Source organism: Camponotus floridanus, unplaced genomic scaffold (genome assembly GCF_003227725.1).
Source record: "Camponotus floridanus strain SB8 unplaced genomic scaffold, Cflo_v7.5 scaffold7, whole genome shotgun sequence".
NCBI lineage: Eukaryota > Metazoa > Arthropoda > Insecta > Hymenoptera > Formicidae > Camponotus > Camponotus floridanus.
In genome coordinates, this window is record NW_020229838.1 from 2,191 (window position 1) to 578,347 (window position 576,157).

The following is a 576,157-nucleotide window of genomic DNA, read 5'->3' on the forward strand; positions in this document are numbered from 1 at the left end:
TAATATTATATATGTATTTTGTTCATGAGGAATGTGGAGCGCACATTTATGCATTTATTTATTTAGATGAGATTTACTTTAGAGCACATTCAGTATTCAACTTTAATTCTATTTTCTCTTTCTTATGATATATAAGTATAACATAATTACCTGAAAATGCTATCATTTTTATATGCTTACAGTGATACAGAAACAACATTAGGAGTACTATATTTACAGATAACATCTGTATAATAAAAAAAGCACCAAAAGTCTAATGGTGAAAAAAGGATAAATATTGTAGACCAGCATAAGTATCAACCAATTATTCCACCGCTCTGTTTCATTAGAGTTGCAATTTTCTTTTATAATATCATGAATATTATAAATAAGATATAGATTTCAGTACGTTTCAAATAAATTTATATATTTTATGTATGTAATACTGCGCACACATATTAAAAGGTGATAATATCGCAGTTATAATAAGATACAATCCTGGCAATGTAGCGATTTCTGGATTCTGAAAATAATTTAATTTGATTTATTTTTGAGAAATGCGCACAATACTTGAGAGCAAATTATTTTTGTGCCATGTATTACCTGTGTAAAATTCCACACACAGTATCATATTGTCTGTGATATATGAAAAGCTTCATCGATGAAATAAATGGTTGAATATAATTGAGATATAAGAAAAGTACTTGTAATGTAGTAATATAGTACTTGTAATGAATAACGTTAATGTGGAATACATAAATATTTTATATTTTAATTTCATATAATCGAGATGAGATAAGACACTCATGATTACTTTAAAAATGTGTCCACAAATATCATGTAACTTCAATAACTGCACATTCGTCAAATTAATCCTATTACGTTAAATGAATCACAGCAGCTTGTTTTAATTTAATCTAACCTAACCAATTATATTATATGCTCCTCATTAAAATGTGTAAAACTGTACGTCGCACATTTAATGCCATTAATATACTACGTAATAAAATGTAATGCACTAATGAAATAATTAAATATTATTTTTGAAAGCATGATACAATCCAGGCAGCATACGCTTGTGTTTACATTCGACATCCAAAGACATTGAGAGATTAGGTTAGGTTAGGTTAGGTTAGATCGAAAAATGTATCGTTTGACAGTTGGTAGCCCTACGAGATAGGCTGTGCAGCACTGCGCGTATATAAAATAAATTTGAAATCGCTTCTAGCATAACCATCTTCACGCGATCGACTTTATTTGAATTGCACGGCATCGCATCGAATTATGATGCGGCGCCGATTTGTCCGAACGTAATTCGGGACATCGTGATGCTGTATAAGCGTCGAATGAGCACGAATTGTCACACAAATATGATAAATCAAATCTACTCACCGTTCGCCGGCTGTTTCACAGGCCGCTCCATTCGCTCGCCTCGGGACGTCCCATTCCGATCTGGAAGCACACAAATTTACACGATATTATCAACGCGAACGCGCGACACTTTATTTGGCACTCCCGATACTCGCTCGCATCCGATAATCATCATCAAGGGCGCGAATAACGCGACGCAACTTCGCTCCATCTTCGCGATCGCGCTATCACTGAACTGTGAAAAACAGTTGTCGCGCACTTTCACCGACATATTATGAAAGTCGCACGATCATCCTTGGACACTCTCGACGCTCGTTCACTCGCGATATTCGTTTAAAAACGGTTAAAAGACGCGAAAAATGTGGATGTACGACGATCCGTGTAACTGCGTTTGACTCCGATTCACGTATGTCGAGTATGACGTACTATGACGCGTATGACGTACAGTCACGTGCCAACATGGCGGCCGAACCACTGCGCATTCATTTCTGCGCATGGCCATTCCTGCGCGCAACGTTCGCACAACTTTGATTTCTGAATATTGTCTACGGCTTTAATTAATAGCACATAATGATAAATATATAAAGATGGAATCAGTTAATCATATTGGTTATATATGTAGACTTGCCCGAAGAAATAGAGAAAAAATGGAGAGATATTTTTAATTTCTTTTTCTTTTAGTAAAGGATGGAAATGTCTATTCATAGGCTTGTTCTTTTTTTCCTCTTTCGCGTAATTTCGATTCAATGTATAACGTAGAAAATTCATAGTATATTATGCTAATGATATGAATTACGAAGGATTCGAATGTTTTATCGCGCTTTTCCAAAGTCAAATCTTATAATATTTACTTTTGCATTTTAAAAGACTGAGAGCGAACTAAATAAATAAATAAATAAATAAATGATGTTGAGAAAAAGAAAAAGAAGACTCATAAATAAATAAATATATAAATATATAATAAAGATTGATATTAATATATATCATACAAACTTGTACGATCTCAAAATCTTTATCTTTTATTCCGTTACTCGAATAATTGGACGTTAACAGATTTAGGTTACACACATTGCATAAAGCTTCGATATTTTGCAATCTTACCTCGCCTCAATTTGGAGAAGCACGTGCATTCCTTTCGATAAATGTCCGCACAAAAATACATCGCGCTTCAAATAAATAAAAGTCACTCGATACTGTGCACCATTCTAATCGTATGAAATATATTCGACGATTTTTTTTGGATCACTGTGTTATCGGAACGTGCGATCAGGACGATTCGAAAACGATGCATGTACAGAGTTTGAAGAGATATCCAATGCACAACAAATTATACTTGCGTTGATTAGTATTCATCAACACCGAACTGTTAATCGCGAATACAACACTTTCACAAATTTTTTTTGTATAGAACGATAAACGAAATGCAATATTTCGCGCCGCGCGTTTCACACAATGCGGCAATCTTTTTTTGCTGTTTAGTATCGCCATCTGCATTCGCGTTAAACGCCAGAATTACGTAGTCAAAATACTTTTCGAGTGCCGGTAAAGTCATCATTTTGTGCATGTCGGTAAATTATTAGAATCACATCGCGCAAGCATGATTTTTTTATTTCTAGTATAATAAAATATGTAATTAAAAATTCATGTAAGAAACGTATTTTTAATCAAATTACATATACTTATTCCGTTACTCTAATACTTGTACGTTAACAGATTTAGGTTACACATATTGCATAAAGCTTCCAGAGAAAAATATCCAGAGGCACAAATATTTTATAAACGAAAACCATGCGAAGATGAAACAATAGATTAAAGAAGCCGTATAATCATTGTACTTTTATGTATAAACGTTTCACAAAATAAAATCTTTATAAATGAAGTGTTACATTAAAAATATTAGTATAAAATTAAATATCCATGTGAGATTAAAATTTTTGGGTCCCTTTTTTTCTTTAGAATTTTTTGTACTTTTTTTCTAAAGATTCTTTAAGCGAGAACTGCTTCTTTCGCAAGACTATTGAACAATTTGAATATTTGATATTTTTTTAGTAGTTTAAATTTCATGAAACAATTCGAGAGAAAATTAGATTTTATCGTATTACTGCACATATCGATTAAATGCTATATCAAATATGTAGTGTAAATATTTTAATTTTTTTGTATACGATCTACTTTTTATTCTATCGATGTTTTCATAGTGATGCACCTTGAGCTCTTTGCTTCATATGTTTGCAATAAAAATATATTAAAGCAAATTATTTTGCAAATTTATTATTCTAATTTTTATTTAGAAAGATTAAGATTAAAAAAGACGTATGAAATTTTTCAGATATTTCTATTGAAAAAAACGCATCAGATAAAACTGACTTTCCTGTACATTTTAAATGTGCCAAAAAAGTTGCTCTTTATTCCACTTACTGCATAATGTACACTAAAAATGACAGATCTATATTAAAAATGATAGATCTATATTTAGTAGTTGGAAAGAAAGAGAGGAGAAATGAAAAGTGCATCTAGAGAATTTAAAAGAATAAAAAACACATCTAAAAATAATAATACATAAAGATTAATATTATGTATTTTTTTCATGAGGAATGTGGGGCGCACATTTATGCATTTATTTATTTAGATGAGATTTACTTTAGAGCACATTCAGTATTCAACTTTAATTTTATTTTCTCTTTCTTACGATATATAAGTATAACATAATTACCTGAAAATGCTATCATTTTTGTATGCTTACAGTGATATAGAAACAACATTATGAGTACTATGTTTACAGATAACATCTGTATAATAAAAAAAGCACCAAAAGTCTAATGGTGAAGAAAGGGTAAATATTGTAGACCAGCATAAGTATCAACCAATTATTCCACCGCTCTGTTTCATTAGAGTTGCAATTTTCTTTTATAATATCATGAATATTATAAATAAGATAAAGATTTCAGTACGTTTCAAATAAATTTATATATTTTATGTAATACTGCGCACACATATTAAAATGTGATAATATCGCAGTTATAATAAGATACAATCCTGGCAATGTAGCGATTTCTGGATTCTGAAAATAATTTAATTTGATTTATTTTTGAGAAATGCGCACAATACTTGAGAGCAAATTATTTTTGTGCCATGTATTACCTGTGTAAAATTCCACACACAGTATCATATTGTCTGTGATATATGAAAAGCTTCATCGATGAAATAAATGGTTGAATATGATTGAGATATAAGAAAAGTACTTGTAATGTAGTAATATAGTACTTGTAATGAATAACGTTAATGTGGAATACATAAATATTTTATATTTTAATTTCATATAATCGAGATGAGATAAGACACTCATGATTACTTTAAAAATGTGTCCACAAATATCATGTAACTTCAATAGCTGCACATTCGTCAAATTAATCCTATTACGTTAAATGAATCACAGCAGCTTGTTTTAATTTAATCTAACCTAACCAATTATATTATATGCTCCTCATTAAAATGTGTAAAACTGTACGTCGCACATTTAATGCGATTAATATACTACGTAATAAAATGTAATAGACTAATAAAATAATTAAATATTATTTTCGAAAGCATGATAAAATCCAAGTGGCATACGCTTGTGTTTACATTCGACATCCAAAGACATTGAGAGATTAGGTTAGGTTAGGTTAGGTTAGATCGAAAAAATGTATCGTTTGACAGTTGGTAGCCCTACGAGATAGGCTGTGCAGCACTGCGCGTATATAAAATAAATTTGAAATCGCTTCTAGCATAACCATCTTCACGCGATCGACTTTATTTGAATTGCACGGCATCGCATCGAATTATGATGCGGCGCCGATTTGTCCGAACGTAATTCGGGACATCGCGATGCTGTATAAGCGTCGAATGAGCACGAATTGTCACGCAAATATGATAAATCAAATCTACTCACCGTTCGCCGGCTGTTTCACAGGCCGCTCCATTCGCTCGCCTCGGGACGTCCCATTCCGATCTTGATGCACACAAACTCACACGATATCATCAACGCGAACGCGCGACACTTTATTCGGCACTCCCGATACTCGCTCGCATCCGATAATCATCATCAAGGGCGCGAATACCGCGACGCAACTTCGCTCCATCTTCGCGATCGCGCTATCACTGAACTATTAAAAATAGTTGTCGCGCACTTTCACTGACATATTATGAAAGTCGCACGATCATCCTTGAACACTCTCGACGCTCGTTCACTCGCGATATTCGTTTAAAAACGGTTAAAAGACGCGAAAAATGTGGATGTACGACGATCCGTGTAACTGCGTATGACTCCGATTCACGTATGTCGAGTATGACGTACTATGACGCGTATGACGTACAGTCACGTGCCAACATGGCGGCCGAACCACTGCGCATTCGTTTCTGCGCATGGTCATTCCTGCGCGCAACGTTCGCACAACTTTGATTTCTGAATATTGTCTACGGCTTTAATTAATAGCACATAATGATAAATATATAAAGATGGAATCAATTAATCATATTGGTTATATATGTAGACTTGCCCGAAGAAAGAGAGAAAAAATTGAGAGATATTTTTAATTTCTTTTTTTTTTTTAGTAAAGGATGGAAATGTCTATTCATAGGCTTGTTCTTTTTTTCCTCTTTCGCACAATTTCGATTCAATATATAACGTAGAAAATTCATAGTATATTATGCTAATGATTTGAATTACGAATGATTCGATTGTTTTATCGCGCTTTTCCAAAGTCATATCTTATAATATTTAGTTTTGCATTTTAAAAGACTGAGAGCAAACTAAATAAATAAATAAATGATGTTGAGAAAAAGAAAAAAAAGTCTTATAAATAAATAAATATATAATATAAGTATATAATATAAATATATAATATAAATAATAGCGTGAAAAGAGAGACATACTAATATATAGACATACTATTTTATATAATAAATTATTATTAATTAAATTATTTATATTTTTATTTATATTATTTGTATTATCAGAGGGACATATATGTTACCCTCTGAGAACATTCGTGATTATTTGTTTTGTAGTTCATGTCCTCGTTTTTAATGTTCATAGAGAGAGTATCGCTTCCAGGGATCATCTAAAAGCTGGCCATGACATCTCTCAGTCTTCTCTCTGCTTCAAAGCATAAAGAACGTCTTTTCGACCGCAGCCGTAGATGATATGTGTATATACGTATGAGTAACGACATTCTCATACATTGAAATCTTTCTTTGAAATCATCGGATCGAGACTAAACCTTTGTTATTTTGAATACTTCTGAAAAATGACTTTTTTTTTTTATTTCTCCCTTGTTATTTCTCCCTTGCTTCTCAATTTTTTTCTTTATAATCTCTCCATTATTCATATGGTTGCGTTAAAAAATTTCATTCATAGAAGTACAAGTGTTTGATCGACCAATCAAGACAAAGAGATCTTCTCCTCTCATTGATCAATCAAAAATTTTACTTTAACAAGTAGATTTTAGAACCTTGGAAAGAAAATTTTCAATTTACTATAAAACAGCTGTTTTTTAAAATAATACAGAATAGCGAGGTATCAAGAATATAGAGAGAGACGAAATAAAAAAGGACTCTAATAGTATAACCTTATAACTGGAAATAGGGTTACATGTGTATTAAGTAAATTCTACAAATTAAAAGCATTCTTTTATTAAAAAAACAGACGATTTAAATGAATAACAAGTACTAACAATATGTAGGAATATGACCATACTATATATGTAAAAAAATATCGTAAGCGTCTAAATATTGTTATTGAATATTTGAAGTGACAAACATGGGGAATAAAAGCATTATTAACTTGATTCGCGATGAATTGCAATGTAATTAATTCATATTGCGAGAGAAACTTTTGACGTAAATAGACATTTTAATTCATTGAAGAAATTATTTAATTATGTAATTGTAGTTTTTTTTTTAATGTATAATGTTATAATAATTTTTTTAGGATGACATCCGAGAACATTAATCAACAAACAATGGCAGCTTCCTTGGAAGAAACTGGACAGACTGTTACTAATAATTTACAACAAGAAAATAACGTTAGAGATTCAAATTCAACCAAATTGCAGAATCATGGAAGTCGACAAAATAATATTCAGAGGATACAGCAACGTAAACAACAAATGTACAATTGGCCACAAGTCAAGAAATTACTGAAACTTGCAAGTTACAGTGCTTGTCAAGCAGAAGAATGTGATTGTAATGCCTGGAAAAATGCGCAACCAATTACAAAGTCACAGAAAGGCGAGACACAGCAGCCTGTTATAAACTTTTTTGATCCATGCAAGACGTGTACTCATACTTTAGAAACTCATATTCAGCATCTATCGGTACAGCCTGATGATGAAATCAATAGATTATTGGGAATGGCTATTGATGCGGACAATATTTTCATGAGTATACACAGAGAAGAAGATGTCGATACTAGGAAGGTATATTTTTATTTATATAAAATATTGAGGAAATGTATTTTATCTATGACAAAACCAACTGCAGAAGGTCCGTTAGGACAGCCACCATTTGAGAAACCTAGTATAGCAAAGGCAGTAATGAATTTTGTTTTATATAAATTCAATCATTTACCCCCAAGAGAATGGCAAGTAATGTGTGATATGGCAAAAATGTTTCTGCAATGTCTAAATTGTTGGAACTTTGAATCATCCAGTGCTAAACGATCAAGTATCATGGACAAAAGTCCTGCTTATAGAGTTAATTATACTCGCTGGCTTATGTTCTGCTATGTACCTACATTTTGTGATTCTTTACCTCATCATGATACTCCTGTAGTCTTTGGAAAGACTTTGTTACAAGCTGTATTCAAACCACTTTGTAAAGAATTAATGGACAAGTGTCATAATGAGAGAGATAAAATAACACCAGAGAAGAGAGTTTTACTTTTAACTCATTTTCCTAAGTATGTCTTAAATTTTTCACCTCTTTTTATATTAATGTTTTATATAATGGCTGCTACATAATTATAAATATTTAAGGTTTCTTTCGATGTTAAAAGTAGAAATTTATAATAATGAGTCGCCTATGTGGGATCCCGAATTTAAACAAGCACCGCCTTCTCATTTACAAGCTGCATTGGAATCAAAGGGACACCAAGCAAGAAAGATAGGAGAATTTGAAAGAGTCACTGTGACACCAAATGAAAAGGATAATTATACTACAATCAATATTAGTCCTGGAATGAGAAAGCTTTCTGAAAAGCGTTCTTATTCCGAAGGACGGCATGATACAAAGAAACGAAAAGGCGAGGAGGCTTTTGAGGATTTGCCTGATGAGACAGTTGTTGAAATTGTTGCAACTATTAATGATCCCAATTATATGTGTGGTCCTGATGCGGTATTTCCACCGGATGGTCCACGGGATGAAACTGCAAAAAATGAAGAAAGCAAAAAAATTATAGAATTTCATATTGTTGGAAACAGTCTCACGCAACCTGTGTCTAAGCAAACTATGCTTTGGTTGATAGGATTACATAATGTATTCAGCCATCAATTGGTCAGAATGCCAAAAGAATATATATCTCAATTTGTTTTTGACCCGTGAGTATATCTTAAAATACCAATAATATATTAATTATTTATCACATAAGAAATTATTTTTAGCAATAATATGCATAATTTACTATATACAGAAAGCATAAAACATTGGCTCTGATAAAGGATGGTCGTCCAATTGGCGGTATTTGTTTCCGTATGTTTCCTACTCAGGGCTTTACTGAGATAGTGTTTTGTGCTGTTACAAGCCAAGAGCAAGTAAAAGGCTATGGGACACATTTGATGAATATGCTGAAAGATTATCATATAAAAAACAACATAGTGCATTTTCTTACATTTGCGGATGAGTTTGCTATTGGATATTTCAAAAAACAAGGATTTAGCAAAGATATAAAATTACCTAAATCAATGTATCAAGGATACATCAAAGATTATGAAAGAGCTACATTAATGCACTGTGAATTAAATGCTAAAATCGTATATACCGAATTTACATCAGTTTTAAGGAAACAAAAGGAAATTGTCAAGAAATTAATTTATCAGAGACAACAAGAAATACAAAAGGTTCATCCTGGTTTAACATGCTTCAAAGAGGGTGTAAGAGGCATCCCTGTAGAATCTATTCCGGGAATTCGAGAAACCGGATGGAAAAGTTACGCGCAAGCGAGAACGAGAGGTCTAGCGAAAGGAACGCAAAATTCAGAACTTGTAGATTGCATAGATATGTCGGAATCTCTATATAATGCTTTGAATAGTGTTCTGAATAGTGTGAAGAATCACAGTACAGCTTGGCCATTTCTGGAACCTGTAGATAAAGATGATGTTCCAGATTACTATGATCATATAAAATACCCAATGGGTAAGAAATTTTTGTTAGAAATTATTTTAAGATTATAAAACTTTTAAATAATAAAATTAAAAAATAATCAAATTAAATAAGTAAAATTAAAAATTGCAATAAGTAATAGTAAAATAGTGATAAATAAAACTCTATAACAGTAATATGATTCTTTGTATTGCAGATCTCAAAACTATGGAAGATCGTTTAAAATCTAGATATTATGTAACTAGAAGATTATTTATAGCAGATATGACACGAATTTTTACAAATTGTAGATTGTATAATAGTCTTGATACTGATTATTATCGCTGTGCTAATGCCCTGGAAAAATATTTTCAGACACGTATGAAAGAGATTGGTCTATGGGATAAGTAAAATTTTTTCAAATACATTTCTCTTGTGTGATATAATATAAGAAAATATAAATACAATAAATATGTATATTTGTCTATATTATTTCTCTGTTTCAAACACAGAATTTCGAGATATTACTTAATTATATTACAAAACTCCAACTCTTGATTGTATTATAAAATAATATTTCTATGAAGAAATAATCATAAGATACCATAAAAGAAACCCATAAAAAAATAAAATATTTATATTTCATAGATTTTTTGTATTTTTAAGTATATGGAAAATGTTGAAATTTAGATATGTGGATTTTAAAATACAATGACTTTTTTTTATATGCATTTTTTTATACCTCCCCAGAAAATGGTCTTTGGAATATTCTTTTGTAGATAACTTGATTATTAAAATTATATTAAAAAATTAAAAGATTTAAGTTTATACATAATTGATTGATTATGCTTCAGAATTAGTAACTTCAATAATTTTTTATCATTAAAATCAGTTTTAATTATTATTATACGTGGAAAAAAACAACATTTAGCCAATCAGCTTATAGCCCTTCTGTAAGAGATAAACTTAATTGGTCAATACTTCATTTTATGTTGACGCGTCTTGTATGCAAAAGCTATTCTAGGTCTGTTCGTGTTGTTTGCGCTTCATTTTTAAAGCGAGATAAATATATATTTGGCCGTTAAAGAGAGAGAAAGAGAAAACGAAAGATCTGGAAGTAGAAGGTGCGGACAATTCGAACAGACCTTCCGTGGACAGAGATAAACGTGGATTTGAAGAGATGCAATTTATATAACCTAATCTGTCAAAAATTCATGTTCCATTCAATAATATAATAATACACATCATTATATCATAACATCATAGAAAATGTGCTGATTATAATAAAGTGAGAATCTTACAAATGTAATTATTTAAACAAAAATATGAAATACTTAAATCGATGATATATCATCGAAAATTAAGCTTTGAGAGAATTGAAATCTAATTTGCTTGTAGAAGTTATTAACATCAATTAATATATTTATTAATTTATTTGAAAAAGTTGTAATGATTGACGATTGATTTATATATGTTTAACTATTTTTTTAATTATAATATGATTGTTGTAATATTTCTTTTAAGGATGGCGTCCGAGGATTCCAAACCTCAAACAATACCAGCTTCTTCGGAAGAGACTAGCCAACCTGTTACCAATACTTTGCAGCAGGAAAGTAAAGATCCAAGCTCAACTAAGCCACAGACTCAAGCAAATCGACAAAACAATCTCCAAAGGATACAGCAACGCAAGCAGCAAATGTACAATTGGCCACAAATCAAGAAATTATTGAAGCTTGCAAATTATAGCGCTTGTCAAGTAGAAGAATGTAAATGTAATGGTTGGAAAAATACACAACCAATTATAAAGTCACCAAAAGGCGAAACACAACAGCCTGTTATAAACTTTTTTGATCCATGCAAGATGTGTACTCATATTTTAGAAAATCATATTAAACACTTACCAGTGCAATCTGATGAAGAAATCAATAGACTATTGGGAATGGCTATTGATGCAGATAATATTTTCATGAGCATACATAGAGAAGGAGATCCTGATACTAAAAAAGTATATTTTTATTTATATAAAATATTAAGGAGATGTATTTTATCTATGACAAAACCGGCTGTGGAAGATGCATTGGGACAACCGCCGTTCGAAAGACCAAGCATAGCAAAGGCAGTGATGAATTTTGTTTTATATAAATTTAGTCATTTGCCTCCAAGAGAATGGCAAGTAATGTGTGATATGGCGAAAATGTTTCTGCACTGTCTGAATTATTGGAATTTCGAAGCACCTAGTGCCAGACGAAATGCTGAAGATGGCAATGTTTATAAAATTAATTATACTCGTTGGCTTGTCTTTTGCCATGTGCCTGCATTTTGCGACTCGTTGCCGCATCACGATACTCCATTAGTTTTCGGGAAAACTCTGCTACAAGCTGTATTTAGATCAGTTTGTAGACAATTAATGGATAAGTGTCGCACTGAAATAGAAAAAATAGCGGCAGAGAAAAGAGTTTTACTTTTAACACATTTTCCCAAGTATGTTTTACATTTTTCTTCTTTCTCATGTTCATATCTTATGAATATAAGCTAAATGACAATCTTTTATATTTAAGGTTTCTTTCATTATTGGAAAAAGAAATTTATTCCGATAATTCACCTATTTGGGACCCCGAATTTAAACAGTCGCCACCTTCTCATCTTCAGTCTGCCTTAGAATCAAAAGGACATCAAGCAAAAAAAATGGGAGAATTTGAAAAAGTAACTGTAACTCCGAATCAAAAAGACAATTTTACAACAATAAATATCAGTCCTGGAGTGAAGAAAATTCAGGAAAAACGTCCTAACACCGAAGTGCGTCTTGACACAAAGAGGCGAAAAACCGAAGAGACTTTCGAGGATTTGCCAGATGAAACTATTGCTGAAATTGTTGCGTCTATTAATAATACTAATTATATATCCGGTTCTGATACGGTATTTCCACCGGACGTTCCGCGAGACGAAACTGCTAAAAATGAAGAAAGTAAAAAGATAATAGAATTTCATGTAATTGGAAATAGCCTTACACGACCAGTATCTAAGCAAACTATGCTCTGGCTGATAGGATTACAAGATGTATTTAGTCATCAATTACCTGAAACGTTCAAAGAATATATTACTCAGCTTGTTTTTGATCCGTGAGTATTAAATAAATATTTAAAAAAAATCTAATGTTAGTGTATATAATAAATATATAATAAAGAAATTTATAGTCATATTTGCAGTAATCAAATGTATCTTTTATTTTATAGAAAGCACAAAACACTAGCCTTGATAAAGGATGGTCGACCAATTGGCGGTATTTGTTTCTGTATGTTCCCAAGTCAAGGTTTCACCGAAATAGTGTTTTGTGCTGTCACGAGTCATGAACAAGTAAAAGGATATGGGACGCATTTGATGAATATGTTGAAAGATTATCATATCAAGAACAACATATTGCATTTTCTTACATTTGCAGACGATTTCGCTATTGGATATTTTAAGAAACAGGGATTTAGCAAAGATATAAAACTACCGAAATCGGTACACCAGGGATACATTAAATATTACGTGAAAGCAACATTAATGCATTGTGAACTAAACCCGAAGATAGTGTATACTGAATTTACGGCAGTTATTAGAAAGCAGAAAGAAATTTTAAAGAAATTAATTCAGCAGAGACAACAAGAAATACAGAAAGCGCATCCGGGTTTGACATGTTTTAAAGAGGGCGTAAGAGCAATTCCCATCGAGTCCATCCCGGGAATTTATGAAACTGGATGGAAAAGTTCCGCTCAAACACGAACGAGAGGTGTGACGAAAGGATCGCAAGGTCCGGAATCGATAGATACAAACTTGGATATGTCAGATTCTCTATATAACACATTAGATAGTGTGTTGAACAGTGTAAAGAAGCACAGTACAGCGTGGCCTTTTTTGAAACCCGTAGATAAAAACGATGTTCCAGATTATTACGATCATATAATATATCCCATGGGTGAGCTCAAAAAAAAATTTTTGTACATTTAATTGATTTAGAATTTTATATATTGCCTTGTTGAATATATAATTGCGAAGAAAAATCAATCATGTAAGGTTCTATAACAAATGCACAGAGAGATAAAAGTAAATTTATTTTTGTTATAGATCTCAAAACCATGCAAGATCGTTTGAAAGCGGGATACTATGTAATTAAAAAATTATTTATAGCGGACATGTTACGGATCTTCACTAATTGCAGATTGTACAATAGTCCCGACACTGAATATTACCGATGTGCCAATGCCTTAGAGAAGTACTTTCAAACGCGTATGAAAGAAGTTGGTCTCTGGGATAAGTAAAACTTTTAATATTGTTGTGATATATATATATATATATATATATATATAACGATAATATGTTGATAGTTGAAACTTCTTAACTTATTCTTACTACAAAGTTTACTTGCTTTATAAAAAAGTTCACATAAAATTCACACTTCTTCTTGTGTGGTATATTTGTATTAAAATAAAATTAAATAGAGATATATTCTTTTGTGTGTGAGTCAGTGCGCGTCAAACTGAAAAAAAAAAAAAAATGCCAAAAATTTTCATTTTTTCTTTTTCATTAAATTACATGAAAATTTAAATATTATTTAAAAGAAATACCTTTCCTAAATAGTTTTTGAAAATTGTGTTTTGCATTAAATTATTATTATAAATAATTATAATAATTAGTATTATAAACAATTTACAATATAAATAATTATGATTTACAAATAAATAATTATGATTTACATAATAATTATAAATTATGTACATTTCATATTGTAATTTTTTTCAATTGATTTCTTCATACTATTATCTCTCGTATGTACTTTTTGTGCATCAATTCAAATTTGTGCGTATGCATGTGTACGTATGTGTGGGCACGCGCGAATATAAATATATATATAAAATTGTAAAGCAAAGGATATCGCTTGTCTTTGACATTAATCATATATTTTATATAGTATCGATCATACGCAAAAATTATTTGCATATGGCTTTTTTATTATTGCACACTATGTAGCATTATGTTGTTAAAAGTTTATACAAAAATGGTCTAGGCAAAAATTTCCAATCAAAGTGGGTACTTAATTTCACAGCCTAATTAATATCATTAGTCGAACAGTTAATTAAGAAGCGTAATACGGCGATTATAAGAATCGCTCTGGTAGGCGGTCAGTCTACGGAACAGCGATTCTTTGTAATGCGCGTCGGTTTGTATATTAAGTATTCTTAAAAGGAATAGCGCTTGTCTGTTATATATTTGCAAAGTGATTCATATGCAGTGCAACAGTAACTGCGGGGATATTTGTATCGCACGATTTAAAAAAATAATCCGATTATATTTTACTGTAATTTAATTATAATGGTTCTATTATGATACATCATGACAGAAATATTTTTATTAAAATTGTAAAATTTGGAGAGTCAGAATAGTTATCACTATACTCTTTTCAAAAAATAATGCAAGTTCTTTAAAAAATAATGTAAGTTCTTTTAAAATTTCTTGAATATATGTTTCATAAAACAGTACTTCGATTACCTATTTTTAGAAAAGTGCACACAGTTGTAGGATGGCACAGTTTAAAACAATTAAGATATTTTAGCCTATTAACTTTATGAGCTTTTGCGCGTTTCTTCTTTCATTTTTTGTTCAATTTTGTCACTCGATAACTCTGTGACTTATATGGAATGGAATCATTGAACGAAGTAATGATTCTACAATTGCGTTGTCCCGTTGACTCGATTTAGCTGCAATTTACAGATAGTTCTTAAATTTCAATGAATATATTTCCTTATCTTTCAATAGAATTCATTCGCTTGAGAAACCTTAGCACAAACGAAATTACATTCTTCGCGCGTAATATCTGAAAAGATGGCAATCTACTATGTAGATTTGCAGATGCAATGCGATTGCAGGTAGAGAAGCGTATGCTCCAATTACTGCGATGACTACTTTATGCATGGAGATTACAAGCGGTAACTGCCAGCTATAATTGGCATACATTAAAAAGAAATTAACTCATTTAAAATTATTAAAAATTATTAAAATTATTAAAGATTGCAAATATTATATTCTCGAAAATGTAATATATGTGTGCATGTGATGTATGTATACAGGAATACTCTCTGTAATATCTAATGGCGACCAAACACGATTGTAATATTATGTATTCTATTGTATTATAAACTTCTAAGAGCGAAATACATTTTTAAGAGGGCGGGTGCAAAATTACATGGCAAAACTATCTTCATGTTTCTCTTTCTCACACAACATTGGCGTTAGCAGGATAATTTTTGTTTTCGCTTTCTTTTTCATTTTCTACATTTTGATCGATGTTTTTACTAAATAAGCTTTTTTTTACGATTTAATTACGAATTGAATAAAGTCAATTTTGTTAACGACTTTAAATCGAACGATTACAAATCTACAATTTATTTATTTTTAAACAAATTAAAAAATGATAACAATAGGATCGATAATTTTCAAGAAAGACATTAAAAAGAGTTGAAAAAAAAATTCGCAGGAAAGTCTTAAGGATTTTGACATTATTCAACATCTTCTTTAGAGAAATTTAAACATCCAAAAAATTTTATATAGCTTAAAACGTCTAGAAAAATATCTAGTTCTCTTTTTAAAAATATGAAATTTTGATTCCTTTATCTTCAAACACCTGCCTTCTTAAACGAGTATCCTTATTCACAATTCATGCGCATGTTATATTTAATGTAAAAGGCTGGACTCTCTTCATTAAATCTTTTTCTCTACATTATATTGATCTGATTGTATTCTCATTGTTAAAATGTATTCATCAAATGTAATTCGCAAATTTATAAACAGGTTTTACTAAAAGATCAAAGTCAATTTGCACATCTTCTTTATGTAATTTGTATAAGCGAAAGTATTTCTCTCTGCAGTTATTATGAGAGAAACCTGTATTAAATGTTAAGCCGATTTGGATACATCATTTCCGAGGTCTTCGTACAAAAACACGGATATGCGTGGTTGCGGATCTATGGCGGGAAAGGAGGGGAGCTTATATATAAAGCAACTCTTCTTTCTAGGAGGAAGCGCAATGCTCCGAAAGCCAATGTCACGCGAGGACATTATAACATCTAGTCTTCTTCGATTGAGTCCTTAGCTTACATTTCCGCCACAAGCGCAATCCGTTATAAATCTCGCTAAATCAAGAAAACTGTGAGAAATTATTTTTACATATATTCTAAAATGTGCGACGACGACGTAGCTGCACTGGTGATCGACAATGGCTCGGGAATGTGTAAAGCCGGATTCGCCGGGGACGATGCTCCTCGAGCCGTGTTTCCTTCTATCGTTGGAAGACCTCGATATCAGGTGAAGAAAAAAACTAAAGAAATAGATCAAGTTATACATCAAGTTTGCATGATCGTATCTTATAATTGATTCTCATTCTAATCGTAAGGACATGTTTATATAGGGAATCATGGTGGGTATGGGACAAAAGGACAGTTACGTGGGAGACGAGGCGCAAAGTAAACGGGGCGTCCTCACTGTCAAGTACCCAATAGAGCATGGTATCGTCACTAATTGGGATGACATGGAGAAGATTTGGCATCATACGTTCTACAACGAGCTGAGAGTCGCGCCGGAGGAGCATCCCGTCTTGCTGACAGAGGCACCCTTGAATCCTAAAGCGAATCGTGAGAAAATGACACAGATCATGTTTGAGACCTTCAACACCCCGGCCATGTACGTCGCCATCCAGGCTGTCTTGTCGCTGTACGCATCAGGACGCACGACCGGTATCGTGTTAGATAGCGGCGATGGGGTGTCTCACACGGTACCGATTTACGAAGGTACTTCTCTTCTGCTTGCTCTCTTATCGCAGCCTTGTTCGCTACCGCCGCTCGATCTGAAAAGAAGAAATGAATCAGTCTCAATTCTATAATGCTTGATGTTTTAATGTTTTTTTTTCTTCAGGATATGCCTTACCGCACGCGATTTTGCGCCTGGATCTGGCCGGTCGCGACCTCACAGATTACTTGATGAAAATTCTGACCGAGAGAGGCTACACTTTCACGACCACCGCCGAGCGCGAGATTGTGCGCGATATTAAGGAGAAGCTGTGTTATGTAGCCTTGGACTTTCAGCACGAAATGGCAACGGCCGCTGCGTCGACTGCGCTAGAGAAGAGCTACGAATTACCGGATGGTCAGGTAACGTGTGGCATTCATGAATACAGCATTTGCATCATTTAAGCCCGCTTCCTTGTAATCATGCCTTCGAGAATTATAAGTGAGAATTAAAAATACGAACCTTCTTTGTCGATATAATCAAAGATACATTGCATTAGAATATCCTTTTTAATATTTGTGTTTTTAAAAAATGTAACAATGTGAAAATTGCGAGACACAATTTTTCTAGATAAGCGTAAATTGCAAATGACGTCTAAGCGTAATGAGCAACGATAATGGAGGAGACGGTGCGTTCATTAGCATTAATCGCGCCCGGTGAACGTTAATTCGTCATGGATTGCCTGGCTAGCGCGGTCAGTGGACGAAGACATATAACGGGTAATGGTTTGATTCCAGGTCATCACGATTGGTAACGAACGCTTCCGTTGCCCGGAAGCGATGTTCCAGCCGAGCTTCCTGGGCATGGAGTCCTGCGGCATACATGAAACGACGTACAACTCGATCATGAAGTGCGACGTTGACATTCGCAAAGATCTATACGCCAATTCGGTGCTTTCGGGCGGCACCACGATGTATCCAGGTATCGCCGATCGGATGCAAAAGGAGATAACGACGCTCGCACCTCCCACTATGAAGATCAAAGTGATCGCGCCACCTGAAAGAAAGTACTCGGTCTGGATCGGCGGCTCGATCCTCGCTAGCCTTAGCACGTTCCAGCAGATGTGGATCTCCAGACAGGAGTACGACGAGCTGGGACCGTTCATCGTACATAGAAAGTGTTTTTAAAGATCTTGATGCTTTACGCAATGCCATCTCACCCTCAAACGCTTTTTGATCGATGTTAATCTTTAGTGGACCATATGCAGGATAATTGACAGAAAGAGAGAGAGAGAAAATCAACTTTTACATCTCTTGATCTATTAATTTATTACATTTCCTGAGTATAGTGACTTCTTTTACATACTTTTCGAGAAACAGCATCATACGCGTTTCTTGAAAAACAATTTTTTTTAATCTTCGCCAAGACACATAACTTCTTCTATCTGACGAATAATTTCTTACTCTTGAAGTATCGAATCAAGTGTAATAATGAAATTCTACGTCCGATCTGATGTTGGAAAGTTTGCGTATTTTAAAAATTATTTTAAAAATTAATTTTTCATTCTTTTTCTGGATTCGGGAATTTGAACAGATCGAACAGAGCCATAGAGAATTTAATGTCTTTTTTTTATTTCTAAAATTATATTCGATATATTACATAGCAGGACGTTTAAGGCAGATGATATTGGAGAAAGTTTATTTTCTCCCTCTTGGAAATTTCCGTACAATTTTTGATATATTCATCTGCCGAGACAATAAAATTCCTTCTTTTTTGATGTATGTATATTGGAAAATAATAATTTATATATCTTCTTATAGAATTGTCGCACGTATTTATAGAACATGTACTAAGAACTCAATCGATATTATAGCTAAAAATTGTCATTTACAAGGTACCGATAATTACATTCGTAGTATTGACAGTATATAATGCATGCTGTCTTGTATTCATGAAATTTTAATAGTCTTCACGGACGGTTAATACACACTCACTATATCTTACATTATATATTTATATATATATATAAAGGTATATATATTATAGAAAATATATATATACCTTAAAAAATAAAACGTAAAAAAACTATTACTGAAGATATATACAATTTTCTTTTTTCATTCATTTAGGATAGATCATGTCTTAAAATTATATAGCAGATGAAAATATGTATATGCGAAAATAATGTTGTCATCTGCTCGAATTATCTCATTTGCGATTCCTTATATTCATAATACCACAGTTTTTCTATGTAACACAAATGAAATCGGAATTATCACAAATCTATCATAATCGTTTCTCGGATAAGGTGCTATTGTCAAAACATTCGATAGTTTTCGCAATATTGAAGTTAATTGGGACACAGCTATAAAATTATACTTTCTACAGGATTATAAAATATTAATATCCGATGATAATTTATATACCATGAACGGATTTATAACTCTTTCTCTGGAGAGAAATACATATTTATTAAATATAATTTGCACAAAGTATATTTAATTTTAAGCTTAATTGATTGTGCTATAAAACGCGTAAAAGAGCTTCAAGTCGCTAAAACTGAGTGTTAGTCACGATATTAATGACTTTATTGTTTACAAATATCCAAAGCTTCTCCTCGCCTACGGATCACGATATAACGTTCAACATGTGTAGGAGCAAAAATCGCATATGCTATTAGATCGTTTATAACGGCTTAAAACTCGGTAAAAAAAAATACATAATATATAAATTATATCAAAAATGGTCCAATTTCTTTTAGTTACAGATTTTTTCAATATAAATCTTTCTTCAATGAAAAGTCCATGAAAGTTAAATATTATTTCTGTAATTAGGCCTTCAAATTTCCTGAAGACATTAAATGTTGGAGAATCTGTCAGTGAGAGGAAGCGCGCATTTTCTGAGACACTCTGTGCAATAAATATATTTGTACTGTAAAGTTTTAGAATTAACGAAATCGCGATCTGTTTGCAAGGATATCTAATTTTTTACGAGTATTTAATATTTTTCGATATTAAGCGAAACTATATAGAATTTGCAAAACGTCAAAAAAAAAAGACTATCCAAGATTTAAAAACTGATTATATTCTTCCGTTATGTAACATTGCCTTACATATTTTTACAAAGTATATGTCATTAATGTGTACATGGTAGTTTTGTTAAGATTTTTACAATTATAATAGCAAAGAAAAAATTAATTACAAAATATAAATTGTTTTACATATATGTCAAAAAATTTTGGTAATATCATATTGTCAACTCAATGAAATGAAACAGAAGTCTGGTTTAGAGTTGAAGATTTTTCGATATGTCAGTACAAACTGATACATCGTTTCGTCATGTGTGATATACATAAATTCATAGTTATATAAATAAAACGACCAACACCAAGTACAAAATGTAGAATAGATGTATCAAAGAAGAATTGACAATGAATTTACTTAATCGACAAAAATGTAGAAAAAATAAACTATGTATATTATATTGCAGAGATGTTTAAAAAGTCAATAAAAATATCTTTGGGACAAAGGGAGAGGGAGGGGGAGGAGGGGAGGAAAGAAGGCTCCTACATTATCTGCAACGAGAAACAATTTGTTTCAAATATGGCGTAAGAGAGGGAGCAATAATATTCTTCAAGAGTTTAAAACCAATAGATAAAATCAGTTCTGTCCATTTTTATAAAAATTTATAGTCCCTAAACTTTTCTCCTACCTGTAGATTTTCTTCTACTTGTTGAACGTTTAGGACGTCGACACTTTATTCGTGCTGTATTCGACCAAGGTAAAGAAAATTCACTGAAAAAAAATTGATAATTATATCAATTATTACTAAATATACATAACTTAAATATAGAAAAATATACTTGCAAAATGTATTTAAGAAGCTCATTTTCTTACTTTGGAGTAAAACTAGGAATAGGGGAGCCAAATGCAGTTACTGGCAAATGAGAATCTACTTGGAGACTTTGAATTTGTTCTACATCAGGCCACAAGGACGTAACAGTTTCCTCTTCCATGGACGAGGGACACGGACCAGTATGATTAGTATTATAACACGTAGCTTGATGATTTTGACGTTCTTGCCTTTGTTTTAATTTTTCTATATGTCTTTGTTCCCTGTGTGTGCGTGGGATAAAATTAAGATATAAATCAAATTTCCACAGAGATATTTCATAAAGATGATATACATCGAGTAAACATTTACAAACCTTATCCTCTGCACATCCCATCGCTTCCTTCTCCTTTCGTCATTCTCCAATTTCAAATGTCTCTTGTTAAAAATCTCATCGTCCAAGTTCTCAGTTCCCTCCATTGTGTAGCAACTCGTGTATACTTTTACTCTCCAATTTGGAATTTCGAGAGAATTACCTGTATCTACCGGACTGGACTGTTTTAGACTTAACGTATAATTTGGATCCCCTACAGCTGTATAATAATGCTCTTCCGTCGTGAGAAAGGACTCTTTCTTCACGAGGGATTTCGCTTTCCTATCGTTCTTTCTACCAATCTCGTGTAAAGTCTGACCTAACACCTTATCCTGTACGCCGTCAGTACTAACTGTCGACGAGCAGGAGAGTCCCCTTTTCTTTTTACTACCTGTAGACACTGGAGTTGGATCGGATCGTCTCTTCTTCTTCTCCTCCCACTCAAACCTAGACTCGTTAGGTTCTTGCTTCACTTCAAGCTTAATTTGATTATCGAGTGGTTCTTGCTTCACAGTGGTAATACCGCCGCTAGTGTTCAAACGTATCTTAAAGCTCTCGTGCAAAGTATTGCCACTCTCGCATTGAACGTTTCTGTGCAGCTCGCTCGTCGATGGTACGTTTATCGAATTGACACTAGTAGGCGAACACGTCCCCAGGTGTTCGGAACCAGTCAAATTTTCGCCACATTCAGATCTCAGTTTTTGAAGACTCACCCGCCTCTCCATACGCTCCAAACGTAGCTTTAGCTGCAACAAATAATTAAAACGATGCTCCTGATTGTCATGATACTTAAACGTATTTACATATAGAGATATTTAAGTGCTATTTACACTTCTCGTGTACCGTCTGTACACGAATTTCCTCTCCTCGCAAATCATGTTGAATCGCCTCGCGAATGTATCTCTCGGGCTCGTTACTCTCTTTCCCTCGCAATAGGGGCAGATAGGTTAGTTCGACGTACCCGCGCTCTGTCATTCGCGCCGTCAATGAAACTCGAAACCCTACCCTACCAGGTTCGATCTTGAGAAGCGAGGCCGATCCACGCATCGGTATTCGAGCATATTATCACTCGTCGGGGCGTAATTACGTCTGTCCTTCCCAATTATCTAACTGTCATTTTCAAACATGTCTCGGCACCGTCGAGAAGAAACGTCGTTGCCCGCGAACGAAACGTCTCCACCTCTCCTTCACTCGCCGTGCGACTCCAACGCGGAAGTAGCGCCACCACGTGTTGACACCGCGCAGTTGACCTTCACGGTCAACCTGTTTCGCGCGCGCGCTTCGTGTTTGGGTTTAGGTTAGGATGGCCGAGGAAGAGAGATTGACACTCGCGAGCCGTGCGCGGCACGTTTTTACGGAATAGTGTCGGAGAAACGAATCGCGCCGGCGAAAAAAAAGGGTGGGGGCGAGATTGACGGCGGGCTGGTTTCTCTCACGTCGAGGCGGCGCGCTCGAGGTGTTCTTGTTACGATCGATATCGGCGGCGAAGACGAGTCGAAGAGCCAGATCGGAGACTCGATTCACATGTGACGTTTATGGCTTTTCACCGTAAATCTTTTCTCTCTGTCTCTCTTTCTGTCGATTTACGTGTAGTAGGAGTTTGCTCGAAATTGTGAATATTTTGAAATAAAGTGACGGCGAGATACGAGCGTGATGTGCACTTTAAAAAGATTGATTAAATTCCACCTCTAGTTAAATTACTATACATTTGGAAATTACATCGTTCTACGCGTCAAGAAATTAATATAATTTTTACAAACGCAAGATAACAGGTGAGAAGAGATAAAGAATTTTGCAAATTGGAGCGTTTTATTTCACGCAATATTTTTGACGCGAAATTTCACGTGCGTCCAAGATCTCTTTAAAGTACACACGATGCAATTATTGTGGCGCTCGCACGAAAATCGAACGAGCGAATGGGATTGGAGGACACGAATCGGGTTCTGAATTGAAAAAAATCGCTCAATGACTCACTGCTATTCACTTCACCTTGTTTTACCGCATATCTCGATCGCCAGAATATACAGTGACTTATTTTAGAACGACGATTACTTGCCTTAAAACGAGTTTTCGTTTGTTTGTTTTTTAAATTATGATAAACGATATTGGGGGACAAATTTAAAAGAATCTAGTTTCATTCTACGAGTATAAAAATTTAAATCGCCAAACATTAAACATCTCTCTATCCCTACTTATATATATATATATATATATATATATATATATATATATATATATATATCATCAAATGTCATCACAACCATGTGACTGATTCATCCTGAAAAGCACGATGTGTATACGAGTAAAAAGAGAACACATACATACAAAATACGAAAATGCCATTTGAAATCATCATCGAGATGAAACTCCCCGCCTCCTTCGCGAGCGATTCAATTTCCAACTTTCACCGATTCATCATCTTCGATTCACCGATTTCTCGAGGGAGGCAGAAGCGAATATTAAACACAACGAAAACACATTGGAAAAAAAAAATGAAAACATCTCCCACGTGTTATGTACCGTCTCGTTTTCCTGGCGCAGCGCGGCGAGGAGCTTGTCCTTGGTGACTATCTGCTCGGACTGCTGCTGGATGAGATCGAGATGCAGGAGCAGGAGCTCCTTCAGGTGCTTGACCTCGGTTAGGTCGTTCTGACGGGGCTCGTTGCCGCGGAGGGGGCTGACGCCGAGGGCCGCGGCCGCGGCCGGAGCCCCGCCATCGGTCATGCTGGCGTACATGTGATCGAAGTCGCAAGGGAAGCTGAGGATGCCGGCGGCGGCGGCAGCCGCAGCGCTGCCGCTGTTGATGACGGGTTTCACGTCGTCGCCGTCCATCTCCTGGAACCCCTGGCCGCGCGCGTTGTTGCAGCTATTGCCGTTATTGGCGCCGAGCCCGACGTTGCTCATCATCATCGTCGGGGGATGATTACTGTTGCCGCTGGCGATCGTGCTGCTCGCCGTCATCATAGCCGACGACGCCGAGGAGGAGGACGACGACGACATCGCGACGGTATTGCGAACGGCGTTCGCCGCCGCCGGCGATGACGACGTCGTCGTCGTCGTCGCGCTTGACAGGTGCTCGTTCATCGCCGCGACCATGTTGCCGCGATCGTGATAGTGGAAATGATCCTCTTCCTCCTCGTCGTCGTCGTCGTCGTCGTCGTCGTCGTCGCCGTCACCGTCCTCGCCGTCGTCGTCGTCGTCGCCGTCGTTGTCGTCGCCGTCGTCGTCGTCGTCCTCGTCGTCCTCGTGAAACAACGGCGGCGCGGCGTCAACAATAACGACGGCGGCGGTGTTTGTGGCGCTGCTGTTGCTGTTGCCGAAACTGACTACTCTCGCGTCGGTGCTACCGGCACGAAGCAGCAGCGGCGTCGTCGTCGTCGTCGTCGTTGTCGTCGTCGTCTCGACGCTGCTCAGGGCGAATCCACGGCGGCCCGTCGTCGCGACGACGTCATCACCGTCGTTGGACGTGCGCGTCGTCGCCGAGGACAGGGACGCGTCGGCGACAAGATAGGTATAGCAACGATAACCGTCGTCGCGGGTGCGCGATATCGTTGCCTCGCGACTGGAATTGACTGGCGTCGTGCCGCGGGCGTCGGGCAACGTCACGACGGCGCCGTCGATAAGAGCGGTCGCGACGATCGCGGCCGCACCACTGTTACCAACACCACTGACGTCGCTGTAACCACCGCGGCTCCTCGAGACGAACACACTCGCACCACCGCTCACGCGGCCCTCCTCCCCTCCACTCCTCCTTCCGCCCCTGCCGCCGCTGACAGCGCCGGTGACGGTGACGGCGGCGGCGGCGTCAGCGTCCACGCTGTTCTCACCGTTCACGAGTCGCTCGAACGGCGAGCCGACGTTTGACATCTTCCTGACGCGGACGCGGACGCGGGCGCGGCGATGGCGTCGCCGTCGCCGCGGCGGCTACCACGCGCATTTGCGACCGCCACGAGGGTACCACGCGTCCGCCCCGCGCACATTAATTCGTCTCTTGGGTGCGCTTGCGGTACGCGGCGATAACAGGAACGCGAACACCGCCGTCGTCGCGTCACCTGCCTCGTCCGTCACCTCTCGAACGACGCGATACGAATCGACGCGTGGCTCCTGTCGCGGAAAACCGACTCCCTTGCTTCCCCTTCCGCTCACTGACAGGGAAAGATACGACGTTACGGACGAACGCGAGTGCCAGGAGCACACACGAGGTGTGCGAGCGCGGCGCCTCCACTTCGTGTTTACTCCAACGAGACGACGCACGACGCGCCACTCTCCGTCTCGCAGTCGATCTTTTCCCGTCAGAGGCCGCCATCTATTTGTGCATAGTTTCGACAAATTTGGAGAATTTGTATTACATTTTCTTGTTATAATAATGTTTTTTATAAAATAAATGTATTGGAAAAAAAACTGTGACTATTATTTTGCGATATCAGTCTTCGCGCCCCAAAATAATCGCGATTAAATTTAATCTGCCGATGGTAAACTGCGAGAAAATTGTTATGAGCGAGCGACTAGATTTTTATTCCATCAGATTTTTGAAGCTCCTTATCAGCATTAAATGAATATATACTTGCAAATCAATTTTTAATAAATGGAAATTATTGATAAATTATATAAAAAAGATACATATATACAGGGTGTCCCATTTTAACTTTCGGGTCAAAATATATATCCCACACAGCACCTTATAATAAAAGATAACAAAAAGATGTCTTTTTTAAGTTATCTTTTCGACAATCAATCTCTTAGCAAATACAATTTTACATACAAATGAAGGATTATACTATATACAGCGTTACATTTTTAAATCAATACAGATATCAGGGGCTCATTCTCTTTCTTTTTCTTTCTTTCTCTCTCTTTCTCTTTCTATAAGAATTGATACGTTCATTTATAAAAGAATCATCTAAAACTAAATGTTAACAACTACATTGCAAAAACTTATAATTAGGAATCAATTTGTTAAATATAAATGAGAAATTTTTATTATTTACAGTTTTGCAATAAGCAAATCGCGTCTGATCATTACAATTCAAATACACATTATTCCTCTCTAAAAAAGACTGCCAGATAATGTATGTATATACAGTTAATTTTAAAAATTTAGCTTCTTGAATATATAATACATTTTGGGTAAGATAAATGAATATATCGAAGAATGATTTTTATTTAGAACGTATTATTATAAGCAACTTAATTTTTTCTTTCGCTTTACAGTAAAAATTATTTTAATACATTAATACTAAATCAAATGTCTAATGTCACAGATTCCTGACGTCATGAGATGTACCGCATTTTGACGTCGTAAAATGTATCATATTCTGACGTCTTTTTCATATGTGCATATATATAAATCCCAGAAAACACAGAATATTGCAGCAATATTGCGGCAATATTACAACATTGCAGCAATGTTGCAGCAATGTAGCTGCAATATTTTGGTTGGGGGTAGGAATATAATATTATTTTCTCTATACAATACTAATCTTTACTTAATCTTCCTGTATTTACAATAGTATCTTAACATTTTGTCGTTCTCGTTGGAATATAACTTGCACTTCGGGTTTACGCAGTAAAATATTCTCCAATTTCCATTATAAATTATTCCATATAAAAGCAGTTAATATATTCTATTTACGAATAAAAATCTATTTACTTTATATGATAAAATATTCTTCTATAATATATAAATCTATTTATTCGCATTACATCTCTATAAAGATGAGATCAGATAAACATTTTATATATTTATGAAATTATATTTTATTACATATCCATTGTTATTATTTCATTGTCGAATCAATGATAATTCTTCCTTTTCTTTAACAATGATTATTTCAATTTCTTCTATACTAACTTCTATATTAAGATGCAATTATTCAATAGTAGGAAAACAAGCTTTTTCTCGCGGGCTATTATAAAATCATTATTCCAATTGTACTCGTTATTATGATAATTTTTAAAACATATATTATTTCGTGTTATTCTTCTTTAAAAAATTCATCTAGCAAAGCGATGCATATCTGCATGAAAATGAGAGTCGGATGTTTTTTCTCCTTTTATTTTACGATTCTCTTCATTGGCATGACATTTGTTTAAACATGTTGCTGATTTCTTCTATAGTCTTGTTCTTTGTCTCCGGTACTTTCTTGTATATGAAGAGCGCGAAGAACAATTGTAGCACAGCGAAAATGATGAACACGTAAGCGCCTAATGCCTCGTGCAGCGGTAAAAAACCGATCCCGACGATAAAGTTCATGATCCAGTTGACGACAACGGCAATGGAAGTGGCGGATGGACGGGCAGATTGATTGAACAACTCGGATACCAAGAACCACGGAATGCTTCCCGGTCCAGTTCCAAAGAAGACAAGAAACATGACGACGAGTACGATCGAGAAGTATGCTGCCGTTTGCGATGTTTCCTAAAAAAGAAGCACGAAAGTAAACTTGATTGTAATTTCTTTTTCGAACATCATCTTAATTTTCTTCTGTGATCCCAATCAGAGACAAAAACTTACAGCGAATACAAGACAAATGGTGAGCAGAGCAGTGTCTAAAAACATGCCAGCAAATCCAACCAGGAGCAATGTTTTTCTACCCGCCTTCTCTATCAACACTGTAGAGATAATGACCGTCAAGGTTCCTATTATAGTGACTCCTACGGTGGCGGTCTGTGCCACAGTCATATTCAGCTGTGCCATCGTGAAGATTTTGGTTGAGAAAAATATGACAGCATTGATGCCAGATAGTTGTTGAGCAAACATAATCATAATGGAGATGAAAAGCGGAATGCGGAGCGCCGGATTCATAAACAGTTCGCGCACGGTAACTTTCGGTATCAATTTCATAGACTCGTATTCTGTACGCATCTCCTCCATCTCGTCATAAACCTCGATTGTTCCGCGTAGCCAGCACAGTGCTGAAAAGAGAAAAAGATCTTTGTGAGAAAGAGCAGAACAAAAGACTCGGCTATTCTTATTCGTCTATACTTTTATAGGCCGTGTCCTCCACGTTCTTACTATTCATAATCTTTTATTCATCCGTTTACCTTTTTGCGCGTCCATGTCCTTGTCACGATTGAGTAATAGGTACTTGGGGCTCTCAGGACAAAACGGTAGCGTGCACATTTGGAAAATTGCTGGCACTATCGTCAAGCATAGCAGTAAGGGCCATTGATCGGTGGTGCCGAGAACTTGTTCCAAGCCGAGAATCTGCGATACTACGGTCGCGCTGGCGAGGACCAAGTGGTAGACCGTGCCTACGGCGCCGCGTAAATGCACGGGCGAGATCTCGGCCAAATACATTGGCGCTAGACCGGCGTTCAGTCCGGAATTTATACCGATCAGGAATCTGCCAAAGATTATCATCTCATAGCTGCTTGCCGCTTTGGCGCTACCCTCGAAGATCACGGTGAGCAGTACTAGAATGTTGTTCAGCAGCAGACCGCCCTTTCTACCGAAGCGATCTGCCACCCAGCCTACCAGGGAACCCCCGATCATCCCGCCGACGCAGAATATCGATACCGCCACTGACCATATTAATGTCACTTCTGACTGAGTTGTCGGCACACCCGTGCGATTCATCTTCAACTGGCTGATCCAATCCTCGATAAGCTGAATAAGAACATTGGAACATTTATTTATCATCTTTCGTTTCTTATTCTAGACATTGTAGTTTTATTGCTGACGTGAGCTTTATGAATATTTTATTATTATACCATTTTACGATTCCGCCGGGACTCTGATACAATAATAAATATCAAAATACTATCATTATATTAGAAAATGAGTATAAATGTAACAGACTTTCGGACTCCGATATTACATAAAATCAACGTAAGTGGCAGAAAATGCCTTACAACGAATGTGAAAATTCGTACCTGTTGAGGTTCGTTAATTACACCGGAATTATACCCATGTTGGAAGGATGAGCCGAAAACGGCTGCCGCGATAGCGAACGCTAATCGACCGTTGAAAGAATTCTGCGATAAAATTATATCGCTGCTTTAAAATTGTAGTATGAGAATATTTTACCGTATACAAAAGAAACATTGTATATATTGTTAACATAATATATTGTCAATCAACGTGCATATCAATATAATATATATATACATACCATATATTATCTTATTTGTTAATTATATATATATATATATATATATATATATATATATATATATATATACTAGCTGACCCGACAGACGTTGTCCTGTCTTTACTATAAATATTGAATTCGAATTGGTATAATTAATGGAAAAAAAAATTTTCCTTAATTTTCCTAAAGTTTCTAATGTTCCGCTAAACTTACAAAATTTTTTCTTTAATAAGAACCTTCTCCAGACAATAATTAACACAACAAAAAAAGAATTAGCGAAATTGTTCCCTCCGTTCACGTGTGATGCGATGACCAAGGGAAATAGAGATTCATTTTTATATATATAGATATATTATTAACAAATAAGATAATATATGGTATGTTATACCGTTTCGCCAATTATACATCGCCGTGTGTGTCATTATTTAATTTTTTGTTTTTTTTTTCTTATCTCTGTTCCTGTCTGCTCTTATTTCTACGATTTTTGTATATTTTAATTCATTTTGGATGAAAAAGCACTCTACCTGTGAAGCAAAAATTGTCACGCATTGCGGATTATTAGAAGACAGTTAATTTTTATTTGGCAATTTGATCGCCTGCTCCTTGTGCATAACGGACAACAACATCTTTTGCGCCGTTTTTGTTTTTTGATTGGCTTAACTCGATGACGGTCAACATTGGTGAGTGGAGATGCGCACTTGCAACCTATGCGAGTTTTTTGAAAAAAATTTTATTTTCTGCGACAACATTTTTTATTGCGTGTTCCTTGGCGGCTATGATGCTTGCGTCGTACCGTTGTTTTTATCTTCCTTTGTGCAAAATTTTGACTTTATTAATTTTGTCTGTTTGCGCTACGATCATATTTGTTTTTATATTTCAAAAAGTGTAGTTGACGATCTTGACATGACTTTCACGTGCGTTACTTAACGGATTATTTTATATTATTATTACATGTTCTTTCACGTGCGTTACATAACGGATTATTCTATATTATTATTATATGCATTGAAAAGGATCCGGAGAGGATCGAAACGTTTGCGTTAATTAATGTATTTCGTGATTAGTAACATGATTGTAATTTAACACGTTTTTACAATTCATTTTCCTTTTTTTGCGTCAACCTCTAACATCGATGGCCTTACTTGCCTTTTTGTGCATTTGTTTTTATATTTATTATTCTGCGCCACCCATTCCTAATATTTTTATCTTAAGATAATATATTATTCGTCAAATTCACAAATAATTATATAAATTATAAATTCACAATAAATTGATACATCAAACGTTTTTTCTTTGAGATACGATGTCAAAATTCTTGTAAAATAAATGAAAATTTGTTTTGAGAACATTCTCGAAGAAATATCTTTTGATAGAAATATCTTTTTGATATTTCAAGAAGATCATTCGAAATGCGCGACATTGTTAAGACTCTGTGAAGTTGGCCCCTTATTCTTTAAATTTGAAAAAAATTATTAGAGCTCTGGGTGTCCCGTAGAGTTTTGGAGTTCTCAATCCATTAGATTATAGTCAATAGTTCCGTTATTTGAAGTAAAGAAAACACCATTAAAAAATGGAGGACTAATTTCACGCCTCCCATTATATGAAAAATGCAAATTTCTTTAAAATGCTGGATAGATTTCTAATAGTTCTATATTCCTAGATAAGTTTCAAAAATAGTTCTGCTCAAAATACTACAAAAATTATATTTAAAGCTTTCAACCTTGAAGATGAAAATTGGCGAAAACTTGTACAATTTTGGTTTTAGCGCTTCGAATCTTAATAATAATCGTTAGAACTCGTGAGGCTACCCGGAATTCTGAATAGAACGTCGAATTTTCAAAAAAATTTATTTTCGACTCCAGACGTGAAAAATTTTTTTCGGAATTCCAACGCTTTCAGAGTTCTGGGTAGCCCCTCACGAATTCTAAAAATTATTATTAAGACTCATGTCTCGTTCTGTTTTTTTTTAATTCTGAAATACTATTTATAAGAAAACGGATGCGTACCGCTCTTCTCAGATGTGGCATTTCATAATTAATTTTATCGTTGTCCTGTGGATAGTTCTTCCGATACCGAGATATCTCACTTTACTCTCACTGTTTGATTTATCATAAACGAAAAGAAGGAAAAACAAATTACATGCGACATTTACTTCCGCCGATTTCGGTGTCGTTTTTCAGCTTCCAAACACGTGGCAAAGACTATTGGATCTCGCACTAACTACTTGTTTATAACTACTTGTGCTGTACTGTACTGATATGATAATAATTGACATGAAATTCTAATTGCAATGACGATCGCTTTATTGTTCTTTTCTTTACGCCGCGAAATAAATATGAAAATTAATCTGTTCATGGTAATCAGTGAGAAAATTATTATGCGCGACGAGGCCTTAAATATCCTTTTTGAAGCTCGTTATCGGCATGGAATAAGCAAAATTGTAAATAAAATTTTAACAAGTGAAAATAGTTGATAAATTATATAAAAAAGATACATGTATACATTCATAAAAGATACATACATTTATATATATACAGTGATGGGAAAAAGTTCCGGAACGGCTAAATAATTTGAAAAATACGCATCACAGAGGAAAATGACCTAGACAAAAGTTGTAGGATTTTTCCCGGGCAATCCGACGGTGACCTTAGATTTGACCTTAGATAGTCATTTGAAGGTCTCATAAAGATTACCTTCAATTTCTTAAATGGAACTCCCTATTTTTCATTGCATATTCTTGTAGCTTATCTCGAGAGCTTTCCAAAACACTATAATTAAGTACCTTTTCATTAAGTACTTTTTGAGTTATAAGGCTTGAAATAATTTCTTAATTTTACATAAACCATAAAATATCTAGTAAACCATTCATTTTTCGATTATCTTACCTTCATACTTTTATGTACAAAATAATGAGAGGAATCAATTGGTGTAAAGAAAACACATAGTTGTTTCTAAGAAAAAATATGGAATTGTTAATTGCAAATTACATATTTTTTCTTAGAAACAACTATGTGTTTTCTTTACACCAATTGATTCCTCTCATTATTTTGTACATAAAAGTATGAAGGTAAGATAATCGAAAAATGAATGGTTTACTAGATATTTTATGGTTTATGTAAAATTAAGAAATTATTTCAAGCCTTATAACTCAAAAAGTACTTAATGAAAAGGTACTTAATTATAGTGTTTTGGAAAGCTCTCGAGATAAGCTACAAGAATATGCAATGAAAAATAGGGAGTTCCATGTAAGAAATTGAAGGTAATCTTTATGTGACCTTCAAATGACTATCCAAGGTCAAATCTAAGGTCACCGTCGGATTGCCCGGGAAAAATCCTACAACTTTTGTCTAGGTCATTTTCCTCTGTGATGCGTATTTTTCAAATTATCCAGCCGTCCCGGAACTTTTTCCCATCACTGTATATATATATATATATATATATACATACATATATACAATATATATTTTTTCCTTTTTTGTAATATATTATAAAGCTGTATTTTAATATAGCAATGCCTAGCTAATCACTATTCTTTAGGTTCAGATGTATAAATATTATCGTGTAATAGAATTGGGTAGTTTTTTTCTTAATATTCCAGTCTTTCCATTTATATTAGATTTATATCGGCATCGAGTATCATATCAATTGTAACGCATCGTAAACATTTTGTGTAACACTTAACAATACATTTCATAGGCAGATACATAAATATAGATATCCTCTGAATTTTGATTAGATGTATCATATTTATAGAGCGAGTACCATTTCACATAATGATGGATTACATTATAGAGCGTTACATTTTTCGATCAATACAGATACCAGGGGCACTCACTCTATTTCTTTTTTTTCTTTCTCTCTCTCTTTTTATAAGAATTGATAGATTTATTTATAAAAGAATCGTCTAAAACTAAATACTAATACTGTGTTGTAAAAACTTATACGATAATTAACAATCAATTAGCTAAAGATAAATGAAAAGTTGGTATTATTTACAGTTTTGCGACGATTAAATTGTGTTCTATTATTATAAACTTCAAATAGTATTCATCTCTAGAAAGGACAGCTAGGTAGCTCCTTAAATAATCCGAGGTAATTTAAATGTAATCTGTCAAATTTAAAGGTAATCCGTCAAGGGTAATTTTTGTACACTATAATTTAGTGACCAATCCCTCGACCACACTGGAATTGTACCCATGTTGGAACGATGAGCCGAGAGCGGCCGTCGCGATAATGAACGCTAATCGTTGAGAAAATCCTTTGACAAAATTATCGCTACTTTAAAATTATAATACGAGAATATTTTACCGAATACAAAAAGGAAACATTAACATATTATTAATCAACGTGCATATCAATATAATGTATCCATTATTAGCAAATAAGATATTATTCGTCAAATTCTCAAATAATTTTAATAAAACATAAATTCGCATTAAATTCATACATCAAACTTTTTTCTTCAAGATAGAATGTCAAATGTGTTTTGGGAACATTCTCGGGAAGAAATATCTTTTGATAGCGATTTCAAAAGAATCATTCGAAATGCGCGGCGTTGTTATCCTTTCTCGAAATACAGATATATATCGATCATGCCAATAAGATGTGCGGTATATTAACGAAGTGATAAACCAGAAACATGCAACGTCTACAAGTGATGAAGGGATTTTTCGATATTAAAATCAAATTGGAAGAATCGAGCATCTGTCGAGTAGCGAAATGTCATTCGGAATAACATTATCTTGTTCAAACAATCTGTCACGTTTTAAACTGGAAGGTGATATATATTTCTTTTTCTAGAGCATGTAAAAGGGAAATTGTTGCTATTTCATAAAATTGGATCATGTGTAGTCTCGTTATGTTTTTTTCTTCTGAAATACTATTTATAAGAAAATGAACGCATACCGCTCTTTTCAAATGTGGCATTTCATAATCGATTGATTTGATCGTTTTCTTGTCGGTGGTTCTTCCGATCTCTCACTGTCCGATTTATGATAAGCCATAAACAAAAAGAAGAAAAAACAAATTGCGTGTGTCGTGTTAGATCGTTTGTTCCCGCCGACTTCGGTGTCGTTCTTTAGTGTTTACAAATACGTCACAAAGACCGCTGGGTCGACTGTCACTAACGTTTACAACCACTTGTAAACGTTATATAAAATGCGATAATAATTGACGAGTAATTTTACTTGCAATGTCGATCACTTTATCGTCCTTTTCTTTGGGTCGCGAAATAATTGGGTTGCGAAAATTAGCAAATCCGTCGATGGTAAACAGGGAAAAAATTATTATGTGTGAACGATTTTTATGTGCATCAAATATCATTTTTGAAACTCTTATCTTATCATTGAATAAACATGTACTCGCAAATCAAATTTTAATGGAAATTGTTGATAAATTATAATAAAAAATGATATATGTATATAGGGTACGTTCCAAAACATACTCTCCGAGGAAAATTTTACTCAATAGCCGTTCCGAAACTCTTTTAAGCGTTTCCGATTGGTTCGAATCAGCCATCGAGTAAAATTTTCTTGGGTTACTTGCGTTTTGGAACGTAACCATATATATATATATATATATATATATATATATATATATATATTTTTTTTTATATGTGCATTTATATAAACAACCATTTGGTTGGCAATGTCGGGAGTAAAAAGATATACACACACACACACATATATATATATATATATATATATATATATATATATATTTTGCTTTTCTTTTAAGTAATATGTTTTAAAGTAGTATTTTAATATAGCAATTCCTAATTAATCATTATTCTTCATGTTTATTATAAACATATAAAGATTATTGTGTAAAATTGAATTGGGTAGTTTTGCTTTTAATATTTCAATCTTTTTATTTATATTAGACAATATCGGCATCGAATATCAATTGTAACGCATCAAATACATTTTGTGTAACATAACACTTAACGATACATTTTATAGGCAGATACATTAATAGAGATATACTCCGAATTTTGATTAAATGTATATTTATATAGCGAATATCATTTCACATATACAAATAATGGATTACAATATACAGCGTTACATTTTTCGATCAACACAGATACCAGGAGCACTCACTCTCTTTCTTTCTTTTTTTTTCTCTCTCTCTCGCTCCTCTATAAGAATTGATAGATTTATTTATAAAAGAATCGTCTAAAACTAAATACTAACTGCGTTGCAAAAACTTATACGATAATTAGCAATCAATTAGCTAAAGATAAATGAAAAGTTGGTATTATTTACAGTTTTGCGACAAGCAAATCGTGTTCGATTATTACACTTCAAATACATAGTATTCGTCTCTAGGAAAGATTGCTAGATAATATACATATAATAAACTTCATAAATTTTGCTCCTTGAATATATAATAATAAATACATTTCAAATAAGATAAATAAGATAAATGAATATCGAAGATTGATTTTTATTTAGAGCGCATTATCATAAGCAACTTAGTCTTCCTTTCGTTTTCAGTAAAAATTATTTTAATATATTAATACTAAATCGATTATTATACAAATGAGTATTCTTCAAGATGTGGACACAACATAGAAACAAAAAAATACAATACCATCTCTGCAATTTATAACATAACAATCAGTTCCTGAGTTGCGTTTAGTATATGTATCGTATCGCACATTTTTTTCCTTATACATATATATGAAATTAATCTAAATATTTTAAAAATATATATGATAACATTGATATTCTTTCTTAAACGTTAATCAACTCTACGTGCATATACATAAATATAATATTATTTTCTCTATGCTATTCTTTACATTCTTGTATTTACAATAGTATTTTAACACATTTTGTCGTTCTCATTCGAATAAAACTTGCGCTTCCGGTTTATGTAGTAAAATATTCTCCAAATTTCTATTATAAATTATTTCATATAAAAGCAGTTAATATACTCCTTTGCTCACGAATAAGGTCTATTTACATTATACGATAAAATGTGCGACAAAATATTTCTACAGAGATGCAATGCGAATGAATAAATTTATATATTTATAATATATAAATTTAATTATTCGCATTGCGTCTCTGTAAAGATGCGATCAGATAAACATATTTATATTTATGAAGTTATATTTTGTCTTATTCATGTTATTGTTCTATTGTCGTATAATGCGAATCGATACTAATTCTTCCTTTTTTTCAACAATGATTATTTCAATTTCTTCTATAGTAACGCGAGATGCAATTATATAGTAGGAACACAAGCTTTTTCTCACGCGCTATTATAAAATCGTTATTCCATAAAAATATCCCAATTGTACTCATTATTATGATACTTTTAAAACATGATATATTATCTCGTGTTATTCTTCGTATAAAAAAAATTCATCTAGCAAAGCGATACATATCTGAAAATGAATCGGACGTTTTCGACAATAAAGATAAAATCAGACAGCACATAACGTTCTTCCAACATTATACTCGATCTAGAGGTCTTTTCGTGACTAGAGTTGTAATTCTTTGTATCGTGACGTATATCATTGTTTCCGATATAAGAAACAAATCAATGATCGAAAAGACTTATCGAACGAATCACGTTCTTTGTGTTGGTCTTGCGCCATTTCTTGGATTGTTCCTTATTTTTGCGATAACTTTTCCTCGCTGTGGATGCAACATATATATATATATATATATATATATATATATATATATATATATATATATAGGAACTAAGATTATAACTTTATAACTTATAAATCAGGCACACACTTTTGTAAAAGGACTTGTGCGCGCGCGCCATCCAACCTTTGAAATATTTCACTTCGTTTTTGCACAACAAAATTTTCGAATCAAATAATTAAGAATAAAAAGAATGAAATAGTTAAGTAATAAAAAAAAGTTAAAATTTTCGGATTTCTCCCAATATTGGCACTACATGAATAACGTTAGATACGTAACGAGCGTTGCGATTATACGTACGACAAGCGTTCAAACGATCGAATACCAATCCGATGAACTTTCATACAGCGCGTTAGACAGAATGTTGGAAGCGCTTTGATAAACCATAGATAGAGTAAACTATGTGTCACTTTCGCCGAGCCGCTGAGTTCCTCGATGGAGACAGAGAATGCACTCGTCGTTCAGATTTCATGCCAATACAGATTTCGTTCTTTCAGAAACCATTTTTTTCTCATTTTCTTTTATGATTCTCTTCATTGATACGATATTTGCCTAAACATGCTGCTGATTTCTTCCATGGTCTTGTTTTTCGTCTCCGGCACTTTCTTGTATATAAAGAGTGTGAAGAACAATTGTAGCACAGCAAAGATGATGAACACGTAAGCGCCTAATGCCTCCTGCAGCGGTAAGAAGCCGATACTGACGATGAAGTTCGCGGTCCAGTTCACGGCAATGGCAATGGAAGTGGCGGATGGACGGGCAGATTGATTGAACAACTCGGATACCAAGAACCACGGAATGCTTCCCGGTCCAGTTGCGAACAAGACAACAAACATGATGACGAGTACGATCGAGAAGTATGCTGCTGTGTGCGATGTGCTCTAAAAAAAGCGCGAAAATAAACTTGATTGTAATTTCAACTTTCTTTTTCGAACATCATTTTAATTTATATCACTTCCGTGATCCCTATCAGAGAAAAGAATACTTACAGCAAATTCGAGACAAATGGCGAGCAGGGCAGTGTCCAAAAACATGCCAGCGAATCCGACCAGGAGCAATGTTTTTCTACCCGCCTTCTCTACCAACACTAGAGAAATGATAGTCATGAAGACATTCATCGCGCCGACTCCCATGGTAGCGTTCTGCGCGGCAGTCTTGCCCAGCTGTGCCATCGTGAAGATTTTGGTTGAGAAAAACATGACAGCATTGATGCCAGATAGTTGTTGAGCAAACATAATCATAATGGAGATGAAAAGCGGAATGCGGAGCGCCGGATTCACAAACAGTTCGCGCACGGTAACTTTCGGTATCAGTTTCATAGACTCGTATTCTGTACGCATCTCCTCCATCTCGTCATGAACCTCGATTGTTCCGCGTAGCCAGGACAGCGCTGGAAAGAGAAAAAGATTTTTGTGAGAAAGAGCAGAACAAAAGACTCGGCTATTCTTATTCGTCTATAATTTTATAGGCCGTGTCCTCCACGTTCTTACTATTCATAATCTTTTATTCATCCGTTTACCTTTTTGCGCGTCCATGTCCTTGCCACGACTGAGTAATAGGTACTTGGGGCTCTCAGGACAAAGCGGTAGCGTGCACATTTGGAAAATTGCTGGCACTATCGTCAAGCATAGCAGTAAGGGCCATTGATCGGTGGTGCCGAGAACTTGTTCCAGGCCGAGAATCTGCGATACTAGGATCGAAATGGTGATGACCAACTGGTAGACCGTGCCTACGGCGCCGCGTAAATGCACGGGCGAGATCTCGGCCAAATACATTGGCGCTAGACCGGCGTTCAGTCCGGAATTTATACCAATCAGGAATCTACCAAAGATTATCATCTCATAGCTGTTCGCCGCTTTGGCGCTACCCTCGAAGATCACGGTGAGCAGTACTAGAATGTTGTTCAGCAGCAGACCGCCCTTTCTACCGAAGCGATCCGCCACCCAGCCTACCAGGGAACCCCCGATCATCCCGCCGACGCAGAATATCGATACCGCCACTGACCATATTAATGTCACTTCTGACTGAGTTGGCGGCACACCCGTGCGATTCATCTTCAACTGGCTGATCCAATCCTCGATAAGCTGAATAAGAACATTGGAACATTTATTCATCATCTTTCGTTTCTTATTCTCGTTGTAGTTTTATTTCAGGCGTCAGCCTACTATTTACAAATAGTTAACTATTTACAAATAGTTTATTATTATATTATTTTACGACTCCGCCGTGACTCTGATATAATAATAAATATCGAAATATTATCGCTATGTTACGGAAATAAACGTGAATGTAACAGATTTGGACTCCGGTATTACAAATAATCAATGTAAGGCATTGCAAAATGTGTCTTACAATTACATTGATGCGAAAATTCGTACCTGTTGAGGCGCGTTAACCACACCAGTATTGTATCCATGCTGGAACGATGAGCCGAGAGCGGCTGCCGCGATAGCGAAAGCTAATCGGCCATTGAGACCCTGCGACAAAAAAATTATATCTCTATTTTAAAATTATGATAAGAATATTTTACACAAAAAGAAACGCAAAATAAACATTAACACATTAATAATTAACGTAAAAATATAATGTATTAGCACGTAAGATAACGCATTATTTGTCAAATTCGCGAATAATTAATCATATAAAATATAAATTCGCATTAAATTCATATATTAAACGTTTTTCGTTCGAGATGGAATATTAAAATTTATGAAAAAAGATGGAAATGTATCTTAGCAACATTTTTTTCTAAAGAAATACCCATTGATAACGATCTTGAAAGGATCATTCGAAATGCATGACATCGTTGCTCTTTTTGAAACGCAGATGTCGATAATGCCGATAAGATGTGCGGTATATTAATGAAGCGATGAATATGCAATGTGTGCGAGTATAATAGGATATATTTTTCGACACCGAGGGTCAAGTTGGAAGAATCGAGCATTTGTCACACGAAGAGCGAGATCTCATTCAGAACATTATCTTGTACAGTATAACGATCCTTTGTCACGGTTTAAATTGAAGCGTGATATATCTGTCTCTTTCTAAAACACTCGAAAAGGAAGTTACTGCCATTTCACAAAACCGGATCCTTTGTGATTTCGTTCTATTTTTTTTCTTCTTCTAAAATACTATTCATAAGAAAACGAATGCATACCGCTTTTCTCAGATATGGCACTTCGTAATCGGTCGATTTTATAGTCATCCTGTCAATGGCTCGTCTGTCTGATACCGAGATATCTCACACTTTACTTTCACCGTTCGATTCGCGATAGATGAAAAAAAAAAAAAGAGAAAAAAATTGCGCGCGTCGCGTTAAATCGTTTGTTCCTGACTTCGATGTCGTTCTCCAGTGTCTCCGAACACGTGCCAAAGACTGCTGGGTCGGTACCCCGTCGAACGTTCTTATACTGGGAGACGCACACACACGCCCATGAGCACATGTATGACGCACATACGCACGTTTCCACCCGGAAGGTATATGTAAAAGTATATCTATCTCTCTGTCTCTTTCTCTCTCCCCGCGTCTCTCACTCCACGTGTGTATGTGTGTGTGCATTTAATACGACGCTACAATGTTACGCGGCTATTTCTTTTTTCTACTGGATGTACATAGCGCGAACAAGTATGTACACACACACGCCATTCCCATGGAGAACTGATACTTGGAGTTCCGGCGCGGGGACTTTGTGTGCAGAGCAAGCAATGGCGTAAGCAGCGTACAAGTATTTTATTAATACCAATCTATTTGTAGCACTCAATATTAAGTTATATATTAGAAATTTAATCGAAGAAAAAGGAATCAATTTTTAATAATTCTTTGTTAGAATCAATTATTTAATCTTACAGGTGCGTGAATTTTACTCTTAAATCAAATTAATAAATTTATTTATTACTAATTAATTAATTAATTTTTCGTGGGCTGTTATTTATCTACATCGATCGTTGATGTCTAAAACCGACACTACTCAATGTTACGTCGTTTTATTAATAATATAAAGGGAAGACAAGTGTATCTTGCCAACGTGTATCTCGAATCATACAGAATAAATGACAATTCTCGCGCGTGGAAAACGTAAAAATTGCAGGGTCACAATAGGATGCGAATAGCAAATGAAGCGCATAATCATCATAATGTCCGCAGACGTGTGTTTACATTTACATAGGATAGTTCGCATAAATATTTATCGGCGCATTTTTCGACAATATCTCCGCGAATCTTTCATTTGATGTCGGCAGGTCCGATAGCCGAGTGCACTTCGTACGGCCATAATCCACGGAGCATTCGTTAACGTCAACGTTTACAATCACTTGTACTATGCACTGGTGCGATAGTAATCGATAAGAAATTCTACTTGAGTGTCGATCGCGCATCTGGAACTTTAGACTCTTCTTCTAAAAAAGAAAAAGATATAAATATCGTTATTTACAATTTCTATATCAATATTCACTCTTTAGTCCCGCCTCCTACTTTGTTCCTCCCTCCCCTGTTTCTTCCTCAAAGGTCTTTGAAAAGGTCTACTTTGCTTCGTTTCTCAATAAGAAAAGTTTTACAAGATTATATTTTGTAAGACTAAATAAATAGTCTGCGCAAACTGCAGCTTCCCATTTCATCATCTACCTTTTTTGCATGAGATAATTCGAGTTTTGTAAAATTTATATACATAAGCATCAAGATCAAATATCTCATTGCGAGCACTAGAAATATTTAATTCACGCGCACGTCCTACACATTTACGACGTAATGATTATTGGAGTTTGCGATGGCCGCAGGTAACAACTCTCTGAGCAATGTTACACTATGTACCGAGAGAGAAAAAATACTTTGTACGTTATCTCGTGCTTTTTATGCGCTGATGCAAATGAAAAACTCAAAGGTTGCGCAACGTTTTCGAGTCTCGTGATGCACCGCCGAACATTTTGGATTTTTTCTAAAAAAAAGAGGAACACGCTCTATCACAACACAAGTTGTTGAACTGCGTAAAAAATCAGCTGTTTCATACGTTATGCATACATTTCTTTCCTTGACCGATTCAAAAACCGAGTATTATCTCCAATGACATAACAGATTCGTAATAATAACAATGAAGAATGATACAATACATTTGAAGCAATGGTTCTCAAGTAGAAACGACTGCTTGAAAATGCAAAAAAAAGAAGCGTTACGTAAAGAGGCACTTGCAGCGCGAATCTGAATTTCAACTCGTCGCTTAAATATCCATTATTAATGAAGACTGAAGCGATACGATGTTTTCGATTAAAATTGTACGCGAATCAATAAATAGCTGTGTTGGAACGCGCTCATGTTAAAAAACTCTGCTCCAGTTAAAAAACAATTGAATTAAAAAAAGCAATTTCTATTTATCTATGTACAGTAGGCGCCAATAATGCCTTAACATATGAAATTGGTCGCATTCGGGATTAATAATGAATAGATATTAGTCTCAAATTCGCGACCATTTCATATGTTAAGGCATCATTGGCGCCTATTGTACATATCATGGAATACCTAATCTCTTTAAAATCAGAGAAATGCTCTTAAAAATCTGCCAAAAACGTGAAATAAAAAAAATATATTTAACGATATTTTCTTTATGATATTTTAATATAATTTAATTATATGTACTTAAAAATATTCTCTCTCTCGTATATATATTAAATTCTCTTTCTTTCCCTCTCTTTTCTTTTTGCTGGCTGGATTAAAATAAATAGAAAAAGAACAAATATATATTCAACATTGATAAGATCTTTGTTTACAAGAAAATTAAAAATCTATAATATGGGATGAAAAAAAATTCTTTCATGCTATGCATTCGCAATTATCGTCAAAACAAAAAAGATATGCTTAGTCAAGCTGAAAATATAAATAGCAAATGTGCTTCGTGCTTATTTTTCCACGATGATATTCATTAACAGCGTATATCGTGAACTTGATACAGAGGCACGACCGAGCAAATTATCAATGCTAAAAAGAGCCTATAGCTTATATTGACGCAAGGTCGCTATTAAATATTTAGCACTAAGGATGCTAATTTCTTTTCGTTACGTTAAAAATGTAAATATAGAAAAAAAGCGATGAGAAATCTCATCGAGAAATGAAATAATTTCTACGATACAAATGTGGGGAAAGTAGAATATAAAGTATTGTGGGCGAAGAGGAGGAGATTTCGCACAGTTTAATTAATCAAGCTTTTATTGATGGTCGAATAAATAACGTAATATTCATTTTTCATCTAATTTTCTCTAATATCTTAATGACGCAATTATAACGCGGTCAACGTTATACACGTTGTAAATGCGGTTAAAAATTGATTACCCGCATGTAGTCACGATTTTGTTCAAGATAGTTGACTGGTGGGTTCAATCAAGGTACAATCCCTGGAGCCAATTGGAGAAATCGCGTTGTATTAGAAAATTGAACGATATTGATCGCACACAAGGACAACATAAACAGACAACATAAATAAAGCGATTTTGCTCACGATCGACGAATGTACGGTTGTGAAACCTTGTAAACGACGTGAATTCACATTTCCGCGTTATTTTCCATTGTATGTCCTCTGATTTTCTTTGAAACTTTTCTATATTAGAAATTAGGAATTTATCTTAAAATTATTACACTTTATCTAAGAATGAAGCCCGTAAATCCCTTTTAATTCAGTTGTCCTTTTGAACGTGATACTTAATTTTATTTCTTTTTTATTGCAAAATTCATGAAAAGTTTTCCATTTAACGAGAATGACGTTCTTATAAGAAAATGAGCGAATTAAAATAAATTGACAGGAATATATTTCGCGAAATTGAAATTCTAATCCGGGACAAGACATGCGGCGGGAAGTGACTTTCAAACTCTTGGATCTTTTCGCAATTAAAATATTCTCTAAAGCAGAGAGAAAATTTCGAATTTAATACGAAACTTTATAAGAAGAAAAAAGATATAAGTTTCCAAGATCTTCGAGGTTGACGGTCATGATTCATATCTTAAACACTCGTGACTCTGGTATCTTAAAGATTTTATAACTCATATGATAAAATTTCATGTGCGCATTTTATAAAAGTATCAATAATTTTTATTTTACTTCAATAATCAATTTTACCTAAAATCTCTCTTTTTTCCATGATCATACAATTAATTTCTTTTAAGAGAACAAATTATTAAAAATATTATAAATAAATAAATATTGTACATGTTTATATAAAACTTTTAAGAATCCATTATAAAATTTTATTCTGCGATATAAAACAAATTTTGTTATGAATCAAAATGACGTAGCGTTCCTCATGTTGCAATTGTTATGCAGTGCGCTGCAAAGGTTAATTCCTGTTTGATATCTAACATATTACTCGTTATTTTTCGCAAGAATGTAAGTTTTTTTGTTATTCATCTAACGCACTTAGATGATAACCCATATTTGATCAGAGGCGACGCCTATGACCCCCCGAAGTCGTTTCAACGTCTGGTCGACGTCGGTCCGTGCGTTGCGTGCGTGTAAATGTGCGTGATACGTGGTCTCTACTGTTACACATGTGACCACTACGGTCGTGTCACGGGTATATAAAGGGACATTTTTGTAGCAAAATTCCAGACTGCCATGACGTATTATGCCTCAAGAACGACCTACTCGCTCGCGCGTGTGTACGTGTATGCGTGTGTGCGTGCACGTCACGAGATCCTCTCACATTGGCCGTAATAAAGGCACGTCGCGCTACGGTTGGCGCAGCCGATGGTCGAGCCCCCCATTAGAAAGAGAAAGAGAGGCATAAAGAGAACGGCGGCGGTGAACGAGAAGGCAACTCGAGTGTGCTAAAAATAGCATACGCATATGTGCTGCCTGTTTTCGAGACGCCGTCGTCCAGTTTACTTCGGTCGAGTCACTAATTTCGCCACTCCCTCCGAAAAACAAATAGCCGTCCATAACAAGGTCCGCAATTATTTCTAGGATACACACGGTTCTGTCCCTTTCGACTTTTCGAGACACAATCGGAGTCAAGTCCACCGGTTTTGGAGTTCGAAATCTCCGATTCGAATGGAAAATTCGTGGTGCGAATCTTTTTTCCTTACATTTCTTCTTTTTCCTTACATTTCTTCAATCTTGTTAATAAAAAAATTTACAGACATTTAATTACATAATGTACAAGTATATTAAATAACGGAAAAATATTTTTATAATGGTTTTTTAAATATATAATTAATTTAATATTAATTAATTTAATTATTGCGTTATTGTTTTTAATTTTTAATTTTGTAATAATTTTATCTTAATTAAAAATAATTTTATTTTAATATTGTAATATTTTCCGTGAGAATAATATTTGAAATAATAATCTACTTCTCTCTCTTTCTCTCCCTCCCTTTTTCTTTCTGCTTTTTCATGCTCTCCAACGATTGATATGGAAATAACTCTCTATATAGATATAGTATCACTCTTTTATCTCCCTTTTTAAACTTTTCTTAATATAACATTTAGCTTTTATTTGAAGATGAGGGTAGATTTTGTGGGAAAAACTTTACTGAAATAGAAGTATTATTGTCCTGTCATTAAACAATAGAAAGTACTTGACCTAATATCTCCCTCCCCTGTCGTGAGGAAATGTTAGCGAGCGATCTGTACAAACGAAAGTTGGCATTCGAAGTGTAATCATTTCACATCGAGGAAATTATATCAAATTGGACAAAGTCCACTGTTGTTCATATTGTTGGAAAAAAATGATTTAAGATTACTAAAGTCTATGCATAAAAATATATACAAAAAATATAAAAGAAAATAATAAATAACATACAGAACGTTGAATACTAAAATGTTTACTTTCAGAAAATATTAATTGGTCACTTTGAAAAACTTACGTTCTGATTTATGAGAACATTCAAGAGAATTATAAGAGGTCATCATCACTGTCACGACTATCTAATTGTCAACATTGAATAATATCTCTTTGATTGGATTTTAAATATACTTTAATCTTTCATAGCATAATCGTTAATATAAAAATCACATTCTCAATAAACTACATCATTTTTTATTTGTTTGATATCTATAACGAATAAAACTCAAATTATATGCAATACATGCATACACACATAAGAAATCTTAAATAAATTAAAAATTTTTCTGATAAAAATTCTTATGATATATACACACACACACACATATATATATATATATATATATATATATATATATATATATATATATTATACGACATGCACATATATTATAACTGTTTCTAAAAAATATATAAGCATTGAATTAAACATAAAATAATTTTAAATTCTTTTTTTAAAATCTATAAGAATTTTAATGAATATTTTATACAATTTTACAATTTTTAATATTTCATACTCTTTCAATTCAATTCAGTTCATAGCTCAAAAATAACTAATGAATACGAAATCAACAGTTTTTTAATTTGACCCCTTTTCTGCCTCTGATAAAAAATATGTTTTTAAATTTGACCTTTACATTATCTGATTAAAAAACAACGCGAAATCTCAGATACTCTCTGCAGGATAAACAGAGATCTCTCCGCGCTGTGAAGATTAGCCGATTTTGCAATAAACGTGTCAACGTAACGCGAACGTTTCTTGTGCAATCGCGATATGATACCTACATCGGTAAAATATACTGTAAGGATTTAATAACGATGCGCGTTATGATAATGGCGCATAATTTTTTTCCTTGAAAGATGCGAAAAAGAATTCCACAAGGATGACGAGGCGGCGCTAATCTCTTTAGCAACGTTAGCCATTCTCTTTTCAAGTGTCATGAATATCTTAAAACAAAAAATGTCGCGTATAGACTCAATTAATGTTTGCATCCTATTCCGCATGAATAATAATGTTACAAGCAACTCGACCAGCGAGATCAGATTCCAACTTTTGCCAAACAATTTTCCATCAAAATTTTACGCTTATCGCTCCATGTCGTACATAAACAGAGCCTGACGGATTTCATTAGAGCTTTCGAGTAGAGATCTCGTTACTCGTATATTGTGTTCAAGGAGCACTGACGAGATACTTCCTCCGTTTTTGATCATTATCAAATCGGAGCCAATCGTCGCAACGCAGAGAACCGTCTTTATACAGTGCATTGGCTCTAAACATGTCAAATTTTCGATACAGAAACTGTTTAATGCCTTATTTACAAAATTGCTATATGATTAATGAGATATTTTATGGCTTTTTCAAGTTGTATGTTCAAGTGTATATTAAAAATCTCCTTGAATAAACGCACGTAATATACGATTTAATATTCATTATTAAATCATATTAATTCATATTAGCATAATTTAATGATAAAACAAATAAATATAATTGATTCTGCAAAAAGTCTAAAAAGATATGTAAATATTCTTATTTCTCTTTAAAAATTGATTATTAAGTTTTTGCTGAAATTAAAATCAGATTATATTTTCGAATGTAAAGACCTCTTTCAGTTTTGCAAAAACACGTTTATGAAACCTTGAAACATTCAAACAAACAACGGTTGGAATTCGTGAAATAAAAATTTATATAACTTCTATTATATTAGATTCTTTTTAATTTGAATGAATTGTAACGAAGAAAGCATAGAATATATTGAATGTTTGATTAAAGTTTGAGTCTTTCGATAAACTCTGAACGATATATCTTAAGTCGCTCACAGTGTGTAGTAGAAATTTACAAAAAGAATGATCATCACAGTGTACAAATATTTGGTACGACGTATGAATATGTATGAATATTTCAGAACGTACAAATATTTGTACATAAATATATTTGGTGTCTCATTTACAAATTAATTAATCTGTCAGTCCTTTTAGTCACGCTAATTTGTCTCACACACATATATACACACTTGCTATTTTTATATTCTCACTTTCTCTAACATATTTTTTTAGACGTATATATACTCCTGGACAAAATTAACGCATGATTTTGTTCACTTTTTCTTTAAAATTTTTCGTTAAAATTTAAATATCAGCTTTTAAAGAAAAAGTGAAAAAAAATTATGCGTTAATTTTGTCCAGGAGTACATATCTTCAATTAAGCATTGCATATATTATATTATTATGCATTTGTTTTAAGGAAAGCAGTTCCGTTATATGTGAAAAATAATTGAAAGAGATACATAATTCTACTACTCTACTATTCTATTACTATTCAATATTATCTGCATAGAAAAAACAAATTTCTAGAATCTTATAAATTGTAAATTGAACAGAATGTTTAATGAAATCGATGAATTAAAATCATACAATTAACATACTCGACAAGTCTGTTTGACTTCAATGCCCAACGTTCTACCAAGTGTTTTTTCAGTCATATATAATATATGTCAACGATATAGTTTTCCTCTCGAATATTTTTCTCTCGAATTCAGATATATTTTTAGACACAGTAAATTATTTATTCTCACGATATTTACACTTACATTCTTAAATATTTATTCACGCCAACTTTTAACTTGAGAATAAAGCGGCTGTAAGATTTTTATCGTCATGTTAAAAACGATAGCTATGATTCGAAAATATATTCAAAGTCGATCTTCTCGCAAAGTTTTATTTTGGTTCTTCCGAATATTTATAGTTCATAATCTTATTCGTTCGTTTGTTTTCAAGATTAACCTTTAAAGGAATTGATGATACGACATATTTATGATTTGTTTTTATACAAATATGTTTACTCAAGTTAGGTTCACCGCATTTTATGATATATTTAATATAAATTATAAATTTATAATTTCTTCTCGAATAAATTTATAATCGATTTTATCGAACAAATATGCTAAAGATTTTAAAAAATAATAATTAGAAAATGAAAAATATCTCTCGCGAATCAGAAAAATTCGAGGATCAATCGCAAATTCGATCGTCGGATCCGGCTATTAAATTTCTCCGTTTATTTTGGAACGCATCGTGTATATATACATTTAGAATAAAAAGCATAAAAGAAGCAAGATGTGTCTTCTTTCATTCGAGAATTTTACCTTGAGATCCATGTTTAGAAGCAAATAATCCGAGCGAATAGTCTACACTACTTCTCTTTATCTCTATCTCTTCTGTCTCGCTTTTTCCTTTTATTTCTTTCGAGGGTCGCAGAGATTCTTTCTTTTCCTGTCACGAATACCTTCTTCTCGAGGTTTTATATCAAATCAACCCGAAGAAATCGGCGGCGGCGACTTCGAAAGTTTATTCAAACGAAGAAAAATCCCAAAGACAATGACTTCAATGGAACGAGACCTGCGTGTCACGGTCACGAGTCCGCGCGACTGCCGCCGATATTCGTGCGATGGCCTATTCAAAGCCGATTTTCAAAAGACCCCGCTCTCCAGGGTGTCCCCTCTCCCTTCTGGACCGATACGACAGCGCGATTGGACGAACCCCGCCGACTGGATCCCAACACGACGAACGTAAACCTTTCACCGTCCCACGCACCCCTATGGCGTTGGGGGAGGGGAATCGCCCCACTAAAAGAAAAATATATAGTGAATCCCTCCGAGGCGCGTTGCATTCGAGGTGCAAAAGTTGCCGGCGATCTCTCGATAGTGTTGCATCTCGCGAATCGTCAAAAGTAACGGTGAGAGGGAAAGTCCTTGATAAACAACGATAATGATGGAATTTTAATGATGGGATGGCTCTCTTATTTTTGATCGTTAATTAATTTTAATTACCGCTAAAGATACGTAATAATTTTGTGAATCAAGGGGACAAGAGGAATGTTTGAAAACTAATTGCGCGTAGATTCGCGACATGCAACACTATCGAGACGATGTATTGCAATCGTATGTACTCGTATTACGGAAAAAGGAGTGTTTGTGGGCCGATGAATCAATACGAATAGATAATAACGAGATATAACGAGATATAACGAATAGATATAACGAGAGAGAGAGAAAGAGAAATACGCATTTATTATTAGAATAATTAGGATATTAAAAAATCTTTCAACAATTCTCTCATATGTCTCTATCACGATTATTTTCGAAGTATTCTCGTCTACGCGCACGGGAACAACACATGATATTCCGAAAATATTCTGTGGACCATTCACTTCGACTCTAGTTCCAGTTCCTTTAAATATATTGATGACCCTATGAGCCTAAGCAAACACTATACGCGCGCGTTTTGCCTCGTTTTAGAAAAGAAAAAACGCAAATGGAAAGCACACGCATGGCATTCATAGTCGGAGCATCTCTAGTCCTTACACCTCCTCTGCCTCTTTTCTTGTGAGAGCGCACTTCGGCCTATGTACACACGATACCGGACGCGGCCCGTTAATGACAGCCAGTCTAGTCACGTCGGTTACGCGTCAATTTTACAATTAAGCCGTATTGAAGGACCACTTCGTCGCGCATCCCGGCGCACTTGGTCGACTTCGAATCGCCTCGTTCCGCCTTTCGACACGGTACACTCGCTCGGCATAATAACGCCATTCAAAAAGCATTAAATGCATAAACGTTTGAAAAAAAATTCCGAGAGATAAAATATTTAATTTTATATGTGTCGAGAACACGTGGAACTTCATTAACGTTTATAAACTTGCAAGTCATCTCCGCTGCATTTTTCGGAGATATCATCCGATTGAGAGATAGAGATGGAAACTTTTTTAGTGATATTTGTCTGAGACCTGACATGAATAAACAGCAATTTATCATTATCCAAAATATGTTACTATAAATATTTAGTGAATGAAAGCTAAAAACGCTAATTACTTAAGATGTAATTCAATGTAAAAATAAATAAATAAATAAATATATATATACAGAAAAAAATGAGCTAGATATATTATCTTATACAGAGATAATATAAAGATGATATTGCAGAATCATATCTTAAATAATCGTATAATGTTTGCGCACCGTTTTTTCTTAGATATTCGAGAAGAAAATTATATATTTTCCATTAATACAAAAATTTTCCATTAATATAAAAGGCTTATAAATATGTTTTTTAAATAAATATGAATCGAGTGATAGATAAATTTCGTGTATAAAAAATTGCGATATAAAGAGAGTTAATTAAAAAATTAGAGAATTAATTAAAAAAAGTTTCTTGGAAAAGAAATTATATTTTTTTTCCAATGTATCGATGAAGGATTGCAATTAATATCGATCGAATTAATATCGAATAAGTTCAAACAGATAGATACTGCTCGCTATATTAAAGACAATTATTATCAATTGCCGCAATACGGCGGCTAGAACTGACGCACGATCTAATTTGCATGTAAATATCGGTGATACAAACGCACGTGTCCATCGTTCCTATCAGTAGGAGTCATCAAAATATTGCGTTCACGATATTCAATGTTTCTCCGTTAAAGCAGATGTATGCAGAGACACGCTATTAAAACGATGTCTCAATTTCCCAATTTAATTTTTAAAAAAATTTAAATACTTTGTGGTTCTTAAGCAACGTAATTTATACCAAGATAAAATTCACTTGTCGAAAATTAAGGCTCTATTTAAAATCTCATTTGTTACAATCTATAGTTTTATATAGTCTTCTATATTTAAACTGTTACAAAATTATATGTTACATAAGTTTATTGTTGTGTCAATTAATAATAATAGTTACATTAAGATAAAAAATACAATACTAAACGTATCGATCTGAATACTGTATCGAAAGCTAACTTCTATCACAACACATTGTCTAAATTTATTCATAAAAATTTAATGCCTCTAAAACGTTTTATCGTTGACAAGTTGCCGCAAGAGAGCGATATCTGGATAGTGTTCCTCTCTCTCTTTCTTTCTCTTTCTTCATCTCCCCTTCTGTTTCTCTAATCACCAAAATTTCAACACATTGCCGAGATAAAATGTTATCTCTCATGGACTTTGAAATTGCGTTTTAACTTGCTGAGAATACATAATGATAATTATTTGGATATTATATTTGCCGTTACAACACATGTAATTTAGTATGGTGATATATTATATTCGCCAAATATTTATCTTATCGTATTATACTTTATTTCGCGTCTCGTCTCCTCCGCGGTACAGAATGTTTATACGCATCTGAAATATCTATCAATGTGTACTCAGCTATACACACAGAGAGGTGTCTTGCACTTACTGACACATCTGACAGCATTCCGCTAATGGAACGAGACTCGCGATAATTCGCGAGTCAATGACTTTGGTGAGATATCAACAATGCGCTCTTTACGCGCGCGCATTTTTCCTCGCAAGAGAGATGCATACACGACATTAAATAATTCGGTTTGCCATTGAGGCATATCACGACAAATACATTATATTAGCTGATACTTACCCAGTCCTTATCAGCCGTCGAAGACTGTGTGCAAGAAAAAGGAAGATATGAGAAAAAGAATTGAGATTAATTATTTTGTAAGTAATTTCTTAAGCGAGCAAAAAAATGTTATCACGATTTGAGGAGTTTATTACCACATAAGGTGGGTAAGCGTTCAAAAATTACACCATGTAAATTTATGATTTCCTTTTTCGTTAATTTATTTTTAATTCTCGAGCATGAATCATATTTTTTTATATGAAAATGATTTATAAGGGATATTTCGTTTCACAATTTATAATAAAAATAAAATGGAATCATTATTTTGTTAACTATTCCCTAAAAATTTATTGGATGAAATTTGATATTTGGAAAATTTATTAAATAAAATTCGACATATTGAAAAATATTTTGAAATTTTACAACATCAAGTCCTTACATCGTTTACTCGATTTACCACGCAAATACATGATTATACTCGAGAATCAACATATCGTAGAAAGATGAATTACCTTCGGAGCTGGGGCCAGTGCCGTTGGCGTCGCCGCCTGTTCCTGAATATCATCGTTCGACTAGAGAGCAGAATGTTTAATTATAACAATCTTGTGTGACGTATACGAAAGACGGAGACGTAGGAAGTGCAAGGCTGCATTTAGAAGGTTCAGCGTAATATTGAATTTTCTCGAGAAAATTGAGTTTAATTCATTCGATTTGAAATTTAATTTTTCAGAATCTTAAAATACCAAGTTGAAAAATGGTCATACTAAATTATAAAGAAAACGTGAAGGTTTTAATTTTGCCCTGCATGCTATTAATTCCAATACATAAGTTCCGCATACAAACGTTTGAATTTTTGACTACGTCTCCGATGAACGCGAAGATCGCGCTGTTAAATACAATAACGTACCTTTTCTTTTTCCACACCCATTGTATAGGCAGCTTGAAAGAACAAGAAATAGACGGTTGGTTAGTAAAATTCTAAAAAGCGCAAATTGTATTAAATACATACATCTCTGCGATATCTTTCTTATGCAGATATCGACGAGAACCGAGAGACTGTTAGTATCAAATATATATAAGAAAATAAATATAAGAGTTATGTCGTGACGATAAAGAGCACCTTCGGAACCTTTGATAATCCGTCAAAATATTTCGCAGAATACAATATCGACTAAAAGGATGGATAGTCATCTGTATCGCTGGAGGTATGATGCAATATAAAATAAAAATACATAAAAATAATAAATGTGAACATGATGCAATGCAAGTAAGGGGGATACGAGAAAGCGATATATTTTGATATAACTGTAAAATTATGACAGTGTATTTGCAAATTAATAATGAATCTGTAATAAGTTTGTTGTTATAATTTTTTGCGATAATATAAATTCATTTCATGGAAATTCATGTTCTATTCGTATTATAAATACATCCGAGGACAGTTCTTGTGATGCAATTTGACAAAAAGGAATTGTATACATATATTACCGACGAAGAATTTTTGAATAATTGAATAAAATTACAATTAATATCGATTTCTGTAAAATTCTTATTCCTTAAATGTTTTTTGTTAACATAAGTAAGAAACGAGAATATCTTACACGTGTGTTTTTGTAACGCACGTTCATAAAATTCCATTTGGAAAAAAACTCAATCTGTCATTGCATTGTCAATAAAGAATGACGCAATCAAGTTCTTGTCATTTCATTATTCTTCTCCTTCGAATAATTTTATGTAAATTCGAATGATTAGGCGAAACATTTACTAAGCATGCCATGACTTGAACATGGATACGTAATAAAACTTGGAAATTGTCGACATCGATGTTTCAGAGAGGAGAAATGATAAAAAAATTAATATAAAAATGAAAATTTAGAATTTATCTTTTCTGATTCGGAAAAAAAACACAAATAATTATTCTACATCTCCGTGATTTTTACAAATATACTTTGAAATGCTTTCTTTACACTTTCTTTACAATCATATTTTTAAAGTGATATCGCTGTTTAATACCATTATCGAAATAGTGATGAAATATTTTTTAATGCGGGATTAATCGCTGTGGTGCGAGAGATTATTGGTCTGCTTGATTGCTAAATCTCACGCCACTTGACTTTTTTTAAAAAGAATTCTTAAAAAGATATGTGGTTTATAATGATACTCCTATCATGACAAGATGAGTAAAAAAATGCAATGTGTATATTATCATTTCAAAAGAGATAAATAACGTTTCTGAGAATTTGATTTAAAAATACAATCTTGATTAAAATTTCTTTTTATCAATACTTACTCCTTCAAGTGAAACGATATATATTTCTTTGCTATATGTCTTTTAAATTATATAAGAAACAACTGAGATATCCTAGTTGCCTCAATTAGATGAAACATCCTGTATCTTTTTATGGAATCGGCTATAATAGAATTTTCTATATTTATATAGTATAATTGACGTCAATAAAAGTGAAAACATACGCACGCATTCGTCTAGGTAAATTTGATCACAATTAATAATTATCCGATAATGCACTTGTTATAATCTGTTTAATTATCAAAGGTAATTTCATTTATGCACCTTGGAAAACACTTTACGATATTTACGAATATATATGTCCCATGTTACGTGTAACAAAATAAGATGCGAACAACACGATAGTGTTATGTAATGAAGTATTATGAAATATCTCGCATGCGCGCGGACAGTACCCGTTAACTCTTTATCACATTCTTGTTTTTTAAGAAAGAACAAATATATTCCGTTCGTAGTCGCGATGCTCGTCCAACGTCGCGGAAAGTCCCGACCGAAATCACAGCAAAGGTCAAACGTAAAGGTCAACGAGCACATCTTTCACCCTGTTCGCCATAAATTCATGATATCAATATCATGAACGCTCGATAATCATTAAACGAATCCGAGACCAGTGTAATCTTGACAAACAGTTCACGGGTGAAAATTCGAGTCCTAAATTCCTACATTTTTCTAACGCGAGCACATACAAGGATATGTGAACGAGTGTAAAGGATCTCAAGCATCCCGAGTTTCATTTGACCCGAAACTACGAAGCAATGACTCGAATTCTACTAAACTGGAACGGATAAGGTCAACCTCGACCATTGTAGTAACCGTGACGAACGTAATTCGACCCTCGAAAGGTTGGAAGTATTCTTTGAAAAATATTAACACGTGCGTCCAAGATGTAACGAAATCCGCGATCCATGTGCAGTCGTTGTTCCCGGCTCGTTTTTTGACAGAAAACCACGCATAGAAATATGTGGGAACTCACCTTTCCAGACGCAGGTGAGAGACGGGTGGGATTCGTCTATTCTGAGCGCTCGATTCGATCCTCGTGCGCCTTAATACCCTCCAACGGATAGGGGTTGGCGCAGCTGGCGCGTCGACCGACCTCACGGCGCAAGCGCACAAATATTTTATCCCCTTATGCAACCCCTCTTGTGCCCAACGGAAAAGAGCTTCCCGCGCGCGCCGAGTGAATCGAGAATTGCGTCATTCACTGGATTTTGGACCGATCGTTAAAATAATGACGTAGAAAACGGCGGGATGACTGATTATTTTGAAAGGTATAACTACGAGATGCTGTTGAGGAAAATTTTCTAATCGAATTTTCTAATGAACGAGAAGAAATGTTTATTGCATTTTTCCTTTAATTTTCTTCCCCCTTCCCTTCCTTTTAAATATTAAAAATTGGCTTGATTCCAAATTGCTTAAAAACATTCGTATAATACTTCTAGATAGACTTTTTTTTAAAAAAGCGTTATATTAAATATGAAGTAATAAAAAATAAAGATGTAGAAATTTGTAACACGAAATGTTTCTCTTTCGACGGGCCAGTTTGGATAGAAATTTGCATATTGAGAACCGAAAAAGATTTCTTTGATAATTGCGAATAAGGGAGTTACATAAGTAATGGTTTATCAATATTCGCTGATAAGAGACAGATCAAACATAAACGGAAGCGGCTGTTCCGCTGCTGAATCTCTCTGGGAAGACATAAATTGCGTTCTTGACGATATAAGATATTACTCGTATTTCCAATTTGAGGAAATATATAGAGGGAATAAAAATGAGACGCGCGCACCTCTCGTCCTATGTGACAAGATTCACATCGCGCCAGCATCCAGTGACGTCAAGCGTCTGCGGAATGGTGAGAGCTGGCATACGGCCACAAATGCGATATCATTGCATTGACTAAACTAAAATGTAACTGCACATTCATCTTGTTAGGATGTTGCGGTTGGCGCGACACTTGGGGAAAAAATTACACGCCCTTTCTCAAGTCCTAGCCGCGTGATTGCGAATAAACCGATTACACGCAATGCATCGTGACATTTCATCAAAATCGTCTCGCGAAAAATAAAATCAAGCTATGAAGACATATTCTAAACAGATTGTTTTGTTTGCTTAATAAATTAATTGTGTTTAATAAATTAATTTAATAAATTAATTATGTATCTCTCTTTTTTTCGAAAAAATACAAAATGTTTTAAAGATTGATTGCACGTGTCTTCCTATTTTCTTCTTCACTTCGCTCTCTATCCAATAAAATTATATTCGCAGTTGATAATTTATTACATTTACTACTTCATTGACGTCGATGCTCGATATATCTACCGAATAATCTCTTTATCACTTCCAATCTGTCGCGTTGAATGAATGAAAATAAATGGAAATCGTAATCGATAACACGATAAGAGACGATAATACATTAATGCATAATTAAAATCTTCATAATTATATGCGATATCTGAGAGACGTGCGTGTAATTTTTAATAAACTCGTGATATCAAGAAGTTATCTTAATTTCCAAGATAATTGAAATTGTTAAGATAAATAGAAATAATTAGAAATAATTAGAATTTAAATATCTAATATTAATGTCGTAGAAAATGCGAGGAAAGAATTAAATTAAAGTGACAGACCTACGAAATCTATTATTATACATTTATTTATTTTGCATTTTTTGTGCAATATAGTTTCCCATCTCTTTTTTTTCAAGAAAAAGCTGAAATATATATATGCATATAAATTTTTTTAAAATTATGCAAGAAAATGTCGCATACGCCTACCGAAAAGAGCCAATCGTGTGCTATCTTTATTTCCGTGTACTTCGCCGACGAGCACGTAATAATTTTCTATTTTTACACGAACCCGCGCACGCGTAAATAGACTAATATCTCGGTTCAGTTGTAGAGAGATGTCTCGGAGCAGTTTTCGTCAGATAAGGCAAGACGATTTCCTTTCTCATGCCGGAAAGAGAGACAGGAGACGGATGATTACGTGCCTCCGCGCACACCCACCGAATCAGCCAATAAGATGCCTCGATGACGGAGCGTTCTCCGTCCAAGAACGAAGGTGCATTCTAATCTTTTGATGAATCATTTGCAACTTTATGTTTCTCTGTCTCGAGTTAAATGACAATAAGTGATGCAACTGCTAATGCAGTGAAACAAAAATACGCGCGAAAATCAGAGATCTCTGTAAAATAGTTAAAAAAAAAAAAAGAAAAAGACTTTAAAATATTGATTGTATAACAATCGGCTATATTTTAACAAATTCCTGGAAACTTTTCAGTCTTGATACGTTCGCTTACGTCATCGCAAGCCCGCGAGAATCCACCTGTTGAGACGAACGCAGCGTGGCACGCGCGAATAAATAATCGTCGCGTGATACTGCGAATTTGCGGGACTATTATTGTCAAATTGCATACACATATATATGGATACGAACGAGAAAACGGCAATAGTAACCTTCGCGCGCGATTAGCGCGGAAATTTTATCGAGCGTCAATGTCGTATCTGCCGAGAGATACGCATCGCTTAATCAGCCGCGAGCATATATTAATCGAATGCTTTGAATTCCATTAAACTCGGGTCAAATGCGCGCGAATACAAGAAACGCCAACACGCCTCGTGTATTGCGTCATTACTCGACAAACTTCGTCGACTGTGTCTCGTTGCATTCACTGGCGTAACTCGATAGAAAGATGGAAAAAGAAAAAAAAAGAAGGATAAAAAGTTGGAATAAAAAAATAAAATAATATCATAGAAAGAGATGAGAAGAAAAGAATAAACTTGTCATGTGCGCACGCTGAGAGACAATCTGTTGAACTAATTTTTTATATTGCTTACGTTATTCGACAGGATTGCAATAATAGAAATAATCCAAAGCCTAGAGAACATCTTGAAGGAGAAGGCAGTCTATCAAATTTTTCAGTAGTCGCGAATGTGTCCGATATGTTTATTTACGCCAATGATTGCAATGGGAATATTACAAAATTATTGGTCGCAGTTGCTGGGATTGGATTGACTATGACGTAAGATGATGCGTTAGAGAAGGCAACAATATTGGTGACACGATTCGTAGACGTGCTTAACTGCAGTCTCATTTCTCGAGGTTAATCGCGCAATCTCCTCTGTCGAAGAACGAGAAAGTTAAAATAGTATGTACGCGTAAATGCAATTCGAATTGAGATCATTCATTTAGATCCTCGTCGAACGATGAGGATCTGGAACCAGGCGAGAATTGTTAAAATCGCAAAACTCGAAATGAAAAAAATGGCAAAATTTCTTAATAATTACATGAGTGTTAAATGACAATTATGTTAACAAATATGAAGAAAAACAAGAGAAAAATGTGAGCAGGAATTAATTTCACACGGCAAAGAATTATTGCGCGTGATGCATGCGAATCCTTGCCAAGAGTCTGACGTGATAATCTCATCTTGACGCTTGTACTCCGGGAAAATTCCTGAGCACAATGTACGCGAACGACTGTTTACACATCAATTAAAACAATTGACAATGTTTAACGGATGTTTTCTCGATGACAGAGTGTAGTCACGAGAAGTCGCGATGTTACTTGTTTGAAAAAAACAATTTCGTCGCGCTCATGCTAATATTTTTTATAATTGATCTCTCCCTAAAAAATGTACAGATATAAAATGTTTCTCTGATAATCTAAGTCGTGATAAATTGCGCAGAGATAATCAATAATGAGGCAAAAGAATGACACGAATGTTCTTAAACTTATTGTCAGAGATAATATTCATGCAAGAGGGAAATGCCACTGATGTTTTAATGTTAAGCGTTAAAGTAACGTGCTATAAATGCTTACTAATGTTATACTTGCGTGTTATGTATTACACGTGTTTCGTGAACATAAGAAACACCATCTGCTAAAGAAAATTAAACCGACATGGGTCTTCCACCGTATCTACAGCGTCTACGAAATGCGCGCGCGTGAGCGAGAGATGTCCGCCCACTTGGTCTCGAATAACCGCGATTTCAACATTGTCTTAAAAATAGGATGTTTTCCGCTAACGCTAATGTTTTTCGATATAGGTACATTCATTCCTAATTCTCGGTTCGGCGCTCTACGTAAAATATGTATGTATTTATGTTGCCTGGCGCTTAAAACTATACAAGCGTCTTTCTGCAACATACTTTGATACGACGATTATATATTTTCTGATTAGATAGCGTTTCCAAATTTTCACTCTTGCATAAGCAGTTCTTACTTCAACTATTTCGAATATCCTTGTTTTTTCAGAAAACAAGAAAATATTTTGCAATAGGTATATCCACATATATATCATGAAATAATGTTATTTTCTAATGTGTGTGTATGTATATGTGTGCTACATTTCTGTTATAACTAAAATTGAATCCTAATAAGGATCTAAACGCGCTAGTTTCTGAGAGAGAGAATATCGTAATTACGAGAGTTATAATTTAAGTAATGATATCTTCACTTATGTAAAATTAAATTCGTGTCAGTACCGACGTTTTATCGTAACAGATTTCACGATTTTTTTACGTCATTTAATTTGCATAATGTTTGATTACGGAGCGCGAGAAGCGTGTGTTTAATCTCACGCAAAAGAACTAACTCTCCGCCCATTTGACGAATGTATCGCAACAAAAGCTTTACCTTTCTCGCTGAGAGCGGTATAGTGGTTTCCCTGGTGTATATCGGAACATCGAGATCGCTGACGCTACTGCTGATACTGGGTGCACGAGAATCGGAACGTCCGCCGAGCGGTACCGTGAGATGCGTAGGCCTCAGAGGATGCGACTCCGCGATGTAGCCCTCGCCAAAATCCTCGTCCTCTCGTTCCATCTGTCGGGAATACAAATGATAGATGAAATCATATAATTATTGAAGATTGTCTATATATATATTTTTTATTTTTTTTATAAATTTAATTATATATTTAATATTAAAAACAGAATATTGAAATAGAGTTTTGTTTACATATAAAATACATATATAAAAATTGTGCGTATATATTTTATTTTTATGTATGTATTTTATATATAAAAAATTCTCTATATTAGATTCTAATTTTCATTTTTTTCTATGTATGTGTGAAAAAATCATGAACATGTATAAAAAAAATAAAAAATACAATGATAAATTCGCATACATCTGTATACAAATGTATCTCTAAAAGTTTACGTATGTGACTGTTAATATTGACAATATTTTTCGATAAGCAAATCCGTGTGATTAAAAATACTCGAAAAAACGAACTCGTGATATTGTCACGAGGATCCTCTCCCTTCCATTACTGTCAATTTTCGTATTTTCTGCGTCGTACGTAAAATTAGCACGAGTAGCAACGACAACGGTACGCTTTCCCTGTCAAGTATTTGGCCGGTGATCAAGGCTAGTAACCCGATGACACACACTCCTCGCACCCGCGTGCTTCTCTTCTTATGCCACGATCATTCAGGAATGATCAGGCGATGAAAAACCTGGCGATTGTTTCGCCAGATCGACTTTGCAAATATTGCCGTCACTTTCATGCGCGTAATTAAATTTTTTACAAAAAAAATATTGTTAAAGAATATTTTTTATCTCTAACACAAGTCTGATCCATAAATAAAGAGTTATGATATAATTATGCACAAGATATACGGTAAAATGTCATGAAATTCGAACCTTGGACGAGAGAACGTTGGAAATTATTGTACACGTTCTTCGATGATTACGTGGTCGAGCAGGTTTTCTCGAGCGGATCTAGTTGTGAACGACAAACAATGATATTAGCGTTTAAATTCTATACAGCATCTATAAAGCGCACTAATCCTACAGACGATGGCTTTTCGCTTAAGTATTCTTTATGAATATCCATGCGTATGACATAATGTTGACGAAGAAAGACAATGTCATGCTTTAAGCATAAATGGAAAAATAAAGCTCCACGATTAAAGTAAGCACAATTAAGTGAAACGATAATGAAATTGTAGCGCATCACACAAGCGATAATCCTTTAGATTCTGCTTTAGAGACAATCATAAACTTGGATCTCGGCGAAAGATTACCTCGACGAAGATCTCAGGTGAAGGTGATCAAGAGACTCGAGTAAAATCCGACGTCTCGCGAGGGATCCTCGGACGATTGATGGAGACTACCGGGATTCGGTAGTCGGATGCTTCGCGAGATAAAGAGAGAAAAAGAGAAACAGTCGCGACGGGGGATGCTAGATCGATTAGCAATCGGGACGCATCCGTGCAGACGGGGTGTGCTCTTGAGACTGAGCTAGAGGACGCGCCAACTCGCCGCAACGTCGCCGTCGTAGACGACGACGTAGTCGACGGCCTCTGGCTAAATTTAATTTTAACGCTTCGCGTATACAGCTTTGTCGTTTAGACGAGCCTCCGGGAAGAGAGAGAGACGGCCACTCTTACCCCGCCTCCTTGGCGATGCCGCCAATTGATCCGCAGCGAAATCCTCGTAATTGATATCACTTGACCCCAGGATATCGTATCGCGCATCCATCGGCTCCTGGAGAACTGCAAACTCCTTGGATGCATCTATATTTTTCTAGAGGCATACAGTAGAAGAAATAAAGTGTCAGAGAGTCAAACACTTCAGTTGACTTTAGCTAACTTAACTAGGCAACGACGCATACTATGTGCAGCTTACATAAACAAAATAATTTTTTAATATTACATGTGTATGTTTGTTGAAGAAAAATTTTGTTACTTTGCTCTCTCGTCATTTTCATATTTATTATACTATTTTATCATTTCTATCTCGAATTGACTTAAATATTCTCTCAGATTTTCCTCTACATCCTTTTATATTTCTTATATTTATTTTTTATATTTCTAATTTATATTACAATTTTTTTCGATACTGTATAATATCTTTAAAAAGAAATCATATCAATGTTTTGACAAAAAATAAAATATAATGCGATTTATATATATATTATGATTGCGTCAATAGAATATTTATGTCGTGACATATGAGTGCTGAAACTTTTTTCGCGTCTATTTCAGCATCACATGATTTCATTTAGACTAAATAATAAATAAGTTATATCTGAGTATAAATAAGTTATATCTAATATGTATAGAAAATGCTTCTAAGAGGCTACATAATCAGACTCATAAATTCTATCTTTAATCAAGATTATTTGTACTGCCGATTTTATCATTTATTAGATCATTATAAATTATAGATATAGATAGATCATTATAAATTATATATTAAACATATACATATTAAATAACAATGCACACATTATATATATTAAATAACAATACATATACATTCATAAAACATACATAAAATAAACATTCTATTACAAGAAAAAAAAATGAAAAACAGAAAGAGAAGAAAAAATCATCTTTGTTGGGATGGACATTATTCAAAAATTAAATGAGAAAATATTAGCAAATACCTTTAATAAATATCCATTAATGTAGGAATAGTTTTCCAATCTCAGCTACCCAAGAGGGATTTGGACCAGCCAGGAAAGAAATCCATTGCGTCTGACTATATCTTTAACAAATATTCTTTTCTGAATATCGAAATAAAGACGCTCCCAGAAAAATTGACCCGCACTTTCTAAAGTTTCACTAAGCAAAATGGCGGAAATGAAGACTAAGATGCCATCTAGAAGTTACATCTTGTGAACTTATCGATGAATTTCGATCGATAATCTCGGTCGATAAATTAGCATGTTTTGTATAAATACTTGCACAACAACTCCTAACCTTTGTAAAATGACACGTTACACGAGTATGTTATTAATGATTAAAGAAAATTAAATAAATCGAAAGATACGCGAGTATACAAACGTAAAAAGAAACAAATAAAAAATTTTAGAATCACGTAACTTATAATACTTATTATAATGGTACTGTTGACACAGATTTTATATCAGGTTAAAAAGGTAAAGTGGATATTTTTTGTTAAATTATAGGATGTTATATTTATAGCAAGTGTCATGTATTTCTAAAAGAAACATTACGTGTTCGCAGTTACCCAGAAAATATCTTCGCACGAGATTCATCGATTCGTTACGTCTTCTAGTCAGGGGAGGTACAGGAGGTGCCGGTTTACCTCGTTACGGTGGAATCGGAGGTGCAGGAGGTAACGTGTACGTGGTTACGAAAGATAAGTTGAACTTGCAGGACGTTATCAAGAAGTTGAAGACCAAACGAATCAAAGCAGATGCGGGAGGTGATAGTTCAGCCAAAGGAATTATAGGTGCACCTGGTGAAGACAAGATTATTTCAGTTCCATGTGGCATTACGATATACAATCAGAATGGAGTAATATTAGGTAAATTTAATTTTTCAAGTATTATGTTCATTTTATATATTTGTCGCTTATTTTCTCATTTTTTTCATGATTAAACATTAGGAGAATTAAATAAGGAAAAGATGAAATTACTGGTAGCAAAAGGTGGAAATGGTGGTTGTGAAGAGACAGGTTACTGTGGATTAAAGGGAGAATCTCAGACAATAAAACTAGATATGAAACTAATCGCTGATGTCGGGCTGGTCGGTTTTCCCAATGCTGGCAAGAGCACATTTTTGGCAGCAGTTTCAAGAACTAAACCTAAAATTGCCGATTATCCCTGTAAGATCTCATTTCTGCATAATTCTATTAATTATTTTTTTCAGTGTCATTACATTATTTTCAAGAAACCTGTTCTTTTATTGATATTTGGGATCAGATTTTTTGTTGCATATTTTGTTACAGTTACTACTATAAGGCCCAGATTGGGGATTATGAAGTATGAAGATGAAAGGCAAATCACTGTTGCAGATTTACCAGGTCTGATTGAGGGTGCACATATGAATGTTGGAATGGGTCATAAATTCTTGAAGCATATCGAAAGAACAAAACTACTTCTATTCATTATAGACATACAAGGTTTTCAATTATCTCCCAAATATACCCGCAGATCCTGTTTAGAAACTTTAGTCTTATTAAATAAGGAGATCGAACTTTACAAGCCAGACCTATTAAAAATGCCAACTATAGTTATAATCAATAAAATGGATACTGACAATGCTGATAATATCCTCAAAGAAATTAAGCCGGCACTGCACGATTTATCCGACTATGTGGCTACATGTCCAGAGGAAATACGGCCTGAGCAAATTATACAAATCGACAATATTTTACCTGTGTCTTTAATCTCAAAAGATAAAAAACAGATAGAAAAAATTAAAGAGAGGATACGAAGTACCCTAGATAAATATCAAGAACGACAACATATAATTCAGTATGGTGATTCCTTAGGTCTTCAGCTGATAGATAGGATAAAGCAACAAACCAAACAACATACACCGACTGTCATATAAATTTGTATATAACATACAAAAATAAATATGTTGTATAAAATAATTGAACTGATTCTATTGTTAATTCGTTTCGTCAAAAGTGTGCTAAGATATCGATTTTACAAAAGTGGAATTTTAAAACGCGAAATAATTTCTATTCTACGTCAAATCTTTTTTTTTCTTTTTACAAGACCGTTTGTTAATTGTTCAAGAATACAGAGGTCCAAATGAGAGATTAAAATTGAGTATCAATTGATGCTTAATCTCAAAGCTCCTTTAATTTTACTAATTTACATTTTATATTCGCATCTTGCACTCTTTCGATCCAACTTTCTCCGAGTGGTGCCTTTTTCTCGACAGTTACCATTTCAATTTCATTCCTATCTCGAATAACACCTATATTCGCCATCCATCTTTCCGCGCCGTTCCATGCTATCATTACACCATTGTCGTTACATAATCGGGGTGGAGTTCTAACGAATTTAAAACCCTTTTCCGAACAAACAATTTCTAAAGCTTTTGCTAAGAAATTGTTGCATGCTACTCCACCAGATATTACCTGCATTTAAATATATATAATTAAATATATTAAATAATTAAAATAAATATATAGAAAATCAGAAATTGATATAAGTGATTTTACTAACATACCAAAGTTCGTTTTTCTTGCGATATCAAGTTCAAATTGCTAATAAATTCCATTGCTCTTTGTGTTCTGTGGCATATGTGCTTTACAGTACACATTTGCACTGCAGCGCAGAGATTATACGCATCAGGAATTACTGTGCTGCCATCAATTTCAAATTCCTTTTCTTGTTTGCTAATATAATACAAACATTTGTTTAACATACCTGAGAAAGAAAATTGACAATTTCTCTTGTGCGTTATGATAGGCTCAAAAGCAAATTTAGTCGCATTTGTTGCTTTGCTTGCTGCAATCTCTATAGCTTGACCACCGCTCATATGCGAAAATTCAGGTATGTTCGCAAGCTTGAGTCGACGAGCAATCTACAATCATTATTAAATCACATTAGAAATCTTTTTGTCTTTTTGTATTATGTAGAAATTCTATAAAATTTTATTCATATAACTTTTGGAAGGAAAATTAATTCCAAATTTATTAAAAAATTGAAATTGAATATTATATATATATATATATATATATATATATATATATATATATAACATACAATACAAATAAACAAACTTTGTACAAACATACCTTATCAAAAATTTCACCAGGTGCATTATCCAATGTAGTACCTAGCGTGTAAAACTTATCGACATTTTCAACGATTGCTAGTAAACTATGGCCACCTGATACAAGCAAAACTAGGTAAGGAAAATCTACCTATAAAATATTACATGAATAATTCGTGTTGCATACAGCACATATGCAATTATAATTTCAACATACTTTCTGTACCATCCGTACAGTTAATGCATGAGCTTCCATATGATGTATTGGTATATATGGCTTGTTACCGATCCTAGAAAGATATTGGCCAAAGGTATTTCCAACACTAAGTGATAAAGAAAGACCAGGTTTAGTTGTGGTTGCAATAGCATCTATATCTCTTAATCTTAAATTTGCTGATCTCAGCGCATCTTCGCAGACTGCGGTAATCTGTTGTCTGTGCATATTGCCGGCGATTGTAGGTATTATGCCACCATATCTGAAAACATGAATACAATTACAATTAAACATATTACTAAATAATTTTTAGATTGTCATTTTGATAAATGATATGGTTAAAATTTAACACTTTTTTTTAATAACACACACACAGAGATTAATTCTATTCAATATAATCAAATACAATCTTAATCAATAGATTAATGTTTTATTTATAATTGGATTAAAATGTATCAAACTCATGTTGATCTTTCAAATATATAACTCGCGAAATATAATAATCACGCAATTACTTTAAATGAGTAAGATGCTGCGAGCTTATCACCTCGCTCAAAATTTTTCCTGTAGTGTCCACGATTCCGCATCCTGTATCATCGCAGCTCGTTTCGATCCCTAAAATAACAGCCGGCCTGTCATCCGCAAACTTTCGCACCGCATTTAATGTCCGGTGACTCATACGTAGAAATTTCAAACATTTTGGCTGACAGAACTCTAATAATAATTTATGCGACAAAAAATACGCGCACTTGGCCATTGTATAGTTAAACGACAAAATATTAGCACTGATAATATTAATATGAGTACAAAATCTAAATAGGTTATATCAAACGTAGAACTCTAATCGCGTATATTTAAATTGAATTAAAATACACAAATATGTCCTCGTCATAATTATTTTGTATATTCTTTTACTAATTCTAGTGCAACAAAAATATACTATATATATTATATTCGAATTCTCATTCAAACATGTCAAGCATAAAATTGGGTCTGTTCTTTTCAGCTGTACTACTGCACTAAGTAAGAAAGAGACAAACATACTTTCTTTCACTCTAACTAATTGCACTAGTGCAGCAGTGCAGCTGAAAAGAACAGACCCATTCATTCAGCTCAGTTGAATCAGCTGGTGTCTCTAATGTAGTAAACAATTTCACCACTAGATGGCAAATTGATTATTTTAGTTTCTCGCAAGTACACTTGTAATAATACTTCGTTTATAAGGAATATCTTGGAAGATGTTAATTGTACTTGCTTCGGCAGTACATATACTAAAATTGGAACGATACAGAGAAGATTAGCATGGCCCCTGCGCAAGGATGACACGCAAAATCGTGAAGCGTTCCACATTTTTTGCTCCCAATTAGTTTAATTATTAACATAACATTTATCGCACAAATTACGATTCCGAAAATTCAAACAAAATATAAACCATAGTTTTTATTAAGTTAAAGAAATAAATCACATGAGATTTAATATTTACTGAAAATTTAAAATTTTGAATGTAAATTATATTTGCAACAATTTCAAGAAATATATGTTTTGTATTTTTTTATATTTTTAATAGCGATCTGTAATAAAAAAGAGAAAATCTAAGAATGAAATTTATATAATAACGATACTTATGCGATCAGAAATATTCATCACTTTTTACATAAAATGCCCATTTTTACGTTTACTTTTTTAATTTATAAAAACACATTGTAAAAATAAACTTGTAAATTTAATAAAATATATATAATAAAGTTAGAGCTGATATTTTAAATGAGCTACAGTTTATTGCAATATGATTGTTTATCATCATATTATATGTTCATCATAGATTATCTAAATTACATATCGATACATAATAAGATCTTTTGATTATGAGCGCGTTTTTTCTCTTACTTAAATATATATTTATTCTATACTCTGTAGTTCGAGATATTCTTTCAGATACACACAGCTGATTTTAATAGAATAAATTTTATTTCTGCTTATAAAGCATTAGCATTTTAAGAAAGTATTATCATTATATATCACTATATAATAAACTTTATACAATCATTTTCTTTTTCTAGATGCATATTGTTGCATGTTACTTTATTTCATATGCACATCATTATACATTATTTTATACGAAATATACAATTTATATATATACATAGACGAGTTCTCATAAATAATAACGAATATCTCGTACGTTGGTTGAAAAATCTCGAGAACTCTTACCGTTTACATTATTCTTCCACTGAAGATCCAATAGAAGTTTTGCTACATCTTTACTAAATTTTACAAATTTCTATAATGTTTGGAATATATACGTGTATAAAATATATAGATACATACTTTTATTTCTATCCAACAGATCCGATGAACCTCGAAACAAGAAAAGTACCGTCTAGAAGATTCGCGGTTTACATGGAATTAACGCTAAGAATATGTTGATAATATTTCGAGATTCGTCTCTAAGATTTCTTCGCGATCGCCGTTACCACCTTATTGGCGATAGTACTTTGCGGCACGAGACGAACGGTTATCAGTGATAGATCGAGCATTTTACGCTGGTATTTCTTGTGAAACACCATGGCAGCGGATTGTGTCTTAAACACAATGGTCGCGTTACCCTCGCCCATACGTATGCTCTATAACACGAAGAATAGAGAATATATTGTTATTAGATTGTATATTTAAATATATTTAAAATATAGATATAAGAAAGAATGTCTATGTATAAACAATAAAAAAATGATAATTTTTAAGGAAAATTAATGAGTTTCTGTTTAATATGTTTGTTTGTACTGCATTACAACATTTTCGAAAGGAACAAAATAAGGAAAATTCATGAAATCATTAACAATTTCAAATTTTGCAGAATTTATGACTGGTTTTATTACAATAATTGTTTCTTAAATTCATACTGCGATGTAAAGTTTACATTTCATCATATTTCTAAAATTGCTCAGTGTCTTTTTTACCAAAGAAAAAAAATAATATTGGAAAAATTATGTAAACTAAATATAAATATAGATCAATTATCAAATAATCTGTGATTATATAGTAACATTATAAAAAAAATTTTTTTCAGTCCTATTCTAGTCATGAATATAATAATATTTGGTCAACTGCATTAAATACTAGTCATTACATTACATGCATGCAATGTATTTAAAACAAATTAACACATTATAAAATTATCGATTCTATGTAATTCAGTGTAAAACAAATGCATTATATATATATATATATATATATATATATATATATATATATATATAATGTAATATATGTATATATGATCTAAGGAACATCATCATATCATAGAATATTGATCTAAGGAACATCATCATACCATAGAATATTGATCTAAAGAACATCGTCATATCATAGAATATTGAGATATTACTTATTCCTAATTATAATATATATCTTTGGAATGCAATCGTTACAATTATGTAAATTGTAAATTAATGAGTAAATAATTGATCAAACATATATATCAATCTCAATATAAATCAATATAATCTCGAATACTTTGTTCTATAATACTTTGTAGTTACAAGTTATCTAAAGAAATAATACATTTGTTATCTTTTCTATGCATTTAAATAAAATGCGATTCTTTTTAGAAAAAAGCACATGCAAAAAATAAATCGTTATGCTTTGGAATTCGTACCTAAATCTAAATATTCTCCATGAACTTAAAAATGGAAAGTACAGAAAAATACATGAAATGTAATAAAAGCGTGTCAATAATAATTGATAATAACGAGTGTGCCAGGTGAAACATTCTCATGTAAATATAGTCACCTCAATAGTTCCGATGGCTTGACACATACGTCTGATTTGGGCTTCAGAAGTGCTTGCAGCCAAATTCTCTAATTTAACTGTATTCGTCTTTATCTCGGGTAACTTTTTCGCTTGAACTGCAGTTTTTTGTAGCACGATTCGCTGTGGATTTTGTTGCGCATTCATGACTTTTTGACATTGACCATGAACATTCGCGTTATCGTTGATTACAGTTTTCTGCAGGCTACCAGGTGTTTTATGCGTTACCATTCTCTGACCAACATTTGTGGTTTTCGGTCCAATAGTTCCAGACTTTTGTAATGCATTGACCTGATTCTGTATGATTTTCTGCCCTTGCACAACTTGCGTGTTTGGTACTATTTTCTGTTGTATTCCCTGATTCTTCTGCAGATTGGAGACAGTTTTTTGTATTGTGGTAGCGATGATTTTTTGCGAATTTACCAGAGGTTTTTGTATTACGACTCTTCGTGTGCCAGATTGTTGTATCATTTGTCTCGTTTGTCCAATATCGCCGGTTTGATTAGTTGTGTATCCAGAATTATTATCTTTTGAACCAATTGTATCTGATAAATCGTTACTTTGTATAGTTGGTATCGTTCTGACAATTCGCATATTAGACGGTCTGTCTGCTGCCTACAACAAAAAATGCATTATATTAGATAAAAGTTTGTATGTTAATTTAAACTATTATTGAAAGAAAAAAATTAGTTATTTCAAAATAACAATAATAGCATAAAACAGAAGCATTAATGAAACCATGTTAACACAATATATTTCTTCTAAATAATTTACTTTAATTAAAAAGTTTGCAAACTTTGAATTTTTTAAACTCTGTTAAGATATGCTGAAGGAAAAATGAGAAAAGAAACAAAATTTATTGAAAAAGCATATTTTATTAGAACATAAGAAAAATGTACACAGTAACTTTAAAAAAAACTGTATGTGTAATTAAAAAAAAAGTAATATTTCATCTAAAAATATGTATAATTAGTAATAAAATATGTTTAAAAAATGATATTTTCTACTAATTAACAAACATGCAGTATACAGTAAAACTGCTAATTCTGCAGAGAAAATAATTTGTTCAGTCTAAGAATACTAACATTTATATTCAATTTTTATATGCACATAAGTACATTTACAATTATATAACATTTTTGTAATTGTTTGTGCATGAGAAGTATTGTGTAACTTGCATTAAAAAATACTACTGAATCATACATATCCCTGTTACTTATAATTGAATACAAGCACCGGAATAGAAATTTCTCTTTATAAATGCAGAAATGTATATTATATATTATACAATTGTATAATTTATACATTTCGTCATAAAAAAATCAATCACAACTGAAGAATATAATAAAGTGATACATTTAATGTACCTCTGTGCTTTGATTGATAGGACGACCACGTCCTTTAGTAACACCAGGGCGAGTTTTAACGTCCTTTACAATTCCCATCAATGCTGTTGCAGGTTTTATTTCTTGCTGTGTATTTTCACTCACTAAAATATTTCGAACATATTGTTGTAATCGATAAGAAAAATGTAGAAATGTATTTGTACAAGTGTTGATAACAATTGACTTACCTGCAGTATTTGAATCGATCTTGGTATCTTCATTTTGTTTCTCCATTGCAGCCATCTTACGTCTGTTCTCTTTCTCGCGTAACAACTTCTCGCGAAGACGTTTTTGTTCTTCCATTTTTTTACGGTATTCTTGCATCTCTGGATCTTCATCCTGAAATCATAGCTTTGCGATGTATTTAGATTCTATCATAAGTTAAAGCTAATTCTTTGTGAAACGAGAAATTTACCTTGTCGACGACATTTTCACTCGCTGTATCTACTCTTCGTATCTCTTGAAGATTTCTGTTAGACGGCTTACGTTTTGGACTTACTTCTCGCAGTCCTTTGTCCGAAGACTCAGATATCCTCTTCTGCGGTGGTCTATTCGCTCCACGAGGTGTAATATTCGCCGGTCTAGAAAATTTCAGATTATGAACTTGATCGTAGGAGTCCCCACGATACGTATTTGGTGGCGTTCTGCTTCTTTGCGTATGATCGTTTCTTGTTCGTGGTGGCAAATCTCTTTCTCGATAATTTTGATGAGATCCTCTATAATCCTAATATAGAGAAAACAATTGAGCGTTTGAAACAAGCAATTTAATACAAGCATCAATTTCATTACACGTAATATTTACCTCTTGATAACTATCCCTTTGCTCCCATTGGCTATTCAATTTATATTTATTACCATCACTGTAGCTCTCTCGGGAATAATTGTTATCCGAAGGATAATGCTTATTTGGGCTATTCTGAGGCTTCTGCGGTCTATTTTCTTGCCACACATCAGAAAAATATGCATATGGATCCTATAATACGAATATTAATGATTTACAAGTTCATTCATTTTTTGTATTATGCAACCACATATTACTTACGTCACTTTTATTCTGCTGATAATTTTGTTGATACTGCGATGAACCTTGTTGGGTCTGATTATAAGGTCCTTGATTTTGATACGATGATGGCGGTTGTGGAAATTGTCCACTATGAGAAACTTGCGATTGGGTTTGTTGTTGATTAGAATCCCAAGCGAGTCGAGCTATCGCGCAATTATTACAGACAAAAAAGTTTTTAGTAAAGTGATTAACAATCTAGATACATTAGATGATACATTAGATAAATGTTCGTTAGAGATACTTACTATCATTCGCGGGTTGAACGGTGCCTCTAAAATGAGGATTGATTAGAATCTTGTGGCCTGGAGGTAAAGACACACTGTGTGATACATTAGACGCCGACTGTTGCGGTACCGGTTGCATCGTATTATTAAATTGGCTATTGGGTACTTGATCGGAAGGATGAAAACCTCTTGCGTCATACGCGTTCCGGCCTTCGAATTGGGGCTCTTGAAATTGTGGCGGCGGCGGCGGCGGCAGTCTGTTCTCAAAGGGCGGTGGCTGACTAGATATTTGCACATTCGGCGGCAGATTTTGCATGGGCGGACCTTGAGAGGCGCTTGGTAACGCTTGCTGTTGACGAGGGAATCCTTGGCCCATAGATACTGGCAGATTCCCTCCCCCAGGGAGCAACATATTGGGCGGATTTCCAGGCAGCAACAAGCAGTTCGGGTTACCGAGAAGCGATCCTCCTCCCGGATTTTGTAATAGAGGTCCTCCCTGATTACCTTGCATACCAGGTCGGTTTTCTTGCATGACACCGCTCGGATTTTGAAATGGCGGCGGCTGCATCGGCGGATGATATGGCGACTGCTGGTTGGGTGGACAATTGTAATTCGGTCCTTGTATAGAGCCTCCTGCCAGCGGACCCCTAAGTCCATATTCGGGTAATCTTTGGCTACCGATTGAACGTGGCCCCATCGGGCCCTGGAATTGCCCGGGGTTGAACTGCCTATTCTCCGCAAATTGCGCCGGTGGTCCTTGTAACGGACCGTTTGGACCAAAGGGCTGTTGAAAGGGCTGTGGTGGATTAGCTTGTTGTTGGAACATTATCTGCTGTTGATTTGGTGGTACGTTACTTGGTACGCCAAGGAGACATGGCGGCCTAGTCTCTATTAATGGTGGTCTACAAGCAGGCGGTTGATTATCAAAATTACCGGGCCGTGCCGTACCAAACCTACAAACAAAGTATTTCATAAAATGTATATTTATTAAATCGAACATTCGAACGACACAATAATGTATATGCTTTATTTTTATTTATTCAATTATTAAAATTGTCATTATATACCACTATTAATACTGCTATTACTATAATATTATATAATTGTATTATTTATGTTATATTAGTACTGTTGTATTATTAAGATTATCATTGTTATACCTTGGATTGAAATTTCCAGCGTTTTGTACGTTAAATCGTCCTCCTCTGCTTCCTCTTACTCCACGACCTCGTCCTCTTCCTCTGAACGGCGCTCTGGATGGTTCCGACGTGACAACATTCTCTAAGGTATCCGGAATATCATTGTTCATCTTTGGAGAAATCATCGTACGCTCGTTTTGAAATCTGTTACGCCTTTCCTTCGCCTCCTCGCAGTCGTCGTCCTCCATTCCTTGTCCGTTGCCGATGTAAGCAGTCTTCTGCATGTTTCTTTGGAGCTTCTCGCGTAGATCGCCCTTGCCAATATTATTAGAAACATTAACATTATTGGACTCCGAATTTTTGCCGGACTGACGTGACGCCTGCTCGTTCGCGTACTGCTCAGCACCCTCGTCTTGCTCGTAATACGACGCAGATTGTATTTCCATCGGATGTTCTCCATCTTTATAGAAATCGTTATCGTTACGTTTATCAGTATTGCCTCTACTAAACTCTATATTCTCGTCTTCGCCATCTAAGTCGTCGAGCGCGTCCGTGACTCCTAAGTCCAGTACATCATCTGTTTCCTCTTCTCCCTTATAGCTATTCTGCTGCTCGGGGAATCAAATTGGCAGATATTTGTAATGCAAATACATATTTATCCATATATATCTAGTTATAATCTACGTTTCATTATATCGTAACTAATGTGTATTTAAAGTGTGCATAAATGGAATATCCTCCTTTCTCTCCAACTGTTTGTGAAAACTATCAATATGTACACTCGCATATGGTATTGTATGAGTCCTGATTCCTGATTCTGGTGCATATTTGATCCCCACGCGATAAACGTAACTTTTAAAAGAATTTTCTTCTTTGAAGATTATCTTTCTTCTACACTAATTTACTACATCTATTAACGTACCGAGAAAACATGCTCTTATATCTAACGATAATAATAATAAAACGGACAGATATTATAAACAAATGTGATGATTGTGGCAAATCCGAGTACACAGCGGTGTAAAATATGTAATTATGTGCAATATGATACTTTTTCAGTGATATCTAAACCGATAACTTATATCGATAAAATATTAATCACAGTGATAAATATATAACATTCGGTATACGATTATTGTATAATAAAACTTTGCTTATGCTTTGTATAAGATAAAACTTGCATATATCAGTGTAATATGATATAATTCAGTCTAAAGAATTCAGTAATATACATGCAGTTATATAAATTTGCAGTTATACAAAATTTTACAAATATAATTTATCAAATATTATTTTTTAAATTTTAGCTTATATGAATTTCATATAATATATTTGTATTAAAATCTGCATTATATAATAATATAACCAGATATGAACAAAATATATTTATTTATTCAATAATTTTCAATTTTAAAATCTGCAATAAATTTTAAAATAGCATTAACACATAATAATGATTACATTAAATATAAAAAAATTCAAATTATAATAAAATTTAAAAATATATCTTATTGCATTGATATAACTGAATTATTTCTTATACATTGAGAGTGGTGAATTATTTCTTATACATTTTGAGATTACTTAATACTAAAAATCGCGATGTACAATTTTCAAGAACCAAAATATGTAGTCTTCACAATCAAACATGAAATGGCTTAATGTAAGAATTTACATCATAAAAAATTTTCGTTTTATATATATAAAAGTTTCTCTATAAAAATTTATATATATTTTTAAATAAATTTATGTCACTATTTTTAGATTATATTGCTTAAAAAAATATATAAATTTACTTTTAACAACTTTTTTTATCATAAAATATCAACACATTTAAATAATCAGAAAAATATTCAGTAAAAAATTTCTACTTATACGTATAATAACATACATATATTTTATATTTATTATCTTACATTAGACCATTTTCAAAATAACTTTTTAATAAGCGAGACGAAATACAATAATGAAGACTTTCATTTGCAGTTAGCAAATTATCAAATTGTGTATTTAACCAATTCGCCATTTAAATGTATCTACATGTAAATTTTTTCTGTTTACTTATTATTGATATCTTATTTGATTGCTCTTATTATACAAAAATTATCGCATTTACGTAACAGGTAAAACAAATCCATGTAGTATTTTGAAACTATTAAATATCTTCTAACATAATACTTGTTCAAAAATAATTATCTATATAAATCATTTGCATTGTTAAAGAGAAACATTCCAAGACAATATTTTAAGCTGTTGAATATATAAAAACAATGTGCTGTTATTATAAAATAAATATTAATTATTATAATTAGTTATTATGAAATAACATATTAAAGTAACATATGAATTTAATAGTTTCCAATCTAGTAAGTTAATGTTATTTGTGTTCTCATTTCTCATATAATTTTTGTCTACTGTCAGAACATTTGTGGATTATAATACAGTTGCCTAATACATTTGTTTTAACCTGTACAAAATTCTCCAAATGTCCATTAACATAAATAATAATGCCTACAGAAAGCATACATTTTTTGAATTGCAGTAACAATTTTCACAACTATTTGCAATCAAGCAAAAGTGTTCTTGCTGCACCTTGTTGAACAGTCTTGATATCACGAATTTTTATATATGTAAAATAATTGTTTCCTATGTTGTAAATATATTTATTCACAATTTATAACTAGAAAAATAGCCAACATAACAAATATTATGTGTGTATATGAATAAATCTATGTACACATTAGTACTTAATATAACATAATAGTTATACATCACGCACATGTTTGAAACTTTAAAGTTCAAAAATACAAAGTTTAGGTACTTTGCCTTTTTAGTACATTCGACAGTTTGATAGTAAAATCATCACTGCGCCCATATTATACAATTCCAATTTTTTCGCAGTTTACGCATAAAGAATATTAAACATTTTTTAACATACAGGTAATAACATAAATATGTACATAATTATAAATATTATTCGCTATCTGAAATTAAAAAATTTTGAACAATATGAAGTCTAACTTTTCTTTGTCTATTCAAACTCCTTATAGAGAATTAATTAAACAATAGCATTTAGAAGAAATAGAAATATCATTGCCTTTAATCGTCAGCTTGATATTTCTATTTAATTGACATTAAGTGATATACTAATTGCAAAAACTACTTTTGATATGAATTAGGTGAACAAAAGCAAAATATATACAAAGGTTTAAGGACAAGGAATTTTCAAAAGTATTAATGGAAGAAGATGCGATTGAAATAACCGAATATCGAATGGGAATAAAATTTCATCCGACTGGAAAGTAATGGGTAAACAATATGCTCACCCTTTCTATATCGTAGTCATCCGCTAGAAGAGCCTCTTCCTCATCGTTACCCAGATCGTACTCTTCGTCCCCGAGATCTTCATCTAGCAAGGTATCATCACTGGAAGCATCAAAAAGAAAAAGCTTGTTAGCAGAAAACATAAACAAGAGACGTTAGCGTAGGAAAGACCTCTCGCTTCTCGTGTCACAACAACGTCATTGTTGGAGGCGTTCGCCGATTCTAACCTGCTCATTTTCGCGAACGTTAACGCGATCGCGAATCTCTGAAACGATTGCCTAATGTATCATTCTTGAAACGGGAAGTCATACGAAATTAAAGCTCGAGATTCGCTCTCCTCTCTATCCCTCAAAGTAAGAAACGAAAACACTTACTGCTCTGACATGGTAAGCTTCCAATTTCTCGTAAGGCAGAGAGAATTCTATAATGGCCGCGGCATAATCGTATCGGGAGTTTATCGATAAGTGGGGACGAATAGGAAGCGATCGATTAATCGAATAATTTTTTAAAACACCAATGTTACTAGATTTTAGTGAAAATCATGACGTATAATTTAGTGAAATTTTTTTCTCAACATTGGCAACTCCGAAACCGAAGCTTCATATTTTTACCACGTGATGTCTCCAAAATCAATTCGTGACTCCAACCGATCACCATCACGACGTCGTTAGCCATTGCCGATTAATATTTGCCGAGTTAATCGACCAGTTATTTTAGCAAGTATCAAAGCATCCAACGGACATAAATCGTGAAAAGATAAAAACTGACGGATATGGCTTCGACTAAGGTCGACTGGGGTCAATATGCTGACGAACAAGACAAATTGGCATCAAAGGTAAGATGGGGTTCATCGCGGGAAACATTCATTTGAGCCTTGAGTCTTTTTAATGTAACATTGAATGAAAAAAATTATCGTTTTTCATAGAATTGTGACTTGTTATTCGATGCGCGATTCATTTTATTTTTTTTTGTGCGATAACTTTTGGGATAGTTAACCTAATTTTTGTATGAAATTATTAATTGTATATCTTTTAATTTCAACTAATCGCACATGACTTGTTGAGTGAATGAATTTTATTATATATGTATTATATTATAGGTGACGAATTTGAACTTAGATCAAACCAATGCTTCTGCACCTATATCTATTGTATCTATAAATGATGGAGATGCGAGGAGCGAGGATGATACATCGGAAGATCAAATTTCACCGGCAGAAAAATCACTTCTTCAAAAAATTATAAGGAAAGGATTAGTTGAAACGACGAAAGACCCAGAGATTCAAAGAAAGGATCCACAGTCTCCGTTATATAGTGTCAAATCATTCGAAGCTCTTCATCTGTAAATAATTATATAGTCTTTTTTCTTCTGTACCTAAATAATGGCATATATTGATATAAGTTTTCTAATATAGTAAGCCTGCATTATTGCAAGGAGTATATGGTATGGGATTTAATGCTCCCTCCAGAATTCAAGAAACTGCTTTACCTACCTTACTTGCTGATCCGTAAGTATAAGCTCTAATTATTTCCAATGATTCTTGTATTCTTTAAAATATAGTCTTTTACCAATCCTTGGAAAAACTTTCTTAGACCACAGAATATGATTGCCCAATCTCAATCTGGAACTGGTAAAACTGCTGCATTTGTACTAGCTATGTTGAGTCGGGTGGACACTACAAAAGATTATCCACAAGTACTTTGTTTATCGCCAACTTATGAATTGGCGATCCAAACAGGCGAAGTAGCAGCAAAAATGTCACGCTTTTGTCCTGAAATAAAAATAAAATACGCCGTGAGAGGAGAAGAAAGTAATACATATCATTTTATACAATTTGAATTATTTGTTGCAAATCGAATTTTTACATTTGACATTGCTTTAACTGTTTCAGTAAGTCGTGGATCGAAAATCACCGAACACATAATTATAGGAACCCCGGGTAAAGTGTTGGATTGGGGACAAAAATTTAAATTTTTTGATCTCAGCAAAATATCTGTTTTTGTATTGGATGAGGCAGACGTAATGATTGCTACACAAGGTCATCAAGATCAATGCATCCGCATACATAAGTAATTTTGTGCATTGTATAACTAAATGTATTTACATAATATTATTTACATAATAATATTTTACATAAATATTACTTATATTTACTTTATACACAGATTACTTCCACGTACATGTCAAATGATGTTCTTTTCTGCGACATATGAACCAGAAGTGATGAACTTTGCAGAGATCATAGTCAGTAATCCAATAATAATTAAGCTGTTAAGACAACAGGAAAGTTTAGACAATATTAAACAGTACTACATTAAATGCAAAAATGTGGATGAAAAATATACAGCTATTACTAATATTTATGGTGTAATAACAATTGGACAAGCTATTATTTTTTGTCATGTAAGAACTTTGATCATATTTTAAAAATTTGTTAAGTCCTAGATAATTGGTGTGATAAAATACAATGTTATTTTTCAGACGAAAAAAACAGCCAGTTGGTTAGCAGAAAAAATGACAAGAGATGGACACGCAGTGGCGATACTTTCTGGTGACTTGACAGTTGAACAAAGAATTTCTGTGCTAGATAGATTTAGAGCAGGACTTGAGAAAGTTCTCATCACTACAAATGTTTTAGCCAGAGGTAAATATGCCAATACAACAAGAAGAAGATGCAGAATTATATATAATCCAGCCTTAAGAAGATTTCATCATGCATGTAATCCATCCTACCTACCTATCCTAATCTTTTTCACTGTTGTTTTAAATATATATGATATATATGATAATTATATAAAGATGGTAATAAAATTTATAATACTTGACAGGTATTGATGTAGAACAGGTGACGATAGTAGTTAACTTCGATCTGCCGATGGACCAAAAACGGCAAGCCGATTGTGAAACGTATTTGCACAGAATCGGCAGAACAGGTCGATTCGGTAAATCGGGGATTGCTATCAATTTAATTGACTCGCCACATGCAATGCAATTATGCAAAGATATAGAAAACCACTTTGGCAAAAAAATTCATTATCTAGATGCGGAAGATGCAGATGAAATAGAAAAAATCGGCGCTTAGACATAGACATTGCGAACATGCTTATGGATACATCGATAGGCTTAATATATATATAACATTTTTTAAAACGGACTTCTCTCTTTGTATTTTGAATATGAAATATTTCTTTTTTACATACACACACATACACACAGACATAACATTCTTACAATAAAAAATTGTTTCTTTTTTTTTTACTTTCTGTTTTACTTCTTTTACTCTTTTTCTCTACCTCTTGCAGTTAGATTTTGTATATTTCATTAGTTTGAAATGTAATGATTGGATAAGAAATGTAGGAATAAGAATATTTTTATATGCCTGTGCTGAAAATTCACACATGCATGTAGGAAACATTAATCTATTTATTTATTGTATTGAGATTTTGTTCAATTTTGTTTTTCAATGAAAAGAACTTAAAGTTTTCCATTTGACTGTATAATTCTATGATGTGCTTGACTATATAATTTTATAAAAAAATAATAGATACGAATATTTTGAGTTTGTGTAAGATGAAAATTTATAAAAGCATGAAAAAAATGAAAAATTTTTTCGTTAAATTTATCCTCTTGATCGCATTTGATCAGCCTGAATATCTCTTTGGATGTTTATGATCAGAAAATAATAGTAATTTAATGAGCATAATATTCTGAAAATATAAATGTCAATGGATATTTAAGATGATCACATCGGAATAGGCCCGCATGTAAAATCTTTGTAACATATTTCTTATACATACATATAATCAAAAAAGATTGTTTTGACATATTTATAAGTCATATTTCGTGTTTTGGTCTGATACTACTAAAAAAAGCAAATGTATAAAACAAGGATATAATAAGAATGTTTATATTCTAATAAAAATTTCCATTTATAAACTCTTCTTAATTATTTACTTATCTGCAACAATAGTTTGTATAACACGCACACATAAAAAGAAAAATTGTAATTTAAACATACTTTTATTAAAGCAAAGAAAATAAACCTAATTATAAAATTATGAGAATCTAAATAATTAACCTTCCACAATTAACATATACATTCATACTTGGACATCTTTAATGAATACTATAACTGAAAAACTATATGAAATATTTCAAACATTGAACAAAAGTTATCCGTTTTTGTTTTTAGTTTTATGAAACAATTATATCATTTGGAATATGGGAGATTTAACAATGGGCAAAATAATTAATTTTATTTAAAAATTACTATATAATTGATTAAATTGTTAATTGGCCACAAAATCATCTGTATATAAACATATTAACAAGTTTCATAACGTAGTAATCGTTTTTACATTAAATGCATTTGTATATTTGAAACACTTTTATATGCACTACATGTATATTTACTTATTAAATTAAGAAAGAATGACCTGCATGAAATATATGATTTGTAACAAGATTTAACGATTTGTTACAGATCTGTAAAACAAAGGCAATATGAAACAAATTGTGTCTTTGAACGATAGATTCGTGTTAGATGCGTCATGTTATCACCTGTAATGTTTCAAAATACAAACTGTGATTGGAAACCTCGTTCCGTTCGAGCCGAGCTAAATGTTCAAAACTATTTTAACAACGTTGCGCGGCGTAATTGTGTCTCATAATGAACAGGATTGCAGTACGGGCTGTCTCTTTCTCAGTCTTTGTCTTTATCTTTTTACATGCCCATGCCACCCATGCCACCCATGCCGCCCATTCCTCCCATACCACCCATACCGCCCATCGGCATTTGTGGTTCCTCTTTAGGTAACTCAGTGACAACTGCTTCCGCTGTCGTCAACAGCGACGCGACGCCCGCTGCATCGGTTAGTGCTGTGCGCACGACTTTTGTGGGATCGATGATGCCCTTTTCGATCATGTCAACATATTCGTCCTTCAGAGCGTCGTAACCCAACTTGCCCTCGCTCACTTTAGCCACCACCACACTGGCGTCGACGCCGGCATTTTGTGCGATCTGTAGACATGGCATACGCAGAGCATTCGCTACAATTTTAATCCCGGTCTCTTGATCACTGTTTACCGCCTTGAGCTGCCGTAGTGCTGGTATGCATCTCAACAAAGCGGTGCCACCTATAACAAAAGAACAGTCGTAACAATGTCATATTTCTTAGTGTCTATGTGTGTGTGTGTGTGTGTGTGTGAAGAGAGGGAGAGAGAGAAATGTCGAAAGATGAAAGTCGAAATTTACCTCCGGGAACAATTCCTTCTTCGACAGCGGCACGAGTGGCATTAAGGGCATCGTGTACACGATCCTTCTTCTCGTTAACTTCTACTTCGCTGCTTCCACCAACTCTCAAGACGGCGACTCCGGATGCTAACCTCGCCAACCGTTCTTGCAGCTTCTCTTTCTCGTAGTCGGACGTAGTGTTCTCAATTTGATCCCTAATTTGATCGGCTCTCCTATCGATATCAGCCTTTTTTCCTTTGCCCTTCAAAATGAGAGTATCATCTTTTGTGATGATGAGTTCTCCCACCTGACCTAAGTCGCTTGGCTGGAAGATGAAATATTTTCTATAAAATTTTCTGCCAATTTGATAAAACTATAAGCTATTAATAAATCGAACATATATGCACCTGAACGTCCTCTAATTTGATAAGATTAGCATCATCGCCGAATACAATGCCACCAGTGGATATTGCCATATCTTGAAGAGTGGCTTTTCTATTGTCACCGAAACCTGGAGCTTTAACCGCAGCTACTTGCAATCCAATTTTCAAACGATTGACAACAAGCGTCGACAGAGCCTCGCCATCGACATCTTCGGCAATTATGACGAGAGGTTTGCGTTGCGAGTTGGCCATTTCTAAGGCAGGGATAATGCTCTGAACGGAGGAGATTTTCTTTTCACTAAAGAGAATGAGCGCGTCTTGGAACTCGACTTTGGCTCCTTTACTGGAATTGATGAAGTATGGAGAAATGTAGCCTCTATCGAATTTCAATCCTTCTATGACTTCTAGTTCGTCGGTAAGCGTTTTGCCATCCTTTACAGTAATTACACCTTCCTTCCCGACTTTCTTCATGGCATCAGATATCAAGTTGCCGATAGCTTTGTCACCGTTAGCAGATATCGTTGCTACTTGAGCGATTTCCTCGGGTGTCGTGACTGGTTTGCTCAAAGTTTTCAATTCATCTTTGACTTTGTCTACCGCCAACATTACACCTGAAAAACGCAAATTTTTTTAATACATAATTTCGAATGAAAATATATACTGAGATATATATATTAACGAAAATATAAATCATGTATATATTAATCTTAAATTTATCTCACAGTGAAAAGTCAAAAATCAACAGTTTCCTCAGATACTGCAAGATACATAAAGATATAATTGATTGATAATAAGTAGTATATTTACCTCGTCTGATTTCTACAGGATTTGCACCTTTACTGATCTTTTCAAATCCTTCTTTGGCTATAGCTCTAGCTAATATGGTTGCAGTTGTAGTACCATCACCAGCTTCCTCATTAGTATTATTAGCTACATCTTGTACTAATTTTGCTCCAATATTTTGAAATTTGTCTTTTAATTCAATGCCTTTTGCCACAGTCACGCCATCCTTTGTGATCTTCGGGCTTCCCCAGCTTTGTTCCAGAATAACATTACGGCCCTTAGGACCCATTGTCACAGCAACAGCATCCGCCAAAATGTCTACACCTTGCAACATCAGGGCACGAACATCAGCTCCAAAACGTACATCTTTGGCATATGAGCGTACTTGCAACTGACGCAAGGCAGATCCTCTCAATATGGTTGGTAATCTGTGCATCTACAAAAGAACATAATAAACATCAATTGAGATTCTGATTTTAAGCTATTATTTTAACAATATAAATTTAATATTAATTCAATATTTATATTATTTATATTATTTATAAGTTTGTGCTTTCTGATGCAATTATTAAGTGTATCGAAATATTTAATCAATTTGCTTTTCTTGCAAACTACATTATTTTAAATAAAAAAGATATAACATTTAATATAAAATCTAAAAGCACTATATTTTATGGAATAGATGAAAAAATTGATAAATTAAGATAAATTGTTATAATTTGTTATGCAAATAAATATTGCGCCATAAATATATAGAGAACAAAAAGATTGACAGAAAAATATTATAATATCTGTTAGGTTCAATATTAATTAAAACATTAATTGTAAGTGGATACAACTTTTGTTATCAGATTACGCAAAAGCGTAATTTGACAAGAGAAATACTTCGTTGAGAGAGTGAGAGAGAAAAAAAGAAACAGCCATTAGAAAAAAAATTGCGATAATCGCAATTTTATAAAAGAAAATTACAAGAAAAATTCATCTATCGCGTCCATAATTATTCTTCTCGCGAAATGTGGTTATGTAAATATCCGCGTGAAGCGGCTTAACCGAAGGTTAACATTCGCGGAAAATAAAATTATTGCTGAAAATCTTGGCGAGATTAAAAGCCATTCGATCTTCTCATCGAAGGACCACTTCCAGAGGAAGAAACGAAAAAAAATCCCGTCGATCATTCGCGAAGATCGCGCACGCGGTCCCCGGCCGGCTTCGTTCGTTCGTTCCGGCCAATTTTCTCGCGATTTTCCTCAGAGAGGCGCGGATCCATTTCGCGGCTTTACCTTTGATTCTTAAAGCTACTCCTCGGAGATCACTGATCGATCGGACAATTTGATTAGGGTCGAGGGCGAGATGAAGATCGGCGCGATGTGACCACACGTTGTCTCGCGAATAGCGCACGAGTGGAATGATGAAGAGGAAGGAGAGCGTGTGCGCCATCGCATGAGTAGGGCCCCTCTCCTCTCTCCACCCCTTCGGTCTCCCTCATCCTCCGTTTCGATTGAAATTAATCGTAATCGCGACGGATTAATCTCAAATAAAAATTATTTTATGGAGAGAGGAGGATTTGATTGAAGACGATATTTTGAAAGATTTAACGAACGTTTTGTTTCCAAGACTCGCGACATTTTGCCAGGTATATCGAGCGAGACCACCGCGTGGAGTATATTCTAGAATCGTCTATGAAAATCCCGCGTGACGCAATCACCCGGCTGTTGTCGATCATCCTCGTATGTTCTCTTTACCATATATTCGAAAATATATATATTTTTTAACATGATTATTCGCGAAAACAAAGACTCGAAACTTTCGCTTGTCGCGAATAAGTGACTAAGCAAGATTCGTTCACGCCATCGAAATCTGAATTCAATAGATTTCTCTCTCTCTCTCTCTCTCTCTCTCTCTCTCTCTCTCTCTCTCTCTCATAAGATTTTATTTTATTTTATCGTTATCTCTCTTCTGTCTCGTCGTAAACTATGACAGGGCAATTATCGATGCAAAGATGATTGACAGCTCGCCTTCTCTGAAAAAATTTATTAATTATTGCATCATTTGCATTGATATTTGTAGATAATAAATCTCGTCGGTAATGACGATTTTTAGCGTCAAGTTCGAGCCGGGCATCGAAAGAGAATTAAAGAGAGAGGATAAATAAATAAATAGATATATCCCTTGTTTAAAGTTGAAAGATCTGAAAAATTGGAGTAAATCTTGAAATTTTACGACGGATTACGTAATCACTTGTTTCACAACTGCGATAAGAGACGATCGAATACGCGAGATACCGGGTGGCGCATGGTGGAACTCAGAGGAATCTTCGTGGAGGGGAAGCTTCGAGAATTATCCTATTCTACATTTTACTCCGTGTGCCGGTCGCAGTTTAGGTTACACAACGTGCCCGAAAGCGTGCGTTCGTCCGGCTTTGATCGATTACTCTTGTGATTGCCAGAGAAATTGCGATGGTGAGAAATCCCATATAAATGAAGCATGAGAAACGATAGCGACAATTTTTGTATTTTTTCCGCAAATCAGCGAAACATCATTCCTCTTATTCTCCTTATAACCCTTCTTAGCGTCCACGATGCTTTTTACTCGAGTCGCATCCTTAATTCTTAAAGTAAAGAGACATTTCGGAACATCACTTACTGTCCTTTTGCCTGTGCCTATTGCTTTCAAACGAATTGCCATTTGTTTATGAATTTTATGTCGAGATAGACGAGTTGGTCCCTCGACTGCGATTACATTTTTGCATAGTAATTTAATGTCTGATAAAGGAAAAAATAGCTAAATATGCAAGAATTGCAGGTATTTTACGAAATTTTGTTAGGCGCTTGCATCATTATCCATATTTTCGTCTTTTTTCCGTCAAATTTTTACATTAAATGCCGAAAGATTTATGATTAATGAGACGAATCGTGAAAAGTATGTTATCATTTCTAAGAATATTTTAGTTATCATTTCTAAGAATATTTTAGTTATCATTTCTAAGAATATTTTATAATATATTGAGATTAAAAACTATAGTGAGGAAACTATAATGAAAATATAACTATATAACTATAATGAAAAAATATATACATAATTGCACACATGTTTCAGGCTGCTGCCAATGCTGTGAAGAGGCTTATTCCTCTTTTTGATAGAGTTCTCATACAAAGAGCAGAGGCTGTAACCAAAACAAAAGGTGGCATTGTGTTGCCAGAAAAAGCACAGGCAAAAGTCCTGCGAGGCACAGTTATTGCAATAGGGCCTGGAGCGAAGAATGATGTATGTATATGAAATATCTTATTTACATATTGCTTATTTCCTACATTCATTTAAAGTATTTCTGTTTATTATACTGTAAACAGTAATTACTAATAATTATATTTTCTTTTTTTTATTAGAAAGGAGAACATGTGCCTTTAAGCATTAAGATTGGAGACACTGTATTACTTCCTGAATATGGCGGCACAAAAGTCGAACTTGAGGATAACAGAGAGTACCATTTGTTCCGCGAATCGGATATACTAGCCAAAGTAGAAGTTTAAGTTATTCATCGACTTTATTACGTTCCCAGTTTTGTAAATGCTACCAATTGTTCCGTAACTTCATGAACTAATTTGCAGCAAGATATATAAAATTTTGTAATATAAAAGTTATTTGGAAGTTATTTGTTTAATCTAATAAAAAAACTTTAGTTTTCAAAAAATTTTGTTGCTGCTAAAGCGCCATTCTCATTCTATATGTACATACAACTTATGATAAAATAAAGCATTTGTCTACTGTACTTATGTCGTTACAATTATATATATATATATATATATATATATATATATATATATATATATATATTTAATATCTTATATTAAAAGTGAATGACTACAAGAGCAAACATTTTCTTTTTCCTATTCGGAAATTACTGAAAATTCTTATTTTCATGCTACACACATATTTAATATATTATTGATTGGATATATTATCATTGATAAATTTCAAATAGGATTTTATTTTTTTTAATACTCAAATGATAGTATATTAATATTGTTTCCATTGTTTTATATATAAAGTTAGAATTTTTAAAAATTAATATTTTAGTTTAATGCTCTTTTTTACACCAGCTTTGATACCTGAAATCTCTCCTGCGTAACGTGTCAACTCTTTTTTTACTTCTTTTATCTGTAAAAAAAAATATTTATTATAATATATGTTAAATTCTTTATGTTTAATAAATTTTTAATTCTCATTTTATATATATATATATATATATATATATATATATATATATATATGTATACATACCGCGCCTTTTCTGCGAATTAGTGCTTTACGATATTTATTTTTGTGTTTCACTCGAGGATTGCGTAATTCCTTTTTACGATACGGTGTAAGACCTCTATTCTTTGCCATTTGATAAGTTATTGCTCTCTTTTCTTTTTCTTCCTTTGTAGGATCCATGTTTGTAATATTATCCTTTTTATCATCTATAACTTTATCATCATATGGCTCTTCTTCATCTAAATCTGTTTCTTCCATACTATCTGATAATAATTCTTCTTGTTCATCTTGTTCTATTATTGTTTCTTTCTGATGTGTTGTTTTCTTTAAGCTTTGTTTTGGAATATCTTTTTGAATTTGTATCCGAGAACCATCTGATATGTGATAAAGAGGTTTACCCTCGTTAACCGCATTAACTATCTCTTCTACTTGCTTGAATAAATTTCCCTGTTGTGATTGTAATTGATCAAGCAGTTTATGATATTGTATCAAACGCTTTGTAACTGGATGCATTTTTACTGGCAAACCTTTAGCTTTTAACATCAAGAAAAAAGAGACATTGACACAATAATTTAATAAAATATGATATTTAGTTCTAACTAAAGCTACAGCATCACAATCAGGACATGTTCCATTTTCAACTAATTTGAGGAAGGGTGCCAAAATATCCTTTGCCTCTGTCATACAATCTGCAAAATAATCATATATTAAATACCATATATATCCTCAAGATTGTTTTAATTTATTTTTATAATTATATAATAATGTAAAAAAGAAATATATTTTTCATTTATAACACTAAAGATATATTGCATTCAAAAACTTTGCTCAAAATGTGTGTGTCAAAGAGAGAAAAATTCAGTATAATCAATCAAATAATTATATCATAAGTAATAACAATTGTTTAATAATAAATTAAATAGCAAAGTATATCACAAATATTATATGTTGTATGCATACCTTTAAAATTATTGACCATAAACATAAAAGATTCCGTATCAGACACCTGTTTACTGTCTTTTTGATCACTTTTCCTATCTTTTATAGTTTGTACAACTTCGTTGATATTCACGCTATCGAGATCTAAATACTGTTCCATTGATCTTAAATGGAGCTTTTTGCCTTCCTCTTCTTCCATTTCAGCATTAACTAAATCCTTTTGAGGTGCTACAGCATAATCTGTATATTTGAAGTCTGATGAATAGAAAGTTCTTGCCTTGCTACCCCAAGCTCTGTCATTCGGCAAATCATAATCCTCTTGTAATTCTTCAATGTCAGACTCCATTGAATCTTGTTGATCCTCTTCCTCATTTTCATCTTGCAATCCATAAACTTCATCATCGCTATCAAAATTTTCAGTGGTGTGTTGTTTTCGTACTTTCTCTAGCAGTTTTCTTTCAGTTTCCGTATATTCTTCTTCCGAATCTGTTACAGCATCCATGTCTATATCTTCGATATCATCTTCCATATCATTGGCATCTTCATCATTGAGATGCTTTCTTGTTCTACGATGAGAGAAAATAAATTTACAAATATAGATATACAAGTTCTTTCATAACATTCTTTAAAATGAATATTTTAGAAACGATTAAAATAGCTAAAGCATTTGCATAAAGATTCTAAAGTAGTTACAATTAATTTTTCAAATTTAAGAGATAATCCAAATTACTCTTTTATTTATTGCTTAAATAATTAGCTATCCTAATAAATTTTGAAAATATTTGCAAAATTATATATTTTATAGTTGAAATCTAATAATTTGTGAAATTTATTTTTTGTACTAACTTTCTTAAATCAGGTTTAATATTTAATTCATTTAGAAAGTGTTACCTTTTTTTGCGAACCATTATTATATATTTGAGACGTCTCCACGTGTATCAAACCCACAGATGTTTGGTCTAAATCTAGCCTAAAAATGTACAAGATTACGTTCGAAAATTCACCTATCGGGTAAAACAACGTTTGACTGACCAATCAGAACAAAGAAACCTCGGCTTTCTATTGGTAGATCAAGGCTATACTACCTTGGACAATTTTTGAACACAACCTCGAAGTTTGAATGTAGGAGCAACGCTGTGATTGGTTCGCTGGTTAGATATTTCGAAATTGCAGTATCGCGCTTGAAAATGTCGGATCGCGAACGCGTCGCGTCTCGGTTCGCGCATTTTTCGCGATTATTACGTGTTTTACGTGAAACGGAATTGTGTGCGAGAAGTAAGTGTCTGGTAAAGTGTCGGACTTTCGTCGTAAAATGTATAATACGATCGATATTGCATCTCGAAAACGTAATTCCGGTGTCGAAGATCCGTCGAAGATCCGTCGAAGTATCTCGAAATGGATCTCACTGAATTACAACTTGCAAGTGATGGTATCGTCGTTGCCAAGTACGTATATATTTCCTTGTTTTATAATTAATTGTATCGATTATGCACTTTCTCTGATACTTGTATGTACTATGGTAGGTAATATCGCAATAATTTTCTGATTTCGTCATTTTGCGTATCAACGATCCAGGTAGCAAAATGACGTCAAATCATCTTAAAAACATTTTAATGACGTCAGAGTCTTTAGACGCCATCTTGCTACCTAAGGAGTACTCTATTAAAAAGGCCATAAAATAAATTTTGCAACCGCAATATTTTCCGAAAAATTGGTATGGGAATCGTTAATAAAAACAGTCGGTTTTTGCTAATTTTGTACTTGAAAAAAAATCGCGGTTCCGAAAGAAACGACAGAAAGTTCAAAAAAGGCCATTCATCGTTAAAAATATCCGCGGGATAAAAGATTTACAATTTCGCGGAATGAATTTTCCATCCTTCAATTCGATTCTATGGTTTCGCGAGAATTGCATTTCGCGAACCGCGAAACGTCATTATCGAGTCGCGCGAAGTCGTTCGAAATACACAGTTTCTGCTCTATCGTGGTGCATCCCGGGGGTGGTGGCGAGGAGGTGGGGAAGGGGGAGGGGGACAGGAGGACCGCTATAACAGCCGCTAGAGCACGCATCGCGGAAACGCGTCATCGCGGCGTCTCCGTTATCACGCCACGTGCCTCGCTCGATTCTATTTACGAACAATAAGCACAATGCTCCTATCACGTCGCCCGTGTAGCGACGCTCTGCCCCAGTTTCACTTTGCCAATATAATGATCGCCGCGGAGACACGCCGAACAACCCCGCGCGCGCTTTAAATGCAGAAGCAAATGCACTCTCGTGTATAATACAACGCCGTCGTCGTTGTCGTCTCGCACACTCTGATGCATTTGTTTACGTCAACAGCGATGCCTGCCTAAAGCTCATCGGGCGCAGCCTGGTACGTAAGACGTTCAGAGTCATTTCCGCAGCGCGATAATATCGCCGTGTGTATATTCCTGGAAAATACAGCAAGGATGATACTCGAGAATCTGAGCGAATGTCTTGTTAAATTCCCATGCGATAATAATGCGATGAGGGACAGAAAGAAAGAGAGAGAAAGTAATCAAGGTTCGAATATCATAACATGGCTTATATATATATGTATTATTATATGAAAGATATATATTTTTATAACACAAAAAGATTCCCCTCTCTCTTCCTCTCTTATTTTTTATTTCAAATAATTCTATAGTTTAATTAAATATTGTTATAGCATAATAAAATTTTAACTAATTAGTAAACTAATAAACTTTCACTAATAAAATTATAACTAAATTTTATTATAGTATAACGTCTCTTCTCCCAACAATTTTCTCGCAAGAAATGAAGGAGCGAGCGCGCCTTGTCAAAAGGTAGAAAATCGATATATTTAAATAAATCATTCGCATTTAATCCTACGGTATCGATTCTATCGGAAGAGTGTTAATAGAATCGTTGGCAAGTTTCTTTCTTTGCTTTCGCGTTCTAACAGGTTGCAAAGCAATCAGACGCGCATAGCTCAATTCACGCTCCCTTTGCTGTTCCTCGATACTGATCTTGTTGAGGAAAAAGGGGCCGCAAGTCATCATGCCGATCGTGCCAAGCGGGGCCAGAAGTACTATGGCGATTACGGAAATCCTTACTACATCGAGAGCTAATTCGATTTTCGTTGGGTCGTCCTCCTTTCTAGCGCGTTCGAATGCCATCGGTGCTAGCGCTGCCTAATTTTCATTCATTGGCATTCAAGTTAAACTGATAATTTCAATGTTAAAAATATTATTACGATATAAATTTATCATGAAAACCAGATGATTCTTTTCTTACCTGTAAAGTTCCCTTCGGTAGCCAAGATATAGCGACGAAAAGTCGTTCTTTCCACGTAAAAGGCATTCTAAGCGTCGTTAGAAAGGCGGTACTACTACGCACCTAAATTTGGAAACTAAAATTTATATCATATAAAATTTATATAAAATTTATATATTATTATTTATATTAATTTATAAAATTTATATTTATATTAATTTATTTATTTATATACATGTATCTGCATTTAAGACATATATAAGTAATATGGTAAACGATATTGACGCGAGAGAAAATTAATTCCAAAAATTTTATTGCAGATAATGTGTTAAGAAAATAAATTTATATACTCCATTTCCTCTCTACTCGTATTTTTAAAATTCATTATTTCTTGATCAAAATGATGACTCACGAATATACCTATGAGTACACAGCCGAGGTAGAGTTTGAATCTTGATTTAGTCCAGTTTCTAAAATCGATATCGGCACCGATCACGCCCCCTAAAATCGGTTGCACTAAATGCCACAAAAAATAAAACGCTTTATGGAAAGGCGACGTCTGCAATGTAAAGGGAATGAGGGAAATCATTTTTTTAGGTTTTTATAAGAATAAATAATCTTGAGATTTTTTTATCGACAAAGATATTTGACAAGATATTTAACGATGAGAAAATTTCGAATTTTTTGATTATATATTTACTACTTACATCATACGAAACCGTCAAGAGTCGCCATCCGTGAATTGCTATAAACGATAATATGATGGTAGCGAGGTATCCTCCACCTGTAATCGCCAGTCTCGATGCTGCTGTGGTGCACATCAAAGATGCGAGAGTCAAACCACAGATGCGATACCACATTGCGTGTTTCTGATATACATAATAGGAAAATTGGAGCAATTAATATAAATATTATATAAATAATAAATTAATATAAATTAATATAAATTGTATTCATGTAATAAATTATATGTACGTATAATAATATTATTTACTGTAAAATTGCACGAAACTAGTAAACTACTCTCATTTTGTTTCGAATTTTATTCTCTCGGTGAGAGCGATATTTTAATAAAACATAATGAAAAGGGGGGCGTTAATAAGTCTACCCTTGTTAGTTCAGATTACACGAACGTACTTTCGCGATACGTGACCCGAATTTCGCGGGCATTTGGACGCGAGGAAATGAATAAAGTACCTACGTGATTGCGATGAGGGAAAAAGGCCAGGGCAAAACCCAAGATAATTCCCACTATAAGTCCTAAAAGAAAATCTCGAATCCCGCCGGGGATATAGGACCACCATTCTGTTCTCCTGTCATCTACGAAGATGTATATCTCGCTTTATACAGAAAGCTTTCTTCGTACGTTTAGACTTTTTTATGCAGTTTGTTACCAGTTTTTGCGGTGCTAAGCATCACAAATCATTAATATATTCTTTTAATGTACAATGGAAATTGTGAATTATTTAAAACGTAATTTACAGGATACGAGTACTTCTCGATTGCATAATAATAATTGCATATAAATTAGGATAAAATACATATTTTTCTATTTTTGTTTTGTCACAAAATTTTTTTCACATGCAAAATCTTTCAAAGGATTAAAAAGAAATGCAAATTGATCTATGTATCATTATGACACTTTAGGATTGTCTTATGATTTCTATTATACCGTTGCTAAAAACGAAAGAGAAGCAGATGGAAAACAGAGATACAATGTGGACGACGTCGATAGACGCTGCCGTGCATAATAAGCTGGTGAAACCTTTATCTTCTCCGTAACCTTGTTCAGCTAGAATGAGCATGCAGTTGACCATTACACCAGAGGACATGCAGGCCATGATTGTCCTTGAAAGACAACTTATTACTGCATAAATCTTCTTTATATTTTTGCGGTAAAGTAAGAATTTTATAATCGTTAGTCTCCAGCTTATTTCATCTTAAGAAGTTATAAAAGTTTAGCTAATCGAAAAATATAATATTTTTAACACTGTGTAAAATTTTCAATTAAATAAATAATGTTTTTTGATGAAAATATATGTTGTATAATAATGAGAAATATAATATTATATAATATTGTATAATAATTGGAAATATAATAATATGTAATAATGAAATAATTTGAACTAGCGATTATTTTCAATATAATTATAAAAAATTCTATTAATCAATGCGATGATATAAGATATAATTCACTCACCCTGTCATGAAAGACCAATTCCATGGAAATTCAAGAAGATATCTACATGAGACAGTGATCGTCAGCATCTCGATAGTGCATGGTACAAGCGCGAGGATCATCACGAATACAGGATGCGCTCTCAACGCGGTCGTCGTCAGCTGCAGACCGGCACGTACCATAATGAAAGTCAGACAGAAGGTCCTGATCTTGGAGGTTGTGCCCGGTCCAAGTTCGTCATGTATATTATAGACGTCGGTGTTGCGTAATATTATACCGGCTAGGAGCATGCCGAAGATGGGCGGTAGATGCAACCGAGGAATGTAGGTGAGGGTCCAGCCAAGTATATAGGAGAAAACGACGAGAAGCAGAAGACCGAAAACGCTGCCACCTGGTAACACCACGTCGCCCAGCAGAAAATACAGAACAGCCCAGGCCAGTAAAGTCATGCCGGTTATGGTCGCCAGCCAGAAGAGATCCGCCCATGTTAGTTGCACATCCAAACACGCGGATATCACGTCGGTTACGAGGATTTCCCGTAACATCGGGCTGCAAAAGGTCGCACGATTGCAGCAAGTATTGTCATCGTCTTCCTCGTCTTCGTCTCTCCCGTCCGTTATCTGCATCGATCTAATTGTAAGAGATGCGTATCCCGTTCAACTTTCTTCTCGTAGCATCACAATAATGGTTGTTATTATCTAAGATAAAAATTGTACTCGGAGCGTTGTGTTTGTTAGAATTGATCTTACCGTTAATTCACACTTACTTCCCTCGCATCTGTACATTATTCTTAGATGCTCGCGTGTCTGTGGAAGTGGATGCGGTCGGTTTATTCTCAGGAATAGGCTGCATACGATACAATAACGTCCGCTTGATCTTTTTGCGATACGGTTGTGGTCTTGAGATATTGAATTATGATATTACTTTAGTGATTTCTATTACACAAAATTGAATATCTATATCATTGTATTATGCATTCGATATAATTTGACATTTAAAACAATGCGCAATATTTTATATGCGTGAATCTCGATATATTTTTACTAATTTCATGATATAGATAAAGAGATATATTCAATATATTATCAAATATTTTGTCCATTTATTATGTATTATAATAAACACATTGTGAAAATGATACAATTTTTAAGTTATGATAAAAAGATTAATTTTATCCACGTTTGTTATATTATAATATCTGTATTAAAATTTTGCTAAAATTATATTTCATCGATATTGTTGCAGGATGGCATCACGTTACTTGGAAGTGTTTTAAGTTGTCTCCTCGATTCGATCCTCGAGGGAAACCTCCGTTACGTGAGTGAGAGGGCAATCTCATCTCTAAATGCAAATAGAAGCTATTACCGACGATGTACTCACTCTTAATTTATTCCATAATCGGGACGTTTTCGTGAAATATTCGCGTTCTCCTTCATGGAGCATCCTTTCGTCGGGGTGACGAGGTCATAGATACTTCGCGAGATAGAAGGAGAAGCGTAGCTGCGGAAGCAACGGAACATGACAGACACATAAATGAAGGAGGATGAAGGAGAAGAGAACGAGAAGAAGAGGAACTTTAAAGAAGCAGCCGACTGTTCGGCGGGTGACTTCAAAGGATTCCGCGGATATTGAATAATTCCAGGTATGTGTCGTTTTATGAAATATTCTCGGTTGAATATATGGTACGTAACTTTAGGTCCGATCAGTCCGATCGCGATATCCTGCGTTTCATCGCGAAGCAATTATAGCAAATGCGAATAATTGTCGAGAGATCATTTCGCTCGAGATGATGACTCTTCCATCTCTTCTGGTCGTATTACGAGAGTTTAATTTATCTCGTCGATGCGCTGAATATGATGACTTTATTACGCGAGACGAAGCGCATCTATATTTTTCTTCACGAAGAGTCACGATCAACGTGTAATAGAGGAATAACTTTAAATTGCATAGCAATTTCTCACAGCTGCCAGTAATGGCAAATTGTCGCGAAAATCCCAGAGAGTGAAATATCGTATGTACGTTGGAGAAAGTATCCAAGAACGGATTTTAGTGTCTGTAGAATCGAGTTTCCTTAATATAGGTCGCGCTCATGATCGTAACGCGAACTTTGAAAGCCTCCGAAATTCGTCGTGTTAATGGAGGATGACGGCTGAATGGCCGAGGAGCGAATCACGTTCTTCGCCGAAAGCAAAAATTAGCGAACCAGGCCTAAAAATGTCAGATTTTTTTTTTCGATGTCAATTTATAGCATATGACGTTCAGTTAAACTTTCTTTCCCGGTGACCCAATTTCTGAATTGCGCGTAAGACATTGAATAATCCCGATTGTTATTAGTTTGCTACTAGTTTTATTATAGTTCCTTCTTCAGAAATTAATACCTTTTGCAAAATCATTTCTTTTCTTTAGCCAATTTGGAGCTATGCATTTTTTAAAAATTTCACTAGACACTATTTTTTAATATATTTAGTTTCATTAATTAATATTTATAATAAAACAAATTCTTTTTAAGTGATAATTAGATATAAGTTTTGCCTTTTGAAATATCGTGAAAAAATTTCTAAATCTTTTATCATTTGACATAACTTTATTTCCTGTTATTTTCTCGTCAAGAATACAACAATCGACTTTAAATTAATCAAGAAATTTTATTATGAACGATGTGAGCGAAGTTGCGAGGAAGCTTGACTCCAAGAATTTGTAAAAAAACCATCAAATTTTTATTGACGATCCATAAAGTTTAACCATTCGTTCAAGTAACTCGGCGATCCGTGCACGCGCCAATAACGTCGCCTATCCCCCTCGCAACTTCCGTCCAGCTCCCCTTTTGCACTCATCGTCCGTCGTTTCTCTTCTACGCGCGCATTCTCTCAACCCCTCTTGCCCCATTTACCCTCTCCAGCACCCGTGGTTCACTTCTACTCGATGCTTCCACCCCCGCGAGAACATATTCAGTTTGCGAGCGATGCTCGCCGTGATCGTGCCGAAATTCTGATTGATATCCGCATCGCTTTTAATGGTGAACGATCGTGACGAAAAAAAGAAATCGTAGGAAAATCTTACCGGTTTTATATTTTAACTAATTTTCTCTGCATTCGCGTGTGGAACCGGGTATATTTTACACAGATATAAGTCGTTCCTGGGATTCTCGTGTGCATTCTGTGATCGATTTGGTGCTATAAATCGGACTGCTTCATGCTTCGAATTTATATGTAAGGTGAGTGGTTTTCTTCCACTTGAAAAATAATTTTAGAAAGGGATTATATAATTATAGACTAACAATAAGTATTCGTTATATGCGTTGATATACATGATTATATCAGTCGCGAATTTTATTCATTGAATATGTGTGAGAATGAAAATTATCTATTTCACAATTTTTTAATCTTTAACACAAAATATTTGCGAATTATAAATTCCTATTTTTCAAATAAAATTGCTTTAAAATTGTAAATTATTATAATTTATAATAGCACTGATAATTTTTATGTAGAAGAGTAAAAAAAAGAGATAAAAAGCTTGCTTGTATGAATTTCTTAGACTATCTTCTAATTCTCTCTCGCAAAAAAATACTGCGATCTACAAAACGAACGAGTTCGTTAGCGATACAACGTAATAATTCGTTCGGTAAACAAAAAAACAAAACTGCATGGTGTAAATACAATTACGTCGCGGTTGTCGCGGGAATAAGCAAATGTCGCTGTTCTACTTTATGCGGTTAATTTGCCATAATTGCAAACAAAAAGGTGAAATTTACATTTTCTCGTTTTGCGAACTACGTAATTCGTCGTTTATTATTATGTGACTCGTCGCGCGAATATCATATTTAATACTGATTTACGTGAGATTTGGCGACGGCAAAACTGTTAGAGAAGATAAAGTATGCATGTGCTCGAGAAAGAGTGACATTAGTTGTCGCGTGAAGTTTCGGCATGCGTCTTCAAGACACACATTTTCGCTGAAGAGCAAAGATGCCATCCATCCGATAAAATGCTCGGAATATTTACAGGGTACGCGGCGCTTAATAAAAACATACCACACAAAAGTATATTTGGTGTCAACTTTTGCAACCTGCTTTATTTTTTTATTTTCGCGATACCAGCTTTCGTATTTGAATGCCTGAATCCAAGAAATGCTACTTTACAATTAATATTTCAGGTCATCCTTGTGTGTTTCGATTTAAAAGTGAGAAGGACCTATATAGAAAGATCATATTAACACGCTCACAGATTATAATTGACGACGATTCGTCGCGATGGCGGATTGTCGCGTTAACGAATCTCTGAAGACGGAAGAAGCAAATAAATGGGACTCTCGCGAATCTCGTAATTAGCTCTTTCGTAATGCGTGAGTTTCGGACTGGGATGCGCGCGAGGTAGCGCCGATAGGGTCTTTGACCTTAGCGGGGAGAGAGTGAGAGGAGGCACTTAAATCAGCGGTATTGGATTTGTGTCTGGACTGGGAAAATGGCACTCTTGGAAAATGAATATCTATTTTGGTTGTTGAAGAGCGATGCAGTCAGTCGTACCCGATGGGGTAGTCCGCCGTCACAAGTGGATTTAAGGTTATTGAACTTGTTCATTGATCCCTCTCGATGCACCGGCACACGTTCAACCATCGGCGCCACCGCCGTCGGTTCACTCTCCTCCGTTTCTCCTCTTTGCACCTGCAACTTGCTTTTATGACGATTCTCGATGCTGATGTAAAAACGCCGAATTAATCCGTATGCGGGATGTCATCCGCGTTCCCGCATCACGATCTGACCGTTGCATACGAGTGCGACAAGCGAATGATTTGGAGGAAAATAATTCTTGTTTCGTATTAGAGACATTTTTAATAAATTGCGTGATTGATTATTTTAATTAAATAATTATGTAACCACATTTTCACATTACAATAAATAGAATTTAATATATAACTTTATATCAAAAAATTTTTTTAAAATATGATATGTGTGATAAAATTGCATCACAAGATTATTGCGCGGGTTAGAATTTAGAAAGATTTTTTTATATCTTGTTAAAGATGTTAAAAAAATTTGAAAAGACATGCGTATATATTTATATATTAAAACAAATAATTAAAATTATATAAATAAAATTGATGGAAATAATTTAATCAAAGTAATCAATCATGCAATTATTAACATTGATTATAAGGTTATCTAAAAAAATAAGTATTATTTTCTCACTTATGACACTGTACGTTACTGCGTTTATGCAATGACTAGCGTGCACATATATGTTTCCTCGATCTAATTTGTAGATCGAGTTTCGTGTTCCGGAGGAATATCTCTAGGTACGTATCGGTTGAATGATTAACGCGGGCATTCTGATATTGGATTGACGATATTCTATTCAGCCGAGCGTGATGCGAACGTTTTATTCCTGCCAGTTGCAATCGTTGTTTAGTGTAATTTCGAGTTTAATTCGGCAACTCTCTTCTCGGAGCAACGACCGTTACGATGGAGAATGCTCTATATTTTCGTGAAGATCCGCAGGGGATATACGTCGTCTACCGCAACGATTTATATAACGTCCTAGGGAGCGTTACGTATAATTTATCGCGTATAGTTTAGTAATGTCAATCACGGGGACTTTACGACGATGTTAAATATTTATCGAGAAACAAAAGTTTGCGACGAAAAGAAGGCACTCTGTTTCGCCGATGGCGAAGTAATACTTTTCCCTCTTCTATTTTTACGAGAATTGTCTTTCGATATCTCACGGATTTGGACCACCACTGATATCGCTTCGATTGTAAAGTGTGCGAAATTTTTCGAGTTACTTGATAAATATTATTCGCAGTTTTACGCAAATGATACCAAGGTATACTCTCTAAATGATGCATGCGCGCACAAAAACAGTGTACAATTTCATCCGCATGCTCTTTTCCCAAGCACATCCTGTCATATGCACACGGCGATGTGTTTCCATACTTTTCAAACACGATGACTCGTGCGGAAAACGTGGACGCGTGTTTTTAGTTTATGCGCTCGTATAGCGAGTGCTTAATCTCGCGTGCAAACGTGTTATCGAAACATTTTATTACATGTATTTAAGATCACAAATTTCAAATCTAAATATATTTCTATCATATTTCTTTCTTCGAAGAAATTATAAATCGCGTAGATGATGTACAGATTTCCCTGCAATAGCATCACCTTTGCAGATGATAAAAAGCAAGGTTTTTCACCTAGCATAGAAAGACTTGCCTTGTTGCATTGAATCATGTGCATCCATTTAATTATATCGCGTTGCGAATGAAATGCCGTCGAATTATTCCGAAAAAAAATGAATAGAGAAAAGATGCTCTTTTCGGATGACTTTTCTCTCTCCTTTGCATTGCTCTCATCCCGAAACACGAAATTGAATTTGCAGAGAGACAGTGACAGGTATTCGATATACATGAGGCAGAGCGCGGCTAATGGCCACGTTCGCCCGGTATTCGCGCGTCTTGTTGAGCTTGACTTGAGACTTGACACGGACGGGCAAAGTGTTCTTATATCAGGAATCTCAACCCCCCACGATACACCCCACGCGTCCTTTTTACTGACAACGACGACGACGACGATGATACACTTGACACACTGCGGTGAGACTTTCAAAAATTTAAAAACCTCGCGCGCTTCGCGATGCTCCGCCTGAATTCTGCATCGAGGATACTATTTTTTCGCGATGGTGCTTCGAATTTTTCTCGGGGTTTCAATCTCGACTAATCTCACGGAAGCTAAGTAACTGCTTGATAAATATTCCGCAGATGTATTCTATAATTTTTCGATGCAAAATGTCTAATTGCTGTACAATTGCAATGCAATTTCCATTATAATTGTACAAAAAATGCATACGTATGCATTACGTAAAAACTACGAAATAGCTTTGCTGGACATTTGAACTTTAGGCGACCGAAAATGTAATTAATATAAAAATATCTTTTTTATTGTTTTAAAAAAGAAACAGATAATTTCCTTTAAAAATATTTTGAGTTATATAAAATAATTTTTAAATATCTTTAAATCTTTTAAAAATGTGAATGTACATGTATATATATTATTTTCAATTTTAAAATATGCTGCGTTGTAAAATTATATTCTTCAAACTTTTATATTTTTTTAAAAAATCGGTTCTACATTATTGTCATTTTTTTAAATTATTTGATAATATAATTACATTTATTTGATAAGTAAACTAATCATTTGATATAAAGAAATCTAGTCAGAAGTTACAAAGGATTAAGATCTCCAATAAGAATTGGAGATTTCAAATCATAATTAAAAATTTCAGAAAAAAATTTATTCAATAAAAAGTATCAAAGTGTAAGTCAAATGTGGAAAAGAAAGTGAAAAGGAATATTTAAATTAATTCAGTGTTGAGATAAAGGAATATAAAAATAGGTAATTTTATTATATAATTTCGCAATTGCGTTAACCGATTGTAAAAAAAGAAATTCAGGATCGTTTTTAAACAATCTTCCATGCTTCTCAAGGAAATTATAAATTAATAAATAAATAATTTATGAGTTGTACGATTTATTATATCAAACACAACGCGAGCGAGAAAGAGTGTTATTTTATATTTTTAAAGAAATACTTAAACCATCCATTATTCTTTCAAAATTTTTTGTTGAAAGATTGAGACATCAGTCGATATTCTGCGCTTAGGTCACCGTGCTTAAATAGGCCAACCTAAGGAGACAACGTTCGCTGAGTAGAAGATGATTCAATTTGTCTCGGACGAAGGATACTCGCAAAATAGATCGTTACAGGATGACATTGAGCTTTAGAAAGGTGATTGGGGGGACGTACAATATATACGTTAATGCAGCAATTTGAAGATTTAACATCATTAATATCTCAGTAAATTAAAAAGTGTTTATTTGATTTATATATCAGAATTATAAATATGTAAAAAATTGTTTGAAAGAAATATTTTATAGTAATTAGGATTATTAAATATTTATTAAAATTATATATACATATGGAATAACAGTTTACAATTAAACTGTAATAGAACAATATGCAAAATATGTCGTTTTAAGATCGTCCTTCGATTTTTTATAACAAAAAGATAAATGCGCTCCTTATTTTATAAACGAAGCGAATTTGATTCGTACCATCAATTTATTGACTCACCGCTTTAAACGCAAATTATCGCCACGCATGAGTCAATTCACAGTACGTTTGCGGCGAGACGACTGTCAAATAATGACAGCGAGCAAACACGACGAAACGCTAACTATTTCACGCGACCAACAGATGCCCATTAATTATCCATCCTTTCGCGTCTCGCCGGTCACGTTATTCTCTGTCGTTGAATTTTTCGATATTTTATCTTTCGCAACTAACGCTATTTTACAGATTGTCATTCATGAGAGAAACATATTCGATATTTCATATCATCGGATTCAATAACGCATTTTGAGATATTTAATATCGAAAAGTTATTGGTAAAAGGAAAGACGATAATGTTTCGTGCCGCAATAATAATGTCAAAATAAATCAGAGAGCGGTCGTTTGCTTCGGCAAAAGGACATTCGAGATCTCAAAATCGAAATTCGCGAAAGTGAAATTAATAGTCCGAAGGGAAGATTTATGAACTTGTTTTCGGTTTGATGTCCTGCATTACCGCCTACTTGTATTTTGCTTTTTTTGAAAATACACCGCGCACAGCTTTATAAAAACCAATAACGAAATGATTCGACCAGAATTGAGTTCCGGGTAAACTTTCGCGTATACACGAGACGGTTCGATACCGCGCCCAAGCTTTGTTCAATGCAATACTGGAACAATTCGGTTCTATGATATTACGTTTAAGCAAACTTGCATGCTCTCTTGGATCAAATAAAACTACGGGACCGTAAATTCACTTGTGCATTAATTAAATTCCAAAGGAAAAAATAATTAAACATCACGCTTGAGAAATATTACAGCTGACGCTTCTTTAAGGGAGGGAAAAGTTAGAAGATTGCTTTTGTTTTTATCATTTCGCATGTAATTTCTCATATAAATATACATATCTAAATCATATACATTTCTTTAAACGCGTATAAGTATTTTTAATATTTATAAATTATATAGATATGATCACGTTTATTCCCCAAGGATACGAATATCCGGATTCCGCGAATAAGGAATCCGAGAATCAATTTCGCGCAGATCGAGGACGTCTTCGCGAGTATCGATTTGCTATCAGTTTCTAACAATATATAATAACAACAGCAACTTTGCCATCGATAATACGAACACCGTGTCCCAAAGGATATAACGTCCGTCGAGTCACGATGGGAGCGTGCGCGTAGTTGCCATCCAACTTCCGTCATAATAAGCTTCCGCCGCTAGGATACACGTTCAGATATTTATCTAATTCGATTATAGACGACATCCGCGCGTTACGAAGGATTCGTGCTCGCTTTGGGACAACTCGAGATCGCAGGCGGGATCTCCGAGTTCATTCACCTGCCGCGTCGATCAGGAGCCTTAATAGCGCAGTGTACGGTACATATTTCAGAAAGTACTAGACACCAGTGTCGCCGCTAATTATCTGTTGGCAAGTGCATTAATTACTGATTTATGGAGCATTCGCGCTTCAAGGGAGAAGCCAACGTGGAAGGAAGCCGACTGTTGGGATACTGTCAAATAACAGTGTACGCACAGGGAACGTCATAATCACCCGATTCAATGCAATCGTTTCTCTCTCTCTCTCTCTCTCTCTCTCTCTCTCTCTCTCTCTCTCTCTCTCTCTCTCTTTCTATAAACGCAAATTTGACTCTACATTTTCCCTTATTAATTATGTGTGTTACACAACGAGAAAACTACAAACATTGCGATTAAATATCAATTATATTGTAATTCATCAAACTCTTGACTATCATCAAATTAATTTTCCTCAACGATAGATTTTATCAATAATTATTATCTAGTATCATTTTTGCAAAATCTTTTGATGAGCAATGAATTGATATGAGACAAAGTATTTTATTGGAGAAATATATTGTACGATTAGAGTGAAAACTATAAAAATTTACGCTCGAAGGCTTTTGATAGGAAAATGGTATCGATGCGGTGAGGATTCTCCAAATATGTGTAACTAAATATTCGCTCCGTGTACACAATTGTCAATCGACGAGATAGCAAAAGGGATGGCAATCGATGCCACGGGAAAACCAGTCGTTCCGAACGACCCGGTTATTTGTGTTCGCGTTTAGACATCCTCGTCACGGACAGACTGGAGCGAACCGGTAATTCTCGTTCATAGCCGTGGAATCTTAAACCTTTTCAACTATCATACGTGACAATGAGCAGGGAGACGGACAGAGAGAAGGAGAGACACATACAGAAAGAAAGAGAACGTAGAAAAGAAGACGACTGCTTTTCCGCGTGCTTGGAGCACCGCCAAAGTCCCTTCGGCGCGGAAGACACTAGCGTTCGCTCGCTTTGGTCGAAAAATCGCACAGTGCGCGATGCGATGAGCACCGTTTAAAAGCATCGGATTCGCGTTACCGAGAATGCACGTACGGCGAGTACCTCTTGGATGTCGATCACGATGACATTTCTTCCGGGCATTCCCTATGGCCACGACGGAAACCGTCGCGTACGTCAGCAAAGATTAAGCTATTACACGTGAAATTTTAAAACCGCGTCTGTCTCATGCGGATTTCCATAAACATTATTTTAAAATGACGAGAAAAAATCAGATGCAATGATAAAAATGATAAAAATGACGAACTAAAAGAAGGAATCATTACATTTATAATTTATTTTTTTTTAAATTGCATAAAAGGCAAGATATATAATTTATATTTATATATAATTTTTTGTAATCTTAAATACATATAAAATAAAAATAAGTAAAAATAATTTCATAATTTCTTTCTTTTTTAGGAAGAATTAATATCTTTCAACGAGACAAAATTTTTCAAGTATATTTTAGCAATTTGCAATTTTTTTCTAGTTATTATAATGTTAAGATTGATAATGGCGAACTAATTTAAAATCTAATGTTCAATCTGCGACTTATTCCGAGATTATAAGAAAAGTTAACGGACACAGAAAAAGTGCATGCGACAGTGCATCTGTTGAATAATTTCTTCGAGGACCCCGAGGGATTTATTTTTCCGTTTGGTGCGCCTACTCGTGTAACTCGCTGTTACGTGCCGCGTGCATGGAAAAAGAGCTCACTTGTGAAGCAGCCGTAACGAGTGGTAACCCCATCCTAAATGAAGCCTTAAAGAGGAACGGCGGGGTAACGTCGTGTAACAAGAGGCCATGCAAAGGGGTTGAAGAGTCGCGAAATTGTGGAGGGAAGCAACGACGAATGACGTGGCCATTGTAACATAAGAGTTTTCTTCTCCACTTTCTCTCTTCCTTTCTCTCTGCCGTCACTCGTGCATTTCTGAGACTGCATTGTGATCGACTGGAATCAAGCTGCCCGCCTCCTAATTTAAGTATCATTCTTAAAATCCTGTCCAGACGAAAATTGCGAGGATATCGAATTTGAGGTATTCTTCTGATTCTCTCCGCGATAAAATAATAAATTAATTATTGTCGTTATCTTGTCGTTATCTTGAGTATTATTATATATTTGTCATTGGGAGACTTACAGCTAATCAATCGTATATACATATATACCAATTGATACCTGAGCGTTCTAAATTTCTCCGGCAGCTTTCGTAATGATGCACGAATGTTTTGTAAGGCGATGCGTTAAGGATTTCACTCGCAGTCTACGCTTTTGGCAGGATTGAAAGTGGCGAAGGCTCATTAAGAAGTCTCCCTCCCGACAAACTTGCAAACGGGATCCTTCGACGCACACACACGAGACACCAGATCGCGGGAAGGAAAGAGGAGAGGAAAGGGGAGGGCACCCGGTATCGGAGCAGCATCTCCCTGCTTTCTCAATCCTCATTTAGTTGCACAATGAGACGGTATAGGGGAGACGCGAGCAGGAACAAAGAAAGTGCCGGGCTCTCTTCCGCAACTTTCGCGGGAAAACGCAACGGGTGTCGCGCATCACCGAGGGTGCCGAGAGCACCCTTCTCTCCAGAGGGGGTCGCGCCAGCCTTGCTTTTGACGTTGTGCGTACGATTACGAGTTTGATTGGTTATTTATGGGGCGCGGTGGAAATTACAATTCGACCCTCGCGTTTACAAAACCGGTGATAAATCTTTTTGCCATAAACAGGCACAATCCTCTTATGCGCTTTCTACTTGATGTGATATGAAAAATAGAGTTATAGAAGAGCCCTCTCGAGTAATAATTTATTTCGAATTTATCCAAAAAAAAGTATTAACACAGAACAAAATTTGTCAACATTATATGTTTTATATTTTTTGTGAATATAACATAATTTTTTGTGATATGAACATTTTCTTCATATAACTAGTATTTATCTATAAAATCATTAAAACATTCATTTTTTGATTGACATGTTATACATTTATATATACGGATTGTTTTAATCTTTTAACTTAATTCACAAAAATAGTTATCGCTCGGACAAAAATATGATCGAGAGAAAAAGAGCGAAATTTATTAGCGCATTAATCTACATAATCCTCTTTTGGTCAAACCGCGTAACGCGATTCCGAAAATATTGCACTAACGTCGCCTTTAGAGTGGAAACAATCTGCGTCCTGCATATCTACACATGTGTATCGTGGCTGTTTACGCTCTGGAAACAATGATTCACCAACGAACGAGCGAGAGACGCCGTTGTTTCGCTTTGGTCGATGTGTGTCTAGCGTGCGAATAATGGACGTGGCCTGACGATGCTTCTGTCTTCGGAACGAAATAGCACTAGGGGCTTTAAGGGAAGATTGAAATTTTCCGTGCTAAACGTACAGAGTCGCAAGATGCAAACAGGTATACTCTTCGCGCCCTCGTCTCTACTCTGCAATTTCACTTTGTGTTCGACTCAAAGACCTCACACGTAAAACATGCTTTGTGCAGCCTCGAATAAATTTCGAGAATTGTTGTATTTATTAAATTTTCAGCTACCGGATGCTCACCGTTTTATATGAACGCAATATTTGTAAAATCGCGAGTAAGAACAACAGGTTCACATATGTCCGAATTTGCGTTCGCGTGTAAAATATTATGAAAAAGCATCCAGCTATACGACAATCGTGGGAGTCGTAACGAGAGTTTTCGAGAAAACTGGTCAGGGAATTCTCTTTAGATTGCGCGAAATATTTATAGGCGAGGATTCCACGAAGTGAGTCAGAAAGAAAATAAGAAATCTTGTCTCGTGAGAAACTGAAAAGATGTGAAAAATCAATATTTTACAGACGCGACTTAACGTATTTGATACAAGCGCATTTCGCGAATAAAATCATTCTCAAATTTATTCTCTTTTATTATGATATATTTCTCTCGCTTGATTTGGTAATTTTGTTTTCAGATTCTCCATATGTTTCTGGAATTTATAGTAAATTATACTGGTAATACGCGCGACCGACTGAATAAAAAGGAAGCACTTTTTCCAAATATATTTCGTCGTATAAATTTTTTTATAGCGTCATGAGATATATTTTATCGCAGAACGTGGCTTTCTTTGTAAAATAAAATATTTAAGGCGTCTTGTGCCCCGCACAACAATGGCTCTTGCCATTCTCGGCAGCTTCATACATGCTCATCTCAATTTTCTTTTCGCGACACAATCTCTCGTCGCGTGCGTGCAATATTACGTGAATCTTCGCGGCGCGACTACAACCGTACTCGAGATATTCCTCGCGAGGAATTCCCGGGTCCTGAGTAGCTTCCTTTTCGTTTCCATGGTGATCCATATAGGGCACACGCGAGCTTGGAGAGCTTATCGTGATGTATGCGATGAAGTTGTGTCTCTCTTTCTCTCTCAATCTCTCTTTTTCCCTCTTTTTCGACGATTCTTTCAGACCGCACTAAACTTTATCTCCAACTTTTGCGTTCCGACTTTCTTCGATTAGGTTTGTTACCACATTGTATCTCCGATCGACATGGTCGTTCGAACAATTTCCGTTAATTTATTACATTAATTGAGCGCATCGTTTCGTAATCAAACTACTAGTTTACGAAATGTACGTTCTATCTCAATTTATCGCGGTTCATTCAATTTATCATGAGCAGACTGATCTTACATTAAAATAAAATTTTTGTAATATTCAATATTTATGAAATTATTATCGCGATTAATTTTCACATTGATAAACGTAACGTATGTATCTCTTGGAAGAGAGAAGAATCAAGTTTAAAAAATATTTCTGTATGATAAAAACAATCGATTTTTTAAAAATTTATTTTAATTTATTTTTTAATTTATTTTTTAACTTACTACATTCTTTTAAATATCTTTCATATTTTAATGAACGCATTTTTTACCTCCGCATAGTAAACTCTCGAATTTATTTATACTATGTTGAGACATAAATATACCGAACTAAGAGTGTACACAACTTGCAAAGTTTAGAAGAAAGAAGAGGGGGGAAAAGGAAGAATGGACAATGCATGAAGGTCGCCTTCTATGGCATAATAAATAATTCACGCAATTAAATATTTATCCGGCTACCTGTGAGCGGCTGTTTAGTAAATCCGGATATAAATCCTCGCAGGTCGCGCGCGAGCGTGGGTGCTATATACAGCATTAAACCATGTTTTCGCGTGCAGACACTATACGCTATATAGAAATGCCGGTTGCTCTCTCTGCGAAAAAGGGAGGTTTGGACGGATTAAATGGAGAGAGGGTCGTGAAAGACCAGAAAGGGCTCTCCCTATATACGGTATAGATCGCGGCGTGGGCGAACAAAGCGGTATTATACGAATATTTCATCGTGATAAAGACATCTCGAGTGCAAAGGGGGTGTCTATAGCCTGAATTTTTTCAAGTTATTGGGATTATCGGATCAGTAAAGCACGACTCATATTTAGTATAGATTTAAGAGATATTCCTAAAACGAATAAATTATATAAATGCTCACTAACAATATATCAATTTTATTAATATATTAATTTTATAACTCGCTGTGCTAATATATTTATGAAATTTTGTCTATTAAAAAGTTAAAAAGTAAAAATGGTAAAAAAATATATTTTTTGAGTATCTTCCTCTTATAATTTCTTCTCTTAAAATATAATATATTTTTTTAATTTAAAGAAAAAGATGACTAATTTATATTTAATTTATATTTAAAAAAATAATTCTTTAAGATTTTCAATAAAAAACTATTTACGTAATTATTACATAATAAATTATTTATCTTAAATAATTTAAATGATTTATCTTAAATGATTTAACATCATTTAACTTGTTTTAGTCAATAGCAGACTTTCATTAAAGTAAGAAATAGGCGGCTGCCATTATACGTATAATTTTTCTTAAAACGACACGCAAAAAATAAAATGGCGACACTTAAGAGAGCGGTTTTCTCAAAGGTTTTTCTTTTATCTTAAGCATTGCGCATTGCGAAAAGCGATAGCGATTAATCAAGTAGGGAAAAATGTCAAGGCGTAATTCGTCATTTACAAGATTATTAATTATTTCTGTCGGTTTTGTATACCGCCTGCCTGTTGGATCTTATCTATTGTCTGCCTATTCTCTCCCACAATGTGAAATATCTCTATTCTAAATAAATTACAATTAATGTTTCTTTAAATACATATAATGGATCTCGGAACAAATTGAAGCAGTCTTGAGCAGATGCGGAATGCCAATATTCAAGCGATAGCTTTTGAAATATAGGTTTCAAATTAGTCAATTACAGACTATGTTTAAGTGATCGAAATGCCGTTATCTTAATTAACATAGTTCGTGATTGATCAATCTTTAAATCTTAAAGAAATAAAAAACTGCAAGTATTTTTATTATATAATTTCTTAATGTAGTATTTTACTTTATAGATTTTATGTACTTTTATTTATATGTTACACAATTCTGTAACAAACATATTGCTTTGAAATTATAAAAGAGATAATTTATGTTTATATATATATATGTATAATATAATACATATATATGTATAATATAAATCTCAAAAAACAATTAACATCTACAAAATTATTATGTGTAATTCAATTATTTTATATATATTTATATAAAATATTCATTGATATAAATATTTTACTTGCAATATTTTAAGTATTAAAAGAAATAAAATTTAAAATATTTTAAACATGCTATATTATATGATAATTTAAAATAGAGAGATTACCACTATATACGTAAAGGTAATAACGAACATTAATATCACAAATAACAAATAAATTATAATTTACCTTATAGACATTGTTATTCGATGTCTTTCCAAGCCTCCTGCTTCACTCTTGTTTTTTGCTGCTTCTTCATTGATTGCATTCACATGACACTCGCGGCAATATAGTTAATTACAATCATATATGCATTAATTAGCAGAATAGTACACTTAAATCGGGCGATATTTTGTATAGTATTCATGATATTAATCACACGCGATTAATTATACACTATATGAACAGTAACAAAGAACAAGGCAAATATTATACGTTTCCACGAAATCATGATCATCGCACTCGAAAATCACATAATAAACACTACAGCAATGTTACTTGCTAATGAATAAAATACACTCACATTTTATAGTAACTTTCGTCGTATTTCTCGAAATATAATCACTAAAAATATTACGAGATGCCAAATACGGTCATTCCTTACGAATAATTAGAAATCATTTGCACAATTAATTAATTCTTGCGATTGACGTTTCTTTAAAACGAATGGAATATTTATAAAAGCGAAATTTTATTATTTTATAATATAATAAAAAAGATTTTGAAAGATAAATAAATATATAAGAGCTAAAATTAAAAATAAATATGTAAGAATCTCAATATTCGAGAATAATCAAGTAATTATTTGCTGATATAGTTTGCACAACAGAATTTCGATAAAATCGCGAAATACGTTCTTCGACAAATTACGATGTACAAACACCGCATTTATATAATATACGATTCATGAAAATTAAGATATAAAATTAATAACGCGATCGTGTTTAATAATTAAATGTGTGGCGACATAGCTCAATTCAAAGTCGATTTACTGTATTCATGATGTTTTGTCCATGACTAGAAACGAGAATGATATCAACTGAAAACCTTGACATTACGTAATATTACACGATGCTAGTTAAGATCGATAGATGTTTGAAAAATATATAATCAAAATCCATTATTGTAAATCTAATAAATTTCCAAACTTTAAATATCGTGAAGTATGATTTTCCGTTATTTGAATCAAACAAATGTTGCAATAATTCTTATCGTTGGTCGTAATAATTAATTAATTACGCAGACTGATGATTGCTAATTATAACAATTATAGAAAATGATCGCCTTTGGCATTTATTAATCTTCTCGCGATCGCGCATTTTGGAGAATAATATGACGATACACGGAACAAGTTTTCACTGCCGTTTCGCTCGAGTCTCAACGTATGAATGACAGAGTCACGAGGTCATGACTGACGTGTGTTGATGGTATGTCACTACGTCACAGTGAAATCGAATCCTATAACAAAAAGGCATTAGAGAAGGGGAAGATGACAAGGCCGCGCAGAGAGACGAAAAATTATTCGACAGTTATTTATCAACGTTTGTACGTGAAGGAAGGTGTATATCGTTCATCAATAATATTCTTTAATAATGATTCCATCTAGTCTTTTTATAAATCTAATTTTTCTCACGATTATTAATTATCATATTTTAACGATCATTAATTAATATATTATTAATTAACATTAATATCGATATCATGGTGTTGGATTACTCAAGTTATTCGATCCTGCAATTCGTATATTATTACGTTTATCTCAATTCGAAAATGATTAGTAAATTATATATTTGAACCGGCGAAAAATTTTTGAAGCACGAGGAGCGAATGATATTTATATTCGAACACATTTAACACTTTGAAATAATTATTGCTCGTAAAATCGCAGTGAAACAATTATTTATAATTCGAATTCCTATCTCTGATTCCTATCTCTGATTTTAATGTTTCGAATGAATATATCACTAGAAATATCTGTTTCGATAAATAACTGTTCCAATACGTTTAAAAAAAGTCATCGCGGGAATTAATTAATCGTGCTAGCTGCTATTTAATGAAAGAATGGAAAATATAAAACGTTGTTTCACTCCAAAATATTTATAGGCAACTATTTATTTAAATATACTTGGATTTTCGAGATATATATATTTCGTTTTGCATTTTTGTGGAGTTAAATTTAATTTAAATTATTTAAATTTAACTTGCCAATCATTTTCGAATTTTAAAACGCGCAATAATACACGAATCATATCATAAAATTGAATAATTAAAGTATTCAAAAGTCGTCTAATAGACATTCACTGATTGTTAATAATTAATTAAAAAATTTAAGATGAAACACAACATATTTATTATGTTAAATATTTTATGATAGATCGTTATATAGTACCCGTCGTAGGAATTCCGAGACTTGTTTATAACAGCGTGAGACCTTGACCTTGTTTGTATTCGCGCAGTAAGTCTCGAGCGAGGAATAGACAGCGACACAAACCATTCTGTGTGTTAATAATCACACTGATCTTTTAGACATTGTCTTTGAAATGCGATAATTACAATTAACGATTATCAGCTCACGCAAATGATTAACTCTCGTGATAAACGAACATCGTGTAATAATATCGTGGGATTATACACAGCAAAAATAGCATTATTGTAGAAAGTGATGTGTGATTTTCGTGCGAATTTTTGCATTGTTCTCTCATCGATATAATAAACTGCGCGTCGCGTGGGATTAAAGTCTGAATACCATATAAAGTGTCGTACAATTTATTCGTATTTTGCTGATTGTAATTAACTACGTTTTCGCGAGTGAGTGCAATTTGTGAAAGAACAGCAAGAAATAACCAAGAGAGGAGGAAGAGAGGTCCGGGAAAACATCGAGCGAAGCAATCGTTGGGTAAGCAATTTCTAATTCTTAATTTCTAATTATTAATTGTTATTTTTTAAATTTATTGCCGTGAGATAGCAATCTAAAAATCTTTTTGAAATTATTTTATAATAAAATATTCTAGGTTTTATTTCGAAATATTTAAAATATTTGTAATATAAATATATTTGTTTAATAAAATATTTTATTAATTATTTTTTATACAAATACATGTAAAACGTTTCAACATTTTATTTATTGAGATTCAAAATTATTTTAATAGAATTACATTTTTGAAGATTCATAAAATATTTTATAGAATTACATTTTTGAATTTAAGAATTACATTTTTGTTTGGCATATCTTATAAAAATTTAAAAAAAAGTTTTTTTTATAATTATTATATATTTTATTAAATATTAAAAAATAGATTTAAAAAATGTGTTTGCGAATAATATAATTAAATATTAGTTAATATTGATATTTAAATAGTTCAATTAATAATTAGTAAATTTTCTAAATATTAATTCTTTTGTAAATTTGTTTTATAAGATACATATCCCTTTTATATATGTATATATATACATATATATGTATATATATATGTATATATATACATGGAAAACATATAATCTAAAATATTTTTATTTTACAGATCAGCATTGTGTACTGTAATTCCGCTGCTGTGTATGAATCGTATTGGTAAGTTTAAATTATTTTCTACTTTATAATCTCGGAAAATAATGAATTTATGAGAATTGAGAAAATTACATATACATTTAATTGCAAAGAAAAAAATCGGTAATGTTGGAAACACAATGCAGTTGTTATTACTATATTCGTGAGTCAATATCGTGAGGAAATTTTATTTTGCAAAAAAATGGAAACGATTGAGAGAGAGATTAAACGATGGGTGGGAGATTTGAGATAAAAAAGGAGTAATGCGGTGGACTCGCGCGCGGCACCAAGCGTAACTTCGGAGCGCAGTTCGTGCGTGAGCGACGTAATAACATTTTGGGAGGTGGGATGAGAGGGCGATTCGACGAGATGGAGACGATAGCGGCGGCGAACGTAATGAGGATGCGACGAGGCAAGAGGCAATATAGGCGGGTGTACGTCGAGGATGGGATCGCTTCCGGTGGTTCTAGCAAAGGTAGGGGTGGAGGAGAGCTTACAAAGGGTAAGCGAGGACGAAGGTGCGTGGAAGCAGAAGCAAGGAGGACGTTCGGCTTCTTCCGAGCTGGCCGTGCACAATCGATCATTACGTTAAAGCTCTCTCAAAGCTCCTGACTTGACCGGTCATCGAATACCCTAGAGAGGGATGACTTTAACAAAGGGAAAGCGATAACGACAGGTGCGCGGCATCGAATGATATAACGAGAAGCGCAGTTATTGCAGCACGCACATCGCGTTCCAACTTCACCTGTAATCTGGATCAGGGTTGAATTCAATTTCGAAGCTTTCACGGAGATAATATTCGTTATCGATATTCAAATAAATCGTATAATCGCTATTAATTTCGCGGAAAGAATGAAATGGGATAAGTAACCAAAGCTCTGAGTGCTTCGTAAATATTTCGTCGCGATAAATCGAATAGAATCGAATTTCTTTTTTCAGTTATACTTTTCTTTGCGGCTCAAGTTTATGCGGAAAAAAATAATATTACTCGTGGTTAGAGAAGGATTTTTTTTTAACCATAAAGAGTTCGATCGATATTAAGCTGATACAAAGAGATTTACAATAGCGAGAAGTAAATAAAAATGAATTCTCTTTGTCCCGCGTGTTCGGAGATATAGCGTAGGATCGTTTTGATTCGAGTGCTATCGAGGTAGACGCATTATTGTGATATTGCGATATATCCGCATGTCGCGAGGAAGAGATTGCAGAGAAAATATCGTACGAATTTCGACACGTAATAAAACTTGGAATTATTCGAACAATTTGTTATCTAGATAACAAATCTTATCAATACAATCTTACAAAGTAATATATATAACCGATATATTTATTATGTAAAAGTGCATTAATTATAAGTGCAGCGGTATTAAATATTAAATTTAAAATGCAGAATTTTGTGCCGAGAGATTCAGCTAAATATATAATTACTATTAACTATTAAGCAAACTTTCAAAGGCTTTAGAGAGGAGTCGCAATTTTTGAAACATCTTATATATCGTGCTATCTTCTTTGAATACTAGAATTTTGATGTATCACACATATATATCATGTCTCCTGCTTCAAGAAGCGAATTGATGCGGGGATCTCATCTCGCGAGATTGAAATTTTTCTTTTCGAAAATGCACCAAATTTGTTATCTAGATAAATATCGTCACTCTCAATAATTTGGCAAAATTTAATTCGCAAAATAAAAGTAAATAAATATTTCAAAATTTTTTAAAATTTCTTTATAAATATTTTAAATTTTTCTTGAATCTTACGAATTTCGATGCTTGTAGTAAAATATTATTTTTTTTCCATCATGAGATTGTTGAGAAATGTTTAAGAAATTTTAACAAAATTTTTAAAAGTTTTGTTACAATGATGTTCTAGAATTCATAGCTGATTAACATAGCAAGTTGATCGCTTCAAAGGGATACTACAACAGCTAATATAAATCTAATATACAATGAATACGAATGCTTGTTATATCCATTTATGAGCTTTGAATGTGCAGTTCGAGATTGATCAATGAGCTCTAGTTATGTTCCCACTTGAAAATACCCTTGACTTGAACACTTGATAGCCAGATATCCAATTATTGCTCACTGCTCTATTTAGGCTTCGATTAGACGCATTATAGTTGTGCAATCACCGGTTTGCCATCGTCGTCTCCTAATCTTGTTTACCAATGACATTAAATACAACTTCACATTTTAGCATTATAAGTTTATAGTCCTCAATTTATATTTCAGATAAATCCCCTAAATATTCGCTATTATAAAAAATTTAGAAAGATAAATAAAAAGAATTGATTATAGTTGTTTTCACGTTGACGATCATCATCAGGCGGAGCGAATTTTTCGTGCTATTTCCAGACCTCCCTCTATCTCGGGCGCGGATAGTCGGCGCCGACACCGGTTGTAAATTAAATAAGAGCACTTTCGCCGGCGATTGCGCTCGCGCGTTTGAGATCGAAAATATTCGACATTTCCGTCAATCTCAATTTATCCGGCGATTTCGCGGCCCCCCGCGATTCGTACATCCAATTTTCCCGGCATCTGCCGATGGCCGCCGCCTCCGCCTTCGGGGAAAATACGGTCTGTTCGAGCGTTTCACGATGAAATTCACGGGAAAATTCGCGGGATTTCCTCGAATGCGACCGTTCCTTCCTTTCACGCGCGCGTGGGATATGAAAAATTTATTCCGCGTCTAAGGACGTCTAAGGCGCGGGGGCGAGAACTTTTAATTAATCCCGTTTAATGCGAGCGTTTGTTCTAGCGATAATCTGGATTTGCCGGTTTCTTCGCGTCTTAAAGTTTTTTGACCGATAACCGTGGTTCGTTGCATCAATGATGAGAAGTTACGAATAACTCTCGACGACGGAATTTTCAGATGGTATCCAGAAAGCTATTGCTATCATTGCATTAAAGAAATGCGTTTTTTTTTTTATGAAGAAAGCATTAATAATTTCTATCAAATATAACAATCTTTGATACTTTAAACAACACGCGACATGTATTCTAGATGCGTTCACACTTTAGAGTTTTTGAATATAATAACAATATGTTATAAATAATTTATATATAATAACATTATGTTATAAATGATTTATAATTATACTAATTATAGTAGCAATCGCGCGCGGATAGTATAAAATAATATTTTTATTGTAGCAATTTTTGTAAACATTGTTATTCAAAAACCTCATATCGTTTTATCTTTTTAACATCCTGTTTGGATTCAAATCCGCAATTCATATATTCGCAACAAACGCATATCTTTACAAGTTGATGCAAAAGGGAAATCGGTTATATTGTGTATTTTACCACTAATGGATGGTATAACTGCATGCAATCAATTTGTGTTTATTATGTTATAAAAAAATCATGATTTAAAGTTTTTACGAGGAGAAATAGTAACCACGGTAAAAAACCTTTTCGATCCATTTTTCCGACAGATGAATCTTATCTATCTCTCATAGAGTTTAAAAATTTACTATTAAAAAAGAAAGATATAAATTATAACAAAAGAATCGTATATTTAAAAAATGTTATTTATAATAAAATATATTACATATATATTAATTCTCAATAAGAACAATCTTGATATTTTAACATGAAGCAGCGTTGCAAGAATTTTAGTTATAATTAAAAGCTTTACGATAATAAAATAAAAAGTTGTACCGGATATGACAGGGCAAAGATTCCGATAGACATATTCGTCGATAAAATTCCAATCGAGGAGCTATCGTGTTTCTATCTTTATCGAGATAGATGGTGAGACTCGTTCTCGGAGAAAAAGAAAGGGCTGTATATCTCAGAATCAACGGATTAAAGGGCTGGCAGCTCTACGATCCTGAAGAGTAGCGCACAGCCTATCTGAACGGAACTGACGTCATCTGCCAAGGTATCTAGATAAGGAAGAACTACACGGATCGGCTTGGCAATGGACCAGCCACCAAGGTCGTCTAATCCTCGGATCAACCAGTCTGGAATTGTGCCCTCGATGTATCTACCAGCCGACTCAGACATATTTCTAGTGTAATGCGTCCTGTCGTTGGCTTCGAAGAAGGGCAGGGGAAAATATGCTATGTAGAAAATATTATAAGGAAACTCGTTTATGGATAATATAAACGAGATAATTCGGGAAAAATTAATTCAGTCTATCTCCATATCGGAATTGGTTAGATTAATCTAAATGATAACGTTGTTATTCGATCATTTCCATAGTAATATTATTGCTTTAGTAGATCAAATGTTTGTTTTCTAATTTTCTTCCGCAGATAGATATGATGATATGATTTTATGTTTTTATGATTCGATAACAAAGATCGGAGTTATAGGCTTCCATCTCCCACTCTTGTCTATCTAACATTTCATATTCGCCTCGTACGAGTTTATCACCTTAAATAGACGAATATGTGAGAGGATGGATAGGCCAGACTCTCGAAGTCTACATGCATCGATGTCGGCTCGAGAGTTAGTCTGGCACGTAACTTTGTTAATATAATGTAATTATTGCTGGCTGTACTGATTAGTTCGGGTCAGACGGGGCGCGAAATAAGGATAGCGGCGATGCCTTAACATCCTGGCACTTAGATCGTAGCGTCTCCTGTTTATTACATTGCGGTAGTATCACCCGATGCGCCGCAATTTTTTTTCTTCTTTCCGAAACAGCCTGTGACTGTGTGTTTATTGCTTAACGTGAGAAATATGTTTGCTATCAGACTCTTATTCTGGCAATGGTACAACGATGGGAAAGTGCAGATTTTTTAATCCTTTTTCTTCGTGGATTTTACAGTTCAGTATCCTCGAATATAAATTCTAAGCAATACATATTTCATGAAAGATTTTTAAAATATATTTCAAAATTAAAAAAAAATAGAAAAATTAAAAAAACAAAGAAAATGTTCTCATAAAAATAACAATAGTACTTTAAAAAAAATACTAATCATTTTGAAAGATACTATATATTTTGTTTTATTGTCAAATACACATAAAATGCAAAATTTCTACAAAAAATCTGTAAGTCGATTACATTATAACTCTGAAGGTTTTATCAGTTTTTTTCGCAACTTTAGATTATTTTATCTCTTCCTTATTTTTTTCCTCTCGTAGATATTCAAGACATGTAATCTTTGAAAGTGAAATGCTCTTTATGAATCTATCTTGCATACATTCATGTAATATTTGTATTCACGGAGAACGGTTGTTATGAATCGATGTGCAGACCGGCGGAAATACATCGCAGATACGCACTTTCCTATCTCCATATGGAATATATTATAGATTCGTCGAAAGTATATCGGAGCAGACGACAGACGACGCTTTGTCGCGTCGACGACATTCAGCGCGCCTATATTAGACATTATCGTCCACAAAGGAGGCATATCGGTGCCCGCTGCAATCGGCGAACCCTTCTCTCCCTTCCCGCTTCTCGCGTGCATTGTAAATCCCCCCGGTTGAAAGGACGTCAAACCCCTTTCGCGTTATCAATCCGGGGAAGACTCGAGTCGCGCGACCGACCACTCGACACGAATATGTCTAAATCGACAATAATTCAATTCCAGAGGCGATAGTATGCAAACGAGCCCTCGCGACGACGGCGACAATCGACAACGGCCCGATAATGAATACGGGGCCCGTTTTGCCCCGACACCTCGAAGACAGAAATCCTGCCCTTCGCAAAAGCGAATCGCGCACGCCAATCTCTCTCTTGTCTCTCTCTCTCTCTCTCTCTCTTTTATCGGCTGACCCAATTGCATGTTATTCGATTCCCCTTGCGTAAATCCAATTTACTTTACCGATTTGATTCGGAATTAATTAACGCTCTCTTGTGCGTTCGGTCGAATTAGAAAACGCGATGAAGGATCGCAGAGATGATAATTTTGATTTTTTGTTTAGCGCAGATATTCGCTCAGGAATTAACCTGATTTTTCGCGATGATTGAAATAAATCTAGGTAGAATGTTTTTTACTTACACATACGTATCAATTATTTGCCGTCAATAAATAAAATTTACAAATATAATGATGATTTAATCGGCAAATAATAGTGCTTGCTTATTAATTTAGTAATGATAAACAGATTGTTATGCTTTCCATTTAATCATCGTTATATTTCCCTTATGCTACTTGTTTGTTTTATCAGTTTCAAATAGTAAATAATCGGTGTAATCCAAATTTATAATAAGATTGAAAGATCCGAAAAAAAGATATGTCCGATTTAACATGCAAATGGGCAAAATTGGCTCAAATCGCTCGCTTTTGATTTCGCAAAGCGGCCAAGTTACAGTACCGATATTCTGGCTCAATCATGAATCCCATCGGGATCTGAAATCGACTATTAGCATCAGATCGCCTAATGACGCGTATGATTACCATCCGTCGTGATGCGGCGTGGAAACGGTCCAAGATTATATCTCTGGTGGGAAAAGGACCGGCATGGGAAATTTTATCGTAAACCCCGAAACGGGAAAGTGTCGGGATTGTGTAAATAAGCTTGGGAATAACGTTACGTAAAAGAAAAAAATATACCACATATGTATCGATTAAATTACGACGCTCTAATTTCTTTTGTACTAAAAAAAATTACAAATCGATGCTCACCTTAACATTCATCTGAAAAAGAAATAAATGGTCGTCCGCGACTAATGAATGCAAATATACGTATGTGTATGCTTATATTGTCGCGCACGTGGATCTCGTGTGTCGTACGCATAATAGGATATTGGATATTGAACATGGGATACCATGTCATACTATTGAGAGATATCAACCATGCTTTGACGGTATTATATCTTTTAGCACTGAAAATAGAAGAATAATAGAACAGAATAAACACTAAAAATTGAAAAAGAGATTTGTAGAAAAAGAGATTGTAGAAAAATTATCTAACAAAATATTTAGACTAGACTTTATGAAATAAAGTAGAAAAATTAAATATATATACACATACAAAATAAATATACACATACAAAATAAATATACACATAATTTTAGTTATATTTTTAGATTAATCGTCGCAGAGAGAAAGAGAGAGAGAGAGAGAGAGAGAGAGAGAGAGAGAGTGAGCAAGATTCTCTTCGAGTAAAATTTTTAATTAAATATCTAAAGATGAGCGAAGGACATTTTTAATTAAATCTTGACACAATGCTCTCTTGTACTGTTTTATTATTTTTTTTCTTCAAGGAAATGATGACTTTTATCGAAAGGTCGAACGGTTCTTCCTTTTCTGTTTGTGTCTTTTTCTTTAAAGCATCCTCAGAATGAAGCGCGTGCCATTAAGAAAAAAACTTCCGGAGAAACGAGCGGATTTTCACGATAAACGGAATTAAGTACGTCACTGTAACTTTGGCAATCAAATCCGGAACAAGACGAACGACGCTGGCAATAAGCTGAAATCGCTTGCCATTAGGAACTTCGATCTGACGGACTTTTGCTGATGAGAGTGACGAGAGGCGAAAAGACTCGCTCTTATAAATAAATGAGACATTGAATTCGTAAAGGCAACACTTCCCTGCTTCGATCTCGTCAACCCGAATTGATCGTCGTCCATTTTGCTTGTAATTGAACCTTGGATAACGGGTAATAAATAAAGCGCCCTAGTGAATAGATAAGAATAAAGTGAGTTTACGCGGATACTATTGATAAAAATCTCAAGACGAGCACGATTCTGTTCCCTAAATTGCGATCACTGATCACTGATCAAAGTATATAAATAGGAAAATTTGAGATTCTTATAAAAGTTGTGACTGGAAGGAATGATATACTTCTCGATTTGAAGTTCTGATTGTCGTCGCTTCCGGTTTTTCGGAACTGATGGCGGAAAGGCGTCGCGACGAGAAAATTTATCGCGATTAAACGAACGGGAAACTTTAAAAGAACCATTGGACGAGAACAAAGATTGGAAGGAATACATGAGCAATTTTCTCGTTTCGCTAAAAAAGTTGTCAGTTACAGGAACGTCGAATTAAAAACTATCTTGATTACATCGAATAAAGTAATACAATAAGCACAAATATATATTAGCGTTTCCAAAAAGCGATTTATGTAATAAATATCTTTCAATTTTAGGAAATCGGATAATTTCAGAAATATCATTATCCACAGTTGATGTAATAATCTTTGGAGATTTGTTTATTTCAATTGGGTATACACACAATATCACTGCACTGTCACAACAATTGAAAACATCCACGAACTTCTGATTGCCTTAAATTGGTACGATCGGAGTAATTGAATTCAGAATCATTATATAGTGTAAAAATACTTGGCAACGCGCGACAAGGATGGCACTTTAATTGAGTGCAGGCGGTTAACCATTTAACTATTGTCGCAAATACCACGCCGAATTTATTGGCAACTTAATTGTCGAACTTGATATGTGTCTGTCCGTGATTTAAATTTATGACATTTTAAAACGGTGCATCGATCCCCTTGATTAGTTTGGGAGGAGCTTAGTGTAACTAATTGTAAGATTATAGAGATTCTTTTAAAATACTTTTAAAATATATGATAAAATTACCTCTCACAATCCTCACAATTATCGTTATTATTCTTCTTTAATTTGTGTACATGTAGTGCGAGTTTTTAAGTAATCAGTAGACATCTCGTTTACAAGTTTTCCTCGACGAGAATCGAGATTATGTACGTATTATTTCTTCGATAGAGAACGTTTTTTCGTAGACTATTGTGTACGCGGAATATTTCTCACACCCTTATCTCTGCCGTCATTTCTCTTTCGCATCTGTTTTTGCGTATATTTACGCGTCGTGCATTCTCTTTGAGTAATACGGCGACGCCCCCGTCGCACGGTACAAAAATATAGACAGTCGTAGAAATCCTGAGGCTGCATTTCGTCTCGACACATACAAGCGTAATATATTTCCCTTGAATGCTTCTGTAAAATTTTGTACAGCGTATATGCGCTATATGCGTTTTGCTTCGTCATCTTTTAATAGACGGATCAACGTACGATAGATAAATTTCCGCTTTCGATTTTTGCACAATATTCTCAAATCTTTATATTAGAAATTATTCCCTCAAAATCAAATCAATGAATATAAAAAAAAAATATTTTTTAAAATTATTTAATTAAATTTTTATTATGCACAAAATTTAAGCAAGTTCGACGAAATGAGATGCAGTCGCTTTTCTCTCCCGGATAATCCGCATGATTACCCTTTACTTGACACTTTACTTGTTTGATCTGTGTTTGTCTAGCGTTAATGGGTTCAGAGACGTGCGACTTTTCACAAATGCTTTTTTTTTTTATAATCTGACGCGACGCGATGCGATGGATTCCGATAGCAAAGACAACGTCGAATTCTCGTTGGAAGGATATAGATGGCGAGTAGGAAACCCGTGACAAAGAACTGTAAAACTCCGACTCGCGACTGAAGGGGGAAGAAATGCCACTCTAGGAGTTTGCGAGGAAGCAGATACCGGGATGCGTACCAAAAGAATGGCAGCTGTAACGACGAGAGGGATCACCCGTCACCCGCCATTTTCGCGCGTCGATCACGATAAATATTTAGCTGCGCCGCATTCGTTAAAACACGTTCATGCTTTTGATTAGCTTTCAAATTCTGGCGCAAGCGACTATTACGTGATAAGAGGGAGAAAGAGAGCGAGGCGTGAAAAAAATTGCCTCAGTCACCTGACAAAGTCAAATGAGCAATTCATCGCGTGCGTCTAATTCGTCCCAACGGAATTAGTAGGGGGTCGCACCCTGTGACAAACACATGGAGAAGACAGGATAGGGATAATAACGCGCTATACCTACAATCAAGATTAATGTTATTTACCAGGATACGGAGCATATATTTGAAATGGAAGCGTCGTCGCGTTGGGGTTTAGTTAAAAATAATTCATCGTGATTTTAATCCGTTCTCCTCCCCTCTCTCCGGACGGAATTAGCAGCGCTCCGCCCGAGGACACGGGGAGGATCGAGACGGAAGGAGGGTAGTTACTAGACACCCCTCGAGTTTCGCCGAGCTCTCGCCGCGTTCGCAACTCGTGGGATACAGCCGCAGGGTCTCCTAAAGCAGTCGGCGTAGGCGTTTGCACGGCCTATGCCGTCTTTAGGGCTGAGGCCGTGTCTCGTCGCGGAACGCGGAGGGGTGGAGAGTAGGAGAGGAAAAGAGAAAGAGCGAGAACTAACAGTCGGGGCGAACACACCGTCGAATGGCGAAGGTTGAGTCGAGTCGAGCCGGGTCGGTCGGTCGATATCCAAGGCTACGCGTCTTCAAGGCGACCTGCTGACGTATCACGAGCAAAATAACGCGAACGACGCTTTTCGTAGGATCTGCACTTCCGGAAGAGAGCTACGAATTTGTTCGCATTAATCATCATCAATTAACGTGGACGTAAAATCTCAAGTAATTCGCAAAGAAACGTAAATAATTTTTCAAATAGCGATTCGATGTCGAATGAATATATTTGATAAAATATTTTTTCCCGGAATCAATAATTGAGGATAATATTAGTTTGACAGTGATGAATGATCCTGTTCTCTGGTCGTGATGCATGCTGCATTATTCGCGCGCGCACAAAGGATGAGATCTTTATCGTTCCATTCTTCGTCTCGTTTCCCTCGTGTCCTCGGGTACACGACAAAGACCTGGTTAACGCGTAAGAATTTTCCGCGCGTTTCTCTAGACATCGCACCAGGCTCACGAACCCGTTGACCCTGAAGACCTTGCCCTTGCGGCCACTAGAAATGATAACCAGCTGCTCGTAAATTCCCATGTTTCGTGATATTTCTTCCATAAAATCCCGTGATCAGTACGATGATATCGACGTGGAATGAACGACGCGAGAAGCTTTATATCGGCATCAAACTTATAAAGATATTTCTACGATGTTTCAATTTATATCGCCTTTAGTTTCGTAATAAAAATTAGTTATTAAAAACTTAGTTTTATTATACTTATACTACAAGGAATATTCAATATAGATTTAAGCATGTATCTAGAATGCAATTTATTATTTTTCTAAATTATAAATTGAATACATTGTTTTAATATTGATTAAAGTTCTTTAAAACAAAAGAATGACATGCATATTTTAAAAATACAGACTATAGAAAATAATTATTTAAATAAAATATCATCTGAAAGTATTTATTTTTCACAAAGATGATAAATGTAAACGCATAGAAAATGTTATTTGAAACGAAATAACTAAAATAACGAATTAAAATAATAATTTTAAGAGAATTATCGGAAATTCTTTGTCTATTTAAAATGACATTTGAACATACATTTATTATATATATTTTAAATATTATTTGTTATTCATTAGTTTATTTTTCCAATATTTCGAATGTTACATAATAAAAATAATCAAAAAATCAATATATAAAAAGTATATATCTTTATATTAAAAGTATCATTTATTTAACGAAATTTAAAAAAAAGATTTGATGAATAAAAACGATTGTAAAAAATAAAAATCGTAAGAAAAAGAGAATAAATACAAATTTGTGGAAATGGTAGTAATTTTAAATATTTTACTGCTTATGCAATGAGAAGTAATAATTTTAGTTGATTGCTTAAAAATTTTTAAGCAAGAAATATAATATTTAAAATATTATATTAAAATATTATATTATATAAAAATTTTTAAACAAGAAATATAATATTTAAAATATGTGCAAGAGAGTTATTTAATTTATGAAGTATAGAGTTATTTAATTTATTAGTATCGTAAAATCAATTAAATTAAGAAATGATTCGTAAAATTAAATATTTTAAATAGAGGGATTTAATTAACATGCAAATTAATTGATATGTTTTATATTAACTATTTATAAGTCAATTAGAAGAAATAGTTTACATAAATATTTTGTACTTATTTTTTATTTTATATTTATTTTATATGATCTTATATAAAATATATAAATATATTCTTAATATACAATTTTGTTCATCTTTGCATTGGAATTAATCTAAAAAATATATTGCATTTTTATTTATTGTATTTTTTTTTGATAAAATAGTAATCGTTAGCAAAGTTATCAACAAGAATTTTTCCTTAACAATATAATTTGTATATTTTTTAATTTATACATTATGCTGATTGACTTCTCTTCTAAGGACGGGAATAGCACAATCCGTTTTACACAATGCATACAGCCGTTAACTGCAATCGTTTAACGCGCCATTAAGTCACAGTGAGAACGGGAAACTCGTTTTCTAACTTTGATAGCGTCTAGTTCTGATTGTAAACATCTGCATACAATCTCGCTGTCGCATACATAGTCCTTCCTTAGCTCGCTCTCGACTCTGAGTCCCGCGCAACCTATGACCTCGAAGATCGAAATGGTCTTGACTCGTGTCATCGTGATCCCTAACAGAGCTCGCTAACAGCTTACAAATGGTGGCCCTGCCTCAACGTGGGGTATTCATCAGTGAGATATATGTCAGTTCTAACAAAAGACTTTACTGCCGAGTTGCAAATTTGTGCGACAAGATGCAACGCTAAAAATCGGCTTAAAAATAATTTCGAATAAATTCCATTTCCTTATTAAATGCATATTTTTATAGTATCTATGTATCTTTCTGATGATTTCTCATTTGCTATTATGGCAACGTAGAAAATATTCATTAAGAAAGTTGTAATTTGATTGTTTTCCGCAGTAAATAACTATTTCACTATAAAATTCAACGTTTTTACCCTCCACAATTTTATTCTCTACTTTAAGATCTTACCTTGATGTTAAGCAATCATAAATTTTATATCTACTTTGATGTTCTCGCGAGTCGTCGTAAAAATAACAACGCAAAGTACGATAACATGAGTTTTTATTACGCACAATAAGGAGAAATAATTTCCAAAGTTGTATCTTTCTTTTTAATATTTGAAATGTGACTGAAATAATATTTATTATTTATTCATTGTTGAAATAAAAATTTCTCACGATATTATTTAGAATTTACTTCTTGTGGCATATAATTAATATTTGATATAAAATGCACAATTAATTCTTTTGTCGGGGGTTATATTCGCTTTATATAATTTGATATACGGTGATTTAAGTAATTGTCGCATTCGCGTAATTAAATCATGCTCGTTTCAAGCAGGGTCGATTTAACTGCGGCTTGAAATTTCCAGAATGTAGGCAATGCGTTTTGCGTGTATATTATATACATAACGGGAAGGCAGAGTTTTAACAACATAGGCAGTCGAGCGACACGTAGATGTAACGAAATTCCTATAACGATATTTCCCTTTTAAGTGAACGTAAAAGCCGCACGTCGAAACGAGTAGAAATTTAGATTAGCTGAGAAAATTATAATCTCGTAATATCATAAATGAATTATACGGTCATCGTGATGCATAATATTTCATGAGTATATGTTAATATACAGAGTGTTCCAAGTGTTTTCAACAATATTTTCTAATTAAATTTTCAACAAAATCAAAGTTTTGTTGACAACAATTTTAATAAAGATTGTGATTTTATTTTTTTACATATTTATTTTCATCCCTCTTTTCTTTTAGCTTTTAATGTTATTTATTTTGGAAAAATCATCATTTAACTTTTTGATTTTTATCGTTTGATAGATACTTAAAAAGTTTTTTTTTATTTATTTATAATAAATAGAAACAGAACATTATGTATCGTTATTTTTTAAATATAACTTTATAAAGGATAGAGACTCAACAAAACTGTTTATTTTAGAAAGTTTGATCGATGTTGAAAAAATACGTTACATTCACGTTGTAATCTATAAATTTGTTTTTTTTTAAATTAAATAAGAATTATAATAACTTTCTAGAAGCGAATCCAGAAAATGTAAATGTCATTTTGATCTGCGGGCAAAAAATCTATATACACATATTCGCTGATGTTTTACATGCACGCAGTTTATGTATAAAAAACTTTTTTTTACGCAAAAATTCGGATTCGACACAAACGATCAGCATTGATTGAAATGCCAAAAGCTTCAACTATAAAGCTCGACTTTCGCTGTTTGTTTTATTATAGAATTTTTTGTTATACAAGTTCTAAAAGTCGATATAGCCTGTCGAATAAACTTCTATCTCGAAATTATAAGTTAGCCTATATATAGAAAATCTTTTGTGAGATATTATATCAACAATATTTTAACTTTTGTAAATTTTTGACACTTGTCATAGATATGACAATGCAATTTTATTGAATTTTGTTTGATTAATTTAGTAATAAAAAAAATGATCGATAAAAGGAAAAATCAAACAAATCATTAATTTTATACAAAAAACTTTTAAATGTAATTCGTTGCTCATAAAATTAAATGAATAAGAGTGAAAAATATCCTTAAAATCTTTTTTCGACTTTTTGGATACATGTATCGATTTGTCATATTCCCCTTATCTCGTATACTTTCATATAGAAAACACAGAGTCGTTCAATGCGCTTGAGAAATCACCAAAGTATTCGAGCGCAGGTGCTCGAGTACAGAAGCTTCAGCATCATTCAACGTATGCTAAAGAATTTCTGCTGTTATGTATCTTTTGAAGAGGACGACAAGAGGGAAGATTATCCTTGTTACAGCTTTATATATACTGCGGTTGTCGCGTATCTTCGTATCTTCTTCGCATTCTTCTTCATCTATATCTACATATATTTTAACGCAAATACCGAGTCATCGAGTTTGATAAAGCACGTTTGGTCCCTGTTGGATGAAAATTGCGAACGCTATATCGTTTATCGCGAAAAATATCGAAATTATTGGGTAATCTATTTTACAAAAAAAAGTATATAAATAATTCATTGCTATTCCTCATTTTCAAATAAACATGTTTGTTTTGTTCTGAACAAGAAATAATTGTAGAGAGTTATTTGAACGAATCTATTTATCGCAATTTTACGAACATATTATTTTTCAGAAATACGATTTGAAATTAAAACAAGTTGATATTATTAAAAAGAACGTATACGAAGCAATCATTTATATTTTAGTCGATTATTTCTGATTATCGAGAAGCGATAAAGATCAATATTAATAAAACATCGGTTGTCTCTATGTCCTATCATTCGCCAAGATAATCTCATGTACGTGTGCAGAGAAAATCGCTCGTGACATTTCTGCATAGCGCGATTCGATTCAACGGCTTAGCTTTACTTGATCCACTTTGTTTCGAATCAGAAAGGCATTCTCGACGAATGAGGTACAGGATCTTGCTGACAAGGCGTCTTCTGTCGCAAATCTTCTTACGTACCCCTTCACAGGTTAATGACTTTCGATGCTTATGCTATCCAGCCGCAATATCGTTACGGAAACAAATATTTACGGTTTCTCTCTCTCTACTTATATATTTTGAATGATAATTTTCCGTTCGTCAACTTCAGTAAATTTTAATTTATTATTTTTTTCAAAAAAATTGTTTAAGATCCATCTCTCAAAATACAAAATTCTTCTTTCCCCTACAAGTCTATTTATCCTATACTATGCGATTCAATAGAACTGTCTATTGTAAGAGAACTAAATGTCCTAATTTTTCATATTGACAAAAACTTTACATTTTTATTTAAATAAAGTGCATTAAATTGATGTTTTTGAAAAAAAATGATTTTAAAGCACTCGTTTTTATTTTCTACGATTTTTTAAACTTGTTTCTCCTGGAATTGTTTTATCTTGAAAGAAACATGCGTTACAGGAATTAATCATCTGCGCATATAAGAATCAACGCAATAAATTAAGATAGCCATTGAAAAATTACACATGAACTAGTATTGCTCCTTGAACTGGCCTCTCTGAGTGGCGGCGGGCTCACAATTTTGCATTATGCAAGAACACGGGCATAAATTCCGATTACGCCCTATAACTTCCGGGGACGAGCATTTAATCGTTATTGATCGCGGCGCGTCGGCATAGAAAAGAGGTGGCGGAGAGTTTTTATTCCGCGCCGCCGCTACATCGAACGCTCGAAAAAAAAAAAAAAACGCAGCCGTCAAAATCGTTCGTTCCGGAAAGGGAAGATGGAAAGATGAAAATAATAAACGCGATATTAAATATAAAACTGGAAGAGGTCTTCGCGATGTTTTCGAAAATGGGATACGCGGGTTCGTCGAACCCCGCGCGTGCAAGAAACAATTATGACGTAACTAATATCGCGTTACTTTGCGGACTGGCCGCATGTTGTCAACAGCTAAGAGCTCGTTGCATTGTTCGAATACCGTTAGTAAGCGGTGAATCTCCTGGCTGACGATATTCCTCTCTTTTCGTCTCCGACGGTATTCCATTATTGTTTTTATTCCGCTTCCGGCAAATTTGAAAAGTCATCGGGCAATGGCGGAGGGCAACGCTACAAGATGTTGCAGAAACGGAGAAGAGCATGGCAAAATGTCGGGAGGAAGAATTGTTTTGGCATCAAATAAATGGAAAATCATAGTCCAGGAATTCGAGGCTGAATTATAAGAAAAGATAACAATAAGTCATGGAAATACGTCGCGACGTACGGCAGTTAATTAATTCACGTAGAAGGTTGCAAATAAAGCCAAATGAGCATTAAAATAGACTATTAGCTAGGATTAAAAGGAGGCAAATATAATGGATCTCTTCCTTCACCGCTGTCTCGCGCAGTTGTGGCAATTTATAGCACAATAAGTGAGACGAGGGAAGGAGAATTTACTTTTTGCATCGCGCGTTCACTCGCAAAGAATCTAGAACGAATGAATCCGCGCTAGTTTGATACCATCTGCACTTCGCGTACGCATCGAACGCAGTGGTTACCAACGAAACGCATGTCACTTGTGAAATACGAGCAATTTTATATAAATTCAATAGAAATAGTATTGAAATATCTTCAAGCTATATGCATGGATGATTCCGCACAAATTATAGAAAAAAATGAAGAATTTTCATTTTCTTAGTTTAGAACGTGTACTTGAGTATTCCACAGTTAATATCCAAAAGATTCTCGTATTTAAGATGTCAAGATAACATCTGTCAATATTTTCCGAAAGAGAGACAGAGAGATAGCGTTTATTTTTTAATAAGATGCTTAAAGTATGTCAAGATAAGCGGTATTTAGAATTATTCTTTTGCCTCCTACTTTAACGCGTTACCGTTTCTCTATTCCCATCGTGAATTACGGCGTGGGCAAATTCCGCTCGTTCTTCGTGCGTCACACGCCGCTGAAGAAGTACAAGGAGTCGCGGGGATTTACGTACGGTAGTTCTATTCAGTTTTTACCGAGGGAATTTGAGTTACTCCCACAGCTCGTTAAGCGTTTCATTACGCCGCAGAAAGCCTGCTATGCGTTCTTTATACGACATCCCCCCGCGCTCCTTCCGCGCGTATTACCAGACTCTCTAAAGACAACCAGAAAAATCCTCGCTAAAGTTCACTTAGACGCGGAAATATTCGGTTAGTCTCGTGCCGCGGAGACTTTCATCTCTGCTCAAGAAACACGACATTGAGTTAGGTCGTGCTGTAAATACAGGCTGACTCAGAAGAAGTTTGTTGATCGAGATGAGATGTCGAAGTCAAAGTGCAAAAATATTTTGTGTAGCATTTTATATCGAAAATGTCTTTGATGAGACATTTTCGTGTTTCATAAAATCCTTTATTTCTCCTTTTTTAAATTAATTTTCCAACTAGGAACATGTTGCCCTGCACAGTTCTGATCATTGACGTCTAATACAATCACAATTAAGCATTGTCTTTTATACACGTGGTATTCTCTTATGTAATAATTTATCATTCAACTGGTAGAATTTACTTCATTTCTTCATTAATTATGTATAAATATTCCTTCTCGTATTATCGTGAATAAACGTGACGTCAAGCGGATTTACCGAGCACTTGAAAAATATCTCGGCATTAATGAGAGCTTAATGAGGTACATGCGAGCGCAACGAAAGTTCTGATATAATGTTAAGTTAGATTCACGGCACTTAACGCATTTAAGACGTTATAATGAGAGTTTCGCCGGTGTAACGTCGCTCGCCTATATCTATAAGATTGAATTTCACGTGCCTGTAAAATGCGAGTTGCATGAATCTTGATATAATATCTTAACGCGATATACATGGCAAACCATTTATGCCGTAACGAAGCGAATCACGCTTAGCGCCCTCAATTTATCGTATCTAGAGCTTTAAAAACATACCTCGCACGAGGTGTTTTTCTCCGAGGTGCGATAAATTACGCTCCACGATAAGCCACGACCGACATTTTTCGATACGCATGCAGGTACATGTATTTCGTAAATTTTCAATTTTTCGAGATATTTTCCTGTTCTGAAATTTCCAATTTTGTCCCCTCGAGACAACAGATGGAGATTTATCTGCAATTATAATTATAAAGTCGAATGATATTATAAAGATATCGATTCGTAGGCGAATCCTATCTGGAATTAACGCGCTTTATTCGCGATCTAAAGTCTCGATGGCTATTATGGAATTACATTTTCTTGCTTCTGCGAGGTCGTCGACATTTTCAATGATTAAAACATCCATTAAAATCGATAACGCCGACAGACGCGAACGATTCTGACTTTAACAACGTCACCCGGCGATTTGCATACAATCGAAACCGAGCTATGTGTTCGAAATTTCGCTGTAATAAAAACTACCGTTGTTTGTTCTTCGAAGATAATTGCATTGTTACGTGCACTCGCGTTGGCTTTTTAAGATCATCATAAACATTTGCGTAAAGTGTTGCCATAAAGTGTAACCATTTGTGGTTGCATATGAATAAGTAGAGACATTTTTAAAAGCTAGTATGGTGCTACGAAAAATAATTTTCTGTGATAAAAGCAACGATGCGAATCATTATGAGAAACTTCTTCTGATATGATGTAAACTTAAATGGAAATATATAATATAATGTAATATTATTACTAAATTATTACTAAATTATTTATTACTAAATTATATTCTCTTTAAATACGCGCATATCCTCATCGCGAGATTCATGTGTTACAACTTTTTCCATTTCAAAGGCCATTGACGTCCAACATTTAATATGATTCCACGAATGTGCGAGCGTAGGTTGTCACAGGATGTACTGGACTGCGACCGAGCGAACGATAGTCGTTGACTAATGTTGATTAACTTATTTGTCTCGCTATTTTTATCAATCTTATTTCAAAGTGAAATTCGCATAATCACACTGCACCGGAATCCACATCTCGTCGAGGCACGATATTAAATTTTTATGCGAGCCAATTCTTACTTTCTCCTTTCATTTCGCGTTGATAAGCTCGAACATGTTGCACACGCATATTTCTTCAAAAAAAGAACATATGCATACACGAAGAGACGTCTGAAGACTTTTTTGACACATAAAAGAAGGAGCATCCGCATAAAAATTTGTTCTCCGTGCGTATCCATGAATTTATGAAAGACAAGATCGGAGCATAGGATTTATGACAGGAAGGGTGCGCGCTTCGACATATCCAAGGATCCGTGTTATAAATTCACTATAGGAAGTTTATTTTCTCGCGATGCGGCTCGAGAGATCGTTCCGACGAACAAAGTTCTGACAAATGTCTATCGTGTGTTCTGCAAGAGCTTGTCGCGCGCGTTTCGTCGCTGCTTTCTCCGTTAACGACTCGCGAGATGATCTCGGGTCACGCGAATCTAATAATTGTGAGAAGATTCGTGAGAAGAGACGAGAAGGAGAGACGCGTAGAATCAGTTTCTCGTTTTTGTTTTACGCCTATTAAATGAGATTTTTCTCTTTCTCTCCCTCTCTCTTATAATTGGCCACACGAGGGATCAATTATAGGAAGCACGTTTCTGAATTATGTTCATCAAATATAGTATACTCAGAAAACTCTTTTTCATTCTGGAAAAACGAAAAGTGCCTATCGGTATCTAAATACAGGATCGCATGTGTCCTCTCATCAAGGTTGGACTTTCTTGCTGTTTACTCGCACCCACGCACAATAGAACACATTCATGCCGATGTTGCGGGAATTTACAGGAGAATTCGAGCTGCTCTTAAGTGTCTTTCAATATCATCTGACAATAAGATGATTACTTCATAAATTAAAAAAGAAATATTGTTGAATATAATTTATAGATATAATTGTTTTATTATTTTCTCTTTTCGTTTAAATATTTGAATTTAATTTAATTTGAATATATTATTAAATATTTGATATCCGCGGAATTTAGAATAATAGATATATATTGTATATAAATATTGAAACAAATTATAATCCAGATTCTAGTTATGATAGAACTGAATAAGTTGCTTGAAGAGAGCTGAAATATTTCTCCGGCGAGTTTTGCTGGAAAAACAAAAATACGCGAATTTTTTGTTGTTTCTGCCGAGTATGTATTGTTCCCGTTCGGCACGTACGCAGTTCATGGCTTCGTGTCAGGCTATAATCAGTGCCTTCTGAGTCACACACGTGCCTAAAGGGGAGTTACGCAACGATGAACTCATTCGGTAACCTCGATCATGGCCAGACGCTGCTATAATTTCAAGATATAGCTGATATGATCGGGCATCTTGATAAAGAATAAAAAAAGAGAGAGGTATATATCATTGATTTAAGTGATACATTAAATTTATTAAATTAATTTTGTGCTCATTATGAAATTATTAATAATTTTTTCTATCTGTTTATATAATAACATCTTGTTTCTTTAAAATCTTTGTAAAGTGTTGAGTAAATATCGTGTCTCCAAGTGTTGAGTAAATATCGTTTCTCCAGGATTTAAAGATTTATTTGATTTGCTCGCTAAAAATGGATTATATTAAGTGTCATGTTATCGAATCTCAAATAAAATTGAAAGCAAACAATTTAATATCCAATGATAATATCGCGATAAAGTCGATTCAATAATCAATGCCTTCTGAGGTACCTATCTTCACAGATTGATTTTAAGCTTGTGACTTGAGATAGATATATATTGTAATCAAAATACTATTGCACTGACATTTACATGATATTGAAATGGAAATCGCATTCGTTTTGCTCAACCTCATTTTCTCTAGTAGATCAGTTTTTTTTATAGAGTACGTGTTTTTCCATGAATTTAATGTTTCGCTTTACAATATCGATCGTTGACTTCCTTCGTTTCCTTTTCTTTAAAAAAGATATCGTTCATACGTCTCTGTGAAAAAAGTCAAAGCGTGAAATACTTTTTAGCAGCCAACCATGAGATTAACAAAAAACGTTATTATACGTTATTACATTATTTCCTAGCATGTCTAATTTGCACTGATTACTGTCATTACATATGGCTTTACGATCCATTCTACTTTTTATTTACATGTAAATAATGGGAATAGAGCACTAGTAGCTATTACTAGAGCTAATAAAATGCTTGAAGCATAGCGGATCGATTTTATCTACATATTAAGAATCTAGATCACGTTTGAATTTTCGGGTAATTCGCACTTTCCGCACGTACTTTCCTTTTCCTCTCGATATATCGTGGCGAATTAACTGCGCATGCAGTTTAATTCTCCTTCTACGTGAAGCTCGATTCTTCCTGGGGGACTCGTAGAATTTATTTGCAGATACGTACCGATAATAAAATAAAACGGCTCAGAAGTCGCAAATAACTCGCTCCGCGAATTTTCGGCGGATTCGAGCGCGACTTTAATCGATTCGTCCCGCAAATCGCACAATCTTGCTTTCCCTTTTTGTCATTACTCTCATCCGCGATTAGGAATGGAATGCATCGTGCTGTTTGGATTAGCAACAGATGTCTGTTGCAAAACGGTAACTTTACTCGCATAAATCTGCAATGTCTTACTACTGAAAGAACAAGAAAGAGAGAGAGAGAGAGAGAGAGAGAGAGAGAGAGAGAGAGAGAGACGGGGGGGGGGCAAAGTAATTAATTTCGTTCGGTGACAAGTTGCGCTCGAGTTGTTTAGACGATGCTTCATAATTACGCGTCACTGTCAAACGCAAGGGTCCCAGTTGTTCGTAATGGCTTGAATTCCATTGCTGGATTCATCTCTCTCTCTCTCTCTCTCTCTCTCTCTCTCTCTCTCTCTCTCTCTCTCTTTCTCTCTCTTTCTCTCTCTCTGGTTTCTATCTTGAAACTAAGGGGCACTGTCCCTCGACTGCTTTTCGCATCGAAGTTTAAGTGTCTTGTGTAATCGCAACCCGACAACATCGTCGTATTAATCCTCCGTAGACGAGATTACCTTTCGACAAAGAGGAGTCTTTATCTCTTTGAAGATTTTTATGAAACAATCTTTCCTCCCCCTTCCTCAAAAATTTCGCGACGTGCCATGCGTTTGGGACTCTGAAAACTTACAGATGCATTACGAGAGAGAAGGGAATTATTGCGCAGAGAGAATTAATCATTACGCAACTGTTCGAGAATGTTTGGAAATAGACGTCTTATCGAATCGTAAAACATCGCAATAGTTTCGCGTTAGTCATCGTTGCGTTTTACGAGATGACAACGCGACCGCATCACAATCATGATGAATCATCGCCGTTGTGCGTAACGCGAAAATTGTCAGGCTTTTTTCTTTCGCGTTCCGCGCGATTCCGCACCAGCTCCGCTTCGAAGGTAGACGGGGAGATTGCGGAAACGCGGATGCGCGCGACAAGTGATGTGGCGGTGATGTCGCGACGGTCCATTTTGCGACCGAATATAAATGGTGTGCATTAAAGCGCTCACTTTCTCCCTCGACGAGACTCGCACAGTCGTCGCTGTTCAGCTCGGAATAGCGAGCGCCGATTCTAGACTTCAAAACTTAACTAATATCGCCGTTTAAAAGCCGGGAATCCACTCAATCTCCCGTGACCGTCGGTAAGCCATGCACTTGTGGCTTGTGGTTTTGACCGCCTTATGCTTCGAAATTGTAGTCCTTTCGACTAAATGCTACGGAAAGGGAATTGCACGCGCGAGCCACTGAAGTGGCTAAATAAAATAAACATGCTTTATGCGAGAAAAAGAATGAATATTTAAAAATGAAAAAAATAAAAATGAATATTTGCCACAGAATTGTTATATTTTTTATAGTTTATTTACTTTTAATTTTACGCCTTTAGTCGATTGATATTGCCTTCCTCTTTGTCTCGTCCCGCTAATTCTCGTTGTCAATTGAATGTTGTTTCAGTTGTTTGTTGTTTCAGTCAGCGGATAGAGCTAGCAATGTAGATTAGAGATTTTGCAAAGCAAAATGTAAGTTATTTTACCTTAGAAGAACGTCTGCCATATGTCAAAAATCATATGTCAAAAACTATCATATGATTTATTTTGCTTTGCAAACCTTTGTGCATAGAAGATGTAATCGACATAGCGATCATTAATTCGCTTATCTATTGATAAGACTCGACGTATTGTCGATCGTAAATTTTCGAATGCGAGAGAAAGGAAGAGAGATGATAGAAAGAAAAAACGGAACTTATGTATAAAGTCTGACTGAGATTTAGAATGAATGTGCCAACAATTTTTCATATTTTGCGCGAGTCACGTCGTGCAGCGACGTCGAAACAACGTGGCAGGAATGAACTGAATACTCGTATAATAAAAATGCGTTATGTAAAAAATATATTTTTTCGTCGCTTTAATTTTTATTATCTTTATATGCGTTAAAATGCAGGAAATTTTCACAAAACGAGGAGATTATTTTGGAATAATAACGTCAGCGACAACGCTAACTCGTTACTCACGCAACTGTCATTTCTATGAAATATAAGGGAGAAAAAGATTTATTGTCCTCTCTAAATATTAATCTAAAAAATAAATGTTTATATAAGAAACCATGAATTATTATTATATCTGAAAAATAATAATGATTATTTATTATTTTTATTTTTTATTTTCTAAGCACGAATTTTTTCGCCTCGAAAAAACAAAATAGCAGTAAAGGAAAAAACAATATTGGCGAAGAGTTGAAAAAATTTTCATCTAAAGAATCATTATCTAGAATATAATTATATCATGAGAAGTACATCATTAACAAGAGTGCTGAAAAACTTTCGCCGCAATTAAATTTTTCGTTATTTATATTTCTCATATTTCGATCATCTTGTCTTAAAATTTACTTTGAAAAGAAATTTTTCTCCTGATTCGCTATTGTTTTGTCAAAAATTATCATTGTGTTAAATTTCATCATAATTTATGCCGTGAATGGGAGAATCACACATTATATCCTGAAACGAAATGAGTCGAGCGTGAATCGATTGCTTAACGCGAACTTGGTTCTTTATTTTAGTCCAAACAGAATAATCGCGAATGTTTAAAGTGCCGATAATGCATCTGAGATTGGTGATGCCTCATAACGCAAATATATCCGGCTTAAAGTAAATAAGACATTGCCCTTTTTGAGAAACTAAACTCGCGCCGCGCTCTGAAACGTCCGCAAATTTAACTTTGTGAGCGCGAGAACTCTCGTACTCTTTCACCTAATCTCTCGCTTGTTACATGTTACAGAAATGCGAATATCGCAATTCGACGCTTCCATCTTCCTATATCGCGCCGATCGTTAATTGCAACACGCGATGGACATAAATGTTCATTCATGATACGTTGATAATACCGCACGATTCCCACGCTTTCTAAGCATTCCGCCAGTCCGGAATTCCTCGCGTATCCTCGCTGTATTCCGATTACATCGACTTAGCAGTAATGACGAGGAAAAAAAAGGTCGACTTTGGCGACGAAATGAATTTACGGCTGCAGGTACGCGTGCGACACAATGCGTTCGTTTTTTTCATTCTCCTTTTTTTCCGCACCTTTTTGCTCGCTAACGCGACGCGTTCCTTTGAACCATCGTCCAATAGCGAGAGTCCACGACGAGTTTCCCTCGTTGTGTTTCCCAACGACGGAGAATTCCCTTATTCTAGATGTAAAGTTACTGATCGCGACAGACGAAATTAATTATCGAGATTCGCATTTGAGAGCGTTTTTTTTTAAATATCCGATAATTAGTTTGCTCATTAATGGCGTTAAATATTTTTGCAACTAACCCTTGAATTTTTTAACATTCTGTTAGAATTGAAATTAGGTAATAAGAATAGTTTTTTTTATTCAATTAAAATTCAAATTCAAATTAAAAAAAATAATTTTTTTATAAATCCCAAAATTTTAAATTATCAAACTTCCTCGATGTTCAAATAGAGATCATTTTTCATGTTTCATTTTATAAATCAGTAATTTCAATAGCAATATTTAAAAAATTTTAATGTCAGACAATGTTGCTTTGACAAGTCAGTTTTAATCACTCTTCAAAATAATAAATCGTATTTTATACGACATGATCCTCTTCGGATGTGATTGCACCTTTCACACATATTTTTTTTATTTTAAACCGTGGAGCGAGCGACATGCCAAAAATTGAACGATATTTGGAGTGTTTTTCGACAAAACAATTAATTCAAAAATCGATTGTTGGCTTTCAGCTTGATTCGTATCATGCCAAGAGAATTTGGTAAAAAAATTTTTTATTATAATACGTCTCACACATGCAACTTTTTCTTAGATACGATATGCAAATATTTCGGTAAACGACGACGAGAAAAATACACGAATAATGCTATTAATAAACTCGCTCTACGCTCGATCGCTCTCGACCGTTATTACGGTAATGGAGGCCTTCCATCGCGAATATCTTGTTAGCGAAACGTTGCAATAACGCACGCTAATTAACGTCTCGGCTGCGGTTGGAGGGTATTGTGGGATAATTTAATTTCTTTGTTATAATACGAAAAATATCAGTTAAGGCTATATTTTTGAATGCTAATCTGATCAGTATAAAGCGCTGAGTAAGCTTTATAATCAGAGATGAGAGAAGAATGAAGCGATAAAATAATTGGTAAATGATCACATTAGTTTTAAAAACAGATCATCTTAATTAATATATATTTTTATTTAATAAACGTAGATTATATATACTCCTGGACAAAATTAATGCATAATTTTTTTTCAGTTTTTCTTTAATTTCTTTCGTTAAAATTTAAATATCAGTTTTTAAAGGAAAAGTGAAAAAAAATTATGCGTTAATTTTGTCCAGGAGTATATATATTTTACATCATTTCATAAAAATAGATATAAGTTTTAATCATTCTCTTCGATATTTTTTTGAGATTCTTTTTTCGAGAATAATGATTATACTAAAAATTGAAGTGTCGAGTTCGCATCCCATATAAGACGACTCTTGAGTCTTTCGTTTCCGTATACATAAAGGAAAAAAGACGAAGAAAACATCTCGCGATTAGTCCGACTCTGTAAATCCTATGAATTCCACTCGCAGGATAACGAGACAGTAGCGATTTATCATCTCTTGACTACATTGATCTCTCTTGACTTCTGTCTCTGTACCAGTAACATGAGAAGAGGCTTGAATCCTTTTAACATTCTTCAGTTGCTTCATTCTTTAATTGCTTCCGTTTTCTTGCCAATTACTCTTTTCGCTTATCTTTCCGCTTTACATAGAGTTTACATTCAGTTTTACCATCAGCTCGTTAAAAAACGAATCATTAATTATACTTTCGTCGTATTACAATAGTTTTTTTATATAAGGAAGTGTTACCATTTATATTGCTAAAAATCATATCAAAAATTACAACGTGCATGTGCGCATAATGCAACATTAAGTACTATAATTCTTGTGGGAATCGCAATACATGTATTAATAAAAACCATCATTATTTCCCTCGAATTATAATATCCACAAATTTATTATTAATGCAATAATTAAACATACGCTTTGCGTATAATTTTTTAAGATCTGAATCTGCAAGATATAATATCCGTCTCTCTCTCTTTTTCTTCGTACCTTATGCAAAATGCGACACACGATCGAGATATAAGAACGAAATTTCACGTGACATGTAGCGAAGTGCAATGTCATATCCGCCAGCATCCGCATTCGGGAAATTCAGTATCGGGAAAAGCATCGCGTGCTCGTGGAATTTCATCGCGAACATTACAGAATGCAGATACGTTCTATTTGTCACGTTCGACGCTCGAAATTTTGCAAATAAAATGAAATAAAAACTCGAAACACTTATTCTCTTAAAGTGAATCAGTGTAAGCGTCATCGAAGATAAGAGTGAAAAATTTACTGATTTTCAAAACATTCACACTTTACTCTTCCATTTTATGGTCCCACTGTGTGTGTATGTGTGTGTGATAGCAGTAAGATTTTATTGAAAAATCAATAATACATATTTTTATAAAATGCACTTTTTAACGCTTCTTGTATTTATTTTAAATTATCATTTTTAGAAAAAGACTTCCATACACATATATCTAGAATAAAATATTGTATAATTAGTATTCAAATTTGAAATTATATACGTATTACATTTTTTTACTCATAACAAACCTACAAAAAATGAACAAGACTATTAATCAAAGTCAAAAAATATATTTTTTAACAAATTATATATGCTATAATGTATCTCATTATCTCATACATTATTATAATATCATAATACATTATCATATTATCATAATATTTTAATACAAAAAAGATGCATTTTGAAATATTATTTGAATATTGATTGAATCAGTTATCATTAATTAATTCTTTCAGTAAAATTTCTTTGATTTACAGTATTACAGTATTTATAATTGAAATTTGCAGTAATTATTCATTGCTTTTTAGCAATCATAATATACTGATTCCATTTGGCAGAAAATTTGAAATAAATCTCGAATATTCGAAAGCTGCCGGAGAATGTAAGAACGGCGAATAATCTGCGCACGTGTGAAAACGGTAATTTTGCCGTTCGTACCTCATCGAGCGAACGCACGGTCGTTCGTTCGTTATTATTGTATTTCGCGAAACGGAGCGGCCACGTGTTTCCGCGCAATAATTCCGCGACGTTCGCGCGAAATATCGTGCACGCACATCTGGTTCGATGTAATCAGAACCGATCGTCAAAATGAAATCGTAACTCGCCTCGAATTTCGATGTTACATCGATTTTCCTCCGCATCGAGAATTGTCATCTAAAGGCGGGAAACGAGCAGCGGTTCCGCTCCGAACGCGAGGCAGGGTTAAATTACTCGTTTGCGAGATAGAGACAAAAAGAGAGAAAGAGAAAGGGAGAGAGAGAGAGAGAGAGAGAGAGAGAGATAGAGAGAACAGGATACGTATGCACACATCCCGGGATCCTGTTCGAGGATGAATCGATGTAGCGCACATTGTGCGAAGATGAGTGTCGCCGGATTGTCACGACCCTCGATCGCGCAACTAATTGCTCTTTCCTCATTTTATGCGGAAATTAACGCCTCGATGTGTATTCAACAAATGACGAGTATTATTGGAGCGAACAGTGCGCTAATAATTAGGATTAATAACCTTATAGACATATATTATTTCCCAAGGAGAGGGGAAAGAGAAATATAATATATTCTCTTCAAATTAGAGATTGTCAAACTTTTTAAAATTTGTGCAACTTGAAAGATTTAAATTAAAATTAAAAATTAAATTAAAATTAAAAATTAATTACAAGACAATCATTTAAAAATATGCGATGTACAAGAGTAAGAATCTTAACAAGTATTCGATCAAAATACATGTATGTGCTTTACAATTAGTAAATATTTAGAATTGAATATTTATTAGGATTGAAATTCTTTTATGCGCTTAAACTACGAATAGAAAAATTTAAATGTTCAACAAAATCGTTATGTTAAAGATAAAAACGCGTTTCTTTTTCTTTCAGAGTTACACATCTATCAAGATTTGCAAGGCTTTTTGTCTTCAAGTCTCGTTCTAGCAGTTGCCTTTCGGCTAATGCTCATGGTTTTGCTCGGTTTCCCTACACCACCATAGTTTCTTACACCTTGCTGTTACTTGCGCATTATATTAAGCGTAATTATTTTATTGAGTTTCGGCAAGTTTGAGAGCAACGCGGCCACAACCTCGTAGTTAACACTCTAATCGTCGCGCTGCTTTGTTTGTAGAATTGATTTCTACGATGTAATAAATTATCATGTCGCAATTAAGACATCAGGAAAGTTACATGATATATATTTTGATAGGAATAATAAATATCGTGAAAATTAATGAACATACAGAAGAATAAACGTACTTTATATAATTGATTTCGAAGATTGTATGTTTGTGTTTAAGCGTTATTTCAGAATAGTTGAGTAAATAATAAATAGAATAATATAAATATGATCAAATCTTGCCAACATGTAAATCCCCGCGTTTTTTTTCTTCTAATATTAATTATGATTGATCTGCAATTATATAGAATTTAATATAGAATAAAAATTTAATAAATAAATATGACACACACACACACAAATATATATATATATAAATTTATATTTACATAGATATCTACACATAAGTTAACAAAATATTAAGCTACTGAATAATTATTTCAATAAACAAATAAGATTAAGAAACAGTTTGTGTTAAAAAAATATACTATGCTATCTTAAATAATATACATCTTAAAACATTTCAAATATTATTTAGCCTAAAATATCCGCACATATCAACACAGTTAGCGCGAGCAGGCGTGCGTTAAAATACCAAACACTGAATGAGGAATGAACCTGAAAAAATAGCAACACATGAAAAGAAAGAGAAAGCAGCATTGTATTCGAAAATAAAATATAAATACGTAAAAATGATACAAACGAGAGTGACGGGCATCGAGAGGACGCCCGGTCTCGGTTGAGCGTCACTGAAGTCTCGCCGGCTCCCCCCCCACTCCTAGTCCCGCATCGGCCGTCTGGCACGTCCGCTGGCAGTCCGTGGCGGGCGCTCGCAGCGTACGTATCGCGTTGTGCACGGGGTAGCGCTACTCTCTTTCCCTTTTTCTCCCCTCGACCTTTGTCGCCTCGTATTCGCGCATAGTTGTATCGACGCTGGACGACAGTGCGATCTCGCGACACCCGTCGACGTGTCGCGTCGGCACGTGCCGGCGACGTCGGAGGATCCGAGAAGGACGATTCGAATCCGTTCCGATCGCGCGCTCGTTCTCGGTGCGTTTGTTTTGACATGTGTGTAAGCTGCCATATTGGATTACCGCATCGCTGCCGCTGTCGCTACTGCTGTCATCGTCGTCGTCGCCGTCACCATCATCATCGCTGTGAAACACCCGGGCGCGAGACGCGACTTTCGCGCTAAAAAAGGTAAGCTGACGAGAAGAAGCAGAAGAGGGAGGAGGAGGAGGAGATACGCGACGCGCGGTGGCGACGACGCGCCGCGACGAGGACGCGAGGCGTCGTCCTCGTTCGTTGCACGAAAGTACTACGGCGTACTTTCGGGCCCGCTCGATAACCAGCGTCGTCGCCGACGCGTGTTTAACGCTTAAAAAAAAAGCCGACGTACGCTCGCTCTTCGCGTTCCATAGGGACGATAGGAAGCGTTCGACGTCGAAGTGCGATCGGAGTTTACACGAAGCGGCGAGTTGGTACGAAAAGAGATGGAGAAATATATATTTTAGATTTCGACGGGGGAGGGGGTGAATCGCGCGCTTCCGACGCGGAGACGGAGACGAGAGGAGACGAGAGGAAGTCGGAGTCGCGAGCGTAACTCTTCGATCGCGTGACGCGCGAAATGGCGCAGCGCGTCCGTCTCGCCGCTCGCTTCGGACAGGTCGACGTATTTCGGCATGTTCGCTATCGATTTTCGTTCTTCACTCTCGGCATCGAGCTCGATCCGTTCAGTTTCTACGATTCCGAACGTTAATATTCATGTGAAAGTTGACGGTCGGAGCTTACGTCAGGTTACGCGTAAGGCTATTCGATGACATCATTTCTCGAAATAAAGAACATCGGGTAATTAATTTGAAACGGTACGAACAGGTGATGCGGGAAATGTTGAAATTGCTCGAATACGCGTTTCGATTATCGAACCCTCGGACGTGGTTTGCTCTCCAAACTAGGGGAACGCAGAAGCACGCGTTGCCAGGGATTGTTCCGATATTATTTTCCTCGCAGACGCTGTAAAACGCCGAACAAGTTTGCTCGCGACATGCGACGTTTCAGATGTTATATATATATATGTATATACGCTAGTCTCGTTTACGACCCGAGCTTTAGTGCGAAGCCGATATCGTACGCGCTCCGATATGGATCTCGAAACTTAAATGCCGCCTCTTTACGCGTTGCTCTATATAACTATCTATTTATGGGAGAATATAATATGTTATACGTTGCGTGGCACAGATTATCGTAATTTTATGTCGGGTTCGATATTTTACACACGTTCACAGTTTATAAAAAGATTCGAGTTTATGCTATAATAAATATTTGAAGAATTATAGTATTTTCATGTAAGATGAATAATAAAATTCGACACTTTTATCATAGGTTTGGAACAGAATTATTCTACAGATACGAATAAATAATTGAATTATTCGGAAATAATTGAATTATTCGGAAATTTTTAATATGTGTAATATATCTCGAATATCGAATCGATATTTTGAAAAGTAATAGTTTCTAAAAAATATATTCAGATAAGCAATAATAATAATATTTAACAATATAGTATTAAGAAGAAAAATTACCCACATATTAATTTTTTGCGATTGAGCGCAATTTTTAAAATTGAAAGTATACATTTTTGTTACTCGATGCTTTTCGGCTAACAGAATTTTTTCCAGTTGTTACTCTTCGCGACAATCAATATTTTCGGAAATTTTGGAAATTTAGGTTTGTTTTTTACGCGATGGAAACAGCCGACATTCTCAACTCTCGCATTCTGGCAAACCAAACGTAGAGTTTAATTTTGGTAGTTTGGTGTATCGGGAAAGATAATTCCGGATGATGTGCGTCGAAATTCGACGCGTTGGGAAAACGCAGCTATTTTCGATGATTACGATCCGCGGAAAGACACAGAGCGACAGAGAATAGGGGAGCGTGAGAGAGAAGGAGAGCGAAAAGTGAACGCTCTTTATTCCGCGGCGGCAACTGGTTTCTCGTCGGATTGCTTTCGATACAAGCCGCGCAGTTTCGTATTACATAATGCAATTATCCCGGTGATCCATAATGACGACGTGAATCACACCTTTCGCTCAGATACTAGCCGCTGTCACGTACGGCGGATGTAATACACGGTGGCGTAGGAGGACGAGTGCGTGATATCATTTGCGAAGGTGCTCGCGAATAAACTGTTTTCGCTCTATATGCGTCATTCATCCGTATCTACGTCGAATATCTTAATGATAAATTCAAGACATCCTAATTCTCGATCCTTGACCCATGATTTTTTTGCGATCGAGTCGCGAGATTCGAAGAAAATTAAATTAATAATATGAACGATAAATAATAAAATAAATATAATATAAATATAATATAATATAAATATAATATAATATAAACATATAATTAATATATACATTATTAATTGTATATTTAACATTACCTTATATTTAACATAAATTAATAAATATAAATTTTGAGACTCCGTTTCTTCTCGTCTGATTTTTCTCATGACGAGCCTTCGCGCACGACCCGATCTCTCGGATTTAACGGTACAAGTTATTCCGTGAACAGAAAGACGTTGGTGTTCGTGGTGAACAGCGCGAACAAGAACGAGGGAACACGGTTTTTCTTCTTCCCGCGCGCAGACAATATTTTTTTTCGCCCGAAGCTTGCGCAACGGAAAAGAGAAATAAAGGGGATCGTAAGCGAACAGGTTACGGTCGTGGCTTAAAATTAGACTCGGTGTGTACACAAGACGACGGGGGCGAGCGCGCTCGATACATCTGCGACGTGGTTTGCGTATATTCGTGTTTTTTTTCTCTCTGGTCACTCTGTTTCGCCGCGGGAACAAAGGAAAGCAACGAGTCTGAAAGTAAGACATAGAGAGAGAGAGAGAGAGAGAAAGAGAGAGAAGGGAAGTGTATGCGCGTTCATTTCGTGCGTGACGAAAGAGCGTGGAAGGGACGCAGATGTACCGCCGGGATTTTAAACACCCGGATTTTTTATGTACGCGCGGCCCGCGTAATCCCGTAATCAAAGTCATTAATAAAAGGTTTCGGCGTTCACACGTGCGCCTTCGCTCGGAGCAAGAAATCATTTGTTGATGGGAAATGTATGACTGTGACTCGAGAATTGAATTATCCATATTTGACGAAGATATATTAACTGTATTAGTTATTATTTGAATTAGATGAGTTGTAGGAAAAGTGCATGTATGGGACAAGTACATATAATTTTATTTAATATTATAATAATATTAATGTATAAAAATTAATAATATTAATATATAAATAAATAATAATATATTAACTCTTAACAGTTACACATGGGTCATTTTGATCTTATAGTATTTTATCAGTAAAATATCTTAAAAGTCTTAATTAATAAAAATAATGTTTGAAATTTATTTTTTAATTTTTGTTATACATAATCATTTTTTACAGATGTCAAGGAATATATATAAATTTTTATAGATTTTTCCCAGTTAAAATTACGGCAAGATATTGTGATTCATGTGTAACCAGCAACAGAATAAAAATATGTATAATCAAAATTTAATATTTCCATATTTTTATTAATTTATTATTACTGTATCAATAATATTTAATGAATTTTTAACTTTTCAATAATATTTTAATTAATATTTTAATAATTTTTTAACTATTCAATCTTTTTAATTAAATTTATTTAAGAATTATATATGTACTTATTTCATACAAGATTCATATTGATTTATTAGAGTTTTTATCCTGATTAAATTCTGTTAGCTCTATATTTTTGAATATGGTTATACTTTATAATAGTGAATAGGTTTCAATTAGATAAATTAAAAACAAATTTTATATCACACTTTTTGAGAAATTTGCGATTAAAAAATAGAAAGACGAAATCCTGTGGAATGTAAAAAAATTACGACAAATAATAATTCCTTTTTGTATTAAAAAAATGTATGTTTTTGTTGAGCTATGTTACGATTATTTAATTCATTAATGAATGGAGACTAGAATAAAAATAAAATAGCAAATGATATAGATAGAAAAGAAAAATGCAATTTGCTATAGAAGGAACAATAAACTGTGTAATGTTCCTTTACAGTTCCAGGAAAGTCACAGAGACAACTTAGAGCCAGAAAGATACGGAAATATATATATATATCCCATATTATCCCCTACCCTATTATTCCAACTCTCCCCTATCCATAAATCCGCAGCTGCTGAACTTGAAATAATTTTATAGCAATGCAATATAAATCTATCGTAAAGGATGATTCTAATTAATAGATAATATTTTATATAATATACATTCTTATTTTTTTTGTCTAATCTCCAGTAGTACGCATTAAAAATGCATACAAAACAATAAAGATCATTGTTTTTTTTTCCTTTTTTAACACTCCTTTGTAATATCATTTCTTTGGATTGTTTCAAACATTCTGCATCATCTCAACTGTGAAAGGAAGGAACGGAAAAGTAGAATTAATTCGAAAGAAAAGAAAGAGAAAAACACTAGATATATTTTTGTACGCTCCTCGAGCGTTGCGCAAACGTCGTTCGCGCGTGTAACATTCCCTTACAAAAGAATTGTAAAAAAAAAAAACATTGAACGTGACCCGATTCTCTCGGGTTATTCATAGCGTTGCACACGCCCGCAAGAGTCTCAGCGTGGAGAGCATCGTGTCAAGACGCGCATTATTCGCGTGTGCGTGTGTCTGGCCGAGTAGCGGATCGAGGGTGACGTAAGTGCGTAAGAGAGCGATCTGAAAGAGTTAATTCGTCGTCGAAACGATATGCCTCGCCTGTACCACGTCCAACGCTGTCGTTTTATAGTCCATCGGGCCGTAAAAGATAATTGGATCCTAGCTTGGCTATTATTGAGCCGCGCTGCTCAATCCAGGCGATAAAAGAATCATCCGAATCTATGTCTCTGAATTTAATGCCACCGTTCAAATTACATATTTGATTTAATTATTTCAGTTTGTAACTAAAAACCGATTAATTGAAAATACTGGAAATTGGAATTTCTCTCTATTTTAATAAAGTTTCTCCCTCTCCCTCCCTCTCGCGTTAATGAGAAAGATTAAGGGTTAATTTTGCTTTACCTCAGATCGCAAGCTTTTTGAGTTTCTGTGTAAACTCACGACGAGATACTGAATGCTCTGCCCGGGGGGGGGGTTTCACCTTAATTAACTGTCCTAAATTCGCGCGTACGAAGAAGGGAAAAAAAGGAATCTGTCAAAGGAGCGTTTGTTAGATTAGAGGTTCGTCTTTGTCTCGCCGCGCTTTTCAATAGGACTTAATTAATTTTTTTCATTCATTCATTGCCGTTGAAATCGACTAATTAGCCGACTTCGCAAAATCGATAAATTTTCCAAAAGCTGATTGCATTCTTCTTCGATTATGTACAAAGAAAACAAATTTAACAATTTTTAATAATAATTTTCAATATAATCAATAATAATAGTAATCAATTTATTTAAATTTTGAATCGAAAAAGTTACTTGGGGGACGAGGGATTCTGTATTTAAATCATACCCGAATATATTTTCGGATGAGATAAGAAAGATAATGTTTATCTGTCAGCCATTTAATCGGCACCCGACTAAGAAATCGAACTTTCTCCTCGGATGAAATCTTAGAAGGGTACACTGAATCCCAGTTTCCGGTCGAAGAGAAATATTGGTAGCAGCGAGCGTTTCTGCCACCCCGCAAGAAATTTCCATGCAAATGTTTCGTGATCGATATCCTCTACCGATGCCGATCGCATCTTTCTCCCTCGGTCTTTCTCGTCACTTTTCCTCGTAGATTTCTCCGGAGCGAGGGTGTTTACCTCCTCGAAATACGACGAGAACGTTTCGCGCCGCGTGGCGCGAGATGCAAATTTCCGAATCAACAATTTAAAGCCGTCTACTCGTTTAATTAAGGATTTCGGAGTTTCTACAATCGCAATAGAAGTCTCGATATATTCTCTCGTGGAAATAAATCGTACGGCGAACTTGTTTCAAGTGATAACGATGCGTTTTGTAGAGTCTCTTGCGGGAATTCTTTTCTCGATTTTTATGTAACATTTGAAAGTTTTAATTGTTTTATTATCCAATATAAATATTTGAACGTTTCACCTCGTATAAAGTTTCGTCACTTAATATGATTGCGATATCGTTTCGAATATACGATTGAAGGACTCGTGCTATGTCAAGATTTACACGAAAATTACACGAAATTCTCGAGAATTTGTCTCTTTTGTTAGATTGCTATGTATAGGAATATCCATCAAAACTTTAGGATTTATTCCACAATGTAGTCATTGGATTTTCTATAAATAGTTAAAAATCAATATACCATAAATGCCAATGGAATGTGCAATAGAGCGACTTGTAAAGCATATATATACTATATCACGTCGATTCTAAAATCTATTTTCTTCAACAAGTATAAATAATTTTTCTGAAAAAAATTAAGAAATACGATTATCGCTTTTGCATATAAAATAAGAATGTGTTTTTAATTATATTCAAGTTTTGTTAATTTTGATTTTTTACTCATTTTTTTCTCCATTTACATATTTTATTTTTTAAAAACTATAATTTATATTTTTATTAAAATTTTTTTTAACTTTAAGAAGTAATTGTTGAACGAATACTTAAAAAAAAAGTGAAATTGATTAATCTTCTCTGTAATAATTATCACGATTGTCTAGCGTCATGTATGCGGCATGTATTTGTGTTCAAATCATTATAATCAAGATTTTAAATGTATATTTTTAATGTATATTTTTGACTTGATATTTTGATTATACAGAAAAATATGCTATAATTGAAATACCAGTATTTTTTATATATATAAAATAACATTGTTTTCTGTGCAAGTTAAAACAACCTTTTTTGTATAGAACAGTTTTCTTACAACGATAAAAATATAGTTTTATAGGACAGTGTTTTTAAAAAATAATTAAAAAAAACATTGTTGTGTAGTTTCTTCCATGCCAAAATCTAATAATACCGTTTTGTATAACGGTATAATAAACAGTTATAACTGATTATGTATATATATATATATAAACATATAGAGAGTTCTCTGTATATAATCGCTCTTCTCTTACGCAGGAGATATCCGATATGACGCGAGCAAGGTAAATGCATATTACACGTCATTGATTTTTCTCGCTTGCTATTATTGTGCGCCATTGAATCCCCAACCATTGTACGCAATGCGACAATGTCTTACCACACCCAATGTGTTTCGTGTGGAATTTAATTGTTTCGTAGGCGTAGCATACGCTTGACTAATATTTGCTCGATTGTCATCACACAATCAGTATCTCAGCCTTTGAAAATGTTTCTAAAATTAGCGCCGTTATATTAAATTTCACGTTAACACGCAGTGCCATTTTTTTCATTAAATAACCTTGTTAGAGAGTTTCATATTAATTACACATTTTTATTTTCAATATTCTCCCGGCTTTTTTTCCTTCTCTCTCTTCGGTAATATATCTTCATTAGTGAAACCTGTTGTTATATTACGTTGCAAAGAAACCATAGGGAGGAAATAAAAGAACGGATTGTATACTGGTTCGTACGCCACCGATACATTTGTCTACTTTTATGCACCGCGGTTCGTATCGCATTATATCGAGATCCGAGTGTAATTTGTCGCGCAGCGTGTATAACGCCGTTTTCATTTAACGAGCCAGCAAATGGAGCCCTTGCAAAATGTCCCATCGCCAAGAGAACAAAAAGCTGCTCCCCGCCCTTCTCCTGCTCGCCCTCCCCCTGCTTGAGCTGCCCTTGACTGCCAGGCGCGAACCCCGCGGCTAACATCTGTTACTCCCTGTCGCTAATTGTTATTGCACATACGACGCTACTCATGAATGTGTTTGCGTGTATAGGTCGGTGACGGTCATTAAACTTCCCCATTACATTATTGCCGGATCGATCGATCCGTGGATTGCCAATGCAATGGTTTCTTGCTTCGAGAGAGATGAGCACTTTAATCAGGACAAAAGATTTCCCGCCATTAAGACCAAAAATTATGTATATCACCGGATTAAAAAATGCAGCCACGCAATTACGTAAATCTCTATTACGCCCGAAACACTGTTGCAAATTGCCACTGTGGATGCTACGTTTCCATATAAATAGACTTGTCATGTGCAGATGTGTATACACACATATAAAAGTGCATTGTTTTATTAAACGAGAGCATATTTATTTTCGGTAGCGTCTTTAGAACAAAGTGCACTCTTATGAGATTTGGGGAAATGGTATATTTTTGTGTGTGATACAATACAAAAGTATACCGCTTTACCAAATGTGTGGTACAAATTTATTTTCGTAGTGTCTTTAGAGGAAAGTGCACCTTCACGAAATTGCACGTATCTTTCTCAGCGAATTATTATTTCTCATACAATTACCGTTCTTACGTATCGATCGCACGATGAAGTATAAACGCTTGGTATTAAATTGTAACGAACAAGAATTTCGAAGGGCACTTTCGACGCTACAGATACGGAAAAATTGTATCGCATTGTATCGCTTTTTTATTTAATATCTGAAATTAGGTAAATGAATTGTATGCAATAGATTCAATTGTACAGCAGACTCTTATTTTCTGTTATAGAACGATCTATCTACGGAGCAAGCATGGAATCCATCACAACGATTACGCGGCATAGTTAAGGTAAGAGGCCTTATCAAATATATGCGCTATGCGTATTTCCAATTGATATAAGTAATTAAAATTCGTACAATCGCGCAATAAATTTTTATCGCGCATTATCTTTTATTTTAAACTTTTGCACGTTTGATATTTTTTATGGGACACGACGATTAGATACATCATCGGCACTTTGCGCCCGAATGTCAAGTAAAAATAACACCTATCCTCGTTACAATTCGCGCATATGCGTTAATTACAAGTCATTGGGTCAAACTATAATTCTCGAATAGTTTTATTCTATAAATTGTACTACATATCGGGGAACTAATTTATCAGCAATATACCTTGCACATAAAATTAACGAGCTAGAGTCTTGCGTGTAATCGAATTATTAATTCTGGACAAAGTAAGAAAAACAATATTACATGTAATAAAAATTCAAAGGAGATTTACTCGAATTTATAAATATGAGAGAAAAAGATTTAAATTATTTTTTTTTATTATCATAGATTTAAATTAGGGAAATATATAAATATGATTGATGTAACTCTTAAAAATGTACGTCTCTAAAATCTACGTTAGAGAATTTATTAGGCGACAAGCATTTTCAAAGACACATTATACAAGTTCGAGGTCAAAGATCTCGATCTTCCTTCGGTCCGACGATTAGATGCCAACGAACGTAGGATAAGGTCCAAATGCCAACGGACGTAGAATTAAGGTCCAAGAAACAATCTTGAATCATGATCGCCTATAAGCAAAGTCATCGAAACGGAATTCACAATCGCGAACGATGCGAGAAAACAATATTTTACAACAGATAAGACGAACGATGCGGTGTCGGTCCGCGATTCGCAGAGGTAATTGCATTTTTCTCTCTCTTTTTCTCTCCTTCAACGGCGCTTTCGACGTATCGTGGGAAAAATATATCGATCGCGACTGGCGCGAGTGCAATCGCACGAGCGTCTGCAATGCTGAGCGGTAACACGACCATCATTCCTCGGAAGCGTTGCTGCCAACTCGATGCAATTTATCACCATTCTCCATTTTCTTAAAGCAACGCGAGAACTAGAATCTTGTACGAGGATATTTCATACCGTATAACGCGATATGTCTGTAAATTTTTAATTATTTAATAAATTATTTAGTATTTTATTGCGGGACGAATAATCGCGATTGTTCGAAACTGTTCAGAGCCAAAATAAAATTCAGACAACGAATTTTATCTAGTCACAATTATATTTCTTTGCGGGAACCACTCTTATACATTATATCGCGTCTCGGGTGAGAGATCTAATGTAGTTGCACACGCGGAAAGAGGAAAGTTTTGAGTAATACTTATACGTTTTTTTTCCCCGGGAAGAAACTTATATCGTACGTAATAATTTTTCTCACGAAAATATGTGGCGCCTGAATCCTCTCGTATTTCGCGACAATGGTGGTCGCGCATCCTTGATTTTCGAGATTATTAACTCGACAAAGAAGTTGCTGCGAAAAATATCTCTATGTTCATTAAGTAGTTAAAAAAAAATATTAGTGCGACAGCACCTTTCTATTCTGATTTCACTTCATACTTAATGCAATATATCATGCATGCCATATGTTTTTGTGAACTTTCTATTTTAAAACGTTTTCCAATTATATATATATATATATGTCTGTATGTATATAGTTGGAAAGCGTTTCATTTTAAAAACAGCGTGTCTCTTCGAACAAAACGTTTTCTTCAATAAGAGATATAAGTATCTTGAAAATATTTGAAAATATTTATAGTCTTTTCATGCATAAATATGACTATATTTTTAAATATTTTTCGAGATAGATATTTATATCTCATCAAAGAAAATGTTTTGTTCAAAGAGACACGCTTATTTTTGACAAATATGCATTCAAAATAATCAGCACGTAGGAAAATCCTGCATGTTCGCACGAAAATGACATGTTCACACATCGCGAGAGAATGAAAATGTACAACTTATTTCGATTCATAATTCTAAAGAGCAAAAAAAGTACATTTTTTTGTGATATAGATAAATAATGCGCAATTTATTATGTCAAATATATTTTCAAGCTTACCTGTCGCAAATTGGCAAAAGCGACAAATGGAGATAATGTTTCGTTTGGCAAAACTATATTCTCGTGTAATCAAAAATAAATTATTAATAGTTTTCTCGTGGACATGCTGCGCTATAATTTCAAAACAAAGAAAGTTTTGGAACTTCTCCAAAATTTGGTCAAACTTGATGATATGTCGTCATCGGTTTCTTGGTCCGTGTGATTATGCAAATAGTAAATATTATTGTATATATTGAGGGTCACTGTTTTTTTTCACTTCATTTTTAAAGAAAAATTAAAATCCAAAAAATTTATTATTGAAAATGATATATAAAACTGAGACACTATAAAAATAGAAATATAATTATTTACGTACCAATGATTGTTTGAAAAATTTTGTAAAAATTTATAAAATTTTGTAAAAAATTCACAAAATTACAAAAAAAAGCAATGAAAAAATCGAACTTTGATAACATTGCATTTCTTCTATAGCGAATCTAAGATATTCAAGTCGACAATGAAAGCATCAGAATATATAGGGGTTGCAAATGCAGTGCTTTTGGCGTCGAAATGTGTTTTCGATGCGGCGCACGTCGCTGCATCTCGGATTCGACTGGCAAAGCTTGATACAGAGAAAGAAAGAAACGAAATAATAGACGGCAAAAGAAATGAAATGCTCTTAATGAAAGAGGTCTTTGCGCGTCCGCATTTTACACACGATGAATAGCATGTTATTTAATGAATGGATACGTATGAGTTTTTTATTTGTGTGCGAATTATGTAATGTACACATTGATTCAAATTACGGGTGAATAGAATATATGTTGAAATGAGATTGCATTGGGAGAGATCATTCTTGCGATTCAATAGCGTCCGTATTTAGATATTTCTGAATTCTTGTTGAGAGAGAGAAGTTGGGAATATTAATCTCGCGATTATAATTAAAAATAATTATTTTTGTCGCGAGAGTATAATTATCCATTAAATATCACAAATATTTTTTGAGTTTTTAGAGATAAAATTATACGTTATACATTTTTGTTTTTAAAAAAATAAAATTTATATATGAAACAACTAAATTAAATATTATAGCATAGTAATTAAAATAAATAAAATAAAAATTAATTAAGTTTTAAATTAATTTGTGTATTAATTCAGAGTAATATAAGAGAGTGATAAATAAATATCTAATTATAATTAAAAACAAAAATATAATTAAAGATTTATATTAAACATAATTGAATATAAATAATTAGATTTTTATCTAGATAAATTTATATATAACATTAAACTCTTGAAGGTCGCCAGTAAATAAAATAAAAGACATAATTAAAAACGACCACACTGGTAAATTTTATTAAAGTGAAGAATCACGTTTCGACCATGGGTTTTGATCCTTTTCGAGTGAAAATAATATAGTTATTCTATCGTGAGAAATAAGGAAATCTCTTCGTCAAGATTATTATGTCTCTATCAACACACAGATAAAGACTATCTTTATCTGTGTGTTGATGGAGACGTTGATATGATAATCTTGACGAAGTGATTTCCTTATTTCTCACGATTGAATAGTTAACTAAATTATTTTCACTCGAAAAGGACCAAAACCCATGGTCGAAACATCGTGATTCTTCACTTTAATAAAATTTGCCAGTGTGGTCGTTTTTAATTACGTCTTTTAAATTTATATATATTTAAAAAAATAAACATTTACATAAAATCATTTACATTTACATCGAATAAAAAAATAATAATAGACTGAACATATTTAATAAATAAATAAATTATTATAACTATTATAAATAAATTATTATAAATTATTAATGAACAATTGAAAAGTTTATAATTAAATAATTATAATTTATATTAAACATTGAAGTGCTGTATTTACATTATAAATAGAAGCACTAGATTAAAATTTCACCGAGAAAATATCAACGCGAAATTTCATCAAGGCACCTGTCCTACTCGTTTACACTCTCTGGAGTGTAGAAACGTGGATATTTCTGCATTTGTTTAAATTAATAGCGCGCACGTAATTAGGTCAAGCGAAGTGGCGCGATTATACAAACGCGAGAAATGGTACATGGAGATTAAAAATTACCGCAACGTTTATTCAAATCTCCAGTTTGTATCTGGCAAGATTTAATCTTGCTCTAACATTATCGTTGCTCACACGAACAGCGAGATACTTTTTTCGTTCCTGAATGTAAATACGATAAGAGAGAACTCGATTTCTTTCGTCGATGTCGATGGCAATGAAAAGCATCGAGAATTCGTTGGAATTCGACGATTGAAGGTACGTGTCGCGTTGGCGCAAAATAACATTGAGTACCCAGTAGACATTTATATAATTGTTGTAATTTCCCATTCAACAATATAATTAACATGCAACATTTATATTGTTGAGTGGGAACTTATAGCTAACAGTTATATAACTGTTATTTGGCGTTTGCTGGGTAATGAAGGAAATCCTACCGGCGTTTTGCGCGAGACGAACGAGACGGCCGTTGCAACGCGGATGTTGCATCGCGCCACGTGTGCACCAGCAACGTTCGAGCAGCAACAGCCGCGGATGGATGAGGGAAAATGTGGGAACAGCGTGTCCTTTATTCTGCTCGCGCGATGCACGTTTCTCGCAAGATAAACGAAGGAGAATCCTCCCCGCCGCGCGAGGAGTTCTCCTCTTCATAATTCTTGTTCCCGCGAGTTTACGGCGCGCCTATAAATTTCCGAGCGAGCTTTAACGCGAATAAAGCTGGCGCGCCGCCGAGCATCAGGACGAAGGGAAGCCGCAGCTTTTACCAAGCGTAGGGTCACCGTCGACGTTCAAGCGCGTCGTGTGTATCTAGTACTTTTTTTGAGGGAATTTTCAACGTACATTTAACTGAATTTGAATTTGATATGTCTCGTGCTGGAGATTTGATTTTTATTTTTATTTTCGCACACAGAATCTTATCGGGTAGCTCTTATCGCTACATAGTTCATTTGTAGAAATGCTGCAAAATAATATTTAAATTTGGAAATAAAAATATTTACGTAAGCTTCTTTCTCTTCCTGTTTCGTATTTTTCATAAATTGTTAGTGTAAAATGAAATATTTTATATTTACACTAAAATTTTAACTGAAATTCTATTTCGGTTAAAACTCTAATTCGGAAACTCTAATTCGTAAAATATATTAAAATATTTTACGAATTAGAGAAAAAGATAAAAATATTTTAAATATATAGTTCTCGTTATAACATATTAAATAATCAATTGAACTTATTCATTTTATTATATGAACAATGAAATATATATTTGTCACGAATTTTTGTATTCTCTTTACTTTTCTTTTACGGTTTCTACATCTTGTTCGTTTTTATTAATGTTTCATTAAATTAATTTAATAAAACAATATTATCTCTCAAGATATAATTTTTCTTTATTTGATAAGTCTTTTAACATTATTCTGTTAATAATTTCAAAATTTGTTTTATTACTTTTTACGAAATAAAAATAAAAATCTTTAATATTTCATAAATAATATTTCATTTTTGAACAAAACGCAGGAAATAATAATAATATGTATTTATAAAATTTAGCTTTTACTGCATATTCAACGTTATAAAATTATGTATAAAATAGGTGATATAATAAAGAAAAATCTCGTTTTAAGTGATATTCGAATAACATGTAATATTAATATTGCATGTAATATTGTTACATGTTAAAAACGCAAAATAATTAAAAAAAGATTTATTTAAATATTTATTATGTTTTCGTTTTAATGAATTGAATTTATTTTGTTAATATGAGAACGCGTGCTACGTGAGAAATAGGGTGATTAGTGACATAATAATATACCGGTGAATTAATTGTAGGCACAAAGCAATTTCGCTTAAATTATTTACCGCAAATGTTATATAGATACGCATGGTTGCGTATCTATGCAATACCATGTACGTGATTTCAATTACTTTGTTTACCTGTCATACATAATATGAGAATGAAAATAGGCGATCACTAAACAATTTATGGCAACCCATCAAATTGGATTATGCTAATTAGATTATTATAATGACGTTCGCGTGCATTGTGTTATTTAGAAAATGAAACGAGAAATAGAAATCTTAACAGGTTTTTAATAAAATATTATGTACAATAATAGTTAGATTTGAAAGTATGACATAAACGTTTGTTGAAAGTATGATTTGTGAAAGTACCTCGTTAATTTAATTACGTACTATGCTTTTACGAGCTTATGACAGATGAGTGCAATCGCAGTCATGGATATTATTAATGACAACTGAGCGATTTGTTCCGCAAAGCGGAGCATCGCATCGTTAACTTACCACTTTTCTCGCTTTATTTCCTCGTTATCTCTACCTTTCATTCCGCTTACGTCAATACTGAATTAAACGTGGGTGTGTCGCTTCTATTGTAAGTGTGTATATGTGTGTCATTATGCGCAACAGGAGTGATACATATGCAAATACGGAGAGATAACTACAGAAGAGTATGTTGGGCAAGCACATACATACTAAATTAATAAAGAGAAAGTCAAAGAGATAGTTTTATTGCTTATAGAAAACATCGAAATATTAGCAAGAAAATTAATGTACACGATTATTAAGAAAATCGTATAAAAAATTTATTTCATATATTTGAAAAATATTTATATAAAAATACTAATAATTATAGCTTCGCACATGCTGTTTCAGTAAAAGATGTTTTTCTTTCTTATATTTGTATTTTATGTGTATATTTTATTGTCTATATTTTGTATTTTACTTTCTCTTTTTCTATCTTGAAAAATCTCTTTCTCTTATCTGTCGTGTGTGCCAGTGTTAAATTTTTCGTTTTATCAATAGCGTACGATTCATCTTTCATCTTTAATATTCTTGACCTACATAAGATCATTTGATATGCACGATCATTCGTGCATAATATGCATCTCTAGCTCGCATTGTTCTAGCGACTGACTTGATGCTACAATCCTCTCTCGTGTTTTCTCAAAATAGTTTTCTTACCTCTAACAATGTAGGTTATTCAGTCATGCTGTATCATAATTTAAAGATTCTTTTTTTTTTCAAATTGTTCATAAGAGAGATGATTCGGTCAGTTTAGAAATTTTTGAATTTTTTGATTTTTTGTACAGAAACTTTTATGCTCACAGATATCTCAGATTTGCATATCTTTATGTTGAGATCGTATATGACGATGTTCGCTATTAGCCTGAAATCATGTTATCCACGCTTATAAGATTCTTATCGAACAAGTAGACACGCAAGTTTATAATTACGGGTGCCTTGCGTTTTGCGGTGTACTGCTCATGCATAATATATATAGCATTTAGAAGGTTCACGGAATTCCACGAATGGAATTTAGCATACGCGTTCGCATTATTTTACAATCGAAAAGGAAAAATTATATCGTTAAACGTTTACGTCAAGTTCCGCAGTCTCGTTAATGTACAATATTAATTTGATCGATATTTTACATGTGACTAAATTGACTTTTGGGAACGATCCACCGATGCTGGCATTTAAGCTTGTATTTTACTCGATCATGGACTCAGTCACTTTTGTCACATTTTCTACTTTATTTTACGATGCTCCATTCTCTGCTGTGTATCCTCTTCAAAAATTTTCTTATCTCTTTGATTCGTCCCGACGGTTAGATACGCACATTTGTCAAAGAGATTTCTAGCAGTTTCCCGGGGGAAAATTGATCCTTCAAAAATAGCAGTGTATTTTCATATAAATATCTCGAAAATCCTCTTTTTATTTTTATATATTTATTTTATATACAGGGTGTTCGAAAATTCAAACGACACATTTTCAGAGATTATCGGGGGCACCATAAGAATCATTTTTTGCACATGAACCTGAGGAAACGTGTCATTACATCGCTATGACATAGCAGAAATGGAACCCTCCACTTTTTATTGCACATTCTTGTAGCCCTTTTCGAGACCTTTTCAAAGCACTATAAGCACTAGTAATTTTATCAATTTTAAGTAAGCCGTTTCGAAGTTATTGAAGTCATAAAGTTTTCCTTGATAAGTCGACAACTGTAGCTATCGTATTATTATCCGCGAATGAAGGTAGAAATGGTAAATTACAATTTTTTGTAAAACTTCTATTTTTTGTGATATTTTGAAGTCCCGACTCTTTCGAACACTCCGTATACCGTAGCGATGTAATGACACGTTTCCGACCCCAGGTTCATTTGCAAAAAATGATTCTTACGGTGCCCCCGACAATCTCTGAAAATTTATCGGTTGAATTTCCGAACACCCTGTATATATAAGTCCTGATATAGGATTCTTAAAGACATTGTGACTTCATTTTGAAGATAATATTCATTGTTCGTCTTATTCATCTTTTATGAAAATTGTGCGAGGGTTAGCCATCTTTCGGGTATATATTCGGCTAGTGCAAGTGATTCCCTTATGCGGGCTTTCTCCTGAATTTAATGAATGATATTATCGTTCCTTTCATCATCGAGATTCGTCCTTCTACCGTAATCTTTTTGCTTCTTCGCGTCAGTTGAAAATAAACGAGCGCGTTTCCACGAGACAAGAACGTAGGACGTATTGCGGGAAGGTTACCGGGACCATCGCGGTCAGAAATAACGTTTCCTCGGGGCGGGATTGTCTCCGCCATATATCAGCCCGGCTGTCGGACAATAAAGCTGCGGCTCCGGTGTTCGTGCACGCTATTTCCAAGATGCATCGCGAGACGTTCGATTTCCACGGCAAGGACGAAATATCCGGTCGATCCGGCGCCGTCAAACGATATTCCGCCAGCTCTAACATTTTTTTTTTTCTTAAGCGACGACTCCGAGAGAATGGCTCTCTTCTCTCTTCTCTCTTCCTCGTCTTTTTTCATCGCAGATTTGCGACGATCGACACGTCGGCAGACTGCTCGCGGCTCATTGAGTCACGGAAATGTCTCCGCGATATCTGAGTAAAAACCGCGGCAAAGTGGCAAGCGGTGTAAAAGATCCGCTCTCTTTCTCTCCCTTTTTTTATACCTCTCTCGTGCCGGTGAGGTGGTTGCACATTTCCATGACGTTTCGCAATCGTTACGCGCAGGATATTTCGCAGATATCTTTGCTTTCTTCTTTATACGGACATTTCACGACCTACGTAACGCTATTTTTTTACTGTTAGAAGTGTCTAGATAACGATAGATCGGCAATTGTAAGCGAATTTTTTTATTACAAGTTACAAAAATATAGAATCTTATATTTTATTTATTAATTTCAAGCAAATTTTTAATAGGATTTTGAATGTCAGATTTGATGAAGTGTTTGAAGATAAAAAAATAGTGTGGATTGTATAAATTATTAAATTATTTGTCCAAAAAAATATTATAATAATTTGTTTCATATATATCATAATAATTTGCCTATTTGAATTTCAACATTTATTCGAAATATTTCGCATGATTTCTTTTAAATCAGTTTAAGCACTCGAAAGATTTGCGTGAGGGGAAAGTATAGACGTGAGATAAAAAACCTTTGGAAACTTTGGGAGTGTTTGCATGTCCTATCAGCGATCGAAGCGAGCTTCAATTAAAAATTCAAGCACGTTTATGACGAGCTTTGACACTTAAAATCAAGGGTTACGCATTCGGAATTACGAACGAAACGAAGCCAATTATTAGGAATCTACCGCGAAAAGAATAAAAAATCGCTCGCCAAAACTTGATTCTCTTCTATAGAGAAATCGACACTGTCTTATATTCTTTGTACCTGGTTTTTTTCAACAACGAATATTATTTATCAAATGACAATTAAATCTTTACGCGAGCGATCGTTATTTATCTTATAAAAACACTAATTCTCTCTTTATCGATTCTATTTAATTTTAATATTCCTTCGCGTACATTTAATATTTCTATTATTTAAAAAAATTGATATAAATTTACCTTCTCATTCAGTGCTCATTCGGTTTTTGCAGAATATTTTCTTAAAAATTCACGAAATTGTAAGATTTATATTATATGCTAACTACACGCTATTAATCACGCCAATATATATTTCTGCTCGGAACGTTCAATTTCTCTGGACCAATCTCACGGGGATTTTCCTCCGTGTTCATTTATTACTTCCAGCATGAGCGAGACAATTAGATGTTTGAATACTATCGCATTGTATTTATTTATTCAAAGTAATTTAACTTCTTATCGTTTAATGTGGCGCGCTGCAAGTGCTCCAACTTTCGCGTCTTTCATTTCTTCCGAAGATTTGTACAATCGGACGGTATCTCTCGAGTTCTATCTCCCACGGTCTGTTGAAACTAGGAAGTGTCGCGTTCCACTTCCGTGCCGCATCGATAAAACCAATTCTCGGAACGAACACACACACACACACACACACACACACACACACATATAAATACTTGGATATACATTCGCGAAACGGTTCAATCGTTTTCGCGAAAATGTACTCTCGTTCGATCGGCGTGTAACGAGTTCGAGCGGCCACAGAAAGCGAGGTCAGAGTTCGAAATGTACTTCTCTTTCGATCTTTTTTTCTCTCTCTCTCTCTCTCTCTCTCTTTCTCTCCGGTCGGTTATCCGGTCCGTCGATTTTGCATGCGAAACACCGCCTCGCGTGACAGAGCTCGACTGGCAGATATAGGACGCTGATGAAGATAGTTTATTCGCCTCGCATGTCGGCGAATAGTTGCGAAACGTGCGCGGGCTCGCCATTCCCCGCGTGACTTTGATACTCAAATAATAATATGGAATGGAGGTATCATTAATCAGAATTATCAAAGACACGTCGCCGGCTCGAGATTTGCAAGAACGTTTGTGAAACAGGAGCTTTTATTCTGTTACACAAATGCGGCAGGTTTGAGTTCCTTTTTAAGAAAGAAGGGAAATTCTAAAATACTATTGTATTAAATAAAAGATACAAGATTAAATAAGAGAAGTAAGATTAAATAAAATAAAATAAAATTAAATTAAATAAGAAAAATGCAATATACTTAGAAGAAGTATACATTTATTCTTTTAAAGCTCAAAGTAAAACAAAGCAATTTCCTCAGTATATTTATATTTTCCTCAGAAAAAGATTAATAGAAAGTATATATTAAATATAAATAAATTCAATATATATTAAATATAAATATTTATTTTTAATGTATTTATTTTTAATGTATTAAATATATGTTATTCCAGTTATAAAAGCGATTCAGCAGCCCAAGATATTTGCCCGATCATGCCATGCAATTCGTAATCTATTTTGCTATTCCTGGTGTTGCTTATTTCCCTCGCTGTCTATCAACCGCGAATCCCCAGATCAGATCGATGGTTGCCACGACTTTAATCGTGCTCATGGTCGAGATAGTAACCGATTTACAGATCAGCAGTTATGTTGCCACCCGAAACGTAGGGCGACACTCGGAAATGTTCCTCACTCGGTCATTTCAGGAAGTGAGGATAAAGAATAGGGCGCAGATTCGTAACGAAAAGCAGAGACATAAAATGAGAGCGGGATCAGGGAAAGGACGGTCGTAGATTAAACCATACTGGTAACGATAAGGGTCGCCGGCGGTACATAGCGTAACCCTCGCTCGTAACCATCGAGCTGGACCGGCGAATATGTACAGTACCGGTTGAAAGTATAGCACAGCATCGCATTTAGAAAGGAAAATTGTTCGAAATTAGAACAAAAACATACATAAATATTAAATTATATTTGATTTTTTATATTTTATTTCGTTTGTTATTTTATACTTTTTAATTTTAATTTTTACCACACACACAAAAATTATAACATAATAAATAATAGCAGAAATATGAAATTTTTGATTCTCTAGAGTAGTCCATCTTTATTTGCTTTCATAATTACCACGCATACTCTCGGCATTCTTAACAATAGTTTTTTCAACGTTTTAATGCTATTTTTGATTCCAACATGTTTACGAATACTTCTACACTTGTTTTTGTATGTGATTGAGGTCTCATTTTTATAGTACATTTTTATAAAATTTATTCCATAATTGGTCACCGAATTGAAATCTGATGATTGAGAGGGAGAAAAATTATTTTGAGAAATAAAAAATTCAATATTTCTGTTATTATTTGTCATAATTTTTATGGAAACAAAGTAAAAATAATAACATATATAAGTTGACAATATTTATATACATCTTTATTTATTAAAGAAACGACTTCTTTGTTTCTATAAGCGATGCAATACTTTCGACCGGTACTGTATATTGCCGCGTCCCTTCTGCCATTTTAGTATCCCTTAGCGAAATTTCTGCACGCGTGAGCGCGCAGATAGCGCCTTCCTCCCAAGGTACACCCGTCGAAAGATAGATGACAGATTATGCTATCGGCCGACACGGAGGAGAGCACTTTGATATAAACGTGTCTTTGAAAGCTAGTTCGAACTGCGTTTCCGTGATTCGAAGAAAGGAGGGAGGAGGGGATCTAAATGCACCTTCACATCCGGATGCAGTGTAGCGTTAACGTCACGGCGCCGTTAAATTGTAGGGCAGACTAATCCGATTCGAGCATAAACTTAGCACTCACATATAGTAGCTCCATTGTGTCGCGAAGAAGTTTGCGAGATATGAAGATTCGCATCGAACCCATTTCCTTCGATTCACTTATGTAGCCGGGATTTAGTTATAACGACTCTCCGTATCTTCTGTTCCGCGACTAGGATCGTGAAGGAAAGACGAAAAGTCGAGCCGCGATTGAATATCGATTGTTAGGCGCGTCTTAGAATCATATTATCGACATACCAACCGCAATTATATTAAAATATTTTAAGATATTATAAAGATATCGACTTCTTTATTTTTTCACGCTTCTTTATCGGGACGTTAAGATCGTGGACTAATATTAAACCGCGCTGAAAGTACGTGATAACCTTTTGCGGATTGCGATCAAAATTGTTACCTCTTCGATTTTAAGGTCTAGAGTTTCTTAGGGGAAGAAAATCTCGGGATTGCTCGAGTTCTACGAGAGAAGTGCACTTGAAAATGATTAAAATTTCTTTTATTTCTTAAAAAGAAAGTAGAATTTCCTGCTATTTTGAATTACATAAAATAGTTTTTGGATATGTTTAAGTGTCTCACATAAAAATAACGAATCTTTAAGAATGTCAAAATCCTTAAAACGCACTCTCTGTAAAATCATGTTTTTTTTTATCTTTACAAATCTTTTTCTTGGATACTCTGGTTCAAATATTACAATTTTTTAAATCTGTTCAAAACAAATAAATTATTTCAGATCGTTTGATTGAAACAAATTGTACAAAAAATGACGAGGGCAATTAAAGTAGTCAAAAAAATTAATTTTGTCATAAACCGTAATTAAAATCCAGAAGGAGAGCTTATTCAGCAAAACGTTATACGTCTACTTCTTTTTTGGAGGAGGAAGGGAAATAATCTCTGGTCGGAACTTTTATACCGAGATGGGGCAATCCTAGCCGCGACTTGACATCGATATTTGCCGCAGGGTGAGAATATCCATCGGCGAAAGAGTTGCGGCGAATGTGTGACCGGCAAAGTAGTTCTTTCATTGGCGGAGGACACAAAGGACGAGAGAAAGAGAGAGGTGCGCAATCGAGTAGAGAGAGGAGAGAAGGCCGTATCAAGGGAGTATGGCGCGAACAAAGCGTGACCGAGCTCTCCAGGAGTGAATATGGAGATTAAATTGGGTGACAAGGCGGTATACTCTCTCTCGAGCCAGTCATAGGCGACACAATGCGCTGCTCCAGACAAACTCAGCTAGCGCGACTAGATTATTCCGCGATACGCACATCGTAATGAAAACAAGCGGCTCGCGTACTAGCTCCTTTGGATAATGGCGAACGCAACTGTAGTTTCCGCATTTACAATACAGTAAACCTCTCTGATCCTTATCTCAGTATCAGATAATGCAATTTTTACAAATTGAATAGAGAACGTTGTCTTTGGAAATTATTTATTTATTTATAAGATTCTCTGAATTTATTACGTGACGAAAAGAATCAAGGATTATCGCGAATTTCAAAAGAATATTATATATTTAATTAAAAAGAGACACAGAAGGTACAGAAGACGAGGGAAAACTACGGAAAAAAATAAAGTTATCCCATTCTCGAGGAAATTCGATATTGGCCGCGATGTGAAAGCGATTGCGCGGAAAAAGAGAAGAAGACTAAGAAAAAAGGGCGAGCGTGGAGAACGTAACGAGCACGAACAGAAATAGAGCACGTCCTATAGGGATGGCGCAGGGGGAAGGGGGTGGAGGGGGTGGTGGAAAGATTAAACTGGGTGACAACAAAGACCGGACGCAACGTCGTTACACACCGGTCGTGGTCGAAAACCGGCGCCTCTGCCGGGTTCCCGGCGGAATTGGGATGACGATGGCTAGGTATGTTAGCCTCGAAAGGTTACCGAGGGTGGACCGGGGATGTAGGTTGTTGCGAGGGGATGCGGAGTTTGCGTTTGGAAGTCGCCATAGTGACGCCCCAGAATCAGAGGGCTCTCCCCTCTCTCTTGATCTCCGTCTCTCTCTGTTTCTCTCTCACTCTCACTCCCTTTCGTCCTCTCCTGCCTCCTGCTTGTGCTCGTCTTTTCGCTTGGTCTCCTCTTCCGTATCGTTTAGACAATGATATCGAGCAAACGACTCGCCCGAATCGATTCCGCGCCATTGTCGCGCTTTGCGAGTATCGTGCGAAAGAGAACTTTAACCGCGCTTTGATCTCGCGCGATTAATGGACGCGAGGGAAAACTTTATTAGCCAATCGATCGACCATTTCTGTGTTAAACGCACATTTTTCAATCGCCGAAACAAAACCTTTTCCACGATATTGAAGTTGCATGAGATTAGAGACATATTAATAAAGTCGAAGTGAAAAAAGAACATGATAGAACGCAATACATAGAACTAATCGACTTAGGAGATGCGCCTTCAAAAAAAGAAAAAAATTAAAATTAATTAATATAAATAAAATAAATTAATTATATATTTCCTCTAGTACAGCTTATGATCGACATTGAATCGACTTAACGAACAATGTTATATTCGCAATGTTGACATCGTGACAAAGGGAATTTCGTTTAATAACGTTGCTATCGTTAATATAATGTCAGAGCGGTTAAATATTTTAACGTTCATTCATTGAATAATGTCGCCTAAAGGCTCATCTGGTTCGTTTAATTGGCCCCGCGTTCGCATAAATCGTTTTCTCCCATAAAACGGTGACATAATTGCGCCACGGCTCGAAGCCATTAAAGCTTCATTTTTCACACGACCGTCTTACGAGCGTGTACACGTTCGTCGCTTTACCGGTATAAAACGCAATAACGAGACCGTGGAGGGACTTAACTCGCCACCGGGACGGGGGTTAGTGTACAGGACACCGTGCGCTTTATACCCTGCTCTCTCGTCTAAACCTCCTCCGAAATAACTGACACTGGACTTTGTCCAGTGCTTCCGTAAAAAAAAAATTAAAAACCCCCTTAAATTATTGCCGGGTCGCCTCGTATCGAATTCGTATCGTATAAACGAATGCTGCGTTTTAGTTGCACAATACAGCTTCGTTTGACGTCATTCAACATTAATGACGATATAAATTGGTGATTAACTGACTGGCGCACTTGCACATTCGGCGAAAACATGACGTTAATCGTGATAAATCGCTGCAAAAGTACCCAATTATTCGATCATTGAGATTACGCGATTATTAAATATACAGTATCCCCAAATCATGTAACCGCTTGATTGATATCTTAGTGAATAATTGAACTCAAATTTGATATGCTTGAATGTTGAATTTACAGAATTATTCATAGAATTTCTTTTAAATAAAACCTTGTTGCTCACATGTTGTGCTTGCAAGATATATAATTTCCTCGAAATTATAATACGTGTCAATTTGATTAATATTGTTCACATAAGATTTTTTGCACCGGTAAACAAATTGGTCAAGGCTTGCCCCGACTTTATTTTATCGCGACCGATAATAAGGGTAACTTGGATCGATAGAGTTTAACCAGGCGATTAATGTGACCGAGATTCCTCCGATTAACTCTGCGGCGAATGCTCCGATTTATTCTTGACTTTTATGATATTAATTATCTTTAGAGAAATTTATTCAGATATCAAAATATATAATAAAACGGAGACGCAAAAACCAATAAATTGGAATAAATATATAATTTAATATATATATGAATTATTAAGTTTTTAAAATTCTACAAAAGCATTTTTCGCTCGTTGAGATAAGAATGAAGAGGAATTTTATTTCCTTCGTTTAACGGCATAGATGAAATAAACAAAAAACGTAATAATGCCGCGGCTCTTCCATAAACGCAATCAGCAGAATGTTGGTTTCAGGATGCGGAGGGAAAATGTCCGTGGGGAGAAAACGCAAAATTTAATATAGAACGGTAGCGCGCATCCATATCGGGAATGCGTATCGATGTCATGATTAAAACCGCGCAATAATGATGTCGCACAAATTACGAAACTGTTCGCGACAGTCGCCGAGATGAGTTTGCGAGAGAACGCAATAAAATGAAAACTCTGCGATAATTATTATTTCGTCGCGTCAGAACGTCTCTCTCTCTATCTCTCTCTTTTGTATTAATTAAGTTTAAAGGTAACAATGAATAAATGGCGATTCGTATAAATCTTCCCGATGCAAATTTGCAATTTAATCACTGACTTTTCTCCGACTATTTTTATTTATTTATTTATTTATTTATTCCGTCGTATATTTACGCGAGAAGAGGAGAAGACACACAGGTTCTTTTTACGGTTCCTTAGGAGTCGTTAACCCGCTTTCGCGTTAGCATAGCTGCTATTTGCTGTGGCCCGGCAAATAGATAGCTTTGAAAAAATCCGGGGATTTCGACCCACAGGGGATTTTTATCTTATTTCGCCATCCCTCTCGAGATTTGTACCGCGCACAGCGCGAATAAAGTCTCGATAGCAGAGACGAGTCTGCTATCCCAAACGCGCAAACTTGTTATGCTGTGTTTTTAGGACGCGAGAGAAAGAGAGAGAGATCCTCGAAAATATACAGAGAGGAAGAAAAATTGCGGAAAAATTACCCGAAATAAAATTTTATCCGACTAGAGTATCGCTCCGCTTATTCAATTTTCGCAGCGATACCCGGCACTCGTGTAAATAATTAACAATTTAATATGCAGTATAATTTAAATTGATGTACCAAATTGTGCGATACGCTTAGGTGATAATAATTAATGACTTAATGGTCAGTATAATCATAATTAATATATTAAATTGCATAGCGAAAAAGAGAAAGAGAGGGAGAGTTTAATTTAAATGTAGATACACGTATTCCTGTAAAACACTGGCTTGAAATATATTTTTGTTATCTCTACGCAACACGACGGAAGCTTCTCCATCAGCTGATCGATAATACGCACGAGTTGTTATGAGCAAAATTCACCGTTATGAAATATGGAATTATGGGACTCCATGGAATACAAGCGGGGCTGACGGGGAGGATCGCGGGAGAATTTATTTCCCATCGGGAATCTGCTTAAGACTATCATTTCCGAAGTGCTAAGCTGGATCTAGAAAAGCTCCTCGCACCTGCCGCCGCCGATATTATTTAATCCCATAATACGTTATTCGCGCGGAGGATTTTTGCGGTTAATAATTCACTCCTCATCGTCAATCGATCACGCCGCAATTATGAAAAAGAAAGGGTCTATTGAAAAATAAAATTAATTTTTTCAAAAGATTTATATATATATTATGCATCTGCGAGAGTAGATAAGTTCAAGTTCTGCTGGCTTTTATGTTTTCCGCTCGAAATAAATTATTTTATCGTAAATCGATTATCGAATTTTAAATTGGAAATAAAATCGGGAAAATAACATCTGCAAAGCAAATATTAATAAAGCGGTTAATTGCTGTTCATAATCAGCATAAATTACTTTGAGATATAATTAATTAAAAGCTACTTTTCGTTTTACGTTTTGTAGATGAAATGGTTGGATTAGTGTGTGCGATACGAAAGTTTGCGTTTTGTAGGCAAAAGCAAAGTCGGTAATCGATAGCTTCATATTTTATTAAACCAACGCTTTGCGTTGTCTTACGTTTTGCTCATGAAACTTTGATGACGGCGCTTGAAAGGAAAGAAGATGGCTATTCCTTTAAAGATTGACTTTTCTCTCTCTCTCTCTCTTTCTCTCTCTCTCTCTCGTGCTCGATAAGACTTTCTTAAAAAGACTCTACAGTTTGCTTAAATTTACTAAGGTTTTTTTAATATTCTTTTTCTCTTGCTTTGTAACGTTATCCGTAGGACGAATTTCGATGTATTCTCGTCTTCATTTACATGTGTGTTTCTCTTTGTATCCATATAATTTCGTGAAATTACGAGATACACCGTATTTTCAAGCTCTACTGAATGCACACGCAATGCGTAACTATATATTTACATACGATTGTTTTGTAAAGTAGCATTAGCATGTTAATGCTCTCTAATTTACGGAGAATTCCGACATTGTAAATTACAGTTTAAGAGATCATTTCAACGCGCGTGTACACAAGATACCGTAAAAATCACATAGATGGGATGAGAGCATTTGTTTTTTTTTTTTTTTTTTTTTCCTCGAGAAAGTCCAAGACCGTCGATACTTTTCAGCTCTCTGCGACTAATTCGATAAATGGATCGGCCAAGTTACGATCATTAGTTTCCACGAGCTTTTTCTCTCCCCAGAAGCAACCCTCTGGTCACGTTTGCGGGAAGCTTCGGGATATTCCACGTTCTCAATCGAATCAAGGAATCGCCGGCTGTAATTTACGACTTCGACGGCTACTTTTTTTCTTTTTTTCTTCGTTTTACACCGGGGCGGACCAATCAGTCGGCGATAGCTCGGTCGCTTCTGCATCGCTTCATCTTGCGATGAAACTGCCTCAATATTCTAACGGCTGCGCTCGCTCGTTAATAACGGCGATCCGGTCCGCCGAATATCTTCGTCTCCCCCCATTCCCCGCCCCGCAGACTTTCAATTTTCTCGACCATTCGCTTTCCTTATGCGCCACGACGGTTTTCCGACGCGACGACGACTCGCGACGAGCCACGCGGTTCAATAAACCCGCTGATGAGAGAGAAAAAGATAGAGAGAAAGATCTCAACCCTTTCGTTCAATTGATGGGACTTTTTGTATGCGTACACGATGAAACTCGGAATTCTTATCAAACCGATCCGATTCGATTTCACGCGTGACTGAAGCAAGTTGATGTAATAAGGATCATCGGAGAGAACTATGTGTCCGTTTTGGATCAAAGAGAAATTTTTATTTCAGGACTGCCCTTTGTAGATGCGTTTCATCAAAGAGATACTTTATTAAGAAAATAGATGGCGGATTTTATTACTCAACTGAAAATTGCATGTAGTATTAATGTAATCATGGTTTTCTTTGTGGTTACAGTGTAGCTTAAAAATTTGAAAAGATAGACCAGCTAATGTCAATCATCGATTTTTAATATTTTTCTTTTCTTCGCATATTTTTTAATATATTTTTCTGATTTATCCGAAGAATTAGATGTAATTAAAAATGTCAACAATCGATTTTTAATATTTTTTTCTTTCTTCGCATATTTTTTAATATATTTTTCTGATTTATCTGAAGAATTAGATGTAATTAAAAATGAACATTGATCGCGGTTCAATTCAATCATTCAAAATGCAGTTCAAAATAATAATATTCGCGCACAATTCACACGAGCAATTTTATATTTCTCGTTGTAAAACAGATTCTTGTCGGATTTTTCTCATTTTGGTGCGCACCCTGCTTCCTTCGCTTTACTTCTTTTCTTTCTTTTCGCCGGTTACTCATTTATTTTATTATCCGGGGAGCCGAGAAATACTCTATGAAATATATATCCGACATGCCCGACGTGCGTGTGAGTGTGTATGTGCATGCGCGCGCGTATATTACATAAAATGTAAGATAAAATCTACTCTTTCTTCCGTCGAAATGACGTTTGGGGCACGCTTGATATGGTTATACTGAACATCTCAGTAATGTTCATCTCGCCGATAACAGGGGGTAATCGTAAATGTGAACGGTAAGATCATCTTTTTTTGCCGACTTTTATTCGTCCCAACTTTTTCTGAAAGCTGTCGGAATCACCTCCGCGATAAAACATGTGTTTGATTAGATACGAACACTGTGAATTACATTGATCGATTGATGTTGAAACACATGTTGGATGCCCAGTCATTCGACAGCCGAATTTTTTTTCTCAATTTCTTAAAATTTAATTTTTCGAAATTTGGTCAACGCTCACTTGATTCAAAATGATTATGATAATTAATCTATCTATATTTTGTCATATGTACACAGAGAAAAATATCATTCTACTGTCAAGAAACGCGATTACTCAGTTTATTCTTCCTTTTTTAAATAATAGTTTTTCTTCAACAAAGAATATATTCTTGATAATAGTCTTAAAATATGCTCATCACAAGTGTTAAAAAATCTCATTATTATGTACTTAAAAGAAGAATTTATTTTCTCTTCAAGAATATTGTAAAATTGTATCAAAGAAAAATCGAACGTACTTTATGCCAACTCTATGTAATAAACAAATCAAATTTTGGTTTTAATTTAATATTCTTGACTAAAATACTGCGCTTACTAAAATTCAGAATATATTCAATTAAATTTAATGCTTGTGGTGAACTTATATATTTGCGGATATACAAACTTATGATAAATTCAAAATAAATAATATTTATTTCAATACAGTATACATTTTTCTCTGTGTATTAATACACGATAGCATAAAGTTTGTACCAGTTAAAATTTTATCTTATCTTTGATGTGTCAATTGTTGTGCAATATATATATATATATAGCCTTCAGTAAAAGCCGCTCTTGGGGAGAAACGTTATTTCGCTCTTTAATTCGATGCACCGGTTTAAGGGAATTTCTCAGAGAGACGGTAAATCAATTTGCTCGATTAATCTAGCTCAGCACGCGCGGATACATATTTATAATGGACGCTGTATCCTATGCGTACACAATTACGAGGCGACTTGCGGGGAACGTTTAATATTGCATCCGAAATTGGCGAAGAGGGCACAGAGGGAGAAGGGACTTTTCGTCTCTCGGTGGTTATTAAATTCTCGAAACCGCTCCTGGTTTATTTACGGCGGACGGAGTCGCGAAGTAAATTTTAAATTTGCGGTATATTCGTGGGTGTTGCCTCCTCTTCTCGCTCAGAGTAATCAGTTATTCGCTGGAAACTCGAGAGCTTTCGTTCGAATCATTTTCACGCGCATACATCGCAGAATTATCCTTCACACACGTGTGAATAAATATTATTCAATCTTGTAAAAAAAGAAAAAAACGGATGAAAGAAAGATCAGGCAAAAAATTGTTCAGCCACCTGTAATATTTAATTGTTGGCGTTCTGCGTTTAATTGTAAATTAATTACGGACTTATCTGCCTGTTAAATTAAAGCCGAATTGATAAAAGCGGATAAATGAATGTATTCCCTGTCGCAAATAATTAGGGCCTCGATTTTATCAATCAATATGTATGCAATCCGCGCGAATAAATTACCATAAAATTACCAAAATGCAATATATGATTTTCGCGCTGCATCTGTGCCCGTAGCTGATTGTCCTTTCCAGTCCTTTCCTAACTCTTTTGATAAGAGTTTTGGCACAATTAATTATTCCGGCTATTCACTGCGTTCTGTCGCGAATATATATTTCTTTATTTCGACGTGCAATTTTTTACCATAATTAATCTCAAATATACATGACTGTATTAAAAAGTTAACGCTATTAAAAATTTATTCGACACGAAAAATGTTATTATATAGTAGCAAAAAAATTCTCTACTTATTTTCTGTAGAAAAAAATTTTCGCGTTTCGATGTACACATTTAATTATTACTGTACCATTAATGTACCATTAATGTACCATTAATTATTCAAGGTTTCAATTTTGTAAATTTCGCACTAACAAGCATCGTGAAATATAAAATTTTATATTCGACTAGGATCCTCGCCTTGATGCAACATCTCGCGATGCGGCATATGACGTGTTTTCTTTGGTTAAACAAAATCGGGAGGGCAAACACTTGTTCGCGGAATCGCTGCGTCCGCGCGGCTTCCAATTGGAACTTTTTTAACTATAAAATGGATTAAAGCGCGCAAACGAAAATCGGGCCTCTGAAAAGAGGGAAACGTCGTTATCGCTTTTTTCGCACGTTCTCTCGTCAGCCAGCGGTCAGTAGGTCACATTCACCCCGGCTTTATCCTGGCGGGAGCGTTACCCCGGTTCCATAGAGGTGATCGTCCTCGATTCCTCCGCCCCTTTCCCGTCCACTATCCGTTTATATTTGCATCCGCACATGTCCGATCGCGATCATTTACATTTCCGTCGACGCGCCCGAATGTCCGCAATGGAAACGTCGCTCTCTTGCCTTTTTTTCAGCCTCGAGAATCGTCGACGAGTTGATTACGTTCGCTTTTTCGCGAGCCTGCCAATCTTGCGTGCGTGTCCCGCGTGTTTACGATTCCTCGCACCGCGTTCCCGATTTATCAAAGAGCGACCGACTCTTTGATGAATTGCAGATAATTGTGCTACGCGTAATTAAAAACCACAGTTACACACGGAAAATATTTTATATTTGATTGGAATATATTTGGCCGTAAATGAGATTCTTTGATGAATCTGGGAGGGTGATTTCTGCGGGTAGATATTTAAATAACATGTTCAAGAATCATATAATTTCGGAAAAATTAAAGATAATGAGGTAAAAGTAAAGTTACTCTTCAAATAATATTCTAATAATAATAATAGTCATTTATAATAGAGTATTTTTTTTAGAGAAATCAATAAAAAAGAGTATTTTTTTTAGGGAAATCAATTAAGTTAGTCTTTACTTTATTTCGAGATATTCAAGAATTGGAAAATTTCAGTGTGCAAATTGATAAATATATTCGAAATAATTTCCGTTAAAAAGCCATGCCAAGAAAATTTATCAAAGAGCGACTGACTCTATTGCAGATAATTGTGCTATGCGTAATTATTAAAAGTGAAATTACTCTTCAAATAATATTCTAATAATAGTATCGTTTATAATAAAGTATCCTTTTTTTAGGGAAATCAATAAAAGTTAAGTTAGTCTTTACTTTATTTCGAGATATTCAAGAATTGGAAATTTTCAGCGTGCAAATTGATAAATATATAAATATATAATATTTGAAATAAATTTCCGTTAAGAAGCTAAGAAACACGCTTTTGGGACGCGATGTATATTTCACGAACGAAATTGCCCCTCGCCAAAAAGGTTGATTAAACGGTGTTTAATTTATTACTTCTCGCTCTCGACTAATTACTCGTACGGCAAATTAATTAATACCGGGACGGACGCGATGAAAGTAATTCCGCGCAAGGCGAACGAAAGGTAAGCGAACCGGTATATAACCCCGGAGTGCAGAAGGTTATGCACATTGGAATCGCAATTACACGGTCGTGTTTGCAGTCTGTATACGTTCACATATATACGCTCACGCGGCCCGACGTCGCGCCGTGTATGGGCATCTCGCCGCATCTTGTCGCACGCACACATAAAGACACGCACACGCGTATTGCGCGCGGAACCACCGCATAACGGACGTTTACAAATCCCTTGTACACGTTATTCGGATACGATGTTGCGATTCGATTCAGAGTCCATCAGAAAAAAGCATCGACCACATTAACCGACGAATATTGATAAGAGATTAAATCCAAGCCAAAATGTTAAATTATTAGCTATAAGTCCCTTAAGATGGCAAATGCGTTTGAAAATGATTAAAATATTCATTTTTTGTTAATTTAAAATAAACGTAAATAATTTCCTGAATATTTTGAACTATGTTATATGTTAAACATATATATAAATGGAATTAAAACATTTTGAGAGGTTCCCCTATAAAATTGTTTTTCCCGATTGTATGTATTTTATTTTTCTTTATTGCTACAATTGTTGTTTTTTAAATCCGTTTAAAAATAAATAAACTGTGATTTTTATCGTTTAAACAAATTGTAATTTTAGGACATGTTATTAAGTTTCTAACAGATTAATTTTATAATTAAAATAAAAAAAATTATTCAGCAAAAAATATTAATTAAAATGGAATATTCGTATGAGAAAAAAGTGAAAAAAATTATTCGAATGTGTAAACTAGGTTAAGAAAAAGAAACATAAAGTTAGTTAAATAATTTTGCTATATAATTTCTCTAATTTCTCTGTTCCCTTGAATTTCTTTTATTTTATTTCAAACACACATGGATTTAATATATTTTAACAGTAGAAATGTTTATTGTTTAAAATTTTCGAAAAGATTAATTTCTGGCGCATTTAGACGTTAGAATCTTTATTATTTGGAATTCGAATTTCCCAGTGTTGAGAAGTCCAGTAGTTTATATCGTGTATTAACCCCCGGACAATCCGTACGTTGGCCGCGCAGGTGGAAAATATCAACAGCCTGCGTACGAGAATCAAACCAGACGAGGTAGCACCGGTACACGGAGTACAGCGCAGCAGTATCATTAACGTGCATGCAGTACACCGGTGTGTCTCTCGGTGCCGTATTTTCCGCTCATTCATGCCCTCGTTCATTACTCCCGCGGGAGACGAAGTACTCCGTTAATTTCGCGTCTGCGTAGAGCACACCCGTTTCTCCATCGGTTCTACACCCTTCGGTTCTATTCCTCGGTACCTGTGCTTAGCTACTATATTTATATCATATCATACCGCACCCCCGCCACGCTCTTTATCCCGCCGTCCTCTGTGCCGCATCTTCGCGGTCTTCCTCCCTCGTTAACCACCCCCCTCTTGGAGCTCCGCGCGTCGCTTCGTGTCACCCTCTTGCGCAGACTTACCCCTTGTTCCTCTGTTTTTTTCCTCTTTTATCCGACTCGCGTTCTTTCCCTTTTCCTCTTTCTGTTTCCCTTAGAGCGCGTGTTCTGTCGCCTCTCGTGTTCGTTATCGTCGTTTCGAGTTCCTCCAGCTTCGCGCGGTCTCTAACCCTTTATGCTTTATCCTCCCGAAAGTTACCTGATTCGCGTGACGATCTTTCTACCTTCCTTTATTCCCTCCGATCGTCACGCACGCCTTTGACATTTTGCGCTCCTCGACGTTTCGTGTAAGAGACTTTCTTTGAACTTGCAATAATCTGTAATTTTTAGGACAATCGTCATTAATTATCTATTAATCCTGTCGTATATAGTTTCAGGCGCATTACAGCCGAGAAATACGCGAATTTGAGCATAGAATATTGTACGTATTAATGTAGTATTAATACGTATTATTGCGAAAAATAGAAAAAGATAGAAATTTAAGAAAAAATTATCAATTATTTTTAATCTATAAAAATACAGAGTACTATAAAAATTGCATTACTGTCGTTAACCAATCGATTTTTCTAATTCAATCTTAGTTTCGTAATGTAAGATCTTTATATAGTACTCTTTTCGTTTTTCAGCATTATATTTATCATAATAATTAATTCCATTTTCTTCCAGTTTGTTTTAAGTGAATAAATTTGATTAAATAATGAATGATTTTACAGATAATTTTTTGCAAGGGCTTAGTCTTTAGAGAAAATGAAGCTTTAAATTAATTAATTTTTAGTATTTTAATTTTTTTAAGTTTTTGAAATAAAAATACACATATTTACAGGACTAACATACACTTTCCTTTTCTTATTGTCGCTTTTCTCTGGTTTGAGAAACTACATTTGTCTTTATTGCAATATTTTTTAAATTTTTGACTGGTTTTTCCTTCTGATTTTTCTTTTTCTGTTTTTTATTTTCTTCCTCTTCCTTTCTCTCTCTCTCTCTCTCTCTCTCTCTCTCTCTCTCGTCTCTTTTTTGCTTTAACTTATTGACGATCGCTATTCTCCATTTCTTTACTCATTTTCCTTCCAACCGCAAAGCGGACTTCCCCTTTATTCGCAGAAGTTAGACGCCAGTACTTACAGGTCGTTAAGCTGCAGACAGCATAAATAAATACGCGCGAATTCAGTTAGCCGGAAATTACGACGAGCACTGAAGGAAAAGAAAGGAGAAAAATTCCGGAAAAGAGTGAATACACGAATCGTTGGGCAAACAAATTCTTGAGCGTGGTTACGAGGGAAAAAAAGTTGCGCGATTCCTGCAGTTGAAGCGTCGCCTGTGATTAATATATATTAATGTAGATTAAAATAATTGTTTTTATTTAACGCGTACCCGAAAGAAATATATATATATATATACACAGCGTATATGTGATTATGAAAAATGTTTCTTTTATAATTTTTTTAAAATTTTATTTTATAAAATTTTATTTTATTTTATAAGTTTTTTTTAATAATTTTATTTTATCTTGTGTGTGTGTGCATTTTATCTGCTTTGAAGACTGAAAACAGACGAAATTGCACGAGTAAGCGAATACTTTTGGAAAGACAATTTAAACTTCAATCAAGTACACAAAATTTCTAAAGCGTCATGGAGAAACCGTCTACTCGCTTAATTGCATGATTAAAATCGTTTCATCACGACAAAGTTAATATATTACTCTCATCCGAAATGCATTATAACTCTCTCGCGTTACGTTCATAAGTGCATCTGGCAGAACGCAATCATGTTCTCCGCATTACGCGGAAGGAAGGAACGGGGAGGAGTAGCCGCGAAAAAAGAGAGGGTGTAAATAGAATGATGAACAAACAACCGCGAGATTGCGGATGGCGTAGACGCAGTTTTAATGAGCACGATCGAATTCGATCGGATTTTAATACTCGGTTCCGCGGTGTTGATTGATACGATATCGTATATAATGCGATATCGCGATATTCGTCTGCGATCTCCCTCCGGAACTGAGTACGGTATGGAAGTCGAACGAATGCCAATCCGCATCGATCGGATTCTATAAACGCGCCAAACTTTTTCTTGTGCGTGATTTCCCTTGCGATGAAACGGGATGCGTCGTGTAATCGCGAAGCATACTTCGCGATGTGAGAATTGGAATTCCGTGAATCGGACGAGATTGGAAAATAAATCACCCTATTCAAATTCTAGGAAATAAATAATATTTTTTCTTGAATTTTGAAAAACGATGATTTTGGCTAACAAATTACATGAATTTTATTAAATGAAACTAGAGATCATTAATTGTGATTTTTACGTAAATTGAATATATATATATAGCGTGTAAGAGAATTAATCACAAACCAAACTTAGCGATTAAATAAATATTGATAAATGTGTGTGTAACCCTTTTGATCGAATTCCATTTTGCCATGTGAAGTATGAGAGGGATTTTGACGAAATACGCAACGCACGCAGAATGTAGCATTTTTTCGTACATGCGGGCAAAAGAGCTCTCGGGGCTTCATCGGAATTTTCGTTCTCTTGAGTTTGCAACTCCCTCTTTGCCGTTTTCAACCCTTTTCCCGATTCGGTCAGGGTTCTTCCCCGTCGTAAACGTGACTAACGACCGGAGAAAGACGCGACATTGTCGAGGACGGGATCCCGATGTCGCCGCGACAGAAAAGCATTGTTCGTCATGCGTGCGTAAATGTTATAAATGACGCGTTGCAGCCTCGAGCTGTCATAAATCTTCAATGATATGTCATAGTCTATGATCATTTTTTAAATCATAGATATGTGTATGAATTGTTTGAATAATTTTTCTTAGAATTGCTCAATTTAGATAAAAATTTATTTCAAAATGTTCCGTGAACGAGATGTGGAAGTATATAATTCACGTCACGCAGACGATTATCGCAGACGATTATTTTTTTATTTTATTTTCTGAAAAAAGATGAAAGTTTCATCGATAGGTTCGCGAGTATCGCGATGCATCCTCGAGCTGTCATAAACCTTCAATGATATGTCATAGTCTGTAATAATTTTTTTAATCATACATGTGTGTATGAATTGTTTGAATAATTTTTCTTAGAATTGCTCAATTTAGATAAAAATTTATTTCAAAAAGTTTCGTGAACGAGATGTGGAAATATATCATTCACATCACGCAGACGATTGTCGTTTATATTTTTTAATTTTATTTTCTGAAGAAGGATGAAAGTTTCATCGATAGGTTCGCGAGTATTGCGATGACACGTTGCATCCTCGAGCTATCATAAATTTTCAATGATATGTTGTGATCTGTGATCATTTTTTTAATCATACATGTATGTATGAATTAAATGTTAAATGTTAAATAATGTAATTAAATGTTAAATAATTTTTCTTAGAATCGCTCAATTTAGATTAAAATTTATTTCAAAATGTTCCGTGAACGAGATGTGGAAGTATATCATTCGCATCACGCAGACGATTGTCGTTTATATTTTTTTATTTTATTTTATTTTCTGAAGAAGGATGAAAGTTTCATCGATAGGTTCGCGAGTATCGCGATGACGTTTGCACTCGTTTCCGGCACAGTGCAACAAACATCGTCATGGGAGAATAAAGGGGGGATGGATGCTGACGTAGCAAGAAGATTGTCCACAAGGATATGTCTTGACATTGTCGTGAAAAGTGCAGAGTTGGGTTGTAGTCTTGTAGACGGACAGACGAATCTATCATGGATGGATGGATGGATGGCTGGCAGACGAGTTGGATGGATGGATGGATGGGTACACGGTCGGAGGCTGGTCTTTCATAAAATATGCAGGCTGCAATCACGTCTCTTGAATGGAAGAGAGCTTGAAAAAAAGTAAGAAGGGGGGCGACAGTGCATAGCTGGTTGGAGGCGAGATGATGGCATCGTAGGGGAAGCAGAGAAACGGCGGGCGAAAGAGGACCAGAGGAAGCGCGAGAGGACGTGCCTTTATATACGAAGAGCGAGACCTGCAATACTGCTGAAGCTGCGAGTCCACAGCCGGATTCGCTGTGCTTGCGTCCGCAAAAAACGTTCATAACTAGCCAATCCCGCTGTCGCGCATTATGTCAACGACCGCATCCGATAGATGTTTGTGTTTGTGTGTATAAATGCGTCGAAAATGCATCCTCGCGCATCGTATGCGATATATTTCCTCGAAGTTGCTTAATATCTACGAGCACTTTGAAAGTTGCGAATATATCGGCGGATTTCGATAAAAGGATGAAACTTACAGAAAAGTTTCGTTTTACTCGACAAATATTAAAAAAGAATATAAATAATTTTATAAATTCGAAAGTAATTTAACAAATCCGAAAATGTACACGGATGCATAGATAGAAAGAAAAAAAGATAATTTTTTATATTACGACTTTGAGAAAGAGATTTGAAATAATTTAAAATTAAAAGCGTTATAGAAAAATTAAAATAAACAGTATAATAAAATTATCGAGGACCTATATCGTAAAACTGATGTTTACGTAGCGCAAAATACGACGCTTTACTGCGTGCCGATGCATTACGTATGCGATGAGTATTATATGTGGGGAAAGCGTAGCGTGGCGTGAAAATTTCAGATATCGGTGGGTGTTCAAAGGGTCGATCAACTCGATGATTCCCGTACTTTGAATTTGAAAGAAACTATTTAAATTGTAAAAATCTGACCCAGATTCCGCGTCGAGAGCGTACGAGATACTTTATAGGATCCCATCGGTCCCTTCAATCATTCGGAAATTAAAATTCATCAAAAGCCGTATTCGCGTGCAAACTATCTACATCGCCGTAATAAAAGTTCAATCTTGAAGATTAACTAACACACAGATCGGCGTAATTAAATTGCAACGTCAAGGTAGCATTAGCGCATCATCTTTTCAAGATTGATAATAAACATATACATGCATTTTGAAAATAATATTGAAACTAAAGCTGCTTAACAATTTTGTCACGTTCCTCAAAACGTTTTTACATCGTATGCATAAATAGATACACACACATTTTCGTTACAAGCGTAAAAACTATTTGCACGACGTGTTTAGCGTCGAAAAGCAGAATGTTCCTTAAAAGGGACCAGACATTGGATGGTTCTGGAGGATTCAGAAAGCCGGTCGAAAGGGATTCAACCGGGGAAAAGCATAGACCGAGCTGGAGTGGCACCCACTTCTCGCTGAGATATGCATGAGCTGGCTGGAAGTTACGCTACAACTACGCTGCTTACATAATATAAACTCCCGAGGGGTCATCCTCGACTGAGGCACCCGGAAAAACCGGTAGGCGCCGTTTGATGGGATAGCTCGACGACCACGAGGAGCTATTTAATTTTTTATACGTACCCCGATATGTTTTATTGAGTATTGTCGTGATGGGCGGCGTGCTTTCGTCGTGTTGTCGCGTTTGAAAAGTGAAAATGTTGCCGATCATCACCGTTTTTTCTTCCTGAAAAACGGAGATTTATCGCTGATCTCAGATTGGCAAGAAATATTTCAGAGCGCGAAGCATTTCAGAGAAAAACTTAAAATGTTTTGGAATTTTGGTCCCAAGCAAGTCAATGATATTTTTCCTGGGATTCTTTTATACTTGAATTCATTTATTCATAAATTGTAAACATACAAATAATAAGTTGTCAAAGACTATAAGAGCCAAACGCGGATAATTGTGCGAAACAGAAAAATAATTTTTCTGTGAAACTAATGCTTATGCACAAGATACGGAAATTAATCTTAATTAAATCAAGTAAAATTTATAATCTCTAATCAAATTTATAAAATTCGAGATTCTAATACCCCTCTAACCCCCCAAAGGAGTTATAGGCGAAAAATAACAGGCCGAAAGTTGTTGAATTGGGAAGGATGACAGAAACTGTCGCACAATCACCGCGTTTGGCTCTTATAGCCTTTGACAACTTATTATTTGTATATTTACAATTTAGAATATTATCTTCTTAATTATTTGAATTCATTTAGTATTTATTAGCATTTATTTTAGATGTAATAATTTTACATTAAATTTTCAATTAGATAAATCCTTATTCTTCTTCTTTTCTTTATTAAATGATATACAGACAAAAAGAGACAGTTATATACAGTTTTATGTTCGATAAAATAGATATTTTTCTATTTCCTTTTCAATTTATTAAATTATTAAACTACATATAAAGATAAAATTATGAGAAAGACTAAGAATCGAGATGAGGCCTTCTTTCCTTCTCTTTTTTTCTCAAGACTTTCGTTATCGAGCGTTCGTTTTGCGAATTGCACAGGCACATTTGATGCAGATTAAAGAACATTTATGACGACGATAAAGCGTACGCCAACAGCCCCGGTAAAACTTAACCATCGGTGCCAGCAATAACGATGAATCGAGGGATAAGTTGCTCGAATGATGGGCAACTTTCGGCCTTTTCTGCGACGGTATACCGGAGAAGATTTTCGACACGGTTCGTTAAGCTCGTACGTACATACCGTAAACACGCTACCGACTTGTATTCCTCGCCGGAATACCTTCCCTTCCTGTTTCCTCACGTCGTTGCATCGTGCTTTTATCCCGGTTTTCCTTTGTCGCGCAACTTGCGACAAATATTTATATATAATCGCACTGTGCGAGGTTGCGACAGACGTAGGGATATTGTACTCAACATCGACTATTAATCGTCAATTATGACGCGGTACAACGTGATTACTGCGCCGAGATCAACATCAATAATGCTGTTATATTTTGCGTTAATGAAATGGAATGAACTGGATTCGATAGTAATTATGTATTTTTGATCGTTTAAATTTATAATTGGTAGAATATAATAAGCGCATTGACCGCAGGGATTATTTAAAATATGAATATATATATATATATATTATTTATATTACGCATATAAAATCAAATCTGTTATTAAAATAAGAGCAGAGTGTTTTATGAGCTTGATTAATGTATGAAAATAATGTTAATATACAGAAAATAAAGGTAATAAATAAATATATGTCATGTATATGTTAGTTTCGAGTTTATTTTTATCGAAATTAATAGACAGAAGAGATAATGAGAAATATTAATCTTTCTCTTATTTTTGCTCTTTTATTTTTCCGATATCCTTGAGATTTTCCAACGTGTATGTATCTAACGAAGCGAAAAGAGCTACAGGAAATTACCTAATGCGATATAATAGAGAGAAGTAGTAGTCTCGTAACTGTAAATTACAATTATTACCGCTGCCGGCGCGCACGAATTATGGAGATAGCATTACGTATTGCGTTTATTATTCGTATTGCTATGTTGTGTATATGTTCAGAATTACGGCATATCATTAATGAAAGCGACTTTGTATTTTTTAAGGTTGCATTCGATAAACATCAATTAGTTTTATCGCAATACTTGCGTAATACTCTCTCTAGACTACACTATTTATTTCAATATATATATTGATTTAATTCTGAAGAAATTAATTAAAACTCTAATGTGTGTTTTAATGTTAGTAATTTAATTAATCTTTATAATTAAATAAAAATAAATAAAATAAATAAATAAAAATAATTTATAAACAAAATTAAAATAATTTTTAATTAAACTTTCTTTAATTCTCAATGTGTAATAGAAAATAATTTATTTAAATGTAATCATGAATATATATATTGCAAAAATAAGTAAAATTAATTTATTATACGTAAAATTAAAGTGTTTTAAATTTAAAGTTTACATTTAAGTTTATATATATAAATTTAATATATAATAAATTTAATATATAATATTATATAATATTATATATATAATTATATATATTTGGTAAACAATTTATGGCAATATCGCATCGTCAAAAGATTTATGAGATTCAGTTTCCTACATTTCAGTGTTATCAGCAGCCCTACATTTAATTGTCTTCTCGCGTGTATTGAGATTATTAACATGAAGAAATAACACATTGTCTCTCTTCTGCTTTCAGATCGGGCGGTTGATGCCTGATGGCGCGGGCTGGAACACAACGCTGGAGAAATCCTGCTCCAGAGTAAGTAGACTCTCGACTCAGTAATTACAGAATAAGCATACGATAAGATGCAATGAGATCGTGCATAGATAAATTGGCGAGGAATTCTGCTTATGAAGATTTGAAACGAACACGTGGCCAAATGTCAAAAAACAAAAGACAAAATAAATAAACACACGAGAAGAAACTTTAGCTATTTCGTTTTCGGTTCGAATCTTTAATTTCGCAGTCTCATATCGATCGCTTCGTACTTAAGATTTCACGAAACACTTCATCGTGTTTCTAAATCGTCCATGAACGGGCGAATAAATAAATAAACAACATTTCGGCCATTTGAAACGACGCGAAACTCGAAAACTTTGGCGGATCACATACCGTTTCTCGCCAAGTTCGATATAAAAATAGCGAAAGCGCGACGACAGAACTTCCCATCGCGAGACCTTCGACGGATTTGAATAAAGTCGAGGAGAGAGCCCGAAAGGTTCGCAAGTTTCTCAAAGATTGTGAAATGTTGTTTCGCTCCTCGAAACCGATATCCGCGATCTCATTTCTTGCCCTCTGACTTTTTTTTCTTTATCCGAGACGTAAAAGCCACCGTGAATAGCGTAGATGAACCCAGCGGGCATAATGGAGAACGTAACTTTTCAACGAACTCTTAAATTGGAGATTTATCGATCGAATCTCGATAGTTATAAAAGTACTTTAGCCTCCAAATCCGAATGGTATTTTCAGTTTTACCACACGGAATACTGCTCTTTTAAGTCGCATATTAACCGCCCTTTAGCACGAGAGATCGTGTGCTTCGCGCCATCAATTATATAACGAATTGAGGTGTTTTAGAACCGAACGTTAAACGCGATACAATCGAGCATTATCTAATTCGAGTGTATCACATCGAAACAATATTAAACCGCGTAGCCAGAATCGCGACTGGAAATTCTAATAGAGAAAACACACAGGGCAGATAACACGCTCTTTCTCTTAACGTTCGCTTAAGTGCTAGTATGTGCGTACGAACATAAACGTAGATAGAAGAATAATTCTCTTTGCTCGTTATACGCGAAATGCCGGGGTACGTCGCGGTCGAGGAATTCAGTTTGTACGTGTAACCGCGGCTCTTTGCGGCCGGGTTTCTCGGAGGATCAGAAGATTGCTTCTCGGTTCGTAGCGATGTACACAGCTGCCCGCCGTATTCGAGTCCGCCATCCTTCAGCTCGATAGGGCAAAACCGAAGGAGAGAGCCCCGGTATCTTTGATCAAAGACGTTCCTCGATTGGATACCCTGTCGTGATTCCAATGATGAATAATTGAGGAGCGAGCCACGGGAAATTTCGCAGCGCCAGCGCTATTTCATCGCCAAGATCGCCGACGAGTATCGAGCGTTAAATTTTTTTCGCTCTCGTCAACATCGAGCGCGATACGATCTCTTCCGGTCAGTGTCGGTGTCTTATATTTATACCTAACGTGTCAATAACTTATATTTTATGCTCAAAAGTTTGACTGTGACGATTATTTCTCATAAAAATAATTACGTTTCGGGGAGAAATGGGATTTTTGATTCGATGATTATGATTTACTTGTGGATATGCATTCAAACAACGTATGATTAGATACAATCTTGCTAAGATTATAAATAAATATGCAGGAATTTTTCAAAAATTGCGACAACTATTATTAAAGTGAGTTAATCCAGTTTTCACAATTCCCAAGGATACCTAATAATGCATTATGTGATAATTCGCGCTTTTTTATCGCTGATTATTGAATTTATCGTACATAATTATTATCTGTAAAATTCAATCGCCTCTTCTTTTCATATAAATATTAAAATCATATCTCTGTCGCTTTCCTTCTTATTTCGGGACCCGAGACTGCATAATACGTCGGAATAAAAATCGTATTTCAGCCTCGCACCGGCTCACCCTTTGCACAGCTTTGCCGTCGGCTCGGAATTTAAATCGCCTGGAGTTTAAAAGGGTCAGAGACGAGTGTTTGGCGAAAGGGTTGATTTTGAATACACGCCACTTTTTTCGCGTCGTTCGTGTCGCGCGAAAGGCTCGTGTCGTTGAATTCGTTATCCTTACGCAGATCAGTATTCAAATCGATGCAAGAAAGTAAAATTCTAAAGAAAGAGATATAATATAATGAGATATTTGGTATTTTGTGGACACAAACAGAGACACAGAATTTCCCTCGCGTTATTGTAAGAATGTAATTAAAGTTTTCTCTCGAAAATACACGTCGAAATCACTTTAATCTTGACAGTCTTCGAGTTTCGGGAACCAATCGCTCCTTGATTAAAACGTCACGCGAACTACGAATGAAGTTTTCCAATTAGAAGCGATCAAGGCTTTCCCGCGAATTGTGATAATATTCCCCTATTTGCGCCCATAAAAATGTACATCGAGCAAACCAACGTATCGGCGCTTGATTTTGCGACGTGAACTCTCGTTTCGTTCTTTTTCCCTCGCCAATTCCCTTTATAGCATCCCAATTATAGACAGCAGTCTGGATCGACTGTCTCGTTAGCCGACCATCGCTTTGAAACGAGCGACTCGAAAGAAAGAGCACTCCATCCCACAGATAGAGGTGGATTTTCCCGGTGATGTTGCCGATTCATTAACCGCGTCGCGCGAGCCGGATTTATTATCAGTTATTATTTTTTCGCGGCCGAGCCATCAATTAATTACTTATCGCGAAACTTTCGGCGACTTAACGAGCGGTATCGATTCGGGCGGCGAGTAATATTTTCAGGGATCTCGTCCGCTCTTTACTCTATGGCTCGCCGGTAATAGCGTCGGTACGCGATATACCGCGAGTCTTTTCACGTACTACTGAATCTACCGGTTGGCCGGTAAAAGGCTCTCTTGCGATACGTGTAACTTCTCCGCACGAGAGAGCCGGACGAACGGCGCCGAAGATGAACTCTCTCTAAAAGATTGACTTTGGCGCGCGGCGAGATTACGGGGTATTACGTGGGGCACTCTACGTAGGACTGCGTGAAAAGCTCAAATGCTTTCTACTCGGATTTTCACTCTAAAGGTTAAAGATTATTTTACTTCCAACTTCCACTCGTTAAACGATATAAATCAACTTGTTAGTTTTTCGACGTAAGAAAACTCAGTATTTGACAGAAATTTATATGTCGCGAAAGTTGTGTTTGTAGATTCAATTTTTTTATTTTTAAAAATGTTAAATAAATATATTTTTTAAAGCTGACGTGCAAAAATGAAAATTGATTTAATTTTAAAAAATCGATAATTAATATGTAAAAAAAATTTTAATTAATAATTTTAATTTTAATTAAATTTGTAATAAAACATTGTAGTTTCATATAAGAAGCAGCAAGTGATATCGTTGATAATTATTTAGCGATAGCAATGCTTAAATGAGCAATATATAAAGTGAAATAAGAAAGTACGTCAATCAGTGATGCGACAATTATTGAGATACATGTTTCAATTGTGATTTTATCGCTATTTGAAGCGTGAAAAATTGTTATTAACCTGTATACAACAAACTTAAATATGACAATCACGTAAATGTACTTTCGACCTACATCAATGACAATGATGTATAGTCATGGAGGAATCGCACGATCTTGAATACGAGGAAATGTTTCTTAGTGATTGTCGAAGGCAGAACAACGCGATACGTTTTTCCCTGGATCTTTCCACGTTCGCTTTCACAGCTTTTATCCTCGCGATAAAAGACATATTGTAAAATCTAATAAAAAGACTGGAATTCGAAAGTGGAACAAATTATGATTATTTGAAGAAATTGCGATCATTGTTCTGCGTCCGCATGCGACTCGAAATCTCCTCAATAATTACTCTTAATAATTATACTCTTGCGATCACCCAGCAAGAAACTTTCGTATCATTAAATGGTGACTTTAAGAAATCCGATTGTCTCGAAATAAATAGGTTTGGCGTTAATTGTATCACAAGAGAAAATGTATATATATATATATATATATATATATATATATATATATATATATATGGTATATATATGTGGGTGTCAGGGCAATCTCTTCCAAAAAAAGCTCTTGTAGTTTATTTCGAGAGCCTTTCAAAACACTATAATAAAATATTTTTTCATGGAGTACTTTTCGAGTTATGAGGCTTGAAATAATTTCTTAATTTTACATGAACCATAAAATATCTAGTAAAATATTCATTTCTCGATTATCTTACTACTTTTATGTACAAAATAATAAGAGGAATTAATTGGTGCAAAGAAAACACATAATTTTGTTTCGAAAAAACAAAATGTAATTATTAATTGCAAATTACATATTTTTTCTTCGAAACAATTACGTGTTTTTCTTTACTTCCAATTAATTCCTCTCATTATTTTGTACATAAAAGTATTAAGATAGGATAATAGAAAAATGAATATTTTACTGGATAATATTTTATGATTTATGTAAAAATTAAGAATTTATTTCAAGCCTCATAACTCGAATAGTACTCGATGAAAAAATACTTTATTATAATGTTTATAGTTTTGAAAAGCTCTCGAAATAAGCTACATGAGCTTTTTTTTTGGAAGAGATTGCCCTGACACCTTGTATCTGTAAATCGTATACAGCTTTTGCTGCTGCATCAGGAAGTTTGTAACTCGTCTCTTAGCACCTCGACGAAATTGCTCGATGGATGGACGTGTCGATACCAATAATAAGCTCGCGCTGCGGGAGTCGCCCTATTACATGATATTGCATAATGTAACGTGATGCAATGACGGGCAGGCCGCCCGGTATCTCGATGACGGATCGTTAACAGCTGATTGTGACGTTCGGCGAAGCGTCACGCGTCTTACCTGCAATTTCACGCTTTACGCATCCGCGGTACACATCATCGTTTCTCCGAGATGTCGGATCGCGAGCGATATATTGCGCGTATCAAAATTGTTGGTCTGTTAATTTTTTTCCCGTTGAACCGATTCATTATCTTGCGCTATCTTTCCGCGATCGTGGCCGCCTGATTGGCAGAATTTCCGATCCCTTTTCGCACTTCACGCGCCGCGTCACTAATGAAAAACGATAATAACGCGGAACGACTGTCAAGAGGCAACGCGAACATCATGATTGATAAGCGAGTAGATAAAGGGTGATGTACCTCCGCTCGCGCGGACCGGGAACACACGTGTTCGCACCCTGTTTTCCCCTCGAACGCCACGTGTTAATCGCAATTAACTTCGACACTCTAGTAGACCACCCCCGGATTATTGTAATATCACTTCGATATAATTTTGTCGGAATGTTAAAATGTTAAAATTGTATTTAAAGCAAGGGGACAAGGCTTTTTTACGGTGAACATAAAAATAAGAAATATATATGCACAAAAATATATTAAATGTTAGATTTTATTTAAGCGATAAAATATCAGATGATAAAATGTATAATGTTCAAATAAGAGGCATTAATTAAAATAAGCTAAAATATTTTAATTAATGCCTCAGCTAAAATATTTTATTTTATTATACGTGAGAGTTTCTTTCATTGCATGATCGGATTATTATAGATTATTACAGAACCATTACGGCAAACATGATCGAACGTAGATTATCAATAACGGTGTTTCCGAGCGGCAAGAGCTGGCGAGCGATAACCCTCGCACAGAAACGATCGATCTCACCGCGAATGTTGGAATTAAATGCGAATATGCGGCGGAAGTGACGCAGCCGTAGCGTGATCGGTCGCGTCAAATGGAACGGGACCCATGGGTGCTAATTAGAAATTAGGTTAACAACCGGAAATTACAAAATGTCCTCAGGGAGCGACTCCGTCGATCGATTCGCGCACTTCCGTCGACGGAGCAGGATCGAAGATTTGCGTTAAAAAAAATTTAAAGTTTGCGCACGTTCATGATTCACGAATTTGCGCTTTCGAGTGATCATCACCCAAAAATGGAAAAATTGACTCAAATGATATTTTTGAGCAAATATTCGCGCGTTCGTAATTTTTATTCACGCGACAACGATTGGTTTCCAATTAATCATTGATAAATGTTATTAGCTATTAATTGAACGTTACTAACTCGTTTAATTAAAGTCCTCCTTTATATCACTACGGGATGTTCGGGATTTTATCGTGAAATAGTTAAAACCTACGTTCCCTCGACGTCGTGTCGGACGACGGCGACCTTAAATCATCTCTCGCGATGGTCTTAATCTCGAAGAATCGCGGAAGATTAATTAGTCTCGACGACGCAAACTCTCTCGTCCGACACGTGAGAGGAAATCTTTCGCGATGGAGACAAAGCGACAATTGCTGCTCTCCCAAGATCAGCCGCTATTGTTCGAAGCTTGGGAAAGATTTTTGTTCGACAAACATTAACCGGCAATGATTTTTCCGGATCTCATCGCTATTACTAAGGAACGAAACAAAATTATCATGCCGACAAATTTATTAATCTTAATCATTAATTGCAAGATTTTTGTAATACTTTCGAAAAACTAAAAATATCTGCGTATTTTATCGATTCTAGAGTTTAATAAAAAATAAATTTAAGAGAGAGAAAGAGAGAGAAAGAGAAAAGAGAATGTTTGTTATAATTTCTTTAATATGTTGAGTGTAACTAATTAATATAAAATAGTTATAAATTCGTTATATTATATAATTATAAATAATAAATTATTAATTAATATAAAATACATAAAAAAGCTTGCTTTGCATGTATTTTTTTCGCTATATCACAGACATGTTATAACATACAAATCTCGAATGGAATGTTGTTTTCAATAAAGTTTACTCCACATGGACATTCCACTAGGCTCGCACATTCGACATCTTATTGAATCGATGGGCGGAGATACAGCTTAATGAAGTGTGCTGTAACGGAAGGATGTTATTACAAAACTGATTCTCGAGCATCGACCGAACGTGGAAATTTTTATTTATCAGGGGATCCGTAATCGATGGTTGAATTTCCCCGTTGAGCTCTAGGCTGCACCGGGTTACGCCAGGCGGAGAAATCAAGCGCGCCCAACTAGTCAGCCGGATGATCAATCGCCTGGAACGTATCTGCCCCGCGTTACCACGAGCGGGTACACGAAGTAACGGACCGTTCAAAGATCAATGCTGATCGATGAGAACGGGAGGAAAGGGATCTGGTGCGCCGATAATCACGCGAAAGATAAGAGTCCTATTTTTATTTGCTCGGCGTAAAACGCTCTATTAACACGTCGAACGCGTTGCGAAGGTAAAACGAGAGTCAAAATGGCATCGAGGCTATTAATAAATCTGGAACAATATATGAGTCATGCTTCTTCGTTTCGTGAAACGCGAAACAGCTTTGACCGTGTTTTAATATAGAGAAATTCTTCTGGGGAGAATATCGAGAATTTATTCAGTTATGTAGAAACACGATTCTATTTTGAAATGTTATTTCTACTGATTTATGCTGCTGTTATCGTACAACCCAGACTACAGTGATTCAAATCGTTTCTGATACCTGCAGATTTATTTTTTGCATAATTACATGGAATATGATAGAAAGAATTCAGCGCGACGCGTCTTTCATGTCGGTTTACGACCGCAGAATTGTGAAAAATTTTAACGTAACCCGCTTATAGATACCCGAGAGTATGAATTTTATTTCATCCAAGGGAATGGAACAGCTGATCAAAAGAGTATCAAGAGAAGGATGTCTCGGAGGCGGAAACATGTATAGATATACATTTTTTATTCTTTTGAAAAATACATACGTCTCCGATGATATCCTTCCATCTCTGAAATTCCGTTTCGCATTTTCATCGAAATTAAATTTAAAAGATGAAACATTTTTTATTATAAAAATATAAGACATATCTTTCTCGCTTAAATCTCATTTCGTGCAATCGCCGGCGAATCGTAAATATCAACTGCGATTCGGCTAACTAAGGTGTCGAGAACGCGAGTTAATTTCTAGCAAACAGAGAGCGTCCCGGCCGCTTAATCCGTTAATTAGACTCGTAATCTCGGAATCAGTCTGTTGCCTACGGCGTCTGCGAAAATTCTCAAGATCCGGTCGGCGAGACGAGAAACAGAAAGAGAAGGAGAGATCTTCGCCGAGAGAGTTTCTCTATTCGGATAGAGATGGGCAGAAGAGTCGAGCAGTTTGCTCATCCAGTCGAGCCCTTGTTATTGGATCTGTTACTGGATAGAGTTTCGTTCCTTCCAATTGCCTCGGCAAAACACCCTTTCGCTTTGCTTGAGAATCGAACGGCAATCGAGTTTTACGATTTGAACATTGGCGACATTAAGTTTCTAAAGAAAATAGATTATTGTTAGTATTGGTAGTAGAAGCTTTTCAAACTTTATAATCCTATTTTATTTTTTAAAAGAAAAGGTTTGATATTATTTTAGCAATTATTTTTTAATTTGTTAAATAAATTTTTGAATGCAACCGCGATTAATAAATTAATGAATTCAAAGGACGGAGGAAATGCTGTCGTAAAAAATCGCGTGTTTTTTAAATCTTATGAATATTTTTACTGTTTTTTTTTTGCGGTGATAGAGATTGTTGGATCAAGTAAAATAATTAAATTTTAAGGAATAATTTTATTGGATTCGATCGTTATTCTATGAATTAAACGTCATGTTACAAAGATAGATGGAGGAGCTTCATCTATTTCTTAGTATATTTATTACGCCGGGTTAAGTATTCATCTCTCAGAGTCCCGCGAACCATTAAACTTGATTTGCAATTTCAACGTTGAATTAAAGCCTTTCTCGACTCGCTAGATGATGTTACAGAAAGGTATTTTCATCTTTGTTGCATTTCTTGTAAGTTATTAATCGTTTAAAAAGACAAGAAAAACAAGCATCCTCGCGATGATAGATTTTGTTAATCGAAAGTCATGCTTTCAATTTGTTCTTGATTCTTATATTTAATTAATTTGATTAAAATCAATGTATCTTTCCAAATCGACAGAAATATAATACATATGTTTCTCGGTAAATTACTCAAATTAATCAGACGGTTAATTCAAGTTTGTATTTTTTAAACAATTATCCCGATTCAGCTGTTTTGAAGCGAGAAAATATCTTTGTATTTTGAATCGTGACATCTGATATATCTCATTTTCATTTAAGAGCAGGAAAACGAAGGAATGTCGCGATGAGAATTTTATCGAAGCTGCTGATAAGTGGGTAATCTCAGACTGAATCCCGTTAATTCTGCTTTGCAATTTTAATCAAGAATTAAAGTCATCCTTGTTTCGGAAGCCGAGATGTCGGCGTTAGTTTGTTCCCTGTCGCATACCTTTGTTATCGAAACTCGAATGGCGATGCTCGCTGTATCTTCCTTCGTAAACTATCAGACTCCTTCTGCGAACTAACTCCAATCTCTCGACAATTATTAGTTTAGTTTCGTCCTTGTCCAGAGAGAGCCATGGGACTAAAATTCTGGCGCAGCAATCGCGATGGGACACGTAGACAGCACGAGAGAAATCAATCTGACATCTTTAATCGAGAGAGCCCTTTGTTAAACAGGATCTTTGACCGATAGTTACATTTTGCCTTTTGTTTCGGAGCGAAAGAGAGAATGAAAAATCCCGGGTGAATCTCGTAGACAAGAATTTTCCGCGCGACAAACCGCGAGCGTAGCGTTGTTCCCTGATGTTTGCCAGACGCGGTGCCGCCGTTGTTCTGTTACAAAGGATTCTTTTATGGCGAAATTGTTTCGCAGCGGTTTCGCGGTTCCGCGCTTGAGAGAAGGGTACGGATTATAACGATGAATTTGTCTTTACTTTCGCGAACATAAAATCTTATTATTTCTTTATACATATATATATATAAGTAGATTGGCTTTTTGCAAAATGCATTTATTTATTTATTAATAATTTAGTTATCAATAATGTCACGAAATAATAGCTTAATAAAAAAGGCTCACATATATTATATATTATTTATATATTATATATTTTTTTTGCTACAAATTAATGAGCATAATATTAATTGGAAGATAAAAAAGAATAGAATATTTTTCGAATTGATTTCGATAAATTATAATTTGTAATTTTCTCTGTGTATTAAGTACACAGAGACACTATTTATCTCTCTGACATTGAATTCTTTATATTGACTTGGTGACTTTAGTCACTGTTTGTCAGATGTTTAGTCAGATCATGTCCCACACAATTTAATTGTTGCCTCGAGAAATTCCTCTACGCGGGCAGGCTTATATTAAGTAAGTATACTTTTGGACTAATGTGTGTGTGTGTGTGAAATATTTTTAAAATTTTGTAGGTAAATTGTAATTATAATAATTGATTAGAAAATTTTAATATGTAAGGCTAACTGTATTATTCGATAAAGTTACGATAATTTCAAATCGTTTCAAATCACATATACACATATACAATCAGAAAAATGCCTTATCATATGATCTCGCACGTCTGCGTCCCTTACCTCTAAATATTCGCATTATAACTGTTAATTATTATTGAAGAAACAATTGATGATAAAACAATAACTTTTAACTTAATTATTTTATTTTGCTTTGAAACATAACGTACGGTAACGCTTGTTTTTCGAATAAGCTATAGTTATAATGCGGGAATTTATGATATAGACATGCTTATATTTTTGTTTCCGCTGTCCTTCGCAGATTATTATAATGTACAGAAAAAGGAGAACAAAACAAGACATATTGGAATTTAGAAGACGAATTGAAAATTATCTTCATTTAAGAAATAAGCTTGAAAAATCAGTAGAAGCTATTACAAAAGGAGAAATAGATATCAAGTTCGCGCAAAAAGATGGAATCCCAATTAACATTCTTACTGAAAAATTAAATATTATGAAACGCGAAAGAGAATATTCTGAATTAAAAAATAAATATGAAACAGCAGTTTATAATGTTATATCGAGAAAAGAAACTTTATCAAAAGCTGCAACACACTATAGATTAAAAAGAGATGAACTAGAGAAAGAAATAGATGAATTTAGATGTTCTGGGAAGGAAACATACGAATATGACAAGTTTCCAGGACCGAATGAAGTTTTTACATTGACAGAAGAAAAATTGTTATTAAAACAACTTAAGGAAACGGACGATTCTAAATTATATTGCAAATGTCAAGTTTGTGTGCTGCATTATTTGCTATATATAGCTTATGAATATGCTAAATTGTCAAATAATAAAAATTATCCAGTAATATGGCGTAAAAAACGGCAAGCGACTTTTACATGGATGATAAGATTCGAAATGAAACATACCAAGGAAATTTTGAAATTCCCATCTACTTGTATAAATACATCATTTCAATTATCGACGAATAAACAGCAATCTTCTTCGTCGTTCGACGAAAATGATTCTAAATTGCAAAATGTTCATGAATCCAAGTCGTCAGATAGTCACGAAATTAAACAACAATCATCTCGAGCATCAAAGAACAAAAAACGACGATCTTCTTCGTCGTTCGGCAAAAATGATTCTAAATTGCAAAATATTCGTAAAGTAAGATACAATGCCACACAATTGCAAGATAATCTTGCAGCAGCATCGGAATATTTTTCATCGCTTGATAAAGATGAAGTCAAGCCGTCAGACAATCACGAAATTAAGCAACAAGCATCTCGAGCATCAAGAGCATCAAAGAACAAAAAACGACGATCTCCTTCGTCGTTCGGCAAAAATGATTCTAAATTGCAAAATATTCGTAAAGTAAGATACAATGCCACACAATTGCAAGATAGTCTTGCAGTAGCATCGGAATATTTTTCATCGCTTGATAAAGATGAATTCAAGCCGTCAGACAATCACGAAATTAAGCAACAAGCATCTCGAGCATCAAGAGCATCAAAGAACAAAAAACGACGATCTCCTTCGTTGTTCGGCAAAAGTGATTCTAAATTAGAAAATGCTCATGAATCCGAGTCGTCAGGTAGTCACGAAATTAAGCAACAATCATCTCAAGCACCGAAATTAAACAACAGTCCTCCTTGTCATTGGAGAAAAGTGATGCTAAATTCCTCATTCATCGAATAACATACAATGCCAACTACAAAATACTCTTGCAATATTTCTCATCTTGATAAAGATGAATCCAAGCCGTCAGGTAGTCATGAAATTAAGCAACAATCACTTCAAGCATCGACGAGCAAACAACAATCTTCCTCGTCATTCGACAAAAATGATTCTAAATTTTGCAATTTCATCTCCAACAGTCCAATTTAAAATCAATAACAATCACCTTAAGCATCGACAAGCAAACGACAACTTTCCTCATTGTTTGATAGAAATAATTTTAAATTATGAAAGGTTCACCAAATAACATACAAAGTTATGCAACTACAAAACAATCTTGTAGCAGTATCACAATATTTCTCATCATTTGATAATTCTGAATAATCATCAAGTAATAGCCAATAGTAGCTAATGTTTTAATAAATATATATATTTATAATATATATATTTATGTATATTTATGTTTATGTGTATATTTATGTTCACGTACATTTATATTAATATTTAGCATTATTAACAACATGTTATTTTCAAGAATAGCATTTAATAGTTCGTTGATATTCGTTTTCATTTATTTTTAGAGAAAACAGATTTGATGATATTTCTCGAAACCATTTTGCAGATTTGGTTTTTGAAAATCTGAAGAAAATAAATTATATTATATTATTTTTTTTAAACATTTGCATTATTAACGAGCTTAAACTTGATGACTAACAATGTAATAGTTGCATGTATTATGGAGAAATTTGGATCAATTTTGATTCAAAATTTTTTCCGTATATATTTTGTACTACATATAATTGTGATTTTTGTATGAATTTTATAAAACAATTTTAACATATGTGAAAGTTAAAACATAACAAAACGTGTCTTGATGACCTGTCTTGTTTTTCGGCACATGTAATTTCACATAATCTAAGAAAATATGAGAATTTTTCATAAGAAAATATATAATATATATAATATTGATTTTATATTATATGATATTATATGGTATATTATATAAATTGCCTATTATATAATATAATATATTAATATTATATTATACACTATAAGATGGTATATAGTATATATATAATATAATATGATATATAATATATACATATAATATAATATTCTATATAATATATATAATATTGAGTTTATACACACACACACACACACTCTAGTAAGTGGAAAATCGCCGGAAGTTGCTATATTGACTATTTGATAAATTTTATAACGTCTTTTGTATACAATCAGAGTACGTGCGCTACGTAATTTGATTATTATTCAGGAAGAGATTCGTATATAATTATATCTTTAATTATATCGTAATTATATTAATTATTTCGTTAGTTCTTAAGATAATTTTAATCGAAAAATATTTAATGTTAAAATTTTATTATTTTGTATATCAACAATATCAAAACAAATCATAACAATGATAAACAATTTATTTCAAAACATGTATTTTTCTAACTACAGATATTTTGGCTAATATTTTTCATTCTTTGTATCGAGTCAGATTAAATATATGCTGTATGCAGTTTGATTATTAATTGGAATTTATTTGCAGCCTTTGTAAGTTTTTATGCACTTAATTGTTCTTTTTCAATTCTTTAGATAATTTTAATAAACAATTGTAATATGTAATATGTTAGTTACAGTATAATCTAGAGAGGAAAATTTTATTTTATACGAGCATCACAAAATATATTTTATTTATCCAAAGTATCATTAAAAACTCAAAAGTACATGTTTCTTGAAACAGAAAGAATGAGAGGGAGAAAGAGAGTTTCTCAAATATATATTGAATGATAATTATAGTTACATATAGTTATACAGAATTGCATGTTATAGAATTGCATAATAAATTTGAACTCTTTTCTAAAGGTTTCTTAATAAATTTAAAAAAATATATATATGCAGAATTTGTGCAAGAGGATATTTATAAATGATTTGAAAAAAATAATTTTTATAAGAATATTATTATACATTATATTTCATAAGAATGACAGCTTTTTCGTTTTGCTATTTTTACAATACTTGAAAATAGATCATTAGCGAACAAGAATTTATAAAGCGTCGCGTTAAGCGGAAAACATTGACATGCTCCACATTGAGTCTCTTTCTACAAAAAATTAATTATCCGTTCATAATAAATTGCTTTGTTTACCGCAAGCCGGAAGGCGGGGCCGAATTAAAGCGATAAGCGAAGTTTCCGGCGTAAAAAAAGGGTAAAGAGGATCTTGTATCTAAAGCAACGATCATACTCCGTTCATTCTCTTTTTTCGTCTGGCTCTCTCTTTCTCTCTCTCTTCTCTCTTACATAAGCACATCGAAGTTTCATTTATCGTCGTCTTCTCGATGCTACGTGCTCCTCGTGGAACAATCCAATTTACGATCGATCAAACTTTACGACACTTTCGTGATTCTTAGACGTACGTATAACTGGAAAGTGCACGTATCTGCCAAAGACACCTCGTAAAGCATCCTCGGAAAGTATTGTGCGATCTCTACTTGGCAATGACGGCGACGACGACGACATATTGCATGATCGCGCGAATTCGCATCTCCGCGAGACTTCGATGTGAGCGAGATTGCCAAAAACCCGTCTCTTTTCACTGACGACGTGAGAATTTTGGCGACTCCGAACTCCGAACTCTAAATCTTAATTTTAATGCGTAATTATGACGAAATGAATAAGTTAATATTTCGAGTGTTTAATTCCCGCATCTGTTCTAATTAATTTTGCGATGCAAGACGTGCAAAATATGTACACAATATGTACTCACGCGCTAGTTAAATATATAAGTATAAATCCTTTGTTATAATATGTTTCTGTGACAGAATGTGCGATGCCGGTATTTCTTTTCCTTTCTCTCTTTAAACGTCTTTAATCCTCGGTTGCCTTCAGAATTTAATTGAATTCAGTCGCGTTTTCTATATGAAAACAGGGATATTGATTGTGAAAATAAACCAAAACATACATTTGCTTCTTATCGATGGCAGTTATATTGCTATCTGATCCATCGATTTAATAACGGGCTGTTTTCGCAGCGGTCCAATATATTCCCAATAGCCAATTAGCGAATTTGGATTCGGTAATCCGTCATAGACTCCGTTCGTGATTGGCCACAATTTTCCGAGGTCATCGCACGTTTCGAAAGGAACAGCCGTAAATTCGGCGGGTCGAAAGGCTCGTGCACGTTACGTGACTGCGAAAAGGGCCGGTTTCCCGCCGACGCGATGGCCCGCGTCCTGAATACTGTCGTACACACAATGGCGCACGTACGTACGCACACACACACACACACACACACCCGCGCACGCACACCCTCGGACACATCGCGGACGCCACATCCTCGATTACGCGACCGCAATTGCAATATCCCCGCAATCGGTACACAGTAGCTTCGTTATATCGTTCGCGTCAGTGTAAATTGCCGGGCCGTTGATATCTGCGTTAGGATCGCCTACGATTTATAAAATGTGATTGCAGGCGGCACGTGTGGCGAGGGATGCACATACATGCGCACGCAGACCCCACCTCTTTCCGCACTTTTCTCTTATTCTCTCTCTGTCTCTCTCCCCTTCTTCCCTTCGATTTCGAATATAACGCGTTAAATGTTATCAGGTAGATTAATGGCTGCGGTTATATAAATATCGTTGACATTTACGGTCGTTTCTCTGGAATTATAACGTTATTATTTTATTGTACTTAACGTATCTCATATTTTTTAATCGTAACGATTTCTATAAATATTTCAATATTAATAGATTTCGTTCGAATAAGCTTGGAACTCGACGAAGCAAAATCTTGCAGAAATTGATCGCAATATTTTTATCGAGGAAAAGGATTTTTGGTCCAATTATTCTTTATTAGATTAGTTAAAAATTTTTTAATTAAGTTCCATTAAATTTCGCGCATTAAAATTCCCCGTGATGAGATTTGAATAAAACTTATACGGATACAACGCGAGACACAACCAAGAGTTACAAAATTCCATCCAAATTTAGCTCGGCGTCAGAGTTTAAAGCGCTCGAAACTCGGCGGTTGATCGCGCAACTTGAAAAGGTGTGGGATCTTGGCTCACAGTTTCACCAACAGCTTCAATCCTCGCTTGCGATTCCGTCGTTCTCTCCGACGATGCTGTAACCCCGGCGGGGGTTACAGTGAGACCAACTCGTTGCCTTTGACGCGACCAACCCTTCCCGAGCACTTGCGGTGCGCCTGCCGGCGTCGAGCGATCGTTCCCTTAACGGCATCAGCCTTTCGGAGAGTGTCAAGCAACGTGCTCGTTAGATTCCGCAAGATTGTATATCTTATCACACGAATCTGAATAATTAAACGAATATTATTCACCGCTGTCACTGAACAAAGCGAGTTGCCGCGACACACAATTACCGAGATATAAATATCGCCTTGATATCTCTAAAGCGATCTAAATGACATGGAAATGTAATAATTTGCGAGGAAAATTGTAGCAATTATTTACACGGTCAGTGATCACAGAAAGCGTAGATATTTCTACGATAGATAGATCTACGATTAGTAAATAAAAATCGCTCGAACTTTCAGTAAGCGACGTAGGCTTTTGATGTTAAAAATTGCTCGGAAGTCTGCGATACGTATCTGGAGGCCAAAAACACGCGGTGTATTTCGAGATGTCCATCTTGAGCGCGCCGGCCGTGACAACGCTGTAACTAAGCGTCCTTCGGATCACCTAATTAACGAGCTCCGAGATCCTCGTGGCGGCCTCGGCTGCCAGCCGCCCGAGGTCACGAAGTCGAGGAACACACAGCGTGGCCGTCGTACCGTAAAAACGCGACCGACGGCGAAACCGCGATAAACAATGGACCATGGCGGAGTTGCGCACGGTTGCTCACTTAATTAGCATGCAACGTGCCGCTCCTCCGGGTCGCCAAAATAAGCCGGGGTGGAAGAGGAACAATGTGATAGACCAGATCCCCGGGACTAGTAAACGACGGAAGCGAAATCCTCTGTTTGAGTCTCGCAAGGGTGGCTGAAAGTTGAAAAATTTAGACTCAATCTGGATAATAGAACGAAATGGCCATCTCTTGACAGAGCAGACGTCGATTTAGGACAGAATAAAAATTTAAAGCACCAAGACTTTTAGTTTTTAAAGGGGAAAAGAATCTTGAGAAATGTCACAAATAAAATATACTGTTTTCTCTAAATAAAATATTGTGAACATTATTTTTAATTTTTCAATGAGATTGACAGATAAAAATAGATAGGAAATATTTATTTAAAATGCAAAATAGTTGAATTTATTAATTAAAAAACAATAATTTTTAAAAATTCTCTTATTTGAAATAATATTTGAGATCTTTAAACACACTTGTATTCTATTTTTTCAAATATTATTTTAACTATTATTTAATAAGGGAAATAATTAAAAGAGCGAAGAAAACGGATGTGTTTATTTCACAAAGATACATATATATAAAATGACCATCGATTATTAAAATCTAATTTATAAAAATTAGCTAACATGATTTAATAGAACATGAATAGAAATGAATCTAATCATTATAAATTAAAGAAAGAAATAAACGGAATAAATATTAGAGAGAAAATACTATTGAATATTTTATTATTCGTCAAATAAAAGAAAGCTATCGATTATTTATGTGTTTGTATGTTTTTTGTATATATTTTGAATATATATATAACGAGAAATATATATTTGAAATATTTATTGTTGATTTATAAAATTAAAATTGAATATTTTAATTGGGATTTTAACAATTATTATTTGTAAGATTTAATTATAAGATTTTATTTGGGATCTTATTTAAGATTTTACTTGTAAGAAAATTTATAAATGAATTATACTTTTCATTAACCATTGATACTTTGATAGAGAAAATTTTACATACAAATTTTTATTTGAAATGTTTCTCCCATCTCTCTATAATCAATTAATTATTTCGTCACATAACCGGCAAAATTCTCGGCCGTCCGTGATGCGAATTTAAACGTCATCGAGAGATCGACGTGTACTATCGAAAGTGTCTTCATCCTTGAACTGTTGCCATCCCTGTCGTTTGCGCGAACGCAAAGTGGATCGCATCATGGAAAGGCGAAAGTGGCAAGAATGTTAAACTATGGCAAACGTGCCTTCACGTGGAAACTCGTGTCAAATGACGCTACGTAACGTATCTCTTACGTGTTAAATCAGCGTAATTAAAAACCGGATGAAATTTAACGTCACGGAAGTTAACGTTTCACGCAACGTGTCAATTATGCAAAACATAGAATATCAACCATTAAAAATATGCAGTCATATTTTTAATGGAGGAATAACAAGTGTTATTTATAATAGTCAAATGGATTTTGCGATTCATATTTTATCTTATCTATCTACAAATTTTCATGTATTTATATCTATATCACTAAAATACTAATCCCAAAATATAACATTTAAATTGTAAATATTACACACACAAGAAAATAATTACAAACTTAATCTTGAGACGGGAAAATAGATTCGCACAAATTTTGTATCGCGGAAAAATCACAAAATCGAATCTTCTCTCGTCCCGCCCAAGACGAAGACTTATCGTTACCTTAAAGTAAGTAAAGTTATATAGATAAAAAAAAATATTTGATACAATAAAGGGAGGAAAAAAGATGTTTGAGGTCTTAAAATACACTCGGTCGTGCAACACACATGCGGGCGGGCCGGATGCGATATTAACGATGATGCTTTCCGCACTAATGCGATTCCTGGTGTCTGCTAGGATTTTTAGTGCTGTCAATTACCGTTTAAAGTGACGTCGCTCGTACCTGGCTGTTATAGGTGTCACGTGAGGGCAATGAACTTGCACGACCCCCGGGCGCGTTCAGGCTCGTCGTTACGAAAGAAGCTCGCGATTCGCTCTTCGCGATCTCCAGCTTCAAAAAAAATCGAAAAATTGTCGCGCTTTTCGACAAACGAACGTAATTGTAACCGTATCGTCGACGTTTGTGAGCCGGGCGTTGAACCGAGATTATTAACTTTTAACGCGCGCTCTCGTGCTCCGACGTAGCTTTTATGCGACGAGATATAATTACGGAGAAGGTTTTAATATAAAGAATTCACGGACGCGTCGTCTATTCCTGTCCTCCATCTGCGTCGCTTCCGTGCGAGAAACGACAGTGTTGAACCACTGAACCAATTTCACAAAGGGGCGAGGAGGATGCCAAAATTCTCGAGCCTGACTCCGTAAATACCACTGTCAGTTTGCAGCGAGACATTGTTGGAAGCCGTGTTTGTTGTATCGATGTTATTCATGAGACAGATCAAGAAACGTCTCGCCGCAAGATGTTACATTCGTGATTAGACTGTTCACTTTAGATGTCCCCTTTTACATCAATTTAAAAATGAAGGGATGCACACATATTCTCATAATGTAATTATATAAAATACTTCGTTCTATATAATATAATTATATCGAACGAAAATACAATGCGAAATGTGTATATTAATGATATAAATAATTGAATGATATTAAATTTTAACGTATCTAATTTTTTATCGATCTTTTTAAATATAAAAAGCACTTTTGTAAAAGAAAAATATATCCCTTTAGTGATTTATATTATAAATTGCTCCTATATTGGTTTGCGATTTTCCGCTAAGTGATATTTCATCAATATAACGTATTAAATTGTTTTAACGCAATAAGTTAGAATTCACTTCGATGTGACGCTGGTGACATTGTTGGTTTAACGGAGGTATCTAAAACAGGATACGGGCGGTTAGTATTTCTGCGTATATTCAAATGAGATATTCGTCGGTATGATACGGTACTTTGGTATTAGCGATCTTAGTACGAGAGCTCGTCCGCGGTTGTAACTCTAATTGGTGGCGGTAGAAGAGAAGCGTGTCTCGAGTAGAGAATGATGTGGTTGAAGGGGACGGATCGCGCATTTCACAGTATTATAGCGTTTGAATTAGCGTTCTATATGGGTTCCCGAGATGAAAGGAGCGTCTCGTGGAAAAAAGTGGTAACCAGGCAATTTTATGAGATTGCGATCGATAAACCTAAGCACTACAATGCATTAAAAAATTTTTAATATCGTTAAATCTATAGAAAATAAATATTTTATAGATATAATATTACATACAGAGATAAATAAAAATATATAAATTATAGATAATAATATATTTTAGTATTTTATTATTTTATTATTTAATATTTTATTATATTTTAATATTTTTTATTATAATAGTATATATTTATAATTATAATATTATATTTATATTTATTATAATATAATATTTATAATATAATATTTTTATTATAAAATTTAGTATAAAAATTTGCTCTAATTTAATTGGTAAATTAAAGAGCGACTGTTTTCGTTCTCTTACATACAACAAGACTTTTTGTACAAAATTATCATAATCTTAAATTACCATAATCTTATCTCGTCTTAAATATGCGGAATTGACGATAATTGACCGTGGCCAATTCTGCTATATTGACGAACTAATTGCTTTTACACCCTTCAGCGAATACAATTAACACAGTGCAAGTTTACTCTAATGAAAATGGGTCCGTAGTGATTGCTTGTCACTGAACACTATCTATTATATATTGGTTAAAGATTTATTATATATTGGTTAAAGATGGATGATTACTTTTCTCTCTTTATTATTACTTTTGTTCGTTATCACAATATTTATAAACGTCACAGAAAAAATTAAATATCATCTTGCATGAAGAAGTGATATCGAAAAGCAGCAACAAATATTTTAAATAGAGAAACAGCTGAAAACGCCGTAAAACGAGGATTTATATTAGGGTTTATATAATAAAAATAAGCACTAATAATAGATGAAAAAGAGTAATCTAAATTAAAAATTAGATATGAAGTAATAATAAATGATAGATAAAAAGGAAAATTTATTCTACTTATTATTAGGAAAAATCTAATGCGAATTTAAAACGAAGAGTCATTGAAATTTTTGTCTTTCAAAAACTCAAATTACGCTGATAAGTCGTGTCTAAAGCGCGCTCGATGATATTCTTCATTATATTATACAGATTTATTATATAGATTTATTATATAAATTTGTACGACCGTAGATTTATTTGCCATTATTAGATTGCAGTTTCAACTTCGCTACTTTTCGCGGGGTTAAAAGTTTCAAGTATATATATGTATATATTATACACATAAGAAATGTGGATAGTTTTAAATGTTGAAATATTAAGATAACTTTGTGCGAAGGTCGAGATAGTTGGGATAATTAACTCTTCTAATCTTTCCCAATTCATCCAAAATCAAGAATTTAGTTTATGCAAATTGATAAATGCCCGTCTTAATCTTCAACTATTTCGCGAATTTTGATAACATAATTATTATGTTAGAAATTCTGATAAAGACAATTAGAAAACAATTTAGAAAAGGAGAGAAAGAGAGAGAGAGAAAGGTGAGAGAGAAAGAGAAAAAAGGACGATCAATGTTAAAAGAAAGAGTAGCGTTATTTTTTTATTATTAATAAATTACAAAAAATTTGAAAGAATCAAGTAAAATTATGATTTTGATGACTGTTTTGTAAAGTTGTGGAAATTGAAAGTTTTATAAATTTAAATAATAAATATTTTGCAAACGCATAATAATTTTACGATGGAGTTAAATTTTACGATGGATTAAATAAAATTACATATTTGATTAATTGGCATATTTTTAAAATTTGATGGTGATTACATATTTTCCACTATAAGGTAGTGTATATGCCCGAAGCAAATTTAATCCAACTTACACGCGCTATATATTGTTAAGTTTTTGATCAGGAAGTCTTTCCGACCATATATCTCCAGGGATTTTTCTCTCATGTAATTTTTTCCTTTCATCTCGTGCTTCCTGTTCATTTCTCGTACCTCGGAGATCAGGTGTAACTGGAAATTATGTGCAAATTTCTCAACTTATTTATGCCAAAGGCACAGGAGAAAAGCGATAAAAACATATTTGCTCACCGAGATATCTCGCTATGATGTCAACAAATATAATCGAATACAATTTGCCGCGATGTGAGCGTATATTAAAATGAAAATACTCTATTACTTACCGCATTCGTGTAACGAGCTTTGTAAGCGTTTTACATTTGAATAAAATAAATATAGAATAATTAAACTAACCTCTCTAACGTCATCTCGATTCCTCGTATGGCAATGAAATAATTTTTCATACGATATGTCGACATTATAATTTAAATATATGTACTCAAGTTTTATTAATTTTTCAAATAATCTATCAATTTCTTTTATATTTTACTATACGTCATTGTTTTTACAATATATCTTTAAAATATCCATAGCGTTATTGTTGACACAATATATATTTTAAAAAGAAACTATTTAAAAGAAATATTTATGTCAACTATTTACTAAAATGGTATCAAGTTTCCTTTCAAATGTCCTTAATACATTTATTCGAATCAAGTGTGAGCAGGCTGCTATATCTCACTGTCACTGATTAATCATGCGGTACCTGCAATGTAATCTGCTTCTCGCGCGAAAATCGATATTGTCATTAATTACGCCAGCTAACGGTATCCTCGCGATAATTTGGCTATATGTAGAACGCAGCCTAAGAATTTAATCTTACAATTAGTTTCGACTATAAGTTACACCTTTAAGACATGACATTCCTCTTTACTTTCTTATGTTTTGAATTTTTAATTAATAATTTCACGAATTAATTTTCTCTCTCTTATATTCTCTTATATGTTATGTTGTATATGTGTATTCGGTTTACAAAATATTTATTAAAATAAGTATAAATAAAAGATAAGATTATTGTACTTTTATTAAAATGAAAAAATATATATAAAAATTACAAGGAAATCTACAAAAATTTTTTAATATTATATAATTATTTTTAATATTATATTATATATTAAAAAATTAATTTAATTTATAAAATATTATAATTTAATTTATAAAATAATTGGACTCTTTATTTCTATTTTTTTTTATTCAATAAATTTTATTTATTTTGAAAATTATCTTATGATAAAGCAAAGCATAACATTACGTTCTAGATCAATGTAAATAATAACCGTGCCGTGAAAGGTATAAACGGGACTTGGCCACAAAACCGCGAATCCTCGACTTAAAAGTGATTTAAAATGACAGGCGCATAAAGAGGCCGCTTCCGGGTTTATCGCCATCGCGAATGATTGAGGAATCGAAGAGCGCGGTTTAAAAGCGCAAAGAAACTTGCTGAAAAAAAACCAATTATCTTCGAGAATCGTTTTCTGATGAAAAATTTACGATTTGGCACCTTACTGCTCGATCTTTACAGTTTGGTCACTTTTCTAAAGAACTGCTTAAAAAGTGGGTTAAGAGGGGATTAGGAGGTAGCTTAATTTTTCGAGGCAATATAGTTCTTTCACGAAGAAAAAAACCATTTCTGCAGGAAAAATATCTGCGACATTTGAATTAAATTTGCATAAATTAACATTGATATAGCTATCTTAAAAAATGAAATTTAATATAGTACAATTTTTCGTAATTGTGTTTTGTATTCTTTTTACTGATATATAAATATGAAAATTATATATACTTGAATTATATACATATATTTATTCACAGAAATTTAAGGCATATATAATTAATAGATCGATCGTGTTAGTATAGTTTATATTACTGCAATAATGTTCTCTGTAGATAGCAGTATATATATATCTCTCTCTGATATAAATTAATCCATAATTAATTGCTCAATAGCATCGATTATCGATTAAATTGAAACCCTACCTGTTTCATAGGCTCAAATTAATTGACCTAATTTCTCCGACTCTCTCTCTCCTCCTCTTCCTCCTTCCATCGCTTTCCCTTCATCTTTCTTCCTCTGTTTTGGCTATCGTATTAGCAGATATGTAATACATAATTGGCAAAGCTATTATCTGGATTATCGACATAACGATTTGACGAACTATATTCTCTTTCTCTCTCCTTTTCTTGTCCCCCCCTTTCTCTCTTCTTTTTCGAAGTATAATCCAGAAAGATTATTTTTAAATATGTTCTTTTTTTTATCACAGTTTCCTCCATTCTGTTTTCGTCTCTTCGCTGATTTTTTTCTTTGAGGTAATGTCGTGTAATTACGCGAAGTCAGTGGCAGTAGCTTCAGAGACGAGCAAACGAGCTGCTTTCCTTAGCGGTATCCACCATCCACGGATAATCGAGTACAAGTGCATTTCGCCGCAGCGGAATTGCATAATTCGCTTCCTCCTGCACCTCTCATGAATGATTTACGTAAGCAGGCCTCCGGTCGCTTTCAAATGGTTCCGAATAATTGGTATCGCCTCCCTCTTTTCCCCTTTTCTTTAACCAACTTCGAGAAGACATTTAGTTAATGAGCTTATTAGGATACCGGAATATTGCTACGTCATTATGTGAACAAACGCGTGTAATGATAAACGAGAGCCACTAGAAGAGATTTGCCATCGTTTCAACGGCAGATCCTCAGATATGCTAATGGACACTAAAGTATGCAAAGATGTTTTTAATGGAAATATTGCAGATTTTTTTCTTCCACCATTTCCGTCAGACAATACTCGGGCAATCGTATGTTTACAAAATCATTTTTACGCTCTTACAAATTTTACTACGCGCACTTTCGAGTGTATAATTTTTTCTCTTCTCATTTTTAGCTCTTTTTATTATTAGACATTCGTAACAAAAGATAGACTTTCAATAATAGAGTAAAATGAATATTTTGAGAAATTCGAGAAGGTCGACCTCAGAAGAACGAGAACGACCATCCTCATTTCATCATCTCAGCCCTTTTTTTGCCAATCTCTACCCGACTATGATAAAGCTTTTAAAAATGAAATCTCGCAAATTACACGAGGCGTGGTTTAGCGTAATAACGAAGCCGGGATTCGTTTCGTTCACGCGGCCAAAACTTTTCGCAGATCCGATGAAAGAATATTGAGGAGTCGATTATGCCGTGAAATCTCGCACGCGCGGAGAAAAATATATCCGTGCATTCGTGAGAGAGAGAGCGAGAGAGAGAAAGAGAAGTCGCTATCTCCCCCTCCTTCATCCTCTGGGATAATTCGTTGAAGAGTTTCGGATATGATTAGGTCATTAGCTGACACGTTAATGCAATTTGCCTACCTACTCGGTAGGGGCGAGAATCCCGTTACTCGGTGGATGAACCGCCAGTTTATTCCAATTTGCAAACCACTATTTTTTTTTAATTTATAATTTTTTAATTTGAAAACATGCATCTTTTTATGCTTGCTTATATTACATAAATTCATTAATATGCCAATTTGCTATTGTATGTATATTAATTATTATATGTTTAAATTATTTTCAAATTTTTGACTGTCAGTAACACATATTTATAAAATTCCTAATTTTTCAATGTAATCAGAGATACTCGTAACCGTACAAATTCGTAAAATTATAATATACAATAATTCGTAAAATTATAATATATGATATGATAAAATAATTGCAAAGAGATAATTTTGCTTTTATGAAAATATATGCATCAGTTTTTTATGAATCTGATATCTGTTTTATATGAATTTTAAATATGAAAATTGATATTATATATGATATTATATATGAATATTTGAGACAATAATAATGAATAATTTATGAAAGAATAAATATAAATATTTTTAAAAATAAAGATACAACTGTTTGAAAATTTGAAAATTGTTAGAGGATTTTCAGGAAATAAAGATGAAGCGACAAATTGTGTTAGATCCTCCGGTTATTTTCTATTTTCTTTTTTCGTAATTCATAATGGATTTTTTATCAATGTTCTTTGAGTACAGAGAGGAGAGATATCAAGTTTTATTTTCGATAAAAATCGCGAGGGACATTTCCACAAGAGATTAAATCCAACGACATCTTTCATAGAATTGCAAGAGTTTATAATCTTGATAAGTTACTCCCGGATGTTCGACGTAACACTTTAGTAGCGGAAAAATATCCGTGATGAGACTGCGAGTTTCTTATTACCCTCACATTCTCACGATCGCGTAAACGTTCTCTTGGGCAGAAGCTAGATATTAATTGTGAGCGCGGGAGGCTTCGGGACGAAAGACGGGGAACGAATTACGTCGAAGATTTAAAACGAATAACGGGTTCTCTGCCGATCGCACGCCCAGTGGTCGCGACGGATCATCGGGGCGCACCTATAACACAACCTCGCCCATCATAATACCTACCTACCTACCACTCTTGCGAGGAATCTGCCTATCCATCACGCACGCTTTTAAATCGTTCGACGTCATAATTTCGGGTCATCGACCTCGCGCGTCAGCCTATCATATTCCGGCTATTTCCATCTCAGAGGGAATATTGCATACGCGAACGAGATCCTTTTTAATTCGACGGGGGATTAAGCGGTCGCGAATCGAGGATATTAAAGGAATCCGATTGTGAGAGGAAGTGGAAAATGAACGTAATGCGAGTGACGCGCTAAATATGCAGATTAATGTATTTTAAATAAATTACGCACTCGATATATATTTTCTTGCATTTTTTATAAAATCATGATGTTAAATAATATTATTTAAGAGTTATTTATAACTTTTTTTTCGATAATTTACCATAACGAAGTTTATATCCGCATCAGAAGGGATGCATACATATTTCTGTAATAATAATCGTAATAATATAATAATAATAATAATAATAATTTATAATATAAAGAGAAAAAGAGAAGCAGCAAATAACATACAGATTTTTATAAAAATGCAGAATAACACTTGAATAAAAATTAAAATATTTACTATTTATATCTTTTATTAAAACTTAAATGTAAAATAATAATTTATTTGTGTATTAATTAAAATTCTATTTAAAATATTTTTAATTTTGATTTCGCGAATCATACATATTTCAAATAGGATATTCATAGGACTCTTATATAGACTTACAGACTTTAATTAATTAATTAAAATAACAATCTTTCTCTTTTATTATATGGTTAGAAAAATATTTCAATGCTTTTCTTGAATTTATATTCCATTTATTTCTCTTCTAAAATTCAATGTATCGGTATAAATAATATATTTAAATAACCGAGATATATCTCGGCATCATCGTGCCGATTTCTTTCGCTTTTCGTTTGTCGAGAAAATAACATTCTGCCCTTAAAGAGCGATCTGCGAATGCCAAACTCTGATTGCAATCACTATCGTAATCCCGCAGTGTCGCGATCGATTCCGCCGTCACGTGCAGCCTCCTGTACGTCCATGGCTCGATATTTGCTGGATGTGGCCCGTGTATCTGGGTCACTGGTGATGGCTAATATGCTACAAACACACACCGCGCCGTGCGCCACGCGCATAAATCTACGCACACAGCCATGCAGGCGGCCGCGTGGGTGATACGTGCAAACGACTTCTGCATATGTATTGTAGGCATACGTGTGTGTGTATATATATATATATTATATATATATATATATATATATGTATATATATATGTATATAATATATATATGTATCTCGCTCACACCGGCATGTCATGTCCGAGCAATGAAATCTCGATTAATCCGTTAACCCCATCGAGCTCTCTCTCGATGGTTCCAGTTTTCATCCGATGATGCCGATCGACCGCAGTCTCCGGATTTGACGTCCGTTTCGTTTCGGATTAGCGCTGTAAAGCGAATTCTCATCGGCGATGTATTGCCGAACATCCCGTTTCCTGGCTGTCGTTTGGCGATTGGGATTCGTGCGTTCGAGTAATTCGCGATTTGCCTCTCATAGTGTCGAGCGAGAAATTTTTAATCTTCTTTTTCGCGAGGGCTACGTCAAATTTCTCGATGGAAACACAGCGTATGTACGTTGAAATATACATACGCCGTGTATAAAAAGCAATCGTTTGCTTTCACCTCTTATCATGAACGGAAAAGCAGTCGTAGAGGGGCTCGCGTTTCAATGGCTTCGCGTCAACCGCTAAATCGAATCCTCTTCGTCTCGTCGAAAGTTAGAAATCGTTTATTCACCCACGCGACGTTTCCAAAACTCTCGCGGCCGTAAAACCAATCTGGAAAGAGTATATTCTGCGTTTTAATTCCCCGATTACAATAAATTACCGTGTCGATATTCGAGGAAATAATTCCCTTATTCCCAACGAAATCGTTAAAATTTTATTGCAGTTCTTGCAATGAAATTTTATAATATTATAAGCATGTTTACAATTCGCTATTCCATTAATTAAAGTTTCCAATTTCATTGTACAAAAATTATTTTTCATTATTTTTATCACTGACAAATTAATTTTTATAATTTTTAGTAATTTAAATTTTTAGTAATTTAAATCCCCTCTTATTTATGTAAACTTTTCACGGAAAAATATAAAGCTGTTTATTAAATTTTCATTTTGCGAAATATAATCAGGTGATATTGACGAGACTTGTTTGGACAGATTTGAACTCATTATCATGTAATCTCTTACTGCTTCAATATAATTCAATTTCATATAAAATTCATATAAAATCTTTATAAGATATATTTGCAGTTTTAACAAATGTTGTGCATTCGAAGATACTCTAGGCAATATTTCAATCATATACTATAATTTATTAATTTATGATTTAAAGAGTATTGAATTTAACTCTAATTAGATCTGCTTGAATGACTTGATAATCTGGTCGATCGTATCAAATAAAAGGATGTTGAATCGCATTATTATATATGCGTACGCTTTGTATATAAATTGTTTCATTTACCTTATTTAGATACAAACCGAGATAACTTTCGCATCTTATTTGCGTTCGCGAGATGAAGGATTGGAGGAGCCTCGAGCCCACTTGAATCTCGATGATCGATCGTTCGCGATCGTGGCCGGATTATCCTAAGCCCGCGGATTTCATCTCGGCAACGTTATCACCGTGAATATAACGACAACAGTGACTTCCGAGGCAGCGCAGATCCGGTGCATCAACCGCCGACTACATAAGCCACTTGAGTCGCTAATTTGCGAAATGTCCGATCGCGGCTGGAAGATACCTGGAATAATCCCAGGGAATATCGTTGTCATGGCCGATGAAGAGTTTAAACGCGCGAGCGAGATATTTTAGAGAACGCAATTTTATTTTAATTACTCGTTCAAAATTCACTTACATTATTCAGTAGTCAAATCATGAATTGCACTAGCTCGGCCGAAAAAACAGACAAAATTTTTAATATTTTTAAAACTGGAAAATTTTTTAATATTTTTAAAAGTTTTTTAAAATGCGCGCAGTGTTCTCTCTCTCTTTCTCTCTCTCTCTTTCTCTGTGTGAGAATGTACGAATTAATTTGCGAATTAATCTACTGAATTGTAATAAATATATCGCATTATGATTATTGGCTATTTTCAGAACTTTCTCTCTCTCTCTCTCTCTCTCTCTCTCTCTCTCTCTCTTTCTTTATTATTTTCTTTGTGCAAACATGGAAAATAGAATCTATATAATTTTATCATGATATTTGAAGTTGTTACGTATATATGAATACGCTATCGAATTAATTTTCGACATTAGTGCGATATTTCATGTAGGAAATATTATGGAGTCGGGAAAATATTTAAACAAGAAGGAAAATAACGCCGCAAATATTATACGTCGGCGCAGTTTAATATTTCGCCGAATATGATTTATATCCCACGAATATAAACCAACAAAGTGAGCTCATGATGAAACATTCGACGCGCAATTTCAGTTAGACGAAACACGGAATCGCGTAGAAAAACAACGTCGTCCATTAAATCGCGTTACTCGAAATTCGATGATTCGCGACTTCGCCTTCTTTTTGTTAACGCGAACGCTTCGACACCAATGATGTACGTGTGACTGTCGCGATAGTGTTTCGATATATTTTCTATTCACGCGTCGAAATACATCTTTCGAAGCGTTTTCTCTCGAGCAAATAAAAGCGAAAGCGCTTGCACTTGCTTCGTTCACTCGATTCAATCGCTCTCGAAAGAGAGAAGATCGCGATATCCGCGCGTTTCTCCTTCGACTCTCGGGATCTCTGCGACGAAGTCTGCCCTGATTGCGTTTCTCTCGCGGCCACGATCAGATGCAAATTCGGTTAAGATGTAGCGCGTGCTTGCGAAGCGAAAAGAGAGAGGAATAAAGAGGCGCCGGATTATGCGAATTAATTCCGCGAGTGCAAACTCTTCTCCTAGCTTCTTATCTCGAAGGACGATGACGGGAAAGAGGAAGGGAAGGTTGACTTAACGAAGCTCTTCTGCTTTGGTTTTCCTTGCATACGTAATGGACGCCGTGACCTCGTTATTCCGAACGCGAAATTCACTTTCGGAATCGAGGATCCTTCTTTGTCGTCGACTGAAACAAGACGGTTCTGTCGGAGCATCCTTAACGCTCCGAATAAGGTTTTTGGTTAAACGAGATGCAAACAGGCGTTTCTCTGGATTATTGCAGCTCGATGTAGTCTTCGGGCTAAGTACTATTAAAGAGAAACATTGTTTCCTATCGGATAAATATTTTAATATCGCGCGAAACGCTAAAAGCAATGAAGATGTATCTATCTCTTTCATATTACAACGGAATTTTGAAAAATTTCGCAGAGCGACGATATACACGGTGTTCGGAAATCATGGTACGAGCGGAAATGGAGGTGATTTTTCATGCAAGTCGAAGATGTAGAATAAAATTCCTCCATTTTCGAGAAAGTCGTCCTTAAAGACACGTATTCGATGGATCCTCGAGGTCGACTCCCTTGAAAACGATGTCTTGTACGAGAAAATTTCATTCTCTCCCATATTTTCTTGATTTATATTTGCTCGAGAAATCACCCCCATTTCGCCCTCAAGATTACGAAGTAACGCACGCGTCTTTCTGCTCGTTCATTTGCCGCGCTGCGTGTCGATCTGTGCGTATCTATTCCCTACGCGCGGCCTGAAATTTGCGGAGGGTTGCGTATCGGGGAGAGATATCGCAATTCCGATAGCTACGGATGTCTACGGTCGCGTGTTCATTCGTTTTCACACATGGCAGCCGCCGTCGCGACGAATATGCCATTTCTGATAGTCTTCGAGGACGAATGTCGGCGGACTTTTCGAGTAGATAACGTCAAATCGTGACGATCACCCCTGCTTCGGCAAAACGCATAAAGCCGAAGGATTCGTATCGTCCAATAATTTAAATATATATGTTTTTATATTGCAATGTATATATATATATTTTAAAAAATATTTTAAACGTTTAACTCTTTAATATATATTGCAATTTTTATTCGCCAATTTTATAACAGATCTAATTTTTTAACAACAAAAACGTTGAAGAGGAAAGTTACTTCCTTTTTCTTACTCTTTTAAATGTTCTGATTAATAAAAAACAATGATCAACAATTTAGTATATTCTTGTAATATTAAGAACAAAAAGGAGCAACCTTCTCAATAAACAACAAAGTTTAGTGAACAAAATTTCTCCCAATTTCGACGAGACGTATAAAGCACTCGTGAAAACTCATTATCCGGTACGAGATTGAATATCTGTCACGCTGAAGGTCGAGCGAGGGTAAAGAGACTGTCGGAAGGGCTGTAAGAACGACGGGGTCGATGGGGTAAAGACACAGCGAGAGGACGCGGCTATGGGATCGACCTTGAGTGAGTTCACTAGACGTCTGAACAGTCGAGAGATAGGTAGGTCTCTTTCCAGCTGGTTTCGCGATCGCTCCCTCGACACGAGGAAAACGACACTCGCGCCCTGCAATTTTCCGCAAATAGACATCCTGACAGAGTAATAATGACAGAGATTTAAAAAATACGGAATAATTTTCTCTACGAAGTCGATCTTTTGCATTTTATTTAATACAAATTGCCGTGAGAAAAATTGTTAATACTAATTAGTGTCTGTAAAATTTTTTAAAACAAACGTTATAATATTTGCAGATTCTGACACGAAAAATCCTTCATACAAAAAAAAAAAAATAAAATGCAGGTCGTGCTTTGAATGATTGATTATATAAGAAGCCCCCTTGTTAGCTCGATCTGTTTGGGAGAACACATCGCTCTCCTCCGTGTACATTTCACTATAAATCTGGTTACATATACGACACGTCCGCCTCTGTTTGCACAGGACACACACAACGCGCGTTTTCTCCTGTGTCCCCTATTATACAAAGTCGCGACGGGATCGATCATTGCGCGTATCGCGTCGAGATATAAATGAGATCGACAGCAAAGTTACATTAACGGAGGCTTCTCGTTTCTCCACTTGTCTTCTGAAGAGCGCTTGTCTGCTTTCCGTCTCTCGAGCATGTTGGGGAAACTTTCCTTAGCTGTCGACACTTTGAATTTTTCACAGTTTCATATATCGATTTATGTACAAATTTATGTAAACATTTAATTAATGAAATAACATACTGGTCGAAAAATTTCTCTTTTTGCAACAATCTAAAAATAAATATATAATTTTATAAATGCGTCCCACAATCATACTTTATATTGCTAGAAAGAGCGCATCTTATATTGGTATTATTTTTCAATTATATTACATAGAAAAAAAGAACATTCTTATTTTGAAAATATATTTAGTTTTAACATGGTAATCTTGAAATAAGATTATATTGCATTAATTAAAAAAAATATAATTGCTTGAATAATTGCTTACTTGAATGAAGCCATTTTATATAGTTCAATCGAGAAAAATATATTCTTATGATTTAAGATTTAATTTTCTTGAATGGAAAAGAAGCAAGATGTTAGATAGAAAATAACATTTTTAAATCAAAGATTATAATTTTCTTATAGTAGAATTAAATAATTATATATTCTTGAACCGACAATTACAATATTAAAATAAGACTATAATATTGTTAAAATTTAAAATTATTAAATTCTTCTAAGAAAATTAAAAATTGTTGCGTATATACGAAACAACGAACGCATTAGTTTAAGTATATAAGTTTTGATTTGACAGTTATTTTTTTTCTGTGCAGGTATTATTTATATTTTTAATATAATAATTGATATGTGTGGTAGAAATAAAGTACGCTGGTATTTTCCGAATTATAATTAGATGTAGAATATGAAAATGTAGAATCACGATAACGCAGAGAACTTGAAAAAATTCCGACAGATTAATCATAAATAAAATGTACGTCCCGTACCAGGTTTAAAATCGAGTCGGCGCTTTCGATGACGTAACATACTGTGGATTAATAGCGAATTCATCTAAGAATTTTCAATATCCGGAATAATCCGATAATATCGTTGCGACGCGTAAGAGCGATGCTGTAAAAATTCTGCGAAATCGATTACGCATTGATGTATTTACAGCAACGGTGTTCGTGCATTCGCGTCTGGCACGAAATGGAGTTAGCGGGATTATATAATGAGATCATCGATAGATATTCAGCAACTCCGAGTACTCCGAAATGATTAAGCGAAATCGCTGCGGGCTCCAATTACGAGGTAGTTAGCAACTTTTAATTCGTCAGACGGTGGCAACGCGCGCGTGCTAAGGGATCTTGAATGTTCTTTTTCCACGTAACTGGTCATAATGAGGGAGCAAGAGAGAAAGAAAAGTTATTAATCCGCCGAGGGAGGGCGAAAACTATACTTTCCGCGCTCTTTCCCTCACAGAACGAGCGGAAAATGAACGTGCGCATTTTTACATACACATACAACGAGACGCGAACTAGATAGAAATTTATTATTCCCAGGAATACCGTAAACCACTGACCCGAAGATAAGCCGAGTTATGGTAAGAGTACGTAAAATGAAAGAGCTAAGATGTTGAGTGGATGGATTTATTACGCAAAGTATCTCCTTTCGCGTGATATTAAAACGCTGAATTATATACGACGACGTCCGAGTAAGTTTAGAGATATGTACTGTGTAACTGTGTTTTAAACACATATGTATCTTAAGCACGCGAAATTAATGTTTCATAAATACGAGATTATTTTTTAATCGGAGACAACACGCAAAATATAACATATTTAGCATTCGTCAACTTTAGAGATGGATATTAAAAATAGTATTTGAAATGATAAAAGTATTTATGTACAAATTGTCTTTATTTATTGTTAAATATATGGAATATAATAATTTATTTAAATAATTAAATGCATAATTAAGTTTCTATTGTAAATACATATAATATCGATTTTACAAATCACATAGGTAAATATTTCAAATATATATTTGTCATTTAATTAAGTGAGATAATTATCTCTCTTATTATACTATATTAATAGTACGAAATAGTAAAATAGTAAAATCGATGAATACTATCTCTTTACGAATTATTCGATTTAAATTTCTTTTTTACGATTTGCATCTTTTAAATAAATTCATTTTTATTAAAATCATTTTCATTCATATTTTATTTAATCATGTTAGTGATTTTTCAAAATTAAATAAAAATTAAATAAACGATAATTACTTTTATAAGATATATATATATTTAATTATAGATGTAGCTTAATTAAATATATGTATGTATTTATATAATATTTTTGAAATATTTTTAATTAACATAAGAAATATATAAAATATTTATTTCCAATAAAAATTTATATAATGTTTCTTCAGAGTTATTTCAATCAATAATTGCAATGGGATTTTGACAAATGAAAACATTGTCAAACTTTATATTTATATTTAACAACCTTTGGAAAACAAAAAGTAAATCTATAATTAATTTTTTACTTAAACTTAATATACGTAAATAATTATTAATACTTTATTACTAATTTTGAGTACTTTACATTTAAAACGTGTGCATGTCATTAATAATTTTTAATGATTAAATACGCGCGTGCCACGCCAAGCTTTCTCGTTGGTGCAGTAGTACAGCTCGATATTCGAGTCGACACGCGACCCGAATTTCGCGACGGTCACGAGGACTGAAATAATTATTTCGTAAAAATAGAGATACGAGGTGAATTCTACGCGAGCCGTAGTAAAGTGTATTTTCATGTGAGAGTGATCTTCCAAATCTGGAACGTTGCATTCTGCGTCCTTCTATACTCTTTTTCTCTTCGTCTCTCTTTCTCTCCTCTCGCGAATCAAACGTATTTGCTCCGATACTCCCCAAAAGAAGCTATTCTTTCGCGCGCGATCGGATATTCCATTTATTATTTCTAGTTGACCTATCGCATAAATGAATAAAATTCGCTTTCGAAGTTGGAGGTCAAGCGAGATCTAGCGCGCAAAAAGAAGTAACTTTACGATATGACCCCGATTCCATTCTCGTATCCGCCGTCGTACGAGCTCGTTGTAAGGCATCATTTATTTACCATCGCTCTATTATCGACTACGACGAGATCGACGTTTTTCGCTCCTGATTTTTCGTCTCGCATAAAAGTTGCACGCGAAGAAACCGTTTTTATCCATCTCTCTCTTCGAGAAAAATGCAATAATGTTATATATAATTTGTAATATCCACGTGCACAGAAAGAAAGGGCATTCTTGTTTTGAAAATATCTTTAGTTTTAACATTTTGAAATGAGATTATATTGCGTTAATCAAAGAAAAATATAATTGCTTGCTTGAATGAAGCCATTTTATACAGTTCAATCGAGAAAATATATTCTTATGATGTAAGATTTAATTTTCTTGAATGGAAAAGAAGCAATGTTGGAAAATAACATTTTTAAATCAAAGATTATAATTTTCTTAAAGTAAAATTGAATAATTATATATTCTTGAGATGACAATTACTATTAAAATAAGATTATAATATTGTAGAAATTTAAAATTATTAAATTCTCCTAAGAAGATTATAAATATATAAATATATAATATATAAATTGTTGCGTATATATGAAACAACAAACGCGTTAATTTAAGTATATAAGTTTTGATTTGACACTCATTTTTTTTCTGCGTGATATTTAAGCGTAATCTAAATAGGATTTCACGTTAGACGAGACGGGATAGCGTAAGAGATTGCCATCGGTTGCGTGATAAATTGACGCACGAGGGTCGAAATTTCAAGAGTGACTACGTAATACACGTTGCGCGCTATATCAGTAAGCGCTAAGACACTTATCAATCTTGTCTTATTGATTGTTTTATGCAAATTGCTTTCGCGAGGAATTCCCCGTGGAATGCGACGGGCTCCGACTCCTCGAAATTCCACGTACGTTCCTACGGTGAAATAATGAATTTTCGTCGTTACTCTCTCTCTTTCTTCGCGGGGAAGCCCGCGAGATTCGCGCCTCGGAAAAACCTTTCTCGAGTCGAGGCCAGGCAAGATCCATAACGTCTCCCGCATAAATTGCCAAGTTTGCGACGATTATACCGCCGCGAACCACTCGTTCTATTACTCGAGGAGAAATCATTTAGAGTTACGGTCGTTCGCTTTGCCGATGCATTCGCGAGAAGAAAAAGAGAAAGAGAGAGAAAGAGAGAAATTAAACTCGCATATTTTCGCGTTACCGAAAACTTTGGCGACGGAATTGAACGATGAAATATACATGACACCCCGGGATTAGTGCCACAATTCTCATTCATGGATTTCAAGGGGAAACTTGTTTGCACTTGAGAAAGTCCAAGTTAAGATCGGCCTTTACGTTATCTCTTTGTGTTACTCTTCAAATTGAACATCTTTACAAAAAGTTGGCGCGATCGCAATTTCCAGACACGTGCAATCGCGTTTCTCTCTCACCCGAAATTGCTCGGCCATAATTTCCGTTTCGCAACGATCGGCACGCTTTGACAAACGCTGATGCAGTCAAAGTGCGTTGCAACGAAGAGAGAGAGAGAGAGAGAGGAGGGTAGGGAAGAAGTGGCCGAATTTACTCTGGGCAAAGCCCGTAACGTTAGCGGTCTGACCCTTCACAGACCCTGGGCCAGATCCTTTTCGGCGATAACACAGAGGTATATCTCGAATTCTCTCGGGCAAAGCCAGTAAAATACGCAAATGTTGGCGTGCTCGAAGGGAGGAATCAGGAGGGGGATTTCGAGTGCCGTAATGCGTTCGTAGCGAAGTAAGTAAATTCTTGACTGTCAGGAGGCACGTATAACGGCTTGCTTACGTCCGTCCCGTCGCGTTACTACTATCCCGATGCGGCGAGAGAGACGTCGAGCTAAAACGACACGAGGTTGCGGTTATCCGCCTTTAGAAGCGTCGCGTTTGAACGTCTAGACGAGGCAGAAGTAATCGCGTGATCTCGCGAGACCCGGCAAGTGTGACGCGTAAAACGCAGCAAGGAAATGTATTATCCGCTCAACAGACTCGATGAAATGCGATTCGGAAAACGCACAAACCGATAAAATCGCATTTATTACCTAAATCTTTCTGTTGTACGATATTAACATTTTATTACAGATTTGAATGGAACAATATCATGTACTCCTTGTTCTACACTTTATATCTTGTAATATTTTTAATTTAAACTCCAATGCTAAGATACATAATGTTAGAAATTTCGCGTGATAAATCATCGCATTTTTGTTAAAAATTGAGAAACTCGCTACGTTTACGATATTGTTTCGAGACAGCTTACATAGTATCATGTTGGGAGATGCTAGTTCGTCATGCTTGAATAATTCAGTAATCCCCTACAAGTTGAACCACGGTATAAATAGAGGAGCAGTCTATCATACTCGCGAGTGTTAACCGAGCCCCGTTCTAGAATAAGCTTGATGAGGTCGCAAGAGATTCGGGTAATTAACAGGATGGATTGATATTGACAAAGGAAGATAGAGGGGAGAGACGACGATAAGAGTATCGGAATATCTCGGGAGCTGCAATTATTCATTGTCACATTGTCGAGTACACTGAGAAAAATATCCGGTGAAAAGGTAACGAATCGGATATTATACCGATCACTTTAATCGAAAAAAAAAAAAGAAACCGGTCAGATATCCAATCAGAAAATATCGATCGATCGGATATCCGATCAGAAAGTTCAAAATTCGGAACTTTCCGATCAGATATCCGATTAAAGTGATCGGTATAATATCCGTTCGTTACCTTTTCATCGGACATTTTTCTCAGTGTAAAAAATTCAAAAGGCAATCAACGTCATAAGGTAATTTAACGCGATTATTTATCCGGCGATATCCAACAGTTTTCCTTTATTAGCTTACAAATTTCGATTACGTTTGATTGTTTCGCGCATGAATTTATTAAATCAATCGATTCGGCGATGTTACGTAACTCGAGATCGTTCTCGACTAGATAGATAGAGTCTACTGAAACGTCCAACATCTATCGACCTCGCCAACTTAACGAACTTCTAATCCAGACTTCGCAATGAGGTCGATAATGAGATCAGCGAACTCGGCGAGTTTACAAAGAGATCGCTCTACCTCGAATAATGGCTCGATAGTTGCGAACGAAACGACCAAGATCAATGTTGCGCAACCGAGACGAGTCTCGCGTCAATGATGACGGATGATATTGATAACGAGAAGAGCGTAATTTCAAAATCATCGTCGTGGAACTGAAAACTCGTGGCGTACATACAGGGTTGGGCAAAAGTCCGGAAAAAGTCAAATATCTCGAAAAGGATCAACTATAGCGAAAAATTGTAAATAGCAAAGTTGTAGGGCTTAAAAAAATGTACCTAATGATGACTAAAAATTTTACTTTGAGTGGAGGACGAAGATCATATAAAAGTCAAATTGAATTTTTTAAATGGAACTGCCTACTTTTTATTGCATATTCTTATAGCTGACCTCGAGAGCTTTCCAAAACACTATAATAAAATATTTTTCCCTCAAGCATTTATCGAGTTATGAGGCTTCAAATCATTTCTTAATTTTACATAAACCGTAAAATATCTTGTAAAATATTCACTTTTCGATTATTTTACCTTAATACTTTTATGTACAAAATAATGAGAGGAATCAATTGGTCTAAAAAAAAACACATAATTGTTCCGAAGAAAAAATATGTAATTGTTAATTGCAAATTACATATTTTTTCTTCGGAACAATTATGTGTTTTTTTTTAGACCAATTGATTCCTCTCATTATTTTGTACATAAAAGTATTAAGGTAAAATAATCGAAAAGTGAATATTTTACAAGATATTTTACGATTTATGTAAAATTAAGAAATGATTTGAAGCCTCATAACTCGATAAATGCTTGAGGGAAAAATATTTTATTATAGTGTTTTGGAAAGCTCTCGAGGTCAGCTATAAGAATATGCAATAAAAAGTAGGCAGTTCCATTTAAAAAATTCAATTTGACTTTTATATGATCTTCGTCCTCCACTCAAAGTAAAATTTTTAGTCATCATTAGGTACATTTTTTTAAGCCCTACAACTTTGCTATTTACAATTTTTCGCTATAGTTGATCCTTTTCGAGATATTTGACCGTTTCCGGACTTTTGCCCAACCCTGTATACTAAATTCAACGCGGTATTTTAACGTTTATCATTGCTCTTCTGTGTGCAATCGTTCTTTCGTGACGTCGTTCATCTGTGACAGGGGTATTTGTGTAAATTCTTCGTCTCGTTTAATCGATAAATGTTCGCGTTCGAGTTAACGAACCGAATCTTGAAACTTTAGATCTTTGTCATCGAAGCGGCGATATATCGACAGGCTCTCGAATTCACAGAGAAGATTGTTCCACCTGGTATAATAGACTGACGGTAAACATTGAAGGGGGAAGCGAGAGGGGAGGGAGGGGAACGAATTAACACGAGGTCGGTGTCGCGACTGAATTTCCAGTGATGAAGTTAAATTTGATTAACGGAGAACGTCGCGTTCTCTCAACGTTGTGCGTAAACAATGCTAATTACAAGGAAATTCTGCCTCCCTCGACTGGACCACGATAATGCTCGCGAGGAGAGTCTCACGTGAAAGAGAATGGCAAAGAGAGAGAGAGAGAGAGATATGTGTGTGTGTGACTCGGTGTAATATTGACACTCTCAATTTAACGGGGCGAGGCTCCGGATCGGTAAATCGGGCGATTGATTAATTTAATCCTACGGATTAGCGTCGCAGGCACGAAATTCACTTTCGGGGATTCGCCCTTCTAATGATTTTTACACGTTCTGATTGGCGTTGACGGTTGACACAGCCTCCGGGTCTCGATTCGGAGCGTCCGAGAGGCGGCTGCCGCAAGGACGGTGACACGATTCCTTCCGTTATTTACTTTACCTAAATAGGTTAACACACCCGATGTAGGTCCCGGCTGCGCGGGAGTGATACGTGACTGGTGTTACGTTAAACGGAGCTACAAAATAAAATGCGCGCGGGATAAAATGTAGCTGATAAAATGCGTGGGATAAAATGTAGCGGAATATCGCTAGAGGGATTCTCAAAAAACAACACCCTAGAAAAATGTAAATATATCTTTCGAATTTTTTTGGTTGTACTTTTTATTCAGCTCTGTATTTCTACAGCGCAACCGGATATAACCGAAGATACGAAAGTAATAAGTAAATAACTGTGTTTATTCGTTGTGCGTGGAAATATATCGCGCGAAAAAAGCGCGCGTACAACACCTCGAGACATTTTCCATGGGAATCTGGAAAACCGCGGGGAATTGAATCCACTTCTTTTCGGACGTGTCTCTTTTACGATACGTATTTTCTCGCGCGGGAGAGAATATAAAAATCTCTCGTCTCGCTGGTCAGAGCAACACGCGGGGAATGCATCGACAGCGCGATGCGAATTATGGATAAGCGGGAAATACGCCGGAGAAACAGATGTGCACGCGGTATACCTTTAAAGGTCGGTGGTTTGCTTTTTATTATCTGTTTGCGGGAGGGAAAAAATGAGCGCAATCGACGTGATGGCTCGTGGATAGCGCACGTCGCGCAAAACGATATCTGGGTTACCTGTTATTGGATTTTTATAAAGGATCGTCCCTCGCGAAATGAACTCGCGGGTACGCGCAGTAGGTCGATTCGGCCGGAAAGTTGTTAGAGAAATAAAATAAAAAATATGAGCAGAATCATAGAAGCGGACTCGATTCTCTTCCGCGCTTATTCCTCCTGTATATATCATGTTGTTATGGAAATTGGAGTCGATCGACTCGATGAGCATCGAGATACTCATCGGTTTACTCGCCGTCCGCATCCGATTCGGATTCGCAAAAAGTTCCTCGATTACCGGATGTCGATTGAAAGTGTATCATCAGAGTCGTTGGTAAATTTAATTTAATCGAAGGGAAACATTAGACTATCCGATGCGATAAATATTCATCGGAACGACACTTAAAAAAGAGCTATTCTTTTAAATTCGATGTAGACAGAAGTTGGAATTTACATTGCAATCTCTGGAACGCATTATTAGCGAGTTGCGGAAATTTTCATTTCGATTTATTTCATATCTCGAGATGGCCCTTCAGCCTCTTTGTTAAAGATTACAAGAGGTTCTGTTGGGTTTTTCCTTCCGCTTTCCTTTGGCAATCATTCGCCGGATCTTAAAGCGATCCTGCTGCTATTTGCAGCCTGTTACGAAAAGAAACTTCCGAGGAATCGATTCCAACCGACCGCGGTTGATTTTTATCACTACTTGATTAAAGTCCGTTACAGACGCCATTATATTCGCCAGATCGTTGGAGCGGAACGTGGAGGGGAGCTTGGAAGATGGAACGGCGTCGAGGGGGTTGATTTTTTATTTTATCGAAGAATGAAGGGAGGGAGGGAGTAAGATCCGCCCCCGTCGAAAGATCGAAACGGTGGAGAAACGAGTCTCGAGAATTAATTCGCGATTGCCAGCAGATTCTATTGACGGTCGCTTCCCGTCCCGACGGGACTCTCGGAGATGGCGACCGAAACCCACCCTCCTCTTGTCCAAAGTCGATCGCGACGTTTCCCCTTGGTATATAACTGGGGCAAAGAACGACAGCCGGAGGAAAGAATTTACTTTTTCGCGGGCGCAGCTCGAGCCCCGAACGAAGCGGAGGAATTATATTTTGCGACAGATTTATAAGCGACAAACGAAAGAGTTGCTGATCGAGACTTTGATATCGCATGCGCGAAAGCAGTTTAGTTTAATCCGTCGTTGGAGTTAAATCGCTAAATCGATGGATTGACGAGCCATGTACAGGTAAATGTGTGGTTTGAATTTCCGTAACGTGTAGTTAGTTTTGCGCATCGCTAGTCAAAAATTGCCAACCAATTTTCGTCGTTACCTCAAAGCGGACAGAATTCCCAATAAGTTTCTATTTCTAGTTGATTGAAAATATCGGAATATCGAACTGTATCCGAATAATTTCCTGCATGTAACGTACGCACGTACAGAGCACTTAACTTTATGACCTAAATTATCTCTGCCATAGTTGCAGTTATCGAGAAAAGCTTTCAACAAAAGTTTCACGGTTTCAAGGGGAAATATGATGCAACATATCGATTCTCCCCATTTTATACGTACAAAAATATTGGAACGGAATTATCAAAAGAATCATATGGTGTATATGATTTTTTATTTGTTTTAACATATAATGACATATACGTACAATTTTGTAAAATACTATATTAAAAATATTTAAATTCTTCACAGAATAATGAATATAACCGATTCATAGTTTTATTTTTATACAATTGCAATTACATATATATTTTGTTTTAAAGATATAGTTATATATTCTTTTATGTCAATTAATTTAATTCATCATTTTTTTGTGTAAAAATTTTAAAGTAAAGTTATCGAAAAGTAAATACTTTATAAAGTATTACACATATTTTATGTCGTAACATAAATTAAAATAAATTATAAAATATCTCGTGTAGTATTTATTTTTCTAATACAAAATTTTAATATTAATTCCAATAAAAAACTCCTTTTATATTTTTATGTGTGAAATAATGAGGAGAATTAATTTATATAAGAAAAAATGTATTTTATTTAAAAAAATAGAGATAATGTATTAATATCGTGAAAACGCATAAGCTGGAAGAAATTTATTACATGCATCATATATATATCATATGTATATCCTCTCTGTGAAACTTTTGTTTAAAACTTTTCGATAACTGCATGCATAACGGAGATAGTTTAGGTCATAAAATGCCCTACTTCTTTCTCGTATATTTTTACTATTATTATACATATTTTTATATATTTTTTTTATATATTTATTACACATTTTTCATTTAATTTATTAGATTTAAAAAAATTGTTCAAATATTTTATCACATTTTATTTCGCTTACAATTTTGCTTTGCGCAGCACCGTTACACCCACGTATGTACTATTACAGAATCCAAGAGTATCGTCGCGTGGAATTACGGATGGCGGATTAATTCCGTCGCATAATCCCGTAGATCGGGGGCAAAACTAATCTCCTAGAGTTCACGGTACACTCCACAATAATTAGTTATCATCTCGATTGTAATTCGCGAGAGAGGCGGCGACGCCTCTCCCTTTTTTCAGGAGAGATTGCGCGGATAACGTTTCGCGCGCTCGCGCTTAATTTAATAGCCGCCGATGTGCGCGCAAAACACCATGTTTCCGCATGCACGACACACGCGTATAGATTATTATTACCAGGCGGAAGCGGATGTCGTGCATGCATACAACATGGAGAATTTAGTGGTCGCTGATGGCGACTTCTGATTCGCGTCGAAACTTCATGTATAACGCAGTCTCCTAATGAGACATCTGAGTGCGCTTCCAACTTGTTCGCGCATGGATAACGATATCACCATTGTTCGTTCTCAGCGATTTGAAAAAATACGATCGCAATTTCCTTCCTATCGTGCGAGCAAATTTTTTGATCGCGACAGCTTGATTTCGTAACGTCTCTCTAGGAAAATCATTTTTTTTAATTATGAAGAATAAAGGAACACTCAACATGTAAATCACTTTAATATCTACTGTAAACATCAATTTAATGCTTGTTGTTTGCGTATCAATATGGACTTTTTTTTATCAAGGATAAAAGATAAAAGACAAATAATGGTTGTTAGGGATTTAAATTTTTAATAAAATTGCGGATTATTATTTTTAATTGTGCATACAAACAGTAAACTATTACATGTTTTAAAAAATAAATTTTCATTTATTATTATCAAATTAATTATCAAAGTATCGGTTTAGAATCCACCTACAAGCCATTAAAATACAATTACGTTTTATATAATGTACAAACATTAATAACAAAACTAACAAAAATATTCATTGAACGTTGTACAAGTCGTAGCATGAGTAAAAACCAAAATTTTGACAGTTTGAATTTTAATTTTCTCTCGCTTGCGTTGGCGGGAGGTGAACGTTAAGTGAAATGGAAGGATAACGTTTGCCGTCCAAATATTTTCGAATATTTTTCGCGTGAAAAATTCACGAGAGGCTCGATCGTGTCCGATACGAAATGCTCACCTTTCCTTGAGAATGAGAGAGTTGAACGATGTCGTATGTATTTTCCGATCCCGTTACCTTTTACACGGTAAACGTATCGTCGTTTGTGAATTTCACAAAATTGCAAAATTGTATCACGCAGTCTCAAGCAACCGAGGGGGGGGAGGAAAAAGAAAATGGGGATTAGGTTGCCAACGACGAGTCGCGTGACCGCTGGTCGAAACGTGGCGTGGAATACGGGATGAGCTGCGAGCCATTATTGCAGACAGTCGCGCCGTCATAAATACGCAACGACCCGATGGTAAGACTCTCCTCGCGATATCGTCACGTGCGGAGAAGGCAGTCCTAAAGTCGAAACCCTGTACTACGACAGGTGCATTGTAGGGGTCCGAGGGATCATCAGCTAAACCCTAGACGTTGGGTAGTCTGGGTCAGATGGGTCATTTGGGCGGGTAACATTGTCTCGGCGCCATAAAACACCGTCGATCGAAGCCCATTAATTTGTAGATGTTTCGCGGAAAGTCGTTAACCTTTCGTAGACGTTAGAGTTAGAGTTACGTCACGTCAAAATATCTGTTTTTGTCCTGTTTTTGTGGCGATTTGCTACAAACGCCATGAGTATTTATTGTACAAATAGTCGGGTTTTGTGTTACATAAAGCGATTGCTTTATATCTAACGTAAACTTAGGGAAATATTTAGAAATTTCCATCAGAATCTCGTATGCTAATATAGTTGGCTCGTTAAAAAAAAAATTATCTAATTTATATACTAGTACATTGGCGATCTTCCGATAAAGAATACGCAGATCGTGAAATATAGGTGTCACGTTCGGGCTTTGTGACAAGAATTTATGCTTCTTTGTAAAGCGCAAAATTAATACGGAATGAATTTACGGCTCGAATACGTGCGAATCGCGCAATTAAAAACGCTGAGGCATTTTTAATGAATTGCAATCACTGAGATCATTCATACGTGCGGGTGTAATTAAATTGGGAGAAATTGTCGTGCATCGTAATAATAATAATAATGTTACAAAATATTAAAAAAAATTGTTTATATAGCAAAAAACATTCAGCTATAAGCATTATATATACTTTGATCTCAGAATTATTCTCGCACAGAAAATTAAAAGAGATTAAATATATATTAATTAAAAATTGATTGATAAATATAGGAATAAGTGATCTCAGAATCTAATAATTTATAATGCAAGACGCAAAATTAGCAAGATTAATTTTGTTGAAAGGGTTCTCGATAAGATATGCGATTGTTCGAAACACATATGCGGCGGAAGCAGCGCGATTCCCCAGGATCCACCCTTGCACGTGGAACAGTCCATCTCTGGCGCACGCGTACAGATGCGTGCAACGGTGGGAATTCTATATGCCGACCCAGGAACTCGATATCCAGTCCGAATCGGGTCACAGGATAATCGATACACCTGGCCGCTATAGATTACCACCGTCGCGCGTGCTGCGGTCGCCCTCGTCTTTACCAGTGTCTCCAGTGTAAAAGGCAGGATTCCGGTCGATGAGGCTTTCTACGACACGGAGCGACGAGAAAAGAACGGTGTACCTTTCTACGAAACCGCAGAGAGGCTCGAGCGCCGCAAACTTTCGACCTTTTCGCGGTAGGACTCGCGGAGAGACTCGAAACACACACGGATATGCAGATTCTAGAGTTATTCCGGAGCTCTCGATGATGAGAATTAAGCGTGTTAACTCTCTTGTTATTCTCTTTGTATTTTCTCTGCCGTGTTTACTCGAGAGTAAACCGCGATTATTTTTCGGAGTAGTATCCGGGAGATACACGACTCGACGATCGTATTCAAATTTTCGCGCAAATATCTTTGAGGTTTTCGCATTCGCGACACGTCCCGGAAACTGTTCTCTCTCCCTTAAGCCGGCGCAAGCACTGTCACACGCGTACGTCTCCCACGTACAATGTTTACCGACTTGCGAGGAAAGTATTGATTCCGTCGCGTAATATTGTACTTTCGAAAGATATCTCGACGGCGCAGTTTAACAGCGCACGAACAATCTTCGAAAAAGATTTCAACTTTGAAAAGAGGGAAAGAGAGAATGCGCCCGATAAATGTCTACCCAAGTGTTCGAATTATTCGGGCGATATAGCGAATGTCACGAGACATCTCGAGGAAAAGTTGGCGAGCGGAACTAAGCCAGCTTATGGCTTTCGCTTTTGGCAACGAAAAATGCGCCAATTGCAAAAAAAAAAGTAGACAGCAATGACCCTGAAAATTTTTCTTTCCCCGAGAACTTAAAATAAACTCGCGCATACATTTTATATTGATATATTATATATAAATATATTCTCGTATAAATTATAAAATATTTTCTTACGCGAGGAATAAGTATTACGTCTCGATCAAGTAGACAGCTCATAAATATATTTCGGGAACGATCTGTAGCGAAATGGCAGGTACGTAATAACGTTTCCATTCGACTCTTCGTCGAAAAGGTTCGATTTTTCAATCGACTGTTTGATTAATGACAAACGATCAGAATTGATATTGATATCTCGTGGCCGAAAAAATTGATATCTCACGTGAGAAGTTGTTGTCCTGGATGACAGCTACGACAGAAGATTAATGCGTTGTTGTACGGTCGATCAATTGAATAAAATATGTAATAACAATATCATAATCATTCTCGAGGTATTTTGCATCAAAAGTATCGTTATACGTGAAGAATGAAGAGCTTTTTAGAGATCGGCCGAGCTTTTGCAGGCAATTGTAATCGCGCATGACAAGACTCGACATCCTCCGGACCAAGTGACGGATCGGAAGGTAAGAGAGAAGCAAGAGAATGGAACTCTTTGTTGTTGCATGCGAAAACTTTGGAAAGTACGGACGGCATATTAAGCTTCGCTTTGCTGATCGCGAAGCCGTCTGTCCGGAACCGCCGGATGAGCTTGAAAAATGAGCGTTTAACGAGCTCACCGTCGTCGACGCCATTGCTATTTGTCCAAGAAGGAATCCTTCGCCAAACCGTTTCAGAATTCCGCCACGGGGCGAAGACTCGGAAAGATAAACGACGACGGTTTGTCATTGGAGGCGCGTCGAGGCTCTTTGCCGTCCGAACGAACGATCCGAGGAACGTCAAAGAGACGTCCTAATCCGTCAGACGTCTTCCGTCGCGTCTTTTGGATACCTCGTGGATTTTTTCCCGCTCTGCTTGGCTACGTGATCGTTGAACAAACGGATGATTCGTCTAAAAAACCTGATGATCTACGACATGTCACTCGCGACACTACTTTTCTCGTGTCATAACATTTTTCTCTAAAAGATACCGGAATTAACGAGATACTTGAGAGGATTGGAAAATTTTCTCTTTTAATATTTAAATATTTTTTTTTTTAATTCTAAACACTAGTGAATGTGGTTGTTTGTGTGATAATAGTTTTTAATTATTGATTTATTTTCGATAATTACAGATGGCATTCTCTTACGGACAGGATTATTAAAGTTTAATATATTTATACACAGCCCCCCCAAAAGATTATTAGTCTGGTAAAGATCAATCGGTATTCGTCCCTATTGTTAATTTGCGACCACGACGATTATTATACGGTAGAAATATTCCCCGGGATATTAATTCCGCACAAAGTCCGCGTCTCCTTTGTCCCGAAAAATTAGTGCGTTTCATCCCCAAGGACATCGTAATGAGCTAACAGCGATATCCGATGACGAGCTTCTTCTCTTGATTACTGTCCGGGTTCATACAATTTAAAGAAAAAAAATATATAAAAATAAAAAGGTAAATGAAAAATAATATGAGAAAAAAATATAATATGTGTTATCAGAAATAATATATATTCAGACGTATATCTCTAATTAAAAAAAAATAGAATTAATATAAAATATACTAAACGAAAGAGAGATATAATCTCTTATTCATACAAGAAGAAGCGTTTTAATTTTAAATGTAAAAATTATTTTTAAAAATGTTAATTTTATTTTTAAAATGTTTATTTTATTAAAAAAATTTCTTTTCTATTTTTTTTAATACTTCAATGTATTATTTAAACCTGCAAATTGAAAAACAAAAACGCGTTACATGATTATCTTTCATATATCGAGCGATCAAAATTTAAGAGTAATTCGTAAGATATCTTTTATATCCCAGACACAATCCGTTCGGTAGCGATTTCTTTCATCACGATGATGAAACTAGCTGCGTTTCATCGTCGAGTGATAGCTGAATCGACTGATTGACTCGGCTCTTCTTTCCTCCTCCTCCTCCTCTCTCGTTGCGTTACGCCCCGGTAACGAAGGCTCTGTCGTGTTTCCACACTAATTAACAATCCGTGATTACGATCCAGGACCGACCGCATTGCGTCAGTGCTTAGATTGCCTCGCGACTTCGCTCGTCCAACCCTCTGTTTGCATCCTGCACCCTCCTCCACCCTCGATGACACTGTGCCTAATTAAATGCTTGGTTATCGGCACGTAGGAGGCATCGAGGTTACCGTAGGATGGTCCCGGTGGAACATGATATAACCGGTGACCCGGAAAAGCACGATGTACCCAAACTCCGAGCGTTATCGATGGTATTGTTGTCGGTTTGTTCACCGCGAACGAAAGAGATAATTAACGCGCGCTAATAATGATGACTGATTTTTGACGTATATTTTCCTCGAGGCGACGATGCGAGTCACAATATATATGTATGTGTATAGGCAAGTATGATATAATAGCAACTGATAATGGCTGGAGCGCCTTTATCAGGCTTTGAAATTTTCCTCCCTTCACGCTTTGTCGCTCTTTCCCACGATCGATGGCCATTATATCGAGATATGTCCATATTTATCGCTTAAATATTACAAAATATATATGAAGAAAATATTTTATGATACAAATTACACGAAAAATATATTCCCTTTCATAACATTTTTATTATAAAATATAACGACACACTAGGATATTAATCATTTATAAAAAAAAGTAAATTATGGATTTGTTTGTGGACGAAAATATTTGAATAATTACAATATTTTTGATAAAATATAATATTGAATAAAAATATGGTAATTTCTTTTATATTTTAATATGTTCCACAGATTAAAAAATTGTATTGAATTTTTTACGAGGACATTTTCTTCCTGCAGAAGGAAAGAATCGTGATCTTTTTCTTCGTCGAGAAATCTCTGCAATTCAACCTTCTATAAATATTTACAGGGTTTCAATCTCCCTGATTTGAAAAATTCATGGTAAATAACATACATATATGTATCAGATAAGCTTTCATAACACAGATAAATGTTACTTCTTTTCTCTCGCACGATTGCGGGGAGATTTTTTCCCTGGAATAACCGTTGAAGTACAAGTATATTTTTTTTCGCTCGACGGCAAAGGGCCTATCCGTGGACGAGCCGAGTAAGGATTAATGTGCCATGGCTGGATAATCGATTTTTCACGATGAACTCATAACGAGCGTCCTGTACACACTACGCCAGGAAAAGTAGGATTCGTCCAACGAACGTAACAAAGTTTGCTAAATCATCGCTGCGTTCCTCGTTGTTTCATCAACCCTGTCGATCTCAAAGCGTATCACCCTGAGCTGCGGCGACTTCGATAAACTGACCCAGAAATCGTCGACCGAAGAAAACTTTGTTGGGCGAACGTTTGCATACATTGTGAGCACATTGCTCTCGGAAAGTTTTAATTAATATTTTTTAGAGAAAGAGAGAGAGAGAGAGAGAGAGAGAGAGAGAGAGATATATGTAGAGAAAATACTGAAACATATACACTTGAAAAACGTGAGAGACGTGATTCTTTTAAAGAGAATGAGAGATAGAAGTATACAAAGATAGAGCATACAAAGTTTATAAAAATGCAAACATGTTTCTCGCACAAAGAACACTCGCGGCAGAAAAAATGCATTTTATAACGTGAATCACGCGAAGGACAGACGCAAAAGAGAATTCTGAATCGTCCTATATTTACCTTTAATTTTAATTTAAGCAACGCGATGTTATTACGGGACGCGACCCACTGTTTTTTTTAATTAAAAACTGACTTTTTAACATCCCTTCAGAAAATAGAGTTTACGCCAACAGCGTAAAATTATCGGAGCATTTATCGGTTATCGTTTACGAAAGTGGAACACGTGTAGATATTATATAATAATATAAAGAAGGGAATGTGGGGATGGTGTAAAGTTTGCTGCTATCGATACTAATGATTTATGTCAACTCGAGATAAAAAAAGGATAAATGAAATGAGTAAAAATATAATTTATTAAATGTAATTGAGAGAAAAAAATCTCTTTAGATCTCTTAAATCTCCTATTATAAAAAAGGATTTCTTAAAATCTCCTATTATTTCATTTCGTTTATTTCATCGATAGTAATCGCGAAACCGTATCGGAGAAATCGGAGGACAAGCGTTCGACAATAAACCAGCTTGTTTTACAAGAGCGAATTGCGCGCATCGCGACGAGATTTCTCTCTCGGAAGTGATCCTCGCGTTTTGTTTATAGAAGAAGGATAATCTCTATAGAATCGAACGTTTTGTTTGTTCCAGAGGTGACGATGTGCAACGATCGATCGAGCTGTTGGACAAGGTACTCTCAGAGTACGACGAGCACGTTGAGGTGGAGGGCGAAGGTGGCGGAGACAGCGGCGGGGGAGGCGGAAGTGGCGGTGGAGGAGGCGGCGGGAACGGAAGCGCCGGGGGAGGCGTCGGGGATTGCGGCAGCAGCACGGAACCGAGTATTGGCCTCACGCCCGACGACGAGAGTCCGTCTTTAGGTAACGTTCTTTTTCCCCGTTTATCGTTCCGTCTTAGCTTCTATTTCCTCACGGGCCCTCTGCAAACGTCGTTCTCGTATTTGCCGAGAGCGATTAACCACGGCACGATTCACACGAAGGGAGGACCCCTCCCCTTCCTCTCTAATGTTTCATTATTTATTTTCTTTCTTCGCGCAAAAAGCGTCGAGGTGGAAGCGAAGGAAATCATTTCTGTCAAAGCACGATCGCGTCAACGCAATTAAAAAAGTCGCAAGCATCGCATATATTTTATATTTTGTATATTATTTATTTTTACATTTTATAATATGCTTTAAACGCACGCACCCAGTCTGGAATTTAAAAGCCTTTGAGCGTGAAATCTTTTATATCTGTGCGCGACAATTGAGCTTTCATCACTCATGGTAGATATTTGCATCTTTCGTATTTTCGATCGTCCAAAGACAATCTTGCATGGAATTTCAGAATTTTGCGGTCCACGAAGACCGCAGAATCCCACGAGGCTCACATAGCGTTGCTATCATATACGTACATAAGACTTCAAATCCTATGATCCCGATTATAATAGAGAGCGGGTGGTAAGTTATTAATGCGATCTAATATAGATTCATTATTCCATTCCGAGATGAATCCTCGGAGGAAAAATCAAAGTTATCCGAAGTAATATAATTCCCAATTTTTAATACGATTACAAATTACGCGCAAATGAATGTTAAATTCGCGAGGTATGCACGAATAAACTCATGTGAAATATAGCAAAAGTTCGTTATAAAGACAAAGTGGGAAAATTTAAACATTATATTAACATGACGCAAGGTCTGCGATTGGTTTATTTCACACGAGCACGCAGTTTCCCACGCAGTTTCCTTTATGGCTCTTTCGTTCGCGAGAGCTATTGAGAAATATCGCATAAATTTTCAACCTCCCTCGTTCCTTCCGCGTGATTTTGCACGATGTCGAGCGAACACTTTTGCAGCAGAATTGTCCGATGATGTCTGATCGCCGCAAAAATCGATTTCACCTCTAGTAGTCGAGTAACACGCGCCGACGAGCTGACAGACCGCTGACAGGATCCGTCAATTTTTTTTCTCGTCGAATATATACATATATATTCATCGCTGAACGCATGAATAGTGTGTGAAAAATCCTTCGAATGAACTAGTCGAAAAGCGTGGAGAAAACGCTCGTATTCGATACACAACGCATTTTTCATGCATTTGCGCGGATTCCAGCGATTTCACGATTTTCGTGAAAATTGCAAGCTTTTGTATCAATCCAGCCAGCAAGTTACCGTCGAATCGACACTGCGGTAATTACATTTATTTATTTATCATCTTGGTAATTAATAATTAAGCACATCGATGTAAAATGGCGATAAACATCGCTCGTTACCGCTTACTGATAATAACTATGAACAATGCAATCGAATAGAATGCCATTATCGCAATCGAATCGTAAATGGTCCATTATCGCGAATAAAATATTAAATCTCGATGTGTAAAACAAATATCGCGCTCTCCGTTGTACGACTGAAAATCCATCGTTTTTACACGAAACACGGAAATCTTTGGGAATCGCGACACGTGATGGCTCCGCCGACAAATTTTCACCGCGGAAGCATCCACTTCGAACTTGCGGAAGAAGCGACACCCGCTTTATATCGACAGGGCGAAGATAGTAAATTTCCAGTGACAACCGAGTACGCCTCTTTCTAAAACTTCGCACGCTATTTCCGCCTCTCTAAAGATATCTGGCTCGCATTTGAAGCACAAAGTTCTATGCCGACGCGAGTTGTGTCACGGAAAGTCGTTCGGAGCGCGTGCGATCGTTTGTGTGCGTGTGTTTTGTGCAATTTAACTCGTCACCCTTAACTAAGATATTTAACTTTCTTGCACTTCCCCGTACATGTTGAACTGGGAGCAAACTTGCACGATGGACTCGTAATTCTAAGGATCGATCCAATATTTGAGCGATGCGCAAAAAAAGGAAGAAATTAATCTAATTATTTTTAATCATTTTTTTTTAATTTACGCATATTTCCTTGGATTATTTCCTATTCTTTATATCCTTAATTTTTTTACTTATTTTAATTTATTTTTTATTTATTTTTTATAAATCATATACGAGTATATGTTTTTTTTTTCTTTTTTTACGCCTTCAAATGATTCAAATAATTCGTTGAATCAGCAATTATCCCCAGGATTTTGAAGACTCCGAATCGTATTTTTATAGATGTCTGAGATTTCGAAAATCGAATGATGTCTTTAAATGTAAAAGAACAGAGTTATAAATAGATGAAATGAAACGCATTTTGCGGACAACGAGAGTAAGATTATCGTCGGACGTGTTATTGGACAGTGGATTGTTCGAATCCTCGGCCGTCATTCTCTCTCGGCTTTTGGAGGGTGCATATTTTCTCTTTATTACCCTTTCGCGCTTCTGCGGACGTACAACATAAACCTGCCGAGTTGGCGGTCTGCCATTCAATTCGCGGAAAATCGGCATGAAAGCACGTAACATTTCCCAGAGAGGATGAGGGCAGGAACCGGGCAGGCCTGTCTCGTATACGGTTCATCGAAAATTCAAATCGACATCCTATTGGCATCCCTGCACCCGTACACCTTTACGAGCGATCGCGGCTGATTAACGAGAGATTCCTCAGGGAAAATCCACGTCTTATTGCAATAACGTTAAAGTAGAAGAGTACAGAATTTTTATGAGGAGTACAGAAATGTTACCAGCCACCGATCCAACCGGTTCTTTCGAAAGAATAAGAATATCGCGCAAATCTGGGATATTGCGATACAGATCGATTTCCGAGGCGCTTTTAAGAAAGTTTCTGAAATATCACCGATAGTTTACTGCACGGTAATGTTTACGTATTTCCAGGATTGCAAAGCGCGAAGGTAATGCAATTCCTTCTCCCTTTGAGAACTGTTCGAAAAGAGTCGTAATAGAAATAGTCGCCGACGTTTAGGATAAACAGGACGTTCGGTGGGATTAAGTCGTTCCGACGTCTCGGGTCTTTCGTCTCGAGAAACTCACCGTAATCGCAAAACTTGTGCCGGCAGGACACCAATCCGAGGACGACGGTTACATGAGCATGAATGGTCGAAAGGCGAAGATGGCATTGGTAGCATTACGCCCGGTCCCGGACTGCCCGGAGCCGCAGGATTTCGCGGGCGTCTCCTCGACGCAGGAATTTCCGCCGCCCCCGGAAGAGGCCGAACGTATCATCTCGACTCTTCTGCCGATGTAAGTACTTTTTACAAGCATCGGAATTTGGGCAGTTTTTAACGAAAAGCAAATCTTCCACATTTAAAAAAAAGAGTAATTTCACATCTCTTCGTGTTTTTTTTTTTTTTTGGACGCTGAATTAAATCGTTAAAAATTATAGATAATCTACTTAAAATCTTTTAATCACTTACTTAAACTTTAAACTTTATTTAAATTTATTCATTTCTCGGAAAAGTACAACTAATATAAATTTAATATTGAAATAAATTTAAAATAATATTTAATATGTATTTACCGCGTAAATCGCGCGAAAATACATAGCGGTTTCTTTAATAAAAATATCGCCTCGAGATATATTTCTTCGTTCAAAAGGACCGACAAGAGACCTTCGTTTCGTCGTTTATCGACTGGAAACAAATCAGTCGAAAGTCGAGTGTCAATCGATCGGTTTCGCCATCGGAGTCGCACGTTTTCATACACTTGACCTGGTGTATCTCATCTGTCAATATACGTATACAAGATTCTTGCCATAGAATTTCATTTGATTCTCGATTCGTGTCACCGGATTTGTCTACTATAAAATATACTATTCAATGCATAAACAATTTCAGATGATATTAAATAAAAAATCTTACAGTTTAATTAAGTTCCAGTTGAATTTATTTTCTCAAAATCTTAATCCGTAACATATAATTTCCAAAATATCATTTAATGAGATATAATTAATTTTTCAGACAATTATAGATAATTAAATAAAAAGAAAGTCGTACGGAATTCGTAAAAAATCTCTAATTGATATTTTTCTCCTATTTTGATCTGAATTTTAATATCTACTTTGATATTTTAAACAGATCATTTTTGGAACTGTTTAATTTATAATTTTGTCGAAAGCTTCTTTTTTGAATTTCTAATTATAAGTAAGAAACTACTTGTTTATGTCGAAGGTGCAGAATTAAAGAAGCTTAATTTCTATATAAATTAAATCTGTCTGAAAATTCTCTAGAATCTATACAAATGCAAGAAAATTGAGGTTGAAAATAGAAGGAAAATTTCGACTCGAGATCTGACATTAAAATTGCATGTCAGCGCGACGCTCTAAAGTAATATGAAAATTTACAAATTGCGTTTATAAGATTCGAGATATTCTTAGATGAGCGAAATCGTACCCGGAATAAATGTCGCTCTTTATCGAGAAGCTACAGATAATTTCGCTCACGTAACTGGCGGCGATAACTCGTGAAGATTTCTTCTCGAAGCGAAGAAGATTCGCGTTCATTTAAATTTCTTTCGGTGTCCTCTTCGAACACCTGCGAATCCTCTTCACGTTTCAAGGACGAGAAAACGGACTTCCGTTTCCGTAACGAGAATATCCTTCTTTTTTGTCGCGTGCGCGACGATCTCCCGAGCTTTCTCGTACTTTCGATTTTAATTCCTAGCGTAACTTTCATCAGAAACAGGCGTCATTCGAGCCATCATCGTCCTCAACTTTGTCCGGTATTATTTCAAACAAGATTGATCCTCCTCTCGCGACCAGAAGTTCCGTTTTCTCTTACATTTCCTCTTCCATATCGCACTTTGGCATAACTCGCGATTGCATTCTCTTCGGCGGTGCAAAGTGCACCGGAAGCGACGTCGGGCGAAGCTCGTTGCACTCGACGCGAGTTTCCCTTTGCAGGCGCTCGTTCCTCCGGAAAACTACCGCGTCGATTTCATCAACGGAGTACGTTCGGTTCTTGGTCGCGTACCTGGAAGACCCACTTCTGAGCGTTGCGAAAATTTTCCAGCCACTTGCTTCGCCGTAAACGAGCAAGCACCGCCGGTTTCTCGCCGTTTTTCCACCGGGTTGCATCGATAAAACGCACCTGCACTCGCTGGCAATCGCTGACGATTGCTCCTTAAAGCAGAATCGAGAAGAGAAAATGTTCTTGCTTTCAATCTCGATTATTATATTTGAACCTTACTTTCTATCCGTTATAATATATTAATTAATTTAATACGAAGCGTCTATTCTTTGGAAAATCAGCAAATTCTCATGGAAATTTTATTGAGACTCAGGGAATTTTTTAATGTTTTTAATATATATATATTTTATATACTCGAATCAAAATTTTTTCCAATTATAAATACGAAGAAAATAAAATAATCACTTGTATTACTATGGGTTAGAAATATGAGAAGTTTGATATAAAACACATTATCACCTTTGTCGAATTGAAATTAATTCTCGATTCACGATATTTATAGAGATTTTAGCTCAGACTATTGCCTGCAGGTTATTCGCAATTTCTCCGATTTACGGTTGACTTTCGAAGCCACAGATTGTTCTTGTTAGACGCGCAGGGTCCTTAAGCCGTCGACGGCGACGGCGTCCTCGTTGTACCTGTCGATCCTAATCACCGCGTTTCATGCCTATTACCTGTTCTATTCGCGAGAGAAACGTCTGCGAAGTGCATTCAAGCTCCGCCATCCTCTCGAAATGCGGACTCTCCTACTCGGAGAAACCTCTCCTCTCCGTAGAGGACGCTCGTCATTCCGACAAAACGTTTCTCTCTCTTCCCCGTCCTCGTCGCAGAAAATCAACGCGACTTTTCTCTTGCGAGTAAAGTCTCGACGGTAAACTTGTTTTGCGCGAAAGAGGCTTTTATTCTCTCTACTTTTCTTCTTTGTTTGCATCCGCGATGGAAAACACTCGAATTTTACACAACGTCCGAATATTTTTTTTCTCGCGATATCATTTTCTTTCTTTTTTTCGAAATAAATTGTCGTTCTTATCTCGCAATGTTTATAAATTAGCGAAGATTTAATTATCGCATTGCGAGGAACACACTCCTCCATCAAAACTCATTGTCAGGAAAATTCTTCGGCGATAATTTCGCCTGGGAATGACGTGTTACGCAAGAGGGTTAAATTGTGCAACCGAATCGCGATGTCGTCAAGACGGGTCATATTGCACACGATTGACTGCATACATTAAATGACACGATGGGGATCGCGTTTCCGCGTGGGGCATCATTTTCCTCGGCGTCTTCGCCAGGAAGGCGACGCGACGTTTATCGACTGGAAGCGAGCCGTCTAAACGGAAGTCGAGCGCCAATCGATCTAGTTCGCTCTTCAGCGTCGTCGACGTCGTTCTCGTCGTTCGCTCTTGTCTTGTTGCACGGTCAGCGATTGAGATGTCTCCCGCAAAAATCGCACGGCTCATCCCTTTGTGTCAAATTGCATATTTAAAAAAAATGTATTTCGATTTATCTTTGTATACCGATTTGCTTGAATTTTATTTCGATTGCGATATATTGAATTAAAATATTTTTGTACAAAAGGATTTTATATTTCCTTTTGTAAATTAAATTTCACATGAAACTGCTATTCTCTTTTAAATATTTTATTTTTATTTTGTTGCACAATATTATTTTATTAAATTCTGTAAATTTATTAATTAATTTTTCCTAAATCAATTTACGCAAATTTGCTTGTCAATACACAATCTATCAAAATATCGTAATCATAATATTTTAATTCTATTTTTTATGCATTTACATGATTGAAATGTCAGAATTGATGATTGATCTTGATGCTTGCTGAAGAAAAAAACAAAGAGATTGATTGGCCGACATAAAGCGAAATTTTGGCTAAATTTATTCCGCTATTTTCTATTCCTTACTTTTTTCATCGACTCGTTATTCGACCGCGGAGGCTGTTTGAATTCATGCGTTCCTCTTCGGCAACTTGGTAACTTTGGAAATATGCCGAAAGAAGGTTAATAGGATAAAAAACTTTACCCTCTTGGCGCAGACACACAGACTCTCCCTGATGACGTATTGTCATACGAGTTTTGCAAACGCTCGGCATTCCCGCGCTATCCGGAAACATCGCGAACTCCGCAAAGTCCTTTCATCGAGAGAGGATTTGTTCAGTTTAGCAAAGCAAGCGTTTGTTAAAGTCGCAGCATCGAGGAGACAACACATCGATAATCCGCGCTGAGGATTTCCGGCGATTCTCCCGGTGTACCCGATATTAAAAACAAATGTCGAGGGACCGACTAACTCTAAATAACGTCTCTAAATAACGTGCTCGGTTTAAATTACGGACAGCTTTACGAGAATTGCGCGCACCACAGCTAGAGATTCGATACAATACTGCAGCTCTATCCTATTTTCCTCTCGTTTGTCGGCCAGGGTTTCCCCGGGAAACTCCAAGAGAAACGTCGTGGGCCCGGAGCGGCGGAATAACGGCCGGCAACAGTGGATGGTGGAGGATAGTATGCGGCATGGAAACGCCGTTACCACGCAAACTACCCTCGTGAGTATCATCTTTCTCTCTCTCTTTCTCTCTTTCACTCTTTCCCTTTGATTGTCGCCGATAACTTGGTTTATTTACGACGCGTATTCCGCGGATCGGCGCCTGGACGTTCATAATTTCGCGACTTTCTCGTCTCGGTGCTCGTCGTAACGACGTCGATTTACGATGCCGATCGCGTAAAATCGAAGCATCGCATCGCGCCCGACATGACCGATCTCTGCAAACGATCGAGGATTCTCTCGCGAGATGCGCTTTCGGGATGGAACGATGAGAGACATCTCGGGGAGCTTCCAACGAACGGATCGTGATTTACAATGGGATTTTCCGCGTTTCTTTGGAGCAAGTTGAAATTGTTGCGATAAAACATCAAAGCGTCGATTGTAAAGGTATAAGAGGGAAAATTGTATACTTATCTTTGAAATAACGAAATCCCTTTTGCTGTTTACTTCAATGAATTCCTTTGTTAAAGATTAAGAAAGAAAAGATTGCTTTCCTCAGTAATTATGCAGATAATAAATTAACTAACTTTTTCGAAAAAATAAAACTTATTTTTCACTCAAATTTTTCAATGTACTTTTTTAAATAGATCTGAAACTGAAAGTTATATATTTGTATTATACAGGGTGTTCGGAAATTCAACCGACAAATTTTCAGAGATTGTCGAGGGTACCATAAGAATCATTTTTTGCAAATGAACCTGGAGTCGGAAACGTGTCATTATCGCTACGGCATACGGAGTGTTTGAAAGAGTCGGGACCTCGAAATATCAAAAAATAGAAGTTTTGCAAAAAATGGTTTCAAACAAAAGTTGTAAGGTGTAAAAGGGTCGAATGTCTGTAATAAAAAATAGCCCAAAATATCATACGTATCGGTCAGTTATAAAAGTAGATCCACCATCATTTATCACTTCTACCTTCATTTGCGGATAATAATACGATCGCTACAGTCGTCGACTTATCAGGAAAAATTTTATAACTTCAATAACTTCGAAACGGCTTACTTAAAATTGATAAAATTATTAGTGTTTTGAAAAGGCCTTGAGAAAGACTACAAGAATATGCAATAAAAAGTGGAGGGTTCCATTTCAAAAATTCAAGGCCTTGTCGTGATCTTGGCGACGCCATACAAGATCAAATACATGGCCAGTAAATAGATCTTTTTACATCCTACAACTTTTGTTTAAAACAATTTTTTGTAAAACTTCTATTTTTTGTGATACTTCGAAATCCCTACTCTTTCGAACACTCTGTATACCGTAGCGATGTAATGACACGTTTCCGATCTCAGGTTCATTTGCAAAAAAATGATTCTTCTGGTGCCTCCGATAATCTCTGAAAATTTGTCTGTTGAATTTCCGAACACCCTGTATACCTGCTTAATCATAGAAATATTTAATATTAAGCTCCAAAGAAACGAGAAAAGATCGGTTAATCTGTTTTTGACAAAAGACAACTTTAAATAATTTTCTATCGCGAATTCCCAATGAATTTCGACAGCCCAAGACACGTCATCAGCGGCCCTATGGTTGGGAGAACGGGACGGTGGAGTCGCTGCGACTGACCCAACTACCCAGTCCGCCCAGCAAATTCGCCAGTTTGCCGTACGATGGCAAGGTATCCTTCAATTGGATTCCACCGCGAACGAATCCGAGCGCGGTGGAGAAGCACCGGGAGGTGCGCCGCCGCTCCTCGGAGGATTGCCTGGACGACGCCGCGGACAATCGTCAGCAGCACGAGAGGGACAGTCCCGAGAGAGGAGATCGCGCGACGTCCCATCCGCTGAGGAAGTACTCGTCCCAGCAACGTCAGCAGAATCACGAGATCATGAAGTCGAGCAGCGTGGAGGATCGTCTGCTGATGAACAGGGGCTCGGACGCGAAGGACGCGTCGTCGTCGGCGACGCAGCGTCGGAGTCGCAACGACTCGGACTCGAGCGAGGGCCGGTTTTCGAGAAACTCCGAGTCCGAGAGCCGGTCGTCGATACCGCGCTCGAGCTCGGTCAGCGTCGAGCGTTTCTCGATGCGCGCCAACTGCGACTCGTCCGACTTCTCGCGCGCCAACTCCACGTCCAACGAGCGCTTCCACTCGGACTTCTCGATAGCGGTGGCGAGCGCGAGCTCCAACGATCACGTGTCCGCGCCGACCTCCGACCCGTTCTCCATAAGGAACCTCGACTTTGTCTCGTACTCGCGCGCGGACTCGTGCGAGCGCTTCTCGGCGCCGACGTCCGACCGCTGCTCCGAGGAGCGTTACTCCGACCTGTTCTCCACCCGTAATTCGGACTTCTCCGCCCGCAATTCGGCTGACTTTAGGACGCAGTCCGAGGAGGAGCGTTTCTCCGATGACTCTCTGGAGGAACTGCTGCCGCCACCGCCGCCCATCAGCAAGAGACACTCCATTGCGTGGGAGGTATCCTTGGAGGACGATCCCCTGTACGCTCCCGGGAGTACCAAAGTTGTCGGCAGAAGACGACGAAAGAGCAGCGACGTCTCGAGTAAGTGCTTCTCTATCTTGCTTGTTTTATTTTGAAAAAAAAAAAATATAAAGCGCTGAAATTTTTCATAATTATAAAATTACGTAGTTTAAGAAACATGCTTTTTCTAGATCTAATAAAGAGAGTAATTTCTTTTTAGTTTTTTTGTGCGGAATATAATTCCGGCAATTTTTATTATGTCACAATGTTTGAGAAAGTTGAAATTAAAGTTATAAGAAAGAATATTTTAATGATTTTATCAGATATTACAGCCGCGCCACATGACGTATTAAAAATTTTATTCTGTTCACAATTAAATAGTTTAAAATTTTCAATCTTTGACAGAAATTTATTGTAAAAATAGGAATTTAAAAAGATTTTTACGATTAAATTGCATCTATTGCGGGAATTGTAAATAAAATGATAGGATATAAATATGAATTGAACTTGTTCCAGGCGTAGGTTCCGCGTCGAAGCTGCGCGACTTTGACGATTGGCAGGATCCGCGGCTATCGACGACCGACGACGATTTGATTTCGCCGTATTCGGATTCGTCCACGAACGATCTCGATCAGATACGACCGCAGGAACTCACGAAGAATGGTACGTATGTCATAAGACGCGGCCGCAAAAAGGAACGCAAGGTTCTACCGAAAACACCGACCAAGACCAAGAGTCTGTCCTTCGAAAACGGTGAAGATGGCCGACTGTCGGATGTGAAACGATACTCGAGCACCTTCGACAACATCAAGAGTCTGCTGAAGGAGGGCAAGCTCGAGGGTCTGGACGAGCCGCCGCCGGAATTTGCAGCTTCGGTGCCGCCGCCAGATCTCATCCGAGTCGTATCGATGCCGGCAATCAACAACGATCCCAACAGTCGAGCCCAACTGGAGATTACCGTGGAAGAGGAGGAAACGTCCGACATCTCCGATAAGGACAAGGAGCGAGACAACATCGAGCTACCGCGACTGCCGCCCTCGCCGCTCGAGGAAGATCAAATGGATCGCTCGCGTCTGGACCGATCGAGAGATTGCAACATCGTGCCGACAGCGCCTAACCTGGACATCGGCATGTCGTCAGCGAATCCTGGCGAACCGCAGGTGAGGAAAAAACTCGGGGCCGCGGCGAGCGACGAGCGATTAGCCTCCAAGATTCCGGTCAATTTATTGATCGAGGATCAGATCGTGAAGAAGGCGCTCAAGGAGAACCGTCGGCAACTAGAAAAGGTGAGCGACGCAATCAAGGAGATCGAGAACGTGAGGAACAGCGAGTCATACAGCGAGAATAAGCGTTGGCGAAATGGCGATCTGAGGCAGAACAGCTCGAAGCGCAATAGCTTCGAGAACGAACCGCCGATATACGAGGGCCGGAAACCCGTTACGGTTGACGGCAGTCCCTTCGACGGTAGATCCCGCGGCAAGCAACAGCAGCAGCAACAGCAATACAGTTCCGACTCCGAAACGTCCAAAGCCAGCTCAGACGCGGACTTTGCCGATCGGAGAAAATTAAACGGCGTCGCCGACGTCGTCTATTCGTCTGGTAGACGACTGCGTCAGAATGGCATCGAGAGCCACAAGAACGATCAGAAGCAGATCGAGAACGTGATCGACGCCATCCTGGAGGACTCGAAGAATCCGGAGTTCCAGGTAGGTAGATGGGTCGCTGGGTCAGGAGAGGAATTTCGGTTTCGCGTCACCGCGTATTTGAATACTTCGTATTATTGTTATTCCACGTACGTCGCTCAAACACGAAGAGAGACATATGAAACGGAAATAAAGACTCCGCTCTTCCGGCGGAGAGCTACTAAGGTGTACCTACATGAAAAATGCAAGGCAGGAAATATATACGGCATAAACCGTGATAGTGGAGGAGGCGCCGAGCAGCTGAGACCGGAGCGCCCCGTATATAAATTGAGTTCTGTAATATAGGATTCCATTAGCGATGCCGCGCAACGGCACCGTATTTCTTATCATGAAACGCAGAAGTAACTAAAAGGTCGAATGCTCCCTTCTTTCTCACGCGAATCCGTTTTTACTAATTTTCACATTATAATTGGCTGGTAAAAGATTCATTCTTTATTACACACGATGTATATCGTAATTTCCAATTTCCGAGAAAAAAACCTGGACTTGGCAAGAATTTTTTTTATCCTGGAATATCAGGGAAGAATTTTATTGAAAGAAATTTTAAGAAGGAATATTTTGCTCTTTGAATTTTATTCTTGCAGGCGGTCAATGAACCGCCATTGATCAAGTCAGTACAGTTAGTAGTTATCAGAGATATGATAAATGCATGTCAATGTGTGACTTTTATTTTTTAACGTTATATATGATCCTGCTTTTATATATTGTGCAAAAATATGACTCCATAATTAATAAATCAATATTAAATAGGAAAAATTGTCTTCACCATACTTTATTTAACAGAAAAATATTTATTTTAAAATATTATATTTAGAGAATTATGAATTATATGCTTAAAAAAAATGTACTATAAATATATATATATTTATATTCAATGCTTCAGCAACCAAATATCATCTTTATTGTGATTTTCGGTAGTAAGAAAAATGACAATGTTATATAAGTGAAAACTCTCTCTCTTCTTGATCGTATAAGAAAAAGATATTAAAAAACACACACAATAAATGAAATTATTTTAAAAAGTTGCGTCTAGAAATTCTTTAATTTTGAAAGTAAAAATATATGGAAAGAATTTAAAAAATTCTCGGATCAAAAAAAAAGAATCAAAAAAGAGAATTTATATTATATAATACATTTAGTGACACAATCTTAGTTCGTTCAGTTCTGAAACATTTAAACTAATTATTCATGTAACGGCCGTAATTAATAATTTCGAATGAAGCAAGTGAATCGCGATTCTTCGAGGTATTCGCATTTCGATTAAAAATGTAAAGAATAACAAATAATCTTTGATCAGCTAAAGATACCCCTCGAGAGTAAGCGTGCGCTTGCCATGAATCAGCTATGAATTACCTTCGTTGATTCAATGCACGAGTCGATGAAAATATTCAACAAACTTGTTGAACAATCATCCAGCTGAATGGCTATTCATACGCGTATCGTCACGAGGGTCCTTCATCGATTAACTGATTCTGGGTCAAACTAGTTTCCATTGGAAATTTGCATTTGCAAGCTCTTTAGCTCGAAGCTTTTTGAAGTCGATCTTTCAAAATGTCCATCACACATCGATCAATACGCGATATCAATTATGAAATGGCATTATAATATTCATTCGAATAATTAATCTTTCAAATTCTTTTGACGGTTAAAGTTTGCAATGAAAGAGGAATCACAGGTACTTAGATGAATTTGAGATGTGAGCTCTCTAATCATAAATCGGCTTATTCTCATATCATAAAAGAAGTTTGAATCGCGTTATTACCTCGGCAGGTGAGCGTCGAAGTGATGGAGTTCCCACCGTTACCACCCTCGCCCGTCGAAGAGGCCGACGAGGAGAGCTGTTCGGACGTCGGTCAAGGTGCCATGATGACACCACCCAAGTCCAAGAGTCACAATCGGACTATGGAGTACAGGCCGAGGGTGCCGCCTCATCGTGTCCCGCCGGTCATCGACCCGAAGGAACAAGCTTCCTTGAACACCAGGTCCATGGACGCCGGCTACGCCAGAGGGAGACGCACACCGACCACCAGTAATTCCAGGCGAGAGGTAAGTTGATTTAAAATATTCGGTAATCGTTTTCAGTCATTTTTTTACGTTAATTTTCTTTTTAATATGCCATATATAAAATTTATTTGCATAAATATATATTTAATTTATAATTAAATTTATTTAATTTATAATTAATATTATATAAGTTGTATTTCCAAAACAATCGGGTGTCTTTTTAATAGTAGTTTGGCCTGGAAATTTGGAATTGATATTTCCTTAGCGAAAATATCAAGAGAGATCATTATTTTTTTCAGGTTTCCAATTTCTTTCATTCTTCCATTATGTTTGTATAACTGATGTAAACTTAAAATTCTATCAAAGTAAACTCCGTTTAAAATTAACTGAGGAATATAGTTTCGTTAGCTTTTCAACTCCACAAAGCTTAGTTTGCTAACATTCTTTCTTTTCAATCTTGGGTTTGTAACTCAAGAATTATCAATGCCTTAATTATTAATACCTTGATATTTTTGCTTAGGAAAAATCGCTCTAATTCGACCAGAGAATCTTTATTAAAAATTCGATGGTTTCAGAATATCCTGTATACGTAGAAAATAAATAAATTAAATAAATTTTTATTTAATATTATTAGTAAATATCGCGCGCGTTTATTTTATAACAGAAAATATTTATAAAGACATAATTCCTGTGATGAGATAGTATATATGAAAATACAAATAAATTCTAAAATGCTATCGAGAGAGCAGGAGTTTTGAGAGAAAAAACCACCGAGCTCCGAGAACATTGAGAATAGTTTCCGTGGTTAAACGTAGAGATAGAAGGAAAGAGCGAGAAAGGAGAAAGAGAAAAAAGAACGCAATAAACAAGCTGGCGATGTGCCAATTTCTCATATTACCGCAATAAAATAATACGATGTACTCTCGTTGTATACCGGCAGACTATCTCCATGTTAAGTGTAACATTCGGCATAAACTGCGTTCGGGATTGCGAATCGATGTCACGGAAAGACATTGCTCCAGAAAAATGTGCGCGTGTGTATATATATATACAAATTCATTTTGCATGTACGTCGCGAAACTTTGACAAGTATAAAAATTCAATCTCGAATGATCGAAATAAATAGATGCTAGATGTTAAATTTGATATTTCGAGTAGACTTGAATAACATAAAGTAGCGTGAAATTCGAAGAGAAGACAATGATTAATATCGATCATCATGATCGATAATCATGCATATACGCTGATTTTATTTGCGTCCTGCAATAATAAACGTATATAATTATTATATCGCGCGATTATTCATCTCATCATGTATATAAATACTTTCATCTATTTCATATTATTTAATTTAGCATATTTTATCAATAATTAATAATAATAATAATAATCATAATAATAATAAAATATATATTAAATAATAATAATAATAATATTATTATTATTATTATTATTATTATTATTATTAATGTTATTATTTGTCATATTTTAATTTTTTTTAAATTCATTTTTTCCCGCAAGAGGAAAAGTACGGAAACGCTTGAACAAGTAATATCGCAACGGTTTTTCTCAAAAGGAAAAAATAAAAAAAATTCGCTAAATCAATTTCACGAGGAAACTAAGGGATGACGTTACGTAAATAAAATCATGTATCTCCTCGAAACAATAACGTTGAATCTCCGCGAAACGATCTGCGTCTATGCTCGGTCCAGTCGAATCGATTCGCTTTGAGGATTCGTTCAGACGACATACTCGTATGTCTTTCTATCCTTGCTTGAAATGGACGAAGGAGGAAAAAAGAACTGTACATTGCTCATGGAAAAGCTGCATCAAAGGCAAGATGAACGAAGACGAGATAAGGGAAGACACGTATATAACGATCCTGAGGAAATAATGGTCTTTGCGAACGATTCGTTAATTTTCCTTAATTTTCTTTCATTCATTACACTTATTGTCATTCGCCAGCCACTGCAATTTTCGCGGCGGAAAACATTTTCACCAAAAGGAAAACTCTGCTTTCAGCGGAAAATGAGTTTTTATACAAGAGAGAAATTTGGTCTACAAAATTCTCTTCTTTTCCACGATAAATAGAAGGCGATCGCGAGGGATCGCACGTATCTGCGGTCGGATTATTTGCCGATGATGATACACGGGTCGTTACGCCTGCCAACGCCTTGACTTTATATAGATATCAATGTACGTCGGGAAAGACAATGAGATTCCCCCGATGAGATATCGCGCACCCTCCCGTAGCAGACGGCCCTTGGAAAAAGGTATGAGGGATATAAAAACGTAGAGAGAGAAAGAGAGAGAGAGGCATAGAAGCGTTCTTTCTGTCATTGTATGTATCGCGCCCGTATTGTCTCGTCCGGTGGACCGGCCAGGAAGCTGCGAGAGGATAAAAGGGCGGGATGGCCCGGGAGCGGCCGGGGGGAAAGACACAGAGCGAGAAAGGGACGCCGGTGAATGAGGGACCCAGGCGCGCGCGTGTCCCTACGATAAATAAAATGTCCACGTCTCTTTCTCTATGCACATTGTGCATAATGAAAAGTAACGACGAGCGTGATGCGAGGGCGGCGTACGTGGGGGTGCATCGTTTTTTCGAGGGACCGCATGCTTCGCTCGATACAGGACGTGTATTTCGGAATTGTCGGGATTAATCCAGGATTCTTTGTTTAGTTTCCAGCTAGTTTGTCGTTAATTGAAATATTTTAGATATTTTATTTTATTGTTGAATCACGTACAGTAATATAATAAATATATTGTACATTTTCTATCAAATATATACTGAAATTAATGTACTAATCTAATCTTTCTAAAATTAAAGAATTAATTAAAAAAAGTAAAAAATTAAAAAAAAAATAAATTGAAAATTTTAAAGTTAAAAAATTAATTTGAAAAATGAAATGATGAAATTACAGATCGAATATTTGAATAATTATATATATATATATATATATATATATATATATATATTATATATATATATATGTATATATATATATATATATATATATATATATATAAACCGAGCACATTCTTTGAATTTGCAACTAATATAATTTGTTTCAATTTGCTTAAAAAATTATCTGTGATATTTGTAGATGGAATTATATTTTGTTGTGTGTCTTCTCTTCCAAGTAAGATCAACGAGTCGCGAAATACAAACGGAACATAGTTGTCGCGAGAAAATAATCGCACATGCGTTTAGATTCGTTACATATTCAAATACACGTCAACCGCGAGAGAACGATATAGTTGAATCTCTTCTAAAATACTCCCGCGACGACATATCCCTCAAGCTGCGTTTTCCACCCTTTGACTTTAAATACATTTCATACAGATTTATTCCGTTTTCTCGCTGTGAGTTTTAAAATTCTTTCATTCCTGTGACCGCCCCACAATTTTTATTGCGAACGTTACCATGACATTTCGCATACTATCCGTTTGTTCTCCCTCTTCTTTTTTCTATTTGTACGTGTTGTAAATTCAGATCTCGATATATTTCGAAATAGAAGAAAGAAAAGGAAATATTCCTGTGATGAAAAAAAAATAAAAATGGGAAACGAATGAAAATTCTCGAATTTTTATACAAATACAAAATTTTTACACGATACAAAACATATATGCAATATCTAAAAATATTGAATTTTATCGCTGTGTAATAATTGCTAAATATGAAGGGTCAATTTACAGAATAAACGTTTTCAACCCGATGGAATTAAAGAATGTTCGTGTAATTGATGAAGAATCTCGAATTTATGAAAAATGAATCCGCCAAATTCTCAACTCGTTTCCCCGATACGTCATCGCGAAAATTTCTTCGCGACCGCCGAGTGCTCGATCATCGAAATGACGCATGTTCAGCGTTAAAATGAACCGTTTTATCGGTACAATAACCCGCGAGTTGCACCCAACTAGAGATTCAATGATGAACGATGAAAAATCCTTCCTTCTTGCCCGCTGATATGAAAATGTTAATACAAATAAAAACAAAAAGAGAATGTTATCAATAATAATTCAATGCACTAATTCACATTGAAGAGAAACACGTTTGCAACAAAACTATATTTTGTTACGTGAATAAAAATTCTATCGGCGTTGATCTCCATTGAAAGGAAAGATTTGTGCGACACACCACCCCTCGTAGGTAGTCGTTACTATTATGCACCCTTGGCTGGGGCCAGGAATCGGGATGAAAGCTTGACGTGGAAAAAAAAACGCGGGGGAAGAAAACGAAGCCGAGAGCGATACGAAGCTCGCTCGCATTGTGGCCGCAAATATTGGCAATTTTTTTCAACGATCCGTCCTTGAAACCGTCGATCGAGCGGAGCTTAAAATGAAAGCTCGAACAGGGGGAGCGCGTTTCTAACCGATCTCTGATATAGCTTCCGAATACAAAATCTCAATGTCGAGGACTTGGAGGAGGGCAAAAAAGGGATGGAGGGAGTCGACAAGGAAGGAGAGGGTCGTGTGTATCCTTATAATCCTGCCGTAGATAGAATTCAACCTGTGCACGAGCTATATCGCAAGACACATTTCGCAGAGCGCCTCTACAGGGTGTCCCCGAATTATTTCGTCTATTCTTTGTAAGCGAAGATCATATTTATCCCCTTAAATTCTCTTCCGCCGCGATAAACTTGAACCATTAAAAGAATGATGATCGCAATAGCTGATCCCTGTTTCTCTAAATTGATCCCAATTAAATTATACCCTTGGGCGGAATTTGAACTCGCGCGGCTTAATTTTCGAGAGATTCAAGTTTGAAAACTAAAGGAACTTAAAATTCCATTAAAGTATAAGATCAGCTTTTGAAGTTTTGAAGTTCGCCCCCTGAAAATCCAATGATGTGTTCGATGTGGAAAATTTAAAAGTTACGAAGAAATATAGATTTCCCCTCTCACGTTCTTTTTATATAGCGTTTCCATGGAATCTGACTTTGAAGAGAATGAACCGAATGGATCGATTATGCATAGATTCATCGACAAGGTCGAATTATTTCTGCATTATATCCCGTCGTGTATCGGAGGAAAGCGGATATCTTATGCAGCTTGAAAGGGATCCTCGTTCGAAAGAGATGAAAAGACGAAAGGAGGAAAACTGACTCGTCCTTCTCGTCGTCTTATCCCTTTCCTCCCCTCTCGCCTCGTTTTATTTCCTACGATCGAGTACACCCTTCAATCGCGTTATGAGAATCGAAGGACGTATTTCAAGAAAACGAGGACCTCCAAGGAGTCGATTGCTCTTCTATGAGAGGCAACGCGATTTCGCCGTTTTTTATTTATGCCGTTAAGGCACGAAATCCTCTGAATTTTAAATCCTAAATAAGTTTCGAATATTCTGAAGATAATACAATATCTCATCGATATTTTAATACAATTTTTCCTTCTTATACCATCGCGGATTATATTTTATCTCCCACCTACGAGATCATCAAGAAAATAAATAAGGTTGTTCAAAATCATATTATGTCGTTGCGATAAAATATTATAATCAAATTTTCACAGATTTAATATACTTACGACATAATAAAATATTTGTCTCTTAAGATCAACGTTCGTTATTTTCGCGTGTGATAATTTTACACGAGAGAAGAAGTGACCCATCGAACTTTTGTTACAAGATACATGCTTCTACAATATATCATTGCGTCAGCGAAACTTTGTTGCAATGAGTCACTTCGAATAATCAGACAAGTAACTTTGCCTGTGCTTCACTAGGGGAGTAGAGAAGAAACGACTCGGAGGACAGATTGCAACGCGGAAAGTTTTTTAGAGATAGAGAGCAAGAGAATATTGGCATCCGGCTTGCTTACTTTTATATTCAGATTTGTTTCTCCGTTCGGCTACGAAACGCAATTACCTTCGATCCGAATAATGAAACGAGGAAGGGGGTTAGCGAGTGAGGGAGGGAGATATTTTAAAATCGCTTGATTGATAAAGGACAGTCCCGGCGAGGCGAATAAATGATCCGAATTCATTTACTTCCTACGCGAACTGGCCGACCGTTCCTTTTCTCGACAGAAGTCGACGAATAAAAATAAACCCTCGTGCCGAGGAAGAGGTCTAGTCTTTCGACGCGATCTTACAGAATGAATGAATAAGTTTGTACTCTCCCTTGGCACTCTCCGAGATATTCCGCTCGTTTAATTGGAGCGAACGGTGAATGTGTACTTAATAAAGAAAAAAAAAGATCCGCGCGAGTAAGTTATTCCTTTCTGGTAGGTCTTACTCCTTCAATTTCAAAGTCTGCAGCATCTGTCTGCGAGAATCTAAAAGCTAGAGGGAAGATGGTGAGAATATTCTGTCAGTATGTATTTTCGAAATCAGTTTACTCTTCTTTATTGTACGCTACTTGCTTTCATATTCGATGTACCTTGAAACGTGCGGCCTGTCGGAAGTGTCTTGTCGAGGAAAAGTGTGCCGAAATCTTTCGCGGGATATGCGTTATGATAGCGTGACGTACTGTAACGCGATAACGGGAATACTTTGCTCACGCATATTGCGAATCGCATCCTCTCCTCCGGATTGACGGGGACTGCACCCTCTATTCGTGCGACAGGATGTAAACAAACGTCGACAGCGAGTTCTTGCAGGAACGAAGACGCAATTTATATGCCGTCAGTGTCGAGATTTTGTCCTGACGAGCGAGAAAAACGCTACTATATTACCGAGCGGACAAAGAAGGAAGTTTGTCGGGATTACAAAAGGGGCGAGGAAAACGGGGAGGAGAGGAAGAAAAAGATGTAGACGAGAAACTGTGAGGAGGGCAAACGAGGAAAGAACGGAAGGAGTTTGGCTGAACTGCGTAAAGTTTTCATTAGGGATATTTGCCTCCCTTTTTTCTCCTTTCCACGAGCTCTCGCTTCGTCGACGAATGAAGTCGACCATGGTAATTTTAATCTAACAACAGGCAGAGAATCCTGACGCGGGAGATCACCGGGATAATCGGATACAGGAGAGACTGATCAGCCGTAATACAGTTGCCTTTTATTTTCGTTCAACTGCTACCCTTATGATTAAGAATGATTAAGACCGCTTGTTTGACTTATACATACGATACTTTTCTCAAATAATCTGATGGATACCCTTTCAAGTTCAAAGAGCCGACTTTTCCCGGACAAAAATTTCAATCACATCGATCAATTTTTGATACGTTCAAGTTCAAGACAAATCAAATAAAAAATACTGTTGTCAATTTTATACATATTACATAGAAACGCATTATTGCTATATTAAATTGCCATTGTTTGGAAAGGAGGATTTCACGCGACAAGCTCGCGAAGTACGGCATATTCGGTTAATAATTATTGCCGCAATAAAAGTTGCGGCAAAGATTTCCTAGCCTCGTGCCGCGCCGACAATGCTCGAATGCGATAAAAATGATTTATGGCGCAATAATTATAATCTGCCTCGCCGCGGTGGTAGAATTGCATGGATCCTTATGAAGGGGCGTCCCTTTTTCGCGCTATCTCTCTTCTCCTGGAGCCGCATCAGCAATAAGCAAAGGTAGTTTTATCGAAACGCAAAACGGCCACGAATAGCATTTTCGGCGAATATTCGGGAAATTATCATTGCATCACGTAATTCGAACGCGCAGATATTAGCATCCATCAATCGTCCGTGTCACCTCCATCATGCCGGAAACACGTATAACATTCCATTGCCCTAGAAAAACGCCTACTATTAATATCACGTTTGTAAAAGAAAATTAAAATTTTAGATTTTAATTTTAATTTATTTTATCTACATTGCTATTATCGTTTTTATTGAGAGAAAAATCATCCTTTCTTTTCCAGATAAAGGAATAATTATACAAATATATTTATTATTCAACAATTCCATCATTTTGTTTCATTATAATTGTACAATTTTATATTTATATATTTTTATTAATTGTCTTACGCTGCAATTATTCTTGATCACGTCAATATCGCAATTATAATCTTAATATATCTCTCGATATTATCTCTCTTCATGACACTTTAATTCTGAGATTAATCTTATTGTTAGAATCCTATTCATCTAATATCATTTAATATATTTCCTTATTTAACGAATCGTTTTTTTTGTCCCAGGTACCTGTGGAACGAAGAACTCTGCCCACTGATTTACCGGGACCTTCCCGCCGACGACCGTTCACGAAGAGGCACTCGCCATCGGCAGAGGCGTGCTCCTCCGGAGGTAGCAGCGGGGGCGGCGGCGGCGGCGGAGGAGGAGGAGGCAGCGGCAGCGTCGCCACCAGCACCGGTTCCGGGATGCAGACGTCGTGCTCTTTACCGGAAACCCCAGTGTTTGCCAGAGGCAGCGACATCCCTAGAACACCTCAACACGCTGGCAACCCGACGCAGTCGAGGCGACAACCCGGCTGGTACGCACCCACCACGGCTACCGGGTGAGTAGTCCACCCACGTGTTATTTCGTTCTTTCCCTAATGATGAAAGAGAAAATGATTATACAATGATTTGGAGAGACCTTTTATGGGGAAAATTATCCATGTTACGTCACTTTCAGCTATCGACGGAATAATCCCGGCCTGGAGCAAGCCATAATCGGCACCGAGCTACTCCGGTTGGCAGGAGGCCCGAATCGCGGATGGTATCCCACGAGAAAGGCGAATCAACCGCGGCCGGCGTCGATCGAGCACCTTGAGCGACTCAATAACGCCTACGATGCGCGACTGCCCGGTACCGGGGACCAGAGGAAGCCGCTGACCCTGCCGACGAACATCACACCCAACAAATACTTCGGCCAAAGTAAGCACAGCTCCGCCTCCAGCACTCGCGAGGCGCTACGGAGGGTCACTAGCTTGCTCATCAAGAAAGGTAAGCGCCGGAGATTTGCGCTATTAGAAAAAAGTGAAAGCACCACGCCTTGAACGTGCGCGCGTGGCACAGACGTGGAGAGCACGACGCCATCGCTGACCCCTTGATTGAGAAATCATCGAATCCCGCTTGCGCCCTAGATGGGATTTCACGATTCCTTTCTTTATTTTTTTTTTCTTGACAATGCTATCACGAATGCCCAAATGCGCTTTTAACAGATCATACGAAAAAGAGGACGGATATCATAAGATTCTTATATTCAAGAATTTCTATATAGAATTATTTCTTGGCATTCGTAGTCATAGCACTGTCGAGGAATCGTACAACGTTGTTTGGGACGCAAAACGTGGACATGATTTCAGGTGTCGCAGTAAAAGAAGGATTTTGTAAGCGATAAATGACAATTCTAGATCAACATATATGAAAAGATCATCCATTTATTGTTTTTGTAATAATATGGTAAGATTATGCATTTGTTGTTTTTGTAATAATTCATGGAAACACTTTAAATTCAACAATGAACTATTTACTCATACTCAAAATTCTAAAAAACTCTAAAAAATAAATTTAAAAAGCATAACTTAAAGATAAATCTCTTTAGATTACAATATACTTGTATAAATTATAAGAACTTTTATATCTATATATACTTTGTATTTAAAAAATATCACTCTAAAACTTGCAAAGAAAAGATTTCGAAATTAATAATTTTCATATATTAATTAAAGTTAAAAATAAATGATAGTGTGCTTTATAATTTTATCAATATTATGTATTTCGACGTGTGAGATAATTAATAAAGTGTGATATAATTAATAAAAATATATATAAAATTGTACACAGTTATAATAAAACAAAATGATCGAATTGAATAATAATAAATATATTTGTATAAATATTCAACTAAAGAAAGAATAACTAAAGAAATAAAATATATCGCCAGTCGATTTTTATGCGATTGTCATTATCGCTTTGACAAATCACATCTACGTCGTGTTTTCCACAGATGTGACTATTTGAAGCTCGTAATCTTTGATAAGTAACTTGCGAAAGAGTTTTCTGACTTGTATCTTGTGTGACCTTTCGTGGCATTTGAGTGCCACCAATTTAATGCTATCTCTTTGACAATTTGGAATGCTCGCTTCTATAAGTTTCTTATTAGAGTACAGTTATAGAAAAGTAGTTTAGGTCGTTGACCCAATGTTTTATACTTGATATCTCAACTTTCCCACATAACATTGATAATGATTTTGCAGTGTTTGAGATAAAATTACATTATTCTATTTACTATTTCATTATCTAATCTTTGATTGAAGTATGTTAATCACATAATTTGAAAATTTTTTATTAATCCGAATATGTATAGTTTTTATTTTTTGATATTTTTAAATATAAAATATATAAATATATATATAAATATATATATAAATATATATATATAAATATATATATAAATATATATAAATATTACTTTTTTACATATCTTTCACATATGTTCCATTATTTGTTGCATGTAATATTTCTACAGCAACTCACGCATATGATCTTTATGATATTTTTATTTATTGGAAATGGTAATACAATAATACAATAATCAATATTAATCAATTTAGAGATTTCTTGTAATGTAGCAGTAAACACTGCATGTCTAATATGTAGTTGAATTAATGAATGGGGAATGCTGCGTATGGAATTTCACTATTAATAATTTATTCGATTTGATATCATATAGATTGCATTTATAAAATGTTTCCAAATATGCAAGTTTATATATCTTTGTAAAATGGAATTTTAAATTATCGTTTACAGAAAATTCAGTTACCGACTGTTGGTTCATATGAATCGTAGATAACTGTATAATCTACAAAAGATTGTATACCTTAAAATATCAATTTTATCGATATAAGATAATGTAATTTTAGCTGTGAATTTTGAAACGTACTCCTTGATCTCGATCATTCACGATTACTTGAAAGGCTCTATTAATTGAACACAAGCAGAAATTGAAAATTATTTCTGTGACGTACCATGCGGTATCTCACTGTAGAACATCTTGTCCCCAGAACTTTAGGGAATATCTATCGCAACAAATGACACTATTGCTTCTCCTTCCCCGAGAATAGCGCGATTTCCGTCGCACCACGTGTTCCGCGGGCGCCGTAGCTTGGCGCCGCCTGGCGGCGCCTCGCGGAGCGATTTTCCAGCTGAATGTGACCGACCTTGAAAGCTCGTCCGCGCGGTTAGAGCGACATGGCGGCAGGAAGAGGGGAAGAGAGAGAGACAAGGCCTCGGCCATGTTACACGTTGCGAGTCGTCCCGCGTCCTCCTCCTCCGACCAGTGACGTAACTGTCGAACCGGCACCTCTCCTCCATTTCTTCTTCGCCTAAGGTCTCGTTATTAAATCAGATTCTGACGCTTCTAGGAGATTGATAACTATCCGACATATAAAATTATTTATATAATCGTCTTAATTTTTATAGGACAATATCCCATTTCTTCTTCAGCATTGCAATTTTCCGACGTGTGAATGCGCGTCGTGTAACACGGCCCTCTCATCCTTGTTTCGGCGTGGACCACCGTAATAAGAAAAACAAACGTCAAAAGTTCTCCGCGCAAGAAAAGTCGGGGGGGGTCTCGCGGCTACCTGTGCCCGCGACGAAACTGGATTTCCTTTCGCGACCCGGGGTGGGGGGAAGGGAAGGGAAGGGCGCGCGCCGCATTGTGCGTGAGACATCCCTGCGCGCGGGCACCGCCACCGCCGCCGAGGTGCCTCCTTCGCACCCGAGGGTTCCCGTTATTGATTCGTCCGACGTAGGTAGGTTCATCCGCAAATGTTTCCGCGTTTCGGCCGGCCTGCGCGCGCGTCTCGCCTATACCTCGTCAAATTTTCAGATTCGCGCGCAAGTCTTGACTCCGAGAGAAGAGTCAAGTTGTGCGTCGAACGGAATTGAGGGGAGGAGAGGAAGAATGAAATGATTTTAAATAAAAATCAATAAGAAGAAAGCATCGTTTCTTCCCCTGCGCCCCACCTGTGGCTCTTATTATGCCAATTTTGATTTAATTTTTATTTTAAATTTTGTTTGATTTGCAGAAACACACACCTCGAGACAAAGTAATGTAACTGGTTTTATTTTAATGCCCCTTAAGTTGTATGATGATTAAGAAGAAGGAGAGATTTAGAAAAAACGAAATGGATGATGAAGCTTTTAATTTCTGATTTTTTATTTCACATACGAGTTCTTGGATTCTCTCTGCTGGTCGACGCGATACGCGACCGGACTCCTCTCCCTCCCGGCGTGTATCGACATCGCGCTCTATAAATAACCGTCGGCGATAATGCGGCGATTTAATATACTCGGGACATTGTGTCGCGCAATCTTTTTTGGCGATACCTTCTATAGAGTTATTCGCGACGGGCTCCTTGGCTTTCTGCGTGCGTGCGAACTCGTTGAGATGTTTGCTCAGCAAGTTGTTAGATAACAATATCTCTCTCGCGTGAAAAACAAACGAATCAAGTAAATCCGACGATTCGACATTCAGCATATAAATATCCAGAGTATTCGGAATACCTGGGTAAAACGAAATCGATAACGAGTAATCGGATATATGTACGTGACAAAACATCGTTTCTCAAAGATGATAAGAGCATTACACTCTCACGATATCACTATCACAAGAGTAAACTGTCATCAATTTTCTGAGAATAAAAATTAATTTCGAATTTCATCTCGATCCTTCATAAAGATCGAAAAATTTCGAAATTACGTTTTAAAAATTTCTGATTCACTCGTCTTAATTTATCTCTCTGTTGTCAAGTTGATTGGTCCTTTTGCGAGAACGTTTAGATTTGCTAGGATATTTCAACCATGTTGAATCGCTCGTAGATTCAAGGAGAATGACCCTGGCCGATAAGTTTCAGGCGTATGTGTGCGTGTTGAATGCGTGATTCGAGCATGCAGATTCGTCTGGCTCTCCGGTGAATAATATTATGCGAATTCGCACGTCAGTCAAGGACACGAAGATCCGATTCAAGGCGGATGACACACGGGTTGAATATCGATCGCGGACCAACACGAATCAACCGTGCAATTAAAAAAGACGTCGCGATTCTCTCGTTTCCCGAATTTTCGAGCTCATTATTTATCGATGGATTTAAATTAAATCTTGGAAAATTGAATTTTTTTCCGCAAAGCCTAAAATTTTCTCTCGACATTTAGGCTCAATCGGTGATGGAAAAAAGAATCGTAATTTCCGCAAAAATTAGAATCCAAAAAAAACCGCTGTTTTTCAAAACTTTGCAAGAATAGCTGTTAGAAATAACTCAAAATCCAGAGTCATGATTTATTTTCATTACAAGATATTTCGAAATTCGTGTATCTTAACCAATTTGATCGAAACGTTACTTCATATCGATGCTTCCTGAGATACGTGGTAACCCAGGTAACAAGGAAACCCAGGGATTCCGGTCACGCGGTCCATTTTTTTCTTTCCCTTTTTTTGAAACGCCTTTGCAGTAGTTGCGGGGAATGACCATCCGAGAGGGGGATGTTTTCCGATCGGTTAGTAGGTGGTGGATGTTGGCGGATAAACGCGGGGGTGCGAGCGGCCGAGGGGGCGCGAGCATCCCTCTCGTCAAGAAGGGGTGGTAGTAGCAGTGGTGGTGGTGGTTGGGTGGCAATCGTTACTCCCGTCTGCTGGCCTGTCTACCAACCCCGCGGGCGAGCGAATGCCGGTATCACGGTCGAGCATTCACCGACCTCGAGGACGACGACGATGACTTTGCGTGTCGAATACGGCTTTTCTAATTATCTAATGGAATCTTCGGAATCGAAATGTAAAAGCGACATTTTTTTAAATTTCAAGTGCTCCAATTAGTCTCGTTTCTCTCCTGTTTCCACGGATCGTTGAACAGAATTGGAATTTTTTATCGTATTTTTAATCGCTCGCTTTCACATTTAGAATAAAGAAACATGTATAATGTAATTTTTGGTTTCTCCTTTAAATAACACTCTTATTAAATTCTTGGCTTCTTTTTTTAACTTTCAATAATTGCCAATTAGGTAGGAAAAACGTTCTTCAAAAGTGCATTCTATATTCTTGATAAATAATCAAATAATATATTAATATCTCTGTCGCAACCAATATTTTTTATTCTATTAAAGAGTAAATTTGATAGCTCGCAGGTGATATCGTTTTCCCCATTTCACCTTTTTCTCTTCCGTCATCTCTCTGAAAGTTTCCGGCTTCTTCGATGAATATCGATCGATCAAGCGATGTTTGTTGGGACAACGAAATTAAAAATACAAACGAGAAATTTACAGATGTTCTTGTAAATTGGCGAAACACACTAAATAATTAAGTTGCATGCACCATTTTTGTCGATTTGCATTTTATAAACAAGCGAAATCACGTATTATGATGAAATCACGTATGGATGATTGTCAATGATTTAATCATGTGAGAAATATCGTAGACCTCGAATCTCGATATCAATCTTTCTCGAGAAATAATTATCTTGTTAATCTGATTGAGATTAAAATAGAAAATAGAATATACGATTATAGGAAATAGCGTTTATAACAAATATTTCTTTTTTTTTCTTTTTCATACAAGTGGATTGGAAAAAATATTGAAGTGTGGCTCGCTAAGTAAGCTCGAGAAAAATCATTATTTACCTATGCGTCACATTTTTGACGCAATCAACCTTGCAAGTTGAAGTCACCGATAAAACACTTTCGGTGCGCGACAAATCGCGTTAATTGGTGGGCTTCTAATCTGCACGATTTATGAAATAATATACCGGTTTTATCGCCGAGATTACGACCAGTTTATAAATTAAAACCCCGTCATTGATTCAACGCGGCCAGGCCAGTATTCGGAATAAATAACAACCGTGATTGAGAATCGAGTCAAACGATGATCACTATTTGAAAGAAAAGTACAGAAATTATAAATTACAAATAAAAAAATATAATTATATTCTATTAATAATAATATATCAATTATATTAATAATTATATTAATAATTATTATAATTATTATTATTATTAAATTCAGTTATGAAAAATTATATAAATAACAAATATAAAATTATAAAAAGAAGGGGAGAAAATATAAAATCGATTGAAAAAGACGCATCTCTTCGTAAAAGAAAAGGAGAAAACTATAAAATTCGTTTCCCTTGGATGTTATCACCTCGCGTGGCAGCGAAAATGTGTTGTTGGACATAAGGCGACGATCGGATCTCTCAGAAAGACGAGGCAAGGTCGTATTCGTTTCCGTCGAAGGCTAAACGCGTCTAGGTCCCATTAATCCCTCGTCTCACCTCGCGTGAGACACGGCGATTGCTGCACGTGCCGTTAGTCATGCGAACGATGAGCTCTCGGTTTTCATGGCCGCAGATGGATTCGAGAGCCGTTAAAGGAAGCAAAGTTGATCCAGTCGAAGGACCGCTGCCGATCCAGTAACATACCGTTAAAGTCAGTCGATTTCCCTCAATTATAACTCAAGTAGAGATTCGCTGATCATGAACAGTTGCGTATGTCGAAACGAAAAGGAATGTATCGTCGATTACTAGGTTCGCGTATTAATGCGCGAATTTATTTTCGTCTTAATTTTTTACAGCACACGCTCTGTTTCAATTTTCTAAAAATTCTTTTTTTTCTCAATGTGCTCGCATTTCGACGATTAGCAACTAATCTCTTTCATATGGAGCTCTCCCATTCATCTCAAGGCCTGATTTCGAAGAAGATGCAGAGGCACTTCGTTTCTGCTTCGTTCGCGAAAGATAAGGGCAACGGTGTCTTGCCTCTATGTGCGAACTCGCAATAGATCAGAATTCGTATGTCGATATTTTTTAAAAATAAGCCAGTTACTTGAAAAAATTGAAATAGAGAAAAAGAAATTTATTATAAAATATTTAATATAAAATTTATATATAAAATATATTTCATATGTAATTTCATATATAAAATATTTTATAAATATAGAAGAAAAAATATATATCTTAAAAAATGCGGAAATATCGCTCTCCCTTTTTCTCTTCCTGGAATCTAAATCTTTTTTTATTTGTAAATCATATTTTAACATATTTAAACATTATTTTAAACAGAGAATGTCTATTTAAATCTTATAAATACATTCTTGCTATGCGAATTCTCTGATCTTTTAAATATTTTTGTTTAAAATCAGGTAAAATTAGAAAATTTTTAAATGTAACTTTCCAAGTTAAATTTCTTTATCATATACGCTTTCTAATTTTTTATTTATATGACCAAGAAGGAAAAAAATAAAAAGTCATTTAAGTTTTAAATATTAAATTTGGAAAGGTACTTAAAAGAAATGAATAGTTTTTATTAAGCATTTCTCACTTGTATTACATTTCCATGTTTTTATCATGAAGAATAATTTTAATGCATTAAAACAATACTAACTTACAAAGATTGTATGTTGCATATTCAATATTTTGCTGAGACGTTGCATTTAAACAATACTGACTTACAATGAAGATCGTACATTGCATATTCAATATTTTGCTAGAGACATTGAATATAAACATACATATATATATATATATATATATATATATATATATATATACATATATTTATGATATATTTTAAATACAAAATTCATAATCCTCATAAATATATTTTAGAATAAATATTTATCTAAATAAAATATAATGGAGCACATATTTCTTAAAAAAGTACCTTTTCTATTATTTATATAATATTGATTTAGTCGTAAAATTTTTATACAATATATAATAAGAGTAATATCACTATTTAAATACTAAAAGATCAAAACAAAATCATTACTGTTATCAATGCAATATTAAAAAGCAAAATTATCAGAGATAATTTAAAAAGAATCCTTGAATTTCATGAAATTACGTAGACTCCCTAATTTTTCAAAGTAAAATACTGAGATTGCAATTCCAGATTTTCTGTGTTTTTCCAGAGAGTAGACACTTTGTTTAATGATATCAGAGAACAGGTCGTTGCGAATAATTAACGATTATTAGAACTCGTACACGCATGCGCGACCTAATTATCTTATGTTTAGGGTTGCACAAGACTCAAGACAAGATAATATTTGCAAAAATATTATATTGATATTGAAAATTTTTGAAAATATAAATCTTGTCTTCGTTTTGAGTGAATTTTTGTAGCAAAAAGTCGTCTTGTATCTCATCTTGTCTTATCTTGATTTTATTAACAATTTTTGCTTTATATATTGCATCATTTATTGCTAAATTTATTAATACAAATATTCTTATTTATTATATTCTTATTTATTATATTCTTATTTATTAAGTAAAATTGTTTGAGTTCGCATAATATAGTGATTTTTTTTTTGTCTAATTTACAAATATATATTTTAATTTTGTTTTAAAATCAATAATCTTGACAATCTCAGTTGTGGTATTGCCTTGACAGCTAATTAAAAAATCTTGTTACGAATTTCAAAACAAGACAAGACAATATCTCGGGCAATCCCACTTATGTCTCGCCCACGCCCGACTTTATCCAAGTGCTCGCTTTACTTTCGACTGGAAAGCGTTGCTGTATAATTACATGCTTGGAAAATTCAACTCGACAACATCACTCTCGCGAGCGGACATTGCGTTGCATTATTTATAACATCATTCATTACGCGCAGTTACCGTTAAATAGTATAAGTGAAACTTTAAGAAGCGAAGGAAAGTTTTTAAAGCGACCTCAAACACCACGTTTTTTCATTAGACGAAAAACTTCAGCCCCAATTATCGTTGAGCTAATAATTATAAAAAATTCCTCCGTATTATTTTTACTATTATCTATAATATTATTAAGTTAAAAATGATGGGGACAGTAATAAAGTACAACTTTGGTTTCAGTTAAGAAACTAAAACGTTATGTATGTAACTAAATTATATATATGTAACGATTCATTGTTAAAATGCAATGAAAAAAACGAAAAAAAATTTAATCGATAAATTAGTTAACTAGTTACAATTAGTCTCGAAGATAGATTAGTATGTAAGCTAGTTGTAAGCAAAGATACGTGATTTCGCAAGGAACGGAAGTTCTATTGTAATTCTCTTGTGTGAGGTCTTATACGTGTTAATTAGAGAATACGTTATATCTCTCACGATGATTAAGCCCGAAAGCAAAATACAATTAAGCAAGGTACAATATTGACATGGAACAAAGATACATTTTCTGAGAAAAATTTCTTTCATTTCATTTTACACTTTTAAAAAATTTTCAATTGTTAAAAATCACGATTCGCATGCAAATTTTCGGTATTTCGATCCGCATCGAAAAAACGTAGACAGACGACAAATTTTAATTATTCGGGAACCTGTTTCCCAATCTGTGCATTCGTATATTTATTTCGGTGTTCCTCGAGAAGAAAACGGTGCGACTCGCAAGCGTATTCGGTTTACGAGACCCGAGTATCTTCCGATGTATCGCGAAGGCGACTTGGACTTCCAAGAGTTCGCCGCATGCGTTCTATAAATAGAATAAATTTTAAGGGCATCCCACGCGTCGCGCGCGACAGCTGCTGCAGCTCGACCGTGATATCGAGGAGTTCGCCGTCGTGCATTTACCAGATAGATACACGTAACACGTGCGTCACGCGTGCGTGTCTACGCACCGTGCAAAGTACAGTTACGTTGCAAGAGTAAATTAAAAAAAAAAATAAATATGTCAGTGGTTTCTCCTCCTTCCTCATACATTATCCGGAATATTTGGAATTTTTCCGATTTTTTTATTGCAACATACACACAGAAAAAAGGACATTCTTGTTTTAAAAATATATTTAGTTTTAACATGGAAATCTGGAAATGAGATTATATTGCGTTAATTAAAGAAAAATATAATTGCTTACTTGAATGAAGCCATTTAATATAGTTCAATGGAGAAAAATATATTCTTATGATTTAAGATTTAATTTTCTTGAATGGAAAAGAAACAATGCTAGATAGAAAATAACATTTTTAAATCAAAGATTATAATTTTCTTAAAGTGGAATTAAATAATTATATATTCTTGAGATGATAATTACAATATTGAAATAAGACTATAATATTGTTGAAATTTAAAATTATTAAATTCTCCTAAGAATATTGTAAATTATTGCGTATATACGAAACAATGAACGCGTTAATTTAAGTACATAAGTTTTGATTTGACGCTTATTTTTTTTCTGTGCAACTGTAATTTATTCAAATCGAATATCATTTTGAAAAAAGTATCAATATATTTCGTAAATGTTATTTTTTTAACGTCGACTTGTTTTACATTTTGCGTTTAGATTCATCTTGTGCGGCGAAATTTCTTCGCGTGGAGCTCCACTCCGAGTAGATTTAATCAAAAATGATTACGCGGAGGATCAACTTTGTCTCGAGTCTCCGGCTCGGGATGTCGTGTCTTCGTAAATGTCATGTCTTTCCTGCAATCTTTAGTAGCGGGCCCGAAATGTAGGGTTTGCGCCCGCGGTTTTCCTCCGCGAGTCCGGAAATTACGACTGAGCAGTGCTGTTTTATTCATAAGACGCTCCTAAGGCGTACGAGGGAATCGATATGCACACGCCGCGTACGTATGTACTTGAAAAGGTTACATAAAATTTATCCGTTTGATAAATTTTATTATATCCGGCAGCCCCGCATGCCGATCCTATTTGATTATCGTATATTAAATTTGGCTCGGACGCAGAGCGAAGGAGAGTGCACTAGTGAGTAAGTCACTGGAATTCTCTGAACGTCAGCTGGCCCCAACATGTTGCGGAAACGGACCCCTGCTTATCCTCGAGGGCCTTAATCCTTCGATACCCCTCGACGAACTTTCAGAAAGTGGGGAATTCCTTTGAGTTCGCTACGCCCTCCTCAAATTTCTCCCCCTCTTTTCTAACTATTCCTCTCTATAGAAATTGCATGACGTAAATATCCAAACTACAGCTAAATACCTGTGAAATTAATATAATTATTTATTTAAAAAAATGACTGGCAATGTTTCAAAAACCATCAATTTATTTCTCCTCGATTACAAATAGCAAAGCTCGACAGCTGTGTTTGATTTTGCGAAATCCGCTTTATGATTGTGACTCGAATGGTGGAATATTATATTGATGAAAAATACATAAAAAATATATATAACTTTTCATCAAGATCGGTGGCTCGAAACCGGTATTTCCGACGATTGCGCTTTGTTGAAGAGTGTGCATGTAGGCTGGGCCGAGGACTTATTGATTTATTCAGAGGGTGAACACAACCACCATTACCATTCCCGCCCTCTCCTTCCCTCTTTCTCCTGCCCCTTCTTCCACCCTGACAACCAACGTTGGGAGGCACGCGCGTCATTGTCCTCGACCACTCTCACTATCTCCAACCCCCGACGAGGCAGCCTTGCGAAATTGCAGCTGATGCCGTTCCTCCAACAAGTTGTCGGGGAACTATCCCGTCACGCCTGGCCAATCGCATGTCCGGTAGCGTGTATAATGCAGAAAAAGGAACAATTTGTGTCGGCCGGAAAGTTTGCGAAGCCGCAAATTCGCAAAAAAGAGAGAGAGGAAGGTGTTAACTACAGCTAAATACCTGTAAAATTAATATAATTATTTATTTTAAAAAAAATGACTGGCAATGTTCAAAACGTCCATCGATTTATTTCTCCTCGATTACAAATAGCAAAACTCGACAGCTGTATTTGATTTTGCGAAATCCGCTTTATGATTGTGATTCGAATGTTGGAATATTATATTGATGAAAAATACATAAAAAATATATATTACTTTTCATCAAGATCGGTGGCTCGAAATCGGTATTCCGAACCACGATTGCCTTGTTGAAGAGTGTGCATGTAGACTGAGCCGAGGACTTATTGTTAATCGGCAGCGTTACATGTAAAATATTAAAATAGAAAATAGAAAAAAATTGTATCTTTCACTTACGAGAGATTAATAACGGTGCAAAAGAAATTTCGCATCCTGGAAAGGTCTTCACAGAGTTCGTATCAATTGAATTTGAGTTAATCGCGATTCTCGTTGTGTCACGAGGACAGAGGTAATTGTCATCTCTGCGAACCGACCTTCGTCGCGACCTTGACGGATCTACGCATCCTCACGTTTCTAATCTCTCCTATCGGTAAATGTTCCATATTCTAAATATGGCAAGCAAGTTACGTTTCGTCGAGTTTAATCTGCCTTTTGGGACAATTTGTTAATTTGACTTGTATAAACTGACACTAAAATTACAGGAATTTACACACGCACGATTTTTTCATAAAGACACGAGTCATTTTTTTGAAAATGTACAATTACAAAGAAATGTACAATTACAAATATTTATTAACAAAATTGGCTCTTTTTTAATATGTCATTTAAATATGCGACATGTGGAAATATTTTCTATCTGTCGTATGCGTGAATTACACAGTTTTTATTTTTCTATATTAATGTACTGCTTTTTCCAATATTTTTATTTGGGATATAAAAAATATTTTTATACAGTCTGGCTTTTTTCCTATTGAAAGTAGATATTTTTTAGAAATATAATATCTTGACTCAAACAATAAAATAAATAAAATAGCCGAGAAATACCAGGTCGATGAACTCGGTGCATTCGAGTCGGCAACGAGAAATGTCGGGCTAGAATCGGTAGGGACTGAAAAGGTCACGTTTTCGTGTAGGTTAGGGCTCTTTAAGGACATATACAGTCTAACTGGTATACTCCGAATGGCAATGGCATTCCACGACCAGTTTACTAGTTGTCGTTTATTATTCCCCAAGTATGGATTATCCCTCTTTTCCTTCTCCTCCTCTTTCACCCTTCTGTAATGATGTTATTGTCGCTCTTTCGTCATTCTTTTGTCGTATATAGACTTTCTTCGGTCTCGCCTACGAACCGAAAAACTCGCACAAAGAAAAACGTGTCCTACTTGCACCCCCGGAATACATTCCAACCCCCGTGGATTGAAATATTTTCGACCAAACAATAAATGCGACCTGCACTGCAAAAGGCAATGCAACAAGAAAGCGTATTTAAAACACAAATAAGTTGCAAATTGCGAAGAGAAGCAGCCAAGAAAGCGTGAACATTAAGATTCCTTTATAATTTTTAATTAAAAAATTACCGATTGCGAATTACAAATAATTGTAGAATATTTCGCCCTTTTAATTATATGACTTATTAGATTTCAAAAAGACACAAAATAGTTTTAAATTTTTTTTAATGATAGTCGCAGAGATTATAACGTGTCTTGACTATGCGAATATGATTATTCCCGAGGCATCGATCGAAGGAGCTAAAACGAGTGACATGGAGACGTGCTTCTTTCTTACCTCGTGGATTTCATTTCCTGACCGAGTTTACACGACGGATTTATCAAACCGGCGGAAAATGACCGTGCTTATCGATCTCGCGTCGTACTTTTCGCTTTCTTAATAATCGATCTTCCGTATCACCTCCATGACGCTTTATCAACGTCTATTCACTGTAAGCATTTAAGATGAAAAATGCGAGATATCCCTTCTTGCTTGACGAGTAGACATACTTAAATGTCAAATTGCAGCAAAACTGGATATTGCATGTGTCCTTTAGACTTCATTTATAAATAGCAAAGAAAAATAATAATTAAGTTCGTGTGCTTTACAGAAGCAATTTTAAAAAATATTAAGTATTATAATTTAAAAATATTAATTTAATAAGCATTTAAATATTTAATAAGTTAAATATGTAATATATTATATAAATATTTAAATATTTGATAAATGTATATTAAAGATATTTTTGTATACATATACAGATTTATAGAAAGTTTTCCAAAAATATATAGCATAACATTTTATATTTTAAAATTTCAATATCTCTTTCTGCAACTATATTTCCCCTGTTTTTCCGTGCACATCCATTACGTTCTAGAATCTGCTTCGCGATGAAAGCCGGGGTACCGCCTGCTGCGAATAAAGCAACCGTTCCATTCCGAATAATTGGCCTAATGCATTATTGCTCCTTATCTTCTCGACCGAGTCATCTGACCGAGCCGTCAGATGATATGCGCTCGTTGAGGATCGCATACATTTCAATGCGCTATTACGCATTTACGCTCTTACCTCTTCGATTACCGCGTGTTTCATAACTGAACGCACCCTCACTTTACACGGGGGGGACTTTGCATGCCGCATATTCCCTTCAATCTGCTCGATTGTCGCCTTTCATGCATTTTTAAACGTTTCTTATGCATTTCATTAATTAGCAATTGAACATCTTCTTGTTTTTATTTATACAAACTTTTACAAATATTCAAATAAGGGAATTTGGTAAAATTCCACTTGTAATGATGTAATAGTATCTGTAGCTATGTTTGATAGATGAGTTCATGTATCCTTAAAAAATTAATATATTTTTCTTATATACATGTTCCCTATATATAATCTTGCGTTTTTATCCTGTCATAATTTCGAATTATTCTTTGCTGTTGCAGGAAGCGGCAGCAAAGACGGGAAGAGCAACAAAGACAACAACTCACCCTCTGGTCCTTATGCCGGTAAGTTGGACAGTAACTTTTTTCACGTGTATTTTAAATAGTTTAAGTATAAGGAATTTCAATTTTTCTCTACTTAAAATTTTTATTTTCATAACTATATTCTTTTTTTTGTGTTAAAAAGCTTCATGATCCTACTCTGAAGACTCATTTTTTGAACAAAATACAAATCTAGATATGAGAAATTTATGTAAAATATAATCTTTTTGAAAAAAAGATATAGAGAATTATGTTAATAATTCGGATAAATGTTGTGTTTTCTAGGAAAGAAAAAATTTTAGAAAATATTAATTAAAATAATAATTAAAAATTTTAGGAAATAAAATTTCTTCCTTCTTTGCGATTCACTTGCAAGATACCGATGTGTTTGTTAAGAGGTCAAAGAATGGTAGCGAGACGTGCAGCGCGTCGCGTGCGAGAAAATAAGTCCTCCCTCCGTTTTATTTCGGTCGCGAATCCTCGTGTGGGCAATATTTCGGCTGCTTCTTACTCGCCGGCTTCCTCTCTCTCTCTCTTCGACGGTGGAGCCCGACTTGAAAATAGCCGAGAGCGTGTGTGTCAGCCCCCTGGAAATGAAATCCCACGGCGTCGCCCGTAAAAACAATGCGTCGAGCCGCGAACTTGACAGCCGTGATCATTCTAATGAATTCGTCTCGTGGAACACAACGACGATTGTCATCCGATGACGATGATCCGCGGAGAGGAGATCGGCTACGCGACGCTATTAACAGCATCGCCGCACGAATCGCGTTGACTCTAGTCTAGCATGCGTATCGCTCCACATATGGCATGTAGCAAGGAATAGTCTAATCTTCATGAGAAAGAAAGGGAAAGAGAGATAACGTATATAGTTTATATAACAAAAAATAAAAGAAAAGAATAATTATTTCTTATGGTTTAATAAAAAATAAAAACATTTAAAAAGATGATTATTTCTTACAATTGTTTTTTATACTTGACAATTTTGATTTTGAAAATTTCTGTCAGATTACAATTTTGGAAAAATTTTGTAAAAAGGACTATTTATCGGCATGTTGAGATGCGCTAGAAAAATTATTATTCGATTCGAGAAATAAGTATGTATAATAAAAATTATTAAATCTCGAAATAAATTATAAATATCAAGATTAATAAAATTTTCAACCAGGAATCAAACGTATTGATGCAAGATGTGAGTAATAAATCTTAATATATAAAAAATCCAAGAATTGCTAAATTTTGCTATTTATTATATTGATTTTACCAGCTTGATTTAATTTTGACATCAATACTTTTGACTTGAAAAATCCTTACATTTGAATAAATAATTGATAATTCGTTAAATTGTGGACAGTCATCGCATTTAAAAAAAGAATTATCTCCTAACTTATCTTTTTTAGGAAAATAGAAATAATTCTATTATAATTCTAATTATTTGATAAATTCAAGAGGATACATTTCATAATTAAAAAATTACTTAGCATATTTACAGACAAATTGAAAAATAAATTGGTAAATTATTCGGCTCTATATATTTAAACAACATGATATTTTAATAACGAGCACTAAGAGCCTACAAAACGCGGATGGCAATGCGTGAATTATTTCGAACATTAATTGTTCGCGAAAAATTTTTAAGACACATGCACACATGCCAAGTTACAGATTCTCTTGGTTTGAGACTTCTATAAATTTTTAAGACATATGCACATATGCCAAGTTATAGATCCTCTTGGTTCGAGACTTCTATAACACCCCCTTTCGCGAAAAAAATTTTTCGCGAACAATTAATGTTCGAAATAATTCACGCATTGCCATCCGCGTTTTGTAGGCTCTTAGTGCTCGTTATTAAAATATCAAATTGAAAAATGTAAAAATGTCTATTTCGCATACAAGTCCATATCCAATTTATTATACATAAAGAAGAAATGACGTTCCCTCTCTCTTCCTCTTTGTTTATCGATCGGACATAATCGTATACTTTCTTATATTCCGTTCGTAACCGAATTTAGTGCGTATCGCGGTACGAAACGACTATAGGATCGTGGGTTCCAAAATATCGCGGTCTTCTCTCGCGTGCTCGCCCCTCCGTCTTTTCCGTCGAGTGAATTCAACGCGTCTATTAATATTCGCTGGTTATTTTCGAAAACGGCTGCTCATCGAGTAGGAAGGCCTGCTTTTTAATGTGCATAGAGTTACACATCCGTGCATCCTTAGGGACATTCCTGGGAGCACGCGATCGATCGCGAACGATCACTCGCTCGAGTCAAGTTACTTGCTTTAAATACGTTCTTACTCGTACGTATCTTTCCCTTATTTTATAATTTTTTCATTCAAGAAAGAATAATTTTTCTCTCATTTATAATATGTATAATACTTTTCAACAGTCGAGCGACAAACAGAATTAATGTATTTCTCCTGTATTTGACATATCTTATCGTCGATAAGCCGCGATAACTCGACAACTAAATTTACGATATATTATTTATTTACGTGAATTATAAATCGTTCAACGCGAATTTCCCATTAACTTGAAATTCGATGACTGTACTTTTTAAAATCTTGAGAAATTTTTTTCGATAATTTCGTACGCTTGGACGGTGCATGAATGCTAGGATTTTCAAGTAAGGTAATATTAATAGCTTGACCGGCTTGGACCGTGTCCAATAATAACAAATTTATCCTGCATACTAACTATGCAACTAGATACTTGCAAGGATTAGATGATCATTGTCGTGAAAATAATTTTAGATAAAATTTCGTTAAATTACAAAAATATTCTAAAATATATTGAAACAAAGAGAAATAATATTTGAAAAAAAAAAGACAAATAATTATCTTTAAAATCCAGAAAAAAAATTAGGAAATTTCTGAGACATACTAATGTTGTAAGATTGAACTCTAAATCATTAATGATAAATTTAGAAAAAGAAGACACCATGTATTTGAATTCAACAATAATCGCTATTGATAATCCTGACAGTCTTCAAATCCTTTTTAAATCATTTTTAAAATTTTCTTTATATATCTTGATTAAGGAAAATCGATAAGTTTCTACTTCATAACGATTTTTATCTTATTTAGAAATGGGAAAAAAAGGGTGGAGTAATTACAATTATTTATATTATAATTCAAGGTCTGAAACTAATAATTTCTTCTTAAAATCGAGTACATCAATTTATCTCCAACACTATAATATAGCCTCATAATTTTGTGAAACGGAATTCCGAGGATCTTCCCGCTGCTCCATCAGCTGACGGCCACGCGAGAATGGCTTCACGAGTGGGTGAAGCACGAGACTTTACCCGTCGAGGGTTTAATGAACCCCGAGGTTCGATGTCCCTTCGAAGGAATCGACCATGGGCAAGGAAAAGCGAGCGATCGGTAGAGACAGGTGCGGGATAGAAAGAGAGAGAGAGAGAGAGCACGACATAAACGCGGGATGCTGCGCGCGGGAGATCGGACACACCCAAGAGAGTCTGCGTCTCCATGTCCTATAGGTATACACTATCGGTATTGATCGCACGCACCGGCTCTCCTCCACGGCAGGGCCATCTTCCTTCCTTCCTTTCATCCCTCGGCCGTTCATTGGCCCACCGCGCTGACACATCACACATATACATATACGCAAGTGCATATATTTTCTCTCTCTCTTTTTCTCTTTCTCTTCTTCTCGACATGACCCTTTGTGACCTCGATCGCGGGTCAATCACTGTTTCAACTTCCGGAATATTCAGGTAGAGACTCGAGGAAATTTCCGTATCAAACTTGATTATCTGATTTTCAACCGGGAATAACGTCGTTATACCCGATCTTTGCGTAGGACAGACGAAGCTAGGAAATCTCTTAGTATCTCGGATTTAGCGCTAAGCTCGAGCAAGTTCCGGCGCGTTAGTGAAATGAAACATGGCGAAGATTCGCGTTTGCGAAATCATAAACACGAGTGCAATGAAGAATTAACGTGTTCCATCAATTATGCTACATGAACGTAAAAAGCGATCTTTGACGACCGTCGAATTTGCTTTTACAGCTGGACAAGTATTGATTTGCGAAGCGGGGATAATGTTTTGTCGTCCTGTAAGAACAGCTCAAATTAATTTGACCATAGTTCTCTATAGTTTTTTCTACAAATCCAGTAGAAATAAGAAATCTAAATTTTCTTTCTAATCGGAACGTATAAAAAAATTTATGCAACTGTTAAATATGATAAATACAACTTCTTTCTTTCGATTTGTCATTTTCCCAAAATTAGCATAAAAACATCGATATTTTTATGATTGAACCTAAACTTCTCTTTTATTCGAAGAGAAATTATTGTTGAAACATCTTAAATAGATTACTCTAAAATTAGATTAGATAGATTACTTTAAAATTAGATAGACTACTCTAAAAAAACGTACATATTATCACTATTGCCTCCGTCCCTCGTTTATATTCTTTCGCGATAATATATTTAAATATCGAAAATATGGAGTGTTTATATACCTTGTTTATTAGCGAGCGAGACCTGTACGTCAACCGAATCCACGCAATTAATTAACACGCGGATCGAGCAGCCGACACGTCTAGGTCTATGCACGGACGTTACCTTGACACGTTATCGCTCAAAGTCATGGCCAATTGAAGACATGTAGTTGGCTTGCGTGCCGCGTGTTCTCCAGAAAGAAAGCCAAACGATACGTTTTATATGCGCTCTCGATGTCTATCATCGCGAGAAATGTGTGTACGTAATTATAATCACGACACACGATGTCTCCAGTAATTGCATTGGGACTCGCCGATGAGCGTATTTTTTCTTTCTAATGAAAATAAACTAAACAGAAATTTGAAAAATAATATCGAAGAGAGAGAGAAATATATTTTCATCGGTTAACTGTGAGAAATCCACAAAATATTTGCATGGGAAAAGAGCCGAGTGTCGCGATGTCCGGCAACAGGCGTCGCATTAATAATGATATAGTTCCTCTTAATCCGATGGTCATTGTTATGCGACTGGCAAGAGGATCATCTCAGAATCTTCTTCTTGGCTGCTTAACATATGGCGCAGTTCGCAGTTGAAATCCGTTGATATCCGCGTGTCTACGTCCGATCAGTCCGATCAGTCGAGTTATGTGGCGCCTTTCACACGACTGCAACCATCATCTTGTCTTTACTTAGGATATTTTTATATTTCATTAATTGGACTCCTTTTGAGCAATTTTATTTTTCGCCGTGATATACAATATAATGCTTGTTGGAATAAAAGTTTTATAGGATGTCATTATTGCTTTTTTTCATAGGGAAATTTGATTACTTCCATAGAAGCAAAATTTGAATGATTAATCAACAAATTTGATTAATCAATAAATTTGAATTAATAAGAATTTATGCGAATGTGAAATAATATTATAATACTATGAATAAAGCGTTCGAGCTCATAAAAATCTTACTGTAATTTAAATAATTCCATAATATTTGTACACTCTAAACGCAAACCGAATAACAGAAATCATCTTTTCCAGACAAGTAAAATATTCATTCATTCATTTTAAATACTAAAGAAACCGCAAAACATGACGTTACTCTATTACATTGAACGACAAAAGTAGACTTTGATTCACTTGAAAGAATTGGAGAATAAAAGTAGCTCTACTGTTTTTCTTTCCTTCTCATGTTGTTCAAATTTTTGAAATAAACGATAAAAAACGGTTCGAAATGTAAATAGTAAATTCATCAGTATCATTATCACACTTGTTAAGGAATATATTCCATTGAATGTTTCTTGTAAATCGATTCTTAAAAAATTCTCGCGAAATATCTCACACGTGACAGCATCGATTTATCCTGATGTTATTCTCGGCGCGAAGATGTGAATCATATTTTTTGTCGCGCTTTGAGAGGACGACGTCTCTCTCGAGTAACTTGAAATCGCTAAAGTGCCGATCGATTACGACTGCTTTATTTTTTTCTTTTTTAAAGAAGCGAGCGAATAATTAATAACCGCTCTGCGACGCAAACAAGGAAAAATTCGTCCACTGCAATAGTTCATTAAGGATTAGATAGATCGATCGATGTCAAAGAGACAAATATAGATTCACAACCGACTGTCAGAAAGACGGATGAGAGGGTAGATGTTCATTCGCGGGTCACATTTTCGGACCTTTGATGTGAATAGAATCTGAGATGGAAGTGGATCGTCTCTTCTGTTCCTCTTGGTCCTTTGTCTTCTTAATGAGCAGCCCCATGATAACCTCGGGCACGCGTATCGATTCTTAAGTCATAATCATGCGATCGTTTCGCTCGCTTGGTGATTATGATTTCAAGAGAAATGGCAGAAAAGATTCCTGGGAGATTCTTGTCATTACGAGGATTGTTGATCAACTGAGCTTTGTCGCAGATTAGTTTCGTACCAACGGAAGATGGTTCGCAGCAAATTCCGATTTAGATTTGCGATATCTCAGATATTAATTTTTCTCCTATATTAATTATTCGTTATCTCATACTCTCTTCATCTAATCTTTCTCCTTCAAATCAATCGTTTCTCTGTCTCTTTATTGTTATTTTTCTTTTCAAAGAATATCGTATATATATATACCAAAGATATAAAAATTTGCTTGTGTCTTGTTCCTATAATTTTTACGGGTTAAAAGCAGTGCCATTTTTAATATGTTTCATCTGTTTACTCTTTGCTTCTTTCCTCTTGTTTATGTTTATACTGCTATTGAACTCAATAAAATTATTGTTAATAATAATTTTAATAATAAATAAAATTAATTATTAAAAATGGTTGAATTAATTATAATTGATGCTGCGAAGAAAGATAATGGGACATGATCGATGGAATATAATATGCCAAAATCAATACGAGATTTCACGCACGTCGCGATGTTTTAAAATCGACGTGATGTCTTCTCTCACGATTTTCGTTCGATGATTGATACATCAACAAATTGATCATCAGTCGTGTAAGATGCCGTGTGTTTTCCGACGTGTTCGTTCGGTAATGAAACCGCGATGGAAGCTTTCAAGCGGACGTGCTTCTCACCGGCTGCAACGCGAACGTGATCGATCGATGATGGAATCCGCTCACCGCTTCCGATTTCAACGATTTCTACTACCTAGACTAGTAGACATCCATCCAGGCAAATAACCGATAACCATAGCCTAAAGTCTTTTTTTATTTTTGCATATTTTTTCAATGCATTAACGGATCGCGAAAATCGAACACACCGGTGTGTAATAAGCGCATCCATTAGATGCACATAAACAAGCTCCTTATCTGTCAAAAAAAGAAATATATATTTTTTATTTATATATACGCATACAGAGTGTTTCAAAATCGAATGTCCTCTTAATAGCTTCTTAGATTCTTTGAACAATTTAAAAAATCAATTTTTCTCTAATAAAAATAAGTTTCCCATTTTTTTATCATATATTTTTCTAGCTAAACCTTAAATTAAAATTCTATAAATTTCACCTGAATTTAATCGAAAAATATCAGTTTGTTAATCTCTTGATTCTGTAGAATTTATTTTGTGAAAGACCCTTCTTTTTCAATCATTCATTTTTTTTTAAATTTTCATAGAAAGATTGTCTTCAAATTAGTTAGAGAATCTACTTATTAAAAATATATTTTTCTAGCTACACTTTAAATTAAAATTCCACCTGAATTTATCGAAAAAGATCAGTTTGTTAATCTTTTGACTTCATAAAATTTATTTCGTGAAAAACTCTTCTTTTTCAGTCATTCATTCTTTTTATTTTCACTACGGAAAGATTGTCTTTAAATTAGTTAGAAAATTTATTTATTTAAAAGAACATCTCTGATGGTTTTGGAAATACTTTTGTATACTTTTTCTTCAACAACGATTCTCAAAAAGAAGATGATACAGCCTTATTCCCAAAATGTGTACATGATGCTGCTACAAATGGGCTGCCAAGTGCCTTATAAATGGCCAGACCGCAATCCCTGATGTATTCATTTAAGTTCGGCAAGTGCGATACGCGTGCGGTTCGACGTGAATCATGGATTTAACACCTGCGGCCCTCGGACAAATGAGAGACTGGTAGTAAATCCTCGAATCCCCTCACGGGGGAACGCTTCTGTTTCAGGCACGGACAGCAATGACGCGCCCAAGAAGAAGGGTTTCTTCAAGGGCTTTTGGAAGAGGTCGCGCCACTACTCCCTGGAGAACCAATAGCCCAGGTGTGCGAGGGTGACGAGCCACCATCATCAGCGGAACAGGCAGCTGCGGCAGCAGCGGCAGCGGAGCATTGCTACCACGACGACCCTCGCGAACAATCCCTGCTGCTGCATCGTCCAGTAACCCCGATTTACACGTGTATCGACCGCGACCCTCATCCCTGCCCCTCTCCAACTGGATGTTGTCCTCTCGCGTGCACGCTCTCGACACGATGCCGCTCTATTCGCGCAAGTCCGGTTAATTACATTGATTTTTTCGCATGAATCGATCCCTGAATCGACCGATTTACTAAGATGATATGGACTGACCCTTTATGATTTGCTATTTTCTTCAAGTTTATTAAGCACCAATTTGCGCAAAAGATCGCTCTTCAAGAATTATATCATCTTTCCTTTATACATAAATTAGACTGACATAATTTGATTATATTTGCCCTCAACAGTATTAAAACGAAAGACACTTTTCCCCGTCTAATCCTGTCGGAGGACCAACCGACGTGATTTTTCAGGTTCGCCGCAAAAGGGTGAGTCTTTGCGTGTCATTCGGTTTCGCTTTCGTAATTTCATTTTTCCTTCTTTGTATATTTTACAATAAATTAATCGAAAGTGCAGAGAGGAAATTGTTGGGCAATTTCCAATAATTTCAGAACTCTTCCGCACAAGGTACTAAACTTTGTTGATATTACATTATTAATCGCGCGATGTCGGCTCGCTTTCGCGAGAGAACGTGTCACGGTCTACAGAGCTGGAACGCGAGAGTCCCGGATCGAAATGCTTCTTCACGGTGTCTTCGTCACGCTGCCTGTCACGCCGCGTTGAGTTCTCTCGCCATGTGTTATCACAAGCCTAAAGTGATTCGCGAATCGCGTACAGACGTGATTCTCGCTAATCGACGAAAGTCGGGAGATGGAATACGTTCCTTTCTAAACGAGCACGATGTGTACAGCAGCCACGCCTAATTAATTTGTTTTTCGACTAAATTATCTTCTTGCTATCATTAATTTCTATAAAAAAAGAATCTTAATTTTTTTCTAACGTATGTAATTTTTTCGTAAACATCATGTACACAGTTGATGTGTCGTGGAAGAGAATATGAATTGCTAATCGTTACGTTGTTTAGCTATTATTAGCCTATTTAAGTTGCCGTGATTAGAGTCATTAACATAGAAATTGTTTAATTTTGTTAATAAAGCAAGTTTCTCTCTCGAAAAAGAAGAGTTTGATTTTCGAACGAACACTTTTTTTACGTAGCGCTGCTTCAATTTTCGACGCGATGATAGATCGAACGCTTTTTTCTATCGCTGCGATAAATATTCTTTGTCGATCGGCGAGGTCACGTGCTCTCAGTTTGAATCTTTCCCCCATCCTCCTTTTATAATCGAGAAATAATGCACGCCGCGCGCGTTGTAGAAATGAGAAACGATAAAACAGAGTAATAAAATAATAAACGATTCAATATACAGAGTATTCGAATATATATATTTGAATATACTCAAACCTATTATTATATTATGCGTGCGAAATGAGAGGAGTATAAGAGCGAGAGAGTGCGTGAAAGAGAGAAAGAAAGCGAGAGAAGCGGGCGCGAGTGAGAGATAAATGAGAATATCACACCGCGCATTATTATTGATTACGATTGTAAGTTTATAGAATCATTAACACGTTGTAACGTTATTATTAATGGAACGATCACCCACTGCATACATATACAAGCGGCACAATACACACATACATACACACATGCATATATACACATCCCGAGATACGCGTTAACGATAATAAAAATAATACTATTGATTAACATTATTACCGATAATATATGATTAACTGAGGTTAATAGCTGATAATATAACGAAGAAAGACGATGATGATGATGATAACTAGAATCGCATGTATTTAATAGAATTTTTAAGTCAATGTGTCGCGTTCATCCCCCCGGATATCTGACAAAGACGACCGGCAAGAAACTACAATCGGAAATCGGTCGAATGCCAAAGATTGTCCCGTGGTGTGTCGAGCTCGAAGAAACTGTAGGAGAGGAAACTGTCGACGAACCTTTCAGCCAGCGCGTCCTCTCGTATACATAATATATAAATTTGTAAATTATATTTTCTATCTCTTTCTTTCTTCATATATTTTGGCGACTTCGACGCTTATATTCCAAATGATTGGAAATAAAAACAAAAAAATTCGCGTGTCATATCGATCGAATGCGAACGAAACTATTCATTTTTCTTTGCAATAACAGTATTCGATGTACAGAATAATTCAGAAAGAGAAAAGATATCACACAGAGGCAATAGGATTATATTTATTATTATAAACTTTCCCCGAATGAAATATGGTATTTCGCAAATGCGTTAATTTCTCTGCGGAGGATCCTCCTGCCTCTCTGACATTCTCACCAAATGTTGGACAAATTTTTTGAGACGTTTAAGAGAAATATAATTTATCTTATTAAACGTATCCTGCTCTTTTTCACATTTATTTCACTCTAGAGTTCGTCAAACTCCGCCAACAGATGACCGCTAAACTGTTCATTCTTCCTCTCTATTCGTCGTGTCATCGATAACGACTTGTATCCCGTTAATAGAGGGACAGAAGCGAGATAATAATTGCATGACGGTGCGTTTTGGAAAAAATCCCGGTTAATCGCGAAATTTTCGAAACGGTACGCTACGGCGAGGTTCCTCGATCGGCAATGGACAATGGGCATTCACGGAGCGTCCGTCACAGCAAGGTACAAATTGTTGGCTAAAACTTTGTCGTTCATCCGTCGACGTTACCGATAAGTCTAAAGGTAATCTAGATAAGCGTAAGTTGCGGAGCAACGATTAAGTTAACGATTTTGCGCGCTACTTTCATTATGTCTCCGTTTCCGTCTCATCATTGCGTCTCGCAGATCAGATCAGGTCAAATCTTGACAATTAGACATCGTCGGATGTTAGGGATGAGAATTTAATCTCTATATCTGAATAAATTTTTTATTAAATCAGAGTTTTATCATTTTTAATTAAATAATCGATTCGATACCTGAATAATTATAGAAATAAAAATATAAAATTTTATAAAAAGACAAAGTAAAAGAATGATGACACTCTCCAATCTTTCTTGTAAATCTTTTAAAAATTTAATCTTGGTACAAAATGAAAATAAAAAAAATCAATCAATGAACGAAGTAGATGCATGGACTTGTCTCATTTTTTTAATTCAGTTTTGTGATGTTTGTAATTTCTTCTCGTGTCAAGATTAGCCAAGAGAGTAATATACTCCATTAATGCAACGTATACATAATAAAATCGTCGCCGACGTAAAAATACGTCTCCCCATCATCCGCAAATGGGATCCGGTGTCATCTGCGAGACGCTGCTCGACGACTTCGTATTGAAGTCACGTAATCACGAAATCAACGAGATTACGTTTGAGATATGATTGCCAACGAGAGATTGCAGCGAACTGTCTTCGAATGCGAGCTGCGATCTATCGATCTCGCGAGAGAATCCGTTCTCCAAAAGAAATGCGGATTTTCTTACAAAATAATTTCGCAAAATTTTCGAATCAACTTTACTTCACACTCTTTTCTCGCTATTTAATATTTTCACAAATAACTATCCTCGCGATGGAATCGCAGATCGCAGTCTCCCGTGGATGGCAAGACGAGAGATCTAGCAAACGAATCGCAATGCGATGATTAATATTGCTATCGAGATAATCGTTTCGCTTTCACTATTAGACGACTGTCACGATCCTCGTGGTTGTTTCACGTGACGTCACGTCACGAAGACGATGGGCGAGCTCGGAAACGCCGGGATGAATCGCGGCGAAGAGATGGAGAAAGAGAGACCCGTCTTTTTCCACGAGCGTAGATATAGAATCGACGGACGAGACGAATCGAACCACCGCGTCAAGATCCTTCGAAAGGAGAAAGAGAATCCCACAGGCTCGGAATAAATAGAAGTAGTAGCTAAGCACCAAACCGCATGCCTTATACGCGAGGATCCGCGCGCCGACACCATCCCGAAGGGACGCGATCTCCCTCCATAATCGATTCAAATATATGTACATTATTTTATATTTATATATTTTATTTTTTATATATTATTGTATATTATTTTTTTTATTAATACATATAATAATATACATGTATATATAAATATATATATATTAATATATACCCAGCAAACACCAAGTAACATTTATATAAATTGTTAGTTGTAATTTCCCACTCAACAATATAATCGTTACATGTTATGTAACTGTTACATAACAGTTATATAACTGTTATCTAACAATTATACAACTGTTGTTTGTTTGCTGGGTATTATATATATATATGTATGTGTATGTACGTGTGTATATTGCAATACGTAGTTACATCTTGTAATATTGTAAACTCGATATTAATGCCTGAAAATAAAAGCCGCATATGGAATTTCAACCACGACTGTACACGATCTTTTGTCGATCACGAGCAAGAAAAATAGAAGAATTTAGAAATCGATATTTGGTTTCTTCTCACCCGTGTCACGCACTCTGTGCACGTGGAATACGTTTCTCTCCCTTCGAAGGGCCAAGAACCGAAGCCACGGCGTCGGCGCGCGGATCGCAAGATACACTACCTGATCCGTGTGTTACAAAGCGACCCGGCGAAAGTAACTCCAACGCGGATCGTGTTGCGTCTCGACAATCCTTCGCCGGTTTCATCGAACGAGGCTCCCGGAAGCTTCGCACGGATCTTCTCATCGGGAAGAACCCGACACGGAAGATCGCATCGAGATGCAATGTTACATCCGCTCAAATTGGGGAGACCTTCGCCCGCGTCCTCGTTATGTTATACAAATTTTGAAATTCCACACACGTACATACACACGCATACGTTCATATAAACAGGAACACACGTTTGCGCGATAAGGAAAAGTCTATAAATATATATAAATATATATAATATATTGTATTATACGTGCTCTCGTAACTTATCTCGCCTACATTACTTAGATTACGATGTAACTCTATGTAAAATTACATTACGTACGACGCACATCTATCGCGCTACAAGTTAGTGTTTAATTATGATGTTACGCTCACGTGTGTGTCTGATCGGGCGCTCTCTTCCCTCGCCGGCGAACGAAATTCCGTCGAAGAGAAAACGAGAGATCTCGCGACATCGATCTGAAATTAAGGAAGAAACGTCACGGGAAAATTTCAATTTTCTTTTTTTTCTCCGAAAACGCGAGAGAGATATTTGATATATATATGTAAAGACATTCCCATCGTTCATTCCATCTTTCGTTCTACAGTCGAAATGGAGGGCTCGGAGAGACGCGGTAAAAATGCCCGAAATATTGGACATTTTCGACACGAGGATGCTTTCCGATATTCGAGTTCGGATAGTGGATCTCTGGCGAGGATCCGCGTCTCGTAAGGTCGGGAAACTTACGGGATTACGGGTCTCGCTCCGAGTCTGGATGGTCCGACAGGTGGAGGAGTAACGGGACGGAATAAACGGCCGGTTCGTCAAGGATCTAGTACAAAATCGTAGGATACGCTTTACGTTATTTCGAGGAAGGGAGGGGGGCGACTGCGAGGTAAAGGATCCCTCTTGGATACGCGAGACACCGGCACGAGATCGGAGCGCCCGACAGAGCATCACGGCGTCGATGCCGACGAAATAACTGCCCCGATGAATTTGTATGAGCCGTGGTTTATCGGAATTATTATCTCCCGCCTCTCCTCGCCCCGAGAGGGAAGCGGGACATAGAAAATATATCGACATTTTTAGACTAAAAAAAAAAAATAAAACCAACGATGTGGTGTATTTATTTGCGCACGACACGACAACGGATATATTCGAATATTGTTGCCAATAAATTTATTACGATCGGATTTGTCACCTTAGTACTCTGCTTGTGTTCACATTCATTTCGATGACCGATAATGTGCGTTCGTTGGATGCGAAATCGCATAACGGGACACGTAATTAACGTATACGTCGAGAGATAATTCAGGAACACGATCTCGACACATCGACATAAAAATAATGATTCTGGATTAATTGGTTTGTATCTTGCTTCACAGACTCTTAAAATAGAGAGAGATATTTAAAAATATTGATTTCAGAGACGTTTAAAAATAAAGATAAAATGAACATTTTGAAATATCTCTCTAAAATATTATAAGATAAATATGTTATAAAATAAAGATTTTTAAATATCTCTAAAATGCCGAAGTGTGTGTTACTTTAAATATACCGATGTGACGTTACAGCATGACGCGAATGTGAAGGAACGCGATGAATCGCGAGCAAGGTGGAATCAACGTCTTGAAATGAGACACAAAATGACACATAAACGTGCGACTGATCCTTAATCCTTTCCCGTTTGTTCGAAAAATATTATACGAGATTTAACGACTGTCTATAAAATAATATCATATCATAATTCTCGAGATTTAAAAATCGAACAGTGTTACAGCTTTAGATATAGAGATATCTGATAAAATTTCTTTGCACGATTTTTGCGATCATCTCTCTTATATCTGTCTCAAATAAAATTGTCCTCGAGTCTCGGATATTTTATTTATAGCAACATTGCTATTTATGAAGAGGAAGGAAACGACGTAGCCAAGATCTATCTACTTATGATCTCTCGGTGAACCGCAGTTTCGCGCGGAAATGCGGCAGTCCTTCGCGGAAATGCCCGCCGCAATTTCCGTCGATAAAATAACAGCGAAGATATTTCTTGAAAGGTCACAAGATACTTATCCCCGCCTAGAAACAGTTCGGGGATACTTACTAAATTTCCATTTCGCGCGAGCAAATTTTTTTCCATTTTCTGTGTATTTTACTCTATAAATATTATATATCTCGTAATAATTTTATATGTAATATGTATCAATAATAATACATATTGTTTATAATAATATATATTAAATAATATATATTAATATAATGTATTGAATATGATATGTATTATCAAAGGAAAAAATCTAATATTTATAAATAATAATGCTATTAATTTGTTAGTAATTATGGAAAATTTCTTTAAGGAATACAAAGCATGAATATTTGTAGGAAATTTTTTTAGAGAGAAAACAAACTGAAATGTCATACTTACCTTGATTACGCTTCAAGTCCATCAGGCACTTCGATTATCAGCGATCCACTAAAGCGCTCGCAATTTAATCGCAAACATCAAACGCCTTAATTCTCTTTCCTTCTTTTTACACCACTTTATACAAATTTATTATTCTCTTAAACACAATTTCGCTTTGTTGTTTCGGTTGCGTGTCGCTCTCGTCGACATGATGATGAAAGAACCTTACGAGAAAAAGTATATATACGTATTTCGGCTTTACAAAAGTTACATCTAGTTGTCCATAATAGCTCGTTTATCCTCTTTTCCCTTTACCCTTGTCCCTAGACTCTTTTATCTCACCCCGTTTGTGTTCTTGTTCTCGTACCTCCCTTTCCGCGATCCTTTCCTCTCGCCGGAAAACGCGAATCGTTGTTGTTGAATTTTGGTAATATGAAAAGCAAATACGACAATAATAACGGAAAAAAAAATCTCCAAGTCTCTTCTCTTATTTGCTTATACAACACAGATCAGATTATATCCCGCAAAATCTTTACGGCGGAGAGTTTCTGAATTATTATGAGTAATGCTTTATTAGCACAGCTGTTATGGATAGCGAGGGATGAGCTATCTCGTTGGTCATCTTTTCGAAGGAAGAGTGTGCGCGCGGAACAAGATTGGTGAGAGTAATTTCTATTTATATTAAAATCCTGAGAAAAGCTGCTTGATAAATGAAGGTAAAGTACCAACCTCTTCCAAGTCTTTTTAATTTTTTTTTTTCCATATTTCTTCGAAAAAGAAATGGAATCGATTGTTGAAATCGATCGGCCGGCCCCGAGAGGAAAAGAACACACGCCGAATGTCCCGTGCAAAGTATGAAGAAACGCGGAAATAGAGCCACGAAAGAGCGAGATTGTGATACGAGTACCTATGTAGGATTCACTTCGTCCTCTTTTCGTTTTTTTTGTTCTCTTTTTTATTACAATTATTTTACTTCAATGTTTATTCCTTCCTTAGTTATCAATAAAAATCGTTACATAGTAGTTTGGGCCGCTGCTTGGCGTCAGACGAATCGACAAGCAACTAATTATAGTAATAATAGTAGCAGTAGAGTAGAGTAATAGTAGTAGTAATAATTGGTAGCGGTATTGTGTGTACATGCTGTGTACATGTGTATGTGTGTGTATGCGTTTGTGTGAGGTTGTTGATCGTGCATCGAATGAATATTACGTCTATAGAAATACACGGCAGAAATTCGCAGATACACCGTTTGTTTCATTTTCGCGCAGAGGAGGAATCTTCCTCTTCTTTTTTCTAGAAAATGGAATTTTCTCTGGTGCAGGCAATTGCCGACGAATTCTCGCTTTTTGTTTGTCAGTTGTAGACGGAGAAGAATTTCCCTAAAGGCCGAAAAACCGAGGTAAAAGATGCGAAAGCGAAAGACGACGCGATGTCGTTGTCGGCGAGTCGAGAGAAGATAAGAAGCCGCGACAGGGGATAAGAGAATAAAAACACCGATTCTCGCGTGCAAATGATAATGAACTCGTTATCTGACAGAGATGTACGAAAAGAGCCGAAAGTTTCCAGCGATATACTCTATCGTACATCTTCTGTCGGCGGAATCTAGAAAAAGTACCCCCTTCCCTCACTTCCAGAGTTTTGTGCAAATATATTAAATATATATGGATATATGAAGAGATAATTTCTTTGAATATCTATTTCATATCAATATATTTTATATTAAAAAATATCGTGAAAGATATTTAATAATTTTTAATAATTTATATTAATAATTTATATTAATAATTGATATTTTTAATAATTGTGAAATACGTCAATGAAATATTAATTTTAGCGTCTTCATATATAGTGGAAATTAATGATTGAAAGTAGATTAGAAGCTTTATAATCGAAATATAAATAAATTGAAAAAAGAATTTATCCTCGGTTACTTATTACGCCGCCATTTTTCCTCTTTTCGAATTTTTCGAAAGTTGACATTAAGGGAATTATTAGGCTCGTTTTGCTGGGTCTTCTCGAGAACAATATAACTCGATATATCTGCGAATGCATCTGCTGTATAAAATTATTCTCGCATGCACGCATAAGTGTGGCTGTACATACGTGTGTATATATGTTTATAAATGTCGGTGTACATGTGTTCTTTCTTTTTACGCGACTTTCTCTCTCTCTCTTTCTCTCTTATTTTCTCTCTCTCTTTCTCTCTCTCATCTTTTCATCGATAAAAATCTCAGCAGTTTATGACACATCGTTCGCCATTTTGTTTTATTCTTCTTACACATAGCAATAATAAAGACAGTAAATAGCTAAAAGGACCGTATCGATTCTTGGGGAGGATGGGGGAGGCGGCCAGGATTGCGGCCAATCCGTGCCGTATCACCCGCTGCCGCATGCTCGCCCGCATTGTCATCGTTTTATCATAATCATTCTTATTATCGCCGCCACCATTGTTATCGCCATCATTATACTTTCGTACTTGCTTCCTTTTCACTTTCTCTCCCTCTCTCTTTCATTCACTTCTCTCTTTCTCTCTCCCTCTCCCTCTTTCACTCTCTCATTCACTTCTCTCTTTCTCTCCCTCTCTCCCTCACCTCGTTTTCTTCTTTTCATTATTTCACACTATCAGTTTTAAAATCTTCCTTTTCTTCCCCATCAATTTTTCCGATCATCAACCATTATTTCATCTCTCATTCTGCATTTCTCGTTTTCACTTTCCCTCTCACTCTCACTTTCATCCCTCAAACGTTCCTCACACTTGCGCTCTCTCTCTCTACCTCTATCTTTCTTTTTCAATCTCTATCTCTCTCTCTCTCCAAGTTTCCTTAACATTCACAATACCTTTTACTCCTCTCTCATTCTCTCGTCCGCGCGCTCACCCTTTCGTGCCCTACGAAAAAGATTGTAAGCCTAACACACAATAGTTTATTATTATTTATTATCATTACTTCTTATATTTAATTCATACGTGTATATGTGTGTATGTGTGTATCGTTTTCCATCAGCGAAACATCACGTAAGCGGTCACAAAAATTTGACGTGTCGCGTATTTCTCTCTTTTCCGCTCTCATTCTCACCATTTTTCTTTCGCATCTTCTCTCTTTCTCTCTCTCTTTAATATCCGTCAATCGATGTACTTTGTGCGCGCGTGAAGCTGGATACGTGAACAAAGCGGGTGTGTTGAGTGTATGATACAAGAAAAGGCCGAGATCGCTTCCTCGCGCATCGCACGCACGTGACCCGCGGACGCGCGTCCTTGAATCCAGGACGTCCGAATTTCTCGCGCGGAAGCGACCGCGCTTCCCCTCCGGAGAAGAAACCGAACGAAGAGTGAAAGTGCGACGTCGCCCTCGTCAAATTGCGCGACAAATTGCGACGCACGCTTCATAATTCATCGCGATTCGTGTTGCTGCTTTTATCTCTTCTCTTTCTCGATGGGAAAAAGACCCTCCGATCGGACATGATCGCGAAGAATCTGCGCTCGTCGCAACCTATCGCGCTCTCGCGTGCTTTTGCGCTTCCCTTCGAGGACAACAGGCGCGCGCGTGGTCCGCAGCAACCCTACGCAACAATGTCATCGATGTCATCGCGCGTGACGCGCAATAATCGTCACTTTATATCCGTACGGTATTCCGCTACTGATCGATCTTCACCTCGGATGCGCGATCTCGCGCATCGTCACAGCCGTTCGTTCGCAAAGTTTCGAAGCATAGAGAGCACATGTGTGGCACAATGACATCGGGATATCGGCGTTATCGATCGTACGTGCCGATACACGTTTTCCGACGTTCGCGCCTGTCACGCATCACCGAGTACACGCGCCTACGAGGATCTTACACGTAGATGCTTAAGTACGTATACGTGTCTTGTCGTTTGAGAGGAGAGCTCCGGGAAGGGGTGAGATAAGGAGAGGGCGCAAGAATGCCAGATTGCGCGAGAGAAAGGAGAGGGGAAGAAGGGGGTGCGTCGTTGTTTACGTATGGTGCGGGCGTGCGTGGATTCGCGCGCGTGCCTCTCTTCCTTCCCGTTCTCCGCGCGTCGCGTCAAAAGGGCGAGGAAAAAAAAAGGAAAAAAAAATAGAAATCGAAGAGAAGAGAATGATGACTCTGGAGCAGTGGTTACTACTGTCGTCGCTCTGTGTGTTGTTGCTATTGTTGCTGTTCTTCATTCGTGGGTTGTCGCGTGGCAGGGCTTGCGGCAGTTCCGATGCGACTCGTGCGGCATGGCGCATTCCATTCGCTGTTCATTAAAATAATCGACCGATATCGTTTATTATTAATATTAGATATTTGTGTTGGGTCCCAGAGGTTACTGCAACAGAAAGCAGGATTAGGGCGCAGGTTAGTCGGCTGCGGACGTGATCGCGCACAGAGAATAATGTATACTGTATTCAAGGAAATGTTGTTTATTTTAAATATATCATAAGCTCGTATATCCGCAAATATATCACAAGTTCACCGCAAGCATTAAATTTAATTGAATATATTCTGAATTTTAGTAAGTGCAGTATTTTAGTCAAGAATAGTAAATTAAAACAAAAATTTGATTTGCTTATTACATTAGAGTTGGCGTAAAGTAAGTTTGATTTTTCTTTGATACAATATTCTTGAAGAGGAAATAAATTCTTCTTTTGCGACTCATGATAATGAGATTTTCTAACACTTGTGATAAGTATATTTTAAGACTGTTATCAAGAATATATTCTTTGTTGAAGAAAACTATTATTTAAAAAAAGAAAAATAAATTGAATAATCGCTTCTCTTGGCAGTAGAAATGATATTTTTCTCTGTGCGTAACGCTATTTAATTAATCGCGAGAGACTAGAAGAGTGTCAAAGTGGGATCAGAACTTTAATCTCGAGACTTATGATTGATCAGGAAATAAAATGTAGAGTTTCAAAGCTACGAAAGAGAGTCTCCATTTCGTTTTTATATCACCGGAGTGCGATATAGAATTGATAAGATAAACACATGGAAGCCAACGTCAAAGCTTTCTTTACGAAGGTATAATTGATATTTTTTTTTATACAATAATCGGAGAACTTTTATATCGGAATTTTTTTTAACGTAAATAATTATTCACGCAATAATTCACGCAAATAATTATTAACGCAATAATTATTCACAAATGACATTCTTCGCTGGATTAATTTTTTTTCTATAAATATGCAATATTATATTATATAACTTATTGGAGTCTTCCTTTCGTTCTCGCGTGAGCAAGACTGAACGAGATATTTAATATCGAGAAGTATTTCAAAATAAACGACCTTCTAATGAATTATCATTTAAATTCTTGTCGTTCTTTATGAAAAAATAAAAAAATATTTATCGCGTCGCGATGTCACCTCGTAGCTGAAACGAATACGCAAGTGCAACGTGATTAGTCATCGCGGCAAGCTGATATCAAGCTAAAACGCTCGCCGAGAATTATCCGCGTGAGTCACGCAGAGTGCGTCGCGTCGAGTCGCGTCGCCTGAAAGCCGAGCGTTCTTGAACACCGTGTGTCACCGAGATCATTTGTTCGTCGCCTGAACCTCTCCCGACGACGCTGACGTGAAAATTTATCTCGTCATTCTTCCAAAGAAGCTTGATTTTTCTCGTCGAATCCATAGAAGATTCAATAATTATTTAACTTGTAAAGAGAAATAGTCTTCTTTCAGTCTCGCGTAAATCAAGATTGATTAACGATATATTAACGTCGGAAAATGTCGCTCGTACTCTTCGGAAAATAAACGACTTTCTAATAAAATATTTTTAAAATATCATTTTAAAATATCATTTAATTATTATATTTCTAATACAATATCATCATTTTATTTTTTGATTTGAATTCCACTGTGCATTTCTTATTAATAGCCACGCTATTTTCTCCGTTTTGTGTAACTGGTTTGTTGTTCGATTATCGGAATGCGATATACAAATATTTGTTCGCAAGCGAAGCGTGTATGCACATCTGCTTGTATTCGAGTAATATTCGCGATACTAAAGTATCGGGGAGGTGAAGAGAATGGGGTGCGAATAGCAATACTGAGTTGACAAAGCGCTTGCAAAATGCAACTGTGCATTGAATCCCCTCGCGAGAAATAACCGAGTGAAATCGATTTTTTATGCTGCGATTTTACAATTTTTCAGAATTCGAGCATTTCTACAATTTTATGCATAGACAAATATGTAATATATCAATAAAAATTGTATCGGATATGCTATAGTAATTATGTTATATATAAGATGTTTCTTAATAAGTGCGAAAAATTTTAGGAGATGATTCTTTGTCGAAAATTAAGGGGGATTTTTTATACAAACATTAAAAAGTTCTAATAAAAAATTGAATAGGTGTTTCATTCCCTTATAACAATACGGGAAACTGGAAAAAATTAATAAATAGTTATATAAATATTAATAAATAATTTTCACTAGTAGAAAATATTCACTTAATTTCATTTCTTTAACTTGTTTCAAATTTGAGAAAAAAAAAACCTAATTTTTATCTCCATTTTTGGAGTGTAATTCTACAGGGAGGAATATAGGAGTATATGGTTTTCATAAAAAATCCTCCTTAATTTTCGACAAAGAATCATCTTTTAAAATTTGCCACACTTATTAAGAAACCTGTATACAGTTCTATTGAGTATGATAACTATTTAAAGAATCAACGTTTATAATTGTGAGAAGCTTGAGTCATTAAGAAGTCCATAAGACAGCTCGATAAAAATTTTATTTAAACAATAAAATTTTTTAGATAAATCGACAAATTTGATATCCTCTGGAAAATCCGAGTCTAGTCGTTCAGGAATATACTCTTTTTCTAAACAAATACGCGCTGTCGATTGCACTTTACGCGAATTACACAAACATAGTGCGAGGCAACGACCCGGTGGAAGAGGAGAGGACGTTTTCCAGTTATGCTTGACAGACGCGCGAAAACGCAACGGGCTCACAATAGGAACTCTCTCTCTCCCTCTTTCTGTCTCTCTCGCGAGTGCGTCGCGAAACGCACTATTGAGTGACAAGCCGATAATGATAAGCGCGTAATACGGGTAGAGGAGGGAACAAGGGGGCGGCTGCGGGAGGGAAACTCGTCGGTTAAATCGATGCGAGGGGGAATTCTGAATAAGCGTCGCGTTAATCAGCGACGCGGACCAACAGCCGATTTCGCGGATACGTGGAATGACGGTGTCTGAGCGAGAGACGTGTACATATTAACTCGCGAAATCTTGTCCAACTCGTCCTACGAAGGAAACATCTCTGCTCTCGACGAGTCGTATTTGGTAAAATCAAGAGCATCTTTTGTAAAATTTGATTTTGTTTAATTTTTAAAATTTTAGAGTTTGATAAATCTTGACGATGGAGACCGAATTAAAAAATAATTTGGCAGAATGAAAATATCGCGTTGATCGAACAATCTTGATGAGGGATGAATTTTAGTCGATTCAAAATTTTATATAATATTTTATACAATACTTTAGTATATAAAAAATAATATAAATAATAATGTCGAGTATGGGAAATAATAATAAATTCTCTTGAGAATAATAATATCTTATTAATTTGCTAAAAATATTCATGGTATTTCTGACTTGTTTAAATGTTGTAATATCTTTTATTAGCGCAATTTCTTCCACGTATTTGTAAAGTTAATTAAATTTCATTGTCAGACACACACAGGGAAACTTTCGTCCGTAAGCGGGATTGAAAAGTTCCTACGAGGGTGAATTTAAAGGAGGTAGAACGATTCCGTTGCTTGCGCGAAAGCAAGGATCTTTGTAGAAATTTAAAACACGTATCTCTTTGAAACGAAATATTTCCCAAAACTCGAGTTTTCCTTCGATAAGATAACGAAACTCCGCGAGAAAACGCGATCGTGACGATTTATCTCGAGGGGACGAAGATGTTTCTTCATCATCATACTGACCTAATAGCCGCAGGACACGAGGTACTCGCCCAATTTTTCAACGACAGATGCGGCCTGTTGCGGCTGTATGGGGTCCTCGTATAGGGAGACAACTACTGCCTGCGTCGTCTTCATGCAGTGTACGCCGATTTTGCCAAGTTTTGCCCTTATCACACGGTCCGTGCCCGACAGGTAGATGTACCTGCTGCCGGCTAAGGTAACGCCCGACGACGTCAGGATGTCTTGCTCCTCGAAGCTCTGCACTAATTTCGCGAGCTCTTCTTTACTTACCTGGAAATAGAGAGAAAAGCCTGTTATATTATCAGTGACAGCGCAGTGACATCGTAATAATGCGCTTAAGCTTCTCAGAGGAATGTAAATCCCGGAAGCTACGACCGCATTCCGTGTTATAAGAGAGTATTATATTATTATTGCAAGATTGTGACGTCAACTTTGATGTAGACATTTTATTAAAATAAATTTATTAAAATAAAGATTCCTTAATTTATAAATAAGAGACTTTTTGAATAAAAATGTGATATTTCCAAAATTAATCGTAAAAATTTTGTACTGTATCATGCCAAATTAATGTATAAAAATTGTTCTTTTATATAAAATTAAATTTAAAATTAATTTAAAATTAATTTAAAATTAATTAAAATTAATTTAAAAATAATTAAAATTAATTTAAAAATCATTCACAAAAAAATTAAAATTTATAATTCTTTTCACAATAAAAACTGTCGATGAAATGAAAAATTTCAAGGAAGAAAATAAATGAATTGAGAGAGAGAAAGAGAGAAAGAGCGATGGAACCAGCTGTCATTTATTAGTAAAATACCCGCATATCACGCTTGCGTCGTTATCTATTATTATATCACTGTAAACCATGATGTTGAATCTTGATTACACAAGAGCAAGCACACCAGAGCAAGCACACTACTCGTAGCGATCCGCAAACAAACGATCGTCATTCATGCTGGATACGCACGCACAGGAGCGAGTCTGTGTTTGAGTCTGGATATTTAGAAACGCTACATTCTGTCTATTTTATTCTTGCGCAGATGCTCCCGAATCCTGCAAATGCATAAATAAGCGTCCGTCGAAGAAGGCTTCTTTTATTATTCAATATAAGCGGTTCAGGCGAACCTTTTCCATCTCATTTCCATAATTAGATGACGTAAAAAATATATTATTTTTAAAATTGAATGCATAAGGATTTAAATGTCATATTCGCTCGATTAGAGATTGATTCGAGGAATATAATACATTTTGTCTTTCATTCTGCATCTTGATTCGTGAGACTTTTAAATAATTGCGAAATTATTTTGTGACTGATTAAATTTGTATTTTGAGAAAAAAAAATAAAAAAAAAACGATATTAAAAGAATGTAAATCGTGCGAAAATATATTCCTTTGATGAAACAATCTTTTTTTTTGTATCCTAGCAATCAATAACAACATATTCAACTACGATCTAAAGTATCTCAAGTTCATCTGAGAGTCAATTTTATATACGAAAGATGCATATGGATGACGTCATTGGAGTTTTCATAAGAGCAGAACTAGTCGCCAAATCATCTCTCTCCCTTTCTTCCTCTCCTCACAGAACATTTCTTGTCAAAAATATATTTTCGTGAAAAGTTCAAAGTTCACTACCTACTTATATTCGTGATATTAATTGGAAGACACCTCATGTCGAATGAATTTCGCATGCTAATTTATTTTGAAAAACTATAAAAAAAACATCTGATGACATCTTTTATGCTTGTTTTTTAGATCTAATATAGGGGATTATGCATTATTAATTTATGCATCAGCGGATAAAAGCATCTCGCAATTATTTATCGTTTAATTATCATAATCGTTTGTGCGTCATCTTAGTCATAAAATTATTGTTAATAATGTTACTAGAAAAATGCCTCTGATGCACCTATTTAAAAACGATGTAATTTTTTCTACGATAGTAGAAAATAATTCTGATTAAAAATAACTTAGAAATATAAGATGATTCATGTTATTGAAATATGAAACCGAAGTTAAAACTGGAACAGTTAATATATCATTTTACGAATAAAGAAACGAATATATACTTAAAAGTACGATAGTGTATTTTAACCTATGAATAAAATTAAAGTCCCGTCATCAAAATAATTAATATGAAACATTAAACTCCAATGCAACAATTTTTTCTATATCTAAAAAATTCGTTGTTAAAGCGACAAATAATCTTGAAATGATTTTATGTATAAGAATTTGCTTTTCTATTTATATCGATGTGATAAAGGAGCTATTAAGAAAATCACCACATTTCCAAGAAATCTATCTCTGAAATATATATATATATATATATATATATATATATATATATATATATATATATATATACGTGACAGATCCGAGAAAAGATCACAGATTTCAAAGTCAATTGCTCCTTTGACCCTTTCATCTGACGGATCGGTTGACGAGAGATAATAAACTATAAGACAAATAAATCACGTCAGCAAATTGATCAATACACTATTGCAATCAAGCATAGCTAGTGAGGCTAGATACGACTCCTGTCGAAGCTAACGCATCTACAATCTTAACATTTGTTAATTTTTCTCATTCGCAACAGAAACGGCTCGATGGTCCTTCCACTTTCTTCCTATCCATTTATCAGTCACAGACGAATTTAGAAATTAGGTTTCTTCAACACGGAGGAGAGATCTCTATAGATTCTGATGCAAATAAACGTCTTTTTCCTTTCTTCCTCGTAAAGAGCGAAGAGCTATCCTTCACGAGACTTGTAAGAGAGCTATTCTCTCCGTAAAGAGTGACGTAGACGGATAACGTCCGTGAAAGCGGATCGATGCACGCCTAAATGTCGGCGGCGCGTTGCAGTTAATCCGGGATGATCTAAGACGGCCTTGAACTATAAGTGCACCCGATTACGAGCGTCTTTGTATGGCAGGCCGACCGCCTTCTTTCTCACGCTCATGTTCACGCCCGAGGCCGGCTTTGTTGTCCCTCGGTCGCTATTTCCGCCGAAACGTTGCATTAAAATACATATCTTCTCCTTCGGACCTTCTTGATAAAATCCTGTCCAAGTTGTCTCGATAAATTATAGCGTTATTCTTCGGTGAATTGCAACGGAATTTACTCCTGAAATATTGATTTATCATTAAACTCTATCTATGTAAAATTTTATAATTAAAATATGATAAGCGTTAAAAAATTTGAAAAGTTTATTCTGAATGATATGAAATTAATCGAAAGAGAGAACCTTTAACTTTTGCACTTTCCGATACCGTGGAAAAGAGGTCATCTCTCGCTATTTTTTTAAATGAATCCTCTCATATAATTTATAAAACAAATATTATAGTGTGTCCTTTAATTTTTTTATCTCTGACATATACAATTGCAATACACGAATCTGCGACGCGTGTTTAATTGTTTCTTAATGTCAAGTATCATCGTCCATTTGGCGGAACTTATAAGCGGAATTTATGAGTCTATACGATTATGTTTTTCCTTGGCTTGCCCTGATAACGGAAAAAAAACTCGCTTTTATCAGCGAACCGATAAAGTACGCTGCACCATCAAGAGTATCTTATCCTGTTGCGCGTTGGTGGAAAAATAATGTCCGCTTTCTGTTTAACTCCAACTCGTTTCTCGCATCGACTCCGCGATGACGATGCCGTTCGTGCATATTTAATTATTTCACTCGTTTATCACGTTTTCGTGAAATTACAAAAAATTTCGAACTACGAGAAAATTGCATCTGATTATTCAGAATACAAAAAAAAAAACATAAATGGAATGTAAACCTAAAATTTTGTTTTTATAAATCATGTCTTTTTATTATTTTAATCGCCTGATATTAAATATCATTATTGCAGAATAAAGAATCTAGAATCTAAAAGCATTCTTGTATTAATCCTCAAAAATATGTACGGAAAATTAAAAAATTACATCTCGAAAGAAGAGACTAAACTCGCTTTGAGTACGAAACGCGAGAAGCGATAACTGAAGGAAAAGGAGAGTAATGGAACGGAAGAGTCGCAAGGAAAAGTTGAAACTCTCGAACATTTGCGATCGAAACGCATCGTTCGAGAATAAGAGTTCCCTCGAGAGAAGTCATCGAACTGCGACAAGCTGTCTCCGCGACAACTGCATGATCTGCGAAGACGCTAAACAAAATTCCGCGACTCGCTTTGCGCCACTTATATTTAGCGGCGACCGGACTCGAGAGATATTCTCGTCGGGCCAGACGAGAATAGTGTCCCCTCTGGCATATCGATTTGAGACGGTTCGCGAATGCTAAACCAGGCGTGTGAGTCATGATAAGACCCCGAGATGGGTGGCACGGGCCCACCTTCCGGTGGGCTACGGCCCTGAGAGCGATGAATCACTCGGCCGAAGCTAATGTTTCATATATTCTCGCTTAACCCTTCGACTATAAATCGAGATTAAATCCGTATAATTTCTCTTAGACGCAAACGAAAAATATTTTATTAATAAATTGTACAGAAATGTATAGATTTTTTAAATATGCTATCATAAAAATATACATATACTCTTGGACAAAATTACAAAAAATTTAAATATCAGCTTTTAAAGAAAATGTGAAAAAAAAATTATGCATTAATTTTGTCCAGGAGTATAAGATAATAGTCTGATAGTAATGCTGATTGATGGAAAATAATAAATCTGTGGCAGTTGGCAGCTTTCGAAGAGAATATTGCCGTAGCTAAAAGGTTAAAGGCTTGTTGATCTGGTTTGAACTGGGTTTACGAACCGGATTAATGAACGCTTCTGTCAATCGAGAAAATTAATTGCGATAATCAACACCGAGCTAATCAGGAAGGAGTAACATTGTAGAAACTTTAAGAGCAAATCATATTAGTCATGATATTAAATTATGTTCCTCCCTTGATTTTATTTTAATTATAGACAAAATCAATTTTTAATTCTTCTGTCTTTTTCATCGATAATTTTCGAATATAATTTTTAGAATGTAATAAAATCTCATGCATCAATCAAAGTAAAACTTTACTACTAATTTATTTTGTGGATAAAATTACGAGCACAAGTCTTTGAATTTTAAAAGTGTTTGATGTAAAGAATATATTAAATGAGTTATACATTAAAATACTTGCGTACTACGATATGTTTTATATTCTTTTTTCGGCACCAATTTGCCACGTTAATAAAATAAACTTTATTCTTTTTTATTAGGAGCGTTATTTTCAAGAGAGCAACACGATCATTCCTTTTCATTTAATTCCGAGGAAATTCGAGCTATTCGAATAACAAGATCGAGTCTCGAGTTCTTAGCTCGCCTTTCCTCGAAGAAGTGACTTCAGCGTTGACGTCTCCGTCTTATAAGGAGCGCTAATTTATATCCGATCTCGGCGAGACCTTGTCCTGAATTGGGCTCTCGATGCACCCGGCTTCTCGACACAGCACTGAGGTTTTGCCGGCCGGTATCGCCATTTTTGCGACCGGAAAGAGCACGCGAGGCTGCAGCTGGCAACCTTATCTCCCGATCGCTCTCATCTAGACTCTACGACTCTTTAATAGAGTAGCCATGTGTGACCACACAGCCTATCTTAACCTATCCTAATCTAATCGACGACTGTCCTGTATCAGAATAGTTTCCGCGACCCGCTAAAACTACTCTCTCTTTCTCTGTCCCGCTTCTACTCTTCAACGAACGTTCGAAGATTTTGTCGAGTTTCTAATTTAATCTAACTAATAGATAATGTTCAAATATCATCTTTTCCATGTGAGATTTAATATTAAGCTTTTCACTCTTTTTTTCTTCTTTTCCTTCTAGAGTTTTGATTAGAGTTGCATTATTTAATCGCTTTGAGGAGAATCAATTAAATACATCAATCAATTAACTCTGTTTATGACGAGAAAGATCTTTCAATAAGAAAAGAAAAAAAAAGAAAAGAAATCTAACAACGCGAGTATTTTCCGTATTTTTTAATACTGAACATTTCGCTCTTTTCGAGATATTCTATTATTATATTATAACTTTGAGAAATATTAGAAATCAAAATTAGAAAAAAAAATTATTTTTTAATACTTTTTTATATACTTTGCCATGTTGCAATCACATAGCATATGTTGGAAAATATTTATTTTTCATTCAAAATGTAGTAAATAATTAAAATAATTTATTACTAATAATATATTTCTTGTTGTAAAGATTAAAAACAATATTTTGCAAGAAAAAGTTGTAATTAAGTAATTAAAAAGTGAACAACTACCAAGATTCTTTAATTTTTTCATTTATACTCGAAGGTTTTTCAACTCACTGAATACAATTTGGATATTAAAATTGATAAACATAAATAATTATAATTGTTCAGCGATATAGTAAATTCGAACTTATTTAACTACAATTTTATCAACTTTAATCTTTGCGATACATTTCCTTCAAAGATTAAAAGATTTAAAAATATACTTTATTTTGAAAAAAAAAAAAAAAAAAAAAAAAAAAAGTAAAATATAAATAAAATATAAAAATATAAAATTTTTCTGAAAAGCACGTCACACTTGCCATAGTTACAACATAGTAAATTACTTAAAAATAGCTTTTTTATCTGCCGTTTTCAAAGTTGTGATATAATAAAATATCAATAATCATTGCGTGTTAAAATCTAACTTACGAGAAGTGGAATTTTGGAATTTTTTTCTGATAACGATGAATTTATTTTTCAAAATTACTTTAGCGGAGACTGATACATCTATCTTCAAGTATATCATAATTAAACTTGTGTTTTTTATAAATCTACAACATCCATTAGTTTTCGAGATTATCTAAATGATAAGATTTTCTTATCTCTTCTCTCTCTGAAAAGTACAAATTTAATTCTCTATTCTTTTAATTCTATCCATCGATATTCAGCGATTTAGCAATCGTCCACCAGTTTTGCTTCCATCATCACGAACGTAGACGTCACTTCCGTAAGTTAGTGGCATCGAGATTCGAACCGGTTTCGATCGCCAACTCGACAGCGACAGCCAAAGTCCTGTGCAACGATCATCCTGCTGACAGATTTACCGACAGGATTCGCGACGAGTTTCGGAAAGCGCGATATAGAGAGCGCGTCGGTCGGAATCGCTACTTTCGCTGCGATTCGAAGACGGACTGTACGAAAAGAAACATTTTTTTTTCTTTTCTTTTTAAAGAAAGACTGACTGTTGTGCGACATCGGGATAGAAATCCGAGCAAAATATTAGAAAGGAAAGGTTATTGCGAGCCAAGAAACGTTCTAAACGACACAAAAATATATCTCGCGCGCGATAATTGCCGTGCTTTTCGACACATCTCGGATTCGCATAACGTCTCGCGATATGCCATATTTTTCCCTGTAATCACCGTTATTATTAGCCTCGTGAATTGAAGACGCGAAACATCGTCGTGCAATTATAGCTATCAAAATTTCACATTTTTCTACTTAAGAAAAAAATTTAAAGAGAATACATGGATTTTTCTTGAAAACATTTACTCAAACAAAAGTCGTCGGATGATTTACGTTGCGTAAAATGTCTGTCGAAATGGAAGGTGATGAAAGTTCTATAAATATATACGTACACTATGAAAAATAATATTTATTATGAGCAAAGAGATAAATGATTTTTACGAAAATAATTTTTAAGTAATAATTTTAGATTAAATATAATCGTGTTGATAAAAATAACGATTTTACGCGATTATTAATTTATATTATATTCATAAATCTAAATCTGAATCGATGTAAATTTAGCATATTTATTTGTGCTATTTAATATATGTTCGGGCATCAGTATTTTTATTAATTAATCGATAAATTCCTTAATTAAAAAAATAATAAAGAAGTTAACGAATTAAAAATGCAATATCTAAAAAACGTCGAAAATTTTAATTCATCCGTGTATCAACATATATTAATTTAACTTTAGGATTAAAATTATTCTGAAAAAAAATTCTGAGGAAAAACATTGTCGATGGAGACTTTCATGCAATCTCTTTGTATGCTGCATTAGCCGATTAAGATCGAATTCATAATCGAGAGACCTCGAATATGATGTGTATGCGCTTTTTCAAGGATAAAAATATCTCTTTGAGGAAGATCGCCGACTCTGCTTCTTATCAGAAGCAGATTAGGAAAGAAACTCGTGATAAATTTTTATCTCGCATGTATTTTCCCACAGACTTGTATTATTTCTAAAAACCAAAGCATGTAGTGTCAAATGAAACATGGTGCGACGAACAAGCGATTAATGAACTCTAATTAAGGTGTTTAACCTTAGCACGAAGGGAATAAAACGACGACAAGTAGTGTCGTCATCTCGATAATATACATGGATAATATTCGGAGAGCATTGTAGCCGGATACTCGCGACGAGACGTACATCGGCGATTGCGAGGAAAAAGAAAAAGCTCGTCCCACTCGCACACCCAACCTCTCTCCGAGGCGCCTACGTGCCTCGAGCTCGTCGCCAGGCTAACCTAAAAATTGGATCCGCGCCATCCGGCGGATGCTCGTCCTCGGAAATCCTCGCGGCATCGCCGATACCCGTCGCGATCGCGTCCGGCCGTCGACGGAGAAACCTGCGTCGTGGCCGCAGACAATGGACCACCATTTCCACGTCGCGACGCGACAGCGCAACGTGCCCGGCGCATTAATACAGGGCGGCCATGTTAAGCGTCGCCATCGCCGCCGAAAAGGCCGTTGGATCTCGGGAAGGAAGCGAGAAAGAGCGCGCCTCGCGTCTCGGACAGAGAGAAACCGAGGCTCGGCGCCGCGCGGATGACACATGCGCCCGGCGCATCCTGTCAAACGACGGCGACTCGCTCTCCCTCGTCCCGAGCTCGCGCTTTTTTTTTTCTTTTTCTCGCGACCGTCGACACCGGTTTTCAGAGGCGCCGCACGTCCTCCCGGAGGCGGGAGGAATTTTCGAGCGTACACCTTAAATTGCCACACCCTGCCCGAGGCGCGCGACACGTAAATCGATTCTTCGCCGGCTCGCTCACGCAACACGACGGCTTACGCACGCCCCATGTGCTCTCGCCCTCATCGATTTCGACGGCGAAATCGTCTCGCCGAGGGCACTCGTTGCGTGCACTTGACTCGATTCGATCGATTCGTCGCGTACCTCTGGAAATCGTAGCGCGAAAGAGAAAGAGAGAGAGAGAAAGAGACAGAGATGGAGCTAGCCGGTTAGAGCGAAACATGTCTGCCGCCCCCGAGAGCGCGCGACCCGTCGACTCCGCGGATTCTCTCGACGACGATGATGCGATGGTCGCCTCGCAACCGACCGACCGGCCGGCCGGCCGGCTGGCGAGCCGGATACGTCTACGTGGCACTCGTATTTCAGGGTTAGAAAGTCCGGGAAGCGATGGACGGACGACATGCCGCGCGACGCTCGCTCGAACCGGTTCAGGGAGCTTGGGCGAAGGCTCGGGCGAGCCGCGCGGACGATCTCGTCGGAGCATCTGTCCTCTCTCTCTCTCTTTTTCTTCTTCCTTCTCTCGCTCTCATTGTCCTCGCGCTCTCCCATCTCTCTTTCTCTCGCGCCGACAAAGCGCGTTTTACTCGCGAGGGCTCTCTTTACTCCGCGCACTTTCCCTTTTATCGAGGGGGCGTGCTACCGGCTGTACGCTGCGTCTCCCTGCGTCTTCTTAACCGCCCCGTCACTCTCTCTCTCTGTCTTTCTCTCTCGCTCGCTCCTCGGCTATTTCCCATTCACTCGCTCTCTCACTCTCTCTCTCGTGCGCGCGCGCGCGCGCGGTTCTCAAAGTACTCTCTTTTGGAGTTGTACTCACTTCGAAGCCCTCGGATTTCGCCCATACGTTGCCGTCGTGTCCGGCAATCGCCGCTTTGGTAACACATCTAGACGCGAGCAACTGCTTATCGACGTAATCCTGCCAGCTCATTTTGAACACAAGGGGGGAAGAGGCGACCGAAAAACTGTTCACACTACGCCACACTAGACGACCGCAACCCGTCACCGACTGCCTCGTCTCGCGACTACCGATACGCGGCTCCGAAACGCCGGTCGTGCTGCCACCCTCCTCTCCCTCCCTAGCCCCGCCGCCCCTCCCTTCCTCGATCCGTCGTCATCGCCGACTCGTCCTTCGAGCGGCCCGTGCTCTGTCGCGCCCTCTAACCGAGATTTCCGTAACCAATAGGTGCGTTCTAGGGACATTCCGAGGATCAGAGTCGAGTCGATTGATCGAAGCATTTCGCTGTTCGATATTTCGATCGTTTGTATTTATTGGTGAGCGAATACAACATTTTTCATGTCCCGAAAATATTTCCATACATTTGACAGCCAAACGTGTGACGTTTTTCACGCGAATTGTCTAAAAAAAATCCTTTTATTTGGAAATACCTGTAGCTTGACTCAGGGTTTTTAGTCCATTAGCAGTCTATTATATTTTTATAATCATAGCTTTAAGTTCTCTAGGCGAGACAGTCTAGGCAACTTGAAAAGTTCTTCTCTGTCATTGGTTTCTACTTTCAGGTCCGACCAATCAGCGTCGAATCACATCGGAAAGTCTAGTAATGTTGCTGTTGAGTCCGCTGAATGCGGCCATTGACACATGCTCTTTCCTACTCTTTATTCAATGGTCGCACATGTCGGTTGAAACTGCCCGGTGCCAAGAAGAGGCACATGTATTTAACCTAAAGCTACGTAGAAATATATTACGTGTTAATTTTTAAATTGAAAACAACGTCTTGCAAAGAAGAGAGAAAACAATGGATGAGGATACGGTAAAACATAAGAGTCACAGAGATCGCAACGCAGGCCGCAAGGCAGAAAAGAAAAAGGCCAAGAAGCAACAGGACTCGACATCGGGTAAACCGAGAAATTCGAAAGCATTTACATTCAACTCCGCGATTAAAGCGGAGAGAAAATTTAGGCGCAAGCAAGATCTCGAGACAAAGAAGCAGCATATACCTTTAGTTGATAGGACCCCCCTAGAACCGCCACCAATCTTGGTGGCCGTGGTAGGTCCACCGAAAGTAGGAAAATCATTAGTTATTCAATGCTTGATCAAGAGTTTCGTCAAACAACCTTTGACCAACATACTTGGTCCGGTCACTGTTGTTGCTGGCAAGAAGCGAAGAATCACATTCATGGAATGCAACAATGACGTAAACTGCATGATTGACATCGCCAAGGTGGCAGACTTGGTGCTACTGCTGGTGGATGCTTCGTTTGGATTTGAAATGGAAATATTTGAATTTTTAAATATATGCCAGGTGCATGGTATGCCCAGAATAATGGGTGTCCTCACTCATTTGGATTTGATAAAGAACGCCAAACAAATGAGGAAAACCAAGAAGACACTGAAGCATCGCTTCTGGACAGAAGTATACGCTGGTGCAAAATTATTCTACCTCTCTGGATTGTTGCACGATGAGTATCTTCGTATAGAGATAAAGAATTTGGCTCGTTTTATATCGGTTATGAAATTTAGGCCGTTGACTTGGCGCACCACTCATCCTTATATGCTTGCTGACAGAATAGAGGATCTGACACCACCGGAATTAATTAGGAAGAATCAAAAAGTTGATAGAACTATTAGTTTGTATGGGTATGTATACAGTAATTTAAATTTTTTATTTATGCTTATATCTAAAATATGTTTTCAAAGCAATCTATAATTTTGTATATTAAAATCTTGATTATTATATATTTTACAAAATTCAATATGTTTCTAGGTACATCAGAGGAATTCCTTTGAACAAAGAGACATCCATTCATATTCCGGGCTGCGGAGATATGAAAATTAAAGATGTAAATTTTCTACCAGATCCCTGTCCACTTCCAGAGCAGATAAAGAAGCGGGCTTTAGTAGAAAAAGAACGATTGATTTATGCGCCGTTTTCCGGTGTCGGCGGTATAGTTTATGACAAAGACGCAGTATATGTGGAATTGGGTGGAAGTCATTCATACAAAGAGGAGGATGCAGGACTAGCGGGCGCTCTGATAGATACACAAGAGACACTTGATCAGAAATTACAACATAGCGAACTGCAATTATTTAGTGACGCCGCGCCGATAAAATCAGAGGATGTGAATGAAAGCATGGCTCCCTACTCTGGCGAATTAGTGATGGATAATGGAAGAATTCGACGGAAAGTAATATTTAACAATGAAACAGGCACGGAATCTAAAAATGTTCTAGACGAAGATGACGATGATGAAATGAATGAAAACGATAATGATGAAACAAATGAAAGTGATGATGAAATGAATGAAAATGATGACGAAACAAATGAAAATGATGAAGATGATGATGAAATAAATGAAAATGATGAAGATGAATCGAGTGATGAGGAAGTTTCGGAAAAACCATATGGAAAAGCCGTCAAGAGGAAAAGTAATGAAGAAGATAATGTAAGAGAAAAGAAAAAGAAAAAATCTACGATTAATGCAACTATTGAGAATGATAATCTCGATGAATCTGAATTAAAGAGCGACAAGAATAATGTTTCTCATAAAAATACAGAGGTATATCATTCTCTCAGCAAGGAATCAGATAAATTGATAAAAAATAAAATTTCAGAAGCATTGAATTTTCTAGAATTAATTAAGGAAGATTCGAAACAAAACAACGATGATGAAAGTTTTGACGAGCTCAGCGACGAAGACTCACGCGCGGGATTAGAAATGAATGATCGAGCTAGCGATTTCGAGGAAAATGCATCTGAAGAAGATGATGAAGAAGGAGAAGAAAAAGATGACATCGAAATGAACGAGAACAAAGAGGAAGTCGCGGACGAGTTAAAATGGAAGAGAAATTTAGCTGAGAAAGCGAGAGAAGCGTTCATCAATCGTCAACAAAACAACATAAATCTGATGAAAATGGTTTACGGCGTATTTGACCAAAGGAGAAATATGACGGAAGAGAAGCAATATGACGGAAGAGAGGAGGAAGACGAAAAGCCTGATGAAGATATAGGCGGAATATTCCGAGTAGTTCAAGAACAGCAGAGACAAAAGATACAGGAGCGAGAATTGCAGAATCAGGAGGAGTCTGTTTTCTATCCGATGGAAATTTTACGCGATTGGTTGAAAGAAGAAAATAAGGCGCTAATAATCAATCGCTTTGTGACGGGTAAGTGGAAGGAATCGGAGGATGCCGAGGAGCTTTTAAAGCTAGACGACGAAGCTTTGTACGGTGACTTCGAGGATCTGGAAACCGGAGAAAAGCACAAAGCGGAAGACGCAACTCCTAAGGAGCTTTCGGCGGAAGAGGCGGAAGAGAAGAAGGAGCTTCTGGAGAAGAAGAGAAAGCTGAAGGAGCAGTTTGATGCGGAATACGACAATACGGAGAAGAAAACGTACTACGACGAGCTAAAAGCCGAGGTGGAAAAACAGGCGGGCATCAACAAATCCGAGTTCGAAGGACTGGACGACGATGTCAGAGTTCAGCTGGAAGGCTACCGTCCCGGTATGTATATACGTCTGGAGCTCGAGGCGGTGCCATACGAGTTGATCACGCATCTGGATCCAACGTACCCGATTATCGTCGGCGGCCTGTTGCATGGCGAGGAAAATATCGGTTACGTGCAGGCGCGGATCAAGAAGCACCGATGGTACTCGAAGATCCTGAAGAGCCGCGATCCGCTCATATTCTCCCTAGGCTGGCGTAGATTCCAATCGTTGCCAATCTACACGAAACTGGAGGATAATCTTCGCCACCGAATGCTAAAGTACACGCCGGAGCACGTGGCGTGCATAAGTCACTTTTGGGGCCCGATCACTCCGCAGAGTACGGGCATTTTAGCGGTACAGGACGTCGCGACTAGGCAACCGGGTTTCCGTATCGCGGCAACCGGTTCGATCGTGGAGCTGGACAAAAGCACGCACGTGGTGAAGAAACTCAAGCTGACCGGCGTGCCCCTGAAGATCTACCGCAAGACCGCGTTTATTAAAGACATGTTCAACAGCGCGCTCGAGGTCGCTAAATTCGAGGGTGCTCGGATCAAGACAGTCTCCGGTATTCGCGGTCAAATCAAGAGGGCGGTCGCCAAGCCAGAGGGCTGCTTCCGTGCCACGTTCGAAGACAAGATCATGCTGAGCGACATAGTTTTTTGCAGGACATGGTATAAGGTCGACGTGCCGCGCTTCTACAATCCCGTGACATCGTTGCTACTGCCATCCGCGGAGAAGAATCAGTGGCGGGGAATGAAGACTACGGGTCAGTTGAAGCGAGAGAGAAACATCCATGGCGTGGCCAACACAGATTCCATGTACACGCCGATCGAACGAGACGTCAAGGTGTTTAAACCGCTGTCCATCCCGCGTAAGTTGCAGAAGGAGCTCCCGTACAGGGACAAACCTAAGCATCAGTCCGTGCCACACTTGCGCAAGCCCAAGTTTAAGCAGAGCCGAGTCGCTGTGGTACGCGAACCTGATGAAGAGAACGTCGCGCGTTTGATGAAGATGATCAGGACGACTTACGCGAAGAAGCAGAAGCAGCTGAAGGACACCATGACGAAGAGGATAACGGCGTATCAGGCACGAGTCGCGGAGGAAGAAGCTAAAAAGATGAAAAAGCAAAAGCTTCTGAAAAAGGAGATATTCAGAGATCTCAGTAAATTAGAAAAGAAGAAAAACCGATGAGATTCTTCTAAGAAAGATTGTGAATAGACAGATATTTTCATTGCAGAATGTCTGGTTTTAGATTCTACAATAAAAATTTCGGCCTATTCATATTTTTAGAAATCTGATTGATTGTCCTTTCGTAAGTTTAAATTATATAATTATACGTCGCGCGTATTATTGTATATAATGTACATAGTTAATAATAAAAATGTTTAATAATTCTAATAAAAACTCTAAAATTCATCGTTTAATAACTAATCAATGTCGGAGATTTTTTTTTCTTAGTGTTTTCAAACTTAATGTTATTCAACCCAGCGTTCATTATTTACAGATGTAGCTGATGGAGAGAAAAGGAAACTAATTTTCTGTAATTTTTTTTCTTTTATCAAGTATGCAAAGCACATGCAAAAAGTGGTAGATGATACATGATGTTTACTTCTATACATAATCTAACATAATTGAAATTTAATCATTTGACTTGCAGGATAACAACATTAAAATCTCTAACGATATAATTTTCGGTTGCGATATTGATTTACAACGATTGTTTGATACGCATATTAAATAGTAAATAATTAATAAATGGGTTTAGTTATTGGGTGATCAGCTCAAATGCATTATTCGATATGAGTAAAAAACGACCAAACGATTGGTTTAAATTAGAATTAAATTCATTGACTGCCCTCGTGATTGGCTCTGAAACAATTTTTTTTATTGACATTCAACATTGGTTTGTTGACGCTAAAAGTAAGAGCCAATCACATTTGATTGCTAAGCAGTTCTTTTTCTGCTAAATGCGCATTGCATATAATATAATAAAAATGTTTGAACTTTGATGTTGACCTTGTAAGTTAACCAAATATTAAATTTAAACGTTCGTAGAAATAGACAGTAGAAGTTTTCTTGAAGTCGAAGGTACATCTTTTCTATAAAGAACAAAAACTCGATAAAAAGTAGAAAAACGTAATTTTTTTTGACATCAAAAATTATTATAATTGTATAAAAAGACTATAAGTCTATGTTTTGATATAATTATTTGTAAAATGGCTTGTCAAATTAAACGTTCAATCAAAAGATGTGACGAAGTCGAACCAAAAATCCTTGAATCAGTTTTAACAAGAATTGATGGTGAACATTCCATACATATTAACAAAAATGAGGTAAGAAATTTGTCGACAAGATTTAGATTAATTCTAATAATCTGAATCGCATTCGATCTTAATCAATTTTAATTAATAATGTTAATGAAAATTTCTATACATGTGTAACAGAAATTTATATATTTCTTCTACAAACATGTGCAAATTGTTTTATAAGCTTTATTTATGGCTGTAATAAAATATATGTAATTGTTACAATACTATTATGATCAATATGTGTCAATAATTTAATTAACGAAGAAATATTAATATAAGAAATATAATAAAATTTTTATTATCTATTCATTTGATTAAAACTTGATTGATTAAGTAATTTAATTTATTGCAATATTTTATATTTTATTTTATATTATTTTATTTTTTGCTAAATGTCTCTAGATAAGTTAAATATAAAGCTAGTTTATGAAACGGTTAAATTTAAAAAAATAATTAAAAATATTTTGTTTTTTTTTTGTTTATAAACGTGCAGTTTAAAATTGGTACTGCCAAATATAATGATGAAATTATATCAGAGATTGGAATATCTAGGAAGCATTGTATCTTTAGATGCGAGGATAATAAATGGAAGCTGGAGGATTTAAGTACTTCTGTAACACTTATTAATAATATTGCTGTTCCTCCTGGAATAATGCAAGATGTCTCTCCTGGTGATGTTATACAATTTAGTCCTAACGTAAAATTTAAATATATATTTAATTTTGTTCAAGGAGATAATATTAAGAAGGTATGTACGAGTGAAAGAACACTTGATCATGTTTGTTATCAAATAAAAAGCATTTGCAAAGAATCAAATGGGAAAAAAAAGAAGTCAAAGATAATTAAAATAAAACAAAGGAGCAGGACGTGTTAGGATAATAATTTAATGATTTATTACAGCAAACTGCAACTAAGAATAATAAAGAAGATCTATTAAGGACATTTGCAAAATTATTAGAAAACAAATTACAAAATGACATTGCTACAACACAACAAACCATAAAAGAATTAGACATGAAAATACAACAAATAAAAATATTTAAAAAAATGGTAATATTTGAAAAGTTACATATGAAAAAAGAAGAAGAAATGAGAAAATTGGATTGTATGTTTTAATAAATTTTATATACAAATTATATTTCATATCTGTAATGCTATTTATCTAATTCTTAATTATAATCTATTGAAAATTTTTTAAATCTTTATTTTTATTCCTTATGTAAATATAGTAATTAAAATTATTTTATAATATTAAATAGTTATTAAAATTATTTAAAATTAAATAGTATATAAATAATCATATTTGTAGACATTATAAAGATCAGAAAAAATATATCCACTTCGATTGAATACACTCCTCAGTATATAAACACACATCAGTTTATAAACGATATTGATAGTGAGCTTACATGCAGCATATGTTCGGAATTATTTTTGAAAGCAACAATATTAAATTGCTCGCATATATTTTGTCAATATTGTATAAATAATTGGAATAAGGTTCAAATGAATTGCCCTCTATGTAGAGAACCTATAACAGCAAAGCATGGACACCCAATTTTAGATAATTTTATTGAGAAGATGACTAGAAAACTTTAAACTCGACCTTAAGGATAATAGAAAAAATATTATTAAAAAAAGAGAAGGTAATGAAATATATACTTTAAATATTTTATATTTATAACCCAGGTAGCAAGATGACGTCTAAAGATGTCTTAAAGACGTTTTAAAGAAGTCTATAACGTCTTTAAGACGTCTTTAAGACGTCATCTTGCTACCTGGGAAGTATCTTAATTGTGATTTTTTCTCTTAAGTGATTTCTTTAATCTATATACATTTTTTGTTGTAATATTTCAGCATTAAAAAAGGAATAATGAAATTAAAAAATATATGAAGCAGTATACAAAAGAAACCAGATATAGAGTTTTACATTAGATATATATGTAAAAGGGAGAAAAGAATATTTTAATTTGTCAGTTTCTCAATTAATTATCTAAATATCTGTACAGTTTTTTATATTTCTCATGTGTTTGAAAGTTAAAATTCTATGGAGCATTTCAGTAAATAACATGCAAATATAAATAATAAGTAATAAGATCTAGGAATGCATGCATTATATAATTGTAATTATATGTAACATATTGCACGTATTACTTCTCCACATATTTTTTTCGCTTCTCAGGAACCTAAAAAGATGGAAATTACTTGGTGCAAGATGAAGCATGTGCAGATGGATGCACATGTGAAGTATTGCTGTATTTAGTAGGTGCTGGTTCTACCCCTCCTGTCTTTATCCCAAAAAAAATTTCTATCTCTTTGGATTCCTGAAGAAGTACTCGACTGAAAAAACGATCTGCAACCAATACTATAATGTTTTGGCTTCCGAATATGAAAAATGTTTGTAATATATTTTCATTTTTTTTCACTTTTTCTTATAAAATATAAAAAATATCATATGATGAAAAAAAAGAAATATATATATATATAGAAAAAAAAAATAAAAAGAGATAGGCGAGTATAAATAGTATCCTTTTTTTATCTTGGTTAATGTAATTGATTTTTTATCCTAATTGATGTAAGAAAATTTAATTTTCATGCTCGTTTTTTTTTCTATTTCAGATACAGTTATAATATTTTATAATAAATTAATTTTAATAACTATCTTTTTTTCGTCTATATATATTTCCCTTTCATTTTCCAGATAGTGCAGATAATAGATTAGATTTATGTTGCATTTTCATTCGTATTTTAATATGCATATTAATATGTTTTCTATATTCCTTTCACAATAAAATTAGAAAGCATTTTATTGTTTTTTATTACAATATAAATAGCTTATATTTCTTAATTTGAAGTCTATAAAACTCGCTCCCATCACGTGACTGATTTTAGTTTGCAATCTGCTCGTATCCGAAGCCGAAGCTCTGTATGAGTTTCGAGATAGAGCGTCGTTAAGATTAGCACGTGTTCCTGCATTTCCAAAATAAAGTCTGTATCTCGGTAAAGATGCAGGTTTCTGCACCAAATAATATAAAAATTTACAATCTTAGCGCTGGGAAATCTCTCCCTGAGGTAAAATTGTTATGATACATATGTTAGCGTCAAATTGTTTAAGGTTAGATATAAAATTTCATTGTATATATATTTTACAGTGGTTATCTGAGCGAAAGAGAAGAAACTTGTCAAAAAAGAATGTCGGTAAGAGAAAATTATTAATTAATGTACAAAAATTTGTCAAATTATCCATATTTAAAATATTTATAGTATATTTTATATTAAGTATATAAACACAATAAATATATACTATATAGAAAGAATATGTTACAAAAAAATTCCTAATTTTATATTAAAAAACAATTCTCTTTACTTTTTCTTCAAATATATTTAACATTATAATTGATTATTCATAGATATACGACGACGTATCGAGCTTATACAAGACTTTGATATGCCTGGTGTGAGCACCTCTCTTAAGATATCTAAAGATGAGCAACATATCCTTGTAACAGGCATTTACAAGCCACGTGTAAAGTGTTTTGATGTTCGTAATTTAGCATTGAAATTTGAGAGATGTTTTGATTCTGAAGTGGTCGCTTTTGAAATATTATCAGATGATTATAGTAAAGTAAGTATGAATATGTGGAGAAAAGTCCTATATAAAATAGTTTATATAAATTAACTTTTGATATGGTTAATAGTAATTTGAATCTTTAATTCTATATAAAAATTTGCTAGTTAGAATAATGTTTATAGAATGATTTTAAATAACAAGAATACTTATTTTATTTAATACTTATTATATACAAGAATACTTATTCTACTTATTTTTATGATATTTTATTCCAGTTAATATTTCTACATTGTGATCGCCATGTGGAATTTCATGCTGCACATGGGAAATATTATAGGCTCAGAGTACCAAATTTTGGAAGAGATCTAAAATATCATTATCCATCGTGTGATACTTTTATTGTGGGTGATAGGTCAGTCTTTTAAAAACTTTATACGATTGTATATATATATATGTTAATTATTATTTAAATAAATGTATATATGTATATATATATATATATATATATATATTATAATATATTTATATATGTATTACATATATTATTAATTTACATACATGTATTTAAAAATGTGCTTAAAATTATATCATTGAAATATAATAAAAAATGAATATATATTTTTGCAGTAATAAGATATATAGAGTAAATCTTGAACGTGGTCAATTTTTGCAACCGTTTGAAACAGAAGCAACATCAATAAACAAATGTGAAATAAACCCATTGCATCACTTACTCATAGTTGGCACTCAGGATGGAAAAGTTGAAGCTTGGGATCCAAGAGTAAGGAATAGAGTGGGTGTACTTGATTGTGCCTTACATTGTATTACTCAAGACAAGTAAGTTAAAAACATAAAATTTCATTTTTTTTCTTCAAAAATAACTTTCAAATTGATACAAACAATTTATTAGTTTAAAAACAGTTCCTGCGGTTACGGCATTGAAATTTCAAGGAGGTTTGAATTTAGGAGTTGGTACATCAGTAGGACAAGTATTATTGTTTGACATAAGATCTAGTAAACCATTTTTGATTAAAGATCACATGTATGAATTGCCAATTAAATGCATAGACTTCCATCAAAAGATGGATCTTGTTTACTCTATGGACAGTTCCATAGTAAAAATATGGGAGAAGGATACTGTAAGTAAAATTTTTTTAGAATTTTTATGTTTTTATCTTTCAAAGCATCTTACAAAATAATGATTTATTCTAAAATTATGTAATCGTATAAAACTATTTTGTTTCATTTTCAGGGAAAAAATTATACTTCTATAGAAGCTCAGTATAACTTTAATGATTTATGTGTTATACCAAATACTGGAATGCTTTTGATGTCTAATGAAACTACAAAGATGCAAATATATTACATTCCCAGCCTTGGTCCTGCCCCTTTTTGGTGCAGTTTCCTTGATAATCTCACAGAAGAATTAGAAGAATTGAATTATGATATTATTTATGATGATTATAAATTTATAACTGAGAAGGAATTAGACGAATTAGGTCTTTCACATCTGAAAGGCACTAATTTACTCAGGGCTTATATGCATGGTTACTTTGTAGATATACGATTGTATAGAAAAGCAAGGGATGTAATGAAACCGTTTGAATTTGACGAATATAAGAAGAGAAGAATCCGCGAGAAGATTAATGAGGAAACTGCCAGCAGAGTACAGGTATTATTTAACTTAATTTTAATTTATATATTTAGTATATAATATATTAAGAGAGAGAGATTTACACTTTTATAACATATTTTTTTGAACAAACAGATACAAAAGTTACCAAGTGTGAATCAAGAATTGGCATTGAAGCTGATGTGTAATGCAAGTGTTAAAAACAAAAAGAAACAAGTATCTTCTAATCTACTGAAAGACGAGCGATTTAAATCTCTTTTCAGTAATCCTGACTTCCAAATTGATAAAAATTCTACAGAATATGCTTTATTAAATCCTGTTATTTCTCAACTTGATAAAAATAAAGCAGAAAAATTAAAACAGCAATTGGCACAAGAGGAAAAAACACAAGATCGATCTGATGAGGACAAATCACAAGGTAATAAAAAAATTCAAAACTACATTCTTTAGAGAAAATTCTTTTTCTTATATAAACAAACTTTCTGTACGGAATCATTTTTCTTTTTTCATAAAGGCAATAGCTCGGATGAAAGTCTTATACACGATAGTCCTGACGATGATAGTTCAGATGATGAAAAAGAATGGGTTAAAGAAGTGCGAAAGAATTATCGTTTAATAAGAAGAAATGAAAGAGAGAAAGAGAGTGACGATGAGGATAACGATGCGACTGCAAAGAATGAAATTCATAATGACATAAAGTTCCAGGAGGGAGGATTGGAGAGAAAGAAACAAAACAAGTAAATTTGCTATATACTTATTTCGATTTATATATTATAAACGTTTGCATTATTTGAGTCCTTATTTAACATTATTGTTTCACAGAGTAATATTTGGCGAGAGATTGGAAAGTGAAGAGATGCATAATATTAAAGTGTCCGGTTCGCGTGGCAGTAGGGAGATGACTTTCGTTGTTGGAAATGTATGTCTATTAATATTTAATTTAATTAGAGTAAAACAATATCGAAATATTCTTTATCTTATTACTTTCTTTTTACTTGTATAGAGAAAACGACCCGCGGAAACAAAACATTATCGGAAGGAATACAACGTATTACGCCCTGCGAGAAATATTTTCAAGAAGAAACATTAATTTATAAATTAATTCTATTAATTAAATGCTTTTTTTCATTAAATCATTTTGTAAATGTTGTAAATAATTTTTTAAATGTAAATATATACACATAAAAATTGTCATATTTATTGTTTGCTTCAAAGCGCCATATTACTGTGCAATAATTTTTACTTTGATGCACATAGATATCTCCAAACAAAGGTGAAATGTCATCAGAAAACTGATATAACTTATATTCATGTACTAGAGTGAGCCACATGTCAAACATTCTATACAAATATTTTCTTTTCAAGTTTTCAACAGCAATGTGTGTTCCTTGATCAAAGAGATTCAAATGGCGTTGGTGAGTTGCCAAACTATATTATTTTGATTAGCGAGTAAGTTTTTCAATAAATAAAATTACAATGGATTGTTGATAGTCTTGTTATTACAATTGAGCGTCTTAAAATTAATCAACTTTTTTTTTGTGAATTTCTTAATTTTAGCATATGATCAGAACATATGATTAAAACTAATACTAAAATTAAGAAACTTTTAAAAAATAAAATTGATTAATTCGAAAAATTCCACTCTACAAATTCGAAAAATTGTCACTCTACAAATAAATATACAAAATTTTTTATTTCTCAATATATCAATTTAATAGTCTTTGAGCTTAATATTAAATATAATAGGAATTTGTTTTGATTTCAATGTAAACAAGACAATTGATTTTATTTTGTGTTATTTATTAAATGTGACCAAAATATAATTTCCAAATATTCTATCAAGTATAAACTCGTGAAATTTATTCAATTCTTTTAGATACATTTCTGTATGTATGAAAATCTTTTATTAAACTCTTTTATTATACAACTTTTTTAAGATATTAAAATTAATAAATAAAATAACTATAAAAGTAAGTCAATTTGTTTTTTATATTTTATATATAATTTATAACAAAAACATTTTAATAATTATTCACAGGTACAATCCAATAATAAGCCTAAAAATGGTAAAGATTCACTTCAGCAGAATCATGAAGAAAGTACAGAGATCTCTGCTCCATCGATATTAACAAGTATAACAACAACTCTTCAAAGCACAGTAAGTTATTTTCACTGTTGCACTAATTAATAAATTCTAGATCTTGCTCTCATTATCTAATAGATTAGATTCTATAATAGTACATAGAGGTTTTTAATAAATTGAAATGATTTATTACTCGCAGCAAGTGGATGAAATCACTGAGGATTATGAAAACTTTATCAGTACATCAGCGATACTTCATTATTGTAAACACAAAATACTCAGACCATACTTGAGATTGTTAAGCGTAATGGGATTAAAACCAACCAACAGTGATGATTCAGATCATTCTTTACAATGTTCTATTTTGGCAAACATTCATACTCTTCAAGTCACTATATTTATATGTATTGGATATATTTTACAATATATGGCCTGTTTTAGGTAATATCATCTATTATATAAAATGTAAATATTAAGAAATTTCATCAATAGAATATATATGTAATTATATCTCAGTCCATTTATTATTATCCTGTTTTAATAAATCATTTATGAATGTTAAAATAAAATAAATATTTGCCATTTTGCAGGAGAGATCGTGGATTTTGTTATGAAATATTAATGCAGGAGCAAAATGTTGGCAGGAAAGAGCCATCCTGCTATGGAAATATGATATTCAGTTATTTACTTCCAAGTATATTGCATCTAATCGCATATTTATACACAATATACTTGTTTCGGATTAAAGAAAACGAACAATTGCAAAATCTTATGGAGAGAGCGTTTCTGCTCTCCTCGAATCCAATAAATCGGGGCAATCAGAAGCGTCTTGTACATATATTATGGTTGTTCATAGCATTAAGCATAGTGTGGATGATTACGGCATTGATTACTGTGAATATACAAATGGCAAAAGGAAATATAATGTTTCAGTGGGTGGAGAATAGGTAGCTATATTGTTAACACAATTTTCATTATTCCTGCGAAAGATTGAGTCACTTTTATGTTCCATCTTTTGCATCAAGTCCATACCAAGTGAAAGTAACACTGAAAGTATTCCTGGTTATTTGTACCTTATGGCACGATATGATTCAGGGAACTATTATAACGAGTTATTGCTTGCAAGGACAGTTATTGATGTCACATCTTTACTTTTTACGTGGAAAATTGCTCCAGCATATCTTGCTACCCATCGATTGGATGAGGGTTTGTCATTCATATATACTGATAATCTTTCCCTTATAATTTTAGCCTTGTATCTTGAAAAAAAATCTTTCTTTTTCCGTTCGCATGACTTACAGGACATCGACGAATTCAAGAAATTGTTGAAATACTTCAATGACGGATTAGGCCCAGCTGTATGCATCTATACTATAGTGAATCTGTCATGGGCTATTGCGGGTATCGTATGGTTATTTCAATACTACATCAATGATGCAAATGACATCTATCCAATCACATACGTTAATGTGATGAATATTATATTATGGATCTTGATATCAATTGCTCCGTTTATCCAGGTGGGATGTATACTGCATCCACTATACATTCTATTACATTATCATTCTTCTTGATTCCTGCAGATTCATTTAACACATGTTACTTTTTTTCAGGCTGCGCGCTTAACGAATGCTTGCTCCATGATTCAAGCCGTAGGACATGAGATACGTATCCGACCGTTCGTGTATCAAACCACTTCTGGAGAAGATCTTGACAGTATACTTTTGTATACATCTTCTCTGAAAATGTGCGCCAAATTGTTTAAAATGCCTATCAAAGGTAAATATTTATGTCTTCTGCTAACTATAGGTAGTATTTCTATTCTTACTTTAGGACAGTGCCAATTTTTCTTATAATTATATATAATAAATTATATAGCACTATAATCGAGACTGTGTTACAAGATGAATCGAAGATTTTTCAAATACATAGATAATCTTTATAACAATTATTTGTGAATAAAAAATTATCAATATCAATTTTATTTAAATTATTTAGACCTAACAAGTTTTTTATAAATAGCATCTATATATGTGATATGTAAATAATTGGAAATTGTATATTACATATAAAAAATGCGCTTTCTAAAAATTTTTAATAAAATTCCCTGGATTTTGTATATACTCTTGTGTATGTTTCTATGACATTGCAATGTTTTAGTTTAGCGCAAGAATTGTAATCAAAAATAAACGAAATATTGGAAAAGGTATTTTATTCACTCCTCATTATATCATCCAATACATTACATTCTCCAGTGATGGCAGTAATATTGCAACAGACTGGAACGTATTATAATTTACATTTTTAACTTACTTGCAACATGTAAATCTACAAATACTCAATGAATATCTTCTTTCCAAAAATTTTGTATTTATTGTATTCAAAAGCTATGAGAGAAATGCAAAAATTATATGCATTGTTTATATGCATATGGTACTAATTGCAATCATTTATAATAGAGGTACATGTACAAGAAAAAAAATATTCAGAAATTGATATTTTCAAAGTGGTACTAAAGATTAAATGAAATCCCATGATCAATATTGTCGATTGCTATTTGTATCTCCTTGCGTTTCATTAAATTGATTTATAGGTAACTTTTTATATATATATTGACATATATAAATTCAAAAGTCAATGTCATAAATTCATTAAATGAGAATTATGTTAGCGCATTTTATCAAACTAATATATTTTATATAGTTATTTTATACAACCACCACACACAAATTTCGAAATTCTCAAGAATTTTTGGTGATGTGTGTGTGTATGTGATTCGACATATAGTCTCTTGAAGATTCGAGATATGAGATGGTCGCAGAAATTGAACGAGATAATAGTCGATTTAGATACATACATTGTTAATACTACTGGATAAAACAATATTATTTTTATATCTAGAAGTGTATTAACAGGGAAATTTTTGTAAGTGAATAATTACAAAATAAGTCTATTTCTTGTTAGTAAATTTTGCTTCCTCCCTGTCATTCATAAAGCAAACTGTGATATCGGTAAAGATCGAGAAATAGTTGCATTTAATAAATATTATTGTGTTTTAATAAGAATTCGTTATTCTAATGTACATTCATAATTTTAGCATTTACAGGAATTATACTTAATTTTGACTAAATAGCACATGATATTGACATTTTGTGGTACCATTTTTAGGAATACTAAACGTTGTAACAGCACCTGCATAGTGTACGTCTTATTTTTTTCACCAATGATCTCTACTTAGTGATATTCATGTATTTCTTAAATGTTTCCGATTGACAATATTATACATACCTAAATTTTGTAGAAAATGTCAGTATTACATAAGACTTGCAACAGAAAGTGAAAAATGATAATTAAATGACAATAAATTGTAATGTAATATTAAATTATAATATATAGATATATAATATAATTGAGAAAATAATGAGTAAAAAGAATCTTTATAATTCTGCATTGACATAAAATGTGCAGTCTACAATCACTGGAAGTCAAATGGCAATCATTATCTTAAATATTACACAATTTCAAAAAGTTGCATTATCCCAAGTTACTTATCCTTGAATTTATGATATCTCAATTATCTTTACAAATTGCACAAGTAACCTCTCTCTTATCAATAGTTTTATTTTTAAATTTTCTCGATTGATTATTTATTATTACATACCAAATTTTGTAGAAATATGTGTATTAATAATGCAACAAAGTGAATAACTAACAATTTGTCAAATGTGAATTTTATAAAATTATTTCGATATTTATTTAATGACACGGAATGTGAAAATGTGAAAGCCACGTAAAAGTATGGCCGGTATCAATTTATTTAAATTATAATATATAGATATATAATATAATTGAGAAAATAATGAGTAAAAAGAATCTTTATAATTCTGCATTGACATAAAATGTGCAGTCTACAATCACTGGAAGTCAAATGGCAATCATTATCTTAAATATTACACAATTTCAAAAAGTTGCATTATCCCAAGTTACTTATCCTTGAATTTATGATATCTCAAATTATCTTTACAAATTGCACAAGTAAACCTCTCTCTCTTATCAAAATAGTTTTATTTTTAATCACAAGTTTTTCTGCGACAAATCCTGGAGGATTAATTTGTAAATGGTGATAAATAATTGAGAGCGATATCAAACGAAGATTTTCAGCCGAGTCCGTATCGAAGATACTGAAAATCATATTAAGCTACTTACAATACATTACTTCTTAAAAAAAAAAAAAGAAAATTAGTACAAATGATGATAACTTAAGTGTTGTGAGATTGTGATTTATGAACCGAAATTTTGTTATTAACAGAATATCATGACAAAGAAACGAATTGTTCTTATTTCAATGGACTATTCTTACAAGATCTTTCAGCTGCCTCTCGTTTCTATCGATGACGATGCCTCGCCTCGATGAATTTTTAACCACTCAACAAATTCGTCGAGCATTACTGGCCCTAGAATCATACATTATTAACAGAAGATGTATGCGAGATAATCTCTTACGCTTTTTATAGAGTCAGCATAAACATTTTTCTTGTATACACTTACACGCTCCGTCTAAATCATAATTAGATAAATCATGATTGATTGTACGTGAAAATTCTAATATGTTGCACCATTGATCCTTATTGATCACTTTGTACTTGGATTGATCTAGGAACTGAGCAAACTGTGTGAACAGTGGCCAATGTTTCCCCAAAAGCAGCTGTAGCATTACTTTTGCGGTATCCATGTCCATACTTCGTTGATCTTTGTCCTGCAAAATTAAAGTGAAACAAATCAGGAATGCTGTACAGGAATATCCAAATATATCAACATTACATTTATACACATCTATGATGTGTATCTACGTGTGTTCTGATAACATTGCACATACTCGGGCAAAGTCGTAAGCATATCTATAAATCCCTTTAAACGTGTGTGGATCGTTTAATTGATTCCTTAGGTACTCGAGCTTTTGTTGTACTTTACTAATAGAATCGCACTGAAGTTCCGAAAAACCTTTCAGCCATTCGCTCAAAGTGAAAAAGCCCATTTGACGAGCGTTCATTCTGTATGCGAGAACGAGCATTACTACGTTTTCAGGTTCTACACCGATATCCTCGCAAAATTTCTCCATTCCTTCTGGTCCAAGAGTATCTGGATCGTCTGGAGAGGTATACTCTCTAAACCAAGTAATGCAACGTTTTTGAGAAAACGCCGACGCATTGGATATATCATCAGTTTTTGCATATCTTCTGGCACTATATATGTACAAAAATATCGTTCATATATTGTAAGAAATATTTTACAAGTTTCTTTACACAAGTCACATATATAGTGATAAGAAAGTATTGAAATAATATTCTTATATATTGAAATAATATTCTTAACATTAATAATTTTTTTCAATTTCTTTATAAAAAAATGTGACTATATAAAATGTTATTGACATGTGAAATTATATTGTAGAAGTAACTTTATATCCAAAGAGTAATAATAAGTATATACATGTAAAAAATACAGGTCTTGAACCTACCTAGAGGTATGTCTTAATCGTTTCGAAGGATGCCTAGGTAAACTGTCTTCGTGTGCACCAGACACTGACATATCAATAGGAGTATGATTTGTGCTAGAAGGTCCTCTACGCTTGCTACGTGGCATCCCTTTGTCTGCTGGAATACAAAAGTTTGTAATTTAAATGTGTGATATCCTTTATTAAAATAATACAATATTATTTTAAATATATATTCACATATAAAAACATTTTATATATATATATATATATATATATATTTATATTAAACAGTTGATTTGTTTACATAAGATTATACACACATAAAATCTTATAAACGTACATATATTGTGTTTAAATAATTGATGTAAAAAATTTGCACGAGTCATGTACGAGTTTTATATGAATATTATAATCAATATGGTAATCACTATGATATAAAAGTCATCAGTTTAGATTCCATTTGTCTAAATCTGTCGACAGTTGCCGTAGAAATGACAGTTGGAATTAGAATTTTACAAAATACAATGCATCGTTATACAAGATCGTAATCGAGCGAAAAGTTCCGGGACACTTGCGGACGAGTGTAGAAATTGTAGAAAAATAAACAGACTTGCAGAAGGTGAAAAAAACAAAACGACATGACAGATACTCGAAGAGAGAGAGAAACAAAGCGACATTTGTAACATAATCATTATGTAAACACAATTACACGCGAAGAAGTACAATTATACGCGTATATAATTAGCATAAGTATAATATACATTATACAGCCTCTCATAAATCAATGCAGCATCGCTCGAATTTGCGCGATGAAAAAAAAGGCTCTATTATCGTTTCGTGGAACGATAAATCGCGGAAGTGCGAGAAGAAGCGTGGAATAATGGAAATGCGAGACGTAAAATCAGCGCAGGGATCGCGTCATCGACACAGGATCAGGATGATAGGGGGATCCCGTGAACTGGACGATTTAACTCTTACGTGCGTAATTATCAAGCGAATTAATCAAGCAACTGTATCGAAACAGTCGGGTGCAGCCGCGAGAGCGACGTATGTAACTGGACTTTTCTCTCGTCGGCGTTAAACTGACATCTCTCTCGGCGCCCGAGACCGAGACGGAGAAGAAAGACGAGAGAGAGAAAGAGCGAGCGAGATGGAATAGGGAAGGAAGAGAGAGAGAGAGGGAGAGAGCGAGAAAGACAGCGCGACCGAACGAGTTATCGCAGTTGAATGAGGTTAGGGTCGCCGATTAAATTCGTGTATCACGCAATTGTCGGATCGCTGAATCGGCGATCCCCGAGGCTACCTGGGGAAACGGGAGATTATCTGGCTGACGCGGGGGCGTCGTTTATCTCGAGACACGCGTAGGACGAGGACCCTCGACGTTCCACGAGCAGAACGGCGTGTGAGTCACGTCGTAATATTAGACGCGTTTTTATTCGCGGCGACGATGATAACGATAATCAGGAGAGTGACTCTCTTTACCTTCCTCCCTCCCGGAGATCACAATCACTAGAGAACACTCGGAGACCTCCTCGTAGAAGCGTATTGTTTCGTGTCACTTCGTTAGCGAGAAGTCACAGCTTCGTCGAGATGATAAATTTACGTCCATGGGCCGTTGCGGTGCGTGCGAATGGTATCGATCATAGTGCCATCAACGAACGGATACGCCCGCAATCGATCGGTTTTCGAGTCGAGAGTTGAATTTAATTTCGAATACCGTCCGAAATACCGCACGCTTCGAAGAACGACACCTCTCTCTCGACGAGCCCCGGTCACGCTTTTATTTCATTCTATGTCGTTTTCGTAAACGGCATGCCTTTCCCCCACCTTCCTTCGCACAGCAGGGCTGCCAAGTGCGCGAATGCACTCCTCTCGCTATCGGATTCGATTGCTCAAGAAAGCGTGTGTATCGATTCGCGCGATATCGCTCGATCGCACTTACGCAGCTGTTTAATTTTTCTTATAAATTTTCTCCCACAAAATTATGCCGTTTTAAATAATTTCATCCATAAGATTTCAAAAACCAAGAATCTCATTCATCCCGCGACTTGATTTTATAACATTTAATATAAAAAGAAATATAAAATATTTCTTTTTATATAATATATATAATTATTAAACATTATAAATATATCTATAAATTATAAATTAAGTAGATGTAAGTAAATAAGTATAGATATTATTTCACATGGTTTAATTAAAAAAATATTAATGAGTTTATAACAATGTAAAATAGAAATTGCATGTATTACGTTATTGCTGGTATTACAGCTAAATAAGATGTATGATTTATTTCGCATAATCCGCTTGATTTTATTTCACAAGTTTGTAGCCAGTGCGAGCATCCTTTTCACGATCGATTTGATAATCTGTGAAATCCACATGTACTGGATGCTTTTGATAGTGCTGTTTGAACGCACTGAGTTGTGTGAATCTCTTTGGACAATAATTGCAAGCGTACGGTTTAACACCCATATGTATGCGCATGTGACGAATAAAATGGCTCTGATGGTGAAATCCTTTGTTGCAGACGTTACATACGTACGGACGTTCGTCCGTATGTGTTCTACTATGAATCTTCAAGTCAAATCTCTTGAAGAAAGTCTTGCCACAGGTTTGGCAAACATGATTGCGCTCCTTTAAATGATCCCTCTTCACATGTTCCTAGGTAAGATAAATTATTGCTTTTACGATACATATAAAATAAAGCAGATAATAAGTTATATATATATATATATATATATATATATATATATATATATATATATATATATTGATTGACTTACATTTACTTGTGACAAGGTGCTATAGACTTTTGGGCAAATCTCACAAATGAATTTTTGCGGCCCATCCGAGCTATGATTGTTCAAAATATGCTTGTTCAGAGTAGATTTCCATGCAAATGATATTCCACAATCCTTACAATGAAATTTTTGTTGATCCGTAAAATGTATACCTATGTGCTGGCTATAATTGTAGGCTGTTGAAAATGTTTTGTTGCATACGGAGCAACAAAACCTCTTTGAAGTGATTTTCTTTTTCGGTTTTTCTGACGTCCCGACACAATTCTCATTATTTACACTTTCATTGGTAATTTTGTCTCTATACAACTGTTGTATACCACTGTTTACATACTTTTCATTATCTTCCACAGCTTGAGTGTTAACATTTTCTTCCAATGACAGATTATTTTCGACATATGTGAAAAAGTCTGACTTACTTTTGGAACAATCAGTTATTTTATTACTATCTTGCAAAACGTTTAAACAGTCTTTGTTAAGATTATTAATTTGTATGAAATTTTGATTTTCTTGTTCGATAATTTGGGAATCTTGTAATAGTTCCAATAATTGTTCACCATCATTTTGGACTAAACGTATCGAAGGTTCTTTGTAAAATTCTACACCGATATCGGTAATTCTCGATGCCTCCAATTCTAAAAATTTTTCATAATTTTCATAATTCAATCTTTCCAACGCTTCAAAGTTCGTTTCGACATATTTGTCAAAATCCGTATGCGATTCCAATAATTCCAAATTTTCAAAATTGTAGACTTGTGAATTTTGAAAATGTTCACCATGACATAACACAGAATTTTTTTCCTCCCCATGAGATTCAAGCTGTGCATAATTAAATTCGTTATTTATAGTAAGAGCTTCTAAATTTTGATGTTCCATATGATCGTTCTTCTTATTATTTTCTTTAAAATTTGAGTTTATTTTTTCACAATCTCCAAGAACATTTGCGGCTTCTTCTGTTGCATTCTCCAAATTCTTTCTGCATGAAACATTTTGCACTTTTTCTAAATTATTTATTATATATTCATAAAATTGCTCACCAGTCTCTGTTTGTACTAAACGCAACATTGGCTCTTCATTAGTTAATGCTGCATTATTTGAGTTATTGAGAATATCCTCATTGTGCTGCAACAAATTGTCTTGATCTTCATTAGCAATAGAAGTATATAATGCATCAGTAGCAGCAATGCTTTCAGAATGTTGAGATTTCACTGTATGACTAACATTTACATTAACAAAATCTGTGTTATGGCAATACCGCGATTCATTTGATTTCAACATTTCTAAATCAGAGAAATATAATTGGTTATCATTATTTAATAATTTATTATCTTTTCTATTTTCACTGATTTCTTTGCATATTTGTTTGGACAGAAATTTTTTGTTTGTTAAAATTTCATCAAAATTTTGTGAACAGATTTGCAAATTTGTTTCCTCATTTGATAAATTTTTTACATTGTTTATGGAAGTCTCTTTACATGTTTCTTGGACTGCATATGTCTCTGAATCATTTAATCTCGAAATATCTTCATTGTTATGAATGTTTGATTCAGCATTTGATTCTCCATCTCGAGATAAAAGTGTCGAAAAGTTTTTAGAAAATTGATAAATCAAGTCTTTGGATTGTATCTGTTCATTATATGTTTTATCTAGAGGAAAATTTGAAACAGTAGTTTTATTCATAGATAAATTAATGGATTTAAATCTTTCTTCAATCTCAGTAAAATGGTCCTGCAATAATCGCGATTTATACTTTTATTTTTTGTTAAATTATTTTTTTTCAAACTTTTATATTAGATCTTTATCTATATATTTTACTATAGTTAAATTTAAAACATCAAATACTCACTTGCTTAGATCCAACATGAACTACAGTCTCCAAGGGTAAACATACTTTATCATCCATATCAGTTTGTTTATCAAAAATTATCTTATTTGGTTGTATATCTGAAACTCTAGCAGTATTTTGATCAACACATTTTTGCTCTGTACAAAGTTTTTCGTCATTTTTATTTTTTATGTCATTATTTATTATCTGAAAAATTTAAAATAAAAACATATAAACTTGAAATATTATCTAACAAGTATTATAAATTTATATTAATTGAAAAGTTATAAATTTAATAGTTTTCTTATCAATTATAACATTTTGACAATACAAGGCTTTTGGAATATATCTTTTGAGTTTTGAACAGAAAATACAATTAAATTTCTTTGTCAAGATTTTCCAACAGTATTGATATTTAGCAAATTCAATTATTGCTTTGTTATATTTAAAAATTTCTACTACAGTACTAATAATATAAATAAATTAATAATTTAAATAACATCAATAAAAGTAATGTATTGTTACCTCATTCTTATTCAATGCACAATCCTTGGCTTGTAATTTGTCATTGATAAGACTAGGATTACAATACTGCTGTGTAAAGTCCTTTGGTGTATGTATTTGTTTGTGTTTTGCTAATGAAGAAATTTGCGTGAAACGTTTATCACAAATTGGACATACATATGGCTTAATTCCTGCATGTAACAAATAAAAATACTTGTTTAGTTGTTATATTTTCGTACTTGTGCATTTTTTTTTTAGCAAGTCATAATTTTTTTTATTTTATATATATCCCAATATAAAAAAATTATGTTTTTAGTTAAATCTATAGTTTCCAGCTAAATCTAAAAATCTATCATGTATTAGATTTTCAATACTTTACCTGTGTGTATTCTACAGTGCCTTATAAGATTCGATATATGATTGAATTTTCTTCCACAGACTTCACAGATATAAAAATTCGTACCTAGATGAATATTCAAATGCATACGTAAGTCTGCTTTACGAAAGAAAGCTTTCTCGCATATTTGGCATATGTGAGATTTTTCTCCCAGATGTTTATTCCGATAATGATACTTCAATTGCCTTTGTATACGTGTAGGTTGAAAATGAGAAATATCTTGATCCCCTGGAGAAAAGGCAAGTTCAAAGATTGATTTAAGTAAATCAAAGAAGAAAGAAAGTGATACCAACCCTTGTAAAATCTTTCGCCACAAATGCTTATATATTTTTAACCTCCAAATGTCAACACAAAATAGCCAAAAGACCGAAGATTAGGAAAAATAAGAGATCCGGATTCGTGTGTCGGAAATAAGTATCTCGTGGTCCAAAAAACAACGCCTCTCAAGGTGCCTTTACATGGGAGCGTTTTAGCGTCGAGCGTTAAAGCGTCAAAAAGTGTGACATGCGCAGTGTGCCTAGTGATTTGTTGAAACGCTGGAGCAGTCAGTAAATCATCTAAATTGCGGAATATTATCAAATATTATCATTATTATCAATATTATCAATATTATCATTATTATCAAATATTATCAATAAAATGTCAGTTAATTATCGTTATCATCAATGGTTATTAGAATGTAGCAGCATTATTAATCATGAATATAAGAAACAAAAAAAAGTTACGTGCACACTCCACACGTTATATCCTATACAAAGAATACATTGTAATAAATAATATTCATGTTGTATTTAGAAAACATATATTTATGCCAATTATTCCTTCTGTTTGGTTATGTTGTAATACGCTACTAATCGCGCAATTCTATAATATATATTGTATAATGATATCTATTATATCTATTATATCTATTATATTTATTATATATTATATATATTAATACATTTTCTATTAAGAATATACAATCTACTTACCTCTACCGTATTTATTAAAATTTTGTTACTAGACATTGTTTTAGCGGTTTTAGCGTCAAGATGCTGGAATCTGCCTGTTCAGAATTATGCGCAAGGGTGCTGCGCACGTGTTTTTGACGCTCGACGCTTGACGCTAAACGCTTCCATCTAAATACGTCTTCACGGAAGTACTCGGAGTAGAATCGACCAATCAAAACAAAGGAATCTTTGCTGGTTTTGTCCTGATTGGTCAATTAAATGCTATTTTATCCTATGAGTATGATTTCCCATTAGGCGCATGATTGGTTTATTTCATTACGTTGGCAATATTTGATTTTCATCTCTCCATCGAGATTGGCATCATTTTAATTTTGAAAATAAACAGCGATTTAAAATCCGTTGGTTAAATTAGCAAACGTCCGATTCTGTCTTACGTTCTGTGTGTTATGTAAATTGTATATGTACGTTATGCTATATAATTTATTTTAATTGAATATAAATAATATTAAATGAAAGTAATTATGAAGAATACGTAATTAATTTAAAATAAATTTAATCATCAAAAACCGAGACACTGAAATCTCTCGCACTGTGATCTCTCTGTTTATTATATTATAAAACAGATATTTTTTGTTCTTATCCATTTAGTTTTTTTTGGCAAGAGAGGAATGTAAGTTTCACAAAATAATTCTCATAATATTGATTTAGATACATAATGGGCAATTATATGACCAAGTTGTTTCGCACTAATGAAGGCCAAAAAGAAAGCGATGAGCTACAAACAGTTAAGCAGCAAGTAGCTGCAGATGATAATATGTGTACACCAACATTAAAAAAGGTGCTATGTGATCCACGTTCAGTTTCAACAGGAATCTTAAGAACTCCTATTGAAGTAAAATCCTAATAATTTCCTTATTTATTATTTTTATATAATTTTTAATATTTATATAATTTTATGTTGTGTTATATTTATACTTTTATCAAAAGAAAGCATATGAATAATATATCTTATGCAGCAGTTAGCTACACAAGACGATAGTATGTGCACACCGACATTACCTGATAAAAGGATACTTTGCGATCCACGTTCAATTTCAGCAGGAATTGCAAGAACCCCTATTGAGGTAAAATAACAATTTAATTATATATATGGAGAGAAAATTTATATGCATTATATATTTAATTTCATGCTCTAAATATATATATATTTATATAACAGACAATTATACAAGATAATAGTATGTGCACATCAACATTACCTGAAAAAAGAGTATTGTGTGATCCACGTTCAATTTCAGTAGGAGTCTCAAGAACTCCAATTGAGGTAAATTATTAGCAATAATAGGATAAGGGAGAAAAACTTTTATTACATTATATCTTTACAGTTATAATGTTCTAATGAAAAAAAACATTTAATATATTTCAATATTTAAATAGGTGAACTATACTCCAATTCCAATGACCAAAAGAGCACCTAGTGCAATTCCAGAGTATTTACAGAAAAAAAAATATCTCGAAACCAATATGGATATAGTAATGCCACCTCTAACACCAAAAAAATGTTTTATAAAATTAACAGATGGTGATCAGGGATCAGAATCAGTATGTGTTATCTAATATTTACAGTGCATTATATCTTTTTTTTCTCATATATTGAATGAATGAAACTTGCATAATTAGATTTCTCAAATTTTCAATATTTGTATATCCAATAGTACTATTAATTAACAACTTAATTTTTTAATATGCAAACATTTTATGCACATTCATTATATGTATATAAATTATTAGTTTTACAAACAAACTTAATCCAACTTCTCAGGATAAAAATTATTCATATTCATAATGTATATCTATTATATATAGGATGGAACACAAGATTATTTAACACCAAATATTAATGCTGAAAAGGATCCAAAACATGTTACACCAATTGATAATGACCGTTATGAAATTTTGGGATTAGATCCTAGATCTCCAGCTGCAGACTTCGATAGAACGCCTCTTTTAAAACCGAAATCCCTTGCGTTAATAAAAGTGCGATCGCAAGAAACTTTACATCGCAGAGGCAGTTATGAATCAGATATTTATAAACCAACAAAGTCACATCAAGAAATTAATACATCACTTAATATTCCAAAAATACAATTGTTATCCAATGTAATTTCGGGAACCTCGAAAACATTAGATATGGAGGAACAGGATGAATCACATATATTCTGCACACCCCAACAATCTGATTCTGATTCAAGTGTTTTTGAAAATGAGGAGGAAGTTACAGTTATTAAGAATTTAAAATGCAAAAATGAAGAGGAAAAATCATCAATATCATTAGTTGAACAGATAACTGCGACTGATAAAAACAAAGATGATACAAATATAAAGAATGATTGCGAAGATATTGAACATGATATGGAAACAATACATATAAAGGATGATGAAAGTGAAGTATGGCATGATTCAGTATCATCAGAAGAAGATATTGCAGGTAAGAAAGAGAAGGAAAATATTATACAAAAGTTACCACAAAAAAAAGCTAGAGAAGATATAATTATAATGTTTGATGAATGTGCTACAATTAGTACTTTACCAAAACCAATAAAGATAGAAGGAGATTGTCAGAAGAAGGGAGATATTGCAAGAAGAAAGAAGAATGCCAAGATAGGTGATACAGTTACATCAAATGAAAAAAAGACTCTTAACCTTGAAAATAAAATGGTAATTTATGATGTCATGAAATCATATACATATGTGTAAAGTTATGTTCACAAATATTAATAAGCAGTTTTCTTTTTTTTTTAGAATCGAACACCTTTTGGCAATCGATCTAATAATGATCAAGTACAAAGAATAAACTCACCACAATATTTATTAAGAAATAAGACCGCATCTACTAAAATACAACAAGAGAATACACCACCATGCAAGATGTACAATGCAAAAACTAAAAATCATCATTGGGATCCAAATACTACAGTTTTTATTTAAGTGAAAGAGAAAGAGGGACAAAATGATTTAGTCTCTCTTTTTATCTCAACACTAATTTATTAAAAAAAAAATAATAATAAAATAGAGAACGAAAACAGTAATTAAATATATTTTAAATGTTATCGCAATTGCAATTTTAAAAATAAGTTTATATTAATTTTGAAATAAACACAATTGTAAAATATAAAAATCTATCAAATTTATATTTATTAATAATTCAATTTTTAAACATATTTAAGTGTCATGTTTCTGCATTGCTGCGCGAATTTGAGACTTCGCTGCTTGAATCGAGTGTTGAAGATCTTTGCTGGATTGTATTAGATGCGTTACACTGAAAATACATGCAAAAATGAGATTAACATAAATATAAAATTTAAGATAATATACATGTGGAATAAAAAAAATTTATAATATACAAAACATATAGGATATCTCAAGAAAATACTATGTTGTTTTACAGTATGAAAATCATTAAAGTCATGAAAATCAGTTAAAGTCAGTTACCAATTTGTACTTATATTTTAAAGTGGAAATTTGAGATATTCTATAAGCACAACTATATTATGGATATATATACATACTTTGGATCTTTTATAACTATCTTCTTCTTTACAGTATCAGATTTTTCTAATAACTTCACTGTAATTCTGTTCTCTATTTTCTTTACGTTATAAAACATATTCGTTTTTTCAACAGAATTTGATTTCGCTATATTTCTGGTATCTATCAACCGTGGGCGAACAATTTTAACTTTTACATCATTGTTGATATATTGGCCTTTGTAATTCTTTCTCTTTTGCATGTTTAATTTTGAATTTTTGTTTGATTGCTGAATGCCTGTCTGTATCACTGCTTCAGTCGGTTGATACGGTGCCGATAATGATTCTGAACCAGATGCGATACTACTGTTGGAATTCCAGTTTATCGGTAAGCGAGGTTCAGACACAAGTCGTGGATCTATGTTCTGAGGTATTCCATTGCAAATAGATGACAATGTTTCTCCTGGGTAGCAATGTTTAAGTCGTTCTTCAGTAAGGGGTAAAGCAGGATTTTTCTTTTTTCTATGATACTGTTCTCTATAATTACATATTTAATATTAATTTGAAACTATGTTGTAGCATATTCATATAATTTCTAAAATAATGTACTTATATATCACATTACAAGGTTACACAATATTTATTGTATATTATTATATATTTTTACTATATGCACAAAATGTCATATTATTAATAAAACATACTTTGGAATAAATTTCGTCGGATTCGTTAAGTCCTGTTGATTTCTTTTTATATGTATTGCTACATCTTTTCGGCGTTGTATAAGTTTTGCTTTTGTTTCTGCAAGAGTTTCTAATTCAGGGACATAAAAAACATGCAGAACCCCACCAAAAAAATTTTTATTATCAAGCAGTCGTTTTGCTACCCTATGCAGAGAATCATTCAGTTAAAAATTAATAATTTGCTAAATATTGTTTCCTTGATAAGAAAATATATACCTTGCACTTTGAATATATGTGTAATGTACGTGATATGTATCTGTAAATTCCTCTGAAGGATATTCAGTCACCAATTGAATTGCCTTTACATCTCCATAAGAATAAACAAGTTTTCCCACTTCTTCTCCCAATTGCACTTTTGGTACTCCACATATTAGTAAATGCTGTGATTCATCGTTAATTGTATAAACCTATTACACAGAGCTACTATGTCAAGGAAATGTTGTAGATGATATATATAATTGTTTATTAATATAATTCTTAAAAAAATTTTCATTTGTATATAATTTAAAGTATTCAAAGTTATTATTTTATATATATATTTTTTTACTTTTATGGAAATGCACTACATTTTTTTTATTAATGCAATATATATATATATATATATATATATATATATATATATATAATATGTGTGTGTGTGTGTTTATTTATTTATTTTTTGTATACATTTTATTGTTATTAATATCAATTGATAGAAAATATATGACAATTATACTTTTCCACTAATTTATATATTAACTCTAAACATGTTACATCGTTTATATATATATATATATATATATATATATATATATATATATTGCATTAATAAAAAAAATATAGTGCATTTTCATAAAAGTAAAGCTGAAAAATTTAATTAAAATTCAGTAATTATTATTATAATTGTACATGCATATGCAAATACAATTATTAATATAGATAAATTTGATATTTTCTTATAATCTCATAATATAATATATAAGATTATTCCTAACACGATGAATAGAATAGAAATTTGATTTTAGAGTAGGATACAAGTCCCCAATGCTACCTTGACTGCTGTCAATTTTTTTCCTTGTCTGTAAGGCGGTCGAGTTTGACACAATTTTTGCTGCACATGGTGTGGCATGTGTGTTATCGCAATTCCTTTCTCTTCTTCTGCCATAACGTGAAACACTGTGTATATCCTTTCAACTTTTCTCGTTATGAAAATGATGAGTCTATAAAAATAATAAAAGTAACATTAAATATTAATACATTAAATTATAGCGAATATAACGATATAATCGACAAGAATTATATTTATTTTTGCAAAACTTAATACCCTCGATGTTAGAAATTTACTTTTCACAAGATATGTGTATTCTTCTTCTTCTTCTTCTTCTTCTTCTTCTTCTTTAGAGAATTTAATGGCCACTTCTGATCTAGGAGCGATCAGTATATTCAGGCCAACAACTGGTTTGAGCGAGAGAATAATGTAGTGTGTTAAAAGGTATTGTGTCAGGAGGTTGCTTCGTTCAGAGCTGGAGATTACAGGATTTTATGAAGGAAAGTAATACATGAATAACCCCGGAGAAAGAATTGGCCAAAATATCTTGGATCTTGTAGGGTCGTGTTATCCCCTTGAATTTTGATAGCTGTTTTAAGAGAGTTAACAAGATATGTGTATTCAAAGTGAGAACTTAAATCGTAGATTTTCGGAGTACGAAAAATTTTCAAAAGCGTAGTATTATTTTATTTTTCCAAGCAAAAATACGATTGTACGAAATACAAAAAAAACATCGCGTTGAATTATAATCGTCCACGGATTTACAGCCGCCGGGACAACGGCGTTTGGAATATTAGGTTAGGTATAGTTTCATTTCTCCACTTCAACACGACGAATTACACAACTTTCGATTCTTCCTTTATAAATAGAATCAAAATCACATCTGAGTGTCAACGAGAAAGTATCATGCTTCGCGTGCTCTAGTGGTTATTTAGCGCATTAAATTTACAACATCTACGCGCGCCAACAAAAGAATTCATTTCACAGAGCTTCCGGTTCCAGTCGGAAATAAAGGTGCAATTTCATTGACGCTAGAAACCAGCGGCAAATTAAAATCACTAGACTTTCTCTAGATATGGCGTCAATAAAATAAAGTTCAAACAGTTTCAACTTTTTCAGTGTGTAAAGCGGCCTTTTCATTGACGCTACTTTTTAGAAATTGCACCTTAACAGTTGGCAGCCCTACGAGATAGGCTGTGCACTGCGCGTATATAAAATAAATTTGAAATCGCTTCTAGTCTAACCATCTTCACGCGATCGACTTTATTTGAATTGCACGGCATCGCATCGAATTATGATGCGGCGCCGATTTGTTCGAACGTAATTCGGGACATCGCGATGCTGTATAAGCGTCGAATGAGCACGAATTGTCACGCAAATATGATAAATCAAATCTACTCACCGGCTGTTCCACAGACCGCTCCTCCTCAGGACAGTTCGCTCGCCTCGGGACGTCCCATTCCGATCTTGATGCACACAAACTCACACGATATCATCAACGCGAACGCGCGACACTTTATTCGGCACTCCCGATATTCGCTCGCATCCGATAATCATCATCAACGGTGCGAATAATGCGACGCAACTTCGCTCCATCTTCGCGATCGCGCTATCACTGAACTGTGAAAAATAGCTGTCGCGCACTTTCACCGACATATTATGAAAGTCGCGCGATCATCCTTGGACACTCTCGACGCTCGTTCACTCGCGATATTCGTTTAAAAACGGTTAAAAGATGCGAAAAATGCGGACGTACGACGATCCGTGTAACTGCGTATGACTCCGATTCACGTATGACGCATATGACGTAGCAGTGACGTAGCAGTCACGCGCCAACATGGCGGCCGAACCAGTGCGCATTCTTTTTCTGCGCACTGGTTCGGCCGCCATGTTGGCGCGTGACTGCTACGTCACTGCTACGTCATACGCGTCATACGTGAATCGGAGTCATACGCAGTTACACGGATCGTCGTACGTCCGCATTTTTCGCGTCTTTTAACCGTTTTTAAACGAATATCGCGAGTGAAAGAGCGTCGAAAGTGTCCAAGGATGATCGCGCGACTTTCATAATATGTCGGTGAAAGTGCGCGACAGCTATTTTTCACAGTTCAGTGATAGCGCGATCGCGAAGATGGAGCGAAGTTGCGTCGCATTATTCGCACCCTTGATGATGATTATCGGATGCGAGCGAGTATCGGGAGTGCCGAATAAAGTATCGCGCGTTCGCGTTGATGATATCGTGTGCATCAAGATTGGAATGGGACGTCCCGAGGCGAGCGAGTGGAGCGGCCTGTGGAACAGCCGGTAAACGGTAAGTAGATGTGATTTATCATATTTGCGTGACAATTCGTGCTCATTCGACGCTTATACAGCATCGCGATGTCCCGAATTACGTTCGAACAAATCGGCGCCGCATCATAATTCGATGCGATGCCGTGCAATTCAAATAAAGTCGATCGCGTGAAGATGGTTAGACTAGAAGCGATTTCAAATTTATTTTATATACGCGCAGTGCACAGCCTATCTCGTAGGGCTGCCAACTGTTAAGGTGCAATTTCTAAAAAGTAGCGTCAATGAAAAGGCCGCTTTACACACTGAAAAAGTTGAAACTGTTTGAACTTTATTTTATTGACGCCATATCTAGAGAAAGTCTAGTGATTTTAATTTGCCGCTGGTTTCTAGCGTCAATGAAATTGCACTTTAAAAGCATTCCCGACAATGCGACGCGTTGTACGGGAGTGTTCCGTTTGACCACGTCGCGATTGACCACAGCCAATCATATTGACCCGTGCCTAGGGTAACCAGCACCTATTGACCAATCAGAGAGTTCTATTTTGAATTGGCCAATTGGCGATGTGGTCAATCGGATGCCACCCGACGCGTACAGCTGATTCGCTAAACGAGCGCCAACTAGAATCTTTCTATAGGAACCCTAGCGGTAACTTTTCCCGGGGCGAGTCTCGCATCTTGGTCACGCCGGCGGAAGTGGCGGCCAAAGTGACGGATGTCGTCGCCCAGAGAGAGAGGAAGAGAGAGCAAGAGAGTAATGGCGTTCGCGGCGGGCACACATTCTCGCGGTTCGTCTGTTACACGCTGTTAGCTGGCTACCGAGAGAAACCAGCTTGGCTCCGGCTCTTGGCTCCGCTGAATCGTCCCGCTTCACCGAGAGCCCTCCCTCTCTCCGCGGATCCGGGGTCGAGCACGCATAACGGTTCGCGAGCGACGCCCGAGAAGCCGTCTCGGAGGCGGAAGGTTTCGCGGAAGCGGCGAACTGGTGGTTGTGTACGTTCTCGTTCCGCGTCGCGTCAACAGGAGGAACTTCTCGTCCCGGTTACAGCGACTCATCCCGATTACATAGAGTCTCGATGAGGAACTGAGAGTCTTCGGAATTTCACGTTGTCTCGCGTGCATCTTCGTCATTTGTATACTTTCATCGGTCCAACGTGTTTTGTGGAGCAGTGACGTGTACGTACTTTCATCTACTATTACACGATTTTCAATATGTCAATTGATTATTCGATTAATAATTTTTTTCATTAGAAAAAAATATACCGAGATAAATTTCCTTATAAAAAAATATATATTTTTCTCCATAATTGAATCATGATTCGTTCGCGAAGAATGGTGGCAAATTAACATAGGGTTTTTTCTTTATAAATTATATGCTAAAAATAATTGGTAATTAAAACAAATCAAAGCAAATTTAATGTGACTGAAAGATCATGTTGGAGCAACTTTAGGCAATCGAAAAAGATCAAATTATTAATAAAATATATAATCTATGATTATATCAGCTTTGATTAGTGTTGCTTTATTGGTTAATTTGATTTTTATGCAAATATCTAAATGATACAGTAATTTAATATATAATTAAATATAAACACACTAAACAATTTATTGTGCCTTTCATAAACACATTATTGGAATCTTTATTACAATAAAAAAGACTAATGAGATATTTTATAATATATATTTATAATAATAAAAAGAAATATTTTTTTTTGTTTTTACAGGCTGTATTGCAAGGATGGATTTACTTACTTTAATGTCGTAATGTTATTACAGGCATAAAACATGCCTGATCCTTGTTGTTTATACAAGTTGGACGAAGTTTAATTGAAATTATTCTGTACCTGCGTAAGTACATCTTCTCATCATGGCTGCAAATGCTCAATTTGCAAATCCGCCACCTGCTGTAAGCTTACCTAATATGTCTGTGCCACCGCCTACAACTCCAAACTTATCGGCACCACCGCCGAACTTAACTACAATAAATACGTCTGGTAGCTATCAGCACCGTTATCCGAATCACAGAGAAGGCAGTCGAGGTTTCTTCAAACCATTCAGACCTTATCATGCCCCAAAAGTCATTGCTGGGGGACAAGATACTCTGCAGGATGAGTTTGATGGAAAAAGACTCAGGAAATCTGTTATGCGAAAGACTGTCGATTACAACTCTTCCATCATCAAAACCTTAGAAGTAAATACATGCATATATTTTGCGGTGTAAATTTGTCAAAATGATTTTCTCGAATTTGTATCTAAATTCTTGAATGTTTACAGCATCGCGTATGGCAGCGAGATTATAGGGATCGTCGTGCACTGCAGCCAGATGTAATATACTATCCTGATTTACTCCCTCCACCAAGTTATATGGACAACCCAATAAACGCAGTTACCACGAGGTTCGTAAAAACGGCTACCAATAAAATGCGTTGTCCAATTTTTTGTATGGCCTGGACACCAGAGGGTAGACGTCTTGTCACTGGTGCTTCGAGTGGAGAATTCACATTGTGGAACGGCCTTACTTTCAATTTTGAAACTATTCTACAGGTATATTATATATGTGTATTAGAAAGAAAGAAAGAGAGAGAAATACCACTATATTTTGAATTGCTAGAGTTATTAGCAAATTAAATATATTTAAAATATAAATTATATATGTGTATATATATTTTTGTATGTTAAAACATTTCGCGAGAGTTGAATTTTAAGTCCTCTGTCTTTAAATATTTTGTAAGATATAGAAAATTTTAATTTTATTGAAAAGATAAATTGAAAATAATTGTGAGATTATCTTTCTGAAATAAATTGAATATAATTCTTTATTCAATGTTGCTAAATAATCATATTCTGTAGATATTTATATCCAAATATATACTTTTAGAAAACAATTTTTATCGTCATTTGCGCTTTGACGGGAGAAATTAATTTCTCTGTTTAGGCACACGACAGCCCTGTTAGGACAATGGTATGGTCGCACAATGAGAGCTGGATGGTAACGGGGGACCATGCAGGCTACGTGAAATATTGGCAGAGCAACATGAACAACGTCAAGATGTTTCAAGCACACAAAGAAGCGATTAGAGGACTCAGGTATACCATCCACCACACTAGTCCTTACGTCTCTCGCGCCACTGTTGCCGATGATCCGTCCATCCTTGCTGTAGTTAGGACATTGGACGTGACTCTTATTCTCTTATTCCTTTTCTGGTTTTGTGCCATTTCTGGCAGAGTAATAGTGATTCTTGTATGGGTACACAGGTGATTTTTAACAGCCTTTAGAATTGGATAGTTACATGAAATATAGCATTCGCGCATCATGAATCATGTGGAATAAACCATATTCATGAAAAATACTAATTGAAACGTTTTGATTAGATTTTACATAAAAAAAGTTTCGATATCTTTTGCCGAATTAAGAGCTTTTCAAAATGGAAAAATAAAAATCTAAAGAGTCAAACTCCAATCTTTTCTTTTTTTTTAAATAATTCTCGTAATAAAAAATATTTCTATTATGCTGTAATCATATCTTTTAAACGCAACGGTTTAAGATTAAATTTTCAATGATTTTGCTGAATTTAATAAGTAAATATTCCTATCGTGATGTAGAAGTTGATAACACAAGAGGATAGTGTAAATTTTTTTGCGTACATTACATTACGCGTATCGATATATAATTTATGATTTGTATTTATAGAGTCTTAGGGACCTAACTTTCGATTTATTATTCTATTCATATAGTATTAGTAATGCGCTTATCGCATATTGAAAAGTGGCACGCACAAATTTTAATTAAGTTATCATATAATGCTATTAGGTCCTTACGGCTCTCGTTTTAAGGAGTTTATGTGGCTAGATTATTCATTCGGCAAAGATGTATGCTTTAGAATAACAAATAAAAAAGAAATATATATATATATATATATATGGCAACCTAGTCGAGATTCCTATATAATGATAAATAAAAGATGAAATATCCTGTGTCTCCTTCTTTATATCGTTTAAGTTTTTCAATAAAGTTAAATAAAGACGTCACATTATTATATTGCATGGCTATGAAAATAAAATATTTTATCTTTCGTTTTGTGTCACTTGTGCCCTTTCGCAGACGAAAGAGAGAGAGAGAACGAGAGCGAGAGAGGGAGAGAGAGAGCGTAACAGAGACAAATGATAAGATGATATATAATTCATGTACACTTCGGCCATTTTTTTTGTGCAATAAACGTTAAATTTTGAAAAAAAATATCGCTCTTAATACATCACTCGGTGGTCATGTGGCATCAAAAGATAATATTCAGTTTCACCAAGATGAAACTATGTTCGCACGCATTGCCCGATACACAAAACAATGGGATCTTATTTGAGTGCCAGATATGACTGTCGCGGATGTTTTTTTGTTTATTTAAAAAAAATACATATTTATACATATAAAGAAGATATTCCTTTTATTATACTGATCTCTGTCTATTCCTCGATGGCGCATTTGTAAGATTCAGCTATGTGTTTTCTATTTACATACGTTCGAAGTTATTTCAGACCAATATACAGATCACTTACATATGTGTACTGCTCTTGTGTGTACACACTTGCTCGCATTTCTTTTTTCTGCTTCTTCACGCGTACAATGCTTTCGATACATATCAGCAAACAACAAGTAGGAAGAATCATCAAATGGCAGCTGTGACCCAAAAATAATAGCTTGATATTTATTTAATATTATCTAATATAGAGATAATATTATTTATATAAATATTTTCTCCTTCCCAAATATCATTAAAATACAGTTAATTTACATCACGTAATGCATTAATCTGCATTTATGTAATGCAGAATGTCATTAAAATCTCGCAAATTATCTATAATAAATAATATATTTTCAAGATATATTAATTATATAAATTTTAAAAATATAAAACGGAGCAATATATATATATATAATAGAATATATTTCTGTTTATTGATATTTTCAGGAAAAGAAATGTAATTTAAATAATTTTTCGAGAAAAAATTTCCGAAAAATAGTTTGATAACACTTTCTATTTTGCTTTTTTTCCATATATATATATATGTATATAAAATTTACACAAACATACATATATCGACGTTGCATGCGGTAATAATTATAATACATATATTGATGAATCGGTAATAAATATTCAGTTGTATGTTTGATTTTTAGCAGTCAATTTACTAGAGGCACTTTAGTAAGTTATGTCGTAACAGTGTCCGTAAGATGTATCATGTGTGTATGTGTGTGTTTTTTTCTCTTTATACATGATAATCGCTTTATCTTTTTTATTAAATTTAAAAAAAAATTTTTTTATTAAATTTTTTTTATCATATCAGAGTTATTTCAATTCTGTAAAATAAGAATTTTACAATAAAAATTCATAAATAATTAAATTCTATTATTTTAGCTATTTTTAAATATTAAATTACTATCTTATTATGTATGTAAGATAAAATTGATAATTCTTTTTTTCCTTGTATTATTTAATCAATTGCCTGAGTTTATTCATAACTCTTCACGTCATGAATATATTGACAAATATAAAAAGATGAACACATTATTTTTTTTTGTATTATATACGATGCATTGTTCCAATGTAACTTGTTTCTTTTTTTTTGGGCGGGTAGTTTCAGTCCAACGGATCACAAACTGGCGACCTGCAGCGATGACGGAACTGTCAGAGTTTGGGATTTTCTTCGCTGTCATGAGGAACGGATTCTCAGAGGTATATAAATTTCTCGTAGTTTATCTATTAATGTTAGAATGTATTATTTTTTTCATTTACTCAATTGCTTAAATATTTTTATTTTAATGTACATTTATTATTTTATTAATTTAATTTTATTAATTTTTTTTAGTAATTTATTATTTTTATTAATGTATATTTATTATCTTTTTAGTTTATCATTGCTATTTTTTACATGTATCAGTCTTTTTACATTTCAAAGAACTTTTATTTAAAAAAAAAAATGATAAAAGATTGTACTTAAAATCATAATATTATTTTTCTTTTTATTGATCTTTATATCGATTTATTCTTAAGAAATAAAAAATCCATTCAATATATTCCATATAATGTTTTTCTCCATAGGTCATGGTGCGGATGTTAAATGCGTCCACTGGCATCCGCAAAAGAGTCTAGTCATTTCTGGTAGTAAAGATAATCAGCAACCGGTAAAACTGTGGGATCCGAAGACAGGACAATCTCTGGCGACTCTACATGCACACAAGTCGACTGTAATGGACGTAAAGTGGAACGAAAATGGTAACTGGTTGGTCACCGCGTCCAGAGACCATCTTTTAAAATTGTTTGATTTGAGAAATCTTAACCAAGAGGTTCAGACGTTCCGTGGCCATAAGAAGGAAGCATCTAGCGTGGCTTGGCATCCAAGCCACGAGGGTCTCTTTTGTAGTGGTGGTAGTGATGGTGCTATACTCTTCTGGCACGTGGGGTACGCATCTTATGCTTCTGCTAGGGTGTCAATTATCACTCGATTGCTCGAAGCTAAATTTGCATAATTTTTATCTTTTTTTCAGAGCGGATAAAGAAGTAGGAGCGATAGAACAAGCGCATGATAGCATAGTATGGACCTTGGCTTGGCATCCGCTGGGACATATCCTGTGTTCCGGTAGTAATGATCACACATCCAAGTTCTGGACGCGCAACAGACCGGGAGACCTGATGAGAGACAAATATAATCTCAATACGTTACCGGCAGGATCCGCTGGCATTGACGATCACGAAATCGGTATTGAAAATGTTTTATTAAAAGATATTTCAAATATATATTATATAAAGTTTACGAAAATATTTTAATCTTTTTCGCCCATCTTTTTAGCCGATGAAGCGGCAGTGATACCTGGTATGGGACCGGAAGACAGAATCAACGCGGACAGTGAATCCGAGGACAAGAGCGGCGGAATTCCGGGTCTAGATTTGGATCATGCCGTGGATGAGGGCAAGAAGTTTGCCAACAAAAAAGTTCCATATAGCAAACCAATACCGCGGAACTTTCAAGCTCAGTGGAATGAAATGGAGGCTGAGGATATGGAGCAGGTCGAAGCGCTTAACGCGTTTGTTAATCAATTAATAGAAACTACACCAGGTGCTGTGCCATTGAATGAAGTCACGCCCAATGCCATTATACTCTATGGAAAAATGATTCCTGTGGAAGGTGAGTATTACATAGCATGTGTATTTCTAGAAAAATACATGTGAAGAAGCACAATTTGACGCATTGCGGGTGAAATGAAAAGATGCGCTATTGATTTACTAATTTACAATCGTATTTTTTAGCCGATTCAAAACTGGCGGAGGCGATTAGTAAAGGAACCGAAGCCATAAACAAATTAGTATTTTCCGGTGAGATAGAGGAATTACGAGACGTGGTGGGTCCACCGGATAACGTGGACGAGTCCGAAGAGTACCTGCAAGACGATGGCGAGATCGATTATTCCAAAGTACCAGACATAGATTTACCTCCACCTTTACCGAGCTCAAAGTTCGCGCAGAATCCCGAACTGTTGAAGACGCTGAATCGCGGTGGCAAACGTAAGTTCGATCAGTTGATCGGTTGGAGCGACGGCGGAGCTAGTGATCGTACGTCCAAGATCCATCAACCTGTCTTCGGCGGTATTCCGATTACGGAGGATTCGCAATCCAGCGATACGGATTTAAGATTCGGCAAATCCAACTCCGCAGAGACCAACTCCTTCCAGGATGAAGATCACAGGAGAAGCGGTCCGCATGGAGATTCGAGGAGTAGCAGTCGCGGCGACGAGGATCTGAGATTCGGCAGACCTAGTTCGCGTAACGAGTACGAATTGTCGCGCGGCAACAGTTTCGCGGATAAGGATTTCCGCAACATGGGTTTCCCGCCTAAGAAGCTGCTGGATATGGACGATATGTACGACGAGCGGGATCGTGACGGCGGACGTTGGAACGATGACGAGAAAAACATTGGTGATGGCTCACGCAAACCGGATAACACTTACGGCGGTTTCGGCGACAAACGCGATAACGGCATGGCGACGTTAGGCCCGGGTAGCATCGGCAACAACATTCATGGCCACATGGCTGGTATGCCACATCTGCAGGCGAATCATCACAACATGCAGAATATCAATCCCAACATGCCCCCGCCGATGCCGAATTTGGTACCGCATCCTGGAATGGCGCAGCATCCTGGGATGCAAGGTAAACCGCCGCATCCCGGTTTAGATGGTCCGATACCGCCGCATATGATGCCTCATCATCCAAGCATGCACCATCCGGGCTTCGGTCCCAACGGACCGCCACCGCCCGGCGGCTTTGGGCCCAACTTCCGACCGCCGCCAAACGGTAATTTTGGACCGAATCACTTCAGGCCGAGTCCGATGCCACCATTCGGCCCGAATCATCAAGGTCCACCGCCACCATTCGGCAACAATTTTCAGGGACCGCCTAACGCCTTCCGTGGACCTAACGCTGGTCCGATGAACTTTGATCGGCCGAGCTTCGGACCCAACTTTCGTGGCCAGAATCCGCAGGCTCAGTTGAACAATTTCAACTCGAATTTTGGCAACTTCGGCAAGAACGGGCCTAATCGCGGCATGAATCGCGGTGGGGATAACATGGGTAGGAACAACTATAGTAATCGCGGTAGAGGACGCGACAATGATCAATCGAGAGCAGGAAGAGGAAGAGACAATTATTAAAAAGTTCGAAACAATTATATGGGTGGCACATAAGTGATATATTAAATGAACTGCATTCATCATAACTAGACGTCAATGGTGATTTATTAGTCAGTATATAAAATACATGTCGTGTTGACAGCCGGCGTCTGAGCAACAACATGCGAATTCTTGTATTCGTGTGTGTGAATAAAACATTTTGAGTGTGTATATATATACATATACACATATATACATATATACATACATACATACATACATATATATATATATATATATATATATATATATATATGCATATATACATAACAAATGGATTATATATACATGTATATTTTTACGATTCGCCCAAAAAGAACGTGATGACGATCGGATGACCTATGCTGGGCCGATTTCATTCAATACGATTTATTGAAATGAATCTTCTTTCCCCTGGGAAAGAACTAAACGAATCGTCAGTTTCGACTTTAATTATTTCGGATTCAGTCGATCCGGATTGACTGTGCGGTGTGAATCTGCCATGCATGAACAGCCTTCTTCGAAATAGGCGAACAATTGTAATATAATATGCATTAAAGAGAGAAAGAGAGGGATCGAACGGAACACACGAATAGATTATTCCGATAGAAACTGTTCACAAGCTGCCTTGCGAAGGGAATTTCTGTTCCGCGTTTGTAGAGTTCGACAAATGCATGCCGATTGCGTGATCCCGATAAAAGTACGAATGAGTACGATTGAGATTCCGTGTCCTTTTGTTTGTCCGAGGAATGTGTGTGAGCGAGAGAATGCCAGAACAATCTATCTATTATTAATAAAACGAAATGACATACAACATTCTTTGTTTCTATAAATCTTTTTCGCATATGTATCGATTTTCTCTGATCTTGTATGATACGAAATTATAATAATTTAGCGAATCATGATGAATTTCAAGGAAAGAAAATAATTTACACATGCTAATGATTAGAATCGCGACGATAAATTTTTATTAGATATAAACCTCAGAATCATATTTGCGTGTCATTAGCTTCTCGCGATCTGTATTTTCAATCAAATTCCATTAATTCTAAATTGTGTAATCGTGCTAAACAAATGGTGAATTGTAACATCATTGTTTCAAGGGATATACATCTATCTTGCGTTAATTATTAATTGTCAATAAATTGCTTTTTTTACTGATAACTCGTGTTCGAACGAATATAAGAGAGAGAACGAGATATTGATTTTTTCTCATTATTCTGGAATCAAAATTTCCCGCCTTTTCACTTGTTTGCATTTAAAAGTTTATTCATTGCAGCTGCACATTTTTCTCTCTCCAGCATTTGAATATACATGCTGATATCATTTTTATTCTTATAGAAAGAATAACGTAATGTATCTATATCAGAGAAGGACAAATTTTATATCTATTCTTATTTCGCTTGTATTTTCAGATTTTTTTTCTTTCTCTCGAACGCATCTATTTCATTTCAAATGCAGAAAATTCATGAAAATATAAGTAAAATGAATAGATAAATGTATTGCTTACAATCTTCAGAAATAAATAAAACAAATATGTACATCCTTTTTGGAGAAAGAGAAATAAAGAAAGAGAAAGAGAGAGAAAGCAAAGAATCTGAATGCTAAAAGTGCAAATAACACGAACAGATCCATTGCTGTCCGGTTGAGGTTATGTTTTTTAAAACAAACCAATTGTGCATCAGCTGTTATACAATAAACATCATTAGCTGAAAATCATGGGTAAAAAGGGTAAAGGAGGAGGTAATAATTTAGGGAAATCCTTGATTAGAGATCGATTTGGACCTACAAGAGCCAAGAGAAACAATGAATCGTCTATGGTAAGATGAGTGATTTTACTTAACCTTTTCATCCTCGAGTATGTCACGTGCGTTTTCATTCGCAATTATAATAACATTAAAACTAATGTCTGAAAGAAGTTTCATGCAATATGATGCAATCTAGCGTTGCTATGATTAATTTGTCTCCGACTGATAATTACTATTTATAATTGTTTTTCGTAGCTCCATACCTCGGAGATCAATGACGGTTATGATTGGGGTCGACTCAACTTGCAGTCGGTTACGGAGGAGAACTCGTTCCAAGATTTCTTGTCAACTGCCGAGCTGGCGGGAACCGAATTTAACGCGGAGAAATTAAATGTTAAATTCGTGAATCCTCACAATCATGGCTTGCTCTCGAAAGACGTAATAAAAACAGTACTAAAAAAGCAGGAAGAAAATAAAGATTCCGTCAAGATACCAAGGAGACCGAAATGGGACAGTTCTATCAACGCCCACGAGTTACAGACACGCGAAAAAGAAGCGTTCCTGGAGTGGCGACGTCACTTGGCCGCGTTGCAAGAAGTGGAGGGTTTGATGTTGACGCCTTACGAGAAGAATTTAGAGTTCTGGCGACAATTGTGGCGTGTCGTAGAGCGCAGCGACGTGGTGATACAAATTGTAGACGCGCGCAATCCACTTCTCTTCCGTTGCGAGGACTTGGAGCGTTATGTTAAGGAGATTGATTCCAACAAATTGAACATGATTCTCCTCAATAAGGCAGATTTCTTAACGGACGAGCAAAGACAAGCGTGGGCGAAATATTTTACAGATATAAATGTACGGGTAGCCTTCTTTTCCGCTACGTTAGCGTCAGAGGAACCGGTGATTCAAGAAGAGGATGAAGATGAAGCGAGATCGACTGATGAGGATAATCGCGATCATTCCGATAATAAGAATAAGAATGAAGATGAGTCGGCGAAGTCTGAATCTGCGTCGGAATCGGAATATGAAAGCGCGGACGATAGTGTCATCGACACATGCGATATACCTAAAGAAACAAAAGCTGATAATAGCGAGCAACAAATAGAAGCTCAACAATGTGACGAATTAGAAAATTTGAAAATCTCCGCAACAGACTCGGAAACAAAGAAAATAATCAATTCGCCGAAATTACTAAACAGGGACGATCTTATAAAATTACTTAAAACGATTTACAGCGGTGATAAAACGTATACAAACGGAGTGACGACGATCGGCTTGGTGGGGTATCCAAATGTCGGCAAAAGTTCTACCATCAATGCCCTGCTTATGAATAAAAAGGTTTCCGTGTCAGCCACACCGGGCAAGACCAAGCATTTTCAGACATTGTATCTGGACAAGGATCTGCTGTTGTGCGACTGTCCGGGCTTGGTGATGCCGAGTTTTGTTTGCACGAAAGCGGATATGATCTTGAACGGTATATTGCCAATCGATCAGATGCGGGACCATGTGCCAGCAATTACATTACTGGCTACATTGATACCTAGGCACGTTCTAGAAGATCTGTACGGTTTCATGTTGCCTGTCCCAACAGAAGAACAGGATCCAAATCGCCCACCGACCGCGGAAGAGCTTTTGAACGCGCATGGTTGTACGTAAATCTTTTATAAAATTACCAGTAAACAAAGATTGAAGAAAATTACATGTTCAATTATTTTTATACATTTATATTACAGAGTATATCTATCTTCTTTTATATATTATTATTTTTTTACATATCAATATCAAATTTGATACATATATTTCTATTATAAATCCTATTTTTGTTGCAGACAATAGAGGTTTCATGACACAGAACGGTCAGCCGGATAATCCGCGTTCAGCGAGATACATTTTGAAGGATTTTGTTAACGGCAAATTATTGTATTGTGTCGCACCGCCGACGCTTGAACAAGAATGTTTTCATGTGTTCCCACCGCGACATCGAAATTTGTCCGCCAACAAGCACATACCGCCCCGAACAGCTCGCGTAAATCAAGGATGTGGAATAACGGTCAACAACTTGGATCGGAAGTTTTTCCAGGATACACACATGAAGGGACGCCGTGGACCTGTACTACAACACCTAATAACGTAATGTCAAAATGTTCGTTTTATTTGTAATCGCTCGTATGTATATATATATATATATATATATATATATATATATATATATAATAGTTTGCGACAATAGTCATAATTTGCAAGATCGATCAATGCGGAGCATCTAAATCCAAAATCCTAAAATCCGAATGAGCATGCAATTGAGATACAATATGTACAATTGTCGGAACATCTTTTTGATGTGTGTATTTTCATATACAAAATTCATTTAATCGGTACAATTAATGTTTTCAGGCACGCGGGATCAACGGTCAGTTTAACGGAATCGACTGATAATCAGTCTGATAAAATGAAAAAACCCTGGAAGATGATTAATAAACATGTTAATAAGAATAAACGTGAGAAAACCCGAAGGCTGTACGCTCATCTCGATCAACACTGAGTGCAAAAAGTAGCACGTCCATGCACTATTTTTCCATCTATTATTCTTTGTAAATTTTACAACTGACTCTGTCATATACGGGCATGCAAACATATACGCACGTTACAGACTTGTAATCCACGTGCAGTCATGTACGATATGCGTACGTGTACATACTTGTATATACATATGCTGAAAAATTAAGTATTTTGTATTTTATATTCTTTCACTTATTTCTCTCCCTTTTTATCCCCACTATCAATATCCTCTCGTCTTGTATATGTCTACAAAATTCGATATCATTCTACAAACTCCGATTAATCATAATGTAATGCCAATTTGACGATATTTTTGTAAATATCGCGATTTGGACAGTACAATTCCGCGAAAAGAATCGTTCATTAAGTAGGAAGCACAAGCGGAATCCCCCATTCGAATTAGAATTCAATCCACACAAGTTGGTGGATGAATATATACGCGATATATATATATGTATATATATTTAGATGTTATACACATAATTTAATTTCTCTTATAATTAAGCTTGAGGTTCGATGAACACCAGGTTTCTGATGATTTTCGTGACGGATTTTCAATAAAAGAGCACGGTATGCAATATTGTCCTTACAAATTTGGACTCAAATTCGTGGAGTAATTCGTCTATGTCATTATCTAAGTCTTCGCTATTCGCCAACTGAAACATATGAGAATGTATTATTAAAGAGAAAATTTTCGAACGTGTAAAAAATGTACGATAAAAACAATACCACTGTTACTAGTTCGCATATAAGAAACGATCCTACTGTGGCCTCTTCGTGATTATCCTGAATATCGATATTAATTAAATGCACCGGTTGATTATCTTCCTTAGTCCTAGATTCCATACATTCAATTACTTGATCATACACGCGCTCCTCACATGTAATTAAAATGTCAAACTTATCCTTGGACAATTGAAATCGTTCTGGTCTAGGTTTTATTCTACGATTCCGATCCAACATGTGCAATAAACCATTTTGTGTATAACTGCATTAATTGTTAAGGAATTTTCTTTTTCATAAAACTATTATCAAACTGTGTAAAGTCTGAGAGAAGCAATTTAAAAAACTTTTGATAATTTCAAATCACAAGCTTCTTATTATATAAAGAAATGAAGAAATATATATATATATATATAAATTAAATATATAAAGTCATATATACAAAAGAAAATTAACAGTTTAATAGCAATAAATTACAAAAATAACGAGAAACATAGATTTATATTATAACAATACAAAATGATGTATACATTTATATTGTGTAAAATGTGTTAGAAATATCAAGAAGCTTATTTATTTATCTATTTATTTTTTCTCTTTGCAAAGGATACTATTGCTTGTCTTTCATTAAGAGATCATTATAGATCTCATCGTACGTAGTACCAAAGTCATAGATATTAGGACGATCCGGAGCAGTTCCAGGCAATTTGACCTTATCGCCAGTTCCAAATGATTTCACGTTGAACCCTTTTTTGCTGAAATACATAATCATATTTTCAAATAATATTCTCCATTTACCATAGAAAGTGAGCTTTGTGCTTAATCCATTAAAGTCTGCGTGTTTTCTATGATTCACAGGAATATTTCAGGAATGAATATTTCAGGAATGAATATTTTGATAATCCTGGATGCAAAAAAATGTTCCCTTTCTACAAGAGAGGGTGTCGTCACACAATCCGGTTAATTAATCGTTTTAATGGATTAACCCTTGCTCTGACAAGTTGACCGCATTATTACCCTAGGAAAGCATGTGCTTCCATGCTCCTGTTCATGTTACTGGAACATATTACGGCTACGCTGATGGAATTTGGCGCCGGCATCCTCTCGCGCGTTCTATCGACCGTGAAAGAGCCGTATTGTCTGGGTATAAGTCAAAGATACTGTCACGCTTGAAGGTTACGTCCGCAAGGTTACGAGAAATGCATTTGATATAGAAATACGGATTTTGACGCGTATCTTTCTTTCTCTCTCTCTCTCTCTTTCCCGATACGCGTGTGTAATATTCGTTTCTTTTTCTTTTCGTACGATCTGAATCTGAGCGTAATAATGGGAGCAACGTGCGATCCGATCAAGTGTCAGATAAAATCGTCTCCGAAAAAGTCATGCGAAATTTTTCCAACGGAAAAGGACAGAGCAATTACGGAGGGGCGTGAGAGAGAGAGGGAGATCGGTATTTACGGAATCCTTTCGTTTTTCCGTCGATAAGATCGTCCCCCGGTCTTTAGCGACATCTGTCAATGGATGGATACATTGACAGAAGAACGTTACCGGCAGAAACAAACATGGCGAGGAGAGTTCAAGAGACGAGATACATCGCTCCTGCTACAACATTTCTACAGATTTTTAACAAAGGTGAGAGACAAAGGTAAAACTTGAAAAAGTACAGTTTAATAGCGACACTATTCAAGTATGGTCGCGAAAGTAGCTTATTCGTGGTCGAACGTTTAATTATCTTCAGTAAAAAAATTGTTTTACAAAACCGCGCGTTTCTCGTGAAGCGAGATGATCGAGTCATCATTGAATCACGTAAATCGATCGAGTTTTATCGAAAAGCTTGCATAAAGGACACGTCAAATTGCGTGAGACGATTATCTATTATTTCATGCGTAAGATTTTTCTGCATAATAGAGACAATTGCGACTGCGAAATGTATCTTGATTCTTTTCAGAAAAAAAGACGACGCGATTTGTGACGTCACTGATATTTCAAAGGTCACGTGACGTCTCGAATCATTCGGATGCGTGCGAATGTTCCTTTCAACGTGATTTCTTCGAAGAGTGCTGCTTTTGCACGCGCCAACGACATTTCCTCGAAGAGTGCTTCGCTTTATCGCATTCATAATCATCAGCTCCTCCGTCATATCGCCGGTGATCGTCGCTGGAATAAAAATCTACCCTTCCTCTACTGTTCCGGTGAGTAAAGTTGACGCATGTATCGTTTGCTCAAATTGTTTATAAATGTTTACAAATTATACAGGGTGTTTTTCAATAAGTACGAAACATTTTAGATGATTTTTTGTCGAAAGTTAAGGAATGTTTTTCATATAAACATTAAAGTTCTAATAAAAAATTGAATGGGGGTTACTAATTTTATCCTCTTATAACAATAAGCTTAAAAATATTAATAAATAACCTTTTTGCTAGTAAAAAATATCCACCCAATTTCTTTAACTTGTTCCAAATTTTTCTAAATTGTTTTCATTTTTTTTGAGAAAAAAATAAAAACCTAATTTTTATCCCTTTTTTTGGAGGAGTGTAACTCTACAGAGAAGAATGTAGGAGTATATGTTTATATGAAAAACCCCCTTTAATTTTCGACAAAGAATCCTCTCAAATTTTTCGCACTTATTAAGAAATACTCTGTAAAGAAATATATATAATATAAATTTTTATATATATTATTTTATACATATGTAAAATTTGTAAATGACATTTATATAAACAATATATATATATATATATATATATATATATATATATTTGTATGCGAGCTTTGCTCCTCCACGGTCGCCATTGATACGGTTGCCATTGATACATTCTATCGAATTTAAATCTCCGGAGACTCGATGAAGGATAATGGAATCGACATCCATTTTCCAAATGAGTACAATACGTCATAAGATAGATGAGATGGACTGCGCGTTTGAATTGAGAGGAAATATGGGCGGGTCGTCATTTCGCGAAATTGCCATATCGCCGGAGGGATTAATTTGCGTGAATCTTTTTTCTCTCACGAACGCGCGAAATCGTCGGACGATTCCCGCGATTCCACAAATCGCATGCGAAATTCGCGCCCGCGCGGCAACGAATCGAAGCGGGAATTAAAGAGGGTCGTCATTAAATTGCATAACGCGGGCTCTCTTGCAAAATCGCGAGATAATGATTAGGCGCCGCCGTATATCTTGGCCGGCAATAAGCCGGCGCGACTCGGCGAAGATTGCGCGCCTCCGAAGGGGCCCCCGAATTAAGGCGGAGTCCCGGACCCCCTTCAATTTTGCGCTCGATGATTCCACCGAGACACTATGTCGCGATTCCTTGAACACAGTTTCGGGTTGCGTTTAAAGCGAGTCGCAATCAAGATGCGCGGAGGAGCTAAGATCGTGCAATAACGATTATACGGACTGTCCCGTTTCTGCCCGTTTATTATTTTTCGTCAACTGATCTCCAGTCGATTCTTCCTCAACGAAAATGTCGAGGCGCTTTTCGAGATGTCCAATTAAGAGCGATTAAAAATTAGAGATGAATTGAGAGCATCGGAAAAGAAAAAATGGAAAAAGAAAATTATATTTTTTAATTTATGTTTCGATACAATTTTTTATTTTAGCGTCTTATTAAAAAATACAGAAATATATAAATATTATGATATTGTTATATATAATATTGTTTACTTTAAATCGATCGAATAAAAATTATTATTTGAAAATAATGTGGCAAAAGCGGGACGTTTTATGTTAAAATAATTTAATGGCTAATCAATTGGCCATTTTATTTCTTTCTATATATTGTTGCGTTTGAATTTACACAATTTACATATAATTTCCGAAATATATCCTAAGTGGATTTGCAATTTTTATAATACATATTGGATTTTTCTAATTTTAGGATTTTAATATTTCCCTAATTTTACATAAAATATTGTATAAAATTCATAGACATATAAGTCTAACATTTTTATTTTATTGATTATCTTTATTAATTCTATATTTAACAATCTTACATATAAGGAATCGTATAAGCTTATACATCATTCCCAGAAAAAACTTCTTATCTCCCTTCAAGAAAAATTTCAAATTATGAAAAAAAATTATAAGAGGTAGAGCCGAGAAATCTCGATTCCCTCGGTGCTCTCGGCTTCTTTTATATCGTGTCTTGTGATTTGGCGCGGAATTGCGGATCGGTGCCCGAGCACTTATCGGCGGTGCTGCTAAAATTAACGCTTCGTAGCTCGAGCTACTTGCGCCTCGCGTAGCCACCCGCTCATCGTTCCGCGAATTGTCGATCGGTGCACGTGCACCGCACGTTGCACGGACAAACAGATCAGCGGATATTGACGAAACCAATTTAGATCCATGGTTCGTCTCTCTCTTTCTCTGTACATGGCCTGTAATGGCGCGCGTTATGCGCGCTCCGCTGAGCTTCGGCGATTGCTTCACTAGTCCACTTAGATGGGAATATTTTAAATGGCGATTGTAACATCGTATGCGATCAACTTTTCAAATACGACCGGACGCGATATGGTCCATTTCTTTACATCGGATTACGCACAATTACAACGCACACGGCCGAGATTACAGCAAAAGAATTTAATGTATATGTATCTTTTTTCAAACTTAAGGAAGAGGGAATAGTCGGGTATTTCCATAGTTTTTTTTGACTAAATATAATTTTAATTTTTAAGATATACATTTATAAGAAATTTAAGAAATAAATAAAGTTAAATGGACGTGGATAGAAAGCATTTTTGAGGCTGAAATGGAGCATGAAAGAATATGAGAAACGATTATTACTCTCCTTAGATATTTTCTTTTTGATTTGTTGTCAATTTATGCATATTACATATATTTATTATAATTGCATTTAATATGAAATAATAAATTGCATTCTAATAATATTAAAATTCTATTAATATTTTAAATGATAATTATATAAAATATTCTATTCTCTAATTTTATTTTTGCCCTCTCTAATTAACGCGAGCGTCGCTTCTCCAGGGAATAATTCCCCTCATGTATATGCGTGATAATGTATCTCCCCTTTCAGGGGAGCGATAGTCGGAGCGCAAAAATAAATTGTGAAAGAAAAATCATTGTGTAGACTGCACACAATCGATCGTTCATCTTACGATAGTCGTAAATTGTTATGTTCTACGTGGCCAATGCCAAAACGCTTTTTAGCCGGATACGCTTTAACTCATGGATATTAATGACAAGCGTTCAGTGACCATGAGAGTCCGCGTTTCGAATAATATCCGACGGTTGTCATATGCATAAACTAGCAGCCAAAAGTCATCCTTACGCGATGCAACGTTCATTAAATTATCCCTCTCCCTCTCTCCCTTTCTCTTCCTCTTACCCTTCCTCCCCGGCGCTCAGGATTACGTATGCGTTCCGCGTCCCGAATATCAATGTCACATTCTACACTGGTAAATCGTACCTATTTGTCTCCCTGTCGAGCTCTTTGCTCCACAGTCGCCAAACCCGCGGGAATAACCGCGACATGTTGGTCACGTAACATCAAAGTCAAGCAACACGAGTGGAGATAAAATTGAATTAAACGTTGACAATTATTATTTTATATCCTCTGCGAATGAAATTTCGAGTTTTAAAAGAATAGAGAAATCGCTTGCGTTCTTAATTATTCATTATATTAATAAATTAGACATAGTAATTTATGATTAATAATAATATGAATAATTATTTCGAATCTTTTTGCAGATATTGCAGATATTATTTACATAGTTTTGTAGATTTTATTTTGTAGATATTATTTACATAGTTTTATATCTCGATTGGCATTTTCTCTGAAATCCCGAGAGATAAATCACACACATTACAATATGAATGATACGATTCTTTAAGATAGTTCTCGCAGTCGCGATTTAGCTAATTTATATCAGACACCTTTTCACGTCATCGTGAGAACTTTATAAATCATGCGAGCAGTAAGAGATTGCACTTCCCTTATTATTAATCTTGGGTTAGCTAATTCCTCGTAAGAACTCGCATAAGAAGCGTTAATAAATCGCGACTGAAAAGAGGATCCTTCATACCCGACTCGCATTAATCCCGGATTAGCCAATTCTTGCTATCGGATGCGTCTGTGAAAGTCGGAAAGTCGCGATCGTCAGAGCGGAAACGACAAGTCTTCTAGACAGAGAAAGGACATGGCATGATTGCGAGGGATCCCTCGTATACCGGAACACGATCGAAATTTCCTCAGTCGCCGAGACTTTCGATTCGGTAGCCGGAGTTTCCGCTTGTCGAAACATAGGAAGAGACATAATTCAAAGAGTTGTCTCTTCCAATCCGATGATTTTCGCGTGACTTGAATAAAAAATTGATTTTCAAGAAATCCCCCTCGCGAGGGAAATCTCGGGTCATCAGTTTTTCATTTTTCATCGGAAATAGACTTTAAGATCTTGTCAATTATAATGTAAATGTTTTTTTTTTCTTTCGAAAAAGAACGCACGATTGCTACGTGAAACGAGATCCCTTTCACCATGGCCACTCGATTTTGCGCAAAGGGTTCACTATCATTCTCGTTGTCGTGAAAGCATATTGAGTGAACGCACAAAGGTCATTAAGACGGCAGTTCACGATTCGCGTCACGACTTGTCCTCGATCGGTATGCAAGCACCAAGTATCTCGTACCGAGATACTTGCCTTCGACATTGAGGCAACTCCACGTCACGAAAGCGAATCTCAAAGACCTCGGCAGCATAAATTTAATCCGTACGATCGTAAAGCGTCCGTACTCTTATTTCATCAACGTTTATAATAGTCGGTTAGGCTTTATTTCACTATATAATGGGAAAATTGAAAGTATTTATTTTATATATATATATTGTGTGTAAAATAAATTAAATAATTATATAATAATCATATAATAATTATATAATAATTATATATAATATATGGACAAAATATATATTATATTTACATCGTGCACGAAAATATAAAATGCCTAAGACCACGAGAAGTTTATTTCTTAATTACAGTATCTTGAAGTACGTTATATTTATATTTTTCCTATTAGTGAAATTTTTACCTTTTTTTGCGCTGTCATAAATCATCAATATTGACCGCAATAGCTATAAATACTGCTTTTGATTAATTTCGATGTACTGTAAATTGTATATAATTTGTATCGTAACGTCGGGTACAAATTTCGTTATTACAAAGTCTCTATTAACTTCCAATGGTTATTTCACTACTGATGCAATTAATTCGCGCGCGGCTCGAATTATGCAATCGCTACGTCAGTGGCGTATTAAAATGAGTTACCATGTTTGAGCAAAAGGAAGAGGAAAGGACCGGTTTTTTTTTGTCGAGCTAAAAATATATTTGATAAAAAGAAGAAACTTGCTCAAATCGCTATAACTTATGAAGAGTATATTGGAAATCCATGCAAATATATTTAATAATCTTCAAGGTTTTTCGCAAAAAGACGAAACCTTGCATAAGATATTTTATTCTACATTTTTCGCTTGTATATTTGCACGAGAAATCATCTTTATTTCGTTTGCATCTTCGACGATTTTCCGGTGTATAATAATTTACGGTATATAATTTCTAGAATCGCTCGTACGCGAATCCAGTTCTCGTTGCTCCGTTTCTTCGACTGCTAATGAGAAAAAAATTGCCCGTTATTTTTACCGAAAAAGAGCACGCGTCGAGTTCACTCGACGATAGATCTCTTTCACGCTGAAAACTCAACGTCCCGCAACGCCTTTCGTGCGAATTAACGCCGTCGTGTTCCACGGCTCGCTGTCGCGAGAGCAATGGACGATAAGATTGCTATTGTGGGACATGAAATTGTTGGCGCGTGTCCAACATGCTCCCCGCGATCTACCATTTTCTTCTTAAAAGTCTACATCCGCATGTAACTTTAGACACGATGACTTCAACACCTTTGTCTGTCATGATTTACCTTCACTGACATAAGTGTAAGTGTTATATACATATTTATTCTTCTAAAGATATTGTAGGTATTTTTTATTTATCGTTTGAAAAATATATAAATATATATAACTATATAATATTATATATAAATATATATAATATTATTTATAATTTATATATAATATTATATATAAATATATAAATATATATATGAATGAAAAATATATAAATAAGATTGTTAAGGGGTCGAGATTAAATTTAATATTAAATTTCGCGAAAATCGATTTCAATTTGTCGGCAGAATAAAGGAACAGGGCCGAAACACATAAATGTGCGGTGTACATTTATACACTTATACCTAGCTACTTTCTCGAACGGCGAATGTAGCTTGTAGAATAACTACATACACGTATGTATCTGCAGTTGGGGAGTAAATTACCATCCGAACGGTGCGCGTGCAAATTTCTGGCGGAGCGAGATAAGAGCAAAAAGCGGATTTTAATCGTTATCGCGAGTAAAGTCCCCCGTGTGGCAGCCTAATGGCAGATTATATCGGCTGGTTCGTTTCGCCGTACCTGTCTCGTGCCTGAAACGTACCTGATACACACCTCCGGCAATGTGTAATTTCGTCGAGACTTGGCGTAATTGAACTAGCGTGCGCGGATTCGCTCCTCTTCTTCGGCCTCTCTCGCTCTCGTCGTTACGTCACGAAGGTCGGTCACAAGCCGAGATCGCCGGGGCATTTTTCTACCTGATGCGAGGACTTTGGGTTCGATTCTCCTCTCGAGGGAATGCGTCCAACCATTGCATGCAATCGCAACGCGACCTTGATGGGCCATTGCCCCGACGTCTTCACAAAGACGGAACGTACGTTATGTGTCTCTTTCTCGGCGGGAGTCCCACCTCTTTGTCAGAGATATTTTTAAAATATCGTCCCGTGCAAGAGGAGCGTTTTTAGGGAGAAAGTTGTTGCAGAACTCTCCTCAACAGACGAAGAATGCGACGTTTCTTTCGGTACTCGATGAAGATGACTATTATTTGGTAGTGGGCTAACTTGTGGTTCTTTGAGATTAATGAACAATATAAAAAGAAATAATCTGTCTCTCGAGTTCTCTTATAAATTTTTAAAAAATTGCTGCAATAAAATTATGTTTATTTTAATTATAGAACAGTTCAACGAATTAAAAAAAGATTAATCATTTTTTTATGATGATACAATAGCTACGATAAAATACATTAAATGTAACGTATCATAGAGTAATTTGGAGGCCAAAATCGTATTCGACGTTAAACGTTTTTTTTGCAAAGAAAAGTTATTTTTTGTTTGACGTGTGTAATTAGCAGATTTCAAGATAGAATAAAATGAAAGTGTAAATGAAATGACACAACGCGTCTTATAGTAAGAAAGGCAATTATGTCGGTGCTGCAAAAAGACAGGGGACACAATGACGAAATACCGACGGAAAATCGAATGGCTTTTAGCCCGATTCTTAAGCGTTTACGTAAGCGAGGAATCTTATCCTCGCCAACGCCCATTACCATCGGCGATGACGTCGCGAGCGAGGAAATAACATAGTTAGACATGCACGTCAAGTGCATCCAGCATCGCTTTCTCCTAAAGAGCTCCTCTTCGTCATGAGCACGCACGTGAAAGCGAGACTCGCCCTTAGGATCTTTCCCGAGATCTTACGTTTCACGTCTCCGATAACGCATTCTTGTACCGCGATAAACTTTACGTGTAACGCTGACATAAGTGAATTTATCACACGGTGTCTGATAATTAGCCCATTATCGTTGTCAAACCGGATGTCAGGCAACGCGTATCATTTTCTACCTATTGTATTACCATCAATCAAATCTTTTAAATTGTCAAAATTCTGCTAGTAGGAGAAAAAGAGATGGAGGAAGAGAGTTACAAATTAATTAGTGAATTTATAAATTGTTAAATTTATTAAATTGAAATTGTTGCCTCGTTTAACGAAACAACATAATGATAAGAATGTGAATTTAAATAAAAGAAAATATAACCTTGTATTGATCTTATGTTATGTAAATATTTTTATGCATATTCGTCTTTTGTAAGTTCATCATTACATAAGCTCTATCTCCGAGAAGAACCGTTGAATTAAGAAAGAATAAGTAAAATTTATTTCGCAAAATTGAATGCCTATCTCATAGAACTGAAAGTCACGCGATGCCGCGAAGATCATGCCTGGAAGCCATCAATTTTCTCCAAATATTTACACCGGATGATGTAGACTAATTTATCGCCGTAAGCTAGAAGCTAAAATTGTATGTAACGGGTAAGATTCGGCTCGTTTTTTTTTGCCATGGAATTTTTGAAAGAAATATATACATGTGTTTTACATTGTTTAGAATAGATCACGGTATAAATAACATAATGGAAATTATGACTAATATATTAATTTTAAATCATCTTATAAACGCGCAAGCAAATAGCTGATGATTTTTTTCTTTTGAAATTTATTAATGTGGTTATATATTATCCAAGTATACATCATTCTACAAATGATTAACATCTGCTTTTTCGCACCATTTCATTTTTCATTCTTGATATTTTTAAAGTATGTTTAAATATAGAATCCTATCAATTAATTTGATTTATATTTTGAACAGCAATAATATTTTTTTCCAATGAAAATTCTTTAATATCTTTTCAAATTCTAAATTCGCAAAAATTTATCTTTAATATATTTTTAGCTATTATAATTTTGCATTTATATATTTTTTAAATATTATATTTCATATTTTCTTTTTTTGCATTTTATACATATCTACGATCAACATTTCACATTTATATTCTAATTTTATATGCTTTTAATAATAAAAATTTAATTAAATTTAATTGACATCAAACTTCTTTTCCTGTTTGTTAATAAATATGTAAATGAATAGGAAAAATATGTCTAGCATTCTACTTGCCACATATCCATCTAGAATGCTATTTCGTGTCATTAAGGCTAGTTTAGACGCTAATTTATCGCTACGCGACACGCTCCGTGCAATTTATTCGTTCGAGTCATCGAGAGCGAATTTCGACACTCGCGCCTTCATGGACGTTGATTTACGCGTAAATACAGTTCGCGATTGCGCGAATCTGTTTCACCTTGTGTTATACAGAGCGCAGGCCAATTGTTAGCACGCGCGTTTAACGTCTTGCGCAATTCTCGACCGACACGGTCCAATCTCGCACGAGAGAGCTGAGAAATATATTTAGATTTATTCGCGTGCACATAAGAAAAACTAATTAATGCGGCACGTCCTAGACATCTTTATTTTTTCCGGTCATCGCGACTATCATCGCGACTATCGTCGCGTCGCAGTTGCATCGCATTGTCTTAATGAACGCAGGTTGAATACAAAAGCGTCACATTCGTTTTCACTTGCGTAATGTTCGATACGAAATCGCGTCTTGCTAGCGTTAGAATCTATGGTGGAAAAGGCATTACAGGTATCTCTCCTATATGAATATAATATAATATAAGTGTAAAAGATACACATAACATTTTTAGAATGTGTTAGTGCGAAACGGTAGACCGTATTCGTAATGTATTTGTAATATACTGACAGTAGCAGTATCGACTTGAGCAAGCCTATTATTATTTCGACATGCACGTGATGTTATAGCGAAGTGATCTCGAGATTTTAATTAGTCGATGTCATCAGGCAGTTATGTTATCAAATATCAATCTCTATTTTTCATGATTATTTTATTGCAAAAAGTCTCTTAAATTAAATTATTTTGTCTTGATAATCAGTATTAGAGAAGTGATTTGATAATTAGTATTAAAAAAACAAATATATGTTTACGTTTCGCGATAATTAAGTAATTTACATAATAATTATTTATCATAGTTGAACTTGATACGTTTATTCAATTTTTAATTAATTATCATAATAAATATTTATCATAGTTCAACTTGATACGTTTAATCAATTTCTTCGTGAAAAGATTAATTATATTTTGTATTGTAGTCTTTAATAATTCTAATCTTTTGAATAATTACGATTAAAAATTATTTAACAATCTTCTAATTCACAATTTTTTCACAATATTTCCCATTTAATTGATGAATATTTTATTACATAATTAACTTAGCAAAATTCTTTTTCAAGGCTAAAGACCTTAACAATACACTCTTTTATAATAGGATTTTTCCAACATGTAATTATGTACAATAAACACATTGAAAGAACTCCTTCATTTTTGCAATTTTAATAATAAATTTTTAAGAAATTTTGCAAAATTTACGAAGCTGAAGCATTTTAGAAGTTGGAATCGTAATTAACATAAAAAAGAAACTCTAGAAAATAATTATTTATTGTTTTTTTGTTAAACTGTGCTACTTTATTTTCTCGATTTCAATTTTCCTCTCATCTCATAAAAATCATACGACGAATAAGTGTCGCGCGATGCTTATTGAACACGCTAACAAATAGTAGTATCGATAGGACAGAAGTAGCTTCAGCTTTGACATCCGCGGCCGTCACGTAGCACTTATCGTCGGATTAGAATACATACTCTATTCATTAAAGCGAGGCGAGCGAGGAGCACGTTACGCGGCAGTAGATTGCAGGAAGGCCTGCATCAGCGTTAAAGTGCATTACAGCGTCCTCGGTAGCGCTCGGTGGGTTGTCCTAATTCGGTCGCGTCGTTACGAAGCGGGCCCTCGGCCGTCTGCAGGACGTTATGCAATTGCATAACGGACTCGACCGGTGTGTCTCGACTTATTATACCGCGGTAGCCACGCCGCTGACGTTTCTGGAACAAAGAAATCCTTCGGTGGGCTGCAATTCCCCGTTGTTGGCGAGCGATTAGATCGGTAAGTCCCATTTCATCGGATCTCGGAGTAGCACATCGTATGCGGAAAGATAGATACGCGATTATCATTTTTTTTCATGCGATAATCGGAGAATAATAGCGAGTCGCGGCATTTCTCGAAAACATCTTTTCCTTGTCGATTACTCCTTCTCCTCGCAATGAGAGAAGGGAAAAAGATTTTCTCGTAACTACTTTTGAATTGTGAAACATGTATTTTTTATATTATTTTAATAACATATATTTTCTAATTTTTGCGTATATCGCAATAGAAAATATTTTATATTTATGACGAAAATATGTGAAAATCATTAAACTCGAGATGGGAAATCCTGTAATTAAAATTGCATCAAATTACAGGAATTATTAATTACCTCAACGAAGGTATTAGATGCCAGGAATAATTTCTCGATCGTCAATATTATTAGAAATCATTATTGAAAAGGGGGAAAAAGTAAATAAAAAAAAAGACGAAATGGAAACCTCTCGTCTTATCCGACATTCAATCTCTAAAGCACGTATTACAAACGCTACCTTGACGCGCGTTAATTGCAGGCGCTCAACGGACGTTAATTAGGTGTATCAGCGTTAAAGCGTTACGTCGATTTCTCGCGATCGGATAGCTCCTCTCAGCCCCGCGTGCACGAGGAAGCAGACTGTAGAATGTTCTCGGATCGAAAACCGTGGCATTGGCTGGCCTTGCACGACTTCGTTCCGGACGTTTGCGCAAGATCGAGGGCGAACCCGGTCGCCGTCTGCTCCAACGTGCAACAACGACACGCTCGCCGTAAAAGTAGCGGAAATCTATCTCTCGTTTCGAGATGAAAAGCCTCGAGAGAACGCGTCGCCTCTCATATCGATTTTCGAAGCAAATGTCCGCGGATCGCGACGTTCAACTCGCGCAACTCGCTGCTTGCAAGGCGAGGGGAAAGTGCAGCGCGGCCCGCGTGTATGTGGATCTACTGGTGAAAGAGAAAGGCCGCGGGAAAGGATACGTGCTATGATAGCGGCTGTGCCCGGCTGTCTCCTCTCCCGATGCATCTCAGCGCGCTGACCTTTCGTCCGCGTTACGAAAGATTTAATACTTACGCGATTAGAGCGCGAAGACGTCGTTCGCGATACGGCACGACGACGGGACAATTGGCCGCGCGCCATCGTATTTCCGTATTCGACCGATAAAAATCTCGATGATACGAGATCTCGACGATACGAGGTCTCGCCAAGCTCCCTCGATGTTAGATTCCTTTTGTTAGGTTCCTTTCGAATGCACGCGAATGGTACATTAAACTAGCAGACATTAAATCTAGTACGTGACAATAGAAATAATACTCATCTTGTGTTAGATAATCTTTTAATTGCTATATTTAATAATTACATAACTATTGCAACTATAAATAATTCAATATAAATCTTAAATAAGCATCAAATAAATTAATTTAAATAAATATATGTAAACACGACATTAAAGGTATAGTTGAAATTATTATTTAGATAATTATTTAATCAATAATAAATATAATTAATAAATTAATTTAATAAATATAATTATAGAGTCATGTAAATATGACTAATATTAATTAAAGGTTTATTTAACAAAATAATAATAATTTCTCTTCAAATCTCTCTTGTCATGGGCGAGTCGATCTCTCGCCCACACACAACGCAACTACGAAGATTTTAAATTTTAAATTTAAATTTAGATATATAAGTATATATTTCTTATATTTCTCAGTAATTTAAATAGAAATTAAATAGAATTTAAATTTATTTCTCCTTCAAAAGATACGAGATAAAAAAATTATTTCTTTTTTTGACAATCATTCAGCAATTCTAATTTCAAGTGCTCGATCTCGAAAGACTCAATCATGAAATTAATTCTTGTTCGTTTATATAATATGTAACGCTTATGTAATATATAATAGTTCTTTTTGTAAAGAATCTTTAATTAGGAATCTTGTTTTCATCTCAAACACGCCTTCCGGGGAATCGAGGAATTCGCGGAATGCAGACGGAAGCAAGAAACGATAAAGGATGAGCGTGTCATCTTTCATCGCAAACGAAATGCCTCATTAATATCCGGGATATTTATATAATATTTAAAAGATGTCTAAAAACATATGTCTTTTTTCGCGCGAAGAATGAACAGTTATATTACGAAATTATAACAATCATCGGTTTTTTTCGTTACTATTTTGATCCGCGTCATCGACAAACCGGCCTTTGTGATTAATTGTAACGGTAAATGTGTAGTCTTTATCGCGATCCTCAACTTATTCAGGAACATCGGGTGAAATACCAACCAGTCTAATGATTAATCGCGTAAACGCATACCAATATTAATATTTTCCATATGACCTTTGCATCGCAACGCCAGGAATTCCAAATACAAAAACAGCGTCATTTGTATGCACACATACATATACAGGGTCTACCAAAAGTGTGGAAACCCCTAAATATCTCGGAAAATATACGTTTTACAGAAAAGTGTTTCCAACAAAAGTTGTAGGGTTTAAGAAGATCTATATACTGATTCTATCAGTTTGACCTTGGATGGCGTCGTCAAGGTCAGGTCAAGGTCACATTGACTTTTTTAAATGACACCCCTACATTTGATTGCATATTCTTATAGCTTAATTCAAGAGCTTTCCAAAACACTATAATAATGTTCATTTTTATTAAGTACTTTGCGAGTTATGAGGGTTGAAATAATTTCTTAATTTTACATAAACCATAAAATATCTAGTAAACCATTCATTTTTCGATTATCTTACCTTCATACTTTTATGTACAAATTAATGAGAGGAATCAATTGGTGTAAAGAAAACACATAGTTGTTTCTAAGAAAAAATATGTAATTTGCAATTAACAATTCCATATTTTTTCTTAAAAACAACTGTATGTTTTCTTTACACCAATTGATTCCTTTCATTATTTTGTACATAAAAGTATGAAGGTAAGATAATCGAAAAATGAATGGTTTACTAGATATTTTATGGTTTATGTAAAATTAAGAAATTATTTCAACCCTCATAACTCGCAAAGTACTTAATAAAAATGAACATTATTATAGTGTTTTGGAAAGCTCTTGAATTAAGCTATAAGAATATGCAATCAAATGTAGGGGGTGTCATTTAAAAAAGTCAATGTGACCTTGACCTGACCTTGACGACGCCATCCAAGGTCAAACTGATAGAATCAGTATATAGATCTTCTTAAACCCTACAACTTTTGTTGGAAACACTTTTCTGTAAAACGTATATTTTCCGAGATATTTAGGGGTTTCCACACTTTTGGTAGACCATATATAATGCCGCGTGATAATTTTGCCAGCAGCATCGCATCGTCGACGTTAAAGAGATTTTATTGGCTAAATCTCATTGGAATATTTATTACGCAATAAATGTTGTGATCGTTATGCGTGAAGAGAGACAGAGGGAGATTTCTATTAAAATTCTACCGAGGCAAAACTCGCTTGTAATTAACCTTGAGGCACCGACGTGTGTGGATGACATATGTCACTCAGCTTCACCGTTTAACGTCTCGCTCTGGGATTCTGGAAAATCCGCGACTTGGATTTACAACGAGTTAACATATGTTATAATTAAACGCTTAACGAAATAAAGACATACAAAAATAGACATGTATGAGAGATTTAATTAAGAGAAAATTGTATTTTTCATCTCTGAAATTACACTTTGTTTTGAGATGAGAACGCTGGAGGGATAGAAAAAAAGGAAAAAAAATAAGCTTTGCTATCTGTCTCGAAATTTTAATTAATTCCATTTTAATCACTCGTTGATCCACCGATTTTTCGTTAATTGCAATTACTTGATTAAACGATGCGTATAACGTGGCGATATAATTCAGCGAAACGACCGGCAACATACGCCGACTAGCCGCCATTAATTACGCCGGTTTTCCATAGATAGAATAATGCGTTTTAAATAATTTATTTTCCATTCGCACGCGTAGAGACGATAAATGAGGCAAGAGCGGTCGCGCGATGGGGAAACGAGGCGCGAAGAGAACCAGATTACGGTCGACCTGTCGTTAATGTCGGTGATTCACGACGAGCGTAGAAAGGATAACGCCTCTCTCCATACACGCTGACAGTATCTCACGAATTTATGGTACAGAGTGCAGCTCTGTGATAAGAACACGCGTTATAACGCGACTTATAAGATCTCATTTCGGCCGCGTAATTTTTAGGCCACTCGACGGGATTTTGATTTATCAATTGGAGGATTAATAATTAAGTATTTTATGAAAATTAATGATAAAAAAATGAATAAAATGAAATAAAATGGAAAAGATTAAGCAAATTATAAGTGAATTAAAATTCGATTGGATTTATTTAACTAAATTTAATTCATATTTATACTTGTTCGTGAATCTTTTTCGCAGAGTTTTATCCAATTTCCAATTGCTACGTGATACGATTTATTTCCCGACGGAAGATTCCGGTTACGCAAGATTCGCGGTTCACAGTTTTTGCACCGTTTCTTACCGTCCATCCGGAAGCGCGCAGAATGCGCTCGGGATGCAACCGGAGCATGCGGTCGATTAGAAATTGAATTACTTTCGCCGCGTGCGCCGTCGTCGGACGGTTCGCTATCTCCGCCATGCTTTAGAGCCTGTGACCGCCGAGATAATTTCTCACAGTAGTTTCTATCCCGTTTTCTAAGCTATCGAGAAAGAAAGAAATGCAGCGCTCGAGATAGCAGCCATTCGAGGTTGAACTTTCGCGAGAAGCGGAAGATTCGCGCTTTCGAAAATTGTCTAACTTTTTGCTTAAAACTGCCGATTATCCGCGTTTTACTCTTCTCTTTCGGATAATGATATCCGACATCGTTTGTGTTTTATGTCGGACATAGAATTCGTTCGGTAGATTTATATCGGTAGCCATTATATTATTTTTATGCGGGTGATCTTCGATGTGCATCGAGTCAATTGTATTAATTAAATTAAGTTGATTGTGTTAATTAAGTATTAAATTATGAGATATCAGAAAGATTATATATTCGATAAATAGAATCACATTTTTTAATTTTTGTATCGCAGAATCATTGCAGATATATATCTAAACTAATTCAGCGTGAATGATTAAGAGTAAAGATTTGTTAGATGTTTGTGCAATCTCGATATTGCACAATATGAATTATTCGTTTCCGTCAATCAGACATTGATCAGAGAATTGGTCAATCAAGGAAAATGTCGTTTTTATCTTTTTATCTGTATTTGATTGATAAAAAAAAATAACTCCTTAATACGACGACGATATGTCGCTCGCAATATTGTTAAGTATTTATTTATTTTTCATATCTTTTAATGTTTCATGTAAGATATCGTTTATTAAAGTATATAAATCAATATTTTTTAATTTGAACTTATTTATCACTGTTTTTTAAAGAAATACATAGAAATTATGCTATTCTTACCAGTATTCCAATTATTATAAATTGACATTTTTAATTTACGTTGGCAGTAAAATATTTAAAAAATCAAGTTTAATATTTTATATAATAATTTATAATATTTTATAATAATATTTTATATAAGATTGTAATAAAATAATATATTGTGCGTGTATGTGTTTCTAATATTCTTGTGCAATGTTGTTAAAAAAAAGAAATTTGCTCATCATTGCATTACACGCAATTGTGCATCGTACTTCAAACTTTACTTGAATACACAATGAATGTATTAATAAAGCTCGCTTCGTTAAAGATTCTCTTCGCAAGGAATTTCGCAAGGACGCATCGAGAGCGCCGTGTATTACGTATTGTAGATATAATCTATCCGCGGATATCCATCAGAGATGCATGTGAGGAAGACTTAATGATGTTCGTGAGATGACATCACATTCTAAGTAATGACAACAAAGTATCGATAACTCCGAGGCCGATTCGAATCGCTTTGACAGCTGTTTTGTCAATTTAATGTATCTGCTATTTTTTCCGAGTACTTGTGAATCATGCAGAAGAAATTCTGTCGACGATATTGTTCTCTCTCTCTTTCTCTTTTTCACTCTTGAATGCGCTGAATAAGAAGAACGAAAAAGAGAACGTCGTGAGATAGAATTTTTCCGCAAATCGCGGACGAAAATCGGTGCTTTTGCTATTGATTTGCGCGGAGAAACGGAGGTGCAATCCAGCATAATCAACAGGTCGCGCAAAATTGCACGATTAATGGCGAACGGGCAGTATTAACGGTAATGACGGACGATTAGCTGGACGATGAAAATGTTGTGGAACTAGATCGCGGAGAGATCTATAAATCAGAATCAATTTCTGCCGAGCCGAGCGATCTCATAAATAATCGTTCTAGGCCGCGGCTTAAACGGTAGTTGTTGTTTAGCAATTACAAATGTGCCGCTATTTCTACATGACTTCTACTCTTGTAAAAGAATCTCGGGATTCGAAACACAATTAAGGATTAAAAATAGCATTTTAAGTGACTGTTGGCAGAATAATGTGTATAAGTCCAAGATAAATGATCTTTCGTACATATCTGTGTGTATCTTAAGTGATTTTTAATTTTAACGAGTACATCAAATTCTCTCTCACATTTCGAGCCTTCAATTTTTATTTCACACAAATAACACTCCCTCTTATTTCATTATCTGATCATTAAGGATTTAAATATAGTATCTTTACGGGTTTTTTTATGTAGATCTAATTTTTATGATGTTTTTTAGCAGATACATAGATATAATAGTATTCATGTAACCAATGTTAATTATATAAAATATATGGTAATTCTTGCAAATTATTAACAGCACAAGATGATATAATAATTATTACATTACTATTTTCGCAATGCAAATTTATATATATAAGAATTGCTTTATCGATATAATTTTATTAAAATTAGACTTTTAAACAAACATTTATAGGAGAAACATGAAAATTAAAAAAATCTAATGAGCAAATATTTAAGACACTTTATATGTCTAATTAATATTTTTATATAATAATTGTATATAATATTAATTTTATATTATTTTATATAATAATATATATAATAATTTATATAATAACAATTTCTCTAAAATATACATATAAGAAATACTACACACTTTATAATATTGCGCATAGATAAAAATATACATTCGCATAGAAAATAGAAGATGCGATAAATAAACATGATGTGTCTTTTTTGTGTGATTAAAAAAATGCGATAGCTTGACAGGTGTTGGATGTTCCTAAACGTTATACCGTGGTATACTTATATGGTTAGATATGTTATTACCTAGCCAAGGATATTATCGTCCTTGCCGATCGTAAAATTACGTTGAGAGAATTCTATTCTCTTGTGACGCGATGCGTTGTTCATACAATAGTTTCGTGCAATAGTACAGATGCGAGATTAGTTAATTCACTCAACCCTTAAATCGTTAATTTATGACGTCGCGGGACTTTCGTTTTTCTTACATGAAAGCGGAAAAGCATCCTCTACTTTTACGTGCGTCTCGACGTCGCGCACACGCTACTTGAGCTTCTTGTCGTCCATTGTATTCTTAATTAAACTTCCGCGTCACGATTCATTATTTAATCGCCGCGTAATCATCGCGGATAAAATTTACGTCACGCTGTAAATCTTTGAAAAAAAAAGAGCAAACTCACATTCTGAGAAAGTTTTCTCGTGTAAAATACAGAATCTAATAAAGTATCGAATCCCATGTCATTTATGCTTTGCCTCTTGTCGTATTGTTTGTCTGACTTGCAAGAATCTTTTGAAACGAAATGTTAAAAGAAAACTTTCTACAACATTATATAACATGTTTTAAATTATTGATAAATTTTGTTGTGTTTTCTATGGCCAATTTAAGGAAAATAAACTCGGAAAAATTAGTCTGATATTATAAATGCTCTAGTTTCCAAATTTCAGAACGATTACAAAATTTATCGATATTTCTCTCTTGCTTTCCAAATTTCTTTTTTTCTATTTATCATAATTAGACATCTTCCTCGTCGCTTTTCGTAGCGAAATTAGATAATTTTTTCTCGATCTTGTAACTATAAATAATTGAAGAAACCGACTACAAGAACGATTACGCTTTTATCATTGATGTTGGTAGCGAAATTAAATAATTTCTTTTCTCCATTTTGTGTAACTATAATTGAAAAGATCGATTATGAGATCGATTACACATCGATTTACACATTTCTTTTAATGTCACTTATTAATATCACATTAATTGCGCGAGATTAAACTCGCGAAACGTGAGAAAATCCATTCTTCATGTAATCGCGGTTCTTGTGTCGAAACGATACTCGTTCCTTTGTATCGTTCATTTGATAAATGCAATTCGCGCGAACGAATGAAATGAAAAAAACTGTTACTCGTTTGCATCTTCTCGATAACTAGTTCTCGTGCATTTGCATATAGTACTATTTCTTTATTAATTGCGTTGCGTTCGATGCCCTTTGTGTAAAAGAGCCAATCGATATAATCTAAACTAATTTTATTTTGCTAAAGAAACAATCGGAATTATAAATGCGCTTTATTCGCGGGAAAAACTTGGATAAATAGAAAAATTCACAGGCGGAAGCTATTGATATTTATTTACATTTATTCTACTCCGCACACAATAGAAAAAACAATGTGTCGATATATTTGAAATACAACATGCATATGCGCGAGATTTGTGTATGATTCGAAGCGGAGCGATATCGCTTCTCTTTGCGTGCGATATCGCTTTTGCACGCGTTATCGTCGATATGTGTCGCGTATTGCAAATTTCATCGGCATTCCAACTTGCATAAAGTGCGCTCCATAAAGCATAGTTCTATCGTTGCATCTCGCATTGTGATATTCCTGCCGCATATATCGATTATATGAAAGAAAAAGCGAAAGAAGAGACCTGTAAAAATGCATGATACGTGGCATGGACACATTGCAACACATAAACCAAGACATTTCCTAATTTTGCTTTATATCATTTAATTGAAGAGATTTTTTTAATTAAACGAAACAAGGAATCACAATACATAAAATAAATAATATATAATATGCATAATATATTTATTAAAATAAATATATATAAGTAATTAATTATATAATATATATATCATATATATATATATATATATATATATATATATATGTATATAAAATTTACAAAAAAAAAATATTAAAATTAAAAAAAATTTTTTTTATCTTTAATTTTTTTTCCTTTTTATGTACGTTTTTATAAAAGATATGCGTGGTGATTGTAAATAAGATTGTAAATAACATAAATGTAACAAAATGATCAACTGTGTGTCAAAACTGTACACAAAGGTTTACATAAACATCGGCGGGAAAAGATGACTTAATTTCTTAATAACCCAAACTTTTTTCTTTTTTTTGCGATTTAGCTTTTGCGAGTTCTCGATCGCTCGTAACAGCCATTGTACCACCGGTTCCCTCGCGAATCCTCGCATATCATGGTATCTTTCTCAGATCGATTACGGCATCGTCGACGAGCGGGATCCTCTGGACGATCGTATAACAGTCGAGCGCGAGTAATTACATATCCTGCACACTGCTCGTTAACAGTTCTGCAATACAAAACTGCCTCGATATAGCGAGGGAAAATTGCAGAATTTATTCTTGTCGGAGACCCCGTTAAACTTCCAATCTGCTTATCTAATTGCGCTAGTGAAGACGTCATCGTAAATTATTGAGCAACAGTCACATATTCAAATGTAGTAATTTAAATACGAGAAAATATTTTATATTCTCCCGCTACATATGTATATTAAGGTTAAAAGTAATCTAATATAGTTGGAACAGTATGTATTGGTATAAAAGTTTACGATGATTACGGGTTTGTTTCGTCTAACAATAAGTGGACAGTTTTATGGTATATAACGTCTGATAAGATATTGTAAAGTAAAACACAAACAGATTAACATGGGTTAAGATTAGATACGAGTTCAAATATTTAACCGCCACAATTTTTAACATATTGCTAAATAAATAAGCATTATCTCCCGCCTTTGCACTATATGATAGCTTGATGTAATTCATCATTGCGCCAATTATTATTTTACCACGGGTATATAGCGAGATACGGTAATCTTCTTGTATTACAGCAATATACAGTGTTTGAAAAGTTTCGTATAAATTTAAAAAAAAACATAGTTACCAAGAAATAAATTAAAGAAAATAAACAATTATTTTTTTCAATGATAATCTTTTAAAAAATTTATTTTTGTGATAGTTGTTTTATTCTTCTAGCGATTCAATGTAAACTTTGTGCAGTGAAATTTTTTATTCTCTCAAAGAATTTATATTTATAAAATATATTTAATATATAATTTTATAAGATAAATTTAAATTTATTCAACACAAAATATTTATAATATCGAAAATCTAAAGAGATTGAAAGAAAGATTGTTGTATTTCACTAAACACTCTATATAGGTAGCTAGTGTCAAAGCGGATATACCCGGCGGTGCGAGTGTATCGAGGAAATCCCTTGAAACAATTATTGTCCATAATGATGATCGTGACAGCCGTGTCCCAGTTGCGGTCTTTGCTCGCGGACGACGAGGTCTATTGTTCCTTTCGTTGAGAAGGCCTTACTTAAGGATATATCCTGTCATTTTTCTTCAATGATGGGCCGCGCGATTGGCAATCCGACACGCAAATGCGCAAGAATAAGCGGCTTCTATACGACAAATAAATAAATAATATAATAGTCGGCATTCCGTTTTTCTGTCACTGCACATTTTTCACTAATAATTAATAATTATTTTCAAAATTATATATAATAATTAATAAAAATGAATCGTATAATTCTAATAAATAATATATTATAATTAATAATGAATTTAATTATTTAATTATATTAATTTAATTATATATATATTTAATTATATATATATCATCTTTCTCAATATAACTTTAATGGATTCTTGTATCTCATGCAGCAGTACATGTTTCTTCTTATATTGCTTGTTATATTAGAATATGAACGAAATAAGCCTTGCATATGTGTTTGTACGTGTTAGATATTATACAATATATCTAGCTCACTAATTCAACATCCGCCCATATCTAATTATAGATAATGGGAGCGGATAATTAATGTCTCGTCTATATTAAAAAAGTTTATTTTATCTTATTTATGTATTGTGCACAGTTCTTATCTATTATCATAAGGTGCTGCACAATCGCGATGTGGCACTCTCAAAAAACTTTTTTTATTTACAATGTCGTGGCGCAAATTGATAGATTTTTGTCACCTAGTTTGTCGTATATGTTTCGATTTCATCATTTTAATCTCATTCTCCGTTGATGCATATGTAACCTACATTTCGCGAGCCCGCTCTCTTTCGTTCAATCCGCCATTAGGTGTACTCGTGCGTTTATTACTCAACCGAGAGTACTTGAAAAAAGAAATCGTCAAGTTTGTTCATTCGACACCGATCGCTAATTTGCTCATTCGCTAGAAATTGAAAAATAGGTCAAAGATTTTAGCAAGAGAATTATCGAAGGACATTCCTCGTTCTTGTAAGTTTTTATCCTCAATCGGTTTTCATAAAATGTGGGTCGATAAAAATTATATAAATATTGCCAATTTTTACAAAAAAATATAGTAGATATTAAATATAAAACCTTCACATTTCAATTTTTCCGATAGGTCGATAAGTTAACATAAATTTGCGCGTTTTTATTTACATTTTGATCCACTAATCATAATTTGTTTCGTTTATTTTAGATCGTAAGATACGTTTCGTTATCTTGTAAAGCTAAAAAGCTTAAACGCGAACGTTTGTGAGAGTATTCTTCTAAATCACGATCAACAAGTGAAAGTATTCTTGTTACAAGAGACTCGAGATTCGAGGTTCGTTATTATTAAAGCTGCATCTAACCGTATATAAATCGATTTACCTTGGATAAACGATCATTGCTGTCTTTCATTATAATATAGCAAGAGATTAATCGCGTGCATTTTGTTGGATTTGTAAATTTGTTTTGTCATTCTATCGAACACTCACTTTTCGTTTGATAATCTCATTTTGATGATCCAAATTTGAGATCTCGAAAAAATTAGGCTCTTATATTTTCCAATTATAAATAAAAAATTATTTAATTAAATTATTATTAAAAAAAATTATTTAATTAAATTTAATTATTAGACTTTTGGATGTATATATTTCTTCTTTCTTTTCTCCCAAAGTATTGTAGAGTTTTCAATAGATTTTAGAAAGAGTTTTATTATTTAAAGCAACAACAAATCAGAGAAGCTAATTTGCAACGTTCTTTATTAGGTAATTCTGTCAGGAGATTATTTAGCTCTATAAAAAAATGCAATTTTTTAAAATTCTGAGACTATTTAAGATAGTTTTATAGAGCTAAATAATCTCCTGACAGAAGATTCTGCTCTAAATTGCTTTAACAATTAATTTTGAAAGTAAAGATGGCCTCCCTTTTTAGAAAAGAAATATATATTTTATTATGCAATTCCAGGTTATAAAAATTCGACAATAGTATTTTCGTTGCGTTAAATAACAGAGATTCTTCTAAAGCTGATCGAGAATTATACTATAGCAGCATCGAATACTTTTGATCGATCAAAATCGTTCGTTCGGTCGTTCGAAAGACGGTTCGTCCTTTAAGTTCGCAGCTGAGAAAGTTCGCTTGGGATTGTATACGTTGTGATCGCTGCGTGTAGGCTGTGTCGGAATATCCTTTTACTCTCGCGCTGTAACTCATAATTCTTCCCGTGTATTCTCGATGTCTATAGATATCTTCGAGCTGATTTCGCCTACGCCACGTGCGAATTTTTCGATGCGATCGGAGAGTTAATTACACTTCGACTTCCTGTTGGCGCTCCGGTAATTCTGACGAGGAAATTCCGGCAAGCCACTGAAATTCCATCCCGAATTCTCTCAACGAGTGATTTAGAAGATGCCTAATATTAATCCTTGGTTACTTTCTAACGGAATTTATTTCTCCAGATCATCCGAGACTGTTGCTTTTTAAAAATATAATTCTTTGTCTTCATAATTTTGTATGACTATTTTTTATTTAATCTTTCCCTTTTTTAAGTTTTGCATACATAAAATAATGTATTTAATAGATTAAGGTATTGACATATTAAAATGAGACTATTTCTGAATTATGATCAAAATTATTCCGTTATAATTCGGGGTTTTCGAGAAAAGAAGTTCTAACTGTTTGTGAGAAAGAAGAGTTCTGGGAACGTGTTTCGGTTAATTATTGCATCCGGTTCTGGCAGATAGCAACTCAAAGAATCTCTTTCATCGTTCAGTCATAGCAATATCTCATAAAAATTGCTTTGATGAAACGGAAAATGTGAGAATTATAAACGAAAATAAATAAATATATTATTTCAAATGTATATATCTCTCGTATAACTTGTCCATAAAAGTATTATGCAATTACATATTAGAGGAAAATATAAAAACGATCGGAAATATAAAAAAGATTTTAATATATTTATTATATAGCTATATGTAACTGTATCATAACATAACTTGTTTTTAATTGAGCTAAGAGAGAGAAAGAGAGAGAGAGAGAGAGAGAGAGTAGTCATTCCTTGTAATTTTTATAAATACTAAATTCTATAAAAGTCACCAAAATGCTATAAAAGTCACCAAAATGCTATATTATAATTTTGAAAAATTTGAAGTTAAAGCAATTATTTCTACGTACTTTATACTGCAGCACGTGCCTTGAAAAAAATTTGACGTCATTTAAGATATTATATTAAATATTAAAGATATTATATTAATTATTAAACTTCAATCTTTAAAAGAAATCTCTTGCGAAATTTAAGATTAATGAAGTTTTCAAATTAAATTTTTGTTGATTTATTGCGGGAAAGTAAATTAGATTAGATGAAGATTTATGAGTCTAAATTTTATTCAAAATTTTTAAATTGCTCAATACAAATCTAATAAATGCAAATTTAAAATGGCAAAATATTAAGATTCACAAAAATTTTTTATAAAATTATTATAGGGGTTTTCAACATTCTATGTTAGAATTGAAAAATATGTTATGTAGTGACTCTAGAAATAATTAATCTTAATATCACTAATTAATCTTAATAGATCCAATATTTATAATACAATTTAAAAAATGTTATTAACCTTAATCTTCAAAATTTATAAATTTTTTTTAAATAATTAAAAGTTTCAACATAAAAACTATACTTAATTTTAAACTAAAACTTTCAACGTATAATTATAAATTACGTAAAAATAAACTATTTTAACTATGTTAAAAAATAACTAATTTTTACAAATTTTTAATCTCAAATTGTTCAAAATTGTAACGAGGACTTTTATTTACCATTTCGAAAAAAAATACAAAGAATGATTATTATTCCTCCTGGATTTAATTTTTTTAAATTTTCATTATTGTCAATTCTATCTCTAAAATCGGATTTTGTCAGAAAAAGAAATTTTCCAGTTTTCTATATATTTTATCTCGTTATCGGGTTATTCTGAAAGATGCATTAAAAGTCACATTTTAATATAATTTCGCATCAATTATTGTTCTCGATTCGTTGCCTTGTAAAGGACACGCAAATATACTGAAGGCCCTATTTATTTGCCACACAACAAAATCATCGCCTCCTTCTCTTCGATCTGGTCGGTGCAGATGTTATTCCCTCATGAGTTCCCATGTGTTCCCCAATGCCCCTAGGGTCCCGGAGGTATCACCCTTCCCGTCGGGGCCACATAAGTTGACCAATCGACCACTTCTCTCTCTCTTTCTCTCTCTCTATCTCTCTCTCTTTCTCTCTCTCTCTCTCTCTCTCTTTCTCGCTCCCCTCTTGGTTCTCGAACGGCCCCCTAGTCGAAGACTTCGTCTGGCGTCTGGCGGCAGTTCGGAGCGAGACGCCGACACGACGTAGTATTTTCGTCCCGAACAACTCGAGCTCCGAAACGTGGCTCTCAAATCGTCTCGCGGCATCTTTTCGTATGCATACATATCAGTTGGCGATTTGGCGAACGTGTTCTACCAAAGGGCAAAATCGTTATCCGGCGAACGTTGTCACGGTCCGGAGAACGTGCCGGCTGCTGATGTGGAGGTGCGTGTAAAACGGGTATTGGCATACCCTTTCGAGTGGCGACCGGCTATCGGCCTCCGGGAACGAGACATTTTCATCGTCCAGCTTGATCAGACGATCGGAATGGTCATCGCCTCCGCGGGCAAAGGTCGATGAATCCGAGAGGATTGTTCATCGAGGATTGTCATCGTTATCGACGCCGGTGCCTCGAATAATAAATCGTCGAGATTTCAGAGACGATCGAAGATTCACGCGTGTCTCCTGCGGGCGAAGGACTGCCGAGGAAGATCCAAGTACATCGGAGCTCCCTTCCACATATACACACACGCACACAGCCTCCGTTCCTTCCATTCAAGGCTCGTCGCATTCATCCGCCGGCAGCAGCAGCCGGTATCACGCACACACATCCACGCGTATACGCGATCCGCAGAAGAAAGCGCGTCCGGTACGTCTTGCCACGCGTCGTTTTTCCGTCGGAATATCCGGCTGCGGAGAAGCCGGAGAAAAGCGAAATCCCCGATGCACTTCCTCTGAGGACCAGCCGGGAATAAAGAGAGGAGGGACGTCGGCCCGAGATGACGTGACGCGTCCTAATCGGAGAGGAATGCCGGCGCCTTGACGCGGATTCCTCTGGTCGTCGGGATGCGATCCAGCCATCGGGACGCCGTCCGGACGGATTTCAACGGCTGGCGAACCACCAGGCTGCTCTGACGATCACAGCCGCGGATATCTCCGTATTTTTCTCGTAAGTAGAAACGCAGCCTCTCGGGGAGGAAACTTGGAGACTTGCGCCGTGAATCCGGATCGATTCGATGTCGAAATGGAATACCGTTGGAATTGAGTAATCATCGGAGTTTTTTGCGGCCACACCAAGTGTGGCTCTTGGTGTAACGGCAGCATCGGTCGTTTAAAACTTAGTCCGATGGGAATACTTTTTGATGTACTTGTTAAAAGTTTTTTCGATTCGCGATCCCATTCCGATTACTCTTGAAGAAAGCCTTCTCTCCGATCATTTTCTCGGCGAGCACTCGAGAAAATTAGTTAAGAGGGTCTCAAAGAGAGAAATTTAAAGTATATGTAAAGTATGAAGTGTTTTTAATAAATTATAATAAGCTAAATTAATTAGTATTCACAAAGTAAAGAGGGCGATAAGCTGTCGAGATATTTTATTTTTAATTGTTATATTTTTAAATGCAAAAGTTCAATAAAAAAGATATGCAAAAAAGGTATATATTCACTTGTATTATGTCATTCAGCTTATAAATAAAATTTAATTTACTGGCATTGATTTGAAAGCCCACGAAACTTCCAGCCAAGCATTAATTGAAAACAAGATACCTAAAAGCAGTCTGACAGCGATGAAACGGGGACTACAAAAGCGTGACTTAATCAACTACTCCAAGAATTTGGTCTGGTCTGACCATGAAATTGACGAAATTCTCGTGAGGCAATTAAATATCGATCGTTTGCAGATGGTTCGCCAAGTGACTATCGAACCAAGAAATTACCGTTAAAGCCAATCTCAAATGACCTCAATCTATCCTTGGCGGATTCTGCGTATGTTTTCGCGCATATTTTTGCGATACCACATGCTTAGGTAATTGGTAGTTAAATAATAGGTAAATAGAATAGAGAAATAAGGTAAATTCTTGAGAGTCTATGTTTTGATGTCGATAAATTCCACTGTCTACTCGAAACGAAATTACGAAATGGCGGAAGAATCGACCTTCGCGTTTTCTTTTTTAATTTTTCCTTCGATGAAACCAAGAATCTTTGCAGCCAACGTGCATAGGATTTTGTGAGGATCGCCCGCTACGAATTATGAAAGTGCGTGAAAGCCCGGGGAAAGAGTTAAATGTATGCGCGGTTGCTTGCTCGCACGATTGTACGCTTTAACGACCCAATTCGACCGATTTCATTTGACATGAATCGAGCGAGGGATTCAATTTCCGTTATCGATAATAATATATGGGATATAGAACGCGATATAGAAATATTGATATTGTATGCGGGATAAATTGGCGTTTATATGACACACGCATGACGCGTGTAATTGACAACAAGATTCTATGAACACTACGCGGCCTCGACGTTTTTTTTATGAGAGCTCAACAAGTAGGCTATCATTCGCCGCAATTTTTAATCCTTATCATTATGTAATACATATTGGTCAATTTTGAACGAAAAAAAGTATAGAGCATCAGAAATTATATTCTAATCAAAATTTATGTATATTAAAAATTATGTATATTAAAGAATACATACTATGTGAAATAATAATAATAATAATATTGTTATTATTATTATTATTATTAAATAATACATACTATGTGAAATAATAATAATAATAATAATAATTTTTATTTTGATTATATTTTTTGATATTTCTGATATAATCTTTTGATTATATTTTTTGATATTCCTGATATAATGTAATACAAAAATTTATTTCACCTCTTTTTAAATTTCGATATACAAACTGGGTTAATTTTATAAATCTTTATTAAAACTAAAATTGAAGAGTCTATTAAGGATCTATTAAGACTCTATTATCTAAATATTTACATTCGTGAAATTTATACCGCCTTTATTGAATTATAGCCATTTTCATGTCATTTTATTTGCCAAGTAATCTATTGATCGGATCACTTCATATCCATGTAATCATGTTGTAATTTGTTTCGCTACTTCTAATAAGATGTGGAAGTTGAGTAATTAATTCAACAGTTCGAAGGACAAGCGATCCTCGCGCCGGATTGCCGTTCTTATGTGTATAATACACGCCAGACACAGATAAAGGAAACAGGTTATAGATTAATAATACGACAACAATATAACTTGTCTCTTATAATATTATGGCGCAAGTTATATAGATATTATCTCTTTCGAGAGAAATATAATATTTTCTGATGTAAAAGTCGATGTAATTCTGTCGCGATAGCTTCGTGTTGTAATCATTCATTGTCAACGGCACGTGGATCATAGATAAAGACGGAAAATATTTATAGTATCAAAAAAAAGTCACGATATACTCGCTCTAAGCGTATACAAATACGAAAGAAATAATCTATTTCACTAAAACACTGATACATAGAAGATCATCTTTTCATATTCAGATAAACAAGTTTATCGACCATATTCAGGTAAACAAGTTTATCGACCACCACTTTTAGTCATAAATATTAATACGTAAATTCCCGTTATATCAATCATCCACATCATTAAAACATTTAAAAAATAAAAATTCTAAAATATAACCGTGTACTCAGAAGCGCGGAATGCTTTTAATAAATTGCATTTCTATTTGTGAATTTTTTAGATTTATGCGAATCAACTTCTTTAAATACTTCATTTAAATATTTCTTTATTATACTTTATTATACTTTATTATACTTTATTAATAGTCGTATATTACTATGACGCGATGTGAAAGGTTACTGTCACCTTTTTAAATTCGCGAAGGTTAACTATACCCGTTGAAATTTACTTGAAAATGCCTGCCGCGAGAGATTAATTATAGAAGCTGTTATTATCGCATCTTCACGATCATGTATATGCAGAGGCGAGAGATTGATGAACGATCGACAAGACGCGACATGGATTATATATATTTATTTGTTCGATCGTGTCTCTTGAGGGACAATGTGTACGACGTGTAAAGAGCCAATATATGCGATCCAGCTGGACCTCCCCCACTCGTCCTCTTCTCGATAACGGTTGTACGATCCAGGTATCGCAACCTGGCATCCCCGATAAAGTCGGTCGCAGCAGGCACGTCATTAACGTTGCACGTTGTGTCTTCACGGACATCATCGTCAAGTGGCATGACAGCCTCTGAAACCCGATATAAATTGAACTTTTAGAAAAAAACGTTGAAAAAGTTTAACTGCTCGAAAATAAGTATGAAATTAACGCCAAATTAGTCAAGTATCCTTGATTGTATATCATCAGTTTATAATTGACGCTAAGTAGTTTAGTGCGCCTATAGATTGTAAAGCGTTTTATCGCACGATCTATACTTAGTAAAGAGGAATTTAACACGAGGAATCAGTTTGATAATATTAATATTATATGCGTAAAAAAGATTCAAATTATTCAGATGTTATTCAGAAATTCATAATTATAATTTTAATTCCGCTACGCGCTTGATTATATGTGTTAATTGGTTTTCTTCGGTATGTGCTTGGCGCACATCTTATCGCGCGCGTAATATTTCTTTCTCTAAAAATATAATGGATTGTGTGTGTGTGTGTGTGTTGAAAATATTTTTAATTGCAAACATATATTATACAATCTCTCATAATTCTAAAATTATATACACTGATATTATTTAAAAAAATGTATCAGAAGTATTTTTTCAATCTTAAATTTTTTGTTAATTTAACTTATTATATTTATTAAGCTTTATATAGAAAATTATGCGGTAATGATATCATATATTCAATTCATTTATAAGTCAAACTCAGTTTGCTTAGTTTATTTATAGTTTATGTAATTTGTCGTAATATAATTTCTCTATATATATGCTAAATCGGGTTTCTGAAAGTTTTTTGTAACTTTCTTGTGAATAAATTGCATAATTTAAGTAGCGATATCTTTTCAATAATGTTACGCCATTCCACTATACTAGATTGATTAATAAGATCTTTAAAACTGCTTGTGTATAAGAATTTAATCATACACTATTTCATTTAAAATTTTATAATTGCCCTTTTTTATTTTCTTTATAATGGATTTTATTCATAACATAGCATATAAAAGATTTCATTATTTTATAAAATTAAAAAAAGAGTTTATATCAAGAGTTCGTTAGGAAAAATGACGTGTAACGAAATTAGTAAAATATTCCCTAATTTTGTTATGTAGAAAAATAGCTCGCATTGGAAATTTCCACCTTAAAAAAATGTTTTGTGTAAAAAATGTTTATTTATATAAATAAGTAAAAAAATAAAATTTTATTTCCAATTTAATAAATCTCTATAATTTAATATAAAATTTATAATAAAATTTATCTCTATAATTAATATAAGACTTATAATAAAATTTATCGCAATGCATTATTCCATATCTTTACAACTATATCTTTTAATTTTCAACGGAATGTTAATTTTTCATAACTTTTTTGCTTTTTAAAAAGATAGTCAGCCTAATCAATTAAAAATCATTTATCAATCAGTTATCAGTTGTCAACTAAAAATCATTTATCAGTTTGAAAACTGATAAACGTAGTTAAAACGTAGTTATCAAAACTGCGACATTATCTAACAAGGAAGTGCTAAATATCTATTAAAAATCACTTGTCAATCAAGTTATCAGTTATCAACTAAAAGTCATTTATTAGTTTGAAACAATATTATCAACTACGATATAATCTAACGAGGAAGTACTAAATCTCTACTAAATATTGAAGGACATCGACATTTTTAAAAATCTTTTCACTGTTGAGAATTAATTAAATATTATATATATTAATATTTAAATAAAATTATTCGCATATGTATGAAAGTAGCGTTCTTGCCGGGGAAGGACACGGTTACATCAAACTTCAGATAAACTTCAAAGTCGAACACGCACATGGTATTGTCAGATGGTAGGAAAGAAGCGATCCTCCTGTCATCCGAGGTCTTGCGTCGCGGATGATCGGATAAAAGCTCAAGTGGCACCCATGCGTCGAATCAGAGATTGCATCGGCACGAGAGAAGGATCGTGTGTGCAGTTATCCGTCGACGAGATGATGACGTGCGTGCGGCCAGCAATTTAAAGCTGCCATTCGCTTCCTGCGGTGGAGGGAACAACGGCCCCGTTTCGACAATCATGCGGTGCCGTTAAGTATTTACGTGTAACCCCGGCCTAATTGCCGCTCCATAATACGAAAAGCAGACTCGCTAAACTGCACATTTATGTGCGAACATGTCGCAGTTGTGGAAAAAAAAAATAAAAATGAAAACGAGCAATTCGAAGTAAAAATGACAAATTTTATTAGACATTGTTCGAGAGATACGCGATCTATTGTGTGTATACACACTATACATGTATTATACATTTAAAAAAATGAAAAAGTGAGAATAATAAATGCAGACGATAAAGAATAGCAATTAAAAATAATGAGATTTGCTTGCTTAATTAATCTGCTTAAATATAATTACGTTTTTCTTTAATCTCTTAAGAACATTATTATAGTCTATTGTAGTTTGAAAAAATATATTGTGTATGAAAGGAAACTTTTATCGCATAAAACTCGTTAGAATTTATCGCGATCAGAGCTTGGATACATTTTGTCGTAAATCGAAAAAGAGATCAGAGTTACCTGAGTATAAATTTTTCGAATTATCGCACGATCGCTATAAAATTCGAAAAAAAATCGAACGCTGACTCGCGATCGAGATTTGCGAATACCATCCCATCCCTACAGGCTGTCGACTATTGCTGCAACGGATTCTGCGAGACTCATCCGGTCCAAACAACTTTACATATCGCTCGCGCGTAAACTTCACGGGCGTCGTAACTGTAAACTGGCATAAGTGATACATAAATTTGCATAGGAATTAACCACGGCTTGAGCTTTTACGGTGTTACTGCTTCAATTTCCGTGTGACGCCATTCACCGTGGGAAGAACGTCTTCTCGAGGACCACCCTTGCTGTCTACATGATTTAGAGATGATCGTGTATGACACATGTGATTATTCCGCTTGAATAAAATAAATCGTAAAAGTTTAAAAACAAGGTTTAGATGAGAATAATATTTTAAATCACGACTCGCAGTACATAAATTTTACATAGATTGTCAAAATGTTTTATTACATTTTGCGATAATCTTGAAATAACAATAGAATATGAAATAACAATAGAATTTAATATCGATAAATTTCGAAATAATAGAAAATTTCTTGAAAGATATAAATCTAATTTGTGATGGCATATAAATTCTGACATTATTCCGTTATTTAATTTGCTCGAGTCCGGAAATTGAATTCTTAAACTGATTTAATCCAAGAGAATATTTTCTCAAGTCATAATGAGTTTTCTTATAAAGTGATTACGATTGAAAATAATAGCTGTTCAGGTTTTAAAAATTTTAGAAAATGATCATTGAACATGATATGAAATCAATATTAAAATTGGCGATAAAATATTCAATATAGCGAATAATTACTCAATAAATTAATTACACCTTTGTTATCTCATATTTTATCATAAAAATTTTATTAACTTTTTTATAATAAATTTAAAAAAAATTAAAACTTAATTATATATATAGAATAGTATTTATTATTATTATATATCTTTTTATAATTTTAATTACAATTTTCTCAAAACAGACTTGGTATTTACGTGATTGGTATTGAGTATAAAAGAAAATCGAGGAATGATTACTTTTCTATGATTTCTTAATTACACTATTAATATATGATTCTTCCTTGATGCTTATACTGATATTGCGAGCATTAACATTTTTTAAAAAAATAGATGAATATTTCATTATCCTACTATGCATCTCGAAAGATGTCTAGGTATTATCCTTTTGTAAGGTATGAATATGTAATGCTAAAGATTTTTTTTAGGCGTATAAAGTCGCAAATTGCAGTACGCAAAACCGTGCATATTTATACGGAGCAATCACGTTCCACACGGTCAATTTCATTTACATAATAATTTTTCAGAAAAAAATCCCGCTTATGTTTGCGCGAATCATTCTCGTTTACTATCTTCCAATGCTATTAATCATTTCGATTCTATCTTTACGGCAGCTTCGAAGGAATCATTATCGATCATAACAACACCGAGGCACCATTTACGCGCGATGATGCTCATGATAATTACATTCGCGATGAGTCGCGTTTGAGAATTAATCGTCGCATTTAGTTATCTGTCTCGCATCTGATACACCAGGCCGACATTATACGCCATAATGCGTCGCATGCGTAAAACACAAGCCGAGAAGCCAACCCGACACCACCCAGGCAATTCGCTGTCGGCTGGCGCGTCGCGTCGAATCGAGAGAGTTCACGCTGTGCGCGATACGCACGCACGCACACGCGTGAATTGCAGGTCGCGGTATCTCATTGCATACCACGGACAAAGTTGCCGTATCTCGCCCTCGAATCGGCAAGGATCGGCGCGACGGAGACGAGACTGGTGAAATCGCCCGCGCCTCTCCCTCCCCCCTTATCTCTCTCTCCTCCCTTCCCCACCCCCTCGTACTCTCGTACAATTAGGGTTAATTAGCACGCGTAAGCGAGAAATCGCAATTGGAGCAGGCGAGCGTGTACGAAACAGCGGTAACAGCAGCAGCAGCAGCATCATTCGCTCTCTCTACTCGACTTTCCACAAAATCGCTTATCCTCGTATCGCTGGACTGCGCCATTATTTTTCCTGTCTTTCTCTGACGCAAGCATTGGAACCGGTCTAATTTCGATGAGTTTAACTCTCTGAGGCTATATGCAGTGTGCACAGAAATAAAGGATATTTTTGTTTTGAAAATATATTTAATTTTAACATGGAAATCTTGAAATGAGATTATATTGCGTTAATTAAAGACAAATATAATTGCTTGCTTGAATGAAATCATTTTATATAATTCAGTCGAGAAAAATATATTCTTATGATTTACTCTCTAAAAGTGAATCAGTGTATTATCACTGAGATACAGTGCTGTACTTATAACTGCTTGTAATCAGTGACTATTTACTGTTTTTCAGTGATAATACACTGATTCACTTTTAGAGAGTAAGATTTTCTTGAAAAGAAACAATGTTAGAAAATAACATTTTAAAATTCAAAGATTATAATTTTCTTAAAGTAGATTTATTATTAAATAATTATATATTCTTGAGGTGACAATTACAATATTAAAATAAGATTATAATATTGTTGAAATTTAAAATTATTAAAAACATTATTATTGAATTGTTGAAATTTAAAATTATTAAAAAAATAATTATTTTTCTAAGAAGATTATAAATTGTTGCGTATATATATGAACATGTTAGTTTAAATATATAAGTTTTCACTTGACATTTATTTTTTTGTGTGGGAACATAAATATGGGCGGCTCTCGACGCATAAAATAACGCAACATCAAAATATGCACAGATGCTATTCGCTAGTGAAATTATTGTGACATTATGAAACGAAAGATAGCTTCTTGATCGTGTTTTTTTTAGAACATAAATATAAATTATTTATAAAACCGCATCTTTTTTGAAATTTCTATTTTCGTCGCCGATAAAGACATGTAAATTACAAGTCTGGTTTGTAAGAAATTTTTTATTATTCTCGCGGCAAGTAGTTGTCAATGCTTGTAATACTTTAGATCACTTTCATCCGCCTAAGTGAGTATCGAAGTATACGAGTTCGTCGAAAGTATGTCGTAGGCTATTATTGAGTTGCCTCGATACATGTGAAATTCTAAAGCTCCACATCATCATCAGCAGTAGTTACTGTCAATTTAAATAATATACCGACAAGATCTCTCTCTTTCGTCCACGCTGAATAAGCTTCTTTAACGCTCCTCTTTGAATAACATCTTTCTCTAGCGTGGCTGGCGACGAAAAAAGAAATTACGGAGGCGCAGCGATGTTACGTAAGACGCGGAATGCAGATGCAACTTGCGCTCGCGAGATGAGCCTTTAATACTGAGATTAGCGTTTATCGCGACATTATTATATGTGATACAAGCGAACGATAGAGGGAAGGTATCGAAGGAATCGAAAGTCGCCATTCCGTTTTCCGTGACGAAAAATCCAAAATAAAAATTAACGTCCATAGATATTCATAAGAGATTTGCTTCATGCTAGATTAATTTCGATAATATCGCCTAAAATTTTTTTAAGCAAATAATCTTTCATTTGTAAAATGAGTGAAAAATAAAGTTTGAGAAACTGATTCGCAAAATCCACTGAAAAATAGAGAAATATATTAAAAATCATGATAAAAGAGATCGAAAAAGGATAAACAATCTCAGGATATAAACGAGGGCCATAAACCACGTTTATTGGCTTACAATGTGCGACTTAATCAAGTGAATCGAGCTCAAGTGCAGTGTTTAATATCGAATAATTTACGTTAGTCTTGATATCTTTTCTTTACATTCGGAATATCGCAAAGATTTCGAGAGTAATTAAAATCTGAATGATTCGAACATCGAGAATCGATTTTTCTTTCTCTGCCCATAGAATCCGGCTGGTATTATCATCATCGGCTGTGACTCAGCTGCTGTATCTCGCAACATTGACGAATAATTTATCGTCGACTGACGTAAGCGGATAGAGGTATATCGACGCGGGAGGGATTTTATTGTGCAAAGGCGCTTACACGCGCGAAATAAGCGCAGCTGTTGGATTTTTTTTTGCAAGAAAGGCGAGAGATTGGCATGTCTTTCAGCCCCGAGCCTTGAAATGCAATTATACGATCGCGACAAAGATGCATATTTATGTATTCAGCGACGCGATTGTATCGATTAAATACGAACAAATTAATTTTCTAATAACATCTTACATCGGTGATTTCTCGAGTTCGTAGCACGCGTTCGTGAAGTGAGGTTGATTCGATAGAGAAGACATAAACATTTATTTTCCGCACTTAGTATAAATGTGTCGCGTCATTGACTCGACGTTTGAATTCCTTGAATCCGATAACATCTATATTTTTTTAATATAAAATGCATTTATAGAATTTCTATATTAGTCTATATAGTATGTATTTTCTTAACATTATTATTTTTTACATAAAAAATGGTTTTACTTAAAGAATATATGTATATGAAATTAATTAAAAATGAAAAAGAGAGAAAGAGAGAATCTATTTTTCCAGTAAAAGAAAGCGTCTATCTCGCAATGTTATTGTTTTGTTATACGTGCCTTTGGCGAGACACTGAGTTTATATTAAGTCTAATTTCGTGTTTACATACGACATTTTCATGTTTGACGTCTCGGTAACAAGGTCTCACGTCTAACACAGAACGCGTGGTAAGAATATAAATTTCTAACAAGCTTCGCGTATTTTGCATTCTCTCAAAATCAATTATTTAAGCGATCTCGTAGTGATCATTAAATATGTTAATTTCTTTTTCTAATCTCATAAAATAGTTAAATTAATTTAAATGTCACATATAAATCATTTAACAGGATTTTTCTCAGTTTCAATATTCAATACTAGAATTGATTATCATAATTAATATCGATTATCGACTGGTATCTTTGAATTTATCGCGAAAAATGTCATTTCTCTTTTTATTTTATTTCTCTTTTCAAAATGTAAAGATTCTTGCTAATGATAGGGAGATATTATTAAGATAAAGGAGTTAGTATCCTATCGAAAAATTGCCATCGATCAAAATTGGCTGTGACGAAGCGATATTTGTTCATTCTTTTCGTAAAATAGAAGTATCAGGAAGAAACGAATCCAATTCTGCATAGTCACATTTTCGGCTTCTTATTAATCTCTTTTCTCTCACTCTCGTTACCATTGGTCATGTCTTTCGTAATATCGGCTCGTGAATCTCAACGTTGATCTTAAATAAATGTCTGTCCGAAGTATTAATCTCTGTCTGAGTTCCAAATCATCTTCGGATTCGCAATAATATTAATCGATCTAAAACATCAACTCATTATTTCGAACTATGAGCATTTCTCTGGATTTATAATATTTAAAACATGTAATTTTAACAATAATTCATATCATCATCAAATACATGCATAATAAATGCAACAATAAATATTATTTATTTATATGATAAATGGATGTATGCAAATAAATATATGGAAATATATGCAAACGCATAATATATTTATTGTTTAATATATATATTTATATATTATAATATATATATTTATTTTTTATATTATTTTAATTTGATGACGCGACAAAGAAGATACACATACAATTTAAGAGATATAAAAATACAATAAATTAAAAACGCAATTAATAAGAAAATTTATCTTAAAAATCCTTAATCTATTTAAAATAGATAAAATTATAAATTTTTAGGAAATTCAAACGCGTTCGCAGGAGAAACATTTCATAAAAGCGAGAGAGAGAAAGAAAGAGAGAAATTAGAAAAAAATTTTGTTCTAATAAACATAAACTCACAAGTAAATGAAAGGGTTGTATTGTGAAAGATATGAGCGTGTTCTTTCCGCGCAATTTGCGTTTCGGTCGACCCGTCGTTACGCCGGGATTGCTAATTAACGGAACGATAAGAACGGGGTCTGAATTAAACGGCATTGCGCGCCGCACTTTTGCGATGCAATTGCACGGCTACAGTCTACTATCAGATTATTCGGCGTATGTGGATTAAGCAGATCCACGCTAATTAGCGATCCTTCCGATCGCTTAACTTAATACGGGGACCGGATCGTGTGAGAGTCGCGTAAGAAAGTGGCACAAATGTGGAGATTAGACATTTTCGGAATTTAATCGCCCGGCGCAATTACGCTTACGATATTGTGCGAATAAATGGAACGCTTCGCGACGTGTGTGTTACGTTATCTCGCAAAATATATTTTCTCCCATCTCTTCGTTTAACAATATATATATGTGTATGTACATATTCTCAAGTTACGAAAATTCGAAAGGATTAATAATGATGTTCCTGTGTGCTTTAATTAGATATATGCTGTAAGATCTCTATTAGATATAAACTCTCTCTTTTTAATAATTAATAGTCTCTAATAATCAAGTGTCAGTGCACGCCTGAATATGCATTATCATCATATTTAAATAAAATCGATATATAAAAACTTTACATTTCGAAATAAATAAATAATTTAATTTAAAGAGGGAGAGTAAAAAATTACGAGAAATTTTGATTTAGAAAAATTTATTTAGAAATTTATCTTTAATGCATTTATTTCAGTTTTTCTAATCTATTTATCTAATGTTCTTATCTTTGCCTTTCTCTATATTTGCAAAAAATATTGTAAAGTTGAAAAACAGTTGAAAATTACAAAATAATTTTTGCAATTATGAAGACTATACAAATGTCTATAATAAAAAAAGAATCCACATTATTGTTATATTATATATTATATTTTTAAAAAATTATTTTGTAATTAGTCAAATATTTTAATGCACAAAATAAATGCATAATTATTAAATTTACAATTTTAATAGTAAATATTTTAATGTTGTTATATTCCAGTTTCACAAAATGTAAAAAAAAACATGTTTCATTTAATTTAAGCTATAAAATATTTTCTCCATGTACATTATGAAAGAAAAAAAATTAATTTTTATGCTCTTTTTTCATTTTATTTTTATTATTTGCCGACAGAATTTAAATTAACATATAGATATGCAATAAAATGAAACAACTTTCATTTTATGAAAAATAAAATTTTCTCCCAAAGTAACACACCCGACAAATCGTGAAACGTGTCTGGCAAAGACTATGGAAAATCCTAGGTCGCGGTCGAGTCTAATCCTGAGAGTCACCATCATCGCTTAGGTCGAGGAAAGGGAGGGAAGAGGAAGACAGGAGGCCTGCCGAGGTGATCAGGAAGGGAGGAGGTTAGATGGAGCGAGGTGCAAAAGATGAAAAACAGTTTGCCATCAGCATAACCGGTTCCACGTATCTCCGAACTGGTATCGCTTTCTCTCTCTCGTTTTTTCTCTGTCTCTCTTTCTCTCTCATTCTGTCTCTCTCTTTCTCTTTCGTTCTCTCGATGCTTGGCTGATCCAGCTCCAATGGAGTTTCGCTCGACAGGGTCTCTTGCTTTGCTGATGATAGTCGAGCATTGGCTACCGGTGACGGGTGTCCTTATACAGTTAAGGACGTTATCTCGTCTCCTGTCCCAAATTCTAATCGGCGAATGTATCGCGGATTATTTTGCCTAGATAAATTTGTGAACAAATCTCTCAGTCGCCCTACTACATTTCTCGGAAAATAATGATCCTTCAAGATTGCAGTCGAAAAACTGTCGCGATGATTTAATAATAATAAAAAAGAATTTCATATAAAACATTTAGTTAAGATTAATTAGTTTATATATATAATCTAAAAAAATCCATTACATGATGTAATTTTTTAATTATTCGCATGGTGAGACACAGTACATGAATCCAAACTTTGAAGTTTCGAGCGGCATTGAGATAATTCGCATTAAACTTTTCGGTATCTATCACGAGATAAAAGTGAAATAAATATTTCACCAGTTCAAGTAGATCGCATCTTCTTGTGATATTTTATGATTTATATAAATTGCTGATATCATTCAATTCCTTTACACTTCAACCAACGAAATCTCGTTGTTGCAGACACGATCGTCAGAGCGAGGAGAAGGCAGTTAAACGAGAAGGGAGGACGGAGTTTCAGTGATTCATAGACAAGTAAGGGAAAATCAGCGGGATGACGACGATGCAGAGCTGTGGTGGCGGCTCTTCGAGATGCGCGAGACGCGCCTTCGTCCTCGTGTTCGCCTGGGGCTTGTTGATGATCGCGGCAGTGCAGTTTCGCCACCTGGAGAACAGGGCGCTGCGCCAAGATGGCGGTCCCACGGCCGAGGAGAGTGTTGGCGGCAACCTGGCAGAGGTCGACGGCACCGGCGGTGAACGTGGCGCGGGTGGGATTGTCTCGGCGAACCTGGGCTTGTCCCGATACCTCTTGCAGAGGTCGTCGCTAGGCGGTGATCTCTCCAATTCGGGCGGTGCCTTGTTAACCACTCTGACGACTCTGAGAAACCGTTTGGAAGCGTCAACGAGAAACCCACTTGAGCTGGAACCGTTGCTGGATAAACGACCTGTCAAGTCCGAGCAGCAGCTGATCGAGGAGATCGCTGAGAAGATACCTAGCCTACCGCTGAGCGACTGGCTCAGAAACAGCAAACTGACAAAGCGGGCCAACGACAGCTGCGCGCGATATCCGCAAATCTACGATCTCGAGTTCAACAATTTCTACTGGCAGACGTTACGAACCAGTAACGGCACGTTCCAGTTCTTTGGCGCCTTCTACGATAATCGGCGATTGTCCAAGATCGGGCCAGCGGTGAGGATCGTTGGTATGATTGACCGTATCGAGCCGACTGTCAAGACTTACTGTCAGCTGTGGTACGATGGCGAGAGCGAGCCCAAGATTGTTGAAACTCTCGAGTACAAGTATATCTGGTATCCCAAGTGGGGCAATTACAAACAGGGCATTTATCAACCGTATGTGATAGCGTGCAGGGTACCGCCGCAGGCATCCGGCAAACCGCCCTCGTCTGTCTCCGTAGTCGAGAAGCGTTGTGACACAGCTACCAATCATCTCCGGGTGATCTACAACAAGCCCGAGCGCAAGAAGGGCTTTGCTGTGTGCGTGAAGGGCTTGGACTTTTTGCACGAGGACTTGTCGGTACGGCTGGTCGAGTGGATCGAGCTCATCAGTCTGCTGGGCGCCGACAAGATTTACTTCTACGAGCTGCAGGTGCATCCGAACGTGACCAAGGTGCTACAGCACTATCAGCGACTTGATATGGTACACGTGACCCCGTTAACCTTGCCAGGGGGACAGCCGAACGTGCCCGCCTTCCAGCATATGTATCTCACGAAGAAGACCAATCATAAGCGACAAAACGAGCTGATACCGTACAACGATTGTCTCTACAAGCACATGTACGAGTACGAGTATATCGCCCTGCTGGACGTCGACGAGGTCATCATGCCCGTGAAGGACGCGACCTGGCAGGAACTGATGCGCCGAGTGATGCCCAAGGCCCTGCAGATACGGAACGAGACCCGCGCTTCGTACAACGTGAGGAACGTCTACTTCCTCGACGACCTACTGCACTCTCACGGTTACTTCAAGGACATACCCAAGTGAGTATAAGGTTTCTACTTTCACGCCGCGCGCGCGGTTCCGCCGCCCGTGAAGGGAACGCGAAGGTGGATGGCTTGCACGTCGGTTATCGGTGTCACGGTTCTCTTCTTTCGGTGAACATGAAGATTCGTGCAGTCGCGAAGAAAAAATAGAGAAAGTTCACGATAGATGCCGAATAAGAGTTTATTTCTCGAGAAAAAACGTGCAATAATTTCTATATAAATACATTTTTATATTATTAGAAAAAAATGTATTAAATGTATTTCTCTTTTTCGTGTTGTATTTCATCAGAGCTAAATCGAACTCGGTTAATTTATTGACGGTTCTTATGTTTTTTAAAAGTGATAGGTGTTTTATTATAATTAGTAGTTTATTTAGAATATATGCTAAATTAGCTCATCGAATATTGAGTTTTCGTAATTCGAAAGTTTTTTCGTGATTTTTGGTGAATTACATTTTAAATCCAAATAGTGAGCATCTTTGATAGTTATTTTACATATTACATTAATTATTTAACATAATTTACTGAAATCTCTGTTTTATTTTTATTTATATATATTAAATTAAAATATTCCATCTTTTGCATCAACATCGACACATTTTAACGTTTTATTTTGAAAAATGTTAATTCAAAAAATTGATAAATATTATTTGATTTGCTTACATTCGTTTTTTATAAATATCACGCATATTTTAATTTAAAAAATATAAAAAAAATATTTGAAAAAATATCTATTTTTATATATAAATACAAAAAGTTATTTTATTTTAATGATTTATTGCAAAAATGCAAACTGCATTTTATATTTTTATTATATTTCTGTGGCTTTTAAAGTATGTGAATATGTATCGGCTTTGAAAGAATCAATATCTTACAGTTTTCAATTATTGCTTGATGAAAAAATATTCAAAACAATATTAAAACTATAATATAATTCGATAGGGAATAGTTTTAAGTAAATATCTAATAAATATGTTTAAAATTTCAGCTAGAAATTCTTAAACAAAATAATACGTCAATTTTCATACCACATTTTCTCCTTTGCTCTTTCCACACATTTTTTGCAGTTGATGTTAATTATTGACTTTTAAGGAAAATTATGTTTTTAAATTTTTATATTGATATTAAAGTCACTGAAATAATCAACTTTGCTAGTTAAAAAATTGAGGTCATCAGAATTTCGCTTCGAGAAAAACAACTTTAAATTTATATAGAGAAAAACAGCTTTAAATTTATATAGAGAATCTACGGAGAGTGAAATCTTTTTTCTCTCTGTAATTAATCCCGTTATATATTTTCTACTAAAATATTTTCCAAGAAATCTCGTAATGGTAAGAGTGTCGAAAGAACATTGCTGCCGTCAGAGTTTTGCTACGAGGAAATTAATTTCGCTATTCCAAATTCATAATTGGGTTTGATTGGAGCCAGATCGTTCTCTCTCCTTCCCTTTCATAATCGATCTGGTGCATTCTTTATTAACCTTTTCCAAGGAAAGTTCAGAGTCCGCGAGAATCGCGTATCCCTGATACGAGAATCCTCCTCGCAGGTACATGCATATGCTACAACACGTGTACCGCTCGAAGAACTTCACCAAGCCGAACCAATACATCAAGTGCTTCCACAATCCGGAAAGGGTGGTCACCTTGCACAACCACTTCCCGCTGGCGTGTCTGGGCGCCGGTTGCACCAGCTACCCCATCGAGACCGAGGACGCGCAGCTACAGCACTATCGCGCCGATTGCGTGCGATCGTTGAAGAAGACCTGCGTGGAGTATCGGGAGAATAGCGTGATCGATACGACGATATGGCGTTATAGGGACAAACTGATCGGCAGGGTCACCGACACGCTGAAGACCCTCGGCTTCTTCGGTTCGAGATAGCGGTCGGAGATCGATCTCTCCTTTTCTTTTTTCTTTCACTTTCCTGTGAAGTTTTGATCGGTCTCCGCGAAAGGGACGACTGGCTCGTGCTGCGCGGAACGAGGCGAAGAAATTAATCAGAGCGAGAGGTAATTGCCAGTGAGGCTTGATCGCGGAGATTTAATTGAGAAGATAATCGAGATCGGTGTAATCGTTAAAGCGAACACGTTTCTAGCGACAGCACGTAATATCGCGTCTCGATCGTTCATGTACGTGTGTGAGAAGAATTTCGCCTGACAGTGCCAAGAGTGTGCATATCTCCATATGTCCGGAGCGTCAAGATATGCGAACCTTATTAAAGGATATAGAAAACGGCATCGAGATTGGAGCGATGATCATTCGTTCGAATTGGAACTTGTTACGTTGGCTGAAAAAAATACCACGCGTTCTCGCGTCTGCAAGATAAACGTAAAGTTTGCGTCGAAATTGAGTTCTAGCTTTTTGTTAAACTTGACGAATCTATCTAAAAACTAAAGATGAATACGTATTTCGGCAAATATATAAATATTATATAAATAAGCGAGTGCAGAAGACTCGATTTTATGCTTGAGTTTCATGGTAGTTTTCTGGTATCCTGTTAAACCAGCAAAGTTATCTCCAGACTGAATGTAATTTTGGCTCGATTTGTATCGAGCAAATTTTTGCTCCACGCGACGAGCCGATTACATTCGTGAGTAAAACTGCACAGTATTCCTTTTTCCTGTTGTAAATAACTCCTATATAAGTCTCCTTCTTATATATGCTCAATATGTAATACGAAGCTGCGAAGATTCGATCGATAGCCATAGCTGTAACGGATCGGTGAATACATATGTATGTGGTTGCGCGTAACTTTAGAATTGATATCAAAGAATGTGGACTTGAAAAATTATACCCTCTTTAATGAGCATAAAAATGTATATTAAATATGAGAGATATGTAAAAATAAAAAAATACGTTTTATTATGTTACATCGGCAAGTATGATCAAATATTGATTTGTTGATTTTTCTTTTATCTTTTCTTTTATTATATATTAATGCAAATATGGTATGATAACACATATATATATCTTTTTTCTTTTTTTTAAACTGTAATTATCGGAGATTATTGGGAATGATTGTTGAGAAGTATATAGTCATACCGTTCCGATGACTGAAACGCTGTGAGATGTAAACACTCGTTATTAATTAAGACTACTGTTAATGAGTCTTCCGCAACCGTGAAGCGATCCGTTTTTCGTAGATAGAAACCGGAAACTGCCCGAATTGTATTATCATAGGCCTGATATAAGTTGTAGTGATAAGCGTGAACAAAATAAAGAGAGAAATAGAGGATACAATACAGGAAGAACAAAAAGCTATATCACATATAAAAAACAATGATCGCTAATTACATATAATTATATGTATGTTATTGCAAAATTTTATTTTGCGGCATGGTTCGATGCTTTTGAAGAGTTTTTTCTATCTTTTAATATTTAGAAAGCGCATCTTGATGTTTGTTTGAAATGTTAATAATTTGTGCATTTTCTAAATATTTCAAATATATATCGATCTTTACCGCTTCGCGATTTTGGAAAACTTCTTCCTTTTCTTATGGTAAACCTCGATCGCTTTCTGCGCGATGATAACCGACCGCATTTTACAACTCGATGCGTAAAGTGTCGCTTGTAAAAGCAAGAAGGCGATTCATGTTGCACCATGAGACATCTATTGATATAAAGGGGACCATTGTAGATAAGTCAATAAAAATTATAAGAGACAGTGTGCATGAGATACGATTAGTCTACATGCGAAAATAAAATCATATCGTATTCTTTCTGAAGTGAATGCGTACGTCACCTTTTCCGAGCGAAAAATAGGTGAAATGGTGCCTTTCAATTGACATACGTTTCGATAATTTAGTTGTGAACACGATCTTTCATTTTTTCTCTAATATGAGGATTAGACATAATATATGGTGTGATAATATAATTTCACATATATATACAAGCGAACGCTTTCAGTTAATGTTAACTAGTTGTCGAGTACAACTATACATTGACATAAAATTTAAGCGAATTAATTGATTTGTGTCAAAAAGGAGAACTATTCTTTAAATGTTGAGAAAATCAGACTGATTTTTTCGCGTGATTAATACTATGCGTTGTTTTACACGAAAATCACTCATTGTAATAATTCTTTGTATATATCTGCGAAATATGAAGGATGATAAATGAATTCAAAAAGAAAGCACGCGTTTCTTGTATCTCTATAAGCATCCTATAAATGATTACACATGATCAGGATCTTTTTCGTAGTTCGTGTATTATTGTAGCAACCTAATCATTGATCCCAAAGCCTTATTAGAAATTGAAAAATGAGCAAATTTCAACAATTATAAAAAGATGATATCTAATCTTGCTTCTTATTTTTTTACTGTCGCATCAGAAAGCGATAAGATAAGACTACGAGATTGCAAGAAATAGACAATGTTTGAATCGATTTAAAGAATTATAAAAGAAATCTTTGTTCGAAATTCATAATTTTCGAGATACGTCTAAGTTGGTCTTGCGTGAAATCGTAGTTTGTATCGCGATGTCAATAACGCGTACAGTTTTGGGACGTGATCTCGACGCGATCGGCGTTAGTGTCATCCTACGACGTCTGTTGACTTATCGGGTGCGTGTTCAAATTGTCAGGTGTTATCAGTGCGTGATGAGTCGGCACGCCGCTCGACATGCATCGAGATAATCGATAGCGATTGCAATATGAGCGCCTGTCAACCGGACGGTGTATCTCACTCGATGATACACGGCATCGGAGAAAGAGAGAGATCCGAAGCATGCACTCTATTTCGACAGTTTCCCATTGATCGTTTCCTTTATTCACTTAAACATCTTCAGAAATAAATACTTGGACAATTCTTGATGCACAGCATGAAATTTTGCGAAAATAAAATCATATAAGTCAATTTTTGAAATAAAAAAACAGTCCATCAATTGCTTCTTGAGCATAAATTAAGAGAATATCACGTAAGTTATTAAACAATACGGTTTTATAGATTAATTTTAATACTCTATTTATTAATTATTTCTTAATTGTTAACTATATTTATTTTTTCATAATTCTTTTTTTATATATTTATAATAATACTTATAACTTATAACTTATAACTTATATACTTATAACTTATATACTTATAACTTATATACTTATAACTTATATATTTATAATAATACTTATAATACTTATAATTAATACTTTTATATATTCTTCATATTAGGAAAATATTTTTAAAAAGCTATTAATATCTTATTATTATCTTTAATAAATTCAATATTATTATTATTATATAATATTAATATTATTAATAATATTTTTATCCTGAAGTTTCATTTATATTTCGCATCATTATAAGACGATCAATCTCCTGAGGCCAATTGAAACCCCTTTGCCGACTGATAATATTGCAGTAGTTAATCTCTTTTCTCCAATAAAATTGTAGACACCGATAAACCAGGTGACTGGAGATAATCAATCGACAAATAGCCTTCCGAAAGTATCGCCAGTCGATCTTTTTATTCTTCCCCTATTCAAACGGAAAATTTTAATTCAAGCAGAAAATTTTAATTTTCACACTTTGTAAGTCGAATCATAAATATTTCATTTCGAAGAAACATCACAATTCGCGCAAAAATATCCTGCAAAAAGAATCTTTATCAACTTTCGCTCTCGAAATTGCATCGATCTCGCGCGCAGACACAAAAATACTGTCGTATTCGATTTTTCGGCGATTATCTTCGATGATTCGCGCGAAACGGCCGTGTAATTTCATCGATATGTCTTCTCTCTGTAAATATAACCGCTGCTAAAAATAAAAGCCGTCCTCCCGTTACCGGCTTCGCGTTCATGGCATGCCGTTCCGTTCACGTCGCCACGGGCGAATTTACATGATCGATGGCCTCATGTTTATTCATGTTAACCTCCGTAACGGTCCAATTAATACACGCCCCGCCGTGATAATTACTGGACTTCTACTCGCGCCGGTGTCATCGGCGATCGTCTTTATGCGAATGATATCGCGTTATTCGTCGAGATCCTCATCGAGGCATCGCATTTTTTATCCAAGATTCTTGCGAACACAATTGTGCCGAGGCGGATAAAAAGATTTCTAATTTCTAAAAATTTACGATAGAGAAAACAAAGATATTTAAATATAATTCCGCATTTTTATTAAAATCAATACAATTTTTATATAAGAGAATATTTGATTAATTTCATGAAATATTAGTATGGTTTAGATATTATATATTTTTTTAAATACGAATACCTCTTGGAAAAAAAAACAATCCGTATATATATTTTAATAAATAAAATTATTCTTATACATATTAAAACTGAGAGCAACTAATGTAAAATGTTAAGGAAAGTTTAAAGGAAAGTTTGCTATCAAATTTTTCTCCTTTTATATAACTTCCAATTTTATTATATTAAAATATTAGAACTTTTTAATCATAAAATTTAAAAAAAAAGCAATCTTGCTAAAAAACATTTCTTTATAATATTCTTAAAAGTTTTGCCTTTGTTTTAATTCATCTTTACTTAATCTTAATGAAACTGATAACAAATATGAACAAGTGCACTTTTTACAGAGATTTATTTAATATAGCGTCGCAATCATAATGCATACAATAGCATATATATTATATATTAAAAATATGTATATATATTTGCAAATATATTTTTACAATTAGTAAATATATTTTCGAGAAATTAGAAGGATGTTCGTGGGAGTTGTACTAAATTGATGATAAAAATTCTTGAATCTTAATTCCATGAAAAAGAGAGTTTATCCCAACAAAAGTATATTATATGATAAGCTTGAAAGGACTAATATTCTTGCTTCCTTCCGAGAAGCTTTCCTTGGCAAAGTTAATTCATAAATAGGGCACCGATGCAATGTAATCTCGTGTGCAAAGGGTCGCGAGTTTTGAAAATAGTCCATCGCATCTTGTTACTCGTTACTTATTCACTGCCGAGTAAAGCCCATTGCATACAAATTTACGTTTAAGTACGTAAGCGTGCATCGTAAATAACGTGCACGGGCATTTTGGCGAATGAGAAAAGCGCATGAGCTAAAAACGCTCTTGCACCAATTGTGGAGTTAAACAACGTAAATAGAGAAGCTCTAGCGTAGCTTCGAGAAAAAAAGGAGTTTTGAATTCTAAAGACCTGAATAATCCGAACGAAAGAAAAAGAAAACCGAGGGGAGAAATGATATCTATGGTCGTTCATAATATTCGGGTCTTTCGTATGGAATAAAATTCGAAGAGAAACCAAAGTGCAATAAAATTGACTTACTTGCTGTTCAACTCTTGAATCTCTGCGCGATAATCTTAAAGGTATCGATGCCGGGAGCGCAAATCTTTACGGAGACGTTGCCTCCTTTTCTCTCTTTCTCTCTCTGTCTCTCTTTCTCTCTCGATCCTCCCTTCCCATTTTCCGAACGAAATTTCGACGCTGGGATAAATTTGGAACAACTCGCCTTGCGGATGTAATGCGTTTCTATCTTAGTTTCGTGTCGAGGAATATGCGAGACTCACGCGTGTGTCGTTACGACGAGTTTCGGAAGTCGCATGCGGGTGTTCGCGAAGTTTACGCGGTGTTAGAAGGTTCTTCGGGATCGTCCGAGGATACGAACGACGTTTAGGAAGCGATCGAGAGAGAAGTAAATTTCTCTCGATCTCTCTCGATTTTACATTGCTTGAGATTAAACCGCACAGCTGGCTTTAAACACGTGTGCCACTTTAAATAACCCTTCGTGTTTGCGTGTGCGCGTTTGATATTTTTATAATTATTAGAATACCGTTAACGTGAGTTTTCAACTCCCATGTTTATTCTTAATATTTCGGGACTGATATTTTTTTCACAAACGTAGCGAGTTTTAATGATTAAAATAATTATGAGCATGATATATTTTTAAAAGAGAACAAATTTTTGAAACGTATTCTTCATATGCGGACGTAATATATCAGTCATAAATATACGATATAATACGATATAATAAATATTGCGATATAATAAATATTATGTAATATTGTTAAATCTCTAATGAGTGATCGAATTTTGTTCGTTCCGCGATTCAGAGATTAATTCGTGATCGTGATTCGCGCGTAATAAATTTGCCAATAAAAGGAGTAATCGTTAAAGATAACAATGATAACGCGCGTCATTCGATATGTATGACACAAAAGGCAATTCAATATCGATCGATACATGCCCGTCGATACGACTGAAGGAAATGGATAGACATTGAAGAAAGCGCATCGCATAAAATCGAATTCGCCGACGAGAATGAAGACGAGCGACTCGAATGAATACGAGAACAGATTGCTCGATCAGCGTTGCTCGTGATTTCGATGACAAAAGATTGCATCTTGCCAACAAAAAACGATTTATCCGTGTAAAACGCTTTGTTTATAAAAATGAGACGATAACAGCAAATATAATTTCTCATTAACAATATATACAAGATACGTCCGCTAATAAGAAATGGTTTATCAATGCTTTTTATAATAATACGATTAGTATAATATATATTTACCTAAAGTGATGTAGTTAAGAAAATGACAGAATTAATCTTTTTTATTATTTTTTATTATTTTAATTATTATTTTTTTATTTATTATTTTAATTGTTATATTTTAATTATTATTATAAAGTCTTATAATATAATTTTGATATATTCTTTCTTCGTTGTTAATTTTAAATAAAATTGCGAAAATTTTGACCTCTTATTTTCTATATATATAATATCAAAAAACTCAATATTTTACAGTAACTCGTATATTTTGTATCTCGAATTTCTGCTGAATACGTCCAACGTTGTACTTGTATAAAATTGCTATAATGGTGATTACGAAAAAGCGGGACACGAGAGAACACGGATTTTTTCGAGCAGATTCAATTTCTATTCCTCTCGCTACATAAAATATGTTAGCTTAAAAACAAATCTATCTGATGGAAGTCTCGATATTGCATATTTACTCTAAAAAATATAGGTACGTGACGAAAGTAATATTTTTTCATTTAATTGTTCGTAACATATCAGCCGATATTGCAGTTGTAACACGTGCGCGGTTATTTATTTATGATATGGCTGTTTGATATTACATTCGCGATCCAGGAATTTCAGCGAGAGCTGGAAAAATTATTTAACAGTCTCCTCAATATTTTATAGAAGTAGAATTATGTTTACTAGAGAAAGAAAGAGAGAGTCGGAATTTCCGATAAATTCCAATTTTTATTTCCTCAAATTTATACATATTTTCCCATGATTATTTTCATGTCAAATATATTTCAAGATGATATAAATCTTCTAAAAATTTCCGATTCTCTTTTTTGTAAAAACAATACATATCGTTTGAAGAAAAATCTTGTATATCAGAATACGTACGGCGGGTCTGACAAATCTAATGTCAATAAATCTGTCGCGCGGGATCAGAGGGAATCTAATCATCGAGCAATCAAAGCTACAATCGAGGACGACGCGCTCACTATGTAAATGGGGAATCTAATGAGAGGATACCCGCGATATTCCAAAAGGAGAGAATAGAAAATGCCGCGTGCGCGAACAGAGGTGTTCGATCCGATGATGGAGATAGAGAAACCGTCGCGGTGCATGAGATTTCTACGGTTGTTGTGGAAATTCAGCAGATGCGTCTTCTCTCACGTGACGCTCATATCCTTAGTGGTTGCTTATTGTCTCATCGGTGCATACGCCTTCGAGGCACTGGAGGCGAATCATGAGAAGGAGGTAAATTGCGAGACGCTATTAGCGAATTTGTAGTATTCCCTTTCAGTCACATTCGACTTAATTTCTCGAAGCTATTTATAATATATAAAAATTCGAATTTTTCTCTTCACAAATCAAAAAGCGATATCTAAATTTATTTTTTTTAAGAATATTTCTCTTGTTTTAATATTTATAGGTATGAAAGAATATAATCCGATATCATTTCTAATAACAAATGAATTATTGTTATTTTCCTGTCAAATTTATTTTTGAATCATATTTTTCTAAAAATCTGATAAATGTACATCTACAATAATTTTTATAAAGATATCTCTTTGTTGGGAGAGAATATATTCTTATGTATTTTTTACTGTTAAACTTGTTTTTAACCCTGTAATACATTTCAATGTTAGAAATCAGATAAATTTACTTGCATATTTTCAAATTAATTATTTTATTAATCGGATTGCACGCTATATTTTTTTACAGTATTTTTTATTATTTCTTATTTTCCCACACGTTACGTTCCATTATATTAGTTTTTACTACTTTCTGGATTAGTAATTCAGTGGACGAGATGTAATAAATGAATTTCACGTCACGTAATTCCGCCACGGATCGAGAGTAAGTTCGTCGGGACAGAAATTAATTCGACACCGGGAGAGCAAAAAGGGTACTACAGACAAATAGTCCTCCCTCGCATCGAATATTCCGCGCTCGTATCAATGAATTATTGACTGACGTCGTCGCGCGCCGAGCGTCGCGACGTCGAGAGTAAAGTGCACCCCGTTCTTCACGACTCTGCGCTTTTCGCAGGTGAAGAAGAGCATCAAGAACATACGCGGAAACGTGTCGGAAAAATTATGGGAAATCACGAAGGATTTCGACGTGTTGATTCGCGACAATTGGACGGAAAAGGCGTTAAAGGAGCTCAAGGTAATATTTTCTCTCTTCCTGCTCCTCCCTCTCATCGAATGTTTAGACACCAACTTTTAGCTTTCACGCACGAAATATCATTCCTTTTATATAGAATACGATTTATCGAAGGATTGTTTGCATTCGCGAATAACGCGGGTTTGTCCGCAGGAGTTCGAGGACAGCCTCCTGAAAAAAATGTCGAAGGAAGGATGGGATGGCAGCGAGGAAGAGAATAATATACAATGGACATTCGCTGGCGCTCTATTCTATTCCATCATTGTAATCACGACAATCGGTGAGTCGATTAAAATCATTATTCAATTGCGATAGGATAATTAAAGTAATTTAAGTAACGATTAAAATAATTTATTTGTCAAAAAATCGACAAACTATATTATTCACAAGTTTGATATTATCATCGTCGATTAAATATAAAGAGTTATTATTATAAAATATTTCTCCAAAGAAAGGACAATGCGCATTATATTAATTCGGAAGTGGCGCGTTACTAATATTTGCAATTCACAATAAATTACAAGAATGTAATTACATTCAAGTTAATTAATCGACGCAAAAGATTCGAGATTTGCATCTCCATCTAATTATGCGATATCGATCGACGTAAAGGGAGAAAAACCTACGTATCTCTGTTGCATCTTTGGCATCTCCATTGAGAATGAAGAAGGCGATCGATGAAATGATCGAGAATATTATTTACACAATCATCGCTTCTTGATTTTCTCGTCCATCTCTGGCTTCTCGTTCGCTTCCTGCGTCTGATTTTTGCTCAACGACCGCCCGTAGATTGCATAATCGTCGGGTTCTCCGTCATAGCCGTACGGCCGTAACGACTCGAAGTCATTACGGTGACCGTAAGCGTCGCCGTAGGGCCCCGGATAATAGTCACCGGAAGACGGATGCTGGTAGCCACCATACGGTCTTCGATTGCCGTAATAATTCGACGTCGGCGCGAAGCCGTTCGCTCCGTACTTGGGCGGCGTACCCTGAGAATTAACTATTACTTAGGGGACAATTATGAGGAGAGAAAGAAGAGGGATTTCCTATCGCAGGAGAATTCTCAATTACACGCAAATAGAGTCCAGTTGAGAATACTCCGTAAACGACATTGTAAATTGTACAAATAAATAATAGCTTTTGTGCTCGCGTCGTATACTTTTTTCTTTTTTAATTTTTTTTTTCAAGGAGATCGATTAGAAAAAAAAATGAAATATATGGGGACATATTTTTAACTTAAATTATCTTTGCTGCAGTCATGTCGATTTATGGTTCTATTTTTATACAAATACAATATTGCACTTGCAGGATGCAATTACTCATGCATGTTATTTATGTATTTTTTTATATCAGTTAATTATTACTTCTGTGCCAAAAAAAACTTAAAATCTTAGGTCATAAAATTTTGCCCCACTTTGCATATATGTTAAAGATATAAGTATATCGGAAATATGTAAATATTTAAATGGATTTAGATTTTATTTTACCGGATAATATGGATAACGTTGTCCTCCCAACAGTTCTGGGAACCTTCTGCTGTTAAAGCAACAGTACTTTTTGTCCCTCGAGCAGTGGCCCTGAAACGAGATAGTGGGCAAGAGCTTGTCAAGTTCTACATTCTCTCTCTTTATCCGAGTTTGTTGAATCGAACTCACGAATTTCAAGCCAGGCGACGGGCAATTGAAGCTGTATCTGCACTTGCAGGTGTCGAACTCGCGATAACGGGGATCATCTCTGATCCAGGGCGGCACCGAATCTAGGAAACCATCGGGTCCGTACGGGTTATAACGCGGCGGTCTGAAACATCAACGATATTCCAGGGTTATTCTCTCACATCGGCAAATCAATAGCAATAATGCTCGATGTAGCGAACCAATTTTCGAAAGAATATAAATTTCCGATTAGAATCGCGAGAAGCCGAGTTTTTCGGCTGACATGAAAAAATAACGGTTGAGGAAATTATTCGGCTCGTAAGTTTCGTAATAGATGAAACGCGTGAAATTATTCACAATGCAGTTGATGAAAAATTCAACGCCGGTTTTCTCTTCGGGAATGAGCCGTCTCTCATGAAATATCGTTACGACCGAACCGCGCCTCGCACGCAATTAAATGCGCGGGATATCTATAAATTAAGCGCGATTCCCTCCGCCGTATGTGAAAAACAGACGAGACACCTATATATTTTAATCGGATCATTGGAAATTTAATATAGAGAAAGCCGGAGAAGAGAGGGAAGAGGAGAGATGATACACCGGTCGGAGCGGAAAATCCCACTTTTCCGAGATTATTGAATCTGTTTGGCAAAGTGTGATTTAGTCATGGAACCTCTCACGACTCGCGGATTTTTAAACAGCTTCAGTATTTTCGAAAAGCTGATTAATTCAACTAATTAATGATCGCGAAATTAAAATGAATGAGAAATATTCGAATATCTGAAACGCGCGAGAAGAGCTCTCAATGGTGAGAAATCATGGGAACAAATACCTGCCAATTATTCCGGTCGGTCCACCGGGGCCCACGAGGACACCGTTATTACCTTGGTACGGTGGTACGAGCGGTCTGCCATTAGGACCATAAGGTCCTGGATTTTCAGGCCTAAAGCCTGAATGAACGCCATTGTTATTGAAACCTTCCAAATGTTCAGGCTCGTACACTTGATATCTGAAAGTTATTCGTATAAGTCAAATTTATCGTGAAGTAAAGATAATCCCATCATTCTTTTCTTTTCCCAATTTGAAAATATATCATATATAAAATATTATGTTTCTTTTCCAAAAAACTGCCGTAATTGTGTAAGTTAAAATTTTTCAATTTTAAACTTTTTATTCAATTTATAAAATTAAAAAATTTTTCAATTTTTAAAATTTTACATAGTATTATATGCGTGTTTAATTATATATGCATATATATAATATTTTCTACACAATTATTATATAAATACTATCTATACTCCTGGATAAAATTAACTCATAATTTTTTTTCACTTTTTCTTTAAAATTTTTTGTTAAAATTTAAATATCAGCTTTTATTATCTATAATATTATATATATATATATATATATATATATATATATAAAATCTATATTACATACAAATATATATTTATATAATATTTATCAAAAATTATAAATGACATCACAATTTATAAATACAATTACAATAAAACAGGAACTAATTACGATATAATTATAATAAAAAAAATATATATAAATTACATTACTCCGTGAAATAAATATAAATATATTTACAATAAAACAAGTTAAACAAAAAAAATGTAAAAGAATTATTCGCGTGGTTACACCAATTGATGATAAATTATAGAATCGATAGCGCACCTGGCGTCAGCAGCTCGGCTTGTCGGCTTCTGTTTATCGTCATGCCAGGTCCAGGAGTCATCTTTCTCGGCGATCGCCACCGCAATCGTAACGAAAAGAATCAGAGTAAAAATTCGCATATTTATTATCGGCAGATACGGAGAAGAATTTAATAACGTACGACGTTTAGCGTCTCGATTCTCTCTTTGCGTGTTAAATTATCTCTGAAAAGAGAGACGCGTACTGTTCGTACGCATAAGATTCGTAGCAGACTAAACGAGAGTGAAAGTGAGTCGCGTCTTTATATATGCATCACTGTAACAAGGTAAACGCACCGCTACTTCGAGGTCTCTTTAAACGATAATCATCTGCGATCGATCTACGACGATATTTTACCTTTGTTTCCACGCAAATCTGAAAAATCTGGCGTAACACTTTGTTATGTTGTTTGACGCGTTTCAAGACATGTAATTTTTGATAAGAACACTATTGTTAGTGTTCCGAGCGTATTATTTTAATTCGATATAACGTGTTCTATCTCTTTTTTAAATATGTTTACTTTATCATTTGTCGGTTATTTACTTGATTTTTATTCGTATGACAATAGAAGCGTTCCCGGAAGTATCCTAATTTAAAGAGAATAAATTAATTCATCAAAACTTAACTTCTTTAATAATAGCAAAATCCCCACGGCTTTAAATGCTAATTGAAATCATCAGCTGATTCAAATGCTAATTGAAATCATCAGCACGTATATTTATTTGCATAAATATGTTTTTAATAAAATTTACATATGGAATAAATTAAAATATGCGAGATTAAAAATATTCAACAATTTGAAATATATAGAATAAACAAATAAAATTTAATCTCATTATCGAAACTTGTCAAAGGCGAAAAAAGTAGAAATTTAGCGGCTAGAGAATGCGTTAATTCTCAGATCATTTCCAAAATTCACGTGTGTGAGAGATAGCAAGAGAATCTGCCGCTGTTATAATTACGAAATGAATATTGGATAGCGTTTACTCATTTACATTGCGTTCGCAGGATCGAGATTACATTGCGATTTACAAGCGAATAACGTTATTATGCAGTATACGGCGCATGCGTGGGTGGATCCGCTCGGATATATTTTGAGGCCGGTTCCGCTCCTTCGAGCGCGCCCGTCCTTCGACCTGGGAAAATCCGGCTCTTCGACAGGGAAGGGAAGGAAGCCGCTGCCACGTCCTCTTCGACCTCCTTCTCTTAAATCAAGACGCATGGCGTAACGTTAATTCCCGCGGTCGACATCGAAATTACCTTCCGTTAGAGAGAGGGATCTTCAGCCTTCACTCTTGAAAAATACATCCTCTTCATTAAGCTACATTTGCCCGCCAATCTTCTTAGCGGCGAATCCGCGTCATATGTCATACGCACGTGCGGAGATCGCATATGTCCGGAAAATATCAATCCCGTTGCCTTAGAATCGCGAAACGTTATTCTCTGTTTTAAAGAAAACAAATCTAGGACGAATATTCTCAGTGGACTCTATTTCCATCGTTGTTTGATTTAAAATAGATCAGGCTCGTTCGATCAATGAATGAATGAGGGAGGGTGGAAAAATTTTTAATAAATTCCCCTGAAAATATTATGACTTCTTGTCGGTTAGCAAAGTGATATGGAATGTAGATGCGCTTCCGTCTGTATTTTTAACGAAACAACAAACTTGTGTCAGGACAAATGCGCCTTTTACATTCCGTGTGTGCTTTGAAATTTATTTCTTCATGACATCTTTTCATTATGAGATTAAACGGAGCTTTTAAGCGAGCAACGGAATTTTTTTCTGTTTCCCCTGGCGATTAAAACGACAATTTTGACATTCTCTCAGTGTTTCGGATGTTCGTGCAAAAGCAACGAACTGTCGCGAGTATACTTTGCGAATTAAAATCGAATGTAAACTCGCGAAATGATATTTTTGAGAATTTGATGAAAAATTTTCAATTCGATTAAATGGTCTCCCTTTCGAGCTGAAATATACGTTAAATCTCTTAGTCGGAAGACCATCATTACGTGTTGCAGCACATGCTATGCAACATAGGTATCCAATTATAATACTCCCAGACATTTAAATTGCAAAAATTGCAACAAATTTGCTTTGTAGACAGATTAAACTCAATCTTAAAAACAAAGAGATACAAGGATATTAAAGAAATAAATTATAAAAGACACTATAAAGTAATATAATTTATAGTAAAAAAGGAAAAAATTATTTGAAAAGTTTATATGTAAATAAAAATAAAAGAAAAAAAATTATAGAAAAAATATAGCAAGAGCAGATATGAAAAGAAATCTATTGTATGTTATCGAATATTAGGATATGTGCAAATATATTTAAATAATTTCTTGAAATTTTGAGAAAAATTTGATCTCAGTTTTATGAATAACAGTATATGGTAAAAAAATAAAAAAAAACCAAAAATTACATAATAAGAATATTTGCAAAAAAATAAAACATTGTTAAGAACGATTTTTCAATCAAAATTCGCTTTTCTCTTATATCATCAAGGCTCTCTTAAAGTGCGAAGAAAATCGAATCAAATATCGTAATCCTTTCGCCGTGAATTGATGAAATCGGATCTTCGGCCACTTTAAAACTTGTCGCAAAGATCCTTAAGAATTTATTTCGCGAATCGGCGAAAGAAGAAACTTCAACCATCCTCGCGCTTTTCAACTAATTTCCTGGCACGTGACCTTTTTCAAGCAATTTCCCGCCGCAGTAAATACGATAAAAAGAGGGCGGCGAACACTTTGAGATGGTTCGTTGCGACTTTTATTCCCGCTATTGTTTTATATGTAACAGTTTTGCTACTAAAATTGTAACGATAATCTAAACCAGCAAAAACTTAATTATTGAATTTTACATAATTGTCACTTTATATTTTTACAAAAATATAAATAAATACAAATAATATTTTGTAACTATTTTTACGTGCATTAATCATACTTTATCTTCGAATGTGTACTATTATTTTATCTTTCATATTATTTTATTAAAAAGTTGATAAATAATTACGGTGCATATATTTTTATTGCGTACTTTTATCGAGGGAAAATAATAAAAACAAATTTTTATTATTTTTTATTATTTAACATATTTAATAAGTATTAAAAAATATAAATTGCACCAAAGCCAGTTAAAATTTCAATGACAGTTCCTTTACGTCAGTTACAGTATAGTATTCGTCTTAATGAAGGAAAATTTTAATCTCTCTTCGATATTAAATATCTCGGCGATGAAGCCTGTAATGAAAATTTACGGCAAAGTTTACATAAAATTAATTATAGAATAAAGTTTTATTATAATAGTTTATCTTTGACGCGTAATTTTTGTTTAATTTTTCCGTGGCTCAGATTTTTTAAATTAACAGTTCTGCTGAGAAATAATCATCATTTTTCTCAATTTACACAAATTAAAATTTTAATAGCACTAATTTTTTAATATCTTTATTTAATTCAATACTAAAATATATCTTAATACTATAAAATGACGACATGATTATATCGAAAAGTTTCGAAACAGGAAATCGATGTTATAATGTTTGGGTCAATCGTTTCAATCGACTTTTTCGCAATCGCTAGGTCACTTCCGGCTTATAATTGCGTAAAAAATTAGCTCCAGCGATTTTAGATATGGCTCGTCGAGGAAAGAAATCGAGAAATCATCGAAATTTCTCGCAGCTGACCCGACCGTAGCCGCGATCGAACACGCTTATCCTTCGACGAAAATTCATTTCTTCGACAGGTCGCTCGCGATTGCGACTTTCTCTCTTTCTCTCTCTCTCTATATTTTCTTCCTTTTCAAATAATTTCCTGCCATCGACTGCGCGACCTACTTCTCATCTCTCCCTCGCTTCTCTCTTTTTCTTTCTCTCTCAACTTCTATTCCTCGTCGAATAAAAGCGTTACACCATTCAAGAGAAAGAGAGAGGGAGAGGGAGAGAAATGAAAAATAAAGGCGAGATCTCGCAACGCGAATGGATCGCGCGATGCCTTTTCGACATCTCGGGATCCTCGGGAAATTCATGTATATATTCGCTATGAGGAAACGGGGTTTTTGCCTCGCATGTTTCTCTTCCCCGTTACTTCCTCTTCACCATCCTGAGCTGCATACGGTTGCATAATGCATTGATGCTGCGCTACGCCGGAAATTTATACCCGTATGTGGGGGAGATCCTTCTTCTCACTGGCAGTTTCGGGAGAGGAGAGGAAACGTCTATCATAAACACCGGCATCGTTTACACTGACGAGAAAATCGTGAGTAACGATACCTAAAATGCTTATCGTAATCACGTATCGTAGAAAGAAACGCGCGTTGCTGCTCTTTCGCGAAATCTTTTATCGCGCAAAGTCACAAAGATCGATTTCGCTAAAGGACGTTTCAAATTGTCGTCGTTTCGTCGTAATAAATAGCTTCTCTTCGGGACGAATTTATGAAATTGGATCGTCGTTCTCACGTTTCCCGAATCCGCCTCTCGAAAGATAAATCTGCCCTTTCGATAAAACGGAAAGGAAGTTGTTATGAGCGCGTTTTAACTAGGTTTTTCGCGGAAATCATCCTCCTCCACAATGAGAACTTAAAAAGAAGATCAAATTGAATTCATCTCATTACATTCTGGAAATGGTACGTTTTTTGGATATCTTATAATGAGCAGGCTATATACGTATATACATAAAGCAAATAAAAAACTCGAAATTCCATTTTAAAATGAAAAAAAATATTTAGTTAACCACAATCGAGCAAATAATAGTTTCGAGATTTTACGCCAGCTGAACCGTTCAAATAATCCGAGAAGGAAAAAAGAGGGAAAGAAAGGTTTTCTGTTGAGAATAATTTATTATCATAAATTATTCCTTCAACATGTTACATCATTTGTTACATCATTTTACGTATAAGAGAACTATGTTTATCTTTTAAGTATTGAAAAAAATATTTTTTACAATATTTTTTCTACATTATTTTCTCAATAGTTTATAATATTAACATTTTATGAAATTATTTTGTTTGATATCGTCCGAAATATTTCTTATATTATTATTATATTCGAAAAATCACATGTGTGCAATTTTTCTTAAATTTATCGTTCTTTGTCATTAATTATGGAAGAATGTGAATTGCTTCTGATAACTTTTCGGGAAAGCTATGAAAGAGAAAAATATTGACTTTCATAGAGGATTCTCAGAACATCGCCAAATAATGAAAATCTTATGTAATAGCTGTGGTCCCACGTATTATCGAATAAGGAATCCCGGCAACCTTGACCCAGACTCGTAGACGAAATTACAAAGCTGCACGAGGTCTCTAAGAGGTTTCGAAGAGATTCAAGGCCAAGGCGAGGCTAAAGATCTAAATGACCGCGATTTCTTTCACAATTCGCTTTAGAATGATTTATGATGATAGAATTTTGATCATTTAATTCAACGGCAAAGGGATCATTGAACGATATCAGTCATTTTTCGCGAAATTGCATTTCACCATGGTCTTTATCGAGTGAATCTTTCGTTGCGTGATAATTTTATATTTTTTCGACAAAAACGAGAAATTTGTTTCCATTTTTTCATTCTCTATTCCAGGATACGGTCACATCGCGCCGAAAACGAAAAATGGAAAAGTGGTGACTATTTTTTACGCCATTCTCGGCATTCCACTCATGTTGCTCTGTCTTTCGAATATCGGAGACGTGATGGCGTCCAGTTTCAGGTAATAACAGACAATATTTAATCTAATACGGGTCACGTATTTGGAAAATGGAAAACGTATAAAAATTGCATTTCTAGCCATCATATCGCACAGGGAACATTTAGTAGTTTTTATTATTGCTGAAAAATAATTTCCTTCTTTTACGTTCATGATATTTTTTTAGATTTCTATATTGGAAAGTATGTTGTTACGTATGCACAAAACCGCCGAAAAAACGACGAGGGCGTAATACCTTTGTCAGATCGTACTCCGTCCGTCAACCAGGGTAATATTTCATATATAATGTAAACATTAAAAATATGAGAGGTATATTATATTACAGTAAGAAATATTAAAAAGTTACAGAAAAAAATCACATGTTTAATTTTTAAAAATGTTATATTGATATGTCAGATAGGATATATTACTGGTCGATGACGTATTATAATTATGTCACACGGAAACGTTATTTCTTAAACACACATTTTTGGATTCTTGAATCGAAAAATTGAATTAAATGGTTTTTGGAAAGAAGTTTGGGAAGATTTAGAAATCTATTGTGCGATTGTATACACAGATGTTTATTTTATAAGGCGATATGGATCAAGCAAAGGTCCGCTTCGCCGATCCATCAGAGTGAGTCAACGATCAGCTGATTCGGCCTTGGGACTTTCCGAGAGTATGACGAAGTCTTCATACTCCGACACCGATTGCAGGTAAAATTATTCTTGGATTTATAATTCAATCTCTCGATTAGACGAGAAATCAGTCGAGGAATTTTATTATCTAAGGAGAACTGAATATTTAATGTGCAAACACATAGTATCTCCATAATTAAATGTTTAATTAAATTACGTGATTTTTATGTAGCAAGAAATATAAAATTTAATATCGATAAAATAAATACCTCTTGAAATATTTATTTTTTATTTCCATTCTTTTCTTTTTCTTTTTCTTTCTTTAATATACATAAAAGAAATTAATTTATATTTTACATAAAACATTAATCTTTATATGAGAAAGTTTTGATTAATAACAGAATTAAAAAGAAATAATTTTCCTTTAAAATTGAAAAAGAGAATAACTCATGTAAAGCAATTATGAGAGAACTTGCTTTTATAAAGTGATTATATTTTTGCATAAATGGTTGACAGTTTTTTATAACTCCTCTAATTATATTATATTATGGTGCCATACTATTATTTATTATTTATGATGTGATTACCTATTATTTAATAGAAAATATATATTTAAAATATATATATACAAATATGTTTAATGTAAAAAACAAAAATAATCTTTTGAAGATAATAAAATTATTAATATTAAATAAAATATTAAATAATTAATGATTAAATGATTAAAATCAAATAAACTATAGATATATGCATCGACGATTCGAAGGAACCGATTCGAAAGTGTCAAGCGCTTATGCATCTTCCACGAATCATCCGATGGAAACTAAGGCCGCGACTATGCCACGTTATTCAGATATTCCGATGGCTACTCCAAAAAGTGTAAGAGGTACTTTCTCTTAACGAATATACTAATTATTTACTATTTATTTTATAAGTTAATCGTATTGCTCTAAATTAATTGTAATTGATCGATAAAAAGCGACACCGATATCGGAACAGTTCGTTTTATTTTTGTTTGTTATTTAACGCGCAAACAGTTGGTTTCAATCATTTTACAAACAATTGTCGGAAAATATAAATAATTGTCGGATATTCAAAAAAATATATAAGGATATTAATAGGTTATATGAATAATTAATATATAAATTATTATTAATATATAATTAATTTATATGTATATATATATATATATATATATATTTATTTATTTATAATATATTATAAAAATGTAGATTATTATTTATCTTGTTATTGATATGATGAAAAGTTAGTAAACGATATATCGGTTGTACGCACAGGATTGTCACATGCGAGACAAAAATGCTTCCATGTCGCCGCATCGATTCCCTCCCTCCTTTTATAAAATATTCACTAGATATTAATTAATTAATTCAAGCGCATCGATCGCGCCACATCATTCTCGTTATCGACTCATCGATTAATTAAACTGTCGGTCGATTTGTTTGTATACTTTCATTATCGTATACAGCCAGCCCCAGGATGACGACGCAATCGTTGGACAGAAAATTACTAATGAATCCGAACGACGCTGACCGCTCGCCAGTTTTGTGCAACAAATATGCGTTGGACGATTTGGAGGATGAGATGCTGAGATGGCAGTCATCATCTCGAACTAGAGGCAAGTATCAGCGAATGCTGTTTTATTTGTATGAGCAATTCTATTTTTGCGTACTTTTTGCATATTTTTGTTTATACGATTTAATTATCCATTATTTAATATAAAAAATAATTACTTTTAAGAAATGTTAATCGAAAATTTATCAATATTAAATAATGTAATTATATAATTAGATTATACATATTATTAATTAAAGATCCAGATAGATGTTCGCTGCTGTTGTGTAGACGATCGCTCTTTAAAGGACTCGAAGAAATTAAACAAAATCGATGTTATTGCAGAGAATTCGCAGAGGCCGCAAAGCAATGGAACGACTGAGGAGCCGGATAGCAGCGAGAAGCAAACTTCCCTTAATCCTAGATCCTTGCCGAGGAGATGCCTCTCTGTGGAAGGTGCCACGACGAATCAGAGAACGAATTTGACGTCAGGGCTCCGACCACCTTCGGTCTATTTGGAAATGGAGCATATGAGAAGATCGCAATCCGGCAAGAGTAGACGCAGCAGGAGCAATTATTCCGTCGGTGAGTGATTCCGCTAATGAAAGCCGGTCGGTTGAGTCGCGATAAAAATCCAAATTGGTAATTCGTGTGATTTTATAGTTTTTAGAATATCTCTCGAATATTTTCAAGTCATTCGAAACTCTCGTAGATTGTAATTAGGTCAGATGGCAAATCGATATATCGCGTACTTGCTGATCATAATAAATAATCATCCTCAGCGCGGTCTTTTAAGCGAGGACCATCGACGCCGAGGATTATGTCGCCGATGGGATTCGCTGTGCATCGACAAGTTTACGCTGACGATATCGATTTTGACTACGAGTACTATGCTGCCGCGGATGATCATGAGAGACAACCGATCAAGCCCGTGCCTATCTGGCTGTGCGTCTTCCTAGTTGTCAGTTACATATTCGGCGGCGCCTACCTCTTCAGCGAGAGGGAAAAATGGTCGTTCCTCGACTCGGCTTACTTCTGCTTCATCACGTTAACCACCATTGGTTCGTTTTCCTTATATTCTCTTTCTTTCTTTTAAAAAAACGTGATGTTTCTTCATTATTCTAGTCAACAAAACAACGCATATTAAAATAAATTTATTTTCCTGCGATTTTCATAAAAAATTGGAGCATTTTTGTTGCTTCTTAATTTATTCTTCATAGTAATTAAAAGAGTCTATGCGGTTTTATTAAAATACTAATAAAGTAATTATTTTTTTATATAATTATTTGTAAAATAATGAATAATAAGATTATCAGTTAGATAATTAAATATTAGATATTATTAGATAATTAGATATTAATGCTGTTTAAAAAATTGAATATAAATATTGCTCTTTATAAAAAGATCCCAAGAAATAACGTAATACTTCTTGAAGAAAATTATATGTATAATATTTTGTTTATACATTCATCCCTTTCTTTACCTATTGACCTAATGTTAATTTCAAGGATGCAAGACTCGGTGTATACATTTCCTATTTCTCTTTTAAGGTTTTGGTGACTTTGTGCCTGCGTACAAGCTGGACGCGCAGTATGGTATCGCCCTTTGTTCTCTCTACTTGCTATTTGGAATTGCCTTGCTGGCAATGAGCTTTAATCTGGTGCAGGAGGAGGTCATCAACAACGTGAAGAGCGTCGCGAAGAGGCTGGGTATCATCAAAGAGACCGACGACGAGGCAGAGGCCGAAGACTACGACGAATACGACGCAGAGTACGAGGATGAGGTCTATGAAAACGAGCCCAAGCTGTGACTCCATGTCTCTCTCTCTCTCTCTCTCTCTCTTTCTCTCTCTCTCTTTCTCTCTCACTCTCGGTTTTCCAAGCTTACCAATAGGACGAGATCGGGAACCGCGACGTTCATTCATCATCCCATAGATCCGTCACGGGATCCGAGAGATCTCTTTCGATTCACATCAAGATCGACGTACAAATTAGTTTCACGACGCGAATTCCCGATCGAATAATTTATTTTTCTTTTCGTTTTTGGATAAGCTATTTCAAGAAAAAATCATTACAAACGATTAATCATTTTATAATATAAAATTGAATTATAAATACGCTGATTTAAATATTTTACCGACTTGATTAAAATTATTATAGAACGGATCAATGTGACAACAAAATTAGTAGTTATTGTGAACTGAAATTAAAATGGGAGGGTATTTATTAAATAATCGTAAAATCGAATCATCAAAAAATGATAAATTATTAACGATAAATTGTTAACACTGGAGATTCGAGTCTGATTTTTTGAACGATCTCAATAATCTCTTCTTTTTTACAGGTGCAAACTGCTGGTATTGTAAGAAAATTTTAATTAACTAAAGCTATAAAGAATTCTTGACCTTTTCAGTTTTTACGTTGCAAATTTCGACATTATTAAAACATACTGTTAGTTGTGCTAATGGAACAATGGCAAGGGAGAAACCATGTCTTGCGAGCGTCACGAAGAGATGAAAATACTTCTAATATATATAAATCTGGGAATTAATTTCCACAAAATGAATAAGTGAACAATCGCGGAATGCAATTAAATTTGCATATACATTACAGAGTGATAGCTTTAATATCTAGAATATTTGCATTTTGAATATTTTCCTTTCTCGTTATTTTTTTTGTAGGGAGGCAATTATTATATTATTACATATATAATTGTAAGTATTTTACGTATATTAATATGTTATAATATATTTATTATATTATATATAATAAATATTTATGCTATACATGCATATATAAATTATATGCAAATAAACACACACACGTATGTATATATAAATGTTTTCGCAAAAAACTATCTTTTCTTTTTCTTTCTCCTTCTCTTATATATTTTTATCTTATCATTCTCTCTAATCAACTTATCACGTTTCTTTCCATCAGTACTAAAAAACATGAAAATATTTATTCATTTAATAAAAGTTTGCGAAAATTTAAGATTATATATATATACTTATTAAATATTTAAATTTTATATGTATTTAAATTTTATTCACAGGAAAAATAAACGCGACAGACAAGAATATAACTAAGCGAGACATTTATTTACCTCTCAAAGAGCGGCCACGCGCGTAGAGAGCTAAAAATCCGAAACGCTCGCGTCTCCAAGAGACATTTTTCCGGCAGTCCCTTAAATTTTCTTCGAGAGCACACACAAGAGTACGCGATTATCTCCTAGCAGCAGAACGAGCGACATTTTTGCGCGGCTTACTACTTTTCGCGCGCGCAAAAGATTGTCCTTACAATATTTTCCCGGACGCACTTGCCGCATGCAAAATTCACACTCGCTATGCAAATCCTTTTCATCCCTTTTGCGATCCACGTATACATATGTATACACACATATGCACTCGCGTACACACATATACGTTCTGGCCGCTTCGCAGTCGCATTTCGTCGTTTAAATTGCGAGGACGTTAATCGTCTCGACGGCGGCAACGGCGGTGGGCTTCAACGACTCGATAATCGCGTGATAAAGCCCACTCGAAGGAGAAATAATAGTCGCTAAGAACTTCCGCTCGCGTACATTACGAACCAACCACCCCATCGCGCGTGGGAAATCTGCATTTCATAAATTTTAACGCATTGCGCGATTTGACTCTCTCTTTCTCTCTCTCTTTCGGTGGCGTCGAAAATTATTTTCCCCGCGGGAAGTTAAATATTTTTGTGCAGAATATATAAATCACACACCAATGAAAAATAATCGATTTATAACAATCCTCTTCTCGTTTATTTTCCGGATATCAATTTTTATTCAAATCGTTTTATTTAAAAAAAAAAAAATAAATAATATAGAGAATAAAGAAGAAATTGGTCTTAATTTGTTAATCGTTATCGCTTTTTATGATCGAATTTTGATATCGCGACTTTCCGATTGCAGTGAATCTGTCTACCGGGTGTCCGGATTGAATCGGCGATTCGACCAAGCGGCTTAAACCCAGTTATTTTCAGCGACGTGCTATTTTAAGACGGTGCGCGTCGTGACTATGCGGGGTGTCACGGATTCAGTTTACGGGGGAGTCTCATCGAAGCGGGTCGTTTTTCGCACACTCGGCAATCAGGCCTGGAGTCCAAGTTTGATCCTTATTCCGGATTTTTTCGCGAAAGCGACACGCGGAAATTTATTCGGAAACCTCAGTCGCGACACGCATACAACGATATAACAAGATCGTTGCCAAGAGACGATCAACGAGGTCAATGCATGCAAAGAAACAAAGGCACAGATCCTGGAGAATTTATGGTCGCGACGGAGTAAACGATCGACGGATGGATACATCGTCCAGGAAAATGATCTACAAGAGAAGAAACGAACGATGTTTCCAATTTATAAGCGGCTCGTCGACACGTGGCAGCGGGTCTCTCGTAATCGGTCTGTCTGGTGCACCAGCCGCGTAGACGTATACGTGTCTAAGTATAGCTCGCGTGAAACGCGAGCATAAACGTAGAAATCCCGAGTGTCAATGGAAATTTCGATGATTACGGTGCGCGAAGCGAATGGCACCGATTCATCGAGTCGTTAATCTTCATCGATCCTTATCGATACCTCGAATTTTTTCTAATTCCTGTCCTGGCTCTCCATTGAAGATACTTATAGATGACTTTCGGAGGCAATAACGTCCTCCCGGTTCAACAATCGGGATGGCGGTAAAACCCTTGGAGAGACGGACCTTCATATTAATTTCGATAAACTGAAGCGTCTCGTTATTAACGTCACAATCGATTGCGCGATTTGAAGGTATAAAAGATTCTAATCCACCCGAGGTTTATCGTTCAAAGAGATCGATATCTCGTTTAATTTATAAGAGATACGCTTGAGTGAGTTTCTTTCGTTTGGAAAAAATCTCGTTGCTTTTATATTCGATCTGCTAGAAGAGTCTAGGGACAAAAGCGAGGGAAATTTAATTAAAGAGACTCGCGTCCCCGACGGTTTCAGGAAAATCGTCGATCATTTTTCGCGGGGTCGTAAACAGTTTCACAACAGAATTTGTTAAACGGCCAAGTGGCTCGTCGTCGTCGTGTTTTCGATTCCCCGCGGACGAAGTCGATACCAAATATTCCTGGGAAGAGTCAACCGCCGCGAAGGAGATCCCCTGGAGAGAACGCAACGTTTTTCATTAAATTCACCCGGCGTAATTCTCCATTAGACCAGGTCGGCGCGGTCTCGAAGAACTCGCGATCTTCTTATACGGAAGATCCATTATATATGAGATGCCCGTAGAGTCGGTAATAACACCATCGGTTAATCGATCGTCGCGAGCAATGAACATTTTTTTCCCTAAACTGTCGACTTGAAAAATATGATTCAAATAAAGTCGATCGACGCGTATATATCGCACACTTACTCATTAAGCGTATAGTCGGAAATGCATTTTTTGCGAGAGATCAGTCTGACTTCCGATAGATAATTTAATAAGAAGACATTCTAAAGTGCCGAGAAGATAAGCGTCAGTCTTGCGAAGAATCCCGCGAATTATAATCCAATTTTTATGCTAATCGAGTGTCTCGAGGAAGATTCTAATGTATAAGATGACTGACTGGCGATTTATTCAGGCTATAAATTAGCGAACGGACTAATCCGACCGAAAGATAATCCTGTAGAAGCTCCTCGATTGCGGTTTTCAAGGGACAATGTGATTTCCTTTGCGAGAGATTCCGCGATCGTCGATAAATCGTCAAGAGATAAGGATCAAAGCTCCCTAAACTCCCTGTCTTTCGATATCCTTCCGCGAGAAAATACGAGTGCTTGGCGAACCGGAAGCGTGATGTCCGCAAATCGGTGATCCGGTCAAGGTGACCGAGATGGAGTCGGACAAACCGTCCCGTTCGTCGGGCAGTAATCGGAGCTGGCAGCGCGGAAGTTATCGCGGTCGGAGCAGACGGCGGAAACGCAGGCGGAAGCCGTGGAATAAGCGAATCGCCGACTGGACCAGGTCCCTGGTAGCCTTTCTCTTCAGCAACGTGGGCATCGTCTGCCTGGTGGTGGGCTACACCATCGCGGGCGCTTTCCTGTTCGCCCACATCGAGGGTAGGACCAGACCGAACGTCGCCAATGACTTCATTAAACTGAGGAACCTGACGGCCGCTACTCTTTGGGAGCTAACTTCTAAGGTGAAAGATTTACCCAAGTCGTACTTTCTCATCTCTCTTTGTGCTGCGACAGCAGGGCACAATGGAATCGTGAATACTCCAGAAGTACCTTTAAAAGACAGTGTTCCGCTTAGATAATTTAGCTAACAATGAGATAACATATATATATAAAGTATCAAGAATAAGATAAAAATTGTCCTTTTAAAATTATCTGAATGAAAAATGAGAGAAAAATTAATAAAAAATGTATAACATTTATAAATTTAATTACAAAATTTTATCTAGATAATTTTAAGACGCTGGATAATTTTGATGACGCTTTTAAGAAAAACAATTTAAGGAATAAAACTGTATACTTATACTTATTTTTTTTATAAATCCTTATTTTTTAAAGCTACATATATATTTGGAGAGAGAAATTTTTTTTAAAGATGATATTAATAGTTTACATAAAAATAAGATGAAGCGATTATTTCATTTAGATGATTATCCAGTTATTTTTATCGAGATAACAGAAGGTCCGAGGATATATCCGCTTTTTTTACGACCACCGCGATTTCTTTCGTATGGATTTTCACGCGTCTCTGTTTGGTTGAAACGTCAATTAAAGTTACGAGCGTCAGTTCCGGACTCGACGTATACAATAACAGAAACGATAATCTACATCGAAATATTAGATTCGAAATATTAGATTGCGAGATGAAGTTTGGATTATTATAGGTTCCCCGTGTATATATGTTTATTAACATCGTCGATGGTAATTTCTCTCCTTCATTAATACTCTAACGTCACTAATATTGTAGGAAAATGTGTTCTCGGAGAAGCTGTGGAAAGCAAAGGTGAGGGAAATTCTTGAGAATTACCAGAAAAGGGTGGTGTCGGCTGCAAAAAGCGGATACAACGGAATGGAGGAAAATAAGTGGACCTTCGCCGGCGCTTTTTTATATTCCCTCACTGTGATAACAACCATTGGTGAGTGTCCTCTTATCTCTTTTATTGTCGATGTATATATACTTTTCAAATTTTAGATTCAAACCGTTGAATAGTTTATTCGGTAAAAAAATAAAAAAAAAATCAGCGACATCCAATTTCTTTAATTCATTTTTTTCTTTTGCAAAACTGAACGAGTTATATAGCCTCGCGGATACATCCGCGTTCATTTTTGAGGATAAAACGCGAAAGTGTCAGAGCGAAGAAGCCCTTGAAAAATGTAGACAATTTACTCGCTGCCGGATACTTGGCCGTACTAAACAGAGCGCGCTTATTTGCGCTCTTAATGCCCCGACTAATGCCCACTTTTCTCGTCGCGACTGATAAATCTCCTTAAGTTAAGATAAAGGCTTCTGCGTCTGTAAAAGAGAAAAGATAGACTTAGGAAATATAAATAGGAAGCTTTAGATTTTTAATTCAACAATATAATGTTGACAGGTGACTCTCTTGATTTCAAATTAGCCATGATTAAATCGTTTAGACAATTTATTTGCGAGTAAATTAAAATTGTCAAAAAATTGTGCGTAATAGTACAGCATAAATTTAATATTGTCTTCTTTGTTATTAAACAAAAGAAAAAAAAATACTTTGTCGTAAAATAAATAAATGCTTGCGGATATATATCCAGGGTATGTAAATGAACATTCGTACCACAATGTGGTAAGAAAAATTCGGCTGGGATCTCGAGCGAGCAATACCGTCCCCAAATAAGCAGCCGTGCCCGAAAATACAGGGAGCGAATTTAAATTGTAAAAAACGCACGGGGGTCCAGAGAGCCGAAAAATATATATATATATATATATAGCACATAAATCGTGCGCTGTCTCCGAAATATTAGTTGAGAAAAGAGATTGATAAAAACGAAAAGAAGAAAAAGAGAAAGCAATAAGATACATTCAAATTTCTATTTATCTATTATTTATATCCATCTATTATTTAAATCCATCTATTAATTTTTTTCTCATTTCAAACATTTGATATTTTCAAAGAGTTCAAACTAAAGTTTTTCAAATATACAAAATATTAACAATTATATTAACAATTATCCCGTCGTAATAAGATTTAAAATTTCTTGGGACATAATTATATATAAAGCTCTTTCAGTAAGTAGATTATTGACGAGAAAGAAAGCGCAGATTTATTGCATGATTTTCCAATCGGTACGCGAAATAAACTGATCGATTTATTGCATACAATAATATAAAGTTGGAATATTTTCTTCCATCAAATTTTATCAAATTAATAGAAATTTAAAATCACATCTCTTATTTTCATCATCAACAAATGCGCCAATTTTAGTTTACTCATTTTTTTTATTACTGAATATTGCTAAAATGTTTCCCTGGTGTTTTTGGGAACTTGTAAAAAAGTTTGGACGGAAAACATTGGAAAAATTATTCGAAAATATCGAAAAATACACGTGCGTTTTTATTGCTCGGAGGCCAGATATCAATTTTCGCAACGTGCAAAGATGACTCGTTAAAGTTCCGATCTTAATCTTCCGCAGAAAGCGCTATATTTCTGGCGAATCAATGAGGATAATTAAAATTTAACTCTGGTCAAAATGAGCCACCTAAAAATAGAAGCACAGCCTCGTCGACTATCGATTTCCATAAGCACATTCCCCTCTCTCTCCCCTTCTTTCTTTCGTTTTCCCTCGAGATGCACCGAAAAAGATCGAATTACCGGCGGAAAAATCGACGTGAAACGTCGAGTTATCCAGGCCACGAATGGTATCCTGAGACTCGAGCGGGATTTATCATATTCCGGCGCCGCGCGCGCAACTATGAAAGGGTAAAGTGATATTAATGACTTTAACGTGATGGCGGCTTTGTTTTCGGTATTCCGCGCGTGCTGGGATGAGTGTGCGCAAAGAGTATAAATCATGATTATCGTGGCGAAATTACGCGAAAGGAATTGCGTAATTTGTGAAACGTATCGTATGTAAATTCGCAAAAGTATTCGCGCGGTTGTAAATATGTATCTGATCTCGATCTCAAGATTATAATTTTTTTTTACATGGATCTATTGATCAGCATTTTTCTGCAATGATGTTGCGATCAATGTACGCAATGATAATAATCATTATTTAATATATAGAGCGATTCAAGAGAATCAAAAGTCTTAATAATAGATAAATTAGATTAATTTGGGGACGATTTTTTCTCAATAAAAATGTTAAGATTTCCGAAATAATGATTAAAAAAAAAGAATATTTGTGCATATTGCGTGGAACTTTTTTATGGAATTTTAAAAGATTAATAAAATTATATTTTGTAATTAATTTCAGATAAAGTTTTTATATTTTAATAGAAATTTAATGTGAGATTTAATTGCAAAGATACATGATAGAAAAATTGAAAACTTGTAAAAAATGACATTCTTCGACATTTTTGCTAAGAAAAAAATTCAAATTGGCTAGAAAAAATATACCATTAAAACAACATCCAGAGATTTTAAGATTCTTTATGTATCACAATCAAAATATCACTATGATTAAATCTTTACTGAGATTAATTCAAATGCTTTGTTGTTATAACATGATTTATAATAACTAGAATAATAAATAATTATAATACTATCCAATATATATAATTAAACTAATGATAATTTATGTAATTTTAATGGAATTTTCGTCTTACAATGATAATATTGTTCGAGAATTTATTGCATTCTAATAATTATTATACCGGTAATTAGTACATCAATGATAGTCTCATTCTATTTTGGGGAAATTGCGCGATTGAATGCTGAAATCGATAATTTTATATTTTTATTATATTTTTATTAATTTATATTTTTATTAAAATTATTTTTAATCTTTGACATTATTTGCGTTGTGTTTTCAATAGTTGGCAGCATAAAGTCGGTCATTTTGGATTAACATAGAATTAATTAACGGAATATTCGATATATATCAACGAGATGCGTTCTCCGCGAAATTGCAATCATAAATCGATGAACTGTGCGTTAGTCAATTAATACTAAAACTGTCGCGCAATTCAATTGGCGACGCTGCAGCGTTTAATAAATAAATTAATTAGTTGCTCTCTTTTTGTGCACGTGTGTGCGCGTATGTAATTTCGATACTGTATATTTGCTCTCTCTCATATTGTCGATTATTTTGATGAAACAGAAGTTTAAGAACTCGATTCATGTTAAACTATTCGCGCTCAGTCAGATTTACATTAATCTTTAGAGATTAAGATTTTTTAAATAGTAATATATTTTTTAAATGCTTGAAAAGCATTCAAAACAACATCTCAAATATATTCGCAACAAGTACAAGCATAGAGAATGAAATACGTCTTTGGTAAAACAGGCATAATACGTTTTTATTCTGGTACGTGCGACTTTCGAGATATTTACTTTGTTTCATATATGTGAATGAAGATTAAAGCAGAGCAGTATCTTTGTTATTCACGTAACGTCTCATATATCATAATGGTGGAGAAGGTGAAAACAGCACATATATATATATATATTATACAAATTACATACTATAGTCAGTCGCTAAGAAACGAAAGTGTCGACACCACAAGCATAATCGTAAATATACGCTAAGAAAAATGAGAGAGAGAGAGAGAATAAATGCGAATAAATGTTATTATTTAAAAAAAAGTATTTTTAATGAAAAAGCATTATTGCCCTACTTCAGATAAAAATTTTATGATATTCAAAAGTATCTTGTGTTTCAATCCACTAGAATCCTTTAATCTCTAAGATTTTAAATTGCTGCACAAATCATGATTTTCCATTATCAGTCATATTTCACATGACGTTCCGCTATTTTGTGGCATTTTGTAGCGCGCGCAGATAACTCTGCATTGATAACCGATGAAAAGCGACGGAGACGCGCATTTCTGATGAAAATCGCGAGATTGAATCGCACTCGCCCCCGTATTTTCCTTTCGCATCCCCTCGATATCCTTCACGGAATCGCATATTGCTGCCGAAAATTGCGCATCTGCGACGAATCTGCGGCTTCGGCTGTCGGGAAGTTTATTAGGCCGGAAATTAATTAACGCGCACGTCACGCGCGCGCTGATCGTTCGATCTCTCGGGATCGAGGAAGCTCGTTCGTTCGTTCGTTCGTTCGTCGCGAGGACGTCGATGCTGGTCACCATCAAGATCGACATCCCACCGGCAATTAATTTCTTCAGCGTCGTCCTGCAGATTGAGTTAGCAGTTAATCTTCCGGACGCGCTAATAGCCAAAATCTTCAACGATGACGAATATTTGCCGATGCATTTTGAATCATGGGATGCTGTCGATATTTTTTTATACATGTATAATTAATGATAATTATTATAAATTATATACATTAATTTATTATATATGTTTAATTATGTAAGTATATAATGAATAATTTTAATAATAATTATTATAAATTAATATAAGCAATTGTGTTTATGAGCAATTATATTAATTGAAATGAGATATTACGATTAAAATAGGTTGTATTACTGGAGAGTAATAACTTGTAAATAGCTTTTGATATCTCCTCTCGCGATATCGCGACAGTTAGCTTGAAATGTATGCAAACCAAATATGCTTCCGCACACATTTGCGTTAACCGCATTTGCTCGCACCAACTCCTTAAACTTTGGCTTGGCGACCGCGACCGCAACGGGGTGGATTAACATAAAGAAATGCCTGGGGAGAATATATTATCCCGTGTTTCTGAATATATTCGCATGTATCGTAAAGAAGTTTCCTGTCGAAGGAATATTGACGAAAACTCGCCGAATCTGATTAAATTCTCGACATGAGGAGAGGAAGAGGTAGACATGGGTCGTCCGAAGATGACGTTGCTTTTAGAATTTTTCAAATATTCTTAGAAAATCGGGTCAATGTCATTGAAATGGTAATCGATCGACTTATCCCTCGAGAGCACGAAACGAAGGTCATAGCTCGATATTCCTGTAATCGATTCAGTCAAGATATTTTCAAGAAGCTATCTTCTGCGAGAGTTGAAGGAACTTCACTGTATTACACTTTGTCGCACTACTTTACAAATACATTTTTCGAGGCTTTTCACGAGTAAACTATATGAATTTTTTGCCTCAGCAAGAGCGGTCTCATGTAATCTCCATATTTTGATTTATATCTAAATCTCGCAGAGAGCAAAAAAGTATCCCGTTATATGTATTTATTGCCACAACTATCTTCAACTTTAAATAATTGTTAACAATAGAGTTTATACGATATAATACATTCATGATACAGACATTCGATTGGATACAATAAAATATTGTTTAAAAATATATAATTACATTCCAAATTGTGTTCTCTCAAAGTTTTAATGTTAAGTCGAAATCCCCATTGACAATTTTAACACGAAAACCACTCGATTTATATGACACGAAGTGTGAAATTACACTGGCGAGGGTTTAAACGCGATCGCGACCACGATGTCGCGCTTTTCGACCAAAGTGGATAAGAAATTTCCCCGCCGGGAAAATACGAGAAACTCACGCTCTCTCTTTTTCGCATAATGGGATCCTGAGCAACGTCGTCGACACCGAAAATCCTTTCTTATCACGCTGCAGCGGAATGCAAATCAAGAAAATGCGTGTTACGTCTGCCCGGAAGAATGGAGTGAAATTCAATTAGAGAAGGAATAATATAATGGAGAATTATGTACAAATGAAGAATCAAATATCCAATTTCTGAAGAATTAATCTAACGTCGAAAAATAAAAAGAGTAACCCGAAAATTATCAAAGATATTGCTTTTTTTATTTTTATCTAGGACATAATTTTTATTAAATAAATATATATATAAGTCATTGCAATGATAGCCTTCTTTTATCGCGGGTTGAAGATCGTACGACTTTGTTGGTAATTCCTTTTCATCTCTTTGAGAGTTTCCGACGTAGGGATTGAGCACAAAAGCGCACATTTTTCTCCGTAAAGGATTTTAGAAGTCTACTTCTCACTTTTTAACGTAGAGACGCTTACCTCCCTTTACGCGGACGCTCTTTTCTTCTCTTGACCAAAACCCGAGAGAAAGAGAAAGAAAGAGAGAGACGGAACAAGGATTAACGAGTGTGCGAACTTTTCGGCAGGAGATGAGGAAGCGAGAGAGAGACGGAGAGATCTTTTAATTAATTCCGGAAGCTCCTCGTCCGGGGCCCGCTTTATTCCGAGTACGATTACGGTCCCGGTATCAACCCCAAAAGGGTCGGCATCCTAAAGCGGGCGACCCCTGGGATCGATTCGACGAGCTCGGACAACCAAAGTCGCCTGATGACGGTGCGCGAAATTTTGGTCGACGGTCGCCGGGAGTTGGCCACCGCAGGGGGTTACACACACACAAAATGAATCATATATTCCCGATTTTCTGGCTCTTTTGAAATACTCGAGAGAGAGAATAATACTTACTTACCTAGAAATTATTCAACATTGATTTTCCATTAATTTGAATTAATTTGAATTATCTACAACGCGTATCTAGATAATATCTCTCTCTGGCTTTTTCTTCTCCAAGTTTCAGAGATTAATTATTTTCCTAGTTTTAACTCACTACAGAAAATAATGTCTCGTGTCGCTCACAAAGAGTTTATATATTCAAAAAATAACTGTGACAGATGTTTTGAGGAAGCGTTGCCCACAATATGTTTCTTAAGCGTAAATGTATGAAAACCGGAATAAGTTAAAATCCTTTCAAATTTTCGCAATTCACGAAAGTTATTTTAAATATTAAAAGAACTTTAATATATATATAAGAACTTTAATATATATAAAAAGCTTGAAAATATTAAAATATTATGAGCGACGTCGCGGGGCTCTTATGACAGTCACCTTTTTATATACCGCTTCTATATATATCCCTTTTAATCTTAATGCTATCAAGGCTCGGAAGCAGCCAATTAAAATAAGCCGACGGCTAATTTGTTTAAAGGGTGTCGGAGAAATTCTTTGAAAGCGGACGTAACTTACAGGAAGCAGCGGTATAATTAGTGCAGTTAAAAAGAAGAAAAGTATCGAACCTCTTATTCTTAATTTGCTACAAATTCCTCGTGCAATATATTTCGATAAGCATACATATATATACACACACACACACACACACACACACACACACACACACACACACACACACACATACAATGAAATTGGAAATAAAATTATCGAGACCAAAGTTTTTTCTAGCTCGTTGATTTAATTTAGCGCATTAGAAGATATAATTAAATTCAAATTAAGACCCTGCGTCTCTCCCAATCATTTTCTTTGTGCTTCGAGAAGAAAATAAAAAATAATCGTCCGCTGTAAAGAAATAATCTGCCTGAACGCATCGATTAACACTTTTATCCGCGGATTATCGAGAATTTCAATTGTATTATAAAGTAACTGCGATATCAGAAAAGCGTTAGCTGGTAACGTAACGCGATATAAATCAAGCACGATCGCGAGATTGTCCAACAACGGGTATAATTAATGTTCAGGAGGAATCATTTCATTAAACTTGTCGACAAGTTGATAAATTGGCGCCGTGACGAATCCATCCGCGATTAATACTGGCGATAATTGATTGCGATGACGACGAGAACTACGTCATCATCGTCGTCGTCGTCGTTGTCGTCGTCTTCGTCGCGTTATCCAAGACGAAGAAATAAAAGCGCGGGTACGTACGAGAGGATATCGGTTTCCGTATTTTTGGTTAATCGCCAATAATTCCCTGGCCTGAAGCCCGACACCACCGGACTAATGTCCCTGATACGTCGCACACGTGATACCTGTTACGTGCGCGGCAAGACAAGCGTGTCGTTATGCCGATAATGCCATCCACGCCGGTACCAACGAAACGCTTTGACATTCCGGTCTACCAATTAATCATTTCCCATATCGATCATTCGCTTCCTACGGAATCGTAAAACTAATCTTAGAATAAAACGAAAGCGTTTGAAGCGTTTTCCGAGTCTCTTTATCCATTCTAAATTCTGAATATTGCTCCGCTTTTCGCAAATAATTAATTTGAATTAAATTACCAACTATTATTATTAGTATTTATTCATATTATCTTTAATAATGATTAATGATTGTTGTTTTAAGTGTCTTTAATTTTATTTCGTTTCAAAACTCATTTTAACTTATAAATTTTGCTTGACATCTTTACTAAAAGTTATTTTAAATATTAAATTAAATTATCATTAAATTAAACTTTAAGCTTCATGTTCGATTTAAATTCTAATTTTTCTGAAATTGTTCGTGAATGTGTATAAAAAATATGTGGCGATATATATAAGTAATTTCATTTTTTTTAATATCAATATCGTTTTTTAAAAAATTAAATTAAACTAAGCACGCACGCAAAAATTAAATTAAATTAAATTGAATCATTAAATTAAAAAATAAATTATATTTTAAGCTTTCCGATTTATATTCTAAAAATTAATTTTTGAAATTGTCTAGAAATGAATCAGTGCATCGACATATGTTATTAAGTAAATAATTTTTTTTAATTGTGCTGATATATTTAAAAAAAATTAAATAAATAAAATAAATTAAATTAAACACGTATACAAACGAAAACAAGAGAACATTTGAAGCAAATTAGTTGTCAGAGACTGAAAAAGTAAATGTTACGTATGCTTATATCTTGTATGACTGGTCTCTCCATTAATTTATTTACATTAATTAACGATGTCTCGGTTATGTTAGCTCGACTTGAAATTAAACGAGACGCCATGATTCGGCATGTTTCGCGTGCCGTTTAAACACACTTTGAATTCCATCGCAAATGGAAATGGAAACGAGATGACGAGTGCATGTATCATGTTAATTTATGTCGTGTGGCGCGTTGCAGTAAATCAACATGGAAGCGAAAGAGGATAAAATCGAGCGATCTCGGCTGCCAAAATTGTCAGTTAACGAAAATGATAAACATCGCTGGCGGCGCCCATTCCATAGTTATGCCTCATGGTGCGGTTATCAGCGCGCTTCGAGTATTATCATGCGCACCGCTAAAACTAAATACATATCGCCGACGTGCATTCAACGCGGAAGCTTTTACGCGTAAACGCGCGAAATGGCTCGAAAATATTATCCCCATTCATCTCTCGTGGTTTTGCATTAAGACTCAATAAAATTCTCGATATTCAAACGAGTTTAATATCCCAATATTAGCTATCCATCACATTGTAATTTCTATCGATTTTTTAATTTTAACGACGAGTCTTTGATTCTCTGCTATAAAAAATATGATTTTTATTTTCATTATTAAGGTTTAAAAAAATCGATTAAAAATCGATTAAACTGAATTGATTTAATTAAGATTAATGATATAATTGATTGATTTGATATTGATTGAGTTGAATCTAGAAGAAAAGTAAAATACGGAGACTAAAGAATACAAATTTCGGAAGATCAAATTTGTGTGAAACCTGTAAAATATAAAAAAATCTTTATGTACTGTTCGTACTAATCTCGTTGAAAAAAAAACGTTATTACTCGTGTTTCGAGATGTTGCATAATCAGCGCGAGAAAAATCGATAGCGACTAAACGCGGTGGAGACGCGGTCCTCTCTTACGTACGTTATTTGCCGGCGATGGAGAAACTTTGTTGCCGCCGACGAAGTCGGCGACGTTTCTATATATACGATCGTAGTTAATTGAGTCCGCCGGCACAGGTATCGTTACTCATTTAGTGATGGATTTAGGTTTGGCAATAATAACCGGTGGCCGCGTCCCGCGGTCGGCGGTTTACATAACGCGGACCCAACTAAAGTTTGCTTTATCGCTCGACGAAACGGCTGTAAACTCGGGCTCGATGCAAACTGAAATTTCGGCAGGTTTTCTTTTTACTTTATTTTTTTTACTTGTTTAATGGACACTCGAACGAAGGAGAACGCACGCGCATGTTTAATGCGTATTTCGAGAGGGAGGGGGGAAACGTTTTGTACGTGCAAAATGGCCGGCAAGTCAAATGTCAATGGCAACACGTAACACTGTTCGTCGATAAACTCGTCGGCACTCTTGTTCTATTCGTGCCGTGTCGCTCTGTCGAGAGCTTCGTCTCTTTCTCCCGCTGCAATGTTTTTGATGCGTCAGCCGTTGCACTCGATTACTTTTATATACGTGTCGCGAATTTCGGTCATATTTTACGTCGCCCCCCCCCCCTTGCGAAATCTTGGCGGAAATTGATGATGATAGAGCATGTTTCTACGATTCTCTCGCACAATAAACTCTTAGTTAAATCACCGAACTCTCCTAAACGACTCATGTGCCGTCCGCGTATATCTTTTGAATTTTCATGATCGAAAGTGATTCGGGAAAATGTCATCTTTTCAAAAATGATAAGGATACAAAGCTCTTTTTATATTTATTTCTTTGTTGATAAAATATTCAATTTTTTATATTAAAAACATTGCTCAATAAATTTTATCAAATATGCATTAGAGATTCGGTGAGCTTCGATCTTGCTATTATAGGTGAAAAATATCGTATTGCTTAAATGATTATTTGTCGAATGATTTGCGAGAGACCTACATCTTTATGGAGGACACGAATTCAATTTTCGACTGTGTCGAAAGCAGTCACGAGGCCAAGCAGTGAGCCTATGTATCACACTATTTATATAATATAAATTTTAGATCTTAAATGATTTTATTCTACCCTTTTCTCAGCATTAAACATGTATTATTTTACATTACGTCATTATTTTGGTCTCACACATACATTTATTTTAAAGGTTAAAATATTTTTAAATAGAAAATTTATTTCCACATTGCTTGTATTTCAAAGCATATAAAAAATGTATGCAGATTAATTAATTAATTCTATTAATTATTTTAGAGAAATTATCGCGTTATTTAACTTTTCATGAATGTTTCATATCCAACAATTTTTTATTGAATAAAAATTTTGCAAATTGCTACAACTAATTATAAACTAGTTATAAATTTTATATAAGTTTTTAAAATAAATATTATTGCAGTCTGTTTTTTGGTGAAAAATTTTTTGTGATATGATTATGAGATTTAATAGTAATATTCCTGAATATGCAACGATGATAAATATTTCATTTTGACAAGTATTGATTATCCAGACTGTTGCTGCTTTCACGAGTCAATATTTTACACTTTTAGACATTTAAGTAATTGCGAAAACAATTATACACCAATTTAATATTTTAAATATTATTTAATATCATTACATAATATATTTATATTAATATCATTATATAATATATTTATATTTATTGACAACTTAAAAAAAATATTTTTTATTTATTTTATATTTTTGACATATATGTATAGTAAAAACTTAGGAATATTAACCTTCTTCTTTCACTTTCACTTTTACCTTGACCAGCACTTTAATGTTTTGTATTATTAAATTTTAAATAGATTATAAAATATTATTAAATATTATTAAATATTTATTATTAAAAATTGGATATTTAATGTTATTATAGTTACCTACAATTTTAATTTTATAATTTAAATTTTAAAATCATATATATATTTAATAACTTTAGAAATCTTTATATAATTATTGTGATATAAATTGATTTATAACTGTAAAGTTTTATAATATTGCGGTTGCCATTTTGAGTTCAATATGTTGAATATTTTAATTTTAAATTCGCATAATTGATCAACATTAAAAACTTATGCACACAAAGATTAATATAATTCAAATAATTTTTAATTATTTTTCCGTATTTTTGAACGCTTTTTAATTTCCATACTGACAACAGTCGTATTTATTGCATTCTCATTTTTGAATTGCAGCGAAACCTCTCTTCGGAGATGCACGAACGGAGGTTTCCGCAGAGATCGCGTAGATTTCTCATGTTGAGATAGAATTTTATTCTACGAGATAAAACCCTTTGAAAAAGCGAGATGTCGCGAAAAATCGCAATAAAAACCGATAGTGGAATTTCTGACAAAGAAATATGCATACTTTTGATCGCTTTTGTAAATCGAACAATTGTGCGTACAATTTGCGTGAGTAAACGTTGGATGTTCAAAGCCGTTGCGGAAAAAAAATAATTTCTGTTACACGCAGATCGAAATTTGATGCTTGTTAGCGCGAAAACTTCGACACGATTTGAGTGAAAAATGATGCGAATTAATTTATCACGTTTCACAATCAAAAGTCCAATGAATACGTTGAGATAAATCGCATCTGCAAAAATTGCCCGTAGAAAGGACAACGGTGTTTGAAATTTAATATTCCCCGATATTTCAAAATATATACGATCTAGTGAATTATTTTTACTATTTACGTTACCTTTTAACTTTATGATCATGAGAGGATTAATAAACCGAGATATAAGTTTCTTTTAATAATTCACGATAATTTTGCAGTTTTCATACGTGATGCCCTAAAATCTCGAACTCAGAATTCGATGACAGATATTTTTGATCGAGAAATATAAATATCGCAGTAATTAAACTTTGAATCGAGATTAAAAGGATAAAATTTATATTTAGAATATGACATAACAAAATTTTCGATCCCTCTGATGATTTCGAGATCATTGACATTTTAAAAATTGCAATCAAGAAAACATAAGCTTCAAGAATTTCCACTGAGAGCTTTCTCGTCGAATATCCTGTATAATTTTTATACAGCACTAACATTCATCAGTCGGGTGATGTTAATTTTCGCGTGCACGGTCCATTTTATTTCGACTATGAAATGCGTGCGTATTATTACATTGTCATGCAGGGTGGGCCGCGAGAAGTTACACGAACGGAACAACTTTGTTCCATGTTTCTGTGGCTCGAAACAAAAACAGCAAAAATGTCCATGTGCAGTGGGACGTATATCTCCGACTATTTCTCAGGATATTTCAAGCGTACAAATTATATTTGCGTATCGTATTCTTTCGCTTATAACAAATTTTAGAATTAATATTCCACGCATTATTATTCGTGTGACGAAGAGGCGAGATGCGTATAAGCACGTTATTTCAGTCCTCATAATAACGATAACATTTCAATTTTCCATTTCCCTCGCATTTACGAAGTGAAGGAAGTCGACGGAATTAGGAAGATAGAACAACAAAGGAGAGTAAGCATGCATATTTAATAAGCGTGCTGTTTCTCTTCAAGGAGTCTCTCTCTTTCCCTTTTTTTCTTAAATTTCTTTCGCTTCTTTAACTTCAAAGCTTGGTACACTAGCGCGATGTAAAATGGAGTTTGCCCCGTTATAAAAATAACATCTTCATTTGCGGCTTAAAAGAGAGACTGCCGGGAATTTAACCCTCCTAATGTTAAGACGGCAGATAATATGAAAATGTTACAATTTGTAAAACATTTTAATGCTAGAGAACATTTTAGAATACTGTAATATATTTTAATACTCTTAAAATAAAGCTAACGTGTCTTTCTCTCTCTCTCTCTGTCATTAATTACGTAATGATGTAATGTTATATAATCTTTTTATACTTTTTAATAGGAAAAAACAGGAATTCAGAGTAAATAAAACAGAAAAATAATGTAATTTATTTTTTATGGAATAAGATAAGAAAGTAGACAATTTGATTTTGTTTGAATGTCGTTCAACAAGTTGTCAAATCAATACAAATTGTATTTGTAGTGTTTATCGTCGTACATACAACGCATCGCAGATAGTTCACGATTGTAGCATAACATCTGAACGACGGTGTCGTTGTCGCTTTTTTCTCGTCAATAGAGTAGAGAGAGTATCGAAAAAGTACGTAAAAAAAAGATTGCACATGACCAGTTGCAATATATATATATATATATATATATATATATATATATATATATATCGATTAAATTAATGGAATCGTTTCGTTCAATCGTCCATTAGAGAAGTGTTGCTGCAAACGATTGTTTATTCAACGGGCAGAAAAAATCTTTCTCTCTCTCTTTCGGAACTTTTCGCTATTTTGAATAGACCGCGTTGAGCGGTCATCGATGAAAAATTCGCGGCAAGATTTTTTTTTCTTTCGTGTGAACGAGTGCAGCCTGTCCCCTCCCGAATTTGATATTCCCGAATAAATTGTTACGCGGCTCCAATTCCGCCCCTTTAATTCTCGCTTGTTATCCGTTTCATTTTATACATTTGTCTCTCTATTTTATTCATGCGAATCGGACCGATTTGATAGACAATCAATACCGCAATGGCTTGTAAAAACGACAAGAAGGATGCTCGCGAGATATTCCAATCTTTCGAAATTTGATGTTTAGAAAAGTTAAAAATAAAATAATATAGCAAATTTTTTTCACGCAGAAATGATCTCTCGCGATAGAAAGATATGAAAAATTAAATCTGAGAAGCAAGAATTATCAAAAATTTCTGCCTTTTTATATTTAAAAATTGAAATAAGAAAAACAAAACATTGCAATCGCTGATAATTAGATATAGTATTTCAATGGAAAAACGTAAAGATTTATACTTTGAAATACAAAAGAATAAAACATATACGAAGATCTCGTTCGATATAATATTACAATCATTTAATTAAACATTCTGTCATAGTCAGGCGAACGTTTTATCCGTTTTACCCCCTTCTCTTCCTTCGTAAAATTTCCCTCGGGGTGTCGGTGCGCTCGTGAGGGAATCCCTTCTTCGGAACGAGATCGCGATGCGAGGTGGGTGTCACGTCGCGCATCATAAGTCAAACTGTCGACGAATGCGACCTCGTCGTCCCGAGGATGCGTCGCGAATTTCGCGTTTACTCCTCGCGAACGTAAATCGCGGGACCACGCGATTTACGGGCTTTTTTCTCGGCGCGGAAAGTCCCGAGTAAAACGCGATATTTACGGAGCTCCGCGTTTAAGCGTCCGTTTGCCGCTTTACCGACTTTACGACCGGTTTTATCGCCGACTAAAAGACGCGGGACGCCGGGACGACCGTCCGCCGTAAATCGTATCGGCGTCGGTCGCCGATCCTCGAAAATTAACGAGATCTCGGGCCGTGCTGTTCCGAATTTTCGGGACTCGCGTTAGAGACGCGCCGGCGTCGTCCCTCGGGCTAACAAAATTTTGCATCCTGTTCGGGATAATCATCAGCGTGCATGCGCGCGCTACCTAAACTTTTAATCAATTTCGAATTCAATTTTACGACGTTGCCTAATAAAATTGACGATTCAGAAATATAGATGATAAAAGTGCCACAAAAATTCGCAGTGCTCTTTTCCTTGGAGATAGTAACGTTAATAAAAAAGAAACGAGAGAGAAAAGTATGACAGGCTTGTAAAATAAATGATGAACAAATTGCGACTTGATATGAAAATTATGTAATCACGTGACTCACAATACTAAAATGTAAAATAAATTATGACCAAATTGTGATTTGAAATGAAAATTATGTAATCACGTGATTCACAATGCCAGTAGTGAAGAACACATGAATTGCAAAGTCGTGTAAATTTATTATGCAGATTACTTTCCCGCGAGAAGTCGCCTCTTTTTATCGCGGTCAGAGTCCCGGGTGCGTGTTTTCTCTCTCGGAACTTTTAATTTTTATCAAAATGTAAATTGTACAACGTCACGATGCGAAGGCCGCTTGTTTGGCCGAGATCCGTAAGAATCGCAGTCGACCGGACGATGTCGTTCTAATTTTCGAGGGATCACCAGAGAGAGAAAGAGAGAAAAAGAGAAAATGAAGTCCGCGTCCCGTATATTCCGCATGCGAAGCGGAAGTTCGACATGCGGTTCTCCTGAAAAATCACGCTGAATGCATATCCTCGTCACGTTCCTCTTTTGTCCTACCTCTCTATCTCCCAGTATATTTGTTCGCGTGAAAAAAAAGGACAACAGCTTTTTTTTTGCTGGGACTTTCGCTTGATTACAAGACATGTTCCGATTCGCCCTTGATATCGCGCATCGGTTTTTTTGGCGCCGGACTACAGCTTGTTGGTATTTCTCTTTTTTACAATAATAGTCGCTAAAATTCTTTCGGAAATGCGGACAATCGTTATTCACGATAAGTGAACCGAGATAAAAATATCGAATATTATCAATATTTAATATTGATAATATCTGTCTTTCTTCGTGGAAATATTAATGTTACTCCGATATATTTAATATGCGGCAATATTAATTTAATAATGAGATATACCAATTTTTACTTTAAAATCTAGCTTGCAGAAGTTTCTGCAAAATACTAACGCGACCAATTAGATATTAATACAACTTTTTTTTTATCAAGTCCAAGTTTAGCCAACATTTATCAGCTATGTAGGTTAAACTCGTTTCAACGGCGAGGTGCCGTAACCACTCCGTCAGTTTGTACGATAAAATGTAATGTTCGGGAATTTATTATCGCGACAAGCAATCGGATACTTGCCATAATGTTACAATGTATAATCATTTTATATCTCTAACTAGAAGATATATTAATCGCTCTTTGCAAAATATTCTCATAGATAGATCTGTGTTCTTTTTTGTCCTTTTTTCTTTGCGTTATCGCGCAAATCGAGAAATTATTAAAAAAAAATATAGGGTGTACTAGTCGTTACGACGGAAACTGTCGTTTTCCGTCTCCGTAAATATCATTTTTTTGCGGGGAACGGAGCGCGTTTTTTTTTTCAACGTCCAACGAATCGCGAACTTACGAGCAAAATTTTTCTCGGTGCTTTCCTCCTCTCTTTTTTTTAAAGACCCGCATCTGCTCAGTTTTATGGAGCACGTTTCGCCACGTTATGAAACATGAATATCCGAGCGGTTCGTTCGTCGGGGGATTGTTTACGTCTCCCGCGGGGGTGAGCTCGAAACTTTCGGGATTCCGTCCAACTCTCGCGGGCGCATCTGTTGAAACAGCGTCCGGTTGAATTGCCAAGAAGATAATTGATGCGGATATCGCTATCTATGCGATAATGGAGAGTCAGTTATATGCGCGAACTCGATGCCGAGAATGTTGCATTATAAAGAGGAGAGAAATATTATTATTCGAGAGAAAATTATTGAGATGTTTAGTCAGTTATCATTTGAACACGCAAATTAATCTATAATATTTGTAAGATGACACAAGGATATCCATGATAGACTGAAAGAAAATGTCTTGACAGATTTTTATCTCAATTATTAGCAAGGACAATCTTCTTTTTATTCCTTAGAATATAGAGTCTGGCCACGTAATCTCAAAATTGGTAAAAACATGTCGGAACCAATAAAAATTGTTACTAAAGAGCTTATTAAAAATTGTTATTAGGAATTATTATTGTTATAAGCAAGTTTAATAATTTAAAAAAAAGTGAAAATTGCGAACAATTTATATTTATTTAAATAAGAAAATTACAACAATTGTACTCCTTTTTATCAATTTTTAAATACAAAAATAAAAAATTAACTTTCAGTAATATAAAAATTATTTATTCTACAAAATAACTATTCTATATCGCAGTAACACAATTCTTATAAATAGAAATATAACATTTGGTAACATTATTAACATAGAATGCATAGCCATTGTTTTACTATTATATATTGGTTTGACTAGTCGTCCTTTAGTACATGCAATTTTTATTCTATATACAATAAATCTCATAATTTTTATATTACTGGCTCATAATTTTTAAACCTAATTGATAACAATTGTAAGGCTTGCACAAGAAACACTTTTCATTTTTTCCATAAAAGAACGAATTAAATTATATTTAATATTTATTTAATATTTGTTTAAATGAGGCAGATATTGTCGAATAATAAATTCCATGGCTGTAAAATATTTAAAAACATCTGTGGTTACAAAAAATAACCACAAATAGCTGCTATGTTTTTCAAAATTAATCGAGTGGCTAGACTTTATATTTTAGGGACTCTACTTTTTATGTGCAGTTTTTTTATCGCAATCATATGATACTCTTTCCGGATAAAACCCTCAATCGCGCTTTCTCGATTAATAAATGACGCGCGGCGCGATACTAGCACCAGGTTTTACTTTACCGAAACACTCAGCGATAAATTAATCAAAAATGAATCAGCCCACGTATGTATGGACGCGGAGAAGCAAGAAGCAAGAAACACGGGACGGAAGCGGACACGTAGCTCGTCGATAAACTCACTTGGCCGTGTTCTCGTTTACTGCGCAGGTTACGGCAACATTTGTCCCAGGACGAAATGGGGCAAAGTCGTGACTATAGTGTACGCGATAATAGGGATGCCGCTCTTCCTCCTCTACCTTAGCAATATCGGCGACATTCTGGCCAGAAGCTTCAAATGGATCTACGCCCGTTGCTGCCTGTGCAAGTAAGACAAAAGTTGCTTCCCTTCCTCGGCGGGAACTGACCGTCATCGTTTTCTATTTTGACGTAAGATTCATCTGAATTAACGTTGATTGATCTTTCGAAGGTGTCGGAGAAGACCTCGTGAATCGACGACCGACGCGCCGGAGATGCCGGACGATGATCCAGCTGCGAAGAGAGATCGATGGCAGGTGAGTCAGGATCGTGCTCTAAACGATATCATTCGGCGGGGTTTATACAGAGTCTTTTAGAATCATCGAGGAGAATTTAGAAGAGACACCAAACTTCGAAACAAGATTTTTGTCTCGTTGCAATGTCCACAGTTTGGTCCTCGAGCGAATGTCCTGACTTAATTTCAAATGGATTTCGCTTCGACAAAGTTTTAAGTCTCTTTACTAGCGAAGATACGTTTATTACGATGAGAATTAAGCGATACGTCCAATTAAGTAAGGGGAGAATCTCGTTATGGAGGGACCTCGACTCCAGTTCTGGAATATCCTGCGTAAAGGCTGTTCAAACAGGATTTACGTCTGCAGATGGTGAACACCCACAGCGGGGAGGTAGACACGTCGAGTTTGGAAGAAACTTCGCCGAGAAATGACGACGGCGGCGACGAGGGCGGTGACGAGGACGACGACGAAGGCGACGATGAGAGCGACAGCTACGATCCACAGCACGTGACGGTGCCGTTAACTCTATGTCTTGCTATCATGGTGGGGTGAGTCTAGCGAAAGAGATAATCAGATTGCTAATTAAGAACGAATCCGTAAAAAATGCGAAAGATAAATATCTTGGAAAGAATTTATTTTATCAATTTAAAAACAATTACAATCGGAGGGGAAAAAATTGGCTGCATTTTTTAATCCACATTTTCAAATAAAAAAAGTAAAATATTACATTTAAAATATTTCGAAATGAAAAATTAAAATATGAAATCTCGAAATATTTCACTGGATCAAAATATATATAAATTTCTCTGAAATAATTATAAATGTTTCATTATTTCGAGCAAGAGAATCTGCCGCAAAACTCTATCGAGTATCTTGCTACTTAAAATTTTATTGAATCCAAGTCTCGAAATATAATTTTGATCGGAATCGAAATATCTTCTGGCATTTCTTATTATATTAACTTAGTTTGATAAGAATTATAGCAGTATTAACTTTGAGATTGTCAAATTCCCTCCATCTCGAATTCCCTCGAGATTTTTTTTAAGTCAAAATCCCGATGTGCAATTTTTCCTAAGTTACGTCTTATCAACATCTTTCGATGATCAGTTTGCGCCCACATTCCGCGATTAAACTCGTCACGGAAATCCGAGGAGAGAGAGATTCCCTGGGAAAATCGTACCTGACTGACGTGCACTTCTCTTCGCTTTTTGGACAGGTATATCTGGGGCGGTGCGGTCCTGTTTTCGGAATGGGAAGACTGGAACATGTTGGATGGTTCTTACTTTTGCTTCGTCTCTTTGTCGACTATAGGTTTTGGCGATATCGTCCCGGGCGACAAGATCTACTCCGGGCAAGGCCTGGAAATGTCTTTCATCTTCTGTTCCATGTACCTGATGCTTGGTAAGTTTTTCACGCTGGCGACTCAAAATTGCTTGCAGTTGACAAAAGAAAAGGAAAATCCCCTCGATTTTCTTTCAAGTTCTTTATTATTTAACTAAATAGACTGGGCATCCGAGGCGTCACGGATTAAAAGCGTCAAAGTCATTCGATTTACGCATTCGTTTCAGCCATCGACAAACTGCGAAAAAAATAAATGGCTCTTTTTTTTAGAAATCGGATTGTCGCGAAATTTTCGGCGCAAAGACAATAGTTTTAAAAGAGATCAACCGCTTTTAAATCCTGCAACGCGATTGCACCCGTCGTCGCGTATATACATGGCATTAAGCTCGTTTCGATCGATGCCCGATTGCACGGGCGCGATTTTTCGCGGAGATATTCAAGTGCTATCGAATATTGGCTCCGACCGCTTCCACACAAGAGCGGCCGAATCGCGCAACAATTCGCGCAATAATATCCCTGATGCTTGAAATATCGCGCTCCAATTTAATTTTTCGACATGCTTCATGGATGTTGAATCGTCCTTGTTCCTTCCTTTTTTTCAGGAATGGCGTTAATTGCCATGTGCTTTAATCTTATGCAAGAGGAAGTGATCGCCAAGATTCGCTCTCTGATACGCATCATCAAATACATCTTCAGATGTCAGAGATGACGAAGCCATCAAGAGCCGACCGCGATCCTGCAACTACCACGATAATCACGGTAAGTGCGAGCAAATATATTTTTCTCCTCACGTAGTCGATAGTTTATAACGATCTCAATTTTTCTATAATTAAATTCTGATAATCAATCTTTGAATAAATGGACCTTGATAAATTTTGTTATAATTTTGCATTTAAAATAGATATTAATACATAAATATATTATTTCCATGAAACAATAATAACAAATATTATATTATAAAATTAAAAGTATTATAATAATGACAAGTATTATATTATCAAATTGAAAGCATTTTATAATATTTTAAAATATCATAAAATTACAATAATACGATATTATTATAATTTTCATTATAATATTAATTATATCAAATAATTTTACAATATTAATTTATGTTAGAATGAAAAATTTTACAATCAATTTATGTATAACGAAAAAGTAAAAGAACAAAAATAATTATATTCGTTAAATCTCGTACTTATATGAAAAAAATTTTGCTCCGTTTATTTCGTATGAAATTAATTTTCTGCCAAATGCTTGTAAAAAAACGAGTTAAACGATACGTTTGAAATAAACTGAGACATGATTGTAACGGTAAAAAAATTTAAAAATGAAATCGGAGAGATAGAGAAAGGGATTGTTCTTTGTAATTAATGCTCTATCTGCGTATTTGCAATGCATCGATCTCGGTAAGCAGCGGAAAGTGGGACGAAACGTCTTCCGGAGACTGAACTAATGACACGAGAAAAGAACGCGAGACGATATCGTTAAAAATCGCGTTTATCTCTCGCGAGAACGGCTACTTTTGCGCCAGAGGCGTAATCCATGCGAGCAAAAGTGCAATCGCTTGTGCTATGCACGCGTAAGTGTAGCTTTAATATTCCCTGTGTGTGTATATGTGTGTGTAGATATATCTTTGATATTCCTAGTCCTCTCCTTGAAATCCCACGCGATACCAAGAGCCGTGGAATAAACGAGAAACAAGTACGATCAAACGATCGAGTGCAAGTGCTATACTACTGCACGACAGTGACATAAAGGTCGTAAACGATAAATTTTACATCTACGGCCATTCGGCGTCGCGAGGGGAATACAAGCATTGCACCTGCACCTCTTTTTTTCGAAAGAAAGAGACAGAAGAAAAAAAAATTTGTGCGAAATAAATAAAAATCGCTTTTACTTCTTTTTTAATCTTTTCATCGTTTTACTAATAAAGTCACTTTTTAAAATATAGTCCGCGCTATTATAGCAGACTCTATTTAGAAATGTTAAATGTCAATTTTGATAATATTTCGACGATCTTCGGAACAAATCGAAGCGAGCGCGACTAAACTTTTATCATCGCCAAGAATTTTATCGGTTCCCAAGAGTTTTGCACATCAGACATTTCTTTCTTGTCCGTTTATCGGATCATTTTTCGGGGGAGAATGGATATCAGACGCGTACGCGAGATATATTGGGATACATGCATGACAGACAATATCGGAAGTGTCGCTTTCGCGTCAAATTACGTGAAAAGAAAGGGATTCAAGGAGACGCAAGCCGGAAATGCGGCTAAGAAAGTGTGAAAGTTAAATAAAGCGAAAGGCGCAAAACGCGGAGGAGGAAGGATTGCACGAATCGGGAATGATCGAATATCACAAAGTCGAAAGGAATATATCGGGAGAGAAAGCAAAAAAATCCTCAATAAACGCGTCGCTAAAAAATTAAATATTAAAATGAATTTAAAAAATAATTAAATTAATTGTTTTCACAAGAATATTCAATTTTTTTCATTTATAAATTAGTAGTTATTTATCAACCTGTCATGATAATTTAAAACACCCTGTATATATCCGCGACATCTGAAATTATTCGCAGAGACGACTGAAAGCATTCGCGCAAAAGTGCCTGGCACTCGTGTGTGCGCGCGATTATGAATAAAAAAATCTCAAGTATACACCGCCTATCGATGACATAGAGTGCCATCGATATTTGAGACGTTCCCGTCCCGATTTCGTCCACTCGACATCCCTCGTCGACAACGAGAGGACGTCGAAAATATTCCGACACATCACCGAATGTTAAGTACAATACGACGCGTCAGATATAAACGGATCTGGATGTATATTAAAAAGCCGGTCGTTTAGCTAGCATCGATTTTTCCGCCCGTTCCAGTTCGCGATTCGCGTGAAAACTTTAAATGACGAGATGATAACGTAGAATATAAAATAATATTAATGACTGCTAGTCAATTGCAGTTTTAAATTGAAATAAAATATGAACCCAGGAGAAAAGATACCTTACATATATCATTCCATTTTTAAGCTTTAGCTAAAAGTTCAAAATTAAAATATATATCCACAAGCATCATGCTGTCTATCACTTTGTATCGTAGTTTCTTTAACATATTTTTAAAATATATTTTAAAAATGTATAAAAATAAATAATAATATAAAAATCTAAAATATAAAAAATTTGAAAAGAAGAAAATGTATATGTATATTTTTCCTTTCAAAATATTTTTAACAAATGTATTTTAAAAGTAAAAGTATAACTAAATTTGAGGACACATTGTCAAAAATTGTTACATTCAATGAAAGCATGTGTGAAAACAATAAATTCATGTGTGAATTCAAAACTAAACTATGATAAAAATCGTAGTAAAAGAGATAAAGTATAAAATTGCATAAAATAATATTATTGGAATAAATTCCACATTTATCGTTATATCGTTCGTCAAAGAAAGTCACATAAGGAGAAAAATTTTCGAACTTTAAGAATTCACGATGCAAATTGATTTAGCACACAAACGAGCGACAATGCGGATAAATTATGGATCCGGACCACTACATTGAAACGGATCGAATTTACATCGACCCTGTTAAATTGCAACATTTAATTAGAGAAAAATAGAGAATATGTCCTGTTTAGGAGGTTTAAAGATGGAATTTTTTGCTTTCATTTTATCTTTGAATTATGCAACGAAAGAGGACGAACAAGATATTAATACGGTTCTCCGAAAACCGGATAAGTCTTGCGTAATGACACCAGCCCACTCACTCTGTTCTTACGTTTGACGAGCGTACTTAAAGCGTCGTCACCTCGAGTCGTGCGTCGAGAGGAGATTCGCGAGGAGAGTAAGATACGCGAACGAAAGACGGAAAATGAGAGATAAAGTAAAGGAGAGCGCACCGAGAGAAAGGAAGACATTTATCGGTGACCTGGGAAAAACCGCAACCGCGAATCCGAGCTTCCTCAGAGCCAATGCGAATTCTCGTCGTCATTAATGTAATCGAACGGGAATAAAAAGTGCATTCGTGCGCGCGTAATAAAAGCGAAAAAAACATTTATAGGAGAGCAAGAAGAGAAAGAGGGGTGAGAGGGGGAGAGAAGGGGACGAGAGGAGAGGAGGAAGGCCAGGTCGGGTACGCATTCCCGCATGCGGTTCCTCGACTGCGCAGACGTCGCAGTCACCCCCGGCACGATCCTGCGCCCTGCCGCCGACCACGGGGGTGCGTCCGTACGTATAAACCGGCGAGGTGCATTTCTCGTGAACCCGCTGCCGTTGCTCCGCGTTCCCGCTCCGACCGTCTCTCTCTGTCTCTCTCTCTCTCTCTTTCTCCTACCGCGATCTCTTCTCCAGGAGAGGAGGATCTCGTCGACGTTTTCCGTCATTGCCGAGCGAATCGAGAGTCTCTATCAGCTTCACCGTCAGCTCGATATTCGCGCCAGCTATCGGAATTGGAGTCCGTCTCGAGTGCCAACACGAGGTTGTTTCGAACGTGACTGGGATCAACAATTTCGCGAAATGTTCGCTGGACTTTGGCTGCCGCTAACGGTGGATTCTGGACTGGAGGAAGGATTCGCGAGCGACGAGGACGCTCGTCGTCCATAGAGTTGCAGTTCGATAGAGCCCCCTCCTGCCTCTCCCCCGGCGAACGACGTCTGGAACGATCTGATTTGGTGTAGCGATCAACGGAGATTCCCTCAGATCGAGGACACGATGAAGGACTTGCGGCGTGTCTCGCTTACGCTTCCCAGAGCCGTCGCCTGGCGAATTTATCGGGACAATTTGATAACGACTTAAGATTACTTCAGCGTGAACCTCCCCTATACATCCGAGATAAATGTTGCTGGCGATTCTCGAGGGACGGGACAAGATGGACATTGGCTTGGAAAAGAGTGAGTAATGCGATGCGATTAATTGGCGAAATCTTTGACAGGTTAATCGTAGATTTGCGCAAGAGAGGATATTAGAGTCCGTCGAATGATCGCGATGATTTTCGAGCAATATTTCTCCGAGCTTCCGTCTCTCTCTCTCTCATCATAAACGCGTAGAGAGTCTCGTAATCGAAAAATCATGTACGCGATTCGTATCATTCGCACGATTCATTCAATTCCCGTCTGCTTCAAATTAATCGTCCTTTCCCCGCCTTGTATTCGCCGATCGACCGTTCATTTTTCATAACGGACAGCCTCTCAAGGACAGAGAACGGAAATGATTCGGCACGCTTCGGGGATCTCCCCGTGTCTGACGATCCGCTTATGTGGCGAAACGGATGCGGGCCATTAAATAAATCGACGGGGTCGCGACGGCAATTTTCCACACTCGAAACTGATCGCGATGGAGGACGCATAAATAATAAAAGAAGAATCGAGCGGATTCACGAGCTATCCTTCTCCGCGGAGCGTGCTCTATCTTGAGACGCGATCGATCCTGCGAGTCACCCTTTACCTTGATCGCGGATCGAGATAAGTGATGCGAGTCGATTGTACGGTCAGACGGATCCGTAAGTGATACGATCGACATAGTTGGACAATTTACGGGCGATTCGAAACACTATTGGAGATGCGATGATACGTTTCGACTGCGTAACAAGACGTTATTAGTAATGATAAGCGATATCATCCGATTATATAGATTCAGGCGAGATCGAGGGGAAATCGAAGACATAATATCTGATGCCGATCGCTTTCTGCCTCGCGGGCACAATATAATACAGGGGAAGAAATCGGAATGCTTTTATATATTTCGAAAATTGAATTTTCGAAAAATTCCAGCACGATAACTTCAGTATTATATTCGATGATTCGGAAAATTCCTAACAAAAGAAGGTTCAATTAGTCTCCATGTCAGCTACAAAAATCTGCGATAAAAAATGGAGGTTTCTATTCAAAATATTTAAGATGATTTTCACAAAGTGATCAAAAGCGAACGCAAAATAAAGCACATCATGTTCTGTGACTTTTGTCTAAAACATTTCTCTTTAAAATTTCTAAATAATTTTCCAACGGATTCGAATGCGAATAGTTCGATTTTTTGGAGCTGCGGAACAACAGTTTCTCTCATCTTCGACGGTCCCGCGATACGTCCCGCGAAACGACCATGGGAACTTGAGGACTGTCGGAAGCGAGAGGTAAAACATGAGAAAAGTGACGAAGGAGGAAGACGAGGTGAGTGGTAAGTTGCGGATCGACGGCCAAGTTTTTCGATCAGCACATGCGAATCGAACTCCGCGATCCGGCTTGTATTTTTATCGCCCCTCTCGCCTCCTCTACCTCTGTCGCTCACAGCCCCTCAAAGCATATTCCGTTGTTTCGTTCCAAGCGGTTTACGATATCATCGGATTTGCTCGGGAAAAGAGATCGTAGCGCGGCGCGTGTCCCGATTCTTTTTTTCACAATAATCTCGCCTCAAATCGCGCTTTTGCACTATTGACGCGCGATTAAAGATTTAAGACTTTAAAAAATCAAGTTTAAGAGATGTAACAAAAGTAACAGTAGCTCGCATTCAAATATAAATCCTTAAAGAAATTTAAGTGATTTTAAAATTGAAATTTAAAAAATTTAAGCTTTAAAGAAATTTTAGTGAAAAATCGAATATATCAAAATTTTCTGCATAATAATCGACGAATGGCTAAAAAATTTTTTTTCTTGAGAGAGATATTTAGCGCTGCAATTAATATCGGACTCGGCTTTCGCTCCAATTTTTCATTCTTGTAGAATCATAGACTAGCTAATAATCGTGTTAATAATTTACGCATGTAGCAAGAGAAGAGCGGAAAACGTGACGCTGACATAAAGAACTAGTGTGACGGATATTAGAACGCGAGAAAACAGTGCAAGAAATGTGTCAAGTGTATTTTTTTTCCTTTTACAAGCTTCCAGCTTAAAAGCAAAATATTTTCGCTGTCATTAAATCAGAAGTTTGTCAGAAACACTTACTGACGAATGTAACATTCTTAAAATTTGAAGAATTTCATGGAAATGGAACCAAATCTATATAATTTATGCAACCGATCAATTCTGAAAGAAAAAAAAAGTATTCCATAATAGTTACCAAAATTTAAATAAAAATAAAATAAATAAAAATTGATTTAATCACAGATTATGGTATTTATTAATATAATTAAATTTTAAAACACAATAATGAAACGATAAAGCTCTGATATAATTATATGAAATACAAAAGAAATAACTAGGTCATATAATAAGACCCAGGTGCAGTAATAAGAGCGCGATCAATATTATAAATAATTTCCTTCAATGTATTTTCATGGATGCTTTGATCAATTTTTGACCAAATCTTTAGCATAATGTGTTTAAAAATAAAGTGATTGAAAAATTGATCAAAACATTTATAGAAATATATTAAATTATTTATAATATTGCTCGCATTCTTTTATTACTATGTTTGGTTTTTCATTAACCTAGTTATTTCTGTTTTATAAATTTAAAACAGAAATATATTATTAAATTTTGATAGCAAAGAATAAGATATTTAATAAGTATTATCAGATATTTTTAGTAATTATTTATCAAATCATGTTTTTTAAAATAATTCTGGATTTGAGTGATATTTTCTTTTTAATTATTTATAAAATATTAATTCTTATAGTTATATCATATTTGGAAGGTAATTTTTCTCAGAATTATATAAAACTGAATTAAATTACTTTATTGAGAAAAAATTCGATAATAATATATATTTCTGTGATTGAATTAACTAATTTATAAATTTATAATTATCTAATATCTGATAAAGCTGAATTGAATGATTCAGTAATACTTATCAAATATTTGATTAGAGTCATCAAATATTTGATTAGAGTCATCAAATATTTGAAGAGGGCTATTAAATATTTAATAGTTGTCTCTGAACTATTTAGTTAATTCAATTATAGACAAAATTTATTTATGAAATATAATCAATTTAATATTTAACCTAACCATTATCAAATATGACAATAGTTATCAAATATTCAATTGAAATCAATAATTTAACATTGGTAATTGTTACCAAATATTTTTTCCAATTTATATGGAGATAGCGTCCCCGACAATTTTTCGCAATAAATCTCCGCGTAAAATATTGTGCGTTTATGCGTTCGTTAATAATAGACAATTACAATAGTATAACATATCCGATCTGATTAAAGATTCTCGCACGAGATTATCTCGTTCCAATACGAGGGAAGCGAGATTAATCCTCGCTCTCCGGATAGACGCATCGCCGGTAATAAACGCGCGATATGCGGCGCTTCCGCGGATTAGAAAAAGGATCTGATTATCTGCTCGCGGATTATACTTACCTCGCGTCGAGAAAAGTCGCGCGCGCCGGTTGATCTCGACGAAATTTGCATTCGTTTATGTTTCTTCGTCCTTCTCGCTCGCGCCAGAAATATCGCGTCCCTCGAAAGTAAAGTCGCGATTCAATTACGAGCAAGATCGAATTTGAGGCGTTTGTCTTACTGGTCTGGAGAAGGCGAGAGACATCCGAGAAACTCTCCTTCATTGCAACATTCAACGTTCTCGGGGATTGCGCTGGGAGAGTTTTACGAAGAAGATGATTAAATTTTTAACGTCTCATCGAAAAGGCAAACGATGGATACATTTGTCAAATGTAGGGAACGTGAACGGGGTGAGAAAAATCGCGTTTCGCAAAAAGTGTTTCGAATTTCAACGCGAGCAATCTCCGCTCGTCGTTTTAAAGCGCGAATTTGTTTCTGTCTGCTTTCCCAAATTGGTTTCGCTTTTAAACGCCCGGTGAATTATACCCTCGTCGATCGATGAATGAATAAATCAGCATGTTTTCTCCTTTCGAACGACTTTTCACGAATGTCTCCCTCTTTAAAAGTCGGAAGTAAATTTAACCCTTTCGTACGATTCTCTTGCTCTCATTACATATGCATAAATTTTCCATTTTAACTCTATCTCTTCTAATACTCTCGTTTACATTTCCATCTCTCTTCCTCGTATTTCTACATGCAAAAAAGAATACAATTCTTAAATTAGAATTTTTTTGCAATATTATTAAATTACAAATATGCGATTAAATATAATAATTTTAAATATTATTTTATGTTAAAATATCATTAAAGTTTAAATTTTTTAATTTTAAAATACTATTCACTTTTTATTTAATTTATTTAATTAAATATTAAAACGAATTTAATTCAAAATACCAAAATTATTTTGAAACATTAATATGCTCTTTTAGAAAATATGTAATAACTTTTTATATGTGTATATTTTTTCTCTTGCTTGAATAATGTGCTTCGAAAATATAGTTTAGAGGAGACGTTTGCATCGCGCAGTAATGTAACGCGCTTATCGACTCGCGCCCATGAAATCCGAGGTAAAAGCGTAGGCGTTGCTGCCGGCTGGATAATTCATAATGTTGAAGCGCGTATAGTTGTCACTTTGCTGTACAGAATATCCTACGGGTATTCCCTTGCAAAACCCTACTTTTTATACCCTGCCTCTTGGTTACTTTCCTCCTTTGTTCCTACCTGCCTCGTTTTCTTCTCGAGCGGAACTTTATACCGAGAAACCACATAAGAAGTCTTTTAACGCGATTGGTTCCATTGGAATGGAAACTTTTCAGGTGTTTTTTTAGTTTTTTAGTGGAAAATAAAAAATATGGAAGAGCTTATTATGCTATATTATTTTTTTCTAATGAAAGAAAACACATCAATACGAAAGGATCGATTATTTTTTTAATCAGATATTATCTTTGATGTGAAAAATATTATGGAGAAAATTGCTTGGAAATCTATCGAAATGTATTGGATTTTACTAGTAATAGAGAAAAAGAATATCGTGCGGTATAACGGTATTTTCTATCCTCTCCATTTTCTATTTTCTACGAGTTCTCTCCTCCAAGTTTGACGGCGTGGGCGCCCTTTAATTTTCCGCGAGTCTCTCTCGAGCGTTCTTCCGGTCCCAGATACAACGATACTTCCTGCCGAGCGAGCGGATCCGGAAAATTGCGGGAGAATAAAAACGAATTACCGTTCCTCGACCGTAACGCGATATCATCACCCCGTATTTCCGTAACGGGGACAGTTTTAATTTTCCACACAGGATATGTGCGAGGCGAGGATTTTTTTCTTGGAAGGTTCAGGAATGGCGTCTCCGCTGGAAAAGAGTCGATATCTTTTGGAGAGCCCCTAATTCCGAAGGAGATCTTCCCTTCGTGTAGAATAAAGGAACCATGAGATGACTGGCCCCATCCTCTCATGGTTCCTTTATTCCTCGTCCATCCGGAAGGAGGAGCAGGATTAGGGGATAACTTACACGCGTAGCCCTTTCCGCTTCTTCTCTATGAGATCGTTATTAGCGACGTTCCTTGTGTTTCGCCCCTAATTTATGATCTTGGTGTAATGTTTCGTGCTCTTTTCACAATCAAAGTGAAAGGGAATAATAATAATTATTATATCATCAATTAACGATCGCGAATAATAAAGTATAAGCGGATAAAAAGAGGGGGAGGCTTCTAAAAATTTATGCTACCCTACAATACTTGAACGCTTTTCACTTTTCTTTAACGTCCCGACCACACTCGGGCGCGATGCCGTTTCTCACATGAAACGCGTTCGACCGGAAAGAGCTGCCGGATAAGCCGATAAAGCACGCGAAGCCGGGAAAAGTAACTTCAAATAGCACAATGTGCAGCACCTCGGAGATGCTTGAACGCATTTATCCATCGAGAGAGTACATATTTCGTTGCTTATTCGTCCGCATAACGAATGCGGTATTGATTACATATCTAAATGGGCCCTATATTACTTTGAATAATTGAGATTTTAATATTCCACGTGAATAGAATGTGATATTATCTCGCGAGCGGGCGCAGGGAAAATTACAATCCGCTAATCCTCTCATTCACTCGCAGCAACCGTCGCAGACTGCATATTACGAGAATTTGTGAAAAAAGGGATTAGCAAACTCGGCTTGCGAGAGAAAGAGAGAGAAAGATATATATATATATATATATATATATATATATATAATATACATAATATACATATATACATATATATATATATATATATATATATATATAATATACATGTACTTGTTTTGTTATCCAATATATGCGTAATAATTAAGAATTAATTATTAAGAATTAATAATAAATTAATAATTAAGAATTTATAGAACAAGGAATCTCAAACTAATCAAATACACGAGCAAGTCTTATGAATTATATTGCTTGAGGATGAGAAACTTGTGTGAAACTTTGCGAAACAAAGGGAAGAAATCTTTCGAAATACTTCGACAAATATTTCGTTATTATTAGCGAACAATGATTGGCAAAAATAAATAAGATGAAATACATTCGTCTCAACACCAATAGAATGATAATTACATAATAGAGTGATGCATGACTTTGTGTAAGAGCCAACTTTCCTTGTTTGCGAGTCTCAAAATCAAATCTCTATCTTATGTGCCTCTTAGAAAATTGATTGCCACACGAATGAACAAATAAATAAAGTAAAAATACAGTGTAAAGAATCAGTGCTGGATAGCGGACAAATTGAAGACCATTTATGTATACGAGATGTACAGAGTGTTTCTTAATAAATGCGAAAAATTTTAGATGATTCTTTGTCGAAAATTAAGGAGGGGTTTTTCATATACTCATCTTACATCCCTCCCTGTAAAGTTACACTCCTCTAAAAAGGGAGTAAAAATTAGGTTTTTATTTTTTCCTCAAATTTGAAACAAGTTAAAGAAATGAAATTATATGGATATTTTCTACTAGTAAAAAGGTTATTTATTAATATTTTTTCAGCCTCTCATATTGTTATAAGGGGATGAAACTAGCAACCCCTATTCAATTTTTTATTAGAACTTTTTAATGTTTATATCTGTTAAAAACTTCCCTTAATTTTCGACAAAGAATCATCTTCTAAAATTTTTCGCACTTATTAAGAAATACTTTGCATAATTTCTTCTTTATTTAAGAAAAATGCTCGAAATCTACTTGACAAAATACGAGCTATTTTTGTAAACTTGTGCTTTTTTTACGGTCGTATATATAAGGTCAAGGCAACTGAAAACGGGAGGGGTTTAAAAGGGAAAGATGAAAGATCCAGGGAGCAGTCAAGAGTACCTTTTCTATCCTCCAGGGGTGTGCCCTCCGAGGCCACCCTACTTCCGTTCGCAAATGAGGCACGAGAGGTAAGATAAGAGCGAAAGAGCCGGAGGGCAGAACTCGACGGGCGAATAAAGGGGCGATCAAAGGCGATAAAAATTCCGCTCGACGACCGATAAGCTCTAATTGAATGTGCCCTCTCGATTCTTACGCGGTACGGAAACTTCAAACGACGGAAACTCACAGACAGTAATGAGATGCTACAAACATCGAAACTCCACTTACGCACATAAATTAGTCAGCACCTCGCAAAAAATATTTTTTCCAAGAGAGAAATTGCGATCCAAATAAATCCCATTTTGGAAATTCGACGAAGATTTTCTTTCATTTTTATAAACAAAAACAGAATAACAAATTTGACGAGCGAAAGATTTTATTTACGGGAAATCCGATGATCGAGGATTATATCTCGTTAACTGAAACAGAGATGTATAATTTAATCTCAAAAATAAATTGACGAGTTTCGGATATTTATGATATGGGAAAGGCAATGCCAAAAAATTCTCGTATCTCAAAAGAGCGCTCGCAATCACTCTAATCCGCATTCTTTTCTTTGATTCTTCTCGCACGTGCGTAATATTGTCAAAGCGCACGTGAAGCGATCAACTTGAGGTAAAGCCAGTCTGGATCATAGGGGTTCCGTGGAGAAGCAAAAGTCGTGTTCGAGGGAGCGCGAAAATAAATCGATCCCAGACAGCGTTCGTTCGATCGCGCGCCCACGCACCGCGTAAATTTCATTCTCTCTCTCCCTCCCCATTCTCTCCCCTGCCGTACGCGATCGGTACCCCGTTAGTTACGGGGCTGTCGAGGGTACAAACAACGGCCTTGTTCGACGGAATATGATGCATCGCGTAGGGTCGATATATACGCGTTTTAATTAACTTCATCAAACGTGTGAAATGTCCCCCTTCTCTCTCTTCCCTCTTCTCTCTTTCTCCCTCTCCCTCCCTCTCTCTCTCTCTCTCCGGTGAACGTCACGAGCGATGATCCCATTAATTCTGCGCACAAGCCGAGTCGGTTAAGTAAACTTTTCGATTGAAATCCGCGGCCCCGCGCAGATTAATTGCAAAAACAAGGGCGGGTCGCGCGACCCGAGCGATTTTTCCGTCGCTCTCACGTTTCGACGACGTGTTTTGTCGCCGCTCGACGACGGGAATCTCAGGGGAGAAAGAAACTCATCCACAGATATATCGGGCACGACGCGCGAATAGAGGAAGGTGAGGAACGCGCGTTACAAACGCGCTGCTATTATCGCACCGTCGTCGTCGCTGCCTGCTATTTCGGTGTCTCTCTCTCTTTCGCTTCGTGCGCGAATTAGAATAGAAACTTAATTAGTACGCGGCGCGACTGTGCGGCCTCGCGGAATCTCTCGAGTATCTCCGCCCTTTGTGCACGCGAACGAATAATAGATCTGTTACGCTCTCGCGAGCGCGAATCTCGGTACGACGCTTCTCAATCTTGGCAATCTCTTGGATTGCTCCGAGCTTTTCCGTATCGCGGTGTTTGTTCGGCCAAAATAGCCATCGACGCTCTAATAGAAACGAACGCGAATCCCGGTACGTATTTTTCTATACAACCACCGACGAATGAGTAACTTTTAGTTTTAACGATCTTCTTTCGGAAGATATTATTCTTCTGCGCTTTCAATAAGTGTCATTTCCTAAGGATCAGCTATACATTAGTTAACACTTTTAATTCTTGATGAATATGGCAGTATAAAATTAAAATAATTTTTTGTACAAGCTTAATTAATTTATATTAACGATCTACTGCAGTTGAAAATGCGCGTACATTTATTAATTATTGTGATATCAAAATTTAAATTTAAAATTAAATTATATCATTTAATTTTTCAAGATTTTTAATTTATATTGCGCTTTTTCTCTAAGGAAAAAATCTCAAATCTGGGATTTGAAATCTCTGAAATGTATCTTTAATATGATATTATAATTAGTCTAATGTTATAATGTAATTGATAAATGCACACTTACTATCATGCGGTAGTTCATTAATTGTTCTTTCTACTTTTCGAATATGACAGATTATTTAAAAAGGACCTCCAAGAGAGAAAGAAGTCAAGTTTTCAGAAAAAATTGGTACAATTGGAAAAAATTCTCTATACTTTAATATTCTTTTTTAATTATATTATCTTATTATATTACTTCGCTATTCTCATTTTACTGACGCTACATCATCCAACAACTGTCCGACATTGTTGCGCGAGATAGAATAACGGCAAGAATTTTCTATTTCTAAAGGATCAGGAAAAATACGCGGTTAGACGTAGCGGACAAGCGAGAAATCGCGCACAAGTCACTCCCTTGTCCAGACAGGGAGAGAAAATTCTTCCTGTTAGGAAAAGGAAAACGAATTCGCCCGGGCACTCAGAGGCCGCAAACGTAGTTAGAATCTTACCGCATCACGTTGGAGAGAGATCGAAATAACGACTGAAAGATGAAGCGAAACTGGCGCGAGAGTCGGACAACGTAACGAAATTTACGTTTAATCCTGTCCGAAAAGGGGACTTTGAGGGAAATTTTAGTTGACATTTTCCTTTCTCCTCTTCCTCCGTTCGCATCTCTAAGGGAAAGAGAGAACTGACGTTCATTTTCTCAATTTAGAGAACATCGTGATGACAAATTACCATATAATAATTCATCAGGTATATACATCATGTGTTTATTAATATTTAAACTCACTATGAAGCTGTTATTGTTATTTATTATTTTTGTTATTTATTATTTTTTCCGATATTATGATACATTTCTAGTATATTTTTGCACAATCCTTTTTTTCGTTTATCTCGCCTTTTTTTATTTAACTTATCTGCGTTCATCTATAATCCTGTCCGAAAGGGAGATGATGGGAAAAATTTGAGTTGATATCGTCGTTTTTCCCCTTCACGCGTATTTCTCGCTCGATGCTCTCTATTATTCACCGCGAATCGCGGCGCTGGGTCAGCAAGATAAATCAGAATCTCGATGACAAGAAAAATCTCAGAAGAGGCGGGGAATCAACGAGATTATGACATTAACTGCCCTACTCCGATGAATGAGGGGATTAAACGCGGGTTTTGTTCCATTTTACAGAAACTTATTTATCGCCCTGTCTCCCATTCTTTAATAAATCGTAATATAATATTATAGTTTCTCTCAAAAACAATTTTTCCCTTCCGCTCCCTTAGCAAAGGAAATTTAAATTAATCTTGACGGAGGATCTATCACGAGAATTAGGTTTCGAAAATTTCGAGATACCTAGTATATACATATTTTTATTTTGTACATTTATATTGAAATATTTTTATTTTATCTCTTTTATTTTAAATTCCGGTAAAATTGATTCCGAATTCGAACATGTAAAATAATGTAAAATCATAATAAAAATTCTCTGCGATATCGAAATAATTCTGGTAGAACACTGATCGATATACACCTAATTAGGCACTCGTATCCGTCGTCCTTCTCCATCAATTCTGCCATAACGATTCGCCCTAATTACATCATTAACCGCTTCACTTGATGCAACTTGATGCTACCGTTTCCCAATCGATCGTTTCAGTTGGATCGTCTCTAGCCTGACGATTGAATGGGGAAAAATTAGTCCCTTGTATGTTTTGTTCAATGTCAATTAACGCTTCTACCGACACCTTTAATTATTCGTTTTTCATCTATATTAAAGGGCGATTCACTTATAATTGACGCGTATATATGTGTGTTAATTAATGTTTTTGCTGAAAATTCAATTATATGCAAAATATCTACATTTCACGATCGATACTTGTCGAAAAAAAGAGAGAAATAAAAAGGAGGACCCTTTCATTTGAGGGTTAATTGACAGATGTGAAAAAGTCGCAGTTAAGCCTGGCCAGCCCGAATGAGTCTCACACATCCTCCTCGCTACAACTATCTACTGGATAGTCCCCGTGGAGGCTACTGAAGAGAAGTTTAGTCCAGCATCTCTCTTCCTCTCTTTCTCTCTCTCCTCGTCCACCGAACCCCGCACCGACCTCGACGCCTCCGGCTGCTGCTCGACTATCGATTGCGAACTACCAGGAGGGAGAACCATGAGGAGGCACCCTCTCCTCCCGGCATTTCTCTCTCTCTCTCTTTCTCTTTCTCTCTCTCCCTCTATCTCTATCTCTTGCTTGCTTGCGCTAACTCGTTACGCGGTGCTACCGCGTTTCCTACCAACTAGCATGCCTGTATACAACGCGCCTGTCTATAGGGTGGCTTATATACCACTACGCGCATAAATTCCAATTAAGCGTGGTCCGCCAACGACGAGGTGGAATTCCTTCCTAGTCGTCACGTCGATGGATATCCGCTCGATGCTCGATCCTCGCCGGATCTTCCCTCGGAAACTGTTTTGTCGATGGTGCTTTCAAAACGCACTCCTTCCATTTCTAATGGGTCACCGATATCATGAACTCGCGAAGTGGAAAATGTCGGGAAAGCGGAATTTCGAAAAGAGCTCATAATTAATAATATCGAATTCGAAAAGATTGCACTGCGTATTTTTCTTATTTTTTCCTTTTTTATTCAAGTATTAATTTAACTTTATTTTCACACGCACACACCACACACAATTTCAACAATAGAATTTTATAATATAGCGACATGTAAATGTCCCTGGCACGTGATGCTGCGGCTAATCCTCGAGACTTTAATTGAATACAAACTCAAATTAGTTTTAATAGAACTCTTTTATATACTCATTTCGTATACATTTTTCATATAAATTTTTATTTTAATTTAGAGCTTAAAAGGGAATAAAAAAGAAATGGCGAGATTAATGGAGCCATATGCATGTATGTGTGCGAAATAATGAAATTCTATCGTATTTTTGTTGGAAAAAAATGTCGAATCCGATTTTACCGATGTACCGTCGCAGCTGCTTGCAAAAATACAATAATATGAAGAGGAGTAGAGGGGGAGGGCGTATTGTATAATTTTATTACCTTGCAAATTCCGTTGCAATCCATTAGCGCGTGAGACTTAATATTATTTTTTCATCGCGATCATAACCGCATCTATCGCGTAGTAGTAGTATATAGCAGTTACGCTAACCACAGGCGATTGGTTAATCGAACTTCAGATCGGGTACTAGAGTCTCTAGTGAACGACGCTCACAAGCAAGCCGCATGATTACACGATACGCTATCGTTCCCCTAACTACGGTTATAGCGAACGATTATATATCGCATACTATAAGCTCTCCGCACACAAATTCCAATTAAACGCCCGGAATTCCTTTCGCATGCCAATCGATTACTACGACAATGTAACTGCGGAATTGTATGATACGTAGTACTACGTATACCTCTCCTTCGGGAGCTGTCATCACAAGTATCTCATATCTGACGGTGATCTCCGAGATCTCTGTGAGCTCTCGTGAAGCGATGACTCTCGTGAGTGCATAGCTCGTGTCTTCTCGTAGAATCGTGACGCGCAGAAATTCAAATAATCTTGCAAGAGAGATAAATCTTTGTGATTGCATATATAAGCTCGGAAGAAAATGTAAAATAATATATGAGAAGGTAAAAAGAATAGATTATAGCGATCAAAGTAAACTTCTGAAGACGCTCGCTCTTGATTAGAATTCTTTTAAAAAAAATGCGAGAGATTTAAGAGATATAAAATATATCATCTCTTTAAAAGTATATAAAATAAAACTACAAAAATTATTAAATCTTTACGGTATAAAATTCAAACATGAGAGACATTTGGTAATAATAAAAATTTAAAAAAAAATGGAATTTCCTAGAAAGAATTAATCGCGATAGAATCAGAATCAATATAATATCAATAATATGATAATATTTTTCATATTTTCCTAAACTGAAAATGTCAAATATTTTTCCAAATAATGTAATAATTTTTTTATATAAATATTTAAATATTTTTCTTATATTAACATTATAAAATATATTTTAAAATATCTAATTATGTGTTATGAAATACTGATTGGAACAACCACTATCACCAACTGATTTCAGTGAAATTTCATTATAATTTGTAGTGCTATTTATAATTATGACATCAATGACCTATTTATTTCATTTATTTCATTTTTTAATTATTTCGCAAACCATGTGAAATTTATCGCAATTCTAAGGATCGGAGAATAAAAATTCGATGGCCGACATCCTCCTCGCAGACATCGAGCGGAAATAAAGACATGAGAAGCCCCACACATATCGATATTGAAAAATTATTTACTCCATCTATTCCATTGACACGCTCAACTTTTGACAGACCCTTTGAATCCCAGCCTTAATTCATCTCGTCCAAGGCTGACTTATCGCTATACGTCAATGTCACCGAAGCTTTATGCGTAATATATAATCAATATATACAGGCAGTTCTCTTCTATTCATATTTTGACACGCAAATTTGAAGTATTAAAAATTGCTTTTATTGGAACGATTACATTTTCAAGCTTGAGAGACCCACAAATGATACATGTGCGTGCATGTATCTCATTTAAATTTAGAGATACGAACGGCGCGTGCCAATTAAAAATAAAAGTTCACCCGATTTAACAATTGTATCTTTAGATCTCGTATGTGATAAAAATGGAGAGAAGAATGATAATTTGTACTTTGAACAAGAGCGCGTGCCGGAAATATTAAGCGGCAAATTTGAACCGACGATTTCCCTCAGCTCCTTCATTAAATTAAAAATGGGACCAGAATAGTATTTTATTTTTACATTTGGATAATTAGATCACGCGCCCCTGTGTGGTTTAATTCGTAGAGAAATTGGACAGCCTCCCGGTCCACACGACCGTATTTTCCGGTGTTATTTCGCTCTCTATATTAAAGGAACATTTTTGGATAACGTTCGCTCCATCGCGGGAGAGTAGCTCGATCACGAACCCGAATTAATCCCTTAATTAATGCACGAGTTAATCCCACGCAGAATCGCGGGCGAAAAAAAAAATTCGCATCTCCATTTTCACGCTCGGTCGATCGCGACGCATGCCCGATTATGCGATATCCGTTCATCCGTGAATGTCAATTAAACGAACGCCCTATCAAGCATATCTGCTAATAAGACCAATAGATGATACCCGATGTAACGAGTGATACGATATGCGCGAAAGGCGCGATTTCGGGGTTGGATATCTCAAAATCCCTGACCTTAATTCTAATCACCTCGTTCTTTCTTTTATCTTCGGATTCACCAATCGATTCGCATAGAAAATTTTCCCTCCAAGATATGAGAACGTATTCTTGATTCCCGATGCTACAATTGTAGCGTATTTTCCATATTCGGGTCACTTGGCGTTGTTTATAAAAAAATATCATCGTTTCTTTTGATGTAAAAATATTACAAAATGATCTGAAATAAGGTCGAAACATTCCGTTGCGCATATTATCGATAAGGTTTTAACCTGGATGCGATGTTTTCATTCGTGACTGATCCACTATTCCATTTTTATTTTAATCAACGATCTGTAATTTATCGTATACTCGATACTGAAAATTTTGTTGGAAAATAAAATTTACTTGATGATCTAGCGAAGAATGAGATTTCGTTATCCGTTGGAAATTGAAAAACTACTGGCTTTTATCAACAGGGAGAATCTATTTTAAATTCCATCCATAATATGGAATACACGTGTATTTTGCGTGCGAGAGCGCTATTCGCTTTCGGCCCGACAGCGTATGTACATCATACAGCATCCAGTTATCTGCAACAGCGTGTTCCTATGAATTTTTTTTTTAACACGCTTCCGGCGTTTTCGCAGCAATCACGAACACTCGCGTACGTCGCGTTAAGCGATGTTTCCGAACTGAAAATGTTAAAAGCCCGAACGCGACAATTCTCTCAGGTACACTCGCGAGGAAAAGATAATAAATGGTAAAAATCCTCTCTGGGAGGGAAATCCCTTTCTCGTTTGGCGCAATAAGGCGACATCGTGTCACAATTCGCCGCATTTCCGATTCGACGACCTCACTAAATCACGGGACCGTCTCGCCAGCGACGAGGGAAACAGATGTTGCGCGGGTAACATTTGCCGGAGGCATCCTCGAGAAGAATCCATCATCCGTGACTGTTTATTGAGATAGCAATATATTAATGATCATTAATATTATCCGATTTGTCGCATCTCTCAGACGAGCTTCAGTTATACCTTTGATCCGAACGAATGTTAATCATCAATTGATCATTAATATCCGTCATTCTTTTCGCGAATAGTTTCACGTTTACTTTGAAAAAGGAGAGGATTCCAAGTTTGTCGAGGAATCTACCCGATGACACTCTTCGTCAAAGTCTCCGAGACATTTTGTACGTCAAGCAGCTACGAGAAGTACCCGTGTTTAGCGATTGTTAAGGCATTTACGATACCTAATGTACCCGCCGCGTGGGCGGATACCGACGTATCTCTCTCCGTTGTTGTTCAGACAGGACGTGACTTGCATGTGTACGTGCGGGGGATGAAAGAGGGGGAGAGGAGATGGCGAAAGGAGCCGACTACACTATGTGGCGCGACGACCCACATTCCGTCGAATTTAATTTCATGCCTTATCTCCGGTAACCGACGGTACAATGCCTCAACTGGGGCGGTCGCGGATCTCTTTCTCGCTCGTGGAACCATCGCATACGCACCCACACACACACACACATATGTATATACATACATATGTATATACATACATATGTGTGCACTGTTAACGGTGTCATACGCACACCATACGCCTCGCTCTTTACCTCGCACGTTCTATTTATACACGTGTACGACGCGTCTACTACTGTTCTCCGTCAGACAGAAGATCTCTTGTTCTATCTCGCTCTTGTAATTGCCTGTCTTCTCTTTTCCTCTTTCTCTCTCTCTCTTTCTTTTCGCATTGAAAATAGATGCGATGTGATAATTTTTAGTTTTACACGCGCAACAAAATAAGTAGAGATTAATTCAAGGTGCAACTTTTTATATTTTTGTATCCTTCTTTTTATATTGATTTTAAGAAATTGGTGTTTGTCGAGCTAAATTTCAATGATTCAATTATATTTTGTCCCATGACTGAAGGTCCATACTTTAAGGACGTGTTGCTGATGCCATTTAGAGTAAAAAAAGCCTAATAAATGATACAAACATATGGTATGTCCGCAAATGCTTTCTAACAGAAATACAAGCATTGAAAGTTGATATGAATATGTGAAACATTTTCTATTAGTCTGTTATTGTTTACATTTTTAATTACTTTCTTTGAGGGCATATGAAGTCAATGGTTTTATGCGAAACAATCTCACAATAGGGATGAACTTATTAACAAAATTATGGATATCGGCAACGCAAATCAGAAATTTTCCTGGAATGGTGGAGCAAGCTGTTAGATCACTTTTACGCAGGGCAAGGCTTTGTATTGAATCTGCAGGATGTCATTTTGAACAGAATTTGTAAAGGAACAAATTAAATTAAATGTCTTTCTTTTCTTTTCTAAATGTCTTTCTTTTTTTAAATATTAAACTTTCAATACTTGTATTTCTGCTAGGAAGCATTTGCGGACATATGTTTATTAGACTTTTTTACTCTAAATGGCATCAGCAACACGCCCTTAAAGTATGGAGACCTTCAGTTATGGAACATCCTGTATATATGAGATAATACATATGTATTATTAATATATATATATATATATATATATGTATATATGTATATATGTATATGAGATAATTCACCCATCGCACCTTGATTTCATACTGCGAAGACGAGACGCTCTTCAGACAAAGCAAACGGCTCTTCCTCCCTCTCGAGGGAGAATCCCTCTTTCCGTGCGATTTTACTAAGATCTAACACGTACTCGAAAGCTCTTCGCGTCAATCTACGTACGCATTCTCTTCGTCTCTCTTGACCTTTATTCCCTCTCCTCTTCTTTCTCTCCCTATCGCGGCCCAGGATACTGAATCCCATGCCTCCGTCTCCGTCTTCTTCCACTTGTGTCGCGCGAGAATGCGCCTATTATGCACCGTGCATCTGATGTACGCGTTTCTCCGAGCAATGAGCGAGCGCATAAACGGAACGTAGTATGTCGAGGGTCGATCGGCTATTTCTGCTTCTCCGACTCGTCGCGCTGACGATTGCTTTATCAGACGTAACGGGGGCTGACTGACGGAACGGGGTGGCGCGCCATCGGCTTCCACATCGACGGAATAAAAGCCGGCGTTTTGTGAACGATGAGCTACCGACGAAGAGACGACGAAACCATATTCTTTAATTAATCTCGGGCAAACTTTCATCGACAATGAGTAGAATTTCCGTTGAGTTTTATCTCCAAACTTAAAGTTACAGAGGTACCGAAGATTAAGAAGAATTGCGAGGGAAAAAGATGGCGTTCATCTCTCTTCTTTTCGGGAAAGAATATTTAAAATCAAAAGAATTTACTTCTCCGAGGTATTCTATGTACGATACAATGTCCTATACATGCGTGTGTGTTTACGTCACAAATAGTGTCCGCGATGTTTACGGACGCATTAGAAATAACAAATCCGCCACCGTATGAATGTTTATATGACGATGGTGTAGCCAGCCGAGAGTGTTGATTGTGCGTAGAGTTACGCAAATCTCGAGCATGAAAAGCGCTTCCCTCTCGTGGAAGGCCATTAACCCTTCGAGTAACGAGCTGATTACTCAGAAGGAGCTATTTGTCTCTGTACGTCTAATTATATCGCCGATGCATCTAATCGCATCCTTATCTCGATTACAGCCCTATCATATAGAGGTCGAGAATCCCATCTCGAAAATGAGATCCGGAGATGACATAACAATAATATCGTTGTGTATCTTAGTTTATGTATCTTAGTAATTTCATTTTTATATTAAACTTAAAATTTATTTCTCTCTCCCTCTTCTTCTTTCTCCCGACAAAGATACTTTTATTCGAAAGTGTGAGAAATATTAATATACAAGATGTTTCAGGAATATTGTAGATAATCTTTCGTGAACAGATAAAAATAACTCCATTTCCTATAAAGTCTTTTTTTACAATGCATTTCAACCGAAATATATTTCTCTTTAAAATTTGACAGGTATTTTTTAAAAATAACTTTTATTATTTTGTACATTTTAATAATTATTTTTCCGTTAAATAAAAGTGTCTTTGAAGTGACAGATTTCTTGATGCCACATCAAGCGCTTGACATTCATCAGTCTTCCAACTTACAAAACTTTAAAGATAGTAAGTTTGATATACTTTTAAATATATTTTTAAATATATTTTTAGATTTTTTCCTCCATACCTTTTTCTAAAATAAAGGTACTCTTATTTAATTTTGTCAAGAATAACTATTTTTGAGAACACATTTGATTGAAGATAAACGAATGTGAATTGTAGCAAAAAAATTTATGATAACTTATGAGATTACTTTTACCTGCTCTACATATCCACGAGAGATTGTTCACCTCTACCCAAATACTCTGTACAACACTCGGGGATTATTTGCAGAGCGAAGCTATTGATTGGCCAGCATATCTGCTCCGAATCTGATCTAAATCTAATTATAATCCGTCATAATTGTGACGTACATATAAATGCATTTAAAAACATGCGTTGTAATCGCAGATCGGGCAACCTCCCCGCAGCGGATGGATGGCGCGACGACGGTAGGACGACGTTAGAACGTTACCGCTTGCGGCTGCAGCTGCGGCGGCGTCATCGTTCGCTGCATCTGCAGCTGCGGCGGCAGCGGCAGCGACGGCGACGGCGACGACGGCGACGGGGAATCGCGATCTTAATCAGCGATGCAGAACGCCGGCGACAGTTATTATCAGCGGGCGCCGAGATGCTGTCCTGGCAGAAGCAGCAGCAATAATAATAACAACAATAACGCCAGCAGCACGGTGCGCGGCGCGGAGCTGCTTTGCTGCTGCTGCAGTTGCAGCACCGCCACCTCCACGAAGACTCCGGGGTTGTTGGCGAGTCTCGGCGTGTGCGTGCTCGTTCTCGGCTACACCCTGCTCGGTGCGTTCGCCTTCATGGCCCTCGAGGGAGGCTTCAAATCGGTGAGCGACAACCGTTGATTAAATCGCTCGGTGTGATTCTAATTGCCGAAGATACGAATGACATGATTTACGCGAGCCGTGGGATTTTAATCGAGACGCGATCGCGATTCATCGATCTCGACCGTCGGAATTTGTCTGCTCGATAGATTCAATCGCGAAATTGTAGAACGTGGTTATTTTAGAACATAATTGAAGAAGATAAAAAAAGAGTTTAATTATTAATTGAGGATAATTATATACGTGGAAATGCAAAATTTTCATGTTTAACGAGCGCTAATCGCTTAATGTCATTTAAAGAAAAATTTGATTAACCGGAATTGAAACAGATAATTGATATAATCATTTCTCAAGTATTTCGATTCGTTAATTCATGCGAATTGCGAATAGTAAAGATACAAAAAAATTCAAAAAAGAAATAATTATTTTTTGATAATAAGTATTTAATTTTCAATTTTAATTTTAATTTTCAGAAATTCGTTGTGAAGATTAAAGTTAATAAATGATTCTCATATTCAAAATGTTAAATTTATTATATCGCAAGAAGCTTAAAGAGATTATTTATTTACATGGAGCTTATACTAAATGATCACCATTGTATTCATTAATTTTAATAGCGAATTTATATTTAATAACTTTAAAAACTCTACATGTAAATTTTTGCATGAAAGTTTGACATTTGATTATATTTCATCAATTTATATTTGTCATCAGATTTATATTGAAAAAGTTGAACTAAAAAAACATGAAGTTTAAAGAAACAATTGTAAAATGTTATAATAATGTAATGTTATAAGGTATAATGTTACGTAAATATTATTCGATTCAATTTAATTTCGGTTTAATTTAATTTCGGTTTAATTTATAATGTTACATAAATATTATTCAGTTCAATTTTTTGCAAAAGATGGCAATATTTAATCGCGTAAATTTTATTAATTCTTAGAGCAAATTATTTTTAAGATAACTGAATTTTCTGACAATATCCTTAATTCGATAAAATAATTTTTTCTCAATCCATCATATGCTATAGCATGATTAATTACATTAAGCTGATTCCTTTTCTTCATACTTTGTTTTGTTTAAAATTTTTCAATATCGCATTATGGAGATTAGAATTATATTTCACATTAAAAAAGATTAAGATATTTATTCTCTTCTCAAGATTGGAGACAAAAATTTGTTATTGAATTATTAAGTATAATCAGTTCCATGTCGTTTTTACACAGGATTCACCCACCGAGATCGCGTCCTCGAAACCTGACGGTGGTTCCTACGTGTTGCCGAATCTGGAAAACGATTCCGCCGCCATGGAATTGAGGGCGCGTACGGTCGAGAAACTCTGGAGCATCACCGAGGATCTCAACGTTCTTTACAAGGAGAACTGGACCCGCCTAGCAGCCCGGGAAGTCCTCGAGTTTCAGGAAAACCTAGCCCGTGGACTAAGACGTACCTCGTACGAGCAGGTGCCACCATTGTCACCGCGATCACGGGAACATCACGCGGACAGACGCCTACATGGTCGACGATGGACCTTTAGCAGTAGCTTACTGTACTCCCTGACGCTGATCACGACCATAGGTTTGTCCAAATTTAATCCATTTCTTTATTTTTTACGGAAATCGAATAAAGAAAAAAAATCATCTCGACTTGTCACACAAATTCGCTTATATTTATATATGATTTAAATCTCGAGTTAAACTCTGATCAAATATTTTCAGGATACGGTAACGTTGCACCGCGCACAGTCTGGGGCCGACTGATAACCATAGTCTACGCCCTGGCGGGGATCCCGCTGATGCTGGTCTACCTCAGCACGGTGGGCGACGTGCTCGCCCGTAGCTTCCGCCGTCTTTACGGACGCATGTGTCGGCGGCCGCGCAACTGCACCAGGAAGCGACAGCCACCCCCGCCGCCGCCGCCGGTCGGCGGCATAATGGCCAAAGCGTATCGCTACGACAATCACGTGGAGACCAAGGGCGGCAACTACTACTCGGCGAGCAGGGAGAGTTCCTGCGACGATCTGGGTATCCGCGGCGCCGGCAGCGCGATTCTGCTCGATTGTGGCAGCGAGGGTCTCTTGCACGCCACTACTAGCTCGACGGCCGCGCTTCAAGTAATGTGGATAATCATCGTAAATCAGGAGAAGAAAGAGAGAGAGAGAGAGAAGTTCTTTTAAGTTGAATTATATGATTAAATCAGTCTAGCAAAAATGTGGAAAAAAATACCGTAATAATATTATTATATTATTATGAATTCTTATTGAATTTAAAAAATGGTAAAATATAAAATATGAATTATATATTTTTGTTTCACTTATATTTATAATAATATTTAACAATACATATTTATATAAAATATGTTTTTTTAAGATTTTCAATGCGACACATTTACTCATATTGCTAAAACATTAGCATTGAAAATGGAGTAGATTGTATGAGATTCGTTGATTTGCTTTAATCTTCTTAATTGATTTATTTTAATCTTCTTAATTGCATGAGAGAAATAATAAATACATGGAAATGAAACATTTGCAAACTTGCAGAAACATGTAGATAATGTAACATTCTGAAAAAAGAGACTCACTGCTATGTAAATTCACTAAATTGTAATTCATTAAAAAGAAAGCCACGACAAAAAACTCAAACTTCAAGAACTCGATAGGCCGATTTAGCATATAAATGAACAACGAAGGCAAACTAGAGAGCTTTTAATGAGTAAACTAAGCGAACCAAAAGTTTACATCAATTTCTAATGAAACGTAGGATTTAACGTAGGATTTAAATGAGAAACTCAAAAATTTTTCGATCTATAGAAGATATCTTTCTCAAGAGAAATTTTGTCTAAAATTTCCAAAAAAAACTCTCTAAAATCTCTCTCTTTCTCTTTTCATATTATATATATCATAATTCTTTATTATATAAATCTCGTTCTCTCCAACGGATTGATTGTGCCTGTTATATTGATTTTATTATAATTATTAAATATCTGTTGTATTAAATCGTTTTCAGGATATTACAACGGGCAACGGAAAACGGCACTTTCATCCGTGCTCGTTGTCTTTATCGTCGACCTCGTCGCCGGCGTACGTGCTGGAGACGAATCCGGTCAGGATACCAATCAGCCTGTGTCTGGCGATAATGCTGGTGTACATATGCGGCGGCGCGGTCATGTTCAACCGTCTGGAGGGTTGGAGTCTGCTGGAGGGCGGCTACTTCTGCTTCACCAGCCTCGGCACGATCGGCTTCGGCGACCTGATGCCGGTGGGACGCAACGCCGCCTCGGCCACCCTGGAGGAGCTCAGTCTGTGCGCCTGCTCGCTCTACATCCTCGCCGGGATGGGCCTGATCGCCATGTGCTTCAACCTCGTCCAGGAGGAGGTGGTACGCGTGGTCAGGGTCTTCGGTAGAACCTGCGGCATGTCGTCGGGCGTGATGGTCGGACCTATCGGTGGTACAGGTATCCCTGATGAAGGCATTCGGTGGGGAATCCGTAGCGTGAATGTCTCGCAAAAAAGAAAGAGAGCATCGTGAGAAATCGCTCATCCTTTTTGTCGGTTGTCGCGCGTCGGTTAAATCCGAAAAGAAAAACTTGTCCTATAACAACTAATTAATTCGATGTACATATTACGGTCGGGCATGACTATTAGCGTGATGCGTAACAATTTTGAACGTACCGTAATTACCGTCGTCAATCCACGCGATCGAAGAAACGAGAGAATTTCCGCAAGAAAGCACGATCGGAAAAGAATTAAATAACCGAGGCGATTGACCATCGTGAGACACGCATCACGGTCTCTTTCCTTTTTTGCAGCAGGCCCCGCTTCCGGTCTCAAGGCCGATCTCGACGACGGAGGCGGCACCAGCGACTCGCGACTGTCCGAGCAAGAGGAGGAGGCGATCGCCATGTCGATGGTGCCGGCCGCCTCCTGACAGCATCAGGCCAGGAGCCCCGGCGACGGCAAGCTCCTGGTCCATCCGTCTAACACTGCCATGAAGTTGTCGCCCGGTCATCACACGCTGCCGCGGAAGAAGACGTTGCCGCTGGACGTCGCGAGCAGAACGACGACGAGCAACGTCTCGTGTTCGGGCGCCAACGCTCAGCAACAGCAGTTCCAACGGGGCCAGCCGTTAAGAAGAAGTTGCTTGTCGCCGACGCAGCATCATCATCAACAGCAGCAACATCAGCAACCGCCGCACCATCACCAACAACATTGCCAGCAGGAGAGCTCGTTGCATTTCGAGTACTTTGTGCCGCGTAGCGTTAGCGAGTTCAATCTCGCGGCTGCCGTGACGGACATGGCGGTGCCGCCTCCGCCACCCGCGTCAGTGCTTAGGCCCTCCTCGGCGATGACGCCGCCGGTCGCTGCTGGGATGACCGTCGTCGCTACCAGCCAGACTCGGTTGCTGGACGGCAGCAGCGGCGGCAGCTGCAACACCGCCACGAGAAGCCGCGAGAAAATGGTCACCTTCGAGGACGAGGGGCTCGGCGTTACCTCGACGCCCACCCGGAAGAACATGCCCGCCTTGGATAACGTTTTCATGTGACGTGTGCCGCGGCTCGCACGGATGATAAAGCGGTTGCTGCTGAACGCGATAGTCTTGCCTCGAAATTTCTCGCCTCAGATCTGAAAGGTTCGCAGCGTCGGTGATCGTAGACATGTCAATTGACATCGCCAGTTATCGGGAGAGGAGTCTAAGAGTTGCAATTCGAAAGTGTGATTTTTTTTAAGAGACAATTAAACATGGGATTAGGAATCGAAGATGTTGTTAGAGCTCTTATTATTTAGGAGATAATCAAGATATTCTCCGAGACGATTTTTGAAATACAGATATTCTCCAAACGCACGATAAAAAAATTAATCAGTTGACATCAAGAAACTGAAAACGCAATATTATCCGATTATATCGCGGATCGACGCAATCGAATTGTGTTGGGCTATTTAAAGAATGAGCACCAAACAGAAATTGCTTACGGGAATTTTAAAACGGAATATAGGGGAAAAACATCGATAACTTTTGCGAGAACTGCATTTCTGTATAATATGTATGGAAACTAACATAGGAATATTTGAAATAAAAAATGGCAAAATGTGTATGTATGTAGAGGCTGTTTGCAAAACAAATTCCGAACAGAATGCAATAATCGGAAAATATTTTATGGACAAACAAAATTTCCGAAACAGTCATTTTAGATACGAAAATTTTTCGGTACTAAAAATCTTTTTTTTTATCACCGGAAAATAGTGCCTAAATGACAATGACATCCTAGACAGCGCAAACTGTCTGAAAAAGGCGTCTAAAAGAAATCTTCTAATCCCTCAAAGATATTCTTTGAATATTTTTTAGACTTTTTTTTAGCTATGAAGCACTTGCGTTGTCTTGGAATTATTTTTACGTCTAACAGATGTTTTACGAAGCGCGACATAATCTCCATTAAAAGTTTTCTATTGTCATCCTCGATCCACAGAAATTGCATAAAAGCAACAAATAGGAGGCAAATGTCAAAAGCTGAAAATGTAAACGCTAAAAAAGAGAAAGACAGGTGAAAAAAATAAGAACTTTATGCAATCAACACTAAAGAATTTTTCGCGTTAGCTAAAGCTCCTTCCACCTGCCTTCCCGGCCGAATATCGACTGTATATTTCTTATTATCATGATTAAGCTATAATTATCGTTATTATACCATTTGCGCACAGCGTAGGAGATATCTGTCGAGTATCCGAATTTTATGTCCGACTGTGTATTCCGAATGTTATTTAAATAGTTTGTATATATATTCAAAAAGTATATATTGAACATTTTAACTTATACGACTATCATATTATATATCAAATAAATAAACAAAGTTATATATATATATATTATATATTATATACATATTTGAGATGACTTGCTATATCGTAATTTAATTTTAGAACATTCAAACTTCAGTTTTATATCGCGTTATTCTATTTAGTAACAAAGATTAAATGAATTTTTACCCAGCAATCAAGTATTAATTATTTTTTAAGAAAATAATAGTCTTTAGTATGTAAAATGAATATACAGATAGAATTTGATAGTAATACTAACACAGCAAAAGATGGGAATACAAAACTAATATACTGGTATAATGCTCAGTCTAAAAGTATAATAAGAATAACAATATAAAACAACTTAAGAACAACACATAAAAATTTGAAAGATGAAAAAGCTGAAACAAAAATGAATATATGATTAAGAAGAAGAATATGCTTTAAAATGAAAATATCAAAATTCTTTTATATAAGGATAAAAATAAATAATTTCCTCAACATTTTAAACTATATTTTTAATAATTAACTTTTTAAATTTGTAACAATATTTTATACAATTTTTTTAAACGTTAATTTATTTTATACAATTTTTAAAACGTTATTCTACAAAATCATATATTTTTTATATTTTATGTACCTTTTCTCAAAAGTCATTGATCCAATTATTTTTTTATTCTATTCAGAAATAAGTAAATTATGATTCAATCGTTTCGTTTAAAAAAATTGTGATTTTATTAAAAGTTATAAATAATCAATGTTGTTAAAAAAATTAACTTTACTCAAATTATAGAAAATTTATCGAATGAATTTACAATTAACTAAAGCATCAATCGAAATAAAGCCAAATATATGGGAAAGATAATAAAAAATTACTTGAATATATAAACCCAATATGGAGAGAAGGAACAAAAACAAGTTTGCCATATTATTTTATAACGTCTCTTCTTTCATGATATTTAACACGTATAAGTTGCAAGAAAGGCGAAGAAGAACAAAAGTAAGAGGTAAGGAATTAAAATTTACAGTCTTATTTTACAGCGGAATATATATGAAAAGGGTGTTTGGAATTTTGAAATACTTGTAAGTATATGTAATTAATTATTAACAAACACACCTCTCTCTGATGATCCTGACTTTGACATCTATCGTAAAGATGCGGAATAATATTAAGTTAAAATGTTATTATATTAATTTTTTCTTTAATAATGATTAATACATTTGTTTATGTCAATCGACGGACCCGTATAATATAATTTTTGAGATATTTATATAAACGGTTATTAAAAGTATGTATACGAGAAAAAGGCTTTACATGGATTTGCAGCTTTCTACGTAAAATGAGATTCAGCTCGCATCACTTGAAGCTTTTAGTGAAACGAATCTATAATTATATGATTCTACATGGATTTGTAACTTTCCACATGAAGCGAAGTTTATTCCATACCGACCGATGCTCTCGAAACGAATCTATAATAGTACAGTTCCATGAGTTTGTAACTTTCCGTGAGATGCGAAGTCCATTTCATATTGCTCGGTGCTTTAGATACGAAATGAAGTATATAATTGTGTAGTCCCACATATACTACAGATTTGCAACTTTCTACGAAGCGAAATTTTGTTATTATCGTTTCGCGTCGAAAGCACCGGGCAATGATGGAAGATGAATCTTATCTTGTATAAAAGTTACAAGCCTATATGAAATCGTAAAATTATATTTCGCTTTGTATTTTTTTAAAAACGCTAAATAATATGGATGTGGATCTTGCTTCTTATGGAAAATTGAAAAGCAGATTTCGGATATTCACTGTAAGTCAGCCGCTCCTCGGGCGATCGGGACGAGATTTAAACGGTAGTGCCGCGAAATGGTGTAGAATTTTATGCAAAAAAAACGAAATCGCTATCACGTCCAGAAGTCGAGATATAAATTGGCCGTTTTTCGTCTGCGCGCGGACGGTCGAAATCGTGCACGACGCCGCGCATGTTGCCTGCTTCTTTCGCGCGATATTCACTGTAACGCGGCGAGTAAAATGGCAAGTCGAATGCAATCGTTCGATTAATTCGTTAAATATTTATATATACCGAACGAAGAAGCGAACCAGAATGTATGTGTAGAGAGAGAGAGAGAGAGAGAGAGAGAGAGAGAGAGAGAGAGAGAGAGAGAGAGAGAGAGAGAGGGAGAGAGAGAGGACCACAAAATTTATTTAAAAAATTAAAATTAAAAATTTATTTATATTTATATACATATGCGTTTTGTTATACATCACTGATGGCATTTCGTGTCCACAGGCATTTCGTATACTACCAGAGAGAAAACTGAGATATGTCATGGCCTGCTTTTAGGTGATCCCTGAAAGCGATACTCCCTCTATGGACATTGAAAACGTGGACATGAACTACAAAGCCAATGTCCATGAATGTTCTCAGAAGTATCGTGTGTACAATTTCTGATTTCGTTCCGTGCTATGTGCACGAAATGCCGGTAGCACCAGAGTATAACAAGACATTCATGTAAATATAAATTGATAGTAAATAAATTATGCAATCGTGAAAGATACTGTAACCTTCCAATGCAATGTTCAAAGATGAAATAAATATTTTTCTATATTCATTGCCATGTTTATATATTTTATTTACAAAACACAAAATGCCTGCTGTGGAATAAATATATTTTTAATTATTTCTATAAATCTTAATTAGCAATAAACTGATCTTTGATATTTATTAATCACTTTTTTAATTATTTAAAAAAGTTATTATATTATTAATTATTTACTTATTTATTTATTATTTATTTAATTATTAATACATGTATAGAATTTGTCAAATTAATCACTGATTGTTTTAAAGTTTTTATAATTAAGATTCGAAAAATATAGTTGCAAAATATTTTAAATATCTCTTCCTTTATATAAAATATAAAGAATTTATATGTTCCATTCTAATATAGTCAACATTATTTATATACTTTTATTATAATTTTCTTATCAGCATAATATTTTTATGCTTAATATTTTATATAATACAATTTACTAAATTATAAAATTTAATATAATCACAAAATAGTATTACTATTAATAAATAGGTTGTATTCATACTGTCTTTTAATTTCTAATCATTTCCAATCATTATGCATTTCTATTATCTATTTTTATTATCTATGATTTTCTTCTTCGAGTTCTTGGATTATTATGGTTTATTGTATATTCCTTGGTGTTAAAATCATAGGGATTATCATCATTTGTCATGCTTATTCCTTTCTATGGAGTCCATCGAAATATTTTCTATGGACATTTGTTCTCTCGAGTATAGATATTCAAATCACTCAGAGAGAGAGAAAGAGAGAAAGAGGAGGAGAAAGGATTTGAGATATTCAAATCACTGTAGTTGTCTTTTTTCTATTTTCTCAATTACTGTCTCTTTTTCTTTTATTTTATTCAAAAATATTAATATAATTAAAAATAACATATATATAATTTTGATATCTTTCTTAATCTGACTCTTTCCCTTCGACTTGTTCGGCATAGGTAACCCTAAGGCCGGCATTCATAATTCATTCTTATATTTAAGATCGTCTTAAGTAAGTTGGAAAATACAACTATTTTACTAACTGATCGGAATCTCAAGACGCGATCTAAGATCATACTTAAGATTGTTTTAAATATAAAAATAGTCTACATATATGAATATCGACGTATTATACATTACTGCCGGCATAGCTCTTAGGTTCATTAGAGTACTCAAATCTCATCCGGCAAATGCCTCTGTAAGGTGGAGATACGAGGAAAAAATTTTTTTAAATTTTATTTTTCTTTTCTTTTAATACAGGGTTTAATACAAAAGTGAATGTAAAATATAATTTGAAACTTAATACAAAATAATTTTTATTTATTACATGGAATAATTTAATACACGAAAATGTCTCTAAAATATACATATAATATAAAATTTACTAAAAATTTTTATATAGTCCATACAAGCCCGATTAGCGATGATTAATTATGCAACATTTATCATTGATAATTGATATGCGATAATAGAATTTAATAAGTTTTATGTAACGTAAATATATATAATCGTGATTAAAAGAATCATTAATAAAATTATTGATCATTTCTTCGATTGTAGAAGAAAATATTTGCATTATTAGCGCATTTTGTGTAGATTATCAAAGGAAATATTCAAAATACGAAAAAATAAAATAAGCTTCAATGTAAATCAACAATTAAATTACAAAATAAATCGCGATTTAAAATTAGCGAGAAAACGCGAATAAATAAATCGATAATAATAGGAATATTCGATTACGAGAAATATACGTATAATTTTTATAATATGATAATCAAAACTATCAATAGATACGCGCGCGACATAATTATTATCACATAAATGATGATACACAAAGATATTTTGATAAACATTTGTGGTCCGCATTGTTTATGAACAATTATTACTTTAATGATATTTATAGAATAAAATATAATTCCCGCGACGCTTTATCTCGTTTCAATTATTTAAAATTTAATTATTTAATTTAGAATCAAAACGCACAACAAAACAATCGAATCATAAATCGAAATAATTAACATACTAAAAAGCTTTGCGATACATGAAATTAACAAATATTATTTAATTAATCCATGTAATCTAAAACTTTTAGACACTTTAACATTTCGTGTATATGTTAAAGTACGTAAAATATATCAGCAGTATGAATGGATAATAACACGATCGGCCTTGGCGGCGTATGACGCGCTGTGTTTACATGTACGCAGGTCTTGATATCATTCACACAGCAACATTCGAAGAGTAAGGTGCGAAATACTTCGTATATTATTAAATTTTTTCTCTAACGATAAAACACAATTATGACTAGTATTAAAACATAATTCGCTATGATAATTATAATTAGTACTTGCTAAACTTTTAATTGTAATTACTACGCGATCGGGAATGCCGTGCAAAATGTCTCGCGATTTTTGCGTATACTAATATTAATTAACTAATCTTAATTAATCTTGTTTTCAGGAGTGAAAGTGAGTGCAACGAAAAAATAGCGAAGGAAAGGAAAAGCAAGTCTAAAAAGCACTGGGCCACGTACTAAGCAACATTATCCGGTAAATGGTTTATAAATTATTTATCATTTTATCATTTATATTCAGATTATATATATATATATATATATGTCATTTATATTTAGATCATATTATATATTCCATGTTTTCTCAATAACGATTCTCTCTCTTTCCCTCTCTCTTTCCCTCTCTCTCTCTCTCTCTCTCTCTCTCTCTCTCTCTCTCTCTCTCTCTCTCTCTCATTGTAAATTGTCTAAATTATTTAAGTTTTTAAATTATATTAGTATAACATATATCTAAAATATTCTGGATAATCTTATTTTAATATACTTAAAATATCTATAATAAAATATTCTTATATTATTTAACACTTTTACATAGATAGTAATATTTCATAAACTGATAGATAGTAATATTTCATAACTTCACAATAATATATTTAAATATTTTATGCATAAAAGATTCCATAATGAATAAATTGTTTAATAAATAATCAATTTTAATCAATCAATTAAAACACTTCTATAATTCAATATTCTATGCGTGTGTATTTTATAGTACATAAAATATTTCGACAACGAATTATCAATAAAATCATGACTTTGGCAAGAGTAGTGCGTTGTTTATATATTACAGTTTTGCTATCATTTGCTCGGTGATATTCAAGCAATAAATAATGATACGAAACGTTTCGTATACTAATTAATTGTTTAAATAATAAATAATCATTTAATTAATCTATAAATATAAAAACTTCTACAATTTAATATTTTGCGTTACAATCAAACAACTAAACTTCAAATTTTTCTAAAATGTGAACATAAATTAATTATTAATTAAATGACTGCTATCACAACTTTATTTATTATTTTAATATTTTCATTTTTATAATTCGTATATTATACAGCATATAATATGCGTATTAGTAGCATACGCATTGCTGTAGCAAGTAGCAAATGAAATTTTAATCTCGTGTAAAGATAAATCTCATGTTGCTCTTTTATCATTTAAGTGCGTATATAAGTAGATTATTTTGTATGATTATTGAGAGTTTCGTGCAAAGTGCGCTACGTATTTGATTAATTATAATTAAATCGTGTTTTCGTGAGTGAGTGAATGCCACAAAAAGAAATAACGAAAGATACGTAAGAGAAGAAAGGAAGTTTCGAACATACGGAGTAAAATGAAGTAACATGAAGTAAAACAATCGAATAATATATGCAAATAATTAATAGCATAACGAACAGCCCCGTGACAAATTGTTTAATAAATAATCAATTTTAATCCATAACTTAGAATGCTTCTATAATTTAATATTTCACGTTAATGTACAATATATTTTATAATATATAAAATATTTTGGTAACGAATTATCGATAACACGATGTTCGATTTTGGCAATGTAAAATATAAACAGTAGCGCGCTATATTACAGCTTTGTCATTATTCGCACGGTGACTCTCGAGTAAAATAGTGGTAAGAAACGCTTCGTATACTGTAATTTTTTTACTAAACACGATTACGGTTAGTATCAAAACATAATTTACTATAAATATTGACAAAAATTAATTAATTAAAGATTAATTAACAACATGAAACTGTATCGCAACGATACAGTTAAATCTTTATCGAATCGTAATCATTCATTACCGCGATTAAAAATTGAAAATACATAAAAAGGGATAGAAGAAATAAACATAATCTTTCGATCATCGATGCTTATTATATTATTTCTTTAATAATATTAAACTTAAATATATTTCGATCAATGCTTTAAATTTTCTCAATCTTTGTTAATTAAACAATATACAATTTAATTGAGAATCGATTAAATGATAGTAATCCAAGATATTAAATAATCATTTCGATGATTGCGATCTTTACGGACAATAATTATTATTTCAATACTTAGAGTTACAAATATATTTCACCCATGTTATTTTATCGTTCTTGACAATCTAAATATAATTTGAATTGTTGAGAGAAAACGAAGTAAAACAATCGAATTATAGATGCAAATAATTAGCATAACGAAAAACTCCGTGATAAATTGTTTAATCAATAACGAATTTTAATCAATAAATTAAAATATTTGTATAATTTAATATTCCAAGTTAATATATATTTTATAATATATAAAATATTTCAGCAACGAATTATCGACAACACGGCGTTCGACTTTGGCAATATGAAATATAAACAGTAGCGCTTTATACGTTACCGTTTTGTTATCAGTCGCACGGTGACTCTAGAGTAATAAAGTAGTGGTGAGAAACGCTTCGTATATTATAATTTTTCTTGTTAAACACGATTATGATTAGTCTTGAAACATAATTTGTTATGAATATTAATAAATGTTAAATAATTAAAAATTAATTAACGAAAAGAAACTGTATTGCAACGATAAATGTTTATTGTATCGCAATCATTCATTACCGCGATTAAAAATTTAAACAGGTTATACATAAAAGAGGATAAAAGATTATGTTGTGATATTTCGATCATCGATACTTATTACAATATTTCTCTATAATATTAGAATATAATATTAGAATTAAATATATTTCGATTCAATGCTTTAAGCTTTCTCAATCTTTCTAAATACACAATTTAATCGAAAATCGATTAAATTATAGGGATCCAAAATATTAAATAATCACTTCGATAATTGCGATTTTTACGGATAATAATTATTATTTTAATATTTAGAATCACAAATATATTTCATCTGTGTTACTTTATCGTTCTACTTGATAATCTAAATATAATTTCGAATGTGAGAGAACGCGAAGTAAATCAATCGAATTATAAATGCAAATAATTAGCATAACAAAAGACTCTGTGAATTGATTGATAAATAATTAATTTTAATCAATAAATTAAATACTTTCATAATTTAATACTCCACGTTACTGTATATTTTATAATATATAAAATATTTCGGTAACGAATTATCGATAACACGATGTTTGATTTTGGCAATATAAAATATAAACAGTAGCGCGCTATACGTTGCCCCTTTGTCATCATTCGTACGGTGACTCTAATAAAGTAGTGGTAAGAAACGCTTCGTATATTGTAATTTTTTTGTTAAACATGATTACGATTGGTAATGAAACATAATTTACTATAAATTTTAAATAAAAATTAATTAATTAGAAATTAATTAGCGACATGAAACGATATCTTTATCGAATCGCAATTATTTATTACAGCGAACATAAATTGAATCATGGGATAAAAGGGGATAAGAGAATTAATTATATTATGATATTGATCATTGATGCTTATTATAATATTTCTTTAACAATATTAGAATTAACTACATTTTGATCAATGCTTTAAATATTTTTTTTAATAATTAAATCTTTGTTAATTAAACAATAGTTATGTATGACAACATATAATTATTTTAATCTTTTATTCTTACGATACATTAATACGTTAGATATCTGAGATACATTATTATGTTAAAATATTTCAACAATGAACAACAACATAGTATTCAACATAAACAGTATCACCCTAGTGATTTTGTTTTACGGTCTTGTTATTTAAGTTTATATACTATATTACAAAATAAATTCCAAATTATATATATTATATTATATATTATATAATATATTATATATTATATTATATTATATATAAAAAAAATTATATATAATATAACCCTCCCATGGGGTACACCTTGTCGCGGTGGGAGGGCTTAGTACCTGGATGGTGCCTTGAGGTTTATCTTAAATTTTCCAATTTATGATAAATCTTAAGGTGCCTGAATGGGAAGCCAAGTATCCTTTCGCGTCGTCGATGCCGTCAACGTGCCGCGGACGGCAAGCGCTTCGTCAACGCGTCGCGTTAGGTATATACATATTAGGAAGTGCGGTTAAAGGTATATACATATTAAGTATATACATCGCGCGATCAAATATAAAATTTTTAATCGAAATAGTGCGGGAGTGCCGTTCAGTATCGCGCGTAAAATAACGAAAATAGCGATATAAAAATATCGCTCGCGAGTGCGGGAGTGTCGTCAAAGTATCGCGCGCCAACAACATGAGAGGAGGAAAAGGCCTGATAGAGGCATTTTGCATCGGCGAAGCAACCTGATGGTGAATATTTATTATTTGTATATCAATTGTTATAAATCGTACGCATAATAATTCGTTCTTATAATTTAAAAAAATTAAAGAGGAAATTAGAGAGAAAGATTTTTATAAATATAAAAATTTCTATTTAAAAAATAATTTTAAAATTTATAAAATCTTCCCATGTGTGTTTATATCTACTTATTATTTTACACACCGAATATGAAATTCCACAGCCTTGTTATAAATGTATTTTATATTTGTATGTTTCAGACGTAGTTTTAACGACAACATAATAACGGATAACGATAACTCCGCTGCTACACATCAATGCCATGGTGAGTGATAAAAACTTTTATTTAATGTTAAGGTAACGGTAGAGATTGTAGATATATCTGTTGCCTTAAAATGGATGAGCTAGGATAGATTAAATAACTTTTAATAAATTCGTTTGAAATGTATTGCAGCCATCGCGAAAATATTACAGTATATTAATCATAAAGAAAGAAGATCGAGAAAAGATCATTCTTGTGATTTTATCTAATTTATTGAAAAGAACATTAAAAATTGTATCAATTACATCTGATGCTAATTTATTCTTATAACACGTATTTATCTTATTCACTTATCTTATTCTAATTTCTTATAGCTCGTCCATTATAGAATTTATTGTAGATATTGTTTTTAAACTTAATGTAAAGCCAAATGATTAATTATTATAATGAAATAACTTGTAATATGATAAGTGTTATACACACATTAATTTTTTATAAATTTATTATTAACTCGCGCATCTGCAATCGAATATTCCGATTATTGTCGATTTATTTATTCGTCGCGTTTTCTCGCGAATTTTAAATCGCAATTTATTTAGTAATTTAATTGTTGATTTCGAAGTTTATTCTATTCATTTTGAATATTTCCTTTGATAATTTACACAAAATGCGCCAGTAATCCAAATACTTCCTTTTACAGTCGAACAAACGATCAATAATTTTATTAACGATTCTTTTTCTTCTTTCACGATTATTTACGTTATATAAAACTTATTAAATTCTATTGTTGCATATCTATTATTAATAATAAATGTCACGTAATTATCGATAACGCGGCGTTCGACTTTGGCAATATAAAATATAAACAGTAGCGCGCATTATTTATTAAACAATTTATCACGGATCTTTTCGTTATGTTAATTATTTGCATTTGATTGTTTTATTTCGTGTTCTCTCACAATCCAAATTATATTTAGATTGTCAAGAACGATAAAGTGGTACGGATGAAATATATTTGTGACTCTAAGTATTAAAATAATAATTATTGTCCGTGAAGATCGCAATCATCAAAGTGATTATTTAATAATATCTTGAATTCCTATCATTTAATCGATTCTCGATAAAATTTTAGGATTATAGGATTACGATATAATAATTATTTTAATCCTTAGAGTCACAAATATATTTCATCCGTATTAACTTTATCGTTCTTGACAATCTAAATATAATTTGGATAGTGAGAAAACACGAAGTAAAATAATCGAATTATAGATGTAAATAACGAAACATAACGAAAAGATCCGTGATAAATTATTTAATAAATAATGAATTTTAATCAAGAAATTAAAATAATTCCAAAATTTAATATTTCGCGTTAATGTATATTTTATAATATATAAAATATAAAAATATTTCGACAACAAATTATCGATAACGCGGCGTTCGATTTTGGCAATATAAAATATAAACAGTAGCGCGCTATACGTTACCGCTTTGTCATCATTCGCACGGTGGCTACCGAGTAATAAAGTAGTGGTAAGAAACGCTTCGTATACTGTTATTTTTTTTTCTAAACATGATTACGATTAGTATCGAAACATAATTTGCTATAAACATTAACAAAAATTAATTAATTAAAAATTAATTAACGACATGAAACTGTATCACAACGATAAATATTTATCGAATCGTAATCATTCACTACCGCGATTAAAAATTGAAACAGGGGATATATAAAAGAGGATAAGAGAATTAAATATAATCTTCCGATCATCGATGCTTATTATAATATTTCTTTAACAATATTAGAATTAAATATATTTCGATCAATGCTTTAAATTTTCTCAATCCTTGTTAATTAAATAATATATAATTTAATCGAGAATCGATTAAATGATTCCAAGATAGGAATCCAAGATATTAAATAATCGCTTTGATGATTGCGATCTTCACGGACAATAATTATTATTTTAATACTTAAAGTCACAAATATATTTCATCCGTGTCACTTTATCTTGACAATCTAAATAGAATTTGGATTGTGAGAGAACACAAAGTAAAACAATCGAATTATAGATGCAAATAATTATAAACATAATGAAAAGATTCGCGATAAATTGTTTAATAAATAATAAATTTTAATCAATAAATTAAAATACTTCCATAATTTAATATTCCGCGTTAATGTATATTTTATAATATATAAAATAGAAAAATATTTCAGCAAATTATCGATAACTCGGCGTTCGACTTTGGCAATATAAAATATAAACAGTAGCGCGCTGTACGTTACCGCTTTGTCATCATTCGCACGGTGGCTTTCGAGTAATAAAGTAGTAGTAAGAAACGTTCCGTATACTATAATTTTTTTAATAAACACGATTACGATTAATATTAAAACATAATTTGCTATAAATATTAACAAAAATTAATTAACGACATAAAACTGTATCACAACGATAAAGCTTTATCGAATCGCATCATTTATTACTGCAAATAAAAATTGAAACATGGGGTACGTAAAAGAGGATAAAAGATTTAATTATATGTTATGATATCCATCATTGATTATTATAAAATTTCTTTAACAATACTTGAATTAACTATATTTCGACCAATGCTTTAAATTTTCTCAATCCTTACCGTTATAATTAAACAATATACATTTTAATCGAGAATCGAATGAATGATGATGCAAAATATTAAATCATCACTTAGATTGCTGCGATCTTTCCGGACAATAATTATTATTTTATTATTTAGAATCACAGATATATTTTATCCGTTTTACTTTATCGTTTTACTTAACAACCTAAATATAATTTGGGAAGGGGGAACTGTGAGAGAACACAAAATAAAACAATTGAATTATAAATGCAAATAATTAGCATAACAAAAGCTTTGTGAATTGTATGATAAATAATCAATTTTACTCAATAAATAAAAATACTTTCATAATTTAATATTCCACGCTAATGTATATTTTATAATATAAAAATATTTCGGCAATGAATTATCGATAACACGGCGTTCGACTTTGGCAATATAAAATATAAACAGCAGCGCTTTATACGTTATCGCTTTGTTATCAGTTGGACGGTGACTCTAGAGTAATAAAGTAGTGGTGAGAAACGCTTCGTATATTATAATTTTTCTTGTTAAACACGATTATGATTAGTCTTGAAACATAATTTGCTATGAATATTAATAAATGTTAATTAATTAAAAATTAATTAACGACATGAAACTGTATTGCAACGATAAATCTTCAACGAGAAATCTTTATCGTATCGCAATCATTGTTTACTGCGATTAAAAATTTAAACAGGTTATACATAAAAGAGGATAAAAGATTATGTTGTGATATTTCGATCATCGATACTTATTACAATATTTCTCTATAATATTAGAATATAATATTAGAATTAAATATATTTCGATTCAATGCTTTAAGCTTTCTCAATCTTTCTAAATACACAATTTAATCGAAAATTGATTAAATTATAGGGATCTGAAATATAAAATAATCACTTTGATAATTGCGATTTTTACGGACGATAATTATTATTTTAATATTTAGAATCACAAATATATTTCGTCCGTGTTACTTTATCGTTCTACTTGATAATCTAAATATAATTTAGGATGTGAGAGAACGCGAAGTAAAACAATCGAATTATAGATACAAATAATTAGCATAACGAAAGGCTCCGTGATAAATTGTTTAATAAATAATTTTAATCAATAAATTAAAATACTTCATTAACTTAAGATTCTGCGTTAATGTATATTTTACAATTTATAAAATATTTCAGCAAATTATCGATAATACGGCGTTCGACTAGCAATATAAAATATAAACAGTAGCGCTCTATACGTTACCGCTTTGTTATCAGTTGTACGGTGACTCTAGAGTAATAAAGTTGTGGTGAGAAACGCTTCGTATATTATAATTTTTCTTGTTAAACACGATTATGATTAGTCTTGAAACATAATTTGCTATGAATATTAATAAATGTTAATTAATTAAAAATTAATTAACGACATGAAACTGTATTGCAACGATAAATCTTCAACGAGAAATCTTTATCGCAATCATTCATTACTGCGATTAAAAATTGAAACAAATTATACATAAAAGAGGATAAGAGATTATGTTGCGATATTTCGATCATCGAAACTTATTACAATATTTCTTTATAATATTAGAATATAATATTAGAATTAAATATATTTCGACCAATGCTTTAAATTTTCTCAATCATTGTTAATTAAATACACAATTTAATCGAAAATTGATTAAATTATAGTGATCTGAAATATAAAATAATCACTTTGATAATTGCGATTTTTACGGACAATAATTATTATTTTAATATTTAGAATCACAAATATATTTTGTCCGTGTTACTTTATCGTTTTACTTGATAATTTAAATATAATTTGGGATGTGAGAGAACGCGAAGTAAAACAATGGAATTATAGACGCAAATAATTAGCATAACAAAAGACTGCGTGAATTGTTTGATAAATAATCAATTTCAATCAATAAATTAAATACTTTTATAATTTAATATTTTACGTTAATGTATATTTTATAATATATAAAATATTTTGGTAACGAATTATCGATAATACGATGTTTGATTTTGGCAATATAAAATATAAACAGTAGCGCGCTATACGGTGCCGCTTTGTCATCATTCGTACGGTGACTCTCGAGTAATAAAGTAGTGGTAAGAAACGCTTTGTATATTGTAATTTTTTTACTAAACATGATTACAATTAGTATGGAAACATAATTTACTATAAATTTTAATAAAAATTAATTAATTAAAAATTAATTAACGACATGAAACTGTAATGCAACGATAAATTTTTATCGAATCGCAATCAATCATTACTGCGATTAAAAATTGAAACAGATTATGCATAAAAGAGTATAAGAGATTATGTTTTGATATTTCGATGATCGATGCTTATTATAATATTTCTTTATAATAGAATATAATATTAGAATATAATATTAGAATTAAATATATTTCGACCAATGCTTTAAATTTTCTCAATCATTGTTAATTAAATACACAATTTAATCGAAATCTTATTATGTAAATTTAAATTTATATGCTATATTTCAAAATAAATTCCAAATTATATATATATATATATATATATATATATATATTATATTATATATTATATATTATATTATTAAATGGAGTGAGAGTAAAGGATTTGAGAGCTTTTACTCTTACTTCGTTTAATTATTTTTATAGGGAGCTTATTAATTACAATTATTATATTATATTATATTATATATAAAAAAAAATTATATATAATATAACCCTCCCATGGGGTACACCTTGTCGCGGTGGGAGGGCTTAGTACTTGGATGGTGTCTTGAGATTTATTTTAAATTTTTCTATTTACGATAAATCTTATGGTGCTTGAAAGGGAAGCAAAGTACCCTTTCGCGTCGTCGGTGCCGTCAACGTGCCGCGGACGGCTGCGCTTCGTAACCGCGTTTTCGCGTTATAGTATTCTCGCGTTATCGCGTTTTCGCGTTTTCAAAATCCCAATTTCGTTTTTGTCATCGAGTCTCTCCTTCCGACGCCAACTAACTGGGATGTTTCATCGAGTCGTTGCTTTGCGACGTACTCGCGCCTTGTGCAACGTGGCACTTGGTGATGCCGGCCGCGCAGAACGTATGTCCAGTACAAAATGTACATGGGCGCGCGGGTTCGAGCTTCGCGCTCGATCGGCTTAGTGATGAACACGCTCTGCTTCGTCAATTGATTTGGCCCGAATCGATTAGAACTCGATCGATTGTTCGAAATGGTCGTCAATGGGTCCCTTCTCTTTGCTCGTCTACTCCACAGCCACACGCCTAGCGTGTGTTAACCCTGTCGAGGAGTCGGGTGGATTCCCCTAGGCGCGATTTTCGCTCGGTAAAAGGGGTTGCCTCCCCATTTTCTAAATTGCTGAATGTTAGCTTTTAAAAAATGTGGGTATCCTCTTCTTTTACCGTCTATCAGCCTTGTGTACTGCGCTAGTGATATAGCATCCGTGCGGGTCACTTGAAATCGTGCTTAGCGGGTCCAGGTTCGATATGAGATAGGATAATTATGCGCGAAAAAGAGCTGGTGAACTTTATTTTCCTCTATTCCGTCAATCGTTTCGTCTTCTTTCCGGTTCGGGCCTAATCTTTGCTCGTTGTATCGTTGCATTCCCGACCTGTTGGCTCGAAATTGATTCTCGCGAAATGAAATGGGATTTTCGCTCGTACCGAAACCGGGAGTGTCGGACAAAGTATATATATATTAAATATATACATCGCGCGACAAAATTTTTAATCGTACCGAATTAGTGCGGGAGTGCCGTAGTATCGCGCGTAAAATAACGAAAATAGCGATATAAAAATATCGCTCGTGAGTGCGGGAGTGCCGTTGAAAGTATCGCGCGTCAACAACATGAGAGGAGGAGGAGGCCTGGGAGAGGCATCTTGCATCGGCGGAGCAACCTGATGGTGAATATTTATTATTTGTATATCAATTGTTATAAATCGTACGCATAATAATTCGATCTTATTATTTAAATGAATTAAAGAGAAAATTAGAGAGAAAGATTTTTATAAAAGTTATATAAAACTTTTTAAAAAACTTTCTTAAAAAACAGTTTTAAAATTTTATAAAAATTTTCCACACGTGTTTATCTCTGCTTATTATTTTACACATCGGATATAAAATTCCGCGCGAAAAAAATTTTTTGAAATATTGATTGCATTTTGTGAGCATTAATATAAATGAATTTTATATTTGTATGTTACAGACAACTAGCTTCGATAACAACAACTCCGCTGTTGCGCATCAGTGCCGGTGAGTGAGAAAAACTTTTATTTAACTTTAAGGTAACGGATTCGTAGAGATTGTAGATGTAGATTGTAGATTGTAGATTGTAGATTGTAGATTGTAGATTGTAGATTGTAGATTGTGAATTTTAGAGTAAGTCCGTTGCCTTAAAATGGATGAGCTAGGATAGATTAAGTTAAATAACTTTTAATAAATTCTTTCGAAATGCTTTGCATCTATTGCGAAAATATATTGAAGTATTAATTTAAAGAAGAGAATCAAGAAAAGAAAATTTTTTTTGTAAAGACTTGACTAGTTTATTAAATCAAGAGCACGCATTAATAATTTTAACAATTTTATTAATTTTTGATACTACTTTATTCTTATAACGCGCACTTATTTTATTCTAATTTCTTATATCATAGCTCATCCATTGTAGAATTTGTTTGTAGATATTGTTTTTAAATTTTACTTTAACTTAAAATAAAGCCAAACGATTAATTAATTAAATAATTTGTAATATCATAAAAGTTATACACATATGTACATGAATTTTATATTTTATTAGAAAATATAGTATATAGAAATTTGTAGTAATTTGGCTTTATTTGAGTTAAAATAAAATTATATTCAAATATTTAAGAAACGATCGTAAAATCGAGCGATCGTTACGATGAGCGTGAAATATTTACGCTCATTTGCCGGTAATTAATCGGCAAAAGAAGGAGTGTTTATTTCCTTTTTCGATCTCTGATTAGAGATCGAGCGAGAAATTGGCCAGGATCAACGAAAAGTAAGTTCAACTGGCCTGAAGAAAAGCTTTACGTACAATAGTACGTAATGTCGGACATTTATTCACGCGGTTAGGGCATGCGGTTAGAGAATGTAATTAGGGCACGTAATTAAAATATATGTGATTAGAGATAGGCTTTCCTCGAATCATTTCACTTAATCGAGAAATAGGATTGTTAGGGCTATTAGGTGATCATTAAGATTTTTTAATTTTCCATTCAAAAAGTAGAGGATTGTTAGGGCTATTATGTGATTAATTTAGCTGATTTTATATTATGTATCTTTTAAGGAATCAGGAAATGTAGGTTTAAATAATATTAGGGAAAAGAAATTAATAAATATTTCAATAATTATATTATTAATATTAAGAATTTTTTATGGATCAATATTTTTTGAGTGTTTTTTAAGAGAGTTTTTTTTCCCCACGTAAAAAAAAAAAGGATTGTTAATTTATTCTGTATTACATTTCAAATTATATAATATTATATTTTACATTAACTTTTTGTATTAAATTCTGTATTGAAAGAAAATGAAAAATTTTGCCTTCTCGATGATATCTCCATCTTAAGGAAGGCATTTGCCAGCTGAGGAGGTTTGAGTATTTTAATGAGTCTGAGAGCCGGCGGTAACATACATCGATATTCGTATATACTTTTCTTATATTTAAGATAATTTTAAGTATGATCTTAAATATAAAAGTGAGTTATGAATACCGATCGTAGTTATTGATAGAGTCATCTATGCCGGACAAGTCGAAGGGGAAGTGTCAGACTAAGAGAAATACCAAAATTATATAAATATTTGTTATATTAATTATATTAATATTTTTAAAATGAATGAAAAAGGAACAATAATCGAGAAAAAGGCAACTACAGTGATTTGAATATCTATACCTGAGAACAAATGTCCATAGAGTTATATCTAAACCATAGTTATATCTAAACATAACGCAGATATTTCAGAATAAAGTTGTAGCATTATACTATATATACATATATATATATATTATATGTGTGTGTGTTTATTTGTGTATGTGTAGAGAAAGAGAGAGAAAGGGAGAGAGAGAGGATCACAAAATTTATTTAAAAAATTAAAATTAAAAATTTATTTATATTTATATACATATGCGTTTTGCTATACAGCACTGATGGCATTTTGTGTACATAGGCATTTCGTGTACTACAGGCATTTTTTTACATAGCACGGAACAGAATCAGAAATTGTGCACATATATGTTACCCTATGAGAACTTTCGTGGACTTTGGCTTTGTAGTTCATGTTTAAGTTTTTATGTTTATAGAGGACGCATCGCTTTCAGGGATCATCTAAAAGCGGACCGTGACATCTCTCGTTCTTCTCTCTGCTCTGGGCTACGTTCGGAAACATCATCCGAATATACTAGGGTATCATTTTATCCTTGTTTAACATTCGGTGAATAACAAGGATAAAATGATACCCGGATGCATTCGGGTGATGTTTCCGAACGCAGCCCTGGCTGCAACAAAATTAAATAAGAATGACATTTTATTTATTGTACGAGATGCTTTATCGAATGTTGATTTAGCTATTAAATAGAAAATTTTTAGAATTTTGACTTAGAATTTTTAGAATTTAGACTTGCTTGCACATATTTGTACTTGCATGTGCTCTAGTTTTCACGTTGTCTCTCTCCTTTTTTCTTTCTCTCTCTCTCTCTTTAATATATTAAAGTTTTTCGTATACATATTAATTTTTACTTAATATTGTCGTCTATATCCATTAGAGGAGAGATGTAGTCAAATATATTTTTCGATACTGATTAAATTGCCCTTTGATCATATGTGTTAATTTTATGAATGTAATTAAGATTGTTGACCTAACCTGACATAACCATCAAAGTAAACCTCGAAAGTGAATGTAGCTTTGAAAGTTGTGAAAGAAATTAATTTTCTATTGTTGTTAACTCTCTTGTTGTCTAACTCATTATATAATTATCAAGAAAACAGGATAGAATAATAAAAATAAGTGCGATTCGAGATACAAAAATGCCACCGAAATGTAAATTTCAAGAAGGTAAATCTCATCATCATTTTTACATTAAATCTCTTGTAGTGTTCGTTGTGTCTTTTAATCTCTTGTAGTGTAAATTGATTTATAGAAATGGGAAGATCAATTAAATTTTCTTATTTCCTTTGATAAACCATTAATTTTATATGGTTTATATGTCCTTAGGAGAAAAAGTTCTCTGCTTTCATGGGCCATTGATCTATGAAGCAAAATGCTTGAAGTCTTCCATTACTAAGGAGAAACAAATTAAATATTTCATTCATTATGCAGGCTGGAATAAAAAGTAAGAAAGCTTTTTGCAAGTGAATTATTTACTGATACATACAAATCATGTGTATATCATAATAGATTAAAAATATATACTTCTATTATTATCAACGACCATCACAAATATATATGTTTTTGTAAAAATAGCTGGGATGAATGGGTTCCGGAGAGCAGAGTACTCAAATACAATGAAGCAAATGTACAAAGACAAAGAGAAGTTCAAAGAGCACATTCAACTCAACAATCTGCACAAAAGAACAAAAAGGGAAATACAACAACAAAAGCACAAGGGAGAAGAAGCGAAGGAGGTAGAGAGAAAGATACCGACAGTAGAGCAAGCACTCCTGTTTCAACGGCTGACAAAAGTATAAGTCGTTTTAACAAGAGTACTAATAGCACAGTGACAGCTTCATCTTCTCACGAGTCTACATCGGAACCTACTCGTAAAAAACGAAGGTATAATCTATCTAACATTTTTGTATTTATGATTTTATATTATGGTTGATTGTAAGAAAGTGATTTTTTTTTCAGTCGACTAGAACCATCTAGCGAAACTGAAGAGTATCTCACTAAAGTGGAAGTTAAGATAAAATTACCTGAAGAATTGAAGTTTGTGCTAATAGATGAATCTGAAGTAATATTGAAACACCATAAATTACCCGCGTTACCTGTACAAAATACAGTTGACAAAATTTTAGACGATTATGTAGAAATGAAATCATCGGGAAAAACAAACGATATTAGGTATGATGTAACTAAGAGTTTAAATAATATCATTGCTGTTACACTAACATTATATATGTATAAGTATATGATTATTTTAATATTTTTTGTTTTAGAGAAAGTACATTGGAAATAACAAAAGGTATTCGTGAATATTTTAATATCACATTAGGGCTTCAATTGCTATATAAATGGGAACGCCCGCAATTTATACAGATAACAAATGACAATCCGGATACCTTACCAAGTCAATTATATGGAGCGTTTCATTTACTTAGACTATTTGGTAAAATCTGATTTTGATAAAATATTTATCATTTTTTTGCTAATTATTGTAGATGATAATTTTAAGTTTTTATTTACAGTAAGACTTGGTGGTATGTTGTCATATACACCTTTAGATGAAAGGAGTATACAGTTGTTACTGTCACATTTTCATGACTTCTTGCAATATTTGCAAAAGAATAATGCCGAACTTTTCAATCTTCAACAAGATTACACAGATCCACCGCCAGATTATCATCGAAAGTATGGTTAAACTGCCAAAATGCGTAAAGTTATTTTTCAAATTCATTTATACTTGTGGGCAAATGTATTAATCTTGTGTAGAATATTTTATATAGGAATCACATATATATAATATTAATTGAATTTATATAAATTGAATTGATTTATGTAACCATATAAAACTTTGTCATTTTAAATGGCTTGGCATGATTTTATCTATAATAGCAAAAATATATATGCAAAATAGAAATTTTGATAATTAAATGTTTATGAGAAAATTGACATATATGCAATAAATGAAACATATAGATATATTAAGTCATCTTATCAAATCAAATATATCTAGCAATCCAATAAAACTGATTATTCATCACGTGATAATGCATTTCCTCTATAAGAAATGTTATAGATATCAATAGTATCAATGTATGTATGTGTCTATTTTTTTATGTATTTGTAAAATTATGTAAATGTAAAATTATTAACTGGTACAATTTGAAAAGGAGGAAGAAGATTCTTTTGGTTTGGATCAATTTTTGAAACAGGCTAAACGTACCAGTTCAACAACAACAAAACGCAAAGATAAACGTGAACAACATAAAGATAATCTTGACAAATGTAGGAAGTAAATTACCGATATTTCATCGGTAATATTGCTAAATCAAATAGAATAATATATTTTTGATTGAAGATATTATATATAATTTTGATAAAAGATATGATAATGTATTTGTGCAATTGAAAATTTGAACCGCAATTTGTTCTATTTTCGTTACTTGCTTCAAAGAAAAGCAAACTTTGGTTTTAATAACGAATTTAAAACAAAATTACATTAGACAGTTTGTTTTATAATCAAAAAGTTTTATTGCTTTCATTGCGAAAATTAATGGCATAAAATACGTTCCATGTTTTAATCAATAATAATTTTATTGTTAGCTAAATATAAATATAAAAATATGGACTTTCGAAAGTCTTCCATTGGATAGCCAATTTTCGTCTAGGAACATAATTATCGATGTCACTGTTCCTAGAAAACTTGGATATTAATGTTCATTTACAAGTGCATTCTATTTGATGTTACTAAAGTATCGACCCGCTTGTCCAATCAGGACGAAAGGTCTCTTTGCTCCGATTGGTCGATCGCGCGCTCCGACCTTCGCAACCTCTGCGCATACACAGCTCTCCCCACTCCCCACGTCGGGGACCGCGTCTCCCACCACTCCTCATCGTGCGACCTCGTCAAACCGGCAGTCGATAACAGTACGTACACCTGGACGCGTCGATGTGTCTGACGTTCGCGATGTTGCGAAGCAAATGCGCGCGCTAGGCGCAGTACGAGCCAGTCCGCGAACATCGGGCCAGTCAGTCAGTGGCAGGAAAAAATGGCGGATGTCGACTTGAATATCGACAACTTGATACAGAGATTATTGGAAGGTACGTGATTTGCGACGGGGCGGCCGGTGCGAGAAACGCGATCGTTCCCGCGGCTGCTCTCCCGCCGCGGTTACCCCCGCGACACCCGCGGCCGCGCGTAACACGCCTCGCGCGAGGCGACGAGGAGGTCCGCGCCGGACTCGAAGTCGCGGGTCGCGGGACACGCAGCTTTTCCTCGAACGCGACGCGCTCGCGTCTCGCTGCGCGCGCGCGCGCGTGGTGTGTGTGTCAGGTACACGCACGCACACGGTCTCGTCGCGGATCGTCCCGCGACTCGGCCTTCGCTTCGTCCGATCCGGAGCCTCTTCGCGAGAGCGCGAGCGTCTCGACTGCGTCGCTGCGCGACTTTCCCTCGGTCGATCGGATTAAGAGAACGAAAGCAGGTGAAATATCGATCTCGGACCCGCTCGCCCCGTCTCGTGTCTCTCGTCTCGCGGTCATCGCCGCCGCGATACGCGAAAAGTTCAAGGGACCGTTCATCGTGTCTCTCTCTTTCGTTCCGAGCTCCGCTACGTTTATTTTTCTATCTCTTTTCATCTCTCTCTCTCTCTTTCTTTCTTTCTTTCTCTCTATCTATCTATCTCTATCCTTTTCATTCTCCATCTTTCTAATTCGCTGTCTCGCTCGCATTCGTTCGCTCACCTACATTATTATACCTGTCAGTACATCTCCGTCTCTCTCGCTATTTAAAGAGATCGTCCTCTCCCCTTCCCCCTCCCTCGTTCCCCCTCCGCGACAACCGCATCACCCTCGCTTTTACGCCAACCGATCACCGATCGCGATCACGATCTTTTATATATCCCCGTTCTCTTTAGGCTCTGAGAAGAAAAAAAAAACAATCTCTCTCTTTGTTTGTTCTCTCTCTCATGCTACGCGAATGCGGAACCCCCTTGTGCGGTAAAGTATACCACACGCAGAAAGACCAGGTTCAGAAGAAAGCCAAGCTAAAAGATATTTTCTCGTCGGACTTCGTCGGTACGCAACTACTACCAACAATACCAATAACCGTCATCACCGTCACCACCACCGTCACAGCAAAACAACAGCAGGAAACGGCAAAACCTCCCCCCCTCCCCACCCCTCCTCTGCCTCCCCCACGTAGAGTTATATATCCTGAGACGTTTGTTTAGTTTTGCTTAGCCGAGCTCTTTGGTATAATATTCCGTTACCATCGTCCCGTGACGGCCGTGCTCGTCTTGACGTACGATCGTAGCTCGAGCGTCGAGACGAACGCGGCTTAAATGGTGTAACATCTCTATAAAGGTTGACATCTCTCGTCCATCATGTGATAGTCGCATTCGGCGCTAAACCGCGTTTTATCGATTTGCCCTCTCTCTCTCTCTCTCTCGCTCTATATTTACGTTTCTGTTTAAGACGTCACTTTTAAAGGAAATAGAGCTAAATGCGGCGCGTGTCATACGTTTCAAGAGTTGTTAATCGAAAGATCGAAATCTCCCGATGATGTAAAAATGACACTGATAATCACGCTTAGCGCTAAATGCGTCTCATGATATACGAGCCATCATTGTCGTCGATGTCGCGTATTTATTTGTTAGTTTCTTTTTTTTTTCGTGCTCTTCGAACGGACTTGCACGTCTTTTTTTTACAATGTTATTCCTCGTTGCATTTGTTCTTGGTCGACGATTCTATTAAACTTGTCTTAAATTTAGAAATATGATAATTACCCAACATTCATCTCTTGTTTTATCCATTCGAAATAAGAGCATCGTCAGATTTCTTTTTAAATTATTTCTGAATTTGTGTCGATGCACCTCGCGTCGCGTTTTTAGGATTTATCATTTTCCTTTCCTCACCCTTTTTTTTCTCATGCACGTAATCCTTTCGACTGAGATGCTTTAGGTCAGGTTGCACTATTATTTTTCAAGTTACAATATTATTTTGAATTAGGTGAGATTTAAATATGTGTTTATCCTTGTCTCTCTTTCTAAATAAAGATAGACATATATTTAAGTCTCGCTTAAGACCAAAGTAACATTGGTGCAATCGGACCTTGGTCACCTAAAATTCGGAAATGTTAGCTTAAATGTTAGTTTAGAGCACGTTTAGTCTAATAGATGTGTATTTATGCGACGCAGCGAAATTCGTACACATATACGCTTTGATTACTATACTTCCTCCTTCCTTCTACGCTGTTGTTCAAGTAGAAAATTTTCTCTCGCTTCTATCCCGTGAAAATAATCGTGATTTTTTTCGAAGTAAGAAATTTTATATTAAATCAAACTATCATCGTACATGAATGGGGGGATTTAATTCGTTCGTTAAGTATCTTTAATTGAAAATGATGTCTCTCTTATCAGTACACATAATTTATTATCATCTATAAAATGCACATTTACAAATTGCTTTACGATATATAATGATATAATGCAATTATATCATTAAATTAAAATGCAATTTATGATGCCTTTATTATCAAATTAAATTATATAAAGTAGTTTAATGTTTGAATGTTTGAATGTTTGAATATTGAATTAATGCATTTGTGATTAAAAAGATATAAGAGATATACTATATTGTATTTTAAATAATAGTGTGTTAAAAAGTGTATTTTAAATAATATATTAAGAAAGTAAAAATTTATTGAATATATTATATACTTGTGAAATTATCTGACATATAATATAATTAAGAAAAGGCAATATGTAATATGTGATACAAATTTATTTTGCGAAAAAACAATTATTAATTTACATGACAGTGTTTAAAGAATACGCTTTTTTATTAATCATACTAATAAACAATTAAATATCCAGACGATAATAACGGATTACTTTTATCTACTTCAGGAAGGAGTTATCTACGTCAAGAAAGAATTGTTTTAAATTCTTAGTCTCTTTTATCCACACAAAAATGTTTATCTTTGACGCATACGCGATATATAAGAGTTCATAAGAGTGACATATGATACATAAAAGTGATACTGATAACGGGATAATTTGTCAACGAGTTTCCTGACTTTCACTATAATACTAGGTTTCTGAAATATCGTCTCACATCGAAATATAATGGCGATGATACGTTTGATGCTGAAAATTGCGCTAATAACCACGTTCGTCGCGTGTCCCTGAAGCGATACGAAGTTCGCACTCCAGAGTTATCCGCTAACGAGACCTTACAATTATTTTTAACCTCTTCAGGGACAGGTTATTTCTAATTTATCATTTTCTTTCCATCACTTTGCAAGAGCGAGGCAATTTATACGATAGGCCGGATTTAACTATCGGATATTGAGCATGTATCGAATCATCAATATATATGGTCTTGAAGTTTTTAATTACATTTATGTAAATATATGCGAAATATTACGTTAAGGGAAGCACTATCGCTATGAAAGAATCTTTTTATCGAATTTCATTAATCCGTTTGAAAAAAACAATTGTCTATAATTCCCTGCTTATAATTAACTAACGTAATATAATTTACATACGATCGAATTTTTTCATATATTAGAGTTTTAATGTATGCGATGAAAATTCTCATGTACGTCTTTGCATCGCCATCGAGCGGTTTCAGATTTCTAAAGATATTTGTTTTTATTTCGGTGCGCTTATTTTAAGCACTTGATGACGACTCCGCACAGTGACATTTCCAGCATTTCGTCTGGAATATATCCGTATAGTGTATGTACGTCTGTACGTGTTGCAGCAAAGACAATAGCTACTCCCTCTCCTCTGCGGAATCTCTGCATCTCTGCTCTATGGTCGCCGTGACCTTGCTAATATGCAGTTTTCCAATAACCAGTATCGGTCCAGTTCAGCAGCAGCACCGTGAATTCCCCTTTATGCCTATAAATAAATAGTCCGACGACATATCCATAGCTTCATAAAGAGGGATGATCTCCACTGGATGTCGGTTAAATCACCTCTGTGCCTTTGAGCACCGCTTATTAACGCTTTAGGGATGTCGAGCGACGTCGTTCATAGATATTCGACACGTTTTATGAAAAATCGGGATTAAATGCACTAGTGAATTTTCACTCTGCGAGAACATGTTCTATATATAACTCACCTTTTTTCATTAAACGAAAATACATTCAAATTTTAAATGTAAAACTTTATTTAAAATGTAAAAATAATTATTTAAGATAATTATTTCATAGGATAATTACCTAAGATAATTATTCAAAATAATTATACAAGTTTATGAAAAAATTATGTAAGTTAAGTATTTTTAAGAATATCTTTTTTTATTCTAATTTCAACGATAAATTTAATTATTGCTTCAATTTGTAATTATCTGACAAGTGATTTTGTAAACAGGTAATTATGTTATTTTATGCTTGTAGAGAGTATTATGCATAGATTTGTTCGCTGATGCATTTATCATGAACGTGGCAATTATGCGAAACATGATGTAGAGATTAGAAAACTCAGAAAGCTTGAATCATGAGTGTTGCACCATTATTCAGAATTTATAGCCGAGTAATATTTTAGGTTCCCACTATACTCGTGTACTACCCGTCAGAGATTCTCTCTCCCGAGACATTTTCCTCGTTGCCTATATAACGAGTTTATCAGTAATTTTCACACCTTTGAACCTTCGCTTATAGCCGATGCGATATCACCGTAGACCACGGAAGTACCGCGTGGATCCATGTGCAAAGTGCTCGAGAATAGACAAAGATGATCTGGCATCTCACCGTAATCTTGTAATACCGTAATCGTGTATCTCTCACCCCTTTATTGAGACGGTCGATACCGACAGAACTTGATTCATCTTCCACGCCCCAAAGTAGAGTTATGCTCGGTGTATCTGTGAAAAAAAAATAGAGTACCCCCGAGACGGTTCTCTCTCTATCATTAGTGCGGTGGACAGAAAGATGGAACGCGTCATTAGGCGTCATTATCGATTTTGCGACACTTGCAAGCTTGTGCGAGTGGCTCGACAAGAATGACACGCCAATATATAGTATTCGGTATTTTTTTCCTCTTTATTTTTTTTCTTTTTTGTCTACTGTATACAAGGGAATTGCATAAGCGCGCGACAATTAGGAGAGGTGCATAACTCAATAGACGTGTGAAGGAAATTGACGGGAGATAATGATATTATTAGCGTATTACGCTCGAGTAATTCCAGAAGGAGTAATACGCGCGTAACGGTATAAGTAATGCGATTTAAGTAGCGACACTAATTATACGTGTAACAATGGCATTATCGATTTTTTTCCGGGGATAGACCGCCTGTTCTTACATGGTAAAGATAGACTTCTATCTTGACATAAAGGCGTTTAAGAGAAGATTGAAATTAGCTGTAAATTACTCGTATCAGCGATAAATTTGACGTATATATTTATGTTTTTATTTACATTATTTTATCTCTTTTTTTTTTTTAATATCAAGTACGTGCATATATCTCTCAAGATACACCGCACTAACGAAGAGCGATCGTCTCGGTATCTCGTATAAAAACTTGACGCGATTAACTAATCAAACATTTGGCATTTTGAACACACAGTCAGAGGATGTCGACCAGGCAAGACGGTCATCATGACGGAGGCCGAGGTGCGCGGCCTCTGTCTCAAGTCCCGGGAGATTTTCCTGCAGCAGCCGATCCTGCTGGAGCTGGAAGCACCACTTAAGATCTGCGGCGACATACATGGCCAGTACACCGATCTTTTGCGGCTGTTCGAGTACGGCGGATTTCCGCCCGAGGCCAACTACTTGTTTCTGGGCGACTACGTTGACCGGGGGAAGCAATCCCTGGAGACGATATGTCTGCTGCTGGCGTACAAGATCAAATACCCAGAAAACTTCTTCCTGCTGCGCGGCAATCACGAGTGCGCGAGCATAAACAGGATATACGGCTTTTACGACGAATGCAAGCGGCGATATAACATCAAGCTCTGGAAGACCTTCACGGATTGCTTCAATTGCTTGCCGATCGCTGCGATCATCGACGAGAAAATTTTCTGCTGCCATGGCGGGCTCAGTCCTGATCTACAGGTGATTAATAAGTCAATAGGCAATTTATAAGTCCATCGATTTGTAAACGAAGAGCATAATTTGATATATACACGCAATGTATAAATGTGTATAATAATATTTTTTGGTTGCGTTTCAGGGAATGGAACAAATCAGAAGAATTATGCGTCCGACTGATGTACCTGATACCGGTCTCCTCTGTGATCTCTTGTGGTCCGATCCCGATAAAGATGTTCAGGTGAAATATAACAGAGAAATATTATAGAAGAGATTATTAAATTAATTTTGAAACGATTATTATATAATGGCTTGTTGTTTTAGGGTTGGGGTGAAAATGATAGAGGTGTCTCGTTCACATTTGGTCCAGATGTTGTGTCAAAGTTCCTGAATCGTCACGACATGGATCTCATATGCAGAGCGCATCAGGTGGTTGAAGACGGTTACGAATTCTTCGCCAAGCGACAACTCGTCACGTTATTCTCCGCACCGAATTATTGTGGCGAATTCGATAATGCCGGCGGAATGATGAGCGTCGATGAAACCTTGATGTGCAGTTTTCAAGTAATCTATACATATATATCCTTCGTCAGTTTTTCCGTCGTTAATATAACATTAAATTCAACGTCATATTATCTCTCATTGTTTAACAGATTTTGAAACCGTCGGAAAAGAAAGCAAAATACCAATATGGAGGAATGAACACAGGTCAAACAGGTAGACCATCTACACCACAAAGGAATCCAGCGAAAAAGAAATGACAGCCTTCTACTGATTCTGCACAGCAACAAACGCGATTATCCTTAATGGAGGCTATCATGCTAGGTAAATCTGCTTTATGCTTGTCAAAGCTTACTTAATCACTCTAGCCGACCACTTATGTGCATTAGTATGAATCTATTTCCCACGATTATCGGGTTAACAGAAAAAAAGAGAAAAAAGATAGAAAAAAAGAGAGAAAGAGAGAGCGGAAGGAAGTGAAATATAGGACGTTATTCGAATAAGCAATAAGTTAGACGAATAAAGATAAGAGAGCAAGCGAATGTAAGCGATGAAGATTATATACGATTTTTATTTGCGATATTTATGGGGCAAAGATACATTGATTATTTTACACACGTTACATATCGACACATGAATTACGAAAATTATTAGGCTTTAAGCTTGTTAAGATACTGAGCTTCAGATAACATTAGATCTGATCTTATCTTTGATTTTCATGTGTTTCAGTGTGAAGACGTTGAAATCTTCAGAACTAATTTAATTTGAAAAACATAACGTAAAAGTGTGTAAAATTTACCTCTTCTTTAATTAAAATGAAATAAGAATTATAAATTGTATACCACAGGAAAAACGAGTTTTGATTAACATCGTATTTGACGAAGGGTCGTTCTCAAATTTTCGCGATGATTACATTATTCGGTGATATCTTCCATAAACGGAGTGATTCTTTGTAAGGATAGCGCTCTTTAAAAAGCATTTTATCATTCTCATTTGTATTTATTGCTTCCACTGTTGATGTTGAGTGTAATTATGAGACTCGCTGTTATTATTATATTATTATTAATATTAATATTATTTTTATTTTTTTTAATATTATTTTTATCACTGCTGCTTAATGCAGTCAATATTTAAATGTCATCCTTTCATAAGAGATGCTGCGCGCGTGTATATAGATAGATATATATACATATACATATATATATATTTTTTTGACCATTTATCCTTTCTCTTTAAACCATATACACATTACCCATTATAAATTTAATTATATCGTCATCATGTGCAGTATTCGAAGCGTGGTAATGACTGCACGTCCCAGAGATATGTCGTAGACGAATCAGATTGTTTAAACAACTTACACACAGAGAACCAATATTTTTAAAACAACGCTTCTCTACGCTCTCTCTGATTATACCTTTATTCGAGAGATAGAAGGGGGATTGCGAATAAAAGAGAAACAAGAACGTGATGCGTCATAAAAAAAAAACATGTTTAGTGACAGAATCTCACAGTTGCAAGCTTCTCATGCTTGTGAAGAAAACGAATGTATATTTGTTATCTGATTCATGGAAGATTCGTCGCATATCATTAAAATGATTGCTTTGGATCGCGCAAACAGTTTCAGTGATGATGTTTTTCAATTATCGTTACTTTTTATTTCGAGTTGAAATTTTCTGTTTGACAAAAGATATGTCTACGGGTTTATAGTTATCTAGACGTAGCATATTCATGTATTAGGTTAAAGCTCATTTATTCTTTGAACAGAGAGACGTGTAATGGCAATCCGCATTTAAGCGATTTAGTGCATTTATTTAAACATTTATAATATATATATTTGTGTATGACATATCGTTCTTTTTTGTTGTTTTCACGTTTTTCGATTATTATACATGTTTATTACATAACTCCGGATTCGCGTCGTTACAGAGATTGTTGCAAGATATTGTTTCGCAAAATATTAATAATGAGCATTAGCATGTTTAATTCTTCGATATATTCTCATTCTATAGTCGGTATTGTATTATCGCTTGCAATTGTTTGCGCGGCAAAAGTCACATCTGGAAAAACGTGTGCATGTTGATGAGGATCGCCGAATATTACGACAAATTGTATCGCAATATGTACAGAGAAATATTATCAATGTGTGTGCACGCCACATTTTTCGAGAAAAGAAATTTATAATATTCTACGGAAGCAGCGATCGATCAAATAGTAGTAGACATGCGAGGTTGTATCCATATCGGGGATATCTTTCGTAATAATGTGCGCAATTGTGTCTTCTAGAGATTTAATATTTAATATTTGTTATATCAGGGCACATCAAAAAAAATATTCATGAATACAAATGATGAATTTACTGTCAAAATTAATGACGAAGCACCGATAAGACGTTTGTTGATAACCTAAATAGAGACTGACGAGAAATCATGCGAATTGTTACGATCAACACTGTTTTGAAAACACGAAAAGATCAAAACCGAGAGCTTACCCCGATTTAAAAAAAATCAATCAAACATAATGGGCCTTTCCGTTGACTACGATTGGTACTCATATCGTTACTCATTATTTGATTGTTATTTAACGTTATCGGATATATTGATAGCGATCGAGACGAAGATAATAGTTTATTGTTCAACATACGAGAGAGAAAGAGAAAGAGACGTGATACAAATTTGTTATGTTCTGGAACGCACTGACGACGAAACGATCATGTCCTTGCCACCTCTTTCCTCCTGCATTCCTCCTCATAAAACAAATAGAAAGGGAGATTAATTATTGTCAAAGGAGCGGTTGTGATCCCTCTCGATATGCGTTTTGTCCGAGATTCATATATTATATACAGATATTATATTTGTAAAGAGTTGGCCGATTGCGTGATTCGACGATGCTTTAAATTCAATAAATAAAAAGGAAAAGAAGAGAGAAAAAGAGAGAGAGAGAGAGAAAGAGAGAGAGAGAGCCGCACTCTCTCATGAGAGGAGTTTGCGATTATCACGAGAATTGTTACATCGTTCGAATTGCCGACGACGGAACGCGCCATGCAATGGCATCCTAGAGATATAAAACTTTCAGATAATAAACATGCATATTGTTGTACAAACCTTTCTTCCAGTTTATTCTGCAATTCTCTCCCGACTCTTCAAAAACTATATATGAGTAATGTACGAATTTATCACGCATAACGAAATGTTTAATCGTGTCGAGAGTATACAATATTTCTCTTTTTGACTCTTAAAGGAATATTAATCAAGTATCAAAGGAATATTAATCAGTTATCAAAGTTAAAATTTGAAAAAAAGAACTCCATAAATTATTTCGCAAGTGTTTAGGTGTGTTTTATGTCGTTAACTTGAAAATAATTACATAAGATAATATTTATCAGTGATTTATGAAATCATTTATTTTGATTACGTTATTTTATCTTATCAAAATTGAAAAGTTTGTTCAAAATGATGAAATTATGTAACGTGTAAAGTTCGTCAGAATTAAAATCATAAGGATGTTGTAATTAAAATTATGCCTGGGAATGAAAAGAAACTAAATGAATTGATGCTGTGTAGTAAAATTTTGGCAGTGTTTATTTTATTTCGTAAACAGATCACGGATGAACAGTACAATAAGTCATATGGTGGTAATTGTTAATAAATAAAATTCCGTGGAAATAGTATGTGCACTGTGATATAGAGACGCCAAAATTCTTTCAGGATGTGATGCAAATTTTCTTCCTTTTTTTAGGTTGACTTTTTTCGAATATTATTTTTTTTTTCGTCTTTTTTTTTTGTTTCACGCTTTCTTTGTATGCCAGATAGTCATCAGTAGACGTGAGCTGCAAAAAGAAAGATGTGTTGATTTAATGCGAAATGACAATCTTTCACGCTCTTATGGAAAAATATTTAAAATATGAGAGAGATAAAATATATTTTAGAAATGATAAAAACTCGAAAGGCGGTTAATCGTGCTTATCAATGCGACGTCGAGATAAAAAAAATTCTTAATTGATTATCTTTCCATAAGAGTCCATTATTTTGAGATTTCTGCCGGAGGAAATATTATAAACGTAAAGTCGCAATCGTGCGATATTTTTAGAAATGAAAAATTTCTTATGGCATTTTTCACGCTTATAACTAGTTTAATATTTTTCACAGTCATGGAATTTACTTCCTCCTATAGGAATCTCCACAAAATTCAACAGAGAACGGGAACTATCATACTACAATAAAATATACAGTTAAATATTAGAAAACTCATAGGTTTTTACGCATCCTCGTTGTATACGGTGTAATGTTTCAAATATTCAAACTATAACAATAACGGTTAATCATTTATATTTTGACAAGATAGCGATAACGAATATAAATATGATATGTTATATAAGGTATTAATATCAATCTCGTTAGATACGAATTTTTAGATTTAGAGCACAGCAAGCTACAGCTAGCAAACTATAAGATGTAAACTACTCTCTATGCAACTATAAATATATTGCTATTAGCTGAGCATAGCATAATTATTACAAGTAAATAGAAATATTACACCGTGAACGAGGTTTCCCCCAGGACATCTGAAGGTATTCGTGATATGATTCAATACACAAATATCTCTCACTAGGAGAATCTAAACTATAATGTCGAATATATACGTATTAATTGATGGAGAAATGAAGAAGGAACAAGTAAAAAGATGATGTATTTGTAAAATATACAGATTCGCAAATCATGTATAGGTCGTCGTGAGAGATGACAATTACGTGGGAAATTATAGGATGATGTTTCGTTAAGAAAACCCTTTGGCTACGACGCTTCTGGCTGGACTGTCACTTCTGTCTTCGAGGACAGCCTTTGAAAATGGCACGTGTCTTTATGCTAAACATCGATCTCATAAGCAATGAATATACTATGAGGCTTTCTAATAATCGCGACGTGCTGACATTAACGCTAGAAGGTACGAAAGATTTATATATTTTTATTTTATATGATCTTAAGATAATTGCATTTTATATATTAATAAAATATAGATAATAAACATGCAAAGTATCCTCCTATCGTTCCATCTTTATTGATAACAGATGAAATTTAAATTTTACAAGAAAAAATAAGACTTCCAACTATTTAAAAAACTTGCAATGTATCTCAATTAATTATCTCCTCAATTAATAAACTTCTGATCCTTCTAGTGTTAACCAGTAAAGTGGCGAGTGTGTATCAAGCAGCATTTCCGCAATAGTTTGCGAAATGGAGTTTTTAATCACTGTTGCAAACAATTATTCCACGACTGGAACAGACAAATATTTTCGGGCACATACCGCGTGTTCGAGAGAGATTGTGTCAGCGGCTTCTCGGTGGAGAACGGAGAGTAACGGCGCGGTAATTAATAATTACCGAGAGGATTAAGGAACATTCTTGTAGCGATAACGCAGTCTGGGAAAAACATTTAAAGAAAACAAAATAGTCGAGTTAATACACGAATATGTATGATCGGGATACACGGAGGAAGAGAGACGGATCTTTCGATATAAGAGAGTATCGATACTATAAATTACTTTTGAAACATCGAGGGAACACGTGGTAGCCCAAGGGTTAAGAGATCCAGAGTCTCTCTCATTCAAACAGCCGTCGTAGACATAGATCGATTACGATATATATATACACGTTGTATGATCACTCATCTGTTATAATACTACTTGCATGTTAATATGGCGAGTATAATATGGCTTTAATATGGCGCAAACGAAGGATCGGTTTTCTTTTCTCGAAATAAATGCGCCACCACGGCTATCCTTGCCGATTGTTTGTATGATTACTGATCGGTTTGACTTATTAAACGAGTAAATGGGTGCGAGGGACTGAACACTTCGGCCACTTTAATCTCTTATCGCTCACTTTTTTCGTTTAATGCGTGGTACGTTTATTATACCACGGGCTGGTAAAGTGAAATCGTGGAACTGGCTGCGAATAATAGTAGTATAACTCTCCTGAAAAATATGATAGACATTTGTTTGCTGTAGCATCGGTCTCATTATCTTAAATCTGCATCGAGAACTTTCAATTTCAAGTCGATAGAATCGTGTCTGTAAATTGACATCACTTGTTTTTGGTGAAATATTAAATACATGATTACAAAAATCGAAAAGACGCCTAAGAGATATCTGAAAAATTTGCAATGTTAATATGCCTTTTAAATGTCTTTTTTGTAAGTATGTTTGAGTCAGTCTATAAGAAAATTGTGTAATGCTTATGTATATGTATTTTCAGTGTAATTCAAAAAACAACAATTTGCCGATTGAGACAGCAACACAAATAGAATTTTCGTAATCTGTTAAAAAACGTGGAACGTGCTCAAAAAGTTAAGCTGACCCAAAATGTCGATTTCGCCAGCTTGGCACCAGGTGTTATCTCAATTTCGCAGCTCAGCGAAACTGAGGCATGATGTTGTGCCTGTGTCAAAATTAGTAACAACTATGCAAAGGTGCCAAATATCTCTGTACGGTTGCGACGATTTATATTTTCGATCGAGGTGACAAGCGAAAAGGATATTCCGATCTGTTTTCTGACGTCGCGACTGGCAATGATGCTTGTCTAATTAGCATTCAAATCAACCACAACCAAATTTCCAGTAAAAAAACTGTTTAAATATGCAATTGAAATCAAATATCTTTTTTAAATTTTTTCATAATTCTTTCATGTTATTCTATACATGATATTTCAATTTTTGAAAGAAATTTGTGATCTATTCTTTTATTTTAATCAAGTAAACAGTTTTTGCCAGTAGAGACATATTCCTGAATATTTCATGAATGTTGATAAGGATGAAAAATTACCAAAATCCGTACCGAAACTGAGACTATTCTAGTTGTAAAAAGGTGGACGGCTGTATGACTTTCAAAAGCTCACATGTTTCGAAAATGAAAGAAAACAAAAAATACTTCTCATGCGAAAAATATTTCATTTTTCGTAAAGTTCAATCTGTATTTAAATAGTGTATGTTAGGTGCGTTTTATAAAAAAAATGTATTTTGTTCTAGACTACTATCTCTTTTTGTGTATTCCTTATAGTAAAATACTAAAATCTCTGAAAAGGAGAAAATTTTGTAATTGTCAAAGAATTATAAAATTATAGAAATGACTCTCTCATTTGCAGCACGAATTATTTAAAATAATAATAGTCATAATTCGCTCTTTTTGCAATATTTATATATGCAAAAAGATTTCTGCAGTGATTCTTTAAATAATAGTCTGGATTTAAATTTGCGATTATGAATGTCTAATAAAAAAAACAATAATAATCGCAAATATATTATAATCACTGACTATAGATTTCATTAAGAGATTTTTTTATTACAAACATATTTTGCTTATATGTATTTCAAGATATTATCCAAGATCTTAATATCCAATTTAAAATTGCAAGATTCACAACACGCAATACGTTAATTCTAATATAAAAAAGTTTTCTAATATGTCAATATTTCTTAATTTTTCCATAGTCAGTCGTTGTCAGCGATCAATGCCACCGAATGTCATAAATTTTCATAATCACTTGGTGTGAGAACGTATAAAATTTCACGTTTAAGATGAAACTGTCATCATTGAATATGATTTGTCAACTAAATTATTATCAATTTATTATTTGTCTAGTAATTTCAAGAAAATTATGCGTTGGCATCGACCTCTGCTCGCCACGGAAAAGAAGAATGGCCGAAAAGCCATGGTGCATGCACATACCGAAGGGCCTGATGGGATGTCGGCTCCACAAATAGTTACGTTTAATTGGACTGAGGTAGCTGTCCCTCAGATAAAACGGCGTACGATACTGAGCGTAGCTCGGAATATAGGGCGCATAACTTGGGTACCACCATGGGTCCCGGGTGAACGCACTGATGGGCGCCATCGGTGACGGTTCCAGGAGATCGAAGAACGGCTTCTTACGCAGCAGGATAGACGGACGCGGCAGAAAGTAGTCGTCGTCCACAAGATTACCTGCGCGCGAGATGATTTTAATTCGGATCAATCGAGAACTGGTTCGCGGATAGTCGTCGAGAGCTCCCGAGAGGTGAAGGTAGGGGTGTATTGTTTATAAATATATACTATGTTATATAAAGCCGTTTACACAGGCTGCTGTAAATTGGCCTTGAGACCTCTCTTGTGTGATCTAGAGCGAAATATTATTAGCAGCGATTGTTTAGCAAATGCTATCTTTACGAGATGTTGAAGCTGCTAGAATGAGGTAATTTCTTCATATGTAAGATTTGTTCTAAAGGGTGATATTTAAACGTGTTATGCGATAAGCTGTGATAATGCTATGGTGAAAATTAAAAAAAGTCTATATAGAGCAATTTATTGTTATAGTAGAATATATTTCCGTCGATAATTCCGTCGATTCCAATTATTTATTAACATTTTTCTTAATCGTATATATCGCAGGATATAAAAATAAAATTGTTATAATAATATTATTTTCGAATTTTTTAATCGTTACTGGAATATTGAACTTTTAAATAAAATTAGTGTATTATTACTAAAAAGCAGTAAATAGTTACAGTCTGAATAACTGCAAATTAATGAAATCTCTCTTAAAGGAATCACAATGATAATTGTTTCAATTAATAATATTTTAAAATATGTTTTATTATATTGTATATAGAAATGAATTTAGCAACGTATTTGATTAAAAAATATCTGAGACTAAGAGTCTTATTTCTCTTTTTTTATAAATTTCACATTTTAAGAATAAAAAGGTATATAACATGTATATAATTCTGAATTTGTGAAGATTATTTATATGTGTTTTATTCCAGATATGTGTAACTTCTCATAAAAAAACAATTCAAAATAAATAGAAAAAGCTTTAAAAGTTATAACTTGCAAATACATATAATTATTATTCATGTTTTAATGAAACATTATTACATATAAAAAAGGAGCAAAATGTCTTTTTATTAAAGACCAGTAAAACTCATTACATATTATTAATTATAAATATTATATTATATTTATAAATATTGTATCTGCTTTAATAAGTGGCATTTTCACATTTTGATATATTATGTGTTTTAATATTTATCATCAATCGTAAATTCGGCATTTGCACATCAATTAAAATTTTAAAATACATATTCCACGTGATTTATTCGAACTCGCTCGCGAACAATCGATGAAACGTCATTTATATATTTTCGATGATATCGCGATGACATTTATTTTTAATCTTGATTTATGTTATACTTTGTATTTAATTCACTGACGTTGCAATTAGAAAAACAATTATCTTAAAACGCATATTATTTATTATTTAAAATGCGAAAAGTGTACGAAGGTGTAGCATGATAAGTGGCAAGTGTAGCATCGACGCGGTCCGCACATTTTTGAATTCTCAGTCTTCCCGGCATCCATTACACTGAACGCGAGGCGTCGTGAGTATCGAGAGAATCAAAGTTTCGTTCGATTATATTTCCTTCGCGTTATTTTCTCATCACAGTGTAATAAAGTACGCGTCACGCAATTTTAAATCAAAAGTGCGATAAAGAATGTCGGGTAATCATTGTATTTCAATGATTAATGCGTCCGTGGAATTGCAATGATCGTAACTAACGTTGTCATCGCGGAAAAGTGCAGGAATAAAGGAGTGGCAGAGAGAGAGAGAGAGAGAGGAAGAGGGAAAGAGGAGGTTAGGGAGACGTCGAACGACAGGGCTCGTGAGTAATTTATTATTATTAATTATTTATATTTTATTTGTGCACAAAATTAATCGTTTATATTATCTGAAAATATGAAATATGAAATATTTCTGAGGGTAAATATATCTTGCATATGCAATACCTTAACAAGAGTATAAAATTATTAAAGATGTGTAACTCATTGTGCATGAATAAGCGGATAAAATTATGTGTTTGCATTGGGAGCAATGAATATCGTACATTTGTGTTTTTTTACTCACCGTGAATGTCGAACAATCGTTTCGTAGAGAGTGGTGGGCTTAAATGACGAGCCAAAAGCGGCGATTTGCTCGGATAGAGCTTGTCGATGTCCGCCAATCGGTTCAAATGATCGGTCCAAGCTTTCTCAGCGTCGAATGGTTTCGCTGTATCATGTAATTTTCAATGTCGTTTATGAAATGAAAGCAGAAATTCGCTGATTTACAACTTTGCTTATTTCTCTTGACGAACACGGTGCGAACACTTTTTGCAATTTAAATATTCTTTAAATATTCTTCTTAAGTAATCTACGTTTTAAGTAATTTTTTAAATAAATTAAATAACTTAAATCATTTACTTCAAATTAATTTAAATAATTTACTTTATTTATAAATAATATTATATATATGGAAACATAAAATAACTTTGAATAACTTTAGTTATATGTTAACTATCTAAATAATTGTATCGTTAAATTGCTAAATATGAAAAAAAATAAATTTAGTTTCTCTTTGTTTATTTATTTCTAAATTGCTCTTAATAATAGTTAAATTGTATTCGCTACGTTTTCGTCTAGAATAGGAAATATAATTGATCGATTTATACACATATGTATTATAACGTCGAGAATCCGTGAAATGATCGTGATATTGACTTTTAGAATGCAAATATTAAATTTAATGTATTGATACATTAATCCTGAGTGGACATAGCAAAAAATATATTTTGGATTTCTCGTCGTTACGTTTGTCTTAGATAAATAAGAAGACAATGCTTAAATTAATCTTATAAACTTATTAAAATAGATCAAATCCAATCGAATTGAGTGAATATATATAATTGCTCTAGAAACATCTAGAAATATATAGAAATTTTATATTTTAATTTTAATATTACATTAAATTTTGTCCAATTATTATATTTATTGATTATTATATTTATATAATGTAATGTATATCCATGAAATATTTTTTATTCTATGTATTTTCTTTTTTGCACTCAACAAAATTTATTAAGAATTAAAAAAAATGCGGGCATTTAATTAGAAAAATCTTTAATTTAAAAATATATATTCTCTCTTTTTAAATTAAAAAGAGAACTACTAATTTTTGCATTTTTCAATACTTACAATTAAAAAATTTATGATATAATCTTATATAATTATTCAATTACTAATTTGCAATCGATTTTTCTGATGGATAAATAACTTTTACACATCAGTTGTTAATAATATATCGAATTGATTGAATTTGTTTTATATGGCCCAAAATATGCCGAATTAATCTTTGCTTTGCGCTCCATTTTCTCCTTCTTTTAGTATTTTAGCGCACAAGCATTTTTGTTCACTTTTTCAGTATTGGCTTAATAATAATCGCTTTGTACTAAGCATAAATATACATACACGAATAGATCATGCATGAAACGTACATAGCATGCATTATTAGTACACTTTATTAAATAAATTGAGGAATTATTTAAGCTACAAATATATTGTACTTATAAATATTACACATATATTATTGTATTTATGAGAATTTAGCATAAAAATTATGCAAGTTATACGATCACGCGATTTTTGTTATTTTCGCATCTAATTAGCGAATGATGGCTCCTTAAAATATAATTAGAGAGGTTCGTGAACTTGTTGCAGTTCGAAACTTTGAGTTGCAGTATATCAACTAGATGAGCTATTTCAAACTCGCTTAAAGTTACAACTCGATTTGTTCATGGCAAGTACAGGAAGTTAAAAAAATATTAGGGTTCTGTCCCTATGTTTCATGTTTTTGTAAGCCGTGCGCGTTCATTAAATATCAAATATTTTTTTTATATCAAAACAAATTTTTAGACGAAAGCTGGCATCAATTGCCACCACACACGAGCATGTGTATAAAAAATAAAAGAAAAATCAGAACTGTCACAAAAAATAACATGACGTTACGTAAAGTGAAAAAAAGCATACTAACCTGGTGGAAAAAAGTTGCTTCAAAAAATCGATGACGAAAAAAGGTGCGGCGATTCGAGTCGTCAAAAAATGGCTCGGTTATCAAAATTTGTAATGAAAAAAATTAAAGAGATAGTAATTTGTACTATTAAAATGCGATTCATATCGGATTATAGATGATTGCTTAGATTATAGCCAAATTATTTTTCTATTAATTGTTTTACTAATTCTATTAATTGCTCGGTGCTATCCTTGAAACTGTGAAGCTCGGCACTAGCATTATAAATTATGAATTTTTAAAATATATTTTTAGCTAAACTGATTTCACTGTATGGCTTATATCATACGCTATCACTACATATTAGTTTTAAAATGTTGCTTTAAATGTTGCATATGCGTTATTCAGTCTAATTTAAATTAAATATTTGTCATATTTAATATTTGTATTTAATCTTTCTAAAATGATAACTATATTTGATCTATTGAAATTTTTTATTTCAAGATTTGTGGCTATTTCAGCTACGATAAATTTCCCAAGTTCCGTAATCAGCGTTTGATATTAGTTACTAACCTTCTACTTTTTTCAGAAGTCGCGTGGTTAATTTATCACACCGTTTAAGCATCTTAAACTATGTAAAATCTTTCATTGAAAATCGGTACCTACTAAAATCCAGTGCGTAATCTGATGTGAACTATGTACAGTAATTGCGGCAATCCTGTATGTATGTTGCGGCGACCCGTGTACGTCCGTGTAATCATCATAAATTAGCAATCGTTAATTATTATGCAGTTTCAGTCGAAAAAATTACAGTAGTCGACAAAATTATTTAAAGGCGAATCGCTTAAAAGCTAGAAATGGGTTTCTGGAAAGGGGAGGATCCAAATTAACAAAAAAGTACACATGCCATATCCTGAAAAAGATAGAAATTTCTGGATCTGGTTGTAATTAATTGCATTAATCTGTCCATTGTTAGTAAATACGCGTGCATGTAATATTATTGTCGATTAGAGCGTATATTAAAGAGCACTTTCGATTTTTCTCGACATCGCGCCTTAAATCTCCCGTATTCTTTACTTCACGTTAGATCGTGAAAGAATTTATTATTTATAATTGAGTATAGACATCATATATATATATATATATATATATATATATATATAATGTCTATAATAAATTATAAACAAATAAATATATTTATAAAGAGTTTTTTGTGTTTGTGAATTGCATAACAATTGTAAATGTATTTTTGTGTGTATATATTTGCATTATATATTACTTACTCTACTTGTACGATATATATGTATGTTTTAAATATATATTAACAAAAAAAATTGTATAAGGAGACAGGCGACATTGTAGTGTCTGAAAAATCGGAAGCACGAATTAGAACGCGCGCAAGCGTCGAGAGAAAATTTCCAGCTTTTTCAAGTTTTGGCGGCCATGTTCTATCTCAATTTATTATTTCTCTTTTAAGATCTTCGAAAAGGAGAATTTTTCTTCCGCACGATTATTTTTCGTCAGCTTTCTTCACATACACATGATACATTTCTTATTCCCTTTCAGTGAAGCTATCATACGGTCACATCATACATTCTACACCAATACATGCAGATCCCTTTTTTGTCTCCATAATTATTTACTAATTTGTTATATGCTTGCGTGCATAATCATTGTCTAAAGTAGCGCCTACGATCGAAAAAACCAGTCTTTCCAATGTTTTATCCCACTTTCGAGTTGCTTTTTTTATATCTCCCTTTCGGCTCATTGATTTTTCTCAAGCTGTGACCTCCACCTCAGCTGTAAGAGTTAAGGATTTCTGAATATTACGTGCCCGTATTCCATCCTTGTATTTGTCTCGTATTAATAATCAAAAAATAGAACGCAAAACATTTAAAAAAAATTGTTACATACATATTTACATAATTTCTGCAAATGTTTTTCATAATTATTGTCTTTATAAAAAAAGAAAAGACATATAATATATGTGTATTTTATTATACTTAAAATAAATTGCTTTTATATAAGAATTAGATATATTTTTTTGATATATTAGTCATTAATTATTTATATTAATTGGTTAATAATGGTATTTATATTATTTAACATTATTTAAGTCAGTTTACAGTAAGTCATTTTAATCACAATAATCTCATTAATAATAATTAAATATATACAAGACAATATATAAATTTGTTTTTTTTTAATTTATTATATTTTATACATTTTATCAGGCTGGAAAAGACGAAGAGTATATAAAATATGAAATATAATTATAGTCAAAAAATTTAATAACAAATTAATTTTTGATATATATCTTATTAGATTTTGTTTTTATAAATTTTTTAATATAAAAGTTAGTAGCTTTCCTTGTCGTGTTGTCATAAATCGAATTTTTTATTTCGGTTCTCTCGATCGCATTGGCTGGTGTCAAAAAATGGTCTTAAAAAATTTTTCTTTTTACGGCAATTCGCGGGATTTTCTCGATCATTGTCTTAATATTAATAAAAAAAGGAAGGATTATTGGTTTTATTCAGGATTGTGAGATGAATTGTATTTATATATATTAATAAGGGGATAACATTAGTAATAAATTACGATGTGTTGTATAAGTGTAAATTGATGTGTGTATGTAACTTTATTGGTGTGCACAAAATCCTCTATACAAAGTTGTGTTATTTTAACTACATATCTTTTTAAATATGTGATTCAATATTTACTAATATTTAATGTTAATATATTATAATATTTAACTTAAATATTAAACTCCTAATATCCAAATGTTGTATAAATAAATCATATCCAAATATTATACAAATAAAATATGATCAATGGAAAAAAATAAAATATGATCAATGAAAAAATGTAAAATATGATAATAGTAATGAGAAGATATAGTTCAAAAATTCTCGTCATAATTTCGCTTCAATTTCTTTCTCTAGATTTTACAATAATTATATTAATCTGTTCGATAATTCGCGTCTAATTATAATTAATAAAATTATATAAAATTTTATATAAAAATTATATAAATTATATAAAAAATTGTCGAAAAATCATGGCGTCATTTTTAAAAGAAGCACTATAGCTATTGTAAAAATATGATATACGAAACGATCCGTCAGGCGAATTAAAAAACTAAGCGATGATTCGCTTGTTATATCTACGAATAAAGAAGCACCTATATGTATGTATAGTATAATGTGTCATAAAAAGTATAGGGATATTTTAAAAGCGAGATTATATTAGGGAGAGGATTGTGCATGATATTAGTCTATCGTTTTTCGTAAGCAATGACGTCGCGCTCGGGAGGTGAGCACGATTCGTTCTTTGATCTCCCATTTTCGGGAGATCTGTTGACGTCTAAGGTCGCTCAAATCGATGATGCGATTCAATACGAGCCACTTGTTGGGTCTAGAGCCTGAAAATCAGAAATCAAAAACCTCAGCGGCATGCGAAACCGCGTATAGTTGAACGAATCGACAGTGATACCCCATTTCGATGACTTTGAATCGTTACTGGATGTATACGGCGAGCTAGGAAGTGCTTTTTTTCTAGAGACCAAATCACAGGACGACACTTCGGGCACGACACGTATGATCCACGTGTGATCCATGAATGACGGAACGACGATGAGCGATGATCCATGACCCCTCGATTTAACGATAGAGATGATATCGAATGATCAAATCATTTATTGAGATTAGATGGTTAATCAGATCATTAGAAGTATGCAATGTGAATATGAAAAAACTCTATATATTATAATATACATTTTAAGATTATTTTTTATAATCTAAATAATGGAAATTCTCTAGAATCTCAAAGCTAATTATCATAATATTTTTTATTTTTAATGTGAAGACAGATTACATATTTATGAGATGTGATTTATAATTTATTAGGATATTAAAGTTAATTAGGATATTAAAATTAGTTATTAGGAATTAGGATATTAAAGTTAAGTAATGAAAAACAATATTAATTCAATAGGCGAACTTGAGATGATTTTGTAATAGTTATAGTTGGTCTTGGTTATAATTATTGTTACATAAAAAAATCGTTATATAATTTTGATGTAAAAAGGAAAAATATCCAATTAGGTATTTCGTTAAAGTTGTTATAATCCGTCCTAGATTGTCTTAGTTGTATAAGACGACGGATTACATTCTATCATAAATATATAAATGTCATGTCAACGTCGATCTTGAGTCCAGTCTCGATCAATAATCAATTAGGATCTAAAAAACAGGGATATATGACTCTAACGATAAGTGGAACATCGCGAGACAGAAAAGTCTTCAGAAATATTGAAACATATTGTACATATATTTATACGTACGTATAGATATGCATGTATGCTCTCATATATATATATATATATATATAATGATATAGTATGTATATAAGTCTAATAACTTATTGATACAAAGAGATACGTAAAATAATTAGTATTACACATGGTATGTGACGTATGAAGGTATATATAGACATGCTTATTTTGATTATTATTATTGTGATTTACAATGAAACTAAACAAACGAACCGATTGACACGTACGTTCAAAAAGTGTATACGCATTTTACACGTCAGGAGAGCGGCACTTAGCGTAAAATCGGGGCCGCGGACGAGATGGGTGGAGGTGGGGGATGGGGGTAACAAGTCCTTTTTTTTACGGTTGTCTCTTCGGTTAAATGTGCAGGCAAGGAGGGCAAACATGTGGTGTACGGTACCTCTCCGGGAAGGCGTTTCTGGCTTCTGAGAAAGGCCCGGAGGATCGCGTGCGTGCATGTGTAAGATGCGACAATATCTTTCTCTCAGGAACGATGACCGTTCGTTTGTGTGTTTCTTTCCTTTAAGTACGCCGGCCAGAAGCCAAAAGCACCGGATTGTTATACATCGAGAACTTAATCTAGGAAGGTCCATGAGAACAAGTGTAGTTATCTGTTAACATATTTCGGTATGATACGGTACGATACGGTTTTTGATGATTTCTGTGATCCATTCTGCGCGTTCATACTTTTTCTGGTTCCCGTCACCCGATTCTACTCCCGTTTATTTCGCTCACTCTCTATTTTTTTTTTTTTGGTCGCGTACTCCTTTTCCATTTTATCTCGCTTCCTCTCGCACTCTATCACACTCCCTCTCTCGCTCTCTCGTTCGATATCGAGTTATTATAAGAGTTTTCGTTTCGTTTCGGGCTTTCGATTTCTTTATCTAAGACGCCGTTTACTCTCTTTTCTTTCGCTCACAGTTCTTTAGTACGTACCGGGGGTGAAGCGCTCTACGGGTTTGTACTGATGGGGATACAGCTGCCTCGGCGAATATCCGTAGATCTCACGGTGCACGGGTAGATACCTGAAAAAGAGAGGAGGAAACGTAAATGCATTAATATTATATTTCAAAATAGCGACTAAACATGTATCATGAATGTTTAATTTACAATTTTTAATATTTAATAAGCATTTTTTTAAATATTTTTTATTTAAATAAAATATGAAATTATGTGAAAATATGAAATTATTAGAAATTATGTGTAAAGAGTAAGTATTTTGCTGCGATATAATGAATACTAAAAAATAAGAGTGAAATTTTATTAAGTAAGCTGGCGTAAATTTATATTTAGATCTTCGTATTTTGAGTCGCTGCCAAGAGAACCGATATATCAAAGATATGTCAAGAATACATTTATACAACACGAGAGGATTATCTACGGATTTATTTAAAAAATGTGACAGTATGGGGTTCTCTTTCCGATATTTTATGATTCTGCTCTATTTTTTATATTTGGATATATATTTTTTAAATCGTGGACCATCTTATTTTATACGCTACGACTACAATGATCTAATAACAATGAACAAAAAAAGGAAAAAGTAATGTACACACCTGTATCCGGGAACATTAATACGGTCGGCTGCGTGAATTGGGTTTTCGAAGATTGATTTTCCAAACGGCCACGAGGAGGATTGCAGCTCAGGAAAATCCGAGCGGAAAATGCTACGGGGCCTGTGAGTGTGCTCAGGAGCTCTGATGTCGTCAGTGCCTGTTTTTTTTTTATTCCGTTTCATTAAAAAATACTAAGACTGTCTTTCTCTCTTTCTAACGTTATTTATAAATTGAACAACATAAACAAAATATACACAAAGAGTTTCATAATATAATAAAATATTTGAAAAAATTTAACAAGATACTAAAAAGTACATATGTTTTAAAATTGTTTGAGAAAAATAAAAAATGTATTTTTATATTCTTTTCAAGCTTTTTATTAAAAAAGAATCTTTTTTAAAATTATTCGTGAAGAAATATTTAAATATATATAATTTTCTAGCAAAAGATATACTTAAAAGATATTAGTTTATCAATGCAGAAATATTTAAATAACTCGATTTATGCGGATCATTCTATTTAACGTAAATGCGGGACATATAAGTGTTGGAAATTCAAATATTACGCAGATAATGTGCACGTCTCACCTTTCAGGGCCCGTACGTAACTCTGCCAAAATTTCGCTTTCCTTGTGATGGGCTCATTGCGCCCGATCATATCGAGATTGCTTTTGAATCGCGCGTCCATTTTGCCACTCTACTGAACTGCTAACCACACTCGTTCGCTATTAAAAAGAAGAAAAGAAATAAACAGAGTCAAATAATGTATGCTATCTTTTTTCTCCGCTCGTTGGATTCATAAATCGCGAGAATGTAACAACAATAAATTTATCGAGTTTCTAATCGTTTGATGTTTTGTAAAAACTGCTCTTCCTCGCATGAATGATTGCCGTATACGTGGGAGAAGATTGCCAGAAGATAAAGTTAGAAAACATATAATGTATCTTATTGTTAGAATTATCATGTTTTTTTATATTCTAGATTTTTTTAATAGTTTGGATATTAATTTATTTATTAATAAAATATTTAATTATTTTCACATTATTTAAATACATTAATTTTAATTTAAGTATCTTATTTTATTGGGATAATATATTGAAAATAGTGTTTAAGTAAATTTTCATTTCGAAAATATATAAGCATAAAAAATTTTCAAGATAAAATGCGATATAAATATATATGTAAATATATATTTTTTGTTCAACATTTTATAATATTCAAATTTTCTACAATCTCTTATATATGTATACGGCAGTTTTAATTAGTGATTTATAAGTTAATAAAGTAGAAAATATAATTAGCTATAAAAAAATATTAAGAAATGAGGAAAAACCATGCAAAAAAAACTTTATGTTAAAAGAATTTTGATTCTTTCATTTATTCGAATAAGATTGAAATGAATCAATTTATAGACTTCAATTTTTATTTTCATATGCTGAAAATACTGACAATAGAACTTTTATGAGAAAATTCTGTAATAGGCGTCATAAAATTCCAATAGTTTGAGGCGATTGCATAAGCTATCTTAAATTTAACGATTTACCGTAGGCGTGGCTGTGCTTTTTTAACCTTGCCACGATAAATTGTGCGCCATTTCCGCAATCTATTATCATGAAACAGTCATTCTCTTTATTTATGTATGATATAAGTCAATCTGAACAAATGAATTTGTAGATATAATTTAATAATTTGCCGATTTCAGAAAAATCTAATTTCTTAATATTTTTTATGTTACAAATGATTTAATAAATATTAAAATTAAAATGAGCGTGTTATATAGAGCGTGTTATATAGCGTATTATATTATATATAATCATTAAAATAGTTTAATGATATTAAATTGTATTAAAAGAAATTTTGTAAAAATTTAGATCTATATATCTTAGACCTAAATATCATTTTTTATATAACGTGAAATATTCTAACATTTTCTATCAAATTATAATAATGTTCTAATATTTTTTTTCAATCGGATTAACGGTATTAAAGTTGAACTTATTATAATTTGATATTATTGTCACATAATAGAATTTCGTTTTCAATCGCGTGCAAAAGCAAAATTGGTACGTAACGTCCCTTGCATCGGCCAATCGTAGTCTGTAACAAAATGGGAGCGACGTTTTTCTTTTTGTTGACGCAACGGATGCCGCTAATTTTAGCGTCACGCATACTTCATAGTCGCCCTGGATCGCCTGAGCGTTTTCGTAGATATTCCTGTTTCATTCTCGGCAAGAAGACTGAAGGTCGTGAAAATGAAATGAAAATAAAATTCCTTCGCGTTAGTCCCATTTAAAAAATATATATTTATTTCTATATTAAATCTATATATAAATACTATATATATAAATATTAAATGTATATACGATATAGTATTAACATATTGTACACAAATATCTTAAATTTGCATTGATTTTTTTTAAAGTGCATTATTACAAAATAATATTAAAATTATAAAATTATATTTTATATTTTTGACACTATTATTTTTAAAATTTAATGCAAAAACAAGTTAATTTCAGAGAGATTTCAGAGAGATTGAGAGCTTTTTAAAATATAATAATCAAAGTAGAATAACTTTTCCAAAAACACAAATTTCTTAAAGTCACAAAAATTAGATTAATTAATTTATTAATAAATTAATTTGTTCAAATTCTTTAGAAAAAAAAGAAGTTCGAAATTATGTTAGGAAGTAAATTCTGATTCGATCTTCGAACATTTAGAAATCGCGAGGGAAAAAATAGCCGCGTATCCTAAAGTTTTGTGTGATTTGTTCTCCAGTCTGCGCACAATTCTTGAACGAAAAGGGAGGCGTCGCGACGCGACGTGACGCAAGAGTCCCGGATTCGCGGTCGTTATATTTAGACTGCCCGGGCCCCGGTCCGTTTTTAGTTAGTAACAGGTGGAAGAGTATCGCTGAGAGATACCCCGTGCTCAGAGATAGCAGAGTCGATGTATCTCCGTGTCTGACTTTGACCGATTTTCGTGAACCCCCATTGAAGGTTCATGGTATCCTCAACGATAATGACCTCCCTGTACCATGGCAATTCTACCGTCGAATCTCGGCTGATATATACGCTTTTATGATTTCATGTTTTGTGGATTAAGGGAATTGTGTATATCCTAAATATAGCGTGTTACATTTAGTGTTATATTTAGAAAGTAATTTCTTTTATATTTTAAATTATATATCATTCTCTCTCTCTTTCTCTCTATAAATAATTTAAATATAAAAAAGAAAACTTCTCTCCAACTATTCTCTTTAAAAGTTTTCTTCACACTTTGACTTGATAATATTCCATCGATTTGAAATCTTGTGAAATATATTGATAAAATATATTGATTAACTATATATATAAGATTAACTGGAGAACCGCGCGTGTTTGGAATCTTGATTCGCCGGAACTGTTTCCATTAGATCGCATCATAATTTTGCAAATATATACGTCCGAGAATATCTTGATTTAAAAAATGTATCCACGTGGAAATAGGTTAAGTTGCAAATATATCTTGACACGCTAACTAATTTATACGGATTTTTATAGGATACCACATTAAGACATTTACAATACATTAAGAGAGATTTATCGAACATCTCTATAGAAAATAAAATGTTTTAATAAGTAAATCAAATATAAAGCGAGTGAAAAAATTGCGATCGATGGAGAGGATTGGAGCAAAGAATCGCATTTTTGTTGCGTGCGTAATACAGATTGTGCGGATGATGAAGGAGCACCGGAAGTGAAGGGAAAGGATGTGGGCGCGCGCGGTAGAAGGGATGGATTATATCCCCATCCGGACGTGCGTGGTAATCTAGATGGCTTCTAAAAATATACATGGCACGGTCAAGCAAATCATCTGGGATGTGGGTCCAAAAATTGCAATACGTTTCGCCGCCTGTATAGCTGATACTTCGCGATGATTCAAAAGTTGGATTAATCATCGTTAAAGTATCTTAATTGAAATGCCAGTTGCTTTTTATGAATTAAAAGAAATCAATTTTTAATATATATATATATATTTTTTTTTGAAATAGAATATTATATCATCAATTTTAACTCTAATAACTGATATTGAGACACACGAAGTTTTCATTCGAAAAAAAAAGAAATTAAATTTAAAATTAGAAATATTAAAAATCAAAACTAGAAATATTAAAATATTATAAACGTTATCATATAAAAATAAAGTTTAGATTATATTTCTTTTATTATCGCGTTTTATGTGATTTATTGTAAAACGGAAATTCGCACGAGCGAATGATCTGCAGATACGTCATTGCATTACACGCGCCATGAAAGACGTGTGACGCGAGGAATTAAATAATTTGGAAATTTGGCACTCTCCCGCTAACACGTGCGGAGCTTTAATGTTCCTCCCAATGTGCGTTGCAATGGCATTACGGTTTACGACTGCTATGGCACTTCCACCTGTCGTCCTAGCATTCTTGGCGGAAAATCGCGTAGCACCCGCGCCACGCGACCTCGTAAGACAGCCAAGCTTGACGTAATATGGCGGAATTAAATAACAATACATTATATATCCATTGTTAAAATCCTCTTTGATTCAAGAACAAGACTATAAAGCGAATTGATCATTGATAATTTAGAAACTATTGTTATTAAATATTTTTAGAATATTTTTTAAATGTTTTCCCATTTCGATCCGATTACAAACGCTTTGAAGCGAATGGCATGAAGTTCATGATTATTAGGATTATTTTTCGAAATGAAAACGTATGCTTGTGTACATTGATAGTGCGACTGACAGTGTTAGAAAGGGATGTTGAAGATTTGCCAAGAGGGAGCGGTCGAAGTTTGTTAAAGTATACGCTTCTTTAGATTCCGGGCATCGCGTGGCACGTTCGCCAAAAGTCCGCGCGCGATTCGCGTGGAATCGCGCGAAGGAAAAAAACTTTCGTGATATTAATGTCGAAAAAGTTGATCGACACCGAGAAGACCCGGCACGTTACGGCGATGAAACGCGAGAAGCGAGCGCGAAAGTAGTAAGCGTCCGTTCGCGTCAGACGGCGCCGTTTAAAATAGGGACACGCGGCGACATCGTGGGTTGCGATTATCACACGCGCACGTTTCATTACTTTGACCTTGATCTCATGCTCGTCTCTTTCAGGAATAATCATGAGTTACATATGTGAGAAGATTTATGGCTAAAGTCCTTTTCTCATGTAATTTTACACAGTATCGGAATTAATGAATTTTGTTTGTGATTCTTAAAATATCATGTATATTAGAATTATAATAGAAAGATTTTCAAAGTGAATCTCTGATTATATCTCTTATTTTAATTTTTAATTTGATAAAAAGAAGGAAGAGAGAATAGATTTTTTCATACGTTCACTTTTTAAATATGCTTTTAGAAATAAAAATAAATCTCACAAGCAAAAATAAATCAATTTACTCGTATATTATTTATATTATTATTACTTTTTAAAAAATTGAATTATAAAAATATTATAATAATTTAGAGTGGAAATTATTTTATCGCAGCAGAAAGCTTATTTTAAGCAAAGATTATTAAAATCATGGTTTCTAGGATATTTAAATAAATTTAGAGACCATTAATCCCATTTTTTGTGACAAGCTTAGATTTAGAATCGGTTATGATTGTTTACAATAACGTTAAATTTAATTTCGAGACAGACAAAAAGTAGTAGTGCTCCCATTTAGTCAGACTGTCATTTAACGTGACGAGGTATTAGCTAGCATTTGCAATGACGTACTACATAATATTAGCAAGTCCATCAATCTGGAACGTATCTAGTTATGAGAATGCTAGATTTCTTGAAATCCTTCTTTTAGATTTTGCAATCAGGAAAGTGAGCACAAGCGGATAACAATGTACAAATAATATTGAACTAATAATAAACTAAAAATTAATGTTTTTTTTTGCGAATATATTAAATATTAAATTAATTATTTATTCAACAAATTTTTTTACCGTTCATAAGAGTACTTAATATTTTATTTTGATAATCATAAGAGTACTTACTATTTGGTAGATATAAAATTTATTTTACAAAAATTGAAATATTTGTTCAATCTGTAAACGTTTTTGTTTCAATAAAATTCATTTACCGCTAAAAATAATTAAGATTGCTTAAATTTTTCTAGCGACTTAAAAAAATGTGACAAAAACGTAAAATTCAAATTGCGATGATTCTTTTTGATTAATTATTTGATATTATATATATATATATATATATATATATATATATATATAATATACAAAATATACACATATAGAAATATGCAACATATATATAAACCAGTAGAAAGAGAACGGCTATAACAGACGCATCGGTCTTGGCGGATCGCGCGGATCCGGCTATTCTCGGTCGATGGTATAAATACGCGATCGCGCGCGCGTGCGCCTTACGTAAGCTTTAAACAAATCTCTGCCAATTATTATAAACAATTCGCCATTCTGTGAACGATTGCCATAAGCTCGACGATCGTCAAGTACAGTGCGCTCAAATGCCACGCGAGCCTCAAATTGGTATTGCAATAAAAAGGAAACCGAGACGAATGCACGTCGGCCATTGCCAAGTCGCTTCCACGAAATTAGAATGCACAGGAGGCGAGATTACGATAGAAAGAGCGGGATCGATAAATTTCCGACTTTAACAAGAATCGCTTTACAGTCATTGTATTCGTCACGTGCGGATCTCAATTCTTTAAGAGAGCTTCAAGTAATTTTGCAGCATATCACATTATTTATTAGAGTGATTTTTATAAATCCTTTGTATATGTCTTTGCTCTTTTCTTTGAATATTTACTTCGAAAAATCGTCTATATTTATTGCTTGTAATTAATACCTTTCGACGATTATCACGCGTATTAGCAATACTAAATATTTTTTATAGTTATCAATAAAGATTTATCCTCCTTTAAAAATTTTTATTAAGACCCCAAAGGTCCTAAAGAAAATAATTATTAAATCAATATATCGTTAAACATACGTTAGAAGATTTTAATTGTTCATATAAAGCCTTTAAAAAAATATCAGTTCTAAAAAAGTTTAAACAATATATACTTAAAAAAATGAAAAAAATATAAAAAAGGGTGATAATATTAAAATAATAAAACAGGTGATAATATTAAAATAAAATTAAAATTAAATTAAATTAAAATTAAATTTTTCCTTTGCAGAGAGGAATAATCTATTAAATAATTGAATATTTTTTTTACAATAAATAATTTTATTTAGAATGTAAAAAAGTTACAAAAAATCAGCAAAGCGCATATTAAAATGGCACATACATTCTTACGCAAATTTATATTATTTTCTTATATTGCTGAAAGACACCTGCATATTTTTATACATATATGCAACTATACTTGATTTCGAACATACAGCTGTCAGAAAGAAACATCATTGTTTTAAATGGTAACGAAAATAACAATTCAGTCACGCAAAGCAAAGATATCGTGTTAGACATAAAAAGGTCGCAATTACTCTAATAAAATAGCGTTAAACAATTATTGATCGATGAAATAAGACTGAAATTTCTAATTGCAACTGTCAACGTATAATTTATTGTTATTATCTATCGCAATAAACTGTGACAGGGAAAGATCTGACATAATTATAGAATTAATACTCCACAAAATTTTTGTTTATACATATATTATTTATCGTACATCGATATAATTTAATTATTACACTAGGAAAACCAATTAAGAAATTATTGAATAATCTTCATCAATCCACAAATTATATGTTAGTGACATCATTAATCGCACATATTCGTTTTGCACACACATACACACGCACACGAAAGAATTAAATAAAAGACAAAGTATATTAAGTTGTTGGTTAACGTGTGATTAACACGCGTTCTCGTGTGAATGGTTAGTGGAAGAGCAAGTTCCTACTAAATGAATGCGTCGCAGTAGAGGAGGACCACGATAAGGCGTTTCTTTCTTCACTGCCACACAGTAGATCGAGGACGCGCTCGTTTTAAGACACGTCGGAAAATCGCGCCGATTTTCTCGCGATCCCCGGAGATCTCCTCGATTCTCCCTTCGGTGCACTCGCGATGGCGCTCACGTCGCCCTTTTCATCCCCTACGTTTGCAGCTAAAACTTCTCCCCGCGGTTCTTTTTTTTTTCTCTCTCTCTCCCTCGAGGAAAAAAAGAAAGAGATCGTGCGACTTCCGACCGGTAGTTTCGATCAGAGAGAAAGAGAGAGGGAGAGAAAAAGAAAAAGAGAGATGCAGGCCTTTACCTAAGTATTTCGGGCGACCGTTCGGTTCGGGGATTGGACCTTAGACTGGACGGCTGCCGCCAAAAGTGTGGACTAGTATACCGCTGGTGCTATACACGGTGGCGCCGATCTGGCGACGGGTCCCAACGATAAGCCACGCGACATTTATGGTACAACCCCCGCCAACGAAATGCGATTGGTCAAACCAAGTTCCATCGTAAGAAGGAAGACGAGGGAAGAGAGTAGAATGTTGCGCGCCGCAGCTTCCACCTTCGCTGGAGCTCAATTGCACTCGTGACTGCGCACTCGCCATGCGGAATTTACGACGGTAATACGGGCACTATAGTAACATCCGATGGCGTCGTATTCCTCGATATTTGAAAATCGAGAACACATGCAGGAATTTCCGAGCGCGGTGCGTAGAAACATAGGCGTTATGTAACTCGCGCGTTAATGTAAATCGCGCGTTTTCTTGATGCGAACACTTGAGAGAGAGAAAGGCCCCTCGTATAGATTTATGAGAATTATATTTTTGAACTATTACGCGCGTGGTATGCTTTTACCCTCATCTAAAAGAATATTGACGTGGTCTCCACAAAATTAGAATAAAATAGAAGCCTTGCTTCCTGTTAATATATATTAATAATATGGACAACTATTTTATAATATTTTATTTATAATATATTGTTATATTTTATTTATAATATATTATTAGAAATAAATAATAATAATATTTTATTATTATTTATTTCTAATAATCTCTAATAGTATACGTATCTTAAAAATCGACTGCATAATTTTTATTTGTGATATAACAGATATTGATCGATCGTAGAATTTCTCTCTTTTCCTTTTTATTGTTCATTCGAACCAATTTGTTCCATTAGCTAAGATACTCCATTTGTATTTTATTCATGATGTAAATCGATGATGCTTATTTTCTGTTCCGCTAAGCAATGACTCAGTCTATAATGCGAGAACAGCATCACCGTAATGCAAATGCGTCGTTACTGTGTACGTGCTCTATTTATGTATTACCTGAGGTACACAAAAGAGCGAAACGTCGCTTCTTAATTTCCGTAGTGGCGCGGCGATCGTAAATCAACCCTTAATGCACTTTAAATTAGCGATTTATATTTTTCCATGAAATAACGAGCTGTCGATTCTCGCACGATGCCAGAGTCGTGAAAGTCAGTGCTACCGATTTACGAAAGTGAATCACATACTGCATCACGAATTGCCTGCAATTCACGCTAATTCTATATATACACGGTCATATTATATGTATAGTCTTTTCTGTTTTTTTTTTTTTTAATTAAATATATACGCGTGATTCAACGCGAGATGCGCGCGTGGATACGATTCTAAAAAAGGTGTTGGCTTACTCAATCTCGGTCTCGCGACGTAGAACGTTTACGTTTCCTTGTCAATGAGCGCCCTTGATATATTTTTGTTCTCCTTGAACCTTGAAGATTGCAAGAGAGAGAAGGAAAAAGGGGGAAAAGAAGAGAATTATACTATAGATATTATTAAAAATAAGTTTTAACTTTTGACAGGGAACGTTAATATCATGTAATCGTGATTTGCGGACAAGTGACGTAAGCACTAAACATCATGCGCTATCTGACAGGTGACGAAAGACAATGTTAGACCAAATTGACATTGACAATATTTGACGCAATATTAGATCTTTGAGTGTAGGTTTTTCTTGTCAGGAATAATATATTGCAAACTAATGTATAATTTATTATAATCATGAACTTTATCTTGAAATTTGCTGAATTTTTTTAGAAAAATAACTTAAAAAATAAATGTATATATTTCGACATAAGAAATATATAAAATGATAACATACGCATATATTTTAACGTTTATTACTATGAATTTAAGAAATCTTATTCTTTCGCAAAGATATATTAAAAGCAATTTTTGCACAAAATAGATTTATTTATGAAAATGTTTAAAATTTAATTTGATTATATTTTATTTTATAAAATATTAGAAAATTACACGACAAATAAAAATTAATGACATATGAGATACATGTGAAACAAAATTAATTGTGTTTGTCTATCTTTGAAGATTTATCGGGCCTTCAAGCTGAGAAAGTGAATAATTGATTCCCACTTGACTCTGCGTAAATATCTCTGTTTACAACGAAGGCAGTGACGTCAATTGATCTTTTAAACCTACGTCATTCAAAGAAGATACCTCTATCGAGCGTGTGCAAAAATTCACAAAGACAATATTTAAAAAATATTAAAAGTTTTTATTAATATTTTTTTATTATTAATATTTATTATAAAATTATTTATTATATCGCTTACAAACTCTAAACCGAAATAAAAACAAGATATATTATGTTGGTATTTTTTAAAAATTGATATAGAATTTTTCTCCAAAGAATTAAAGCAGGTACTAATATAGAAATTAAAATAAGAACATATATATTATCTTTACAGTAAAAATATATATAATATAAAATAAAGATATATATATATATATATATATATATATATATATTGATAAAAATAAATGTAAAAGTCACTAAAAATATATATAAATAATATAGAGATTAATAGAATAAAAGACTCAAACTTATTACAGGAAGACGTACTTATGTTAATGCAGTATTATGGTAAAAACATCAAAGAAAATTCGTGCTTATTGTATTTATATATATTATTCTTAATGCAACTTCAATTATCAATCATGACGTTCCAGAAGTAGAAGCGCATTTTCTTAATGTGCAAAAGGTTTAAGGGAATTTACTCGACGCGAATGTACTAACAAGGACGGAAGAAAGGTGATCTTTACGTTTTTGGCACCTCGTCGGTCATTCGCGCGTGGCCTCCTAGCACACATGTACCGGGTGCGCTAAATGCAGCGCTATTTTCGTTGCCGCGTTCATGTCAGCCCGGCGATACGCAGGCACCGACGGACGAGGAGGAGGACCGTATTTATTTTCAATTCGGCCACGGCCAGAGCGATGTGCGGTACCGGCACCCAGGATGCGATTTCACGGTGACACATGTGCTGGCTATGCGTCTCCGAGCCGCTTGAATGCACCCAGAGGTTAAGACCCGTTCGATTGATGCACGCAGGTGGTTATCTCAGAGAAGTCCTAGACGCTTCTAATCTTTAAGCGTTTGATGAGACATTTAATTAATTACTTTCCTCTTTCACTTTTGAATGTCGTATACGATTCTATTATCGTATACGATTCTATTATCTTGATTATAAAGACGTTTCAAATCTATCGAATGATACTTACAGACAGATTCTGCGGTGAATTTAAAATGGTTGTTTCGATATTTCCTCTTCTCATATTAAAACTACGATGATTTTATTTCGCCTTAAATAGAAATATACTGACTATAAAATATAAATAATTACATTTAAGTAATTAACATGTAATATTATGTAATACGCATTTGATAATATGAAGACAAAATAAGCGACTGTGTTTTGCGCGTATTTTCTCGATCAGGCAATTATCACGTTTGGAAAACATTATTATACTGAAAGCTCAATTGCAATGCGTGTAATAGTTCCGAAAAGCTCGCCTTGTCAAAAGCTAAATTTAGAATTCCACTTGCATTTATTTTCCTTGCGATTCGACGACGACGATTTGATGCAACCATTTCTCGAGCATATTGTGCGCAGGAATGTACTCTAAAATGTACAACATCTGGTTTTGTTGTACTCGAAGCAATTATTATAGATGTGTAAAATTTTGATGAGGGATCGTTTATTTGACTTTTTTCATGATAGATTTTATCTCCGTCGCGTGACTACCGGAAATCTTGTCAAAGCAGCGGGTTGAAAAGAGAGATCTTAAAATCAGATGTGCGATAATTTTAAAGCAAAGCTTTTTTAATCTCGGAAAACATGGAAGAAAATTCAAAATATGTAGAAGCTTTTTTCCAGGATTCTAAATTTGTTTAATTATTTAATTATTATGTTATACTATTTTAAATAATATTAATATATAACAATATATATAACAATTTATATATCATGCATATATCACAGAAAGAATAAATTTAATATTAACAAGATATATTTTAATTGCTTCATTAAAACATAATTAAACATACATTATTTTTACCGATATATATATATATTTTTTTTTTATTTTTCTTATTTGTAATGTAAAGATTTAACGTTATTTTACCCGTGTTTAACATTCTCTTTTAACTCTTCGACCTCTTTCACGTGTAAATAATGGCTGACACACATATTAAGGTTACAACTTACGATCCCAATGCTTGACCTAATTCCCAGCTATTCATTTCAGTCTCGCTTCAAATTTAGATACCTATGTTTCGCAGCACCCACATTTTGCCTCATTACAGGATGTTCTATTATGTATAAGATGATCTAGATGTTCTATTATGTACAAGATGATCTAGAATAAAATATATTCTTGGTTAATTATCGATGTAGAAAAATTGTCTTAGAAGTGTTATTATTAATATCAAAGATTTGAATTCTAAAAATTATTACGATGATCGTAACTTTATATTAAAACTGTTCTGAAATTTTGAAATATATATATATATTATTAATAAATATAATACTCTCTTTTTTTCCTATTTTGAGAAGAGTTATTATGAAAGAGATTACAGAATTGGAGATTCCCCAATCTAGGCAAAAGCAGCAGCACGTTTGTAATGAATGAGACGAATAGTTAAAATTATCACCATGACGAATAACTACACCCTCGTGGAATCGCGGAATCTCTCTTGCAATAATGAAACAAACATCGTACGTGCGTAATACAGTGATCGTCGGTTTCTAAATTTAATTCCGTACTACTATATCGAAGATACTCGCGAAATTTCTGCGTATCCGTGCGCTGATTATATTACCTAAATCTGAAGAATAAATTATACAAAAACGAGATGGATATTTCCTTATGTACTTGTACAAAGATTCATGAAATTTTAACGCGTGATAAATAGAATTCTAATGTATGTAATGTCATCGCACTTTCGTCAAAAGGAGGACAAAAAGAATGAAAAGTATTTGTGAAAAAGTAGAGAGGGATTTCCCGGTGTTTGTTTTTTGGTCTCGTCGGATACATTGGATGTTGAAATGCACAAAAATCAATATAAGGCGCGCAAGTCGGAGGACGGACGCTGATCCCGGGCTAAATTGAAACTTATGAGTTTTCCAGTCCGACGGGAGGGCACCCTCTCTCGGGGTGCCTCTTCTTATGCTTGCGCGTCCGCCATTCTTCTTCGCCTTTAAGGAGACCTCGTCTCCTTGGTAACTGATACGCCTTATTAGCTGCTCTCCTCACCTTACGAGGCTCACGAGGATCATGCGCTCACCGGTCCTGAATTCCTCTCTTGCGCAGTAACCTACCTACCTTTCGTTCTACGTCCCCGTGTCTTGCTTCAAGAATGAAACGCCCTGTCCTTTCGGCGTGATTCGCTCTTATCCTCGCTGTGACACCAATATGAAGCTTATTATTAGTGAAAGGTAGCCACTGAAAAGTTTATTATACTAATCGATATACAAAGCTGATACAGCCAAGGGAAAAAGTAAATCAAACATACAACTAAAATTGTTTTTACGAGCTTTGTTTTCAAAAAAATTGAACTTTAAATATTAAAAAATAGATAACATATTACAATTTTTAAGCTTAAATGATTTTTAACAATCTTATGTGTTGTATATTGTTAAATTTATTTTGTGATAATGTCTATTAAAATATATATGTATATAAAAAGATATATAAAGAATATATGTGTATATTTCTTTCTAATGAAAAAGTAAAATTTTTTTAGATACATTTTGTTTATATATAATTTTATATATAACTTTTATATGTAACTTTTTTAGTATAATTTATATTATTTTATATTGTTTGGATTATTGTATTTATATATTAATAGTATCTATCAAAAATTTGATTAATACGCTAGCAAAAATTCAGAATATACATATGATGCAAGATAATCAGAGATTATTTAAGAAAGCGTAAAAAAATGAACTAATAAATTATTGATAAAAACATGTAAATATATTAATAATTTTCTACATTTCAAATTTAGTTTCCTTGAAAATGAAATCTTATATGAAAAAATTTTATTCTATGTATTTTTTATTTATTTTTTCTTATAGAATTATTACCTTCTCTTATTGTGTATCATCAATTATGAAATATTCTGTAGATTTATGAATCCATAGAATTTATAAAATTTTCACTTGATTAGAAATATCTTTTTAAATATATAATGAGGTACAGTTTAACTTTTTTTAATGGGATTTAAATAATGTTTCTTTGACTTTTCAAAACGATAATTAATATAACATGTGATTTGAGTGATCGCAAATTATTTATATCACGCACAATCGAGCAATTAATTGTCGTTTCAAGCTTTGTTGATACATCTCAGTATGACATTCGCCAGCATATCTATCGTATCGTCCATTGAAAGATATTTAAGCGATTTGGGTGGGCTACCGTTGAGCCATCAAATTCATTCATGAGAATTCCGTGGCCACAGGCCATTCTGCGACATCGCCGACTATATCCCATGACCACATGGGCCAACAACAATACCGCGCGGGGTCGACACAATGCACAGAAAATACAAATATTTTGGACAGACGCGATTTCACGCGGCAACGCCTCCCTTTGCGTTGCCACCCGACAGGCGAGAGGCGCAAAGGATCCTCCCGCAGTCATCGTCTTCTTCTTGAATACATGTAAACGACAGCTGAGAAATCATGTATCTTTGAACTCATCGTTTTTCTTACGGATCATACGATATTATCGTAGAATTACGAAACTCATTCGTGTGATGTGAGAAACTCCTTTTATATCTTCGATTGCACTATATTTCTAACTTGAAAGTATGAAATGTCTATATTATATTTATTAAGCGAAAAAGAAAATTGAAAATTCTTTAGGATCTCTCTTCCTCTATAACATATTTATATATAAAATATTCTTTATACATTCTTAGATATTTTAGATTCAAATCTTTAAAATTCTCTAAAATTATTCCTTTAAATTATTCTTTTTAAATACTCTTTGCATTTTTATTTTTTCTCTATATTTTTTAAGAATTCTGTTGTGCAACTTAATCTCTCGCGAGGCAAATGCTCACTAACCACGAACCGCTTGCCGAGTTTATCTCATAAACTATCTATTACTTCCTGTGATTTTCGAGCCACCTGGTGCGGTCTCGGGTCCCATAAAACAGAATTTGTCAGCAGCTCCCTATCATTATTGCTTTCTACGGAGTGCATCCTGACTTCGGAAGTGACAGAGATTTTTGAAATTTCACGCCCATTACCATTGTCAATGGGCAGATGCCACGTAACAAAAGAGCGCGAATCACACTCGTATTTTTTCACATATATATTCTAGGTTGCTCTTGATACGAATGTGCCTTTTAAAATATTTAAATATTTGAAAATACGCTGACTATTTATTATTCTTTGCCATTTTCAAAGCTTTAAAGTTTTGTTGTTAGCAAAGTTACTATCTAATTTAACGTTTTTATATTTGACAATTATATTTTAAAGATTTAAATCATATTTAATAAATTTATTAATTATTAATAAATAATATATAAAAAATATTTAAAAAATATATAAAAAATAAACAATTATTAATAATAAATAAATAATAAATAAAATTTAATAAATTATTTACTAAATTATATTTAATAATATCCATTTTATTAGGTAGTTTTGTTATAAATATAGATTAGGTAGTTTTGTTATAAATATAGAATTCTCTCTGTTGTAAATTATTATATATTGATCATTCAAAGTAAGCTTTAATATTTTATTATTTTTTAACTTGTTATTTAATTTTCAAATTTTTTAGAAAAAATAAATATTATAGTAAGAGAAAAATATAATTAAGAATATAAGAAATTAATATCTTATAGATATGAATAAAATTACAAGAATATGCCGAAAGAGAAAATAGAGACCTGTGCGCGATGACAGCGGTCAATTTTAAACCTCTCCTTGTCGTTGGAGGCCATCCTCGTATCCTTAAACGGCAGGCACATCGCCGTTTTTATCATGCGCTTGATTAAATCTCATCAATCTTTATTAGACGACGAGGCTTCATATCGACAGCGGTGATTTCACGATGACGTTAACCGGGACCCCCGTCGAAAACTCCGTTGGGGGGGTGCCATGAATACGTTTATGGTGACGGAGGGTAAACCATCCGCGCTCGAAAGCTCTCTTTCTCGCTAAGACAATATCCGCCTTTATCCCGCGCTCGCTACAGTGTACATGTCTCCCGAGGATTATCCTGTCGACTGTCGCCGTCCACAATTATTTGACGACTACATTACTCGGTTTGCCGCGGTGTAATTGACGGCTGACTTGAATCGCGTTGACTCGATCCTATTTACATTTTAATATCGAGGGAACGTGTGCCACGTTGATAGAAAATTTAAGATTATTGAAGCAACATAATAGAGATCTGATGTTATTACAACAAGAATCTTGTACTCTCTTATAGCTGTTAAATATATGAAAATCAAGCATTTATGAATGTTAATTAAAATATCTTTTTTATCTTTCAAAACTGTGAGAACGTTTAAAAGAAAATTTTTTATCAACTTTTCTCTGTATTACTGTCTTATAAATATTTGGAAATGTCGGATAATTATATTTATTGGATAATAATAATTAAATCGCTGTGATAATTTTGTGTAGCTCACTAATGGATGTTTCACATATCGAAAAGTCGTATTGCTCATAATGAGCTTTACGACGAAACCACCGCGCGTAAAAGTCATATAAAGATCCTCGTTATAGCAACACACTGTAATGATCCTTCGCATCGCTGTGTTACGTCTTATCCTACTTTATTGAATGTTCTTGTAAATAGAGTCTAAGTGTTGGCGATATATCTGGTTTAATGCCGCCATGCCCCATTCCTATCTTCCATCTCTATGACCTTTCGCCACGTTTCGTTTCGTCATGTATTCACATTATCTTAAACGATCCTGCACATGGTCGTTTAATAAAAAAAAAATACATAAAACGATCTATGGAATCTTTAAAACGACGCGAGGAAAATGCTTCTTCTCACAGTAAACGTTGTTAATATAAATAAAAATAATGATATTGACTTGAACAAAATTTATTCACATATATATTGGATCTTTTTATACAGTGATAATCCTTTATAAATACAATTTAAAAATCAATACATGATATTTTTCTTTAACACAACTAAAAGTGAGAAAGAGAAAGAGATATATAAATATTGGATATTGGAAAATCTTTTAAAAATGAATCGATATAAGAGATTTATATTTTTAATCAAGGCTTTAAAATAAAATTATATTGAAGAAGGATGGAGATAAATGTTGATGAATCGTCTTTTGCAATACTCTCTTAATTTATTCCGAAATTTTTCAAGTACTGCTGTTAATAATAAAACTTTAGACGATGAAACTTTCTCAAGAATCATTAAACAAACTAATATCTTTTTCACCAGCAGTATGATCGTTCGTTGCACGCACTTGGTGCGTGTATCATCGACCAAACTTCACGCAATAAACCACCTCCACGATACCCAATGAGAAATCAATCCTTGTGTTCTAAGCACGTTTACTTTCGCTGGCGACCCGTTGACCGACCATCAGCCTTTCATATGTTAATGACGATCGTCAGACATCAGACCGCCGAATTTAATATCGACTAACGTAATCCAGGCTTAAGACTTACAAACCCCCGTGTATATATATGTATATATAAAGCTCTTTTCTCTCTCTCTCTCTCTTTTTCTTTCTCTTTCCTCTAAGGCTCGCTCTCGTTCACTCGGATGATGGTGTAGCTCGGGTTTCGCCTATATGACAAGTATATTACGTTCGTGCGTTTATATCAATTAGCCTCTGACGTTTCGGGGGTGTGCTCGCTCGTGAGGCAGACGCTAAAAGGGTGATGGCGAAGAGGGTGCTCTTCGTCGAACACACCCCTGGGGTATACCCGCTTTCCCATTATCAGAGGTAGAAATTTGTGAGCGCACCACCGAGCTCTCGGTTGATTCGTTAACAAAAATTAACTGTAGAATGTAAGAAAACAAGAGATATGCATGTTGATTGTATTTCAAATCTATATTTTTTTTCTATAAATAATAATACTAATAATAATCTCTTCGGATGTTAATTTCATGACGATTTTCCTGTGATATCTAAATTAAATTCTCGTAATCTATTTTATTTTATTTTTTTGTTATCTATTATGAGACTATGATTTATGACGATTAAACTGCCACCGCCATTAATTAATCACGTTTACCGATACCTTGATTTCAACGCAAGAATTGAAGCATTTCCGTCGCTCTGTAGCAGAACACATTTAGTAGAATTCCCCGGTTTAGATCGGATCGTTCAACGATCGACACACATCGGTCGCCCCTTCGGCGCATTGTGTCCATTACACCACCGAGAGACAAATTTCCTGAATGGGCGACGGCCATCGATCTCTCTCCTTAGAAAAGTAAAAAAGGGGAACTGGACGGAGAAACGAAACGAGATCAGGAGAAGCGACGGAAACACGGGACACGCCTTGTCGGAACAAGGGTCGCCTCTTTCTTTCGCGGGGTCCCCCCAAGGACCATCCCTCCCGATGATGTCTCTCCTCTCCTGCTCCCGTCCATTCTTCCGTGCATCGTCGTTAAATGGATTTAAACGACCGCCTCGCCGACAATGCTGGCAACACGCAACCGAACTCGGGCAATGCGCACCAGCTGGCCGAAAATTTTGATTTATCATTGCCGTGACTCTCGTCCGAGACACGCGAGAGCAAGAATCGCGCCGAGGAGTCAGTCCTAAGTACACACCTCTGCTTTAGTCGAGAATGCACTCGTAATCGATCCGCCCCGTTTCGTGAATCTGTTGCTTTGAAAAGAAAAACGGCGGCGACGAGTGTAGTCAACTCGCGATCGATCTTTGGGAAATTATAGTGAAAACCGACATCGACCGGCGTTAATTCTAAGCCCTTTAAGGTTGAAATTATTTTGAGGTAGAAGTAAAATTTTGAATTATAAGATACATATTTTTGATTGCTAATATTAATAATTTTTAGTGCCGTATTTGGTGAAAATGAGAGATTAATGAATATGTCAAAGAATCGAGGTTTATTTTTTTAGTTAAAGTGTTTAATTTAAATAGAGTTTGTTTTTTAAATTATTTATATTTTGTATTAAGTAAATTATGTTTTTGGAAAGAGAAGATTATTGAGGAGAACTTTAATAATTTTTATTTTCTTTTAATTAAAATTTTTTTAATTAAAACAAAAGTTAAGAAATAAATTCTCTTATTCCATTGTTATTATAACTTTTCTTTCTCGCAGTTTTCCCAATCATGTTTTCACAAAATAAAATTCGAGGGAGACAGCGACCCTCGGACAGTCCACGGTACGTCGACCCTTACGGTCATAAGGACACGGAAATTCGCGGCGCTTTGTGAATTTAATTTTATGTGCATCCGTCGCGCTGGTTATCCCGGAAAAAAATATCGGAGAACATCGGGGATAAGGGAGAAGCTGATACCAATAAGGGCCGATACGACCGGAAATACTGGATTGGAGGGAGAAGACCGGGATTCGGCCGATACGAGTGCACTCTTACAAATGAAAACGTAAAGCCGTTCGCTGCTGATTTGCCACTCGATCGAGCAAGTGATTCGATATCGTAGAGCTTGCGTCTCGGAAAAATTAAAGTCGCATCGTATACAAAAGTCGCGGCGTGCCACGAGTGAACTCTGTTTTAAATGTCTTTAAAATCAAGCGATGGTAGAAAGGGGTTGTTGGAGTTGAAGCACCCTTCTGTCGCCAATATTTGGAAAATCTAATGGCATTAAAGCACACACAAGTTAAATTGTGTGCATATATATAACCGAATATTTTTCAAATATCTTATATTCTATTCTTTTCTTATTTATTTATTGCCCTTATAAATATTTGAGCGTTTTCTCGAGAAATTAAAATGGTGATTTAATAGAATGATTGAACAAACTAGAAAAATTCAGTATAATAAAAGACATGTGCTACAATTATAAATGCATTTTGCATTTTCAGTTTATAATAATCGCCATTTCAACGGCTACTTTGCGAAAGATGAAGATAATGACGATTATGTACCCTGCCCATCGATAACTGTGTCATTGAACGCGCATCAATGGAATTCTCTGCATTTAAAGGCCATTTCCTTCGGAATCGACGCTTTTCAGTCATCCCTAAACTGGTGAACAATACCGCGGGTCACACCGACCATAACAATGGAAACATCCGGCCAATTGTCGCGCCTACTAACTGTGGACCGTGTAATTGTGGTCATGTTAGCCCCCCATTTGAGCATGAAACGCGCTACTGCCATACCCGCTCTTTCTCCCTTCGTTGGGGGATGTTGAATTTTACCTGGCTATCGCGAAAAAGTCAGAACGATGAGAGGAGCGCCGATTGAGAAACGTCCGCTCATGTGTTTCCGTATTATTGAGAGAATTCCAGAGAAAGTGAAAGAAGCAAGTGACTATACATACCCGTCTCTCTAAAAAGATTTTGATGCGAGATCAAAGTTTCGTCGATATCATATATCGTAAGGAAATTTGCCAAGACTCGAGATTGAAGCTGTCATTCATTTTATAAAATATATAATTATAAAGTACTTTAATTTGATTAAAGTATTCGCATAATTTTCTTGTCGCTGATGTTTGAAGCTTTTCTTGCGACATGAGTAACGTTTTGAAGAGAACTCTTTTATAGAAGAGAAGATCTTCATGACACACATATAATTATAATGTATAGAGAATCGCAATAATATAAAATAATGTTCAGCATATTAAATACTTCTATATATCGCGTTATTTAACAATGAGTTTTTACACTTACATCATCAAGTTTTCTCGCGCTTATAATGGTTTTCCCGTCTTTCAACGACTAGAATGCGTGCGAAAAAAGGGCTGCGATCGTTTGCGCGAGCAAACGCGGCCCGTGAGACAATGGCCCGATATATATGATGAGCTTCCACATTGGCTATTACGTTACTTCCGGTAACACAAACCAGCACTTTGCCGGCATAACGCTGACACGGTGGTGTTTAGATCGGATCTTGATCTATTAAGGGGCTTATACCCGCTCCCTTATAAGCCAGCGCAGGATCTAGACACGCCAGTCAATTTGTTACAATCTTCGTCAATTCGCCAGCAAATGTGTCAGTTAGTCGATTTCTTTGCCCGATGAAATATTCCATCATATGTTACCTATTATGATTGCAAACTGCTCCACAAGTAAAAGTCAATTAAGTGTAAATGATTTTAATATATCGCAAAGATTATTCGTTGGAAAAGAGAGAGAGAGATATATTAGTATAATTCAATTTATATAATAATAATATTGTAAGTAAATATATAGTTTTACTATCACAGTGTTTATTTAATTAGTAAATATATTTTTTTAGATTTCTATTAAATTCGAATAAAATTAGCAACTTTTTATATTTACGCAGTCAACCGATTGCCAACTTAAAATCTGGCAACACGCTGTTGCACATTCATCGGAAGTTTCCCTAATTCGCGGTTGAAGGAGTTCTTAAACAGGGTCTCACTCTTGATGAAAGCGCCTCTTTAAATCTAATTAGCGGCAATAGAGCGGTGCATTCAGCTGCCGTTAGAAAATCTCGCTTGCATTCATAATGTTACGCGAAAGTAATTGTAAAATAATAAACAAGAACCGAATGTTATTGAAGTTAATTTAATTTCTAAAAGTTATCTCGTTTAGCTGTCAAAGATCAAGAAAATTGGATCATTATGCGATTGAGATATAAATCCGTCCAGTTGACGAAATCTGTTCTGTCGTCAGAACAATAAATAATCTTAAAATCCGACAATAAGCATGTCACTACGCTTGCCAATACGCGAATTGCATCTTCAAACATCTGTCATAATTTCGAGCGCGTTATGCCAGAAATTTCGTCGTTGTCACATACGTCTTTTCCTATATTATTCTCAAATCAACTTTCTTTCAAAAGCTCAAAAATTTTTAATTAATTTATAATTTTGGTATATTAACAATTTATAATATAGAATCTTTAATATAATTATAATTATAATAATTATAATAATTGTAATAATATATAATATAATTTATAATGTAGCATTTAATGCAGATAATAATATAACATAGAATAATACAAATATATATAAATTTATTATATATTTCTCTGGAATTGATATAAAATTATAATAAAAATTAAACTTTAAGAATAAATACTTTAAAAATATATGAAAAAAAATCGAAAAAACTGTAAAAGCCATAAAACCTGATCATGTGTGTAGCTGTCCTTTTTTTCTAAGCATATCTTATAATAGAGTATGGTATTTTTACATAAATAACGATAATCAATGATAAAATATCCGTGATCTATATAAATTTTCTCTCTCTTTTTCAATTCGTAATATTGCGAATTTTGCCAGCGTTTATTCTGATTTTGCGTAAAAGCCAGCGGAAATAATTCTTGATATAATAGGCGAGAGATATACGTTGCTCTGACAATAATGTTGTCGTCAGAGAGTGTCGATAACTGAGAGTCCTCCGGCTTCTCCTTCATTCTTTCCCCTCTCTCTCTTCTCTCACTTTTTCTCTCTCTTTTTTACCTCTTTTCACCCCTGAATACAGGGGTGTGTTTTCCGGGGTAGTAGCCACGCTATCGACCACTGTCGCGAAAGCCACGCCTTTGCCCAGGTGAGCATGCAGGGAGCTGTTTCCACCCCTACTTCTCTCTCTAGGCTGGTATATATTCCGTATATGCGTGTAGACATGCACACGTTATACCCTCACACATGGACGTGAAATGTACGTGCGTTCACTCTGGCACATCGTAACTAACTTCGATGTAACTCGAGAGAAATAAAGGAAAACTTTCGATGTGCTCTGCCGCTACTTCACTATTTAGAAATAAATCTTTTAATAGGAATTTTTTATAGGATTTATAAAAATGAATTTAATTTGTTTTTTTGTTCGAAAAAGGAATTCAGATAAAAATGGAACACAATTTCTTCTTAATGGAAACAACGAAATGTTTTAGAGCTACAAAAGAAAAGAGTTAAAGTTTTGTTAAAAGAAAAGAGATTTTGATGAATTAAACTTCAGGAGTGCAAGTAAGGGAGGTCTTGTTCTACAATTACTTTCAAAGTGATCTTTATTTTAATGGAAAATCTTAATTGCATGTTGTTATTATATAAGATACGTGTATAATATTTAAATTTAAAAATTTATATATTTTATAAATAAGTAAATATTGTTGCAGAAAAATTAATATTTCTTTCTATCTTTCCTATTTTTAATAAAAATAAATATTAAATCAAATATTTTATGTATGAAACGGGACCACGAAGTGTTTTTCATTTATACTGAAGTCGCTAGGTGCGCGTTTGAATAGATTTCAGATTTATTGTCGTGATTCAAGTCGTCGCAGTTTTGATTTTCACGAATATGCTGGCATTTATGCGCTGGTGTCCACATTTAACAGGCTTATCCATAGCACGGTAAACGTGGCATTATGTCTCAATTCGGGTAAATGCCGGCTTACGACTACCACGGGGGAGAGAAGAGCCGTTTGCTGCGGCCGATGCGCTGCGGGATTCCCTCTGAAGAAAAATCTGGGAGAAATTGAGCGGCAAATCAATGCACGCGCTAACGCCCATCGTGAATGCGTCGTGTTTTCACGAAGTTTTCAGCAGGCGAAAATCCTACCGGATAATCTCGCTTGCGTCTCCTACGCATCGTTACTCGAATCTTGCTAAACGCGTTATTGTGCGCGATGAAGCTGGCATTTAAGCGATTGTTATGATTCGATAGGAGAAACTATTTCGATATTTATTTTTTTTTATTCAAGAAATTTTGCAAAAATCTTTCGTAGTGACACAAAACTTATTGATAGCGACCGCATAAAAATTAATTATATGATGTTTGATACGCAGGCTGTTTAGTAGGATCACGCAAATTTATTTTTTATTTCTTTATTGTGTATATATAGAAATATATATATTTTATATTGGTATAATAAGAGATTTGATTTATACGTGGATACTTAAGTAGAAAATTTTTTTTAATTTCATTATGTATATTGTATAGATATTATATTATGTTATATATTTTATTATGTATTGTATATATAGTATATTATGCATTGCTTATATGTATATATTTACAAGACACGCGTTTCATTATAATCTCGAGTGCTCTTTCGCGCATTTCGGGGTATGTTAGGGCGCGGGAAAAGACGATAGGATCGCGGGAAATATAGTGACAACGTGTCACTGCAGTCACATCGGTGATTCCCAAACGATTTCAAACATATATCGGCGTAACCATCGGTTAATGGTTTAAGCGCGTGTGCGCCCCATTGTCACGGGGGCGAAATAACCCCCGATGGGGCGTGGGAGGACACGTTCTCGTTGCTCGACACGTTCTCGCGGAATTAGGGTCCTTCGATTGAGTATATATTGCTTATCGTGGATCCTTGATCATTCTTACTTCTGTTATTCTTTAAGGACTTTTTTAATTTTCGCAAATCTCGACAAGAAAATCGACAAGAAAGATTTAGTGCAGACTTTGACACATGATACGTCGTTTGAATAGATTATAATGGTTAAAACTAGTTAAATATTATTATTGTTAGATTATTGTATCAATAAAAATATTTATTATATATTTTATTATTATATTATATTATTATATATTTGATAATCGAATTTTTAAATATTTTATACTTGTAAAAATATAACACTCTTGAAACTTAATATATTTTAAAAATATAGCTTGTGCATATATGTTTGCATGTACACGGTTTACAATATTTCACATTTAATTTTTATGTTTTAAAGTCACGCGGAGGGAACACCTCAGGCGACAGACACAACACCGAGTAAATCACGACTGTCACCGTGGATAAAAGTGGAAGAAAAAGTTGTTCCGTTCTGAAACGGGTAGCTCGTTTAAGCAGATTTAGCCGCGAAACCGGGAAACGTTTAAGAGGGCAAAGGGCTTCGTAAGGAAGCTGGCGCAAAATAGTCAGGATTAAAAGGGCCAGAAAAAACTCCCGTCCTCCTCGGCACAGCTCCAATTTTTCCTCTCGATCCTGCAAGCAAAGGGACCTATTGTACAATGTGTTGTAGCTCGAAATAGCCTTCAACAAGAGAATCGATATATTTTTCTATGATGCATTATGTCCTTCGCGTGATCCTCATCGATCGCTGCTGCGAATCATGTGTGTGTGATAGTTTCTTTCAAGTTTTCCCATATAGTTATACGAAAAAAAAGAAAAGAGAGAAAGAGAGAGAAAGAGTTAAATTATTATTTTATTTGAGAAAATTGATGAATCAATTTTAATATTTTTATTATTTAAAATCATTTTAATAATAAAGATAAAATAGATGAATATATATATATTATATAATAATAATTTTTAATCATTTTGAAACTTTAATTGTTAGTTTTAATAATCAGAATTATGTTTTTCATTTGTATTATTAAAGAAAAATAATTTTTGTAATGAAGAAATATTGTGTGTGATAAATCAAACATTTAAAACAGTATCTTCTAAAATTTGAATAATAATTATATGATTTTTAAAAGAGTGATAGTAATTAATCGATTCTCTGTGATGTGTTTTCTTTCTGACGAAACTATAATTGCATATGACCTCTTCTTCGGTTGATATCAATCGAGGAGCCACAATGCATATCAAGTGTCAATGTTTGGTTACTTAACCGTGACTAACGGCCCGCTAACTGTCGTTTAACCATGGTTCTGTTTGTTCAATCCACGTTCAACCATTTCGTGCACGCGTCTCGTTCAAACAAGCGACTCAACTTTTCATTCCCAAAGGATGTGCAAAGAACAGAATTTGCTGTGGATGCAAATAGTACGTTCTATGAAATTTGTATTCGAAAATGCGATATAAAACTTGAAATTTTTGTTATTATAAATTCTTATTATTTTCCGTTATAGATAAAGAAAATAAATTGAGTGAATTTTAAGAAAGTTTTAGTTTGAAAATTAAAAATAAAGATAAAGCAGGAAATAGTGTGTGTTAAAAAATCATTAAAAAAGATCTTGTAAAGCCTAATTTTTTAGACAAAAAAAGTTAATCCCAATTTATTTATCCAAAATTCTGCGGATGAAGAAGAGTGATGGGACGTATAAGATATATCGATTGACATTTTAATCGAAATCGAAAACAAGAGAGATGGCGCGAGGAGGATTCCGGGGAACTGAAAAACGAATTAGTTTTACGCGTACGGGGCTTTATTGATTAAGTAATCTTAATACATCGCTGGGCCGCAATGTACCATAAAGAGAGCGGAACCGGAAACGATCCATTCTTAGCGGGGAATATGCTTTGTCGGCGGCGGTCGCTCTCGCCGCTCCGAATTTCTGCTTTGATTAATCTACTCCGACTTTTTTTCATCCGCGAGAGAGAGAGACTTATCATCTCGGCCGACGATGCACGCTTTCTCTGGCAAGTTTCCAGAGCACACTCTGCACTCTCAGGCTGCCGCGGTCTCGAGATATCGCACGAGATGCTGCTGGGAAAAATCGATGTGTCCTTATGAATCCTGAACGTTGCCAGAAACGCGACAAGAAACTCGCGAGGGCCATTGTTATTGCGGTATACGAGCGTCGGAAAGCATCGAGTTTCGTTGAATTGCAACAAAATAAAGCTCGAAGAAAGCTATTTATTGTTTGTCCTCCGCGAAGTAGCCAAACATGTTGCGATGAATATGTTTTTCTGGAACGTCTTCAAGAATAAAGATGTTTAAATCGAAGATATCGCTATAAAAACCAAGTAGTTCTGTATTGTCAGCTTTCAGGAGAGATAAAATGTGGATATCAGAATTGAAAAGAGTATTTTTGCGAAATCTTTTTTTTCTATATCATTTTTAATGCGAATAAATATATCAAAAATTTTACCAAAATATCTTATCGAATTAATCAGATTGAACCATACATATTATTTCTCACTCTCTCTCAAACTAATCTTGCATCAGCAAAAAAGTCTCTGATTAAATGATGACAAGCTTTTATTAAAGATCAGAAATTTCAGTGTTATTTATAACTGAAATCACTGCTTATCAATAATGATACGTTAATTTTATTGAGAGAGCAACAACATTATATTTCACATCGGTTTATTGTAAATCATTGTCCAAACTAGCAGCTGTTATGAAGCGAGCGTATTTTTCTTGTCTGCGTCTTGCAATCTCAAGGAATTTACGCACAATTTCAATGACATCGAGATGCGTCTCTTCAATATGTTCGATAATGTTTGAACGACAACGCTCTCTCGAGTAACGCTGACAATTCGACCGTTCGACATCCGTCCAACTCCTTTGAAACTCCTAACAGCACAATAAACTGCCCGCGGCGGAAAGTTTTCGGGATTGAAAAAGTTTCGAGCAAACTTCTGCCGCCCCTCGACACGGACGGACATTCAGATTTCCGTCGGACGTACCGAGAGAATACCGATCGAACAAGTACTAAACGCGCCTTTTTGTTCGTGCTCGAACAAAAACATGTCGAAATAATCGATTAACATCGATGACTTATTCTCTGCAATATTTTAAAATATTTTACACTATGTCTTTGTCAAGTTTGTAAAAGTATGATATAACTAGAAAACAGACGCGATATACAATAAAAAATATACTTTAATATTAATAGTCGATATACTTTAGAAAGTGTTATTAATTCTTTTATTTAATAATTATTGCACAATTATATATCGAGTTTAAGATATATGATTAGTTTATATAAAATATTAAAAATCTAAAAAAAATAAATATATCATAATATTTTATCGATTATGTATTCTACAGTTATTTTTGAGAAAGGTTACTAAGATTGAGGTGAAATGCAATAATGCAAACGAAGACCGCCGAATGGCGTGGGTGGAAAAGAGCAGCGTCGACGCGGAATCGATACCAATTAGGACGCTCCTTCCGGTCACGCGACTTAGCACTCCGGCATAATGTCGGCACGTGTCACGTGCGTTAGCCCTTTAAAAAAATGATAAAAAGGGAACGTCGCTTCCGGTTCCGACGTCAATCGGAACAACGGCGGTTCGCTCGATCCCGATGTTCTGATCTCAAGGGTCATCGAAGATCAGTGTTCTTATGGAGCCTTTCGCTGTGACTCTATCGAAATAATCGCCAATGTTCATGAAGCGTGAGAACAGGATGTATTAAAGCAGGATGTTGTTGAATATATAATTTAAAACATAATAAACAGGGTAATGAATGTGTAATTATTTTTATCAAAAAATTTCACAAAATTAAATAAGATTTTAATAGAAGATAAGTGTCTAGGAATTAGAATCAGTGATAAATTACTGAGTCTAAAATAATGATACTAATATATAATTCGGATTAAAAACATATCAAGGATTTTCTCATCAAGTCCGATTCCATTCACCGATTCGATTAGTTTTATGTATGCGACAAATCTACTAACAATAAGAGAGGCCTGCGATAGCCCCGTTGCGAGGGATAGAGTTAAAAGAGTCCACGCAAACATCTCGTACATTATACGGAATTTCCACCCCACGGAAACCAGCCAATAAAACACCCCCGGAACACGTCGTCCACTCGTCCTCTCTCTTCTCCCGCCTGCCTGTAACTGCATTGTCGAAGTTTTTTCGTTTTTTTCCTCTCCTCGGCGACGTTCATCCCCCGCTCTACCATCCTTCCTTTCCGTTATTCTGTATTTTTCCTTTTTTTTCTGGGTTGTCTAAGAGCGCGCACACCCCTTCGATTACATTCGGAAATATTAGGGGACGTCCCGTTGCTCGACAAACTATCAATTTATTTTCGGCTATTGATTGGTGTATCCCGGCGATACGCTGACTCCTGAGAGATTTTTATCTCCTATGCATCTTTTTGATGCTCATACTTCGCGACAGGAACCGCATCGGTTTGGGCGATTCAATTAGACCATTTGATATAGAGTCAATCATATAAATATGTAACATTTATTGCATATATATGTGTCACATGATTTTAAAAATAATCTTCATTGAACGTAAAAGAAACCGCGCAATAAAAAAAAATAAAAATGTCTTAAAAATTTTTTTGAACAAACAAATCTAAAATTCATTAGTTCATCAGTTCTATATAAATTTAGAAAATAAAATTGTTTTATTTTATACGTTTAATGTGTAATTAAATTAAATACTTAAATATGTAATTTTTTTTATTTATTGGAATATAAATTATAAATTTTTTCAGAGAGTTTTAAAGACGATTGCAACGTCGCAGGATGTAAAACGTAGGACGTAAAACGCCGGCAGCGTTTAGATAGGTAGGTAGGTAGAGCAAAAGTCGGTGGACTATGTCCAAATCTATAGATTACAGCCGGTCATATAAATCATAGGCCCAGTATAACGCGCGGGTTGAATGTTATCTCCCGCTTCCGGTTCGGCGCACCGCCGACATTTCGCGTTGGCGCATCGCACCGGAATATTCCATGTGTGTGGGGACAGTTTCGTTTTGTACAGCCAGAGAAGATCGCCACGAAGCATATGCTGCCCGCTGTCCACTCCATTTACCTCGCTACGTCATTCGCCGATGATGCGAGACGAGAAGATAAGAGAGATTGCGAGGTGAAGGGAGTAGGGGGAAGAGAGTCCGAGGGACGTCCTTTGTATTATCCCGCTCCGATAGGAAAAGTGGAGCAGTGACAGATATCATTTCTAAGAGCGCATCCTAATTTATATGTTTCGTGTACAGTTGAGGCACTCGCAACGTAATATGTATATATGTAGGTGACCTACAACATGCCTGATTTTAATATTAGGGACAAGTTCTCTGACAAATTTTGAATTGTATCTTATCTTATCTTATCGAGAATGTCGAAGCACCGATAGTTTTCAAGTTAGAAATGACTAAAAATGGTCTTCTCGCTATCTAATGAATAGATTAGGACATCATATTTCTTATTCAATTTTAGGAAAATTCTGGTATACATTTTAATTTGAGACTTATACATTTTAATATATATTTGAAGTTTTGATTGAATTCTATATAACATTTATATTTATATTTGTATTTATATTTGATAATTGTATATATAATATTGATTTTACGTATTATATATTATTTATGTACAAAAAATGTATATTGTATATGTTTGTAAATTGTGATAAATAGTAATATTTATATTTTTGCTAAAAAACTTGGGCTTAAACTAATAAAAGATTCTATTAAAATTAAGAAATGATACAAATGAAGAATGTCGTAATAAATTAATTCACAGATTTTTAGTTTTCTCATAATTTAGATTTATAATATTATGGTCTGAATTATAAGAAAATTGAAACAAAATGGATAATCATACCGGTAATTCAAATTGCAAAAGATAGAAACTTTATCCGTTATCGCCTGATAATTTCGCTTAGATTTATACGATTATTCATCATTGTGTTTTGCACACATTATCGTTTCGCGGAATCTAATTGAATAATAAAGTTCCACAGAGAATATTGATATACGATCACGTTTTATTACGCGACTTGATAAGATGGCGCGATTATGTAGCTCGATTATCTTAATCATGAGAGGAAATTGCAAGAGATAAGAAACATCGATTTGAATTCACAATCTGCTTCTTGTTGTTGATTGAGCGAGTAAATCATAACGCGAATAATGAAAAGTTTCTCTGGGGGTCGCAAAAGTTAAATGCGAACCCCATCGAGACTCGATGGGGCGCCCTCAGGAAATCTAAACCGGTAACAAGATGGCTGCTCGGAAACGGAAACCGGAAGCTTGTCACTCAAGCTGCGCTGGCTTCCGGCGTGTCCCGAAAAAAGGGAAACAGTCTAGAAAAGAATAAGTGAGACAGAGAAAGCGAATGGATAGTCTTGAGTGTATTATTTTGTTATACTCCCTATTGTAAATATAAAAGAGAGAAAGAGAAGAATGCTACGATATCACTGAAACATTTAAAAATATTCTGTTACATTATTTTTTTACTCTATATTAATAATATATACAGAATAAATAACAAAATTACACACTAATATATATATATATATATATATATATATATATATATATATGTATACATTATTTAAGATTTTTTTTCTGCAACGAATTATTATAAAATGTTGATAATATATTAATACAAAAAATATATCAAGAATAATTTGCTTTTGATTTTTCTAGATAGAGATTCGATTTGTTGGACTAATTTTGTTACAATATAGTAAAACATATATACATACACACATATATTTAATTTTTCTGATTTTTTTTTTAATTTTAATTAAAAATGAGAAAGAAAGAGAGAGACTTGAAGTGATTTTTGGGTCAAGATTAGTAAAAAAATTTACTTTTCTTAGGATCAAGATTTATTAAATACGCTTCTGATATATTAGTTTACTATACGTATCATACACAATGTACATATATACAGTTTATATGTAATTAATTAATTAAGGACGAAACACTGCAATATATTCTTACGATTGCTCACAGTATCGATCTCGCTTTCTATTCTTCGATTTATTATGACATCAAACATCATAATAATTATGTAACATTATCAGGATAGTACATGCATTATCAATGTACTATTTAAAGAATTTAAGTTTAAGAGATAACAATGTCAGTTTAAGATACAAAGCCTGTGTTAATATCAATGAATCATTCCATTTGAAATCATATCATCGTGGCAAGTTTTCCTCATTTAATTTTCTTCAAGTACATATAAAAAAATCATTAAGAAAATCATATTTAATTCCGAAGAAAATATTTAATGAGGATGACATATATGTACTTATTAAATGTATCCTCCAAACTGGCCACTTATTTCCTCTTTCGAGCAAATTTATTGCGAGAAACGAAAATGTCGCATTAGACAATCAAGAAATATAGAACCATAATCGTAGCTACATATATCTTGCGAGTATAGAATTTTTTGAGAATCTATTAAATATATCAGATATCTGCCAAATCTGAATCTTTCAAGAACATGAGAAAAATATGTGCGGAATCATAGATTAGCTATGTATTAATTAATTGAGAAGTGATTCACTCACCTGATTTCGAGATTGTAGTTTCGTCTGTTTTATATTTTTAAGAAAAATTGTATTTCTGAACTTTGCTTGCTTAATTTTGAAATTATATTAGTTTAGAATTTTTTGCATTAATTTTTCAATTTCGAAATTTAGTATTTCTGGACATCGTTCTATTTTTCAAGATGGCTCTTCAGAACTCTGCATGTCTACTTTATACATACACACAGACACATACATACACAATTTAATTAAATTCGACTTTAATTCATTGGCAGTAATTTATTCTCGTGTGATCTATTATCGAAAAATTCGAAAAAAGACGTTAAATGTGCGTGAATTTAATTATATGATAGACGACATGGTGCACCTCAGGATTAAATCGAAATTCTTTGCATTTACGATATTCTTTTCTACGACACACATTCTAAGGACTAAATTCGAATTCTACGTAAGTAACCGGGATATTGTGTAACAAGTTTGTACAAATATCTTATCTCGTAAGAACGCAACATCGATATCATTTAATGAGAAACTCTTTTTTATACGGTTTTTTTATCTATAATTAAATATTTATTTATTCACGTCAAGCTCTAGTTCATACACGAAATTAGCTCGTACGCGAAAGCGATCTTTGGTTTTCGACGGTATTCGCACTGTCTTCAATTTTTTTATGAATATCAACACTAGCCGCAACAATTTTTAATTGTAGTACACTGGATTTCAGTTATTTTAAGAAACTGAAGAATTCCGAGCAAAGGGCTCGCAGTTTTTTAATTATCTGTTTTCGTTAAACTACTTTGCGTTATTATTAATCTTCCACACTTACTTGTATTTTGAACATTCAGGTTTTATCATTCCTCAAATTGTCAATATCGACATTTTATTTTTTAATTAGCTAAATATTCGCTTATATGCAATAATGTGTTCTACGTAAGTAATTTTATGAAGTAATATGTTGCGATATTTGCTTGTCTTTTGAAATATTAAGGAAATATTCGACTGCTTCGACATTTCTTAAGAATATGTATCCCACATCATTAATAAATTCATCTTCTTGCTACCTTCTATGAGCTGGATACATTCTTTCTATCATCTATATCTTTGAATGTTTAATTTTCATTCCATTTGCTAAACTTTCCATGCACATTTTTCATCGCACGTCGACTTAAACGAGTATTTATTGCTATCGTAAAACAGCAATTTCCCGTATTAAGTTTCGACAATAATCCTTCTTTTAGAAAGATATCGATCGTTTTCAGTTTCCTAACAAGTCAGTATCTTTGAACACGTGTCTTTTATGAAATGCTATCAAAACTTCATGCGTAATGCTATTCTTTTTGAAGATCGATAGTTTTGAAAAATACACGCGATAGTTAAAATTCAGTGTGTCAGCTAATCACGCTTTTTATAACTCGAAGGTGGACTTAGTTTTTTATCTCATCATTGCTGTGCGTCTCTTTAATTTTGTCGCACATCTGAATTACATCAGAAGAGTTCGAGTGGATATGCATCAATTATTCACTAGAAGTCGAAAAACATGTAGAATCGAAAGAATCAAAATTATTTCTCTATCAATCTTCCTCTTTTCACTTGATTGATGTTTAATCTCAATCGTATTATAACTCTTCATGTTTCTTTGTTGGTCTTTCCAAATGAATTTTCGACAATATCCATAGTGAATTTATAATCACTAACACATAATCATCGTACATACTATCGTGTATCATAATGAATTTTCATGCACTCTTCGCGCTCTCAACATTGCTAGAATTTTTCCATTTCGAACAATTCCTTACATCCGTTCTTTATATTCACATCTTATCACAGCGTCTTTATCGCCGATGATTCGCGAAATGATCATTCATTGCGCGAACCTTTCTTTTTTCTTCAACCAACCCGATCTTTTCTACCACCAAAGTTTTTGTGGTATGCCGAACGACATCGGAACCTGATTGCTTCCGGCATACGTCTGCTCCATCAGCTTTTGACAGGGCTTACCGTCTCTCACCAGCACTGGTACAGCAACCCTCCTGGGCGAGCACCCGCTGCCGCCGGCCTCGACGCGCTCGCTCGCTGCCCTCTTCGTCTTATACCTGTGATTCTGGAACCAGATCTTCACCTGGGTAGGCGTGAGACGAATGATGGAGGCCAAATGCTCGCGCTCGGGCGCGCTCAGGTAACGCTGCTGACGGAAACGTCGCTCCAGCTCGTAAGTCTGCGCCTTGGAGAACAGGACTCGTCGCTTTCGCTTCTTGTGCTCGGTCTCGTGGGGTTGCGCCGTCTCGTTGCCAGCCTGCTGCTCGTCCTCGAAGTCCTGCGACTCCTCGTCCTTAGACGATTCGTGACTGTTCTCCTGCTGCGACGGGAACGACATGTCCGAGATCGCCGGACTCGTCGAGTCTGGTTGTTGAAGAACTGAACACAAGAAATATTATCGCGATATTAATTTTCATTTCGAAAGACCAATGCCATTCTGTAGAAGAATCCCGACGTAGCATAAATATTGACTAGATTGTTCGTATTATTTTGTTAAATATTGATCTGAATTTTTGTTATACACGATTGCGTGTGATGCAGGTATTTTTTAGTGCAGCTATAAACCATCGTTAAGATAAGTATGTTAAATGACGTGATGGAAGTATAGTATTTAGTAAATGATCGACTCAATTACTTGATTGATGATAACCAACTGCAGCTGCATTTCAGCCGGCGCCGTCGATTGCTCTTAGCGTTGATTACCGGCAGATGCACGCCTGCATTGATTTTTTAATAGTTCTTCTAATCAGTACCGATGAATTATATCGTTAAATCTCATGATATGCTATATGTGATTAATTAAACTTCACTTTCTATAAATATACAAACTTTCAACTCTCTCACGATATTCCAAGAGATCTCTGATCTCTTTTTTTATAATACTATTCTATGAGAAATTTTTTAATCGATTATAGAAACGATCAAACGTGAATATCATTATAATTTGTAAATTAACCGTAATATTTAATTAGAGATTTTTAAAGAATGACAAGAATGAAACAATAACAAAATAAATATAATTTTGTTGACATGATAATTATACTATGAACAATAACTTGATTTGTCCCGTAGCAAAGTGTTCGATCTGGCTCGGGATATCGGCTAATTTAATGTACGACGTTGGGATACTGGCTTTCGCCGTGGTACAATATGCTTTTGTGAGCGACCCCCGGGGACCCGTTCAAGGAGGGTGTGAACCAATATAAAGCCTATTTGATACCCCTGCTCCGGACCCTATGGGATCAACCATATCATTTTCATGGGAGATTAGGCTATACTCGCAGTCGCACTGTGATTTCAATTAGACACTCGCCACTAACTAATGTCTCCAAAGGAAGCTATGCGATAGCTTTGGGATCTCGCGTTCTTCCAATACGAATTGCGAATCATTTCTTGAACTAGATTTCGCATATAAAATATATGTACTATCATTATTTTAATTTATTTTAATTTTAATTTAAACTCGTTTATTTAAAGAAACCAAGTGCAATTTAATTTTTTTAAATTTATTCCTTAATAAAATAAAATTAAAAGAGGCATCATGATAACAATCTTTATATCTTGTTTGATGTTTCATCATGTATTTAGTAATTTTTATTCTTATTTTTTCAAGTATATATTGCACTTGTATAATTTTCTAAAATCATTCACAGATTTTAGAAAATTATGTCTGTGAATGATTTTCTAAAATCATTCACAGACATATTTAAATCCGTCCAGAATTTTGAAAAATCTGCTTTAAAGAGAATTATATACACAATACACCATTCAGTGAACAATATAAACGTTTGATGTAAAAAAGATCCACTCAATCGTACGTACCCCCTCTTTATCTGTTACAGGACGACCGCGATTATTCGCAGGCGACGTTTCTCATGTCGGTTCGACACGTCGCTCGGATTTTTCGCTCGTGCGAACCGTGACCGCGCGAGAGGAAGATAAAAAGGAGCAGGATAGGTCGCCGACGAATTTTTTGGGCGTGACGATTCTGATTTAACGAGGACCGGGGCCCGGGGGGCCCCCGCCGCTCGCGCATCTGTCCCCGGTATGACATCTGTCCTCATTCGCGGACCAATCGCCGTGCGGTACCCACGAGAACCTTTTACAGGACCATTAGATCCTGCTTAACCCTCGCGGACCAATTGTAGGGTGTTAAATAAATAAGGGTTTCCATCTCGCGCCCTTCCGCCCGCAAAAGCGCGCGCGCGCGCGCGCACACACGTGTATGTGTGTGCACCCTTTCTACCAGTGCGAAGAAAGGGGGCGAGAAATCTTGCACTTCGATGGAAAGTGAATTCAGCCAAAGGTCTTTTCTTTATGGAATACAAATGGTATCTTTGACGAATGGAAAATTTATTTTCTCGCGTTTTCTTAAAATATTAATAATTATTTCTCGATATATAATGACGTAATTGCGGTCAAATTATGCTGCTTGTCGTTAATTTTTGTCATCGCGTGCCCCTGATCTCTGGACAATTAAATAAGGGATAACATGTTCACGCTCACCATTCACCTCTTCCACCAAGGGTTGAGATAACGTTGTCGGTAGCGCTGGTCCAGCTGGCCAACCTAATAATCCGGGCGGGGGTGGCGGCAACGTACCCCTGTTCATAGGGTGCATAGGTTGTAGCATGGCAGTCGTGTGCTCCAGAAATTGTTGATAAGCAAGTGGCATGTCGTTGGATATTGGTAGAACGGTTGTGGCACCTGAAACACAAAACCCCAGAAAATGTATTAGTTTTTTTAATAGCTAAAACTTTATAACCAAAGAAAATTAGGACTTTATACTTTCTCCGATTTTTTAAATTTTAATTTATATATATATATATATATATATATATATATATATATATATATATATATTATCTTTCTTTTTTTTAAATTTCGAAACATGTATTAATCAGAGAGATTAAAATTGAATCAACTCAAATTTTTAAGATTCATATTATAGATTTTTAGACAAATCTATATTACTTTAAACTTGATATTTCGATTATCGAATTGTAATAATTGTTCAATTACTAATTAATAATGCAATTAACGAAATACGAAATATGTATTTCTTAATTACGTTAAAATGTAACTACTTAATACAATAACTTTGTGTACCTTGCGCATCTGTTTCTTCTTGTGACGGCTTGGTATCGTTTAACTCTAAAATGTCGCTAATAGCGAAACCGGATGTCCTAGCCGGCATTTTCATACTTTCGAGCAGTCTGCAACAAAATTTGATTGTTAATCTTAATTTAAAAAGAAATACTAGAAATGATACCAATAGAAAGTATTATAACATAATAATAAAATATATAGAAAATTCTTTATTACATGTCATTTAAGGGATAAATTTAAAGTCTAAACAAAAAATTAATGCTACATGAAGATAAATCATTTATTTAGTATATTAGATATTAGATATTAGATTTTAATTTGCATTGATACATAATAGTGAAACAATCAATTTGCTATTTGTTATTGTCGAATCAATTTCCTGTCGAAATAATATATTTATTAGAATGGGAATATACATTATACATACCTACATATGTATATGCATATATATATAATTATATAAAAAATAAGAAATGTATATTAAAATATATAATATATAAATAATTTATATAAATAAATAATCTATATATAAATTAAAAAATGATAGAAAAAAGTCGATTAAAAAAATTCAATTCTCCGAAAAATCGGCTTGAAATCTGACATCTCTATCTCTGATAGCCAATACGCTTGCGGCATTAGAAACTTGCGATTAATTGATATCGCGCATAACTTTTGTTCTAATAAAACGAACATACGTACGTATGTACAAAGTTGCAATTCGTTTCAGGGACTTGAATAAACATAACTATATTCGTGGGTGGATTTTGCGAGTCGGAAAGTCGGGTACAAAGATGTTTTTGGCCGGTAAAATCCAATTTTAGGAAGGAGGCCTGACCCTGGAAGCCGCCCTGAAACCGTCAAGAAGCCATCGGCTCTTGCAGGATTAGAGAGACGTCTTCGAGGGTACATAATACCTGCTTCCCGCGTTCATTTGTAAGCAACCTGTACGGACCTGCGTGTAGAAACAAATTTTTGGGTCCGTTCACACTAAGCTGTGCGAGCCATTATCGTGGCACGTTCGGCTTCTTAAATATTTCCGACACGAAACGCGGGTGTTTCTGAATAAGCTTTCTTTTTAACTATTTACAGGCTGCCGTGCGTCTGAGAAAACTTGTGTGAGTTTGCGACGAGATAAAACGGCAGTTTTTAGTTACAGAAAAAGTGGAAAAGTTTCGGCGAACATTGATCATTAACAGGGTAATTACAATTTTATATCTTGCAGATATATGATTATATGCTCTCCTTCTTATTCACAGATAAACATACATTTACACATATTTACACTTTAACTGTACGAGAGAAAATCATTAAATATGTCACAAGTGATTATTGATTATTAGATTGTCTTAATAATCATTGTCACAATCACAAATTAATTTATTCTATTTACAGCTATCTGACATTTGTGATTTAATTAATAACTTTTTCTCGTATTAAATTTCACTTATTTACGTATTTTATCGAATTCATGTAATCTTGACTTCGTCATAAAAATCAGATTAAAATATTAGAGGAAAATCATTTCCTCGCGAGAAGCGATAATTATTTGAAAGTACCAGCATTGAAATCGCCCGCGATTTCAACCTCTTGTAATTACGATGTTTTTTACATCTCAATTACGTAAAAAAAATAGACAAGTATCCACAGTATTAATTCGCGAATTATTTGCTAAAATTATGTCTTGATTATGATTTATGATTATTTATTTAATATTGGATGACTATTATATTGTAAAAGAATTGTTATAGATATAACATAAGTGTCACTTTCGTCTCTTTATTGTTGACAAAATTAATTGTGCATATAATTTAAGAAAATATACTATAATATATTTGCTAAAATATGTAAATTTTACATAAAAATTCTAAAGTGAGGATTTTAAAATATTCATATTAATAGAATTATAAAATATTTCTATTAAAATACAAAATATTTAGAAGAAGCAATACTTTTGACTTTTTTTATGCTATCTAAGTACATTAGAATTAATATGTACACACAGAATTAATATGTACAACACAATTTATGTGATATTAAATAATTATATAAATAATTATTATCTAAGTATGTAAATACATTTTAATAATGAGAAATTTCTTGATGTTACATAAAGTGTCATTGATAAATAATAGTGTTCCAATGAATCATAATATCAATATAATATTACATGATATATCTTAATAAAGACATGTGCAAGAATTCGATAATCATAAAAAATTCTCGATTAATCAAAGATTATTGATTAGCGCGAACATTAATATTATTTACCTAGTATTCAATGCAAGCTGACTGTACCAAACGTGGTTTAAAAGACTAGGATACGGTAGCAGCGGCCAGGGTAAAATCTTATTTTTGTCCACCATTTTGAAAAGATTTGGAGATGATTGTTATTAGCGTCAGTACATGTTACATCTTTCACCGACGGCACATCTTCATATATTTAAAAGTCTCTTCGAATCGCCAATCCAATCCTAATTCTTTTTTTCTTCTTCGATTTTCCAATAATATTTTAAATTAAAATTAATTGAAAGATCTCTTTCTTCTTTACTCACTTCGCACAATGCGAAAGCTAGTGAGATTTTTGTCTCTTTTGCTTCGAAAAGAGATAAAATTTTTTACTTTTACTTTCCTTTTAGAGGAAAATTATTAATATGTTAAATTGATTCACAATTGATTTATGTAATATGTTATTTATTATTTTGTTACTTATTTTTTTTTACATCTTATTGGAGCAACTTTCTTAACAACTTTTTTAATTTCTTTGATCTTTTTGTGATTGCAACTGCCCATATCTTCCGTTTTCCAATTTTATGGTCACTCTTTTTCTGTTATATAACACTATCATAGTTCTTCGTTTTAGCATTAACAAATATAATTTTTCACAAGAGTTCACGGATTTCGTGGCAAAAATCCTTATGCCAGCACAAACATAATAACTAGTCCAACAAGTAATCCAATGTCCATTCACTGATTTTCGTATCGCACTCGCAACTGTCAGTCATTACTGAGTCCATCCGAAGAACCCGTAAAGCAGGTCATAATTCCTTTTTGGAACTACTAAAGGACACTTCTTGTAATTTTTAAGTGTCCTCGACGAGCACTTGACGACTAGTGTTCGTTCGTAGGTCGCCCGTCAAGCACCCTCGAAGCATAGGGCGGATTCTACATTGGGGCGGGATTTCACGTTCATCCCCTCCCGTTTGCTAGCTTTTCTATCCCACCCTGTTCCCCGGCGGTAACTTACGGAAAGTTTCCGGCGGGAGAAGCTCAGGATAGAAGAACGTCTGTTTCGTTTCTCGTTTAATTTATCATCTCTTTAAAAGCTTCGTTTAAAAAAATAAATACAGTGTTGATAATGTAATATTCTGATGAGGGTTCAATGGTTTTATCTTATTGGAGCCGCAAGTATTTTATTTAAGTTGAATTAATAACTTCACTGATACGAGTTGTCTTTCTTTCATGCACGTACTGTCAGCAATATAATCTAACAATATAATCATAATAATCAAAAAATATTTATTTATCTTATTTTCCGTAGAAGATTGCGTAGTAAAATACTAGCTTTGATTTTTATTCTTCAGCTAAAAATAAACAAATGACTTTATCAGGATCAATATATTTAAAAAAATACAGTTCTTAGGTCAACATTCTCTTTCTCTTCCTCTCTTTTTTAGAAAAAAAATTACATAAGGCTACACCAATTTAAATTAAATTAGAATTCTTCTTAACATATATAAGGAATTTTTATATTCTATTAAATGTCATTCTCTCAATCGAGTCAGCTTATTCTAAGAAAAATTCAATATATTTCTTACTTTTTTTATAATTATTGAAAATAAATTGTTTTATAAACTGATGAATGATTAAGATAAAATACAAAGTATAATTTTTGATTCGTATTTTTAAAATAAATTAAAAATGGGAAAACAATACGATAGTGATTCAATATTAAAAGATAAATCAAGATATTATTTTAGCAAATAACTCGTACTGATTAATACTTATATACGATTATATTTTTATTAACAGTTATCTAATTAATTGCTTTGTCTAATTGAGTTTTCATGTATGTGTATAAAAATAAGAATTATATGTAAAAACACATCTTTTTCTTCGTGGCATCAAATCCGATAAAATTTCTTGCCACTCCGAGCGATTCTGGTAATATTACGGGGGTAAGTTACCGAGGGGTGGTACCATCAGCCAGCCAATGGGATGGTCGCGTGTCGGAAAACCGTCGCCCAGCGGCCCGGGGGTTGATTTCAATCCACCCGACGAGCGAGCCAATCGGCGAGCTTCATCGATCACGGGGCTTTTTACACCGAGAGCATACTTTACGTCGAGTGTTAATGTGAAAGAGCATTAGTGGTGCTTTTACTGTGTCATTTCGATTTTTCACTCGTTTCCCTTACCTGCCCCTAGCCTCTTCCCCTGCCATTGCCCTGTTTTCTCTCTTTCCCTCTCTTTCTTTCTCCCCCTGTGGTACTCAGATCGTTGCCTATTGATACGCAAAACTGGGTTAGAAGCGTGGTCGCGACTTACGACCGAGTGTTACACAAACGCAAACGAGATACGTATGATCGATCAGCAACTGTCCTCTTTTAGGAACTTGTTTGTTCGATTAAAAAATAAAAGGGTGCGAAATGAAGTTTAATTGAAGTGAGGCATATATGTTTAATTTTGTAAAAACTGAGATATTCCAGCAAAGTAAATTATAATTCATATCTTCGCATTGTACGCATCATTAATTTATTAATTTAACAGTGTGATAATATTAAATGAAGTCTTTCACATGAATCTTCTTTTAGAGATAGATTACTCAGGCAAACGCCAGAAGTTACAGGTACTCACGAAACTGATCAAATGTTCTAGAAACTTTATAAAAGTTTTTGATATCATGAGACAGAGAAGAAAAAGAAGAGAGAGAGAGAGAGAGAAATGGAGAGGAAAGAAAAGAAAGAGACAAAGAAAGAAGAGAAAATAACAGAGATTTTTATAGTATATATATTATATAAAAGAATATAAATTATAAAATAATATAATTTTCTACATAATTTTCAAAAATATTTTTAATATATATTTGATTTTTAATTTCATGACTGTTTTAAATGACTGTTGCATTAAATGACTGTTTATATAAAATATTATAATTGTAACTATAAAGGAAACATATTCTATTAAAAGAAAATTCTTATAAATAAATTATCATTTCTTCTATATGTCTAACTTGATCTTTTTTTAGAAATTGTTTTAGAAGTTTTCAAATCAAAATTTCGAAGACGCGAAATCGAATTGAAATTGTCAATCTATAGTTGCAATCGAGAAAACTCGCGAATGAATAAAGTGAGAAATGAAATTTAAATTTTTATTTAAATAAATCCGGATACAGTCGGCATAATTCAGACGAAAATCGTGTGACGGCTAATTTTATAGCGAGGCATTTATTACGTGCACATTCCGTGACGATCGGTTCTTTTTTTTCTCCGATAATCGCGACGCTGGCGCGTGAAAAAAAAGACACGTCATCGGCGACAAGGCTCTGACCTGATTTCTTTTTTATACCACCTACTTATTATTCGCGGACACGCATTTATTACATCGGGTTAATGATAGATAAAAGTCCCTGTTGTTTCACGCGATTATCGTTCAGTGCGCAACACGCGTTTCGTTATCCGTCGCAATTATGCGCAAAAATAATAATCCGTGGACTCTGATTCAATCGAATCGAATTCGTTTCGCGACCTTCTTTCGCGATGTTTCGATCGCAGATAAGTATATTATATCGTTATAATATGCCAGTATTTTATGTTAAGATCGCATGCCATTATTGATTACTGAACGTAGGGAATATCAAGATATATTATTAGGAATTATGCGGGATATTTAGTAAAATGCACAGAAAATATGTGAGATACATTTTTGTGAAAATAATTAGCTTTCGCAATTTTTAAAACTCTTTAAATCATCCAAATAAATTTTACTTGCATTTTTTTGATACAGTTTCTTTACAAAAATTTTAGATAAAGATAAATGTTTTATTACTTATCATCTTTTAATAAATTAATACATAAATTTTTATATATCTTTGAAAAGATTTAAAATGTTGCAAAGTCTCCTTAATACAAAGTAGCATTAGAAATTCTTCAATATAATATATCTCAAAATGATTAAAACCTTGGTAAAAGAAGACGAAGATCATTTTACAAAAAAAAATGTACATTATTTTTTTACAAAGAAAATGTACATTATATTATAATATAATAAAATTGAAGAAGATATACGTAAAGTTAATAAAGAGAATTAAAATGTTCATGATGTGCAAATTTTTTTACAATTCTAGGCTTTTTTACAATTAAGGGGCTTTTTCTCGAAACCCTTAATTCATCTTGAATATTCTTGCGTTTCGTTAAATTTAAAAATAATATTTGGGTGTTCCGTTTTAAACGAGAGACCACATTTTCTATCTCGATCGAGTCGACGCTCTGAAATTGATGATTTGTCGGATTCATTTTGTCGTTGAATGGAAAGTCGCAGGTTGTATCCAATCGCGAAGAGAGATGCGCACCTGAATGCGAACCACTCACAATAAATACACACGCGTACCGACAGTAGCACGGTGGAAAATGGGGTTTCGAAAAGCGCGATTCAGAAGCTACGAACAGGTAAGAGGCAGGAGCGACGATAAAGCGAGTTTCCGGTTTATTCAGACCGGCCCTCGTACAATCGCGCGGCTTCGCCGCACAGAAAGTCAAAAAATGCGGAAGAGGGTGGACCCGATTTTCCTGATTTTTTCTCATGGCCACGTCTTGACCGTCAGATTTATTTCTAGAAATAAAAGCTATCAGATATCGAAAATCGGGAAGACACCTGTATTATTTAGTGGTCAAGAGACATTCAGTACAATTTTTTACTTGAATTTCACTGAGATGATGATTTCAAATATGAATGATGATGATTTCAAATACTTTTGTAAGGATAATAATAATGAAAAATGATCATTGTACAAAAAACTTTTTTATAAATAAAATTCCTATTATATGAATAATTAAAATAGAAAAAACCTAGTATTATGATTAATTTGTAACAAATATATTTTTAAGAATTTATTTAATAATTGATATTATAGGAACGTTTAATTTTTTTTTTTTTTTTTAGAATAATGATTCCCTTCTCGGGATACATGTTCTGTGTTTTGCTTACATCGTGTTTTACATCTACACCTTTTCTATATTAATTTATACACTTATTTCTTGACTCAGTTTTTCTCTCTCTTTCCTTTTATTGCACAACTTCAGCATCCATTCTATTCCTTTTCCATTTTCTGCCATTATAAATTCTTCGCTGGGATTGGCTGCTCTTGATTCCGGGCATTCTCTTAATATATGGTGCCATTCCTCTTCTCCCTCACACAGCCTGCACATTTTCTTGCCTTCCTTCTCCCAGTATCTATCACCTTTCCATTCGTTTCCGCATCTGAATCTTGCGATTGTTTTCAACTTTGTGCCTTTTTCGTTCCACTCCAAATATTTCGCTCTTTCAATTGTTTTTCATCTATTGTATTCTTTTATTGATTTCGATCTCTCCATCTTCCTTTCTCTCTCTTCCAATTTTTTCTTTTTGTAGTTGATTGTCCATTCTTCTATCATGTTTTTTCCCTGTTCCTCTCTTGCTTTTCTTGTCCACTGGTTTAATCTGCCCTCCTTGTAAAATATCTGCATCCTTCTCCATTGTGTACCCTCCCATTCTATATCGCTAATTTCCCTTCTGCATTCTCTCAGTATTTCGTTATCAATCATTCCTTTTATTTTTTCTTGGTATTTTAGCGCTCTTCCTCCGGCTTCTATACTGATTTGTTCTATCTTTGTTTCTTCTCTAATTATGTAGCCTGGCGTGCATCTATCTAAGCCTAATATCCGTCTTATGTATCTCTCTTGAAGTGCTTCAATCTCCTTCCATTCTTTCCATCCCCATATTTCGACTCCGTATAAGAGTATGCTTTTGACCATGACATTAAACATCATTCTCCTGTCGAAGTCTCCTCCAAATTTCCTTCCGCCTATCCCCCAAATCTGTGCCATGGCTGCTGCTGCTGCTTTTCTTACTATGCTTTTACATGTGCTTCATCGGTGTTGCATTTAGGAACGTTTAATCCGAGAACGCTTATCGAAGGAAAAATTAATAAGAAAATAATAAGGAACTTTTTTAATACTATCTTTTTTAATTAATTAACATCAACATATTATATTTTTCAAAAATTGTATATTATGATTATTATGAGTTATATAATTACTTTTTTATATACTGCTATATTGTATAATTATATAACAATTATGTATTGTAATGGAGTGTTACTTGGTATTACTTACTAATTTTTATATAATTTACTGTATATTATGTAACTGATAACATTGTTAAATAATTATCAATACAAATTTATAAAAGTATGAATAATATTATAAAATCATCGCCATGTGCTCTCTTAAACTGAATCAGTTAAAGAAAAAATACTAAAACGATAAAATTTTTCATTCAAGATCAATGGGTATTTCACTGACCTTCAGTGAAGACACTCGCATTGCTCCTACGTCTTACATTTCTTTGATTAGGGCTCGAACAAGGCATATTTTAGTTCTTCGCGGGTCTCATCATCTAACTCGGTTAGAATCGTGTTCAACACGAGAAAGAGATCCGAGAGACATTTGTCGGTTTTCCGCAATTCCAATTCTCTCTCTCTCTCTCTCTCTCTCTTTCTCTCTCATGTCCTTCTTCGTTCTGGGAGTTCTGAGCGTCGGCGGGAAAAAATGGAAGAGTCTCGAGCTCTTCGGGCAATCGAGCAACATTTGCCGAGCTCCCACGACTGTTTGGCGATAGCTGTGCCAACTTGTTTCGAGCACGCAACCCAATTTGTCTGCGTCTCATTGTTTTACTACCCCCGCGGCCGCCGCGGTGCAGTCTCTCACTCCGCTCCCGTCGCCGTCATGTGAAAACCGGGGTCGAGGGGATCGTGCCGCGAATTATTACAATCCTCCAATGATCGAGTGGGAATCTTCCTGAGCCTTCTAGTTTAATAACGTTTCTGTATGCATATATTGCGAGCATCACAAAAGAATTGACTCGATAGGGAAACATTCGATGACTAGCAAAATTTAAGCATGTTTCTAAAATTAAAAGAAAGGAATGATTTAGGAAAAAATAATGTACTTTTATGTTATTTTGTATATATTATTTATGTGTCTATGCCTGTGTCTTTTCAAAATAACTAGCAATATAACAGCAGTATTGTTTTATTAACAAAAGAATTCTTAGCCTTTGAATTTTTTCTAGTAACAAAACCACATTCCTTACATTCAGATCTATTTATCTTCCAAAAAGTGTCACATGAAGAGAGGAAGAGCTTGAGCAAAGAAAGTAAAAGCAAATAATTTTTATTGACTACAAATCTATTAAATATGCCAACTACGAGGCCATAATACGCAAGACTTTCATGAAAATATTCTTTCTGCTCATGAAAAATCTTTTTAAAAAGACAATATTGATGTCATTAGTTAACTATTGAAAAGCCATAAAACTTTCGCTCCTTTGGTTAATTTATCGATTCAAACGGTTTATAACGCTAACTGGAATATATCGTAAATTTTCTTAAAATAGAGAAATTTTTATTACAAAACAAAATAACGTTTATATAATACTAATGGTTACATAAAGATGTGATGTTTCTTCTATAGTCAAATAATTTCACTTCTCATGCGACTTTTCATTTTTACATATCCTTGTTTTTTATCATCAATGTGTCTTCAATAAAAAAATAAAATCACCGTAAAATAATATAAGATCTGCCAGTTTCTATCATATCATTAATAATTGATCGTATAATGCCGATCGTATATAAAGTTGCACTGCCATTTAATTGCAGGTGATCAGGTAGCCAAAGCAAAAGTCCTCCTCTTCTTCTACTCGTCTTACTCTTTTTCTTTTATTTATTCAAAATATAGCTACACACACACACACACACACACACACACACACATTGTCACTTCGACCGACTTTCATTCATTTTAAAAGCCGCAAAGACGGAACGAGTAAAAAACCGAAAAGCAAATCCGGCAGGGTGGTCAGTGGAAAATGATCGGATTAACTTGACTTTGAAGAGAAGGCGGGATACCCTCCTCAAATAGCGGATTAACTTGGTGGTCACTTTGCGGTTGTTCGTTCGCCGTTTATGTTAAACATCATAATGGTCATACTTTAAATTCAATGTTCAAGTTAACGATTTGATGAACAGAAGCTAATAATGTGATAGCTGGACTTACCATTTAAATCCATCTTGGCTCTTAAATCACGTGCTCACATTGACAGGTGATAGGACTCGCTAATATAGATAATATAGATAATATAGATAGTACTATAATAGTGTATATATATATATATATATATATATATATATATATTCTCTACAGCTAAAGAAAAAAATTTTCTAGCTCGAGTTCTCTTTGCTCGAAAAATAAATGTGAATGATTGAATAAATAAACATCAGATTATGGTCGATAAAAATGCCTCTGAAAAATGACTTCCAGCCAATCAGAAGACTTAAGCCACTTTTAGAGATACTTTTGAAAGAGGAATTCAGAATATGATCCAAAGTTCATTATTCATCAAGTATGTAATTATAGAAAATATTTTAGCATACATGGTAGTTTACTAGATTTAATATATAATTTATATCTATGTATAATTTAATTATATAATTTAATTCAACGTCTACACATTTAAATATACAAAAAATATTCGTAATTCTAATGGCAACATTTAATGACAGTTTTATAAAATAAATATGAAAAAAACAATGTTTTAAAATGAAAATTTACAAGGTACAATGAACTCAGTATTTCTTTTGATGTTTCTTTGAAACTTGAGCCGCTAAGAATGAAAAGAAAAAATGTCGGGAAGGTCAAATAGAACCAAATTTTTCTTCGTGGAAACACTTAGTCAGCAGAGTGGCTACTTGAAATTTTGTATACATTTGAAATTCTGAATGACCGGAAACGGGAAACGTGGTGTGATGAATAGACACTCGTCTATCTTTTACGGCATATCTCACCATTATTATCGTAATTTACTACCTGAAAGCTCAGAAACACCTAAGATTCTTTATTTACTAAAGTACGTGCCGATGGGACTTTTTCGAAAAAATTTTCGAGACACCCCGCTATCTCGTTATTTTAACCGTGAATTTTCTTAAGATGCCGTATTAAAAAATCTGAAGGATCTTTTGTGAGAGTTGAAATTAAGTTTGACACCAATTCTCGAATATACTATTAGATCTCAGAGATAATCACAACGCACCTTTTCTTTTTCTTTTTCTCATTTAAATGCTGCCCTTGAGTGATTCTTAAACTGTAAAAATTCTCAATGACTCAACATTAAAATAGTTGACAATGGACAAAAAGACATTCATTTTTGCTCGAACTTTTCAAATACGGGTTTTTGCTCGAACTTTTCAAATACGGATCCTGTATAATATTTTTCTACCGTAACTAATATTAATATGTTCAAAAGCTTTAAAATGAGGCGGTACATGAAATTAAAAAAATAACACAAAAATTTTTTAAAATTGTGACAATTATATCACAAAATTGATCATAGTAAGTAACAATCGTATAAAAAATTATTATGATATCGCGCATTATTTATTTTTTCTTATATTTTATATTTAATAGCTTGTCTCATAATAACTTATTATTTCTTATCTAACGAACAGTAAAGTGAAACATATTTTAATGTAATTATTAATAATTTTTACTAATTAAACTATACACAATTCTTTCTTTATTGCAAAACATATATTTTGAGTAGATAAAAAAACATAGATTAGAAATATTAATCACTGAAAAAAGCTTCTTCATATTATATTAAAATTATGTATTTATTAACATTTACATTTAATATAATCAATAAATAAGTCGTGCTCTTTGATGATATTGTTCGAAATAACTCTCTCATCGAAACCATCTAGAAAAGAAGTCGATGGAATTTGGTGGAGAACACAATCGAGCCTTACGTTCATTCATAAGTTGCTACGAAAAAAGGCAGCAGGCTTCATAGGAACATGAATGAACGTAGTACACAGCGTAGTAGGGATCGGGCCCCGACAACGGGTGGGCTACCCCGGAATACATCTTTTAGCATCCTGATTCAAGGATCTTGTCGAAAAGAGGTCCTTATTCCCTAAAGCGCGTTTTCCATCTTTCTTCCCTCCTACCGTTTGCGGTATTTTGTCAAATGTGATCTAGACTTATTCGAGGCCATCAGCCACCGACGTCTTTTAAGAAAACTGTTTAAGATGTTATTTCAAGCTTAGCAGAACAATTTTAAGTCCACATTCCTTTTTGTTTATTAGCAAAATTTGTCTATGTGAAAACGATCAGAAATTCAGATTTTCGAAAAATTAAAAATAATCCCCTAAGATAGAATATAAGAATATAAGAAGATAATATAAGAATATAAGAATGTAAGAAGATTATCATAAGAATATGAAGATGAATTTTGAAATATGTTCATATCAATTCAAGAATTTTAAAAATAATTTTATCCGAGTTTTTTACAATATTTTCGAAGATACATGCTATTAAATAAAGTTTTATATAGTTACATAATTTTTAGCAATTCTTATAGCCAATAATAAGTGTATGTTGTAAGAGATATGTCTTATCTAAAGAAATCTTGATAAAAATTCAAAGAAAATTATGTGAAAAAGAGATATATGGAAATTATTTATTTGTTATTTAAATGTTGCAAAGTTTATATTTAAATCAATATCTTCCAAAATTTAGGACTTCTTTAAAAATGTTCCACACAAATTAATGCCTTCTTTCTTTTTTTATTTACAAAATATTTCAGAATTATTCTAAAGATTATTTTCATCTGATTTGTTTGATTAATTTTTCGAAGCATTTGTTTAACAAAAATATTGAAGCAGATTATCATTTATCGAAACGTTCCATTTATCTTTGAAAAATTTCTGCTCCTCACTCTTTCATATATCTTTGTGACTAATAATAAGAGAATCATAAATAGAAGTTTATTAAAGTGGAAATGTATTAAAGCAGATTATTACGAAAATCTTTTAAATGTTGCATGATTCTTATGAATGATAATTATAATTAAAACAAAATATAAAGTATGTGCAAGCACATGTAGAAAGAAAAATTAAGGCGGCGATATGTGTTAAATTAAAGAATCGTCCAATTCGACGACTTGCGATCTCGCAGGTGCAATGAATGGGGAAACGGTAGAATCGTATCGTAGTAGAATACGATTAATCCAAAATTTACGATGGAAACCAACAGGTGTCGGCGCACCGCGTGCGGCACCCTTTTGTTTCTCTCGTGTGTGTCCTGGCGTGTAACAAGGCGTACCACTCTACGCCGAAGGATTCGCCTAACCGATATGCGTGACTACTCTTAAATGTTCGCTTCCGGTTTCCGGTGCTATCCGTTTAATCAGATATGTTAATTGTCCGCATGAATGCGCGAGAAATCAGGTGATTCTTTTTGAGATTAATAATAGCTTTCCTTACGAAAAACGAATTAAATCAATGTAGGAGTAGATAATAAACTGACCTTATCTACTCTTCAATTAAATTAAATTAATTAAATAATCGATTAATTATACATTACTTTGTATGGTTATTTATCGATAATATTTGTTTAATTAATCATCGTAAGATTATTTATTATATTTTTTTATTAAAAAAGAGAAATATTTAATATTTGGAATAATATTATTTTAAGATTAATTGATCTCAAGGTAATAGAATTGTGTCTTTTTTTAACATTAAAAATTGCCATCTATATTTCTGAATTTTATTCGACGATGTAAGAAAATAATTGATAGCCAATCTTTAACTATAATTTTGATTTTTGCTACAAAACAGTTTTTTATTTTTAGTGAACTTTTTACCTGTAATCCTCCTCGTTGCTGATGTAATCCGGCGGTATCAGATGCCAGGAAGCGTCGTAACAATCATCGTATCCGGTTGCCATTTTTCTCACCTTCTTCTTCTCTTTTTGCTTTCCCGAATATGCCGGTTATGTGCTCAGCAGAAAAAGTTAAGAAATATCCCGCGGAGATCAAAAAAGTACCGTCAGCAGATACGTCAGAAAGGGCCAGAACAATTCTTCGTCAATTATCTCAGTGCGTACCTTTTTTTTCAAGAGACCAGCGTGATTTCATTATCTCATTCCTCGAAAATCCGACGTATATTTCGTGTTGAAGCATCGTCGCGTATCCACTTTGACTAATGACTTCACGCAAACTTTGTCTTCCGATGAGACAGAATACAAAGAAGAAAAGACGAAATTTCTGTATGCAACACGACGTGATTAATCACACATGTCGCAATTCTTTCGAAAAATAAATTTTGTAATATTTTATTAATATTGTTTGATAAAATCGAACAAACAATAACGCAATTTCCGTGAAAGATGTAGGAAGTAATTCTCGATGAAGTGAAGTTTAAAGATGCTCACTTTTTTTCTTAATGTTTTCGTTATATTCGTTTGAATGTATGTAAAAAACGATGTATTTGGCACTCAAATATGAAATTTAATAATGATGATTGGTAAAATAGAATTATGCCAGATTATTCTCGTTCAACTCATGATAGCCGCTTTACTGAGAACTATGTGGCGATATATCGATCAGCTATACATATATTGTATCAAAAATATGGCTACCTGATAGGAGCTTCGGCAACGTTATCTGCGTGATAACACCCTACATAGATTAGTTTGACTACCGCAAATCGGTAATGTCGAATAAAATGAAATATCATCGAGTCTTCTCGATGTTCTTCTCGTCTTTAAAAAACGAACACGCATCTGAATCGTCTGTATATTTCTCTAAATACAGACGCCTATATATATATATTTAAACAAGTTTCGCAAAAATTAATACTTGCTTCTTATCAATACTTGTTTTATTCGGTCTTAATCTTATGACGTAAATCGAAAAATCTCATTGCTTCTCAAAATAACATATATCTTAACTATATAATATTAAAAAATCAAAAAATATGTTTTAATAATATATACATTCTAGTGTCTCAAAACCATCTGACCTTTTAATACTTGCTTCTTATCGATACTTGTTTTATTCGGTCTTAATCTTATGACATAAATCGAAAAATCTCATTGCTTCTCAAAATAACATATATCTTAACTATATAATAAAACTATATTAAAAAATCAAAAAATATGTTTTAATATATACATTCTAGTGTCTCAAAACCATCTGACCTTTTAATACTTGCTTCTTATCGATACTTATTTTAATGATAGATTACATTTTCAATAGCAGATTTTGAGAAAATCAAAAGACGTTATCTTTTATTGCAACTTTCATCAAATCTTAAATTAAAATTTACTAAAATATCATTTCTAAATTGGCTAAGAAATTTTTTTATTATGAAGGCAGCGATTATATGTATTATATACACACGTAAAGTATATATTTTCCAATGTGTTACGTGTTTATATAATACACGTGTCACACTTTATTAGAAAGAGGACAACCTTTATCAGCCGTTTACTAGTCGCGCACAGTTATATATGAGGAAAAAAAAGAAAATAGTAAATTGCTATATCTATCACGTGCAAAATGATTTCAAGATATCACGATCGAGAGATAATAAATTGCCACGCTGGGATTTTCTGCCTAGAGACTGAGCTGATACAGCCATAACTTTAACAAATACGCAAACATATTTTTGTTATCATTGTTATCGATATTATTTCGTAATTATGTTTTTTTGGTTATTGTGCACTTCGATTTCAATCGTTCATTAATTATGATGTAATTATGATGATGATAATTAACATAAATTATCGTGTCGAGAGTAAAAACATCGATATGAAAAAAAAAGTTATAAAAGATAAAGAATAAAAAAATTTTTGAAAATAATATTGCGATTCGTGCACTGAATTGGATATGAGAGTAGCAATTGTAGAGAGATAATCGGCCAATTGTTGCTACTCGATCGTTTGTACCTCACAATTTGTTAATGACAAGAGACCCTCGAGGTGAAGTATCCGCGGCTTAACCGACAAGTGCTACCGAACGAAGCCTGCTACGAGTGCACTTGATAAAGTAACAATATTTCCTCTCACTATCTGTATTTCCTCTCACTTATTTATGCAACAAGTCATATATACACATACATACATATACACAGATTCAAATTGTTGCACAATGCAATTATCGCTGCAAAGAATGTCATTCGGCGGGAAAGAGAGAAAAAAAATCGTGTTATCTTGAAAAAATAATGATACTTGATGGTGAATGAGAGAGTATTGTTTGCGGGACAGAGATTTAATACATGATTACAATGATGTAATTTTAAATATGAGGTGTCTCGCATCATCACTTGGCGCAACCTCTTCGTTAAATTTCCAGAACGCCGTTTATCTATCCACTCTATGACATATGGGTCTAATCTTTGCTTATCATGGTTAAAGTGATAAGAGCGAGTTGTTGCACGTCGCAAAAAAAGCAAAAGAAAAAATTGACACGCTCGATATCTCTAATAATTTTATAAAAAGGTGGGACGCGAAGAAATTGCACGGGCCTTGTGATCGTAATTCGTATATATATAGTAAAGGATTGATATAATTTAAAATAATTTAATACAATTTTGAACGACGCAAAAATTTGTCGCTTAAGATAAGAGCTTCATTCCGAAGCTATCAATTATTTTGCCTACGATATTGATTTATTTTATCACCGATTATTGTCAATTGTGTACATTGTCAAGTTCCTTATATAGAGACGCAATATAGTATCGACATAATCGTTTCATCTGAGGCACATTAGATATATATAATTACGATCAAATAATTTATTATCGTAAGAACAAGTATACATGTTTTCTAACATATAACAGAAAATAACCTCAGTAAGAGTTATACATTTCTATTAATTATACATTTATAATTCTAATATTTATAATATTATTATATATTATAATTTCTAGCATTATAATAATTATAATATTTATAATATTATAATATATTATGATTTATATTATTATTTATAATTTATATATTATATATAATTTACAATATTTATAATAATATTCATGATGAAAAATGGGAAAAATATTAGCTATAATTAATTATAATAAAAGATTATAAATTACAAAATTATAAATTATATCGTTTTTTCGATGGTTTAGCGCGCGCATTTCTTATGTCTTCATGATCAAACTCAAAATAATCGAAATGAATAGAGACAACAGAGAATGAAGTT

The 576,157-nt window shown here is 34.7% G+C and overlaps 37 protein-coding genes and 1 non-coding gene across 83 annotated transcripts; 22 read left to right on the plus strand and 16 right to left on the minus strand.

Annotated features, from left to right (window-relative positions):
• The first annotated feature begins 6,882 nt into the window (after window positions 1–6,882).
• On the plus strand, window positions 6,883–10,138 carry LOC105247800 (histone acetyltransferase KAT2A). 2 transcript variants are annotated; one of them, XM_011252180.3, is made up of 5 exons: window positions 6,883–7,230; window positions 7,322–8,290; window positions 8,367–8,927; window positions 9,020–9,741; window positions 9,905–10,138. In XM_011252180.3, exons 2-5 carry the CDS (start codon window positions 7,323–7,325, stop codon window positions 10,096–10,098), a joined length of 2,445 nt encoding a protein of 814 aa, XP_011250482.1. In that variant the 5' UTR covers window positions 6,883–7,230; window position 7,322; the 3' UTR covers window positions 10,099–10,138. The 2 variants fall into 2 exon arrangements, with proteins under 2 accessions (XP_011250482.1, XP_019885699.1); XM_020030140.2 differs by having other exon boundaries at window positions 6,883–7,196.
• Window positions 10,139–10,859: 721 nt separating this feature from the next.
• On the plus strand, window positions 10,860–14,224 carry LOC105247799 (histone acetyltransferase KAT2A). Its single transcript, XM_011252179.3, has 5 exons — window positions 10,860–10,975; window positions 11,212–12,168; window positions 12,246–12,806; window positions 12,921–13,645; window positions 13,795–14,224. The coding sequence occupies exons 2-5, from the start codon at window positions 11,213–11,215 to the stop codon at window positions 13,986–13,988; spliced, it is 2,436 nt and encodes an 811-aa protein (XP_011250481.1). The 5' UTR covers window positions 10,860–10,975; window position 11,212; the 3' UTR covers window positions 13,989–14,224.
• Window positions 14,225–16,759: 2,535 nt separating this feature from the next.
• LOC105247798 (actin, clone 403) lies at window positions 16,760–18,971 on the plus strand. Its single transcript, XM_011252177.3, has 4 exons — window positions 16,760–17,028; window positions 17,132–17,510; window positions 17,635–17,870; window positions 18,246–18,971. The coding sequence occupies exons 1-4, from the start codon at window positions 16,903–16,905 to the stop codon at window positions 18,633–18,635; spliced, it is 1,131 nt and encodes a 376-aa protein (XP_011250479.1). The 5' UTR covers window positions 16,760–16,902; the 3' UTR covers window positions 18,636–18,971.
• A 1,540-nt stretch (window positions 18,972–20,511) lies between these two features.
• Window positions 20,512–25,862, minus strand: LOC105247802. Of its 2 annotated transcripts, XM_025413788.1 has the most exons (5): window positions 24,173–25,862; window positions 21,656–22,398; window positions 21,345–21,563; window positions 21,160–21,242; window positions 20,512–21,022 (listed from the first exon to the last, which is right to left on the minus strand). In XM_025413788.1, exons 1-5 carry the CDS (start codon window positions 25,517–25,519, stop codon window positions 20,952–20,954), a joined length of 2,463 nt encoding a protein of 820 aa, XP_025269573.1. In that variant the 5' UTR covers window positions 25,520–25,862; the 3' UTR covers window positions 20,512–20,951. The 2 variants fall into 2 exon arrangements, with proteins under 2 accessions (XP_025269573.1, XP_025269574.1); XM_025413789.1 differs by having other exon boundaries at window positions 20,512–21,242.
• Window positions 25,863–27,612: 1,750 nt separating this feature from the next.
• LOC105247801 (solute carrier family 2, facilitated glucose transporter member 1) lies at window positions 27,613–31,994 on the minus strand. 3 transcript variants are annotated; one of them, XM_025413797.1, is made up of 6 exons: window positions 31,752–31,992; window positions 30,270–30,450; window positions 29,528–29,629; window positions 28,697–29,261; window positions 28,167–28,567; window positions 27,616–28,070 (listed from the first exon to the last, which is right to left on the minus strand). In XM_025413797.1, the coding sequence occupies exons 4-6, from the start codon at window positions 29,229–29,231 to the stop codon at window positions 27,723–27,725; spliced, it is 1,284 nt and encodes a 427-aa protein (XP_025269582.1). In that variant the 5' UTR covers window positions 29,232–29,261; window positions 29,528–29,629; window positions 30,270–30,450; window positions 31,752–31,992; the 3' UTR covers window positions 27,616–27,722. The 3 variants fall into 3 exon arrangements, with proteins under 3 accessions (XP_025269581.1, XP_025269580.1, XP_025269582.1); XM_025413796.1 differs by lacking the exon at window positions 30,270–30,450 and having other exon boundaries at window positions 27,613–28,070; window positions 31,885–31,994; XM_025413795.1 differs by lacking the exon at window positions 30,270–30,450 and having other exon boundaries at window positions 27,613–28,070; window positions 31,752–31,994.
• Window positions 31,995–37,821: 5,827 nt separating this feature from the next.
• LOC105254774 (solute carrier family 2, facilitated glucose transporter member 1) lies at window positions 37,822–62,490 on the minus strand. Of its 6 annotated transcripts, XM_011263658.3 has the most exons (8): window positions 55,928–55,996; window positions 53,554–53,585; window positions 53,159–53,218; window positions 52,668–52,691; window positions 39,791–39,889; window positions 38,932–39,496; window positions 38,402–38,802; window positions 37,822–38,293 (listed from the first exon to the last, which is right to left on the minus strand). In XM_011263658.3, the coding sequence occupies exons 2-8, from the start codon at window positions 53,572–53,574 to the stop codon at window positions 37,946–37,948; spliced, it is 1,518 nt and encodes a 505-aa protein (XP_011261960.2). In that variant the 5' UTR covers window positions 53,575–53,585; window positions 55,928–55,996; the 3' UTR covers window positions 37,822–37,945. The 6 variants fall into 6 exon arrangements, with proteins under 6 accessions (XP_011261960.2, XP_011261956.2, XP_019884170.2 ...); XM_011263654.3 differs by lacking the exons at window positions 52,668–52,691; window positions 53,159–53,218; window positions 53,554–53,585; window positions 55,928–55,996 and adding exons at window positions 60,592–60,780; window positions 61,606–61,683; window positions 61,989–62,202; XM_020028611.2 differs by lacking the exons at window positions 52,668–52,691; window positions 53,159–53,218; window positions 53,554–53,585; window positions 55,928–55,996 and adding exons at window positions 60,592–60,780; window positions 62,355–62,490.
• A 1,161-nt stretch (window positions 62,491–63,651) lies between these two features.
• On the plus strand, window positions 63,652–65,294 carry LOC105254775 (GTP-binding protein 10 homolog). 2 transcript variants are annotated; one of them, XM_011263660.3, is made up of 4 exons: window positions 63,652–63,850; window positions 63,939–64,242; window positions 64,324–64,542; window positions 64,732–65,294. In XM_011263660.3, the coding sequence occupies exons 1-4, from the start codon at window positions 63,812–63,814 to the stop codon at window positions 65,271–65,273; spliced, it is 1,104 nt and encodes a 367-aa protein (XP_011261962.1). In that variant the 5' UTR covers window positions 63,652–63,811; the 3' UTR covers window positions 65,274–65,294. The 2 variants fall into 2 exon arrangements, with proteins under 2 accessions (XP_011261962.1, XP_011261961.1); XM_011263659.3 differs by having other exon boundaries at window positions 64,666–65,292.
• A 210-nt stretch (window positions 65,295–65,504) lies between these two features.
• Window positions 65,505–67,551, minus strand: LOC105254776 (probable tRNA N6-adenosine threonylcarbamoyltransferase, mitochondrial). The gene is made up of 5 exons (XM_011263661.3): window positions 67,182–67,551; window positions 66,670–66,928; window positions 66,475–66,603; window positions 65,904–66,260; window positions 65,505–65,811 (listed from the first exon to the last, which is right to left on the minus strand). The coding sequence occupies exons 1-5, from the start codon at window positions 67,421–67,423 to the stop codon at window positions 65,518–65,520; spliced, it is 1,281 nt and encodes a 426-aa protein (XP_011261963.1). The 5' UTR covers window positions 67,424–67,551; the 3' UTR covers window positions 65,505–65,517.
• Window positions 67,552–67,913: 362 nt separating this feature from the next.
• Window positions 67,914–68,020, plus strand: LOC112639527. The gene has a single exon (XR_003123554.1). It is a non-coding gene; the product is annotated as a U6 spliceosomal RNA (small nuclear RNA).
• A 691-nt stretch (window positions 68,021–68,711) lies between these two features.
• LOC105254778 (RNA-binding protein 33) lies at window positions 68,712–78,043 on the minus strand. Of its 2 annotated transcripts, none has more exons than XM_011263662.3 (11): window positions 77,983–78,043; window positions 77,611–77,710; window positions 74,306–74,892; window positions 73,167–74,098; window positions 72,901–73,064; window positions 72,661–72,831; window positions 72,274–72,582; window positions 72,047–72,197; window positions 71,841–71,962; window positions 70,456–71,088; window positions 68,712–69,290 (listed from the first exon to the last, which is right to left on the minus strand). In XM_011263662.3, exons 1-11 carry the CDS (start codon window positions 77,991–77,993, stop codon window positions 69,114–69,116), a joined length of 3,357 nt encoding a protein of 1,118 aa, XP_011261964.1. In that variant the 5' UTR covers window positions 77,994–78,043; the 3' UTR covers window positions 68,712–69,113. The 2 variants fall into 2 exon arrangements, with proteins under 2 accessions (XP_011261964.1, XP_011261965.1); XM_011263663.3 differs by lacking the exon at window positions 77,983–78,043 and adding an exon at window positions 77,836–77,956.
• A 194-nt stretch (window positions 78,044–78,237) lies between these two features.
• LOC105254779 (DEAD-box helicase Dbp80) lies at window positions 78,238–82,190 on the plus strand. The gene is made up of 8 exons (XM_011263664.3): window positions 78,238–78,443; window positions 78,708–78,949; window positions 79,023–79,115; window positions 79,201–79,418; window positions 79,500–79,677; window positions 79,774–80,011; window positions 80,090–80,252; window positions 80,437–82,190. The coding sequence occupies exons 1-8, from the start codon at window positions 78,381–78,383 to the stop codon at window positions 80,688–80,690; spliced, it is 1,449 nt and encodes a 482-aa protein (XP_011261966.1). The 5' UTR covers window positions 78,238–78,380; the 3' UTR covers window positions 80,691–82,190.
• Window positions 82,191–82,314: 124 nt separating this feature from the next.
• On the minus strand, window positions 82,315–85,535 carry LOC105254780 (heat shock protein 60A-like). Its single transcript, XM_011263667.3, has 5 exons — window positions 85,288–85,535; window positions 84,032–84,443; window positions 83,249–83,835; window positions 82,863–83,166; window positions 82,315–82,744 (listed from the first exon to the last, which is right to left on the minus strand). Exons 2-5 carry the CDS (start codon window positions 84,441–84,443, stop codon window positions 82,332–82,334), a joined length of 1,716 nt encoding a protein of 571 aa, XP_011261969.2. The 5' UTR covers window positions 85,288–85,535; the 3' UTR covers window positions 82,315–82,331.
• A 703-nt stretch (window positions 85,536–86,238) lies between these two features.
• On the plus strand, window positions 86,239–87,750 carry LOC105254781 (10 kDa heat shock protein, mitochondrial). 2 transcript variants are annotated; one of them, XM_011263669.3, is made up of 3 exons: window positions 86,239–86,466; window positions 87,104–87,271; window positions 87,391–87,748. In XM_011263669.3, the coding sequence occupies exons 1-3, from the start codon at window positions 86,464–86,466 to the stop codon at window positions 87,532–87,534; spliced, it is 315 nt and encodes a 104-aa protein (XP_011261971.1). In that variant the 5' UTR covers window positions 86,239–86,463; the 3' UTR covers window positions 87,535–87,748. The 2 variants fall into 2 exon arrangements, with proteins under 2 accessions (XP_011261971.1, XP_011261970.1); XM_011263668.3 differs by lacking the exon at window positions 86,239–86,466 and having other exon boundaries at window positions 87,095–87,271; window positions 87,391–87,750.
• A 258-nt stretch (window positions 87,751–88,008) lies between these two features.
• On the minus strand, window positions 88,009–90,188 carry LOC105254803 (something about silencing protein 10). The gene is made up of 4 exons (XM_025413612.1): window positions 90,092–90,188; window positions 89,222–89,766; window positions 88,286–88,950; window positions 88,009–88,162 (listed from the first exon to the last, which is right to left on the minus strand). Exons 1-4 carry the CDS (start codon window positions 90,106–90,108, stop codon window positions 88,070–88,072), a joined length of 1,320 nt encoding a protein of 439 aa, XP_025269397.1. The 5' UTR covers window positions 90,109–90,188; the 3' UTR covers window positions 88,009–88,069.
• A 1,787-nt stretch (window positions 90,189–91,975) lies between these two features.
• On the minus strand, window positions 91,976–111,270 carry LOC105254783 (sodium/hydrogen exchanger 9B1-like). 6 transcript variants are annotated; one of them, XM_025413609.1, is made up of 9 exons: window positions 110,876–111,270; window positions 95,402–95,533; window positions 94,657–95,265; window positions 94,129–94,304; window positions 93,658–93,776; window positions 93,164–93,325; window positions 92,869–93,015; window positions 92,478–92,579; window positions 91,976–92,374 (listed from the first exon to the last, which is right to left on the minus strand). In XM_025413609.1, exons 1-9 carry the CDS (start codon window positions 110,884–110,886, stop codon window positions 92,069–92,071), a joined length of 1,764 nt encoding a protein of 587 aa, XP_025269394.1. In that variant the 5' UTR covers window positions 110,887–111,270; the 3' UTR covers window positions 91,976–92,068. The 6 variants fall into 6 exon arrangements, with proteins under 6 accessions (XP_025269394.1, XP_019884166.1, XP_011261976.1 ...); XM_020028607.2 differs by lacking the exon at window positions 110,876–111,270 and adding an exon at window positions 96,016–96,113; XM_020028609.2 differs by having other exon boundaries at window positions 92,332–92,405.
• LOC105254782 lies at window positions 96,142–284,221 on the plus strand. 4 transcript variants are annotated; one of them, XM_011263671.3, is made up of 14 exons: window positions 113,061–113,582; window positions 114,208–114,254; window positions 152,655–152,714; window positions 185,536–185,598; window positions 236,293–236,519; window positions 239,588–239,771; window positions 243,929–244,052; window positions 245,549–246,545; window positions 246,981–248,170; window positions 249,938–250,213; window positions 258,249–258,565; window positions 258,685–258,995; window positions 273,465–273,527; window positions 281,595–284,221. In XM_011263671.3, exons 4-14 carry the CDS (start codon window positions 185,555–185,557, stop codon window positions 281,681–281,683), a joined length of 3,822 nt encoding a protein of 1,273 aa, XP_011261973.1. In that variant the 5' UTR covers window positions 113,061–113,582; window positions 114,208–114,254; window positions 152,655–152,714; window positions 185,536–185,554; the 3' UTR covers window positions 281,684–284,221. The 4 variants fall into 4 exon arrangements, with proteins under 4 accessions (XP_011261974.1, XP_011261973.1, XP_011261975.1 ...); XM_011263672.3 differs by lacking the exons at window positions 113,061–113,582; window positions 114,208–114,254 and adding an exon at window positions 96,142–96,277; XM_011263673.3 differs by lacking the exons at window positions 113,061–113,582; window positions 114,208–114,254 and adding an exon at window positions 143,866–144,243 and having other exon boundaries at window positions 258,685–258,926.
• Window positions 195,681–197,781, plus strand: LOC112639492. The gene is made up of 2 exons (XM_025413611.1): window positions 195,681–195,755; window positions 196,176–197,781. The coding sequence occupies exon 2, from the start codon at window positions 196,185–196,187 to the stop codon at window positions 197,556–197,558; it is 1,374 nt and encodes a 457-aa protein (XP_025269396.1). The 5' UTR covers window positions 195,681–195,755; window positions 196,176–196,184; the 3' UTR covers window positions 197,559–197,781.
• A 6,989-nt stretch (window positions 284,222–291,210) lies between the features above and the next one.
• Window positions 291,211–306,701, minus strand: LOC105254784 (profilin). The gene is made up of 3 exons (XM_011263675.3): window positions 306,475–306,701; window positions 296,688–296,957; window positions 291,211–293,084 (listed from the first exon to the last, which is right to left on the minus strand). The coding sequence occupies exons 1-2, from the start codon at window positions 306,583–306,585 to the stop codon at window positions 296,688–296,690; spliced, it is 381 nt and encodes a 126-aa protein (XP_011261977.1). The 5' UTR covers window positions 306,586–306,701; the 3' UTR covers window positions 291,211–293,084.
• Window positions 306,702–307,272: 571 nt separating this feature from the next.
• On the plus strand, window positions 307,273–311,439 carry LOC105254786 (ribosome biogenesis protein BMS1 homolog). The gene is made up of 2 exons (XM_011263676.3): window positions 307,273–308,253; window positions 308,381–311,439. Exons 1-2 carry the CDS (start codon window positions 307,412–307,414, stop codon window positions 311,289–311,291), a joined length of 3,753 nt encoding a protein of 1,250 aa, XP_011261978.1. The 5' UTR covers window positions 307,273–307,411; the 3' UTR covers window positions 311,292–311,439.
• Window positions 311,440–315,344: 3,905 nt separating this feature from the next.
• On the plus strand, window positions 315,345–318,718 carry LOC105254787 (nucleolar protein 10). Its single transcript, XM_011263677.3, has 11 exons — window positions 315,345–315,481; window positions 315,562–315,607; window positions 315,820–316,034; window positions 316,256–316,392; window positions 316,608–316,817; window positions 316,891–317,119; window positions 317,233–317,652; window positions 317,749–318,031; window positions 318,128–318,350; window positions 318,436–318,532; window positions 318,617–318,718. Exons 1-11 carry the CDS (start codon window positions 315,416–315,418, stop codon window positions 318,701–318,703), a joined length of 2,013 nt encoding a protein of 670 aa, XP_011261979.1. The 5' UTR covers window positions 315,345–315,415; the 3' UTR covers window positions 318,704–318,718.
• Window positions 318,719–318,800: 82 nt separating this feature from the next.
• On the plus strand, window positions 318,801–321,674 carry LOC105254788. 5 transcript variants are annotated; one of them, XM_025413739.1, is made up of 8 exons: window positions 318,801–318,886; window positions 318,979–319,028; window positions 319,652–319,771; window positions 319,896–320,137; window positions 320,287–320,643; window positions 320,722–320,902; window positions 320,998–321,216; window positions 321,310–321,562. In XM_025413739.1, exons 2-8 carry the CDS (start codon window positions 319,020–319,022, stop codon window positions 321,550–321,552), a joined length of 1,371 nt encoding a protein of 456 aa, XP_025269524.1. In that variant the 5' UTR covers window positions 318,801–318,886; window positions 318,979–319,019; the 3' UTR covers window positions 321,553–321,562. The 5 variants fall into 5 exon arrangements, with proteins under 5 accessions (XP_025269524.1, XP_019884172.1, XP_011261980.1 ...); XM_011263678.3 differs by adding an exon at window positions 321,575–321,674 and having other exon boundaries at window positions 318,802–319,028; window positions 321,310–321,475; XM_020028613.2 differs by having other exon boundaries at window positions 318,801–319,028.
• Window positions 321,675–323,679: 2,005 nt separating this feature from the next.
• Window positions 323,680–327,025, minus strand: LOC105254789 (DCN1-like protein 5). 4 transcript variants are annotated; one of them, XM_011263682.3, is made up of 6 exons: window positions 326,676–327,025; window positions 325,215–325,350; window positions 324,573–324,939; window positions 324,245–324,452; window positions 324,057–324,150; window positions 323,680–323,877 (listed from the first exon to the last, which is right to left on the minus strand). In XM_011263682.3, the coding sequence occupies exons 2-5, from the start codon at window positions 325,337–325,339 to the stop codon at window positions 324,065–324,067; spliced, it is 786 nt and encodes a 261-aa protein (XP_011261984.1). In that variant the 5' UTR covers window positions 325,340–325,350; window positions 326,676–327,025; the 3' UTR covers window positions 323,680–323,877; window positions 324,057–324,064. The 4 variants fall into 4 exon arrangements, with proteins under 4 accessions (XP_011261984.1, XP_011261986.1, XP_011261985.1 ...); XM_011263684.3 differs by having other exon boundaries at window positions 323,680–324,150; window positions 325,215–325,347; XM_011263683.3 differs by lacking the exon at window positions 326,676–327,025 and adding an exon at window positions 326,172–326,307 and having other exon boundaries at window positions 323,680–324,150.
• Window positions 327,026–327,421: 396 nt separating this feature from the next.
• Window positions 327,422–330,899, minus strand: LOC105254790 (zinc finger protein 91-like). Its single transcript, XM_025413747.1, has 5 exons — window positions 330,703–330,899; window positions 330,345–330,514; window positions 329,841–330,026; window positions 327,980–329,722; window positions 327,422–327,857 (listed from the first exon to the last, which is right to left on the minus strand). The coding sequence occupies exons 1-5, from the start codon at window positions 330,806–330,808 to the stop codon at window positions 327,507–327,509; spliced, it is 2,556 nt and encodes an 851-aa protein (XP_025269532.1). The 5' UTR covers window positions 330,809–330,899; the 3' UTR covers window positions 327,422–327,506.
• A 1,152-nt stretch (window positions 330,900–332,051) lies between these two features.
• On the plus strand, window positions 332,052–334,726 carry LOC105254791. 3 transcript variants are annotated; one of them, XM_011263690.3, is made up of 7 exons: window positions 332,052–332,134; window positions 332,382–332,511; window positions 332,693–332,797; window positions 332,893–332,997; window positions 333,111–333,275; window positions 333,540–334,391; window positions 334,476–334,726. In XM_011263690.3, exons 2-7 carry the CDS (start codon window positions 332,389–332,391, stop codon window positions 334,659–334,661), a joined length of 1,536 nt encoding a protein of 511 aa, XP_011261992.1. In that variant the 5' UTR covers window positions 332,052–332,134; window positions 332,382–332,388; the 3' UTR covers window positions 334,662–334,726. The 3 variants fall into 3 exon arrangements, with proteins under 3 accessions (XP_011261992.1, XP_019884165.1, XP_011261989.1); XM_020028606.2 differs by having other exon boundaries at window positions 332,382–332,565; window positions 334,476–334,725; XM_011263687.3 differs by having other exon boundaries at window positions 332,382–332,565; window positions 332,690–332,797; window positions 334,476–334,724.
• Window positions 334,727–334,866: 140 nt separating this feature from the next.
• LOC105254793 (RNA-binding protein 48) lies at window positions 334,867–338,452 on the minus strand. 3 transcript variants are annotated; one of them, XM_025413766.1, is made up of 6 exons: window positions 338,373–338,452; window positions 336,974–337,142; window positions 336,160–336,350; window positions 335,905–336,087; window positions 335,243–335,737; window positions 334,867–334,992 (listed from the first exon to the last, which is right to left on the minus strand). In XM_025413766.1, exons 2-6 carry the CDS (start codon window positions 337,085–337,087, stop codon window positions 334,896–334,898), a joined length of 1,080 nt encoding a protein of 359 aa, XP_025269551.1. In that variant the 5' UTR covers window positions 337,088–337,142; window positions 338,373–338,452; the 3' UTR covers window positions 334,867–334,895. The 3 variants fall into 3 exon arrangements, with proteins under 3 accessions (XP_025269551.1, XP_011261996.1, XP_011261994.1); XM_011263694.3 differs by lacking the exon at window positions 338,373–338,452 and adding an exon at window positions 337,247–337,959; XM_011263692.3 differs by lacking the exon at window positions 338,373–338,452 and adding an exon at window positions 337,267–337,959 and having other exon boundaries at window positions 334,868–334,992.
• A 1,445-nt stretch (window positions 338,453–339,897) lies between these two features.
• Window positions 339,898–348,168, plus strand: LOC105254794. The gene is made up of 9 exons (XM_011263695.3): window positions 339,898–340,435; window positions 340,984–341,450; window positions 341,534–341,803; window positions 342,195–342,346; window positions 344,891–344,988; window positions 345,355–345,715; window positions 345,801–346,012; window positions 346,103–346,438; window positions 346,561–348,168. The coding sequence occupies exons 2-9, from the start codon at window positions 341,127–341,129 to the stop codon at window positions 347,958–347,960; spliced, it is 3,153 nt and encodes a 1,050-aa protein (XP_011261997.1). The 5' UTR covers window positions 339,898–340,435; window positions 340,984–341,126; the 3' UTR covers window positions 347,961–348,168.
• A 1,389-nt stretch (window positions 348,169–349,557) lies between these two features.
• LOC105254795 (large subunit GTPase 1 homolog) lies at window positions 349,558–352,280 on the plus strand. 2 transcript variants are annotated; one of them, XM_011263697.3, is made up of 4 exons: window positions 349,558–349,777; window positions 349,961–351,350; window positions 351,532–351,845; window positions 352,097–352,266. In XM_011263697.3, the coding sequence occupies exons 1-3, from the start codon at window positions 349,676–349,678 to the stop codon at window positions 351,834–351,836; spliced, it is 1,797 nt and encodes a 598-aa protein (XP_011261999.1). In that variant the 5' UTR covers window positions 349,558–349,675; the 3' UTR covers window positions 351,837–351,845; window positions 352,097–352,266. The 2 variants fall into 2 exon arrangements, with proteins under 2 accessions (XP_011261999.1, XP_011261998.1); XM_011263696.3 differs by having other exon boundaries at window positions 349,563–349,777; window positions 351,532–351,832; window positions 352,097–352,280.
• Window positions 352,009–354,392, minus strand: LOC105254796 (RNA polymerase II subunit A C-terminal domain phosphatase SSU72). The gene is made up of 4 exons (XM_011263698.3): window positions 354,002–354,392; window positions 353,596–353,739; window positions 352,991–353,249; window positions 352,009–352,917 (listed from the first exon to the last, which is right to left on the minus strand). The coding sequence occupies exons 1-4, from the start codon at window positions 354,082–354,084 to the stop codon at window positions 352,816–352,818; spliced, it is 588 nt and encodes a 195-aa protein (XP_011262000.1). The 5' UTR covers window positions 354,085–354,392; the 3' UTR covers window positions 352,009–352,815.
• Window positions 354,393–365,537: 11,145 nt separating this feature from the next.
• LOC105254797 lies at window positions 365,538–400,746 on the plus strand. 2 transcript variants are annotated; one of them, XM_011263700.3, is made up of 3 exons: window positions 365,538–365,728; window positions 395,022–396,557; window positions 398,106–400,746. In XM_011263700.3, exons 2-3 carry the CDS (start codon window positions 395,113–395,115, stop codon window positions 398,437–398,439), a joined length of 1,779 nt encoding a protein of 592 aa, XP_011262002.1. In that variant the 5' UTR covers window positions 365,538–365,728; window positions 395,022–395,112; the 3' UTR covers window positions 398,440–400,746. The 2 variants fall into 2 exon arrangements, with proteins under 2 accessions (XP_011262002.1, XP_011262001.1); XM_011263699.3 differs by lacking the exon at window positions 365,538–365,728 and adding an exon at window positions 380,565–381,509.
• Window positions 400,747–404,000: 3,254 nt separating this feature from the next.
• LOC105254800 lies at window positions 404,001–421,091 on the plus strand. 5 transcript variants are annotated; one of them, XM_011263702.3, is made up of 12 exons: window positions 404,002–404,168; window positions 405,888–406,256; window positions 407,052–407,171; window positions 407,322–407,448; window positions 416,093–416,219; window positions 416,383–416,484; window positions 416,792–416,914; window positions 417,580–417,722; window positions 418,326–418,475; window positions 418,757–418,996; window positions 419,194–419,472; window positions 419,962–421,091. In XM_011263702.3, exons 2-12 carry the CDS (start codon window positions 406,059–406,061, stop codon window positions 420,219–420,221), a joined length of 1,869 nt encoding a protein of 622 aa, XP_011262004.1. In that variant the 5' UTR covers window positions 404,002–404,168; window positions 405,888–406,058; the 3' UTR covers window positions 420,222–421,091. The 5 variants fall into 5 exon arrangements, with proteins under 5 accessions (XP_011262011.1, XP_011262004.1, XP_025269528.1 ...); XM_025413743.1 differs by having other exon boundaries at window positions 404,002–404,313; window positions 419,962–420,221; XM_025413744.1 differs by having other exon boundaries at window positions 405,870–406,256; window positions 419,962–420,221.
• LOC105254798 lies at window positions 407,556–410,700 on the minus strand. Its single transcript, XM_011263701.2, has 5 exons — window positions 410,504–410,700; window positions 409,653–409,829; window positions 408,824–408,965; window positions 408,656–408,745; window positions 407,556–408,157 (listed from the first exon to the last, which is right to left on the minus strand). The coding sequence occupies exons 1-5, from the start codon at window positions 410,620–410,622 to the stop codon at window positions 407,876–407,878; spliced, it is 810 nt and encodes a 269-aa protein (XP_011262003.1). The 5' UTR covers window positions 410,623–410,700; the 3' UTR covers window positions 407,556–407,875.
• Window positions 421,092–424,266: 3,175 nt separating the features above from the next.
• Window positions 424,267–445,938, plus strand: LOC105254801 (potassium channel subfamily K member 18). Its single transcript, XM_025413824.1, has 7 exons — window positions 424,267–424,659; window positions 425,358–425,526; window positions 443,566–443,722; window positions 443,825–443,909; window positions 444,255–444,436; window positions 445,105–445,289; window positions 445,832–445,938. Exons 1-7 carry the CDS (start codon window positions 424,267–424,269, stop codon window positions 445,936–445,938), a joined length of 1,278 nt encoding a protein of 425 aa, XP_025269609.1.
• Window positions 445,939–449,323: 3,385 nt separating this feature from the next.
• LOC105253521 (potassium channel subfamily K member 18) lies at window positions 449,324–473,415 on the plus strand. 3 transcript variants are annotated; one of them, XM_025413652.1, is made up of 7 exons: window positions 449,324–449,451; window positions 449,575–450,113; window positions 468,941–469,380; window positions 470,607–470,958; window positions 471,099–471,493; window positions 472,389–472,836; window positions 473,191–473,381. In XM_025413652.1, exons 3-7 carry the CDS (start codon window positions 469,120–469,122, stop codon window positions 473,307–473,309), a joined length of 1,575 nt encoding a protein of 524 aa, XP_025269437.1. In that variant the 5' UTR covers window positions 449,324–449,451; window positions 449,575–450,113; window positions 468,941–469,119; the 3' UTR covers window positions 473,310–473,381. The 3 variants fall into 3 exon arrangements, with proteins under 3 accessions (XP_025269437.1, XP_025269438.1, XP_025269439.1); XM_025413653.1 differs by lacking the exon at window positions 449,324–449,451 and having other exon boundaries at window positions 449,462–450,113; window positions 472,389–472,760; window positions 473,191–473,415; XM_025413654.1 differs by lacking the exon at window positions 449,324–449,451 and having other exon boundaries at window positions 449,462–450,113; window positions 472,389–472,760; window positions 473,194–473,415.
• On the plus strand, window positions 473,335–474,158 carry LOC112639497 (protein bric-a-brac 2-like). Its single transcript, XM_025413655.1, has one exon. The coding sequence runs from the start codon at window positions 473,370–473,372 to the stop codon at window positions 473,922–473,924; it is 555 nt and encodes a 184-aa protein (XP_025269440.1). The 5' UTR covers window positions 473,335–473,369; the 3' UTR covers window positions 473,925–474,158.
• Window positions 474,159–493,975: 19,817 nt separating this feature from the next.
• Window positions 493,976–495,935, plus strand: LOC105251552 (mortality factor 4-like protein 1). Its single transcript, XM_011258432.3, has 6 exons — window positions 493,976–494,304; window positions 494,464–494,581; window positions 494,713–495,021; window positions 495,097–495,309; window positions 495,405–495,574; window positions 495,654–495,935. The coding sequence occupies exons 1-6, from the start codon at window positions 494,277–494,279 to the stop codon at window positions 495,824–495,826; spliced, it is 1,011 nt and encodes a 336-aa protein (XP_011256734.1). The 5' UTR covers window positions 493,976–494,276; the 3' UTR covers window positions 495,827–495,935.
• Window positions 495,936–497,047: 1,112 nt separating this feature from the next.
• LOC105251553 (serine/threonine-protein phosphatase PP1-beta catalytic subunit) lies at window positions 497,048–504,162 on the plus strand. Of its 2 annotated transcripts, XM_011258433.3 has the most exons (6): window positions 497,059–497,229; window positions 498,133–498,204; window positions 502,705–503,192; window positions 503,311–503,409; window positions 503,493–503,732; window positions 503,822–504,162. In XM_011258433.3, exons 1-6 carry the CDS (start codon window positions 497,178–497,180, stop codon window positions 503,927–503,929), a joined length of 1,059 nt encoding a protein of 352 aa, XP_011256735.1. In that variant the 5' UTR covers window positions 497,059–497,177; the 3' UTR covers window positions 503,930–504,162. The 2 variants fall into 2 exon arrangements, with proteins under 2 accessions (XP_011256736.1, XP_011256735.1); XM_011258434.3 differs by lacking the exon at window positions 498,133–498,204 and having other exon boundaries at window positions 497,048–497,229.
• A 3,056-nt stretch (window positions 504,163–507,218) lies between these two features.
• LOC105251554 lies at window positions 507,219–529,844 on the minus strand. 4 transcript variants are annotated; one of them, XR_889211.3, is made up of 8 exons: window positions 529,654–529,844; window positions 521,998–522,134; window positions 521,411–521,567; window positions 520,791–520,879; window positions 513,605–513,748; window positions 511,393–511,647; window positions 508,975–509,089; window positions 507,219–507,498 (listed from the first exon to the last, which is right to left on the minus strand). XR_889211.3 is itself a non-coding variant. In XM_011258435.3 (8 exons), exons 2-7 carry the CDS (start codon window positions 522,095–522,097, stop codon window positions 509,561–509,563), a joined length of 828 nt encoding a protein of 275 aa, XP_011256737.1. In that variant the 5' UTR covers window positions 522,098–522,134; window positions 529,654–529,844; the 3' UTR covers window positions 507,219–507,498; window positions 509,552–509,560. The 4 variants fall into 4 exon arrangements, 3 of the variants coding, with proteins under 3 accessions (XP_011256737.1, XP_011256738.1, XP_011256739.1); XM_011258435.3 differs by lacking the exon at window positions 508,975–509,089 and adding an exon at window positions 509,552–509,643; XM_011258436.3 differs by lacking the exons at window positions 508,975–509,089; window positions 529,654–529,844 and adding exons at window positions 509,552–509,643; window positions 529,302–529,515.
• A 23,159-nt stretch (window positions 529,845–553,003) lies between these two features.
• Window positions 553,004–573,528, minus strand: LOC105251555 (homeobox protein Nkx-2.2a). 3 transcript variants are annotated; one of them, XM_025413746.1, is made up of 5 exons: window positions 572,813–572,828; window positions 569,164–569,222; window positions 558,854–558,960; window positions 558,251–558,451; window positions 553,004–556,123 (listed from the first exon to the last, which is right to left on the minus strand). In XM_025413746.1, the coding sequence occupies exons 3-5, from the start codon at window positions 558,945–558,947 to the stop codon at window positions 555,615–555,617; spliced, it is 804 nt and encodes a 267-aa protein (XP_025269531.1). In that variant the 5' UTR covers window positions 558,948–558,960; window positions 569,164–569,222; window positions 572,813–572,828; the 3' UTR covers window positions 553,004–555,614. The 3 variants fall into 3 exon arrangements, with proteins under 3 accessions (XP_025269531.1, XP_011256741.1, XP_011256740.1); XM_011258439.3 differs by lacking the exon at window positions 569,164–569,222 and having other exon boundaries at window positions 572,813–573,528; XM_011258438.3 differs by lacking the exons at window positions 569,164–569,222; window positions 572,813–572,828 and adding an exon at window positions 561,122–561,216.
• Window positions 573,529–576,157: the final 2,629 nt, after the last annotated feature.

What these genes read in the sequence shown, in the direction of transcription:
- LOC105247800 (XM_020030140.2), top strand. An exon ending in TCTCAATTTGTTTTTGACCC is followed by an intron (nt 8,928 to 9,019) that starts GTGAGTATATCT and finishes TACTATATACAG; the next exon opens with AAAGCATAAAACATTGGCTC. An exon ending in TCATATAAAATACCCAATGG is followed by an intron (nt 9,742 to 9,904) that starts GTAAGAAATTTT and finishes TTTGTATTGCAG; the next exon opens with ATCTCAAAACTATGGAAGAT.
- LOC105247799 (XM_011252179.3), top strand. Translation starts at nt 11,213, where the DNA reads ATGGCGTCCGAGGATTCCAAACCTCAAACAATACCAGCTTCTTCGGAA. An exon ending in CTTTTAACACATTTTCCCAA is followed by an intron (nt 12,169 to 12,245) that starts GTATGTTTTACA and finishes TTTATATTTAAG; the next exon opens with GTTTCTTTCATTATTGGAAA. An exon ending in ACTCAGCTTGTTTTTGATCC is followed by an intron (nt 12,807 to 12,920) that starts GTGAGTATTAAA and finishes TTTATTTTATAG; the next exon opens with AAAGCACAAAACACTAGCCT.
- LOC105247798 (XM_011252177.3), top strand. Translation starts at nt 16,903, where the DNA reads ATGTGCGACGACGACGTAGCTGCACTGGTGATCGACAATGGCTCGGGA. An exon ending in CACGGTACCGATTTACGAAG is followed by an intron (nt 17,511 to 17,634) that starts GTACTTCTCTTC and finishes TTTTTTCTTCAG; the next exon opens with GATATGCCTTACCGCACGCG. An exon ending in ACGAATTACCGGATGGTCAG is followed by an intron (nt 17,871 to 18,245) that starts GTAACGTGTGGC and finishes GTTTGATTCCAG; the next exon opens with GTCATCACGATTGGTAACGA.
- LOC105247802 (XM_025413788.1), bottom strand. Translation starts at nt 25,519, where the DNA reads ATGTCAAACGTCGGCTCGCCGTTCGAGCGACTCGTGAACGGTGAGAAC. An exon ending in ATTCCTAGTTTTACTCCAAA is followed by an intron (nt 21,243 to 21,344) that starts GTAAGAAAATGA and finishes ATTTTTTTTCAG; the next exon opens with TGAATTTTCTTTACCTTGGT. An exon ending in AAGTAGAAGAAAATCTACAG is followed by an intron (nt 21,023 to 21,159) that starts GTAGGAGAAAAG and finishes TTCTCGTTGCAG; the next exon opens with ATAATGTAGGAGCCTTCTTT.
- LOC105247801 (XM_025413795.1), bottom strand. Translation starts at nt 31,772, where the DNA reads ATGCCACATCTGAGAAGAGCG. An exon ending in GGACATGGACGCGCAAAAAG is followed by an intron (nt 28,568 to 28,696) that starts GTAAACGGATGA and finishes TTCTCTTTTCAG; the next exon opens with CACTGTGCTGGCTACGCGGA. An exon ending in CCATTTGTCTTGTATTCGCT is followed by an intron (nt 28,071 to 28,166) that starts GTAAGTTTTTGT and finishes CTTCTTTTTTAG; the next exon opens with GAAACATCGCAAACGGCAGC.
- LOC105254774 (XM_020028611.2), bottom strand. Translation starts at nt 62,480, where the DNA reads ATGCATCCAAGGAGTTTGCAGTTCTCCAGGAGCCGATGGATGCGCGAT. An exon ending in GGCATCGCCAAGGAGGCGGG is followed by an intron (nt 60,781 to 62,354) that starts GTAAGAGTGGCC and finishes TATTCCCGACAG; the next exon opens with ATGGAACGAGAGGACGAGGA. An exon ending in TGGTTAACGCGCCTCAACAG is followed by an intron (nt 39,497 to 39,790) that starts GTACGAATTTTC and finishes GTTCTTATTCAG; the next exon opens with CTTATCGAGGATTGGATCAG.
- LOC105254775 (XM_011263659.3), top strand. Translation starts at nt 63,812, where the DNA reads ATGGTACTGTTGACACAGATTTTATATCAGGTTAAAAAG. An exon ending in TTTTATATCAGGTTAAAAAG is followed by an intron (nt 63,851 to 63,938) that starts GTAAAGTGGATA and finishes ACGTGTTCGCAG; the next exon opens with TTACCCAGAAAATATCTTCG. An exon ending in TAAAATTGCCGATTATCCCT is followed by an intron (nt 64,543 to 64,665) that starts GTAAGATCTCAT and finishes ATTTTGTTACAG; the next exon opens with TTACTACTATAAGGCCCAGA.
- LOC105254776 (XM_011263661.3), bottom strand. Translation starts at nt 67,423, where the DNA reads ATGGCCAAGTGCGCGTATTTTTTGTCGCATAAATTATTATTAGAGTTC. An exon ending in CTGTACGGATGGTACAGAAA is followed by an intron (nt 66,604 to 66,669) that starts GTATGTTGAAAT and finishes AATATTTTATAG; the next exon opens with GTAGATTTTCCTTACCTAGT. An exon ending in CGCAAGAAAAACGAACTTTG is followed by an intron (nt 65,812 to 65,903) that starts GTATGTTAGTAA and finishes ATTTAAATGCAG; the next exon opens with GTAATATCTGGTGGAGTAGC.
- LOC105254778 (XM_011263662.3), bottom strand. An exon ending in GATCGATTCAAATACTGCAG is followed by an intron (nt 71,963 to 72,046) that starts GTAAGTCAATTG and finishes GAAATATTTTAG; the next exon opens with TGAGTGAAAATACACAGCAA. An exon ending in AAGCCATCGGAACTATTGAG is followed by an intron (nt 69,291 to 70,455) that starts GTGACTATATTT and finishes TTCGTGTTATAG; the next exon opens with AGCATACGTATGGGCGAGGG.
- LOC105254779 (XM_011263664.3), top strand. Translation starts at nt 78,381, where the DNA reads ATGGCTTCGACTAAGGTCGACTGGGGTCAATATGCTGACGAACAAGAC. An exon ending in AAGACAAATTGGCATCAAAG is followed by an intron (nt 78,444 to 78,707) that starts GTAAGATGGGGT and finishes ATTATATTATAG; the next exon opens with GTGACGAATTTGAACTTAGA. An exon ending in CGCCGTGAGAGGAGAAGAAA is followed by an intron (nt 79,419 to 79,499) that starts GTAATACATATC and finishes TAACTGTTTCAG; the next exon opens with TAAGTCGTGGATCGAAAATC.
- LOC105254780 (XM_011263667.3), bottom strand. Translation starts at nt 84,443, where the DNA reads ATGCACAGATTACCAACCATATTGAGAGGATCTGCCTTGCGTCAGTTG. An exon ending in TCAAATTAGAGGACGTTCAG is followed by an intron (nt 83,167 to 83,248) that starts GTGCATATATGT and finishes TTCATCTTCCAG; the next exon opens with CCAAGCGACTTAGGTCAGGT. An exon ending in AGAAGGAATTGTTCCCGGAG is followed by an intron (nt 82,745 to 82,862) that starts GTAAATTTCGAC and finishes CTTTTGTTATAG; the next exon opens with GTGGCACCGCTTTGTTGAGA.
- LOC105254781 (XM_011263668.3), top strand. Translation starts at nt 87,095, where the DNA reads ATGTTTCAGGCTGCTGCCAATGCTGTGAAGAGGCTTATTCCTCTTTTT. An exon ending in GGCCTGGAGCGAAGAATGAT is followed by an intron (nt 87,272 to 87,390) that starts GTATGTATATGA and finishes TTTTTTTATTAG; the next exon opens with AAAGGAGAACATGTGCCTTT.
- LOC105254803 (XM_025413612.1), bottom strand. An exon ending in TATGGTCAATAATTTTAAAG is followed by an intron (nt 88,951 to 89,221) that starts GTATGCATACAA and finishes ATTATTTTGCAG; the next exon opens with ATTGTATGACAGAGGCAAAG. An exon ending in TAATTCGCAGAAAAGGCGCG is followed by an intron (nt 88,163 to 88,285) that starts GTATGTATACAT and finishes TTTTTTTTACAG; the next exon opens with ATAAAAGAAGTAAAAAAAGA.
- LOC105254783 (XM_025413609.1), bottom strand. An exon ending in TCTTGACGGTTTCGTATGAT is followed by an intron (nt 93,016 to 93,163) that starts GTAAGTAGTAAA and finishes TTTACATTGCAG; the next exon opens with ACGTCGCCTTTCCATAAAGC. An exon ending in GTGTACTCATAGGTATATTC is followed by an intron (nt 92,580 to 92,868) that starts GTGAGTCATCAT and finishes TTCCAAATTTAG; the next exon opens with GTGCGTAGTAGTACCGCCTT.
- LOC105254782 (XM_011263672.3), top strand. Translation starts at nt 185,555, where the DNA reads ATGGCGCGGGCTGGAACACAACGCTGGAGAAATCCTGCTCCAGA. An exon ending in TGGAGAAATCCTGCTCCAGA is followed by an intron (nt 185,599 to 236,292) that starts GTAAGTAGACTC and finishes TGTTTGTTCCAG; the next exon opens with AGGTGACGATGTGCAACGAT. An exon ending in GCACCCACCACGGCTACCGG is followed by an intron (nt 258,566 to 258,684) that starts GTGAGTAGTCCA and finishes CGTCACTTTCAG; the next exon opens with CTATCGACGGAATAATCCCG.
- LOC112639492 (XM_025413611.1), top strand. Translation starts at nt 196,185, where the DNA reads ATGTACAGAAAAAGGAGAACAAAACAAGACATATTGGAATTTAGAAGA.
- LOC105254784 (XM_011263675.3), bottom strand. Translation starts at nt 306,585, where the DNA reads ATGAGCTGGCAGGATTACGTCGATAAGCAGTTGCTCGCGTCTAGATGT. An exon ending in CGAAATCCGAGGGCTTCGAA is followed by an intron (nt 296,958 to 306,474) that starts GTGAGTACAACT and finishes CTCTATTTCCAG; the next exon opens with GTAAGTAAAGAAGAGCTCGC.
- LOC105254786 (XM_011263676.3), top strand. Translation starts at nt 307,412, where the DNA reads ATGGATGAGGATACGGTAAAACATAAGAGTCACAGAGATCGCAACGCA. An exon ending in AGAACTATTAGTTTGTATGG is followed by an intron (nt 308,254 to 308,380) that starts GTATGTATACAG and finishes ATATGTTTCTAG; the next exon opens with GTACATCAGAGGAATTCCTT.
- LOC105254787 (XM_011263677.3), top strand. Translation starts at nt 315,416, where the DNA reads ATGCAGGTTTCTGCACCAAATAATATAAAAATTTACAATCTTAGCGCT. An exon ending in TATCAGATGATTATAGTAAA is followed by an intron (nt 316,035 to 316,255) that starts GTAAGTATGAAT and finishes ATTTTATTCCAG; the next exon opens with TTAATATTTCTACATTGTGA. An exon ending in GAGAGAAAGAAACAAAACAA is followed by an intron (nt 318,351 to 318,435) that starts GTAAATTTGCTA and finishes ATTGTTTCACAG; the next exon opens with AGTAATATTTGGCGAGAGAT.
- LOC105254788 (XM_020028613.2), top strand. An exon ending in CAATATATGGCCTGTTTTAG is followed by an intron (nt 320,138 to 320,286) that starts GTAATATCATCT and finishes GCCATTTTGCAG; the next exon opens with GAGAGATCGTGGATTTTGTT. An exon ending in TACCCATCGATTGGATGAGG is followed by an intron (nt 320,903 to 320,997) that starts GTTTGTCATTCA and finishes CATGACTTACAG; the next exon opens with GACATCGACGAATTCAAGAA.
- LOC105254789 (XM_011263684.3), bottom strand. Translation starts at nt 325,339, where the DNA reads ATGCCACGTAGCAAGCGTAGAGGACCTTCTAGCACAAATCATACTCCT. An exon ending in CGATTAAGACATACCTCTAG is followed by an intron (nt 324,940 to 325,214) that starts GTAGGTTCAAGA and finishes GTACATATATAG; the next exon opens with TGCCAGAAGATATGCAAAAA. An exon ending in TTATGATTTAGACGGAGCGT is followed by an intron (nt 324,151 to 324,244) that starts GTAAGTGTATAC and finishes GTATGATTCTAG; the next exon opens with GGCCAGTAATGCTCGACGAA.
- LOC105254790 (XM_025413747.1), bottom strand. Translation starts at nt 330,808, where the DNA reads ATGCATTTGAATATTCATCTAGGTACGAATTTTTATATCTGTGAAGTC. An exon ending in GTGCATTGAATAAGAATGAG is followed by an intron (nt 330,027 to 330,344) that starts GTAACAATACAT and finishes TAAATTTTTCAG; the next exon opens with ATAATAAATAATGACATAAA. An exon ending in TTCATGTTGGATCTAAGCAA is followed by an intron (nt 329,723 to 329,840) that starts GTGAGTATTTGA and finishes CGATTATTGCAG; the next exon opens with GACCATTTTACTGAGATTGA.
- LOC105254791 (XM_011263687.3), top strand. Translation starts at nt 332,389, where the DNA reads ATGGGCAATTATATGACCAAGTTGTTTCGCACTAATGAAGGCCAAAAA. An exon ending in TCTTAAGAACTCCTATTGAA is followed by an intron (nt 332,566 to 332,689) that starts GTAAAATCCTAA and finishes TATCTTATGCAG; the next exon opens with CAGTTAGCTACACAAGACGA. An exon ending in TCTCAAGAACTCCAATTGAG is followed by an intron (nt 332,998 to 333,110) that starts GTAAATTATTAG and finishes ATATTTAAATAG; the next exon opens with GTGAACTATACTCCAATTCC.
- LOC105254793 (XM_025413766.1), bottom strand. Translation starts at nt 337,087, where the DNA reads ATGGCAGAAGAAGAGAAAGGAATTGCGATAACACACATGCCACACCAT. An exon ending in AAAAATTGACAGCAGTCAAG is followed by an intron (nt 336,351 to 336,973) that starts GTAGCATTGGGG and finishes TCTGTGTAATAG; the next exon opens with GTTTATACAATTAACGATGA. An exon ending in ATAGTTATAAAAGATCCAAA is followed by an intron (nt 334,993 to 335,242) that starts GTATGTATATAT and finishes ATGTATTTTCAG; the next exon opens with TGTAACGCATCTAATACAAT.
- LOC105254794 (XM_011263695.3), top strand. Translation starts at nt 341,127, where the DNA reads ATGGCTGCAAATGCTCAATTTGCAAATCCGCCACCTGCTGTAAGCTTA. An exon ending in TGAGGAACGGATTCTCAGAG is followed by an intron (nt 344,989 to 345,354) that starts GTATATAAATTT and finishes TTTTCTCCATAG; the next exon opens with GTCATGGTGCGGATGTTAAA. An exon ending in CATTGACGATCACGAAATCG is followed by an intron (nt 346,013 to 346,102) that starts GTATTGAAAATG and finishes CCATCTTTTTAG; the next exon opens with CCGATGAAGCGGCAGTGATA.
- LOC105254795 (XM_011263696.3), top strand. Translation starts at nt 349,676, where the DNA reads ATGGGTAAAAAGGGTAAAGGAGGAGGTAATAATTTAGGGAAATCCTTG. An exon ending in GAAACAATGAATCGTCTATG is followed by an intron (nt 349,778 to 349,960) that starts GTAAGATGAGTG and finishes TGTTTTTCGTAG; the next exon opens with CTCCATACCTCGGAGATCAA. An exon ending in GTACTACAACACCTAATAAC is followed by an intron (nt 351,833 to 352,096) that starts GTAATGTCAAAA and finishes TAATGTTTTCAG; the next exon opens with GCACGCGGGATCAACGGTCA.
- LOC105254796 (XM_011263698.3), bottom strand. Translation starts at nt 354,084, where the DNA reads ATGCCGGCGCCAAATTCCATCAGCGTAGCCGTAATATGTTCCAGTAAC. An exon ending in TTAATGAAAGACAAGCAATA is followed by an intron (nt 353,250 to 353,595) that starts GTATCCTTTGCA and finishes CAATTAATGCAG; the next exon opens with TTATACACAAAATGGTTTAT. An exon ending in TATGCGAACTAGTAACAGTG is followed by an intron (nt 352,918 to 352,990) that starts GTATTGTTTTTA and finishes CATATGTTTCAG; the next exon opens with TTGGCGAATAGCGAAGACTT.
- LOC105254797 (XM_011263700.3), top strand. Translation starts at nt 395,113, where the DNA reads ATGACGACGATGCAGAGCTGTGGTGGCGGCTCTTCGAGATGCGCGAGA. An exon ending in TACTTCAAGGACATACCCAA is followed by an intron (nt 396,558 to 398,105) that starts GTGAGTATAAGG and finishes TCCTCCTCGCAG; the next exon opens with GTACATGCATATGCTACAAC.
- LOC105254800 (XM_011263702.3), top strand. Translation starts at nt 406,059, where the DNA reads ATGCCGCGTGCGCGAACAGAGGTGTTCGATCCGATGATGGAGATAGAG. An exon ending in AGGCGAATCATGAGAAGGAG is followed by an intron (nt 406,257 to 407,051) that starts GTAAATTGCGAG and finishes CGCTTTTCGCAG; the next exon opens with GTGAAGAAGAGCATCAAGAA. An exon ending in AGGCGTTAAAGGAGCTCAAG is followed by an intron (nt 407,172 to 407,321) that starts GTAATATTTTCT and finishes GTTTGTCCGCAG; the next exon opens with GAGTTCGAGGACAGCCTCCT.
- LOC105254798 (XM_011263701.2), bottom strand. Translation starts at nt 410,622, where the DNA reads ATGCGAATTTTTACTCTGATTCTTTTCGTTACGATTGCGGTGGCGATC. An exon ending in CCGACCGGAATAATTGGCAG is followed by an intron (nt 408,966 to 409,652) that starts GTATTTGTTCCC and finishes TTGATGTTTCAG; the next exon opens with ACCGCCGCGTTATAACCCGT. An exon ending in CGTCGCCTGGCTTGAAATTC is followed by an intron (nt 408,746 to 408,823) that starts GTGAGTTCGATT and finishes ATCTCGTTTCAG; the next exon opens with GGCCACTGCTCGAGGGACAA.
- LOC105254801 (XM_025413824.1), top strand. Translation starts at nt 424,267, where the DNA reads ATGGAGTCGGACAAACCGTCCCGTTCGTCGGGCAGTAATCGGAGCTGG. An exon ending in GAATCGTGAATACTCCAGAA is followed by an intron (nt 424,660 to 425,357) that starts GTACCTTTAAAA and finishes CTAATATTGTAG; the next exon opens with GAAAATGTGTTCTCGGAGAA. An exon ending in CGAAGAGAGATCGATGGCAG is followed by an intron (nt 443,910 to 444,254) that starts GTGAGTCAGGAT and finishes TTACGTCTGCAG; the next exon opens with ATGGTGAACACCCACAGCGG.
- LOC105253521 (XM_025413652.1), top strand. Translation starts at nt 469,120, where the DNA reads ATGCAGAACGCCGGCGACAGTTATTATCAGCGGGCGCCGAGATGCTGT. An exon ending in TCGAGGGAGGCTTCAAATCG is followed by an intron (nt 469,381 to 470,606) that starts GTGAGCGACAAC and finishes GTTTTTACACAG; the next exon opens with GATTCACCCACCGAGATCGC. An exon ending in CGGACCTATCGGTGGTACAG is followed by an intron (nt 472,837 to 473,190) that starts GTATCCCTGATG and finishes CCTTTTTTGCAG; the next exon opens with CAGGCCCCGCTTCCGGTCTC.
- LOC112639497 (XM_025413655.1), top strand. Translation starts at nt 473,370, where the DNA reads ATGAAGTTGTCGCCCGGTCATCACACGCTGCCGCGGAAGAAGACGTTG.
- LOC105251552 (XM_011258432.3), top strand. Translation starts at nt 494,277, where the DNA reads ATGCCACCGAAATGTAAATTTCAAGAAG. An exon ending in GGAAAAACAAACGATATTAG is followed by an intron (nt 495,310 to 495,404) that starts GTATGATGTAAC and finishes TTTTTGTTTTAG; the next exon opens with AGAAAGTACATTGGAAATAA. An exon ending in TCATTTACTTAGACTATTTG is followed by an intron (nt 495,575 to 495,653) that starts GTAAAATCTGAT and finishes TTTTATTTACAG; the next exon opens with TAAGACTTGGTGGTATGTTG.
- LOC105251553 (XM_011258433.3), top strand. Translation starts at nt 497,178, where the DNA reads ATGGCGGATGTCGACTTGAATATCGACAACTTGATACAGAGATTATTG. An exon ending in GATACAGAGATTATTGGAAG is followed by an intron (nt 497,230 to 498,132) that starts GTACGTGATTTG and finishes TGTGCGGTAAAG; the next exon opens with TATACCACACGCAGAAAGAC. An exon ending in ATCCCGATAAAGATGTTCAG is followed by an intron (nt 503,410 to 503,492) that starts GTGAAATATAAC and finishes TTGTTGTTTTAG; the next exon opens with GGTTGGGGTGAAAATGATAG.
- LOC105251554 (XM_011258435.3), bottom strand. Translation starts at nt 522,097, where the DNA reads ATGGACGCGCGATTCAAAAGCAATCTCGATATGATCGGGCGCAATGAG. An exon ending in ATTAATGTTCCCGGATACAG is followed by an intron (nt 520,880 to 521,410) that starts GTGTGTACATTA and finishes TCTCTTTTTCAG; the next exon opens with GTATCTACCCGTGCACCGTG. An exon ending in CGTAGAGCGCTTCACCCCCG is followed by an intron (nt 513,749 to 520,790) that starts GTACGTACTAAA and finishes TACATGATACAG; the next exon opens with CGAAACCATTCGACGCTGAG.
- LOC105251555 (XM_011258438.3), bottom strand. Translation starts at nt 561,216, where the DNA reads ATGGTGGACAAAAATAAGATTTTACCCTGGCCGCTGCTACCGTATCCT. An exon ending in CAGCTTGCATTGAATACTAG is followed by an intron (nt 558,961 to 561,121) that starts GTAAATAATATT and finishes ATTTTGTTGCAG; the next exon opens with ACTGCTCGAAAGTATGAAAA. An exon ending in CTTGGTGGAAGAGGTGAATG is followed by an intron (nt 556,124 to 558,250) that starts GTGAGCGTGAAC and finishes TCTTGTGTTCAG; the next exon opens with TTCTTCAACAACCAGACTCG.